Source organism: Solenopsis invicta, chromosome 14 (assembly GCF_016802725.1).
Source record: "Solenopsis invicta isolate M01_SB chromosome 14, UNIL_Sinv_3.0, whole genome shotgun sequence".
Lineage (NCBI taxonomy): Eukaryota > Metazoa > Arthropoda > Insecta > Hymenoptera > Formicidae > Solenopsis > Solenopsis invicta.
In genome coordinates this window covers 11,208,399-11,776,298 of record NC_052677.1, presented here as the reverse complement: position 1 = coordinate 11,776,298, position 567,900 = coordinate 11,208,399, and the positions used below count along the sequence as shown (strand labels likewise).

The 567,900-nt window shown below is 38.5% G+C and overlaps 38 protein-coding genes, 5 long non-coding RNA genes and 2 other non-coding genes across 120 annotated transcripts; 19 read left to right on the top strand and 26 right to left on the bottom strand.

Moving 5' to 3' along the window:
* Positions 1–26,700: 26,700 nt before the first annotated feature.
* LOC105201704 (RNA-binding protein squid) lies at positions 26,701–33,511 on the top strand. 4 transcript variants are annotated; one of them, XM_026139996.1, is made up of 9 exons: positions 26,701–26,970; positions 30,250–30,290; positions 30,389–30,516; positions 30,613–30,759; positions 30,838–30,969; positions 31,308–31,491; positions 31,870–31,941; positions 32,611–32,732; positions 33,037–33,511. In XM_026139996.1, exons 1-8 carry the CDS (start codon positions 26,840–26,842, stop codon positions 32,682–32,684), a joined length of 909 nt encoding a protein of 302 aa, XP_025995781.1. In that variant the 5' UTR covers positions 26,701–26,839; the 3' UTR covers positions 32,685–32,732; positions 33,037–33,511. The 4 variants fall into 4 exon arrangements, with proteins under 4 accessions (XP_025995781.1, XP_011168144.1, XP_011168146.1 ...); XM_011169842.3 differs by having other exon boundaries at positions 26,702–26,970; positions 31,308–31,575; XM_011169844.3 differs by lacking the exon at positions 31,870–31,941 and having other exon boundaries at positions 26,702–26,970.
* A 674-nt stretch (positions 33,512–34,185) lies between these two features.
* On the top strand, positions 34,186–52,266 carry LOC105201702 (DNA topoisomerase 2). 4 transcript variants are annotated; one of them, XM_039457160.1, is made up of 24 exons: positions 35,018–35,343; positions 35,428–35,671; positions 36,012–36,398; positions 36,474–36,713; positions 36,785–37,043; positions 37,119–37,288; positions 37,386–37,596; positions 37,697–38,285; positions 38,369–38,600; positions 38,716–38,915; positions 38,992–39,127; positions 39,205–39,504; positions 39,591–39,599; positions 39,856–40,086; positions 40,152–40,343; positions 40,414–40,543; positions 40,619–40,762; positions 40,871–40,955; positions 41,023–41,111; positions 41,182–41,316; positions 41,394–41,506; positions 41,594–41,689; positions 52,048–52,052; positions 52,245–52,266. In XM_039457160.1, the coding sequence occupies exons 1-24, from the start codon at positions 35,018–35,020 to the stop codon at positions 52,249–52,251; spliced, it is 4,530 nt and encodes a 1,509-aa protein (XP_039313094.1). In that variant the 3' UTR covers positions 52,252–52,266. The 4 variants fall into 4 exon arrangements, with proteins under 4 accessions (XP_025995789.1, XP_011168143.1, XP_039313094.1 ...); XM_026140004.2 differs by lacking the exons at positions 52,048–52,052; positions 52,245–52,266 and adding an exon at positions 34,186–34,508 and having other exon boundaries at positions 34,993–35,343; positions 41,594–41,737; XM_011169841.3 differs by lacking the exons at positions 39,591–39,599; positions 52,048–52,052; positions 52,245–52,266 and adding an exon at positions 34,186–34,508 and having other exon boundaries at positions 34,993–35,343; positions 41,594–43,719.
* On the bottom strand, positions 44,728–97,351 carry LOC105201701 (serine/threonine-protein kinase tousled-like 2). Of its 9 annotated transcripts, none has more exons than XM_011169829.3 (16): positions 97,032–97,351; positions 91,538–91,967; positions 83,839–83,924; positions 51,322–51,412; positions 50,803–51,065; positions 50,484–50,717; positions 49,236–49,328; positions 48,645–49,106; positions 48,351–48,554; positions 48,151–48,242; positions 47,864–48,011; positions 47,669–47,780; positions 47,412–47,550; positions 47,214–47,325; positions 47,015–47,122; positions 44,728–46,934 (listed from the first exon to the last, which is right to left on the bottom strand). In XM_011169829.3, the coding sequence occupies exons 2-16, from the start codon at positions 91,566–91,568 to the stop codon at positions 46,722–46,724; spliced, it is 2,388 nt and encodes a 795-aa protein (XP_011168131.1). In that variant the 5' UTR covers positions 91,569–91,967; positions 97,032–97,351; the 3' UTR covers positions 44,728–46,721. The 9 variants fall into 9 exon arrangements, with proteins under 9 accessions (XP_011168131.1, XP_011168132.1, XP_011168130.1 ...); XM_011169830.3 differs by having other exon boundaries at positions 96,672–97,345; XM_011169828.3 differs by lacking the exon at positions 97,032–97,351 and adding an exon at positions 96,528–96,660.
* LOC120359504 lies at positions 72,070–74,977 on the top strand. The gene is made up of 2 exons (XR_005576261.1): positions 72,070–73,789; positions 74,713–74,977. It is a non-coding gene; the product is annotated as an uncharacterized LOC120359504 (long non-coding RNA).
* Positions 97,352–98,291: 940 nt separating the features above from the next.
* Positions 98,292–104,517, bottom strand: LOC105201700 (late secretory pathway protein AVL9 homolog). Its single transcript, XM_011169827.3, has 9 exons — positions 104,196–104,517; positions 103,903–104,100; positions 103,587–103,815; positions 103,318–103,507; positions 102,584–103,115; positions 102,369–102,503; positions 101,876–102,264; positions 101,649–101,737; positions 98,292–101,317 (listed from the first exon to the last, which is right to left on the bottom strand). The coding sequence occupies exons 1-9, from the start codon at positions 104,262–104,264 to the stop codon at positions 101,094–101,096; spliced, it is 2,055 nt and encodes a 684-aa protein (XP_011168129.2). The 5' UTR covers positions 104,265–104,517; the 3' UTR covers positions 98,292–101,093.
* A 181-nt stretch (positions 104,518–104,698) lies between these two features.
* Positions 104,699–108,083, bottom strand: LOC105201699 (SUZ domain-containing protein 1). Its single transcript, XM_011169823.3, has 4 exons — positions 107,801–108,083; positions 107,321–107,382; positions 106,862–107,042; positions 104,699–106,792 (listed from the first exon to the last, which is right to left on the bottom strand). The coding sequence occupies exons 1-4, from the start codon at positions 107,951–107,953 to the stop codon at positions 106,601–106,603; spliced, it is 588 nt and encodes a 195-aa protein (XP_011168125.1). The 5' UTR covers positions 107,954–108,083; the 3' UTR covers positions 104,699–106,600.
* A 713-nt stretch (positions 108,084–108,796) lies between these two features.
* On the top strand, positions 108,797–127,511 carry LOC105201698. 3 transcript variants are annotated; one of them, XM_011169822.3, is made up of 9 exons: positions 108,797–109,199; positions 123,514–123,579; positions 124,059–124,185; positions 124,299–124,429; positions 124,870–124,979; positions 125,056–125,201; positions 126,620–126,818; positions 126,972–127,088; positions 127,221–127,511. In XM_011169822.3, the coding sequence occupies exons 2-9, from the start codon at positions 123,520–123,522 to the stop codon at positions 127,336–127,338; spliced, it is 1,008 nt and encodes a 335-aa protein (XP_011168124.2). In that variant the 5' UTR covers positions 108,797–109,199; positions 123,514–123,519; the 3' UTR covers positions 127,339–127,511. The 3 variants fall into 3 exon arrangements, with proteins under 3 accessions (XP_011168124.2, XP_025995780.1, XP_039313098.1); XM_026139995.2 differs by lacking the exon at positions 108,797–109,199 and adding an exon at positions 117,318–120,569; XM_039457164.1 differs by lacking the exon at positions 108,797–109,199 and adding an exon at positions 117,318–120,569 and having other exon boundaries at positions 123,514–124,185.
* On the top strand, positions 109,444–114,524 carry LOC105201695 (VPS35 endosomal protein-sorting factor-like). Its single transcript, XM_011169819.3, has 18 exons — positions 109,444–109,822; positions 109,974–110,061; positions 110,152–110,364; positions 110,435–110,594; positions 110,720–110,928; positions 111,011–111,141; positions 111,255–111,431; positions 111,507–111,851; positions 111,928–112,028; positions 112,119–112,300; positions 112,377–112,520; positions 112,600–112,763; positions 112,829–112,991; positions 113,069–113,261; positions 113,340–113,479; positions 113,545–113,706; positions 113,825–114,091; positions 114,175–114,524. The coding sequence occupies exons 1-18, from the start codon at positions 109,806–109,808 to the stop codon at positions 114,259–114,261; spliced, it is 2,943 nt and encodes a 980-aa protein (XP_011168121.1). The 5' UTR covers positions 109,444–109,805; the 3' UTR covers positions 114,262–114,524.
* Positions 114,113–118,851, bottom strand: LOC105201696 (4-aminobutyrate aminotransferase, mitochondrial). Of its 2 annotated transcripts, XM_011169820.3 has the most exons (10): positions 118,788–118,851; positions 117,194–117,318; positions 116,747–116,914; positions 116,423–116,509; positions 116,096–116,291; positions 115,846–116,018; positions 115,606–115,746; positions 115,315–115,472; positions 114,966–115,234; positions 114,113–114,886 (listed from the first exon to the last, which is right to left on the bottom strand). In XM_011169820.3, exons 1-10 carry the CDS (start codon positions 118,849–118,851, stop codon positions 114,771–114,773), a joined length of 1,497 nt encoding a protein of 498 aa, XP_011168122.2. In that variant the 3' UTR covers positions 114,113–114,770. The 2 variants fall into 2 exon arrangements, with proteins under 2 accessions (XP_011168122.2, XP_011168123.2); XM_011169821.3 differs by lacking the exon at positions 118,788–118,851 and having other exon boundaries at positions 116,747–116,954.
* A 4,341-nt stretch (positions 127,512–131,852) lies between the features above and the next one.
* Positions 131,853–208,940, top strand: LOC105201705 (MICAL-like protein 1). 4 transcript variants are annotated; one of them, XM_039457150.1, is made up of 12 exons: positions 131,853–132,567; positions 183,491–183,791; positions 190,351–190,529; positions 196,051–196,139; positions 203,790–204,104; positions 205,430–206,763; positions 206,845–207,070; positions 207,386–207,715; positions 207,880–208,015; positions 208,095–208,323; positions 208,420–208,532; positions 208,614–208,940. In XM_039457150.1, exons 2-12 carry the CDS (start codon positions 183,640–183,642, stop codon positions 208,787–208,789), a joined length of 3,279 nt encoding a protein of 1,092 aa, XP_039313084.1. In that variant the 5' UTR covers positions 131,853–132,567; positions 183,491–183,639; the 3' UTR covers positions 208,790–208,940. The 4 variants fall into 4 exon arrangements, with proteins under 4 accessions (XP_039313084.1, XP_039313083.1, XP_039313085.1 ...); XM_039457149.1 differs by lacking the exon at positions 131,853–132,567 and adding an exon at positions 171,991–172,559; XM_039457151.1 differs by lacking the exons at positions 131,853–132,567; positions 183,491–183,791 and adding an exon at positions 171,991–172,559.
* Positions 132,751–154,584, bottom strand: LOC105201693 (regulator of G-protein signaling 11). 7 transcript variants are annotated; one of them, XM_039457156.1, is made up of 18 exons: positions 154,468–154,584; positions 146,628–146,848; positions 146,151–146,247; positions 146,013–146,063; positions 144,926–145,035; positions 144,708–144,824; positions 144,534–144,605; positions 144,203–144,403; positions 143,935–144,110; positions 143,790–143,863; positions 143,574–143,703; positions 143,260–143,481; positions 142,939–143,166; positions 142,703–142,759; positions 141,033–141,355; positions 140,669–140,927; positions 140,215–140,574; positions 132,751–140,033 (listed from the first exon to the last, which is right to left on the bottom strand). In XM_039457156.1, the coding sequence occupies exons 2-18, from the start codon at positions 146,697–146,699 to the stop codon at positions 139,973–139,975; spliced, it is 2,610 nt and encodes an 869-aa protein (XP_039313090.1). In that variant the 5' UTR covers positions 146,700–146,848; positions 154,468–154,584; the 3' UTR covers positions 132,751–139,972. The 7 variants fall into 7 exon arrangements, with proteins under 7 accessions (XP_039313090.1, XP_039313091.1, XP_039313092.1 ...); XM_039457157.1 differs by having other exon boundaries at positions 144,926–145,032; XM_039457158.1 differs by having other exon boundaries at positions 144,203–144,397; positions 144,926–145,032.
* LOC105201694 (protein-lysine N-methyltransferase EEF2KMT) lies at positions 208,838–210,801 on the bottom strand. Its single transcript, XM_011169818.3, has 5 exons — positions 210,317–210,801; positions 210,094–210,237; positions 209,831–210,019; positions 209,211–209,709; positions 208,838–209,124 (listed from the first exon to the last, which is right to left on the bottom strand). Exons 1-5 carry the CDS (start codon positions 210,395–210,397, stop codon positions 209,018–209,020), a joined length of 1,020 nt encoding a protein of 339 aa, XP_011168120.1. The 5' UTR covers positions 210,398–210,801; the 3' UTR covers positions 208,838–209,017.
* Positions 210,802–243,096: 32,295 nt separating this feature from the next.
* LOC105199247 lies at positions 243,097–246,593 on the top strand. Of its 2 annotated transcripts, none has more exons than XM_011166251.3 (7): positions 243,097–243,456; positions 243,900–244,312; positions 244,750–244,970; positions 245,082–245,137; positions 245,216–245,435; positions 245,514–245,722; positions 246,011–246,593. In XM_011166251.3, the coding sequence occupies exons 1-7, from the start codon at positions 243,383–243,385 to the stop codon at positions 246,087–246,089; spliced, it is 1,272 nt and encodes a 423-aa protein (XP_011164553.1). In that variant the 5' UTR covers positions 243,097–243,382; the 3' UTR covers positions 246,090–246,593. The 2 variants fall into 2 exon arrangements, with proteins under 2 accessions (XP_011164553.1, XP_039313630.1); XM_039457696.1 differs by lacking the exon at positions 243,097–243,456 and adding an exon at positions 243,552–243,568.
* On the bottom strand, positions 245,838–292,809 carry LOC105199248 (cerebellar degeneration-related protein 2-like). 3 transcript variants are annotated; one of them, XM_011166254.3, is made up of 7 exons: positions 292,500–292,809; positions 252,219–252,331; positions 251,792–251,940; positions 250,896–251,100; positions 250,517–250,785; positions 250,182–250,335; positions 245,838–248,709 (listed from the first exon to the last, which is right to left on the bottom strand). In XM_011166254.3, the coding sequence occupies exons 1-7, from the start codon at positions 292,567–292,569 to the stop codon at positions 247,432–247,434; spliced, it is 2,238 nt and encodes a 745-aa protein (XP_011164556.2). In that variant the 5' UTR covers positions 292,570–292,809; the 3' UTR covers positions 245,838–247,431. The 3 variants fall into 3 exon arrangements, with proteins under 3 accessions (XP_011164556.2, XP_011164554.2, XP_011164555.2); XM_011166252.3 differs by lacking the exon at positions 292,500–292,809 and adding an exon at positions 253,175–253,786; XM_011166253.3 differs by lacking the exon at positions 292,500–292,809 and adding an exon at positions 276,419–276,651 and having other exon boundaries at positions 245,839–248,709.
* LOC120359624 lies at positions 270,991–275,375 on the bottom strand. Its single transcript, XR_005576400.1, has 2 exons — positions 272,271–275,375; positions 270,991–272,227 (listed from the first exon to the last, which is right to left on the bottom strand). It is a non-coding gene; the product is annotated as an uncharacterized LOC120359624 (long non-coding RNA).
* Positions 292,810–294,136: 1,327 nt separating the features above from the next.
* Positions 294,137–313,250, bottom strand: LOC105199246 (inositol-trisphosphate 3-kinase homolog). 3 transcript variants are annotated; one of them, XM_026137957.2, is made up of 5 exons: positions 311,341–313,250; positions 296,529–296,858; positions 296,201–296,409; positions 295,634–296,105; positions 294,137–295,330 (listed from the first exon to the last, which is right to left on the bottom strand). In XM_026137957.2, exons 2-5 carry the CDS (start codon positions 296,811–296,813, stop codon positions 295,127–295,129), a joined length of 1,170 nt encoding a protein of 389 aa, XP_025993742.2. In that variant the 5' UTR covers positions 296,814–296,858; positions 311,341–313,250; the 3' UTR covers positions 294,137–295,126. The 3 variants fall into 3 exon arrangements, with proteins under 3 accessions (XP_025993742.2, XP_011164552.2, XP_011164551.2); XM_011166250.3 differs by lacking the exon at positions 311,341–313,250 and adding an exon at positions 303,670–304,324 and having other exon boundaries at positions 296,529–296,874; XM_011166249.3 differs by lacking the exon at positions 311,341–313,250 and adding an exon at positions 303,670–304,321.
* An 8,790-nt stretch (positions 313,251–322,040) lies between these two features.
* LOC105199244 (probable nuclear transport factor 2) lies at positions 322,041–331,687 on the top strand. Of its 8 annotated transcripts, none has more exons than XR_005576375.1 (7): positions 322,041–322,423; positions 322,535–322,606; positions 323,289–323,387; positions 324,704–324,904; positions 327,301–327,507; positions 327,759–328,000; positions 328,064–331,687. XR_005576375.1 is itself a non-coding variant. In XM_011166245.3 (5 exons), the coding sequence occupies exons 1-4, from the start codon at positions 322,316–322,318 to the stop codon at positions 323,869–323,871; spliced, it is 393 nt and encodes a 130-aa protein (XP_011164547.1). In that variant the 5' UTR covers positions 322,041–322,315; the 3' UTR covers positions 323,872–323,878; positions 324,704–325,381. The 8 variants fall into 8 exon arrangements, 3 of the variants coding, with proteins under 3 accessions (XP_011164547.1, XP_011164548.1, XP_011164546.1); XR_005576374.1 differs by having other exon boundaries at positions 327,289–327,507; XR_003269066.2 differs by lacking the exons at positions 327,301–327,507; positions 327,759–328,000; positions 328,064–331,687 and adding exons at positions 323,758–323,878; positions 325,718–326,401.
* LOC105199245 (4-hydroxyphenylpyruvate dioxygenase) lies at positions 325,555–329,136 on the bottom strand. The gene is made up of 12 exons (XM_011166247.3): positions 329,022–329,136; positions 328,733–328,759; positions 328,515–328,577; positions 328,085–328,189; positions 327,793–327,918; positions 327,527–327,616; positions 327,342–327,442; positions 326,981–327,058; positions 326,494–326,728; positions 326,128–326,250; positions 325,922–326,038; positions 325,555–325,786 (listed from the first exon to the last, which is right to left on the bottom strand). Exons 1-12 carry the CDS (start codon positions 329,022–329,024, stop codon positions 325,712–325,714), a joined length of 1,143 nt encoding a protein of 380 aa, XP_011164549.1. The 5' UTR covers positions 329,025–329,136; the 3' UTR covers positions 325,555–325,711.
* LOC105199242 lies at positions 330,280–337,836 on the bottom strand. Of its 2 annotated transcripts, none has more exons than XM_011166242.3 (12): positions 337,141–337,836; positions 336,177–336,411; positions 335,518–335,748; positions 335,273–335,367; positions 335,045–335,114; positions 334,766–334,933; positions 334,244–334,638; positions 333,979–334,128; positions 333,472–333,800; positions 332,732–333,273; positions 332,266–332,492; positions 330,280–331,896 (listed from the first exon to the last, which is right to left on the bottom strand). In XM_011166242.3, exons 1-12 carry the CDS (start codon positions 337,146–337,148, stop codon positions 331,722–331,724), a joined length of 2,625 nt encoding a protein of 874 aa, XP_011164544.2. In that variant the 5' UTR covers positions 337,149–337,836; the 3' UTR covers positions 330,280–331,721. The 2 variants fall into 2 exon arrangements, with proteins under 2 accessions (XP_011164544.2, XP_011164545.2); XM_011166243.3 differs by lacking the exon at positions 337,141–337,836 and adding an exon at positions 336,623–337,112.
* A 610-nt stretch (positions 337,837–338,446) lies between these two features.
* On the bottom strand, positions 338,447–357,355 carry LOC105199240 (nucleosome-remodeling factor subunit NURF301). Of its 4 annotated transcripts, none has more exons than XM_011166236.3 (24): positions 355,912–357,355; positions 355,139–355,421; positions 354,624–354,832; positions 354,103–354,462; positions 352,760–353,923; positions 352,435–352,625; positions 350,787–352,257; positions 350,518–350,653; positions 349,586–349,896; positions 349,147–349,284; positions 348,947–349,054; positions 348,639–348,844; positions 348,175–348,402; positions 347,657–347,867; positions 347,185–347,499; positions 346,816–346,989; positions 346,419–346,652; positions 345,711–346,044; positions 343,211–343,415; positions 342,375–342,628; positions 341,909–342,076; positions 341,343–341,538; positions 340,965–341,049; positions 338,447–340,739 (listed from the first exon to the last, which is right to left on the bottom strand). In XM_011166236.3, the coding sequence occupies exons 1-24, from the start codon at positions 356,993–356,995 to the stop codon at positions 340,537–340,539; spliced, it is 8,268 nt and encodes a 2,755-aa protein (XP_011164538.2). In that variant the 5' UTR covers positions 356,996–357,355; the 3' UTR covers positions 338,447–340,536. The 4 variants fall into 4 exon arrangements, with proteins under 4 accessions (XP_011164538.2, XP_011164541.2, XP_011164540.2 ...); XM_011166239.3 differs by having other exon boundaries at positions 348,714–348,844; XM_011166238.3 differs by having other exon boundaries at positions 349,586–349,863.
* A 1,248-nt stretch (positions 357,356–358,603) lies between these two features.
* On the top strand, positions 358,604–361,528 carry LOC105199241 (aminoacyl tRNA synthase complex-interacting multifunctional protein 2). 2 transcript variants are annotated; one of them, XM_011166241.3, is made up of 4 exons: positions 358,604–358,976; positions 360,413–360,559; positions 360,706–360,913; positions 361,065–361,528. In XM_011166241.3, exons 1-4 carry the CDS (start codon positions 358,776–358,778, stop codon positions 361,427–361,429), a joined length of 921 nt encoding a protein of 306 aa, XP_011164543.2. In that variant the 5' UTR covers positions 358,604–358,775; the 3' UTR covers positions 361,430–361,528. The 2 variants fall into 2 exon arrangements, with proteins under 2 accessions (XP_011164543.2, XP_011164542.2); XM_011166240.3 differs by having other exon boundaries at positions 358,604–358,994.
* A 194-nt stretch (positions 361,529–361,722) lies between these two features.
* Positions 361,723–402,739, bottom strand: LOC105199239 (protein sidekick). 8 transcript variants are annotated; one of them, XM_039457616.1, is made up of 34 exons: positions 402,244–402,739; positions 378,135–378,230; positions 377,399–377,578; positions 377,108–377,321; positions 376,836–377,009; positions 376,488–376,696; positions 376,183–376,333; positions 375,617–375,744; positions 375,130–375,240; positions 374,227–374,346; positions 373,884–374,042; positions 373,626–373,752; positions 373,036–373,337; positions 372,563–372,748; positions 372,103–372,408; positions 371,701–372,027; positions 371,319–371,515; positions 370,965–371,174; positions 370,371–370,625; positions 370,000–370,228; positions 369,419–369,721; positions 369,051–369,231; positions 368,575–368,790; positions 368,289–368,485; positions 367,916–368,112; positions 367,553–367,792; positions 367,139–367,336; positions 366,900–367,041; positions 366,315–366,593; positions 365,949–365,969; positions 364,637–364,794; positions 364,323–364,485; positions 363,875–364,197; positions 361,723–363,791 (listed from the first exon to the last, which is right to left on the bottom strand). In XM_039457616.1, exons 1-34 carry the CDS (start codon positions 402,563–402,565, stop codon positions 363,549–363,551), a joined length of 6,864 nt encoding a protein of 2,287 aa, XP_039313550.1. In that variant the 5' UTR covers positions 402,566–402,739; the 3' UTR covers positions 361,723–363,548. The 8 variants fall into 8 exon arrangements, with proteins under 8 accessions (XP_039313550.1, XP_025993739.2, XP_039313553.1 ...); XM_026137954.2 differs by having other exon boundaries at positions 363,549–363,791; positions 373,884–374,039; XM_039457619.1 differs by lacking the exon at positions 402,244–402,739 and adding an exon at positions 381,423–381,561 and having other exon boundaries at positions 363,549–363,791.
* Positions 402,740–406,074: 3,335 nt separating this feature from the next.
* On the top strand, positions 406,075–416,314 carry LOC105199254 (DNA topoisomerase 2-binding protein 1). 4 transcript variants are annotated; one of them, XM_026137963.2, is made up of 26 exons: positions 406,075–406,444; positions 406,579–406,718; positions 407,131–407,263; positions 407,339–407,446; positions 407,561–407,767; positions 407,913–408,129; positions 408,257–408,394; positions 408,479–408,555; positions 408,644–408,813; positions 409,122–409,263; positions 409,530–409,647; positions 409,882–410,079; positions 410,183–410,364; positions 410,528–410,694; positions 410,872–411,077; positions 411,355–411,476; positions 411,682–411,900; positions 411,981–412,043; positions 412,165–412,331; positions 412,547–412,665; positions 412,753–412,817; positions 413,205–413,336; positions 413,402–413,602; positions 413,772–414,001; positions 414,099–414,162; positions 414,533–416,314. In XM_026137963.2, the coding sequence occupies exons 1-26, from the start codon at positions 406,334–406,336 to the stop codon at positions 414,689–414,691; spliced, it is 3,855 nt and encodes a 1,284-aa protein (XP_025993748.1). In that variant the 5' UTR covers positions 406,075–406,333; the 3' UTR covers positions 414,692–416,314. The 4 variants fall into 4 exon arrangements, with proteins under 4 accessions (XP_025993748.1, XP_039313340.1, XP_025993747.1 ...); XM_039457406.1 differs by having other exon boundaries at positions 407,128–407,263; positions 409,930–410,079; XM_026137962.2 differs by having other exon boundaries at positions 407,128–407,263.
* Positions 416,315–416,926: 612 nt separating this feature from the next.
* LOC105199238 lies at positions 416,927–425,395 on the bottom strand. Its single transcript, XM_011166232.3, has 13 exons — positions 424,730–425,395; positions 424,278–424,516; positions 423,905–424,138; positions 423,298–423,578; positions 422,716–422,905; positions 422,377–422,532; positions 420,992–421,034; positions 420,156–420,608; positions 419,707–419,945; positions 419,354–419,587; positions 418,748–419,028; positions 417,635–417,824; positions 416,927–417,249 (listed from the first exon to the last, which is right to left on the bottom strand). Exons 1-13 carry the CDS (start codon positions 425,140–425,142, stop codon positions 417,092–417,094), a joined length of 3,111 nt encoding a protein of 1,036 aa, XP_011164534.2. The 5' UTR covers positions 425,143–425,395; the 3' UTR covers positions 416,927–417,091.
* Positions 425,240–431,139, bottom strand: LOC105199236 (cytochrome P450 6k1). Its single transcript, XM_011166230.3, has 6 exons — positions 431,013–431,139; positions 430,033–430,601; positions 429,233–429,457; positions 428,637–428,911; positions 428,019–428,199; positions 425,240–427,387 (listed from the first exon to the last, which is right to left on the bottom strand). The coding sequence occupies exons 1-6, from the start codon at positions 431,069–431,071 to the stop codon at positions 427,224–427,226; spliced, it is 1,473 nt and encodes a 490-aa protein (XP_011164532.2). The 5' UTR covers positions 431,072–431,139; the 3' UTR covers positions 425,240–427,223.
* On the top strand, positions 430,460–435,010 carry LOC113004497. The gene is made up of 2 exons (XR_003269069.2): positions 430,460–430,608; positions 431,112–435,010. It is a non-coding gene; the product is annotated as an uncharacterized LOC113004497 (long non-coding RNA).
* On the bottom strand, positions 433,703–465,400 carry LOC105199233 (helicase domino). 7 transcript variants are annotated; one of them, XM_026137971.2, is made up of 34 exons: positions 465,197–465,400; positions 462,153–462,354; positions 460,803–461,616; positions 459,561–459,689; positions 458,529–458,764; positions 457,747–458,073; positions 456,984–457,194; positions 456,375–456,592; positions 456,037–456,174; positions 455,861–455,945; positions 455,246–455,430; positions 454,935–455,030; positions 453,903–454,218; positions 453,355–453,529; positions 452,983–453,169; positions 452,704–452,840; positions 452,259–452,445; positions 451,835–452,156; positions 451,403–451,483; positions 450,597–450,860; positions 450,150–450,469; positions 449,617–449,909; positions 448,999–449,371; positions 448,535–448,731; positions 448,212–448,326; positions 447,536–447,892; positions 447,157–447,378; positions 440,534–440,569; positions 439,935–440,100; positions 439,113–439,603; positions 438,639–438,923; positions 437,663–438,502; positions 437,137–437,508; positions 433,703–436,845 (listed from the first exon to the last, which is right to left on the bottom strand). In XM_026137971.2, exons 1-34 carry the CDS (start codon positions 465,202–465,204, stop codon positions 436,441–436,443), a joined length of 8,790 nt encoding a protein of 2,929 aa, XP_025993756.1. In that variant the 5' UTR covers positions 465,205–465,400; the 3' UTR covers positions 433,703–436,440. The 7 variants fall into 7 exon arrangements, with proteins under 7 accessions (XP_025993756.1, XP_039313339.1, XP_025993753.2 ...); XM_039457405.1 differs by having other exon boundaries at positions 437,663–438,475; XM_026137968.2 differs by lacking the exons at positions 433,703–436,845; positions 437,137–437,508; positions 437,663–438,502; ... (3 more) ...; positions 440,534–440,569; positions 465,197–465,400 and adding an exon at positions 463,653–463,871 and having other exon boundaries at positions 441,784–447,378.
* On the bottom strand, positions 457,463–457,600 carry LOC113004501. The gene has a single exon (XR_003269076.1). It is a non-coding gene; the product is annotated as a small nucleolar RNA snoR639/H1 (small nucleolar RNA).
* Positions 464,819–470,798, top strand: LOC105199234 (DNA repair protein RAD51 homolog 4). 6 transcript variants are annotated; one of them, XM_039457409.1, is made up of 7 exons: positions 465,339–465,730; positions 466,244–466,407; positions 466,541–466,653; positions 467,024–467,234; positions 467,461–467,637; positions 467,881–468,213; positions 470,517–470,798. In XM_039457409.1, the coding sequence occupies exons 2-6, from the start codon at positions 466,264–466,266 to the stop codon at positions 468,205–468,207; spliced, it is 972 nt and encodes a 323-aa protein (XP_039313343.1). In that variant the 5' UTR covers positions 465,339–465,730; positions 466,244–466,263; the 3' UTR covers positions 468,208–468,213; positions 470,517–470,798. The 6 variants fall into 6 exon arrangements, with proteins under 6 accessions (XP_011164529.2, XP_039313343.1, XP_011164527.2 ...); XM_011166227.3 differs by lacking the exons at positions 465,339–465,730; positions 470,517–470,798 and adding an exon at positions 464,819–465,180 and having other exon boundaries at positions 467,881–468,284; XM_011166225.3 differs by lacking the exon at positions 470,517–470,798 and having other exon boundaries at positions 467,881–468,284.
* Positions 468,652–470,620, bottom strand: LOC105199235. Its single transcript, XM_011166229.3, has 3 exons — positions 470,513–470,620; positions 469,448–470,079; positions 468,652–469,146 (listed from the first exon to the last, which is right to left on the bottom strand). Exons 1-3 carry the CDS (start codon positions 470,544–470,546, stop codon positions 468,934–468,936), a joined length of 879 nt encoding a protein of 292 aa, XP_011164531.2. The 5' UTR covers positions 470,547–470,620; the 3' UTR covers positions 468,652–468,933.
* A 1,223-nt stretch (positions 470,799–472,021) lies between the features above and the next one.
* Positions 472,022–475,157, top strand: LOC105199230 (U6 small nuclear RNA (adenine-(43)-N(6))-methyltransferase). Of its 2 annotated transcripts, none has more exons than XM_011166222.3 (6): positions 472,022–472,374; positions 472,936–473,152; positions 473,441–473,581; positions 473,685–474,045; positions 474,174–474,369; positions 474,469–475,157. In XM_011166222.3, exons 1-6 carry the CDS (start codon positions 472,270–472,272, stop codon positions 474,970–474,972), a joined length of 1,524 nt encoding a protein of 507 aa, XP_011164524.2. In that variant the 5' UTR covers positions 472,022–472,269; the 3' UTR covers positions 474,973–475,157. The 2 variants fall into 2 exon arrangements, with proteins under 2 accessions (XP_011164524.2, XP_039313336.1); XM_039457402.1 differs by having other exon boundaries at positions 472,022–472,396.
* LOC105199232 (clustered mitochondria protein homolog) lies at positions 475,078–490,653 on the bottom strand. 2 transcript variants are annotated; one of them, XM_039457399.1, is made up of 17 exons: positions 486,915–487,054; positions 484,477–484,760; positions 483,708–484,130; positions 483,107–483,473; positions 482,802–482,938; positions 481,395–481,675; positions 481,174–481,300; positions 480,914–481,088; positions 480,637–480,839; positions 480,376–480,532; positions 479,947–480,152; positions 479,609–479,815; positions 479,371–479,469; positions 478,848–479,192; positions 478,361–478,633; positions 478,047–478,172; positions 475,078–477,880 (listed from the first exon to the last, which is right to left on the bottom strand). In XM_039457399.1, the coding sequence occupies exons 2-17, from the start codon at positions 484,489–484,491 to the stop codon at positions 477,224–477,226; spliced, it is 3,798 nt and encodes a 1,265-aa protein (XP_039313333.1). In that variant the 5' UTR covers positions 484,492–484,760; positions 486,915–487,054; the 3' UTR covers positions 475,078–477,223. The 2 variants fall into 2 exon arrangements, with proteins under 2 accessions (XP_039313333.1, XP_011164525.1); XM_011166223.3 differs by lacking the exon at positions 486,915–487,054 and adding an exon at positions 490,285–490,653 and having other exon boundaries at positions 477,224–477,880.
* A 2-nt stretch (positions 490,654–490,655) lies between these two features.
* LOC105199228 (density-regulated protein homolog) lies at positions 490,656–493,100 on the top strand. The gene is made up of 5 exons (XM_011166220.3): positions 490,656–491,352; positions 492,013–492,097; positions 492,169–492,351; positions 492,701–492,840; positions 492,932–493,100. The coding sequence occupies exons 1-5, from the start codon at positions 491,245–491,247 to the stop codon at positions 492,974–492,976; spliced, it is 561 nt and encodes a 186-aa protein (XP_011164522.1). The 5' UTR covers positions 490,656–491,244; the 3' UTR covers positions 492,977–493,100.
* On the bottom strand, positions 493,009–494,102 carry LOC105199229 (DNA-directed RNA polymerase III subunit RPC9). Its single transcript, XM_011166221.3, has 3 exons — positions 493,660–494,102; positions 493,300–493,585; positions 493,009–493,210 (listed from the first exon to the last, which is right to left on the bottom strand). The coding sequence occupies exons 1-3, from the start codon at positions 493,665–493,667 to the stop codon at positions 493,103–493,105; spliced, it is 402 nt and encodes a 133-aa protein (XP_011164523.1). The 5' UTR covers positions 493,668–494,102; the 3' UTR covers positions 493,009–493,102.
* Positions 494,103–494,475: 373 nt separating this feature from the next.
* Positions 494,476–494,547, bottom strand: Trnaw-cca. Its single transcript has one exon. It is a non-coding gene; the product is annotated as a tRNA-Trp (tRNA).
* Positions 494,548–494,550: 3 nt separating this feature from the next.
* On the top strand, positions 494,551–502,412 carry LOC105199227 (structural maintenance of chromosomes protein 4). Its single transcript, XM_011166219.3, has 8 exons — positions 494,551–495,706; positions 495,900–496,091; positions 496,183–496,359; positions 496,909–497,201; positions 497,313–497,592; positions 497,716–498,312; positions 498,431–500,886; positions 501,292–502,412. Exons 1-8 carry the CDS (start codon positions 495,461–495,463, stop codon positions 501,422–501,424), a joined length of 4,374 nt encoding a protein of 1,457 aa, XP_011164521.2. The 5' UTR covers positions 494,551–495,460; the 3' UTR covers positions 501,425–502,412.
* Positions 502,413–502,742: 330 nt separating this feature from the next.
* LOC105193417 (putative inorganic phosphate cotransporter) lies at positions 502,743–510,719 on the top strand. Of its 2 annotated transcripts, none has more exons than XM_026137961.2 (7): positions 502,743–503,020; positions 506,552–506,685; positions 507,989–508,286; positions 508,780–509,036; positions 509,307–509,456; positions 509,678–510,055; positions 510,266–510,719. In XM_026137961.2, the coding sequence occupies exons 1-7, from the start codon at positions 502,858–502,860 to the stop codon at positions 510,425–510,427; spliced, it is 1,542 nt and encodes a 513-aa protein (XP_025993746.2). In that variant the 5' UTR covers positions 502,743–502,857; the 3' UTR covers positions 510,428–510,719. The 2 variants fall into 2 exon arrangements, with proteins under 2 accessions (XP_025993746.2, XP_039313334.1); XM_039457400.1 differs by lacking the exon at positions 502,743–503,020 and adding an exon at positions 503,032–503,200.
* On the bottom strand, positions 507,018–507,989 carry LOC120359539. Its single transcript, XR_005576315.1, has 2 exons — positions 507,575–507,989; positions 507,018–507,482 (listed from the first exon to the last, which is right to left on the bottom strand). It is a non-coding gene; the product is annotated as an uncharacterized LOC120359539 (long non-coding RNA).
* Positions 510,720–510,836: 117 nt separating the features above from the next.
* LOC120359538 lies at positions 510,837–514,673 on the bottom strand. The gene is made up of 4 exons (XR_005576314.1): positions 514,483–514,673; positions 513,811–513,982; positions 513,592–513,654; positions 510,837–512,684 (listed from the first exon to the last, which is right to left on the bottom strand). It is a non-coding gene; the product is annotated as an uncharacterized LOC120359538 (long non-coding RNA).
* On the top strand, positions 512,548–518,593 carry LOC120356869 (putative inorganic phosphate cotransporter). Its single transcript, XM_039457403.1, has 7 exons — positions 512,548–512,677; positions 514,180–514,313; positions 514,391–514,691; positions 515,814–516,052; positions 516,397–516,546; positions 517,353–517,730; positions 517,847–518,593. The coding sequence occupies exons 1-7, from the start codon at positions 512,596–512,598 to the stop codon at positions 518,051–518,053; spliced, it is 1,491 nt and encodes a 496-aa protein (XP_039313337.1). The 5' UTR covers positions 512,548–512,595; the 3' UTR covers positions 518,054–518,593.
* LOC105199226 lies at positions 518,092–520,161 on the bottom strand. The gene is made up of 3 exons (XM_011166218.3): positions 519,874–520,161; positions 519,671–519,800; positions 518,092–519,089 (listed from the first exon to the last, which is right to left on the bottom strand). The coding sequence occupies exons 1-3, from the start codon at positions 519,999–520,001 to the stop codon at positions 518,631–518,633; spliced, it is 717 nt and encodes a 238-aa protein (XP_011164520.2). The 5' UTR covers positions 520,002–520,161; the 3' UTR covers positions 518,092–518,630.
* A 504-nt stretch (positions 520,162–520,665) lies between these two features.
* LOC105206013 (nucleoporin Gle1) lies at positions 520,666–525,733 on the top strand. The gene is made up of 8 exons (XM_039457221.1): positions 520,666–520,985; positions 521,338–521,646; positions 522,104–522,538; positions 522,799–522,889; positions 522,965–523,243; positions 523,457–523,761; positions 524,005–524,383; positions 524,721–525,733. The coding sequence occupies exons 1-8, from the start codon at positions 520,944–520,946 to the stop codon at positions 524,978–524,980; spliced, it is 2,100 nt and encodes a 699-aa protein (XP_039313155.1). The 5' UTR covers positions 520,666–520,943; the 3' UTR covers positions 524,981–525,733.
* Positions 525,734–525,805: 72 nt separating this feature from the next.
* Positions 525,806–530,989, bottom strand: LOC105199250 (proteoglycan 4). 4 transcript variants are annotated; one of them, XM_039457220.1, is made up of 8 exons: positions 529,472–530,982; positions 528,736–529,330; positions 528,354–528,551; positions 527,800–528,037; positions 527,201–527,343; positions 526,901–527,030; positions 526,440–526,619; positions 525,923–526,105 (listed from the first exon to the last, which is right to left on the bottom strand). In XM_039457220.1, exons 1-8 carry the CDS (start codon positions 530,809–530,811, stop codon positions 525,939–525,941), a joined length of 2,991 nt encoding a protein of 996 aa, XP_039313154.1. In that variant the 5' UTR covers positions 530,812–530,982; the 3' UTR covers positions 525,923–525,938. The 4 variants fall into 4 exon arrangements, with proteins under 4 accessions (XP_039313151.1, XP_039313154.1, XP_039313152.1 ...); XM_039457217.1 differs by having other exon boundaries at positions 525,806–526,105; positions 528,736–530,982; XM_039457218.1 differs by having other exon boundaries at positions 527,800–528,013; positions 528,736–530,989.
* Positions 530,990–544,682: 13,693 nt separating this feature from the next.
* On the top strand, positions 544,683–545,773 carry LOC105199225 (zinc finger HIT domain-containing protein 3). The gene is made up of 2 exons (XM_011166217.3): positions 544,683–544,870; positions 545,202–545,773. Exons 1-2 carry the CDS (start codon positions 544,800–544,802, stop codon positions 545,536–545,538), a joined length of 408 nt encoding a protein of 135 aa, XP_011164519.1. The 5' UTR covers positions 544,683–544,799; the 3' UTR covers positions 545,539–545,773.
* Positions 545,705–562,295, bottom strand: LOC105199223 (beta-glucuronidase). Of its 6 annotated transcripts, none has more exons than XM_011166209.3 (11): positions 561,560–562,295; positions 557,525–557,716; positions 554,837–554,935; positions 550,167–550,343; positions 549,599–549,828; positions 548,306–548,585; positions 547,834–548,108; positions 547,439–547,700; positions 547,000–547,188; positions 546,527–546,665; positions 545,705–546,198 (listed from the first exon to the last, which is right to left on the bottom strand). In XM_011166209.3, the coding sequence occupies exons 1-11, from the start codon at positions 561,641–561,643 to the stop codon at positions 546,017–546,019; spliced, it is 2,109 nt and encodes a 702-aa protein (XP_011164511.2). In that variant the 5' UTR covers positions 561,644–562,295; the 3' UTR covers positions 545,705–546,016. The 6 variants fall into 6 exon arrangements, with proteins under 6 accessions (XP_011164511.2, XP_039313536.1, XP_011164512.2 ...); XM_039457602.1 differs by having other exon boundaries at positions 557,525–557,712; XM_011166210.3 differs by lacking the exon at positions 561,560–562,295 and adding an exon at positions 558,438–558,590.
* Between the last annotated feature and the right edge of the window lie 5,605 nt (positions 562,296–567,900).

The following is a 567,900-nucleotide window of genomic DNA, read 5'->3' as shown; positions in this document are numbered from 1 at the left end:
GATGTATCGAATTTCTGAACTGAAAAAGGAAAGACTTATATCAGTCAAATTTCGAAATTTTTGAGTAAAATTTTTTTTGCGAATTTCTCCAATATCTCTCTGTTCTGATAGCCCCGAGAAGAGCTCTAACTTTTATCATAATGGATCGAATCGCTAAAGTGAAAGACGAAAGAGTTATATCAGTCAAAGTTCGAAATTATTGAGTAAAATTGGTTTTTTTCCGAATTTCTTCAATATCTCTGTGTTCTGATAGCCCACAGAAGATATATACCTTTTATCATGAGTGTATCGAATTTCTGAACTGAAAAAGGAAAGACTTATATCAGTCAAATTTCGAAATCTTTGAGTAAAACTTTTTTTTGCGAATTTCTACAATATCTCTCTGTTCTGATAGCCCCGAGAAGAGTTTTAACTTTTATCATAATGGATCGAATCGCTAAAGTGAAAGACGAAAGAGTTATATCAGTCAAAGTTCGAAATTTTTGAGTAAAATTGGTTTTTTTCCGAATTTCTTCAATATCTCTGTGTTCTGATAGCCCACAGAAGATATATACCTTTTATCATGATGTGTCGAATTTCTGAACTGAAAAAGGAAAGACTTATATCAGTCAAATTTCGAAATTTTCGAGTAAAATTTTTTTTGCGAATTTCTTCAATATCTCTCTGTTCTGATAGCCCCGAGAAGAGTTCTAATCTTTATCAAATGGATCGAATCGCTAAAGTGAAAGACGAAAGAGTTATATCAGTCAAAGTTCGAAAATTTTGAGGAAAATTTTTTGTGCGAATTTCTCCAATATCTCTGTGTTCTGATAGCCCCGAGAAGAGTTCTAACCTTTATCACAATGGATCGAATCGCTAAAGTGAAAGACGAAAGTGTTATATCAGTCAATGTTCGAAATTTCTGAGTAAAATTGGTTTTTTTCCGAATTTATTCAATATCTCTGTGTTCTGATAGCCCACAGAAGATATATACCTTTTATCATGATGTATCGAATTTCTGAACTGAAAAAGGAAAGACTTATAACAGTCAAATTTCGAAATCTTTGAGTAAAATTTTTTTTGCGAATTTCTCCAATGTCTCTGTGTTCTGATAGCCCCGAGAAGAGTTCTAACTTCTATCATAATGGATTGAATCGCTAAAGTGAAAGACGAAAGAGTTATATAAGTTAAAGTTCGAAATTTTTGAGTAAAATTGGTTTTTTTCCGAATTTCTTCAATATCTAGGTGTTCTGACAGCCCACAGAAGATATATACCTTTTATAATGATGTATCGAATTTCTGAACTGAAAAAGGAAAGACTTATATCAGTCAAATTTCGAAATCTTTGAGTAAAATTTTTTTTGTGAATTTCTCCTATATCTCTGTGTTCTGATAGCCCCGAGAAGAGTTCTAACTTTTATCATAAAGGATCGAATCGCTAAAGTGAAAGACGAAAGTGTTATATCAGTCAAAGTTCGAAATTTTTGAGTAAAATTGGTTTTTTTCTGAATTTCTTCAACATCTCTGTTTTCTGATAGCCCACAGAAGATATATACCGTTTATCATGATGTATCGAATTTCTGAACTGAAAAAGGAAAGACTTATATCAGTCAAATTTCGAAATCTTTGAGTAAAACTTTTTTTTGCGAATTTCTCCAATATCTCTGTGTTCTGATAGCCCCGAGAAGAGTTCTAACTTTTATCATAAAGGATCGAATCGCTAAAGTGAAAGACGAAAGAGTTATATCAGTCAAAGTTCGAAATTTTTGAGTAAAATTGGTTTTTTTCTGAATTTCTTCAACATCTCTGTGTTCTGATAGCCCACAGAAGATATATACCTTTTATCATGATGTATCGAATTTCTGAACTGAAAAAGGAAAGACTTATATCAGTCAAATTTCGAAATTTTCGAGTAAAATTTTTTTTGCGAATTTCTTCAATATCTCTCTGTTCTGATAGCCCCGAGAAGAGTTCTAACATTTATCATAATGAATCGAATCGCTAAAGTGAAAGACGAAAGAGTTATATCAGTCAAAGTTCGAAAATTTTGAGGAAAATTTTTTGTGCAAATTTCTCCAATATCTCTGTGTTCTGATAGCCCCGAGAAGAGTTCTAACCTTTATCATAATGGATCGAATCGCTAAAGTGAAAGACGAAAGTGTTATATCAGTCAATGTTCGAAATTTTTGAGTAAAATTGGTTTTTTTCCGAATTTATTCAATATCTCTGTGTTCTGATAGCCCACAGAAGATATATACCATTTATCATGATGTATCGAATTTCTGAACTGAAAAAGGAAAGACTTATATCAGTCAAATTTCGAAATTTTTGAGTAAAATTTTTTTTGCGAATTTCTTCAATATCTCTCTGTTCTGATAGCCCCGAGAAGAGTTCTAACCTTTATCATAATGGATCGAATCGCTAAAGTGAAAGACGAAAGTGTTATATCAGTCAAAGTTCGAAATTTTTGAGTAAAATTGGTTTTTTTCTGAATTTTTTCAACATCTCTGTGTTCTGATAGCCCACAGAAGATATATACCGTTTATCATGATGTATCGAATTTCTGAACTGAAAAAGGAAAGACTTATATCAGTCAAATTTCGAAATTTTTGAGTAAAATTTTTTTTGCGAATTTCTCCAATATCTCTCTGTTCTGATAGCCCCGAGAAGAGCTCTAACTTTTATCATAATGGATCGAATCGCTAAAGTGAAAGACGAAAGAGTTATATCAGTCAAAGTTCGAAATTTTTGAGTAAAATTGGTTTTTTTCCGAATTTCTTCAATATCACTGTGTTCTGATAGCCCACAGAAGATATATACCTTTTATCATGATGTGTCGAATTTCTGAACTGAAAAAGGAAAGACTTATATCAGTCAAATTTCGAAATTTTCGAGTAAAATTTTTTTTGCGAATTTCTTCAATATCTCTCTGTTCTGATAGCCCCGAGAAGAGTTCTAACCTTTATCATAATGAATTGAATCGCTAATGTGAAAGACGAAAGAGTTATATCAGTCAAAGTTCGAAAATTTTGAGGAAAATTTTTTGTGCGAATTTCTCCAATATCTCTGTGTTCTGATAGCCCCGAGAAGAGTTCTAACTTTTATCATAATGGATCGAATCGCTAAAGTGAAAGACGAAAGAGTTATATCAGTCAAAGTTCGAAATTTTTGAGTAAAATTGGTTTTTTTCCGAATTTCTTCAATATCTCTGTGTTCTGATAGCCCACAGAAGATATATACCTTTTATCATGATGTGTCGAATTTCTGAACTGAAAAAGGAAAGACTTATATCAGTCAAATTTCGAAATCTTTGAGTAAAATTTTTTTTGCGGATTTCTCCAATATCTCTGTGTTCTGATAGCCCCGAGAAGAGTTCTAACTTCTATCATAATGGATCGAATCGCTAAAGTGAAAGACGAAAGAGTTATATCAGTTATAGTTCGAAATTTTTGAGTAAAATTGGTTTTTTTCCGAATTTCTTCAATATCTCTGTGTTCTGATAGCCCACAGAAGATATATACCTTTTATCATGATGTATCGAATTTCTGAACTGAAAAAGGAAAGACTTATATCAGTCAAATTTCGAAATCTTTGAGTAAAATTTTTTTTGCGAATTTCTCCAATATCTCTGTGTTCTGATAGCCCCGAGAAGAGTTCTAACTTTTATCATAAAGGATCGAATCGCTAAAGTGAAAGACGAAAGAGTTATATCAGTCAAAGTTCGAAATTTTTGAGTAAAATTGGTTTTTTTCTGAATTTCTTCAACATCTCTGTGTTCTGATAGCCCACAGAAGATATATACCTTTTATCATGATGTGTCGAATTTCTGAACTGAAAAAGGAAAGACTTATATCAGTCAAATTTCGAAATTTTCGAGTAAAATTTTTTTGCGAATTTCTTCAATATCTCTCTGTTCTGATAGCCCCGAGAAGAGTTCTAACCTTTATCATAATGGATCGAATCGCTAAAGTGAAAGACGAAAGTGTTATATCAGTCAAAGTTCGAAATTTTTGAGTAAAATTGGTTTTTTTCTGAATTTTTTCAATATCTCTGTGTTCTGATATCCCACAGAAGATATATACCGTTTATCATGATGTATCGAATTTCTGAACTGAAAAAGGAAAGACTTATATCAGTCAAATTTCGAAATTTTTGAGTAAAATTTTTTTTGCGAATTTCTCCAATATCTCTCTGTTCTGATAGCCCCGAGAAGAGCTCTAACTTTTATCATAATGGATCGAATCGCTAAAGTGAAAGACGAAAGAGTTATATCAGGCAAAGTTCGAAATTATTGAGTAAAATTGGTTTTTTTCCGAATTTCTTCAATATCTCTGTGTTCTGATAGCCCACAGAAGATATATACCTTTTATCATAGTGTATCGAATTTCTGAACTGAAAAAGGAAAGACTTATATCAGTCAAATTTCGAAATCTTTGAGTAAAACTTTTTTTTGCGAATTTCTCCAATATCTCTCTGTTCTGATAGCCCCGAGAAGAGTTTTAACTTTTATCATAATGGATCGAATCGCTAAAGTGAAAGACGAAAGAGTTATATCAGTCAAAGTTCGAAATTTTTGAGTAAAATTGGTTTTTTTCCGAATTTCTTCAATATCTCTGTGTTCTGATAGCCCACAGAAGATATATACCTTTTATCATGATGTGTCGAATTTCTGAACTGAAAAAGGAAAGACTTATATCAGTCAAATTTCGAAATTTTCGAGTAAAATTTTTTTTGCGAATTTCTTCAATATCTCTCTGTTCTGATAGCCCCGAGAAGAGTTCTAATCTTTATCAAATGGATCGAATCGCTAAAGTGAAAGACGAAAGAGTTATATCAGTCAAAGTTCGAAAATTTTGAGGAAAATTTTTTGTGCGAATTTCTCCAATATCTCTGTGTTCTGATAGCCCCGAGAAGAGTTCTAACCTTTATCACAATGGATCGAATCGCTAAAGTGAAAGACGAAAGTGTTATATCAGTCAATGTTCGAAATTTCTGAGTAAAATTGGTTTTTTTCCGAATTTATTCAATATCTCTGTGTTCTGATAGCCCACAGAAGATATATACCTTTTATCATGATGTATCGAATTTCTGAACTGAAAAAGGAAAGACTTATAACAGTCTAATTTCGAAATCTTTGAGTTAAATTTTTTTGCGAATTTCTCCAATATCTCTGTGTTCTGATAGCCCCGAGAAGAGTTCTAACTTCTATCATAATGGATTGAATCGCTAAAGTGAAAGACGAAAGAGTTATATCAGTTAAAGTTCGAAATTTTTGAGTAAAATTGGTTTTTTTCCGAATTTCTTCAATATCTAGGTGTTCTGACAGCCCACAGAAGATATATACCTTTTATCATGATGTATCGAATTTCTGAACTGAAAAAGGAAAGACTTATATCAGTCAAATTTCGAAATCTTTGAGTAAAATTTTTTTTGTGAATTTCTCCTATATCTCTGTGTTCTGATAGCCCCGAGAAGAGTTCTAACTTTTATCATAAAGGATCGAATCGCTAAAGTGAAAGACGAAAGTGTTATATCAGTCAAAGTTCGGAATTTTTGAGTAAAATTGGTTTTTCTCTGAATTTCTTCAACATCTCTGTGTTCTGATAGCCCACAGAAGATATATACCGTTTATCATGATGTATCGAATTTCTGAACTGAAAAAGGAAAGACTTATATCAGTCAAATTTCGAAATCTTAGAGTAAAATTTTTTTTGCGAATTTCTCCAATATCTCTGTGTTCTGATAGCCCCGAGAAGAGTTCTAACTTTTATCATAAAGGATCGAATCGCTAAAGTGAAAGACGAAAGAGTTATATCAGTCAAAGTTCGAAATTTTTGAGTAAAATTGGTTTTTTTCTGAATTTCTTCAACATCTCTGTGTTCTGATAGCCCACAGAAGATATATACCTTTTATCATGATGTATCGAATTTCTGAACTGAAAAAGGAAAGACTTATATCAGTCAAATTTCGAAATTTTTGAGTAAAATTTTTTTTGCGAATTTCTTCAATATCTCTCTGTTCTGATAGCCCCGAGAAGAGTTCTAACATTTATCATAATGAATCGAATCGCTAAAGTGAAAGACGAAAGAGTTATATCAGTCAAAGTTCGAAAATTTTGAGGAAAATTTTTTGTGCAAATTTCTCCAATATCTCTGTGTTCTGATAGCCCCGAGAAGAGTTCTAACCTTTATCATAATGGATCGAATCGCTAAAGTGAAAGACGAAAGTGTTATATCAGTCAATGTTCGAAATTTTTGAGTAAAATTGGTTTTTTTCCGAATTTATTCAATATCTCTGTGTTCTGATAGCCCACAGAAGATATATACCATTTATCATGATGTATCGAATTTCTGAACTGAAAAAGGAAAGACTTATATCAGTCAAATTTCGAAATTTTTGAGTAAAATTTTTTTGCGAATTTCTCCAATATCTCTCTGTTCTGATAGCCCCGAGAAGAGTTCTAACTTTTATCATATTGGATCGAATCGCTAAAGTGAAAGACGAAAGAGTTATATCAGTCAAAGTTCGAAATTATTGATTAAAATTGGTTTTTTTCCGAATTTCTTCAATATCTCTGTGTTCTGATAGCCCACAGAAGATATATACCTTTTATCATAGTGTATCGAATTTCTGAACTGAAAAAGGAAAGACTTATATCAGTCAAATTTCGAAATCTTTGAGTAAAACTTTTTTTTGCGAATTTCTCCAATATCTCTCTGTTCTGATAGCCCCGAGAAGAGTTCTAACTTTTATCATAATGGATCGAATCGCTAAAGTGAAAGACGAAAGAGTTATATCAGTCAAAGTTCGAAATTTTTGAGTAAAATTGGTTTTTTTCCGAATTTCTTCAATATCTCTGTGTTCTGATAGCCCACAGAAGATATATACCTTTTATCATGATGTGTCGAATTTCTGAACTGAAAAAGGAAAGACTTATATCAGTCAAATTTCGAAATTTTCGAGTAAAATTTTTTTTGCGAATTTCTTCAATATCTCTCTGTTCTGATAGCCCCGAGAAGAGTTCTAACCTTTATCAAATGGATCGAATCGCTAAAGTGAAAGACGAAAGAGTTATATCAGTCAAAGTTCGAAAATTTTGAGGAAAATTTTTTGTGCGAATTTCTCCAATATCTCTGTGTTCTGATAGCCCCGAGAAGAGTTCTAACCTTTATCATAATGGATCGAATCGCTAAAGTGAAAGACGAAAGTGTTATATCAGTCAATGTTCGAAATTTCTGAGTAAAATTGGTTTTTTTCCGAATTTATTCAATATCTCTGTGTTCTGATAGCCCACAGAAGATATATACCTTTTATCATGATGTATCGAATTTCTGAACTGAAAAAGGAAAGACTTATAACAGTCAAATTTCGAAATCTTTGAGTAAAATTTTTTTTGCGAATTTCTCCAATATCTCTGTGTTCTGATAGCCCCGAGAAGAGTTCTAACTTCTATCATAATGGATTGAATCGCTAAAGTGAAAGACGAAAGGGTTATATCAGTTAAAGTTCGAAATTTTTGAGTAAAATTGGTTTTTTTCCGAATTTCTTCAATATCTCTGTGTTCTGACAGCCCACAGAAGATATATACCTTTTATCATGATGTATCGAATTTCTGAACTGAAAAAGAAAAGACTTATATCAGTCAAATTTCGAAATATTTGAGTAAAATTTTTTTTGTGAATTTCTCCTATATCTCTGTGTTCTGATAGCCCCGAGAAGAGTTCTAACTTTTATCATAAAGGATCGAATCGCTAAAGTGAAAGACGAAAGAGTTATATCAGTCAAAGTTCGAAATTTTTGAGTAAAATTGGTTTTTTTCCGAATTTCTTCAATATCTCTGTGTTCTGATAGCCCACAGAAGATATATACCTTTTATCATGGTGTATCGAATTTCTGAACTGAAAAAGGAAAGACTTATATCAGTCAAATTTCGAAATCTTTGAGTAAAATCTTTTTGCGAATTTCTCCAATATCTCTGTGTTCTGATAGCCCCGAGAAGAGTTGTAACCTTTATCATAATGGATCGAAACGCTAAAGTGAAAGACGAAAGTGTTATATCAGTCAAAGTTCGAAATTTTTGAGTAAAATTGGTTTTTTTCCGAATTTCTTCAATATCTCTGTGTTCTGATAGCCCACAGAAGATATATACCTTTTATCATGATGTATCGAATTTTTGAACTGAAAAAGGAAAGACTTATATCAGTCAAATTTCGAAATTTTTGAGTAAAATTTTTTTTGCGAATTTCTCCAATATCTCTCTGTTCTGATAGCCCAGAGAAGAGTTCTAACCTTTATCATAATGAATCGAATCGCTAAAGTGAAAGACGAAAGAGTTATATCAGTCAAAGTTCGAAAATTTTGAGGAAAATTTTTTGTGCGAATTTCTCCAATATCTCTGTGTTCTGATAGCCCCGAGAAGAGTTCTAACCTTTATCATAAAGGATCGAATCGCTAAAGTGAAAGACGAAAGTGTTATATCAGTCAATGTTCGAAATTTTTGAGTAAAATTGGTTTTTTTCCGAATTTATTCAATATCTCTGTGTTCTGATAGCCCACAGAAGATATATACCATTTATCATGATGTATCGAATTTCTGAACTGAAAAAGGAAAGACTTATATCAGTCAAATTTCGAAATTTTTGAGTAAAATTTTTTTTGCGAATTTCTCCAATATCTCTCTGTTCTGATAGCCCCGAGAAGAGTTCTAACTTTTATCATATTGGATCGAATCGCTAAAGTGAAAGACGAAAGAGTTATATCAGTCAAAGTTCGAAATTATTGAGTAAAATTGGTTTTTTTCCGAATTTCTTCAATATCTCTGTGTTCTGATAGCCCACAGAAGATATATACCTTTTATCATAGTGTATCGAATTTCTGAACTGAAAAAGGAAAGACTTATATCAGTCAAATTTCGAAATCTTTGAGTAAAACTTTTTTTTGCGAATTTCTCCAATATCTCTCTGTTCTGATAGCCCCGAGAAGAGTTCTAACTTTTATCATAATGGATCGAATCGCTAAAGTGAAAGACGAAAGTGTTATATCAGTCAAAGTTCGAAATTATTGAGTAAAATTGGTTTTTTTCCGAATTTCTTCAATATCTCTGTGTTCTGATAGCCCACAGAAGATATATACCTTTTATCATGATGTGTCGAATTTCTGAACTGAAAAAGGAAAGACTTATATCAGTCAAATTTCGAAATTTTCGAGTAAAATTTTTTTGGTGAATTTCTTCAATATCTCTCTGATCTGATAGCCCCGAGAAGAGTTCTAACTTTTATCAGAATGGATCGAATCGCTAAAGTGAAAGACGAAAGAGTTATATCAGTCAAAGTTCGAAAATTTTGAGGAAAATTTTTTGTGCGAATTTCTCCAATATCTCTTTGTTCTGATAGCCCCGAGAAGAGTTCTAACCTTTATCATAATGGATCGAATCGCTAAAGTGAAAGACGAAAGTGTTATATCAGTCAATGTTCGAAATTTCTGAGTAAAATTGGTTTTTTTCCGAATTTATTCAATATCTCTGTGTTCTGATAGCCCACAGAAGATATATACCTTTTATCATGATGTATCGAATTTCTGAACTGAAAAAGGAAAGACTTATAACAGTCAAATTTCGAAATCTTTGAGTAAAATTTTTTTTGCGAATTTCTCCAATATCTCTGTGTTCTGATAGCCCCGAGAAGAGTTCTAACTTCTATCATAATGGATTGAATCGCTAAAGTGAAAGACGAAAGAGTTATATCAGTTAAAGTTCGAAATTTTTGAGTAAAATTGGTTTTTTTCCGAATTTCTTCAATATCTCTGTGTTCTGACAGCCCACAGAAGATATATACCTTTTATCATGATGTATCGAATTTCTGAACTGAAAAAGGAAAGACTTATATCAGTCAAATTTCGAAATCTTTGAGTAAAATTTTTTTTGTGAATTTCTCCTATATCTCTGTGTTCTGATAGCCCCGAGAAGAGTTCTAACTTTTATCATAAAGGATCGAATCGCTAAAGTGAAAGACGAAAGAGTTATATCAGTCAAAGTTCGAAATTTTTGAGTAAAATTGGTTTTTTTCCGAATTTCTTCAATATCTCTGTGTTCTGATAGCCCACAGAAGATATATACCTTTTATCATGGTGTATCGAATTTCTGAACTGAAAAAGGAAAGACTTATATCAGTCAAATTTCGAAATCTTTGAGTAAAATCTTTTTGCGAATTTCTCCAATATCTCTGTGTTCTGATAGCCCCGAGAAGAGTTCTAACCTTTATCATAATGGATCGAAACGCTAAAGTGAAAGACGAAAGTGTTATATCAGTCAAAGTTCGAAATTTTTGAGTAAAATTGGTTTTTTTCCGAATTTCTTCAATATCTCTGTGTTCTGATAGCCCACAGAAGATATATACCTTTTATCATGATGTATCGAATTTCTGAACTGAAAAAGGAAAGACTTATATCAGTCAAATTTCGAAATTTTTGAGTAAAATTTTTTTTGCGAATTTCTTCAATATCTCTCTGTTCTGATAGCCCAGAGAAGAGTTCTAACCTTTATCATAATGAATCGAATCGCTAAAGTGAAAGACGAAAGAGTTATATCAGTTAAAGTTCGAAAATTTTGAGGAAAATTTTTTGTGCGAATTTCTCCAATATCTCTGTGTTCTGATAGCCCCGAGAAGAGTTCTAACCTTTATCATAAAGGATCGAATCGCTAAAGTGAAAGACGAAAGTGTTATATCAGTCAATGTTCGAAATTTTTGAGTAAAATTGGTTTTTTTCCGAATTTATTCAATATCTCTGTGTTCTGATAGCCCACAGAAGATATATACCAATTATCATGATGTATCGAATTTCTGAACTGAAAAAGGAAAGACTTATATCAGTCAAATTTCGAAATTTTTGAGTAAAATTTTTTTTGCGAATTTCTCCAATATCTCTCTGTTCTGATAGCCCCGAGAAGAGTTCTAACTTTTATCATATTGGATCGAATCGCTAAAGTGAAAGACGAAAGAGTTATATCAGTCAAAGTTCGAAAATTTTGAGGAAAATTTTTTGTGCGAATTTCTCCAATATCTCTGTGTTCTGATAGCCCCGAGAAGAATTCTAACCTTTATCATAAAGGATCGAATCGCTAAAGTGAAAGACGAAAGTGTTATATCAGTCAATGTTCGAAATTTTTGAGTAAAATTGGTTTTTTTCCGAATTTATTCAATATCTCTGTGTTCTGATAGCCCACAGAAGATATATACCATTTATCATGATGTATCGAATTTCTGAACTGAAAAAGGAAAGACTTATATCAGTCAAATTTCGAAATTTTTGAGTAAAATTTTTTTTGCGAATTTCTCCAATATCTCTCTGTTCTGATAGCCCCGAGAAGAGTTCTAACTTTTATCATATTGGATCGAATCGCTAAAGTGAAAGACGAAAGAGTTATATCAGTCAAAGTTCGAAATTATTGATTAAAATTGGTTTTTTTCCGAATTTCTTCAATATCTCTGTGTTCTGATAGCCCACAGAAGATATATACCTTTTATCATAGTGTATCGAATTTCTGAACTGAAAAAGGAAAGACTTATATCAGTCAAATTTCGGAATCTTTGAGTAAAACTTTTTTTTGCGAATTTCTCCAATATCTCTCTGTTCTGATAGCCCCGAGAAGAGTTCTAACTTTTATCATAATGGATCGAATCGCTAAAGTGAAAGACGAAAGAGTTATATCAGTCAAAGTTCGAAATTTTTGAGTAAAATTGGTTTTTTTCCGAATTTCTTCAATATCTCTGTGTTCTGATAGCCCACAGAAGATATATACCTTTTATCATGATGTGTCGAATTTCTGAACTGAAAAAGGAAAGACTTATATCAGTCAAATTTCGAAATTTTCGAGTAAAATTTTTTTGCGAATTTCTTCAATATCTCTCTGTTCTGATAGCCCCGAGAAGAGTTCTAACCTTTATCAAATGGATCGAATCGCTAAAGTGAAAGACGAAAGAGTTATATCAGTCAAAGTTCGAAAATTTTGAGGAAAACTTTTTGTGCGAATTTCTCCAATATCTCTGTGTTCTGATAGCCCCGAGAAGAGTTCTAACCTTTATCATAATGGATCGAATCGCTAAAGTGAAAGACGAAAGTGTTATATCAGTCAATGTTCGAAATTTCTGAGTAAAATTGGTTTTTTTCCGAATTTATTCAATATCTCTGTGTTCTGATAGCCCACAGAAGATATATACCTTTTATCATGATGTATCGAATTTCTGAACTGAAAAAGGAAAGACTTATAACAGTCAAATTTCGAAATCTTTGAGTAAAATTTTTTTTGCGAATTTCTCCAATATCTCTGTGTTCTGATAGCCCCGAGAAGAGTTCTAACTTCTATCATAATGGATTGAATCGCTAAAGTGAAAGACGAAAGAGTTATATCAGTTAAAGTTCGAAATTTTTGAGTAAAATTGGTTTATTTCCGAATTTCTTCAATATCTCTGTGTTCTGACAGCCCACAGAAGATATATACCTTTTATCATGATGTATCGAATTTCTGAACTGAAAAAGGAAAGACTTATATCAGTCAAATTTCGAAATCTTTGAGTAAAATTTTTTTTGCGAATTTCTCCAATATCTCTCTGTTCTGATAGCCCCGAGAAGAGTTCTAACTTTTATCATAATGGATCGAATCGCTAAAGTGAAAGACGAAAGAGTTATATCAGTCAAAGTTCGAAATTTTTGAGTAAAATGGTTTTTTTTCCGAATTTCTTCAATATCTCTGTGTTCTGATAGCCCACAGAAGATATATACCTTTTATCATGATGTGTCGAATTTCTGAACTGAAAAAGGAAAGACTTATATCAGTCAAATTTCGAAATTTTCGAGTAAAATTTTTTTTGCGAATTTCTTCAATATCTCTCTGTTCTGATAGCCCAGAGAAGAGTTCTAACCTTTATCATAATGAATCGAATCGCTAAAGTGAAAGACGAAAGAGTTATATCAGTCAAAGTTCGAAAATTTTGAGGAAAATTTTTTGTGCGAATTTCTCCAATATCTCTGTGTTCTGATAGCCCCGAGAAGAGTTCTAACCTTTATCATAAAGGATCGAATCGCTAAAGTGAAAGACGAAAGTGTTATATCAGTCAATGTTCGAAATTTTTGAGTAAAATTGGTTTTTTTCCGAATTTATTCAATATCTCTGTGTTCTGATAGCCCACAGAAGATATATACCGTTTATCATGATGTATCGAATTTCTGAACTGAAAAAGGAAAGACTTGTATCAGTCAAATTTCGAAATTTTTGAGTAAAATTTTTTTTGCGAATTTCTCCAATATCTCTCTGTTCTGATAGCCCCGAGAAGAGTTCTAACTTTTATCATATTGGATCGAATCGCTAAAGTGAAAGACGAAAGAGTTATATCAGTCAAAGTTCGAAATTTTTGAGTAAAATTGGTTTTTTTCCGAATTTCTTCAATATCTCTGTGTTCTGATAGCCCACAGAAGATATATACCTTTTATCATGATGTGTCGAATTTCTGAACTGAAAAAGGAAAGACTTATATCAGTCAAATTTCGAAATCTTTGAGTAAAATTTTTTTTGCGAATTTCTCCAATATCTCTGTGTTCTGATAGCCCCGAGAAGAGTTCTAACTTTTATCATAATGGATCGAATCGCTAAAGTGAAAGACGAAAGAGTTATATCAGTCAAAGTTCGAAATTTTTGAGTAAAATTGGTTTTTTTCCGAATTTCTTCAATATCTCTGTGTTCTGACAGCCCACAGAAGATATATACCTTTTATCATGATGTATCGAATTTCTGAACTGAAAAAGGAAAGACTTATATCAGTCAAATTTCGAAATTTTCGAGTAAAATTTTTTTTGCGAATTTCTCCAATATCTCTCTGTTCTGATAGCCCCGAGAAGAGTTCTAACCTTTATCATAATGGATCGAATCGCTAAAGTGAAAGACGAAAGTGTTATATCAGTCAAAGTTCGAAATTTTTGAGTAAAATTGGTTTTTTTCCGAATTTCTTCAATATCTCTGTGTTCTGATAGCCCACAGAAGATATATACCTTTTATCATGATGTATCGAATTTCTGAACTGAAAAAGGAAAGACTTATATCAGTCAAATTTCGAAATTTTTGAGTAAAATTTTTTTTGCGAATTTCTCCAATATCTCTCTGTTCTGATAGCCCCGAGAAGAGTTCTAACTTTTATCATAATGGATCGAATCGCTAAAGTGAAAGACGAAAGAGTTATATCAGTCAAAGTTCGAAATTTTTGAGTAAAATTGGTTTTTTTCCGAATTTCTTCAATATCTCTGTGTTCTGATAGCCCACAGAAGATATATACCTTTTATCATGATGTGTCGAATTTCTGAACTGAAAAAGGAAAGACTTATATCAGTCAAATTTCGAAATTTTCGAGTAAAATTTTTTTTGCGAATTTCTTCAATATCTCTCTGTTCTGATAGCCCCGAGAAGAGTTCTAACCTTTATCACAATGGATCGAATCGCTAAAGTGAAAGACGAAAGAGTTATATCAGTCAAAGTTCGAAAATTTTGAGGAAAATTTTTTGTGCGAATTTCTCCAATATCTCTGTGTTCTGATAGCCCCGAGAAGAGTTCTAACCTTTATCATAATGGATCGAATCGCTAAAGTGAAAGACGAAAGTGTTATATCAGTCAACGTTCGAAATTTTTGAGTAAAATTGGTTTTTTTCCGAATTTATTCAATATCTCTGTGTTCTGATAGCCCACAGAAGATATATACCATTTATCATGATGTATCGAATTTCTGAACTGAAAAAGGAAAGACTTATATCAGTCAAATTTCGAAATTTTTGAGTAAAATTTTTTTTGCGAATTTCTCCAATATCTCTCTGTTCTGATAGCCCCGAGAAGAGTTCTAACTTTTATCATAATGGATCGAATCGCTAAAGTGAAAGACGAAAGAGTTATATCAGTCAAAGTTCGAAATTTTTGAGTAAAATTGGTTTTTTTCCGAATTTCTTCAATATCTCTGTGTTCTGATAGCCCACAGAAGATATATACCTTTTATCATGATGTATCGAATTTCTGAACTGAAAAAGGAAAGACTTATATCAGTCAAATTTCGAAATTTTCGAGTAAAATTTTTTTTGCGAATTTCTCCAATATCTCTCTGTTCTGATAGCCCCGAGAAGAGTTCTAACCTTTATCAAATGGATCGAATCGCTAAAGTGAAAGACGAAAGTGTTATATCAGTCAAAGTTCGATATTTTTGAGTAAAATTGGTTTTTTTCCGAATTTCTTCAATATCTCTGTGTTCTGATAGCCCACAGAAGATATATACCTTTTATCATGATGTATCGAATTTCTGAACTGAAAAAGGAAAGACTTATATCAGTCAAATTTCGAAATTTTTGAGTAAAATTTTTTTTGCGAATTTCTCCAATATCTCTCTGTTCTGATAGCCCCGAGAAGAGTTCTAACTTTTATCATAATGGATCGAATCGCTAAAGTGAAAGACGAAAGAGTTATATCAGTCAAAGTTCGAAATTTTTGAGTAAAATTGGTTTTTTTCCGAATTTCTTCAATATCTCTGTGTTCTGATAGCCCACAGAAGATATATACCTTTTATCATGATGTGTCGAATTTCTGAACTGAAAAAGGAAAGACTTATATCAGTCAAATTTCGAAATTTTCGAGTAAAATTTTTTTTGCGAATTTCTTCAATATCTCTCTGTTCTGATAGCCCCGAGAAGAGTTCTAACCTTTATCATAATGGATCGAATCGCTAAAGTGAAAGACGAAAGAGTTATATCAGTCAAAGTTCGAAAATTTTGAGGAAAATTTTTTGTGCGAATTTCTCCAATATCTCTGTGTTCTGATAGCCCCGAGAAGAGTTCTAACCTTTATCATAATGGATCGAATCGCTAAAGTGAAAGACGAAAGTGTTATATCAGTCAACGTTCGAAATTTTTGAGTAAACTTGGTTTTTTTCCGAATTTATTCAATATCTCTGTGTTCTGATAGCCCACAGAAGATATATACCGTTTATCATGATGTATCGAATTTCTGAACTGAAAAAGGAAAGACTTATATCAGTCAAATTTCGAAATTTTTGAGTAAAATTTTTTTTGCGAATTTCTCCAATATCTCTCTGTTCTGATAGCCCCGAGAAGAGTTCTAACTTTTATCATATTGGATCGAATCGCTAAAGTGAAAGACGAAAGAGTTATATCAGTCAAAGTTCGAAATTTTTGAGTAAAATTGGTTTTTTTCCGAATTTCTTCAATATCTCTGTGTTCTGATAGCCCACAGAAGATATATACCTTTTATCATGATGTATCGAATTTCTGAACTGAAAAAGGAAAGACTTATATCAGTCAAATTTCGAAATCTTTGAGTAAAATTTTTTTGCGAATTTCTCCAATATCTCTGTGTTCTGATAGCCCCGAGAAGAGTTCTAACTTCTATCATAATGGATTGAATCGCTAAAGTGAAAGACGAAAGAGTTATATCAGTTAAAGTTCGAAATTTTTGAGTAAAATTGGTTTTTTTCCGAATTTCTTCAATATCTCTGTGTTCTGATAGCCCACAGAAGATATATACCTTTTATCATGATGTATCGAATTTCTGAACTGAAAAAGGAAAGACTTACGAGGTGTGTTCAAAAAGTATCGCGAATTTTGAATTTTCGCGGGTTACGTATATTCGAATTTCGATCTTTTTGTGGCGTTATGTTAGTACTCATGTCTCTCACTTATGCCGACAAGCTCGGCCATTTTGAATGTTCACTTAATTGTTGACAGCTGCTTTGCTTGCACGTGTTTTGTATCGTCTTCGATTTTTACCTATTCAAAAAAATGGATCAAAGAACCTGTATCAAATTTTGTGTGAAAAACGAAATTAAGTGCGCGGATGCATTCCGAATGTTGACTGTGGCATACGGAGAAGCTACCTTGGACCGAAGCAACGTTTATCGGTGGTACAAAATGTTCTCAGAAGGCCGAGAAGATGTGAACGACGAAGAGCGTGCCGGACGCCCGAGCACTTCAACAACAGACGAAAAAATTAATGAAGTGGAGAAAATGGTATTGGCCAATCGTCGAATCACCGTTAGAGAAGTTGCTGAGGACCTAAACATATCGATTGGCTCGTGCCATTCGATTTTTATCAATGATTTGGGCATGAGACGGGTCGCCGCGAAATTCGTACCAAAATTGCTCAATTGCGACCAAAAACAGCATCGCATGAACATTGCTAATGAGATGTTGGACTCTGTCCGCGACGACCCAAATTTGCTCCAGAGGGTCATAACTGGTGACGAATCGTGGGTTTATGGTTATGACGTGGAAACCAAAGCTCAATCATCTCAATGGAAGCTGCCGCACGAACCAAGACCGAAAAAAGCGCGCCAAGTTCGGTCGAATGTGAAAGTTTTGCTGACAGTTTTCTTCGATTGCAGGGGCGTGGTGCATCATGAGTTCTTGCCACAGGGTAGAACGGTCAATAAGGAATATTACCTGCAAGTTATGCGCAATTTGCGCGAAGCAATCCGCCAGAAACGCCCGGATTTGTGGAAGAACAAAAATTGGCTTTTGCACCACGATAACGCCCCTGCTCACACATCGTTGCTTGTGCGCGACTTTTTGGCCAAAAACAACACACTAATGATGCCGCAGCCACCGTATTCCCCAGATCTGGCCCCCTGTGACTTTTTCTTGTTCCCTAAACTGAAGAGGCCCATGAAAGGACGACGTTACGCTACGCTTGACGAGATAAAGACGGCATCGAAGGAGGAGCTGAACAAGATAAAAAAAAATGATTTTTTGAAGTGCTTCGAAGATTGGAAAAACCGTTGGCACAAGTGTGTAATATCTCATGGGGATTACTTTGAAGGGGACAAAATAGATATTCATGAATAAATAAATAATTTTTGAAAAAACACAAAATTCGCGATACTTTTTGAACACACCTCGTATATACCTTTTATCATGATGTGTCGAATTTCTGAACTGAAAAAGGAAAGACTTATATCAGTCAAATTTCGAAATTTTCGAGTAAAATTTTTTTTGTGAATTTCTTCAATATCTCTCTGATCTGATAGCCCCGAGAAGAGTTCTAACCTTTATCATAATGGATCGAATCGATAAAGTGAAAGACGAAAGTGTTATATCAGTCAAAGTTCGAAATTTTTGAGTAAAATTGGTTTTTTTCTGAATTTTTTCAATATCTCTGTGTTCTGATAGCCCACAGAAGATATATACCTTTTATCATGATGTATCGAATTTCTGAACTGAAAAAGGAAAGACTTATATAAGTCAAATATCGAAATTTTTGAGTAAAATTTTTTTTGCGAATTTCTCCAATATCTCTCTGTTCTGATAGCCCCGAGGAGAGTTCTAACTTTATCATAATGGATCGAATCGCTAAAGTGAAAGACGAAAGAGTTATATCAGTCAAAGTTCGAAAATTTTGAGGACAGTTTTTTGTGCGAATTTCTCCAATATCTCTGTGTTCTGATAGCCCCGAGAGGAGTTCTAACTTTTATCATAATGGATCGAACCGCTAAAGTGAAAGACGAAAGTGTTATATCAGTCAAAGTTCGAAATTTTTGAGTAGAATTGATTTTTTTCCGAATTTCTCGAATATCTCTGTGTTCTGATAGCACATAGAAGAGTTATAACATTTATCATGATGTATCGAATCGCTGAAGTGAAAAAGGAAAGACTTATATCCGTCAAAGTTCGAAATTTTTGAGTAAAATTTTTTTTGCGAATTTCTCAAATATCTCTGTATTTTGATAGCCCCGAGAAGAGTTCTAATTTTTATCATAATTGATCAAATCGTTAAAGTGAAAAACGAAAGCGTTATATCAGTCAAAGTTCGAAATTTTTGAGTAGAATTGATTTTTTTCCGAATTTCTCGAATATCTCTGTGTTCTGATAGCACATAGAAGAGTTATAACTTTTATCATGATGTATCGAATCGCTGAAGTGAAAAAGGAAAGACTTATATGAGTCAAAGTTCGAAATTTTTGAGTAAAATTTTTTTTGCAAATTTCTCTGTGTTCTGATAGCCCCGAGAAGAGTTCTAACTTTTATTATAATGTATCAAATCGTTAGAGTGAAAAACGAAAGATTTATATGAGTCAAAGTACGCAATATTTGAGTAAAATTTTTTTTGCGAATTTCTCAAATATCTCTGCGTTTTGATAGCCCACAGAAGAGTTATAACTTTTATCATGATGTATCGAATCGCTGAAGTGAAAAAGGAAAGACTTATATCAGTTAAAGATCGAAATTTTGAGTAAAATTTTTTTTGCGACTTTCTCCAATATTTCTGTTTCCTGATAGCCCCCAGATGAGTTCTATCTTTTATTATGATGATCGTATCGCTAAAGTTAAAAACGAAAGACTTATATCAAAGTTCGAAATTTTTGAGTAAAATTTTTTTTGCGAATTTCTCCAATATTTCTGTGTTCTGATAGCCCCCAGAAGATTTCTAACTTTTATCATGATGGATCGAATCGCTAAAGTAAAAAACGAAAGCCTTATATTAGTCAAAGGTCGAAACTTTTGATTAAAATTTTTTTTCCGAATTTCTCCAATATTTCTGATTTCTGATAGCCCCCAGAAGAGTTCTAACTTTTATCATGATGAGTCGAATCGCTAAAGTGTAATACGAAAGACTTATATCAGTCAAAGTTCGAAATTTTTGAGTAAAATTTTTTTTTCCAATTTCTCCAATATTTCTGCGTTCTGATAGCCCCCAGAAGATTTCTTACTTTTATCATGATGGATCGAATCACTAAAGTGAAAAACGAAAGTCTTATGTCAGTCAAAGTTCGAAATTTTTTAGTAAAATGTTTTTTGTGAATTTCTCCAATATCTCTGCGTTCTGATAGCCACCCGAAGATTTCTAACTTTTATGATAATGGATCGAATCGCTAAAGTGAAAAACGAAAGACCTATATCAGTTAAAGCTCCAAATTTTTAAGTAAAATTTTTATTGCGATTTTCTTGAATATTTCTGTGTTCTGACAGCCCCCGGAAGAGTTCTAACTTTTATCATGATGGATCGAATCGCTAAAGTGAAAAACGAAAGACTTATATCAGTCAAACATCGAAATCTTTGAGTAAAATTTTTTGCGAATTTCTCCAATATTTCTGATTTCTGATAGCCCCCAGAAAAGTTCTAACTTTTATCATGATGAATCGAATCGCTAAAGTGTAAAACGAAAGACTTATATCAGTCAAAGTTCGAAATTTTTGAGTAAAATTTTTTTTGCCAATTTCTCCGATATTTCTGTGTTCTGATAGCCCCCAGAAGACTTCTAACTTTTATCATGATTGATCGAATCGCTCGAGTGAAAAACGAAAGACTTATATCAGTCAAAGATCGAAATTTTGGTAAAATTTTTTTTGCCATATTCTCCAATATTTCTTTGTTTTGATAGCCCCCAGAAGAGTTCTAACTTTTATCATGATGTATCGAATCGCTAAAGTGATAGACGAAACAGTTATATCACTCAAAGTACGAAATTTTTTAGTAAAACTATTTTTGCGAATTTCTCTAATATCTCTGTTCTGATAGCCCACCGAAGATTTCTAACTTTTATCATAATGGATCTGTTGGGTTTAAGTATTTGTAGATGGCGATGATAAGTAGTGCTTTGTTAGTTCGTGAGACTATCTAGCGTACTGTTGTATCTCTATGCACTGTGTGTACTGTCGTTCTTCATCTCCTTTGTCTAATCGTAAGCGTGATAAATCAAAATTTTATACGTGCAAGTGCATAGCATGTAATATTCTTTTAATTACTAAGTTGCAATATTTTTAGTTTATTTTGCGAGAAATGAATTACTTGTATTCTTGTTGCAGGCGCTAGCCCATTGAGTGTACATTGAGTATAATTTTAATAAAAGTTCAAGTTGCATTTCTATCTCAATTGGTCCGATTCAAGATTCCCTGATTTTTGCACTGTTCCCTGCACATCAATTGTATCTCACAATAACAGGTTATGGGCCCAGGTGCAAAAATAGCGGAAATAGTAACGTAACCTCCAAAAAAAAAACCGAGTAAAGCAAGTAAGAGTCAGTAAAGTGAGGTTATATAGACGAGAATAATACAAGTATTAGTATTGAAAGCTAATCATGATTTAAGCAAAATTGAACTTGGACAAGCTAGTCGAAAAGTCTGATAATACAGTTCTAAGTAATTACACATCATGGCGCTTCAAAGTAAATCTTATACTAAGAACGAAAGCACTCTATAATATAGCCACAGGTGTTACAGTCAAGCCTTCTGAAAACGATGCTTCGTATGTTGAATGGTGTAGGAAAGACTTGGAAGCACAAACGATCATAGGCATAAACGTTGATGAAAGTATAGCATTGAAAATATGTGTATGCAAAACTGCTTCGGTAATGCTCGAACGTCTGGAAACGCTGTATGGTAAAAGGTCTCAATCGACCAAAGATGGACTACGCATTCAATTCTTCGCTTATAAATACGATGATAATAAGATTGCAGTCGACAACTGTCTTGCCATAGATGGGTTAGCGCAATAGCTGGGTGCTATTGGTGAAAAAATAGAAGATGATTGGATTATCTCTCGAATTTTGAATAGTCTACCAGAAAGGTTTAGTCACTTCCATTCTGCCCGGGATTCGACAGTATCAACTGATAAAACAATTTCAAAATTAATGGAGCGACTTCAACAAGAAGAACAACGTATAAAATTGAGAGACGGCAATTCAGTAGAAAGTGCATTAATTTCTAAAGGCAAAAATAACAAACTCTATAATAAAACGCATCACAAGAAAAATTTATCACAATGGAAAGGAAATCAGAATCAGTCATCAAGCAATTACAACAATAAATGTTTTAAATGTGGCAAAGTTGGACATCAAAAAAGTCAGTGTCATGGAAAGCCGTGTCAAGAGTATTTGGATTATTGTAAAAGAAACTATAAATGTAATAATTGTCAGGAAGTTGGCCATTTTATAAAAGGGTGTCCTAAATTGCAAAAGGAAGATGTAAAAGCTTTCATATCAATTGCCTTTTCCGCAACGGAAATAGAACAAATATCAGATGATCATAAATCATGGTATCAAGATAGTGGAGCAACACATCACATGACTGGAAATCTAAGTTGGATGTCAAATCTCACAACGATATAAAATTCTGCAACGATAATGTTAGGCGATTCAACGAAACTAAAATCATATAACATGGGCGATGTACACATGACAGCTTATAATGGTAAGGAATGGTATCCCATAGTACTTCAGCAAGTCTTGTATGTACCAGAGTTAACATTCAACCTTTTCTCGTTAACAACTGCATTGGATAAAGGATACACTCAACAAGCAAATGCAAGTCAGTCAATTATCCTTGAAAATAACAATCCAGTACTAATAGCAGACAGAACGAAAGGATTATTTCGAATGAGAGTAAGGAACAATAAAGATCAATGTTTGACAGCTATATCAATAAAAGATTGGCACAAACGACTTGCACACCAAAATGTCACTTATGTCAGAGACATACTGAAAAGAAACGACATAAAATATATCGACGACTGGAATGGTTACGTATGTGAAGGATGTGCTTATGGCAAGCAATGTCGCACTATACACAAAACGAATCCGAATACAGCTACAGAATGTCTGGATGTCATACACGTAGATTTAGGAGAAATGAACGAATTTTCATTAGGAGGAGCCAAATACTTTCTCTTGTTTAAGGACGACTATAGCCATTATCGAACCATATATTTTTTGAAAAATAAGTCAGAAGCAATTGAAAAGCTCAATATTTTTCTAAAGTTGGTTAACAATCAATTTGATCGACAGGTTAAAACTCTAAAGTCAGAAAATGGAAAAGAAATTAAAAATACTGAAAGTCGAAAGATACTTGTAGAACTTGGAATATTTCATGAACGTTCTGCAAAGTACACTCCAGAACAAAATGGACGTATTGAAAGAGAAATGAGAACTATAATGGAAGCTGCTCGTGCCGAATTACATACTGGAAATCTTAGCAAGCAACTTTGAGCTGAAGCTATGAATTATTCCGTGTTTACCATAAATCGTACAGGTACCAGCTCGGTCAAAGGTAAAAGTCCAACTGAACTTTGGTTTGGACGTCATGTGAGTATCAAGTCTATGAAGCCATTTGGTTGTAAATGCTACATACTCATACCAAATAAGGATCGTAAGAAGTTGGATAAGAAAAGTCAGAAAGGCATCTTTGTCGGTTATGATCTTGAAGAAACAGGTTATCGTATATATGTTTCAGACAAAAGAAAAATAGAAATATCTTGTGATGTTATTTTTGATGAAAAATTGAATCAAAACCTAAACTCGATGGAAATCTTTCTTAATAGAAAACCAAAAGGCCTGAAAGAAAAAAAACACATCAAAAATTCTGAAAAAGAGTAGCATGTCAATCGACAGGAGGAGAATCATGATACAGAGTCAAGCGATGAAGAAAGCTTTGTCAGCGTTGATGAAGTGGACGAAGAATCACAAATTTTCGACGAGACAGAAAACTTCTGAAGCCACCCAACAGGTATGATCCATGTGCTTCAAATCTAATGGCATTAATCGGAGACGTGGAAGAGATATCGGTCGAGGATGCTTTAAGCAATCCAAAGTGGAAACATGCAATGGACGATGAAATGCACTCATTGGACAAAACACATACATAGTCACTGACTGAACTGCTAGAAGGTCGCAAAGCACTAAGTAATCGTTGGGTATTTCGAATTAAGGATGATGGAAAAATGGAAGCTCGCCTGGTCGCACGTGGATATGATCAACAGCAAGGCACTGATTATTTTGAAACCTTCTCCCCAGTGGTTCGACATGCCAGCATCAGATTACTATTGAGTTTCGCAGTAAAAGAATACAAACATGTAAGGACTTTTGACATTAAAACTGCCTTCTTGAATGGAGATCTTACTGAGGACATATTTATGTCACAACCTCAAGGCTATGATGACGGATCTGGAAGAGTTTGCAAGTTATTGAAGAGTTTATACGGTCTGAAGCAAGCACCTAAATCTTGGAATGTAAAATTTACAAGTTACTTGAAAACATTAAATTTTGAAGCGACGGATGATGATCCTTGTTTGTTCTACAACGCAAAGAGAACTGTAATAATAGCACTGTTTGTTGACGACGGACTCATCGTAAGTAAAAATCACCAGGATTTGGATCAACTCTTGATTAATCTATCTGCAAATTCTGAAGTCACGTCCAAAAATCCAAAATATGGAAAATTGAAATATGTCGGTATGGAAATAAATTTCCTACAGTATGGCATATTTGTCAACCAACCAGGATACACTGACAAAATTTTAGAAAAGTTTGGCTTCAATGAAGCAAATGAAGCCAGTACTCCAATGGAACCAGGAATGATGACAAACGAAGTAACAAATGATCAAGTACTGTCTAACAAACCTTTTCGTGAAGCAGTGGGATGTCTGTTATATCTCAGTACCATATCTTGACCAGACATAAGCTACGCAGTCAACTATGTAAGTCGTCAAATCAATAAGCCAAGGGTCAGTCATTGGAAAATAATTGAACGCATATTCAGATACCTACGAGGAACGGATAATTATGGCATTTTCTTCAACGGAAACACGGAGTTACGTGTGTATACAGATTCAAACTACGGGGGTTCAGGAGGTGCTGATATGTGCTCTACAAGTGGATTGCTAGTCGACAACGGCGGTCCTATCATGTGGTTAACTCAGAAGCAGAAGATAACTGCAATATCGTCGGCTGAAGCAGAATATCGTGCTGTAACATTGAGCATACAAGAAGTTTGTTGGATACGACGAGTTATAGAAGAGTTAAAACTGCAAAATGAATCAAAACCTACTAATATATATATAGATAATAAGGCATCTATTCACATGTTAGAAAATACAGAAGAAGGGAAGGTTACTAAAGGTAAAAAGCATATAGAAATTAAACGTAAATTTATAAATGAACATATAAACAATACTGTAAGTCCTGTATACAGGGTGATTCAGAATAACCCGTTGTCTTTTAAGGAACGTATTCCTGGTCGAATTCTAAAACGATTTTTCCTTTGCCAAAAATTTGTCAGACGCTTAGATTTTAAAATATCAGTCGATTAAGTTAGCGTATCAAGGGTCGAATACAGATGGTACGCAGGGGCGGCACATTCACCGTTACGTGCGAGTGTGTCGTGAGGTGCCTGCTGCGCTCAACTGATACAACACAAGTATTTCTCCTTTCTCACTTTCTCTCTCTCTCTCTCTCTCTCTCTCTCTCTCTCTCTCTCTATCACATCACAATGCTAGCTTTAACTTAAAAATGTAATTAATTTTTATCTTAATTTTAATGATTTTAATAAGAGAAGTGCCAGGAAATTCTTTGTACAGTCAAAGAATTGAACAAAGAATTGCACGAAATCTACAAAAGTATTTACATCTCGAGTTTTTAGAAACAGTAGTACTTTTTTTGTTACAGAGAGAGAGAGGGGGGGAAGGGAGAGAGAGAGAGAGAAAGCAAACGCACGCGCGCACGTGCGCGCGTGCTTGCGTGAACAAGTTTGGACATGCATTTACTTACGTATTATTCTGTACAGCGATCAATTAGTTGTCTCCACAATAAGACAGACCAAAGTTTCCTTGATCCTCTCGTAAATTATCACTTTAATATCATATTACATAATTTATTCACTTGATCAATAAAACTTGAGTAACTAATTAACGATCACTTCGAGTAACGATCACTGTAAATAATTATTCGGCGTGCGAAAATATGTAGCTCGATAAAACCCGTGTTTACGCGCGACGAACAGACAACACGTGTTTACTCGACAACAGGAAAGAGCCGACTGATTTTATGGGATACGTTATGATCGAATATGAATGCGTGATTGGTCGAACAGAAGTTAAAACGCGGCAATTTAAAAGTAAAGTAGTGATTAATATTGTTTTTAATAATAAAATTTATTGAAAAATATTTTTCTATTTATTTTATTAAAATTATTTTTTTATATCAAGAGATTCTACACTGAGAAAAAAAGTTATTAAATTTTAATAAATATTTGTTTGAATACTTGCAATGACATATATTAATATCAATGTTAATGTAAATAATTCAGACTATAATAAATAAAAAATTACGCGAAAGTAGACGTAATTAATCATTTGTGCACATTCTCGACCCCTGTTCTGGATGCAACATACGCGATACGCGTCAGATTTTATTTGCAGCAAAATGGATGTTAGCACGGACAACAACCTACATCCATTTCTCGAGAGATGGATGTGGGTTGTTGTCCGTGCTAACATCCACACTGTTTTTAACGGCGGGTTGCAAAATGGATGTGACACGTAGTTCCCATTCTGACCAGAATAGATGTGCGTCACTAGTGTACTGGAGTTTCGAAGCGTTATAGGAAAAAGGCCGCCGTGGCCGCTCTCAGGTTCCTCTCTGGTATTGTAGACGCCGCTTTAACGCTTTCTGAATTTGTCCAATCTAAACAAAGAAGCTTGCTCGGTCTTTCCGATTGGTCGTGCCCCGCTTATCTGAAGCGTTTAGCGAACTCAACCAATTAGACTTCTAGATCTAGAAGAATACACCAATAACAGCGAGCGCTCCTTCAACTCTGACAAGTCCGCCGAATGCGGTCAACGCGTGCCACGTGTTCCGCGTTCCCGCCAGTAGGGGGCAGGTCGGTTCGGCATTCGCAGAATCGTCGCGGGCATTCCATACTGCCGTCTCTTTCTCTTGCCAGAGATTCGTCTCGCCGCTGCAGTCGTCGCTGTAAGTGCGATTGAAATTATTTTCTATCTTTCCGATCTTCCCTCGTATCGTTAACGCAACGAGTGCGCGAAACGCGGCTGTAAACAATGGCTGATCAGCAAGAGCACAAGGACTTCAGTGACGACGTGGGGGAGCAAAATTTCGAGAAGAACGGCGAGGCCGAGAGCGGCGGCGGCGGAGACGCCGTGGAGAATGGCCAGGACTCACAGGAGGACAGGTAAGATGCTTTCCGCTCGTACGCCCGGCCCTTGCAAACACCAGCGCGGCACAGCCGCGTGATCCGGGCGCGGTTCGCGATGCCCGCCGATCCCTCGACAACCCGGCAACGGTAACGATGCCTGCTCGCGGTCGCGTCCCATCGAGACGGTTTCCCGCGAAATCGCTCGGCGTCCCCTGCGGCGGGTCTCGCTTCCGACATGAGCCGGACAAGATGGCGATGGGCCGATTCGCGGCGAAAATGTAATCCGCGCGCATCGGTTGTACACCGGGCGCCGATCACTCGCCCGCGCAATCCACCCGCGCCGCTCGGCCGCGACGCGCTCGCCGGTATGCTTCTTTTTGTTTCCGGCGCCCGCGAATATGGCAGAGTAACGTTATCGTCGTCGTGGCTCGGGGTTGCGGTCTCTTTTTTTTCTATTATTTTCTTTCATTTTTTTCTCATGCCGTCCGTAGCATGAGGAGATCCGCTCCGCTCCGCTTCGTGTCGCGTGCACTCCGCACGTCATTTCGTACGCTCGCGTTCGATTTTTTGCCGCTTTGTTTCTTTCTCCCCGTCTACCTCACCCGCCCCTACCGCCCTCTCATTTTTCTTCTCCCTTTTCTCTCTTCCTCCAACTCTTTCTCCTTCGCGATAACGCCGTTCATGTTTGCGACCGCGTCACGTTTTTGCGCCGCGAGTAGAGCGCGAAGCGCGGTAAATCTGACGTCACTTTTTAACACGGTATTTCCCATTATCACGCGAATGTTTACAAATTAGATATTTTGTATACAGAGACGTAAACACAAATGTGAATTATGCAATTGAACAATTTTACTGCGTCCTATCGATTACCAATGCACTCGTAGTAAATCTGTTTGAGATATTTTACATATTGTTTAACATAAATAAATTAAGGTAAATATAATTATACTCATTATTATATTGTGATTACGATTACACATGTGTTGTTACTTATTATGAGGTATGTGTCCTGTTTTTTCAAGCTTTCTAACTTTTTTTGTAAAATTTCTTCTTTCTGTTCTCACTCAGCCAATTAACTCTCTTCTAGTCCTATAATTAATGGAAGGCAGTCACAATTTCATCATTGATAAAAAGTTTGTATGTATATTTGTAGATCTATTTATATATATTCTGTAAGAAATAACATTTTGTATTGTATTTCTATTTTTTTTTTTTTTTTATAGAATGTAATTTTGAAAAAGTCCACGTTTGATCAGTTACGAGTCATCCTTTCCTTATTCACAGTAACAGTTTACGGTCAGAAAATTCAGAATCTAGTCAATTGCTCGAAAACGATTGACAAATCCGTCCGAATGCTTGTCTGGGCACCTCTGAATTGAAAACTGTGAGGCTTCGTGAATGAACTTTGGGGTCGGAAATTATTGTGAACGATCGAGCCATCGAGTTCTCAAGTCCATCCATGTTACGTCACAACACGAAATGTGTGTTCTAAGGAGTCAAATCGAGTTAAATGTTACTTGAGATCAAAATACCGTGTGTAGCGACACACGCTTGCCCGCTGGATAATACAGAGTAGAGTAATTTCCGCTGATTCGAGTGTGATATTTGGATTATTTGGGCATGAGCAAAACGCAGAGACACTAGGGCCAATGCAAACATCTCCAATAGGCTCCGGAACGCCATTAACGCAGTTTCTGTGACTTGGTCTGCAGGTGGCAAAACGTCCCAGTGCGATTATGGCGGGCTGCTTGCAACCGGCTAACTGTGACCTGACCTGACAACAGATACCGGCGAGAGACTGGTACCCATGGTATTTATCATCAGCAATAGATGATATGAAAACGACTTATATATCTATATCAATAAACGTATATAAGTACAGACTTAACATTGCCGGAAAAAAAACAAAAAGTTTAAGGAAAAGATAGAAAAACGTCCAGTGTGTACATATTGCAGCTTATTGTTTGAATGTGATAGAAAAAATATGAAAAGTGAAATCACTTGAGACTCGAGACAAGTTGTATGTAATGTAAGCCTTCTTGACGAACTGTAAGATAGAATATCCTCTATATATGTATGCGTACGAGTGTCCAATGTAATGCACAATATAATGTTTAAAAAGAAGTCGAATAAAAAAAAAAGCAAAGAACGAGAAAGATAGAAACAGAACAAAATCGTGCAGTGACCAAATGTTAATTTATTGTAATGTGGAAATTAATTTTTAGCTTTTCCAATATAGAGTTGCAGTCAATCTACCACATGCCACTATATAATTTGGGCCAATTAATAATCGGGATTTTTGTAACTTAGAGAAGTTATTTGTATTTTCTTTAGGGGCAGCAGAATATCTCAACTGGAGTTGTATAGCTTATTTGGATCACCATTGTAATAACAGTACTTTGCTTTCTTTGATGCGTTTTTTTTTCTACTACACTTACACACATATATACACATATACATACTTACGCATATGTACCCTTTTTTTCTAAAACTTTTCCTTTAATATTTTTTTTTCACGAAACTTGTTATATATGTGATGTAACATAAATCGAGTTGACCTGTATGCGCAAAGCCGCCGTCTCTCCGTAACTTCAATTTCACTACGCTATCGCGTAGCAACTGCGTATGTAATTTTGTAACAACAACATACATTTAACTTGATAAAAGTTCATTTGTTCTAGGAATATCTTGGTATCTTGTAACTTTACCCCTTTTATTGTCAGTATAACAATTCTTGTTAAGTCTCACACGCAAGGAACGTGTTTATTTTTCCAAATCTATACGTAGGACAACACCTACATTGTGTGTCGCTGCAATTGGAATTCCTATTTCCTGCAATTTGAGCGATTTAGTGTGCTTTGTAATAAATTATAAATACAATAAAATTTTTTTGCAGTGCTTTTTTTCAGATGTAGCATCATGGATCATCAATCATTGCACTCTGTTAAAACTTAGTACGACATTAATTTGCATAGGAATGTAGTATTAAATTGACATAACATTAAATTTGTAGAATCAATTAGCTTTATTTAATACTTGTAAAAATCGCTGTTTTTTGTTTGGTAAAAATAAATTAGTTCCATTGCTTTGCAGGTTGACCGGAAGTAATCAGGACTCTATGATTGATAGGCACATTCAATTTCTATTTCTCTCTTTCGTTTATTTTTTAACTTTTGTGTGCCTATAAAAATTTAATTGAAATAATATCGCAATGATAGTAGTACCGCAATAGCGGTTGGAGAGTTAGGGCGGCAAAAACGCGTTGTCCTTTATTACATTTACTTAAAAAATTTTATTTCTTTTTACTGTTTACAGAAAATTATTTGTCGGTGGCTTGAGCTGGGAAACCACTGACAGTGAGTATTTTCACATTTAATAATTTGCATTTATTAAAAAATTATATTTTATTCTTCATAAATCTTATTTTTTCTGTTTTTTTTTTTTTTTTTTTTAGAGGAATTAAGAGAACATTTTAGTACATATGGCGACATTGAGAGTATTAATGTCAAAACAGATCCCAACACGGGAAGATCGAGAGGTTTTGCCTTTATTGTCTTTGCTAAAGCCGAAGCTCTCGATAAGGTAATTTATTATTTTATTGATCGGTCAATGAAATGAAAAATATTTCAAATATTAAATGTTTATTGTTCTCAAAACAAATCTAACGATTTCTTGCAGATCATGTCAGCTGGTGATCACGTTATAAACAACAAAAAAGTAGATCCTAAGAAAGCGAAAGCTAGGCATGGTAAGATCTTCGTCGGTGGTCTCTCGACGGAGCTGTCTGATGACGATATTAAGAATTTCTTTTCACAATTTGGAAACGTAAATATTTTTTTACTTAGAAACAGATGCGAGAATGAGCAAAAAGGAAAGTGAATCATCGCTTATTTCTCGTTTTAGATCGTCGAAGTAGAGATGCCGTTTGATAAGACAAAGAACCAAAGGAAAGGGTTCTGCTTTATTACGTTTGAATCGGAACAAGTGGTTAATGAACTTCTTAAGACACCCAAACAGACCATCAATGGAAAAGCTGTGAGTTTTTTTAGTCAGCACGAGGAGTTATTGAAGTTAATTAATGGATAATTACAAACAATAAATTAGTAAAATATGAAGACAAATGAAAGTCAAGCACTTATAGTGATACGTATATATTAACAATTCAATATGGTTATGTAACAATTTCAAAGAAGGTATCCAACACCTTAATATTTGAATTGTTAATATATATGCATCAATTACAGTATTTGACTTTTTTATTTGCCTCTTCACTTTTATTATTATTATTATTATTCAAGATACAACTTTTACAATTTAAAAGTCAATCAACAAATGTAATTTTTCTTATCAATTTTGACCTTTTTATGTAACAGGTGGATGTGAAGAAAGCAACGCCTAAATTGGACGGTATGGGCGGGATGCGTGGCGGAATGATGGGTCGAGGTAGAGGAGGAGCTCGCGGCGGTCGAGGTCGCGGATTCGGAGGACAAGGTGGTGGTTGGGGACAGGGCTACGGAGGCGGCTACGGCGGCGGCTATGGCCAAGGAGGCTACGGCGGTGGGTACGACGGTTACGGGGGATACGATTACTACGGCGGCGGTTACGGCGGTTACGGAAGTTATGATTACACCGGATATGGTGGTGATTATCCTTTGTTCTTTATCATACAGCAGAGATTATAGTAAATCGAATTTGAACTTAAGTAATGTCCCAGGGTGAGGTACTTTCTATCATGGTCAGTGTCCTGGCGATCTTCGGAGAGTATTTTTACATCGTTTTTCTCAGATCAGAATTTTTCCCTTTAAATTTCGATACTTTTTTTTTGCACAGTCACGATGTTTTAGATTTATTTGTTTTACTTCTTATAATGCATTGAAATCTCGATGGTACGTGCGGATACTGACTCCATTGTACCATGTGTTTCATGAAACGCAGATGGCTATGGCTATGGCGGTGGTAATTACGATGGTGGCTACGCGAGCGGGCGCGGTGGTGTACGCGGTAAAGGTACGCATTACAGCGTTCCTTGATATACTTTACTACCCATCATTTTGTATTTTGCTCTTTTTCTCTTTTTATAATTTAGCTTTGCCACCGCTAGAATTGCACCCATCCTTGCAACCCTTTGATTGCAACGAAAGCAATTTAACCTTCCTGATTTACAGTCTGATAAATGTAATCTCGATATAAATTTTCTCGATTAATTTTTAGTAGAAGCATTAAAGTACTCGTAAAAAAGAAAAAAAACAATTTTTTGTTTGTCTTGCTTTTGTCATTTCTTGCTTACAAATTTCTTGCTTACAAGATCATGTTGCTTAATTACTGTTTTGTTATAACATGAACAAAGGCGGTGAAAGTGTTGTTAGAATTTTAGAAGTATTATTAGAATACTAGAGAGATGCGTGTCAAAAGGAAGGGTATGAATCTGAAAAGAATGCAGCTTACTACCTTAGCCTGTAGCCTCTTTGTTCTTATATTTATAGTAGTAATATCCTCTTTCGTAGTATTTGGTTGCTATTGATAGCGTAGTGTATTCTTACCGAGATGTGCGTAGTACATCGTAAAACTCATCTGTTCTTCGTTAACTTGTGTAATTATAATTGTATAATTGTAGTTAATATAGATCTGCGCTATAGAGATAAATGAACTAACGGCGCAGTGTCGGCATTGTTCCAGGTGGTTCAGGCTACGGCAAGCAAAGAGGAGGAGGTGGTGGCGGTCGCCAAAATCAGAGGCACCAGCCGTACTAACGAAAATCCTCATTCGCGAACGCAGTGCAATTCGCGTTGTAACCGCTGGTGAGTTGCCGCCTTATAGGAGCTCAGCATTTTTTCGCACATTGTTACTTTAAGAAATTTATATAGCGGCAATTTCTTTCTACGTGTTGTTTTGTTTATTCGTTAATATTGTCATAATTTCAGTGTTTGTTATTTTTGTGAAGATGCAGCATTAATTTAAATTAAGTGTCTAGTTCTCTTTTTGTTAACTCAGCTTTGCGACTAATCGTCGATACGTATATTTTACAATACAATTTGTAAATTACAAATACATGATACTCATGTACATGTACACAATGTAGTCTACTTAATTCTTTTTCCACAGGTACTCTTCCTCACTACTACCGATCTCTTCATTCGTCCAATCATCATTCCATTAAGCCGCGCCCCTCCTAGCAAGAATTTCGACAATTTTTCAACAATGTGGACAGCTGCTGCGAAAAACCAATCGTCAAAAACCTACGAGACCGGAGACAGCAGTAGTGATTTTCATTTTGTATTTAACTTCGATTTATTATTCCGCGTCTATATGCTTTCTTTTCTGCCGTTCTCGTAGTGCCGAACTTGTGGTCGTTTCTCTTCTTTTTAATAACGTGTCCACGGTAGAAAAGCAAGCATATAAAACCACCGACAAATCTTTTGAATGTAATACCGAACAAAGCAGTGAAGTATCCAACAGTAATCTTGCAAAAAAAAATTAACGTTGCCGTATGATAGATAATGGATTAAGAATAGTTGTATAAAGATACACTGTAAGCACGACAACACGTGCCTCAGAAAAATGCGTCGTTATTGAGGAATTGCGCATCCAGAATTTCCATTAATATTAATCCTCTCCTTGTCCTACTTAGAGATCGAATAAGACGATAAACAATTTAACTTAATTAGCGATTAGCTCGAGCGATATCTGCAGTATTTTATTAACATTGATAGAATTATTAATTTTTTGTTATAAACACTTAAAAGAAAGAATTAAATTCGAAAAAACTAAATAGTAGTAATAGGAGTGGGGAAGATTATCAGTTCCTATACGCCATGTAGATTTAGAGTTCCTTTGTGGGTCCTGTTACGCTTTTAAAAAACGGTATATATAAAATGTATAGGTTCTAACTCGAGGGTTACAGGTTACACAGTCACATTCCATTTAGATATTAATCGTAAAGTTGAAGTGTTTAGTCCTAAATATTTAAAGATTCATTTTCTTTTAATGCAGACGTTTTTTTAATCCAGATTTCATGCAAAAGTATTAGTAGATAAAAAAATTCGAATTTCTTTTTGTTGCGTTTAGACTCGATTAAAACTGATTTAAAATTAACCGTTAAGCCTAGTGACTGATGCGAATTAGGTAGTTTTCAACAGTATCGTTTCTTTCCCAATAAAAGTCCCTAGGCACTTTGAAAACTTGCTAGCGGCAGACCAATCCCCGACAGGCAATCGTGCGTTTCGCGGCGAAACGTTGGCAGCTCTGTTCTCGGGGGCAAGCCGAGTAGCGCGAAGCGAGCAACGGAAACACGGACGACGCGGTATAAGCGCGAAGGTGCGGAGTGTGGTGTACGTTGGCGAGTACCTTGCCTCTCGCGTGCGTGGCCGACGATCACCGGTTACCGCGAGGGAAGATCACGGTCGCGTGCTCGTCGACGCGTGCGTCCAGCGAGACGGCCGCCCCGCGTTTGCCTGTGATATGCCAATAATTAGCATTCGCGGTCCCGCGAATGGAGGTTCTGCTGTCCTAGAGACGACCGACGCCAAGCAGCGAGCGACACGCTTCCGACGCGCGCCAAGGCGCGATCATTGAAGGTACGCAACGTACGCCGCCCGGTCGCCCGCGCCGGGTCCGCGGACTCACGTTTCGCGACAATCTTTCGTGAGTCACGGGGTGGGGGGTAGGAGAAGGAGAAAGAGGACAGGTGTCCCCGAGACAAACGGCGTCGTTTCCCTCGAAATCGCGCCAATTAGATGACTGCACTTTCCCGCTTTATTTTTCAAAGATCCTTGCAACGTGGACGCCTGCACCTGCGGTAATAGCTTCCGTCCCCAGGTGGAGGGAAAGCACTCCCCTAGAAGTAAATGTCTCCGCGTCTATGTCGAATTTCGAATTTTAGAGCCTTCTACAGATAGATACGAGTAGAGTCCGTGGCTGTTGAATTTGATTGATTTCCGAAAAAGAAAAACAGTTGAACAAAAAATAGCAGTTTTTCTAATATAATTTTGTATTTGTTTATTTTTTTGCAACAGTAGTTTGTGTGCATTCCCATATGTGTAATGTCTATTTGATCTATAGATATCTAGAAGAACATTGTACCAGAATGAGTACGGCCGTGGAAAATGGGGCAGCTGGCGACGGCAAGCCGGCTGCTAAGTCAACTGCTGGCAAGTCGAAAACCATTGAGGGCATCTATCAAAAGAAATCGCAGTTGGAGCACATCCTGCTGCGTCCAGATACCTACATTGGTTCCGTGGAACCGGTAACAGAAATGATGTGGGTCTTCGACAAGGAGAAGGAGATGATGGTACAAAAGGAAATAAAATACGTTCCTGGATTGTATAAAATTTTTGATGAGATCCTGGTGAACGCTGCTGATAACAAACAACGCGATCCTAAGATGGATATGATCAAGATTGACATCGACTCGTGAGTTATTTGAAGAAACATTTTTCCAAATTTTAAAGAAATTAGCATAAATTATTTATAATTGTTAATTAAATGTTATTACAGAGAAAACAACACCATTTCTGTATGGAACAATGGCAAAGGCATCCCTGTAGTAATACACAAGGAAGAGAACATGTATGTACCTACCATGATATTTGGTCACCTTTTAACATCGTCGAACTATGATGATGAAGAGGAAAAGGTGACAGGTGGTAGAAACGGTTACGGTGCCAAGCTGTGTAACATTTTCAGTCATCGTTTTACCGTTGAGACCGCGACGAAAGAATACAAGAAGAGTTTGAAACAAGTGGGTACAAATACTTTAGATTTGAGCTTTGTTCTTTTTCCACATTGTAGGAATTGTGAACTTCTTGCATGGTTTATCTTTTTTCTTTCTCTCTCCAATATAAAAAAAATGAGGAAAGATGAACAATGCAAGAAGTTCAGTATCCTAGAGTATGAAAAGAAACAAGCCTTGGTCCTTTGTACAATTGAACTTTTTATAAAGGTTCATCTTTTTTTTTCTTTTTTATTGGAGAGAAAAAGAGAAAAAATGAGCTGTTCAAGAAGTTCAGCTAAAAAGAACGGATTACTGATATCAATTCCTAGTTCTACCGTGTATATTATAATTTTGTTTTCTTTTACAGACGTGGGGCAATAATATGGGAAAAGCTAGCGAACCTAGAATTAAAGAGTACTATGGAGAGGATTTTACAAAGGTTACGTTTTCGCCAGACTTGACCAAGTTTAAGATGCAGTCTCTCGACGACGATATTGTCTCTCTAATGTCTCGAAGAGCGTATGACGTAGCTGCCTCTTCGAAGGGCGTCAAGGTTTATCTAAATGGACACCGTATACCAGTTAAGAATTTTAAGGATTATGTAGACTGTTACATCAAAGGTAAAGAAGATGATGTCGGTAATCCATTGAAAGTTGTGTATGAGAATTGTGGTCCACGCTGGGAAGTAGCTCTCACTTTGTCTGACAAAGGATTTCAACAGATGTCCTTTGTAAATAGTATTGCAACGACAAAGGTAAGAGAGCAATTATGTGCAGTAATTTCTTATGAAGTTGCTGAATATTTAAACTCACTAAATATATCTCTATAGGGTGGGAGACACGTCGATCACGTCACAGAATTAATAGTCAAACAATTGATTGAAACGTTAAAGAAGAAGAATAAAGCTGGCATAACCATTAAGCCGTTTCAAATTAAAAATCACTTGTGGATTTTTGTAAATTGTCTTATCAACAATCCCACTTTTGATTCGCAAACTAAGGAGAATATGACCTTGCAGCAGAAAAGCTTTGGCTCTAAATGCGCACTAACTGATAAATTTATTACTTCGGTAAGTGTGAATATTTGTATCAAAGATTTATGCATTTGTGCGCGTCTGACTCTTTTCAAATACAATTGTAGATCACAAAAATCGGTGTTGTGGAAGCAGTGTTGTCCTGGGCGAAGTTTAAAGCTGATAGTCAGCTTGAGAAGTTGGGCCCTAAATCAAAGCAAAGAAAGCTTCACGGTATACCCAAATTGGAAGACGCTAATGACGCGGGAACTGCAAGATCCCTGGAATGCACTCTCATATTGACTGAGGGAGACTCAGCCAAAACAATGGCTGTGTCCGGTATCGCTTCCATAGGCAGAGATAAATATGGCATATTTCCATTGAGAGGTGAATTTGTTTTTCTGAAAAAATGGCTAGATTTTAATAATAATAATAATAATGTTAATTGGTATTTGATCATAGGTAAAATGTTAAATGTACGAGAAGCAACCCATAAGCAGATCTTGGAAAACGCTGAAATCAATAATTTAATAAAAATCCTTGGTCTTCAATATAAAAAGAAATATGAGACTCGAGACGATTTGAAGACGTTACGCTATGGAAAGATGATGATCATGACTGATCAGGATCAGGTAAAAAAAATTTATATATATATACACATATATACACACATATATAATATTGTAAATATTTACAATTAATTTGTTTTTACAATCTGCATTTGTTTAGGACGGTTCACATATCAAAGGTCTGTTGATAAATTTTATCCACCACAACTGGCCATCGTTGTTAAAGCTGAACTTCATCGAAGAATTTATTACGCCGATTGTAAAGGCCACAAAGGGCAGCCAAGTTTTATCTTTCTTCTCTCTGCCCGAATTTGAAATGTGGAAGAAGGAAACGGAAAATTTTCACACGTATAAGATCAAATACTACAAAGGTGTTTACTAAAAAAAAATCTTGTGTTTTCTATTATTTTATGAATTATTTATTTTCGTATAAGATTTGTCTAATAAGATTTTTTTGGGGGGATTACATAGGTTTGGGTACGTCCACTGCCAAGGAGGCAAAGGAGTACTTCGAGAATATGACCAGACACAGAATACGTTTCCGATACGACGGCACACAGGACGATCAGAATATCATTATGGCGTTCAGCAAGAAATGCGTAGACCAGCGTAAGGACTGGTTGATGAATCATATGAATGAAACGAAGAGACGAAAGGAAATTGGTCTCGGCGAGCGTTATCTCTATGAGAAGGATACGCGCACCGTCTCTTTCTCAGATTTTATCAATGTCGAATTGGTGCTGTATAGCAATTACGATAACGTGAGATCCATCCCGAATTTGATGGACGGTCTTAAACCGGGCCAGAGAAAAGTATTGTTCACCTGTTTAAAACGCAATGACAAACGTGAGGTGAAAGTTGCGCAATTGGCAGGATCGGTCGCTGAGCATTCGGCTTATCATCACGGCGAGACGTCCTTGATGGCGACCATAATTAATCTCGCGCAAAATTTCGTGGGCAGCAATAATATCAATTTGCTGCAACCCATCGGTCAATTCGGTACAAGACTTGCTGGCGGAAAGGATGCCGCCAGTCCGAGATACATTTTCACGATGCTCAGGTATTTACCTCTTATTACGATGTAGATATCTACAAAAAAAGAAGTTGTATGTATCTCTGCATACCGGTCTTTCTTTTCCATAGTCCTTTGGCAAGGTATATATTCCACAAGCATGACGACGCACTGTTGAGACACGAGTACGACGACAATCAAAAGATCGAACCTGTCTTCTACACGCCTGTGATTCCTATGGTATTAGTGAACGGTGCTGATGGTATCGGTACCGGATGGATGACGAAGATACCGAATTACAATCCTCGAGAGATAATCGAGAATTTACATAGGATGATGGATGGCGCGGATCCGAAACCTATGGTATTAAATTACTTAGAAACATTACCTTCACATGTGCTTTATTAATTATATAGAAGGTTCTAAATATCAAAATATTGAGATATTTATTGAATTTAATGTTGCAATTTTTGTTTAGATACCGTATTATAAAAATTTCAAAGGTTCCGTGGAGAGCTGTGGAGAATACCGTTACGTTATAAGTGGCGAGATTTCGGTGATTGGACCTGATAAAGTGGAAATCACTGAACTTCCTATCGGTACGTGGACACAAACGTACAAAGAAACCGTGCTAGAACCTATGTTACATGGAAGCGATAAAACGCCGGCTATTATCACGTAAGTATTGATTAATGATGAGAAAATTTGACAGAAATTTTTTATCAGGTTTTTCAAAATATTCTTTTTATCATAGAGATTATAAGGAATACAATACAGATACGGCGGTACATTTTATTGTAATAATGAATCGTGACAAATTGGTGGAGTTGGAAAGAGACGGTCTTCATAAAGCATTTAAACTTCAGACAACAACGTCTATAACATCCATGGTAAGCTATCAAAATATACTGATATGATCCTGGCAGCAAATTGAATGAAAATTTATCAATGATATCTTTTTGTGCAGTGCGCCTTTGATGAAAATCAGTGTTTGAATAAATACGACAACGTCGTACAGATATTGAAACTATTTTATAAAGTACGATTGGATATGTATCACAAGAGGAAAGATTATCTAGAGGGAATTTTGCAAGCAGAAGCGGCGAAATTATCGAATCAGGCGCGCTTTATCATTGAGAAATGCGACGGCACTTTAGTGGTAGAGAACAAGAAAAAGAAGGACATGATAACGGAATTAATCAGACGCAATTATGAAACGGATCCAGTGGTAGCATGGAAAATGTCGCAGAATAGAGAGCAAGTGCTGGTGAGTAAAATTTTTGCTTGGAAATTTCATGCAGATGCAAAAGAATCAGTTATATTTATTGAAATTTATTTATTCTGCTGTACCAGGAGGATCAAGTAAGTCAAATATAGAAAGAAATAGTATATAAAACTTCCAATGTAGACGTTAACACGAAAGCAGCCATTAACAAACAACTATTTTTCAATAGATAAATCTATTTAGCAAGAAACTCTTTGCTATTTACAACAGTAAACAGAGAACTTTCAGTTATTAAATATAGAGCCTTGGATTATGGTTGCCTTTGTAAAAAGATAAATCTGTTAACAAATACATGCAGTTTTATTAACAATTCTTATTGTTGCAAATAAACAGGAAGAAGTTGTAGAAAACGATGAAGAATCCGCTCCAACCACGGACGTGATAGAGAGGGAAAATTTCGACTATCTTCTTGGAATGACGATGTGGAGCCTGACGAAAGAAAAGAAGGATGATTTGTTGCGTCAACGAGATGAGAAGATAGCGGAATTGAAGAGATTGCAAGCTCGTACACCGATGTCTTTATGGAAAGAGGATCTGGACTCTCTATTAGCTGAATTAAATAAGGTAAGATTTACTTAAAAAAAAAATCAATTTCATTCATTTCTAATTATCTTGCAATTTTCCTACAGTTGGAAGAAAAAGAGATGAAGGAACAGAAAAAATCGAAACAATCTGATAAAAAACCACCCTCAAGATTCTATTCTAAGACAGAAGATACTCGTCGTATAGCTCCAGTAATCGACGTTGAACTGAAGAAAAAAATCGAAAAGGCCGACATTGTGTCGAAAGATAAGAAAGAAGGCATAGTAAAGAAGCCAAGAGTAAGTTTGCATTATTTAATTGAAATAGTATAATTTCGACATTACTATTTATTAAACATTTTTTTGTTAGGCAAAGAAAGACCAAGTGTCCATGGAGGAGAAAGACGAGTTTGATACGTTAGTCGATTCTAATACTAAATCTCTCGAACATAGACTTGGAAATTCTCCTGAAAAGATGGAAAAGAAAACTTCAAAGAAAGGTTAGTAGATTTTAATTTGTAAATTACATATTTTACAGTGAATATTTTAACGATAAATTTTTTGCTTTCACATAGGACTGAAGCAAACAACATTACCATTTAAGCCACTTAAGAAAGGAGCCAAAAAGAAGGATAAAGATGATAGTGATGAGAGTGATGACATTGATTTTGGTAGCATTTCGCCGCTTCCTCAACCACGGACGTCTCGTAGAGCCGCAGGTATCAATGTCTTTATTTTCTTTCCAGTACTAAAAGATTATATTTTGTTTTATTTTTTGAAATTTTGTTTTTACTATTTGTTAAATCTGTTGAATCTTTGAATAACAGCAACCAAGAAGAAATACAATATGAGCAGTTCGGATTCGGATGACAGTAACGATGTTTTCGGTCCCTCTTCCGATTCGGAACAAACGTACGTATAATTACTATACATCGTATTGATTTGCTTTAAGCTCTTTTTCATCGTACATCTTCTTTAGACCCAAGAAGAAAGATCCCGTTGCAAAGAAAGAATCGCTAAGCGATTCCGATGACAACCTTAAACCGATCAAGAAACCTCAATCATCAAGTAAGTATAACATATAATTAGACAATGTACGATTATAAAAGATATTAAATATTTATACATATTTTTACAGTGACTTCGGAAGAACTTTTTGATTCATTAGTCGGTAATTCTCCTGAAAAGTTTGTACCAGAGAAGAAACCTGTACCTGTACTCCTCTCTTCATCCGGAGAAGACTCACCTCTGAAGTTCACGCTACCTAAAAAAGGTAAATTGACGTTAAACTAAATCGCATGGTTAAATAAAAACTTTTGTAATCATTGCATTTATCCCTTGTATTTACAGCACCTGCCAAGAAGAAGGCTGAGAACGGTGGTGGTAAAGGAATGAAGAGGCAAAAAAAGAAATCAAAATCATCCGATGACTCTGACACAGATGTCTTTTCAGTTAAAACTAATGTAAGCACGATATTTTATCAGCTGATATCCATTTGTTTATATAATATTTAGGATAATAAAAATTTATAATTTGATTTTTCTTTTTAGATAAAGAAGAAAAAGAAGAAATCAGATTCTGATGAAGACATAGCAACAATAGATGATTCACCACCGCCTCGAAAGATTGCCGGTAGAGTTCGGAAGCCTGTATCTTACGCAGTAAAGTCGGACGATAGCGACGATTCCGATTGAACGTCGTCGTGCACCTTGAAAGATGCCAGAAAGATGACTGAAGTAGTTTAGAGTGTCGATCTGGAGGCAAGACGAAACTCACGAGTTGTTGTGAAGAGACGTTGCACACACAAATACACACACACATACAAGTTTTATTGAAAAATGTCAGAGATTTCGTCCCCATCCATTGTTGGTCGTGACATTAGTAGTAATTTTATGTGGGGTGCTTCATAGAATCTGCCAGAACGTGGAATCTGTTCCTCGAATAATTTTAAAAGCAGAAATAATTTGGAGTAAAAATTTGTATTTCTGTTTTACTTAAGTAACATACGAAGATATACTCGAGCAGCGGCAATTACTCGACCTCTAGCACGTTCTTCCTGAAACGCTCTGTACAATTTTGTACATAATTTTGCTCCTCGAGTATATGTTGCAAAATGTGTGAAATTTTATGAAATAAAAATAGTGTAGACAATGCTGCGAGACGTACAGAGTGTGCCTCTCACATAAATCTCGTCGAAGTCTCGTTGGAAAATTTTTCTTCTAGCGTGGCATAGTAGTGATCGTGGCGTAGAGAGCCGTGCGTCTGCTTTCTGTACCGAAGATCCGGATTCAAATCCCACTGATTGAGAACAATCTGTTTTTATTCGATCGTTACCTCTCGGAAGGTAATGGCAAATCGAAAGTATTTTGCCATATGCCCCTCTAATTTAGGCCGTTCGGAATCGGCGTTTAAACTGTATATCTGTGGAAATTTTAAACAAAAAGGCGCACACCGCAGAAATACGCTGAGGGGTTACCACGCTTCGACTACAGTAAACGTTAATATCTAAAATATTTAAATTATACATCAATATTACATAATGTAACAATTGTATTATTGTATTAGATATTTGTACATTTATATTAGATATTAGCGTTTACTTTTTTTTGTTTAAAAGCGCGAAGAGAATACGTGGCACGCTCTTGTCTTGCAAAAAAAATATCCTGCGCCGCCTACACTAGATAATTAGTATGTACCGCGCAAAAAAAAAGAAAAAAAGAAACACTTGTCCAGATCTCGATATCGCACAACCGATGTATTTCTCGCGCTGCCGAAATTATACGATCCAATTCGATAAAATTTAAAGAAAAAAAGCAGAAGAGAGAGAAAGAGAGAGAAACATATGCCGATCCCGGGAAATAAACGTTTTATAGAAAATAAAAAGCAAAATATGTGAAATATACACAATTTTTAAATATATTTTTACATACACAATATGAATTTTTGTCGTCTAAGGACTAAAGAAATTATACAGCGGTAACTATTATACATATATACATAGAACGGTTCTCTTAGAATTATGCGGCGCTCAATATTGATTAAGCGAAGCTGTCGGACGTTTTACTTTTAGCTTTATACTGACCACATGTAGAATAAAATAAGTTTCCTTCGTGCTCATCGTAGGTAACAAAAAAAGCATGTAGACTTTTTAAAATGCTGAGCGAGAGTCAGACTCGGCATTGCCGGATAAAACTGAGTCACAATTTAACTACGGTAAAAAAAAAAATTTAGATGGGAGTTTAACGCGAATCAAAAACCGATCGGTTCCCCTCATAATTTACGTGCTCCTCCTCTCTCTTCTCTCATCAATATATTCTTTCATTTTCTACATCCACACACGACGTCGAAGAAACCAGTTAATTTTGAGGTATATTGGTGTTCATTGAATTCGACTTCTCTGACTATAGTTATACTAGTTCTGTGTATACGCGTAACTTGTTCATCCATAGGATAAGATTAAAGAGAATTACTGTGGTTGTAATTAACGCGACGATTTTACACCTGCTATTAAACGAATATCTCGATACAGAAACCAGTCGATTAGCCCTCGACCTAAACGTGCGCGTTCTCAGCCTAATCAATATTTAGTGTGTATCCTCAGCGATTTTCATTTTTATATAATTCACGCATACTAAATACGTATATAAATATATAAATAAAATGTTCTAACTTTTTAGACATTCGGCAATTCATTGTTCAACATCGTTTGCAAAAAAAAGAACGATGGAAGAAAAACGTAAAGCGGGTACGCATACCGTACGAGATACGCGCGTTTAATTAATAAGTTTAATAATTTTAAATTATATACAAATACGTAAATTGATTGCTATTTTATGTACTGTCCTTTGCTATTCCTGTTTCTTTCCTTTTCGTTCTTTTTTTTTCTTTTACAAGGAAGATCGTAACTACTGACACGTGGGGACGATTGGAAATGAAAAAAATAAAAAAAAACTAATATATTATGGATATTTAACAATGTGTAGGTCATGGCAATACCTTATAGTTGATAGGAAAGTATTTCTCTACTTATGCTCAGTGAAAAAAATTGTCGACAAAAAGTTCATTTTTTTTTTTCTTTATCTCTTCCCGTTCCTGTTCTATTTTACATGTATACGATTACGTTCCTTACGTACAGATATGTACAAATGTAAAATATCCTTCCTGTCCCTAAGTATAAGTTCCGTTTTCTCGTGTAAATTCTTATTCTCGTTCACCATGAAGACGTAAACACTCGTCGGATTACATTCCCGGATAATTTTCTTAAGGCCGGCTACAGTAAACTTTTAGAAATAAGCTCTACTCAATCAGGAATATTGATTGCAAAGATGATATAACGGGGAAACTGCAAATAACGATTTTTAAATTTATCGATCGTGTTATTAATATATTCTCTTTTCTTTTTCCCTTCGTGCAGAAAGTAAGTGAAAGATTTTTGAAAATTTATGTCGATCGTAGAGAAAAGTCCGATGTTAAAATGCAACGTGAATCATATTTTAAAATCGTAAATTGGGATCAATGAACTCGATGTGTACGAAGTCGCGCCTTGCAAAACAAGGAAGGAAAAAAAACAAGAACACACTTTTTCGACTGCATGCGTGTCTCTCTTCGCGAAAAGTGGGATGCGGGATGCAGGAGTGGTTGACGTTTTTTTTTTTTTTTTTTGTCAAAATTGAAGCGACGGATCTAAGTAGTAGACTCTGTTCAGACTTGTAATGTATTCTCCTCTCTCACCACACTTCTGCCAATCACATTAATGGTATTGAATAGTCATCAATACCCCGGTGCCCACATTGTACCAATAACTGACGCAACACTTTAACAACACACGCACTCGTTCGCTTTAGTCTCACATGCACTCTCGACGCATTCTCTCGAACTGTTCATTCTTTCTTTTACTCCCAGAAGCTACGCGGCTCGTCGACGGACGCGACTATAATACAAAGCAAGGGCACTTGATAAAATAACTTAGTTTTCTATTTCATAATTATCTATATATAACATACATATATAAAACAAATTACGAGTAAAGAAATAATGATTGGGTCGGTATAGCGTTTCACGGCTCTCTTATCTTAAAAGATTTGCTCGTTCTTCCTTATCGTCATATTTTTGTCCCACTTGTCGCCTAATTAATTAATTAAACCATCTATCCGTTTGCGCGAAACTTGCTCTGTACACACACTTCAGGTCCGCTCTCTTACTCACTCTTTCTCTCCCCTCTAATTTTATAAAAAAGAGAGGAGAAACGAAAGGAGAGGAGAGAGAGAAGAAAAAAGGAGGAAGAGTAAAGGAGGAAAAACGCAATGCGTGGCTTCGTTACAGCGAATCTCGACACAGGGTTTAAACTATACACGCGTGAGAACGGGTTTTACATTGGTGATGATAGTGGTGGACTACGATCCTAATGCTTTTTTTTTCACTTTGGGAGCACATCGCGACTCTCTCTTTCTCATACATTCTCTCTCGTTCTCTCTACGCGATTCTCACTTCGCTTTCTATCGGACTAACGTTCCGGCATTATAGATAAAGCCCACTCTCGTCTCAGAATAGGAACAACCAATCAAATCTCCTTCGTGTACTCGTGTCGTGTACGTGTTTTCGTATATGTGGGCGTGGATGCGCGTGTATGTTAACCGTAATTAGTCATGATACAGGTAATAATGTTAATATTCGAATAAAGTAACATGATGCACAGGCCGAGCATTCATGGAATGCCGGTACCGGCGCCGGAGGTCATGCGAGGATAGAGCCACCACAGTTGTCTTCCCACTATCAATGCTTGTCGTCGTCGTCCTTTTTACACCATATATATATATATTATGTCGAATTTATTAGTTTATATATATATTTATATATATATATAGTATAAATATATACACGCATACTAATTTTAACAATCCTCTAGCGTTCGCTCACGCACACTAAAACGCCAGGAGAGAGAAACGTCATCTCTGTGAAAGCGATTGCTCCAATTGCTCTTTCTCGATTTCTTCCTACTTTTTTCTCCTATTCTTCGTTGCTTTCTGTTATCCACTTTATTTTTCTTCCATCGACAAAATTTTATTTTTATTCGTTTTGCTTGTCGCTCTCGCGCGCTTTCTCTCTCTCTCTCTCTCTCTCTCTCTTTCACACATTCTATTTCCCCCCTCCCCTCTTATTCTAGACGTCACTTTTATCTCGTAATGACTTATCACATGTTATTTTCTCGTTCGCACGCTCGTTCGTTCTCTCTCGCTCTCTCGTTTCTTCTAAACACTATTATCAAGTCATCGCACTGTTTGATACAAGGAACGATAATACAATTGAATATTTACGAACACAACATTGTTTCTTGTCATGCTGAATAATGTGGCGTGGTTTGTAGAAAGACGCAAGCTTCTGGACTTGCGGGTGACCAGTCTCGCATCTCTCTTGCAATGTTCTATGTAGTCGATCCTGTAAGTATAGTTGTGATGGTGTGGTGATGGCGGTGGTAGATGTGGTAATAATCGTGATGGTGATGGGTGGTAGTGGTGATGGTGGTTGGTGGTGACGATGATAGTATCCGGTTTTAGTATTTACAATTGGTTATAGCAATCGTTATTTCCCTAAGATGAGATGGTGTACACAGTCCGAGCGCTCAAGATTTGGCATGTATTGGTATATATCGAGGATTTTGTCCTTAGTCCTTCCTCTCCACTACGAACTGCTCGACGCGTTCATACCACTAAACATGCCGATATTGAACGAACTCTGCTGCTGCTGCTGGATCTGTTGTTGTTGCTGCTGCTGCTGGCTGTTCGCTTGGCGGCCATGTTTTGGCACTGGGGGTTGCAGGTATTCGTGTCTAGCTAGTGTCAGTACGTCTATACGCTCCTCCTTTCTATACGCTAGGCAACTTCTTATGAAACTCTGCAACAACACAAATCGTCGCGTTGTAAAATGGCTCTTACTCTTAACATTGATTCTCATCTATCTATTGGCGATGTTACCTTTGCTTCGTTGCTGACGGTTGGTTTATTCGCGAATTGGACTTCGGTGGCTTTTAATATCGTATTCTCCTCTAAAATGGTGGCTTGCGATTGATTGTGACCGAAAGGCTGTAAAAAAAATATATATTTTTTTAATATAGACAATTTTTTATTAGACTCACGATAAGCGAAACTTCATAAGGTATATTGTGATAAATACCTTTTTACCGTATAGACATTGATAAAATATAACTCCTACGCTCCATACATCAACCTTAGACGATATTTTAGGAGGATTTTTGCCAATGACAAAACATTCAGGAGGTAGATACCTATAATAAATATAAAAATACAAGGTTTGTAATCTTCATTAACAATTAATGATTAACATCACATAATAATTCGAGAAAACTCGTACCAATAAGTACCCGCTCCTTGGGACGTTAGATCCATTCCGTGATCTGGATTATAATTTTCCTCATCCATGACTTTACTTAAACCGAAGTCCGTAATTTTTATTTCGCCACACACATTGCCTTCAGTTAATAGAATGTTACCTGTAACGGGAACAAGAGCAATGAGATCATATTCGTTTTCAAAAATCTCCCTCTTCCTAAGATTTCTCGGAAATAACCATTACATTCGTGATGACAAAAATAATTCATTAATATTTACCTGGTTTCAGATCGTAATGTATGACTGGGGGTTTTATTTCATTGAGGTACTTTAATGCCGACACTACTTGCATAACAATAGATCTCGCTTCTCTTTCGGGTATAGTCTTATGCTGCAATGAAACATGTTTAAGACATGGTTTAAAACTATGTTACGGTTATCGTTGAAATCCGCGTGAGATGATTAAATGCTTACCTGCTTGAGGTAAAAATCTAAATCATGGCCATCACAATATTCCAGAACAGTACAAAAGGAATTGGCATCAATTTCAAATACATCGTACAATTTTACGACTCTAGGATGATCCAGTGCTTTGTGTATATTATATTCCCGCAATGCATGCCTGTCGTAAAAAAAAGAAGAGATATAGACATCTTTCTTGAGAAGAATAAGAAGACATGTAGTTATTAAAGCGTCTTTAAGATTAATTATCGATTATAATAAATAAATATCGACAAAAGTGAAAACTTAAGGAAACTTACTTTATATAATTAGCCTTCTTATCTTCTTTCCAGTCTTTATTTAATTGATGCACCTTACAAGCCACGTACCGTTGCTCTTTTAAGTCAAATGCCTATACGAGAAAAAATGCGACACAAATAAGAGTAAGTAAATAAAATATCTTTATGCTTACGTAAATTAATGCAGTTATTGAAAGCAACAGGCGGAAATATTTCGTTACCTTATGCACTTCACTAAAACCGCCTTTTCCTAATAGCATTAATAAGAGGTAACGCTCATTCAGAACAGGATGAGAGTTAAATCTCGATTGGTCCTCGTTGTGAATACGCTTTAACTCCCTAATGTGTAAATTTCGCTCCCTCTCGAGTTTTTCCATTTCTAGTTGCAAGTCCGCGTCTTCCTTTTTCAACGCGCTTTGCCTCAACTAAAAAAAAACACATACATTATGACTTAAGAAGGGGAAAGAAAGATTAGATATTTAAGGAAAATATGATCACGAAACACGCCATAGTACCTTGAGTATTTCGTCAGCTTCATAATACTCCTGCCATGTATACGACCCAGGTACTGCATCTGGCTTCAAAAATGTCGCCTCGGTGCCGTTATGTAAGGAAGGCTGTGGTTGACTACGTTTTCTGCCAGTCTCGCTATTCGACGGCCTCTTCTTGAGCAGCAGCTTCTTCTGCTTGTCGATTTCCTCTCGTTCCGTCGCTATCTCTTCTTGCCGCCGTGCAAGCTCGTGAAATGCGTAACCGTCGGTCCAGTTCTCTTGAAACGTCGCGCCCACCCTTTGCGTCACAAACTGGCCCAACCTCAGTCTATTTTGCATACACTTCTGCCTAGCCTCCTTTTTTTCTATGTTTGATTTTTCTTTTAATAACTTCTTTACAACGTCTATACACTTATTTATATGTGATTTGTGCTGCTCAATCACTTTTTGTTGATTAGCCATTTGATGCCTAAGTTCATCCGTTGTCTGTAAAATTCGAAGAATAAGATTAATTTCAAAATTGTCGTTAATACGCAACGTTAGATTATGTGTTTCATGTAAATCGATCTAGAGTAAGAGCGATAAGATTTACATAAACTAATCACAACTACTTACCCTATTTAACTCGTCAATTTTATTGTTACGTAGTTCTAAGTCTGAAGAGGCTTGGTTTTCAAATTCCTGTATCCTCTGGCAAGTAAGTTCTGTCTGGAATGCAAATTGTATAATTGTACAATAAATGAAGCAACGTTACCGTAACATCTGATACATTTGTCATAGCATTGCTCAAAAATACCGGATACCTTGCTACACGCAGAAAAGAGTGCGATGTGTTAAATATGAACAAAGCACTGATATGTCTATATTTGGTGTTCTAGCAACTTTAATTACATTAACGTAATTATTTATATATTTCCCTATGAAATAGGTGATTTTCTCTTTCTCATGAAAAATAAATTAATGAGTGAAACTTAGACAACATGAACAAATGGTGATGGAACTGAGGGTCACACAGGCAGCAAGGAAAACACCAAAAATGTACGCATGTATAATGCTCTCAGACAAATGTTAATAATACGTATATATAACCCCAACAAAATTTTTAATAGATTTTATTTTGGAATAGTCAAACAATATTTGAACTCATTAGAACTCAAATGTAATGTTCAATGAATCCTAAGAAATAAAGATGCAACATACTGAAGCAATAAAATGTGCCTTTAATATCATTCGTCTATGCTCGAGCGACGAATAGAAGAAGTAGAACTTTTCATTTTAGAAGATACTCGAATCCTAAAGAATAAGTATCAAGTATCTTACAATGGAAACGAGTAGCACTACAAGATAACCTGTATTTATACAATAACAAATGTACACAGTGCTACAATTTGGTCAAAAATTAGCTGATTTGACTGCAAACATTTGACAAGAAATGCCCATCACAAAATCGCAAATAAAATGTTACAAAAATACTTGGACAAGTGGACTCTTGTCAGTACAAAAAAATATTTTTGTAATGACAATCTATCATCCTGTTTTTACTACACGTTCTATTGCATTCATCATTTCGTTTTTGCACAAAAAAAATTAACCAAAGCCAAGTCTTTGCAAAGGACATATATCAATCTTTATTCGACAATAATTCTTTATCAATACATTTCAATCATTGAGAATACTGTTACCTACTTACTGTACAGTGGTAGAACTGCTAGATTAATAATGGAACAGATTTTGAAAACATACAAGCTTTACATATCCTTATTTCAAACTGCCAGCTATCGCAGTAGGCTATTGCAGTACACCAATACAAACTGTGGGTCATTTCTTATAAAATGATTGCATATATTACCGAATTTTGCTTACATTTGGGGTGTTAGTCTTCGCTTGCCTGACCTGGCTTGTCCTATTGAGGTTGGTAGGCCTTACCTGCACCTGCTTGCTGACCATTGAGCCCACAGGTTGCGACGAAGCTGGCGGTGGAGGCGGTGGAGGTTGAGGATGAGGTCTCGGTGGTTGCATCAGCGAGGAGAATTCCGCCACCGAGGAATTAGGTGTCGTTACTTGTGGCGAAAGTAACTGTTGAGGCGATGGCGGATACTATAAAACAGGAAAACATATATTATGCAGATGTCACAAAGCTACACAACGAATAAATTCTTGTAATGTGTATGCTGAATATTACCATAGGATAACCCTGTTGAGGAGAAGGGCTCTTGGCTCCGCCATGCCGAATAGGACTATTGCCCAGATGATGCTTTGGAAAATACTCGTTGATCTTCTTATTATCAAGAGCAGCAACCGATCTAGCGCCCTTACTAGCTACAGAGCCACCTGCGACACCTCCACCTCCATCATCAGCTTTACGCTTTCTTTTCCTCTCAGAAGTAGTCCGTGGTACTTTTTCTGGAGTGTTTGCATCCACCTCCTTATCACTATGCGATGAGCCTGCAGAATAGTAAATTCATTATCAGAATGACCCTCAAACTTTAAGGATGATACAGATATTTGTAACAAATCAATAGATTGCTCGTTTATTGCGGAACATTCAGAAGAAATTGTTCCAGATGCACAAAACTCTTTATCTTCGAAGCAAGCTAGTTGCTCAAAGGACCAGGATGTGCAGAAAGCAGATAGTCAGATACTTGTAGCGATATTCATGTTGCAACATGTATAATTTTCAAGAGGTTGAATCTGAACTTACCAGTGCTCATGTTCGAGTCTTGACTATGAACTGTCTGACCAGAGTTTACGGTTGTTTGGGGTGCCATCTGAATTTGTGACCCAGCAGACATCTGAAAGCAAAGAACAGGAAACGTAAAATATCCTGCGAGCTTACTCGAGCTTAGATGAGGCAAATAGCCAAGAAAAGAGAAGCAATGCAAACGAACCAAATAGTGGCGGACTACAGTGGCGAGGAGCGCCTGTGCGATTCAACCGTTATCGAGAGTAAGGCACGTCGCCGCCACATAGTAATGACGAGTCGGTACGGCGAGGCGAAGTGGCGTGCGAGACCGACGACGGCCACGAACGATAGCGATGACAACGACGGACGGGAATACGACGAATACGAGGCACGGCGAGAGAGAAAGAGAGAGAGAGATATGCGGCACCGTTGATCCCTCTCGACGGCGCGAGAGAGGTTACGCTACACGGACAGCGAAAACCGGCGTACGACGCTACGGATTCGAGAGAATCGCGTGTAGTTAAAAAGACAACGATTTACTCTAGGGGGAACAAACCTGGAAGGATAGAGAAAGACTTATGGAGCGGAGAAAAGAGGAGGGATGAGGGGCGCCGGACGGTGTATGGAGGGGTGCGGAAGGAGAAACGAGAGAGAGAAAAAGAGAGAGAGAGAGAGAGAGAGAGAGTGCGCGCGCGCGCGTGTGTGAGCGAATGAGAAAAGACGAGAGAAAGAAAGAAGAATGGTAGCGTGTAAAAGAGAGGAACAAACGCGCGTGGAGGAAGAGTGACGGAGTGAGAATGGGAGAACGTCAGAGAGAGACCGACACCTTCCAGGACCTATGGTGGAGTCCCATAGTAATCGCGCCGTCCGGGGCCGATTGGCGGTGTGTCAACGGCAAACGGAATTTTCACGCGCGGTCCTGCCGCAAGTGGCGGCGGCAGCGTGTAAGGGAAATGTCCGATATACGTTTAGAGCTAGAGGAATCACGACAAAATGGAGGACCTTAGAGCAGCGGGGAGGTAGGCGGGCGGGCGGGCGGGCAAGCAGGCGGACGGACGGACGGAGAGGAGGAAGGGAGGGAGGAGCGGAAGGGCGACAGAGGTTCTAAGGGGCAACGAGCGCGTGTGGGACGGGAAGGGAGAGCGAACGGCGACGGCACGAGAGAGAAAGAGAGAGGAGGAGGACGAGGAGGAGGAAGCAGGGGGAGGGGGTGGAGAACCGGGAGGAAGGTTAGGGTAGCGGGCACGGGGTAGGAGGTAACAACTTGACGGCGCGCACGATTCGAGAAGTGCATGGGCGATGATCGGGAACCACGGGCGCGCACCGCGAGGGGGCAGTTTCACTCGCTACGTTGCGCTTCTGAAGTCCCCGCGGTACGGGGCCGAGGCCTCCTCACGGTTCCAACTTGACTCTCTCGTGTCGCGCATATTTTCGCGAGCGGCATCCGCGGACTGCGGCCGCGGATGCCACCGGCGGCAACGGCGTTGGCGACGGTGCGGCCGGAGAGAGACGGGGAGCACGACCCCCGCCGCACGCCGCGCCAGCCTCTTCCGATTAACAGCACCGATAAGCGAGAGAAGAGAGCGACGACACGCTACGTCATTCCGGCCGGTCGCGCGGCGCGCTAAGTGTGACGTAGTCGCGCGGCCGTTGCGCGTCCCGCGTAGCGATAAATTACGCACCTACGCGCGCGTCACCTTCCCTCTTCCTCCTTACCCATTTTTCCCTCTCGCCCCCGATTCCCGCGAACGACATGGTCGCCTTCTCGGCTACGCGCTTTCATATCCGTCTCCCCTCCGAGTTAACGTCGCGAATACCCCATTGCTGATCCGTCGTCGTGAAATCGAACGAGAAGCTCAGCCACTAAAAGCTGAACATCTGCGTGCGCGACCAAGGGTCGACACCTCATCAACTCCGATTAACCCATACATATATATGTAATATATATATATATATATATATATATATATATATATATATATATATATATAAAATCGACCGAGTAAATTTAGGAATTGCCAACTGCAAAACTTCGAAATGGTCATCTCTAGCTTAATAATTTTAATTAAAAAATTATTTAATTCTTAACTGTATATTGTACATAAATAACTTATAATTTGCAGGCAATGGACTAGGAAAACAAAATAAAATGATCAATTTTATTCATTCGACTGATTAGATTATAATCGGAGTTGACGAGAATGACCCTAAATAACGTTAATAAATATCGATGTAATTAATTTTAGTAACTGTAATTTTCTTGTTGAAAATCATGTAGAATCTAATTAACTTACATAAAAGAAATTAGCTGATTAAATTTATGAATTGCCAACTGCAAAATATTTCAAACTGATCATCCCTGATCTAATTATTTTAATTCTGAACTAAAAGTATATTTTAAATACATTATAATTTGCGGAAAATGGACAATAAAAGCAAAATAATACCATCAGTTTTAAGTTTTGTAGTTGGCAATTCATAACTACTCAACCGATTAGATAAGACGGAATTGGTGAGACTGGTTCTAAGTAATGTTAATAAATATCTATGTAATTAATTGTAGTAATTGTATTTTTCTCGTTTAAAATCATGTGAACCCGACAGGTCATGTAGAGAGATTTTTTATGTTTGAATAGCGCGCGGTTTAACACCGCGTATGCACTCAAGTTATGCGAGGAGGGACGTGCGGCGATTGGCTTACCTACCCATTCTCGTTTGACGTGAATCGTCGAAAAATCTAGCTTGATCTAATTGATCCGATTAGTTACGCACTTCTTACCGCGCGTCAACTTTGCACGCCGATCTACTTAGATTGATGATGCTCTTATTTTTGTCGTGGCGCTATTCCGAGAGAGACTGTTTTGTCTTATTTATATCTCGGCGCGGACTAGGAGAAAGAAAGCGCACACGTGAGACTTACGAGGAGCAAGTCCCCCTTCTCAGTGAGGAGGAGAAACGAACGAATATCGCTTACTTAATCCGCCGCCGGAGTGAAACGGCGAAATTGATTCTCTTGCGACGATCTCGTTGCGCAAAGCTAGGTTAATAAACATGACTTTTTTTCTCTCTATTTTTGCGATCTTACAAGTGAGTCATGATGTATTTGAAGCGGCATGACGAGATCGATTCGAAAGATAGACGAGTACAACGTAACGTTTTACTTTGGGAACTCACGCCAGACCGTTACAGAGGATTAAACGTAATCCTTTTATCGTAGATGACACGTCGACCGTCATGACAATCGACGTGTCTGACGTTTGACACGGAAGAAATAGAAAAAAAAGAAGAAAAAGGACAGGTATGCTGTTTGGCAAATTTACCGATACAAGGAGAGACGTAAGAGGGAAATACAACAGTAAGAGGGAAATACGACAACCTGTATCCAAATGTAAACATCGCACATGTATGTCCACATATAATCTATTATTTAATTTCTTCAACCCGTAATTCGCGCCGTCCCGCAGGTAGCCCGGTCACGTGACTGGTAGTATATCGCGCCTCGGCCCCGACTATGCGACAACGAGAGATGCTCGATCCCGCGGATTCCTCGCGTATCGCGCACGACCGGCACGAACGAATTCACTGCGGGAGAGGACAGCAAACTTCCTTATCGATGGATCAGTGGCCGTGCCCGGAACTGGGCTAGAGGGCCGGCGGTGGGAAAGAGAGAGAGAGAGAGAGAGAGACACGTCTCTCTCTCCTACCGCCGTTGTTGCAAATCCACCGTCGAGAGACGGATGATGGCACCGTGTTGTATACGATCGCGCACACCAGATGCGCGCGATGGTGTGCGAGACAGCTGTACGTGTGGGTGTGTATGTGTATACGTATGTGCGTGCACGCTATGCGTGTGTACACGTATATGGAGCGATTCGTGCATAGGCGGCTGGCGTGTATACGTACGTACGTGCGTGCGAACCCGGCAAATCGGGGCATGTGTAGGACTTTTTACGGTGCACGCCTGTAACCCTGGCGACCTGCCCCTGGCGTGGCCATAACCGCGAGGTCGGTCTGTTCACGAACGAACCGTGCTGATCGTCGAGAGCGGGACATAAGACCGAGTCGTGTCTCGCAGCGTGTTGCACGTCTTCGCGAGACGGACTCTCCCTCCTTCTTTCTCTCTCCTTCACCCTCGTTCCCCGTCTCTCTCGCGCCTCGCCGCACGAGGTTCGTTCACTACTCCGTTTCCCTATGGATGCGCTCGTAAATGTTGGCGTGCGGCTGGCGCGCCGAGTAAACAGCAGAGACGGTAGCATCAGCAGCGGCACAAACTACGGCGACAGCGACTACGGCGGCAACGGCAGCGGCGATCGCGCCGAGCAACGACGACGACGACGACGTCGTCGTCAATGGACACGACGGCAAGCGGCATCGCGCGTATACACGTATACTCCTTGCTCTTTCTCTTTTCCCGGTGCGTTACACGAGAACGCGAGCCAAAAACCCGGCGCGCGTGGACTCGCCTAATCGAAACGGAACTGGAACTGTCCGACCACCGTGCCGCCGCCGCATACTACTACCTAGCCCCGAGGTTTCTCTCTCTATCTCTTTCTTCGTTCCCCTCGCCCCCGTCCCCCTCTTTCTCTTCGTCTCTCTGCCGCTATTTCTCTTTCTTTCTCTCCGTATCTTTCTCTCTCCCTCTCTCTCTCGCTTCTCTCTATGTACGGCAAATGAGCAACGCGCGAGATTCCGAGATGCGGCAAAAGGTGCAACCTCCCTCCCACTTCTCCCCGCGCGGTGCCGCTACCGCCCCGCATCACACAACAGAGAGTCGGAGAGAAAGAGGGACACTTTGGTAGAATGTACAAGCGAACGAGAGAGTAAAGAGAAGAGAGACACAGAGAGCGGTGAGGGGTGGGAACACGGGGGGAGAAGGGGGGAAGGGGGCAGGCGGACGGGGGAGCGGGGGCAGACGTTGGGCGAGCTTGGATGGAGGAGGAGGAGGAGGAGGAGGAAAGGGATGGATGGGATAAGATAGAAAGAGAACCGCGTCCGTGACTGACGGAGACAGGGTCCGTAGGGGGTGGCGGCGAGCAGCAGAGAGTGCCGGGGTGCGGGGGTTCGAAGGGAGAGAAGAGGGAGAGGGAGGAGGAAGGCATATGAGACATTCCTTCAGTGAACGGGTCGACCGAGTGTGAGTGCAAGCGAGCCGGTAAAATCGATGTGGCGAAGTGTAGTTGTGCCGCTACAGCGTGCGAAGGGTGCCTCTGCTCTGTTGTACCTCTCTCTGCCCACCCCTTTCCCCCTTTCCCTCTTCTGTTACGACCTCCTCGTCGCTCTCGCCTCTCCACCGCCGCCGAGATATGTTTCCCGTGTGTGATCCGCGGTTCCGCCTTGCGGCGTTACTTTGCGCTCCTCTCTGTATCTCGGACCAGAGAGAAGCAGGCAGAGTCGGGTTAACGAATGGACGTTCCCCTTTTTTGTCCGTTGCATTAATTTATCCCACGAGAAAAGACAGCCTCTTATCCGCTACACCACGTGTAAATGAAATTTTATGGAAAACAGTACCTTTTACGACCTAGCCGAGAAAACTCGGCTACGTAATACGTCCAGTACTGTCTACGATTGTTACTGACTGAATTTCGAGAGGGCTTGAAGTATATTTACAATTTCAGAGCTTGGAGAACGATAACGGCGAAGAGTTTGAGACTTCGATAGATTTATAAACTATTTAGGTTGCGCTACTTTTAGACGATGGGCTGTGAGCTTTAATCTGCGAACTAACGCGAAAGAAAATATCAAGATAAACTATACAACAGGTGTTCACTATGTGTGTGCGTATGAATGAATGAGTGAGTATGAATGAGAAATGATGATTTTAATTTGACGAATTGTATATTGATTTATGCATAAAATAATTCGTAAGTGCAAAATAAGAAAATTCTCAATTGGTCTCACAGAACACTGCAATCATGCTCAATTACAATGTCAGAGGCAATAAATCAAGGGAATTCTTTCCTTGCACCAGACACTGATGTCGACGATAGATAGAAAATAATAATTTTCGTATATCATCATTTCGTGTTTTCGATAGTTTAAGTTGGTAGCATGTAAAAGACAGTAAATTTTTTGTCTCTAAAGTTACACTTCAATATGGCTGCAGCGAGGTAGACACATTACTGGCACACATAGCACGCTATACGTATGGATTAGTGCCAATTCGTGTATGGCAGCAATCAAGCATATATTATATATATCATGACTCAGGCGACTACAAAACTATAGCGTAAGTAGAAGTACGTGCCATAAAAAGAAGCTACGTACTAAACAATCCAAATACCCCTGTGCTCTGAAACATAATACTACTCTTTGATTCTTTAATATATATATATAAAGTTAATGTAATAAGATTCAACTTTGATAAATCGGGTTAATGAATGGTTGAAAGTAATTATGCACGCACGCAAACGTAACAGATAAAAATTTTGAAATTTCGTAACTGTACTCTTGGTTCAAGCAACAACATAATATTTTAGGAATACTGTTGCGAAGGAAAGGGTTAACAATCTAACTTTACAAAAATCACATTCGCATTTGCGGCAAATTATTTTTTTGTGAATGCGCCCTCGCGGTGGCTCCGCTAGTTACGTTCCTGTAAAATACATCGTGCCGACGCGTGCTTCGGCCTGTGCGAGGGCGTATTAGCAAGAGAGACGCAAAGGCCGAGCAGTGGAGGGGCGAAAGGAGACGGGGAAGGGGAGCAGATGCGGAGGTAGTAGAGGGGACACGTACAAGAAAACGGAACACGGCGGAACGGACGAACATAACAGGTCGAGCGACCGTGCAAGTCTGAGCTGCGCTCCGTATTCTAACGGAGCTGCTCCGAAACGAGCTTACGTACGTGGACAATCGGAGTATTCCGGTAAACAGTTTCGAAGTGGAGGACGTGTTAAGTGCGCATGGTGAATCTCTCGTGTGCGAAATCATCGTAGAGATGAGAATAATCTCGCGAAATGAATGGCGCGAGCGAATGTGATTGACAAGTTTCACGGATGATTGCAGGATTAAAAAAAAAACGTTAAAAGCGAGCGGTTTACAAATAAAATAATTTTATCGAATTTACTTCAAACATGCTGAGTTGAATTGTAATCGCATTGAACGCGAGATGCGAGTTTTCTCCTTTGAACGAAACGAAGTATGTAGGTTACAAGTCGAAAGAAATTCTCACTGCTTGTAGCGACGGTAGTTTTCCTAACGGTTATCATTTGTATGCAACATTAATTTTGTTCTTGTAAATTGTTGTGTGAATGGTGGCTAACCCTCCCCGAGAGTGTGCGTGAGGATACGATACGATTGGTGCAAACAATATCCTTATTCTATATCGCGAATCTGATGAGTGACGTGATATGCTATTCACGATTGTCAGGAAATGACGCTATTCGCGTAAAAAGCGACCAATGATAACGCCATTTTACGTCATGTCGAGTGCCATAAGAATACGAAGTCAGCGGATTGGTTGTTTCCTCCCTGATGGGTTACGATCGTTTATGTTGCGACACGATGACATTTCAATCTTCACAGTGAACTACGCCGTGACGTTCAGTATTTTGTAAAAGCGTATGTAATGCACACACATACACACACAGAACGATAACACGTGAAAACGAATTTCTAAAACATGGAGGTAATTGCGTAACGAAGAATCGTCTAGACAACAATTTATACAACTGTAATTATTTAATTTTTACATTTACCAGTGTTAACTAAAAAAATTGATTAAACGTATACGTAAAAAAAAAGTATATCTCCGTCTTCTTTTTTTTATTTCTCCTACAACGTATAAACGATATGTACACACAGAAAAATATCAATTCTATTGTTAGAAAGAGCGTTTATTCAATTTACTTCTTTTCTTCTCATAAGTGACAATTATCTTTAACAAGAAATAATTTCTTGATGATTGTATTAAAATATACTCATCATAAATTTTAGAAAAAAAGAATTTATACTATTCTTGAAGAATATTATAAAATTATATCAAAGAAAAATCAAAATAATAAGCAAATTGAATATTTAACTTAATATTCTTGATTGAAGTAATAAATTATTAGGATTTAGAATATATTTTAAATAAATTTGCTGCTTACGATGAACTTTTGATAGATTTGTGGATATATGAAGTATTTGAAGTAACATTTACTTGATTCAAATATGTATATTCTTTATGTGTGCATGTATGTATATAGAAGTTTATTTCAAGTAAATATTGTTAAAGTAACTTGTTCCAAGTGTACTTTAAGATTACTGTTGAAAAAATATTTTTCTCAAAGATAAACATAAAAATTGAGTAATCGCTATTTTAAGCAGGAGAATGACATTTTTTCCGTGTGTGAAATTCGCGAATAACGAATTCGATAGAGGCGAGACGTCGATTTGACGGCAATCAGTGCGAACGAAGTTTGTCCGCGTAAAGTTCGCGAGACGGATCGCCATTGCGTATACAACGAGCCGTTAGGTAGAGTTTTCAACGAGAGGCGCGACCGATTGGCACAGGGACTTTTCTCTCCCCCCCCCCTCTTTCCCCCAACCCCTTCTCGTCGCCTGCACCCATTCCTTCATTATTGATACGAAACGGAGCCGAAGGGCAACGTCGCGACGTTTCGGGAGACCGCGACAACGTCGCAGGCGGGTTTCTCTCTTCCTTTTCGGAAGTCTGCCCGCTCTCTTTCCCCTTTGCCCCCCTCGAGCAACACGAGTTCCATGGGAAAATGAGCGCGATCGTTTCCGTACGATGGCGTTCACGTCGGTGTGTCGAATGCGAACGTTGGGTGTGATTTTGTGAATTTTGCGCCGCCGTGACACGCGCGACGTGGGATCGATATAAATCCGCACTGCGTATACCCGTTGCTAATATAAGAAACTTTTCTCTCTCTCTCTCTCACGTTCGAGATTTTAAGTGCCGTGTCGGAAATGCACTCTATTACCCGTGTGTCGATGTTCCTTTTTTCACTTTAAATATAGCAACAAGGATTTATTATATTATTACGTGATAAAATAACGAGAGGAAAAACAGGTATTTCAGTTTTGAAATTACGCTCGTTAGGAAATCATCAGCATATTCTCTTGCGTAACGCAGCATTATAACCGGTATAGCCTAACGGACTAATCAGTTTTTCTACTTCGAACGATCTATTGCTGTGTTCCAGGAATTCCATTCAGAGATTGTAGATATTTTGAGAGAAATGTTGCTTCCTTGATTATAATGGTATACATTATCGAATTAAATTGAATAGATAGATTAGATAGAGAACGATTTTAAGAAGTTAGAGGTCAAGGTTATGTAATATACAGGGTGTATGTATCTTTCGTTCGTTTATAAAACTATTAGCTTAAAATTATACCATGAACGAAAAGACTTAATAAATAACGTCTACTGACAAAAATGCTAAATTATTCGAAAGCGGAATGGCGTGCATCATTCGATTGCGATAAAGTTTCGAAAAATTAATAAGGTACAAAAAATAAAGTGAATCCAAAATAATAAACATCTTGAAATGATTAAAGTCGTTTCTACTAAACTGTACTAGGCAAAGGGTAAACTGTTCATTCAAAGTTCCGAGTATTTACGCCCTGCAGAATTTTGGGAAAATCCGCTTGTAAGAACGGGAACGCAGAGAAAACACGTTTTGGAAGAGCCATTTGGTTCGCGTTGTCGGCAGCAAGAAACGACCGCGGCGTCTCGAGTACGCGGCCTCCTAGACCTTGCAATGCCGCCGCCACTCGATCGTAGAAAACACCGCCGGTGTGGTGGCAGCAAGAGGCACGGCTGTCTGACGTGACGGCAACACAGCGGGGCCCCCCTCTTGCCCCCTACGGGATCGCGCGCGGATTCGCCCCTACCCGCGCGCCGTTCCTCCCACCAATGGGTCTCCCCCAATAGGTCGCACACTCATTAGCCCAGTCGCGCGCGACTTCCCCTCTCCTCTCCCTCCCTACCCGCGGCGTGCACGTCGCCGAGCGATCAGCTGGTCGGCCACGCGGCGTTGCCTCGTTGTCTTGGCTTGCGCCGTGCGCGCCGCACCGCCACGCGGTTTTCTGTGTACGTCGCTTCAGCGAGAGAGAGACCGGCGCGCGGGTGGGCGGGGAGATGTGCGCGCGCGCGCACGGTACACTCACGAGAGGTTAGATGCAGCCCGGCGCCCCGTGTAAACGGCGCGGCGGCCGACACGGTGCAAGGACGCGTTCGCGGCCGAATTAAGCCGCATTCACACGGCGTAACCCGTTAGGCGCCGCGTTTCGCAATCAATTAAAATTGGACCAAGACAATTAACGAATTAAAATCAAATGTAGCTTCTTATCGACCTTCCATTAAATCATAATTTTACATTTTAAAGTCTCTCGAGAAATCTTCATGATAAATCTTTCGAGGAAAAAGGAGGCAGTATGCAAAAGAGCTACGTTTCATAGAATTCATTAAATGTCGTTAATTTATGGTTTAGAACGAACGATCGAATAAACGCGATAAAAATGCTTATTGTGAAAGTTACGACATAACACCGCGCAGATCAGTTGGCAGGTCAACGGCACGGCGATACCTTCGACTAGCTAGAAATAGGAGGAAACGTTTCATGCGTAAAAATACTGATCATAATAACGTGAAGAATGATAAATAGATCTTCGGGATAAAGGTTTCCTCAACCTTGGACGCTGATTTATCGATCTCCGTATAACTATATTCCTTCTCTCGTATATCCTTTTTACTCATAACACCGAACGATTAAATGATTTACAATGGCGCAATAATTTCTCGCATTCTCGGCGAGCCAACATGGCTACCGTCGCCCTCAATCACCAGGGATCTCGACAATCTCGGTTCTTGCGTACTTCAAAACAAATCAAGTATTATATGAATCTGTTTCAAGCCAAATGTTTCCACAAAAATTTCCAAAATAGAAGAAAATCATTAATTCCGACAGTGAATCGTCCCAATCTTAAATTTCATTCTAAGCTTCGTGTCATTGACTGAAAAATTTCGAATTCTTACGCGACGTAGTTTTAGTCCTTCGCTCAGCGAAATCACGCATCTGCGCAATAAATAGTATCGTCCCAACGAACCGGTATCTATTCTGAGAACAATAGCGACCGCTTTTAGCGACGATTTAGGGGCGAGAACAAGGCCGTGCGAGAGAACATTATCGAGCCGTCGTCGTCGCCGTCGCGTTAAAAAGGAAATACGCGCAGGAGGCGACGACGAGCGGAGGAACAAAATATCGGCACTTCGATACTATCAGCATATCCATAGGCATTCCTACTTACGACGACGGAGCGGGTGTCTACCGAGAGCAGCCGATTCTTGTAACCAAACGTACGAAGATCGCCGATCGCGTGCGCCGAGCCCCGCCGATCATCGCCGACGACGACGGTCGGCACTGACGGGTGCGACGACGAACACGCTCATTGTGAAAGTTACGACATAACCGCGCGGACTACTCCCGCAGGTCAACAGCGTGCGCGCGATACGATCTCTCTTTCTCTCTCCCTCCCTCTTTCTCGCGTTCCTCGTCTCGGACGGCGAGCATTAAGCTGGTCGCGAGATTTCTGGCTCCCCGTTAAGGCCGGTTTACACTACTCGCAATTCGCGGACGGAGGGAATCGAAACTTCTTATCGCGAATAACGAAAATAAAATTTCAAGATCCACGCACACTGAGAACAAATTTTTTTTTTTAATGAAAAAAATGTACATTTTCTCAAACCATATAATGCATTTGTTGGTTTCAGTTTAAATAAAAATATTTATTTTTAAGTAAATATAGAGATATATTGCCTTAAATAGTATATAATTTTGTATTTTTACATTCTTTACATTTAAATAATGATTTAAAAATAAACTAATAATATTATTAAACTTAATTAAATTGTTCTTATAAATTAAAAAATCCAATTATCTTGATAATTAAAAAAAATTACCTGATTAAAAATTATTTCTTAATTCTATTTACTTAAATATTTCAATTAAGAGGTTTTTAACATGACTGCAAGTAAGCTGCTAGGACTTATGGAATAATTTTATGTTAAATAAAATTTGTTTTACCATTTTTTTTCTCTCAGTGCATATAACACGTTATAATGCCTAACTAAAAGAAATCGTAGATGAAAGTCATAGAATCATAAATAAAGTAGGAAAAAACTTATCAAATAATTTTTAAACTTCCAAGAGTTAATCAGTTGATTGAAATAGATTACACGTCAATTACACTGGGAAAAGAAAGTCAAAATATTCGAAAGCAAATTTGTGACATTTCTTACAATATTGATTATAAAAAATTTTGATGACCCGCACGCGAAATACACATTTCTGTGAAAGGCATATCATTTTTCTTTAATTAATTAGGTTATTTGCTAGGAATAAACTTTCATTAAACTTTCATTTAAACAAGAATTTAGTTCAGTAAAATAACTGAAACATTATATCCCATAAATAAATTTTTAAGTATCTCTTTCTCTTTTAAGTATCTTTTAATTATATAATCTCTTGAATTACTGTTATTAAAATAAACTTGGAATTCATTCTTTTCTATACGAGTTATGCCATTATGGTTTCTAGAAATTAATTGCCTTCAGTCAATGTAAATTAAATAAGTCTCACCGATTCGGCATCAGTAACTGTATTAGATTTTGATGTCAGCTGCGAATGATTAAAGCTCTATTTTAATTGGAATTTAATAAGATCTATTTAATTGAAATAAGATTGAACGCGCGATTTCGCAGAACGAGAAATATAAAGAAAGAAACCGTATGCTACGGATAACGGATCAAAGTATTTGACTGCAGGAAATGGAAGAGCGTACGCGAAGCGGATACGTCGTTCTCTCCTTCGTTCCGCGACGTCTCACGCGCCATTTAAATTCTAAATTCCGATTCCAGCAATTAGCTCGTAGCGGACTAACGCAGCGTAGACGACAAGTAAATAATGTCGACAGGTGGAGCCCGTATGGAGGGAGCCCGTATGGAGTCTCCGGACACGTCGTCGTTCCGCCTAGAAATCGTCCGCCGTCCGACGGCGGCGCTACGGTTAGCCTCCGTAACACACATTATATCGGCTTTGCGACCGCGTTTAAAGCCCCGTATCGCGCGTAAAGACGAATCCCCCCGATGGCGACGGCCATGTTCAACATTTCCATAAATCTCGCAACTCTCGCGTTACGCAATGGCGTCGCGTGACACACACGGCAAGCCTGCGAGCATGTTCGCCGCCTCTTCGCGCTCGTCACGGTATCGCGATCTCTTCTCGAGCTGCCGGGCGTCAATACTTAGTACTCAGAGAGAAGACATGGAAGCTCCCGTGCATGCCGCAGAGAATTCCATGACCTTTTCTCCTCCTCCATCCCCCTCTCACGCCTCTCCCTTCCCTCAAAAGCCGCTTTCTCGAGCCGAAATACGAAATCGTTTCGACTCCGAGCGTCGAGAGCGTCCGCGGAAGCTGTCGGCCCTCGAACTTTTGTGTGTTCGGAATTACGGTATCCGACTCGTTCTCTCACGCCGCCGCGAAGACGCGAGGGAAGGAAACGTACGGAAGGAAAATTCTCTTACCAACTGTGTACACGCACGACTCCGAGATATATATGCTCCGGAGTAAATCTTACGTAAAGCGGCCGTTCTCGTAAATAAAGCGAAACTCGAAGAGACGCGAGCGGACTATTTCGAGACCGACCTCTTATCTGCGCGTCGCTTATTTGCCGCGAGCGACTGAATCGCCGCTGACTGAGAGATAAGGCTTATCATCGCAGCCGATGCAACATTGTCGGCCGCGTATTATGACAGGGACCACCACGTACGATTTGTCGACGCAGGATATACGCGGCCGGCGCGCAGACGCGCGGCATACGCGAAGAAAAGAGGCGAGAGATGCGATCTTCTCGCTATTCGACGATGCGTTCGATGAAATATGCCAGCCTTCAGCGCGGCCGGCGCGGAAGGCCCGGAATAACGTTTCTCAATCCGCCACCGTCACGGCACGCGACCCTTCTCCGCCGCCGTTTCCGTGTGCAAAGATAAGATGCGATCGGAAAAACCCCATTCGCGGTCCTCTCGGCAAACATACGTTTTTCAACACCTCCCTCTCGTTTACGCCTCGGCGTTGTGCACGCGCGGCACAACTCCGGTTTCGAAACACCAGCGGCCGCGGCGGTTCTCTCCTCGTTTTCACCGCGTCGCCGCGTTTTGTCGTTCGCGAACATTCATTCTTTCGATGATTCATTCGCCGTACGTACGCCGAGCGTACGAAAATAAATCGTGCGAATTCGCCGTAAGGCGGTCGCGACCGCCGGCGGCAGGCGATATAACAATCAGGGTGGGGCTCGTTGGTCGCACGGACATCGGGCAAACACTTAACGTAGGTAGATCAGTAACGATCGAAAGCCGGCCCTAGTTCCTGCACGTGGCACTAGGTGGTCGCCGGGAGCTCCCCGCTCAGGCGGCCAGAAAAAAGCGGATACGCGCACGGATGCTGTGTGCTGTGTGCGTCCGACTTTATCCGCGGAGAGACGCGCAAGGCCCACAGGACCACCGCCGCCGCCGCCGCCGCCGCCGTCGCGATTGTGTGCAACCTGTGTGCACAAGGCCCGCCGTGAGGGAGCGATGCTGAACGATGCGCAATTGACCCTGCCTGAGCAGTCTTCAAGTCGTTAACATTCTTGGCCATTTTTCGTCGTTTAAACGCGCTTGCACAATTCGCACGACGACGAGCGAATTCGATTTTCAATTTTACAATTTTATTCCACGACATTTGGTATTCCATTTGAGAAGGACTTCCGTGTGCGTTTTCCCTTAGGGTTATAAAACCGTTCGAGGATTTGAGAGAGGAAAAGCGTAAACGAAAATGTGGCGCACAGACTCTACAATTAAGATGAAGCGATGCAGATGCAATAACGATTTTACCAGCTTCTCTCGTCTCTCTTCCATGCATTACGTTGTATAATTTTTATTCTTTTATTTTTTTTTTTTCTTTACACACAAGTAAGCTTGTCGAAGGAGAATAACTAACGATGTAACATATGACAATGAACTAAAATTGTCCGTTAAAATGGTGAGTCATATGACCGGTTAATAATGTTACGAGATATCTTATCAGTTTGTTCTGCTACATTGCGAATGTACGGCGGAAGTGACGGATCTGAAGTGACCAGCTCGCCGTCCGTTTGGATGAAATTATAAACAATGTGTCGCGATATGAAACGATTATTGCGGCGTTTGTAGACACGTGTAAATGGCGGGAGCAGAAAAATGTCGGGCGAGTCGAGCGACAGGGACGGCTGTCGGGCTGCTGTCGCCGCCGTTCGTTCGCCCCCTTTCAAACGAGTAGGACGAACAAGAAAATGATGAATGGACGCGACGAATCTAGCGCGGTCAGCACGATCAACGGCCGGTTTTAATGTGCTAATTCGATATTAAGGGCAAAAAAAAAGGACAGCGGATCGTCCATTAAAATCTCAATAAATATTCTCTTTATCTAGGGAGACTCTTTATCTTTGGTACGCGCGAGCACCAACTAATTATTGAGTTTATTACACCTGTATGTAATACTAAACGCGAGGGGGCAATGTCATCACAGTTCACTGCTATTACCGTCGAGGATTCACGAAATGGCTTCTCGACCATCCCAAATTAGAATGTTTATCGAACGCCACGCTTTAAAATATTGACGTCCCTTGTCTGAAAATGTACGTTAAAGAGACTCGAAATAGTCACAATTAACTATGAAATGCACATTTGGACCGAGTAAATTTATTTGATCGATTCTTACTTTCCCAGAATCTTCTTCTTACTTTTCGGAATCGTTCCTCGTTAGATCGAGCTTTGGCATCGTGAGGTGGCAAGTCTAGAGAATTCGCGTATTATACACTAAGAGGAAACAAAATAGTTCCGGTAACTATAATTTAATACCTCTAAAATTTAAGTACTTGCCACTTACGACAGAAGCAAAGTAGTACTAAATGCTAAAAAGATATAAACACTGTAACAATTGACACTGTTAATTGATAGTAAAGTAGTAATTCAACTATATTTCTCAGTTATACAACAGATTTCAGTTAGATAACTACCGAATGCATAACTACCGAACCACACTAATTAATTAATTACTACAACACGTTAATAATACACAAAAAAAACTTTAAATAAAAAAAAGAATATATTTCTTTATTTAATATATTATATCTTCTGTTGAAATAAAAATATTTACTTTTAAATAAATATATTCTCAAGTATATAATTTTGTACTTTTCTATTTATTTAAATAACGATTTTAAATAATGATTTTACAAATAAACTTATAATATTATTAAACTTAAATTAAATTGTTTTCTTAGATTAGAAAATTTGATTATTTTAAATATAACAATAATCTAACAATCAATATTTTCTAGAACTGCAAGAAAAAAATACTTGATTAAAAATTATTTCATTTATTTACATAAACATCTCAATTAAGATATGTCCAAATTAATTGCAAATAAATAAGCTATTACGACCCACCAAGTAAATAATTTTTGTATATTAAATCAAATTGTTTGTTTTAAAATGTGTTCCTCTCAGTGTATATTTTTCATTGTAACTGTTTTGTGTACACTAAAAAAAATTTATTATGTCCGAGGAAATATATTTATTTTAGCATCATTTCATTGATTTAAAAAATATGTCCCAAATTTAAAAATAAATTATTTTATACTATTTAGTATTTATTTAAATCAAGGAAGTTATGCTAAAATAAAAATATTTACTTGGAGATAAAAAAATTTTTTTTATTGTATACAGGACCGATTAAGTATTCACATACGAATGAAATAATTATGAAAGCAGTAAAAAATAGCCATAGCATCTTCAGTGCTGGAAGTAAAAACAAAGGATCTCTAGTTCGAATCTCGGTCAACTAAAGTTTCTGCCTACATTTTCTTTATTATTTTTCCGTTAGTTATCTTACGAATAGTTACTATACTTTTCCTTAGTTCATATAACTTATTGTTTTCTTATTACAACTTTAATACGTAGTTGAAACATTATTTATCCTTGAATTTCTAATTGCTGATATAATTTCTTCTCTCTGATGAGTGCACGCTATTCTTTTACTCGATACTATTGTCCTTCCACACGGATTAGCTCTGATCGAGCTCTAATTAATTTGACAAGTGAAACCTACAATATTTCGTCTGTTCAATATAATTAATTTTTTGAAAAGGGAAATATCGCCCGAAACTTGAGCAACACTTTAATCGCGCTGGTTACAGAGTTACATACCTTCTGAATTTTTAAAAAAGAAAATCTTAAATCATTCTTTATAATGTCTAGAATATATGAAAGAAGTGAAAGGTTACTCAAAAACGTAATTATTCACGTGAAGTTTCTTTGTCAATTTCGTTTGTCTTACAGAAGCGCTAGAAGAGTGGACTCGATAGCAACCTCATTGACAGTGAAAGTCAATTTAAATAAGTCAAAACAGTTTAAGAAAATTATTTTACACGTTAATAATCATAAAACATGATCTTTCTATAAATATCAAATTTATTAATTTTTTGAAAAAATTTCCAAAAATTAGTGATGTTTTAGCATTGAAAAGGTATGCAACTCCATAAATTAGTCGGAGTTCGAAACCATTCGCGTCTTAGACTTGGCACCATCTCTAGGATCAGGAAACTACAAACGCGTTATGGCGATGGACGATGGATAGTCGACGATCAGCTTCCACATGGGAAATAAAACCGTGAACCGCGCGCCCGACTCTTTCATGGGACGCACAAAAAAAGATGAAGACGCGGCGACGGCTTAAAGTTTAACCGAGTTTTGCCCGTGTCAAATTGGCTGTCGGTAAATGAACGCCAGTTTCGTGCGGTAAACCTTTGTTCCCTTCGTGTCACGAGGACGCACGAGACCAGCGTGTCGTATCCCGTGGCTCAACAGAATCCCAGATACCTCGCTTATGCAAATGATACCTCGCTTATGCAAATGCGCGTCTTTTCTTCGCGTCATTGGCATGACCACAAGTCGAAGAACACTTAACACGCATATCGTACTCGCGGAATTATTCAGATTGATTATTTAAAAACACGCCTCTTTTCCCTCGTGAAAAACACTTCTATAATTAGTAACTTTTTTTTTATCAATCAAGATTTTATCGGATTCTACTCGTCTCGAGTTCTTCGATCTTTTATTTTTGACGCGGGATATTTTAGTAATCGAACCGCTTGGCAAACTGAAACTTTACGGTATCCACGATTCTGCTGAATTCCATAACAAATTTTATTAAAGATCTTTGAGCTGAAGATAATAATTTTATCAAACCATCCTCGCAATCGACGACAGTTCAGACCTGCTTATCTATCCGGGGACGCGAAGCGATTCTCAAGACGAGAGAGAGCGTTGAAAGATATTCGTTCTATGAATCGACAACTGTATAACGTGTTACCCTAGTACCGGGAGATACTACTCAGTATCGAAAAGTCAGCATCGATATTTCGATAAGCATGCCTATCTATCGTACCGTTGACGGTGCACAGACGAAAGTGCAAGCGGGACGGAGCGATCAAATGAGAAAGAGAGAGAGAGAGAGAGAGAGAGAGAAAATGAGAGATCGCGTGAGAGAGCGAAGAAGACGGAGCTCGAGGGGCGACAAGTATTTTCCCTGTCTTGCCTCTCCACTACTCAGGCGTCGATATATCAGCAGTCGGCGAAAGAAGTTCAATGTGGCGGTAAAAGCGGATGGTAATGCAGATTGCGGTCTCAGGGCGTCTCCCGTTACCGCGTTGCATCGCATGGTGCACATCTCTCCCGAGTGCACCGTCCGTTCGCCTCGTCGTCCGGCCGCCCATTGGCCGTTCGTCGCCTCGCTCTCCATTCCGTGGATTCCTAGCCGATTAATCCCCCCGACAGCTATACGGGAAGCCCACCGTGGTCTGCGGGACCTTAACGCGCGGATCCGAGAATACGCGTCCGCGGACATTGTCGATCTATGCACGCGGCAGCGGCGGCGGTGGCAGCTTCACGGCCGAGCAACTTGCCGAAATCTAGTTCGGAACTCTGTAGATTCGAGACACCCGAAGGGGAGAAAAGTTAACGACTGTTACATTATACGTTTGTATCGAAATAAAATTGAGTCGTCCGATAAGAAATAAAAGTTCATTTAAATAGGACTACTTAAGTTAGGTCATTAGAGATACGATCGACAATTAGAAACGACTACTTGCCCAGCAAGAAGCGTTACGCGGCGTTACTCGCAACGTCCGTGACGCGTGGATCGGAATGCTGACGGGGAACACAAAATTGTCATCTGCGCATTAAACGAAAGTAACGTGAGCCGAGGACCGAAATTTCTGTCGAGACACTCGGTAGACACGAGGAGGCGCGTTGCGCGGGGCGATTCGTAAAAAAAAGTCTGTAAGAGAGGCAACGATACCAGTTTCGAAGTTCCGAGAAGCCGATGGGCCGCCGTAACGATCATCGGGAAGGCTGGAAAAACACTAACCGCTCACGATGGGGAGAAGAGATTTCTCAGGAAGAAGGCACTGGAAGAGGTTCGCCCGTCGCTTCTCTACGGCGCTTACATGTGTATTCGGCGTTCTCAAGGTTGGTAGGTAGGTATGTAGAAACCTTCCATACAATGCGCGTAGTGCCCACTTACTATCGAAAGGATCAATACGGGGGACATGCACCGACTTGCTTGCTTGCTTGCTTTCCTGCTTGCTTGCCTGCCTGCCTGCCTGCATGAATCTCCCTTGCCTGCAAGACTGTAGGTCACGCAGCGCCTTCGTGGGATATCCATTTCGAAGGAGGCGAGAATCCTTGGGAAGGGGACTACCGAAGTCATCCGAAGGACTGTCGATTGAAGGTCTACGCCAATATTTAACGAGCGCTTTCTCGATAGATTTTTGTCCCAGCTGGGATAAACACATCTTATGATTAACAGATAAGTTATCTGTGAACGCAATCAAGTACCTGTGGACGATAACCAATGGTTAACAGCGACTAGATTAAAAAAGATGACTATGTTTTTACAAATGCTTTCAATCGGAAAAATAGCATCTTCTAAAGAACAGTTGCTTTAATTAGAAGCAACGCAAAAAAGTGTTCTCGTTGGAATAAAAAATTTTGTGCGAGATTGAGTCTCAAGTGCCATTCGTTTGCCACACAACCGTGTAATATTTGCGAGTACTGTTTCGGACCTCGCGTCCGTCTTCGCGATCACGAAAAGCGAGAGCCGCCGAGAGTCGCCTCGGCTATCGAGTTTCTTCGAAGCGCGGAACGGGGAACAAACGGAGGTCACCCTACCAGGGGTGTAGCATCGGGACAGTGCCCTTCACCCTCCTCGGTCAACCACGTCCCGTAATCGGAGGAACTCGGCAGCACTCGTGTGTTCTCGCAGGACTACAACGCGATGAGTAAGCGAGAGAGAGAGAGAGAGAGAGAGAGAGAGCGCAGAAGGACGAGGTTCGCGAGGAACGATCCGCAAATTCGTTCGCACCAGCGTTGCCAACCGTAAGCCAGAACTACAGTATTTACAACATCACGATTACATCATGAAGCACCAGAAGCATCGAGAATACAATAGCATATGCAAATACTTCACAAAACGCATTCATGTTGATTCATCTTTTTTCTAGTAAACATTTCTTTATCCAAAATCCCCCCCCCCCCATAGGGGGTTAACTAAAAGTCTGAATCATCAATATTATTTAAATATGCTTTTTATCTGTGTCGTTCCCTGAACGGGGTTACACTTTAGCGTCATGCCCTGTAAATAGAGTGTAACAGAGAGAAGTACGTGTAACAGCATTGAAGTGTGTAACAGCTGAAGAATGCCCTCTAGAGTGTATCCGATCGAGTCTTTTTCGCTTCGCGTTGAATGTATTTTCACACCGCGTGCCAAAATTCTATCCCGGATAAACAGATTAATACGCGGTAACGACGCATATATTATCCGCAATGAATTTCGCTGCGGGAGGAGCGGCGGGAGGGAACCTTCGCTCGCGAGGATCTCGACTCCTCCGTTCCCTTTTGACCATCGTTGCTCTCGCGCCGTGTGTATGTGTGTGTGTGCGCGTGTGTGTGTGTGTGTGTGTTGCCCCACCGTCCGCTTCATTGTTCAGTCGGCCAATCACGCCCACGGCTAAGGAGAGCTTGCGGCATCGCGCGTGGCGCTCGTGCGTTCTCGCCCGACAGACGAGACGGCCCGATTAGGCCGAATTCGCACGAGTTCGCTACCGAGCAAGCGGCCGAGCGTTGCGAGCAACCGAAGGGGTGCCGAGGGGACCAGAGGGGGAGGGTGAAACGATGCAAGAGAGGAGCGAGAGACGCGAGCACACGATGGAGAGACGAAGAGAGGAAAGAAGAATCCCGCGCGCGCGGTCCCCAGAGTCGATTCCACCTACGAGGCGAAGTGCGCAGCGGGCGGAAAGAATCGGAGCATCTGTAGATGACCCCCGGAAGCGAGCTGTCGAAGTGTCCATTCGATTTCCGCGTATCCGCACGGGGATTGCCAAGCGGCCCGTGAAAAGTATGTTTTCGGTACCTTCCCCCGGCATGTTCCCGTGATTAATCGATCGGGGAACTGCCTCCTCCCCCCCCTTCCGCCGCATACCGTTAAACAGCCACTAAATCGTGGCACATCGTAAGCTTCGCTTCGTAACGACGAATTTAAATCTCTCTACAAGTCTTTGAAAATCTCTAGAAAAACCGTTTTATCTATTGGACAGCATTCCATCTAGGAATCCGTTCGTACTCTGCAAAACTACAAGCTCATGGCAATAAGCTGACCGTTAATCAATTTCTTTAAAGTGAAAAGTAACGATCTCGAAGTGATAATCGTGCCGTAAGATTATCGGCGTTTCAGAAACCGATAGCGTTAAAACATTAAAACGCGACGCCAGCGGCGGTCCGATACAAAACTGGGGCAACGATTAGGAGTGGGGCAGGAAATCGCTAATCGGGCTTAATTAGCCAAGGTTCCCGGTGCAACTGGGATCCTGTGAACGGTGAACCAGATATACTCCGTTATCATTATCATTGTAAGCGAACGCGAGCTGGGGTATCCTACTGCCCGATGCTGCGGCTCAGCTGGGAGCGGGAGGCGGCGTGATCTGTCGCCCTCGGCGGCTACGTCCCAAGTGGCGAGACACGGCCAGCGGGTGGCGGTGCGCGGCAGGTGCAGCTGACGGCGCGGACAAGAGGGAGGGAGAGAGTGAAAGAAAGAGAGAGAGAGAGAGAGCGTGCTTTCGGCTCCTCCCGACGCGAGACGACGCGACACGATCGTCGTCGCTCGACTGGACGGCGGGCGCGGAGTGTATATAAATAGGCGGCACGTCGACCGACCGTCTGGTCTCTCACCGGTGTTACGCTATTGCATGCACGCCACTTCGTGCGGATACGCGCGCGAGAGGGGTGGTTTTCTCGTATCGACTCGCGCCGTGCCTCTGCATTACCGACAATGACGATGACGACGATGACGCTGATGATGATGACGGTGACGACAATGTAACGTGACGATCGAGTCTTCGATAGGTATACATATATATATGTATGCACGAGGATTTTTTTTCCGCTCGCTAGATATTCTCGTAAAATTCATATCGCTCTTTTGCTACAACAACGTCATAACTCAAAAATTGTTATTTTTAATTGTCTGTAAAAAAACGAGAATTTTAATGAGAATTTATTACATTGAGTGAGGAATTAGTGATACTTTTATTCTTCCACAATCAGTTAAATTATATCAAAATCGCACAAATAATATCATAAAATTTTAATAAAGTTTTAATTAAAACATTTAAACTAAAAAAATTTGTTTTTTTAAATCATATCATTATAATAACTGAGCGATATGTCTACACCGAGAAAAAAAACTTGTTAAAACTTGATTAAATTTTATCAATTCAAATATTTATGTATTTGACTTAAATACATAAAATATTTGAATTGAAGAAATGTAATAAAGTTGAAAAACTTAATAAAGTTAACAACTTTTTTCCCATTGCATGTATTGTTTTCGATAATGATGTCACTTTCAGTTTCCACCTTTACGATTTACCTTCAAGCGCTTATTCATATATGTGATCATATCTAATTTAAAAAGAATTTTGTAAGGGAATAAAATCAAACAATGTGATGTCTGAAATGACGTATGCAGTTCCGTGATTGCAAAAAAAGAAACGTGTAACGCTTTACATTATTTGAGAAACAATAATAGAAGCAAACGAAACGTGATAATATAAAAAATGATTTAAGAAACTGTAACTATAATAGAAGAACACCGCGGCTTGAAACGAAAACATTGCAAGATGTATTATTTCTGTTAAGAAAGAAATGTTTTTTTTTTCGTTAATTTCGTATGTCTCTGATATATGCAATTCATTTGGCGATGCGACAGGAATATTTATTAATTTTATTAATAAACATCGTGCTGAGTATACAATATCCTTCCGAAGGATAGGTAGCCCATTGGTCCAGCGGGAAACTTCAGCGACCAACGGTTTGCCGCAGAGAGAGAGCGTCACATCGATCGCAAAACCAGAAGCTTCTCACGGAATTCTCCAGCGCGTTCATGAAAGGGTTGCGCTCATTTCCCTCACAAAACAGCCATCAATCCCCCATGAAAGTAAAATAAAACAATATATGAAAATAAACTAAATCAATGTATATTTCTACGAAATCTGGTAATCAATTTCAGATTACTTATAAATTATATACTAATTGAATAAATCAACTGAATTACGCTTGAAAATAAAGATAAAAATGGTAGAAAATGAAAATTTTTATAATTGATATGTTTAATCACGTGCTCACACATGTTTTGTTAAAACCGTGAGCTTTTGGAGAGAGAGAGAGAGAGCCGATTTAGCTGAGGAATCAACGCAATTACGTCTCTAAAGAAATAATTAAACGTAACCATAAACGGGTAAAAAGATGCAAGAAGAAAGACATGGAAGCCAGGGACGGAGACTCGCGATTGGTGGCTCGATAATGCACGGGGTCCAATTAGCACGCGTAACGCTCACGCTCGTAACGCCGAACTCGCGCGCGGGGCGACACGACATTACGAATATGCGGTGGGAACAGCCGCGGTAACGCGCACGCTGTTGCCAGATTTTTTTACATCACGTGTCTCCGCGTGCTCCGATTAATCGCGAACGACGCACGGCATGGTGCTTGCGTACGCCTTAAAAGCGCCCGAAGGCCATTACGTAAGCGTTCGTTCTGTCGCCGTGTCTCGCTTCAGCGACACCTTGTCATCGATCCGCGATTTCCATTTCGAGGCACGAACGCACCTCGGAGAGGCGCAAGGAAAAAAAACAACCGGGAGCCAACTCGGGGGATGAATCGTCGAACGATCGTCGATTTCTCGCGGTGCCGGGGGGGCAAATGAATAAGGGAAACTCTCACCACGAATTTTCGGATAACGGACCTGTTACAAAGTCGGGCGATCGTGTATCTCGTGTCGCTCGCAAGATACTCGGGATTCGAGTCCGATTCAAGCTAACGTTCATTATCACCGCTTGAACGTAGCTATATACCGACCGAGAGAGGTGAAATGGATACCATGACGCGAAATACTTTTTAACTCGAACTATGTAACACTCGGGGGCTGGAGTCTCTCGCTTTCCGGCGATGACCCGGCCATAGTGCTCGCAGCGAAGCGGAGCCTGGACATATCGTAGTGATTGGGATCAATACGTTTAACCACACTACCACGCAATAACACCCCTGCTCGTCCCCTTTCGCCTCCATCGACCTCACTCCGCGTCTCGCCCTCCGCCTCTCGCTTCCGCTCCTTCCATCCGTTTCGCCTCCGCTTCGACCTTGCGGCGAATTCTTTCGTGTAAACCGCGAAAACCCGCATTGAGTCGCGTCAAGGCGAATTTCCATGATTCGCGTCTCATGATATTCTCATGCGTTTACAGCCGTCGTGCCGCGTCGGATGAACGCGATAACGTAAACAGAAGCCTAAAAACTCGTTCTCAACAATCGTACATCCACAACGTGAATTCACGTTGAAAGGCACACAGATAAGATTGGCGGAACGGCTGTACGCAGGGATACTCCGTACAGCCGTCTAATGAAAAATATGAAAAGGAACCGCGAGATTCGACCATTAGTAGGGAAATCGCGTCTCCCTCGTCGTTCCGCAGTCATAACACGGCTTATAAATAGAGGATGCAAACGTGCAAGTGTACGGGATAAGAATATACCAGCGGGACATTTGTAATATCGTTACTCTTCTCCCGTTTACATTTCGCGACCAACTCCCGCGATTCACCCATCCGCCGCTGACCGCCGCTACCGCCGAGTGTTTAATCGAGCGCGGGAGGAAACTGTTTAAACATAGGGAATAATTTAAGTAATTGTGACAATGGAACCGCGTGGATAACTTTCGATTATCCACCAGATATCGGCGGACTCTCGTCCCGCAGTTTTTGCAACGCTTCGCGTTCCGCGCGGTCGCGCGAATCCGCATTTTCGGATATAGTACGTTAATAACGGCACGGACGGTTAATTAACACCGTTAATGAGCAAACAGATAATGATGATGCTAATTCGACCGGCATTCGACGACCGCGTATTATTATCCGAATCTCTTATTTACGGCGGGATCGAATCGGCAATGGCGCGGACCCATTAGCGAGAGCGCAGCTCCGATGCGTTCCTAAATCAGCGTGACTGCCGCATTTCCGGCGCGGTGCATGCATCGTTCGCCGTTGTCGGTCGATAAGTCGATTAATAAAATCGCCGAGCGAGCGATTATCGTGATATTCCGCGCGGCGGAATTAATCACGTTTATAATCCACGATACATTTAATAATTTGCTCTGCAAACTTGTTCGTGTTTCTTCAATCGATGATTGCGTGTGAAAGTAACGACGATGTTTACGCGTCTAGACTTTCGAAATTATTCGCATCTACGCGGAACGTATAAACGCAGAGCGAATTCCCCGCGATCATTCGGTTCCGTCGAACGACATGACACGTTGTGCCCCGCGAAAATGTGAGATCGATTTTCGAAGCTCGAGCGAAATTATTCGCAGGTTGTACCCGGCGCATCTCGGAGCGGTCGGAGCCGCCATATTGTTACTGGATGCATTCGCCAGAAGACACCCACCACACTGGTACACCGACTCTAGACGCTAACTTTATACCTATTAAGGTCCGGGATCGATAGCGGGTACGTATACTACGTATACGTCGCGCGTACTAAATACTGTATCGCATGTACAGGGTGAACGAGCGGTTACGGGCGGCTGGAGATCTCTCTAACGGAGGAACGACGCTGGAATGGCGAGGAATCTCGAATGTAGCGAGAGAGCGAACGAAGAACGGGAAGGACGGACGAGACGGGTGCCGCGCGTTCTTTCCGTGGAAGAGGAGCTCGTCGAGCGAAACGTCGTCGATCGAGTGGTTTAATCAATGATATAATCGAGTCGATGAGCATCGCATTGTGGGCTCGCTCGCTCGCGCGCGCGTCGCATGTAACGAGCAAATTTAATTCGTCTCGCTCGCGCAATAAACATACAATGCGAGCTCGAGCTCGCTGCTATTATCCGATCGTTGATATCACTATATGCACCTCGCCGTGTGCCGGAGGAAGGAGCGGCAACACAGTGCGGCGAAAGCTCGCTCGATCATTGCCAACCTGACGACAGCTTCTGCGTCCTGCGGCACCTTCCTCGGCTTCGCGTGCATCGCGCGCTTTGGAAAACCTTTCGTCAGCGGAACGGCGTATGGAGCGTAGAAACATGTTAACCGAGCTGATTTTGATACATACTTGAACAAAATCAATGATACATAAATATCGTGTACATTCATTTTTTTTTTTTTTTTTTACGATTCAGAATCCTACCAAACCAGTTAAGGATCGAGAACTCCAGCAGTGGATCTGAGTGGCGAAACGCCAGTTTTGAACGTTGCATAATAGCGGAGTGAAAGTAGTTGATTGATCAGTGACGGACCGCGAAGCGGATCAGCGGGACTTAGGACTCTTCATTGGATTACAATAGCACTTATCAAGAGTCGATAGTCGGCCTAAGTCGGCCATTTTGACGGCTGTTGTGACGTCCCGTGGAGTAGAGAGAGGGGCGGGAGGGGCGGGGCGGGGGAAAGGGGGGGGGAGAAAAAAGTAAGTAGCGAAGCTGCCTGTCGCTTGGATATTTCCAAGTATCGAGAATTTCGACACAGATCTCGCGACGCTTATTGAGTTGTCCGCCTTATTTCTATTGGAAGTTGACCGTCCAAGCTACGACATCCGATTATACTTGTCGAGTGCAAAGCCTCGGGATTATGTTACGCGTAACCTAACGTACTTTTGCTCAGGCCAACTGTTTTAAGGCGAAGTATCGAGCAGAAGATTCGATTCCGGTGTATCTAAAGGGTTAATTAAAGACCGTTTGGATACAGGATACGCCGGAGCGCTTCTACGATACCTACTGCTTGTAACTTACATGGGGAACGGCAGGTTTCTATGCGGACTTTGGGCAAATGGAATCGACAGGGAGTTGAAGGGAAGAAGGGGGGGAGGGAAGGGGTTGGAAATGGATATATATACATATATATACAGAGTGCTGAGCTCCTCTCGATCGATCCTCGAAGGATGTGGAGACCAACAGAGGTGACTCCGAAAGAGAGAGCGAGAGAGAGAGAGAGAGATAAAGTAGGGGAAGGGTGAGAGAGCAAGCGGAGGGAGGGCAGAGAGGGGGAGAAATAGAAGAGAGGAGAGCGAGAGACTCGTCGAGAAAATAACTAATAGGGGTGGGGTTGCAAGAGACGCTGCGGATGTGAGCGGATGTGGCGAGGAAGGGCAGAGGGGCAACGGGAGGAATGAGTTAGATAAGGATGAGAATATTGGGCCAAGTGGAAGGGAAACGAAGGGATGATGCTCGCGCTTGGAAACTACCTATGCCCGTCGCCGCGCCGGTACGAACAGTACTGCAAAATGTCGGGTACCTACGGATTCCTTCCGTGCCCGCGCGTATACATCGGGTGTCCCGGAAAGAGATGCGGAGCGCCGAGAGATGTGAAAATCCGACGGTGATCCGACGGATATGGATGAGAGGAACGCTCACAGGCGAATGCTGTGGAACGATTGCGACTGACTTTACAAGCGCGATTAAATTAATTAATACGAAAGAGTCACGATTACATCGACGACACGAGGTTATAATTATTTCAAGCTGCCAACGTGTTGTTTGCACGACTATTCATGCTTAAAGACATAGAGCGTCGAGTGCCAATTCGTCCGAGGTCTGTCTTTCGAATAACGAGCCATAACTCAAGCGGCTTGCTAAGTGCGAACGTAAGATCCGCAAGAACAATTACGAACGGCCGCGAGTCGTCTCGCGATAAAACAATCGCGTGATTGTGTAACGGGAATGCTGCGAAAGCTTTGATTCGACATTGTATAAATAGCATAAACCTTTGCGGCCTCTAGGGTCTCTACAAATAGGGGGCCGCGTTGTATAAACGGTTAGTAGACAAGCGGTAGACTAGAGGACAGGCGGCAACGACTTAGGTCTCACTTCGGTTCGAGCGAGCAGGGCAGGGGCAGGTATAAATCTTCGCCGTTGGACTTCGGCCGGGCGGCACACAAGCTCGATGCCGGAATTTCTCTCTCTCTCTCTCTCTCTCTCTCTCTCTCTCTCTCTCTCTCCCCGCGTAGTCGAGGAACGGTCGATATACAGAGCGCGAGTCGATAAACTTGGACTTCCGGTTAACAGGTCTCGAACCGAGAGAGAGAGAGAGAGAGAGAGAGAGAGAGAGAGAGAGAAACGCCTTAAATGAGAAACACAGTTATTCTACCTAATTACAAACTGCGAGTTGACAAGGAGAGAGACCGTGGTTTCCCCGTAATGGATTCGCGGATGATTAATATAATCGAAACGATCTCTCGAGATACGCAGTTTCGTCTCAAAGTTCGAGAACAAGGGCAAATCTCGCCACGTCTTGCCACGACGCAAGAAGCCGTAACATTCCTAAAGCAATGCAAGAAGCTCGAATCGCGAAGTCTCTCGGTCGCACGTCGGTGCATGCTGCATCATCGCGCAGTCGCGTGGGTGTAGGTGAAACTGCGTTTATGCGCGCACGCATATCCCGCGTCGTCCTTCGGTGAAAAGGACGAAAAAGGACGGGCGATGAACAAAGAGAACGAAGGATCACCCGCTGTTTCCAGCGTTTCGAGGATGACGAAACGTCCGTAAGGGAGCGGAGCCGAGATAGTCCGCTGTTATATCTTTCACACATGCACACGTATCTCCGTAAATCCGGGCCTGCGTCTCGCGTATTACTGCGAAAGTGATTCCGGGCGTTTGGTTTATCCCGACGCGAAAGAGGTCGATGGCGACCCTGGGCAAGTCGAGTTACCTGCGAGCAAAGTTATATCTGAGTAATATCGCCTCGAGTGCAGGCGCGTCGATACGTTGTAGGTGTAGAGGTGCGCTTTAAACGTATTAAGCGGCCCTCACGGGCGTGGATATCGTCGTTGATGCTTTGTGTCACGTCGCGATCCTTCCTAACCGCGAATAAAATTAGACGTCGGATCGGAAAGGGAGGAAGGAACGACGACGACAACGACGACGACGACGACGACGACGATCGTGGAGAATCATACGCAAAGTGCGACTAAGAAAGGGAACGGACGTGGTAGTAACAAACACAGTTGGTAATAGTGAGAAAGGGAGAGAGAAAGAGAGAATTGGCCGTGACGTCGGCGACCATGTGAGAGCACCCTTAAGCGCGAAGCGCGCTCCCTCCCTCCCACTCTCCACCCCTCCTCGCTCTCGCGGCTCGGCGGGCGCGCGAGAGCGCGTCGGGCTCGCGCACTTGACTGCCGTGCTCTAAGTGAGAGCGCCACGTGACGTCGTCGCGCACGACCCCAGGCCTCCGCTGTGTGTGCTTCCGATAGCAGCACGCGGGCCGATCGTACGGCGCGCCGCGATTGGCCACACCTTTTCGTGGCGGCCGCGCCGCTGCTCTTCGGATGCGATGCAATGATAATAAAACGAGCGACCGCTGCTTCCCCCCCCCCCCTCGTCTCTCCGTTTCTCCTCTCGGCGAGCGACGGACGAGAGGAGCCGGAACGCGACGCGATACGACGCGGTTGTGACGGATGCAAAATGCATGCGTTACTACTTCGCGTACGGATCTTACACGCGAACGCGAGTGACCCGGCAACGTCGCCAGTTTGTCTGTCTATCTGACTGTCTGTCGGTCTGTCGGTTGGTTGGTTGGTTGGTTGGTTGGTCGGTCGGTCGGTCGGTTGGTTGATCGGACGTATACAGGGTGTCGCGGACGACGGATTCGCTAGCTCAACCCGCGTACCTTTCGACTTGTCTTTCGTTCTTCATCTTTCATGCATTCAGACTCGATGTCAGATCGGTGTACCGCGTATCTATGAATATTCCCGCTATAGCTATGTTTATTATTCTACCAGTGGTTATATATACACGTTTAATTCCCATCGATCCCACCGATTCCATTTCTGGGACACCGAGTATTATTATAATTTTCTTCAGGTGATATACCTGATTTAGAAATCCAGAATATACATATAAGAGCCAATCACGATCGTTGCCTGAGCGTTCCAAACGTGAAGATATCAGACGAAGCGGGTGTACGTACTGCCCGTGTCTTTAATAACGCCGCCAGCAGCGGTATACAATTCATTCGCTCGCTCGCTCACTCGCTCCCCCCTGTCTCTGTTTCTACGGGAATGACACTCGCTCGTCGATACTCTTTGTCGACGTTACGTCATCGAGTAGACACGGATACTAAATGTCTGAATAAATGCAAGTATACGATCGATATAGGCGGGTTGTTGTAAATATTACATTATACGCGAACGGAGCGAGCTTCTTACGCCGAGTGTGTAATATATCCCCCTCTATACAGGATGTGTCTCGGGAGGAGGTAGAATTTCGAAGAAGCGAGCTTTATAGGCTCTCCTGAAACGACGCTCGAGAAAATACCGTAATCCCGCATACCAAATTAACGCGGAATTGCGGCCGCGGGTACATCAGCGAGACGACAGACGCCGAGCTTCTCGCGTCAAAGCCTATTCGTTCGGGACACTTGGTATATCCGTGATGTCGTAATTTGCCGAAAATAGAGTCGACGTGTACGAGAAATGCGAGTCGTCGTCTCTCTTCGCCGGTAGAAAAGAACTAGAATCGTAATGCGTGATCGCGGATCGATCCCTCGCGCGCGAGAGCGAACGGCCACCGTGTACAGCTGTAAAATTCATCGCGGCCGGATATTTTGCTTAAATTTAACGTTGCATTCGCACGTTCGTTATCGAATAAACGTGAAATATATAGTTATTAATGTAGGTATCGATGTAAGCTGCATGGGGTCGGCACGCGCTCCGCTAAAACGCACCAATATGCTGCTCAGCGTAAACAATTCTTTTATTCAAACAAATTTTTCGCCCCGGACGTTTCGATCGTTCATTTTGGTCATCATCAGACCGTTGCAATTACTCTTTCACATTCAATTATTCCGCGTTGTTTGAACAAAAGAAATGTTTGCGCACCGACACATCGACGTTCTGGCTCGCGCGCGGCGGCGCCCGCCATTTACATCGGTCTCGAATCTGCCACTTTATTATACGTCGCTCCGATACTTTTCCTTCTGGGGGAAAAAAAAAAAAAAAAAATAACGGTATCTCGACGTATTAGATACGGCGTTGTGCCTGCCTGCTGGCTGTCTCGTTGCGGTACATAGTCACGTAGGGGAGATGGGCTCGCGGAAAACGCTTCGCGTTCACACTCGGATGCCGCTGCAGATGAATCGTAAAGAGAAAGAAGAAAATGAATGACGAGACGTCGCGGAGCGACGAATGCCGGTTCGTAAAATCTCGAACGAACGCCGAACGTCTCCTTTTATTACGCGCGCGCGCGCGCGAGAGACTCGTTTCGTTCCGTAATGAGTACCTGCCGGACCCGACGACGACTCCAGCGTTTATTGGCTCTACGCCAGTGACATAATACGATCGTCGGATTTCATCGGACGGATCGGAGCTGCGGCGAGCTCCGATGGCCGATTTTCTGCCTCGCTTACCGGGGTACGTCAACAGTAAGGGCCGTCTCGGAGGGCTCTCCGGGTGATGGGCAGAGCGAGAAGAGCGATCGCGCGAAGTTGCGGCGACGTGCGTGACAATTCGAACGTCGCGGTTTCGTCATGAGATAAAGGTCGACGGCGATGTGTACGACGTTGCTGCCTGCCGGCCCCCGAGCACGTGATAAAGCGATAAGTGGAAAATTTGCGGACGAAATGCAAGTCGCTTAGCCGACATGCGGCAACTACTGCGATCATGAGCTAATTACTCGTTTCAGCGGTACGAAGTCGATAAAGCCGATAAAGTGTATCGATAGGTTGAGCGATAATCTTCTAGGCGAATGTCGTCCGACGCTTTGTCATCGCTTAACGTCTTTGTTTCGCCACGACGTCTCGAGTTTTTTTTTTCCCTCCCCCCTTTTTACATGAACGTTTGCAAGACGACGGCAAAGGAGAAATATCTTTGTATAAGGGACTAAGAAGAGAAAGGACGCGTGTGCGCTGTAGGCAGCTCACCCTCGCTCCGAGAAAGCGGGCCTCCAATAACTCCTGCTTCCTTGGGTCCAGGGTGGCCTGAAAGTGCTCCATCTTGACGCCAGCGCCTGGAACAACAAGTCACAGCGAATTACACTTCGACCTCTCGCCCATGGCCGCCGGTAGAAAAAGGAATGAAGAATTTGCGATAAGGATCGAGAAGCGTACAACGCGATCTACAAACAAAGAGTCGATCGCGGATAACGAGCGATGTGAAACTCTGAAAGCTTCTCTCAATTGACTCTAATGTATCGTGAAATCGATGCGATGTATTAGAACAAAAGAATCGAAAGGGGGCGAGGAAGACGAAAAAAAGGGGAGAAAATATAGAAAAGAGAGATTAAGCAAGGGTTAGCCGTGCGGAAAAAACGCGAAGAGAAACGGACTATCGCACAGATTTCCGGCAGATATCCGATATTAAATACCGGATGGCGCTATTATACGCCACGCAGTCGTAAGAAGATCGTCGCTGGCGCACGTGGAGATGAAAATTCAAAATTGATTCCTCGGCAAGGATCGCGATCGCTGTCCGTTTCTTTGCGTTGATTCGAGAGCTGCAACTTGAAAGCCGCACGAAAAAAAAAATTATCAAATCAACGATTATATTCTTGTATATGAGCAAAAGTATAAAATCTTGAAAGAGTTTGATCGTTTTAAACAGATGTAAGTTGCTTACGTGAAGAATTTTGTTTCTTTCAAGAAGATTTCGTACTCTTGCAGCTTATACACATGGAGAAACAAAAAGTTATCAAATTGACTAAATTTTTCAACTTGATTAAATTTGTTCGATTCAAGTATTTATGTATTTAACCCGAGTACATCAAATACATAAATTTGACTTTTTATTTAAGCATTTATATATTTAACTTAAATACTGGAACTAGAGAAATTCAATCAAGTTGAAAAATGTAGTCGAGTTGACAATTTTTGTTCTCAAATTAACAATCGTGTTCTCAGTGCATGAGAATATGATTGATGATTTGACACTGATTTTTTTTCTGTTCAATCAGAGAAAAAAAAATTAGTATTAAATCGACAATTCATTGTTTCATATATAAGCAAGAATATAAAATCTTGAAGGAATTTATGATCTTAAACGGACATAATTTGCTCACATAAACAAAATTTCTTCATAGCAAATTATGTCTGTTTAAGATTATAAATTCTTTCAAGAAGATTTTGTACTCTTGCTTACACACACTGAGAAAAAAAAGTTAAATTGACTAAATTTTTCAATTTGATTAAATTCTTCAGTTCAAGTATTTATGTATTTAATTCAAATGCGTAAAACACTTGAATTTTAATTTAAACATTTATATATTTAACTTAAATACTTGAATTATATACTTATATAATTGACATTAATTGATAAGAAATTTAATAAAGTTAAAAAATTTAATCAAACCCACAACTTTTTTTTCGCAAATCAACAATCATATTCTCAATGAAGATTCGATGGTTGATTTGATACTAATATTTTTCTGTACGACCACAGTAAAAAATTAATATTAAATCAACAATCCATTGTTGAGGAAACAAAATTTCTTCATGTAAACAAATTATGTCGATTTAAGATGATAAAATCTACCTAGAAGATTTTATATTCTCGCTTATGTATGAAACAATGAATTGTTGATTTGATACTAATTAACTTTTGTGACTGCATTGCGAAAGGGTTTGTCTTTGAGCGAGAGAAGAATGTACGGAAGTAAGCGGCGACGTCGTCCTCGACGACGAAGTTTCGGCGTTTCCGTATTCTCATGGAGGCAGAAAATTCGGATGGGCGGACATACGCCGCCTTCGGAATTATACAATTATCGACGCTTCGACGACGCATCCACCGCATCGTAACTGCGACGAAGCTGCCGATGATTACCGCGCGCGCAATAAACTGGACATCCCACCGGTCGTAAACGGCGCAATCCGAGTGCTATAATTAGCGTTTGCGGGACGAAGTTATGTGCCGGGCATTATCTATTTCGATCAAACGGATTGGATTTAACTAGCGTCGATCCTCTCCTCTGCGGATAAACCTCCGCGTCCTCTTGTCCCGCGTCTCGTAAAATTAGTCGAATCGACGGCCGACGACACAAATAACGGATAATTCGTTAAACCAACTCGCGCGTCGCGTGTCTTTCCATCTTTATTATTCACGTCGTAGATAAAACTATTGTTGGAAAAAAAGTATCACCCTATAGAGTTAGTTAATCATTCTCGGGACGTAGTTTCTCGGAAAAAAAATGTTCGCCGAGTTTAAATCCGTCCAAGTCTATTGAGCGCGCGTTTCTTTTTTTTTAATTTTCACAACGAGAATCTGTAGCAAGTACTCTAAAAAAAAAAAGTTTTTTTATGTTTGAATAAGACATATTTTAAAAACATTTTATTGATTTAAATAAATATTAATTAGCATAAAATAATTCAATTTTAAACTTGGAAAATTTTTCTTTAAATCAAGCAAATGACGTTAAAATAAATATATTTTCTTAATTATAAACTATTTTTTTTCAGTGCAACTAATCTCGAGAAATTCACTGATTAGCAACACAGAAAAAAAATTGCACCCAGAGAAAAGTTTCTTCGAGTCAAAAAATATTCGTTTGAATCAAAGAAACTTGTGCATTGCTGTGCGAATTAAAGAAAAGTTTCTTTGATTTGACAACATTTTTTGATTGTTCCTTTTATTAGAATTAAAGAAATAATTTGGTTGTGTAACACAAATCTCTTTTATTAAATGTAAGAAATACATTTTTTGAACGAGAACAAGTAAATTATTTCTTATATTTTTATCAGCGCTCCCTTTAAATTAAAAAAAATTATGTTTAAATTAAAGAAATATAATTTAAACAAAATTTACTTACTTTAAGAAAAGCTAAATAACATCTCTTGAAATCAAATAAATTTTTATTTTCCTCAAAGGTATTCCCACTTCAACTTAAAAACATACCAAGTTAAAGAAACAGTTTCATCAATTCCAACTTATTCTGGGTGTAGTATCAATTCAACAATCATTTTTTCATACATGTGTAAAAGTATAAAATTTCGAAAAAATTTGATAATCTTAAACAAACATAATTATAAAACCGGTACAGAAAAAAATTATTATTAAATCAACAATGACATTCTCACATAGCTCATGCTTATGAAGAATTTTGTTTCTTCACGCAAACAAATTATGTCTGTTTAAAATTGTAAAATTCTTTCAAAAAGATTTTATACTCTTACTTATGCACACACTGAGAAGAAAAAAAAAGTATTGTAGTTAAATTGACTTGTAGTTAAATTTTTCAACTCGATTAATATTCCTCAGTTCAAGCATTTATGTATTTAATTTAAATACATAAGATACTTGAATTTTAATTGATGCATGTTTAATTTACATACTTATATGAAGAAATGTATTTCTTACACGAATTTCGTTTCATGTAAACAAGTTGTCTGTTTAAGATTATCACCTTCAAGATTTTATACTCTTCCATGTATACATGAGACAATGATTGTTGGTTCGATACTAAATTTTTTTCCTGCGGGGAGACGACGCGAAGCCAGCGCAAGATTCACTTAACGTGTATAACAGCTTTAGTTTTCATAGATCGGACTACCGGGAACTATCATCCCTCTCTCTCTCTCTCTCGTTCTATTATCAACGCGTGTATACACGACTGAATGAGTCGCACTGCTCGCCGTTACTTTCGAGAATCACTGCAATCCGTTAAAGACATTATACACGTTCACGATGCGTGACCGGCCGCTGCGCGTTACCAAACGGCGCAACGTTGTTTTGTACGTCGATATTTAACGATCTTTCCGTTTCTGCAATCGGATCGCCAGGTAATATTTCGCGCGCTCTCAGGTTCGACGGGAAAATTGAGAAAGTGATGGGAAAATTGATTGAACGCGGCATGCGACAATTAATGCCACTTGGACCGGGGGCGGTGGAGGGAAAGAGGAAAGGGGGAGAGGGGGGGGCAGCCGGAACGCATCTGGCCGCTCAATAAATCCGAGCGGAGTGAACGCGCGAAGCGCGCTCGCTCGCGCGCGCGAGTGCAGTAGCGCAGTCATTGAACTCGTCGTCGGCCACAATTTTCATGTAAAACGGGGGCAAGGCTATTTTATTCGTAGCGCCTGGGATAGGCGAGCGGGGTTCGCCGTAAGTAAGGAGAGATAGACGCGGTTCGTCGAGGCGCAGATTTAATTGCGCAATCCAAAACAATGCGCATTTACGACACAGCGCGCGTGTAACGTCGCGCGACGAATCTTAGGGACACTTCGATTTCGTCGCTCCAAAATTGCACGACGCTACTCGGCGGCTCATTATCGCGGATACAACGCGCGCACTGGCACTTCCCGAATTTCAATTTCGCCAAGATTTTATCCGTCCCCCCCATCCTTACGTACGCGCGAGCAGCGCGAACCTTCGGCACCTTCGGCCTCTTGCATGACGCGACGTTTACATCGCGGAGAAGTGTCACGACACGGCAACGGCTGGAATTTCATTCGTTCTACAAAAGGCGCGGAGAAAGCGAGGCGCTAGCAACAATGTGAGACGTCGCTCAGGATATTTCGCGAGCGCTTCTACGCGGCGAATTGCATTACTCGCGCGCGCCGCGCCGGCCGAATCGTCTCTCGCATCCTCCGAAAAAGTGTGCCATCCGTATACATCGGACGATAGGGTCGTCTCCCCGCCGGCAGCGACGCTGCGCGATGCTGCGGGTCGATCCACTTATTGTTGTTCGCCGGACAATGCCGAAACGTGACAGAGGAGGTTGTCGGGGAGAGTCTCTGTCGTTGCGATACCTTCTATCCGCGACATTTGCACGGGGATGACTAATTAGACGCGATTTTTCACGGGGAATCCTTATTACCCCCGCGAGCTTATTATCTAGCTCTGCACTCGCGGAGAAAACGATTTCTTTGGACCTAATAAATTTCATTGTATCCAAACATATTTATTAGGAATGGTCCAAACAAATCAATGTTTGAATCAATAAGCACGACTAATAATAGTATTATTTTTGTCAAATAACAGATGTTGTTTGAACGAAACAATATTCAAACTGTTAATGTTTGGTATAAACATATGTTGTTTCAACGAAGGTCAAATAAATGGGAATATTAATTCCAATGAAATCTTTTTCTCTGCGTGCTGTTGAATATTAAAGAGTGAAATTTAAACCAATTCCTTGAGTTAAATGACATTTACTTTTCACTTCTACGCGTGTCGGAATTTATTATTTTAACACAAAATATATTGTTAAAAGAGCAACCTCATCTAATTTATTTCAGTAGTTAAATCGCTTAGTTTAAAGCAAGTATTAACGTATACACCTAGTACGTAATAAATTAAATTTGTGTCAAATTTAACAATAATTTAATTTACTAAGGCCAATGCGAGTACGGCGCAGGTGCGCAAAATATATTATTGTTTTGAAAAATAATTCTACATTTTGATTTGAATTATAATTCATTTTAAATTTACCAATTATTCACTCTATTAAAATAATTTTGAAACAATATATAAAACTTTAATTCACTAGGTATATCCTAACGTGAAACATCAATTACTTAACAAATTCCTATAACTATTTAAAATATCACCAAATTATTTAAATTTCCAATAATATTATTGTCTACGATTCGCAATTCTCAGTTGAAAAACAGGATAAGTTCACTACCAAATTTAACATTTTTATTAATATTTGGTTTTAGTTGATTTAACAATAAGTTAACTCGTTTAATTTCACTCGTTCTAGTTTAAATCAACGACGTATTAAATTGGAGCAATGCCGACCTATAAGAATGTTTAAAAACAACTCGAATTGGGCAGAATTCGGCACTACGAATTTAACAGTGCGTCGCGTACCGCGATAAAAACGAGAAGAGCCATCGCGTTTCATCGCGATCAATGGACGGGCGAGTGCAACTTTACGCAACGCGGGATGCAGCGGTTCGCATACTGCACGATAGTCATCGCATTCCTACACACAAGCGCGTAGTCTCTCTCTGTAGAAATAAATATACTTTGTTTCCAACCGAGTGTGTCTTTCCTTTGCTTATATCGTACGTGCGCCGAGAAAAAAATTTATTTTCAAACAAATGTGTTTTTCTAATATCTTTTCGCGTTTCCACGATTAAAACAAAATATATTTCCCAAGTTTGAAAACAAAATTATTTTAGACTAACTAGAATTTTATTTAAATGAAAGGAAATGATTTGATTGGAAGAAATTTCTTTTTCAATGGATATACGTACATTTTCTCCTCGCAAAAAAAGAGAAATCTTTAATTTTGAAGTAAACATTTTTTTCTAATATCTTATCGTTTCCTCGATTAAAAAAAAATATTTTCCAAGTTAATTAGGCAAATCATTTTCTACTAACTTGAATTCTATTTAAATGAAAGGAAATGATTTGATCGAAAGAAACTTTTTTTTTTTCAACGTGGATATATCATACGCGCATTTTCTCCTCTGCGGTAAAACGGAACGCACTAGAATCGGTTAACGTGCAACGCGTTATCGGAAAGTTATCGGAAAGTTGCCGCACGGCTTGCGAGACTTACAATTAGCGGGGATTCCTATTTCCACACGAGGGGGGAAAAAGCTCTCTCTCTCTCTCTCTCTCTCTCTCTCCGTGTGGAACACTCGGCTACGCAAAATGACAAACTCATGATTCATTGAATCTGTCGCGGATCCTTATCTCAACGAACTCGCGACAATTGTTTGAAAGATAGCGTGTAGCCCGAACAAGGGTCAACTGAGACCTTCAATATTATATCTCAGTGAATGCTGCGAGAGATGTCGGCGCGGCGGGGAGGTTTGCGGAACTGAGTAAACCGAGTAATAAAGCCGGCGGAGGGACGATGATACACGAGCGAGCGGAGATCGGCGGAAAATAATAAGAAACGACGTCTCGCGAGAATTTAGCGTGGCGAGATCGCGCTTACGATCTCCTCGCGAAATCTCCCCGGCGCAGAAGAAGCCGTTATCGCCTTTAATTTTTGCAATAACGAAAGATTTCAAAACAGCGCGGCATCCTCCTATCGCCTACGAACGTTCTCAAGGCTATTTACGTATCTCCCGGCGTATTTTTGCGCGCAAGGTGAATAAAAAGTTACTGCTAACAGCTTACGCCGCGCGCCGAGCCGAGCGGAGCCGAGCCGACGGGCGGCGGCGGCGGCGGCGGCGGGGCGGCGGCGGAGGCGGCGGCGGCGGCGGCGCGCGGCGCGGTCGGTACAAAATAAGTTTTTGCGGTTGTCGAAGTGGCACTAATGCTGCTCCTCGCGTCTTGTAACGCACATACATACATAAGTGTAATTGAGCGGGCAGACCGACGACGGTGTGTTCGCCGCGCCGGCCGCCGTGGTTGATTTATCCTCGCGTTACTTATCTAATCTCGGTGTATTATAAGACCGAAATAACATCCGTATTTTCATACACCGGGCGTCCCGAAATCCTCGAGCGAGCGAGCGTGCGTACACGGGGTGATCCCGTCGCCGCGGCGAGTCGCTCTCGATCGTCCGTAGGATCTCGCCGAGCCCGCGTTCCAACGTGCACTTTCGTTAATCCGAGCTAAGCGGTGAAAGGGTTAAAAATAGAGTGAAACGGCGAGCTAAGGAGAGAAGGCATGCGTGTGCGTTCGCGTGTGCGCGTACGTGATCGTACGTTGTGGTCGTTGGACACTTACCACCACCAGAGTTCCAGCAATTATCAGTCATCCCTGTTTATCCATCTGCAGAGTTGGCACTACATTATAATTACACTGATCCAACTCGCTCGAATGTCCTCGCGGCACGTTGGTCTTTGACGGCAGCGGCGGCGTCGTTACGCGCGCCGGATACACTTTTCATGAGCCCCAGTGCCGCCCAGAAGAACAAAACTCTCAGCTCCGCCGCATCGTTTTACACCAATGAGAGCACCTGTCTCATTATTGATCTCACACACTACACACTCTCGATCGCGAGATGTACCGGGTGGGCCGCACCGCGAAGACCATCCGCAAGGTTTTCGCGCTCACACTCACGATCGCTGCTTGCTGCTGATGCCCGGCCACCCGCGGAGGGGGGGCGGGGGCTGGAGGGGCGCCGCTTTCCGCCCGACAGTTGGATCTCTCCCCTCTGTAACAGCACGATCGCACGCGTCTACAGAACTGCGCCGGAACTGCGCCTCTTCCCGAGCCGCGCTGCTCTTCGATGCTCGTTCGACGATGCGCCGCGAGCCCCCTCTCGAACGAACGAACGGGCGAGTGAGCGAACGAACGAACGAACGATCGCCGATCAGCGAGATCCCCGGCGATTTCCGGGACTCGCTCGCGCGACGAACTCGCTCAACTTCGTTCGACTCGAGAGGAACACGTGCGCATGCCGCACTACGCGACTACGAGAGAGCACCGTTATCTTACGCGATACCGCGTCGTTGTCGTCGTCGTCGTCGTCGTCGTGGCTGTCGTCGTCGTCGTCGTCGTCGTGGCTGTCGTCGTCGTAATCGCCCTCGTCGTCGTCGTTGTCGTCGTCGTCGTTCTCGGAAGAAAATCGATTTTGGTCGCACGAGATCGATCGTCTTAACGCGCGGCGGCGAATCGATCGCCCCTCGAATTAGTCACGTAGTCGCGCGGACTCCGGCAGCGTTACCGTTTTCCATTACCATTGTATTTTTCGATTACATTTGAAAACATTACAGGATATACCTTGAATCGATAGCATTTTCAAGAATCTCTTACCTTTAAGGATTTCTCAGGGCGTATTAAAATAAATAATAAAAATGTAAAAAAAAAAAAAATTCCCTCCTGCTACAATTGCGATAGAAACGGCAACACCGGCCGCGGAGCAGCGTCTGTACGAAGCTCATCCGCGCGTTTTGCATTCATCGCGACGGACAATGTCCGTCGTTCGAGCGCCGTCCGAGGAATCGTATACGAGGGAGTAGTGCGAAGAGCCCGCGAATGGGACCCGGGAGAAGAGAGTCGATGATCGACGGCCGACGAATCGACGCGCGCCACTTTGCGCGTTCTCGAGAATACGTATCTTTATCCGCGCGAGCGCGGGGCCCGAATAACGTGCGAGATTTTCACTTCGGGAATAATTTCTCCGTGTGCGCTCGCTCACCCGCCGTAATATCGGAAGGAAAGCCGAGAGACCGGCGCGGGGGAAAAGGGGGAGCGCGGAGGGGACGAACGTAGAAGGCTGACGTGCCGCGACGTAAGAGTATATATACTACCAGGTGCAGCAATGCGCATAATGGCGGCATGATAAATCAGGGATCCGTCCGGAATGCGCGAGCGCGAAATTTAAATTCTTAAAAAAAAAAAAGTAACGCGTGCGTAATGTACTCTTCGTTGTACATAAGCATTTTCTACGTCGCGATACGCTCTTTCTACACTGAGAAACGAAAGTCAAGATAGTAAAAGGCAAACGTTACTAAATGACGTTTTCTCCGATATTTATTAAGTGTGAAAAAAATTGATTGCGACGATTAAACATACATTTCTGTGAAATATATCTCATTATTTTCATTAATTGATTTGTTCACTAAGAATAAAATTTTATTTCGCCCGTATTTAAATAAGATTTCAATAAAATGAATTTATATCCGATAAGTAATTTTTTAAGTATCTTCTTAGCGTATCTTCTTTCTCTCTTTTCGAAGAGCGAGAGAGATGTGTCCTTCCGCCTTGAAAGATTTACGCTCATTTTCACCAATGTAAATCAGCGTTTAACTTACTTGTTATCTTTTTTTAACTCTTGGAATTAAAGAAAGCTGAAAAGTTAGTTGTGGTCAGAATTGATCTACATTAGCAAAAATGAATGCAAGAGAAAAGGACGATGCTTGTCGACTCGTCCCTGCGAACGAAATTCCAATGGTGCCATTACACAATGTCGTATGAAAAATTTTTCAAGGCTGCAGGTTAAGTTTCTAGAGAGACTCGAGAACTCTATTTTGCAATCGATCGATACGCTTAATAGATTTCTCACACGACCTCAGGGTACTATCAGCCTGATATTTCATATATTGCGCGACAAATTCTTTAATCGTTACGACTGGCTGTGGAATAAAGCAATTTTCAAATTTGCAGAAATGCTCTATCTCACAGCCAATCAATAACGTTCGAAAGTTTATCGGCATTACTGATTGGCGGTGACGCAGAGCATTTTTGCAAATTTAAAAACTTCTCTATTCTGTAGCCAATCGGAACGCTTAATAAGATTTGTCGTATGACAGATGTAATATCAGGCCGGTATTACACGTGTCGTACAACAAATTTTTTAAGCGTGTCGATTGGCTGCAGAATAAAAAATTTCTAGGGACTCGAGAAATTTTCTATTCCGCAGCCAATCGATACGCTTCAAAAATTTGTCGTACGACACGTGTAATAGCACCCTCAGCCTCTATTACACTCGTCGTACGAAAACTTTTTCAAGCGTGTTGATTGGCTGCAGGGGAGAAGACTTCTAGAGACTCGTGAATCTCTGTTTTGCAGTCGACCAACGCGCTTAAAAGATTTGTCGTACGGCAAATGTGATAACGACCTTTAGGCACCATCGCATTTGTCGTGCGACAAATTTTTCAAGCGCGCAGATTGGCTACAATCTAGAGGATTTCTGGAGATTCGAGAACCCTTTTGGTACAATTTTTCTCGTAACAGCACCCCCCTAGGGTAGACCGGCGAGTAGAGGTTACGTGGCGATGCAAATCAAGGGCGCCGGCAGCTTTTCGAGGATCGCTCGAGGAAAACTTGAAGCCCGAAGTGCGCGGCGGATCGCGGCAGCGCGCGATATCGCGCTCAATCGATTCGAGCGAGTCTCTATCGCGTGCCGGGACGTAACAGTCGCTTCAATCGGACAACGGAGGGATCCCCATTCGAAATCTTAAAGATGGCGTTGATCGCCGATAATTACGACTCCTTTTCTTTACCTGCGGGCCGTGCCCCGCTGAAGTGAACTTTGAAACGGAGGGGCGCTCGTGAAATACGCGAGAGGGTATACGATCCCACGGAAAGGACGACGCGACGCGTTACTCTTACGGAATGAGCTCTCGTCCCGCGACCCCTTTATTGGTCCCGATATCGGCGCGTCGACAAAATTACAGCGCAACAATACCGACCGCGTAGGCGCCGGCTTTGGCCAAAGAGCAAGGGCAAAACGGCTCGATCGAAACGGTGCGGCGGCGGACACGCGACGACAGTTTCGTTAATTCTGCCGATCGATTCCCGATCCCGAGGTCCAAGACCAAACCTCGTAATTCGGGATCCGTAGCGAACGCGAGCGCGATTGGCTTCTCCGAGCGCCGATGTCGCTGACGGGCGGCTCTACAACCCGCTCTCGAAAAACGGTTCAGTTTGCGTGGTAGTAGACGTGCGAGAGAACCGAACGTGAGAGACGAGACGAGGCGAGACGAGGCGAGGCGAGGCGAGGCGAGGCGAGGCGAGACGAGGTGGGATGGGATGGGACGGGACGAGGCGAGGCGAGGCGACAACAACGGCAGCAGCAACGACGACGACGACGACAAGGCGATGGCTCGGGTCGTCGAGGCCTGCCGCCTGCCTGTGCTCGCCTGCTGCCTTCCTCCCGCCCTCCCTCCTCCCTCTCGGCCGCCTCCCAGTCTCTCCTCGCGACGTCCAGCCGGAGACTTGGAGGTTACACACGGCGGAGTAATCGATTCACCGCTCCGACAACGCACTCCTCGAGATCGCAGGAAGAGACGACGTCCCAACGACGACGACGACGATGATGACGATGACGATGACGACGATAAAGGCGCGCGCGACTCACTTGTTTTTTTCTCTCTCCAACTCCTCTTATGTATGTACTTCTCTTCTTTGCTCCTCCCTCGTTCCGGTCGCCGCCGGTCTCTCGCGCTCTCGCGAATTACCGACGCGATTACGAAGAAGAAAACGCGCAGCGATAGGGGGTCAGGCCTCTCCGTGTTCTTTTCACTCGGCACCGCTTCCGTTTTTCTTCCCCCGCACGCGGTACGTCTGTCTCTCTCTCCCTCCGTCTTCCGCTCTGGTTCGCCGTGCCGTGCTCCCTTCGCCTCTCCTCCTTCCTTCTCTCTCCTGTACGCGCGGCGAGCGGCGCACTTCCTAATACGTTCTCTCGTGTCTCTCTCTCTCTCTCTCCGCCGCTCGCGCGAGCGAGCGAAGGCTGGTCGAAACGGCGACACGCGTTCGTGAAATTTCGCGACTCACACCGCCGCGCCGTTCACCGCATCTCTCGTCGCATATGATATGATAATAGACGCGGATAATCGCCTGACCTCTCGCTCTCTCTCTCTTGCGCACCTTCCTTTCCTGTGTCTCGCTCCCTCTTTTTCTCTCTCTCTCTCTCTCGCTTTTGTCACAATCGCGGTCCCTCTTACGATCTCTCGCCTTCGCCGTCCTTTTCTCTCACGGCATAGCGCGCTTCGTTTATCGGAAGAAAGGAGGAAAAACTCATCTGGAAGATGGCCGCCGCCTGCCAGTCACCGATTTATCCCTCTCTCGCATGGCGCACTCTTTCGCGACGGGAGCCACCGCGAGCCACCCGGGGAGGCCGCGGCTCACCGCGGTCACGATGCACCGGGTCGTTAGCTGCGACACTGAGAGACAGGCAGGGCGACGACGGGGGACAGGACGACGAGGACAGACGACGAGGACAGACGACGGTACACGACGACGACGACGACGACGTATGTGCACACACCACGGCAGTGACGACGACGACGACGACGACGACACAAGGAACGATGACACGGACGAAATCCTAGATGCCGGTAACGCGCGCGCACCGCGTCTCGGGCCGCACTCTCGCTCGCTGGCCCGACAGTATTCGTACTAAAAAGCTCACCTCGGTAGGAACCGTAACGCACTCTCTTCTCGATACACAGAAGCGCAAACACGGAGGCACTCTCGCGACACGCATACACGTACACACACACACACACACATACACCCCACGTAGCACGCGCGAGACGGGCGCGCGCGCGCACGCGGCGGCCTCGTACGTGTACACATACACCGCGCGTCACGGCGCGGCGCGAAGCGGAACGGTTTGGAGCGGAGCGGAGCGGTGACGACGACGACGACGACGACAACGATTGTTGGTCGCGCGCGCGGAGGTACACACGGGACTTTTAAAAAAGGCGACTCGCGGCGCCGCGCGTCCCTCGCGCCTTTACATATATGTTTTTTTTTCTTTCTCACTCACTCGCTCGCGCGGGCGGACGGGCGACTCGTTCACGGACGACGATCCTGCTTGACGGTCGAATTGGCGATGATTCGCGCGCGCGTATACACGACACACGCGGACCGAACGTACGCGACGACGCCTCGAGGAAAAGCGGCGGCGTGCGGCGTTCCGCCTCGACGTTTCGACCGTCTGCACTCACTCACTCACTCACCACGACGCGCAAATTTAACAGCGGCGGCGACGGCCGTGGCGACGGCAACGACGACGACGACAGTGACGTTGCCAGTCACACACCATGGCGTTCGCACGGCCTGCCTCTGTCTCTCGCTCTGTCTCGCTCCCGCAAGCCGAGAGCCGAGCGGCACCTTACGGCGCTTCGGCTATTATCGGTGAGCTACGATGTTTATTCGGCGGCGCATCGGCCGACCAGTCACGGCTCGCGGCGAGATCATCCCCGGTTCTCGCTTTCGTTTCCCTACTGGCCGCCCGTACTCCTCTCCCTCCCGTGCCCCCCACGCCTTCCGCCGCGCGGCATGATTTTAAGGGCGCGTTCACACCGTGCGCGCGCGCGCATTCGCGTGTCACGACGAATAATTAAATAAAGGAAAGGGGTGCAAACACGTAACGTAAACATATAGGTCCGTGTATTCGGGGCGCGCTTACAAACGTGTCTCGGCACGCTTTTTCCTCCTTTTATCTCTGTCGCTTCATTAAATATGAAACGAGGACAGAATGACGATAGAAACACGCTAACATCGGGCCATGAATTATGATAATTAAAAGAATCTCCGCCATGACCTTGGCAGAAAAATTCCAGAAAAGTCTACGCCGAAATGCTAGAATTGGGACTGTTGTTAATTTTAGTAGTTAAATACATATATCTGAGAAAAAAAATTTTTACAAAAAAATAAACATTCATAAATATTTTTACGAAAAAAAAAAATGTCAACAAATTTCTATTTTTAGTAAAACTTTATAATCATTCATAGAATTTTTTTTCGTTAATGTAAACTACTTAAAAATATATAGTATATTATAGTTTAACAAAGTTTTACTGAGAAACTTGTAGGAATCACACAAAAATAGAAAAATTTACAAAAATTTAAAAAATGTTCCAATTCTAGCTTTTCTATTATTTTTATTCCTTTTTTTGGTAGCATTTTTAAATTTGTGTGAAATTAAAAAAATTTTTTTTCCGCAAGGAAATCGATGAAATAAACATAGATTTGATTTAAATACGATTAACGCTAATCCGTCGTGCAAGAAGGACCACCTGAGAACACATTCAGAATTGGATATATTATTTCTTCTTAATATTTTGACGAACGGTGGTACTACAGTCATAAGATACAATACAGTACAATAAGTCATTTCTCAGATCGTAACGCTCCGTCTCCTTACATTTCTCGTAAGCTGTACAAACTCGCGTTTTATAAATATAGAAAACATATTTAATTATATTCAACGTGGAGGAGGGGGGAGGGGAGAGTTTGAAATAACTTCCCCTCGCGAGAGATAATATAACGTCTAAAGCTGTGCAAAAGGATCGCCGAATTGCTATTCCTCTTTTTTTTTCTGTCATTTTTATATCGATCGGCGCTAAATCAACTAGAATTCGTGTTTTCGATACATAGAGCGCGTTCGTAATTCGATCGCAGAGAATCTTAATGGCTACCAAGTATTAAGAGCCTGTATAGTCTCTTGTGAAAAAGACGTCGCTGAAAAATATCTTGTAATAAATAAAATGTATGTACACGTGTTACAAATGACTAAATAACAAAATGTCTACGAAACGTCTACGTTTTCTATACGTAATAATTTTAAAGACAGCGCGAAAACAACTCATCGTCCACATAAATTTATTTGTACGTGTCATTCGAAGATTCCGAATTTTTTTTTCTTTTAATGGCAAAGATTTAAAAAAAAACTATTTATTGAAGACGATAATTTTATTGAACGTTTAATAAAATTATTAAACGTTCAACGACGATTTCGTTTGTCAGCAGCCTGGCCGTTTCGCCTGAATTTACGTCACGCTGTTTAACTACAAAATTACATCTCACCCGTATATCGATATACTTTCTCTAAAAATGTACACGTTCCACATTTGGCACACCTTACTTATGTATAAATAAAGATGTATCCTAAAACACCGATATCTCCGGGAGGAATTTAATTCGAGCCGTATATTATAAAAGATAAACTAAATATCACAAAAACGTACTTACAATAACTTGAGCTAGACTAGCAAGAGTGAACCGTTTATTCTGAAAACTGTTGTTAGTTGTGTGTGCGAGCACGGATTTAAGTGAGATTAAATTTGCCATTGTGATTAGATATTCTCGATTGCTTTCAAAATAAACAGCTCGCATAATACCTATGTGTACCTACGTGTGTGTGTGTGTGTGTGTGTGTGTGTGTGTGTGTGTGTGTGTATATATCGCCTTGTATTAAGTAACGGCTTGAGATAAAATTTACGACAAAATTTAGCGGATCGATGTTTGCATATGTAACAAAAATCGTCATTCAGCGCCAAATGTGGCCGTTTGAGATTCACTTGTTTAAACGCAGGAGTAATGGTGTAAAAATAGAGCGAGTATTAAGTACGATTAAGCTCTACAAAGAGGGGCGAATCCTAATTAAATTAAGAATACCACTACAAAACGTTCCTTTTTTTCCGCATAATTCTACGAATATTGTGGCGAAGAACCTTTTTACCTTAATGAGATATACGTATGTTACCATAATGACTACACTAGTAGCGCTACATATAAGTGATCTACACGTGTGCTCTAAGCTTAATTGAATCGTCATTCTGCTACGATTACCGGCAGCTCTTCGTTCCACGAATGATCGTTCGCGATTTCGACGATAAAGCTAACAGTTGATTCTCCGACGGATATAAAGATACAGTCAGCTTAACGATTATCTATCGTGATTCAGATCTTTCATTGCCGATCTATCGAATTGTAAGGGATCGTCGTATACGAGGAAATTAATCGTACGATGTAATCTCGACAATAAATGGAGGTAGCAATATTGTCAATAACATGATTAGCCTTAGTGAAATGAATTATGGAATAATGTACAATGTTTACGTCTTGTCGGATATCGGCTGTCCCAGTTTCGAACTTTCCGCGCAGCCTCTACAAGTAAATCCACAAATTCCCAACAATACAAAATACTTGAGACCCTGCAAATTGAAATTTGCCACGATCGATAACGTGACGTGTGTCAAACGTGCTACTTTTTTCCGACGTTTCTTTTACGCGTTCAATAAATGAGACTAATATCTCGACGAAATAATATATACGCAAAGTTCGCGCAGAGAGAAAAATCATTATGATAAATGCGACGAAAATATATAATATTGCATGTAAATATATAATACGTCGCCCTACTTTTCATAATATGTACAAAAGATACAGGTACTTGTTAAGCGAGAATGTCTCTATATACGAAACAATAATATTACGGTACGTAGTGTCATATATAGCCTTTGAGAATAGCCGAGATTTGCGACTGAAAAAAACGCTCACCCCATTACCTAGAATTAAAATTGATTGACATTTTTATAGAGCGTCGCTCGATTGCGACACTGAAAGGGTTGATTAGGAAACCACTGGCGATGATGACGTGTCTTTTTGTATGTAACGAAATTATATCACATATCTTACAAATATATAAACTATACAGAAATTATATATACAACATATTCGACGAAAATTACAAAAACTTGTACTTAAATCGGCAATATATCGGCTTAAAAACTAAGGTCCGACGGCCTTAAAAAAAAATCTCTTCGCGAAGCTGCATATCACATTAATATAGTCTGTTGTATGTACGTGCTTTTAATTTCTTACATCGTACTTTCTCGCGCTAAAATTGTAAGTGTTTAAAAAAAAAATTCGGCCGTTTGACAAGCGAGTCCTACACGAATTTTGCAAGAAACACTTCGTGTTTCAGAGTTTTACGCATCTTTACATTACGCTCTAATATTTACCAGTATCCGATATCTCGTGCTTTCAGCTTCGCTCTCGCGATCGTTTCTTCCGTTTCTCATTGGAATATGTTTTCGTATTAATCAAGGTCTACGGTAAGATTATCACTACTAATTGCAGTGTTATTGGTGGTAGAGATATTCATCTCTTCGTCTTCGACAGACTCTTTGTCCGTGACGCTGGACACCGTGTGATGGTTGTTTGTCGTTTGATTGTCAATCTTTGTCTCATCGACCGGCTGAACTGTCGTCAGTGTGCTCCACCAGTTGGAGAATGCCCCTTTCGCTTGCGACAATGCTCCCCCTTGTAAATTGTTAGTCCCAAGAATAATATTTCTATGCGCACGATTCTGATCGCGTTAAGCGAAATTAAGCTGAATGTCTGTTTTAATATTTCCGGCTATGATTTCTTTTTTATATAATAATTGGATTTATAAAATTGTATATAAATATAAAAAATATAAAGAAATATTACACGTATGTATTACTTTTCAAATATCATGCAGTTTTAAATATAAAAAAAAAAATATATTTGTCTTTAAAAACTGATAATATATTTAAATGCTCTATTGTCCGCGGCTGGTATTTAAATAAATAAATTATGGGTTTTTAATAAATAAATTATTAAACCTTACCTACGGCTTTCCCAGTGGTGGCCACCGCGCGCCCAGTCGACGCCATCGCTTGATTCAACTTTCTACCGCTTTCTGTGTTTTGCATCGTGCTGGAAACAACAGACGTTTTTGTTTCTTAAGTATACACTTGAGCAAATAAAGTGAAGCATGAAAAACAATGGACTGAATTCGTCTACCTTTTATTCTTTGCGCTACAAATTTTTATGTCGTACAAGAAATTTACTTACTGTGACAAGCGTAATTTCATGTCTTGCACCGAGAGCTGACCGGCAAAGGGGTGGCCAGGTTCGATATTGAGTATCTCCGATTTGCTTGTGTTAAACCACGCCTTGTAATTATTCGTTGTACGCCACGCGGACATGAATGCCGCATTATAGTGGTCCGACTGACGGGTGTCCTGCTGTATGGAAGTACGCAGCATGCTCAACAGGTACACTCGAAACTGCGTTCTGATCCATTCGTCGCCGCCCTCCCATCCGACTCCGTCCAGAAAGATATCCTTCCGAGGCTCGGCCACGTGCCTTACGACGTAATCGGCGAATCTCAAGTCCTCGGTGGTGAGATGTAGCTGCCGTCTCAGTTCAGGATCCGTCGCCTCTATCCGCGTATTTTCAACCTTTTGTAAACAGGTTGTAAACATTTTGTAAACATTTGCAATTTACATGTCAAACTTGTTGTATTCAATTCCTGTTCAGAGCTAGCAATGTCATTTACGCTTACCTCGATTAGCACATCGATGAGCTGTTTCTTTTGTTTAAACAGCACGTTTGTAGCACCTACTATATATCCTCTAACATTAACGTCCCCCAAGAGATCCAAGTAGGGCAAAGATAGGTAAGGTAAGCAGAGATATCCCTGGAACAAATATATATATTTTAATAATATGCAAAATGTTCGATGAATTGATATATATAATATACATCGGGTATCATTACCTTTGTAAATAGTTCCAAAGGTAGGCCGCACAACTCCGGATTAATATGCGCGATTTGCGTAATGTTGTTCGCTAATCTCGCATCGGAAAGCGCATCGCTACTCGTGTCACGAGGTAAACCATTATCCGTATCGCCCGTGCTTAACGTGATAGCGTTTACACTGTGTACTCTGTGCACGTTATCATTCGGTTTCGGCGAGTACTTGGAATTGCTTTCCTCCAGGTAAGATTCGGTGCATTCTTGCGCCGATTCTATCTCGATAACTTTCATATTTAGATTATCATTGTCGTTGTTATTCTTCTGCAGGGTTACATGCTGCAACCCGTCCAGGCATTTACCTTCCATCGACTCCATGGTTTTGTTATCGTTAATGCACAGCGAGTTTCTATTGCTATTATCGTTGCACTGTTCGTGACTCGCGTTCGACATATTGTCTTTGACGATATGGGTGGACGACAAGTTGGAATCGTCGACGTTATTCGAGATCTCTTCCTCATCAAAAGTTGGAATTGGAGACATCGGTCTGGATGGTCTGAAGAAAAGAAGAGTTTGTTATTGACCACTGTAATTCTTGATAAATTTACTAAAGCAGTCTAAATGCTTAATATTATTTAAATATTTATTGCACAGTATTATTTCTCGTTTGTTACACTGAGTTTGTCTTGTATATCTAGAGAAATATTGTACAATATTATTGAGCATGTCAAAAACTGCTTAAAGCATCTCCATAGTACCTCACACAAGCTGCTTGTTGAAGACCATGTTCAATCATATCCGGAAACAGTGACAGTAGAGTCAATATCGTGGCGCACAGTGGCTGCACCGGCGATTGATAAAAAACTATCCTCTTTTCAAGCAGAAGCAATTTAAACAAGAGCAATACTTTGTGACGGAATTGCAATATAAAATCTCTCGCGGACAAACCTGTAAACAATTTTTTATGTAATGCAGATAGGGAAGGGATGTAATTTTATTAAACAGAAATTTCTTAAGGGATAATTACCAACGAATATTTGTGGTGGTATCTGACTTTCGCCGCTCATACACGAATTAAGATGATGATAAGTATCCTCTAGTAAGGACACTTTACTGAAATCACCTTCTTCGAAGTATGCGTGAGTTATCAGGGCCATTTTCACTTGAATGTGTCCGTACAGAGGCAACGTACTCAGCACGCAAACCGACTTTTGAACGGTACCTCTCGTTATATCGGACGTGCGATTCTTCAGTTTCTGCAAGCACAACGTAACGTTTGACTTGGCATTCATCTCGATTTAGAAAAACTTACACGTGCATCGATATAAAGTACTTTTGCATACCTCCACGGGAATTTGACGGAAACACGAAATACCGTATATCGTACGTTTCGGATCGTTCAAACTAGGTAAATGAAAATACACAGTGTCCTCGTCGTAGTTGTGAGAACCATCGGGCAGAGCGAGCGTGGGCAGATACTTCCAGCCCAACGGGCACTCGTTGGGCGCGTCAGGCACCAGAGGTGGAAACGAGTATTCTACCTGAAAAAAGATGACAGCGTCACATTAGTATCGTATCTGGAGAACGCGCGGAACGCGGATGTATGTAACGAGAAGGCAGGTTAATGTCACCCTACCTGGCAGCCTTTCTTGTGGTGAAACCCGACGACGATGACGTGAAGAATCGGTCCGCTCGATTCCGCCATCCTCACGGCTCCGGTGGCGACAACGACGCGACACTTCTGATCCCGGACGCCTATTTCCACTGACAACTCGCGCACATCATCTCAAAACCGCGAGAGATATCTCCTATGGGCAGACGAGCTGATAGCGGTGGACACGCGATTTGACATGCGCCTGATGCGTCATGACGTACGTGAACATGTGTCTGCGCGCGCGCGCACACACACACCATGTACGAATAATGCGCGACGCGGCGTTATCACGCTTGAAAAGCTGCCACCCAACATCGTAAATTCATTTCTGATATATCAGTATTTCTCTATTTACGACGGGGTTCCCCGTCGAGATTTCGATCGTAAATCGAATTCATCATAAGTCGAATTGTGCTTGTATTTCACATAAATAAAACATTATGTAAAATAATTATTTTATTACTACAAACAATTATAGATCTCTATTTGGGAAATGACAAAACTTTTATTTAAATAATTTTCAATCTTTAAGGCTCAATCATGGGTATTCCGTGTTCAACCAATTTTTGTCCTTGACAGGGATAAGTTGAATACTTATCTGGAACTTATTTAAGATAAATTAAATCGACATATTGAAAATAAAAAAGATAAAAGTCAAGAAACATTTTAAATAAGTTTCTATCATCTATAGTTTATATTTTTTATTTGAAGTTAATTTAGTTTATATTTTTAAATAAGTTTTATTTAAAATGAGTTATTTAACCAACCCTTGATCTTTGATCTTTTCTCAAAAGAAGAAAATATTACGAAAAAAAAGGTCTAATTCCTCGATTCAAAAATTCTAAGAAATGATATTTGTTTTATGGTCGGTTTATGCTTCGGTCTTAATCTTAATCTTAGAAATTGAGCAATCATAGTCGATTATTTTTCTATAAATTGATTATAATTGGTCAATTTCTAAAACTAAGATTAAAATTAAGACTGAAGATCAAGACTGAAACCGCCCATTATTTTTCCTGAACATAACAAAAACAGGCCTTTTCGTAAAAATACCTCTCTTTCAAGGATAATAAATTATAGATACATTTTTATTTTTTATCAAAAAAAAAAGTACAAACATTTGTACTAGAAACTTGAAGGTGTTCATGAACTTTTAGAGATTTTTTAAAAGACCTTGAATAGATAAAAAAAAGTGATCAAACTCGAGACACCCATGATTGAACCAGATCACCCGTACCATCCATAAGAACGTTTGACGACGCACACTGATCAACAGGGTATTTAAAAAAAATGCGAACATATGCTTAAAGTATCGGAAACTTACAAACACTTTCGCCGCATTTCTACAGTACTTTATTCATAATGACATGTCCTTATTTTCCTCGTAAACCAAATAATCAAGACAAGTTTAAGCAAAAAGTTATTTGTTTTTAAAAGACCTAGCCAATATACAATTTATGTTATCATTTAAATTTCTGATCCAACGACCCTATACATATATTATTCGAAAAACCAATGTGTCATCATTAGATAGTTCAGATGAATCATTCAGTGTGTCAAGAAAAAAGGGTGGCACAAATGATCTGGTACACTCTGTATAACATTTATACTATTAAAATATAAATACTTAGTTTAAACAGATTAACAATTAACAATTAATCATATTATTCTTAAAAATATCTCTCTTAATGCAACAGTAGTATGAAATTAAATATAAGTGTATGAATCAATGAAGAGTATCTCTGTTTAAAAGTATCTTTGATTTAATAACAAAACGTTTCACATATCGCGTACAATTGTCACTTGTGTACATGAATATAATATATGTGTATATATACAGGCACTGTATATACGCGTAATATATACAGTCTTTTTTATTACACAGTCCAAAGATACTTATTACACTTCCATTAGATGCGTCGTATTATACAAGTTATTATACAATTGAAGCAGTTCATTTTCTTGATTTATAACAAATCCACACTTTCGTCCTATTGCATTGTCCAAATTGCAATTCCGATTGTATATATAAGTAGAAAAATAATTATACCTGCATGTGCATATACATATAAATATATATACGTATATAAACATAATTATTTTTCCCTTTTCCATCTTCTCATTAACTATATAAGAGCATTGCAACAGAATGCAGCGTGATATTGGCATTTCGTTTTCGCTCGAATAAGTCCTTTTTCTCTCGATTCTTGCTAGGCTGAGTCCATGCGTGGTGACGAGTCGTAGAACGCAGCTTCGAGAATGTCTTGTTCGCTTTGGATGGAAGTGCGAAGCTATGCCATCTCAACGGCCTCATAGCCGTTCTCCTTCCCCGTGGCAGCGAATAGGAAGGAGAGGAAGAGGATGGGTAGAGTTAATCGGAAGACGCGCTACCTGCGTACATTAAAGCCTCGGGTGCCGTCTGGGCCAGCAGGCATGCGAACAACGTTACTGGGGAAATTATTGCCGTTCGGTGCGCTCGATTTTGCCTGGATTTTGTTGATTTCCTGTGCAGTCTTCTCCTCTGGACTCTTCTCTTCCCCTAGGATCCTCCTGCGTGCCTCCGCATATTCTTGCTCACGCTGAAACAATTCGTTACATCGTCACGCGTTCGATAGAACGAGCAAGATATAAACAATGCGATTACATACCTGTTTCAGAGATTTGATAGGTTGCTTGGGCTTGTCGTCGTTTAATGGACCGTCGCCGCTGCCCCGCGAGTCCGCGGTCGGTCTCTTTAATATCTTCACCATGGGCTTTGGAGGTACGTACTGAGATCTGATACCGTCTTCCCCTAATATGATTATCTTTCTGCTCGTGTCATGGCTGGTCCTATATCCAAAAAGTCATTGAGTGCGTAATGTATATGTATATTGGTCTGTATTCAGAATGCATTTCTAAAGACGTTGGCGTGCTTTTCTGTCATTCTATCCTTAATTGCTTTACATCTACCAAACGATGAAGATAGAATGATGAAAAAGGGTACAAACATCTTTATAAGCGCCTGTTCAGAATACAAGTTTGCATATGACAGAAATAATTCTGAATGACTCTAAATGAGAAATATATGGAGCAAGAAAAAGACCCTAGAAACGTTCACCTAAGCCTACCTAGATTCTATCTCTTCCTCTACTGTGTTCAACCGAAGGGCCTCCAGTCTTTTGTCGAGTGCCTAAAATTCATCATAACTTTACATCCCTTTTCCATGTAACACGCGATAATAAATAGATTTGCAGAAATGGAATCGAGTTAATGGCTTTGACCAAAAGAGATTGAGAGAAGAACCGTTTGCATGCAAAAGCTCGGCGTGCTCGTGTATTCTGTGCGAGAACATGGTCCTTATGGTAGCAGAAAGTACTGCGATCAACACTGGCGTGTAATCAATCTAACAACGGAGGGTCGCGAGCGCTATCGACGAGAAACACGAGGGAGACATTTCGACGCGAGGAAACGCGAGACGACTCTCGAAGAATCCCATCGAGTCGTCGGAGTAAACGTTGCACGCGAAGGAGGTTATAGGTTAGCGCGAGATCGTCCCGTTCCTACGTCCAACGCATGTTCGGAGAACGAAATTCTAGAAGGCTCCTTACGCCGGTCTCCTCTATCTGCTCCCAGCTCTCGAGAACTTCGTCCATCAGGTCCGGGTGCGTCGCGAATTCCCGCAGAAATCGCCGAAACTCGCGTGCAGCGTGCAAACGGTGGCGTGCGGCGATGACTGCGGGGAAACGCGGTAGGTGGTACATACGCCCCCGTCGTGATCGGAAACAGTCGGAAACGAGGACGGTGTTAGGTGCTGCCTTGCGTCGCGAGGTGGACAAATAAGCGGAGCACTTGGGGCGATCTTCCTCTCTTCTTCGTCGCCATCTGACTGTTGGCACACCTGACGAAGAGAACGCCGAGCGCGCGGACCACGAATATGTCAACTTTAATCGTTCCTAACCTTTCGCGCGATCGAATCATATTCGTCTCGTCGCACTGTACCGACGATAATTTACGCGAACGCAATGAGGACGAGGCGCGATTCGGTAATTGGATGGGCGAATACAAGTACAAATTGACTCACCATTCACTCCGTCCAGTTCCGTCTCATCCGTGCCTCTCGAACACTCTCGAATGTTCGAGTTCGTCCAAAATCCTCCTCACGACGATTCGTCTTGATTCACACTTGGCACGAATCTTTTTCGGCAAACCTGGTATACTCATACGCGTCGAAAACTCAGGATAGTCGGGATACGAGACAACGGAAAACATGCAAAACACGATTGAACGCGACACGACTTCGCACAGGCATCGATCATCCGACACGACGGATGTTGGTGCGAACGCCCGACGCTTCACACTTTACTTTCGACACTCCACGGCAGTCACGGCACTCTCGAAACACTCGCATCAAATTCTCGTAAGGGACGACGAGGATGCGAGTTGAAATACGTCGCGACGCTCAGCGACGTCGTGCCGTCCTGCCTGACCTACCGACCGACCGTTAACCTACTGCGTAGCGGCGCCGGCGACCGGCGGCTGCCGTCGGCGGCGCGAGCTGCGCCTGCGCCGCAGCGCCGCTACGCAGCACCACGCAGTGCTACGCAATACGGTCGGTCGGTAGGTCAGGCAGGACGTCGCGACGTTACTACGCGTCGCGGCGCATTTCAACTCGCATCCTCTCGTCGTCTCCTACGAGTGTTTGACGCGAGTGAGTGTTTCGAGAGTGCCGTGGAGTGTCGAAAGTTAAAATGTTCGTACCAACCTCGTCGTGTCGGGTACGATGCACGATGCGAAGTCGTGTCGCGTTTAATCGTGTTTCGCATCTTCTCCGTTGCCTCGTATCCCGAGTTTTCTACGCGTGTGAGTACCGGAAATGCCGAAAACGGAAGGTCACGCGTTCGTGCCAAATGTGAATCGAAAGAAGGAGGATGGATGAGGATCTTTGATTAGAGAACGTTCGAGACCTGTGGCCGAGACGGAGCTGGACGGAGCGACCAGCGGCGAACGGTGAGTCAATTTGTACTTGTATCAGCCTCTACAATGCGCCTACATTCGCGCCTCATCCACATTGCGTTTGCGTAAATTATAGTCGGTACAGCGCGACGAGACAAATAAATCGGTCGCGCGAAAGTGATTAGGAACGATTCGAAGTTGACATATTCGTGTATGTACGCGCGTTTCGAGCTCCCTTTGCCAGGTCTGCCAACAGTCTGGCGACGTGCTTCCGCACTTTCCGCAGTCAGTGGGGTTCTGACTGCGGGGATGAAAACGAGCTCTTTTTTCACGAATCGAGGTTTGAAAGAATCACAGATATCACAGTTGTTAGATAGATATCTGTGGAAAGAATTTCTAGCAATTATCCGTCTGGCGACCAATAAGCGCGATGGACGATTTCGTCCCGTCCAAATCACGGCTGATCACGGCGTTTCCGCTTTGACCGACGTTGTGCGAGGATCAGTTGACATTAGCTGATTGTTGACTTCGTGTCGTGTGTCGGTACGTTTTTTAACGTTAAATTCGGAAGCCGCATGATGAACCGTACAATATCGGCGTGATATCGAATTACGCTTCTACTTGTGACTTGAGAAAGAAGTATCTCGGCGCACTGAAAGCATGACAGAAGTAGAATGGTAAGTAAATTTGTTTCCATTCGAGTATTTGCTTCAAAATCTCATGTCAATTTTACAGTAATAAGACTTTGCTCTGTTAACATAAGAAAATTAATAAATAGCTAATCTAAATAATTATTAAATAAATATTAAAAAAAAAAACTGGTCACAGGATATCGAAACCCATGGAATATGGGAATGTGAAGTTTGCATGCCTAGAAGAGGCTGTGGATCATCCTTTGAAACCAGTCGTGATCACTGTAAGAAATAATTTCTTTAATCTGTAATATTGTAAACATTTCAATTTATGTATACAAATTTTCATAGAAAATTTGTCATGTTTTACATAGCTAATCGATGGACGTAGTGCAGTCAGGCGCAATGCATTGCGAAGTACAAGCACTGGTTCCTCTACCGGAACACCTACACCGACGCACACTCCGGTTCCTGCAAATCCATTGAATGATCTATTGTTAAGTCATCCATCCCTGGATGGTTCCGATCCACTTACACAGTTTGCTCGAGAAGAATTGGATCCTCTCTCTAAAATGGCTGCAGACGAAGTAATACAGAATTTATGATATATCTATTATTTTAGAGTTTTTCAATGTGTTTATATCATCTATATTGTAGTGGGACTATTCTAATGTCGCACCTGCAAGTAAAAAGTCAAAGGATACAGCAGAAGAATTGGTAGAGCCGTGGTCTGTCAGACGTTCTGCTATATTAAGCAAATATACAACCTCAGAAAAACTATCAATTGTCACCAGTTTTTTACCAGGTGGAGAGAAAGGTACTTACCCAAAAGATTAACAATTAATTTAACTTTGTAAAGTAATCTATTCAAATATTACTCATTCTGAATTGCTTATTAATATGTACAGCATTTTAAATTGTTGCTCAAATGCTTTGTTACAGTTGTAGTGAAAGTTCAGCCAAGCGGGCCGATGGTCGACAAAGTAAAAACAAGGCTCGAACAATTGGACGACTTTGAGGAAGGTTCCATTAGGCAAATGCTGGACTTGTCACAGCAACAGTATACCGCGCGGATCGAGCAATTAAACAACGAACTGGTACAAGCGTGGCATTCCGACCAAAGAGTAAAGGCGCTCAAAATTGCAATACAGGTTTAGATACGTTTGTTTAGCTACGAGAGAGCTTGGAGTAAAGATCTTATATGATTTAGGAATTAACTCTAAATTATTTCAGTGTGCCAAATTATTAGTAGATACCTCTGTAATGGCTTTTTATCCGAGCAAGTTTGTTCTCATCACAGATATTTTGGATATCTTTGGAAAACTTGTGTACGAGAGATTGAAAATGAAGGCCGAGTACTACAAGTAATTATTGTATAAGATGTTATTCTTTGACTACATGCACTTTATATTTTTCTAGCTACTGCACAGTTGCGAATATTATTCATAGTTGCTTATAGCAGTATTTTCTTTCGTAGACCAGGAAGTAAAGTACCGACGAGTTTGCCTGATAATTTTACTCCCGACATGGTTCCCGAGAACGCGAAGGAAACGTGTCAGAATTGGTTTTACAAGATAGCCTCTATACGCGAATTAGTACCGCGTCTCTATGTAGAAATGGCGATAATAAAATCTTATAGTTTTCTAACGACGAGGTAAGATTCTCGTAATAGACATCAATATCGTATTAATGTAAAAATTAAAGTATTAAAATAATACTTTGATTTTAGCGAGTTTAACACTGCTCTATTACGTATAACTCGTATGATAAGAGGTATTGGAAATCCGTTGATAGCGGTTTACGCGAGGTGTTATTTATGTCGTGTGGGATTGGCGTTGAACAAAACGTCAGACTTTGAGTTCGTGAGGGAGAACTTGTACGATTTTCTTTTTACGTATCAGCAGCTATTTGGGACTGCTGTGAAAAACGAAATAGTGAAGCAAAATATCACCCTGCATTCGTATCTTAATTTGTATTCGCCAGCTTTGGACTGGATCGTACAAGTTTTGGTGGCAACATCGCCTGAGAGTCTTCTCGAAGAGGTTTTATCTCGATGTAAAAAACAGGAAAACGGGTACACATATTTCAGATGCGAATCTTTAATTTTATTTAGTCTTTAATTTTTATTTAATTAACACATCTGTTTTCAGATCATTATTATTAAATACAGTGCTGACTGCATTTAAACCGACGTATATTGCTGCACGTGCTATGGACTTTGTTAATTTAATAGTAGCGAGTGAAGATGATGGTACTGAGATTAAAATATTAGGAAATATAATAACATGTATATTTAATTTAGAAATGTTTTTTTTTTTTTTTTTTTTAATTTTTTTGATAGGATATCCTCAATATCTCTTATATCGAAGTTTGGGTGAATGTCTTGTACGAGAATCTCCGCCGAAAGAAGACTGCCAGTCAGTGCTTAATGTAATATGGAAGTACATAACGGACCTCACTGATCCCAATAAATTCATGCATTGTATCGAGATCTGGATTCAGTTTACTGTTATACACTTTTCTGTAAGTTGTACGAATAATAATAACAATAAAGATACTGTGTATAAAATTAAATTATTGTAACATTTATGTGTTGCAGGTAAACGAACTAAATTTATTTTTCGGCAAAATAATAGACCGGCTACGACCGAACAAAACTTTTGAAAATTATTATCCACAATTGCAAAATATTGTTGAGAAAATAGTGGCCCACACGCAAGACTTTGAGTCGCTGCTTGCCATGGTAGCTATACATTACTCGTATTTATTCAATAAGTTATTTTCAAGCACTCTATCTATCATAAACGATCTCACATTTGTAGGACAATTTTCTACCGCTAATTGACTTGTTTCACAAAGAAAGTGTTAAGGTTGAAGTTTGTAAAACTGTTATAGAAGGATTAAGTGTGCAAAACGGGCCTATTACGGACCCTATTATTATAAATGCTCTGATGTTTATCGCAAGAATAATGCACGATTCCGTTAGGTACGTCAATTTAATTTCGCAATTAAAGATTTTCCTGATTTCTAAAGTCAAACGAATTAATGCAGCGCTCTGACTGTCGAAGATGAAAAACGACAAATCGGACAATTAATATGCGGCCTAGTGCAACGAGTAGACTATGGTCGCGATTTTGAGAAGCAGCTTAATTTTTATGCAGAGGCCAGGGCGGCGTTTCCTAATCTTGATAGTGTTCATATACAACTTGTACAGGTTTGTAATATATGATTATCCTGTTTCTTCGCAATGGTAATTTATATCAAATTAAGCAATTAAGTTATTTCTTACAGTGTGTGAATAGATTATCAGTTGATACCAGAAAGATAGTACGTGGCCATCATACAAGGAGAACATCGGCGTTTGTACGCGCTTGTGCTGCGTTCTGTTTCATTACTATACCGTCATTAACTTTAGTTCACACACGCCTTCAATTATATTTACTATCTGGACAGGTTGCCCTTCTGAATCAATGTTTAGGTCAAGGTGCGGTTTGAATTACTTTTTTTTTTATTGTTTTTATTTATCTCGTCAATTTATATGCGTAAACCGGTGCATTTTCAGCCGATGCCTGTTTTAAGGCCGCTTTAAGTTTAGTTCCGGAAATGCCGAAAACCATCGACATCGATGGTAGACAGAAAAGCTCTCAACCATACTTGCTTTCATACTTGTCGAATTTTTTGTCAACGTTGTTAGTAGTCCCAGTAAGTATACTGGTATACGCTAGGTTTTAATTTTGTGATTTTAATTTTGCTTCGCTTTGTATTAGGATAGCCCAGAGCACGGTGTTTTGTATTTGATGAGAGGCTTGCTCAACGCAGTTCAACGTTGTTTCGAGGAAAATTCCTCAACCAAACCATATTTGTATTTACGTGTACTCGATCTTCTTTCAACAGTAGCGCAAGAAAATTATCCGTACCATATTGATAAGGTATTTCATGCTTTTGTGCATATTTGAAAGGATAAATAAATAGCTGCATTTTTACAATGCACTCGAAGTTAGGAAAATTATAAAAAGTATTATAAGAACTATCATAATGATTTTTCAGGTCGATTCTAATGATAAACTGTATGGATCTGATCAGAAATTTATTGGTGAAGTCAATAAAATATGTTCAAAGATCGTTGAGGAAATCTTGAGTCATCTCAAATATCTTGGATCTACTGACCAATTCGATAAGCAATCTGCTTTAGCACTCGAACTGTTTAATTGCTTTATTATTCGTGCAGATTTACGGGATGCCGCATTAGCGAACATGGCTGTAAATTTGTGGCACTTGTCACAACGACATGGTTCAGTGGATTCTAAAGTGACGGTAAACACGCATTTGCAATAATCAGAGTTTTGAATTTTTTATTTATTGTTTTGTTTTAATCTTTATTTCGTATATTCTTTTAGATGAGAACAAAGGCTTACATGACACAGAAGAGTCATCATCGAGAATATGAACATTTTGCCGAAATACTCAAAAAAATGTCGAGATGAATGATATTGATACTTGTTAATAATAATCAAGATCTAGCTTCAACATTTTTTATTGGCAGTTTTTTTTTAAAGACATTTTGTAATCGTGCAATAATTTTTCTGATTATGTAAATCAAGCCAATAATTAGCGAATAATTAGCCGAAGAGCAAAACGAAATATAAATTAATTGTTGAAAATTAATATACGTTATAATAATTAATTGGTAAGCATCACTTTGTACTATATTTTCTGAAATATAATAAATGCTGCTCAAAATATGAAATATATCGTACTGTTATACATTTTCTAGAACGTGTACATCGGACTTTGCATGTATGCAAGACAATCGAGTTGATTAATTTGTCATGCGACATTGTCATTAACTCCATTTGTCATAAAATATTCTCATAATGTATAACTGCCATAGAAAAATAATGGTTATTTATAGACTTCGTAAATCACGCGATCTCCGCGAGTAATGGAAGACGTAGATGATTTGGAAGACACCGAGAAATCGTCAGGATCATACTTATTTCTTTAACACAGAACGAAGCGCATCGAGAACTATATCAGCATGACGCTCCGTGAAAGTCAACGCAGGCCTCAGTCGCACGGCCCGGCTGCCGCATCCACCTGTGTGGACACCTAATAGGAAACACGAGAAGTACGAAGACATGAGAGATATTCTTAATGCTCACATTTTACTTTGCGATTACCATCTTACCTCTCGCTGCAAGTTTCTTGATGATGTTGTCCCGCATTTCAGGCGAGGCGCAATTAAACGCTATGAAGGTTCCGCGTCCGCGCACCGCGCTGATTACACTGGAATGCTCCTTTTGCATATCCATCAAATGTTTCAACATGTAGTCGCCAACGCGCGTAACCCTATCCAAAAGGTTCTCCCTCTGGATCGTTTTTACAATCGTTTCGAGCAATATCACTTTGCTGGGATCGCCCATCCAAGTATTGAACACACGATACGACAGTTTCGGTCTGCGATGTACAGGTCGTAAGTAAATGTCAATGCTTAAAACATGACGTTATCGTTTTATCATGAAGAAAAAAAAATTTACTTTAGATCCGCCGAATGATAATAACCGCCCAATTGCATTTTCTTGCTGAAAGTCATCACGTCGGGTGGGCTATCTAAATTAAAGTGCTCGTGGCACCACATTTTTCCCGTTGGTCCGCCACCGGTTTGCACTTCGTCGATGAGTAACGCGGCTCCGTGCTGAAAATAATATTTTAAAATCCGAATTTGTATCAATAGTATTTTAATCCGAAATACTGCGACGTAATACTTATCCTTTTTTCGCTTTTTTTTTACGTACGGTAAGATAATTGCTTCGCAAGCTAGGCCTTACCTTTCGCGTCACGCGTTGAAGTTCCTGAAAGAATTCTGGCGACGCGTGATTGTCACCGCCTTCCGCCTGAATAGGCTCAATTATCACACCGGCCACTGGTATTTTCTTTTCGTTTTTGTACTTCTCGAATAGTTCCTCGACCTGAAAATATTGCATATCACCACAAAGTGTTCTTAATGTCCTCTCTTAAGTGCGACACGCTCGAGGGACATTTAACAGTGACGGGGGGCTTGACGTTACCTCCGCGAGGCAACGTTTATCTTCCTGCTTGTTTTCTCGCACGTTCTCTTCTAAAGGATATTTGTACTCTGGAAAGGAGGCGATAGGCCAGTCGAAGGCCGGTATATCCATCTTGTGAATGTACTTGCTGTGAGTCGTCGAGAGGCAACCTATGGTTCTTCCATGAAAGCTACCTGTCGATATTGAACACTTCGTAAAGACTCCTAATTAGAATAGAGACTTGCCTTCGCCCGCGTACGGGGTGACTGACCTTTAAAGGACATAATAGAGTATCGCGGCGAGCCAGGGACTTGATTCATCATACACGACTCCATCTCATCTTTCGTGAACGGCTTCCCTTGCCTTTGTTTCTCGGCGTACCAGATAAAAATGTTTTTAAAAGCGTTCTCGTTGGAACACGAGCCGCACATCATGGTCGTGATGTGCGACAATCCGGGTGGCGCGAACTGGGCAAAATGATAATTCCTATTTAAATTGCGCGATAAGATTATAGACGATAGACGATAGGAAACGATTTATAATCTGCGAGAGACGATAGGAAACGGTTTATAATCTCAATACGAGAAACATTTGTTACCTCTTTCTTGAGCAGAACGTCCCTTAGTCTACTAGGCCAGTCTTTCCCTGGAAAGACACCCAACGCAGGTCTATTCGCTATAATTTTCTAGAAAGAGACACAATTGTTAATTTCTTTTTTGTTACTCGAATACCATCTGCGAGTGCACAAAGCAAAATAATTCGTTATATATTTTAAGAACATCGGATTATTGGAATTTTATCAAATGGTGTACACTTAAAGTTTAAGTGATATATCTTGTAGGAGAGATTAGCATGCAAATTCCGTATTATGAGAAAAAAAAATACGGTACTCCGCGGCGTAGAGTGCCTTCATATCACTCACTTGATTAACGGGATCGGCGAGAGCCTCCAACATCGCCGGATGATTGTACCCTAGGGGCATTGATGATATTTGCATATAAACGTCCAGCAACACGTTCCCGTCAACGTCTATTATGTAATTACCGGCGGATTTTTCATAGTCTGCGAAGAATTGTACGGAAGACGCTTGCTGAAGTCACAGATTTCAACATTGTAAACCCATTTCGTCTCTGGCATATTTACAAAAGATTTTCCATTATTACTCATATCTTGTATGTATACATTTCGATTCTACGTGTATAGCAAATTCTATCGTAATAACGGTAAAGCTGTAGCGTTTAAAGTGAATCGAAAATCTAGCGAGGCGTAGCGATGTTCAAAACGTCGTCACGGATAGCAAATGGTTTAATTGACGAATTACTACATTGTGCCGTGACGTAACCCAAAGAATCAAGAGTGCCTGACGTACTTGTATCGCATTCAATTCCTGTAGCAAGCTGCGGGATCGAGGGCCCGGTATTTCCGTCGTAAGTACCGGCCCTTCTGGTTCCCTCGGCACCGAACCGGTTAAGCATCTCTTCCACGTTGTAACGCCTGCACGACAACATTATACTCTTTTATATCTAAACATGTTCTCCTACGAGCAATATCTAAATATATATTTCCGTTGCAGATAATATGCATGTACGTGTGTTTTTCCGCACTTTTAGATTTTGACATGTCACATCGGAGCAGAAAAACAGCTTAACTAGCTGAATTGTTCAACAACTCTGGTAATCAGTTCTATTGACGGTAGTTAAAGATGATTGCTTGATATATTACTAGGATTTTACGTATAGGAACCCCTCGTAAATCATTACATTGCAGATTGCAATTTGCAGTGATACGGGACGCAAGTCGCGCATGGTAACGTACTGAATAAAGTATGAACAAGGAAAATGGAGAATGTAGCGTCTTCTGTATTGGTAAAATCAGGAGGATAAAAGCAAATGTTTCTCAGATATGAAAAAAAATCAAAATTCAAAGATTAGATTGTCAACATTGAAAGGTGAAGCGATTGTAGGATACGATAAACGTAATTCAGACAACATGTTTTGGATGAACTCTCTTATCTCAGATATCAGACGTTTGCTTGAGTGTGAGTTATTGTCAGAAGATAGAAACCAATCGTTCAAATTTGTTCAAGTAACGAAGTTGATGATAAGCCGTGACAATGCTCATTTTTCTCATTGCCGAAGAGATCTCAAAAGATTTGGAACTTTCTCTCAGCTCTTTTGTTTTAAATCAAAGATTTGCTGTTGAAATTTTTCGAACACAACGAACATCCTCTTTGGTTTTATACGTATCTCGTCGTAAGTTGGTATTTAAATTGTTTACCACTGAAGAAAATCTGAGAAAAGTGACTCGAAATATTTAGCAATCGTTATTAACGTTATTTACGTACTTGTCAATATTTGCGATCTGAATCTTTACTGGCTAGTCTATGGAGAGAAACACAAGAATATTCATCATCAAATGTTTATTGTTAATTAAATATTACCAAATTAATCCTTCTATTTTAACTTGGAAACAATTTTCTTTGCAGAAACGTGAGAGAGAGAGGATTCAGTAGTTTTGAAACGTGCAAAGCTGTGTTTTCTGCAAAATCGATTTAAAATTAGCATTAGCCAAGGTCACGACGAAAGTAAATACTCTTTCTTAGTTCTGCGCTATTTAACATTCCGAATAAGATAAAGACCGGATACATTGAAAGATCAGCGCTCTAAACTACAGATACTGTGTCAAGAGTATATCTGTCAACGATGAAAAGTTCTTGCGCTGAGAGAGTTAAAAATATACGTTCCTCTTTCGTAAATACGTTAATTTCTTTGTTGCTTCGCAGAGAGGGATTTAAGGTTCGCGGGCCGAACGGCGAAGCCAGCTGGAGCCGACATGAATTTATCGATTTTGCCACGGTCCACGCAGCATCCGCGGTAGAGCGGCATGCTCCCGCGTATAGATTCTCGTCACCCATTATGCGAACTACACGAAGCTGACGAGAAGGCACGAAGTAGTATAAATACCGTTCAGCAGCTGCCGGAGTGAGGTCCGCCCGCTCAACGCACGGTGGTACTTGTTAACGAGCATTTCCGTCCGAGACGAGAGAGCACGGTTGCGAGGGCTACTCTGCAGCAACGTCGTCTCTGCCGAAGGGATGGAGCCGTACTGCTCGCTGATACGCGCTGATAGCGTTCACCCAGTGAAAAAGAGCCGAGAGTCTCGTGGGGGCGCGAGTTGCTCGAGCGGCCGCTTCTGCTCAGAGAAAGAGAGAGGGAGAGAAAGAGAGAGAGAGAGAGAGAGAGAGATAGGTAGATACTCCTCTCGTATAATATCGCCGCTCCTCGTCGTAGGGATTTACGATCGGTCTAATTTCAGACCGCCGAATATCACGAGTATCAATATTCCATCCGATATCGCGCGGAAAAAAAAAAGAGAATTTCAGCACGTATACTTACCTGGTAGAGCCGCGATCCGTGAAAGGTATATCGAAGGTGAAAAAGGAAAAAGGAAAGGAACGTCGGTCTTTTTTCGCGATGCTCCGACTGCGAAAGCAGTCGCTGATTAATGCGAGGTATCAAATTGTCCTTGCTTGCACAACCGTCTGTCCGTGTATCTGTCTCGATCGTCAAACGAATACCGTTGTGCTTCGTGTCGGGAATAGCACTGCACAGTGCCAACGGTTCCACGTGGCGCGACACGGTGAAAGTGAAAGTACAAAATTCGGGCTTTTTCCTCATTGGCTGCACCGCCTTACATATGCAACGAAATTGCATTGCACTTTTATTTCCCGGGGAAAGAAAAAAAGAAAAGAGAGTTCCTTCCGCCGTGTGCGTTCCTCCCTCCCTTCCTCCCCCGTCGTCGTTTATCATACGTTTACCGCGACCATTTATGACGCAGAGTTACACCGCGTAACTAATGCAATTCGATGTTAATTTGATGTTAATTAAATTGGTCTACATAATTTGTACATAATTAATTGAGATAAGCGAGTTTCTATTATCATTGTGCATGCATTATTCACAAGAAGCATCGAATTTCAGGCGATTCGTCTGCCACTGTAAACAATGTGTAGGTATAAATATGTATTATATGTATATATCTATGGGCACGTGCTCTCGGCACACATAGCTGAAAGTGTTTGCGCTGCGCTTGACCCCGTTGCACAAAATTGCGGAAGGCAAATAACCAGTTGCGATCGGCTCTTGTCTCTCGAGGCGGAGTGCGTGTAACGAAATCGATGACCGGGCAGGTTTCGGACGAAAGTAACGATCCAATCCGTCAGTCCGCCTGCGAAGATCTCGCCTGACAGAAATACGAGGGTACCGTAATTTTCTCGAGGCCGGGAACACGAAACACTTTTCGTGTTTGAAAGCACCGAGCGATCGCGCCGGGCCACTCTCGGTTCTCGATCTCGGCGCGACGCGATACGATTTCGAGCGCACACACGTACGTCCGCGAGGAGGAGGATGGATCGTGGATTTTCCAGCTTCCACTCTGTCTGCGTATCATCCCCCACTATGTAGCCGGGGCCTCATCCGACTTACCTGGAAACCACGCCTCGAGTCCTGTGCCCACTTGGACTTGGAGGTGGTCGTGTTTTTGGGCAGCTCGGGCCGCGCGACGCGACGCGACGCACGCACATTGTCACTCGCGCGAACGCACTCGAGTGGGTCCCGTCCGATCGCGCGGAACACTGCCGCCGCCGTGTCTTTTCCTGGGCCCCGTACGGAACGTTCGCATCGTCTCTCCCTCGCCGATTTTTACCTGCCTGTACGGATCCGATCAGGCCGAGCACGTGCACTCGAGTGAGTATGACTCTGCGGTATGGGTATACACTACACTCTCTACGTGTCTACTCGTCGTTCGCAACTTTGCTCGAGGGCGAGCGCCGGCGGGATCACTCCGAAAATTTCAATTGCTTAGGCTCGACGTCGATCGTTTCATCGAGACTCGAGGATTTTCTCCCGACAGATTTTTACGCGAAACTAATAGTCAATTATCGATGAACCACCTATCGGTGGACTCGCGTACGTTTGGCCTAAATCGATCGTGGCAGCTCGCGAAAAGCAAACTTGTCCTTAAACTCGATTGTAACTCGCAATCTTTAGCCTTTAAACGAATTTGTCCCGCGACCTTGGCTTGTCGTGGAAGCAGGAGACGCGTTTTAATCCCCCTTTTTTCCTTTCTCTCTCTCTTATTTCGCTATGCTGTCGCATTCTGAAACTGGTATAATCCGGCGAACTCGATCTCAACGATTTCGCGACTGATAATGGGCCGTCGATCCCTACGCTTCGATATCGAGTAATTCCTTTTCGTTGCCGACCAACCGTGCGCGATTTAACTATTTATATCGAAACACTTGCGCTTAGCATTTATCGATCGTTAACAATTCTTTACCGTTGTCGCGAAGGAATTCCCAGTTCGCGTCTGATGCGAGAGCCTCGCCGTTTTCGACGCCTGTATTAACCATTAATAAAATTTATATATCAACTTTAGGGAAACAAGGATCTTATAATTGTCTGTATGTCACGAGTTTATTAACTGATAAAGCGAAATTGCACATTCGCGAGTGACCCGTAATTTATGCCCGCAACTTTCGAATCGCGCGACCGACCCAATATACGAAGAGAATACGATACGAGGTGGATTCAAATCCCAATAATTTACGATCGCTCGCTACTTACGCGGATTATCTTTACCTTTCCTCTCCCCCTCCCCCCATCCCCCGCTCGCTTGGCATATTTATGAATCGAGATAATAAGCCAGTCAATAAAAATGTCAGTAGACCCGCTCCGGAGTAAGTTTGGTAACGGGAGGTCTTGTACAGTTAGAACATAATTTAGAACACGAAAGAGACAAAAAAAAAACGTAGATTGTCACGTACTTATAAATCCCTATGAATCTAACGGGAGAAGCGTGGATCCCGTAAATTCGGGAGAGAATTAATCATCAACGACGTTCATACGCCGCGAAGCTAACGCGTATGAAGATTTAAGCATGGGCTCGCGCGCGAAATCGCTCGATCGTTTCCGGTCATTCGCTTCGCGGAGGAATCCGACACGATATTCGGCTCGTGTTTATCCACGAAAGTCAAAGCTCCATTTATTCCGCATTTTACGATTGCGATTAGTGACCGCATCTTCTTAACGTCGGGCTCTCGCGGGAGGAATTTCGGTACTAAAAATCGCGAAACGGCGCCGGAGATCGAGCTACGATGAACATTGTTGGGCAGAAAATTAGACAGCCTCGCGTAGTAAGCATTAGATTTATACATCCCATTCTCGACCCGCCCATGTTGTTTTGAATTCCATTATCGCCGCCGATCCCATGCGAATTCCTCCCTTCGAAGGGAATCGGCCGTGCCCTCCTTCGTTTATCACTGCGATTTGATAGTACCAGCTGCCCGCAGCGAAGGTCGACCGGCTCTGTTTTATATTCGACGAATCTTGAATTTTATTCGAACGACGACAGAACGAATGTATCGCGTTATTGTGGCTCCGCGAGTCCTTGCCAGAGTGCAAAGCCACCTTTGAGTGGCTTCAATTTAACTATACATAAACGGCAGATTCGTGGCACGATTGAGGTCCAACGAACAATAATCAACAATCGTGACAAAGGTTCATCGCACACGCCATTAATGTTAATCGATTTAATACGTTAATTTGCAGTATTAATTAATTAACTGTATCAGAATTATTATGTACTAGATATTGAATGATTCATGCGTTTGAAGGTACAGTTACATCATCGCGTAAAAAAAAAGCATTTGTGCGGAACGTATTACCGTTATCTCTATTTTCAAATCGAGGCATCTGTCGCGAATGATGAATCTACCGGTTCTACCTCATCGAAATTCAACTTGCGATTCAGCAGCTGATTGAGATTGCGACTCCAAATGGTTCATATTAGAGTTCAAGCGTAATGGAGGCCGTCACTTAAGATCATCACCCTGTACCTCGTCGCGTGTCAAACAGCCGTCAATGACACGTGTACGTGTCAGCGAATACCCACTTCCATTCGATATGCTAATCAACGTGTCGATAACGTGTCGATAAACGTTTAACGAGCAAGACGAGCGTTAATATTTCTTCGAAAAAGAAAAAAAAAAGAAGGAATAAAATAAAAAATTGATACAAAAGTTTTCGTTCCACCTGCGCCGGGAGTACGCCCTTGGCGCCGATCCTAATCCTACGCTTACGCGTATCGCTTAATAATACGTGACACAAGTGCCAACGACGATCTCGCCATTATTGCCGTAACGGCGCACCATTGGCAGCACACAATACGCGTATTGCCTCACTTTCTTACGCAAGATATTCGACCAGGCTTCTACCAGCTGATTCAAGGACGTCCGTCGCGATCTTATTTCATTGTAATCTCGTCCTCCCCATCATCCGAAGGCGGAACTCATTATTATGCGGTTGGGTACGACGCCTAATTCACAAGTCCGGAATAAGTTCTCTCTCTCTCTCTCTCTCTTTCTCTCTCTCGTGACCCCTTAGATGCCCCTGAGAACTTCTAGCACCTGAATGCGAGATGAATGCGAAGTTCATAATTGAGTTAATAACGCTCGACGTGATGATGACACCGACTTCGTTTGCTTCAAACTTTTTCATCTCACCGTGACGAAGAACGGCTTTTCTTGACTATTTATACCAAAATCAAATTGCTCGATCAAACACGAGTAAACGGGTGTACTTTATTTCAATCGTTGTAATATCGTGATTTTTTTTTCTTTTTTTTTTCCAGGAGAAAATGATCACCAGGCATCGGCGAAACAATATCCTGCTCGTAATATTATACTTCTGCACCCAGGTGAGATTACTCTTTTTAAGAGCATAATAACACGAGCGAAATTATGATTATTAACAGGACTATTAACTCGCGCTCTCTCGATCCGCACATACGATCGTATATTTATATTGAATTTACGTTTTAAGGAAGTCTCCGCGAGACCTCGGCTTTTTTTGCCACTGGCATCGAAAGTCCGACCGTGCCAACTCGTTTTTTTTTTTTTTTTTTTTTTTATGCTCCTTAAGTGCGCCCAATAGCCTCGGACAATTCGCCATTTCACAGCACTTTCCCGCAGACGCGCGCCCTTAATACCTCACGCACGCGAGTAAAAGTTAACGAGGCCGTCCATTTAATGGCATCGCATGTGCGGCACGATCGAAGAGAGGCGCGGACTAACAGCTTCATTTTTTTTTTCTTTCTTTCTTTCTTTAACACGACATATTTTTGTTACCTCTCTCGCTCTCAAACCCTACCTACCTTTGTCGCGAACCTTTGAAAAGGTGCTCGACGTGATCCACGGCCATGGAAGATTAATGGATCCGCCGTCCAGGAACGCGATGTGGAGGTTCGGCTACCCAAATCCCGTCAATTATAATGACAACGAGCTCTTCTGCGGTGGATACGCAGGTAGGTTCGTCTTGGCGAGTCTTCGCGATTAATCCGCCGCCGCAACCCGTCGCGTCGCTCGCGGACGGTTTTGACGTTTGGAATTAACATCGACGACGCCTATTGTTCGGCAGTGCATTGGCAGCAGAATAAAGGCAAGTGCGGCGTTTGCGGAGACGCGTATCATTTAAGTCAGCCGCGTCCGCACGAGGCCGGTGGCGAGTACGCGAACGGGATCGTCGTTCGACACTACACCGTGGGGCAGGTAACGTAACTTAATTCTAATATTCTTTGTAAACGTGGAGAAATCTCGCGTAAATGGCAACGCTATTTTGCTCTTATATATACAGCCATTGGCAAAATTATTAGACAGCCTTGCTTTTTGATAACATTTATAAAAACAATGTTATTTATTTCCTTTATTTGAAAAAATTGTAAAATAAATAGGGTGCTTAATAATTTTGTCAATGGCTGTATATTTTGAAAAAGAACTCCTCTAAATTCTTTGGAGCGGAATCCCACTCTAAAGGGTGAAAATCCTGCCAGTCTTGATAAAGTGTGGCTGGATTTTCACCCTTTTTTTTAGAGTGGGATTCCACTCTTTTAGATGAAATTCCACTCCAAAGAATTTAGAGAGAAGAGGAGGATGCGCTTCTAAGAGACTTGTAATAATACAAGTACAATGTCAGTATAATCTGTTTGGAGGAAATCGAGGTGGAGGTCGAGCTTACCGCCAATCACGGAGGAAGATTCGAGCTGTACGTCTGCCCTAACAACGATCCGTCGAGCGCGGCGACTCAGGAGTGCTTCGATTCGTAAGTGATCTCCTCACGATCCCCTGTACAATATGCGACTATACTGCCGTCGGCTAATTCACTTTAATCGCAACAGCTATCCACTGTACGTGTCCGGCACGCGGGACGTTCGTTTCGAGATTCCGCGAGACACGGGAAAGAAGGGCATCATTAGGTACACGGTAACGTTACCACCGTTTTTAACGTGCTCGCAATGCGTCGTCCAGTGGAACTATTACACCGGCAAGAATTTTTATCGTGTATTATTGGGTGCAAAAGTCTTGATGGCTTCTCTACAGATATGTGTTGTGAACATTTTTTTTATTGCACTATTGGCAGACATATTAATATATTTATCGTTGAAAAGGTAGCGCTGTTAGCTGTCGTCTAGAAAAGAACCCAGAAAACATTGAGCTCTTGTGGATATCTAAAAGACATCTTATTAAAGATATCTTTGAGATATTTGCAGAATATGTCTAAAAAATATTTTTAAGATGTTCGACGCACAAGATGTTTTTCAAATTTCTTAAATATATATCTTCAAGACATTTTTACAGATATCTGAAAATGTTGCACAAGATATCTTTCAGATCTCTAAAAGCTGTTTTTATCTGTTCCTTTCGCAATTTAAAAAAAAAAAAGATAAGACATGTTAAGACGTGATAAGATATCTTTTAGAAATCCAAAAGATATTTTCTTGTTTACGTAGGAAATTGGCTACACTTGAGCTAAACAGACATAACTTGCTTACATGAAAAATTTTATGCAGTTTCATGAAGGAAAATATTTTCTTTTTATTCACTAATAATTTTCTTGAATTGAGAAGAAAAAATATCGGATAAAAATTAACAATATCTTTGACAATCAGAATTTTTTGATACTATTATTATCAAAACAATTATATTGCGTTTTTTTTAGATGAGAGACTATTACAATATTGAAATAAAAATATAATATTTTGTTTGAAAGATTGTCAATTTCTTTAAAACTGATTAATTTATGTACAAGCAAGATTTTTCATGATTGTTTCATGATTGTTTATGAAACGATGATTGTTTAACAGAATATATTGGTCTTGATACTAATGTTTTATACTGTTTTTTCTTTGCAGCTAGTCCTATTTTAAGGACTTAGCTGATGTGGCTATATTTTACTCTCGTAAACATTTTTCTTATAATTTTTGTACGAAATGGAACATTTTTTAGAAATACTTAGAAAGTTTACACTTTTTCTCAGAATTTTTCATATTACGTGAAGTTTGAAATATTCAGAGTTTTCTCATCTCATAGTTTCTAAAAGGTACTTTTAACTATTTTAGATTTTATAATATTTCATAAAAAAATTATAGAACAAAAAATTTTAGAAATTTTAGGATAATTAACATGGGTAAACAATTTTAAGAAAAGATGTAGACTTCCTGAAATTTCTCTGAGTATTTCTGAAAAATGTTTCAATTTGTATATAAAATCTGAGAAAATTACAAAGTTCTAAAGTTATACAGATATTCCAAAAAAATTCTGAGAAAAATTTCACCGAGGTCACTAATCCTTCCTTCGTTGCTTACATCTATTAAAAGCCCAACTCAAAACTTTTGCAGTCACCCAATACTTCCCGCCTCTGCGTATAGCTCTCGATCTCTTATCTCGACTGTTTGCTATCAGGTAACATGTGGGGCACGTGTGAAAACGGTACGGAAGCGGTCGGATGCGGCAGGCCGGAAACCTTCCGCAACTGCGCCGACGTGAGCATTGTGACCAGCACCGGTGGGATACCGCCGCGGTTTCTGTATCAGAATATCATTTACGAGTTGTACTCCGTAGCACCGAAATACTCGACCGCGCCGCTTGCGCGACCACTGAGGTGAGAATCGACGAGAGAGAGAGAGAGAGAGAGAGAGAGAGAGAGAGAGAGAGAGATCGCTGAAGAACATGGTTAATTCGCGCGCGTGTCGAGCATCGGGCTCGATTGTTCTCGATGCGACACACGCGCCTGCATGGGGTTTCACGATTTCAGGGTTCAAGTGTGCGAGCCAACCGCGGCCTATCGATACAGGCAGAATATGACCAATTGGTGTCAAGTGAATTGCATTCGCGTCCCGTCCAACTGTCCGCCTGGCGTCTGCCATTGTCTGTGAGTATTAAATTGATCGGGATTAAGCGATAAATTATCGTATTGACTCGGAATCGTATTAAAGAATCAAACGGCGGTGTGACTTTCAACGCGCTTCCTTTTGGCTCTCTCATCGTCTCGACGTGATTACAGGAACACCTGCGACGCCATCGGGGAGATCGCTGACAAACCTGGAGCGGACCAATACTGCCTCCGAAGCTGCATGCGTTATCCGTCGAATTGCCCGGCTGATCGCTGCAACTGTTATTGAAACTGTAAACTGTGACCGGTATTTGACACTTGACGCGCAGCGTCAAATGCGAATATGCATAATCATCGTCGAATTAATAAAAGTCTGTACTACGTGACACACGTAGTAATTTTCCAGCTTACGCGTGATACTACGGAAAAGTTTCTCTAATAGAGAATATTTTTCTTACCTTTTGTTGTGGACGTTTCTTCTCTCTCCTGGAAAACTTTTGAAGAGTGCTAAACGTAAAACCCACTTTAGACGATCCGTACGCTGTTAAATATTAAAGAATCAAATTTAAATACGTTCATTGAGTTAAATAACATTTACTTATTTTTAACTTTTATGTGTGTCGAAATTTATTATTCTAACATAAAGTATGTAGTTAAAGGAACAACTATTTAATCATCATTTAATCAACCCATTTCTGTGATTAAATTACTTAGTTTCAAAGTAAATAGTGTTTGTATTAACATATGCATTTAATAAATAATAAATTAAATTTTATTTAAATTTAACATTTTTATCGTTAAATTGTTTAACTTCATTGTTTTAATTTAAAGTTTAAATTGACATTAAATATGTGCAATGGCGACTTGTAACAATGATTAAAAATAAAATTCAATTTGGGTTGAATTCACTGCGGATTTAACAGTGTGCACTGTTAAATATTAAAGAATCGAATTTAAACATCTTGTTTGAGTCAAATAACATTTTTTTATTTTTAACTTCTATGTGCGTCGAAATTGATTATTTCAACACAAAATAGTTAAACGAACAATCTCATTTAATCAACTCATTGCTTTGATTAAATTACTTCGTTTCAAAATAAATAGCGTCCGTATTAACGTATACACCTAGTAAATAATAAATTAAATTTGAGTTAAATTTAACATTTTGCTAATTAAATTGTTTAACTTTATTGTTTTAATTTAAATTGACGGCATCAAGTAGGAACAATGGCGACCTGTAAGAACGATTAAAATTAACTCAAATTGGATTGAATTCGACACTAGGAATTTAACAGTGTATGATTCGCGTCGGATTTCAAGATGGAATTCTATTTATAATTTATATCTCGTGTACATTTCAATGTCTATTTCCATATATATTTAAAGTTTTAAATATAGATTCTGATATTCTCTGAATTCTTCGAGTGTTTCCCGTATTGCGCCGGCACGCGGAATTAAAAGTAGAATTCAATCCCGCAACGTGACGCAATCAATAGATCATCTAAAGTGGATTTCGGAGTAATAAAACGGATAAATGATGCGCATACCTGCTCTCTGTGAAGCGCGAGAGAGGTTGAGTGACGGAAAAAGAAACCTCGTGTAATGGCACTATAATATTTAATATTAGGACATTCTATTGACAGCTTAAAATTTTTCACGCGTATATCACATATTATATACGTAATCATCAACGTTTCCTCGCGGCCTCACGCATGATATAATCAGTATATGCAGCAGTTATGTTTAACGAAACGATGACGGTTCACCAATTTTCACGCGCTTCCGATCTCGCCAATAAACGAGAATTCATAATTAATGATACCAATTTGGGAAAAAGCACGGGTCCAAACCGCACGTTCTCGCAGCGACGTATTTGTTTATGTATATATTATACATATAATCATAAATCTCTCCTCACTATAGTTAACACTTTACAAAACTATATACACTAAAGCCATCTTTGTATCGTCTACAACGCTAGCTAGCAACATTTTCTTCTTCCCTTCATCTCTCATATATATATATTTATATAACATAATCTTTTTATCATTTATATTTATATTTATATATTTATATCGGCGCGCGCCTTTTCTCTCACGCGCGGTATAATAATAATAATAATAATAATAATAATAATCGTCGCCAAAGTGCGTAACATTAGCGCGTCAAGTTAAAACTCGTGCTACGCCAAATTCTAGCGCGAGGTGTACGATAATACAAAGGTATCATCATCTATCTGTCACTTACTGCTAATTGCTATGCAACTAATTAACGTCCGCGGTCGGTTGCGGTTTAATTATTCATGTACTCTCTCCTTCTCTCCTCCTTCCGTATTTTCCACACGATTCTCCGCTTTTATCATTAATCCTCTCATTCCCGATTCATACCATCGATACGCAATGCAGCGTTATGCAATTAGCGGGGCACTTCGCATTTTGACGGATTATTTCATGCATTAATAATGAGGTAAAATAAACCACGTTAAATTATTGTCTTTATTTTGATATAATACTTAAATCGAAATTAATGATATATTGTCGGCGTGTTTTTATTGGCGCTAATTAAATCTAAAACTAAAGCTACTCAGCATATTCTTGACGAAATTAGAGTGAGGTGTAATTTAGGAGTGGGAGGATTAATCGCGACACGTGCGCAGACAGCCGCCTCTCATCGGGCTTCGATCTCGTGCATGGACGATGGGGGGCGAGCGGATCGAGAACACCCTCTTGGGGCTACGCTGTCGTTTCGATGAGCGCGTCCTCAGGACGCGGTTACGAGATGAGTTGCTGGTTAACTTTTCGCGTCAGAATGTAAAAGATAAAGAAAGCAAAGGGAGGGGGAGGGGAAAAAAGAATCACTCGAAGATCGAATCCTAGAGCTCGCGGGAAGCCACCGGAAATAATGTCTCCTCTCACGGAAGGTGATCGCGTGCCAAATGCATGGCTTTGCACGCACAATTTTCTTTCCCTTTCTTATCACGCGATAACGTCGAATCGTCGCGAACGAGCGAGGAAACGATCGGTCGTTATTCGAACGTGTAACGGACGCGTTTGATCACCGATCGACGGCGACGCGGCGCCGCTGCATCTCCTCGCTGCCCCAGCGTGGCTCCATTCCTCTCCGTTTTGCTCCGCGCGAATCGCGGCTTAATCGAAGTAATTCTGTTCGGAATCGCACGATCACGGCGCTCCGCGCGACGCACTTAAAGCGCGTTGAATAACGCAGCGAGCGGGAAATCGCTCGCGGTAAGTGCATCGTTGGAAAGTGCAGGTTGAAAAATTTGGGAGATTCTTCCCATTAATGCAAAAGCGATGAAAAGAAGATAAGTAAACCGAGGAATATCAATAGAATCGTTAACGTGTACCCAACTAGAGATGTGCGAGCTATTCAAATATAGGTGAGTTTTATAATTTATCGACTGATCAATCGCATTATGCGCAAATGCAATTTTGCTCTGATAAAAGCTGATGAATTAAGATACTCGTTTCAAACGGAATCAAATAAGATTCGGATTTGGATCTTTTTAGTGCGAATCAGAACTATAATAAAATTTCGGCTTTAATTTAATTTAATTTAATTTAATTTAATTTATTGTGCACCTAGTCTGAGAATTTCAAATACATTATGTGATCTTATAAAATTATACATTTAAAGTCACTCTTGTATTGTATAATGAATCAGTATTATTTTTCTTACATAAAAATTTATTTTTATTTATAATATTAAAAGTCAATATAATACTAATTTTTTTGAATAAAAAAATACATTTTTTTTAAAACCATAAGTATATATTTTACAAGCATTTTTTTGTTCTTTTTAAGTAAATAATTATCAAGTTTATATAAATATAAAAGTACAAAATATATACTTGATAATATATTTTAGTAAATATATTATCAAGTATATATTTTGTACTTTTATATTTTTTACATTTTTTAAATAATGATTTTATAAATAAACTAGTAAATATTATTAAATTAAATTAAATTATTTTTCTAAAGCAAAAAATTTGATTATTTTGAATAAAAAAAATAATCTAACAGTAAATATTTTCTAGAACTGAGAAAATAATTGATTCTAAATTATTTCTTCATTTTATTTACATAAACATTTCAACTAAGAAATTTAACTTGACTGGGTAAGTAAAAAAGGGATTAGAACTCATCGAATAAAATATATTAATTTTTTTGTGTTAAGTAAAATATTTTTGTTTTGAGATATTCTTTCTCTCAGTGTGTATTGATAATCTTACAAAAAAATCATAATTTAAAGTGACTCTTGTATGGTATATTTTTTTACATAAAAATTTATATTTATCTATACATTAAAAGTCAACGTAATAACTGTCAATTAAAAGTTTCAACAATTTTATTGAAGGTGCAATTTTGTTCGATTTAATTAAATTTGGATAACATTGAATAGATTCGGTCCGAATTCGAATTCAGATAAGGAAATTCCATTCGATCCGGCGTCAAAAAGCCTCGCACATTTCTAGTACCAACGAAGGTTTTAAATAAATACATATCAGTCGTAATATAAATACGCATGCATAACAATATTATCGTAAAGTATTTTAATCGAAAATACAAAATTATTACTTTCATTATTCATTTCGTGTTCAAATGGCACGCGGCGCGTGGTGTCGAAACGAGAATTGTTTCCATCCGAGTGATACTACGATTCTCCGAATTCAAGATAGCGAGTTTTTTTTCCTTTTTTATTCAAATTCCGATTGCGACCAGTACAGCCGGCCGGCCGGCCGGCTTGAACGCGCCGCGTGTTTATATCAGTTCGCGCGTAACTTCACTCCGCGAGTGTAACCATCGCGCGACGACAGGGGGCGGAGTGGAGGGGGAGGGGGGAGTGTACGCATACACATCGCGCGCGTCGGCTGTGTTCGTCACGCCGTGTACTTTTTGACCCCGCAAGCGAGTCTTCGCGCGCGTTCTTCGCGATCAGTGATCGACGAGCATCGAGAGTGGCGAGCACTCATCGCCGTACGCATTATCTCCGCGATTATAGACGACGAACGTCGTCTCGTTCTCGATTCTTCTGCTCGCGTCGCGTCGCCGTGCTGCGAGGCAGCGCGTATTAAGCGCTACCGGCGTGAAGTTGCCTTCGCGTCGTTTCGCAAACGAACGTCTCGAGAAGTTCGTCAGTGGGCGATCTCCCGTTACTCGTTCGTGTGCATCGCGCGAGTGTGATCGCGAACCAGAGTCGAGGTGGATTCCGGAGTGCCGAGTGCCGGATCGAGCGACGACGGATCGTTATTAATCGCCGCGCAGGTGACGATCGGCCGGTGATCGACATCGTCGTTTCCCCGATATCAACAATGGCGTTTAACCGTGCTCGCAATCGCGACGACCGCTCGTTATCGCGTTAATTGCCGACCGCGTACGGCGTCGGTTCTCGCGTGTTCGACGAGGGAATGGAGGCGCCAACCACGACGACGGACGAGAAGCAACGGCGGTGTCGACGAAAAGGCGGAGGAGCAGCTCTCTCTCTTCATCTGCGGCCGGTGAGTAACTTTTACAACAAAACAATTACACTCGTCGCGAGCGACCGTTAGTCAAACACGCTCCGTCGCTTTCACGACGTTCGGCATTTCGGCACGCGCGTCACCCTCCGCCATTTTTCTTTTCTTTTTTTTTTTACTTACGAAATAATGAGAAGTACAGTTTCGCCTATCTCTCTCTTTGTCTTTTTTTTTTGTTTTGTTGTCTCTTTCAACTATCGTTTGGCTGGCAGTGCAATTTAAACGTGACGTTTCTGTACTCTTCTAAAGCGCACATTTTGCAGTCGCGTGTACGTGTGTATGTTTTTCGTGTGTTTGATGTGTCGAATAATCGCTCGTTAGGACGCGTAGGAGGCGTAAAAGGTTTCTCTAGGGTTTGACAAAAAAAAAAAAACAAGTTGCAATTTACGATTCGGATTTACCGGATTTACCGGAGACTGATCGCGGTTAGCGGACTGAGGCGGAGCAATCGGAACGACATCGATTCCCTTCCAACGCGACAAGTTAATCGATTTAGGATACGAGAGTGGGAGGGAGGGGATGGGTCGGTCAGTTTGTCGAGAGGCGATCTTGAGAGGAATTCTGCCCTCTCACTCTTTTTCTTTCTTTTTTTTTTTTGTTTTATTCCGTTTCCTCGCGGAGATTCGAAACGACGATTTCAAAACTCACGTGTGTGCTTTTGTATCACTATTGTCGCTGGCGTTCCCTCGCGTCTCTCTTAGGCTTCGTGTGTGAATATTGCGCCACGTATACGTTGTTTTCGTGCGGAATGCAATTTTCGGAGAGAGAGAGAGGACAGTGAAAATGACGAAATCTCGCGCGTCTTCTACGCTCGACGACACACCGTCCGGTCGAGACGCGAACAATTGGATTGGGAGATCCGAAGTGCTCCCGGAATAAAATTAAACTTCCGGTGATCCTTGGATCTCTGTGTCTCTCGCTCTTTTTTTTTTCTTTCTCTCTCCGTCCCTCGTCGATCGGTGTGTCGATGCATCTCTCTCAGGTCCTGATGACGGATTCTCGAGACCGATTTCCGATCATCGCCCGCAGATCCGAGATCCATGAACTTTCCTCGGAATATTTCGAGATCGATTGAGAATTCGATTCCACACAGAAGAAGAACATCCTTGCGCTTTTTAAAATGTCTTTATTTTCGATTTTTGTTAAACGTTGAAATGAGATTATGTAACGTTAAACGGACATTTACTTGAGTGAAGAAATTTTTTATAACATAGAGATTAATAGAAAAATATATAGTCTCGTTGTTCGAGAATAATTTTCACGAGTTAAGAAAAAAAAAACCCGAATAAAAAATAATAATGTCTTTAAACCAAGAATAAAAATTTTTTAATGCTATTATTATCGAAACAATTATATTGTTTAGAGGGCGATTACAATGTTGAAATAAAAATATAATATTTTGCTGAATTTAAGATCATCAAGTTCTTTAAAGAAGTAAATAATTTTTAAATTACACTGAGAGAAAACAATCTTTTTAATGAAAAAATATAGTTTCTTTAAACTATATATTTTGCAAGCATTTCTTCTGTTGAGTAAAAAAATATGTAGTTTGAAGTAAATAGACATATTACTTAAAATATATAATTTGTGTTATTACATTTTTTTTACACTTAAATAATAATTTTACAAATAATTAAATTGTTTTCTTAGAGATTAAAAAAATCGGATTATGAACATAAAAATAATCGAACTGTAAATATTTTCTAGAACTGCAAGAAAAAATACTTGATTAAAAATTATTTCTCTATTTCATTTGCGTAAATATTTTAATTAAGAAATGTTTAATTTGCTAGAAGCAAATAAGCTATTATCATCATACAAATAAGCTGATTTCTTTGCGTCAAGATAGTCTCTCTCTCAGTGTATTTATTTTAATTACATTATTTACATTTAATGATATCTAAGCAAGTCTATCATTATTTTGTACAATAAGCAAGAATATAATTGCTCTTATATGAAATCTTAATATGAAACAGAATAATTGTTAAATGGAATATATTAGTATTTAATTTGATACTAATGTTTGATTAATAGTTTGATTGATTTAGTAATTTGATGCTGGGGTTTTCTCCGTGCATAAATCTCGAACTTTAAAGAGTCTGAATCTCGGATCGACACGCGCAATTTTCACTCGCTTACCGATGGCGTCCTTAGGCTGCGTACGATAATACGCACTTTGAACGATCGCTTCATTGTGTATGTACGCGCAACTTCGCAATTCGAACAATCGCAGAATCGTATCGCTCGACCGGATCGCAGATTCAACGGCGAATTCGAACAACTAGGTCTTAATTCAGCGTGGAAGCGACAGTGCGCACTGAATTTTTTCTTTTTAATTGGTGCACATTTGCTTGCCTAAGTCCCGTCAATTTTTGATAGATCCGACGGACCCGTCTAGATTCTCTAATAATAAAAATATCTCGCATTTTAAATTTCAATGCAAGGAAAATCGCGAACCATTCGGGTGTAATCCGTAGTATACATTGTTTTATTCCTTCTCTCTTCTTACGGCGATATAATAATTATCATATTTGTCGAGGTTGCGAATCGAAATAATTTTTTTTTCTCGCACTTCCGGTAATAAACGCGACGGGCATGGTTGCGTTTACCACAAGAGTGCCGCACATTGCTCATTTTATATCTAGATAAAAATATAATTGCAATTTATAAATGCACATGCGACAAACGTACATAAATACTATTTCAACAATATTTACAGTTCTGCTCAAACCTGCGAAAACATACTATAAAACGAAAAACGCTTAGAAACGCTGTATAAAATAATGTTACAATATGTTACGGTGGCACCGGATGCAGACTTCTTCAAAAGTGCAACTTGCAAAACACGAATAATTTATGCAAGTTAATATCTCATTGCGCAATAATATTTAATATCTTTAGCAGTACATACTATTTTAGAAAGATACTCTTGGACTTTTTTTTTTTTTTATTCGTATCTATCGTTTGCTTTTTCGCCTACGTACGCTAATTAATGCGAAACTAATCACATTTCCGCTCCGTCATATCGTACATAGTGTCACTCCTTCCGGATTGACCGTGCTCGAGATATTGCTCTCCCTTTGCTGAGGAGTTAATCGCAATATCGGAATAGCAAAGAGATATATCATTTACGTGCTTCGGAACTCTTTCCGCCTTTTTTTCCTTTTTAATATTAAACATTATTTAACGACGAAACTTTCCGAGCTGAACTTGCAATTCTGACAAATGGTAATGCTAAAAATGTAATCGATGTACGCCAAACGTCGCGGTTTATACAAAATGCGGGAGATACGACGGATGCGCATCGAGGTTTGGTCCATCGGCTCTGCTGCCGAACGATCGTAGCTCGCTTTTTGCGATGAGTCAAAGTCGAGATCACGTCGTGATTCGATCACGATGTCAAATCAAATAATCCACCGAAAAAAGAGCCTAATGATAGCAATCAAATGTGAATGATGTGTGGTTGCTAAGCTGAAATTCGCTGAAATTGTTCCAATTAAATATACATTCAGTTAATTTGATCAAATATTTAGTAATATTTAGTAACCGTTTAATAACCGATTACTATTATTATATTTGGTTACTATTAACATAATTACTAAACATTGCTAAATATTTGATTATATTAATCAAACATTTAATTGAAATTATTTCACCAAAGCTGGATCATTATTGCTAAACTCTTTTCTTCGGTGTGCCCGTGTGTGTAATGTAATTAACTATAATCGCGACTAACTTACATTTAGGAGAACGTACGTTTCACTTTTTTTGTCACGATTGATATTTGACCTGTCGTGTCCCGGGTGTATATTGAGGTATTACAGCTCTGTAAAGCTCAGAAGTTATTCGCGCAGAGATTTTATTTCAAATATCTACGGCGACCGTCGTTCGTCGCGATTCGATAGAACTCGCGGTAAAAATTATCTCGTTCCGTTTGATTCTCATTCTGCGAAGCGTCGAGAAAGTTTTTTCAAACGATTCCCGGCAACAGAGCGCGAAGGATGGCTTTTGCGAAGCACGCACGCACGCACGAACGCACGCACCCCCTGGCGTCGTGCGACGCGGTGAGAGAGAGAGAGAGAGAAGAGGTCTTTGGCTTATACGCGATGAATATAATATATATTTTTTCAAGATTCTCTCGAAAGAGAGAGAGAGAGCGAATGTATATATATACGCGATGATATCGGAAATTATTTACACAGAGAATAGCGTCCTTTTACAGGCGAGTAACGTTTTATTCTTTTTTATTTTTTATTTTTTTGATTTGCTTCATGGCTCCTCCGCTGCTTAGAATTCGCGTTTTCTCCAGCATCCGAGTTCTCTCGTCTTCCGTGTCTTCCCAAAGATTTACTGCGCACTTTTTTTTGTCTCGGCTCGTACAATAAAGTTTACGCGGGCGAATCGAAAAAGTAATTCGTTACCGCTGTGACGCGAACGAAATTACGGTGGTAGGTACGCAGAAAAGTAATTATTATCAAATCATTAATTGTACTCTCGTACATAAGCAAGATAGGATTTTGAAAAAATTTGATAATCTTAAACAGATGCAACTTGCTTGCGCGAAGAATTTTGTTTCTTCGTGTGAGCACTCACTCTCTAAACCCGAATCAGTGGAATCTTATTGATTTGCAGTGCTATGACTGTGATCAGCAGCGACTATTCATTATTTTTCAATGATTCCGATTAAGAAGAGGTCTCTCACCGATCAAATTGGTATATTGTCACTAAAAGACAGTGTATACAGGGTGTTTATTAATGGCTGTATACACCTTTTACCATAAGAGCGCTCCTTAACCGTGACTTACCGACTCCATGTAATTTATATGGAGTGAAGTTTGTAAGTCACCTCTTATGGTAAAAGGTGTATACGACCATTAACGAACACCCTGTGTATCACTGATTGATACAGTCATAAGTATAACACTGAATTTACTGTTTTTCAGTGAACAATACACTGATTCTGATTTAGAGAGCAAGTTGTGTTTTTGCTCAAATTCTTTCAAGGAGATTTTCTAATACTCTTGCTTATACATGAGAATACAATCGTTGATGCGATACTAATTCATTTTGTGCGTATACCATATTAATTTCTTCCTTATTTCTCTATTACGGGACATGTGTTAACTCTAGCCTTATTATCGACTAACCTATTGTAAGAACTTTACGATACTTAAGTTGAGCTGCTGAATTAACAGTACGATCGTCGTGAATACTTTTAGAGTTCTTATGATTATACTCGCGTGTCCAGACCGTCTCGTACTCGGCTCGTTGCACTCAAATGATCGTCAATTGGAGTATAATCTCGCTTTTTTTTTTGTTCTTGTTTTGTACTCGATATTGCACGTAGAAAATAAACGCAGCTAGATCCTTAAATCGAAGGACTTTCAAGGTGAATCCGTCACCTACAAAAATTCGATATTCAAATCGTTAGAAAAACTGGCATGCGTTAAGTGTCACCACATTGCTCCTTCTTTTTTTTTCCCTCCCCACGTTCGTTCGTTTACCATCATTTCGTGTAAAGTGCGGCATAATTAGGCAATCGTTCTTCGTTTCCGTCAGTTAAGCTATCCTTTCCTCTCGTTGAGAAAAAAAACGAGGATTTGGCCGTCAAAAATCGTCGTAAGGTTTGATTGAACGCGAGACAAGCTTCCGCCGTCGGTAATTAATGCAATAATTGCGTATCATTTTAATCTTAAAACTATACACGAAAGGACATCGATTAGATATACATATGTAAGAGCACAATGCATTTAAATTTTTAGTAGCCTTTCCTTCGGATTTTCAGCGTCGGACCGGAGATCCTGGGGCAGTTACAGAATCAGAGATCCGACAGCAACGGGCATCGATATTTTTTTTACTTAGACTCGCGCAAATATACTTATATATATTTTTTTTTTTTTACTCTTTCTTTTTTCTCTCGTCACTAATTCGCGACTCGCTCGAGCGAGGCTCAACGAGCGAGGCTCAACGAGCGAGACACCGTAGAATCGCCGTAATCGCCAATCGGTCAATCACTACGACGCGATTACGACATATGGCGAACTATAACACGAAATAGACACTTAAGTTATATCAGGTCACGATAATTTGTCAATAATTAATATCGAACGCTCTCGTAAGACACTGCGTAAGACACGCTAAACTCTAGGCGATAAATCTAAAACGGAGACGTGTACTTAAATAACGTAACGCGCCGCGCATTGGGATGCACAAGTGTGTCCGGGTGGTAAACAAGGTATTTGCGATCGCGATATCTCCAATGACACCATCAATCGCGAAGTCCGGTTAATTACGGAGAAACCAGTTGCGATTCCCCAGGAATCAAATCGCGTTCTGCAACTCATAATATATACCGTCGTCGTCGAATTATCGAAACGTAAAGTTTCGCGGGTGTGCGTGGGCTCGCGAAAAATCGAGTATCCGGGAAAAGCGCGACCATGGAGAGCGGCCAAAGGGCTCAGATTTGGCTGGCACCCTACGAGCGCGCGTTTGCACGCGATACGAAACCGAACGGTAACGAGACTCCCAATCCGCGCCCTCGAATTTGTAAATTCGCTACTTTGCTCGGTGAAACACGTCGCCGTTTACTCAACACAGAGATGGGGGAGAGAGAGAGAGACACGATCTATCGCTATTTGTCACGCGACACATCTTCTAGGTTTCTAAGTCTACGTTAATCTACGTTAAACTACGAACAACATTGGAAACTGCATTCTAATTTTTTAAACAATAACGCCCGATCGCCTTCTATCACAAATAATCTTTGCGTATCTCCTTTTTTTTTGTGTGTGGCTCGCGCATACCGAGAATGGTACAGACGGCACAGATCAAATAACTCTATAGTAACCGGAAAGGACGAGGGAGCTCCAAAAGTCCTTGACCGCGAGTCGAAATCTGAAGGAATCCATCGCGGATCATCCCGATGATCCCGAGCAAACGAATCGGATCGTTAGGCCATACGTTTATAATAATATAGTGACTCGATGCAAAGTTAAAGACTAGACGTCGATGCTCGTTTTTCGTTCCGCGACACCACGTACTTGTTTTCGGGTTATCAATTCTATCGAACGAACTGCTCGTAATCCTGCCATTGCACGCAACACCGTTAAAAATCCGTCCGTAGTATTTGCATAATACGATACTGCATCACCGGCACTCGCGCGAGCACTCGCGAGCGCGCTCGTCTTATTAAAACCTTCGATGTGCCTCCGCGTGAGTAAACGTTATCGTCAAAAGATGCTTGTGTCTTCGCTTAATTAACGCTGCGATCTCGAAGCTTCGTCGCGCAAATGGTCTGGACACGCGAGCTCAGTAAAGTGGATTAAAGTGGAAATCGAATTTGTGAATGTTGTAAATGTAAAATGCAAGATTTAATATCAACGACAAATTACAAGTAACCTAAAGTCGCATAGGTTTTTACATAGGGTGCATCCACTCTACAGTTTTCCCTGAAACAGACAGTGAGCGCTCCGTACGAATGAGAACATTATTACTTGAGGTTATTTACTTGAGTGTACGGTGAGAGAGAAACTTTTTTTTTATTTTTACTTTTTTTTTCTTTTTTTTTTTTTGGAAGCGATCGTCGCGACAGAGCAAGCGTAAGCGGTTTAGGTCGGGTCAGGTACTTACTCGTCCTCCCACGGGCATACTTCGTTAACATTATTGTCACGCTTCTCCCGAGGCACTGCCTGCGCCGCCGCCGGTCGGTCCTCCTGTCCTTGGGCGTCCGGTTCCCAGACAGGCACGACCTGCGCCTGATCGGGCAGCTCCTCGGTCGTCGCCGGTTCCTCAGCCACCGGCGACACGTCCGCCCCGGTGTCGGCCCGCGAGTCCTCGCCTCTCGTCTTTTCCTCAGTCGCTATCTCCCCCGCGTCTTTCGCCGTGCAGCTCTCGCTCGCGTCCTCATCGACGTTCTCCATCGTTGAATTGTCGCTCGGTAGATCGCCGACGATCGCGCTGATGCTGATCAGGGGCGCCTTCGCGCTCGTCCTGGGGACAGCAACCGGAATGTCGATTGTCGATCGTATAGAGCCCTCGCGGGCTCTATAGATCATCCTCTATAGATGCCCCGTGAGTAACTCACTTAGGACTCGGCTGGCTCTCCCTGACGACGACGGCGATTTCCTCGACGACGACTTCCTCCTCGGGCACGATCTTCTCCAGGGACAATCTCTCTTCCACCTTTTCGACCACCGCGTGGGAGTACTCGAATGATTGCTGGGGCGACGGATAGTTGCAGGACGACACGGACGCGCGACCTATCTCGGCCAGCCTGATGCGGCCGCTCGCCGAGCAGGTAGAATAATTTCGCGTTATCGGGCCGGGACCTGAAGTTGATGTACCTGTATTTTAAAAACAGAAGGCGGGCGATATATTTAGAGATAGTGACCGTGACTTTTTCCGCGCGCGCCTTAAGGCCTCGCATGCCGTCCAATTATCGTACTGACCTATGCTACCGCTATGCTGCAAACTACACGACTTCCGTAACCGCTCGGAGACGTCCGCGATAGCAAGGCTGACGTCCGACGACGAGCTGCACGAGTCCATCTGCCCCGAATTCTTCCGGGAGGCGCGCGCGCCCTCGACGGAATGCGCGATCGTCGCGTGACCGCCGCTGTCCCACACGTGTCGGGCCTGATCAGCTGACGCTGTCCTTCCAGAGGACGCGCCGTCCCCCGTTCCTCCGTGCTCCGTGCTCGGGCCCGGCACGGCCTCCCACGGGCACACGTCGTCCGTAGGGCGAACTGCCGCTTCCGTCGCGCCAGCATCCCTGACAACAGGAACTTTATTATATTTAGTTTTCTACCGTACGCTTTCGGCAGTGGTACTGCACGCGCTTCGTGTGCGTGTTTCGTGTGTTCTGCGTATATATAATATATATGTATGTGTCTTTTACCAACGTCAGTTGGTACATGCATGCGACTCCATTCAACGACTATGGCGAGGACTATGTGTAGGTCTTTAAACATATAAATGTTGCAAGGGCGTCCTGGAATTATCCCGCTCGTAAAGCTCCGTGGCGGAGCAGAGATGAATAATTCCGGGACATTCTGTGGAGATCTGGGCGATTTGTTCTGTCGTTTCAATCCTCAAAGTCCTTGTCGCGCGTCGGAGCAAATGGTAGGGTTTTCAACATTGGACCAAAAAAAATACACTCTTACGAGACATTAGGAAACGTTTGAAATTCAGAAAAAAATTTTATAACGTGAAAAGAGTCGGTACATATACTCTTCTTGCTGTGCAAATAATGTGCTCGACAAGTATATCGTACGTATAGGTAATGTGTGTTACATAAAATATTACAGAGAGATATATATGAGTACAGAGGTATAGTAAGCTTGATACGGACGACACAATATCGACATCAAGACAATTATACAGAGTGTCTCAAAATACAGTAACAGGTCAATAACAATTGTTTTTCTTTGCAAGAAGAAGTAGAGGTATCAAACATTTATATCAAAATGAATGATTGACGAGCGTCTTTGAGACACTCCGCGGAGTGGTGGTACACTTGATATAAGTTCAGAAACACTGCACTAGAAAAAAGAATTTAGTCCCTTCGACAAAGCCTGCTTAGTCGAGGATTTTTTTTTAACTGCGACCAAATATTTTGTTTTATACAACGAAAAATTTGGTTGCTTCTGTGAATAAAAGAAAAGTATTTGTTTATACTAATTAGTTGTTACAACAGAATATTTTTCCTAGTGCGAGTGAAATTTATCAAGGAACGGGCACAATATTGTACATACAGTACTATTTTACCAATGATACACGCTTTACACACATTTTGGTGAGATATTTTCGTAAAATGATTTCTTTGATAGAGTGCGAAAGTTTTCAAACACACCGAGATATATAGGAGGATCTGCCAAAGTCTGATACGAAGGTACAGCGGAGTCGACGCGGTGCGACGGAGCGCGTTAATAACTCGTACACTGCCCACCCTTCGTGTACCTCTGACCGGGCCTCGTTATTGCTCGATCGTTATTCCGAGATACGCGAGAGATGACGGGAGCGCGAGTGTACGCAAGAAAGCTGTATCAAGCGCTCCGCGCGCGCCGCCCGCTCCTACACTTAATTGAGAAAACCGTGGTATGTATCGGGGGTGACTTACTGAATACTACGTGGACTAGGCCTCGAAGGTATCTTTACGAGTCGTGGTAGATCTCCCCTGAAAATACGACGCGCACGAATAAGCCTATCATCGGCCACGTCCACCCGCGAACGCGCGAACGGATAGCATGCTAAAAAGCTCAAGAATAGCCGTATCCCGTCGCGTAGGACAGCGTAGGACAGATTATTTCCCTCTCGGGGGACCAGTGTCACGGGTGGTCCCCAACCCCCGCATACCTGTATGGGATGTCGGTGAGATTCGACTGGCTGTGAGAGTGAGGGACCCGCGGCGTGGAGCTGACGTCGCGAACGCCGCACACCGCGAGCTCGTGAGCGCTTCCGGACAGACTCCGGTCGCTTCCCCGTCGTCTGCCGCCACCTATATTAGCGTGCTGCAAAGTGCTAGACGTTGGTGTCGAAGTGGAGGAAACTTTCTTCTTGGCTTGGCCGCCGAAGCCGAAAAATCTGAAAAAAAAAAAAAAAGAATTACACGTACACGTACACATGCTTGTTGATCTCGTTGCGATAGAGCGGCGCGATCGAACGACGAGGGCTCACCTCTTTTTCTGCAAAGGTTGCACGCCGGCAGCTAAAAGATTACGATATTGATCGGAACGAATAAATCTAGGGTAGCAGTCCTTCTTCAATAGTAACGTATATACATGTTCCGCGGCGGAATCAAATGTAAATCTGCTCGGATTTTTCATCTCCTGATGAACCTTCTCCATCGTTTTCCCGTCTATGTTGATTTCACAGGGAGCTCCAGGTGCCAGGAATTCTCTGCGCGTGAATTTTCCAACGTTACGAATGGATTGTTTTTTTTTCCCTTTCACAGATCGAAATAACATATAACATACAAATGCGACGCGTACCTAAAAATTTCGTTGACTTTGTCAGGTATTTGTGCTTGAAAACTATGCCTGAGATCTTTGACCGCCAGCCAAAATCTTATATTCTCGTGGCTGTACTCCTTTCTTAAATAATTTGTGAATTCTTGTAAACCTGTTGCGGCAAAGAGAGAATAGAGGTTTGTGAGTTTGCTAGCGGAATGAACGCGATGTTCTATTAATGCGATCGAAAAGTTTTACCTGTAGGATCAGACATAAGTTCTTCCATCGACAGCGCCCATCGTTTAACACGTTTCTCTGTAGGAACTTCCACTCTAGGCACGCGTACAAAGTACATTATTGAGTTTGCCTCTATAGACGCTAGTATCAGATTTCAATTACTTACAAGGGGCTATTCAGTTGCCAAAACGTATGATCGTCGGTGATCCATGGATTGGAAGGTTGCGGCTGTACGAACATCGGGTCGTATTCCACGTACGTCTCGAAGTACGATTTAAAATTTTCTATCGCAGTTGAAACCTTTATCCTCGTGCGCGTCAAACTGTTTCGTAGTAGGTCCACCTGTTAAAATCATATATACGGGCGTTACATTAAACTGATGATTCGGAAAAGAGTCGCCGTTCGACTGTAGACTACATAGCTGGCGCTCTCACCTCACGTTGCAGATCGGTGAGAGTGCGTTTGCGTGACGGAGGTCGTGGAAGTCCAGGACGAAAACGAGAGGGTATGGGCACGACTTCCAGGCTACTGAGACAACCGGGTGGCGGCCGATAGACTCTCCAAAATGCTCGCTCCTGCGAATCGCTCACTATCTTGTCCCCTTTCTTGCGTTCCTTAGATAGGCGTACCTGGGCCCACAGAATCAGCAGCATTTCAAGGAGTCACGTGCTCGAATGTGCGGAATTGACATTTACGCGGGACAATACTCTCGGTACATGCTATTGACGAAAATTAAACGCGATAGAGTAACGAATGTTTATTCACCTGTTCTTCCGCTTGTAGTTGTATTATGTCCCACTTGTTCTGCAAGTTCTTGCGCAGGCTGTTCAAAGCTTCCTAAAGATAGTACGGTTTTCTTTTACGATAGAGAAAGTCCTTAAGTGAATTTTTTTTTTTTTTCGATACAATATTTCGCGCTAACAACGTGAATTTACATACGATCTCATAATCCTCGAGAGCGTGACGTTGTTTGTTCCTCAGAGTTCGTTTCGCCAAATAGATCGCGTACTCCACGTTGTCGGGGGTTCTATGTTGCCACGGCCAATAATAGGGTGTCTAACAACGCGTATTAATTTTTCAGATGAGGATTGAAAGATTCCGAATCGTTGGAGGGAAAACGTTTATCCTTTAATTTAACTTTCGTAATAACGACTCACCTGAAACCTATACAGAGAGCTATCGTCCTTAACAGTAAGTGTCTTGGAGTCATTCACCGGGAAGAAGTAGCCGTACTGGCATAGTTGATTAGCAATATGGACCGCCTCTACTGTCAAACACAATAATACATCTTGATATCTGTAGAAAAACGCTTACATATCGACAGATGTGATCTCTAAGGTTTGCTCTTAGTGTTGCTTAGGGTCGTGCAGATCACTCAAACGATGCCACATTGCTCTGTGTAGTATTTTGGTGGAGTTTGTCTGTTCACACAGTTTTTCTAGCGGACATACGTCGATAAATGTCCGCAGTAAATTATAGTTTTGTTACTTTTAGGAAATTGATTGTGCGTCGATGATGTGCTTTCTTCGAACAGGACACCAGCTCGTTCTCTCCCTCCTCAAGCGATTTTTAATGATTAGCCTCGCTTTTTTAGTTCAATTAATCTATCACAGATAAATACCGACCCGTCTCGCATTTTTGCAAGTACTATCCGCGAATTTCTCCGTCATTTCTCTAACAATGTATTACGAGGACATTTATTCTCGAAATTCATTCGACGCACGAATTACGCTCGCTTCGCGACGAAACGGAACCGTAATTTACGGTCTTCATTTGCACGGGTGCTGCGCGAGCGCGAGAAAAAAACTCGAACAAAATCCGGAAAATCCGCAGGAATATTCACCGTCCGTTGCTCGTGAAGCAGCTGCAAGTTCGCGAGTTTTCCCCTCATTAATCTCTCATCTTTTCAATAACCAGCGGTGGTAAATAATTCATATTCGACTTGAACGAAAGAGAATATTCTGTGTAGTGTAACGTGTTAGCATGCAATCGATACTTTGTAAAGGCACCAAGCGGAAAGTATCGATGCAAATGCGAATCGGGTACTGCGAAGCGAAACTATCGATAGTGTCGTTAGCGTATCCTTAGGCAGAGTGTTGCGGTTGCGCGAGTGTTCAAGGGGCACGCCGAACGAGAGAGCGAGCGAACGAAGGAACGAACGAACGAACGAACGAGCGAGGGAAAGAACGGCACAGCAGCGGAGAGCAGCCGGCAACGATCAGTAGTAGACATACGAGCCCGTACCTGATTCTTCGATGGCAAGCCGCTCCATCAGCCACTCGATGAGGTCGTAACCTGCAACACGCAGGCAGCCTACTGTAGTGTCCTGGCCGTGATGGCCGCTTACGCTTACTCCACAACGCAGGTACCGTTGGCACTCACCCATGAACGCTGAGGGGATCGAGGTGAGAAATTGTTTTTGGCTGCGCACGGGTACCCCGCTCTCAGGGTCTTGCATCTCCCGCACCAGCCCCTCCATCTGCGCCAGAGATCAACGTTGGCGATCGATTATATTATTACGGCCCGTTTAGCGTTCCCAAGCGAACGTTAAGTCAGTTATACGTTTGTATCAGCATCGCGACTACATGTATAGGTACTCTTTAAATTGGAATCGGTATATTATTCACTGAAAGACAGTGAATAGTCTGTTTTCAGTGATACACTTATAACTATTTCATTCAGTGACAATATACTGATTTCATCAGCGAGAGTACCCCCCTTCTTAATCAGAATCACTGAAAAATAGTGAATAGTCACTGATGACACGGTTATAAATATAGCACTGCAAACGAGTAAAATTCCACTGATTCGGATTTAGAGAGTGGAAACGACTTATTCGCGCGCGAGAAAAATGTATACCTTGTCGAAGGCGTAAGGCCTGTGAACGCGTGGCTCCTTCTCTTTTTGTTGTTGATTGCTAGAGGCCTCCATCGCGATCGAGGCGGCCCTCTGCGTCGCTGGCAGGAGCGGTGTCGATATCGATGGCGGAGGGGGCTGGGGAGCTGGGCCGGAGACGGGTCTACCCGAACTCCATGGGGCTCTGGCCCCATCCCATCACTCCAGTCACCCCCGCACGCCCACTGAAACATCCCGTAAATTGTCCTCTTTACTTCCTCCATTCACCTCGTTTTAAATAACAGATATAGATGTATGAACAGAGTATATAGACACAAGTGAATTTAATTACAAACTAAATTTGTAAAAAAAAAAGTTTTTCATTCTCTACTGCCGCATATAGTATTACGGTAGGTACGTCGACGATGGTAGAAGTGGCAAAATCCCTGGTTGCGATTTCCGCTTTGAAAGTTGCAGTTTTTAAAGCGAAATATCCTATTGCCTTTAGAAGGGAAGCTGCTATATAATTCGAAACTCGCTTATGTCTATACCTTTCTATTTAATTATTCATGCTTCTCGTTTACTCACATACTAAGCCAATAATTAGACCACAAAGAGACTTTGCATGTAGAATCGCGTACATTTTTGATTAAATAACAGTTTAGAATTTTGCTGCAAGTTATAGAAAACACGCGATCCTGTGCGAATGTATAATGAACTCTCGCGGGTCAAATATTTTTTTAATTTTATCGAATTTCCTTCGTTTGAAATATCTTTGTTACCCGTCGTTCGCAAACCTCGCAATTTTTAGGAATACCTACTTGACATTCTTAAATAGCTACCACTCGCGTACATCTGTATAGTTTGATCAATTTTTAATGCTCTGTCTTTTGATACACTTCGCCAACGTGAACGCGCCTTCGCTCTCATTATTTATCAAAGCACATCGGATTAAGAGAAATGAACGGAAATATCGGACATTTAACTCGCAGAAGCAGAAACATTCGTTCGTATATTAAGGCACGTTTACGTAAGTTATTTTTACAATCTATTGATGACAATATATTTGCCGAATGTCGTTGGCATTGATTGATCCAACACCCTCAGTACGGCTGATCCTCTAACATTCGGAAAAGTAAACGAATCGGAATTGTAAGTCATTTATAAGCTGTGGAACCAAGAAAAACATTTTAATATTTTACTATTAGCAGAGGTTTAATGTTTTTCTTTTTAAAGCGGGCCGATGTAAAAATGTTTTATTTTGCGATTCAAAATTTTTAACTTGCGGGACTTGAGATTCGAAAGGCTCACAAATTATAAAATTTCGAATTGTTACTTTTTGTTTTCATTTTTATGACGGGAGGAAGGCCAAGCGCAAAGAATTTAATCGACAGGTATTGAATCAATTATTGATGTAAAAAATTATGGAAATTTTTGTCGATCAATGCGTTTTAACTTTGCGAGCGATTTATTTTTCGCGCCTACGGCAATATACGCGAAACGCCAGACCAAGTGCATACAAAATCGCTATATAAATAAAAGCATTTTCGGACAGATCATTTAGCTCGAATAAAAGAAGGCCGGGGCGCATTCTACCGGGGATTCATTCTACTTCCGCCTCTCAACTTCCGCGGTTCCGCATCGCGCTCGTGCAACAAACTGCGACAATAACAAATGGCAAACGGCGAAATGCACGCCGCGCCATTTCGACGCTGTAAAAACTCTTCTTCCCATCCAGTAACCTCTGCGCGCGATGTTTCAGGCCGCGGATGAAGATTTACTTTATTATCCGTCGCTTTCGCGTAGTCGAATAAAAATCTCCCGCAGTGTTTCTCGTAAATCCGCAAAACGTTTCCCGGCTCGACCGAATATCGGGAGATTCATAAGACAAGGTATAATCTGGCTTTATGGTCGACTCTTTTTTTTTTACGGAAAATCTTCCAGCGGAGAGATTTCCGTCAAGATAAGAACAAGAAGAAGAAGAAGAAACTCTTCCACGAAAACTTGTAAAAAAAAAATCCGACCATTATATTCAGTGCTAAAAGTGTGCCAGTACGGGTCGTTCGAAAGTTTTCATGGCGAAACGAATAACTCGCGGAAACGATACGCGAACTCGAAGTTTCGCCGTTAAAAATGACGCCGTGACGCCATATCGCGTTACTAATGGTATCGTGTTACTTATGATATCGCGTTACCATCCGATTGATCTCCCGAACAAAATGCAAGGTCAACGCAAATCGCCATCAAGGCCGTGACGCGATGAAAAAACGAGTGGCGCTCTCCTGAAAATGGAGATGGCTTTGTGCATGTGCAATCAGGTGTAGTCGGGCAGTCAGATAAAGCCGTCGTCGATATATCGATGTATCCTCGGGTTAATGAACCCGAGACCTATTCGACTGGCGATAATGGGGGGTAGTGTTCTCGTCTAGCTAAAGAGAAGGCTCGTGTATGGAGAGAGATGGAAGGGGTGGGGAGGGGAAAAGGAAGTGGGATACACAATCATTGAGTCATGCGACACCATGCCGATATTTCTGGTCCAACTGTTGCAATTACTTAAAACCCGCGTTTCCAAGTCGCCCCGAGTTACTCCCTCCTTTCCGACATTCTTGGCTGTCGAATTTTTCCGTTTTCGACGAGACAAGTTGTTAAGTCGGTCGTTCCTTACGGCATCTGTTACAAAACTTTTGTCCCCTCTTTCCCTTACTTTCGAGTTTGAAGCTAAGTTGGAGTCAATTTGAAAAGAAGCATCGTCGATACTCGGGCTTTACGTGGAGTCGCGAACTGGGAAATTTGAAAACGCTCGCAGGAAAATACATTGCAGGGGGGTGGGGGGGGGAGAGAAAGGAGGGGATGAGTGAAAGGGCAGGAGAAACGAACGATGTACTACGAGGGAGCTGAATTTCGATTGGTAATATCGCCCGATATAGAAAGAAGGAGAATAGCCAGAATATCAAAATGAATCCCCAAATGACCTGGGGACAAGCAGATGCGTGGGCGGAAGCACGTCCCTTCCCTGCAGCCTCGCCAGGCCTGCACCCTCTCTTCGCCTGCCAATTTACGTGCTAATCTGAAATCGATAAGTTCTCCGTCACGTCCTGAGACTTTGGGGACGTACGTTTTCTACGAATTATTCAGTGTGCGGAGTTATTAATGTCCTGCTCAATTACAGGCAAGTTTTCAACGACTGGAGGAAATCAATTAAGCACGCGTGGGGAGTGCGGAGCGTGGAAAGGAGGGGAGGGGGGAGGGCGGAATCCCTCGTCGCGTATCGTTAACCCTCGACTACCAGCTGGGATTACAACGATCTCATTTTCTCGTTTCGTCTGTAAATAGTCGGTGTAACGCGTCATTAGACCGAAGTGACCGTTTGCATTCGAATCTGAAATTTTATCCCGTCATTACTTTGATTCGCGCATCGAGGTTTATTTGATCTGCATTTATATTGTGTAATATTACGTTTATTTAAAGGATTCCGCGTTGCCCTTCCGGTTCAAATTGATGGCAACTTCGTTATTTCGTGTCATCGATAACTGATACCAAATACGAAATCCAATAAGCCATTTATTAGTGCTGCCCTATCAGAGGTATAACTCTAACGGGATATGCATGGGATAGATTGTGTATCCCATGCAAACATTGTTTCGATATACCAATAGTTTATAAATTAATTGTTTTATTCCACAGAAAAGTCAATTAATTATTTTATCGTTTATGTTTGATGAGAGATCGGTACGTATGCAGGTGCGGGCGTGCGTGCGTGCGTGCGTGTTTTTTTTTTCCCAAAAACTAATTAACATTTGCTATACACTCTTTAAAACTTGTTAAATCGAATATTGACCTCTCCTCTTTACAGAATCACTATAAGTTATTAAAAAGCGTCCTGCAAACTGCAATCTGCTTCGCCAATGTGCTTAATTATCTAAATCGTTAAATGGCGTATTTTTTTTTCTTTTTTTTTCGCGAAAAATCGTGCCTGCATAAATGATGGCCAATGTTGGCACACACATACACACGCGCGCGCGCACGCATACACACACGACGTACCTGATGTATTTCATAAATTGAATATATAAAAAATACACACGGTATCACATTGGTTAGTGTTGCCATACATTATGTCGTGTAGGCTTTGGATAAATAAGAGAACACAATGTGCGGCAGATAGCAACACGAAAAGGGAGAGAGGACGTCCTTTTCATTCTATATTTTTAATCGTGATGCATGTTTCATGTTCGTTGTTTCGTATTTTCACAATCGTCACGTCTGCGAGATGATAAATGTCAAGTTTTATATGGGGCTATCGCGATACAGGCGTCGTCGCGGAGGGTGTGCGCGAGGGAAAATCCGGAAAAATCGTGCTTTGGTTCCAATTTCAAGAAAAGCTCGAATAAGGAATATCAGTGGGAGAAATCGCCGTCTTGGAAGAAGACCGTCATAAAATTCCAAGGGAAGCGACACTAAGCTCGCCTTTCTATGGGATTAACTCTCGCGGAATTCTCTCTCTCTCTCTCTCTCTCTCTCTCTCTCTCTCTCGTTTCTCCCGAGAAGCTTTGTGCAGCCGATAATGAATTTCCTTGTTTCCTATTCAGACGAGGGACATTCAGCAAACACGGGAAAAGCGTGCGCGGCATTAACCCTTTTCAATTGTGAGACGAGGAGTAAAATTGTTGGCTCTTCTTGGATTCCTCGGATTCTGGGATACTTGATTTCTCGGAACCTTGGATTCTAAGATGCTCGGATGCTGTGCTGGGTAGGTCGCCTGCGCGCGAGTCCCGAGAGAAGTCGCGTCGCCGAATTGTTTGCTCGATCCCGTCAAAACCATTTAGTTTGCACAGTATGTGTATATGTGTGTGTGTACATAATTCCGAAGCACGCACATACCGCCCCGCGTATATACCGCGAGCGAGAAGAGACTGTTATGACTGACGAAGACAGAGCGGATAAAAATAAACAAGGTTAGCGTCCTTTGTCCTTACGGCAACCCCGCGATATATAATTGGTCAGTTCGCCCAAGTGAAGTGACGAACCCGGGGGCGAGTGTTACCCCGAAATAGCCCCTAAATTGATTGAATGAACGATTCCGCGAAGACGACACAATTTTAGTCTACCCCGGAGGTCGCCGTGCGGCGCGACGCCACGCTGTGTGCCGGTAAATAAAACGGCGAAATCAGGGCGAGTCAGCCGAAAAGCGCTTGGCGAAACAATAGCTGCGATAGATTGAAATTTTAATTGAGTTTTCACACCGCGCGCAACGAAGCAATCGGAGCCGGTCGTAAGATCCTCTGCTGCTGCTGCTGCTGCAGCTGCAGCTTCCACGATCGCAATGCCTGCGTTTCAAGTCGCACCGTCGTATTCCGTTTCCATCCGTGTGCCGTATATTTTCATTCTTAATAGGCGATCGGAGGAGGGCAATCGATGGGCATATCGTCGTTTCTCCGGTTCGGCGGGAAAAGTCATGATACGGCACAGATGTCTTCGGGGCGAAATGCGAAACTCCCTTGGGGAGTTGCTCGTGATATCCGGTAAAGCGAGGAGAGGCAACCTTGACAAACCGTGAATACCTAGTCATTTTAATCCTCTCAGTGCTACGGCGCTTCCTTGTCGCCTTTCTCTCACAGATTGCATGAAAATTATTCATACCGCACATGTGAGCTGAAGTTGTAAACGGTGACGATATTACATTTACAGTACCTTCTCGCGATCGTTTTTCAACTGTCGCAAATTTAATTCCGGGATGAATTGCAAGATGAATAAGCGTCTCTTTAAATGCCGAAACGCAATCGCAGAAACGAAACTTGGCTGGTAGTCATCCGTCTAATAACGGGCCGTGCGCGCTTAATCGGGCATGAATCATCAGCCCTTGAAAAGTCACGCAGCAGACAGGTGGATTCCAAAACGGGCGCATCGATATTGCACGATAACGCGAACTTCAATTATCATCGCTTCTGCATCGACGTTATCGTGTCGATACTAACAAATTAAGGTGCACGCTTGCACAGCGAATAAAAATCGATCGACGTTTCGCGGGATATTCGCCGGCTTAATCGCCGTGTGCATTGCGTCACAATGTCAATCAGCCGAATTTGCCTTGACACGATCTGTCAGGCTATTAGGATTCCCAGGAATGCGAAACGATACTATTAACGAGCGATATATTCGCGCATGCAAATAAGGCGTAACGGATGAACGAAGAGCTGACGACACGCGATAAATCACAGCACACGTTCTTTTCGTCTTGCCGAAACTTGCCGCGCACTTGGAAACATTTTAACGTTTTTCGTCGAACACGTTTAGGGTTACGATTCGACGAGCTGTCAATTGTAATAGACGATTGTCGTCGGCGTATTCCTCGCGCTCGACATATGTCTAGCCTGGATGCGATTATCGTGAAGGGTTAGTGAAGAGTAGACGTACCTTAATATGTTAATACTGCGTTAGCAGTGCGGTAGGACATCCGAAAAGTGCAACGCGTCGCATGAGCACTATCACCTCACACTATCACTGCGTCGGCACTGCCATGAATGCATCATCGTCATCGTATCCTACTACCATGTACGAGCAATTCCGAAACGTCCGTCGATATGCATGTCGAAATACCGGGAGATCCACGTTACTACCGATACTTCTAGCACTACTGTATTAGACGAACCGTTGGCCATAGTTCAATATGATTCACGACAGGAACTATAGAGAATTGATATTATACATTTGCTATGTAGCCCGACGTTCCGAAATGCTACGTTTTGCAGCGTCGTCGTCGCGCTGCTATAGTCGCACCCTGTCTGCCAACGTTTCCTTCAGCCCCCGCCCAACATTTTTCGACTGGTGCCGAAAACACCTTGCGTCCGCCGCACCAATGCAACGCACCAAAACGCGTCCCGTCTGAATTGCGAAGTACCTAACTGTACAGCGGTGGTCCCGGCGCAAACCCGACCCAGGGGGGAGGGGGGCTTCGCGCGCTGATAATCGGAAGCGCACGAGTCACCCCTCCGGGAACGTGCACATGTCGCGATCGTAGTGCATCTCGCGCGCCTTTTCGACGACGGTGCCGGGCGCTAGGAGATATGACGTGGCCCGATCGAATGGTCCACTTTTCGCATCGCTAAGCCTCCACTCCCGTGGTCGATATTTATTGCGCCTCGGCCGAGGCCGAGGCTCGCGGCCGCACCGAAGAAACCGACTCGATCGCCTCGCGTCCCTCGGGCCAACTGTTAATCGGCCTCGAGGAGGAAACGCGCGCTCTCTCTCTCTCTCTCTCTCTCTCTCTCTCTTTCTCTTTCTCTCTCTCTTTCTGTTTCTCTCTCGCGCTGTTCCCTCCGCCGGCTAAAAATCGCCTCCTCCTCCCCCTACTCTCCCCGGCTCTCGATCGACCCACGCCGATTTAACGGCCACGAAGGAGGGACGATCGCAGCACGACGTTGCTGGTGGTGTCGCGCCACTGACGGTCGTCCAACGTTTTCGGGGACGCGGACTCGCTTGCCTCGCTTGTCATCGTCCTCGTCTTCGTCCTCGTCCTCGTCCTCGTCTTCGTCGTCGTCGTCGTCGTCGTCGTTGTCGTCGTCGTCGTTGTCGTCGTCGTCGTTGTCGTCGTCGTTGTTGTCATCGCGTGGTCACTGTCGTTACGTCGACGAGCGGGCAATTCACTACAGCGAAGAGTTTTCGCGAAGAGGCCACTCTCGCGGACGATTGCGTTACGAGAGGAAGGGAGAGCGACCGACGCACGGGGTTCGGCACGGCGCGGCGCGTCCGCGAGTATTTCCCTCCCCTATCCTACCGTCGCGTCACCCCGCTTGCCTTCGACGCTGCTTTCACCGACCATCACCGCGGCACCGAGCAATGAAATGTCACAAACTCTACTACTCACTCGACGAGTCAGGGCAGTGGAGCTTCATGAATGCGTCTCGCAGTACGTATCAGGCCATCGGAGCACGGCCGAGCTCGCGGCCCTTCTTCCGCAGCTTCGACAATCTAAAAGCCGAGACTATTCGCACTTTTTCCTGATCTGGAATCACCGCATCTCCGTCCGCCGCCATCTTACCTTTCCCACTGGTACGCACACTCCACCGTCGCTGCCACCGCCACCACCACCACCACCACCACCATCCGCTGCCGCCGCCGCCGCCGTCGCCGTCCGTCGTCGTCGTCGTCGTCGTCGTCGTTGTCGTCGTCGTCACGTCACCACCACCACCACCACCACCACCACCACTACCATCATCACCATCACCACCACCACCACCACCACCCACCACCTCCACCGCCGACACCGCTGGCGTTGCTGCTACGTCGAGCATATTTTTGCGGGGGTAGGAGATGCGGGAGATAGAAATAGAAACATATACGAGTCAGACGAGGATGGAACGTGAAATGGTAGGGAGAATGCGAGCACAGCGTTTGCGCGAGAGAGTAGAGCGGCAACGGGCGGGTCAGAGGGGCCAGCACGCGGAAAACATGCGCGCGAAAGAGAGGAGCGTGAGAGGATAGCCGAAGGGTCGAGCGAGAAGGACCTAATCTATGTATGTGCGTGTGCACGCGCGCGCGGATGTGTGTGTGTGTGTGTGTGTGTGTGTGTGTGTGTGTGTGTGTGTGTGTGTGTGTGGAGAGGGGAACGGTCGGGGAACCCGTTGGTGGTGCTCCAGACCCCTCCGCCGATGCTGTATATATGTATGTATGTACGTACGTGGGAGTTCATACGGGCGTCTATGTGTATACGCATGTGAAAGGATGTACTGGCTGTGGTTGTCTCCCGTACTCGCGCGCTCCCTCTTGCCCGAGGCGTGTGTATTAGGGGAGTCACACGACTCCATCCTCTGTGTACAAACGTACGTTCGCGTATATTACGCATATACGCATGGCGAGTCGGCGAGAGGGCGAGAGATGGGAAAGAGGATCCAAAAATACACATGTCTTTCACTTCCGTCTTTCTCTTTGCGGAAGTTGTATCGCTTCTCGCGTCGCTTGTAAAACCGCGGAGAAACCATGTATCGCTCTCGTAGCCGCTCGCCTCGTCGCTTCCCCGCAATTCGACCGCACCCTCTCCGCTGCTGGCCGCTTTCCCCGGTCATTCTGTCCGCCGCCTCGTCGGAGAGGGTTGCGCGCGACCGATCGTCAGCGGAGATAGCCGAAGGCGAACGAGCACGCGAGAGTGGTGGCTGGATGGCGGGTGAGGACCCGAGGTCGTCGCGGACGCACTCGCTCATAGGGGTGAGTTTCGAGTTCCACGTACCGTTCGCTGTCGGAGCCAAGTTTTGGGCCGGGTTCTCGTAAACTCCAAGCTATTGTCCTTCCAGTCATTGGGCAGGCCCGTGGTTAGGGATGGGCGCTACGAATAACTAATATTGGGGTCGATAGGATGCCTCGCGAGTTGCAAACTTCATCCGAAGCCCAGATAATGGAAATTGCACCAAGAACGTTGATGGTTTCAATTCGAGGCATCGATATTAAGTTTACGGTTTACGCGCGAGTCTACGTATATATTTAGTATCTAATTGAGATGCTTATTTCTAGCGACCAACAATATTAGGAGCCCGAATATTAGGAACCTGACGATTCAGTTTGGAAGTCTTGAACACGTATACTCCCTCTCTCTCTTTTCCGTCTTTCGCCTCGCCCGCATCATCTTTTCCCTCGTACGACTCCAATTTCATCGAGTCGCCCTTTCATTCCTCCCCTCATCTCATCCTTGCCAACGTGACGCTTCTCGGCATTCGCCTCAACCTCCGTCGCCCGGATCGCGAACAGCGTATGTTTAATTCATGCGGCGCGTTATGCACGCGAGCCAGAGAGGGCTCCTTGTTTTTCCATCGCCTTGTCCTTCACGTTTTGATTTCCCGGCACGATGATGAAGCGGCCGTCCGTGCGTTCCTGCGTCTCATCCTTTCTCCTCTTTGTTTGTCCGTCACCCTCCCTCTTCGGCCAGTCGACGATGACGACGACGACGACGACGACGACGACGCGTACGCAGCACAGTTGTATGTCAACCGACTTCCCCGCACTTTCCGTCGCGAGTCTGAAATTATTGCTCGCAGCGTTCATACCGGTCGCTCTCTCTTGTTCTCTGGAAATTTTGTACAAAGTCCTCTCTCCTCGTGCCACACCGCTTGCCAGGAGGCCGCGCGGAATTCGAGGCTCGGAGAGCTTTTCAGGTGCAGCTAAATTTTCGTCCGAACCGCCGAACGATGCAGACGCTGCGGCAATTTAGAGAAGGCACGAATACCGGGATGCGTTCTTTGATGTTAGGATATTCCGCGAGTCGGTTTCCAATCGCGTGACCGAGAGCCGGAGCGGAAACCTTTGCGTGCCGTCAAATTGCGAGCGAACGAATATGCATATAATTATACAATGCGCGCCGTTTGCGCTTTCTTCGCGAGCATGCCAGCGGTATGATGGTTACGCTTATTCGCATTATTACATTTCTTTCTGCAACTCTCGATAAAGTTGAGCTTTTACGATTTGTGCTCGTTTGACCAATTTTGCGATCGTTTGTAACTTGTTTTCGGTCTAAATAGCTGGAAAATGCCTCTCGCTGTTAACGGACCGGCATTTTCGGGGAACTGTCGACAATTTTCCCCAACTTCAACGGCGCGCATACAATGCATAATTTAAATACCAAAATAACTTTACGCATTACCGTCTATGTATATGCATTTGCTGGAGGAGGAAGTAGCAGGGTGAAACCTAAAGTCTTGGGTCATCGAATAACATGAATCGAAGGTAACGGTTCTAACTGTATTTATAAGTGCATAAACTTGCGACACTCCGTCTCGTCTAACATTATAAGTTTTCAGCATTTGGGAAAGTGTGTTTGTAACAGTGACGTTCCTTACTGGATCGCTTTCTAGGTAACAGGCGACGGTTACAGAACGAACAAAGGGGGAATTCCGGGTGTAGGGGAGAAACAGAAGTGTAACGCTAGTACCCAGGTCACGAAATAATTTGCAACGCATATGATCATGTGTATTATCATGCAGATAGCGTCGAGTCTTTTCGGCTCAGCATTATGCATGGAATCTCATTATCGAGCACTCTACATTAAAGCGCGTCTAATCGAAATTTCGTTAAGATAAAATCGGTTTAAAAATAGAGACGCTCCGCGTCGAGGCGAAACCCCGAGTATGCGCCGTCTTTTTTTTACGTCGGAAACGTAACGCCAGCGCCAACGTCTATTCGCGGCTATTGATACGTTGATTGAGAGACGCCCGGACTACTTTAGGATACGATTTAAATCTTAATTAACGAATTCTCGCACAGCCCGCTGGAGAGCGATCGACCGTGATCTTTCGGTAATCGAGAGGGTGAGAATTAATTTTCCGCCGGGCGGCTTCTCTCCTGCGCAAAATTCGACGAATAAAGTGAGGCGTGAGCTAACACGCGTATGAAATTCAAATTAACTGTGAAACTCAAATTAACTGTAATGTAGCGCAACTATTTATAGTCTCTCCTGCAGTTTTCTGTTTTAAATAACCGAAAATGCCATTAAGATTTACGAGAAACGATATAATATCCTGGTTTCAGTCAACTTCTGTTTACTACGAGACGTCTTATCATAAACGTGGAAACTCTGAAGAATCTTTCAGAGGTTCGCCAGAACGCTTTGCGACCAGAATGATTATAAGGATTCTCCTTTCGTCGCATTGGACGATCGAACATATCTTTCCATTTTGTCGTCATAGAAACGGCGTACGAGAGGAGATTTCGCCGATTCGTTTTTCTCCGAGAATAGCAACGTTATACGCGATCGCGCCGAGAAGGAGGACGTTATAGCCAAAATGACAGGAATCCGCGATTGACGCGGATCATTCGTATCGTGCGGATCATTCGTATCGTTCGCATTAATCTTGTCGCGTCGGAAAAGGTTATTTTTCGTGGCAAAAACCCATTTGTTTGCTAAAACAGACCATGAAATTTGAAGCGGCCTGTGTTTTATTCGGAATTCATCGGGTGAAAGTCTCCTCGGTTGTATTGAGTTACATCCCGTAAAGCTCGTTCTATTGCAGCGCGCGTCGCCCACCTACTCGGAAAGTCGTAATTTCGGCAAAATAAAACGACGGACGTCGATACGACGTGGTCGGCTGTATAAAGCGCCGCTGAAAATTGTCATAACGTGCCGGCCGGATAAGGTCGCGGTGAGCGCGCATCCGCTCGAATTTTCTCGCGCTTGACCCATTTTTGTCCGGCTCCCGAGGAACGCGCGTACGAGGCCATTATTATTTCTTCGGAATTTCATTAATTCCCACCTTCGTCAGATTTTCCAATGGTTTTCAGCGCATTGCCCCTCATCTGCACTTCCTTCTTCTCCTCTTCTTCCCCCGATATCGCATTTTCATAATTTCTATGGGATCGAGTTGGATATCTCGTTCGAGCAGCTGGGATTGAGATGTACAGCGTTATTCAAAATAATTTTCATGGTTTTATGAATTTGTTATAGGTAGTGTATTTTTTTTTTTTTTTTTGTACACAACATTGAGAGAACAAATTGTAGTAGTGGCAACTATAAGGAAACAACTATACAAGTTTTGTTAGTAGAATTTTAATATATAGTTTAATGGACTATATTATATTTACTGCAGCTAAATTATATAATGTAATATATTACAACTATTATTTATTAGTTCTCTTAACCATTAACTTAGTTGCAATAATTATAATATAGTTTACTTAACTATATATATTACAATTCTATTAAGAAAATTTGATATGGTTGTCCTATTATAGTTGCCACCACTACAAGTTTTTCCTCTCACTTCTCGGTGAATACGAGCTAAAAACTTATCGAAATTTAAAAAAATAAAGGCTTTTCTGAGTTTATTCTTTTTTTTCTTAGTCAACAATAAAAAAATTTTGCTCACGAATGCGCGAATTTTGGACCTGAAATTAATTGCAAAGAAGAAAACATAAAAAAATTTGATTTATAATGATTTTTGCAGCAAAAATTATTATATTTTGCTACAGTTTTAAATAAAAACTTTTAAACAATTAAATGAATCTAAATGAATTTTTGCACAAATATTTATTAGAGTTTTAACAGTATGTGTAAAATTTTTATTTAATTGGTAAAATGCTACTTCAAATTTGTAAATAAGTACTGCAAAATGCTATTTTACGTACGAATCAAGAGTAATCAAAATATTAATTAACTTTTTTGTGTTCAAATTTCATACATAAATTTTACACTCAAACATAATGCTAGAATATTTTATGAAATTTTTATACTTTTGGTAATATTTTGAGATATGATCCATACATCCTTAACAATTATAACCATACTGATAGATAACGAAACTCTTAAAGAGAGGATTTTATTTCAAGCTTTACGCTATTTAGTAGCTTACATATTTGCAAGATGACGCCTGACAGTAAAGAGAAAGTTTTTTGTCTCTCTTGGCTCTCTCTCTCTCTCTCTCTCTCTCTCTTTCCTCGAATTTCATCAACGTCAGACCGTTACCATTGTCCACCTTTGCACGAAATTTGGGGAGGCTCGGAGGGCCGTGCAGTGGTGCTACTGGACAGTGGTAACGGCGGCTGACTGATGAAATTCGAGAACACAAAAAGAGCTTTGCTATCCACCGAGGTGGCTGTAATTGCCATATGTTAGAGGCGCTACCTACAGAAAATTCATGATTTCACTCCCCGACAATCATTTTGATTTACAGGTAGGCAAAAGCATTCGTTACAGCATCGAGCGTGCGTGCTACTTAAAACTTATTCGTTCGACTGTCATTTGTCACAGTTCCCATCATTAAGAACTGTATTACGTAATCGTACTTTTTTTCCGAGAACGACAATAGAAATAATTGACGATTTGTAACAATTTACGACTCGTTCTCGCTTTCGCAAAATACAATCGCACTCGAAATTGCGAAAGCGCATGCAGAATGCACGCGGACGGTATTGTGCGTTTTTCCATTTCGTTTCGGAATTTTATTTAACGAATGTGCGCCAAGTTCTAATTAAATTAAAATCATTATCGTATCCCTTTGAGGCTGCGGTATCATTTCTCCGCAAACGAGCGTACCGTAATGATACACAACAAACGTTGCGGCATTGTGTACGGCGCGGCACCGAGATGTCACAATACGGACACGCGGAAGCGCAATAACGGCCCTTTGAATTTACTTCCGGAACGGAAACGCACCAGCTGCACTGAGCGAGACGCGAGTTGGCAATTGGGACGGAAATAAGTGGCATACACCAAAGCGAACAAATGAAAACGCGGGGAATAAATTCATTTGGAATGGCGCGGCGTGCACGCGTGATTCTTTTTTTTTTTTCACGAAGCTCAGTAACTCCGACATTGTAAGTCGCGTCGATAAATCTCGAGGGAAATAATCGTAAATTTCGTACAGGCGCTGGCTGCTCCTCCGATTCGAAATCGCGCGGCGAGTCGCGACGCGGCTCAGCTTGGATTAGAAAGCCACGCACGGCTTGCGTTCTGTTGTAACGCGTGTGCTCCGGTTTGCTCTATTTCGCCCGGCGCGGCATGGATGGAAATCGACCGCGATAACGATCCTATTCGCCGGTCGGTCGACCGGACGACCGCGCCGGCGGCACGCCGGTCACTTCCTCGGATACGTTCCTAGGCAGCCCTTAATAAATTATGCGCGTACTGAAACTGGATAGAATCGGGACAACTATATCGGGCTATAGCCGGCGCGGTATGGCGCGGCGCGCGTGTTACGACGCGTGATCGATTAAAAGTAGAGAAAGCCGGGCGCGGACTGCGCGCTGCGCCTCGCCTACTTCGTTACCGAATCGAAGGGACTGGTCCACCTGGGTCTCTCCTAATCCCGTGAAAAATGGCAGAAGATCTCTAGCCGGCTATCGGGGCCCCCGAGATAGTCGGTAACTCGTCCGGAGGAGAGAGACGTCTCTGAAAGCACGCCCGCCCGGCTTTCGCAGGGACTAGAGACGCTCGCTCCGGCCCGGTACGGCGGAATAATGCATGTCTTTATCTATCGCGCTATAGCCTTACGCAAGCCCCAGTGGCACCCGACCCGAGGCCGATTTATTCGAGGCTTTTCGTTATTCGCCGCGATTAGCCTTATCAGATCCGCGCCCGCCGCCGACAGTGTCCGATCGTATTTCTCGGTCTTTAGCCATCGCGTCGCCATTTTCTTACGTGCAAAGTGTATTCTATTACCGTCGCCATCGATAAGCCACCCCGCTGTCGTCGTCGTCGTCGTCGTCGTCGTCGTCGTCGTCGTCGTCGTCGTCGTCGTCGTCGTCACCGTCGCCGTCGCCGTTGCCGTCGCCGTCGCCGTCGCGGCTGGCACGCTTATGATTCACGCGCGGAAATTTAATTGAGCCTAACCCGGCCCCGCGCAGCTGCGGGAAGCGCCGAGTTATTATCAATAATGTACGGCTCGATCGGTTCTCATTTATTTAAAGCCAATTAGGTTCCGAGTCAATTATAGGTGTTTGTTCGGAATTAGAGGGGACGGGCGAAAACTTCAGCCATATCGAGCAGCGCGGAGCATTACGGGAGAGCACGGAGTCGTCGCGTCGCGTCGCGGTTAATTCACTTGTCGTTCGCAGGACTATAATAATAACGTGGATGGAGCCCGCGGTGACTTTTAGCGCAATTACGAGATAGAGCAAGCAGCAGGCCGCGCGCGCCACGGAGACCCGCATTGCCTTTTACTATCGATTCCACCGACGTTTCCGCGGAGCGTGTCCGACTCGTCTCTTCTGACCTTTCGGAAGTTACGTGCTAACAATACCTCCGGAGTTGGCGGTCGAATTCCGAAGGAGTCTCTCGCGAAGGACTCTCTCGCCTTCTGGAAGATCTCGCGAAAACGAACACGAGCGTCGTTTCCCAAATTTCATTGGTTCATTATCGGTTCTATTAGGTGCACTTTATTCAACTCTGCACCCGTAAATAGGATTTCTGGATTCAATGCTATTACACGAGAAGAAAATTTATTCGAACACTCGCATTGAAATATTTACTTACGGCACATAAATATATTTTGTCAGTAAAAAAAAAATGATAGTCAAATTGCATTGGTGTTTCTTGCGCTAAACAAATATTTATTAGAATTTAGAAATTTTTTTCTCTATTCTTTTATGTATCGTAACATAAGATTGATATAAAGAAAATCATAATTATCTTTGGCAAGGGAATATTATTTCTTAAATGAAAAACTTTTAAATTTAAAATAAAATGATCTTATTAATTTTCTCTATCTTATTAATTTTCTCAGACAGATTTAAATTAGACAATGGAAATTTGTGGTGCTTATAATATTCTTGATTTAGATTGAACTGAGAAAAATTTGAAGAATGTTCTTTCTGATAAAATATCACGAAGTCCCGCAGGAGAGCTGCTCTCTTCGTAAAATGTCTTGTCTCAGCCAAATGATCCATTAGATCCATAAGGATTTGCGACGTAATATGTACGCGTAAGCAAAGACTATTGAGTTTCCGGATGCATTGATCTCACGATCTCTTATCGGCGATATCTCAAACTGCGTAGCGATTAATCGTCGTGCGTTACAACATCGAGCAAATTTTTGTTCTAGAGAATATATAAGCTGAAATTTATATGTGTCACTTCTGTTTCAAAATAATAAGTCAATCTTATTTAATTCGGTGTGTGAGAGGAGAATAGGAATTATAGACCTTATCTTAATACCGCTTTATTTTCATATTGCACAAAGTTGCAATAAGATTAAGTACATACGTCAAGAATATTTTAGCCTTGTTATTAGAAATCCTTTCCGAGAGGGTGGCAATTCAGAAAGAAGACAAGAGAAAGAGATAAACGTGTATGCGCACGTAGATAACAATCGGTAAACTTTTCAATTATCGAGTAAACAAGTGTGTCAGATGGGAATTCTTCCAAGAAAAGATTAAGATCTTTGAATCGGATCAGTGTCAACTCTCGCAGTCTCGGATGTATCATACTTTTTAGCAAGAAATCATAAAAGTTTTCTCTTAATCATTATCTGATCCTTAATCGAGCATTGTGAGCTTCGAACGGAGATTTCCGATCCTCTTTCTTCGCGTCTTCCTTTATACTTTCTCTTTTTTTGCGTTGCGTTTTTCTGACTGCAAGCCAAGGAGCAGACGGATTTTCAAGATAATATTGTTTTGAGAGAAGTGTTGGTTATCATAATATTACAAAGGAGAAAGCTGTCTGTTATATCGGATTACCGTAGCATTCTAAGAGGAAGCTTAATGAAGAAGCAGCATTTTTTGTACTTTATCGGTAAATTACTGGAGATGAATTAGTTTTGTAATCACGTTTCTCATTCATCTGGCACGTGCAAACGGAAGACACGTGCAAACAATGCAGGACAGAGTACGTCGTCTTTTTTTGTATGCGCTGTTAACGAATTATCGCGGCGTGTTTGCATCTTTAACGACATCGGTTTTCGCCTTTGTTCATTACTTATCTTGTTTCTGACGTATCAAAATTCGCGACGAGGAAATATTTAATCATTGTCTTTAAAATCGTCCTTGTTATCTGCAAATGTAATTTTTCATTGATCCTTCGATCCTTGACAGGATGCTGCACTTGGCAATTGGAAAACGCGATTGTTCCGTGACATCACGTGTACGAGATAATTAAAGAAACCGTTTCGATTGGCGACTAGCGGATATTAATGAATCCACTCAACTGGAAACTTATTATCCGCCTGGTTAATTACTCTTATCATCGATTCCTTTTTAATGTTCCCGGTGTATTTATGCACTTTCGAATCTCACCGGAGCACGATCAGCCGGTTGATCCATTTAATTTTCTCTAAGCCGATATAGTGTGGAGAGAAGCAAACTTTTTTGTCATTTGTCAAGTGTCGTTTCTTTTTAGTTAGAGAAATCGCTCTAGATGTTTTTTCGTCACGAAAGTAAGTTTATGTTTTTAAATTATCTGGACGATCTCAAACCCACTTTACGCGATTTATAATTAGCGACAGAATTCAACGCAAAACTGTAATTTTGTAATTATAGTGCGTAATTATTAGTCAATTTGAAACATTTCAGTCAGTTCAACAATTTTGTTTTTTCCTCAGTGTATACGAAATCGGAAATCCGGGAGCCTTTAAATTTTACGTCTTGATATCGAATCGATACGACGTCAGAACTGCATGCCTAGTCGGAAATGAGTATAGAATCGTTAGAGCGTCCGAAATAGCTGTGGGAAGTAGAAATTAGAACGTCCAAGCGCACGAATACGTGCAGTAATCGATTTACACCGATAGAGAATAGCGGAGAATCGAAAGACTCCGATCGAATTAGAGAATTCTTGTTTTCTTCTGTTAATTTGAACCGAAGATGACGTCAGTCACGTTTTTCGAGAGGCGTATAATTACGACGAGCGCATCCGTCAACGACGGCGGCGGCGGCGGCGGGCGCGAGCTTGCCAGGAGCGAACGTAATTAACGTCGAAGCAGTTGTCGACGGAGGAGGTTAAAGTGGCCGCGGGTCTAATAAGCGACGACAAATGGACAAAATTACGGACGGCATATCCGAGCAATTGCGACGAATTACGTGCGCGCGAATGTTCGAAGTCCGAGGGCTCCCACGCGCGACAACGAGCCGCTTTCGCTTGGGCGTCGAGACGAGGCGGGAAACGTCGAGATCTGGGGCGCTGTTGCTTGGTATAGCGCCCCGTTTTCCCGGAAAAACTCTCGTCCCTCTCGTTTAATGGAATTTGAAAGGTTAAAAAAATCAATTTTTTTTTAAATATATCTTCTAGTATTTGAAATTTTTTAAATACACTCAAGTGCTCGTGGGTATTTGATAATTTAACGAACTAATAAATCGCATGCTATGTACAAAAAAAGTGTACTTCAAGCTTTAAAATCGTTTTTCTCGCAACCGTGTTTTACGATCTGGTGGGATGAATTTCTTGGAAAATATAGTATTAGGAATATTGAGAATTTCATTAAAAAAAAAGAAAAAAAGAGAAGAAAAAAATTCTTAAAGAAATACATAAATGCTTCAATCTAAGAATATTTTATGCTTAGAATAGCGCCAAGAATAAATAATCTACGATTAAGAATGAATTATTCTTAAAACAAAGAGAAAAAATATTCATAATTAAAAATAAATTTTACTTTATTTAAAGAATAGAATTGCGCCCGTTTAACATTAAATATGTTTGTATTAGAATTATTTTTTCTTCAATGCAGGCAGGTCTACCGCGGCGGATTCATTGCACATTCCACTCGTGTTGTTTGTGGGTATAGCAGATCCGTCGCGGCAGATCCGCCTGTGTGAACAGGCAACCGGCGTTTCTCTATCACTGTGACAAAGTCGGCCGTCTGTTAATATAGACATAGATTAGGTAGGACGAGCTGAACATTTTACTTGTCGTTGAAAGTTTGAATCACGTTTTAGTGGCATGCTCTGTGAATTATATATTTTACTTACGAAACTATCCTCACTTCTTTCATAATCATTGATAGTCTGTTCGAAAATGGGTTTGGTTCAAAATCCATATCAAAATAATGCAGTTGGCAGAAGTAAAAATTAATGGTGATGCGTTTCGTTAATTTTTAACTTTAACTATTTTTTTTTTAAACACATGAACTTTACATTATTAATTTTTTACCCAAGTTAAACATTTATTTGTATAATAAAAGGTGATAAAAGAAAAAATTTTAAAAGAAGGAGAAACAAAGGAAAGAAAGAAAGAGTTTAAAATAAGGAAAAAGAAAATAAGAAAGCGAATTCACGTGAAAATATATTAAGAATTTATTTTTTGTGTTCTTTTTACAAGTATAGTATACGTTCCTCTTTGGATGGAATTAGAATTATGTAATTGTTATGTAATTATTATTTTTGTCTATAAAAAAATAAGGATTAAAATTGCAGGAAAAATAAAAAATTCTTACTAGGGCTGCCAAACTTCATAGCCACACTTCTCTTGAAGCTTTGGTTTTTTGTTTTAGATGTCAAGAAGAGCTATTAGTTTTCTTATTGCCTTTTTAATGATCAGTGTAATATACGCGAAAGTAGCTTTTTTAAATTTAAAAAAATACTAAAATATTGTTAAGTTAGTACACTAAAAAAAAAAAGTTAACTTCATTAAATTTTTCAACTTGAATGACTTTCTTCAATTCAAGTATTCATATATTTAAGTTAAATATGTATATACATGCTTAAATTAAAGTTTAAATATTTTATGTTTTAAAATAAAGGTTGTATAGAACAATTTTCAAAACATTAAAATAATTAAGAAAAATTTACAATCATTACAGATTTTATATTACATTTGAAAATAGCAGAGAAAATTTGTCGGCGATTTTTTATCTGGATAAAAAGTTATTTCAATAAGAAGTAGACATGTGCTCTGATAAAAATATAATTAATAGTGAAATAATGAAAAAGATCAGATTTTTTTATTTAAGTACTTTAAATGTTCAAGATGATTTATGTAAAGTTTCATTACGATGCCGAGATTAGTTCTGTAAATTACTTACGAAATTTATTTACGAAATAACTAAACAGACAATCATAATAAAACTTTGTATAAATCATCTTGAATATTTAAAGTGCTTATAATTTTTTTCACAGAACTTTTATATATATATAGTTTATTTGAAGTCTTCTCTAATATCTCTAATATCACATTTCCTAATTTTATTTACTTTGCAGGGACTGTATGTCCAACACATCTTTAAAAACCTAAATACTTGAATTGAAAAAATTGAAACAAGTTGAAAAATTTGGTCAATTTAACAATTGTTTTCTCAGTGCAGTAAAAGAATATGCAAAGTTTAATATTATTGATTTTTTAGGTCTTCCTAAAAAAGGAATTAAAAAAAAAGCAGCCTTTTAAACGGGAATACCATCTTAACACACGTGGATTCCTCTCTCTTTTTTTTTTCTTTCTTGGAAGAGGGTCTTCGCGAACCGTGGCGATTTTAAAAATGGTTTCGCGTCGCGCCCCGCCTCGCCGCTCTCGATCGCGCGCCCGCTTTCCTTCCTGTCGCGTGCGGCATACAACGGCCCCCGTGCATAGGCTTATCGTCGAAAGACGCTATTCGCAGTACGATAAATCACGGTGAATTTCCGCGTAGCGACGTTTTCGAGTTAACCTTGTTATCCTGTCCTGGGGAGCTAATTGACCTCGTTTCGATTTCATGTCGAGCGAGTGCACGCGCTCCCCGACACCTCCGTCGTCGTCGATCACGGTCACGCGCGGCGCGCGGTCCCCCGCGTGCATGCATGCATGCATGCATGTGCAGCATTGCGCGACAATCGGTCGCGCGTTTCGCGGTGAAACGCGATCGCGACGGGGTCACCCGCGTATGCGTCACGTCAAGAACTACGGGAAACGAAAGCTGTTCCGTAAAAGAAAGAAGTCTCGCCGGTATAGACGGCGGGGTCGAGTGCCCGTTCCGGGCATTCAAAGGTTGCTCGCTTCCTTACGAGGAGATACGGCGAGAAAACGGGGAATCGCCGTGGGGCCTCGGAAGAGCACCCGGTAGCGAGAATTAGAGCGGCATAGAGCAGCTTCGCTCCTATCGATCGCGCCCGGCTGGAAGGTTGTCTCTCGTTTGATTCAGCAGCGATCTCTCCCGAGCCAGCACCGGATTATGTGCAACTTATGGTGTCTCGCTCTCCGATTTCGTAAAGAAAACTGCTGACAAATTGGCACGAATTTTAAAAATGGATGGATCATATCTCAAAAAAAAAAAAAACATCAAAAATATAAAAATTTCATAGAATATTCTAGTATTACGTTTGAGTATCCGTGTAAAACTTGAGCGTAAGTCACTTATTCGTTTGGTTATTCAATTTTTTGTTTGTTCTTGATTCTTATGTAAAATCGCGTTTTGCAATACTTATTCGTAAGTTTAATGAAAAGTAGCACTATCAATTGAATCAAAATTTTTACGTATACTAATAAAACTCTAATGGATATTCGTGCAAAAGTTCATTTAGATTCACTTTTTAAAAGTTTATTTATTTAAAACTGCAGCGAAATAATTTTCGCTGCAAAAATCATTATAAATCAAATTTTCCATTGTTTTCTTCTTTGCAGCTAATTTCAGGGCATGCGCGACCAAAATTTTTTGTCGTTGATTAGGAACAAAGAAAAAAGAGAAAAATTTAGAGAAGCCTTCAGTTTTTAAATTTCGATATAACTTTCACCTCGTATAGCTAAAACATCCTTAATCAACGGGCTTTCATTCACGGTATTCGAATTTTATATGAGTAGCGAAATGTGAATCTCTCAAACTATCACGAAGCGCGCACGAGAAAGGACACGTACGACACGCGCAAATTCCGACGGATATTACAGCCCATTTGCATGAATGTAAATTAAGTTTAAATTGTTTCATTTACGATCTGTCTTCTTCTAATTCTTGGGAGTAGAGAAAAAGATGGGGAAACAGGTTAAACCGAGTTTAAAGTTAATCTACGCTGATGCGCATTGATGGGTCTGCGAGCGCGGTCTCGTCGGCAAATTGGAACCGCGCGAGATCGATTTGTTATTACGACAGTAATATCTCGCAGCCCACGGCGTTAATCCCCGTGTTAAACGGTCGACAAACGTAAGCCAGCTATCACCGATTATCTCAAGCGAGCGACGGTACGCGAAGGATCGACAATTGCGCTCGCGCGCGCTCCGATAGCGCGGGGATTTTATTGCCTGTCGCGCAAGCGATTTGCAACGACCAACTTCGACCCACGCTCGACGTCGCATACCGCGACAACGAGTCACGATCACGCGAAGTGAATTCGATCGGACGCTCAAGATCGCAGGATCCAGATTAGATCCGTCCGTTATATCGCGTCGACTCCGCGCGTTTACTCCGCAAACGTAATCGACGATGGCGAAAGTGATTTTAGTCGAAGCCTCGATAGCCGAAACGAGCTCGCGCCAACAGGCTTGCTAGGGTTTTTTTTTTTTTTTCTTTTTCACCCGGTTCTCGGAGAAGGAGCCCCTGCAAAAGAGACACGGATTGTTCTCTATTTTCTGTCGATTCAAAGAGTATTGTACTGCACGCTCGTAACACCTGGCCTATAACGAGCCAACGTTTTTGCCGAGATTTATGCGGACACAAAGGCCACCTCCCATCTTTTTCGAAAACTCGGTTGCGAAGCAGCTGAGAGATTTGTGCCCCCAAGGGCCTGATCAGCGTTCGTGACATCACGGTACGTTGTTTTTTTTCTTTTGTTGCACAGAGCCAGAACATAAGTGGAGCGTTGCGTCATCCGTGCGAAAGGTGATGAGCAACAAATATATCGCGTATTCCTCTGCGTAATGAGATAACGTAACGCGAGCACTCATCAGAGACCATATAGACAGTCATACGCGGGCTATCGCGGTTTCTGATTTCTACTGATAACGAAATATTTCCGCGAATGGAGATTCCGATCCTTTTAACGTAAATGTAACTGAACATCCAGATCGGATGGAGTTGAATTTTTATAAAACTTTACGAGATAAAATAATTTAATCATGTAATTAACTTGAAATATGAAATATGAAATATTATTAACATGCGAAAAATACGAGCAAATTTTGATTATTCTAAAAATAATAGAAATTTGTAAGACATCTGAATGAATCAATATCTAATTTAAAACGCTTGTCTTTAACATCCTAAATCTGCTCGTCCTAAAAACGTGTTTTTAATTTTTTTTTATTGCTTATAAAATAAATACAAAAAAGTATTATCTTGACAAATACATAAGATTTCTTAAAAAAAATTTTAACATCATCAAATTATTCTCGTAAACTCTATTATAGCTGTCTAACAAATTTATTTTTAGACGTTAGTTTTTATATAATATTTAAAATAATTTACTTTATTAAATAAGAAACAAGAAGTGCCATTTTTTAGTCGAAGCGGATCTTCGTGCTTAATAATATATTTTCGTATCATTTATCGAATATATTTTTCGCAGTAAGTTTGCCATTTTTTAGTCGAAGCGGATCCTCGTGCTTAATAATTTTCATATAATTTATTGAACATATTTTTTGTAGTAAGTTTTCCAGATTTGTAAGATGCTTGTGTAGCATCATTATTAAATCTGACAGTCAAATTAATTTGAGGTATTATTTCTAGCTTCAGTTTACGTTTTAAGTTCAATTATAATCGCAGCTTATAGAACTGAAAAATGTTTAATAATTGATATGAAAATATTATTAAGCACGAAAATCCGCTTTGATTAAAAAATGCCATCTTATTTCATCTTATTTCTCGTGTTATTCATGTATTGGTTTAATATTCTATTCATTATTTGTTACTTTTACAAATATCTTAAAGTATTTAAAGATTATAATTAAATTTTTATCTTATAAAAACATATTTAAGATTATATAATAATAATAATAATTTCCATGTGTCAAGCAGAAAAAAATATCAAAGTAACAATTTATTGTTTTATATATAAGCAAGAATATAATTTTGAAAGAATTCATAATTTTAAACAGACATAATTTGCTAACATGAAAAAATTTTGTTATCTGCTGAAGACCACACAGCACAAAGTTCCAATTAAGTTCCCAGAGAATTCAGATTGCCGAGCTCCTAGGGAGTTTCCAAAATTCGAAGAAATAAACTCCTAGGGAATTCAGATTTCTGAACTCACAGGGAGCTTCCAAAATTCGAAATAAGCTCTCTGGGAGTTCAGACTGCTAAGCTCCCTTAAATGAAGGTCTTAGGGAGCTTAAATGAAGCTTACAGGGAGCTCTCAAAAGCAGACGTAGAAGTTCACGGGAAACTTTGTGCGAGTTCTTTTGAAGCTTGAAATGAAGCTTAAAAAAATTTGATGAGCTCCCTAAGAGCTCTCCAGGAGTTCCCCGTGCTATGTGGGAGATTATCAAATTCTTTCAAGATTTTATATTCTTGCTTATATTTATACGTATATGAAACAATAAATTATTGATTCGATACTGAAATTCTTTTCTGTGCTGATATAGAGAATATCCCAACAGCACGTGATATCGAACGAATATCGTAATATCGTACAAATATATGCACGATATCTAGAATATTCTAGAATATTCGCACGATATCTCGTGCTGTTAGGGATATGTTCAATCACATTTATCTTAGTACTCGGAAGGAGTTAGGAGTTGGAGTATTGAACGAGGAAGAGATTCGTAGACGAGGGGACACGGAATAGCGCTGGTATCCGCGAGCGGGTACCAGCGAATTGAAATTACCGTACCGGCGTCCGTGTATGTACATCCGATAACGCCGCTAGAACTACCGGTCGCGTCTCGAGGAAAGAGTGGCGAGTCTCGCGAGTGCATTTAATCTGAACGCGTCAGTCGCTCGCGCGCGCGGAGGATAGGATAGGGTCACTCCCGGCGGCGGTGCGAGCGAGAGGGCGAGCCTCGCCGACGAGGACGACGCCACCGCCAGCCACCGCCGTCCGGCCGCGGTTGGACTTAAAACCGTGCACGCCGCGCGCGGCGTCTCAGTCGCAGCACCGCGCGCGCGCCGTGAACGCGACTTTACGCGCGCGCTAACGTGATCCGTGTTGTGTGCAGAGAAACGCTTCGCTCTCGCGCGCGCAACGCCGTGCGCGTCGAGCCAGCCGAGGGGGAGCGTGCGATAACCCGCGCTCTCGCACGAACGCAGAGGCGCGCAGACCCCGCCGTGTCACGATCGTCACGGGGAGCCGTTGGGGTTGAGGTTGAGGTTGAGGTTAGGAACGTCGTCCGTGTGTGCGGTTTGCGGAGGAGCGCGTTGCCGTGATACGTGCGCGCGCGCACGCACGCACACACGCGTACGCAGGAACGCACGCACGCACGCACGCACGCGGCCACGTCGGACTGGAGCAAGCTGCGCTCGCGGTCGCGACTGTCAGTTTTACATTCAACTAGTGGAGGAACCCCAGAGCGAATCTAAATGGCGTAACGGCGGCGCTCGTGGACGTGGACAACGCGCGACAAAAGAGAAAGAGAGAGAGAGAGAGAGAGAGAGAGAGAGGTAGAGCGGGACCGGAAGAAAGGAGCGAAGTTGGTCGCGCAAGTGACGTAAGGTGAGTAACGGACCTTCTCGCGAATGCGTAACTTTTACGGAAGGGGGCGACGAAGGGAGGTGCCTTTGCACGCTTCAATTTTTAACACTCCTCTTTGAATTTTGTTCTCATTTTGCAATGTACACACACTCGACTGTTGACGCGAGGACATGGTATTTGCGCAAGTTCTGCGATTATGTCACTCTGTGTGTATACAACTTGATGCCTTATCACAACAGTGTTTACGCATTCTCGACATACTCGTGCGTACCGAGAGAGAGAGAGAGAGAGAGAAAAAGAGGAAAACGTGTCGTTTCAACCTGTTTTAACATTCCACGCGTTTGTCCTTTTCTATTCTCTGAATCTAGTAGAGTGAACAATTTTAATTTCATTTAAAATCACTCAGAAAAATTGCACGAGCTTAATTTTCACTCTTTAATTCGAGGTACAAATCGCTCGAAAAATTGCAGAAGCTCAACGTTTACTCACTCTTGGAGTGACTTTGCACTCTACGAGATTTATGCCTAATCTCTTTACCTCTAGATAACTTTATTCATATCTTTCAGAGAATATGGTAACTTCTAGTAAAATTGTAGTACATTTTGTGCCGAAAGTTAATAATATAAAGAACGTTCGTTAAATAAATAACTAGAGGTTTTAGTGAAGAAAATGAATTTTTAATTAACTTAATTACAAATTCCTTTTCTTCATTGAAATCTTAATCTTAATGAAGACAAAGATCTTTATTTTAGTATCTTATTAATTGGTCTTTCTCTCTTAATATCTTTATTTACACTGTTAAAAATGACGTGTAATTCAATATATTTTCAAGTTACACATTAAAAAATGTATTTGTAACTGAAAAACATGTGCATGAAATTTAGCACTTTCGACAACATTAAGTGTCCATTAAAGGTTTTTAATATACCTGCTTGAAATTTACTTCTGTTGTATTAAATTCTGCTGTCAATTTTTAACAATGTAAAAGACAACAATTCATTGTTTTATATATAAGCAAGAATATAAAAGGTTCTTGAATGAATTTGATAATCTTTAAACAGACATAATTTGCTAATATGAAGAAATTTTGTTTCTTTATGCCAGCAAGTTATGCCTGTTTGAGATTGTCGAATTCTTTCAAGAAAATTTTATATTCTAACATATGAAAGACAATGAATTGTTAATTTGATGTCTACTATTTGATTTCTGTGTATCGGGAGGTGCGAAGAAATCGAGCATTAGAGAATAAAGCGGTCCCAGACGCTCGATTATTACATAATATTTGAGTATTGCGCAATGTTATTGATCGTCTGGGGACTACGTCGAGTTTCTCTGAATTGTCCGTTATACAATACTGCCGGGCGTCCGGGGATCGCTCGAGATCGTAGAGATCGCGCGTAAACAACGCGAAATAAGAATATCCATAAAAATTCAATGAAGGTCGATACTGCACGCACGGATGCACGTTGTCTGCGTGGTGAAACACGGTGGAAAAGGAAGAGATAGAGAATAGATAGGGCGAGAGAGAGAGGGAGAAGGAGAGACGCGACTGTCTTACTACCTGTTAAGCCAGGGCCCGTTCCCACGGTATCCTCGGTTCACGCGTATGTGCGCGCGCGCGAGCGTGTAGGTGCACGCGCGAGAGGAAAAAAAAAGAACAAAGTTAGAGAGGCGCATCGCCGAATATTGTCCGTGAGGCGCTCGCTCGCGCAACCCGCTCGTTCGAGACACTACTACTAAATATACCGGTTTTTTTCAACGGACGTGCGTTAGAGGGAGAATGAGAGAGAGAGAGAGAGAGAGAGAGAGAGAGAGAGACACGGTTCTCGTTTTCTTTTCGCTCACGAGATCTCGGCGTCGTTTCCTCCTCGCCTATTTGCTAGCGTTGCAAGCGCGTCACCTTGCCGCCGCGTCAGCGCGACGATCTCCATTTCGAGTAATGGATTTCTTAAGTGACTCGTCCCTCCGGGACACTCTGTACATTCTCGTACTCTCCGAAGCAGAATTTCCCGTACTGATAAATCCATTAGCGGCCGTTCGACGTAATCGGTTTTCTAGGGGGAATAAATCTTATCTCGCGCGCACCAGAGAGAGAGAGAGAGAGAGAGAGAGACGGCCAATTCCGCGCGGAGCTGTGCATCACACAGGTCCATTACGATACGTCCCATACATATTCATACGTGCGCTATGAGTGCCGGAGGAGTGTCTTCGTCGTTCCTAGCCGCGTGGAAGATTAGCCGCGCGCGTCGCCGCGTCGCAAACGAGGTCGCCGTCCTCGGCTTCGCGACAAATAAACCAGCGAGACCAGCACCCATCTGGTCAGCGCGCGTTCGCGTGCTAAAATTCCCGCACGCGAGATAAATTCTTCCGTCTGTCGGCTGCCCGATGAGGAAGGTTTATCGCGATCGGAATAATTTTTCTCGACTGTTTTGCCTCGCGTTTAACGTTTTAAACGCGAGCTGTTTTCTTTTTTCCCCCCTTCGGTCAAACGGTTCTATAATAATATGCATCTACACGTTTGGAGTTGAGGCGCCTTAAAGAAACGTGCCGAATTAAGTGTACCGTCCAGGCGGGGAGTCCATCCGGGCGGCTATCGGGCTCTTTTCACGGTGATCGGCCGAATCTCGTTGCACGCACGTCCGAAGAAGAAGAAGAAGAAGAGTAGAAGGTAGTGAGTCACGCCGGCTAAAAACCCGTCTAAGGCTCGTTTGTGCGAGCAAAACGACGAGGAAATCCCGGTTCGGCGGAAATGAGAGATAAAAGGCGCCACAGAGTGTGTGTGTGTGTGTGTGAATGTGTGTGCGAGTGTGTGCGCCAGAGCCAGTGGCTCCCCGTGGTTTACGCGTGACGATGGACAGGTTCGTTCGGTATAGGGACGACGTGGTGTATCTCTGCGCGCGCGTGAGTCACCGCTTCTAAAAGTAGTCGTTGATAAACAGCCTCTTTATGGGCAAGAACGATACGAGAGGCGACAGACACCACCCTTTTGGTTGGTCGGGCCTTCCCCGGCTCGGAGCAGCTCGATCGGCACCTCATCCTTCCGATGGGCGTAGTTTTTTTTAAGGGAGAAAGGGCGGAAGGGCTCGCTCGGCCAAGCCAAAGACCCTCGACAACACCAGCTTTCGGACAGGTAGTCTTTAACTCGGCTCGATGCGGAGGATCGGTTCGCTTTGAGCTCACTCCGCGCCGGTCCGGCCGTCCGTCCGCGGCTGCTCCACGTGTTGTAAGACGCAATCGCGTGACCACCTACCCGCCAACGTTGAAATTACCTTCCTGGAAGGAAAGACTGGCGTTCCCACCGACGTGCTCGATTGCCCCTCGCAATCATTTCGGGGCCTTTCCCCTCTCCACCCCCTCTCTCCTGCACGGGACCTCTGCGCCCTTTTTCGCAAACGTACGCCTTCGCCGTTGTTGCGAGTTCTGCAAGCTTCCCCTTACGCTTGAAGGCTCGAGGCCGTGAAACGCTCGAAGATATATACACGATAGCTTTTCTTCTTCGATAGAGGGAAAAGTGATCTTGGCGAACAATGGTGCCCGCGCGCGTTGTTGCTGCCTTCCTTCGACAAGGGATCAAGGTCGCAGTCACTCGGACGCGAGCGCGATTCTTCGAGCTCGCGGAACGATCTTTTCTCGCAGATTTCCGTGAAAGTAAGGAAAATAGGAACAAACGCGCGCTTTATACGCTTTCATGAAAAGCACACGCTCGCTCGTAAAATTGCTCCGTAAAATTTACGGGCGCGCGCCGTCGCGTCCACGATACTTCGTATCCATATCGTTAAAGCTAACGACGGCGCGTTATTTAGGTTTTATGAAGGCGCTTTAACCAGGCGGTCTTCATTCGCGCTAATCTTGGCCGCTCGTTAAGTCCGCCGTCGCCGCCAGTCTGCGCCGGTTTTCTCCATTTTTTCGCGAGGTAGTTCACACGAGATGATCGATTCCGATCCGCTTTGAAGTGAACCACCACGCTCGTCGTGAATTCTACGAATAAGACGGATACGAGGATGAAAACAGGGAGAAAGAGAAAGAGAGAGAAAGAGAGAGATCTCTTTTTATGCCTCGCTCGTGTGATAATGAGACGTACGTCTCGTTATAACGCATCTGTATGATCGATGCTGTCGTTTAGCGCGTCTCGCGACGCGGCAATAAATTTCACAGATCATACGGCCGGCTGCGCGGCGAACGGGCCTTCCTCTTCTCTTCGTCTAACCGTATTTTCAAGCGCGGGAACGTTAGCCGCGCTTTTTGCGATCGGGACGATTGCGCTCGTTAAAGTGCGATCCTTAATTGCCGCACGCGAGTTTATCGACGCGGGTCGAGTGCCGCCGCGACATCGCGATTCCAAGTCGCCGGGGATGGTGCGTGCGTATCCGCGACGAGATCGGCGATAAAACAAGGAATTTCCAGGGATTAAAAGAGCGTTCCGTGTTGCAATGTATCGGATTCGCGACACTTAAGCCTCTGAAAATCAATAGGCTCGAGACTGTGTAAGGATAATAGATATACTCGAGCGTTAAATATTCATCGACTCCTATGTACCTGAAGATACGTGTTGGCTGGCTCAGTGCTGCTGCCTAGGACTTTGCAGTTTTGGGCTTGAAATTGAAATGTGTCGTTCATGCCGCATTACCATTTCATATTAACCCTTCGTGGTCACACCTCTTGAAAGTTCCGTAACGATCATACCGGGGTCAAAATAACCTCAGCGCATTTAGCCAATTGCCGTATTCATAGTTTTCATTCTTTGAAGTAAAAAAATATTACTAAACATACTTTGAACATTGTAGAACATAGAAATACAGCTGTTTTGTAAAGATTTTAATTGTAACATATCTTAAAAAATCGTGAAAGCAAACATTTTTGAAAAATTATTTTTTACTTAAACAATCACAATTTTTTTATCAAAATAAGAAACGCTCGGATTATTGATAAGCACAACTAATTTAAGAAAAAGACTAATTTTACGAAAATTATATGGTAACGAAAAAGAACTTTAATTATAAAAAATAGATTTTTTACATAATTGGAACGTTTACTAACTGGAACTGAACTATAAGCCTTATCATCAGCCATATAAACATTTGGAATGTTACAATTGAAAAATAAATAATATACTGATAATTAGTAGATTATTAGTATATTATTTTTTAATTTTTAATGTTTTTTATAAAGCAATTGAACTTGAATGGAAATTTAGAGTCTTTTTGAAATTGACCGCGTGTGATCACGAAGAATTAAATTTTTGATGCGTCATTCATAATCTCTGAATAATGCGGAAAATTGTTGGTGGATAATACCATTAATATTATATATGTAAGTTTGTTTTGTTATAATTATAATAAATTTATGTATGTACTCTTTAATTATACATTTTAAACATATGAATAGAATTATATTTTTACTTTGTATTATCGTATATATTTATGTACTTTGAATTAAAATTTTCTATTATAAGTCATAATATAATATTAATAATATTAAATTGTTAAATAGAAAATAATACACGTCAAGAACTTTTAGCAATTTCCCACGACTTTCGAAAACGAGCGTCACATGCTGCAAGAAAACGGCTACAAAGTGAGAAGTAGGAACAATAGACATAAACACCGATACATTTTCAATTACAAATTTAAAATTACAAAATCTCGGACGGCGCTGCATTAGATACTTAGCTTGCCGACGCGAGCATGTTTTCTTTTTCTGGCGCGTTTTACCGAGTGAATTTGTATGTCGGTTTCTCTAACCGCGTAATTTAGCGTAAGTAGACGCTAACGACATGGAGACGGCGGCAAATGGTGGAAAGTCTCCCGGCGCTGTTCCTTCTAATAGTCTCTAACTCCCCTTGCGCTTTTAACTCTGAAGAGCAGCATCGCGTCTGTGGGATTAATCGCGAGCACGTTGCAACATTAACGCCTAAACATTATCACACGTGCGTTAACTATGGTTAAGAGTTTCTCACGTGCGCTAGATTCTCAACAAATTAACCGTATATGTAAGCCGGATCCTAATAGACGCGGACATTTAGCGTCTTCTTCTCGAGATCCGACTTTCATCCCCTCGTTAATGGCTAGGATTATTATTCAAGACATTTAGACACGAAACAAAAATTCGATGTCACCCGCGAGAGAGAGTCACCCGTCCTAGACTAAGAGATTTAAAGTTTAGAGAAGAGAGTAAACAGCCGGCGTCGTACGTTCGACATTTCTTCTTTCGCGAGAAGTGTCACTTCTCGAGGCCTGATGACTGTCGAAACGAAAGCTTTCCAAGCTTTCGCGTCCCACGCTTCCATCGTTCATCGTCGACACTCGGCAATGTTAAACGCTCGAGGTAACGTAAAACGCTTGCGATTTGCTCCTTTGGTTCACGTAACGACGGAAGAGAAGTAGAGCGAATTAAGAAGTGGCGTTTGTGCTCGTCTCCTCCTGCTCCTCGCGCGAGAAAGTCAATCGCGTCTCAGACGGAGCGTCTCCGTGGCCATTCTTTAACCGTGTCATCCGGCCGGACGTCGATCGAGAGAGAGAGAGAGAGAGAGAGAGAGAGAGAGAGAGAGAGACGTAATATAAAAGCGAGGCACGTATAGGGTGCTCATAGGTGCTACACGGTTGGAAGTGACCCGCCGGTGTCCATTCCTCGATTCCAGGACACGACTAACTGTAAAAATATCGAGGACATCCTAATCTCTTGTGAAACTACTCGGACGTTACCGCAGGTGTCTCGCAACGCCGCGGGCCGTCTTCTTCGTCGGCATGAATCTTTCATGAGGCCTCTTCTTGTCTTTCTCTCTCTCTCTCTTTCTTTCTCTCTCTTTCTCCTCTCTCGGGGCTCGCTCGCGGGGCCACATAGACGCACCTTCACTTTTGCCGAGAGCGGCGCGGCCAGCCGATGTCTTTCGAAAGGCTCGCTGCGGCAAGGCAAGCCCTTCTTTGATATCGAGAGCCGTTTTGCCTTTGGGATCTGAGCCCCGCGGGGAACGACCCTGCTCGCTCTTCTCGCCGCTGCCGCCGCGCGCGATCGCACGTTAAATATTAGCTTTTCGCGAGAGTCGGAGAGCGAAATATCGTAATAGCGTTAAAATCGCGCGAAAGCGTATACGACGTACACACATACATACATCGGCGGAATTGTCGAGGGAGATCTCCTTGATTCGCGCGAGCGGTCGACCCCGAGCGCGCGCGGTTAATAATTTTCGCCTTTAACTTATATATATATATATATATACTTTTTACTTTCACTTGAATTGTTTCCGCCGATTCTCACCTGATTCTCGTAGAATGGCTCGTAAATAACGCGCGCGCCCGTCCGGTTTTCACCTCGACGATCTTATCGCGGGGCGTCAACGATTAAGTGGCTCGAGAGAGAGAGAGAGAGAGAGAGCGAGAGGAGAAAAATCGCTGCTGGTAGAGAACTATCGCGCGCGACGCGACCTATACGGTGGTGGTCGCCAGCGGAAGATGCCGACTGTCTTATCTATCGCGCCAGACGAAATGAGACGTCTTTGTTGCATTGGAGCTTTTCGAGAGAGTAGAAGGAAACCGGTCGCTCGCTCGCGCCTCGTCTCTATGCGCCCGTCCCGCGTCAGGGCTGCGTCCTCGCTTCTTCTTCGCGGCGCGACGGAACATCCGCCCCCTCTGTGTCTCACGGTGTCTCACCTGTAATGCGGCCTTTACAGCCTCGCGGCTGTTGGCGAACGGTGAACAAGGCCGACCACTCTGCCGCATGTAACTTTTACTTATTTCTGCGCACTTACGTTTCACTCACGGCTGGACCATTAATCACGGTGCGCAGCGCTCTGGGATACCGTTGCAATCGGGGAGTCCCTAACGACTGAGAGAACGGTGAGGAGAGGCGGGAAGCGCACGCCGCGTTAAAGCGACTTGGAACTTTAAAGCTTTTGAACCTGATTACACATCGTAATTTATACAAAACCGTCCGACGCGAGCGTTCGTCCGAAGCTCTCTTTCTTTTTTTTTTCTTTCCTTCCCTTCCGAGAACGGAAAAGCGGACATTGAGGCTCGGCGGCGGCGGCGGCGGCGGCGGCGACGGCTTCTGCTGACTATAAAACGTCATGATTTTTGTCCGCCGGTGAAAGCCGATGAGACAAGTGTGTCGCGGACTTGTTGTCGGAGAAAAAGAAGAGAGAGGACACAAAGGCGGTGGAAATCCGACGCGTAGTTCCGAAGAATGGAAAAAGTGCGTTACGATAAAGGCGCGTTGACAATAAAAAAAAAATATATTGCGGCTACACGACACCGGCTCTCCCGCCGCGATCAAATATACGCGACAAATAACACAGAATTTCGCGAAGCCATAAGCGTTTACGCTGTTAATAGCTAGGTTGCGAGCAAAAACTGGAAACACATTCGTGCGAGTTTTTTTTCTCTCTCTCTCTCTCTCCCCGCGAAAGAGACCCGTGGGATAGTTGGACAAACGCGTTGCTACAGATAGGAGGCCGTGTTTAGTAGAAACCGGTCGGACTAGACTAAATGCGAGGATCGACCGAGCACTTTCCCGTTAACTACCTATCCGTTCCAGTTTTTCGCGCTCATGTGATATCGCGCGTAATGCGTAACACCACACGGCGGCGCGCTTATGCTTTATCGCGCGTTTTAAAGCAAATTACGAATCTCATTTAGACGTGTCGCCGCTGCTGGTCCACTTTCGTGTTTGCGCTAAAGTCGAGCGAAGCTCTCGCCCCGCCGTTAATCTCAGCGTCACGCTTATACAGAACGAGAGGCGGGATGATCTTGAATGGATTTCTCGGAAGCTACCTTCTCTTCTCCGTCTCTCTCTCTCTTTCTCTCTCTCATTTATCGACTCGCTACTCGCGATGGATTCGCGAGAAAGGTGAAAATAGGAGTATCAATGCGATTTCTTTCCAACTTATAAATTATTCTATGCAGTACCCGGCTTTCCCATTACATAAAGCATCGGTTCCTGAATTTTTTAATCGGCACGCGAAATATCATAACAGCGCCGTTACGACAGCCTCCTCCTCTTCCTCCTTTCCTTCTCCCCCTGGCGTGTGTTTTTTCTTTCTCGTTGATTTCGGCGAATTTTCTCGCTTCGTGGATTCTCATTCGTGCTTAAGAATGCATGGGTCATATTTTTAAACATCACCAGAAATATAAGAATTTCATAAAATCGCGTTTTGTAGTACTTATACTGATATTATATTATTTATGTACTAATATAATAATTTATCATATATTAGAGAACTTATTCGACCGATAATGTGAAAACATAATACAAATGAGAAGCATTTTAACGGTCATAACTCATTTTATATCACCTTTCGATTTTTTTTTTAGCATAACTCGTTTTAAAGGGCATGAATCTCTATTACATCATAATGTATTTTGATGATAAGTACAACTTACGTAAATAATAACTTTTTGTCAAATAATGAAAACAGCAACTGGTGAAAAGTTATTTTTATTAAAAATTTTTAAAATATATAAAATTTTAATTATAATTAATTTTGAGTCATAACAAGTATAAATAATATGGAATATTAAATCTAACTACTTAAATTATGTTATGATGGTAAAAGCAATGATTGCAACACGAAAAACAAAGAAAGCACAAAAGTGGGTCTATGAAAAAATTAATAAGAAATTCGAAGATCATAGTACATATTGTCAAATCTCATTACATTTTATGTACAAGGTGTACCTTTCATCAAGTGTTTAATATAAAATTTTGCGTGCATTCGATACACTTCGATGAAAGTTATGCTTCAAAAATCGAAAGATGATATAATTTTTGCCGGTACTGTATTTACTGTGTGATTTTATATATCTTTTCAAGTTCACTAAACTGTACAATACATTTTTCAGTCACAAAACGCAGTTTCAAGTTGAACAAGAATTAGTTATCATGTTATTATTGAAAATCAATTTAATAATAAATGACGCTAACTCGCGTCTGAACGTGAGAACTCTTTTCCTCTAAAATAATTTATATATTTATATGCTAATATTATATTACACTTATTTGCAAATTCGATGAGGAAGTGGCATTACTAATTAAAACGTAAAAATTTTTACATTTACCATAATAAAACTCTAATAAACATTCGTGCAAGATTCATTTAGATCCATTACTCGTTTGAAAGTCATTTATTTAAAACTACAGCCAAATATAGTAATTTTCGCTGCAAAAACCATCATAAATCAAACTTTTCATTGTTTTCTTCTTTGAAGTTAATTTCAAGGCTAAAATTCGGGCATTCGCGATCAAAACTTTTTTGTTGTCAATTAGAAAAAAAAAGAATAGAAGAGTCAGTTTTCAAATTTCGATAACTCGTATAGGCATTGTATAGGCAAAGCATCCTTAAGCGGGAAACGATGCGTGGAACAATAACGAAGGGCTAACGAACGCGCCGCATAAAACGCGCGCGCGGTTTCACGCTTGACCCGCCGCGTGGTTTCACGCGGCGGTTGCTCCCGCGGCGCAGCCACCCGCTTTCACGTTGCGCAAAACATCATTCGGTCTCCGACCGTCATCGAACGGCGTTCGCGATTTTTATTATATAGCTCGCAATCCCTTTTTTTTTCTCCCGTCCCGCTAGCTGCCTAGCGGCAGCTTTCAACGACGTCGCGGCCCGTTACGACAAAACGCACACTCGATCGGCGGCGCCGCTACCGATTTGCGGCGACACTCCGCTTTTCTTCTTTTCTTTCTCGCTCTTCCTCCTTCCCTCTCCTCCCCTCCCTCCTTCCTTCCTCTCTTTTGACGTTGTCTGACCGCGACAATCGTGACGCTGCAAGCCGGAGAGATCTCTGAGAAAATATCTCAGATTTATTTACACGTAACGGCGTAGCGTAGCATAGTCGGAGATTAATCTTAGGATACACTTAACGTTGCGATCGTTGTCGTTGATATAACGAATAACGTTGCACATTGTGCACAGCTGCGAATCTACATTGTGAAAATTTGTTTCTCTTTTTTTTCAGAAGCCACACTAGTATTAGGGCGAGAATCGCGCTAACGACATAGAGGCCATAGAGGAGCTCTGGCCGAGGCGAAAGAGAGGTGTTCGCGGCCGCTAGGAGGAAGTCTCTCGCAAAGCGCGCAGGAGGAAAAAGGAAGCCGCGAGCGCACGATGGGCGAGAGACGCGGTACGAAGGCGCTGGAGCTTTGGTGCCGTCGGATAACTGACGGTTATCCGGGTGTAAACGTGCAAAACATGAGCACCTCCTGGAGAGACGGGCTCGCCTTTTGCGCCATGATTCATCACTTTCGGCCGGACCTCATGTAAGTTTATACCGAGTATGTAATCGCCGTTGTAACGCGGCAAATATCTCGAAAAGATATTATATTACACGGATAACGACGTGAAATTATTTTTTTCCGAATCTTTCGTGACGTGGCGCTCTCTCTCTCTCTCTCTCTCTCTCTCTCTCTCTCTCTCGAACTATAACGCTTCGTGGGAACGATCGATTCCAATCGTCGATCGCGTACGTTCTCTGTTCTCTTAAAAGTGCGATTTAATAATCCACGCACCGCTCACGTCTTGACGCGACTTCAAATTGTCCTCGTTAAGCCGATTGTCTCATAAATTGAGAGAGAAATCCCTTCCCCCTCTCTTCCCCGCCTCAAGCACTCGCGCGTCTCATCATCCGACTTGACTGTGTTTCATCTTAATTATGCGTAAATTAAGTAACAGAGAGCTCGGATCCTCACGCGCCCCGTCCAACTTGGCCGTATCTCATCTTAATTAGGTGCCGTTAGACGAGTATCATCGAGATTCTTATTTGATACTAGTATTTTGACATGATCGTTATAAATAATGTTAATAATATGTATTTAGTTCTGTTAATACATAATTTATGAACAATAAATAATCCGTTACATTCGTACTGGCGAAATTAAAACAAAAGCGAGACTAAAAGACCCGTGCCAGTCATACTGGCTCTTGGTGCTAAATAAATACTTTTTTTAATTTTTAATTTTTACAATTTTCGACTCAAACTGCGCGCCACATGTTCGTCGGGCTTGAAACACAGTTACGAAGCCGGAATAGTAATATTAATGGTATAAGGAACATACTTAATATCGTCCCTCCCAGGCGCAATTTGAGTTGGAAATTGTAAAAATTAAAAATTAAAAAGATTATTATTCGCCACCGAGAACCGCTATGACTGACACAGGCCTTCTCATCTAATCTCGTGTATATAATTTATGCTTATTTAATAATACAATCGCCATCATTTCCCGTGATGGCGATTTATTAGCTTATTTATTAATCTTTTAATTCCTTTTTGGATGAAAGCTAATCGGCTTTTATAATTCGAACAATGTGGGTAAGGCGATTTGAACATTACTTGCTCTTACAAAGCTTTTCCCTTATAAGAATTGCTCCAATGATCGAAAACGGCGATAGTCCGATGGAGCGAATATGGTACGCGAGGGAGTACCTTCCGTCTTAATTTTTTAATTTTTTATAGCGTCTATTTTTTCCTACACGAAAAGAACAATTTTGCTGAAATATAGAAAATAATTATACTGCATCGTTTAAAAAATTGTATCGGATGTTTAATTTGATCGCTGCACCGAGAAAAAAAATATTTGTTGAAAAAGTAAAATATTTAGTCCGATACGTGCAACTAAATATTGAGCTGGTTTAATTGAGTCTTTGTTCAAAAAATTTTGAATGGTTGACATGAATATAAACTACATCTTTTTTTTGTGCAACTAAATAACTGTTCAACCAACCCGATGTTCGATTGATCGTATCGGACTAAATATATTTTAATCTGTTAACAAATGTTTTTTCTCAAGGGTAGAACGTCAATACTGTTTACGGCAACGTTATCATGCTTGGGTGCAAATTTCCTACATAATTATTTTGGTCGCTCAACGTAAAACTATTTTCCAATCTATATTTAATTAAATTTTTAGATGCTGCAATAAAATTTTTCTTCCTGCGTATACATATGCATTGTCACGTTATAGAATCAAAGTCGGTAGCTCCTTCGAAGAAGGATTAAAAAATTAATAAATAAGCGGACGAACATCATAGAAAATGGATGCGATTGTACTGTTGAATATAGATTATACTAACAAAATTACTGATTCCGTTCATTTATAAAAACGGTATTACTTTCCGATCTTCCTAATATAAGGAGGTGCCGCGGGGAAAATATTAAGAAATTCACCTTGGTATCCAAATGCGTTTAGTGGCCGAGGAATTATTAAGATATCCGAGAATCTCTGGGGATCCCGAAGATGCAAAGGTCTGGAGATTCCGACGCATCTCCGACGAATTGTCCCCTTCATAGTAATCCTAGGATTTCGCGTCGACGGCGCTCGGCGACGAAGGAAGGTCCTTCTAAAAATAGAAGTTCAGTGAATTGACGATCGATAAAGCAACAGCAGCCTGCACCCATCACACGGAGGATGTGCCCCGGTGTTTTATAGGTGATAACGGAATGCAGTCGGGGAATTGTGTCGCGTTACGCAACGTGAGAACGGTGGTGGTCGGTCATATATTCGTCATCTTCACTCGAATATATTCTATTCTTGACCGCTCGAGACGTTTTTCGAAACGTTTTTCGTCAAATTACAGTCTGTTGACGATATACGTTTTAACCCAGTTCCATATTACATAACGCGGGCCCGATGTGTTACGGAATGTAACCTGCTTTCTTCGCTCACGGTCAGACGCGATACTTGTTGACAATTTGCATTTCTTCGCTGAATAATAAAATTATTCCAAATTATTCCATATCAATTTGGAATAATTATTGGAAATAACTTGGAATAATAAAATTATGTCAAGTTATTCCGAATTAATTTGGAATAATAATTATTTCCAATTATTCCAAATTAATTTGGAATAATGAAATTGTTTCGAGTTATTTCCCAAATTAAAGTTTTAACCTCGTAATGTTAACGTATGAGTCGACGTTTCTTTTTTCGTCCACATATATTCTCCTCGGCGGATAATCGATAAACTAGAAGTGAAAAAAAAAGTTGGACAACATCGCGGACATTGCGAAGATTTGTCTTCAATTATTCATGAAGACAACACCTCGTGCCTTCCTGGCGGCCGTCCAGATAAATATCCCTCGGGTAGTCGAAAACATCTGATAATTATTGCAATCGTTCGATACGTTAACGCGAGCGGAACAAACAACGGAATACGTTAGTGCCGTTGCATGCGCGTTGCCAAAGAATCTTGCGCCAGAGGAAAGGAGTCCGTTCGTGCGGCGATTAATTTTTCAATAAGATTAATAATTTCGCAATTCACTTGGAAAGTGTATTATATATTCGGAGGATAAGCCGCGAAGAAGAAGAAGAAGAGTCTGCGGGTTTATCCGTTCCCGTTGTATCCCGATACATCCCGTGACTTACAAGATGTGCTCTGTTACAGATTAAATGGCGTTTTTAAGAGGAATGCGCTCTCGTTCGCCGAGACAAGAGATCCCCCGTCTTTCTTTATCGTCTTTCCGCGAAGGCTCTTCGTCTTGGCTTTTTATCGACGTCTTATCCTATCCACTCGATTTTGCGTCGGATAGAATTAGATACTTTCGCAGTTTGATAGACGCGTTACGCGTTATTATCCGTCCTCGTCCGTTATCTCGATATTTATGGAACGTAATGGAGAGCTTACATTCGCGTTTGAAAATCATTCGAAAAGTTACGTACAAATTTACGGCTTTAAAAAAAAAAATTGTCTCCTTCAAAGGAAAAAAAAGCGACTCTCTTTTTGTGGGAGAAAATGTTTGTTCGTACGAGAGATTTCTTTTTGGAAGTACGCTCCAATAGTCAAGGTCTCACGACGAAGGGAATTCGCTTTTTATCGCGAGCGAAGGATCGTTGCGAGGCCATTCCTCATCTCTTCTCCTCTCATTGTCTCGGTCAGTCCGGGGCAAAATCTACTCGGACGTAACGGCGGGGGCAATAAAACGGCGAGAAGTTTTCTTTTATTACCTTCCGTTCCCGCGGCTGAAACGAAATTTTCTCCTTTCCTCGCTTCCTTCCTCGTCCTCTCTCAAAAGCGACAACTTCGGAACTCCGCCGGAGTTATTTTCACTTCCGCGACAAAGGACAAAGAGATTCCGTGTCGCGATGCGCATAATGCCTCGCGATAGTTATTGTCTAAGTGTCTGCGTACGAGGCGATTGGAAATTAAACGAGATCGCGTCGCGGTCGACCTTTATTCTCGGGCAGCCGCCGCTGAATCGAAGAACCCGGGTGAGAATATAGCCCGGAAGAGCGCTGCATCACGTGAGAATATCTTGAAGTGAGGGTGACGGGGGGATCTCCGACGAGAGGCGCGAGTGAAAGTGAAACCGACAGGTGCGCCTAACCGATCGAAAGAAGAATCGCATGATCGCGGAGAAGAGACCTTTGCTCCTTCGGTGAAATTCGTGGGGTTACGTTAATTCTGTGGATGCCCCCGCGCGCGCGCGCGCGTTAAAACGTGAAGCATATCGGGATAGATCGAGGCGCGAGAATTTATGGGCATAATGCGGTTTGAACTTTCGCTCGCTCGCTCGCTCGCTCGCTCGCTCGCAGCATTACATTCGGAGCATTGGGATGGGATTGATGCCGCGATATGAAACTCGTCTATCTCTGCGTTCTTCTTCTTCTTCTTCTTCTGTTGGATATCGTTCGTTTCTCATCCGACGTGTAACGTCATCGCGCTAGATTTCCATCGCGTTTCCTCAAGAGCGGATCTCCCCCTTCCTTCCGTCAGTTGTAATTTCAGGAAAGTAGAACGTGTCTCGCGACATATCACGATGATTAACCGAATGATAGCCGAATGACGTGCGCTGATGAAATATCACCAATAAGCCGAAAGACGAGTCGACTCTCGTGGGTCTTTTTGCGGCTGCGATGGGCGAGGAGCTGAGGACGACGGGAGGACGAGAATAAAAGGGGTGGGTGTGGCACCGGTCTGGTGGAACTCTGACTCATCGTGACCTCGTCCCAGACGACCGCCCGTCGTCCATCAGATCCCGAATTTATCGCGAGTCGCGACGAGTCAGGAGTTTGCCGCGGGAGATTATTACAGAAGAAAGAGAGAGCATTGGCGAGAGGAGAAAACGATATTTTATTGTGTATTATCGAGACATCATTCTCTCTCTCTCTCTCTCTCTCTCTCTCTCCATCTATCTATCTATCTATCTTTCTCTCTCTCCGCGGATATATACTCGTATATATGTAACGAAAGAAATGATTGAGTTCTTGATACACATCACTTGGAATTTCACACCATTTCGATCCTCGATAATCACGATGCAATTTCGCAGCGCTGCAACACATTTCTGACGAGCGAGGAAACGAGTGTGTGACGCGCCGATTTCACGCTCCACATAAATCAGTAACAAAAGTTTAACATTCGCGCGCGCATATAGGATTGCCATTCCGCCGCGCTATCAATCGAGCAGCCAAACTCGAACAGGTGCTCATCTTTCGACCTAGAATTTCAAGTATTACTTCAACCGTCGTTGAGCAGCAGTATGCGGCCTGTGCATATCGATTTACCTAAAAGTGGAGCACACTCGTGTGGTCCGACGTATAGACAGTCGCGAAAAAATGGGCATCAATGCGTCGTAAAAAAGAGAGAGAGAGAGAGAGAGAGAGAGAGTCAAAATGGCAGACCGTAATCCCGTATATACAATAATGCGGCTGTAAGTTGCGGGGGAAAAGGGATACGCCCGCCGAGTAAGAGAGCGCAATATACTTTCGCAATCGTGTGGGTTTCCGGTTACGCGAGGACACTTAAGCTTCCTTTTCAGAACCTTTGATCCCCCGGGTCCGTCTCTTTGAACTCCCTTTGAATGGATCTCGGGGACGCCAGGGAAATTTTATCGGCAATATCGCGACTTCATTTCGACGATGGACGGGTGTCTCGGTGTCTTATATATTTGCAGTTACACACCGACGGCGTTGGCTTTCGATAGCGATAACGACGGTTTAACTCTCTCTCTCTCTCTCTCTTTCTCTCTCTGTGCTGAAACGGTCGCGAGCGTTCTTTTAATTTGGATTATTTTCGTTTAATCAGAATTACATTACACTTTCATTTCTTCATAAATAATGCATGTCCCGATGAATGTGGTCCCCGGCCGTCGCGCCGCGACCATCATCTCCCTCGGTAACGGAGGCAGATCTCCGTGGCCCACGTACGAGATGAATTACACATTCGTGGCACCTTTTCAGTCATGCGAAAATTTAACTCGCGTCACACATTCCCGACGCAATCTGCTGGGGAGTGTCGCCTACGTATTTCCCCAGCACATCCCGGTTGTACACACATGTCCATATACATACCGACAGCACGCTGCTCCCCGGGACTTCAATAAGTTACAGAAATATGTGTCAGAAAGAGAGAGGAGTCGTTTGTAAAAATCATGAAGTTTTCTTTTTATCTCGCAGCTGCGCGCTTCGATATTCAGCGTCACATCCGTCCTCCATTTTCATTTTATTAAGAGGGTTATAACTGCAACGTGGATCTCGCGCGACTGTTTCTTTCTTTAATAAAGACCGGGGGCATACTTAACCGCGGCGTCGTCATATACACCGGGATAGTCAGATATTCAGCAGCGCGGCGCTTATTTATACTAGCTCTAATGAAAAAAGCGATTCCTCACCATACACGCCCACCGGCTGGTAATCAGCAGTCTGATTTATTCAGGGAGTCCTTTTTACACGTTCGACGTTTTATCGAGTGGCCTTCGAAGGGAATAAATGTGGCCGCCGAGGGATCGCGTCGAAGTAACCGATAGCAGAAGATTAATCCTCCTTAGCGAGAGACAAAAACTCAGGTCGTCTCACTTCGCTCTCTTTTTTTGTTTTGTTGCAGCGACTTCGACAGTCTGAACAAGGACGATGTGTACAGGAACAACGAGCTGGCTTTCAGGACGGCCGAGCAGCACCTCGGGATCCCCGCGCTCCTGGACGCCGAGGACATGGCGTCCTGCACCGTGCCCGATCGATTGTCCATTCTCACCTACCTCTCGCAGTTTTACCAAACTTTCGGAGGTGAGACTCTCTCTCTCTCTCTCTCTCTCTCTCTTTCTCTCTTGGATATTATTTCTTTGCCGAAAGCGAACCGACTTTATTAAAGTGAGTAACGTTCGCGCATATCGGGAATTATCTCGGGACGTTCGTCTTATTATACGAAGAGCAAACATTCTCCGACTTTCGGAATGCGTCGAGAGATTTAATTAAATTCATTCCTCGATTCGCTCCTTGTTCATCGTTGCCGTATTAAATCCCCGAACGATGGGATAATTCAAACACACCGAGTGTCGGCGGCTACAACGTTTGCCAGCCTCATTTTTTTTTATTTTTATTTTCCTTTTCGGAGGATATTCGGGTCTGACCTAAATAAGCACGTCGCGAATAGTTCGGAGGAATACACGACGATTCCGGTGCCAGTTTTTGCTACCAATCCGGCTATCGACCGTCTCTTTTCATCGCTCCTCCCTAGACGACTCTATCACGTGTACGATCCCGTTGGGAAGAACAGTCGGAGGGTTTTTTTTTTCCCTCCGAAGAAGCGTTTTTGCACCCCCCGTAGTCGAGCGTCGTCCCTTTTATTATCCTTCAACGCGAATTTTGCGGAGAGAAATTTTTTTTTTTTTTTTTTACGCAAACCCAGTTTGACGTGAACTAGTTTGCGTAATTCGCCTTTCTTATGTCGCGGAAGATCGATCTCTATATGATTTTTATCGAAACGATGATAAAGTGCAAGTAAATTCGATTGCACTACTTTACACGTATACACGGCGCACACGCGCGTTTTCTTCGGGCAAACGTGACCGCGTTCGCGTTTTGCGTCGTGGCGTGTCTCCGAGTGACGATTCGAGAGGCACGGCCGGGGCTGCGAAAAAAGCATTTTATCGGCACACGCATCACGTTCGTTTTCAGGTTGAAATCAACGAGCGAGTCCGCGATCGACAGGCGTGACGTTCGAAACGTCGCGGCGCATTAATGTCTCTCGCGTACCCGACACCGATCGCACCAGAGCTCGTTCGCTAAATGGGCCAAATAGGCCGCGCCGATCGGGCTCGTGTCACAGCGATTGATTTCCAGCTTTCTCTCCTCTTCGCGTATCTCTCGCAATTGTCCCTTCGATTAATATCACGCGCGTGACGTCTGTCGCGGAAGTTGCGCTATACAAGCCCGCGAGGTCGTTATCTGCTCCGACAATGCGAATCTCGGGGGACGCGAAGCGCGGAGATCATTTTGGAATTGCGAGAGTTTAATTTATTTTCTCGCGATCGACGAAAATCTGTAAGAATTTCTTTCGAGTCGAAACGAAATGGATATGTCGCGGCTCCTTGATCTCCTCGCGCTCGTCGCGAGCGGGCAAGAACGCCGTCTTGCAAAAAGCGCGCGGCAACTTCTGTCGATGTTTAATTCGTCGTTTTTATCGGGTCCCGCGGAGCTCTAATTATCAGGAGCGCAATTAACCGGTTGTCCGATTGCGAGGCTGGCTTTGAAAATTTGAGTAGCCACTTGTTGAGCCGCCGCAAGATTTGCATTCCTTTTTCCGCGGCTTTTTCGCCGTTCCCATCTCGATCGGAAAATAGCTGCCGCTAGCGGCATCGACCCTTTACGTTATCGTTTACAACCACTTGTTGAACGAACGTTATTGCCGTTGTCCTCTTCTCGCGATTGTTACGAAATTTTCGCTCTCCTTTACGGCGACAAACGCGAGCGAGTCGGGTTCGCCTCGCGAATTACACGCGAATTACATGCGCCCGTCAAGCCGGATATTTAGTTTCTTTAACGTGTATCTACACTGTTAAAAATGTCATAAAACTTAATGTATTTTTAAGTTACACGTTAAATTTAATGTACAGTAAATTTAATGTATCAATAAGTGAAAATCATGTGCATGAAATTAGTGCACCTTTAGTGCACTTTTGACAACATCAAATTTACATTAAATGTACATTAAATGTTTTTTAATATGCCTGCTTGTAATTTGCTTTCGTTACGTTTCATTAAACGTTTCATTAAACGTTTCTGCTGCCGATTTTTAACAATGTATAGATGCCACATTATTACAAATATATTATGAAATTCAATGTATTTTTAGGTTACACAAGATACATTAAATTTAATGTATCTGTGTATTGAAAAATATGTGCATGAAATTTAGTGCACTTTTGAAGATATCAAGTATTTTTATTTATTATAAGTTATTTCTAAATGTAGCTGCTTGAAGTCTGCTTCATTTACATTACATTACATTAAATTTTGCTGCCTATTTTTAACGGTGCAATTATTGGAACAGTGTCGTAATTATTGGAAATATCGTATTCGTCTTGTTCCACGCGAAGTGCATTTAAGAAGGCATGATTGATGCAATCTCGGAAAAAAGTGACTTATAAATTATTGTTGGAACAGTTGTTGAAATAGAGCATGCATTTCGATTTCCGCGAAATCATTATTGGTTTCAACTGCCGAAAATTAAATTAATGAAACGTTTTTGATTACCATTAATAACATTTTACTATTTTTATTATTCGTATTCCTAGTTTTTCCGTAAAAAATATCGAACGCGATTGCACATTTACACAATTAATCTATGATTTTTCAGTACTCACCTACACCTGGCACTTTGCATTGGCTGAATTTTTAATTAATATTCGACAGCGTCGTTAAATTTTTCATATTTTTTTAGTTTATCAAAATTCATTAATTCACAAATATATTTTCATCATCTTTTTACTGATATACATATATGAAAAACTTGTATAATTGGAGTTGAATTTTTGCAAGGACGTACGAAAAGTATTTTCAACTATTCATCTAATTTTCATGTGTATCGAAGCATTTTAAAAAGTAATGCAAAGCGATATTTCAGTCGTTCGATGCATCCGTTATAAGTTGCCATGTATAAAACTCTAATTTAAACTTTAAATTTTTTTTAGAAGCCACACGGTCAGTCAGTTTGAAATTTTAATATATTCTACTTGACTTTAAATTAGCGTTGTTTGTAAGTAGTAAAATCTTTGCAGAGAACGTGCTTTGAAGCGGAAGACGAGAGCTTTAAAACGCCTTTAAAAAAAAAACAGTCTCTCTGCGACGATTTTTCGTTAAAAGATACCTGACTTTGAATTTAGTCCTCTTTTCCCCGCTGATTTCAAGTGTTTCTTTAATTTCGTTGAGAAGTGCAGTTGGCTTCGCCTCAAATAATATTCTACATTTTAATTTTTAAACGGATTGAAGGCACTTTGATTTTTCGATCGCACCCTCCTCACAAGAATTTCCCCAAAGCGAATTGGCGAAATTCGATTCTCTCATCGCGTCACTTATGAAAGCGCGCGCGCGCGCTATTCGCGAATATCTAATTCTCGCTGAAACTTTTGAGAGCTAAACTTTAACGGTAAATTGGAAGGATATTTCATATATATCGTAATCCCTTTCCCTTGCCGGCCTGGCATCGAGAAGATTGGCGTGAATGATTCGATTTCCAGCTCCCGGCTTCGCGCTCGGCGCTTTGAAACCCGGCGGCGTTTCGTTACGCAAAGTGTCGATGTTATAACGTTGCCTCTCGCGTCTCGTGATCTCTAATCTTTTCTCCACTATCCCTCCCCCCTCTCTCCCTTCCGCAATCGCGCCCGCAATTGCGAGAATAGGGCGCGTGATTTGCCGGGGAATATCAATCGAGCGTGTGTTACTTCGAGAGAGCTCTACGCGTCGCTAGAGACGAGATATGCGCGGCGCTGCCGCGTAAATCTATTAAAAGTCCATCCTTTTCCTCAGTTTTCTAATCTCGTGGAATCCCAGCAGCAGCAGCAGCAGCAGCAGCCTCCCGCGGATTAACCGTACCGTTAACCTTTGAACGACGGTTAATCCCGATCTGGATAGGAAGACGATCCTCTCCTCAGCTGCCCGCGCAGCCGCGAATTAGCGCGATCGTGAGGACCTATACCGTTCTTGAAATCACTACCTGCAACGAGGAAATTGCCACATTGCTCGGTAGTCGAGCGTCCTGTCCGCTTTATAGCTACATTAGGCCCGCGCTCTCGCGGCCGGGGATTAGACTCGGACGGACGGACGATAGCGTTGAACGTTTGTCTTGCGTTAGGGAAAGGTGGAAGGTATACACTTATCGAATCTCGCTGCTATAATACGAGAGGATACTTTCAACTTGCTCGTATACTTACGAGCGCGTCGTCGTCGCGCGCAGCGCCGTCGTAATAAAGCGAAGGAACAGAAGCTGAGATAAATGAGCTTCCTCGAGCGAAGCCTGATTATTATTGTAATCTCGCATTCCCATTCGCCGACACGGGAGAGGAGAGAGAGAGAGAGAGAGAGAAAGAGAGGCTACGGGGAAAAATGTCACGTGAATTTACACTTTGGATCACGCAGCTTGATCGGCGCCCGGCGTAAATAATGAGATTTTATGCAAACGCGCCGAGTCGTGGATAACTTTTCTTCGTACTTCGCCCTGCGAAAAAAGAAAAGTCAATATTGTCGTTGAAACAGAAGCGTGGTATTTCCGTTACCACAATAGCGGTACTTTCTGCGCGTTCTCCGTTCGTAAATATTCGTCCTACGAAGGAAACTTGCGCGGGAGACATTTCGTAGTCCACGTCGGCGGTATTTCATCGAGACAATTGAAACGAAACAGCTGTCCCCTCGCTTCGGGGAATGCCTCGGCTATAAAATACGAGCTGAAAGTAATCGAAATTTATAAATTGAAGAGGCTTCTCTGGGTTTATTCGTATTTTTTTTTCCTGAGCGACGAAAAATTTTGCTCGCGAATGTTCGAATTTTGGCCCTGAAACTTAGCCGCGAAGAAGGAAACGATGGGCAATTTGATTTGTAACGGTTTTCGCAGCGAAAATTATTATATTTTGTTGCAGTTTTAAATATAAATAACTTTTAAGTGGATTTAAATGAATTTTTGCATGAATATTTATTAGTATATGTAAAAATTTTGATTTAAGTGGTAATGCCACTTCCCCATCCAATTTACAAATAAGTACACTGAGAGAAAATTTTAATATACATTTATTAGAATACCTGAAATGAAACATTTACTAAAGTAAGTAAATATTTATTTAAACGGAAAAAAATCACTGATGTAAAGTGACTATCATTGTTTTAATTGAATAAATATTCGTGTGCCGTAAATAAATATTTCATTGCGAGTATTCAAACAAATTTTTATTAAAGTCTAGTTAATTTTTTTTTCTCAGTACATTGCAAAACACACGATTTTACATACAAATCAAGAGTAATCAAAAAATTAATTGACTTTTAAACCAATAAGTGAATTGTGCCGAAATTTTATAAGGATACTCAACATCATAATAGAATAGTCTATGAAATTTTTACATTTTTAGTAATGTTTTGAAATACGGTCAGTACATCCTTAAATTTCTCGTTAAAAAAAAGGGGGAGCTCTTCGCGCTCCAATTATCTCTCGTACTTTTATCCACTTTTATCCGAATGAAAATTATTAGTTCAACGACGACATGAAACAATGCTTAATTGTTGAAGAAAAAAAAAGTGTTTATCTTCGTTTTGTCTTCAGGATCTTCACCCAGCCGTCTGGCGACGAACAGAACGACCGAAACTGCCGACGAGAGGATTGCCCCTGTTCCAGAATCTCCTAAACAAAAGGTACGCGTCACGATTATGATTACAACACGATCAATCAGTCGATCGATCGATCGTTCGTTCGATCGACCGAGGCACACGCTTCTCGTAACTTTCTTTCGCCCGGCTCCCTCTTTGAATGTCATTATGTAATTTCCATACGTAAGCTTCGTAAGTCTCGCGGGCTTGGAAGCTCCCTCAAGCTTTTCCAGAGCGGAGAACCGTCGCGTCGTAACACGTTGAGTGATACTCCTCGTTAACTTACGCAATCATCGCGAGCCATCACCATTACGCGAAAGCATATACCACACGGGACGGCTATTCTTGTAAATCGCTTTATTCCGTCGCGCGTTTCATCTTCCACAAACGGATGTGGGTATATCGTGAATTAGCGGCGATTGGACGGGCCTGGTGAGTCACATGTTTACGTGACTTTGACGCCACTCAACGTGTTAATCGATCATCTTCTAAGTTTTTTTTCTCTTCTCTCTCACTAATCATGTATCGCGTCAATCGCGTGTTCATTGCGAGACCGGTCGACCCACTCCGCCGTTCATTTTTAGAAACCCCGCGTTTGTAAGCGGCTTCGCAAAAAAAAAAAAAAGAAAAAATCGAATTCAGATTTTCCTTCGCGCTAGATCGCGGCCGAGAATCCCGAGGAGAGTCCTCGTATCGCCCGTTCATGCGCGGTTTACCTTGACACCGGCGTCATCGCGGCGTTGCAACAACAGCCAACAAACAAAATGCCATCGCTGTTGCATTTGCGTAATATCACGCGCGCATTATCGACACACGCGCACGCGCATGCCCTTTTTCCATTTTATGTGTAGGGAAAGAGTTGCCAAATGCGTACCACTTAAGCTATTTTATTTTTTATTAGATTTCACACTCGATGCTGTTTTTTGGGTGCAAAGTTCGAAATTGTAACTTGATGTTTCGGTCATCTATTGACTAATTAATTTGTTACAAGCTTTTCCGTAGCATGCTGCGAAAGGCGTGATTTAGAAAACCGATCGTCTAAAGCGTACCTGTGATCTCTTAAATCGTACCGCTTCGAAAATATCGGAATTTATGAATTAAAGTAATTAAAAGTGAAAGAAACCATTAATCAAAGTTTATTTTATTGCAGTATAATATAATTTAAAAATAATCGAAAAAGCGATCAAATAATTAATAAATAACAATGTTGAAAAGTAAAGAATACTGAAATAAAACAGGCTTGAACTTATTTTTGCAATTGATACATTTTTATTTGTGGCAATTACTAGTTTTATTATTATCATTTATCAATTACATTAGTATCATTTCTTCATAGTTAAAGTAGTGGTACATTGAGAGAAAATATTACAGCGGTGGCAGCTATAAGGGGACAACTGTACAAATTTGTTAGAATTATAATATGTAGTTAAGTGAACTATATTACAGTTATTGCCATTAATTAATGGTTAAGAGAGGATTACTATATTATAGTATATTACAACTATTTTTTTATTAGTTCTCTTAACTTAATTGCAATAACTGTAATATATAGTTGACTTAACTATGTAATTCTATTAACATTTATTAAAATTTGTTGATTATTTCTTTATAATTGCCACAGCTACAATTTTTTATCTTAGCGTATACGAATTAAGAAACTTTATAGAGTTTATAAAAATATCGATTTAATTTTTATCATAATTGTAAATATATAATAAATGTAAAATGTTCTTTAACAAGCCTTTCTTTATGAAAATATAACAATTCGAAATAAAGTTGTATAATTATGTTATCATCGGTTGTTGAAAAATTTACATCATGCAGGTGTGTCTGATTTTCTAAAAAGCCGATAGCATGCACAAAACAAAATGAAAGTTGTTAAATTTTCGTCTACATTACTTCTTTCTTATTTACTTTTGTTTATTTTTCTTATTTATTTTTGTCAACAAATGTTGTTTATATGAAGTAAAAAAATGTAAAATATTGAATAAATACGCATTCAGCAAGCTTCCCCTGTATATTCGAAAATATATAAATTTGCCCTTTTTCCATTATCTCGCTTGATGATGACCGGTCGAACACGAGAGCGTGGGCGGCAAGAGATAGGTCTGACGCTCGTCCACACGATCGCACACACGTAGCAACACACGTGCACCCCGTCACGGACGATCGATTATATTTTTGTGTCGATTACATTCCGGGATCCATCATTTTTATGTGTTTTGAGAAAATTGATGGACGGTAGTGTTATGCAATGTGCGGAGCTGTACGTGCTGTTTGCCTTGCGCGAAATTTACTTTGCACTCTCGGTGGCTTGCGCCTTCTGCGAGTGATTAATTGCGCTCGCTCGTCGATGTTTCAAAATGTGTTAGTTTTGTATGTGCGAAACTTGTGTCCTCGTGTCCAGTACGAAGGTTTGTGACGTCTGCTTCGTTCGTCATCATCATGTTGCTCTCGCAAAACGAAACTTTCGCGCGGCACAACCCCTCTTTTTTTTTTTATTCTCTACGAAAATCGCGCAAAGTCGCGAATTATCGCGTTTTCGCAACCGACTCGCGAACTCTTCCGCGCGTAAAACGGACCCGAGAAGGAGACAGAGGGAGAGACGCGAGAGAGAGAGAGCCGAAGGTCACGGGGCGAAGAAACGCGCGGTTGGCGTGCACGGTATCTGTCCCGGGGATCCATTTAGCCGGTGATTTCGCGGCCAACAATGACCGCTTCTGTCAGTCATGCCGGCCGCCTTCGTGATCCCGATTCCGGACTCTTCCTTCGTACTTACCGGTGTCCGCTATTGCTACCTAGACCGATACGGACGATCGTTCTTAATAAGCGGTCCGGGAGAGAACATTTGCATTCGCCAACGGCAGCGAGTACCACGAAGAAGAGAGAGAGAGAGAGAGAGAGAGATAAAGAGAGAGGAGTATCGACGCGCGTCGGAGGATTTCGGTCGAGTAAGTTGCGGGAAAACGGGACCGTAAGAAAATGTTCGTTCCCGATTTTTGCGTTGTAGCTCCAATGTAACACCGATAGTTATCCACTCTCGCCTCTTCTCCACCTCCTCCTCTCTCTCTCTCTCTCTCTCTCTCTCTCTCTCTCTCTCTCTCTCTCTCTCGTCGAAACCCTTTGTGCCTTATTCGTGCAGGCACGCGAGCAGCGAGCGCTTAGCTTGGAATAGTCGTGAGCGCAAGAAGTTACCGTTGTTACCGGAACGAGGCGTAGTTTGCTCGCGAATTTCTTCAAGGTCCCGTCGACAGCCCGACACGCCGTTCCCGACGTTATTTCCGTGCAACCGCGAACTCTCGGAGGAATAGTCTCCCATGGTAGTAGCCCCTACTGCGGACCCTGGAAATGTTGACTGGCTCGAAGTAGAAGTCACGCGAACGTAGGTCAGACTTCCAACTTCTGTTACGAAGTTGTGACAATCCCGATGACAAGACGGGCGGCGGGGCGTTGGGCAAAGTTCGCGCGTCGTCGCGGCGCGACGAGACGCGAAATTCCGGTTATTACGAAACTCCGCGGTTGTTTCCGAGATACCGCGCGCATATCAAGTTCGCATTAATTAGCTCCTATCGCGTCCGCTCGCCTTGTCGTCGTCGTCGTCAAGGCTCGACCCACACGCATGCCGCGCATTTCCTCGCTCGAGGACTCGCCGCCGCCGCTGCCGCTGGTCAGTTCGCCTCTGGTTCGCCTCACACGCGCCATCGCCGACCCGCAAAGCGTTCGTTCCGATAGATCGAAGCGAAGAGCGACGTTTTAATTTGAACGACGACCCGTAATTCCCGGCCGCGAGGAGGAACGAGAGCGTCGAGTACGCACGACGGACGGACGGACGTGGCGTATCCGTTCTCGCGTGGGTCGAGTTTCGTTCATTATTACGGCTCGCATAACCGCTCGCCATAGTTAAAGCCGACACGTGTGAGTCACGCGGCAAACCCGCCGTTGATAGGCTTATGCAAGCGAGGAAACGCGGAGCGAAAAAAATAAAATAAAATAAAACAAAATCGAATTTTCCCTCTCTGAAAGCCGCTCGGTGAATAATCCCAGGCGCGGGTCGCGATAAAATAAAATTAGCCCGAAGCGTAACGCTTACGCGGACGGCGCGTAAGCGTTACGCCTGCGATCCGCGCGTCGCGGCGTCGTCGGGGCCAAAGTTCTCCCGTCGATTCTACCGTCGTTGCGTCGCGAAACGTCATCTGTGTGTCAATCCCATCTCTCATCGTTTATTTTTGTTCTCCAGGAGGAAAGCTTGGACTTAATGGGGCAATATAAACCTGAAATATTCTGCTAGAAGGTAATTTCGCTTTCTCGTTATTGTTTTTGCTTGCCTATGGTTGATCGTTGTTGGGTTGCTGCTGCTGCTTGCATGCTGGCATGCTCCGACATTGCGCGCACATACACACACGTACACACGCGCACGCATACAGCGCGATCATTTCATTTTAACGCACGGCGTGATTCGGTATAAAGGCGGGAGATTCGCACTATATTATTTTTTTTTCTCCGTATTAATGACGGAAGAGGGACGCGTAGAGAAGAAGTAGCCACGCTACTTGTCGGGCTTGGATTGCCAAAGGGAGGAGGCGGAAGAAAACGAGGCGAGTTCGAGCCGAAGCTCACGAGTCGCAGGCACCGCTTGACTCGTTTCTGCACGGGACAGCCGGAATGTCTTATTACTACTCGTAGAAATTGTTACGTTTCCTCGTGTCATGCTAGCTAACGACACTGACGAGCGGCGGCACACGGCCGTTATTCGCCGTTCGCAGTTTTACGTTTTTCTTTTTATTTTACACAATATGCGCATAGACTGGCTGGCGTGCCGTCCGGTCTCGCTGAGATCTGTTTGCTGTCATCCCTCTCGCTATGGAGAACAAATTCGTTGCCTCGCGCGCGCGGACTTTGTTTGCAGCGTGAAAGCATCGCAGCGAATCTCAACGAGTCGCAGAAGATACGAATCGTCATCGTCGTCGTCGCGAAAGTCCCGTCACGTTTTTCGCGACCGGAGACTATCGTCGCTCTGTCAGAATAAACGATCCGTACACCGCGCTCGTTGCGTTTCTCCGCCCGCGCTATACACCGGTCGAAAGAATCAATCGATCAATCCGTTGGAGACACCTCTCGCTATTCCGGACGACGACTCGTCGCCCTTCGCCGAAGAGAGAGAGAGAGAGTGTGTGTGTGTGTGTGTGTGTGTGTGTGCGTGTGTGTTCGTGCGTGTGCGTGTGCGTTCGTGCGTGTGCGTGTGTGGCCGACGAATTCCAACCCCGGAAGCGACCGTCCGGGAACGCCCGTGGTATTTCGGGCCGCGAATAAAGAGACTCGCGAGCGTGCGCGCGCGCGCGTTTAACAATAAGCCGAAAGCTCGACTATCTCGTCAACAATCGCCTCATTTACTAAGTCTATACGTTACAAAGCCGTGGAAGGTAATTAATCATGAGCAGCGAGTCGCCGGAGCGCGACGTTCTATTTATATGTCATTGCCACTCCGTTTGCGTGTACACTCGCCGTATGCATGCACACGCACGCACGTACGTACGCACGCACGCTAGCACGCGTTCGCTCGCTCACGCAATAGAAATCGGACGCGCGCGGTCAGCAGCCTCTCCGCCGCGAGTTCCACGCAGTCGAATCGTCGCCGCGTGCCGTTTCCCGTCGTCTCCGCGTCTCTGCGAGGAAAACTTATTATACATGCGAGACAGAGAAACGGTGAGGCAACGTCGAAAATTCGCTCTCGATTTCTTTCCGTCACGAAACAAAGGCGCTTTAATTAAGAAGATTAATTCTCACGCACGGTAGTTCTCTACGAGCGCGCGATAAAAGGCTTCGAAGAGAGTGAGAGGAGGGTGGGGGGGGGAGGGGATAACAAAGTGTCCGTGACGGGTTTTTCTGCGGCGACGATTCGAGCAGAGCCGGTTGCAACCGTAAAAACGTCGCGCTTATCGCCGATCAAATTAATTAATCGCGCACTTAGCGTCGCTCGAAAATCGATGCTCGGATAGCTTGGGCGCGACGCGCGACGTTTACGCTCTCTTGCGAAATCAAAACGCCCCGCCCCGCGCCAGCCAGTGGCTTCGGTGTTAGAAGTTTTCGATCTGTCACAGATCCGTTTAATTAATCACGTTACGAACACTAATACATTTATTAATTCTCGAGATACGCTCGCGATAAACGTTGACGTTCCACGTCATAATGCGTCTGTTAGTAATCGATACATTTGCGTTGGCGCAATGTTTATTATTCAATAAGAGCGAGGAGAAAAACGATCGCGAGACGAAAATCGCGGAGCAAATCCTTTTCTTTCTTCTTTTTGTTGTACTAACCCGCGATCGATCGCCGCTTTATTTAACCGCCTATGGAAAACTCATGCACGTGGCATCGATGAAATTTTAATGGGGAATCGATCTTGCGGTTAGCAACCTATCATCCGTGCAATTTTTCAGCGAGAAGGATTAGCGTATGGATTTTTAAGTCCTCGCGGACGGATGACGCGACGAAAAAATAAAAAAAGAAGAGCTCAGAGACGCGTATTATTATTCATCGTTTTTTAATTAAATCATCATTTTCCTTCAGCACGAGTCTCATTTACAATAAATAATCGGTAATAAATTTTTCACAATTTCTGCATGCCTACAAAGAGGGAGAGAAAGAGAGAGAGAGAGAGAGAGATATTTCTTTAGATCTTTCACGTTATACACTGAGTCAATTTTTCTGTCAGATAATGTCAGAATAATGCTCAATAAAACGCCGCTAGTGATATTGGAATATCGTAAAAATTGTTCAATGTATCGCCGAATGTGTATTACAATAGACCGACCGCGCGAGCACAAAGAGAGTTTTACAGAATCTTTCCACGTCCTTACGTCAATATCGCGAAAGTTCGAAAGGGAAACGCGAGAAAGAATATTCGACGCGCGATCGCCATTCCTTTTTCCAATCCAAGTTCCGGCGAACGACGCGCATTTCATTTCTCTTTACCCGCGACAAGGATTTTAACGCGCGTGACGGTGCTATTCTTTCCTCTTATCCCGCTCCCGCGAAGCAAACGTTCTCATTATTACGGCCGCGACGATATACCACACTTGCACGTTACCCCGCCCGTGGCACGTTCCGTATAGAAGTCACCACCGATCCGATGCATTATTGGATTCACCGGACACTAGATGCATACCGCGATAATATACGTGAGATGTATGGCCGGCCGCTATTGTGGAAATTCGCTGGCTGTGTAAAAGACCGACACACGAGTGGTAGAAGCTCGATATCCAATGGCTCGTTACAAATGCGCGACCTACAATTTGCCAATATTTATCTCCAGCTGTACGCTTTTCCGACCGCGGGGGAAAAACGATTTCCGCAATTGGAGTGATAATGTCGTAGAATTTCGCGCCATATAAAAATTCAAGCCCCTTCGCAACGATTTATGAGGCTCGCTTCGATTTCGGGGGTAATTGCAGGCGCACGCGAAAGAAAAAAGAAAACTAATTTAGGGAGCGATCGTTCGAGCCTCTCCGATAAAATCGGTGAGGGTGGTGGTGGTGGTGGTGGTGATGGCGATGGCAGTGTGGTGGCGGTAGGCGTTTTGCATAAAATCGCGTGCACTTTTATTTAGCCGCTACTACTACGCTACAGAGATAACACGATGGATGAAAGAATATGACGACGGTAACCTCGATATTCGTGTTCGACCCGATAACACAGGTGGGGTCGCGTCTGGGGATGCGGAGGGATCCGTGCGCCGCATGCGGGCTGCCGGTCTTCCTGGCGGAGAAGCTGCTGATAGCGCGCGCTCCTTATCACCGTACCTGCTTCCGGTGCGCTCGCTGTGCCAACCAGCTGACGCCAGGCAACTACTACGAGACCGAGGAAGGCCAGTACTGCTGCGAGACGTGTCCGGACGAAGAGGAGACCGACGACGTGCGTCACAGGTACGCCGCCGAGTCACCGATGTCCGCCACGGAAAGGGAGAAGAATGAATCGAGGCCGCTCAGCGACGAGGAAAAAACGGAGAGGAAGGTCAGTTTTTGCAGTTTTTAATTCGCGATTTGAGAATGTATCGGACGTACGGTCCCTGCAAAGTAAATGAAATTTGAAAATGTGTTTGATATTAACACCCCAAAGAAAGTTGTGTGAACAAAATTATATTTTTATTTACTAATATAGGATAGCACTGCACCAGCTGCTGAACAATCACCAGTAAATGACTATGTTTAGAAAAGTATTAAAATAATAAAACTTTGAAATAATGAATTACAAATTAATAGTATTTTTCTAATTTTCAGAAACATTTTATTAAAATATCATTTTTTTATTTAAAAATGTAATTATATTAAAATTTTATTTATATGTTCATTGACTAGCACAATGTTTTATTTGTTCACTGACTGGTGCAATGATCTTATTTTTATAGTTTATTTGCTCTATTTGTTATTGAAAATCAAATTATTTTTTACAACATTAAGAAAAATCCGAGGGGAAATTCACAGCCGGCATTGATGTACAAAATTTCGGCAGTGGACTGCCGAAAAAAGTAAGCAGTGACCTATAATATTGACGGCATTGTCGTCAGTGGTTGGGGAGTGGTGAGCTCATTTCAGAGTCGGTTTTTCGATCATGGGGTTGAGCACAAAAATTTTTGAATACTTCGGGAAAGCTTTAGAATTCTTGTGCAGGCATTGGCGTATGATAATGGGCACGCGGTAGTGTTCATAATTGCATGGCATTGCCTTAATTTTAATATAGGATTGACGGCATTGTAGGCATTGACTAACAATAAGCATTGTCGGCAGTGTGCAAAAATGTCGGCAGTGTTTTACAGCAATGCCAAAAATCGGCATTGGTGTACAAAATTTTGGGTTGTGAATTCCCTCTCGGAAAAATCTAAATTTTTTGTGCAAATATTTTAGTATTCCAGACGATTTATGATTTATACAAAGTTTTATTGCGATTATTGCTTTATAGTTATTTTGTAAATAAAAAAATTTTTTTATTTTACAGAACTGATCTCTGCGTCGCAATGAAACTTTACATAAATCATCTTGAATATTTAGAGTGCTTAGATAAAAAAATTTAGATTTTTTTTTATTATTTCATTATTAATTATATTTTCATTATCGCACATGTCTATTGCTTATTAAAATAATTTTTTATCCAGATGGAAAATTATCGCCAAATTTTTCTCACTACTTTCAAATGCAATGTAAAACAATCTGTATTTTTTTTTTTATATTTTTCTCAATATTTTGAGAAAAAAATGTTCTATATATCTCTTTATCTATCATCTTTAAATGAGCATTCGCATTGAAAAGAAGTCGATTGACGAGGCTTTGTTGTGTGCGCAGGGTGTACTGGAGAACGCTGCGGTGCCCGATTTAATCTCCCACACGTCGCAAATGCGTAAGAGCTTTATGACCAGCCATCTGCTTTCCGAGAAGCTCGACGAGTCTATCGCGAGCACAAAAGATGTCAAGATCGACTTGGATCATCACGAGCAAACGAAAAGCAGGATCGGCTCGGCATTCCCAGACGACGACGCGAACGAGGAGGAAGAAGAGGAGAATGATGATGATGAAGATGATGATGAAGAGGAGGAGGAGGAGGAGGAATCCCGCAGTTCCGTGACGGATTCCCCGGATATGGAGGAGTCCAACATTGAGCGTTACGATGTACATAGCGCGTTAAATAGCTTAGACATTAGGAGCGACGAGGATCAGCGATCGACTGCCATTTCATTCCATGACATAGGTAAGAAGAGAAGAGAGGAGAATACCAAAGAGTCGCCAGGACGCGCCGGTGAACGAGCCAATCCCGAAACGAGACTCTCGTTGGTTCAGCAGAGGCTCCAAATGTTTGAGGCCCGAGAGAAAAGGGATTGCGTCGATGGGGTGGATAGAAGCAAGAAGAGAAGTCCAGTAGTTCAAGGCGACTCCTGCGACCTGTCACCGGACGTTCTTCCAATGAACGAGGAAGAAACGAAACATCCGGAAAAGAGGCTCGAGGAAGACTCGATAATTAAAAATACTGATAAGCGTAAAGACAGCTTCGAGAAAGTCGGCAAACAGCAAAACGAAGACTTGAAGATCATCAGTAGCGGAGAAAGCGAGGAGACCTTTTCAAAGGACATCGTACGAGCGAATAACGAGGAACGTCTCGATACGCAGCTCGAGAGCAGCACGAAAGTCAGAAGTATCGAAAGACAGAAAGAGAGCTTCGCGAAGATCGAGGACGATCGAATCGAAAACGGTGAGATTGATGGGGAGCATTACGAGAGAGCAGCGGGTACTAGCTTGCTGACCGCGAAAGGCATCAATTTAAGTGACAACGAAGATTACCCGGAAGACCTAAACCCTTTCAAGAGCGACGAGGAAGACGACCCCGTGGAGGGTAAATCGCGGACTGTGATGAACAGCTCTAGGAACAACAAAGTATCGACTAATCCATTCGGCAGCGAGGACGAGGACATCGAGGAACCGGAACCGCCGAAGCCAGCGGCAAGGAGTAAACCGGAGAATCGGGAAGCGTCCGTGACGAAGCGAGTCTTGGCTGCGCCGCAAATTAATCTTAATCCATTCTGGAGCGACGACGAAGAGGAGCACGGTAGCGACGAGGCTTTTCTGACTTTAGAAGACGAAACGCCGTCTGGAAGTGTGCCTGTGCCGAAACCGCGTACTATCAAGTACGTTTTCCGCTTTATTTCAGCAGTGCTATGTAGTACAAGAATATCGCGCTAACATTTGTTTTACTATTATGTGAACAGGATCACTTCCGATGTAAGTGTCATGCCACGGAGAGCTGATTTAGATCGTGGAGGCGTGTACGCGTCTAATAGTTCCTTAACTAGTTCCGAATCAACCACAACTCCCGGTGGGACGTACAGAAAGAAGAAACCTGCGCCTCAACCACCGGTTGCGAAAGAACTGTTTCCTACTGATCAGCGCGAATCATCTACACTTAAAACGTATAGCAGCACATTACCCTATCACGTAAGTCTTAAATTGTTTTTTTTTTTTTTTTTTAAATCTTAATCCACTATTTTTAATTTGACATTGATAAAAATTTACTGTTATAATGTCATAACATACATAAAGGTCCGTGTTCGCGTTCAGAACGCGCACACAAAGATGTTGGCACCTTTTTTCGTCATTCTATCTTTATCGTTCATTAAATGTAAAACAAAGATAAAATAACGAAAAAAAAATTCAACATTTTTATAAGCACTTTCTGAATACGAGCATATATTTATAAACATTGTACAAAAAAAGCGTTTATATATCATTCGACTTTTTCTTGTGATAAAGGACTCATCTCGCACAACGCCACGAGCTCGAAAAACAAAGCCAGCTCCTCCACCGCCAATGCCAACCAGCACACCTCGCAATGTATCGATCAGCAATGCGCCAAGTTTTGATGAATCTCCCATAATCAAGCTTCGCAGCGATGATCGTGGCTTGAACATGTGGGAGGATCAGAAGACAAACAAAGACGAGGCGAATCGTAACAGGCAGAGCTTGAACAGCGTCTTGTGCACCGACAGTTCCTACACGTCTTACTCCGACAAAAGCGTGCAAGGAAAATGGAAGAGGAAAAAGGGTCCCGCCCCACCGCGACCAATTCCGCATAGGAGAAAGGTATGATCTTATCCTTTAGCGCAAGACGTTTAGCGTTTGTTACGCAAACTTTGTGCAGATTTCTTCACTCAAATATTTGACAGTGAAATTTAAATTTCTTATGAATTAAGTTTTGAGGACGTATAAATTTGAAAAAGAGTTTTATACAACATTTTTAATTACAGATCAAAGTGATATCTATGAAAGACGTGAAATTAGAATTAGATGAAATAGAATTACAACAGCAAGGTTTGGAAAGACAAGGTGTACGATTGGAACAGTTGATACGAGATAAATGCGAATCTGGACCTAGAGCAGACGGTAAGAAACGCACACGTATAAATATGAATAACTGTATTATAAAGACATGTAATTTACATTTAATCTTTTTAATTGACAGACTCGTCGCTTGATATGGAAGTGGAGGAACTGGTGTTGGAGTTGTTCGCGTTAGTGAACGAAAAAAATGAATTGTTCAGGAGACAAGCCGAATTAATGTTACTACGAAGGCAACAAAGATTAGAGGAAGAACACGTTGAAGTGGAATATCAAATACGATGTCTCATGTGCCAACCAGAAGCTACTAAAACGGACTTTGACAAACAGAGGGAAGAAGCATTGATACAAAGGTATTTCCGAAAAAAATATTTTATTTAAAAAAATACTTAAATGTTAATGTATAGCATGTTAACATACAATGTAAACCTTTCTGTTTTTTCCTCTAGGTTAGTAGAAATTGTAGAGAGAAGAAACGAAATTGTTGAATGCTTAGAGATGGATCGTCGAAGAGAAATAGAAGAAGATAAGAGCATAAATAAACACATGGGTTTATTTGCTGGTAAACATTATAACAATAGATGTATTAATGTCAAATACGTTGTAAGCTTTTGTTTAAATTTTATTGAAATTTGTCTTTCAGCGAGGAACAAAAGCGAGCAATCTAGCAAAAACAAGGATTCTTCTACAGTGAAAACAAAGAAAGGAAAAACAAAGGAGAAAGAAAAGAAGAAAAAGGCCACGAAAAAGGATGCCGACAAAGATGTGGATGAGACTGAGGTGAAACTCAAACGCCATGGCAAAAGAAGATGGTTTTGAGTTATGATAATGTTAACAGTTAACGATGATGATAGATATAGAAAATATTTCATATTTAATACTTTTATATATATTTTTAACACCTTGTTATTTATATATGTAGGAAGTTATGCTAAGGTTATTAATAAAATCACCCGTTTAATTGCTCCTCTTGATTGTTTCCTAATTCGATAAACAAATTGTCTGCCAAATTATAGATAAATCAGCATTACTATAATAAAACTAACGTCAAATCTTTTGAAAAATCTTCAATATCCGAACAGGCACATCAATCGATTGTATCAACATTGTACGTTCTGACAAGTTACATTCTTCAAAAGCGAGATCGTAATTTCCTAAAACAGAAAAAATGTTGGCATTTAAATTTTTTCGTTCCTGTAGAACTCAGTTTTTAATTGACAAAATAGAATGATCAAAGTACCTAAGTGATCCAAAAACTGTGAAACTGTGTCTTTATTACGAACTGTTGCAGCGAAAATAGCGTAATTATTTAACGTTAAAAGACGCTTTAATCCTGATGTCAATGAGTCGAACGAATTACTTTCATATAGAATATCAGCGGCAATAATTATGTCGGGCTGCGACGAACTCTCCAATACGTATTTATCAATATCCTCCCATCTCAAATCTATCACCTGAACGTTGGTTTGTTGATAATTTAATTCCAGTTGTAGCTTCGATATTGCTTCAGATACATTTGATAGTTTACGTTGCTCGTTTGAAAGGAAATTGAGTTTTACATTCTCGCAGAGCATGTCCAATACTGTTGGATGACAATCCGAGAAAATGTATTGCTTTGGAGAGCACACGCTAATTACGCTCATTCCAGTCAATCCAACTCCACAACCAAGTTCTAATACATTTTTTCCACAAAACTGTCCTTTGTTTTCTGCACCCCATTGACTCATTACTACAGCACCCTGTTACAATTGCAACTGATGTAAATACTTGACTTGGATAAATTCTTAAAAATATTCCCACTTTGCTACAAATGATAGTTGGAAATCACTCAAAGAGATTATCTTCAAAATAAGTAAGTACCTGCCAGCTACATAAGCCTGTAGTGCCTTTAGAAATCAAGTTGGTGCTCTCCTTCAAAGTAATACAATTTAACGTTCCATTTTCTACTAAGAAATGGCGATAATGCACAGATTCTTCATCTGGCAAAGATATCAATCTACAATATGCTTCATATAGATTATCGTGAACTTCATTACCACTTTCACTAATCTGAATCGCATATAATAATAATAATATCTTCTAATTTTGTATTTACAAAAATAAATTATGTATTTTAAATATACCTTCTGCATAAGTAATTTCAAAAATGCTTTCTGGTATGAGGTTTTTATTGGATATTGCTTCACCAAGTCGCTATTTATTGTATTATCCAAAATTTGCTTTTGGATATCTAAATTGAGATCACAAATTTCGCACTCGTCCGATACCTGCAAGACATTCCATTTATATTGCCAAAATTTTGTGTAATCATAAATAGAGAAACTGTAACGATAGCGATTTTTGTACCATAAAATCCATTTTAATTAACGCAGTACAACAGAGAAACCGCTTCGTTAAATAATTTACTATGTAAATGTCGCGACTCATGTCGCTATCTATCAATTTTTGACTTAATAGAAAGCTTGAAAGTGATCACACACATTTCCCCGTTTGGATTAGCGCGAATAGAAAATTGCTGGTGAATATATCATTTCTGTAAAAAATATCCCAGCTAAGGTGCAACAAAGAGCGAACACTGAAGTACGCCATGTTGAATTACACGAGGCCTGTTCATTTTAGCTTTTGCATGGTTGATATTGTCTTCTTTGCCTTTTTCTTTAAAGAGAGAAAGAGAAAAGATGAAAGAAAAAAACAGCGCTTCAATTGTAATACAAAAGAATCTTGAATCACATCATGCGCGAAATTTCTGTTACAATTTTTTCCTGACGTTTGAACGTTCAGCGTGACATGAAAGCACATTTTATGAAAAAGGTATAATTCTAATATATTTTCACTTGTAACCTCAAATTGAAATTTATTCATGGACAAAGAGATTGAAATATTTCTGATAAGTTTCGGAACACAGTCGATATTTAATGAAAGAATTTTCTTTGTGACAATAAAAAAAATGTATATTTTTGTAAGGAGAAAAGCGGCTTTTTAATTAAAATCATCTAGAATATGCACTTCTCAAATCTTCGAAAATTTGTTAAAATTATTAGGAAAGCATAATACAAAAGGAGGAAGTAGGTATCATCGGGAAATAGCATGCTGCACTCGTTTAACAAATCTGAAAAATAGTCAAAGTTATTAGGAGCACAGAATTTGCGAGGTTTACTGTATATTTAAATTCAAAAATTTAAATTTAAAATTAAAAAATTCCAAAAGCCTGATTGGCCGTGCCGATAATGATGTCTCCAGGCGCCGGCCAATGAGAGCAGCTCAGATCGGGAGAGCCGACCAATCAGCGTGCTGATATGTGACCGTCCCTAGCGTACTTCAGTAACCTACTCGTGTAATATGTTTCTCTGATAACTTAGACGATATTTTTCAGAATTTTGAACGATCATATTCTCTGTTATCTACCTATCATCCCCATATCTTCTTCCAAGAACCTTTATAATTTTTTAAGCATTTTGAAAAACGACTAATTAAAATTCTCATATATTTAATTTTTAATTAAATAAATTAAATTTCTCTCTCGCAATAAAATAAAAATCTATCTATTTCGGACAGTATTTCGATGTTAATCTGGATGCCTAAAATAACTTCCGTTGAACGTTTCGTGCAATAAAACAACAGTTCGGAGTATGCACACAAATTGGATGTTTTGTCCATCATACCCATAACAAAGTGCTACGATTTTCCGCTTTTTTGTTTTTGCTCTTCGACGAAATTAAGGCCTTGGTTTTTACGACAGTCAGAAAAATTATCGCATCGGCCGGAAATTTTTTTTTTATCACGAGTTGATCGGAAAAAGCGATCGAAATAAAATTGGATCTGTTACTTCCGTCAGAGAGGAACCTGAGAGCGGCCACGGCGGCCTTTTTCCTATAACGCTTCGAAACTCCCGTACACTAGTGACGCACATCTATTCTGGTCAGAATGGGAACTACGTGTCACATCCATTTTGCAACCCGCCGTTAAAAACAGTGTGGATGTTAGCACGGACAACAACCCACATCCATCTCTCGCTAACATCCATTTTGCTGCAAATAAAATCTGACACGTATCGCGTATGTTGCATCCAGAACAGGGGTCGAGAATGTGCACAAATGATTAATTACGTCTACTTTCGCGTAATTTTTTATTTATTATAGTCTGAATTATTTACATTAACATTGATATTAATACATATCAATACGTTTATGCCCATATTTTGCACATTCATATTTTTACTTAAAAAAGATGTTTAATAGTAACAGAGAGAATTTGGTTCTTTAATAAAGAAACATTCATTTTACGCAGTACTTAAAAAATAATTGTAATTAACATCGCATCATATGATGAAGAAGATTTCCACGAATAAATATACCATCTTTTTATTTTTACATAATTCTTTATTATTTAAATGTCTTCAAATTATGCTTTTAAAAAAATTAGCTTTTTTAATTTTTTTAAATCTTGACGCAACTCTCTCTCTCTCTCTTTCTTTCTCTTTTAACGTGATTGTCCTTTAATTGTTTAAGCCTTCAGTTAGAGAGAGAAAGCATCGCGGTGATAGACATGGAGCAAGCGGCGATGTTATCTCTACGGATACCCTCCTCTTCACTCCCCTCTCGACCCCTTCATGTTTTCCGTGCTACGTTTAGGCCGTAAAATTCAGAAAGAGGATTTCGGACGATTTCTGCGCAGGGACGTAGAGAGACTAGAAAACGCCCACCCTTTTTTTATTATGTTACAATGGCATATACATGCATACGCATGATTTACTTAATTCTAAGAGGGACAAATTGTCGCATCGTCCAATCACTTTAGGGATCTATCAATTCTCATTTTAAGGAGATTTACAATTCTGATTTCTTATATCTTTCGTTTGCTTAGGATTCACTTTCTATATTTATTAACGTTAGTCACTTTTTCGGTTCGTCATTCGAGACGTCATTCAGGCAGACAAAGCCAGGTCCATAAATTTTAATTTATAGTTTTGATAATTCCTGTTAGACGTCTCGACTCAATTTTCTCTCGTCGTCGACGGACTTGAATAAAACTGAAGTATTTTTTTTTCAAATCTTGACTTGTCTGTCCTTACGGATCATTTTGTATCGGGGTTACTTCGAACGATCGCTCGAGTAATTCCAACACTTACGCATAGCTTACATCATCTGTTAAAATTTTTAACTTATTGACAACTTTGTCCCTTAATGTCAATTTTAAATAATGCAGTTTATCTATGCAATACTCAAATTTCCTTGTACAATTTGAGTGAACGTGTGAAGACACATTTTAATCTCGTTTCGAAAGTCGTGTCGATACCTCGTGTCTATTTGTAGTTATTATTTTTGTGATGGAATGTGATCTCGATGATCTACAATACAAATTGAATTATTATATAATATATTATTATTTGTATACAGGGTTGCCGCACCGTGTATTCTAAATTAAATTATAAGTTGATCTCAATTATATCCCAATAAAGATTGTATTATTTTTCAATAACTATATTATTTAAATTTAATTAAAAAAGTAAACTTACTAAAGTATAAATAAACTTACCGTTCATTTAAACGTGTAGCCGCCCTGGCTCGGTTGCGATGCGCTGTTCAAAGGTGTTCATATAGTTCTTCTGGCCTATGTGTTTTGTTGGACATTAGTAACGTACAAATCTTGATTCCATTTGTATTTTTTGTGTACAACGTGCTGTTCGTGTATCCAGGAGATTAATAATTTTTTCGTTTTAGGGATCTATCAATTTTCATTTTAAGGAAATTTACAATTCTGATTTTTTATATCTTTTGTTTGCTTAGGATTTGTTTTCTATATTTATTAAGGTTAGTCACTCTTCCGGTTCGTGACAAAACGTCATTTAAGCAGACAAAGCCAGGTCTATAAATTTTAATTTATAGTTTTGCTAATTCCTGTTAGACATCTTGACTCAATTTTATCTCCCGTCGTCGACGGACTTAAATAAAACTCAAGTATTTTTTTTCAAATCCTGACTTTGTCTTACGGATCATTTTGTATCGGGATTACTTTTAACGATTGCTCGAATAATTCGAACACTTACGCATAGCTTACGTCATCCGTTAAAATCTTTATCTTATTGGCAACTTCATCAGTTAATGTCAATTTCAAATAATGCAATTTATCTATGTCCGACAATTCTGCCTGCGATCAGATTATATTACGAAATGTATTCTTGAACGATAGCCAGTTCTTGTATTTGCCATCGAATATCGAAAGCGATGCTTTGGGTAATTTGAGCAAATATTGCTCTTGATTTTGTTAACGCACAATTTCTTTTTTTTTGTTTCTATCTTAACAATCTTATCGCTCCGGTTGTAACATTCGAGAGTTATATTTCTCAGAAACAATTTCTATGCTTTGTCGCATTTTTTCTCGTAATAAAATGAGGAATATTCGTTATTTGCGAAAAAGGAAATTGTGGATCCTCTGATCGTCCCTAATTCATAATAGTTCGTTAAATAGCTATTATTATAAATATATTTACTTATTCGTGGACAAACTCGGCAAAAAACTCTCATATTTCCTTTTAAATCTTGTATTATGTTATGGAGTATTTTATTTTTATTGTATAATTTTACATTTAATTCTTCTGATTTTTTTAATTTTAATTTTAATACCTCTAGTTCTTTATTTTGTTTTGTTTGCGTTTCCAATTCTCGAGTGAGTTGCTGATGTTTTTGCGTTAATGTGTTTGCAGGTGGCTCTTTACTCTGTTTTTGAGCCAAACGAGATTCCATCTGTTAAATAAGTAGAAGTAACTTATAAATATTACATACATTAATAAAGACTTTATATATGTTCTTGTGGTAATTTACCGTGGCTGAGCCCTTATTTTTGCACTCAAAAGTGCATTTGCACCTTTGAGTGCAAAATTCTTGCTTCGTATAACACGAACACCTGTGGTTACTGCAGATGCTAACGCTGCACCTGCAGTAATCCCTCAAGGGGGACTTTTTATTTAAATTTTGCTCTATGTTGAGCCTTCTCAAACATAAAAACGTATAATATTAAATAACAAATAAATATTTAATATACCATTTCTACTTACCCATTTGATTGAGCCATGGATGAACTCGGCAAAAAACTCATATTTTCTTTCAGATCTTGTATTATATTACGCAGTATTTGATTTTTGTTGTGTAATTTTAAATTCAATTCTTCTAACTTTTTATTTCTTTTTTTCTGTATTTCTAATTCCAATTGAATGATTTTACATTGATCTTGTTTTAATGTTTTTATAGGTGATTATTCTGTTTGTGAGCCAAACGAGATTTTATCTGTTAAACACAATAAGTAGAAGTAACTTATAAGTATTACATAAATTAAAAAAGATTTTATATACGTTCTTGTGGTAAGTTACCGTGGCTGACCCTTTATTTTTGCATTCAAAAGTGCGTTTGCACCTTTGAGTGCAAAATTCATGTTTTGTAAAACAAGAACGTCTGTGATTACTGCAGGTGCTAATGCCGCATCTCGGGTAATCCCTCAACGGGGATATTTTTTTGCTCGAACTTTGACCTTTTGCGTCGAGCCTTCTGAAACATAAAAACGTTCGTATAATAATAAATAAATATTAAATTAATGTTCAATAAATGTTTTTAATTATACAAGTGTTAATAAAGTGGTAATAAATTTAATATAATATCTTTCCGAGTTCTTGGACAAACTCGGCAAAAAACGCGGATATTTCTTTTTATATCTTGAATAGCATTTTGTAATACTCGAATTTTGTTGTATTGCTTAACAGTAAGTTCCTCTAAGTCTTTGTTTCTTTTTTTACGTAAATTCTTAATCACTTCTTGCGTTTTTAACATAATTTGAAAGCTTTTACATCTACATTCTTTGGAGCTTTTAAATCAAACGTCTGCGTCAAAATAAGTATTACATAAATTAAAAACGACAGTTTAAAATATACTCAATGTAAAAGAAATAAAAACGTTCTGTGGTAATTTACCGTGACTGAGACCTTATTGCTGCATTCTTTTGAATCAAATGCCTGCGCCAAAATAAGTATTACATAAATTAAAAGACAGTTTAAAATATACTAAGTGCTAACGCTGCACCTGTAGTAATACCTCAACGGAGACATATTTGGTTCGAACTACTTAGATCTTTTACGTCGAGCCTTCCATTATCTGATTCAGCCATATTTCTATCAGTCTCGTATACTGCAATCTATAACAAAAAACAAAATTTTTAAAACATTAACGGAAAGATAGGAATGCTAACAATGCGAAAAAAGTACAAAGTATACTTCTAGAAAATATTAATTTTGATGGAAAAAATATACACACAAAACAGTCTGTTGCTGTACCGTCAAATATTTTGTTTAAATATAAACAAGTCAAGTTTGTAACTATTATTAATTTTTTAAACTTAATTAAATTAAAAATAATGACTTATAGAATTAATTTGTCACATTAAAAGATGTATGACTAATGGTAATAAGAAAGTGAAAGTGTTATTGGCTACCCCGCGAGTCCTCCAAGTGTCCTCGTGGGTTTAAACCTTCAAACGGATTAAATTTTGAATTTTATCTTGTTGCATCCGCCGGTACAACAATTCCAAGAAAAAGTATTTCATTTAATTGTTTTTTCTATAATATTGAAGAAGATAAAATAGCAAAACTGGAAAAGCTGTGACAAAGAATATGTGTTTGACTACACAAAATCAATAAAAAGGTAGATATACTGATTTTGAACCAAGGAAGGCTCAACAGATCATATCCTCCAAATGAAAAGAGAATTCAAAAAATCTCTGTGAAGTTGGCATCACTTTTTCAAAATTTGAAGAAAATATGCACAGTTCTGGTTGCTCCTCGAAGAGTTTTAGAGTTTTCGAATGATTAAAAAAAAAAGTTCTGTTGATTAACGCAATAAAAAAACACTATTTAAAAATTTGGGGGGGCTAACTTCAAAAATCTCCAACTTTAAAAAACTGTAACTTTTTTGGGAATTCCTCTAATATCTCTGTGTTCTGATAGCCCACCAAAGAGTTCTAACTTTTATCGTAAAGAATCGAATCGCTAAAAAGAAAAACGAAAGAGTTATATCAATTGTTACGTCCTGCGGAGTAACGATTCTTTCCTTCGCAAGCAGCGGATATTCTAATTAACGGGCGAGCGACGGTGATCTCACCCCGATCCCAAGAATTCGGTGACTCTCACGGCAATAACCGGATGTCGGAAATTAAGTAGTTATAAATTCATCAATTGAGGAGATCTGAGGTGACACCGTTGCTCGATACCGGAAACACTCAAGATAGTAAAATCAGGGATCTGGAAGACGCACGTGTGCATCCCTTTGAGTTCTGATGCCCGACACCCGCATAGCAACAAATCAAAGAATTTTTTGACATTTAATGCTTCTGAGAGTTCAATTGTCAAACCTGCCGCTTTCTCGGATAACAATTACCGAGAAATATAAAAAAGTCATAAAAACAAATATTGCACGTGGGCGCATTAATGAATAAAGTGGTGCACACGGCCCTCGATGGGACAAAGGGAATCATAGACGAAAATTTGTATAAATAGGCGCGTTTTCCAGCGGAGCGCGCAGTCTAGTCTTGATCATTCCGAGTCGCAGTTCCGTGGCATCTTGTATGCTCGAGTTCTCTGACTCTCGGATCGCGGCCTTTAAACTCGTGCGGAGCGTACGTCTCGGTCGAAAGAAAAAGTGCCATTCGAAACGTGCCTGGTTGGAGTCTGCAGACCATTGCCCATCGCACGCGGAATCCCTCCGACCGGACCATCTCCAGCTGAGTACGGCCCAGTTTGGAGGCCTGCGGCTCCGAGAGTATTCCATTCACTATTATCAACACTCACACATTCAGCAAGTAGTAAGTCCAGAATTAATCACCTAGTTTACTTCCGCTCTTGTTCTTTTTCTCGAACACCTTTTCTCTCTTTGCGAAGGATTTTTTGTATAAACATAATATATTCACTAAATTTATTACTCTCCGCTCCCATACTCTCTCTCTCTCTCCCTCTCTCTCTCTAATTTTCCTCTTTCTTAGGATTTACTCACAAGAGTCAATCCGGAGGAATCTCTTCATTATTAAATTTCCTCTTTCTTAGGATTTACTCACAAGAGTCAATCCGGAGGAATCTTTTTATTATTAAATTTCCTCTTTCTTAGGATTTACTCACAAGAGTCAATCCGGAGGAATCTCTTTATTACTAATTTTCCTCTTTCTTAGGATTTACTCACAAGAGTCAATCCGGAGGAATCTTTTTATTATTAAATTTCCTCTTTCTTAGGATTTACTCACAAGAGTCAATCCGGAGGAATCTCTTTATTACTAATTTTCCTCTTTCTTAGGATTTACTCACAAGAGTCAATCCGGAGGAATCTTTTTATTATTAAATTTCCTCTTTCTTAGGATTTACTCACAAGAGTCAATCCGGAGGAATCTTTTTATTATTAAATTTCCTCTTTCTTAGGATTTACTCACAAGAGTCAATCCGGAGGAATCTCTTTATTACTAATTTTCCTCTTTCTTAGGATTTACTCACAAGAGTCAATCCGGAGGAATCTTTTTATTATTAAATTTTCTCTTTCTTAGGATTTACTCACAAGAGTCAATCCGGAGGAATCTTTTTATTACTAATTTTCCATTCTTCTTAGGATTTACTCACAAGAGTCAATCCGGAGGAATCTTTTATTTACTAATTTTCCATTCTTCTTGGGATTTACTCACAAGAGTCAATCCGGAAGAATCTTTTTATTTCTTCTCTTCAATTGTAAGAATTTCTTTCTTCCTCTTCCTCTCTTTAGATTCAGCCGAACCCTTTTTTTTACCTTCAATCTCCTCTGGTTTCACTCGAACCCTGTTCGGGTTAACCCGAAGGAGTGTTTAAACTCCAACCTTTCGATAAACATAGAGAGAAACGGAGTTTTTTTTTTTTTAGTGAATAATGATAATATTCCCCGAATCCACGAATATAAGTCCCGAGCAGCCGTGAAGCGGCACCGGAATCGCCACAATCGCCGAATCCGCCGACTCAAAGCCATTGAGGAGGAAATCCACCAGATCGCCGCCCAAGTCAATCGGCTTTGCCCCCCTGTCTCGTACTCGCCGGTCGCACCGGAAGAAGAGCGACTTCCCCCATTCGCATTTTTCCCCCACTCCCCCGTAGATAATTTTCCCCACGCCTACTCCCCAGTAGATAATTTTTATCGCGCCGACTCCCCCTTAGATAATTCTCCGCGCCCCGACTCCCCCGTAGAAAATCTTCGCGCCGACTCCCCCGTAGAAAATCTTCGCGCTGACTCCCCCGTAGAAAATCTTTGCGCTGACTCCCCCATAGATAATTTTCTTCGCGCCGACTCCCCCGATTCTCAATTAACTTATAGGATCTTCCCAGATTCTCCTGTTTCACTCTCTCCTCCTGGAACTCCGATCCCTGTTGTCTACGATCCGGTGGAAGACCAACTTCCTGCGGATTCTCCTAGTGTAGGGGCCCGCGATCTTGAAGAGGAGGAGGAAACTTTCTCAACTCCTTCGATCCTCGGATCTCACGATCTCGAGGATGAGAATCGTTCTCCTAGCCCCGCGCTTAGTGTGGAATTCGTAGAGGAGCTGCCACCCCTCCCCCCACGTTGCTATTTTGCCCCTGGTCCCCTTCAGTCATTGGAATCTGTTTTGTCAATACTTCCAATGTCCTCTGCCCCACTCCCTCCTGGCGCGTTCTCGCTCGGGCCCAAAGAATTTGATCTCGAAGCGGTCCGTGCCTTCCTTTCCCGTTCTCCCCCCGATGCGCTCGTTCCTGTGTACCTTCCCCATACATACCCAAGGTATTGTTTAGTCCCCAAGCTAATATTCTTAAATCATTTCCGCCCCAACACCGCTGTGTTAAAAGAACTTCCAATGTAAATCGCACACCTACATCCACACATACATACACGTATATATATATACATATGTATTTATATAGTTAAGAAAATTATAAGTAGTAATTATCCGATATAAGAATAAGTCAGTTGTATAGTATACTCTACATTGTAATTGTTTACTTTAAAAGTATAGAACCTTCAGTTTAAATCGTTCCTATAGGGATATAATATTTGATTTTAACCTTCTCTTAGTTTAACATTATAATTATATCACAAGTCCAGTTGTATTCGACATTGTAATTGTTAATTAAAAATTATAGAGCCTTTAGTTTAAACCGTTTTTTTTCTTATGAATATAAATCATTTTTCAAAATAAACAAATTTGTATTCTCATTTACTACTGATTAAAATAAACCAGGTACAATAATTAATTGGTGCTAATTTCATAACCACTACCACCATCCCTCGCTCTTACAAGATAAGCACTAGGTCCAATCCCGAGGTAAAGCAATTAAGTTTGTTGCCTCAAAATAGGACCAAGGCACGCGGAGCATCCCGGATATTTTGCCATTGGGGCCCCCCGCTGCGGGCCCTACTGACCTATATCCCGGGTTGTCGACGCGGTCTCCCGTGCCGCACGTGCACGCTCACGAATTGTTACGTCCCTCCCTTCTCTCTCTATATCTTGTCTACCCTTCTTTAACCCTGGACGTAACACAATCAAAGTTCGAAATTTTTGAGTAAAACTTTTTTTGCGAATTTCTCTATATTTCAGTGTTCTGATAGCCCACCGAAGAGTTCTAACTTTTATCATAATGGATCAAATCGCTAAAGTGAAAAACGAAAGAGTTATATCAGTCAAAGTACGAAATTTTTGAGTTAAACTTTTTTGCGAATTTCTCTAATATCTCTGTATTCTGATAACCCACCGAAGACTTCTAACTTTTATCATAATGGAACGAATCGCTAAAGTGAAAGACGACAGTGTTATATCAGTAAAAGTTCGAAATCTTTGAGGAAAATTTTTTTTGCGACTTTCTCCAATATCTCTGTGTTCTGATAGCCCACAGAAGAGTTAAAACTTTTATAATGATGTATCGAATCGCTGAAGTGAAAAAGGAAAGACTTATATCAGTCAAAGTTCAAAATTTTTGAGTAAAATTTTTTTTGCGAATTTCTCCAATATCTCTGTGTTCTGATAGCCCCGAGAAGAGTTCTAACTTTTATCATAATGGATCGAATCGCTAAAGTGAAAGACGAAAGTGTTATATCAGTCAAAGTTCGAAATTTTTGAGTAAAATTGGTTTTTTTCCGAATTTCTTCAATATCTCTGTGTTCTGATAGCCCACAGAAGATATGTACCTTTTATCATGATGTATCGAATTTCTGAACTGAAAAAGGAAAGACTTATATCAGTCAAATTTCGAAATTTTTGAGTAAAATTTTTGTGCGAATTTCTCCAATATCTCTCTGTTCTGATATCCCCGAGAATAGTTCTAACTTTTATCATAGTGGATCCAATTGCTAAAGGGAAAGACGAAAGAGATATATCAGTCAAAGTTCGAAATTTTTGAGTAAAATTGGTTTTTTTCCGAATTTCTTCAATATCTCTGTGTTCTGATAGCCCACAGAAGATATATACCTTTTATCATGATGTATCGAATTTCTGAACTGAAAAAGGAAAGACTTATATCAGTCAAATTTCGAAATTTTTGAGTAAAATTTTTTTTGCGAATTTCTCCAATATCTCTCTGTTCTGATATCCCCGAGAAGAGTTCTAACTTTTATCATAGTGTATCCAATCGCTAAAGTGAAAGACGAAAGTGTTATATCAGTCAAAGTTCGAAATTTTTGAATAAAATTGGTTTTTTTCCGAATTTCTTCAATATCTCTGTGTTCTGATAGCCCACAGAAGATATATACCTTTTATCATGATGTATCGAATTTCTGAACTGAAAAAGAAAAGAGTTATATCAATCAAATTTCGAAATTTTTGAGTAAAACCTTTTTTGCGAATTTCTCCAATATCTCTCTGTTCTGATATCCCCGAGAAGAGTTCTAACTTTTATCATAGTGGATCCAATCGCTAAAGTGAAGGCAGACTATAAGGGTACGAATTAATAATCTGCGTGAACAAGGTATGACGATCCAGAGTATATATAGACAGTGATACGTATCAGCTCGATTCTCGTCTCGCAAGTATTCCGCTCCTCTCAGCTGCGGAGATTCTTCCCCCAACTCTCTGTGTGATGCTTCCACCGTCAACTTGTATTGTTGCGAGTGAGGTGAGTCAACAGACTCTCCTCCCCTCCCGCCTCTTGTTAAGACCTCTGAGAAAGCACGTGAGATGAGTACATCAGGGCACGTGAAAGGCACTGATCAGCAAGAAATATTAGGACGTGCACATATGTGCTCTTGTGCCAAGCTCTCGTCGGGCGCGGCGGGCACGGGAAGAAGGGAGGTGAACAAATGAGTATTCGGGTCGTGAGGGACACGCGTCGATCTACAGCGTCTGCGTCTCTGAGCGCTCTGTAAGCACTCTGGTAGAGAGCAAGTAGCCTCAATAGTCGCTCGCTCTCGAGGTAAATGCGAGCACGTTCCTGCGTGTGCACAGTTCACTAATCGATAGTAGTCCAATGTCTCCCGTGTGGCATGCTTGGCGATAACGCGGCCGTCGTTCTCTCCGTGCCAACGCTTGCTATGTAGACTGTGCTCAAGACACAAGCCGTGAAGAGTGTGGTATGTGCCTATCACTCTCTGAGAACGTGAGGCATGTTTGCATGAATTTAGCTACATCACCGACGTTCGTGGGCCTGGGGCGGCCCTCTCGGGGGCCGACTCGAGACTCTATATCCTCTTGATGGTTTGCACGAGGCAGTGTGCGATGGCGGACAGCGTGCAGACGTGGGTTGTTCGGGCGTCTCGTGAGGGACGGTATCACACGGTAGGAAACACACGATGAGAGCGTTTCCTCGACGCCTCGCCCAATCTCAGAGTGGACACACAGACGGGGTGTCCATGACACCAGTTCTCGCGCACGGAACACCCTCCAGACAGGGTAGTTGGGCGGCTCGTCCTGTGCTGGCGAGGCCCGACTTAGCTATCACGCTCGGTGCTATGTGCACGGTCTATGTGGTTGTGTAGTGGAACAGCTCGGAGCGAGCGGTCAGACGCGTACTACTCGTCGTAGAGAAGACATCACTTCGTCTCTCGCAAGGGATTCGCGCCACTGCGGACGCTTCAGGTCTCAGTCTCGGATTTATCTCTCGGATGGCACCGGATCCGGAGCGCTGTTGAAGCTGTGGTGTCTTCAAGTAAGAGAGACACATCGTTTAAGACGCTCGCGGATAGCATGATACGCACTCATCTCTGAGCCAGAGTTCGTAAGCGTCAGGCCGCGCAGCTTCAAAGGTTTTATGTCTTCATCTGGATGGGCAAGATAGTCTCGACCGCCTTCGCTGTTGGCCGGAGCCTCGTGGTCTTGATTGCTGTAAGCAAAACGCTGCACTAGTCGTCATAGAGTGACTGAAAGGCGCGAGTTCCGTGTTCCTCGCAGGATTCGCACTGGCCGATCTCTCAAATAGTTACGGTTGTCTGTGCAGAGCAACGTTTGCTCTCGGTCGTGTGGGGTCTCTCACAGCTCACCACCGATGGCAGTCGGAGTGACCTCACTTCGCCCCACGTGATAGACTGACGGTTCATTGTGACGGAGATTCACTGCGTGGAGCACAGAATATTACCAATCGGTACCGCTCTGTCTGATCGCTAGTGAATCGAACTCCTTATCGTCGTGTGTAAAGCATCTAGCACACGCTCACAGATCACCTCGAGTTAGTATATATCCGCCCTCAAACTGCCATAAATCATAGAACCGCCATCTTCATATCTCTGCTACATTCGACCGTGCCCTCGGGGAAATTCAATTTCGCTTAACGTCTCTTGATCGCAGATTCATCGCGTTGTTTGAAGCGCTCTTTAACGTTAACAACACACCGTGAGATATTCGCATAGATTAGCGAATTAGTTTGCAATTTCTCTGCCGCTGCGGAAATTCTAATAGTTTACGTTTCTGTTGCAGATCAACCCTTGTTTTGAAGCATTTTAACGTAAAACACGTGAGATATCGCATAGAAGCGATTCGTTTGCAATTCGCGCTGGGAACTTCAATAGTTGTGTTTTGATGAAGATCCACGCTTGTTCGACGCATTTTAACGCTTCACACTAATCGATCGTGAGTTACCGCACAGATAACGCACTTCATTTGCAATTCGTGCGCCATCGGAGACAAGCCCGTTCTCGGCAAGTAGTGTGTTAGGTATTCTGATGCACTGGAGTGAGTACAGACTGCGGTCTTTCTGACTCACTTGTTCTAGACGCTCAAAACTACGTGCGAGTATATGCGCGGAGAATAGAGGTGACAGTCGCATTAGTGTCTGCACAGGAGGTGGCTCGCTCCCGCTAAACGATCACCCAAATAGGTCTTATGCACGGATTGCAAGGGTGCTCTCGCCATGGAGAGGCTCCAGTCCGAGGCGGTGGTGGGTGACGCTCCCCTCGCCTCTCGTACTAACGCTTAAAACGAGCGTGGGAGATACTCGCCGCCTATCAGAATACGCTAGGTTCGTTGGGCCTGACAGATTGCGGCAGGTTGAGATCCTCTGCGAAGGTAGTTATGTTTCTGATGCAGCACAAAGTCCAAACGCGCTCCCTTGTCTTCAGCACCAGAACCGCGCTTTTTAACGTTAAGGAATGCACGTGAGATATCGCATAGATGCACAACGACTCCTAACGGTTTCGCAACACCTCAGTTGTGCTTGAAACATATATAGACATACTGCTCTTCTGGGATGCAGAGACAATCAAACGTGCCTCGCTGTGCGACGCTTTTTCATTAGTCCACACACGTCAGACAGGACACAGTGAGAGACTAGTCATAGAAACGGATTCATTTGCGATATCTGCCGGCCCAATGCGCGCAACTTCAATAGGTTTATGTTTCTGATAGCAGAACGACGGCTTTAGTGCTCAGACAACGCTTTTTAACGCGCCCCTCTGAGACCACCCGCACCGCTCGAGATGATTGTCAATAGATATATAGCGATCCTCTCTCTCGGATGTAAGTTCGCGCTGGGCGCGAACTTCAATAGTTCTCGCTCTTCTGAGATGCCAAGGACAGTCCCGCACAGAACTCTCGTCGGTGAGCGCTTGAGCTGTACACAGGCAGAGTAGGCAGAACCAGAGCGCTCACCGAGGCGCCTATCCCGACCCCATACGGGGCCGACTAACGCCCTCTCTGCGATTATGAAAGTTTCGTTCGCGTGGGCTCGGACACTCTCAGAAGATTGGATGTTTCTGATGCAGATCAACGCATGCCCGCTGTGTGCGACGCTTGTTTAAGGCGTTTGATAACCCGTGGTTGTAGAGAATCACTGCGCATAGATAAGACTGCCATAGTCATTCTGCACAGTTCTCTGGCCGAGGGATAGCTGTGGGCGCGGTAGATTATTCGCTTTTCTGATGCCGGGGTGGATACCACTGGCCTCTGTTTGACCGTTTCACTAAAGACGACCCTCCTATGACGCGAACCTAGCTCACTGGCACACTCACCGCTCTGCGCCTCTCGGGGCCTCATGCCGTCACTGAGGAAAAGCCGGAGGTAGGCGCCCCGTTTTGGGGTGCCCCGACTCTCGATCTGCTCTCGGGGAGTGAGCACACTCTCACGCACGGCGAACGGTAAGCTCATGTATACCCTCGATGCAGCGCCGACCCGGGCCATAGCAACAGTACAGGTGTCTCAGGTGTCGAGCGCCCTCTCGGGAATATCTGGGAACGTACCCACAACACCGTAGCGGGGAGATGGTGATCGCACACTGTCGCACCAGAGCATTCCGCTGTGCTGCGACCCGTGTCTCGTCTGCCTCGGGAGGAACCTAGCGGTCTCACTATACGCTTTCCTGTCTCTACTGGAGGGATCGCAGAGACCTGCAGCAATTACGTTTCAGACACCTGTCCCCATTATACAACGTAAAGAATCACCTGATCCCAAGCCCGCAGTACTGTCCGCGACCCTAGAGTGAGCGGACTCTCGCTTTGTGCCCATGGTCGAGACGCGCTGGTGGCTAATCTTCCAGCTTCAATAAATTTTCATAGCATTAGAGCAGAATACTCGAACGCTTTGTGTATCCTCGAACGCCTTTGGTGGTACACGCCATTCTAACACAGAACAGGCATGACTAGTTAGGTTGCGAGGATGAGGATAAGCGCAAAACTCCGTCCATTCTTACGCGAAGGTAGTACGTGGGCTGTCATCGATATCAGTGCACGGAAGTGAGTTAAGTCTTCCGGTAGCAGGTGAAGCGGGGCAAGACCTAATCAGGCAATACATCTCGTTTGATTCGCGCGCTTAGTATATACAGTGGTAGATATACACTCGGTGCAAAGGTGGCATTCGTGCAAGAATGTAGATACGTAGTGCATTTGTGCATACGATAGGTCGCGCCCATCGAGAGAACTTCCCTCTAAACGTGTGTTTCGTTTCTGTATGCAAGAGAGTCATATCTTACGCTTTGTGTTGAACACGTCGATTTATTCTCACAGCAGTAAAAAACAACTTGAGATCAGTGCAGAAGGTGATCGCACTCTACGAATATATCGTATTCGATTAGTGCAGTATTTCCTGGCTCTGCCCGGAACGGTGCAAAACTATCTAACTCTCTCTCTCGGGTCGGAGCCTCGGACCACGAGGAAGATACCAGCGTCTGTTATTGAAACGTGTTTTAATGTCCGTGTACAAACATAAAGTTAGTTAGAATCGAGATCGCGATATAGATAACAAACACGAATTTCATTAATGCACAATTTTCGAGCAGGGGAACTTTCATACTATTTACTATATATACTGGATTGACAGTGTGAACGAAGACAGTGCTTTGTGGTATCGAATGCACTAAATTATATCTGAAACGGCAATCTCGTCGCAGCCAATATTACTCGCCTCTGAGGTTCTATAGGAGACCAGCAATTACGTTAGACACATTCGCTGAGCATAAATCTGACGCAGCAAATCTTCCAAGTAGTTTATTGGTTGATTACTGATGCGAGAAGAGTGATAATGCAGTCAAGATATATAATCGAAATGTGGAAGGAAAAGTGGGCGGAAGCCCCAATAATCCAACGGTTGTTCGACGTCGAGATCTATGCACGATGTAATAAACGTAAGAGATGCCAACAGCTGGAGAAGCTATAGCGACGCAGTAGCTCTCAGAACAGATCGATTTAGACAAATAGTCAGCGGATCTGGAAGAGAATATTCGAGAACTAGTGTGACAGTTTATACTCGAATGCAGTTATCAACTTGAGTAATGACGGCAAAAGGGAATATATAAGCTTGGTGAATAAAACCGCAATAGTCATCTCGTGTGGTAGTAAGTATCCCCTAGAGAATGAGTATATACCGATTCATTTGTCTCTAATCGAGACTGGCAGGAAAATTAAGAGCGAAGCGCGAAAGTGATAAGACGGATAAAACGGTTTGCATTATTGCAGCAAAGTAAATTCAATCTGCACTTCTCATTTAGAAGAGTCATGAAGGCTGTTGAAACTACAAACATACTGTCTGCCGTGGAGAGTTTCAATAGCCGCACTCCATAAAAGATAGGTCGTCAGATTACTAGTTTGTGCTCAAGTCAATGATACGCGCTGGTGGCGAATAACTAGTCGGCAAAAATTAAAAGAATTACCGATATTCAAGACTATGTATCGCATATGCCACTCACAACATAGGTGTTTGACGAGCATATTAGCGAAACACGATAGGAAGAAAGATACGTATTACCACTGAGAATATAGTGCTGCCTCTCGTTTATCCCGTGCGAAGCACCTGTGCAAATTCAGCTGCTTGTGCGGAGACCTCGAATAATTGTGTTTGATAGTGGAGAGTCGATCCACGCACTCTCGGTTCGACGACGAGTATTAAAACCTGTAAAACACTGTGATACAGTCTCAAACGCGCCAGTATAAGTGATGAAGTAACGAACTAGCTAACTCTCTTTCGTCCCGCAAGTGGCTAACTTCTAGTTTTCCGTTTGCTACGTCAGAGACTCAACGTGCATATGTTTATCGACTCTTTAATCCGTCGTAAGATACACGTGAGAACTCTCGGCTAACGAACGAATGTAATTTTAGACACGATTCTCGACTTGTAAACGTCATAGTTCGTTTATATTCTAGACATGACGCAATACACACTCGCTATAATGTTGAGACGCTTTAACGTAATATAGCACGTGCACGGATTAATTCGCATCAGATATTACGTGTCTACTTCTGTTCTTGGCGACCACTCTTACAGACAGACTGGGGTCAATACGTCAATAGTGTTATGTGTGCTCATCTGAATGGCAACGAATATCACTGCTTAGATTACAGAACGCATTATTTAACAAAGAAATGAAACAACCGCTCGACGATACATACGCAAGAGTAGATAGACCGATTCATTAATGCCAATAGTTATCCTGGAACCGTTCAATTTAGCTATTTTCTGATGCAGATCAAGGTGCTTTCTCGACTCTGCCTCTAAACTCTCCTAGATATCGATAACCACACACAACATGAAATGAACTCTCAATACGTATTATAACTTTCAATGTATGCAACGATACTCGGCTAACAATGGAACTTCAATAGTTACAGAGGATCTTGAATGCAAAGATCAGACTCAACAGAACCGCTAATGACGTATCGGCTTGTTTAAACTTAATAACACGATGAAAAGAAATATATGCTTATAGATATCGATTGTTTGTAAAATTCGCGCTTAGTGGAACTTCAATAGCTGTCGTTTCTGATGCAGATTCCACAGCTATGTCTCCGGACCACAGAAGATATATACCTTTTATCATGATGTATCGAATTTCTGAACTGAAAAAGGAAAGACTTATATCAGTCAAATTACGAAATTTTTGAGTAATATTTTTTTTGCGAATTTCTCCAATATCTCTGTGTTCTGATAGCCCCGAGAAGAGTTCTAACCTTTATCATAATGGATCGAATCGCTAAAGTGAAAGACGAAAGAGTTATATCAGTCAAAGGTCGAAATTTTTGAGTAAAATTGGTTTTTTTCCGAATTTCTTCAATATATCTGTGTTCTGATAGCCCACAGAAGATATATACCTTTTATCATGATGTATCGAATTTCTGAACTGAAAAAGGAAAGATTTATATCAGTCAAATTTCGAAATTTTTGAGTAAAATTTTTTTTGCGAATTTCTCCAATATCTCTCTGTTCTGATATCCCCGAGAAGAGTTCTAACTTTTATCATAGTGGATCCAATCGCTAAAGTGAAAGACGAAAGAGTTATATTAGTCAAAGTTCGAAATTTTTGAGTAAAATTGGTTTTTTTCCGAATTTCTTCAATATCTCTGTGTTCTGATAGCCCACAGAAGATATATACCTTTTATCATGATGTATCGAATTTCTGAACCGAAAAAGGCAAGACTTATATCAGTCAAATTTCGAAATATTAGAGTAAAATTTTTTTTGCGAATTTCTCAAGTATCTTAGTGTTCTGATAGCCCCGAGAAGAGTTCTAACTTTTATCATAATGGATCGAATCGCTAAAGTGAATGACGAAAGGGTTATATCAGTCAAAGTTCGAAATTTTTGAGTAAAATTGATTTTTTTCCGAATTTCTTCAATATCTCTGTGTTCTGATAGCCCACAGAAGATATATACCTTTTATCATGATGTATCGAATTTCTGAACTGAAAAAGGAAAGACTTATATCAGTCAAATTTCGAAATTTTTGAGTAAAATTTTTTTTGCGAATTTCTCCAATATCTCTCTGTTCTGATATCCCCGAGAAGAGTTCTAACTTTTATCATAATGGATCCAATCGCTAAAGTGAAAGACGAAAGTGTTACATCAGTCAAAGTTCGAAATTTTTGAGTAAATTTGGTTTTTTTCCGAATTTCTTCAATAACTCTGTGTTCTGATAGCCCACAGAAGATATATACCTTTCATCATGATGTATCGAATTTCTGAACTGAAAAAGGAAAGACTTATATCAGTCAAATTTCGAAATTTTTGAGTAAAATTTTTTTTGCGAATTTCTCCAATATCTCTGTGTTCTGATAGCCCAGAGAAGAGTTCTAACTTTTATCATAATGGATCGAATCGCTAAAGTGAATGACGAAAGAGTTATATCAGTCAAAGTTCGAAAATTTTGAGTAAAATTGAATTTTTTTCCGAATTTCTTCAATATCTCTGTGTTCTGATAGCCCACAGAAGATATATACCTTTTATCATGATGTATCGAATTTCTGAACTGAAAAAGGAAAGACTTATATCAGTCAAATTTCGAAATTTTTGAGTAAAATTTTTTTGCGAATTTCTCCAATATCTCTGTGTTCTGAAAGCCCCGAGAAGAGTTCTAACCTTTATCATAATGGATCGAATCGCTAAAGTGAAAGACGAAAGAGTTATATCAGTCAAAGTTCGAAATTTTTGAGTAAAATTGGTTTTTTTCCGAATTTCTTCAATATCTCTGTGTTCTGATAGCCCACAGAAGATATATACCTTTTATCATAATGTATCGAATTTCTGAACTGAAAAAGGAAAGACTTATATCAGTCAAATTTCGAAATTTTTGAGTAAAATTTTTTTTGCGAATTTCTCCAATATCTCTGTGTTCTGATAGCCCAGAGAAGAGTTCTAACTTTTATCATAATGGATCGAATCGCTAAAGTGAATGACGAAAGAGTTATATCAGTCAAAGTTCGAAAATTTTGAGTAAAATTGAATTTTTTTCCGAATTTCTTCAATATCTCTGTGTTCTGATAGCCCACAGAAGATATATACCTTTTATCATGATGTATCGAATTTCTGAACTGAAAAAGGAAAGACTTATATCAGTCAAATTTCGAAATTTTTGAGTAAAATTTTTTTGCGAATTTCTCCAATATCTCTGTGTTCTGATAGCCCCGAGAAGAGTTCTAACCTTTATCATAATGGATCGAATCGCTAAAGTGAAAGACGAAAGAGTTATATCAGTCAAAGTTCGAAATTTTTGAGTAAAATTGGTTTTTTTCCGAATTTCTTCAATATCTCTGTGTTCTGATAGCCCACAGAAGATATATACCTTTTATCATAATGTATCGAATTTCTGAACTGAAAAAGGAAGGACTTATATCAGTCAAATTTCGAAATTTTTGAGTAAAATTTTTTTTGCGAATTTCTCCAATATCTCTGTGTTCTGATAGCCCAGAGAAGAGTTCTAACTTTTATCATAATGGATCGAATCGCTAAAGTGAATGACGAAAGAGTTATATCAGTCAAAGTTCGAAAATTTTGAGTAAAATTGAATTTTTTTCCGAATTTCTTCAATATCTCTGTGTTCTGATAGCCCACAGAAGATATATACCTTTTATCATGATGTATCGAATTTCTGAACTGAAAAAGGAAAGACTTATATCAGTCAAATTTCGAAATTTTTGAGTAAAATTTTTTTTGCGAATTTCTCCAATATCTCTGTGTTCTGAAAGCCCCGAGAAGAGTTCTAACCTTTATCATAATGGATCGAATCGCTAAAGTGAAAGACGAAAGAGTTATATCAGTCAAAGTTCGAAATTTTTGAGTAAAATTGGTTTTTTTCCGAATTTCTTCAATATCTCTGTGTTCTGATAGCCCACAGAAGATATATACCTTTTATCATAATGTATCGAATTTCTGAACTGAAAAAGGAAAGACTTATATCAGTCAAATTTCGAAATTTTTGAGTAAAATTTTTTTTGCGAATTTCTTCAATATCTCTGTGTTCTGATAGCCCAGAGAAGAGTTCTAACTTTTATTATAATGGATCGAATCGCTAAAGTGAAAGACGAAAGAGTTATATCAGTCAAAGTTCGAAAATTTTGAGGAAAATTTTTTTTGCGAATTTCTCCAATATCTCTGTGTTCTGATAGCCCCGAGAAGAGTTCTAACCTTTATCATAATGGATCGAATCGCTAAAGTGAAAGACGAAAGAGTTATATCAGTCAAAGTTCGAAATTTTTGAGTAAAATTGGTTTTTTTCCGAATTTCTTCAATATCTCTGTGTTCTGATAGCCCACAGAAGATATATACCTTTTATCATAATGTATCGAATTTCTGAACTGAAAAAGGAAAGACTTATATCAGTCAAATTTCGAAATTTTTGAGTAAAATTTTTTTTGCGAATTTCTCCAATATCTCTGTGTTCTGATAGCCCAGAGAAGAGTTCTAACTTTTATCATAATGGATCGAATCGCTAAAGTGAATGACGAAAGAGTTATATCAGTCAAAGTTCGAAAATTTTGAGTAAAATTGAATTTTTTTCCGAATTTCTTCAATATCTCTGTGTTCTGATAGCCCACAGAAGATATATACCTTTTATCATGATGTATCAAATTTCTGAACTGAAAAAGGAAAGACTTATATCAGTCAAATTTCGAAATTTTTGAGTAAAATTTTTTTTGCGAATTTCTCCAATATCTCTGTGTTCTGATAGCCCCGAGAAGAGTTCTAACTTTTATCATAATGGATCGAATCGCTAAAGTGAAAGACGAAAGAGTTATATCAGTCAAAGTTCGAAATTTTTGAGTAAAATTGGTTTTTTTCCGAATTTCTTCAATATCTCTGTGTTCTGATAGCCCACAGAAGATATATACCTTTTATCATAATGTATCAAATTTCTGAACTGAAAAAGGAAAGACTTATATCAGTCAAATTTCGAAATCTTTGAGTAAAATTTTTTTTGCGAATTTCTTCAATATCTCTGTGTTCTGATAGCCCAGAGAAGAGTTCTAACTTTTATCATAATGGATCGAATCGCTAAAGTGAAAGACGAAAGAGTTATATCAGTCAAAGTTCGAAATTTTGGAGTAAAATTGGTTTTTTTCCGAATTTCTTCAATATCTCTGTGTTCTGATAGCCCACAGAAGATATATACCTTTTATCATGATGTATCGAATTTCTGAACTGAAAAAGGAAAGACTTATATCAGTCAAATTTCGAAATTTTTGAGTAAAATTTTTTTTGCAAATTTCTCCAATATCTCTCTGTTCTGATAGCCCCGAGAAGAGTTCTAACTTTTATCATAATGGATCTAATCGCTAAAGTGAAAGACGAAAGAGTTATATCAGTCAAAGTTCGAAATTTTGGAGTAAAATTGGTTTCTTTCCGAATTTCTTCAATATCTCTGTGTTCTGATAGCCCACAGAAGATATGTACCTTTTATCATGATGTATCGAATTTCTGAACTGAAAATTGAAAGACTTATATCAGTCAAAATTCGAAATCTTTGAGTAAAATTTTTTTGCGAATTTCTCCAATATCTCTGTGTTCTGATAGCCCCGAGAAGAGTTCTAACTTTTATCATAATGGATCGAATCGCTAAAGTGAAAGACGAAAGAGTTATATCAGTCAAAGTTCGAAATTTTGGAGTAAAATTGGTTTTTTCCGAATTTCTTCAATATCTCTGTGTTCTGATAGCCCACAGAAGATATATACCTTTTATCATGATGTATCGAATTTCTGAACTGAAAATTGAAAGACTTATATCAGTCAAAATTCGAAATCTTTGAGTAAAATTTTTTTTCGAATTTCTTCAATATCTCTGTGTTCTGATAGCCCCGAGAAGAGTTCTAACTTTTATCATAATGGATCGAATCGCTAAAGTGAAAGACGAAAGAGTTATATCAGTCAAAGTTCGAAATTTTGGAGTAAAATTGGTTTCTTTCCGAATTTCTTCAATATCTCTGTGTTCTGATAGCCCACAGAAGATATGTACCTTTTATCATGATGTATCGAATTTCTGAACTGAAAAAGGAAAGACTTATATCAGTCAAATTTCGAAATTTTTGAGTAAAATTTTTTTTGCGAATTTCTTCAATATCTCTGTGTTCTGATAGCCCAGAGAAGAGTTCTAACTTTTATCATAATGGATCGAATCGCTAAAGTGAATGACGAAAGAGTTATATCAGTCAAAGTTCGAAATTTTGGAGTAAAATTGGTTTTTTTCCGAATTTCTTCAATATCTCTGTGTTCTGATAGCCCACAGAAGATATATACCTTTTATCATGATGTATCGAATTTCTGAACTGAAAATTGAAAGACTTATATCAGTCAAAATTCGAAATCTTTGAGTAAAATTTTTTTTGCGAATTTCTCCAATATCTCTGTGTTCTGATAGCCCCGAGAAGAGTTCTAACTTTTATCATAATGGATCGAATCGCTAAAGTGAAAGACGAAAGTGTTATATCAGTCAAAGTTCGAAAATTTTGAGTAAAATTGAATTTTTTTCCGAATTTCTTCAATATCTCTGTGTTCTGATAGCCCACAGAAGATATATACCTTTTATCATGATGTATCAAATTTCTGAACTGAAAAAGGAAAGACTTATATCAGTCAAATTTCGAAATTTTTGAGTAAAATTTTTTTTGCGAATTTCTCCAATATCTCTGTGTTCTGATAGCCCCGAGAAGAGTTCTAACTTTTATCATAATGGATCGAATCGCTAAAGTGAAAGACGAAAGAGTTATATTAGTCAAAGTTCGAAATTTTTGAGTAAAATTGGTTTTTTTCCGAATTTCTTCAATATCTCTGTGTTCTGATAGCCCACAGAAGATATATACCTTTTATCATGATGTATCGAATTTCTGAACTGAAAAAGGAAAGACTTATATCAGTCAAATTTCGAAATTTTTGAGTAAAATTTTTTTGCGAATTTCTCCAATATCTCTGTGTTCTGATAGCCCCGAGAAGAGTTCTAACCTTTATCATAATGGATCGAATCGCTAAAGTGAAAGACGAAAGAGTTATATCAGTCAAAGTTCGAAATTTTTGAGTAAAATTGGTTTTTTTCCGAATTTCTTCAATATCTCTGTGTTCTGATAGCCCACAGAAGATATATACCTTTTATCATGATGTATCGAATTTCTGAACTGAAAAAGGAAAGACTTATATCAGTCAAATTTCGAAATTTTTGAGTAAAATTTTTTTTGCGAATTTCTCCAATATCTCTGTGTTCTGATATCCCCGAGAAGAGTTCTAACTTTTATCATAATGGATCCAATCGCTAAAGTGAAAGACGAAAGAGTTATATCAGTCAAAGTTCGAAATTTTGGAGTAAAATTGGTTTTTTTCCGAATTTCTTCAATATCTCTGTGTTCTGATAGCCCACAGCAGATATATACCTTTTATCATGATGTATCGAATTTCTGAACTGAAAAAGGAAAGACTTATATCAGTCAAATTTCGAAATTTTTGAGTAAAATTTTTTTTGCGAATTTCTCCAATATCTCTGTGTTCTGATAGCCCCGAGAAGAGTTCTAACTTTTATCATAATGGATCGAATCGCTAAAGTGAATGACGAAAGAGTTATATCAGTCAAAGTTCGAAATTTTTGAGTAAAATTGGATTTTTTTCCGAATTTCTTCAATATCTCTGTGTTCTGATAGCCCACAGAAGATATGTACCTTTTATCATGATGTATCGAATTTCTGAACTGAAAAAGGAAAGACTTATATCAGTCAAATTTCGAAATTTTTGAGTAAAATTTTTTTGCGAATTTCTCCAATTTCTCTCTGTTCTGATATCCCCGAGAAGAGTTCTAACTTTTATCATAGTGTATCCAATCGCTAAAGTGAAAGACGAAAGTGTTATATCAGTCAAAGTTCGAAATTTTTGAGTAAAATTGGTTTTTTTCCGAATTTCTTCAATATCTCTGTGTTCTGATAGCCCACAGAAGATATATACCTTTTATCATGATGTATCGAATTTCTGAACTGAAAAAGGAAAGACTTATATCAGTCAAATTTCGAAATTTTTGAGTAAAATTTTTTTTGCGAATTTCTCCAATATCTCTGTGTTCTGATAGCCCAGAGAAGAGTTCTAACTTTTATCATAATGGATCGAATCGCTAAAGTGAATGACGAAAGAGTTATATCAGTCAAAGTTCGAAAATTTTGAGTAAAATTGAATTTTTTTCCGAATTTCTTCAATATCTCTGTGTTCTGATAGCCCACAGAAGATATATACCTTTTATCATGATGTATCGAATTTCTGAACTGAAAAAGGAAAGACTTATATCAGTCAAATTTCGAAATTTTTGAGTAAAATTTTTTTTGCGAATTTCTCCAATATCTCTGTGTTCTGATAGCCCCGAGAAGAGTTCTAACTTTTATCATAATGGATCGAATCGCTAAAGTGAAAGACGAAAGAGTTATATCAGTCAAAGTTCGAAATTTTTGAGTAAAATTGGTTTTTTTCCGAATTTCTTCAATATCTCTGTGTTCTGATAGCCCACAGAAGATATATACCTTTTATCATGATGTATCGAATTTCTGAACTGAAAAAGGAAAGACTTATATCAGTCAAATTTCGAAATTTTTGAGTAAAATTTTTTTTGCGAATTTCTCCAATATCTCTGTGTTCTGATAGCCCCGAGAAGAGTTCTAACTTTTATCATAATGGATCGAATCGCTAAAGTGAATGACGAAAGAGTTATATCAGTCAAAGTTCGAAATTTTTGAGTAAAATTGAATTTTTTTCCGAATTTCTTCAATATCTCTGTGTTCTGATAGCCCACAGAAGATATATACCTTTTATCATGATGTATCGAATTTCTGAACTGAAAAAGGAAAGACTTATATCAGTCAAATTTCGAAATTTTTGAGTAAAATTTTTTTTGCGAATTTCTCCAATATCTCTGTGTTCTGATAGCCCCGAGAAGAGTTCTAACCTTTATCATAATGGATCGAATCGCTAAAGTGAAAGACGAAAGAGTTATATCAGTCAAAGTTCGAAATTTTGGAGTAAAATTGGTTTTTTTCCGAATTTCTTCAATATCTCTGTGTTCTGATAGCCCACAGAAGATATATACCTTTTATCATGATGTGTCGAATTTCTTAACTGAAAAAGGAAAGACTTATATCAGTCAAATTTCGAAATTTTTGAGTAAAATTTTTTTTGCGAATTTCTCCAATATCTCTGTGTTCTGATAGCCCCGAGAAGAGTTCTAACTTTTATCATAATGGATCGAATCGCTAATGAGAAAGACGAAAGAGTTATATCAGTCAAAGTTCGAAATTTTTGAGTAAAATTGGTTTTTTTCCGAATTTCTTCAATATCTCTGTGTTCTGATAGCCCACAGAAGATATATACCTTTTATCATGATGTATCGAATTTCTGAACTGAAAAAGGAAAGACTTATATCAGTCAAATTTCGAAATTTTTGAGTAAAATTTTTTTTGCGAATTTCTCCAATATCTCTGTGTTCTGATAGCCCCGAGAAGAGTTCTAACTTTTATCATAATGGATCGAATCGCTAAAGAGAAAGACGAAAGAGTTATATCAGTCAAAGTTCGAAATTTTTGAGTAAAATTGGTTTTTTTCCGAATTTCTTCAATATCTCTGTGTTCTGATAGCCCACAGAAGATATATACTTTTATCATGATGTATCAAATTTCTGAACTGAAAAAGGAAAGACTTATATCAGTCAAATATCGAAATTTTTGAGTAAAATTTTTTTTGCGAATTTCTTCAATATCTCTGTGTTCTGATAGCCCAGAGAAGAGTTCTAACTTTTATCATAATGGATCGAATCGCTAAAGTGAAAGACGAAAGAGTTATATCAGTCAAAGTTCGAAATTTTTGAGTAAAATTGGTTTTTTTCCGAATTTCTTCAATATCTCTGTGTTCTGATAGCCCACAGAAGATATATACCTTTTATCATGATGTATCGAATTTCTGAACTGAAAAAGGAAAGACTTATATCAGTCAAATTTCGAAATCTTTGAGTAAAATTTTTTTTGCGAATTTCTCCAATATCTCTGTGTTCTGATAGCCCCGAGAAGAGTTCTAACTTTTATCATAATGGATCGAATCGCTAAAGTGAAAGACGAAAGAGTTATATCAGTCAAAGTTCGAAATTTTTGAGTAAAATTGGTTTTTTTCCGAATTTCTTCAATATCTCTGTGTTCTGATAGCCCACAGAAGATATATACCTTTTATCATGATGTATCGAATTTCTGAACTGAAAAAGGAAAGACTTATATCAGTCAAATTTCGAAATCTTTGAGTAAAATTTTTTTTGCGAATTTCTCCAATATCTCTGTGTTCTGATAGCCCCGAGAAGAGTTCTAACTTTTATCATAATGGATCGAATCGCTAATGAGAAAGACGAAAGAGTTATATCAGTCAAAGTTCGAAATTTTGGAGTAAAATTGGTTTTTTCCGAATTTCTTCAATATCTCTGTGTTCTGATAGCCCACAGAAGATATATACCTTTTATCATGATGTATCGAATTTCTGAACTGAAAATTGAAAGACTTATATCAGTCAAAATTCGAAATCTTTGAGTAAAATTTTTTTTGCGAATTTCTCCAATATCTCTGTGTTCTGATAGCCCCGAGAAGAGTTCTAACTTTTATCATAATGGATCGAATCGCTAAAGAGAAAGACGAAAGAGTTATATCAGTCAAAGTTCGAAATTTTGGAGTAAAATTGGTTTTTTTCCGAATTTCTTCAATATCTCTGTGTTCTGATAGCCCACAGAAGATATATACCTTTTATCATGATGTATCGAATTTCTGAACTGAAAATTGAAAGACTTATATCAGTCAAAATTCGAAATCTTTGAGTAAAATTTTTTTTCGAATTTCTTCAATATCTCTGTGTTCTGATAGCCCCGAGAAGAGTTCTAACTTTTATCATAATGGATCGAATCGCTAAAGTGAAAGACGAAAGAGTTATATCAGTCAAAGTTCGAAATTTTTGAGTAAAATTGGTTTTTTTCCGAATTTCTTCAATATCTCTGTGTTCTGATAGCCCACAGAAGATATATACCTTTTATCATGATGTATCAAATTTCTGAACTGAAAAAGGAAAGACTTATATCAGTCAAATTTCGAAATCTTTGAGTAAAATTTTTTTTGCGAATTTCTCCAATATCTCTGTGTTCTGATAGCCCCGAGAAGAGTTCTAACTTTTATCATAATGGATCGAATCGCTAAAGTGAAAGACGAAAGAGTTATATCAGTCAAAGTTCGAAATTTTGGAGTAAAATTGGTTTTTTTCCGAATTTCTTCAATATCTCTGTGTTCTGATAGCCCACAGAAGATATATACCTTTTATCATGATGTATCGAATTTCTGAACTGAAAATTGAAAGACTTATATCAGTCAAAATTCGAAATCTTTGAGTAAAATTTTTTTTGCGAATTTCTCCAATATCTCTGTGTTCTGATAGCCCCGAGAAGAGTTCTAACTTTTATCATAATGGATCGAATCGCTAACGTGAAAGACGAAAGAGTTATATTCGTCAAAGTTCGAAATTTTGGAGTAAAATTGGTTTTTTTCCGAATTTCTTCAATATCTCTGTGTTCTGATAGCCCACAGAAGATATATACCTTTTATCATGATGTATCGAATTTCTGAACTGAAAAAGGATAGACTTATATCAGTCAAATTTCGAAATTTTTGAGTAAAATTTTTTTTGCGAATTTCTTCAATATCTCTGTGTTCTGATAGCCCAGAGAAGAGTTCTAACTTTTATTATAATGGATCGAATCGCTAAAGTGAAAGACGAAAGAGTTATATCAGTCAAAGTTCGAAATTTTTGAGTAAAATTGGTTTTTTTCCGAATTTCTTCAATATCTCTGTGTTCTGATAGCCCACAGAAGATATATACCTTTTATCATGATGTATCGAATTTCTGAACTGAAAATTGAAAGACTTATATCAGTCAAATTTCGAAATTTTTGAGTAAAATTTTTTTGCGAATTTCTCCAATATCTCTCTGTTCTGATATCCCCGAGAAGAGTTCTAACTTTTATCATAGTGGATCCAATCGCTAAAGTGAAAGACGAAAGAGTTATATCAGTCAAAGTTCGAAATTTTTGAGTAAAATTGGTTTTTTTCCGAATTTCTTCAATATCTCTGTGTTCTGATAGCCCACAGAAGATATATACCTTTTATCATGATGTATCGAATTTCTGAACTGAAAAAGGAAAGACTTATATCAGTCAAATTTCGAAATTTTTGAGTAAAATTTTTTTTGCGAATTTCTCCAATATCTCTGTGTTCTGATAGCCCCGAGAAGAGTTCTAACCTTTATCATAATGGATCGAATCGCTAAAGTGAAAGACGAAAGAGTTATATCAGTCAAAGTTCGAAATTTTTGAGTAAAATTGGTTTTTTTCCGAATTTCTTCAATATCTCTGTGTTCTGATAGCCCACAGAAGATATATACCTTTTATCATGATGTATCGAATTTCTGAACTGAAAAAGGAAAGACTTATATCAGTCAAATTTCGAAATTTTTGAGTAAAATTTTTTTTGCGAATTTCTCCAATATCTCTGTGTTCTGATAGCCCAGAGAAGAGTTCTAACTTTTATCATAATGGATCGAATCGCTAAAGTGAATGACGAAAGAGTTATATCAGTCAAAGTTCGAAAATTTTGAGTAAAATTGAATTTTTTTCCGAATTTCTTCAATATCTCTGTGTTCTGATAGCCCACAGAAGATATATACCTTTTATCATGATGTATCGAATTTCTGAACTGAAAAAGGAAAGACTTATATCAGTCAAATTTCCAAATTTTTGAGTAAAATTTTTTTTGCGAATTTCTCCAATATCTCTGTGTTCTGATAGCCCCGAGAAGAGTTCTAACTTTTATCATAATGGATCGAATCGCTAAAGTGAAAGACGAAAGAGTTATATCAGTCAAAGTTCGAAATTTTTGAGTAAAATTGGTTTTTTTCCGAATTTCTTCAATATCTCTGTGTTCTGATAGCCCACAGAAGATATATACCTTTTATCATGATGTATCGAATTTCTGAACTGAAAAAGGAAAGACTTATATCAGTCAAATTTCGAAATTTTTGAGTAAAATTTTTTTTGCGAATTTCTCCAATATCTCTGTGTTCTGATAGCCCCGAGAAGAGTTCTAACCTTTATCATAATGGATCGAATCGCTAAAGTGAAAGACGAAAGAGTTATATCAGTCAAAGTTCGAAATTTTTGAGTAAAATTGGTTTTTTTCCGAATTTCTTCAATATCTCTGTGTTCTGATAGCCCACAGAAGATATATACCTTTTATCATGATGTATCGAATTTCTGAACTGAAAAAGGAAAGACTTATATCAGTCAAATTTCGAAATTTTTGAGTAAAATTTTTTTTGCTAATTTCTCCAATATCTCTCTGTTCTGATATCCCCGAGAAGAGTTCTAACTTTTATCATAGTGGATCCAATCGCTAAAGTGAAAGACGAAAGAGTTATATCAGTCAAAGTTCGAAATTTTTGAGTAAAATTGGTTTTTTTCCGAATTTCTTCAATATCTCTGTGTTCTGATAGCCCACAGAAGATATATACCTTTTATCATGATGTATCGAATTTCTGAACTGAAAAAGGAAAGACTTATATCAGTCAAATTTCGAAATTTTTGAGTAAAATTTTTGTGCGAATTTCTCTAATATCTCTGTGTTCTGATATGCCCGAGAAGATTTCTAACTTTTATCATAGTGGATCCAATCGCTAAAGTGAAAGACGAAAGTGTTATATCAGTCAAAGTTCGAAATTTTTTAGTAAAATTGGTTTTTTTCCGAATTTCTTCAATATCTCTGTGTTCTGATAACCCTAAGAAGAGATATATCTTTTATCATGATGTATCGAATCCCTGAACTGAAAAAGGAAAGACTTATATCAGTCAAATTTTGAAATTTTTGAGTAAAATTTTTTGTGCGTATTTCTCCAATATCTCTGTGTTCTGATAGCCCCGAGAAGAGTTCTAACTTTTATCATAATGGATCAAATCGTTAAAGTGAAAAACGAAAGAATTATATCAGTCAAAGAACGAAATTTTTGAGTAAAATTTTTTTTGCGAATTTCTCCAATATCTCTGTGTTCTGATAACCTACCGAAGAGTTCTAACTTTTATCATAATGGATCGAGTCACTAAAGTGAAAGACGAAAGTGTTACATCAGTCAAAGTTTTGACTAATCTTTACGTGATATTTCGTAAAAACTGTTGAAATATTTTATTAAAATGATATCAATAATCTTCACGTTTGTAAGTCAGAGAATAAAAATAATACTCAAGTATCCATGGCTGTGTTCCGATATAACTGTCAGTACTGGCAGTGGTGAAAAATCCATTCCGTTATTGTTACGCAGCGCACTGCGACAGTATCTAGTAACATCAATGATGTCATGAATGGTAGCCATATTGCCACTGTGACTACTACAGCTTCCATGGTGAGGTAGCTGTAGTGCAATATGGCTACTATGCTGTTCCGAAATGCGATGCTATAGCAGTGCTGGCAGTAATGCAGTAATATTGGAACAGTTGTGACAGTGTACTGTCATGACGTCACATTTACTGCACTGCCAGTGAAAACGGAACACAGCCCATGTCTATCACCGCGATGCTTTCTCTCTCTAACTGAAGGCTTAAACAATTAAAGAACAATCACGTTAAAAGAGAAAGAAAGAGAGAGAGAGAGAGAGAGAGAGAGAGAGAGAGAGTTGCGTCAAGATTTAAAAAATTAAAAAAGCTAATTTTTTCAAAAGCATAATTTGAAGACATTTAAATAATAAAGAATTATGTAAAAATAATAAGATGGTATATTTATTCGTGGAAAGACATTTATTTCTTCTTCATCATATGATGCGATGTTAATTACAATTATTTTTTAAGTACTGCGTAAAATGAATGTTTCTTTATTAAAGAACCAAATTCTCTCTGTTACTATTAAACATCTTTTTTTAAGTAAAAATATGAATGTGCAAAATATGGGCATAAACGTATTGATATGTATTAATATCAATGTTAATGTAAATAATTCAGACTATAATAAATAAAAAATTACGCGAAAGTAGACGTAATTAATCATTTGTGCACATTCTCGACCCCTGTTCTGGATGCAACATACGCGATACGTGTCAGATTTTATTTGCAGCTTTTGTCAGATTTTATATGTTAGCACGGACAACAACCTACATCCATTTCTCGAGAGATGGATGTGGGTTGTTGTCCGTGCTAACATCCACACTGTTTTTAACGGCGGGTTGCAAAATGGATGTGACACTTAGTTCCCATTCTGACCAGAATAGATGTGCGTCACTAGTGTACGGGAGTTTCGAAGCGTTATAGGAAAAAGGCCGCCGTGGCCGCTCTCAGGTTCCTCTCTGCTTCCATCAAATGGCTCTGGCAGACCAGCGCGTTTTGCGACACGATTATCCAATAGGCGTTTACAATTTTTTGAAAAGACGTACGCCTATTGGATAATTGCGCGTCGCGTGTCGCAAATCGCGCTGCTCTGCCAGAGCCAAAAGGCTCGCTCTTTCGATTCGTCAACTGCTCGCTGTCCCTCCATTGAATTTCGTTCGTCGCCACGTTCTGTTCGTGGAATATTTCCACAAATTCCCTACGCACGCGTCCAATGGCGTCTCCGACAAAGTGTCGCTGAACGTAATCCGAAATTACGGTTCTTCAAATTCGGTTTGACTGGTTCTCAGTGTCCGTGCTTCGCGAGAACGCATTGTTTCGTTATGGCTGATGCGGGCCTAAGTCTAGATGACATAATTAAAAAGTCAAAATCGCTTGGAATGAGAGGCAGAGGAGGGTGAGGCAAATTCAGCTAATTGTTCTGGTGAAGCTCTCGCTGGAATTCTCTATGCTCACGTTGCTACATATTTATAACCTTGACGATTGCATTTTCCTCTCGATAGAAATATGTGCGTGAGAATTCCCTTCGAAATTCTCGCTCAGGTCGTCTCGATCGTTTAACGATTCCCGTCGTCCGAGTAAGCTAGCGCGCGCGGATCTTTGCTTACAACCGCGAACGGCTCCGGATCAAAATTTGCCGATGTACATACCTCCTTAATGTATCAGTATGTTATGTCCGCCCGGCTTGTTCGACAAAGATTTACTCCGCGATTCTGGACGATGTGACGAGGAAATGTTTACCAGTAGCTTCTCGTGGATCGTTTTTTTTTTTTAATGATGGCTTTAGTAATAAATTGAGACAAAGGACAGAAAATTCATGTTGTATAATTATGTACGCAGGGTACATAGGGGCATCAGCAGAGGAGCACGAGCGAACGGTTCGGTGAGGGGACGTGGTCCGCAAGTGATCACGGATGCACGATTTAAGATAATACAGAAGAATCGGGAGAAGCTGACTGATGCTAGAGATAAGCTAGCTGAGATAGCAAAGCAGAGCGATGCACGGCTCAAGCTGGATAAGCTTCGTGCGTCTCACTTGAAGAAGATAGACACGCTCTCAGGAATCTCACGTAAGACTGGTCGGAATGGCAGACTCTCCCTGTCGACGAACAAAGTGCCACACTTGATGCAGCATGTGCTACCGCCGAATATACCGAACAATTATATGTCTCCGCCGACAAGAGCAGTTGGGTACAGACCACCTCTTGCCGAACCACATTACTTAGGAGATATGAGTATGGATTATACTGATGGTATGTGAGGCATATTGTGGATATATTGAAATAGAGCTTGACTAAAGATAAATATTATAGGCATCTATATTTTCGTTTTTCTGAAATTCCTTTAGCATTTTGTGTTATTTCCCATTGGCATTGTAGACAAGTTTAAAGGATTCTTGAAACACAGGATAATTCACTTTTTAATCTCTGTTTATAAATCACTCCAGTTAAAAATATTTTGATGTCTAATACTTTTGGCCAAAGTTGTTCATATATATTTAAAATTCATGCATATTTTTTAATAAAATACATATAACAAATGTTTTATATTTATCTTTGATGTATGTATATTTAGTAAAATACACATACAAAATATATATAAGTTTAAATATAGTTTGGAATGTTTTACTGAAAATTATTGAAATAATACTCATTAAAAAAAGTACTCACATGTCAATTTATCTTTTCAGATTATCTGGCGGATTCGCCTTCATTGAGGAGGACTGTGAGCAACGAGTATGCACCAACACCCCCACCTCCACCTCCTGTGTTTAGTATTAATCCGATTTCTCCTTATACCTGGGTAAAGTCCAGAAACACTAATGTAACTAGGATTCCAGCTCGAAAATCTGAACTAGAGAAGGAACGAGAAAGGCAAAGAGAATATAAACTTGCTGCGCGTTCTGCGATGGTAAATAATTTTGTTGCCTTTCATGCAAAATTTATGTATCTAATTTCTGATAAAAAATAATGTGTAATTTCTGATCAATTTACTTTGTATACCTTTGTCTTTTTATTGTAGATGAAAACTGCTTCACCTCCTTATAAAGAAGACTGGAGTTTTGGCACAAAGTCAAGGTAAATATTCATAGGTATTTTACAAAATATTAAAATATTAAATGATCACATGTAAATGCTTTATGATTTTGGTTATAGAACAATTGTAGCAGAAGACACAGCCGATTCCAAGTACTACGATTCCAGAAATCTTCGAGAAGTAGGGGTTAAATCGCGTCTCGATTCTTCCGCGAATAAGCCGAGAACAATGGGCGTTTTGGCGCGGCCGAAGGCAAGTTCCAGTTCGTCGATACAATCAAACGGCTATCGAATTGTAGTATCCAACTTACAAGCTAACGTCACGCAAGAAGATATCAAGGTAAAATGAAGAGAACTTATTTCTGAAAGTTCTTGCATTTGCAAGTATTAACAGTAAATATTTTTTTGCGTTTTGTAGGAATTATTCGAAGATGTCGGGGAACTGCTTGTATCGAGACTAGTACGTCCAGGTACAGCGGAAGTAATTTATAAAACACTGAAGGATGCGACTAAGGCAGTTGAAACTTATCATAATCGACAATTAGATGGTCATCCAATGAAATGTCTTCTCGTTAATCCACGACCAAAAAATAATCCAACTGGGCCAGCTGTCCGATCTGTCACGGAGTAAGTAGCAAAAAGTCCATATTATTGTATGTATTGAACGCTAGTTAATGCAGCGTATTCTGTAAAATTTATTCTATTATGTGCTAAATCGTGTGATAATACATGAAAGTCGAAAGCAGCACAAATTCATTTATTTGGATCAGTGTCACATGAAATCATTACGTGTAATTTCTCACATCTTAATGTCGTAAAGTACTGTAGCTGCAGAAATTAATTCAGCGTCTTAAAATAGCTGCCTTAAAATTATATCGTTTGTATGCAGCTGACGATGCAATTTCTTCTCTACAGGTCAAGACGTAGTATCAGCTCGAGTTATGTACAACCAAGTTTAGGAGCGGTGCATCGCGCATTATTTGATGATTCTTAATTGAACGTATCCATTTTGATATAAGTGAATACAATATGAAGAAGGAAATGTCTTGTATGTATGTAATGGACATTATGCTGATTAATCTTAGGAAAGCGGACGACGAAATGCGCACTCAATGTGCGCAACTTCAATTCCCAGCTGTAATTGTATTAATAAACTTATTATCTTTAATCTATACGGTCTATACGACCAATAACACTGGAACGCTTTTGTGTGATTTTTTTTAGAGATAAATGTCTCCTTATATTATTTTAATTGTAATTTTATTTTACTTTAATATACTTCACGAATAATGAATTACATCAAGTTTTTGAAATATTAGAGATTGCAAACTATCTTTCAATGTTGAAGGAAAGTAATAGAAAAAGTTCAAGCGTTCTAGTGTTAAAATATAGAGTCACTTACATTAAAAAAATAATACGATCGAGGAATCGCGGAGATATCGGGTGCAAGCTGCTTCTTGTCATTTAATATGTCCGAATAAAAAGTGGTACTCATTCAGCAACTTTGACATTCTTTTCGAAATAGATATGATATGGATAATAAAATGCAGTTAATTATACGCGTGTGCGCACGGTCATAGATTATGTAGCTTTTATGTATATTATGTGGCCTTCATAGTATATTTCAAAGATTATATTCTATGTGCGTCTACATGTTGAACATGTCATATTTTTTTCACGCTCATGACGAACTTACGCAGGAGTAAGCTCTGGATAAATGTCGTTTTCCCATCGAGGATCCGTTTTATAATAATCATGTATTCAATAGACCACGAAAGAGGGAAGAGCGACTTATAATACGATAAAGAATTTATTTATTTATACGTACAACATCATCACAATATTCATACCTATAAAATACAAAAGCTAACACACCACGCATGCTGCTGCTGACATGCACTAAGTCACCTCCCCGGGGAGAAGATATATTACGTTATCGAAGAATAGTGCGGAGTTTCAGAGTCGGAAGTTGATATTTTGACACGGAGAGTAAATGGCACATGAATAGATTTTTCTCTTCTCCGTAACGATCAACGACGGTAGGAGGGGGAGTTAATTACGTCGCATGTTCACCGCGTGGAAGGAAGGAGATATACAATAAGAGAACATTCAAAACTTAAAACTACCGCGGACGCGTTAATTAGTGCCTAGAATAATATCGCTATACGTATCCGCGTTGTTGAATATTTACAAGAAAGTACAAAAACAATACTGGATCTCATCGCGGGATGAATGGATGCGGGGTCAACGCGTGAGATCTCTAGTTGGGATACAATTGAAATCCAAATATAAAATTCTAAATCTTGTACGCGCTTCGCTCTGCCCATTTGTCTCATTTAGTTTCTACGATAATGATGATGATGATGCTGTTGTTGATGATGATGGTGATGATGGTTATTATTATTACTGGCTCTGGATTTGTTGTTAGGCGTACGAAGAACCTCTGCGTAAGACAACTCCAATCGCTTCAACCGAGCCACCTCCTCCGACGCGGTGCTGGGTTTGAAATCCTTGTACTCGAAATTGTTCTGCTGTTGCTGCGGTTGTTGCTGCGGTTGTTGCTGTTGCTGCTCGTTTGAGCCGCGTGTAAATGGCTTCTTGTTATCCCTCGACCGATTCGGATATGCATTATGCTGACCGTTCCATATACCGGTGTGCTCGTCAGGATTGAACGGTTTAAATCTCCTTCGGCCACTGGACTTGGGTGGCACGAATTTCGGATTCGTCGTAGGAATGACGTCTGGCGTGGACCGGTCGCTACCCTTCTTAGCGAAATTTTTCTTCGCCAAGGGCTTCTTGCGAACGCGCAAGTTAAGAGACACGTAATCCATTCTGCAGCTCGCGTCCTTTGCGGGCTGTTGATTCGCGGCGGTGCTGTTAGACTTGTTGTCAGACTGTTTGTCCTTCGGGCTGGCGGATTGCACCCTGAAGACCGGTTCCGAGACCACCGACGATACCATCGAAGACATGACGCTTTGATTGTCGTCCGTCGCTTCGCTTTGCAAATCTTCCTGAAACGATGTATCGTACTTTGTCTGCGACGGGGTGGAATCATCCAGCAACGGTAGCTTCTCGCCTTCGTCCTTGGCTTCGGCAGCCCGTTTTAAAACGCTGAAGATCTCGCTGAAGAGCTGTCGGTACTCTGGCGTCTTGCGGAACCTACTTTCAAATGGACTGTTGTCGTCATAAATGCTGAACTTGCAGTCTTCACCGTCGGCGATGGAGCACAGGAACGAGCCTTGTCTGTCATCCGTCTGCGTCGCTTTGTTGCTGGTCTCGTCTGAGAAGCCTGAAGACGACGTCTCAGCTTCAGAGAAGTCTGTCGGAGTGGCCGAGAAGGGTTTCTTGCCGGCGTTCTCAGGTTTGGTTCGCGAGGCGGTCTTGGTCGCTTCTGGAGCGGCAACCTCAACCTCGGAAACGGGGGGATAGAAATTGTTAAACTCTCCGGACATCTCCAGCTCCTCTTGCAACGACATACACGCCGCAGGTGGGTCCTTGCGACGGGGCTGACAGTGTCTCTGGACCTCCAACAAGGCCTGATACTTCTCTACCAAGACTCGATAAGGATTCGTGCTGTCCAGTTCGTCGGTACCTTCGTTTTTGCTGCTTGTATCCTGTGTGCAGGCAATTAAGGTATGTGCAATTGAAATTATGAAAAAAATGGAATATTCATACGACGAATTTTTGGGTGACAAATATTTCATTGCAATATTTAATATCAATACTGAATTGGGGGAATTCATACGTACGAGAAAAGCGATCAGCGTTCAAATTTTGCCAGAAATCTAGAATCTCGTTACGAAATCACGTATAAATTTTTTATATTGGTATAAAGCGTTATACGCAACTTTTATCTACTTCTTCGTTTCAATTTATGTTAGTAAATTATATGAGACGTTGCGCAGAAATGGATGATGGAGGCTGGAAGCAGAAGAGGGCAAAGGACCTGCCAGATTTATAGGATATTAAAGATTGCAAAAAGTTTCATGAGAAAATGTTTTTTATTTAAGATCTTATAAATCTGGCACATTGTACAAAGTAATCAGTTAAAATCATTCGACTAGACGCAGCAATTTCAATAACAAGAGCCATCATGCTTAGAACAACACAGCACAAGCACAGATATTTACATACAACTTATTCTAGATTCTTAATATTGCCGAGATTTATATGAACGCAGACTTGATAATCTTTGGAAATTAAGCAGTCAATTTGCCGCAGTACATTAGACGTATCATAAGTGCCTTAATATTTATTAGAAAGGCATTTTACGCTTTGATCGATAATAGATAATTGTCTTTTAATAATAAACTTACTTTCAACAAGGTAAAATTAGATAAAATAGAAGTAAAACTTTTTTGTATAGATATACATGCGTATTATTATTATATTATACTTATTTATCTTGCGCTTTATTTAAAAAAAAGAGACAATTATACAAAATCATAATAAAAGTAACCAAATATTAATATTGATTATGTAGAATAATAAAAGTAACCAAATATTAATATATTGATTACGTAATAACAAAGAGCTAATTGCGAACTAAAATCTTTATCGTTCCTCGGAAGTCAAGATTATCTTTAGTAAATCAAATCTGAATTATTCCGTGCATCAGCATATCAAACTAAAAAATTTTTGACTTCTGATGTCCGAACAGCCAAAGCCTGAGGACAATCAGCGACATTTTGCGGAGAACGAACAACGGTATTTTAAAAGGCGCGAGCACTATCGGAACAATGAGATGGGCTCTAACATAGACGATCGCTTCGGAAAAATGAAATAATAATAACGGCACTTTCGTGTAAGCAAATATCCTCCATAACAACGAACTATACCATCTACGTTCTGTCTTTGGCTTGGATTTCGCGAAGTTTGTCACTTCCTAAAGCAGACAAAACATAATTACTATTCTAGGCGAGCATAACTGAGCACAAGAAGCGACATCGTAGACTCGAGCAAGAGAAAGAGACTCGATTCGTGCAAACGTAGATTCACTAGTAAGCAACGGTTCGCAATAGGTGAACCGAATATGCTAGAAAAAAGAAGAGAAAGAAAGAGAGAGAGAGAGAGAGAGAGGAAATACCTGCACAGTCAACTCGGAGTCACGTTGATTCTCGCTGATTAACGACTCGGCCATACTTATGTCATCATACTCTTCCTGATCCAACATTATGGTGAGTTCGTCGTGTGTCCTCGTATCCATACCGCGCAAACAACGTCCGCATAACTGACCTCGTCTAGAAAAACGTTTGCGCTCGTCTCACAAATATTGCTCGCGACGAGTTTGTTGAAAACTCTTTACTTGGATACCTCAATATGCCTCTATTTACGTTAAAGTGAATCTCCTCTCGCGTCGTGGCTTTTCGTTACAGATATATGTGGAGCAGTCCACGTTCAAGAAAGGGAAAATGTACGTACCTGACTTCCTCCAAGGTGTTAATCTCGTCTTGCAGACTCTTGACGTCCTGCGCCTTGTTACGCCACTCCGTTAATTGCTCCTCCAATGCGCTGTTCTCCTGCAACAAGGTGGTCAGCTGCTGACTGAGCTCGGACACCTTCTTCTGTTCCCTGGCCCTTTGATTGCGCGCGTCCTGCAGCTGCCTCAGCAACTCGGTCATCTCCTCGTCACTCGCCGCGGTTATCTCGGCTGTCTCTTGGGCGGGCTTCGGCAAGCACGGGGCAGCTCTCTGGAGACAAAAAGAAAGCGCCAATATAATCCTCTTCCTGAAAACTTGGAAGAAGCGAAGAATGAATTTCGCATTAAACGTTAAACGTTCGAACTAGAGGCGCTTCGCACCTGTTTCTCGCTGCCACCTTGCGTATCCGAAGTTTCCCAGTCGATATTGTGTTGCTGCTGCAGTTGCTGCTGCTGATGTTGCTGATGCTGGGCATTATTTCTAGACGGGCTCGCGGCATGCTGGCGCAGTTGTTGGGTCAAGTCGTCAATCTTCTTCTGCAGCTCCTCGCATCTTATTTCCAGATTCTCGATAGTCACGGATTGGCTGGTAACGCGCGCAAATCGTTATATGATTATCAGTAGGAGTCTCGTTATTGCGGAACGTATTGCGCGGTATCGCAATTTCTCCGAGCGACGGACGGCCGGACGGGACATCTGTTCGAAATGTCGTCCCGCTCGGAGAAATGCGCAGCGCGTCTCCGGCGAAGTTTCTCCGGAATTTCGGGTCAACCGCGGCGATTCGAGCCAAAGCGCAGAGCGGTCTCTAGACCGAGATCTCCGTTCGAGAGAGGCGCATCGCCGTCGCGTCGACCCGAAATCCCGACGGAATTTCGTGGTCGCGCCGCATGTCGTTGATATTAAGAGCGCTTATTACCGGGAGAAATAGATTCCATTTGGGATAGTGTTAAATGGGAAAATAATACTTAATAACTTTCCATGAACTTTAATTGTATCAGACGATGCATGAATTATGCATTTAGAAAGGTGAGCTTAGAACGGTTCACATAGCCGATACAATACGAAGCTAACCAGATATAATAACAGATCTCGTTAGGCCGGCACTTTTCCGCGATGTACGTCTACATAGTAGAAACTTATCTGGAATATCAAGCGATATCTTTTTCTTTCAAATGAGAGTGCCAACTTTTCTCGTCCACTGTTCGAAGCCTCCAATGGAAGAAATGGTGTCAAAAAAAAAAAATAGAAAAAAATAGAAGCAAGGATAACGCGCGTACCTCTTGATCAGCTTCTTGTCGCTCGTGTTCTCGATCACCAGGTGGTGATTCGCACGTTCCAAATCCTGCACGCTCACTTCCAGCTGCTCGTAGACTTTCAGCCGCGTATTGTTTACCTCCCTCAGGGCGGCCGTCTGCTTTTTCATGTACTGCGGAACGAACAAGTAACGCGCGTATTCATCAGGGCGCCGGTGCAATTTCGAGGTTGAGCGACTCCGCAAATCGCTACGACTCAAATTTTCTTACGGTGCCGCGCGATTGTCGCTGTTCAGGTTTTACATGTTATAAAAGTGCCGTACGGAGGATGCTATTAGTAAAGTTATTAGAGAGTAACCAAGGGGGACAACCGGTTTGCCGCGGGCGATAATTCGAATCGTACGAACTGTAACAATTATTCGCGGAAAATTTACCGCGGGATTTATAATACCTCAATTTCCTGCGTCTGCTCCTCCACGGTAGCCTGATGCAACTTGATGATATTCTCCAGTTCCTTATTCCGTTCCAGGAGGGTCTTGCCAAGCTCCGCCGCCAACTGTAGATCTGCGCAAAACGTAAGACGTATTTTTGCATGAGCGTTTGTTTTATCTCGATCGGAAGTACTCCTACTACCATCGCATTCTTTGCTTTTTAATCTATTCGAACCGGATCGCTGATACGCGCGGGGAAAACAGAGAGAGAGAGAGAGAAAGAGCAAAGTGTGAACGTGTACCGATAACTCTGGTTCCGAATCACCGTGTTGTCGATGAACCCGAGGGAATTCGAAGGAACATCTACGTTGACGGAATCGAAATCGACCCGGGCTCGCTCCGAATAATAATTGGTCAGCGTATAGCCTACAGGTTGCAGGTTGCTGCATGCCGAGCGACGGCGGGCGGCGCGAACGCTCCGGTTCGCTCTCGCGGCACTCCCTCATTCTGACACCGCACCGGCTAGGGCCAAGGACCTTCGCAGTGAGCAAACGACCGAGCTACCGTTTCGCGGTACTCGGTGTCGCAGGGCGAAGCAACGTGACCCGCGAAGTTCACGGACGGAGGGTGACTGCTTAACGCGACGCGAGCACGGCGCAAAACTAAACGTCTCCGGATTTCAGTCACGCGCATAAGCGTGATAAAATAAACGCGAATCCACCGATACAGCTGTCTCCATCGAATTGACCTTTCGCGACCGTGTAAAGATACCCTCTCTTTAATCACAACAGTTACGATTTCGCCACGCGATAATAATCGTGATAACATGATGTATTTCCAGCAGATGTGCCTTATCACTCCTTCCGTATTGAACACCATTTCTCTTGATCACAACACCTGCACACATCAACGACGGCACCGTCAATCCCTTTCGCGCGGATTCCAATCGTCTCCTCTTACGCCCGCGCTTACTTACTACTTTCGGAGGTGGATCCCTTAAGACTGTTAAGGTACGCGAATTCGATAGAATAATCCCAGCCCTCCAACGAGTTGGTCTGGGTCTGCGGGTCCCAGACCATGTCCACGCTCTGCCCGCTCATGGCTCGCTCGTGATGGGACCTGCCAGTTCCCCGTCGTTCGTCCTTTCCGACGCGCAACCGGTTCCGTCGGAGGCAGCCGGTCTTCTGTGGTAGCCAGTCCGATCGAAACGTCGTGCGCCCACCGAGAGCGGTAATCCAACTCCCTCCTTTCTCGTTCTGCTCTCCCTCTCCCGCCCCCGCTGCCTTTCCTACGTTTCTGGGCCCGACTTTTGCCTCCTCGTTGCCGTTCCGATCGAGGGAGTACCGAGGGAATCTCACTTCACTACCCGGCCACTTTCCAGTAGTAGTTTTGAATTTCGGATAAGCGTAATGACGCTGGGGCCAAGTTAGACCTCGTCGAAACGAGAGAGGGAGCATTGACCGTGGGGAGATTAGCGCTGTAAATGTATCGTAAAGGAACATTCGTTCTCTAATTATTCCGACGGTGAACGATAAATCAAATCTTTCGCTGTTCTCCATCTCTCTCTCTCTCTCGGGAGCATTTAGCTCCCCTATTGCTCCGGTACTCTCACTCCGGAGTCCTCATCCTTTCCCTTCTGCCTTTCTACGTGGCCCGTTCCCGTCATCCGCGGGATGCTCCAGCGCGATAAGAGAAGGTGTCCTACTTCTGAGATCTTTCGTCGGCGAACGTGCGCGCGCGCTTATCTTCCCACCGAGGGAAATGGGGGCTGTAGGTTGACGAGACAGGGTGACCTGACGGGTGATGAATAACGAAAATCTTGCTTATCGCCCGTTTAAAGATTTAGCTGGATCGCAGTTAAGCTCGCTCAGAGCGTTCCTGTATAATCACAATTTCCGCCTCGTTAATAAGCAGCCCGAAGGATGACGCGCGAGTTTTCCTGTTAAGACTGTCCATCGTGGTCATTCCATTGTTTCGAAGTTGTAATATTAATTAATCCGGAGCTACCGGTTGAATAATAGTGATTAAACTGCGTTGTTCCTGCCTATCAACGTTTAGTTACGTTACGTTAATAGTCGACAAAACCTTGATCCACTTGGATATAATGGCGAATGCAGCGATCGGCGACGCACGCCATGTAAAAGCTTTATCCGACGTCGTTTGACACGTTCACTGTGTCCCACGGTGAACGTTACGTGTATCGAGGAATGATTATAAACGTTCCTACATGTGTTTATAGCGTGTGATACAAAAGCATTCTCTGAGCTCATTCTATACAAAAAGTTGTTAAGAGGGAAATCTAGCGTAATAGGTCAAAAAAATCGATTTCTTTGCATAAAGCAAAAGTACAACATTTCAAAAATGTGCTTTTACAATTTTCAAGTCGAATTCGTAGAAATGAAATAACAGTTCTAACAATACACGATATCGTATAATATATCATAATATTGTATGAATATTTTTACAGTATCTTATCGTACGCATATTCCTATGCTATCATGAATAGTTTAAAATATATTTGTACGATATTATGTGTTGTCGCGGCGATCGTGGAATAAGAGTTGCGCGTCTGCTTTTTGTGCCAAAGATCCAGACAGGAAAAAAAATTAATGTCACTGCGCACTTTGATCCGCGCTGACTCTCATTGGCCTGGTTTCCAATCATTAGTATTTAAATCTCGAGAGTCCAGAACGAATTAAAAGAATTAATATCAAGTCAACAATTCATTGTTTCATATAAGCAAGAATATAAAATCTTCTTAAAAGAATTTATAATCTTAGACATAATTTGCTTACATGAAGCAAATTATGTCTGTTTAATTATGTCTGTTATAAATTCTTCTAAGATTTTATATTCTTTCTTATATATGAAACAATGAATTGTTGATTTGATAGTTTTGACTAAATTTTTTTCTGTGCAGATTCAAATCTACCCAAAACAATATCAGATTTTTAATTGATCCAACCACTTCTCGAAAGGCAGTGGCAAATAACCGAGAGAGTATCTTTGCCAAGATAATCACTGTGGAGCATGCATGAGCATGCATCAAATGGAAACCACGATCTTCAGTCATGAAGGATCGATTTCTAAGAAAATACCTCTTTAGATCCCTAAAAAGTTTACTCGGATATCATCGATAGTTTTCTTTAAAAATATTCATGTAATCACTTATTTATAAAATTCTTACACTAGATTCCTCTCTTAAAAGAATTGCAGAAACTGTAACGAAGAGTTTAAGGAACGAGCACCCATAGAAAAGTTTCTTCGATTCTAACAAAAGGACCAATCAAAAAATTTCTTCACATCAAAGAAACTTCTTTTACCGCAATGCACAAATTTCTTTGATTGAAAAAATATTTGTTCGAATCGAAAAGTTTGTGCATCGCGGTTAAGAAAAGTTTCTTTGATTTGAAGAAAAGAAATGGTTTGATTGTGCAACGCACATCTTTTTCTAAACGAAAGAAATATATCTTTTAAATCAGAACAACTAAATTATTTCTTGCAATTCTTGTCAGTGCTTTTTGAATTAAAAAATTAAACAAATAATTTATTTACTTTACGCTAATAACATTATTTCTTGAAATCAAATCAATTTTTATGTTCACTTCAACTTAAAAAAAAAAAAAATTAAAGAAACGATTTCTTTAATTTAAACATAACTTTTCTCTGGATGAGGATAACATCTGTTTGAAATGGGTTTCGATTAAAAATATTTCGCTATAAAAAAACACATAATAGAAATCTAGGAAACAATTGAATAATTTCGATCGGGATTCCATTCTGCGAAAAATTCCATTACGTGCCCCGGTTCGTACGTTTCACGGACGTTCGTGCAGAGCGGCGAATCCCGCAGCGTTAAAACCGCAGTTCGTAAATCATTTATACAACATTTCATATCTTATCTGACTGCTTTGGAGCGAATCGGCGGGCTCTATTGTTTCTAACGAAAGCCGCAATCAGATTGGACCTGGCGCGCTGCGACGACCTCCCGAAAACATCGGCCCAGTGCCCCCGTTACTCGCACAATCGCGGGAGGCGCACATTACCGCCCCGAGTATCGCGATCGGCAGGCCGAAACCGAAGGAGGAAATTCCTATTCTTTCGCTTTTGACGTTTCGCCGTTACGTCGGCTTAATGACACGGTCAGTGGTAAACCAACCGTTACGACGCGGGAATCGCGCGAGCGATATAACGAGGTGTATCCGCGAAGTAGTAAGCGATGATAAATTTCCGACGTGTGTTCCGCTGACCCTTTAAGCCTTCGCTATTAGCAACAAAGCCGTATTCTCGCGTATGCTGATGATCCTTGCCGGCGCGGCGAAGGAAACGCATAATGCAGCACCCGTGTATGCATGCACACATATGCACACGTGCGTGCGGGAAAAGTGGTACACGAGAAATCGATGATGATTCGCCTCGTCCCTCGCGCGTATAGTAAATGCGCACGACACGCGGAAACGGTCGTCTCGTCGCGCGAATCGCGGGGGTTCGCGAGGTCACGGCAGAAGCGAATTAACAAGCTCATCGTCCTCGCCATTACGCTCGCGAGAGCTTCATTAGCCGACGTGACCGCACACGGATGTAAGCGGAGCCGACAGCGCGAGTTAGAATAGACGTCGGTCGCCGATGCCACCGTCGCGTCGCGGGGTCCTCTTCGTGAACACGGACCGCTGGAAAGCCCTGCGATAACGACTCGTTACGCCCGCTCCCGTTGGTGAAAGTACTTGTACTTTTATACCGGTCCGAGAGAGAGAGAGAGAGAGAGAGAGAGATTGCGCAACAGTATTTAGAATTTTTTTCCCCTGCTTTCTTTTCGACGTCGCGCCGGCGCGAGTTTCCGCGGATAAATCATGTATGCGTTCGCGCGGTGTGTTGAAGAGGGGGTGAAAGAGGAACGACACGTTCCGCGGCGACAGCCAAATTAGAGCGTTCGGCGACATATACCGCGAAAATACTCGTTCCGCGCGAGGTAACGCGTCCGACAGCGGCGGATAAGTTGGCGAGCAACGTTTCGGCGGGGGGTTCTGCACTTTCCTCATGCGCTCGAAAGGTCAAGCCGATGCACCTGCGCACCGCTCAAATCCCGCAACAATGAGTGTCCCCTCCCTCTCCCGCCCCCTTTTTTTGCATTTTACCCTTTCCCGGCCGGCCCGTGTCAGTCCCGATGAAGAGATTAATAACGTTTCGCCCGGAACATTCTCGGGAGAAAGTGCGCTCGACGAGGGAGATTTAGATTCTATCCCGAGGTCGCCGGGTCATATCTCGAAATATCACGGCGATCGGCATTCCCGCACACGTCCAGCCCGCGGCTCGCGAGTTCTTTCGCCCGAGCCGGCTCGGAACCAACTTCGTTTCCGACTTTTGGTTTCGCCGCGCGTTCGCTTCGTTAGACAAACTCTTCCGCCTACGTGTCTCGATACCGGTTCATTAGCCGCGCCGCCGCGCACACCACGCCCTGCGATCGCGTATACCTGTATGTAACAGCGCGAAACAAAACCACAGCGACTGTGGGAAATTGAGAGCGACAAATCGTTGGTAATACTCTCTCGGGAAACGATAAGTAGTCGACAGAATTCAATTATCGCTAAGAGGAGGTCAGACTTCGATCACGTCGTCGTCGTCGTCGTCGTCGTCGCGGCGATCGACAGTTGCGCGGAGCTTTTCTCTAACTTTCGCGTTCCCCCGGGGGCGATAATATCGCTAATGCGATAATTAAAGCGCGAGTCGACGCGGCGGTAAAGGTACGGAGCGTGCATACACGTGGGTGGAGAGAAGGCGAGAGCATGACACACAGGAGATTCGAGTATCTGTCCCAGTTGAATCGTGGTAGCACAATGCCATTCATGCACATGCGTCCGCTCGCTCTCGCCGCGGTCTCTCCGCGTCTCCTTTTCGCCGAACCGGTAACTGGAGCCCGGCGCACGCTCGCGGCGTTAAAGCGTTTCGTGTGGGCCGTGTTCCCATCATTGTTTCGGCCCAAGCGTAAAACATTCGAGCGAGGTGCGCGAGGTTCAACGTCGTCGTCGTCGTCGTCGTCGTCGTGGCCGCCGCTGCCGCCGTCGCGAAAGCGCGCTGAATGGAAGTACACGAAAGTATGTACACACGTGGAATTTCGAGCGGAAACGTGCAGGAGGTGGGGAAGGAGATTGTAAACCTTCCGCAGATTTTCAGAACCGCACGAACTGTGACGACTCTTTAACCCTTTCGTGCCTCGTGAGATATGTACGTCTCAGTTCTACAAAACTTCACAAAATGCTAAAGTACACGAAATCTGAGGATGTATAGGACATTTCTTAAAATTCATAATTTAAAAAATTAGATATTGTTTTATATTGCATTTGAAAGTAGTAGAAAATATTTCGTGACTATCCGAATAAAAAGTTGTTTCAATAAGAAGTAAACATGTGCACTAATGAAAATATAATTCATAATGAAATAATGAAAAAAATCTAAATTTTTTTTTATTTAAATACTTTAAATGTGTAAAGTTTCATTGCGACGCAGAGATTAATGTGTTCTATAAAATAAACAAAATTTATTTATTTACTTACAAAATAACTAAACAGACAATCACAATAAAATTTTGTGTAAATTGTCTTGAATACTTACAGTATTTGCACAAAAAAAATAGAGATTTTTTTAATGTTGTAAAAAACTATTTAATTTTTAATAACAAATAGAGTAAATAAATTATAAAAATATGATCTTATTCACACAACTTTCATATGTATATAGTTTATTTCAAGTGTTAATATTAACACACTTTCAAATTTTATTTACTTTGCAGGGACCGTATACATCCTTAAATGAAATTTATTGTAATCGGTCATTTTTAATTTTGTTTGACTACAGTTTTATAATCAGCGACCGTAAAAACCTTTAACGAGACGTGGATGAAATTCCAATTATTTCTATAAAAAGTAGTCAGGCGCGAAAAGGTTGCATTTCGATCAAATGCATTTTGCGATATCTTTTGCGGGTGAAAATATTTCTCGGGTGCAGCGAATAAATCGCTCGAGGTTCTAAATTGTGCGTCACCGCGTTGTATTGACGAGATAAATGAGAGGCACATACGTTTGAAACGTTAGTGTCACTCTACTATTGAACGTAAGATGATTCAGAAGCTTTTTGCACTCAAATATTCCTTCTTCTCCTACTCTTTCTCTCTCTCTCTCTCTCTCTTTCTCTTTCGTCTCGTCAGGTATTCATATATTCCTAGCGGCATTTTTATTGCTGGGTAGTCTTGAAGCGTATTCGCCGAAGTCAACGGCCCTTCGCGTCTGACGAAGTTCCCGACCGCTATTGACCGGCCCGACACGGTGCATGGTAACGACTACCGGTGTAATAATAACCGAATAATTTATAATTACACATTATTACAGTTCCCGAGCGGATATTCACATTTATTAGCAAAACGTATACATTTTTACGATACTTTTCATGTAAAAGGATTAATTCCGGGGAGCCGGCGCGAGCTGTCGAGCGTACAAACATGAAATATCGGTGCCGCACACGCAATTCTGTTACACAAAACAGAAACTACGAGATTTGCTCGGTGAAAGAAATTCAACGCGGGCGAGAGTGCAGTATCCGTCTTCGCCTCGTCGTGTCTAACCGCACACTTTCCAGCTCTCTGACTTGGGTTTCAGCCCCCGAGACATTGAGCCTCGACGGCCACGAGATATACTCGACGTCTCTCGGCCTTTTACCGGCACGTCTACGGGCAACGCGAGAGCGCAAATTTCTAAAAAAGCTTGCAATTTCTTTCCACGTTATCTGATACCGACGGAACAATTCATCCCGTCAATGGCGCAGACCGTTCGACCGTACACGCAGCGCCGAAAGTTCATTCGAGATTTTTTTTCCACCTCGGCAAAAAAGTGGAAGGTGCGCCGGACGTGCTCTTTCGACAATATTACCAGCGGAAGCCGAGTGAAAGTATCTCGACACTTTCGATCGTCGAAAGAACGACCGGCCTTGGCTATTTCACACATAATTATCAGTCATTACCCCGCATTCGTTCCATTAAGACGTAACCGCTATTGTTGCGCGTATCTCTGTCAGCCGTTAAACAATCGATCTCGTCTCGATGCCGTCTCGAGGCCGTACGCGCGCGGCGAGTTTTACTTTCCTACGACGCTAATCTTATTACGAGAGAATTAACGGCGTCGACAGAAGCAACGAGAGGAGCTAAGCGGATGTTCGATACCCTCCGATCTAAACGCGTCGAATAGATCCCAGATCCGCTCAAGGCCATCCCATGCACAAGCCGGTCGTCCCGTCTGTTTCGCCTTCGTGGCTCGATTGAGAAAAAGTGGTCTCGCGATAAGCGGGACGAGATCGCGAGGAAAGCGAACGGAACTGTCGCGTGGTTTTTGCCCGGATTTTCACGGCAATTTCACATCGTCTTTTTCCATCGTCCCGTCGCGTCGCGGACTCCCGGGGAACTCGAGCGGAAGTGATATCTACGCATATCTGGGCACGCCGAGACGTTGCCGTCGCCGCCGCCGCCGCCGTGAGAATCGCCGATGATTTCCATTCGGCGTGCGAAATGAGATTTTCAACTTTGGCGAGGAAAGGGGACTGGACCCGCGCGGAAGGACGTGCGCGTGCCGATGCGCGCATCCTGCGAGAAGTGAATCGTAAACTGCGCTTCGTGGCGCAGGAAGGAAGGAAATTATGCATATGTGCGGAGGAAAAGGAGGAGGAGAATATTGATGTCGTTCCGCGAAGTAAATTCCCTCTGAGAAAAATTCGCACTTCCCGAAGTCCAAACGCTCGAAATCGGATGAATTCGTACGATTTCCCGTACTAAAAAAAAAAAAATTGCTATGGTCTCGCAAGTGCAGCCGCAATTTTTTGACAGTGAAGAATTAACTGAGGCAGAGATACATGGGGAAAAAATTAAAATTAAATCAATAATTCATTGTTTCATATGTAAGCAAGAATACAAAGTCTCGGAAGAATTTGTAATCTTAAACAGACATAATTTACTTACATAAAGAAAATTCTTTTCCTCGTAATAATTTTTTTCTGTGCAATGAGATTTCACTTTTCTAAAAGTTATTGCTAATTGTTGCTGTGATCAACTCTATATGTGACAAACGAAATTTTACAGAAAATTTGCGCTAAATTTTTGCTGCGGCACCTAGGAAATCTACCTCCCTCAGCAAATCAGCATTCTTTTCAGTGCGATTTCCGTGCAAACGCGAGCCTGAGAACCGATTCTGGAACAGCCTTGCGGAGTGCCTTCGTGCATCTTGGATCGATCGATCTTAGATCGTGCGATAAGGTGCGCATCGATATATCGTGCCGCGCAACCTGCAGCTATCGGAAAGTCATAACATAGTAGGTATTCGCCGAGTGCGCGAAAAGGATGAGAAAGAAGGTCAACGTTACGGGACGCCCCGCGGGCAACGTTACGGGATGCAGGATATTAGACGTTCAGTCTTCATAGAACATAATCGCTGGATTATAGCGAGATGCGATTACTATCTTCGCGATATGCTAATTCGATTTCCACGTCGGAGGTATTATTATTTGAGCGCGCGTGGTAATTAATCCGCTGGTTAACGTCGTAGGAGCGGATACCCCCGCTTCTGCTCAGGCGCACAGTTTGTAAACGAGATTATCATACAATATTTAAAACATGCGCGATGAGATATTAGCGGAAACTCTTAGAAAACTCGTTCGCGCCATTTTCCACGCGCCGGGACGGGATTTAATTGCGGACTCTCTTTTAGGAGGGAAAGACGGGATATAATAGGCGGAGCCAGGGCGCGAGAATGCCTCGCGTAATTTGGCACTTCGTTATGGTTGGAGGTCGACGAAATGTCTCGCAACAAGGAGAAAAGAGACTCGTTAGCGCGGCGCACATCCTCTTCGCACGACCGACACCTTCCCACGGCGCATACAGCGATTGCGAGGAATAATGCCGCGCGTATAACGAACCGTGATTATTTGCCACTGCCATATTTTTCTCGCCGCGATCTCTACGCGCGCGGTCCCCGCGGTCGACGACGCAACACGCGAACGTAACGTCGTTGTCGTCCCAGCCGCGAGGAGATCGGTCGTTCGCAGCGATGCTAAACATAAAATCGAGTCAGTGTGCCAAACGTGATTTACCGGCACCACACGCGCGTGTGCCGGCTGAATTCCTCGCTCCGGTCTTTTACTTTCACAAAAATTCGCGCAGATCTGCGTGGGACGACGCCAGTTTACGCCGACACACATGTACAAAACGAGGATTTTAGAGCCCCTCGAATCGGTAGCTCCATTCTTTGCAATCCCACGAATCGCGCGTGAACAATTATTTTTCATCAACACGGAAAGAATAACTTTGCTTAGAGATCTGACAATAATCGTGTTCAACCATTACAAAATTTATATTGGGTATTTCTGGTTGCTAGAATGTCAAAATTGCAGTCATCATACTTGAATGTCTTGCATAATAATTAAATAATTTTATGTTGGACTATCAAAATTATTACGTAAGACATTCAAGTATGATGACGCTACTGCAAACAATTTTGACGTTCTAGCAACCAGTTTAAATACCTAATATCAATTTTATTTTTTTTAATATTTAGTAAAAGTATTACCTAGCTAAAATTTAGCTAAATACAAATCAAAATTTTCTGATTTGTATTTAGCTACATAAATTTTGAAATATTACAATAAAGTCATTTTTTCCGTGAAATTATTTGGTAATACCTTTACTAAATATTTTTGGTTATATTAACTAAATATTTAATTAACACTAAGTATTTTCTTGTAAATCGTTCTCACGACCCTCGTAATCGTTACGCAGTCGTGGTGTTTTTAACTTGTGCGATTTTTAATCATATACGGAATCGACAGCATCAGTCTAATTGAAAATTCAACAATATTAATGAAACAAAAATATCAAAAGTAAAGACAATAACATGGTTGAATGAATAAAATTAAATTGAATGAACCGTTTATCTTAATAACAACCTGTGGATTCGATGTTTAATTCAATATGAATCAAACTACGTTTTAATTCATATCACAGTTTTTTTTTTTATTCATTCGCCCGTTACCTCTCGCAACGGACACGCTTGCTTGTCGAGAAAAAAAAAATAATTGCGATTACGGAAAAGTACCTTCCCTCAAAACAAATAGCCTCGGCTGATTGTGAGAATCATCGGCCGTTTTAACACATAAGAGATGTTCGGTAGACGCACTGGTGCTACCTTGTTTCCGTTCCGGGATAAAATCTAAACACATCCCCGAGAGGTGCTTACCAACAATTAGATATTCTGACAAAAACAACCGTAACAATCTGCGTCCGAGTACCATCACCGTATTCATTGTGCGTGACACGGTGGTATCCGAACCGAGTCGAGAGAGCAAAAGAGACTCGCCGCGTTGTGCGTGGCGCACGACAAAAATCGTACGAGTGACCGCGTTGCGTGCGAAGATGCACACGCGTCGTCGGTAACGAGAGAAACGGGTGAGAAACAATGCCAGCCGGGGCAAATTACGGAAACGTAAATTACAAAAAGGAAAAAAAATAAAACAGCGCGCCGGCGCTGCAACGGGGCCACCGACACTTCTTTCTCTCACCTTTTTTTACATACTTCACGCGTGCACTCGCGGTGCAAAACGGCGATGTCCCCGCGATCGAATTGTATTTCAGAATCGGGGACCGATCGGATCTGCGTCGCGATCGACGAGACGAAAAAAGGATAAGTTAAATAATTGCCGCTTTTGATTTTACGGCGATATCGTGCGTGAAAGAGTCGAGAAACCGCGGCGCGGCATTAAATACCGTCCGGAAATGTAAATTGCTCTCGCGAAAATTACTTTGGTTTTCCACGCACGAGGAGGCGAGAAAGCGTTACCATTCCGTGCACTCACATCAGCCTGAATTTTTCTCTCTCTCTCTCTCTCTCTATTTTTTCGCGCAAGGCGTCAAGACATTCTCGGCGTAATGCCGAGCCAAGGCGACCACGTAATCTGGATAATTGAACCGATGTTGGAGACGTGAGACACGTGGAGCGATCGATCTGTCTCTTTGCCAGCTGCGGAAGTAGAAGTGTAATGGAAAAAGAATAATAAAAGGCAGACGGAAGAGTTTGGTAATAGATAATTGTAATCAAGCTTTCGTAAAATAATTTCAATTAAATGTTTGATTAATATTGATTAATATTGGATTAAACCAAATATTCAACAACATTTAGTAAATATATTAATAGTAAATAAACATAGAACTATGTAACTGATCTGTTATCAAATGGTTGCCAAATGGTTAGTAAATATTGGATCATTAATTACGGAATATTTAACTGAAATTATTTCATCGAAACTTAGTAATTAATTGTCATTTAGGCTACATTATTATTATCAAATCCTTTTTTCAGCCTACATTCTAAATATTTAGTAAGTATAACCAAATTTAATAATTTAATTTCCTAAATATTTAGGAAAGTAAAACTATTTTTTATATTAAAATAATATATTTAATAGGTATTATTATTATAAAACTCAATATTTGATATTGTACATTGAGAAAAAAGTTAAAATATTAGCAAACAAATGATATTTGTGACGTTTTTATTCCATTTTTTTCTTCGAATTTATTGATTTATATTATAAAAAGCTTTGATTGTGCTGACAAAGTATACATTTCTATAAAATATATTTTATATCTGTATTAATTGGTTTATTTGCCGGAAGTCAAATTTTATTTCGTCGTATTTAAACAAAGACTGGAGTGATGAAAATTTATATCCAAAATAAATGTTTAAATATTTTTTCTCAGTGTAACCATAGTACCAGTAAAAAAAATAAAATGTCCCAGAAAGTTCACTTTAAATTTTAAGTTAAAATAACTTAAAGCAAGAGTTATTTTAACTTAACTTTCGAGTTATATTAGCTTAAAATTTAGAGTGGACTTTCCAAGACGTACAAAAGTGTTAAATTAGCATTTTATTTGTTTTCTGCGTATTAGTCAAACTCTCTTTTTATTAGCGCAGACTTAATTACCAACTCTTTTCAGTGTCCAGAATTACGCGTGCGCGTGCATAATCGTTCTTTCGTTCGCGCAACGATCTCGCGCGGTAGCCCGAGCGTGACCTTCGCGCGCGTTACGAGATTTTTATAATTCGTTACACATTCGGCCTTTTCGCGCTGACGTAACGCACGGTCGGCGCAGGTGGCGAGGTGTATATGACGGTCTCGCGTGACGGCACGTGGAAACGACCATGCATACCGTGTCGCGTCGCGGTATTGCCCCGTCCGAAAGAGAGGCGGATTCCGCGCCTATTCTCGATCGCGCGCAGACGAGAGGGTTTACCGTATACACCACAGCGCGTGCAAAATCTTCCGTTTCCTTCGCTCCCGGCACGACGGGGGGGCCGGGCGATACGTACACGCCCAGGAACTGGAATAGGTACGCGAAACAGTACGTGCGAAGTAACGCGCCGCGGGAATGCAACAGGGCGCATGCCGCATACCGTACGCTCACCCAGTGAACCGAGTATTAACCCGTTCGATGAGTGCCGCGGCGCTCGCCGCGAGGAAAAAGTGCCCGCCCACGCCGCCGCGCGGGTTTAACGAGGCACGGCCGGTGTATATAAATAGTAAAATAAACGAGGGAACCGATCCGCTCGGAGGAACCCCGCGATGAATAGCCGCCGTGCGCCTTCCGCGGGAGGATTCCGCGCGATGAATAATGAACGCGTCGTCGCCCGCGGGTCGCGAGGAGGTGCGCACGGTCAACGAGAGACGAGAGACGAGAGACGAGAGACCGCACGGCCGGTGTTGGTGCATCTGGGTCAGACACAGGCCGCGATCGGTCCGGCGATCGCCGCGGGATTCGACACGCGGGAAGGAAGAGAGAGAGAGAGAAAGAGAGATGGATGTTCTCTAACGAGGCCGTCGTTCTTCGCGACGATAAGGAGAGGAATTTATTTATTCTCGTGGGAGAGACAGATCGACGGCGGTGATTACGGAACTTTGCGAGCCGCCGCTGCCGCCGCCGGCCGTAACGCAATACGTGCAATTGTGTGTACATGCACGTACGACGCTGGGATTATCGCCGCAATAATTCTAGCGCGCGAGAGATTGTTAGCGGACGGGCGATATCTGGCTGCGCAGCTTATCACCCTTGTCGGCTTAAGAGACGAATAATTACGCGGGATATTGTCAGTTTTGTACGTGCCGATCAACGTGTGGCGCTATTCTCGTCGCGCACCTGCACTCGACTTTCTATCTTTACGGTCTGTGTCTCTCCGCGCAGGTAGGTACTTCTGACCTCGCCTCCTCTCTCTCTCTCTCTCTCTCTCTCTCTCTCTCTCTCTCTCTCGCGCGCGCGCGCGTGTTATCAAGAAGACGTTAAATAATTTCATCAACGAGTGTAACGGTTACGTTACTCCACGGACGAGGCGGGACGAGGATCTTTGTTACGGCTTAGAAGAATGTTTTCGTTCGTTCGCTCGATCGCTCGATCGATCCATCAACGGACGATCGATCGGCGGATCTTATAACGAGCGTGTTATGCGGGATCTTACGGACGCGGGGTTTCCTCCACGGTTCCAGGCGGGAACTCGCGGCGCGCGGCGCCGTGGTGCCTTTCCGTTCCAGGTCACGGGGATTCGCCGGCTATGCATCTCTCTACGCGAGGATAGGCATCTCTCGCGAGGGCCCCGCGCGCTCGGTCAACGCGAGGTGCGCGCTGCACCTTGTACCGTTACCGGGCATATAATCGCGCTCGGCGAGCGAGGAGTCGACGTCCGATCGGATTCGTGTCGGCGCGGCGGTCGTCGCCGGATTAAAATCCAGCGGCTCTCCTTCGCTTCCTCTCGCCGTCCCTTCCCTCGCGCCGACACCGCCGAGCCCGCGGTGGTGTGTGTCTCGTCGCCTGGATTAGACGATCGCGGAGTATATGTACGTTTTCTCACTGAGACGAGTGTAATAAGCCGCGCGGGAGCCGCTACTTACGTTAGTTCGGACCCGAAGTGTTACACGAGCTGAACGATTCTGCGTCCGCGTCGTGTTTTTAGATGGCCGACCCGCTGGGTCAGAAACGTGATGCCTTTGCGCGAGGTAGAGTCGTGCGTGTTCCTCTCTAAACGCTCCGATTAATCGAACCGGCATGCGCACCCGAAGTAAAAGAGAGCTTTTATTAGAGCGATCTATTACACTAGATTTCGATCTGTTTTTAATGACGGATCTTAATAGAAACGATATAAACGGCAAAAATGCGTGAGAGCGCAACAATAAGCTCTCCTTTAACCTTTAGACCATTGGAAAGTCTAAATATAGACGCCACGGAAGATCCCCCATTATATAGGTTATTTCTAAGATATAAGTACAATATTTCGGGAATTTTCTAAGGGAATTACAATAGATCCAATGCCGGTGGTCTAAAGGTTAAGGATGCATCGGACATACAGTCCCTGTAAAGTAAATAATTTTAGAAATATGTAATATTAACACTTCAAATAAATTTTATATATATATGGAAATTGTGAGAACAAAACTATTTTTATTTAATAATATTTTTTCATAATTAGTTTATTGTTTTTGTTATTAAAAAATTTTTCATAACATTAGGAAAAATCTCAATTTTTTTTGCATAAGTATTCAAAATGATCTATACAAAATTTTATTGCAATTATCTGTTTAAATATTTTATAAATAAATAAACTTTATTTTAGAATTAATCTCTGCACCACAATAAAACTTTGCATAAATAATTTTGAATATTTAAAGTACTTAAATATTTAAATAAAAAAAGTTCAAATTTTTTTAGATTTCTTATTTCATTATAAATTATATTTTCATTAGTACATGTCTACTTCTTATTAAAATAATTTTTTATTCAGATGGAAAATCCTTATCAAATTTTTTTTATACTGAAAGAAAAAATTACTAAATTTTAACAAACATTTGTTTGAATACTCGCAATAAAATATTTACTAAACGTAAATAAATATTTATATAATACAAGAACCACAAACTTAATTTAACTATCATTTTTTTATTGAATAAATATTTATGTACTATAAGTAAATATTTTGTTGCAAGTATTCAAACGAATATTTATTAAAATTTAGTATTTTTTTGTCAGTATATTATTATACTTTCAAATGCAATATAAAACAATCTGTAATTTTTTTATAAATTTCTTATGAAAAATACATCCTATACATCCTTAAACAAACGGCCGCAGGGCTTTTAATGCGGATATCCATCCATCGCAAACTTCGTGTGTAGGAGTTCTTGGAGAAATTGTACGTCAAATTTATTATAATTACACGTCAAATTTATTGTAATTATACGTCAAAGGCTTAATTTATTAATTTTCATAATTTTGTAATTTAATGTGCGCTAGATAATTAAGTATAGATAAATCGGTAGAACCAAGAGAGAAAAACAGAGAGAAAGAGAGATATCCTCTTCCCTTTTTTCCAGCGCGCCACACAGGAAGAAAACAATGTTCGCATGGCAAAGTGTCCGACGCTCTCTTCCCTATCACCTCCAATTGCGCGCGAGAGAGAGAGACCCCCCTCCGGAGGCGATAATTATAATCGAATCAAATTCTCGTCAAAGAGACGCGACTTCCCTCGCGATTAGATAAACATTGCCTCGCCAATCACCCATCGCTCGGGAAAACGTGATCATTTATTTTTTAATTAACAACTTAATCGATAAAACGATTGTATTTAGTACCGAGAATGACCGTGACAGGCAGGTGAACGTGTATACGCTCTATCTGGCCGCGGGGTAAACGAAGGTGCGCGACATTGGAAAGTTCGCGGACCGATGTTGATGTACGACACGCATTAATGCAGCTGCCATTTTTTTTGCGGCCGTTCGAACTCGTTTGCGCGCGCTCTCTCTCTCTCTCTCTCTCTCTCTCTCTCTCTCTCTCTCCTCTCTTTCTCTCTTCGATTTCAATAACGCACTCTAAATACCGGAATTCCGGTTTAACGGGCACCAACGGCATGAACTATGTGCCTGGTATCTGTGGCGCTCGAAAACCTTGGCTCCCAGGAAAGAAGCTGGATCCAATAAAACGGAACTAACGCGCGTTCGCAGCGGTCCCAGCGTTTAAAAGAAACGCGGTACGCGACAAAAACGTATACCACACTCTTACAGCCCGTCGATCAATTTTGCACGCGTGGTCTCCAATATTTTCTAAAGTCGATCTCCGTTACGCTATCCTCGCGCGAAGAATTCGCGCCGGGCATTAGAAAGAAAAGCGCCGAGGAGCACTCTAGCTCCTTTTCGCACTTTAGTTGACAGCCGCTTTATACGAAGCATGTAGATTTCGATAGCAACGGAACCGTTTACGAAACTAGATCACCACCTCTCCCTTCTCCCTTCCCTCTTTCACCTTTCATGGACAGCATGAAAATCAGTCGTAAATCATTTGTCGACACTATCAATGCCATTCAATAAATTACAGCGTAAAGACGTCGCAGTTGTCGAAGGTGTCGTGCGATTTTGAGACTTTCTCGAGGTGAAAGACTTGACGATGTTCGATAATGCTCGATAACATTGAACAAGCTCGGTAAGTAAGTCAAAAATGATTCGACACTCCACGGCCTCGGATTAAGGGGGGCCTGTGAAAACATTCTTATCACACGGAACGCGCGGCTTTCACCATAGAAATAAAGCAGATAGGCTGGGACACCGATCTGACAAAAACTTTCCGAGCGCGACGGTATGGCAAAAAATTAGTCGGATCAGACCTAAATACGAGTGTATTGAAACTAATTGTGAGTAACTATCGGCGACCGCGAGCGGGGAGAAAAGCGACAACTGATAAGACGATACGGACTTTGGAAAAGAGGAGCACATTCGTTAACGAGACCAAGTTTAACGTCACGTTCTCCACCGCTTCTCCACCGTTTCCAATCGGGACGCGGCAGTTTCGAAGTTACTCCCGTAATTATTATAGATCTACGAAAGTTCGGCGAGAACGTGTCTGTCTGTGTGTGCGCAGAAGTCAATAAGGAGATCGCGTGTTGAGGGCCCGATAGCAACAAGCGTGTATAATATTTTGATTACAGGCGACGCGACGAGAAAGTTTGATTTCCTTTCTCGTGATTCTTTCGCGGTGCCGCTGTTCGACTACAATAGAAGACATCCGCAGCGTCTATTGAGGTGTCGAGCTACGGAAAAAGAGACTGCAATATCGATCCCATTACCGCGGTGCAGATTGCACGACGTTGCTTCATCTATATGACAATCGACACGGATTTACGAGGAAATTGTTATTTCGATCCATGTCGAGTCGATCGCGCGTTTAATTAAAAGGGGATCGATTAAGGTGAAACGATTAGAAATCCAATTGTTCTTACCCCAAAATTATTATTCGGGCCATTTATATAAAATGGCATTGTTCGATGTGTCGATCTCGCGACAGCCAATTACGTTTCGATCAAACAAAATACTGTCGCGCTGAAATCGATAAAGTTAAGATGCGGTAAATATGGAGGAAGCGAATAAATATTGATTGGAAAGCCTCTGGAGAGAGTTGTATATTTTGCGGAGACGAAGTGGATTGTACGAAGCACATGCATATATGATAAAAGAGTGTAGTAGAACAGGAGATCGATTTGAAGAGATACATAAAAATAAGAAAGAATTATATAGTAGACCGAGGATTTAGACACAAGATAAGATACTGACGATATTATAGGAAGAATAAAGAAATGAAAGGAGATAGGGGATCTACGCGAAAGCGTAAGATAAGTAGTATGTGGCAATATTGATAAGAAAAATGCAACATAGTTTAGAGGTATTAATATTAAAGACTGCGTGAATAGACAGGTGAATAAAATAATGTAGAATAATCGGAGAGAAAACAGAGCTAGATATTATCTCATTAAGTTAAGGGATATGGACGTGCGTGGTTGAATGATTTTGTAAACCAAGTCCCATCCTGACTTCGCGAGCTGAAGTAATAAAATTCTATTCTTCTTTTGCGTCTCGCTCATGAAAAAAAAATGTACTCGTACTTTGCCACAGGGCTGAGCAAAGAAGTATTTCAAATTGTTAGTACTTGAATTACGAAATACAAAATATCGAGCTGGATTAAAAATACAAAATACAACTTGTATTTCAAATCGAGAGAGATTGTCAATATTTCGCATTTGCTGTTTTACGAAAAATATGTTTAGCACAAGGCGTTACCACGTCTTTCGATACAAACTGTGGATATGATGAATCATGCTAGAACAGTATTTCGCAACTATTCTTTTAATATTCCCTTAAGTGTAGCAGAGCACTGTTATCCATCAGACCCTCAGCTAGAAACCATCGAGACGATCGATGTACACACGATATGTATGGGAAACGTCGAGGAGGGTGTTTCGTGGCAACCTACCCAGCAGGGTTTTATCCCTTAAGGGGTGATTAACCTACAGATAACAAAAGCACGCTATATATTCGTGTTTGCTCTTCATTGTGAAGATTTGTCTTTTACAATTTTATCGCGTACGTACGACAAAAAAAAACGTAAAAAAATGCTCTGCAGACCTGTTCTGTAACTATTATCGTTAATAATGTCGCAACTCTTTTTTACTGCGTATTATTATATATCTATGCAACGACATTATAACGGTAACGAAGTTGAAAGTTATAGAATAAGTCTGGCTAAAAGAAAGTTTTAGATATGAAAAACGAGAGAGGTAAATTGGATTTTGTCAGAGACATATAGTAGATGGAAAGAAACAATTTTATTGAAATATAAATCTGAAAATAATTATGTCGAGCTATTAAAAAATTTATATTGAACATTTAAGCTAATTGCTAGAACGTCGAAACTTTTTGTAGCAATATCACCGTGCTTGAACGTCTTAACATCATTATTTTGATCGTCCGACATAAAGTTATTTCTGATCTGTATCTATTCAAATTTTTAGATACTACATTGTTCTAAAATTGTCCTTTCCGCGTAGATCAATGAAAATAATTCGTGGAGACCTTATACCCTAGTTAAAAAATTAAGAACACGTGAGTGTGTGTGTGTGTGTGTGTGTGTGTGTGTCTTCAGTCTTCGTTCTCCTAATCGATAATACTTTTCTGGACACGTGAGTGTGTGTGTGTGTGTGTGTGTGTGTGTGTGTCTTCAGTCTTCGTTCTCCTAATCGATAATACTTTTCTGGAGCGCGATGTAATTGTCGATTAATTGTCTGTCACTATCGCGAGCGCCCAAGTCGGTCGGGCCGCATATTATTTGTGCCCCACATACCGTCGTTTTTACAGGGAATGCGGAGAGCTGCATGCGCGAGTGCGCCCCGAGCGTGTATCATAAATATGCGTAGCCGTCATTTCCTTGCCGGCGGTATTAGGTATGCCAGTTCGCGAGAGAGGAAGGAGCAACCAGAACGCGACCGGCAATGGCGCGAGTCGTTTGCATAAATCATCGTCCTTTATTTATCTTGCCCGCGCGACTCGCTCCATTATCCGTAGTGCGCGCTACGACCATTTAATGGCTTAATAGCGTACGCGAATGGACGAACGGATCGCAATGGACCTCTGTGCGAGGTAATCGCGACTATCGCGACGCGACTGCATCGTTCGAGAGCAAAGTCGCGTTTAGCTCCTCGGCGAAGGAAGCGAAGGAACACCTCCGCGAGGTTTTCTTCCGTAAATTATTTACGTTCCCTCACGGCGTATTAAGGATGCTGTGGCTCTACATTATCAGCAAAAAGTTATCAGAATTAAAAAAAAACTGCAAACTAGAAAAAAAAAATGTTTTTATGTTCAATTAAATATATTTATTTTAATCCTTTCCTCGATTTAAATAAAAATTAGCTGGTATAAGATATAATTTATTTCAAATTTAGGAAATATTGTTTAAATCAAGGAAATGATAATTATTAAAATAAAAATATTTATCAAAATTAAAAAGTAATAAAAATTAAAAAACAATGCAAACCGAAACAAATGCTTTTATGTGTTAAGTAAATATAGTTATTTTAATCCTTTCCTTGATTTAATAACAATTAGGTGGTACAAGATAACTTATTTCAAAGTTAGGAAATATTTTTTATAAATCAAGGCAGTGATAATTAAAATAAATATATTTACTTAAACGTAAAATTTTGTTCGATGCAGGATTTATTGTCTTTCATCGTAATCAACAACAAAATATTTTAATTTGAAATATACGAACTTTGAAACCAGTTATAAAAAAGAAAGCAATAATGAAATTTGATTTATAATGGCTTGTGCAACGAAAACGACCCTATTTTGTTACAACGTTAAATGACTTTTTAACGAGTAAATTCAAATGGACTCTCTATTGCACGAATATTTATTAGAGTTTTATTACTATATGAAGAAATTTGGATTTAACTTCTCATGCTACTTCTTCAAATTTGCAAAGGAGTGTCATAAAACGCGATTTTACATACGAGTCAGGAATAAAAAATTAAATAACCATTAAACCAGTGAGAGAATTGTGCTGAAATTTTGCAGATATTCAAGCATCATAATACAACGATCTATGAAATTTTATACTTTCTGGTAGTCCATTAAAACGTGGCACATGCGTCCTTAATACCAGACCGACTCCACGACGCTCGTGATGAATTCGCCGAGAACGTTGCGCAGACTCCGCGATCTAAAATAATCCCACCGATCAATATCCATAAAACTCTCGCGTTTCTTGTGTTTACACGCGATCCTCTTGTCGCACGTCTTGCGTGGATCTCATCTGACGGTTCGTATCACATGTGAAGATCGCGTTTTCAGCATCGAGCAGAAGCGCGTAACGATGCTTGCGGCTGAAAATGAAGGATTGCCATCGGACGTGCCTTGCTCCACAGCTAAATTACAAAAAAAAAAGTGATGCTGATCTTTGATATTGAGGTGAAACAAATCGTATTGGATTACACTTCGTCCGAGGAAAGCATGTCCAGTCGGCTGTCGTCGCGCGAATCGTCGTCTACAGCCGATCGATCACGCGGAAATTGTCGGACGAAAATAACACTAAGGTCGTATTCGAGGAGATAAAATTTAATCACGCGTAACGGTTGCTTTATCAACACTCTTGTCTTTGTATTTTCTTCGCGATTAATCGCGAGTTCAAAGGTCAATGAGCGAAAGGTGGTCGAAGTGCGAAATAGCCCGTGAAAAAAATCCCGTCATTCTGCGTATAAACAGCACTTTCCCTTATCGAGAAAATCGTACGTGCGCGTTGGAAAGAGCGCGGCTTTGCTTACGTATCTGAAAATCTAGTTAGATTTAAAAATAAATTTGTTGGACCAAAACAATTACGTACGATGAAAAATGTTGTAATATGAATTAAAACGTAAATAATTTGATTCAATTAAAATGATGAATCACAGATTGTCACTGTGATATGCAGTTAATTCAATTAAATTTTACTCATTCAACTATATTTGTTATTGTCTTTACTTTCAAACTTTTAGTTTCATTAATACTGCCACTAAATTAACAAAAATATTTCCAATTAGTCTGATGCTGTTGATTCAACAGCATTTTTTTTCTCTGTATAAGAACAGAGATGGAAAATATTTTTGAATTCGGAGTAAAAACCTAGTTTTCTACAGTAAAAAAAAACTATTTTTTGTAAAATACTAATAAAGAGATATAGATTTTATTTTCTTGATATTTATTATTAAAACGTTTGATATGCGTTTGATGCGCTATTTCATTATTATTTATTACTTTTGTGTTTTTATAATTTCAAATCAAAGTGAAAATATTCTTGTACGCGTATCAAATAGCATGACCTTTAAATTCCTGCTTCCTAGTCTTCCTACCGACAATGATAATCTAGGTATCTACAGTCAGTTAGTCACTATACATACATTTTAATTTGTTTAAACTTAACTTTATATCAGAAATCTGTTGGATGAATGCAAAAATTGAATTCTGGAATAATAATACGACATTAAATATCGGAAAACATCCAAGAGAAACATTTTTCAAGGCCAGAGTAAAAATACTGTCCTTTTTTAATGAGTTTTTTAATTGAATTTTTTACCTAGTTTTTTTTCAGTTATTTTTATCTGTACGTAGGAAGCTCAAGCATGAATATCAAGCCTGCGAAAAGTTTTGACATTCTAACATAATTTAATTACACTGAGAAAAAAGTTCTTTATGTTCAAGTAAATATATTTATTTTAACATTATTTCTTGATTTAAATAAATATTAGCTATAAGATAATTTATTTTTAAACTTGGAAAATATTTTTCAAATCAAGGATACAATGCTAAAATAAATATATTTACTAAAAAAAAAAAAAAAAAAAAAAAAGTTTTCAGCGTATTTAATACAATTGTTATCAAATTTCTGTCTAGCTGAATGTTTGGATACTTCAGCAAAATCGTTCCTTCTCGGTAGACCAAAAATATAGATTAAAAATAAAGGTAAAATCCAGGTTTCTTTCGTAAAACGATTGATTCTGGAATAAGCCTCGAGTACACGACTCTCGTCTCGAAGAGCATCTTCGCGACGCTCTGGTGAAGACGCGATCGCAAGGGAATACCTTCAACGGCCGATGCTTTGAATGTCTTCCACTCACGGCGCCCACGAGCGCAACGGGTGCGCGTATTGCGCGACAAATCGATGAGTCATGCCGCCACGACCGCTACGGCCGCCGCTCCGCTTCGTGCCGAGGTGAACACGCGAGAGTAATTTCTTGTCGTTTTCCAAGGGACGAGGTCGACGGCGGTTTATAACGCCGAACGCGAATGATCGTTCCCGAGCAGCAGTAACCTGCGGACGACGAAATTTTTGTCTCGCGCGACATTTTAATTCTCACGCAGACGGCATCGGCGAACTCTCGCTGACTCTCTGCTTTTTCCTCGCAATTATGCAAGAGGCGATACCTGCAGGTGGAGCGGACTTTGCGCGATTGTTTTCGCATTTTTACTTTGACGCGACTATTCGCACACCTACTCTGATCGATCCCTCGTATGCGTTTCGAGATCAACCTCGAGAAACAAACGGCAATTCCGGCGCCGCGTCGCGCCGGTCCACCTGCGCATCCTTGGCAAGGCGGCAGCTGCGGCCTTGACATCAGATGCGCGCTCGCGAGGGCGACACTTTCAAGAGGCGAGATCGCGAACGCGAACGCGATCGACGGCGACGTTTCCGTTGTCGCTCTCTCGAAAGTTCATGCTACGGATCAATCTGGACGCATCGACGAGTATATCCGGATTGTCGCGAATTCAAAAAGGAACAAAAAAAGGCGAGATTTACCCTGGAGCATGTTCTGGTCGGCGTCCTCGTCCGCGTGGTAGCGGACGCCGCCGCCGCCGATCGAGGAGGACAGCAGGCTCATTATCGTGGCGTCGTCGTCGTTGTCGGCCGGCGATGGCACGTCGTCGTCGTCGTCGTCGTCGTCGTCTCGTCCTCGATAGAACCGACGACGACCACCGGCGCGTGGGGCCGCCTGGCCCGTGCGCTCGCGGAGCTATTGGCGTGCGCGCTCGCCGCACGGCCACGGGCGAGCCAATCGAAAACGTGCGGGAGAGCCTCGCGGGGAGAATTCGCGGAGAGGCCTCACGGTGAGGCTCGGCGAGCAGCTCGCGAAAAGCCGCCGGCCATGGGCTGCCGCCGACTCCGGAACGTAGTCACTTTCTCCCGACGCCACCTGTGCGACGGAGGCCGCGCCGCGTTCGCCGTCTATCCACCTTCAGGATCGCTCCTTCCGTCTATCCGCTGCTCTCCAGGATCAGGCGGCGGTGCCGCGGGACGTCGAGAAACGACGACGACGACGACGATGATGATGATGATGACCACGAGATTTTCGCGCGCACCACGAGCAGCGAGCGCGACGAGCGACGACGACCTGACCCACCACGGCGTGTAATTTTTGACAGCTCGCGACGAACGCGGCCGCTCCGGCGTTGTCACTCCGGCTTGACTGGCACCGCTGGCACTGCCCCGCCAGGCCGCGCGAGTCGCGTCCAGGCGTACAGCGAGCGTCCGCGCCGCGTCCCGCACCGCACCGCCGCCGCCGCCGCCACCGCCGTCGCGTTTCGCCGTGAAACACGGCGGCGCATGACGCGCGATCAATAACAGTCGCCGCCGACGCCGCCGCCGTCGGCGACTGCGCTATCGCGTCATTATCACTACGCTGATGTAAGGCGGAAGACACCGCCAGCTTATAAGTAGCTTTCGCGATTGCTGATGACCGGTGGCCGCGGGTACGTTTGCCTCGGGATATCTCTCGCGAATGACTATGCGCAAATTCCAAAGTTTTGCGTGCAGGCTGCTCGTGTAATAACCCTAACAGCATTCCATACAGCACGCGGCATTGCTAAAACATTGCAAAGTATTGCTGCAATGTTTTTCAGCAACACTGCAGTAATGGGAAAATGCCCGCTACGGATATATGTAATGTTACAGCAGTTGATACAATATTATATATATTGCTGCAATGTTGCTGGAAAATATTGCAGCAATACTTTGCAATGTTTTTGCAATGCTGTGCTGTATGGGACAAGATATCGTACGAACATTCTAGATATTGTACGAATATTTGTGCGATATATCATGATATCGTACGTATATTCGTACGATATCACAATATTCGTTCGATATCGTGTGCTGTTTGAGAATCCGCGTGTCCACGTTCCCCTTTCCCCACCGAGAGGATCGTGCGCGAGCGAAATCGCGGCGTTGACGCAACGGAGGAACATGCGTGCGTCGCCGCGTGTAGGCTGTAAAGGCAAAAATGTAGGTGAACGTCAGTTTGTTTATCGTTTCATCGTCGGCATAATTGATGACGGCGCGCGCTGCATAACCGCTCGCGTTACACGCTGCGTGCGCGCGCGCGCGCAAGTTCGCCGGCGCTGCCGAATTATTTGTTCCGCAACTCGTTTCGGCTCGCGCACAAAGACGTGATCGGATATTGGAGAAAGTCCCGGTTATCATTGTTCGCGGGACGCGGCAATGCATGCGATTTATGTAGATCTTCCGCGCTCCCGTCTTCCTTCGCTCTCCGCATGTTGCATAATAACGTATTGCCGTTATTACCACGACCGCAAAATAACGAGAAAGTTTGAAGACATTTGGTTTTGAAGAATTCCTCGTTGCTTTTGATTTTGTACCGCGCGACCAACGCTATCACTCCAAGTAGAACAAAAAGTCATTCTCGATATTAAAAATCAACAGCAGAATTGAATGTTGTGTAACCGAAGCAAGTTTCAAGCAGACACATTCAAAATATTTAATGTAAATTTGGTGTTATCAAAAGTACACTGAATTTCATGCACATGCTTATCAGTTGTAAATACTTTAAATTTAATGTATCTACAACTTAAAAATACATTGAATTTCATTTCACATTTTTATCAGTGCTGATATCAAAATTTAAAATTTTGCTCTGGTATTTTGCATAGTTTGACCGCATTTTTTGCTACAGTTTTAAGTAAACAACTTTTAAATGAGAAAATGAATTTAAATGAACTCTTTTGCGCAACTATTTATTAGAGTTTTATTATAGAGTACATGTATATTCAGGAAAAAAATTTGTTATAAATCTAAAATATTTAGTCCGATGTGTTCAACTAAACATTGGGTTGATTCAACAATTATTATTTGATTGCACAAAAAATGGTACAATACATGCATGTCAATCGTTAAAATTTCTTAATTAAAAATTAATTAAATCAACTCAATGTTTGGCTGGTGAACGGATTAAATATTTGAGTTTTTCGGCAAATTTTTTTTCAGTATAAACAACTTGATTTAATTCATAATGTCACTTCCTCCTCACGTTTGCAAGTAAGTATTGCAAAACGTGATTTAAAGCTCGTTTTACATAATCTGTAACTCACGACAGAGTTAAAAGATAAACAACCGAAAGAAAGAAACGATTAAATATTTTATATATAATTTTAAATCAAATTATGGTTCGTATACTATAACAATTTTTCTCATCCATAATTATATACTCGTAATTTAACATATCAAATTATAAGTAGAATTCTGTCGTAAATTATAGATCGTGTAAAGTGGGCATTACATAAGAATCAAGAAAGAGAGAGAGCAAACAAAAAATAAATAACTTTTAAATCAACAAGATAATTATGTTCAAATATTTTACGCAGATGCTCATTCTTAATAACAGAACAATCCATGAAATTTTTAAATTTTTGATAAGTAATGCATACTTTGAAATGTGGCACATACGTCCTTAAAGTTCAAACTGTCCGAATTGCCCAAAATATTTGAACCAGATGCTTACTTTTTACTTTGAAATATTCAAACGTACAATATATTTAACTTTTAATATATTTAAACGTAATATATTTAACTTTTTTGTCCAAGCCCTAATCAAAATGATATCAAAATGATTAAAAGTCTGTTTGAGTTACAATTAATTTTAAAGTATAAATCATCTTGTTCTACCTGGAACCTCGCACATTATTGATCTTTCCTAGTGGAATCGTCTGTGTTTCATCTAATAATATCTGCATATATTATATTATTATATTATATTATATATTATATTATTATACTATATTATTATATTATATTATATATTGTATTATTATATTATATTATATATTGTATTATTATATTATATTATATGTTATATTATTATATTATATTATATTATTGTATTATATTATATATTATATTATTAAATTATATTATTATATTATATATTGTATTATTATATTATTATCCCCTACTCCATTAGTATATTTTTATATCGCATCAATTTTGTATTTATCCTTATATATTTTTCCCTATAATATGCTTTTACATTTAGACTTCAACGCGACGCAGAAGAGAGGGCATTTCCGACGGGAATGACTTAACAAATCGGCAGATTTCATCGCGACTTCGACAGCCGTTCGCGTTTCCAGGCAGGCGGCATTCATTACGCGCTGACATCGGCGCGTTGCATTTTGCGCGTGCGTTCATGCATACGCGAGCATGTCCGTTTCGACCGGGTAGTACTCGGGAGTAATTCACTTGTCCCGTTATACACGCCGAACGGGATTAACGCCTTATCGCACGTCGGTGAACGTCAATGCACTAATCCCGAAGGAGACGCATCGCTCCTTTTCCCAGCATAATTAAGATTTCACACACACAGTCGTGGAGATCCGTTTTTCGGATTTCTCAATCGGTCTCTTGAAAGTGCGCGTCGACAGCTGATAAACGGACAAACCGGATGTACCCTTCCGCGACTTCCGAGCGCGAGGTCGAAAAATCGACTTTCCAACGTCGATAAGAAATGACGGCGAGCCGCGCGCGAGATCATATATATAATTTTATTACATGTTAACGGTATAGGTCGCGCCGGGTCCGTTTAAAGTATTAAATGAAGTGTCGTTTAATAAGATAACCCGCGCGCTATCGCGGGCTATATCTGATGATTAACACGCGCCGCGCGTAAATAACTGACGGCGGCCGTCGTCTCGCGTGCGCGACGCACATTCGAAAAACCCGTCGCCGGTCCATTAACGCGAAGGACTTCGATTCGCGCCATGCGGCTAGTAATTAATTGTTCCTCCGTGAAAACCGGCTCCGTCCCTCCGGAGATCGATGCGCGGTGTCAATGTAACGTAATGCGTATTTATGTCTTCGCTGCTGAAAGTCGCGACGCGAAGTCACGGTGATCTGTCTTCACGCTGCTCATCGGATGCTGTTTTTCCGCCGAGAAAAACGATCCGGGACTTTCTTTCGTTTTTTCTTTCTTTTCGTATCGAGATTTTTTTACGTCCTTCGCGCGCACCAACCAAGAAAAAAAGGCTCACAGGAAACTCGTCTGATTATGATTAGTTACAGCAAGATGATTCGCAATCAGCGTGGTCTATCCGTCACTGCTCGTTCTCCAGAAAAATGTAAAATTGAGGGAAAAACCATATTTTTTCCTTCTTTTTTTAATTAAGGAAAAAGACGACTTCAATAATAAAGTATTACGGCAAAAAACGAGTTTTTTCGATTTGAAGAAACTTTTTTGTTGTTCCTTTTATTAGAATTAAAGAGATAGTTTGAATATGCAAATCTTTTTTTAAATGAATAAAATTTATCTCTTAAATCAAAATTTACTACTAAATTATTTCTTGCATTTCTGTCAGTACTTTCCAAATAAAAAAATTAAACACAATTTATTTACTTTAAAAAGTGTTAATAATATTTTATTAAATCAATAAATTTTTATTTTTCTTAAAAATATTTGCACTTAGGTTTAAAAAAACTGAGCGAACAAAAGATTTCTTTAATTTAAACATAATTTTTTTCTGGGTGTAATGTTAATAAAAAAAATTTAGAAAAATCAAGTTTTTTCTTAAATTATGGAAAAAATGACTGTAATAATGAGATATTAATATTCTTAATTTTTCAAAAAAATAAAATTAAGAAAAAAAACTCGCTTTTTTCTGTTTTTGCAAAAAGTATGAAAAAATACTGCTATGACAAAATGCGAATTTCATTGATGAATTACCTACTTATTAGAGCTTTTAAATAAACAAATCTTAAAATCAGTAACATGGAGAACAATAAAGATGACATTTTAAAAGGAAAAACACTCGAAAAAATACAGTAAAAGCCGGGAAAACTTCTTTTTTTAATTTCCGCGAACTTTTTCCGTCTAAGACTACCGATTTCCCGTCAAAAGCTCAAATCATGATCTTAACCCAATTTCAATAAACACACGAGTTCCCGCTTCCGATCGAGTGGCGAGCACAAGCGAGCAGATTCCCAATCATCGTCGATAAGAGTATCTCACGGATTCATTTCATTTTCCACGATTGGGCGGGAGGCCGAAGGCATCGTAACCGATGTTTACCCGCTCGCTCGGTTTTCCCCGAGGAGATTACACGTTTGTAATAATAATATCTACAACGTAACGTTATAGCGCGAAGGAGTATCAGCTTGCAGAAAGACCCGAGGTTCGAGTCTCTCCTAATTATCGGTAAACGCGTCCCGCCTTATCTCTCTTGCGATATGCCGTATTAATGACATATAATCAGAACCGATGGACAATACCGGGGAATGCTTCTCGCCGGCGAATCGAGCGTCCCCCCTGACTTTCGCGATCTCCTCCTGGGATTCCCTTCGCCGATCTTCCTCGCCTTCGCCAGAGACGTGGACTTCTCTCGTATAGCAGAGATACTCGAACGTATCGCGCTTCCTGCTATTAGAAGAAATTACTATTCCGATACCTCCCGATACCGCAGCGCGTATAGCGTGCGGCCGATTCCTCTTACCGATCACCGCGTTCTCAGGATCGATAGACAATTAGGATTGCGATAGACGAAGAGAGAGCACAATGGAGAACCCCGCTTATGAGAACCCGCTTCATCTGTCGTCAAAATTACACGCTTCCCCAGAACCGAGTAAACCCGGAGAAAAGTTGTATTTAAATTGATGAAATTGTTTCTTTAACTTGTTTTTTTTTTTAATTGAAATAAAAATAACTTTGAGGAAAATAAAAATTTATTTAATTTGAAGAAATGACGTTATTAGAGCCTTTTTTAAAGTAAACAAATTAGTACTTATTTAAATTATTTGTTTAATTTGAACAAATAATTTTTTAATTCAAGCAAAGTACTGACAGAAATGTAAAAAATAACTTAGTTATTTTGATTATTTTAATTCATTTAAAAAAAAGTTTTGCGTTGCATAACCAAATTATTTCTTTAATTCTAATAAAAGAAACAACCAAAAAATTTCTTCAAATCAAAGAATCTTTTTTTTATAACTGTATAGCAATCTACAAATTTCTTTGATTCAAACAGATATTTTTTGGATCGAAGAAACTTTCTTCTGGATGCGATAAAACCGTTTACCTTGATTTTTTCAAGTTGAAATAAAAATAAAAAATGGAAAAACAAAAATTTACTCCATTTCAAGAAATAAACGTTATTAACCTTTTTTAAAGTAAATTAATCATATCTGTTCAAATTATTTGTTTAATTCTTTTATTCAGAATTATTTACAGAAATGTAAGAAACAATTTAGTTGTTCTGATTTTACAAATATATTTCGTTCGTTTAAAAAAAAATTCTAATAAAAGAAACCACCACAAAATTTCTCCATCAAATCGAAGAAACTTTTCTCTGGGTAAAGATATCGAGGCATGCATACTGCGTACTCGATTAAGATGGATAGACCGTCTCATGCAATTCCACGAGATGAAAACGTTCTCGATCGGTTTCCAATTGAGAGCCCCTCGAGAGGAGAAGCGAAGGGGTGATTCGCGTTTCCATTTCATCTCGCGGACAGCCGTTTCCCTTACACGTCGTAAATGAAATATCCTACGTCGCTCGCGCTCGCGCGCGATTCCACGGCGAGAGTCGCGGAAAAGTCGGTCTTCCGTTTCTGCGGTTAGAAAACGATCACGGCGATTTCACGTCGCCACCATCGTCGGCGGCGAGCTTGATCCGGTCTACCTCTATTCCATTCACGCGAGCCGCGAACTCTTACCCGAGAGCGCCGCTCATCGACTCACCTCTCAACGACCTCTCGACGTGATTGACAGTGAGATCGGAATATCTTTATCTTATCCCTCACCTCTTTTTCTTCTCTCCAAGCGGAAAAGATCGCACGCGCTCCGGAAAACTTTCGATCGGCCCGCGGAGAAAATCGCGCCGCTTCACCGTTATCACGCAATCGCGAATTGACGCGGTCGCGCGTCCAGCTACGTCCGCGGACATTTCTTCTTCTTCTTCTCATGCCGCGCTCTTCCCGATCGGTATGCGAGACTAATCGGCGTCGTGACGGTGCTACCTAACGACCCGTTGCGATCTGATACCGTAACGTTGCCGCTGCACTGCCGCGTTGTGCCGTCCCGCGGTTACGCTCGACATTCGCGTACCTATCGACAGCATTTATCTGTCCGCACGTGCATCATCTGGAGCATCCTTGACCAATCGCGTTGCCGCTGGTCGTTCGGTCGGCACAACGCGACGAGAGGCCGCCCGATCTACCTGTTTTATTGAATCTTGTCCCACTCACAGATTCCTCCGGTGTTTATCGTGTACACATTGTATTCTTCGGGTTCCGTTTACGCTCCACTTAGTTCACGTTCTGTTCCGTCGAGCTGTACACTTTTCTTGCGCTCTGTCCGCGTCGCGTTTTTGCTTTATGATTTATCCACCGTGTGCTCTGATCATCTTGTTTTTACTCAGAGCAACAGCTTCGCTGGCGCCTCATTCACACATCGCCTTCATTCATGCTGCTTGTAGTTATCCCAAGTACATAATGTACGTAAGTCATGCATAAAATATCGTGCGTACGCGATAAAGCCATTAAATTGTCATTATTATTATTCAGAGCGACTTCGATCGGGTTCCGATTAAGTTAATAGGCGATTAATTCAGTCGGCTACAATTGCCTGCGGCAAATTTATTGGTTCTTAATCTAATCTCTCATCTGAACGAGCGACAAACAATTAATAGCTCTATCCATATTAACGAAATGCTGCGGATATTATTCAGCAAATTAATCATTAATTGAGTCAATTGCGGAGTGTGATCTAAATCACCTTCGAAGTCGCAGCAGTTGGGTTGAGAAAAAATAGGTAAAAAACTTCAAGAGCGCAGCTCTCTGCTTCAGGGAAGAACAAACTCGAACTCGATCTCGAAATGACAATTGCGAAGATTCATTTGGTCTAGGCCCACGTGTACTAAAAGAGCAATTTTGAAAATAATCATATTAGATCGTTAGAATAATTACACTGCACTGAAAAAGAAAGATTTGGTAATACTTTTACCAAAACTCTAATGATCCAACATAATCATTTTCATACCTGCATTTTCAATAATAAAATCGTTCTTCCCGTTTCTTTCAGTGTGTGATCGCGAATCAGTGTGTGATCTCGCGGGGGCGTGTCGGCTAATCCGAACGAAACACCTCCGCTCTTTGACCTTAACGAGGAAACAACGGGATAGGACGTAAAACCGTCAGGGAACCTCCGGAGGCACGATCCGCCCGCGGAAACGACGCGACAACCGGCGAAAGGCGAAGGCCCGATGGGAAAGTATCAACGGCACGCGCGGCGGATTGAACGAGGCAAAGCTGCTCTCGTTAACGAAGGAAAGCCGCACGCAAGTCGATCGCTGTCATTCGATCTGCCAATTATCGACGACAGCATTCGCAGCGCGAAAACTAGCCGGGTGCGCCGAGAGCGTCGCGAGTCACTCGGATTTCGTTGCATGAGGGAAGAGCGGACCGCGCGGATGTCTCTCGCGTGTCAGAAGTATTCCCGCGATATCTCAGTGATGGTACTCTCGTGGGCGTTCGGGACTTTAACATGTTGTCTGCCCAACATACTTGTCTCATCGTGCAAGCCACGAGAAAGTTGTCATTATCATAAAATACTGTGAAATATGAAAATAAATGAGATAATTTCTTTTAATATTAATAAATAACTAAGATATTTAAAAAGAAAAATTGGTTCATTTATTTTCATATTTTAGAATATTTTATGATAATTTTATGATAAAAACTCTATCACAATTTTTATATTTAAATATTAATTAAAATATTAAAAAATAAAAATTTTTTCATTTACTTACACAATATTCTATAATTTTTATTTTTTTTAATGTTACACTAATCATATAAATATAACACTCTGTTCGCGCAATTAAACAATTTTTGTCTTACTTTCTTTTTTTTTGTAAAACTTAAAGCATTGTGTAATTAACTATAATTTATATACAATTTTTTCTAACAAATTATGATATAAATCTTTCTATAGAGATATTAATGTTATACAAGAATCATTGAAAAATTCTTTCATATTTGTAAAAACAATAAAAATTAGCTTAGAATTGTTAAGATACAACGTGTGTAGAAAAGATGCCGAAAGACAAATTAAAATTTACAATAATTTTTAATAGAATTTAATAAGACAATGAGTTTTGGAAATTATGTGCGGTTATGAGTGCGTTGAAATATACACAATTAAAATATTTACATTAGCTTACTGATAACCGCGCATGACTTCCAATGTCCATTGCTTTGTTAAATTATTTTAAATATTGGGGTCCTTGATGTTTATATTTTTGAAATTTTAATCAAATAAAAATGATTAATTGTCGAATTACGTGCTTGTTATTTTATATTGTTTTTCAATTAATTGTGTTGTATGAAAATTTTATATTAAATTAGACTTATTAGACGGTTGTTCACAAGAGAAAAGTTATTTTAAAAAATTAGGTGCTTGGACAAATGTGGTACTAAAAAATTCGACTTTGTTTTTGCATTCACTTTTGTTTTCTTTTTTTTTATCGCTTACACAGAACAAGATAAAGGTCGCGGCGATGTTTCAAATTGTAAAGAATTTTTATAACTAACCGGACCAATGCGCAGCAGTGGAATTGTAACACAGCTACATTAATCTGTAAAGTACATACAAATCCAAATTATAACAGCGTCCAGAAAATTTTTTTTTAATTTATATTAACTTAAAGAAAGTCGTAATATTTTAAAGATAAATTATCTAAAACAATTATAATACAGATTTTTCAATAAACTTAATATTTTATTTGTAAATTAAATCTATGAAATTACAAAGAAATATTTTTTATGGAAATGTAATTAATTCTTCTGTTTTTTTGTATAGATAATTTTTTTAACTTGAGGACAAAAGTTAATAAATCAAAGTGTTTATGTGTTTTAAAGAACTAATTAAAGATATGAAAATCAACTTTTTAATTGGTTAAAACTATCTACTCAAGCCTAATTATTGAAAATACGTCTGCTATCTTAAACTGGCATAGTCATTTTAGCACAATCAAATGCGATTCATACAGGAAATCATTTATTATTTTCTTGCTGTATTAAAATTTTTATGCGGCAGCTGTTTTGTTAATAACAATGGCTATGCTAGCTTAACCTATTAAAGCCCACAGTTAGATCAGCAAAGGTAGCAAAAAAAAAAAAACAATTGGATAAAGGAACGGAGCATGAAAAAACATGGAAATTAATCATAAAGTAATTAATTTATAAATTTCATTTACCTCATGATTACTCCGCCGTTGCCTGCTGCCTTCCAGATCCTCCTCCTTCTCCTCTCTGGTTTCTGCCTGTTGCTTTTTTATAGCACTAGCACTCACTTACGAAAACACTACTATGACAATAGTCACCTCGACGATCCTGGACAACATTCCCGTTAACGGTGCACGACAACCGCGCGACATCCTGGACGCCACTCCCGTACGCGACGCGCAGTTTATTACATTGCGACAACGCGAAGTTAACGCAAAACGACGAAAGCGTTATCCGCATCTACTCGCGATGCCATCAGGGAAGTTAACGCGGCAGACAACAAATCTCGAGCGCTAGGAGTACGTGCGATCATCTTCATGCTGCGCCGCGCGGCGTAACATAACCTCTTGCCCGTTCAACCGCAGCCGTTGCTAACGCACAACACACGCGTGTCTCCGGACGATTATTATGTCCGCGTTCTCACCTACGCTTATAAACACACGAATTGAAACCGAAAACAAACAGCCATGGATTAAAAAATGCGATCGACCGATGGGCGAGGAATCACTGACGCCGTCGCTCGCACGACGAGCTTCGATCGAACGAAATTCGCGATCCAACAAATTGCCGGTACATACGGCGCTAATCACTTCGATATAAAGATCGCGCGGCGCCTCGCACTTGCAAGACACTTCCGATGTTTGCAATGCACATTTATTATGTCGCGACAACGGGAAATTAACGCAAAACGGCAAGCGAGCTGTGATCCGCCTCACTCGGTACCCGACGGCAATGACGTTAGCCGACGGACGACTCTCGAACGATGGGGACGCGCGGATAACTTCACGCGACACCATCATCTCACCGCGACGAGCGATGTAATCTTTGGTCCGGTGGTCGCAATCGTTGCTAAAGCACAACACGCACGCACGTCTCCGAACAATTATCATGTCCGCGTTCTCACGTACTGATAAATGTACGAATTAAGAAAACGAAAACAAACACCAGCGGATCGATAAATGCGATCGACCGACTGCTGACGGATCACTGATGCCGACGCTCTCGTGACGAGCTCCGATCGAACGAATGAATTCTCACGATACTCACGGTCTAACAACAGATTGCTGGTACAATGATGAGTACGATTACGATCATTACGATAACAATCATCTTTATACCTCCGATGCTTCCGATGTCGACCCGCGACCCCGGTGACCGACGCGCAATTTCTTAACGCCATTAGCAATCAGTGCGACACCTTCACGCGACTGGCGCGATACCCTATAATAGTAACTAGACGCCTACGTATGGGGTCGCGCGAATCGCGTGAAGATGTCGCACTGATTGCTAATGGCGCTAAAAAACTGCGTTGGTCGCGGGGGTCGCGGGTCGACATCGGAAGCATCATACAAGGTACCGTGCGATCTTCATAAAGGTAATTGTCGTCGTACTAATCACTGTATCAACAATCTATTGTTAGACCGCAAATATCGTAAGAGTCCGTTCGACCAAAGCTTGTCGCGAGAGTGACTGCATCAGTGGTCTGTCGGCAGACTTGGCAGTCGGTCGATCGCATTTTTCGATCCGCGGCTGTTTGTTTTCCATCTCAATTTGTACATTTATCAACGTGCGTGAAATCGTGGACGTAATAATCGTCTGCTGATGTGCGTGCGTGTTTTGCGTTAGGAACGGTTACGGAAGGATTATGTTGCTCGTCGCGGCGAGGTGAAGGTGTCGCATGAAGTTGTCCGCGCGTCCCTATCGTTCGAGAGTCGTCCGTCGGCTAACGTCATTGCCATCGGGTGCCGAGTGACACGGATCGCAGCTCGCTTGCCGTTTTGCGTTAATTTCCCGTTGTCGCGACATAATAAATGCGCATCGCACTCATCGGAAGTGTCTTGCAAGTGCGAGGCGCCGCGCGATCTTTATATCGAAGTGATCAGCGCCGTATGTACCGGCAACTTGTTAGATTGCGAATTTCGTTCGATCGAAGCTCGTCGTGCGAGCGACGGCGCCAGTGATTCCTTGCCCATCGGTCGATCGCATTTTTTAATCCGTGGCTGTTTGTTTTCGGTTTCAATTCGTGTGTTTATAAGCGTAGGTGAGAACGCGGACATGATAATCGTCCGGACCCGCGTGTGTTGTGCGTTAGCAACGGCTGCAGTCGAACGGGCAAGAGGTTATGTTGCGCGGCGCGGCATGAAGGTAATCGCATGAACTCCTGGCGCTCGAGATCCGTCGTCTACCGCGTTAACTTTTCCGAAGGTGTCGCGGGTGGATGCGGATAACGCTTTTATTTTGCGTTAACTTTCCGTTGTCGCAATATAATGAATTGCGCGTCGTGCACGGAAATGGCGTCCAGGATGTCGCGCGGTCGTCGTCCATCGTTAACGGGAATGTTGTCCAGGATCATCGAGGTTACTATTGATAAGTAGTAGTGTTCTCGTGAGTGTTAGTGTTATAAAAAAGCAACAAGAGAGTAGGAGGAGAACCTGGGTGGCATCAGGCAACGGCGGAGCAACCACGAGGTAAATGAGATTTATAAATTAATTACTTTATGATTACTTTCCATGCTTTTTTATGCTCCGCTCGTTTAGCCAATTGTTATTTTTTTTTTGTTGCTATCTTTGCTGATCTGACTATGAGCTTTAATAAGTTAAGCTAGCACAGCTATTGTTATTAACGAAACAGTTGCCGCATACAAATTTTAATACAGCAAAAAAATAATAAATAATTTCTTGTATGAGTCGCATTTGATTGTGCTAAAATGACTGCGAGTTTAAGATAACAGACAGATATTTCAAATAATCAGGCTTAAGTAAATAGTTTTAACCAGTTAAAAAGTTGTTGATTTTTATTTTTAACTAGTTATTTTTAAAACACATAAACACTTTGATTTATTAACTTTTTCCCAAGTTAAAGAATCATCTAAGCAAAAAAAATAGTTAATAGAAAAATTTACATTTTCATGAAAAATATTTCTTTGTAATTGCACAGATTTAATTCCTACAAACAAAATATTAAATCTATTGGAAAATCCACATTATAATTGTTTTGAATAATTTATCTTTAAAATATTACTACTTTTTTAAATTATTATAAATAAAAAAAATTTATATTTTGGATTTGTATGCACTTTACAGATTAATGTAGCTGTGTTACAACTCCGCTGCTGCGCATCGAACCGGTGAGTTATAAAATTTCTTTACAATTTGAAACTTCGTGCTGCTCATCTTATTCCGTGTGAGCAATAAAAAAAAAAAGAAATCCAGAAATGATTTTTAAGAGTAAAAACGAAATTCCCAGAAAATTCCAGGCTTTCCCGGTTTTTCTCGGTGAAAAAGAGGCTGATTTTTTTTTTTACAATCATTTTCACTTTGCTCAATGATTACGAGAGGATCGTGGTGCATTTACGCTGTGCAGGCCACGCTTTACGCAATCGTGCGCGCACGCCGGTAGTTTTCAACGTCGAACGTGTATAATCCAACGACGTGTCCACTGTGTAAAGCGTCGGATTATATATTATATACACGCGCGTATAATAAACAAGACTTTGATCGGCGCGCGTGATTTCTGATCGCCGAAGTCCTTTCCCACGTACGACACGGTCTTGCTCGTACGAAGAACTTAAGAGGAGATCCTTCTCGCGATGCGAAACTTCGCGCCGCGAGAATGACGGTCTTCCTCTATTAATCTCAAAGAAAGTTACGCATCCCCGAGGCAAGCATTAACGGTAGATCTGTCCGATAAATCTCTGTGTGCCTTTTCTCGATTTTTTCTCTGTTGGAATGGCCACGCGACTCTCCTAGGGACCTTACATGGTCATGCAGTAATACTGTCAGTACCAACAAACTGAAGATATAACTGATTGTGTTGTTTAACATTGTGGAATTGATGTAGAATATTAATAATCCGGATTTTTTTATTTCGGGTATTAGTATCTTTACCACACACAATAGAGTTCCCTTCTGCATATATTGATGCACAGAAAAAAATAACTATTAATCAGCAATTATATAAGTAATAACAGTATGAAATTTTCTTGAAAGAATTTTAAACAGACACAACTTATAAAAAAAAATTTGCTTTTTTTATTTAAGCAAGTTATGTCTGTTTATCAAATTCTTTCAAAAAGATTTCATAAGATTTTGATTACATATGACAATATAATTGTTGACTAATTTTTTTCTGTGTGCTGGAGAATAAAAAATCCGGATTCTTATCAGTACAGAGAAAAAAAAATTGGAAATAACTAATTTGCTAATAATCAAATGTTAAAATAATGGCATTAATATAATGTAGTTAATATAATCAAAACTTATTTTTTTACATTAACGCTTCGTGATTATACAGGATCAATTTTATTTTAAAAAAGTTCGGAGTTTTATATCTCTAAATTTAATTTTTTTATAAAAAAAATTTTAATTTAAAAAGTCATGATTTTTTTTAGTAAAATTTATTTTTCAAAAATGTTTATTTCCGCAATTTTTTTTTTATATATGTTATAATTAAAACCGCTGTCTTTCTGTGGTCTACAATGTTTAAAGTATGTTCAGTAATTCTTTTTACTTTAAAAAACGAAACTGTGAATACTGGTTGAATGTGCTTATATAATTCTAACTCGAATGTAATCATTACAGAATTTTCAAGAGGTTTGACTACGAAACATTATAATATAATAAAATATAATAAAAAATAATTTTACTTTCTTAAATATTTAGGAAGTATAACCAAATTTAATAAATTTTAGAAAAATAAAATTATTTTTGAATATATTAATTAAATATTTATTTGGCGCTATTTCACTCGACACGTGACACGTAGTCATTACCAGCATATTTATTCAGTGTATTTTACAATGTCACGTCATGTATTATGAAACTGTTCGGAATGAATTCCGACTGGAATTATTCAATCATTCTCTAAATTTTTATCGCGTTTACTAAGGAAAATGAAATAATTCCAGATCAATCCATTGATATTACAATTACGATCAGAAATGTCGTCAGTATTCGTTGGTATTGACTGTGCGAGGTTCCTGTTAGGATAAACAATGAGAGAAGGGGAGGGGGCAGTATACGCTATCACTATTCTTCGATGAGCTATCGGGTCTTGGGAACGAACGGAATGCTCGAAACCCGTTCTCGCGAACGTCGGGCAGATGTGCAGAACCGATCTACTCCTCAACGGTCTCGTTAGAATCCGAAATGTCACAAGGCGCTATCGCACAGCCGCTTTCGAATGTGGTAATACTCCCCGCAGCTACTGCAATATCTCGATAATCAGACGAAAGTTTCGCCGAGAGTCTCATCTCGCGCATTCCGACTCGAGCGGTGTACCGCTAATTAAATAGGATATCGCTCGCACTACGCCTTACCGTGTCGCGTCCAGTAGTCGGGGTCGCTGAGCATGTTCCAGTCGTTCTCCAGGTCCTGGGAAGTCGCCATGACTCGCCGAGAGTGATGCCCTCTCGCCCTCGTTTACGCACCGCGGTGTCGCCGAGGAATTTGTAATCACCGGTGCCACAGGTTCCACTTAATGTGATCCTCGATCGAGGTCTGCGAGCGGGAAGATCGATCGGCGCGATTTCGTACGCGACATCCGATCGCGTGCGGGGATTCGCGCAAACGCGACGACAGCTCGACGACGACGACGACGACTCCGTGAGGACGAAGGGCCGCGAGCCGAGAAGACTGGAGCACATGGGGCGTTAAAGCGACACCCGGCTATACGCGCCTCTGCACGAGCACCTGAACGCAAGGAACGCGGTTTGGTCCCACCTCTGCTTGTCCCTCCTCGCGCGCGGTCGCCGAGTTTCGTGTTGTTTATTTTTAAAAGCGTGCGCCGTTCCCCCGCTTGTTAACGCACGTGCGTGTGTACATACACAACGCGCGTGATGATGACGACGACGATGACGACGCGGGACGCTTGACTGACCTACGTGCAAAGTTCAAAAGTTTTCCGACCAAGAATGTACGGGAAAAGTGATCAAATGAACGTGAACTCATCACTGCTAAATTTTTTTTCACGCAAATTGAACTTCAACATTGAAAATTAAAATAATCTATTGATTAAGACTGTGAAAAAAATAATAGTCACTGATAAATAGCTGCAGGATGAGTGACGAAGTGATTTCCACAGTTGGAACATCGACAAAGATTACAAATCTTTTTTTAACGCTATAGAAAAATTAATTCGTCGTTTTAGAAAATTTATTGAAATTAACGATGATTATATTGAAAAGTAAAAACTTGTTTTATCTTGTAATCTTCTTTTATTACCCTTGGACCGAAAGCTTTTGAGACCTGACTGCTCATTAAGGACAATGCTGCTTTTGTCACGTAATAATGCCCGATAAAACAAAACGCGTGATCCGTGATAAAATAAAATGTTTTGATCCGATTATTGATCTCAGAGTAGGCTCCAATGAGTCTAATGAGCGATCGATTACATCCACTTGTTGCTTCGCTACCTTTTTTTTATACATATATTATGTTATCGTTGAGATCAGTTTTTTTTTATTTTTTTTGCCTTGTTCACATCTGAAACATTTATGTGCAAAAAGTAACGCGATGAGTAGTAATAAAATGATAATAAATGTTTAACATGATCATGATCACGAACGAAACTAAACCCATAATATTCGGTGAACAACTTATAGTCGTAAACTACGGAATAAAATTGAAGACCTTACACAATGTGTAATGTATTCGATGCCACGCGAGAGTTGTGAAATACAAAAAAAATAAATTTTTATAAAATTCTCATTTAAATAATCGTTGAATTATGCAAAAAGCGTACCATCCATCTTCTGTCTCTTTAGAAAACGAAATTGAAAGTCAAGATGCTTTTGCGAAATGTTTAATGCATTATCCGCAGATCGACCGTAGCTTTTTGCATCGAGCGATTCTTCAGCCATTTATCACACCTTATAGAGTTAATTATTCAAAATAATTCTCAATCTTACATCTGTGACAGGATATATATATATTGCCTAAAAAATAAGAAAAAGCGTTTTGTGGACATAAGTATATATGGAAGATTATTTATTTATTCCTACAAGTTCAAACACGAAGCGATTCGAGACAAGTATTCTTTTAAAAAAGTAAGAACCTTATTATTATTATTGCTCGACGTAAGCACTTCTCATAAATAAGTTTCGCCTAGCTTTGCACGTTAGATTACTTATTGCTATCTTAATTTAATTTATTATATTTCAACAATGTACAGCAGAATTAACAAAACAAAAGAGAAAAGATATGTATACATGTACAAATACACAAAAGGTGAAGAGCCAGCATTACTGCCGTTCCAAAGCTCACCCAAAATGTAAAGGAAAAAAGAGAAAATTTACAAGAAGTAATGCACGAGAGCAAATTAGGAATAGGATACACTGCAAACATCTTTTCGCGAATGGGTGGTATATACAATTCGTTAGATAGAATAAAATTAATAACGGCGGGATGAAAAATAAAAAGAAAGAGGATTTAACGGAAGGACGAAGGTAGCAATCAAAATACTTAATGGCCGTGTATGAGAAGGCAGCCTGGAATTTAACGGAACAATGAAGATAAAAGCCTACTTAAGATCTATTTTTGTACATTACGCGTTTGTACACTGAGTTGCGTGTTGCGGACTTCGTTTAGATTATGTCTCTTACAAAAATGCGCGTGAAATGCAATAAAAAGCAGTCTTCCACATTAAATATACATACATATCGACGATATAAATAATGGCGATGGACCTACGGGAACTTGCGACAAAACCGAAAGTGAGCGAAACCACTGAACGTATCACTTCTCTGCACTTAAATTTTGAATTGTAAAAGAAGGGATTGCGCACTTATGATATCTTCACTGCTCGGTGATACTGGCGCACTTACATTTAAATAAAAATTATTTATAAACGATGGAATATGAATACTTTTTTTCACACTCGTTATATGTACATGAGTAAACGTTTTGTAACATAGAAGTTTCTGAATTTCGTCGTGCAAACATCGATTTATGGATAAAGGCGGACCTCTTCTATGGCTGAAATTAAATTATCCAATCCATACAAGAAACCCTCTTCGTGATTGCCTTCCTCCCAAGGACGCCTGTGCGTGAGCCTCCGTCCATCAGGCACCTCCCGCGTTTTTGCGAAATCTATCAACCAGACGCCCACCTTTTCGCTATCGTAAATCATGAAAATACTACTGCCGATCACCTGAAAAATAAAACAATCGGTATAAACAGATGTACAAAGTGGGCTTTACGACAATCGGCATACCGAGAGAAATGTTTAGTAAAACCAACTAACGTTTGGTTGAATAGTGATCAAATGAATTTTATAATTATAATTACTAAATATATAGTTGTTTTGACCAAATAATTATTTTCATACAACAAATTACAAAAAGTTTTGTTAAATGTAACTACAAAATTTATTTGATCACTATTCAACCAAACGTTGGTTGATCTTACCAAACGATTTCTCTCAGTGCAGACGTTAAAAAACAGCGCGTCGTACCTCATGAGTTTCAAAATATTTTGACTTTTCAATTTTGATTCGCAAGCTCCGAAGACGCACGAGGATCTTTTGGCGAGTGTCCTCGCGCTTGCCAAGGAATTGCCTTATGATGTCGAGCACCTCCGTGTGCGACTTGATCTTCTTGAGATCGGTGATCGGCGGTGCACCAGGCAGCTTCATCGCCTCGATGCGAAAACCGTGGCTGCAGGTCGAGCTCTGCTGCTCGCGGAACTGCATGTACCGTAATTTGGTCACGGCGCGTTGCTCGTGCTCGAGCTGGGTCGGCGCGTCCGGATCGACGGCGATCATCTTCTGATAGAGGTCCGGCCTAGCGGTGGTTTTGGACACCTCGGATTCGAGGAAGGTCCGCGTGCCCATCTTGATGTCCATCACATGCGGATCGTTGAAACCGAAAAGCAGATCCTGCAGTTCGATGAACGTATCGCCCTTGTACTCGACCTCCCGGTAATATCTGCAAAAAGGAGCGACAACGATTAAGTCTCTGTCCTGCTATTATTTATCGTCAAAGACGAAAGGATTTTCAAGTAAACACACACACACACACACCTCGGAATGCAGTCCCGCAACGCTTCCTCCTTGCTCAAGGTTTCGTAAACGATGCGCTCCGTGTTTTCAGCGCCGCCCGTCCGCCTCTTCCAGACGGTGCCGGGTCCGGCTGGCGCAAAGCCGTCCGGGTGGCCCGATAATTGAAACCAGGATTTCAGTCGGTTTTTCAAGAGCACATCGCTGGCTGGCGCCGTCAGATCCAGAGCATTCTGCAATATCGCGACGTGACACAATCAATTTAATTGTTTTTCATCGGAAAACACGTGCTCGAGGCACGTACGCATGGCGAGACCGTCGCGACCATCGCTTTACACGCAAATACACGTACCAGGGCGAGGAATTTCAAGGATAGATCCTCGTCCGGTATCGTTGCGTCGGACAAAACCAGGGGAAATTGCTCCATCTTTCGCAGGGTGGCCGGGTCATTGGGCAATTTGGCGAGCGAGCTGGATGATCTGGAGCCGGTGCTGCTGGACCGGTTGCCATGGGAGCCCAGTGAGGTCCGTCGCCACTGACGGAAGGCGTTGTAAGTGCTGCTGCTGCTGCTGCTACCACTGCTTCCGCCGCCGCTGCTGGACCCATCCTTCTGTCGACGATGCTCCTTGTTGCCCATCGAGTCATGACTGCTCAATCGCGCTCCTTGCTCCTTGCTCGAGGGCTGCAACCAGAGAGGCCTACTAAGAATTTAATCCAATCGGGACTGTGCGTTACGCTATCGGGTGCGCCGCGCCGCTACGAAATTTCAGTCGTCCGGAACCGAAGGAATATACGATGAGATCGCAATCGACCGGATCGGTCTCTCCCGTCTCACCGGAGCGCTGATCAATAATTCCTTCGATCCCAGCCTCGAAGAGACGACATCCGAGTTATCTCGTTACTCCGGAGTTGAGAAGCTGCCGGCCGCGCGAAGGCTGTTTATTATTATTCGCGCTAAGTCGCGCTTACCCCGCGCTTTTCGACGTGAATATTCGATATCGCGATACACCGGTCATTTTAAATCTTCGCGGCAAGGTCCTCACGCGCACGCAACACGACCGTGATTTCGACCTCGATTAGCGATCGGCGCGTGTCACCGATCTGCGAGCCGCTGATGAATCGATGCGTTATTAGACAGATCGTGGGAAAGAATGATTAGCCGATACATTGAACAGGCGTGTGCGATGATTTATCTGCAGATCTCGTTACAAAGTCGGCAAAAACGAATGTATGAGGAAAAAACCTCACCACGCGATGCTGCGACTACACATGCGTACCTCTCATTATCAGGGGACAGACGCAGGTGGAGGGGAGGAGGGATAGAAAAAAAAAAACTAGAACTCGAAGCGCGAGCGTTTCATAAATACGGCGGATCGCGTCTCACGCTACCTATTGACGTCAGTGACTTTTATTCGAGCTGCACCGTGCCAATTGTCGCCGCAGGGCTGATTCCAGCGTGCTCGCGGTGAGCGAATGCTCCGGGAGAGCGAGCTGGGGACGGGGAGGAGACGATCGAAATGTCGAGGCTCTTAATGCGAGGCGATCCGGATGTATGCCGCCTATTTGTGCGCTCGCTTAAATTTAGACCCCTCTCGATTTGTGAATTTTTTTTTTTTTTTGCCTTTTCCCATTACACGCGATGTGTTGGTCACAGAATAATATCAAACATTAGTATCAAATTAAATTTGAATTATATTTTTGCTTATACATGAAATAATGATGAATAATCTTGCTTGTGTATAATTTGATTTTCTTTAAAGATCTTGATAACGATGTTTGTATTTTATTTCATTGTTATAATAGTCATCCGAAGAGCACAATAATTGATAATACTGCTATTAAAAAAATTTTAATTCTCGATTTGAAGATATTATTTTCTATTTTTTTCTACTCTCAGCTCGTGAAAATTATTATTGAATAATGAGAAAATATTTTTTGGATAAATTAATACTTTTTAATAAACGAATACTTTTCTTGATTAACAAATAAACTATACAAAATTTTCTCGTGCAAGTAAATTGTAAACTGTTTAACGCTATATAAGTGATCCATTCGAGCGAGGCAAAACAAGAAAAGACCGATACCGAGATTTATTCTCAACTAAAACAAATGATTGAAGATCGTTTCGACGGACCGAGATTGTCGCTTCTCGAATTATATATTGAAATGTTCGAGACTATTGATTTTCTCATCTCATTTGTTTTTTTATAAAGAGATGACATATTATTTGTGATTAATATTTAACATAAGAGAAATAGCGAGACGAGACGAGAAAAAACAAATGACACGTGACAATTTCGAAAATATTATCTTAAACAAGACGAGAAATTTTAAGACGAGATTTCGAGATTCTAATATCCAAATACTATAATTTCAATTTTCGATGTTTGACATTTTTTTTAATATAGATATTCTTAAAGTAAAAATATTTTTTCTGTGATTCTGCTAATTTACTTATCAATCGTATGCAACATTCGCAGCCTCAGGGCAACTTCGATAACATGTCGCGATTAAATTATCAAGCTATACCTGTATTATTCTATTAACATGGACATTATTAATGTCTCGTTGCTTAATGTATATGGAACAAAGCAAAGAATTAGCTACAAGTTTTGCTTTTTTAAATCTTGAATTAAAAATTAATAATTGATTCAAAATTTAAAAAAAAGCAATTTTTCTTTTGGCTGCATAAGTCATTCTTTTGGTCCATATATAATAAGCAACAAAAAATTAATGATGCTTAAAAAAAGCAACGACGATTAATTAAAAAACTCGAAGTCGCTTTTAGTGAAAATTACATTAAATTTGGAGAAACTCGTTCAAATTTAACAAAGTGTTCTAAACATATTGACTATAAGATACTGGACTTCTAGAAACCAGACAAAAATTCCACGTTTCACGGAAAGAACTATTTTACATTTAAAACTGCACAGTATCTCAAAATTTAACATAGATATCGATCGAATAATATTTTATGTAGAATCAACAAAATAATTATGTAGGATGATCAAGCATATAGGATGATCACGTTACTGCAAACAAGTTATGGCAGTCTAGAAACCAATTAAGCATCCGATACACTTAAGTGATTCAACATGATTCTTTTCAGACCTCTATTTCAGCAAAAAATTATTCCTTCTGTATTACGACAAATTTAACATTCAGCTTTAGGCTCGAATTAGTTTATTCTGTCCACGCCATGAGTTCTCGATCAACGCGCGCGAGCCATTAATTTCTCTATTTTCTAATTACGATTTCTTCGTTAATTTCTTTTCACGTCTCGTGTAACGCGCAATATTGCAATGCGAATAAACAAGAGGATTCTTTTGCCGCTAACTTTAGCGATCGTTTCGCTATAGAATACGAGAAATATACAATTTACAAAATGCTATTTTAATTGTTCGTACATTCAAAAAAATATTTTGCTGATGTAGACAGATTTCTAGGGGCCGCAACGAAAAGTATCGCTATTTTTTTGTATCTGCTGAAAATATCGTTCGTCATGCACATATAGAATTAATAACAGGAACATTTAACAATACCTTCTAGAAAATTTGGGTCTCATTGCCAATTATGCTTGATATGAATAGGCGCCATAGAAAAATCTTTCTAAATTTCATAATATTTTGAAAGAACGATTTTGTTAGAATTGCAGATATAAAAATCACTATGTTGGACCATTAAAATAATTACACAAATTTACCAAATTTAGTAATAGTTGGCAAATACTTCTTTCAGTGCAATGTAAACATTTTAATACATTTTGATCCAACACAATTATTTTCATATCTATATTTTCAACAAAATCGTTCCTCCCATTTCTTTCAGTGTATAAATTCCCTCTCCGTTATTTAGATCAGTTAAGTATCAAAGATATGCGGTATCATAATATATTTGCTAATCATTTATTTACCTCAATTAATTTTTCAGTCAAAAAATTGTGACTATACTTTTAAGATCATGTTTTTTTGAGTGTACGGTTTCCTTCTATATTTGGACAATGTACAATCTAAAATGTACAATCTTATCGCATCGTGCGTCTCATAGATTACCGTAAACTATCGCAAACACCGAAAGATTGTTCAGCAAGCGTTGACGATAAGTCGTCGCGCGATGTTACCACGCCGCGGAAATGTTCGGCAAGGCACCTCGTAGTAGAAAAGTTAACAAAGTTAACAAGCAGGGCCGTGAAGTGTAATGGCAAAGTAAAATAGGCTGAAAAATGTTCGCCACTGGAAAAACACGGGTAACAATGTGTATGTACATAAAGCCCGATGCGTTCGTGAAAGAAAAACAAGCGTAGATGAATGTTAATTGTGCGTAACGACGGCGAACCATAAAGGCAGCCAGTCTCCGTCCCGTTAAAGTTCCGTCGGACACGCGCGTTCAGCTTAACTCGTCCCGTTGATTTCACCTCGATGAATCGCGCCGCTAATGACTTTTGTGAGCGAAGAATCTCTCTCTCTTTCTCTCTCGCGAATACCTGCCACGAGCGAAGCGACGACGGCGACGCTTTTAAATTGAAATTGCATCGTCGCGCTCTCCGCCCTCTTCCTCGCCATCTGCGACGAGAGCCGTGCGTTGCTCGCGGTTCCCGTTATTAAATTTATATCACGGGCGGAGATTATTACCAACCGGCGAAACGCAGCTAACTCGTTTCGCGCCGCGACTCGGTAACAAGTGTATCCGCGCGCTTTAAAACTGTGTCACCGCGCGCCTCGAGCGATCTGTCGCAGCCGCGTATCGCTCCGCGAAATCGCAAGGCATCGCTCGCCGAGCGAGAGCTATAGGTTGCTCGCACGCTTAACCCTTTCAACCTGCCAGGCCGAGGCTGTGGCACTACTACGCGTCGTCTCGTCGGCGGACATCCCTGTCCGATCCGAGGCAGATCGCTCGATTCTCTCTTTCTCTTTCTCTCTCTCTCTCTTTCTCGATCTTCGTCGCGTCAGGAACATCCGTAAACTACGGGTATTTCTCGTTTCCCATTTTCCTTTTGTTATCTCTGCGTCGTGTCGCGTCGCGTCGAACAGCAGGGCGAGAGCGCGGCACGTGGACGTGTATTAATGCCGCAACGTATCATCATCAGCGGCAGCAGCGGCAGCGATGACTACGCTGGCCGGTAATGCGCGCGTGCGTCATTAATAGGAAAACCTATCATTATTTTTCACGTATCCCCGATTCTTCATCGAGGTTCTTCATCGTGATTAATCGTCGGTATCCGCCTGACGCGCGATTATCGCGACGAGATGATGATCCGGGACGCGGTTCAACCGTGAAGGAGGAGGAAGAGGATTTACGGGAACGAGGCGAGGCTAGATGAAAGTTGGAAAGCTTCGAAAGAGCGAAAGACGGCGTATGTACGTCACTGCTCGAGCGACCGACCTCCTGTTGCGCCAGCTGCATCGAGTGCGTTTCTCTCTCTTTCTCTCTCTTTTTGCCCCGTTCTCTTTCGCGTGTAAAGAAAAAAAAAAAAGACGTTCAATGCACATGCACTAATGTTTATCAACAAATTAAAAACAGGAAGAGACAGCTGATTATTCGTCACGTTGACCATGCTTGGTCGCAGAACACGGTTGATAAAACCGCGAGATTGCGTAGTTTTCTGCGACGACGCGACGACGGTAGAGGTAGAAAAAAAAAATTAGGTGCATTTTTAACGCGCGCGTGGCTCGTTGTATGTCATTATGCTTTCCGGTTTGCTATATATTATTACTACATATTCTGACTTATTGCACGCTCGTGCGAGAAAAAAAAGTTTGTCGCTTTTTAGCGAATTTCTTCGGAACGTTCGCAGGAATTCCGCGGGACCGTTCCGAACGGAGAGAGAGAGGAGAGGAATTGATCGTGACAGGAATTGATTTTCGCTCCGAGGATTAATGATTATCCGCGTGTTGTTCTCACGGATAGAGACAGGCGTATATCATTGTTATATTTTGAAAGATTTCTTTTTATCTTCGCCCTCTTTGATTTAGCGCTACTTTTTCCGCACCGTGTGTTCTCTCTGCCTGGCACTTCCTTCCTTTGTCTTATTTTGCGTGCATTTTCTTCTACGCGGCTTTACCAAAGTGTCTGAAAATCTCGCTGGGCAAGACGTGAGAATAATTTCGTCGAACTATTGACAACATAGTTATTAAGTGTAATAAGCAACGCTGAAACAAATGTTTCAACGTCTCTAGCTACCTGTTCTAGCAGCCCGAGTGCCTCACATAATTATTCTAATGGTTTAACAAAGTTATTTATCTTATTTTACCGCATTTTCTACACGGAAAGGAAAGGACGGTTTTACCGAGATATCCGTCCAATTTGGCTAGACACAGAAAATAATTTTGTCGGATTACCATTGATATAATTATGAAGGACATTCAGAGGTATAATGAACAAAGCTGTAAAATATTTTGACGTTTTTAGCAATCAGAATATTTTACACAACTATTCCGACGATTTAATGTAACTTTACTTCGGATCTGTATTCGAGTAAATTTTCAGATACTTTAGCAAAGTCTTTCTTCCTATGTACGTGTATATACGCGAGATTGATTTTTTTTTTTAAGTTTAATTAATCGCTTAATCACTCGCATTAATTAATTTTGTTTTATAAAAGCTGCATAACGCGGAGATTAATGAAGCAACTAATTGAAAAACTCCTCTGATCTAAAAGTAGCTGGAAACCGATTTGAAAATAAAAACAAATCATTTTCAATTCGTTATCTCATGAAAACTATCGTGTAGAACGTTCAGGCTAGTGTTGCTACAAGCTTTTTTTCTGCAGCTTCGCTCGTCATACTTGAACTTGCTCCAAAATTATTTTTGGAGCCGCGCATTCCAGTTGAATCTTCAAATACTCTAGATAAACCGTTCTTTCGGCGCATCTACATTATCACGCGTTCTAGGAAAATGCGTAGAATGGAATGTGAATTACGGGCACTTTGGTGCCGCCACCACTACCACCACCACCACCACCACGCCATTGAGCTTTAACCGGCGAACGCGAATTAAAGTCGCCTTGATCACGAGCAAACGTATCTGGCGCCTGAGCGCAGCCTTCGTTCAGGACACCCTGTATGATGCCCGGTCGCTCGTCGAGCGAGATGAAATCGGTGGGCCCGTGTTGGTGATAAGTGGGGTGCGTGTACACAACTGGTGTCAACGACCTTCCGCTAGGAAATCGCCGGTGGTTGGGTGCGATTCGACCTACCGTCCGCGGAGAGGTCCTTCGCGTCGTCGCGCGGATCGCGGGAGTAGACCCCTCCCCGCGCGTGGACGCGTATTTCGTAAAGGACGCGGCCGCCGGGGCCCGGTTATCGTCGATTACGCCAATCTAGAGCATGTAGACACAGCTGCGCGCGTTAATCTCACGCTCGGCATTCCATCGACCTGCGGGCGTCTCTCGCCAGCGGCAGTTCGTGGCTATACGCGTCGATCCTCCCGCTTCGGCGGCGGGAGATCCGCGGGAGAGTCGCGGAAGAAGAAGAAGAAACAAAGGGGTTGCGTACCTTGTTGAAGTGCGTCTGCAGAAGTCGCTCATACTGATCGACCGCACGTAGGCAGAGCCTCGTGGTGAACGCTTCCATTCGTGCTGGCAGGGGCGCGTGACACACACTGCTCGACATTATTTATCCGTTTGGAGGGCGCGCGCCGTCGGGGACGCGCGTGGACAAATACAGACACATATACACACACACACCCACGAGTACCACGAGCGTCCGTCGACAACGAGACCACTCTGTGTCCCTCCTCTCTTGAGCGAGGAGTACGTGGTGCGCGAATCCGAGGATCGTGTTCACCAGCGGTGCGGACGAATGTCGGCGAACTTAACCTCCATCGGGTGCAACGACAGCGACGACGACGACAACGACGACGACGACGGGCAACGGACGCGAGCTCGCCGCCGGCGGCCGAGGCGAATCGACGAATGACGCGCGGTACGTGAAACCACCCTATACGCCCGGTAAGCGCGAGCCGCGCGAAGCCGATTGGCTGAGCCGGCCGAACTCGGCTACGCGGACTGCGGCGCGGGTCTCCGTTGTCGTCGTTGCCCTCTCTCTCTCTCTCTCTCTCCGTCCCGCTCTCGCTTCACCGCGCTTCCGTTTAACGCTGTCGCGCTCCCTCCGCTCCCGTTGCTCGGCTCAACTCGGCTCGGCTTCGTCTATCCTTCTGCCCGTCGCGTTACACTTCCCGTGTCGCCCGCCTGCCCCTCTTCCGCCTCCTTCTCCCTCCGCTCACCGCAACTGTCTCCTTTCCTCTCTCTCTCTCTCTCTCTCTCCTCGCGCGCATGTGCATCTACGTCATCGCTTTTGCGTGCAACGCGAGTACTGTGTGCGTCCCGCTCGCTCCGTTCCGTTTCGCTCCGCTCCGTTCCGCTTCGCTTCGTTGCGCCCGCGACGACGTCACCGCGCGATGCGCGCGTTCGCGTATGTACGTGCAACACTCTCTCAAGCGACGAGAGAACACGATTGTAGTTTTATCGGCGTGCCCTCCCTCCCTCTCCCCACGGGAATGCAACGTGCGGAACGTAGGCGCGATTTGCCGGTTTACGAGTTACGAGAGGAGGCTGCGAAATGAATAAATCCTCTTTTTCGCAACGCAGTCTGGGTAAGCCGATGCGTCTTCGCGCCTTGAGAAAGTGGGCTCGCGTATTTTCTACTCTCAATGCGCGCGCCCGCGCGATTTCGCATTCCTCGTTCGTCGAAGACTGGATCATCGGTCTTCCGTATATCCCTTTTCTCGTTCGAAGAAAGATATTCGGGCGCATTCTCTACTTTCTTCTTTCTCGCTCCTCTTTGGATTACGGATGTCAAACAAATGGGAACGAGGGTGACTTGACCCAAAACTCCGACCAGCTTAAACGGCGAAGTTGTTCGCAACGAAATATTTCTGATTGTTTACACTCAAAAAAATATTTTGCTGATGTAGGTGGATTCTCAGTCGACACGGTTGTACGTTGACTATAGTATTCATTTCTAGGTGACTCACAACAGAAATTTATCGCTATTTTATGTATCTGTTGAAGTATTGTTTGTCACATATCGAATTTATAGCAGCAACATTGATCAATTAATGTTCTAAATATTACATACATAATAGCCGTAAGATTTAGCATCACAATTTATAACGTGGAAGTTGCAGCAATGTTGTAGTTACAATTTTTGCCCTGTTTCAAAAATAACGATAGTGGTATATTAATTTTGTAATTATAATTATAATTATAACATTTTATAATTATAATTAAATACTTTTTTGTCTTTAACGTTTATATAATTCCAATATTTATATTCTATATATTAAAACATCACATATACTTGTAAACAATATATAGTATTTGCACATTTATATAAAAGAAAGCAATGGATAATTAAGACAAGTAATTATGATATAAATATTACCAAATATTTGTTACATGAAGTATTATTCCCAAATTATGTTGCAGTTATAAATCACCTGAGTTTCTAGGTGTCGCAACAGAGATTTATCGCTATTTTATATATCTGCTGAGGTCTTGTTTGTCACATATAGAATTTATAGCAGTAACATTTAACAATTAATCTTTTAAAAAATTTTTTATTGCCAATTTAACAATTAAATTTTATAACAAGCATGATCGGCCTCAACATGAACACTTTGATGCTACAGAAAAATTTTCTTTTTAAATCTCACGTACGATTCAGACATAAATTCTGTTTTTGCACCCAGAGAAAAATTATGTTTAAATTGATGAAATTGTTTTTTTAATTTAATTTTTTTTAAGTTGAAGTGAAAAGAAACTTTTTCAAGGGATAAAAATTTATTCGATTTAAGAAAATGATGTTATTAACTTTTTTTATAGTAAATCAATTGCTTGTTTAAATTATTCATTTTATTTAACCAAGTATTTATTTAATTTAAAGAAAGTACTGACAGAAATGTAAGCAATAATTTACTTGTTCTTTTTTTAAAAATATATTTCATTAAACAAAAAAAAATTTGCCTTGCACAATCAAATTATTTCTTCTAATAAAAAAAAAATTTCTTTTGATCAAAGAAACCTTTCTCTTGATGTGTTATTTAGACTGATTAGGTATCAACCATATGCGATGTCATAATATTTAACTAATCATTTGTTTACCTTAGTTAATTTTTTTGCAACCAAAATTCGTGGTTGTACGCTTGAAGACTATTTGTTTTTTTTTTTTTTTTTTAAGTATAATTTGTTTTATTGTACAATTCTGACATAATTTAATCTTTTTTTCCACGTTTCAATCTTTCTCAATTAGCAAAAAAATTAATGACTGTGTCTATGTTAATAATACGGTTATTACTTAACAGTCAATCGTCAATTATATGTGTATGTCCATCATATTTTATCAATATATAGTAAAGTTAATCTCCAGATTAAACTTATTTCTTTAGCTCTTTATAATTCTTAGAACTAGGGAAAAAAATTGATAATTTAATAGTACACATATCGCGCTCGATAAGTCAATCGTGAATCGAATGTACACATGTCTTTCAATGTAGATTGACTTTAATCTTCGTTTCACTTACTCTTTATTTTTTTATAATTCTGAGAAATAGAAAAAAAAAAGAGATAGCAAGTTATGAACCGATATTAAAGTTAGTATTTGTAGAAATAGACGAGTTAATCAAATTTAATCGGAGTTTCGCCGAAGCGGACTTGCGATCGAACGCTGCGAGGAGAAGGATGAAAATCACGCAAGAAGAACAGACCATTGTCCGGACCGCGCCACGCATATGCGTGAAGTGAAAAACGTTACGAGGAAGATGCGCACGCGGGTCGAGCGGCGAATATGAAGAAAGAGCTGCGCAAGGGGGAGAGGAAAAAAAATTAAGTTTATCGCGATTGACAAAGGATGGGAAATCGTGCGCGTTTTCGCGAAAATCTCGTCGACGAGCGATCCCGGGGTCTCGACTTCGCCCGCTTTCCCACGACCTCGCTCCCTCCCGTTCGCCACGCGCGTTTTTGCGTGCAGCGGGTGACTCACAAATGTTCGCCGAGAACCGAACGCGGGGGACGTACTTCGTAAATAATTCAAGATTTTTCATACTTGACGCAAGCTCTCGTTTTCGTTTCTTCGACGAAGCCGGACTTCGTTGTAACCGGAGCTTTTCGGAATCCGTGAGGAATCGCGCACGGCTGATTCACTTCCGGATTCGCGGTCCGCGATTACATGAATCAGGATGGATCCCTATCGAGGAGAGCACGCTCGTTCTGCGGAACCGCGTCGCGGTTGCTCACGGTATGCGCGAGGTGCGCCTTCACGGTGAAGCGTGAAACGGAATAATTTCGGGGTCGCCGTCCCACATTTTTTCAAGAGAATTTTCAACGCCACTCTTGCGTGAGCGCGGTCTCCGAATCCGTTTATCGGGCACGTCGACATTCGAGTACATACCTACGATTATCCACTGAGACCCTCCAACAACCCTTACCTATTGAGAATAACTTTGATCGAATTACGATTTAATCGTCATTCAACTCAACAGAATTATTGTAGAGAAACTTTCAACTATATGCATTGTTTCTCTCTCTCTCTCTCTCTCTCTCTTTCTCTTTCTCTCTGATCTGCCTTCCCACGTGGAAAACAGCGAAAAATTGATCATTCCATTCACGTTATTAAAATCAGTACAAAATTACCTTTTTAAAACAGGTAAAAAGAAAAGGTGAAAAAGTATATGTGTACGCCTCTAAGAAAAACTGTTGTACTAAGAGCCCAAGTAGTAATATATTTGGCCTCTTAAAAAAATAATGATATCACATAATTGTGTAATCTAACTCAACTCAAGTATTTAAAAGAAAGTATGAAATTAAACCAGTTAGAAAGAGTATGTAAAATATATATATCAAAGTTGGATTGTAACTAGTTAAAAAATTAATAACATTTAACTTTACTTTAGTTAATTTTGAATGATTTAATTTTTAACTTTAAATAAAGTTTTTAAACACAAATTTTAATTTATTTATTAACTTTTTTTCCATGTCAATAATTTATCTATGCAAAAAAAATAGAAGAAAAAAACAATATTCCTTTGTTATTTTGTATAAATTTAATTTACGAATAAAATATTAAAAATTTATTTGATGATCTATATTGTAACTGTTTTCAGTAATTTTAAAAAATTACGAATCTCTAATTTCATATAAATAATAATTTGAAAATTGACTTTCAATTTAACGTAATTTAATTTTAATTCAATTAGTATGTTCACGTAACTTTGAACTTTAACCTAATTTAGTTAAAAAAATATATATGAACTTATCCTATTGGTTGATGTAAACAATATAATATTTTCTCGAAAACTTAGTAATTTCATCCACTAAAATAGTGCAGGTATTGTTTGGATAAGCTAATCGGAGTTATTAAAGTCACCCCGACGGACGGTCGATAGATCAGCCGCTATCTCTTCGCGCGATTCCCGGTCATCGGTGCCGCTTGCTGACGTAAGTCGCATTATCAGGGAGAAAGTCGACGCCCGCTTGTCGACTGTTTTTACACGGCCTCGCTTTTACGTCGAGTTTTTGGAAAACTAGAAAACCAAGAGCCTCTTAAGTCTGTCGCGAAGTTTCTCCGAAGTTTCGCCGTCAGACGTTCGTCCGTCCATCCGTCCGCTAAAAGAAAAAGAGAGACCGAACTAATTCTTATTCCCGGCGTCCGCGGAAACGTGACGATCGGCTCGCTTTTATTCTTGTCGGCGACAAGACCAGGGGTGATCGACCGCGGAAATACGAGGTGCGAAAACACGAACCTCGTATTACCTCCGATCCAGGGATGTCCACGACCTATCGCGCGTTCTCACGTTTCGCCCGAAGAATGCCGCTGAAACGTGATGATGCGGTCACCGAAAACGCGAATCCGTCGGTCGAGGGTACACGCATATGACTTCTCTCGCGCGTTAATCTACGTAATGCGATAATGAATCGAAATAGAAATGAGTTCATTTCGATATTTTCGAATTCGCACTTTAGACGTTTCGAATCCATTTGAATTCAAAAATAATTACACACACACGAAATGAATTCTTAAAGAAATGCATAAATGCTTTGATCTTAGAATATTTTATGCTTAGAATTTAGCCCCAAGACTAAATAATCTTCGATTAAGATAAATTATTCTTAAAGCAAAGCGAAAAAATATTCTTAATTAAAAATTTTTAATTTTACTTTATTTAAAATTGCGCTCATTTAACATTAAATATGCTTGTATTAGAATTATTTTTTCTTCAATGCGGACGGGTCTACTGCGGCGGATTCATTGCACGTTTCACTCATGTTGTTTGTGGATAGTAGATTCGCTGCGGCAGATCCGCCTGTGTGAACAGGCAACCGGCGTTTCTCTATCGCTGTGAAAAAGTCGGTTTTTGTTAATTATAGACATAGGTTAGGTAGGAGCTGAACATTTTACTTATCTTTGAAAATTTGAATCACATTTTGGAGGCACACTCTATAAATATAATATTTTACTTATAAAACTATCTTCACGTGTTTCATAATCATTGATAGTCTGTTAGAAAATAGGTTTGGTGATTACTAGTAAAAATAATGCAGTTGGCAGGGGTGAAAATTACTGGCGTTGCGTTTCGTTGCCCATTTCCACGAAGTTACAATACGTATTTCTCATTGTGTCGTCAAGAATAGAAATATAAGAATTTCCATATACAAGGTGATTATTAACGAATGTCCCCACTTTTTACCATAGGAGCATGATTTACCGACGGATATGTATTTCTAACATGTTATTGTATTAAAAATTTATAAATTTGTTAATAATCAGCCTGTATTTCTATATAGGTGCAATTAAATCGAAGAAAACGTAGACACCATTTTATATATTTATAGAACTTGTGCTGCTTGGGCGTAGACGCCGTGTCACGCCCTGTCACGCCCTGAAACATGTAACTTTTTTGTTCTGATGAATATAATAAGCTGTGGAAACTTGTTTCCAGTAACAAAAAGTTTCTTAATGTTCCTTTGGTAAATATAACACGTAATTAAAATAGACAACTTGTGTTTCTGCTCCTGTTCGAGAAGCATATGCTGGAACTTTTGCAGAAAGGCGGGCAATAGAAGTGTTTCCGTAGAGCAACATTTGTGTAAATGTTGCTCGATATTCCTAGTGAAAATCAGCAAGAAACATACTGAAACTTTAAAGGTTAATCTACAATATGCTCTCTTTGCTTCTTGTTTCTTGATTTTTTTACCACTTCACGCTGCACCGTCTCGTCGAAATTAGCGAGATAAAATTTTTTGAACTTTGAAAGAGAAACAAGAAATTTGATTGTTGATAAAATAATGTGCGAGGCAAGAAAATAATGAGAAACCGAGCAAGAAAACCGAAAAACGGGAAGCAAACAGCACATTATAAATTAGCATTTACGGAAACGGGCAATAGAATCACAAATGCTTTGATGAAGATGTAGCTTTAGAGCGCTTCGAACACGATGAAATGGTTATCGCGGTGGCAATACTTTCGTACGTTCTACATATCATTATTTATGTAGGGCGTCACTCAACACGTGAAATTCATTTATTCAAACGTGAACTCGAGGACGACAGCAGGGTCGTTCGAGACATTCGTTAATGACGTAATTATCAAACCAAGATTATGTAATATCTAAAAGTATATTAAAAAGTTGAAAGTTAAAAAGTTTATTTTAAATAATTTAATTTTGTATTGTAACTAGTCAGTCTTGAAACACAAACTTTAATTTATTTTACACATAACTAAACTTTTAATGCATTTTTACATTCCAGAAACAATTTTTTTTTATTTAAAATAACAAAATAATTTTATTGTTTCTGGAATGTGAAAATGCATTTTTTCTTTTATAACATTTTATTTTACATGGATTCAAAATTTATCTATGTAAAATAAAATGTTATAAAAGAAAAAAATGTATTTTTACATTCCAGACACAATTTTTTTGTTATTTTATACAAACATAATTTACAAATAAAATGTTAAATTTGTTTGATGATCCATATTACAAGAATGATTTTGAGTAATCTAACTTAAAAAAATTACGAATTTCTAATTTAATGTAAATAACGCTTTTCAAAATTAACTTTTAATTTAACTTATTAATTTAATCTTAACGTCACTAAATCAATTTTATATATCATTAATTTTTAACTTATTATTAGTAAAATTATTTTTAAAAATATATTAACTTACCCAACCCTACGTTAAACACATGACGTTCATTGCGGCCTCTCGATTACGCTATGACGTTGATCACGTATGTTTTTGGGTGGAGCACTCGACGTGGTCCTCTGCGGCTCACGTCGATTTATTGATAGAAAATGACGATTATAACCATGACGAGCGGCCTCGATTAAGGAAATTGATTACGAGACAGTCACGGGAAAATTTTCTCAATCGTGTGTCACAGCGCGATGTACGTACGATTCATGGAACAAGATTGTTACGAATGTGAGTCGTCAGTCTTATGGAATAACTTTTCAATCGTTGCGTCGGCGCCGTCATGTCTCATATACAAGAAAATGTTACTCTGCATTATACAAAGAGAGACATTTCCCAAGAACTCTATTATCATTGTGAAAAGATGTATAACAAGATGTATAAAAAAACCGCGTGTCTCCTTCTCTCTTCAAATCTTTCTTTTTCTTTCTCCGGCAGACGAAGGTCTGCCTCAAGCATATTAAGTTCGAAAGATGATGAAACATTCACACACGTGATGCGCAAAGCTATAATACGTGAAGCTATTTATTTCGTTTTACTTACTGCGCACTCACGAAATTACAATAAGTTACAGCAAAAGATGAAAAACTAAACGTGAAAAATTAAATATACAGATACATAATACAGAGTAAAATATCAGTTACGAAACCCACCCGAAAAGTACGAAGAAAGATAATTGAGACATACACAAAAAAAAAAGAATTGTTAAAATATCTAAAAATTTAATTAGATACAGATACACTGAATTCAACCTTGTGCCATCCAAATAAGTATAAAGGACGCTCAAGTTGCTCGGTAGAAAGTCAAAACTGTGTGTAGCATTGCTCATCGTGCTTGAACGTCCTTCGTACTTATTCTCATAATCCAGCAAAATTATTTTCAGATCCGTATCTAACCGATTTTTAGATACTTCTTCAGCAAAATCGTTCTTTCAGTGTAACATACGAGTACACTCAAATATAATAGAGCATGAACGATACACTTATGCGTGTTAAATGCATATGTTTGTCTGCAAAACGTATGATCTGCATACTTTAAGAACATTTGCGTAAAATCGACAGCTGCTACGCAGTCTCGCGCCAAATGTATTGTTAGCACATCCTTTCCTTTTGAACGAGACGTTGCAGCGTTAGAGCGGGAGCACAGACTTTTGCATAACGTATAATGCGTTAGAGAATTAACCAATCCAGAGTCCTTCATTTTTATCTGAGGAGGAAAAATAATAGATTGCAATTGATTTATCTTCTTATGCATTATGCAAGAGTCTGTTAGAGCCTGTGCTCCCGCCCTTACTGGGTGCTTTACTCGGTGGAAGATTATAGCTTCTTTAAAAATAAACCGTTTGCTTTTTTTAAATAAGCTGATATTATCGAAAGATGCAAATACTGAAGGAGAATATAGATTTTTTTTCCAAGAAATGCACTTGATTTCTTTCACACATGTAAATTGCATTCGATCCATAGACATGAATGTATGTATGCATTTTTTTTGTCCGATTTATATCATTCAGATACGTCATCATCGTTTTCTTCTTCTTCTTCGCAAAATTTGGAGAATTAGCGTTTTATATGCGCGAATGTGTTATATTAACGAAAATTTTGTGTGAACAATGTCTCGACATAGCGCATAGAGTTATGCATAACGTTTCCCAATCGAGATCTTTTCCCAGCTCCAAGTTTCGGTCCAACACGAATCGAAGCGTCTTTAATAGGATGCTCCCTGTCGATGTTAATCGAGCGTTCGTCCTTGAACGAGTACACGCCCACGCGTGCAATCGACATGATAATAACGATGTTCGATGTTGGAAGCATCGTGTTGTATCAGCGAACGTGTCTCGCGTTGCGAAAACGTTCGTTTCGTCTATTAATTTTCGCGAAATTGAAATAGAAGTGCGTACGATAGAACGATGAGCTGTCTCAAAGTTGATCGCGCGCGCGCGAAAACGAAAGGATTTTTATAGTTACAATTAGTTGCGGCAGCAAGAATCTGTGTGTAATTCCTAAATTTTAGCCATACTCTCTTTCACAGAAAAACAGTTATTATTAAATCAACGATTATATTCTCATATGTATATGCAAGCGTATAAAATCTTGAAAGAATTTAATATTCTTAAACGGACGCAACTCACTTACATGAGGATATTTATATTTCTTACATAAATTGTTTTTTCATGTAAGCAAGTTATGTTTAAGATTATCAAATTTTTTCAAGATTTTACAATTTTGATTATACATGAGAATATATATGATTGTTGATTTGATATTTTTTTGGAATGGAATCTCACTTTAAAGAGAAAATTTCGTCACTTTTTTGAAGACTGGTTAAACTTTTACTCTTCGGAATGACGTTCCGCTCCAAAGAATTTAAAAAGTATGCTATTGAAATTTAATTATCACACAGATGCTTGCTGCTGCAATTTTTTTTTGAATGGAATCTCACTTTAAAGAGAAAATTTCGTCACTTTTTTGAAGACTGGTTAAACTTTTACTCTTCGGAATGACGTTCCGCTCCAAAGAATTTAAAAAGTATGCTATTGAAATTTAATTATCACACAGATGCTTGCTGCTGCAATTTTTTTCGTGCGACATTCCATCGCCAAGACGTGTCCTAATAATTTGTTCTTGGAAACACATCATCGGTTTTTTTATATTGAATTTTAGCATTCTGAATAACGGCGTGACGTGAAGACGTCAATTCGGATAAATCCGGATCTCCGTTTCGGAGATGACGAGCGAAAGATGCGTGTCCAGCGGTCTGCCAAGACGACGCCGGTGGAAGTTTTATATGGCTTCTACAAGATCGAAACCCGATGATATCAGCAGACTGACTTTGATGAAAAAGTGATTTAGAAAAAAAATTATAATAAGGCCGACCGGAATTGGTCTTAACCACGTTTATCACACGATGACGACTGCTTCATAATTAACCGTGGCAAATGCTTGCGATTTTATGCTATATTGCTGATCTAATGACCCCTATATATGTTAGCGGTGTTTCCAACGGTTTTCCTTTCCAGTGTCCTCGCCGCTATAAATCGGTATATCGAGTAGCGAAGAAGATATTCGTAATTTGCGTTCTATCGCGCCGGAAGTTACGTGGGCGGTGACCAACTGTAAATAAAGCACGCAGCGGCAAGCACCTTAATTGTCGCTTCGCCAGTCGCTTTATCGTATCGCGATGCACACGATGAATTTATCATTTTTCCTGCCTTCGCCTTCCTTCCGCCTTATCTAATCCCGAAGTGACGGAAAACTGACGTACGTGCGATAAAGAACTTCCTCTCACGAGTATCGGCGTTTCCGCTTTTTGACCGTGAGATTCAGCTGATCTGGATCGAAATACCAGACTCTCAAATTACATTTGGGGCAGGAGCACGAACTCTTGCGTAACGCATAATGCGGCAATCAATCAGTTCGAATCCTTTGTTTTCCTTTTCAGGATAGAAATAAAAAATTCTTATTGATTTTGCAGTTTTTTTTTACGGAATCGTAGAGATGTTTGTAGGTATCGAAATTATAAAATTGACTAGCAATTTAATTTCGTGATACATATTATATTTCTAGTTCTATTTATTTAACAGCTGTGTTTTAAATTTCAGCAAACATGCGGCGCGCAGTTGGAGGAACTTATAAATGTTTATAAAATCATCTAGGAAAATTATTGAGCACTAAAATCTGCCATCGACCGATTTGACCATTCTCTCAATTAAAATTTGCTTGCTACAATAATTAATAATTGAACATAAGCCACGTTTTGTATATAATACAATTAAAGATAAGTTAGACCTATACATCATAGCAGGACCTCGGCGCTGAAATAATATTTTTTGTGTGATTTTACATGTATTATTTTCCTTGAAGATGCTAGCGAGCATCGATAATATTAAATTGGCTTATCTATTTAATTCTGACATTACATTTCTGATTGGATCTAAGAGCTGTGCTTGAATGCGGAAGTATACAGTTCGAAAAAATTAGAAATTGTAAAATCAACGTAAAATCACACAAGAAACATTATTTCGACGCTGATTCTGTAAATGTGTAATATTATTTAATATTAAACAATATTTTAATTAATATAATATAATATTAAATAATATCACTGAAATATTAATGTAAATATATTTTTTTTATGAAAGTGAAATAAAGTATATGCAAAAAAATAGAGTTTGAACGTCTATTATTGATAATTATATAATATATTCCGAGAAATTTATTTCTTCAAATCTCAAAACTATATTAATATTTTTACAACATTCCGCGAATATTAAAGTAATACGCCATGAATATTACATAAAGTGGACGTATAACATTAACAGAATATTTCCATGATATTAATAAATAATAATCTCGGAATATTCGTAGTAATATTATTTTAATTTTTCATAATATTCGTATGATATTCTGGGAATATCGCGTGCTTATAGGAAAGATCCTGATATGACCGTGTACAGACGCCTATTTCATCTTTAATTATATTAAATTAATTCGTTAGATATACTTCCCGATCGTATCAAGATATTATTTATAGAAATAAAGGATTCTGACTAATTCTTTGACGCGTTACGCGAAAGTCTGTGCTTCCGTCCTTATTCTTACGCCCTCGCCCCGGATGATCGCCCAGGTCGCCGATTGTACTGTCGATTTCGAGTGCGTCCGTCGTCATTCTCGTACGCGTTAACGCGTCTTCGCGCGTGATTAGCAATTTAATGAGGCCCCCGGTGGATCGTTGCATCGAGGATGTTTTAAATATAAAACTCGGCAGACCCGCGAAACAGGTTTCTGGAACCTGTACGAGCACGTCCGCATTTACGTTCATTTTGTCGCCCGGTAACCGATCCCGGTAACGAATTTTGAAAGACAGACGTAAAGATGCAAATAAAGATATTAATAACGGTCGTCCGATCGCGGAATACGAGTGCTTCGGGTGGCGAGTTTATTTACGATATTATTAATAGGTACGTAATTGTATATGTATGATATGATCGATAAGGCGGTGTCAATTCCAATTCCGTCGGCTCCGATACCGCGACTTTCGATACCGCGTGCACGCATGCGACGTGTAATGCACATATGTACAACACGCACGGGTCGCGGGATAAACGGCAGCATTCCCCACATTGTCGGTAATTACATCCATTGACGTCGATGCTTACTATTTTTCCTTATTTTTCTCGACATTATTCATTCGTCTCTATCCCTCCCTCCCTCCCTCCTTCTCTTCCTCTCTCTTTCTCTCTTTCTCTCGTCTTCGTTCCGCGTGCCGGCGGGACGCGTTCGTAATCGGCTGAAGCGGCGATAAGCGGATCCGCGTTGACTCGGTTAAAGCGGATCGCGCTCGCGCGCGCGCGCGATCTCGAAACTCGGCGCGCTCGAAAACGCGCGAATTGCGAGTTGCGAACGAGCGCTAACGAGCCGCCGGGTAAACGGACGGTTATTGGTATAAAGGTATGAACGTGGAAATTTTTCGAAACGACCGCGTTCGGGTCGACGAACGGGTTTACGCGGACGCTTCCCGTGCGTGTAGCCGTCGTCATTGACGTTGACTCGACGACGATGACGATCCATCGGGAAGCTGCGCAGCAGCTACGCGGCCTACGCGTATGATGTATCCAGCTACGATGGAAAGATTAATCAAATTGCGACTGCCGAAAAAGGGACCCGTCTCATTCTTTCGTCGTTGTCGTCGTCGTCGTCAGCGAGTCCCACGCCGTAAGCGCGTACAACGCGTACGTAGCGGTATGGGCAGGCGAGCAGGCAGGCAGGCGGGCAGGCAGGCAGGCAACATGGTATGCGTTGGCCGCGGAGCGAGCGCTCGGAGGTCACCATTGACGCAAATCTATCCGAGTGTCACGTGAGCGGCGGCCGCTGGAACACAATATATACACGCGATGTGGACGACAACGGCACGGCCGGCCGCTCCACACCATTCCATTAAATCCATGCCTCCTCCGTCCGTACGTATATTTATGCGGCTAGCGATGGGACCGAGTCGGGAAAGAGAGAGAGAGAGAGAGAGAGAGAGAGAGATGAGCCTTGAGAGAACGTCAGCCGACGAAACTATGCCGTGCCGGAACAGGTTTTCGGTCGAAAATACGAGAGGAGGGGATTCCGGCCGACGACATACTTCTTCTAGATGCTAGTAGGCACGCTCGAGGATAGGGCAGGCTCGTTCTCGTTCGAGAGGGTTTCTCCCTCGGAAAGGGATTGCTTGGAAGAAGAGTCGTCGCGCGTCGGCTCGTTCGGCCGATGACACATCGAGTGTCGTGCCCATCGCTATTTTGACGAGGACGTCGCTTAGAAGGAAGAACAGGATGGGTGGGAGGGGGAGGGGGGGGGACGAGGAAGAGGAGCGGAATAGACACTGCACATGGCCCACCCACGTTACGATATAATGGGCAATTAATGGCCGGTGGACTGGCCGATCCTCGACTGAATGCCAATCGGCCACGGGAAGCGCCACGACGCACGCTGGACGACGAAGCCTGTTGTTTAACCCTTTGCGCTCTTGCGCCCGAACGTACGCTCCATATGGCAAGGCGATTTGCCGAAGAGCGTCTCTCTCTTGGCTATAATTAAAACGCTACACTCGTGCAAGACGCTAAGTCTTTTTTAATACGGTCGATTCGACCTTTAACATGTCGTCTTTCGTAGCCGTTTCTTTCAATCGGTCGCGCACGTTTAAAAGCGATACCCGAATAACAGCGGCATGTTTTTCTTTCTTTGCTTCTTTTGGAAAAAGATCGTTAAAGCGACTCCATCCATTATGTATCGCGATAACGCGTCAGCAAGGACCTTGCGTTAGCCTAGTTTCCGTCCTGTGAGATAGAACATGCGAATGTAGCGCGTACTTGCGCGCGAGAGGGAGAGAGAAGGAGAGAGAGAGAGAGAGAGAGAGAGTACCCTCTATTTCTTATCACATTTTTAATTAGGTCAATGTCGCTGCGCGATGATCCGTTGCTTTCATTGAGCAGTACAATGTCATTGTACCTGTCGACCTAAAAGTTGACTAATTGATTCGTAAACAAGAATTAAGGATGACGCATGACGTCTTCGAGAGCATGCCCTTCCATCACGTATTTACCAATATGTATCTTTATCTTGAGATAATATTTTTTGCAACAAGTTTCCTTTGTGATGTTTAAAATTTTGTAACGTCAATATAATCAGAGATGCTTATCAGCATGAGCATTAAATCGATTGTCAATTTAATGTTGTGATATTATTCTGATTCAATTTGCGAACTGCGTTCCAAGATCAAAATAACGGCACGTAATTTAAAGAGCTAGAAAAATGTACATAAAATCACGTAAGAAATATGATCGAACATTGCGTGGTAAAAACATTTATATTAAAATTGATCCTTGTTAAAATTTGTGCGTTAAATTTTTAAAATACCCAAGTTAACACAATGAGATTGTGTTACTTAAATATTTTGTAGTAAATTGATTTTTAACATGTAATTCAAATGTTTAACGAATAACATAAAAATAATATAATTTTGAAATGCAAATTCTAAAATAAACAGAAGTCGGTCCAACAGGCGTATTTAAAGTAAAACTTATTTAAAATACATTAAATCAATTTACTTAAAGTGAAAATGAAATAGATTCCAGAAGCTTGTTTAAAATATTTCGATTTACTTTATCTTAAATAAGTTTCATTTGAAATAAATTGTTGTTTTAAATGAAAGTTCGAAATAAATATTCGACCGGCCCCTGAAAATAAATGAATGAAATGTACGTGTCAACAAATTATAAATATGCTTCTTGTGTTAACACAACATTTTTTACTGCGTAGATTCTGCTGCGACCGTTCGTTAGCTTTTTTTCGAGTATAATTATGCCGTCAATATCACGATCTTATATTAATTAGTGTCTACTTTAGACTTTCTATACACATTTTCGTAACATTCTGGCAGCAAGTGCCGCTCATCTTTCATTTCGTTCAACGTCGCACAATTGTTTGCCGATAACGCGAACCGTTTAGTCCCGGTCTACAATGGGTGTAGTAAGCCTTAAGCCGTAAGAAATTGACCAATCATAGTTAAATATGAGGAGAATAATCGACCATGGTTGGTCAATTTCTCACGGCTCAAAACATTAATTGTAGACCGGGATTTACCCGAGACGCGTGGTGCGCCTCTTTCGAAGAGCCGCCGCTCCTTTCAACCTCTGTCTGTCCGCAACTCGCTCATCGCGATGGAACTCTATTAAAAGTTTCAGCATTAACAGCTCTCCTGAAGAAGGCTCAAGGCGAAAACAAGCGGCCGCCGCGATGCAACAATGCCTTTGACGTTAACGGCGCGGATGGCACAATGGTGTTGCAATACCGGGAGGATTATGCAACGATCAATGTTATCGTGTATATATGTTATATGGTACGCGCGACGGTGCTCAAGCTCAGACTAGCAGCGAAACGTTTTGCGAAACGCAAAACGGTAACGATCGAAGATGACACTCGAAGGGACAAGCGCAGAGGAGACACTTCCCCAGTTCGATTCTGGAAGAAAAGTCAAATTCGGCGCGAAACCGAGTACCAGCTACAAAACTGCCTAATCGACACAATTTGTAACTGCTATATAACATTTGAAATAACATTTTATATAAACAAACATTCCGCGATATCTGTATCGCATTACTTGTATCTATTGCTTTCTTTTATATAATACAAATGTGCAAATGCTACATATTATTTATATAACAAGTACGTGATGCTTTGGTACGTATAATTTAAATATTACTATATAGACATTAATGCAAAAGGTAATTTGGTGACACAAATGTATCATTCTCGTTACATACTTTTGAGAAAGGGCGAAGTTGTAATATAACTACGATATTAATGCAACTTTTATGTTATATAAAATGTGATATTGAAACTTATAGCTATTAACTGTTATATTATGAATATATTGCATAACAATTATATTGTTAAGTAGAAAATTATAACTAACTGTAACTTGGTGTTTCCTGGGAGAATGCACAGGAAAAAAAACGAGCATTCTTATTTTTTCCGTAGAAAAGGATAAATATACGCAGGGGACACGACTTCAATTACATATCGCTGGGCATTATGAATCGCAGATCTCGAAAACATCTCGATACGATGTCGCACCGCGCGGGTGTTACTTGCGCGCGACGAGCTTTGCGCTCATCGCAGAAATTAAGTCGCATTATCTTCAATCGTCGTACGCCTGCAAATGAAATCCGAGGAGAGCACGCGTGGCGAAGGGAGGTCTATTATCTTATTTATTCGTGTGCTTACGTACGATTGCGATACGCGAATATTCAGCGGTGGGTCCTCGGTGATATGCTGCGCGATTGCGCGCGACTTCCCGTCGCCAGAAGAAAGTTGCAGCGAGATTTCGTGTGTTATCGTGACAAAACGTCATTAGAGGAACGATGATGTTACATTACAATAAATTACATAAACGTATATCTTGCAATGACGAGGAAAATAGACATGTTTATGAAAAAAATTATATAATCCCTTTTAATACTTAACGATTGCAAAATAATATGGTAGAGATTGTAGATTTTTTGTTATTCGCAACATTTATGAAACGATAAGATCATTGATTGATCGTATCTATATTATTCTGTGAATTAATAGGAAAAATAAAATCGGAAAAAGAGATGCAAAAATATTTTACGGTTTAGCGTTGCGATACGACTGAATAAAATATGTGATAATGCTAAAAAATATTTAATCACTGTAAAACACGATAAAAAGAATTAATTTATGTAAAAAAAAGTAAGATTTATTTTTAATATATTATACATATATATTATTTATATTATTTTTTATATTTCTATATATTATTTATATTTTATATTATTATATTATTATTTATATTATTTTGTATATTTTTACATATATTATTATATATCTATTATTTTTAATTTATAATTTATGTTTATATCTTAATCTTATATTGTTAAATCTTCACATTTAACTAAATTGAAAACAAGATGTTAAATTTCTAAAATCTCCATAACTTTAATAGCCAAATGTAAATCGACAACAATTTAATCGAGAAATTTATCAATCCCGCGATAAAATTCGTACGATTGATAAACTCTTCAGTTCTGCTACTTTTGAAAAACTTGAACGATAAGATCGAGATGTCGAGAAGCTAAGGGTGAAGGAAACAATCGTATCGCTGACGTAATCGACTACACTCGAACTCGAATCAAATCGAATTCGATTCGAGAAGCATTCCAAATGTAACGTTTGAATATTTCTGCATTTTCAATTGTTCGTTTAGCCACCGACGAGAGACTATTAATTAGAGGTTAATAGTCTCGTTGTCGGTAGTTTAGCACAGAAAATATATATATGCATTTTTACTATAACGAAAGAAGAAAGAGAGAAAGAAAATAATGCTTTTTAATCTTCTTTCAAGCATAGTCAGAACGAAAGGGGAGAAGATGTGGGACAGAAATAGTTTCGTACAGACAATCGCGAAACTACATACACTACTAAAATAAACAATAAGTAAACACGTTCTACCAAAAAAGTCGAGCGCTTCGGAAATGTCGGGATGCTGTTAGCTGCATATGCACACACAGCTGATCGTTCACATCTTCCGCGATTAAAACGAGACAAACAGACGCGCGCGGGAAGCAAGAGCGAGAGAGAAAGAGAGTAACGGGGAGTGCAGTCAGTGCAGCTATTCTGCGAACGTTCTAGAAGCCCGCGCGGCGTTCGATATATCGCGAGAGAACCTCTCCAGCGAGCAATCGTTTCCTGCTCGTTCGTACCTCGTATGGTACGTACGACACGAGGGATGTCGCACGGCGCCGCTTCGCGCTCTTAGGAACCGAACACTGGGCAGGATCCGGATTCGAGAATCTTAACCAAACGGAACGTGCGTGAGACTTTTAGAGGTTCTTTAACTCTCGCCGTACCGTCGTTGCCGGTCGCAACTGTCGGGCTTCAGCAACATGGCGATGAACGTGCCGTATGAGGCGATCGGCAAGGGCTTCGTTCAGCAGTATTACGCGATGTTCGACGACCCGGCGCAGAGGCCGAACCTCATAAACATGTATAACGTAAGACGCGAGCGATCCCGGCACCCGCTGTACCCGCGGCCGACCAAGCCGCGGCTTTCTCGCGACCTCTCCACCCGGTCTCGCGATCGATTGACATAACCTCTGTTTCAGGCGGAGACCTCCTTCATGACGTTCGAAGGCTTGCAGATACAGGGCGCTATCAAAATCATGGAAAAGTTAACTGTGAGTAAAATTTTCTGCCTGACTAGAATCAATTCGTTACTGCAGTTATCTTATTTGTGTTCAGTCTAACTTTTCATCCCTCTACCAAAAGATGTTCTCGCAACTACTTTATTTCTCTTGCTGATGGGTTGCCAACTACTGGGATTGCAGCAGTAATAAGATCCAAAACGGATTTATATATTCACATTTATACGTTCACTCTCTTTGTAGAAAATGATAGTTTTTATAGTTTTCTTCAGATTATTAGTGTTTAGTATGCTTTCAAGATGTTCATATCTATCAAAAGCTTATTTATCGTTTCTAGCTAATCTGTTTGTACAAAGATAAAAAATTAACAGATAAATCATTCTGTTTCATATATCATAAAATTTGAGAATTTCAAAATCAAAATAGAGAAATTGAAGATGGAGCTATATATAAAATCTAAACAGAGAGCACACGTAAAACAAAAACAAAAAAAAAAATATATATATATATATGTAATATTTATCTACAAATACATTAGATTTGGTATTTACATTTTACAACAATTTTTATCTTGTACGTTTAATCTTTCTATTTTAATTTTTTAATCTTATTTTGCCATTATTAATCATTACTAATTTGGATTTTTCTTAAAATTGGATAAAAAAGATATATTAATTGTAGTATGCTATTACATTAACTTTCGTTTCTTTTCCAGAGCTTATCCTTTCAAAAAATAAATCGGATAATAACAGCGATTGATTCGCAACCCATGTTTGATGGAGGAGTTCTCATTAATGTATTAGGAAGGTTGCAGGTAAGGAAAGTTTAAAATGCGTATGATAAAACACAATCAATTATGTGAAGGCAGCGTTAAGTCACATATATTGTGATGAAAAGGAATGTCAAAATTTTAAAGTATTTGAAAGTGTATGTATATGAGGTTTATATTTTATACCAATCGGTTCAGTAATTTAATTTTCAACTTTTAATAATTCCATGAACTTTATATATATATATATATTTCTACAAAAAGAGAACTTACTAGATGATGTGATGTACCATAGAATTATAGATTTATTTAAATAGGGTGGGTTTTAACATATGAGAAATGAGTTCTGTAATAAGCGGTTTCTGTTGTTACCTCAAACTACTGAAAAATATTCAGTGATTATTGATGATCGCAGACTGATGAGGATCAGCCTCATGCGTACATCCAGACATTTATCCTGAAGCCGGTCGGTACCAGCTTTTATGTGCAGCACGACATCTTCAGACTTGCGTTACACGACTCGGTTTAGGCATCAGGTACCACAAAATCTTTGTTGCTCTACTCACCATGCTTACAGGCAAGCCTTATCCGATGTTTCACGTTTATTCGCTTCATATCGCTTTCGTTTTATCTCGATTTATCACAAAATTTCTGGAATTGTGAAACTCCTCATTAGTATATCTCTGAATTCCTATTACCAGGGATATTACCAAACGTTTCAATACTATTTGTAATAATTCAAAATTAAAATTTTATTAACATTTACGATTGTTTTAATTATTGCAATTTGACTGTTTTCTCTAATATCTTTGTTGCTAATTTTTAATTGATATATATTTTTTTATGCAATTTTTTATTAATACTTTTTTTCTTAAAAAGCATGTACCATATTTAATTTAAAAAGATTACGTCATAATCATAATTATACAAGGCATTATATTAGCATCATTATTTATTTCATTATTTCATGAAAAATTATAAAAAGTATAGATATGCATGAACTGTATATTTAATCTCTTGGAGGTCTCAGACGCGCAAACCACGAATTATAAATGACTAATTCCCATGAAAATTGCGCAAATGTACGTGTCTGGGATCACTGATTTCATTTGTCGCATTTTGGATAGATAATACAAGTTAAATTGCTGAACAAATTGGGACACAATAATTAGAATTAACTGCGCACGCAATGTGAATTAACTTTAAAAATATTATTTCTATAGTTTAACATTAAAAATTGAATCACATAATACTTTAATAATCAATGTAATCAGTATTAACATTGACACTGTTTTATTATTATGTGTTCTCTAATATACGTTGTTAAATGTGTGTAACATACAGCTTGTGTCTAATTACAGGCAGACGAGGATCCACCACACGCCTTCTCGCAATGTTTTGTGCTGAAGCCAATGGGTAATTCATATTACTGCCAGCACGATATCTTTCGCCTTGGCATTCATGATAGTGCATGAACGAGAAAGATCAAGCTGAGTTTTGCGACGAGCGTGTGAACAGACAGGTTGTTGAGCGACGGATGTCCTGGAGATCGCGATTAATAAGTGAGCCATCTAATCTCATCGATAACCCTCTCGTCACAACCACATCCTACCTATCCCTGTTCTTTCTATAGATAATATTACAAGTTTTATATGAAGAATATATCTTTCCGCTTATATCTTGGCCACGATAAAAAAATAACGAATCGAACATCTGATATCACACAATTTAAGTAATTTCGTCGCTTTTCTCCGTACAACATATATATTTATACACACACACACACACACACACACAAACACACATATACATATGTTGCTTGAAAAAAACAATCTTACATTTTTTAGTTATACATACTAGCACAACATACACATAGATGTCTCATTGATCGAGAGATAATTTGATTTTTGATGACAGGTAATAATATCTTTGCATTACTACGCTTTGAAATGTATTGTAACATATATTTTACATTTAAAATGCTGTGTATTTTTGTAATACGAAAATGTTGGCCATTAAATACAAGAATACGGAATCAATCGGACAAGTTAATTATCTATTCCACTGACGAAAGCACATGAAAAAAACCTTAACATTTTCGTCGGTCGCAACAAAGCATACAATTCTATTACAATGTGGACGAATTATCATTAATAATAGTGATATATATATAGCAAGATATTAGACGGTGCTGAATAAATCTCGAGGCGAATTTTATATGCATAATATACTTTTAATGTGATATTTCATTATATAAGTAGAGCATAGATACAATTAAGTACAAAGATACTCGTCCTTTGCTCTTTCATAGGATTACTTTATACAGTTAATGGTTTTAATTTTACATATATATCAGGAATGTTAACATTTTATAGATTCCCACGTTTTGCTTGCTCCAATTCGATCGCTTCGAACAGCGCTTGGAAATTGCCGGCGCCGAAACCCTAAGGAAGAAATAGCAAATTAATATATTACGATTAATTAAATGTCGGTTATAATTTTTCGATACGTTTAAATACTGATAACTTTTGTAAACTTTTATAGAAAATTTAATGCTACAAATTGTTCTTGATACTTACGTTATGATTGCGCCTCTGTATGACTTCTATGAACAGTGTCGGCCGGTCTTGCATATTTTTCGTGAATATTTGTAGAAGATATCCGTTCTCGTCGTAGTCTATTAGTATCTTTAATTTCTGCAAAGCGATAACGCAATCGAATTAATAACAAACTCGTTGCAACTTGTATCGGAGTTGATTTCAATTCATTATCAAAATAAAAGTACCTGTAGTATATCCAAGTCCTCCACGATTGTCATGCCACTGGCTTTTAAGCGGTTTTTAAGCATGTTGTAATAACTATCGGGCACCTCAAGAAACTCCATTCCTCTGGCACGCAGATTAGTTATCTGCAAAATGGAGAGAATGAATGTGCGAAGGAACTTACTGCGAGCGCGCGATATTTTTTAAAATAAATTAAGATTATATTAAACTATATGTTAATTATTATTAATTAGAATACAGATAGAATAAAAATGTTAAGAGAGTTGTGAACTAAAACGTTGGTTTTTTTAAGCTGTTTTTATACCGCACAGTCGTGTCTTACAGGATACGTAGACGCACAAATGCGAATAGCGCATTCGATTACATACTGCTGTAATAATGTCACTGGTGTTGAGGGCAATATGCTGCACGCCGGCGCCGCCGTAGTACTCGACGTATTCCTGGATCTGAGAGCGTTTCTTCCCCGGCGCAGGCTCGTTGATCGGCATCTTTACCGTCTCTTCCCAATTCGTCATCACGATGGAACGTAGCGCGGAATATTCCGTGTGTAGCTGCGTGTCGTCTACTGACCAGAATCTATGAAATTGTAAACACTCCTCATACCTAGGAGAGAAAGAAGTCTTTTTATTTAACAACATTTTATTTCATATCTCATCTGATGGCAGGAATTTGGAAATATTTATAAACTATTTTATTACGCATTTTATTACGTTAATGTAGTAACATACTATCTTACTAATAAATTGTGCTGCTATCAACTACTATCTAAAATTAAGAGAAAAATAGGCTAGATTATATACGACTTGTCATTAGCATAAACGTGTTTACGTTCACAAATAAAATAAATTTACATACCACTTAGCAACAGGTTCCATCTGTTTGTCGGGTTGATTACCCACCACATGATCCACGAAATTCAAATGTATTTGCGGCCTATAATAATAAAAGAAGCATATCGTTATAAAAATTTAAAATTAATTTCCTATCGTTGAGTATCTCTTACTTTTCTTTTGCGTTCAATATATCACAGATTAATTCTACGCTATTTTAAATATATCTTGGAATTTAAAAAAATTATTTTTCTAAAGAATATTCTTTAATATATCTTTTTTATATCCTTTTTTTAAGGAGAGACGTTGCGAGATATTATCAAAATGTTTTAGTTTTCGTTCTAGGTTTTGCTACTGTATGAGGAATCGCGCTTTTGCATACGTACAATTGTGGGAGAAGAACGTCCTCCGGTGCCCTCGCGAAGCCTGGCAGGAAGAAGCCCTTGTACCTCGTTCTATCGATAAGTGTATGGAGCGTGTCGCCATACTGAAAATCAGTTTAATTAATTAACATCTACTAGAAGGCGATGATATAGCAAATCGTGTAAGAAGGTATCATTTTTATATTTACAGTTTTCAGAGTAGCCATTCTCACGGTGCCGTACTCGTCGCTTTCCTCCCATATATCGCGCACTATTTCGGCACCTCTCTTCTTAGCGACCTTTAAAAATATTAAAACGTTAAAAATATTAATCAGGACAACTTGAAAATTATTTTGCCATCATTTTTCGATATAAAGAAGAATTAAAGAGTTTTTCATCTTATCACTGAAAATTTTACTGATAGGGAATTTTTATTTTCAGGCAAAGAAAAAAAGCATCTCCCTTGTTTCTTTACCTTCACAATGGTATCTATGTCTTCGACGTTGAACGCTACGTCTCGCACGCCGTCCCCGTGTCGGGAAAGATGATCAGACATTTCTTCATTATCAGGCTCGTACGGAGATTCAAACACGAACACTATCTACGATCACGATCTTTGATGATTAGAAAGCTCTATATATATTCAAGATTTCGAGAAAACGTTAAATAAGTTGTTAATTAAGGTAAATCTTAAGTTAAGAATCCTTTTTTTTAATTCCGATTTATTTATTACTTATATATTCCAGCGTGCATTCAAAGTTACTCACTTTGTTCTGTCTGACGACGTGCGTAGCTGTTCGTCTGAAGCCATTTTCCAAACCGCGATATCCAACTGGCTGGAATCCCATCCTGCATCGGTAGAAACTGGCGGCCTGCGAGCAACACAATTGTGTTATTTTCATATACAATTTTTCATTTTATTTATTTTTTTTTTTTTTCTTATCTGCTTTCTTTGTACATAGCGTTTCTTAGCATGTAGAAAACATTCGAAACATGAAATCAACAGTTTATGTACATAACTTGATAAAACTTATAGAGACGTAGATAAGGAATAGAATTATGTTGAATACCATAAATTTATAGAGATATAGATAAAAAATAGAATTATGTTGAATACCATTTATGTGATTCCTTTTTATTTTTAAATCTATTTCTATTTCCCGTGTATTAAGAAACGTTTTGTACATGAGAGTTTACCTGCTTCGCATTTCCAACCCAGAATTTTATATGATCGAAACTGAGGAATTTTCCTCCGACGGGCTGAAAAATCCAGATATTGTATCACATTTTTAGTAAAATAATTGTTTCCATAATTATTTTATATAAATTCTACTAAATAATAGTATTAATTCCAAATGGGAAAACAACTTGTCTTCTTCTCTCCCAAACATTTTGGCAAAGGATAATGGATTTACCTGGGGTCCTTTATCGGTGTAAGTTGTCTGGAAACAAACGCAAAGAATTTATTACTTGACGTTAAATGAGCTAAATCAATTAAAAAAAAAGAATAGGTATAACAGATATTGTTAGCACAGATTTTCTACGACGCGTATCACACAGAAGCATTTTATATAGAGAAGTTCATTCTAGCGAATTATAAATTGTGAAGAATTACATATTAGATAAGTGATCATTCTATACGATTAATAATCAGATTGAATTGTAAAAATAACTTTATTACTAGGTGACAGTTTCTCAACTTACCATGATGACTTTCGAAATTGAGGAAAACGGTAAAAAGTATCTCCTGCAATGGTATCGAACGTTCGATTATCACTGTCCGCTCATCGGGTTCCGCTTTAAATATCTTGGGACCCACCGACGATCCATGGGCTCGCCTTGTCACGCTATTGGTCTACGACGGGGGCTTGTTTGTGCTACGCGTTCTCGGTGGTCAGCAGCCCATAAATCAAACCGGCAACGACGACTGGTTTTTTTAATTAAATGCATCATTAAAGCTGTGATACACTCAGTGGCACGCATTCGAGGTGTGCTCGCCTTCCTAATTAGCACAAAAGACCACATTTCTCCACAAGCACGTATGCATATGAGCAAGGTCTCTGAAGATCTCCAGGCTTGCGTCACAAAAGTTTCCATTCTATGGAATTTGAAGAGAAACAGTTTTTGATAATACGATTGTTATATGTTACACAATATAATTATTTGATAAAAATATGTGCGTCAGTGTCTTACAAAATATTTGTTCTTTTCAAGTTACACTAAATAAGCATAGAGAGAATTTAGAAAAAAAATTATATAAAAATTATTCTATGATGTTAAATAAGTAGAATTAATGAAAAAATGTTTTCTGTGTTTATTATATAACAACCATGATATAAAAGGCGATTTATGCTAATATATAAAAATGTCCTCCAATTGCTCAATATCTCATTTGCTATAAGGAAATCGAGAAACTTTGTATTTTATTTGTCACCTTCGGTGTATTAAAATAATTTTTCCGCATAAACATTTCGCTTACTGTAGCAAACATATTTACGCGCCTGGTGTTAGAAAATGTAGTTTTTCTGTGTACACACCCTCTAATGCATTTATGTATGTATACTACGTAATATTAGATTGGAGCATGCTTTTTTGCTGTTTATGTTAAACGCTCCAGCGATACAAATAGCAAATGTCGTACCCGCCTATACGAGTATTAATTTTAAATTTCATTTATTTATCAATAGCATCATAACGTTTAATTAGTTATCAATTACAAATAATTATTTAAATTAATCTCTTGGCTATTTTTATAATCTCTCCAGCACCTCAAATGCGGAATTTCTCGCTATTATTTAATAATAATTCAATATTAAATAATATACATCCTTATTAAAAATATACATATTAAACGCAAAAATATGGCGAGAATATGCTATAAACTTTTCCATCTAATCTTTTAATTTTTGATAAGATACAAAAGATACAGGGGATGTCAAAAAATAAGATCAAAGAAAATATGTAAAGAACGATAAACCGTTTTATTAGACTTCATCTCAAACAAAACACAAGAACTATCAGATACAGAGAAAAAGTCATCTGGAGAATGTAATGATAACATGATTCAACTCTGCTCGCCAAAAAATCTCGTCGATACAATATATTAGCATAACTTCTAAATTAATCGTAATAAATATTTGAGAATATCACAATCGTATTGTTGACGAAAAATTTGTTTCGCGGAAGATTTCTGCGTGAGGTCATCGACATTTTTATTTAAATATTGCAAGACAGGAAATAAATTTAACATCGAGCGATGATGTAAAAAGTAGCGCGTAAAACGTTGCATAAAATATCTTTACATTAAAATTGACAACGTCGAGCAGAATGATCCTTGTAATATTATTATCGTGTCTATTATTTCCCTACAAAAGCAATTCGAGCGACTAGAAATACTGGACGCAGCGCATTCGCGAAATACTGATCTCCGTCCTTCTCGCGGAGAATATACAATATCTTTAACTATTCTCTACAAAACAATGTCTAATTCGCGCTGACTCGATTAAAATGCAAATAAGTTACTAATGGCTCGTTATGCATATGTACAATAAATCGACTATATATACAGGATGTCCGAGAATCAAAGATACATTGTCGTATCTCACAAAATTTAATGTCGACTATTTTTTCAGATATAAATATTCTACATTTTAGTAACTTTTAAATAATTAAGCAATTATTTTTACAGTAGTTTATACTTTTTTCTAGTAATTATATAGACAGCGAATTGCAATCAATCAAAAAATCTAGATAAAGTAAAATGCAAAGTTAAATTACGAACAATGTTACATTTATCTTCACTTATGAAACCTGATCTCCGGAAGATTTCTCATCTCTAATGACTTTATAAATTGGACTCTAATGAGATATGCCTCATGATATATTGGTAGATCAAAACTCGGGGAGGAGAAAAACTGTCTCCATGTTTCCAAAATAATATTATCTACTATATACTTTCCGTCGATTCTAAGACATCTTATATACAATAACATATATATATATATAATATAAATAACATTTGCTATGATATCGATTTGCACGATTGATGAAACGGTAAAGTACAAACTAATTGGTCGACGATCCGTTTCGTAAAAAATTTCTCTCGACCGGTATTACACACGATAGAAATACATAGGTATTGCAGCGGTATATAAAAGCTCTTCGATCGTAGCCGATTCTTCTAGAATTACGCGTCGGAAAATCACAGATTACAAAAATACACGTAGAAAAACGTTCCGTAAATCTCCCATTAAAATTATCTCATCGAAATTAACGTTCGAGTCTTTTCTCTTGTTCTTGTGGATATGATTTCTCTTGCCAAAAGCAAATAAGCGAAATCGTAAACGTATGCATTATTCTTCTCTTTTTTTAAAAAAAAAAAAGAAGTAATGCGCGGTCCCGTATTTACAATAGTACGATCCCATGATCTCTTTCCAATCGACGCTTTGCCTTGAGAGCCACGATCCCCATTAGATCCGCCGGGGTAGGAAGCGCCGCAAAAGTACTCGGTGCCATTGCTTGTTGGTAAAAAACTTCGACTCCTCCGCTCTGGTTACCGTAAACCACCGTGTCTTCAGTTCTGTGCAATAAAAATATTCTTTGATGTCTTTAAACAAGGCAAATTTGACTTCTGTCGTAAATATTTTAACATATTCGCTCGCCAATTCATGTAATGTTATAAGAATTGATTAATTTGCTACAAATTTTTATTGTAACTTAACAAAATAAATCTCGTAAATAAAATAACACAAGTATAGAGAAATCGTGTTTTAAAACAATCTGCATTTATTAGAAGACATTTGTTTTACAAAACAATCTGCACAAAATTAAAACTGATTCACAAATGGAAAAAACAAATAGAAAGTTTTACGTTATATAAATTAAATAGATAAAATAAAAAGGAAAAACTTTTTTCGATTTGCTAAGAATTAAGATTTTCATAATTTACCTGACGATAATGTCTGTCAAATTGCTAGCTTGCGTAAATCTATCGTGAAGACAGGACACGATGTCTAATTCAGTAACGCCCCACAGTCCAGAACGCTGCACCGTGTCCCATTGTGGATCCACATTCAGAATACTGTACAACTCCTTGTTCCCCGTGGATGGCATTGGTTCCAGACATTGTTGTAGCCGCGATTCGAGCTTACCCAACGTGCTCACGCAAGTATGCCACTATATAAAACAAATAATTTGTTATTACTCTTATAATTGCGTTTTTACGGGAATAAGAAAATATTTCAGATTTTATTCCACTATATTTTAATTATTTTGTTAATTTTTCTTCAAAATTAACATTTATTGTATTGTTAATCATCAAAACGAATTATTCGTAATTTTTATCGTAATATTTTTTTAACTCCAAAATCTAATAAATTCCACTCGTATAGGAGATATAAGACTTTCACACTTACTAGAGAATGTATCAAATCCGGATTGTTTGCAGTGCCGTTCTCCATCAGCAGCACTAGCACCATATTCTGATAGCCGCAAAGAAAAAGCTCGGTTTTCACAAGGCAGGCAGAAGGATCGTCCTTGTTGACCCAATCCTCGTCCAGCTCATCCTCACCGTCGCTCGCCTCCTTCTCAACAGACTCCAGTTTCTGCTTGATCAGTTGATTCGTCGTTGCCGTCGTGGCGGTGATTGTTGCGCCACCGGAAAAACCAGACAAATCGCGAAATTCGCTCGGCGTAGTCTCGCGACTGCAAAAGCCGCTGGTTCGCTCGTCGGCAAGTAGACTCAGCTTCGACATCAGTGGCGTCAATTGTAAACCGTCCAGCTTCCGTCTCTGCGGAAATTCAAACGTGTTTCCAGCACCACCACACTCCGACGTCGATTTCCGCCGATCATCACCGTTGGACACCTCAGCGACGACGTTGAGCGGCTTCAGCGGCAGACTCATCGATCTTTTGTACGTTTCTTGCTTGCTCTTGTCGTACCCAGGTTTAGCGCATTCTAAAGGTTTATATTGTAACAAACACGTTTGAAACACATTTCGAACAGAACGTTCACGATACTTATATTGCAATTGTTTTTTTAACTATATTATTGTTACTCTCCTTTGCAATGTTAAAACATTCTTCTTTTATATTAACAAATTAACATTCTTCAGAATTTTTAGTATACGATTTAAATATCTTATAAATAACATACCTTCATGAGCATTCTTCGTGATTGAATTCCGGCTACTGTTTATTGGTAGTTTCGCGCTTATCAGATCACTCGGCAGGCTCCTTGATTGCAGATTACCATCGTCGCCGCGACGCTCGTTAAGGCCGTCGCTATTATCACGTAACTCCTCGCAATGCGAGGCGACGTACTGCTCGTACAATGATTGCGAGACTGGTAGACCATCGTATCGGAAGACGGGATAACAAGGATCGACGATAGTGCGCGAGTGTCGCATTCTGTTTCTGCTGACCTTCCGCCGAAGTGAATTCGAATCGCGATCCTCTGGCGAAACTTCATTTAATTTGCACAGTCTATAATAATAATATAATTTAGTCATAAAATAAGATAGTTATAGAACATTTAATTTATACAAATTAAGTTTAGCTTCCATTATTCAACTTTATTAGCTCCATTATTTTTTAAGTAAATTACTGATTCAATAATCACATTCGATAATCAGATAATTAATTGTAGCATTAATTTAATTACATTTTGTCCAGCTCCGGTTGATGACCGTTCAAACGCGGTTTAATTGATGACGTCAAGTCTGGCAGGCTCATGCTTTTCCTATCAGGATCTTTTTTCTTCATCAGCTTCTTCTTCGAAGTAGCATTTCTCAGTTTGTTCAAGCGTTTGCACCTGTTGTAATCAAAATTCGATTACTTTGTAAGCGGAAAATTACGTGTTGCTAAATCTTATCGTAACTTTGAAAAGAAATGTCTAAAGATTGAAAAATTTGAAAGCAAACACGTACCTAAGCGCCTCTTTGACAACATCAGGAATGTCGTCATCGTCGCTCTTCGATGAGCTTCTAAGTTCCTCGTTTTCGCCACCGCTCTCGGATGAGCAGATAAGCATGGCATTCCCGAGTAACACCCGATCCAGGTCCTTCAATGGGGTCGCGCAGACACTGGGCGTGAGCGGGTTGACAATGGCACTGCCCTTAGGACGTTCCGGTTTGTTCTCTTGTCTGCGTCTGATCGGTGACTCGTGATTGATTGTAAGCGGCACGGACGATATATATGGCGGTGTCGGCGCGTAATTCATGGAGTCTAATTCGCCTTCCTCGGGAACTGTGAAAATCTTCGATGTATCCCGTTTCATGCCGGAGGTGATGGGCATTTCTTTGACGCTAGTCTTGGAGACGGTCTGAAAATTCATCGAATTGAACGTAAGACAATCTTGACAAGTTGTTGATTATTACAATTTTCATCGAAATGACAAGACATCTAAACTTATGCATTTATATTTTTGCTACTGCTTCGCACACATTTACCTTTCTCTGCAGTATCTTTTTGGTCATGGTATCTAGACACGAATTATAATAACGTTCGTTATTCGCTTCTTGCATCAGTTTTGCGAATTGCTTTCGCTCTATGTGCACTTGTAACAATTGAACACCGATCGGCAAGTGAAATTCTGTCGGTATCCTTTCCGCAGGAGCCTTTAAATTCAGTAAATTATGAGTTTTTTTATAAACAGATCGATAAAAGTCAATATACATATTTCGATTACATTTATATTTATTTTTAAATAAATTTGATCGAAGAAATACCTTTATCCTATAAGGATCAGTTATGACTATTTGTTTCGTTAGATCTGCTCCTAGCTGCGTTGAGACTATCCTAAAAGAAAGAAGATAAAGAATGTGATTGAAAAGTAACTAACAGCAATTTGTTTAATAACGTCAGAATAAATAGTAGCTAATGTTAATATTTTAAAAGAATATTAATGTCAAGATATCAAAGTAACAATATTTTACTTATGGATGTTTGTTTCATACTTGTTATTGTAAAATAACGCTCCACCCAAAATGCCATTTATCTCTTGACAATGCTGTAATACTTGCATTCCTTCCAGGAATATGTTGCTGGCACTCTACATTAAAAGAGACACATTTTTATTGCAAGGAAGGAAATGCAGAAAATCATGTAAATTTATAATCATCTTGATAATCATGTTCTATATTCGGCATATCTTTCTTGCAGTTTTTTTGTCTTTATATTTAGTGTATTATTCTGCACTAACCTTTGGAAGTTTAATAACAGGAATGTTGGAAAACAGATTGGCACTATGTTGAAGAATTGGCAGATATGTCTCAAACATCTGATACAATTTCTCAGTGAATCTATTACGATCATTGTTGAAGGACTCCAGTATATGAACGAGGTCGCAGTGAAAGAACTTCAACAATGATTCCAGAGTGTCGGCGCGTCTCTCGAGTATCCAGTCGTGTATATTCCTATCAGTCCCCACTGCCTAACAAAATTAAGCAACAGTAATTTATGATTATTGATCTCATAAACGGCCATTGAGTCGTAAAGTACAATAAATATACTAGCTTTGTAAATATTGCGACGATTGAATAATTGTTAGATAACATCTCTATCAACCGAATAATGCAAAACACAGTAGTATAAAGAAAATATTTATCATGTGAATAGTAGTGTTAACATAAAAAGAGTATGAGTAGCATTCCATAATAGACATTGATATTGTTTTGATATTATTTAATGGATGTTATTTAGTGATTATTAATATGTATGTTAGAGAATACATAATTATATTAGTAAATTTTACAAACATTACAGATTGCCTTTTTCTAAATTTTATTCTAAAGTTACAGCTTATCTAAAATTGTTGTACATAAATGCAACTGAATGCTTCACAGTATAAAATGTACCTACCAGTACATACTGCCCAAACTTCTTTAACACAAATTTTCCACCTTGCAATGTGATAGATCGTGGCGGGGAAAACGACGTTGTGAGGAAGTGATGCACACCCATCAGCTGTCCCGCTAGAGCCAGTCTCTGCGTGGGAGATACCCAGGCCGGATGAAAGTACATAACTGCTTCGGCAGGGTCATCCTCCTCGTTACAACACTTGGCAGTGTCGTAAACGAATACTATCATCATCTCTCTGAAAACAAAGATTTTATTCTTGAAATCCAGGACAAACGTCTTGTTGTGTAATTTAATTATGCGCAACAGTACTGATATAAATTTTACAAATAAGCGAAGCTTGTAATGAAATAAAGGCAGGTTTGTAAACGTGACAAACCATATTACGTAACTTTCATGGAGGGACTAATTTGCTTTCTATTTTTAATCGCAAGATTCGCACAACTTACCCAGATCTAATCTGTCTAAGTATATTGGCGACGATCGCGAAGGTATCCTAAAGTATTTCATTGTAGAAAATTGCAATGCGGAGAATGCGAATTCCGCGGAGTGTTTCAGTTTTGGCGCATGACTGAATGAATCATTAGCAAGTGAATAATCGCCGGATTAAGCGGTCTCAATAACCGATATGGCTTCGAGGCAAGATAAGATTAAATTGCGAGTCGCATATGCCGAGTCTAGCAGGTCGTCAGTGCTTACGGAGCAAAGTTAGCGCTTCGGGACCTGCTCTAATGAGAGATCGCGCCGAGAGTTTCTAAGATTTGATCGCTCGAAGGAGAATCCGCGTCTTCTTTTCACGAGGAACCCGCGGATCCTGCCATCATCATCGTTGCGTAGTTGCGCGCGTTCGCGAGGCCAGGGGATATTGGTAAACAGAGCGCGTCGTGCGAATAACCCGCTCTCGACCCGTGAAGCGGGTGTGCGTACTCCAGTTAGATAAGGCGACGCGATTACGCGCGAGGCATACTTCGCCATGGTGATGATCGTTAATCGTCGTCTCGGCGCGTTGATGATCCGTCAACCGGTCCCTCGCTGGTCGAGGAGGTCCTTGCCTCTTCTCTCGTTTTCCCCGATGTCGTCGACGCTCGTCCTGTCAACGTGGAAACGGCGCTCCGCTAGTGCGATCCCGGGCGCTCGGTTGTGGTCCAATGGAAACGACTCGTGGAGGTGCACCCTGGCCGCGTTGTCGACCGGCGAGAAACGTCGCGTGCCATTTTTCTCTTCTCTCTCCGTCAACCGTCGACGACCGTGGACGATCGCACCATGCGAAACCGCTTCCCCTGCGCCGCCATTGATATTGATCTCCTCCGATGATCTGTGTGCGTTGTGCACGAACACAGCGGCAGCTCCGTGTTCGCGAACACTTGCCAGTTTCTGTTTTTTTTTCTCACATGTGTGTATATACACGAGATGTATATCTTTTGACGTCTTGTGTAGAATTTTATTGCTAAAAAAAAGCCGTTCTAATTTTGTTAAACATACAAACACGCACGCGCGTTTGTGTGTTAAAATAAATTGAATGAAAAGCATCATATAGATATAATCTTAATGAGATTTTATGTATTATCAATATTTACCTGCAGTCTTACAAAAACATTTGCAGGGTGATGGATAATCGATTTAAGATGACTTCGATTAAACTCCGATTTAAACTTCGATTAATCAGAGTTAAATTTTAAATTATCACGTGATGTATGAGTTTGAATTAATTTTCTTTTAATAAAAAAAAGATTAGATCAGGAAAAATAAATTTATACAGCTAAGAACTTTGCCTTAAGCAATTTTGTTGACTGAACAAATTAAATTGCTGATTAATCGGTGATTGAATCATCAACCAATACTTACATTACTCTATTAATGCATATAGTATCATTTTTATTGCATATGGGAAAAAAAGATTAGATCGGGGGCAACAAATTATATAGAAACTTTGCCTTAAGTGATTCTGCCGGTTGAAATAATTATTGATTAATTTTAATAAAACTAATAGATGTTAAAGTTCATATGTAATTAACAAAACTCAGTGATACTCGCCAACTCTTTCTTACAATATAAGTACGAGGCAGAAGCTATAATTTCATAAATACAGATAAAATTATCTCTTTCGCATTTTTGCTACAATTATGTAGCCTCTGCCTTGCACGAAGAAATACATTCTATATATATTTAACACACACGCAGAATCAAAGTGTGCTTTTATTAGCTACACATTTTTATTTATAATACAGCTAAAATATAAACGATAGTTTATTTCATTTAAACGAACTCTTCTGTATTTTTCACTGGTTTTTTATTTTTTCCTTGTTTGGAAATCAAAGAAATTCTACAATTGCCTTTCTCTTCGAGAACTTTCCTTTTTTTCACATCTGTGTAGTTGTGTGGTGTTGCATATATATACATAAGCAGCCCTCGCTGCCCGTCTCTTACAATCTAAACGCCTAAATGTGAATCGTCGATTATAAACAATTTCATAGAAAATTTATTTATGTGATTAAAACAACGCATAAGTAAATAGAATCGTAATCGCTAGCTTGTGTGTGAGCACGAGACGATAAACGAATTTGTACAATTCATTATGCGTGTAATCCTAAAAAATAGTCTTACGGCTATACGATGACACAACTGCTTTCTCCTTTTCTTTCCCTTTTTTTCGCATCGAATACATTATAAAGAAATAGTTTAATGTGGGGTAGCGCTTTTCTCGACCGTCTCAAATGTATTCGTCAGATAGCCGAGAACTCCTTCTTCTTTTATCGCGCGACTCGGACCATCAGACGTGAAATCACGGTCGCACTTTGTATGTACATACATAAATAATAACGTATAACATGATGTGAATGGCGCATGAATTCTGAACCACAACTTACGACTATGCTGCATAAACTCGAAGTAAACGTGATATTTTACGTACGAAACCATCTCTACTTAGTATCCTATATATAAATACATGTACATACATATTATGCATATATATCATATGCATATACATATATTCTGTATATAGGAAGAAGGTATTCTCAATATAAGGTTTCTCAATATACAAAAAATAAACTTGCAGTTTTTTTCTGAGATATAATGTTAAAGATTAAATCTTCAGTTCTGAATTCCACCTATTCGATTTCACATATATTTTGTTAGTTCACATCGGTTAGACGCTCCGTCCTCACATTTTTTTTTTTTTTGGAGGCTGTCACAATACTCGTTCGTTACATTATATACTTCCGCATATCGCACAAACTCATCATCGTGTTAAAACAGGATAAAATAATTAAATAAAGCCAATCTTAGAGATGACTCAGAATGAACTCACGCTTTGCAATTTTATCTCATCATAGTACAGCTATGGATAAGATGGCTTCATGTAATTCAAAAAGAGTCATCATTTACATATGTCATTTTATAATAAATATTGCATGTTACAAATTTGCTACGTTTCTTTTTTTTCCTTTCTCGAACCGAATCTTCTTTATTTCTTTGTAAAAATTCCGAGCTAACGCGAAAAAAAAGAAGCAAGTTTGCATTTTATATGGTTCGGATGCAACTTCATAATAACGTTCACTGTTTGCGAGACATATGCAATTTATATGAATATTCTCGTGTGTGCATGGTCATGAGACGTAATACAAAATTCTGATTGAATGTTACTTCGATCTGCCTGAGGGAAATCACTTTCTTAGAAAGAAGTTCTTTCATTCGAAGTATTGCAGGAAGTGTAAAGAGGGTTTGAAGAATGACGCATCGTGAAGACTGTAAAGGGTAAAATTGGACGGCCAGTGAGCATGTTAAAAGGAAAAGAACGGACTTATAGTCTGTAAAACCCTCCATTTCCACGTGTGTCCAAAAAAGATAACGAAAAAAAAGGGCTAATGAATAGAAGAATTATATTACATAATACATTATATTTCAATAACGTAATTCTTAAAAAAAGTGAACGTTAATCGTGCTATATGGCTTCTCTTTTGTTCACATAATATTTATTATAGACAGCAAAATGAAAATATATTCTTGTAGATAAAATCAAATTGCAATACGGCACGAGCGCGGTAAATTCTGGTTTAAAATTCACACTTCGTACAGCACAATGGGAACTGAGAATTCAGTAAATTGCAGTGAGGGAGTGGGAGAGGAAAGGAAAATGTTCACACAACTATAATAAATAGCGGAGACCGGTGCCTTCTCTACTTTTACATACTTAAGTCTATTCCAAGAGTTTCAGTTTTTGCTACGTGTACTGTACTGGCACAAAACTGTTTCATTCTCTGTTTTCCATAAAACGCACTGCACTAAATTAATCTTCGTGCACTTCCACTTTGATCCAATTCCACATACGGCTTAATCAATTTTTTTTTTTCTTTTGATTAAATTACTTCCCTTCCGAGAACTTCTCCCTCAGACTTTTAATCTTGTGGACGAAGTATGTCTCCAGGGACTCGGCGCATTTGAAAAATGGTGACTCCTTCGGGTTATAATATCGACAATTGTCGAATATCTTTGTCATGTCACCGATGAACTCGCTCAGTTTCTTATAGGATCGGTCATTTATCCTCAATTCAATAGTCTGCAAGTCTGAAACAATAAAATGCGCATGTATGATTAGATTTTATACATATACATACATGCGTGTGTGCGTGCGTGCGTGCGTGCGTGTGTGTGTGTGTGCGCGCGCACGCGCGCGCTCACACACATAGCATATGTTTAAAAGAAAATGTGGCATATATTCTGTTCAGAGTTACGTTTATTAAAATGATTCATTTAAGGAGAAAAATAAATTGCTGTAGTCATGTTACTCACCCATTGGTTCTTTTATCACTTTATAATAATCTGGGGCTTCGTTGGGATCTACTGGTTCCATAAACGGCCATGCACTTTTATGAGCCTAAAACAAACAAGTTACACGTCCTGAATATCGTATGCATGAATATTATAATCCTTTTGAATAGAATTTTTCAAATTTTAATTGAACAGAATAAAATATCTTCTTATTTCAATATATGAAATATTTTCTTTAGTTGTTTCATCAATATTTTTTTAATTAATAATAAACTATAATAAATTTATTTTAAATTTCTAATTGATTATATAATTATACTATAATTATTTTAAAACCTTTAGACTCGAGGATATTTTCTGCTAGAGACAAAAAAATTAATTTATAAAAATAGTACATACCTGTATTTGTTTTATTAATTTTTTTAACAGATCGAGGTCTTTTGCATTGAGGTTCTTCATATTAGCGAAATTAACGGAGGAATTACGCTGGCAATTTGGACAAACATACTCGTCGATGTTGTCGGCTTCTGATTGAAGTATACCAACACATCGACCATGGAACCAATCTTGGCATTTGTCACAGCATATGTAAAATCTTTAAAAAAAGATACATGCGTTACTTTAAGCTATATAACAAAAAAATATAGTTAAAAACAAAAAATAAATTATATAATTATATAACTTTATATTAGCATTACTGTGTATAAATATACACAAAGTAAATCACAAAGTTTTTTAAATTATTAAAAAGTAAAAAAAAGATAGAAATTAATTTGATCAATTTAATCCAATATTGTTTTAATATTTTTATTTTAATTATTAAATAAATTATATTGTCATAATTATTTTTTGGAATAACGCGTAGCTCCATGTTGGAATAATCGAACATTATTTTTCTTTTTGCGCTTGTTGCTAGATATTTCTATTATTAATATATTTCTTATATATATGCGTAATACACTTACTGAGATTCGTCATAAGGTTGTTTACACAGACAATACAATTCTTGTGTATCCCTCGCATGTCTACATTCTGTACAAACAAATTCTGACAGAGTCTTGCTCATTGCTTCCGTTATGCCCACACAGTCACCGTGGAACCAATTATTGCATAAATCACATCCCACGTAAAATCTTTAAAGAAAAAGTTATTTGCATAATTTTAACATCTTATAATTAACATCAACATCTAAAAATATTCTTTAAATTTAAATATAATAAAATTAATTAAAAAATACTTTAATGATATTATCATTTCTCTTCATAAACGCTATGAGTCTATCAACGATATCACATAAATAAAATAAAAATCTTGCAAAAAAAGATTATGCTTTTTTGATTAAAGTAAAATGTTATACAATTTCAAAACACAACTAAGAAAAAATATTCAATAATAAAAATTTAATCAAGTCTCAAATTCTTAAACTCTTACTTAGTTTCGTCATAAGGAGTTCTGCATAAACAGTATAATTTCTCTTTTTTGATGCGAGACGTGGCCGAACCGCCAGGAGGCGTACTGTTACTTTGGCTCTTGTGCTTTTTCGGTCTGCTACCACTCCGACTGGACGGGCTGACCTGTTGAGCCGCTTGAGCATTTGCCTTTCGCTTTGCACTGCCAACTTTTACTTCATCCTGTTTGTGCCTCTCCGCTTTCGTTCTGGTAGCGAGCTCTGCCGATAGATCCTTCTGCAAGGATATTCATTAAAGTTTTACAGAATGATTTGGACAGTTACAATTCCGAAGGGATCAATGTAATTACGGTCTCATCTTCGCCTTAAATAAAGTTGCAATTCTGCATAAACAATATTAGATCATAAGATATTCTTTTTTAAGTTCTTAAATATTTAAAATTAAAGCTCTAGATTCATAAAATGATTTGGTAATAAAATTAATTTCTCTTATTACTTTTAATCTAATATCCAACTAATCTAATATCCACATTATTGAAATAAATTATATAACATTTCAATATTGCATAATTGGGCTAACATGTTGTTCTCAAAAATATTATAAAATAAAATAACAAATTTCATTAAACAACGTAAATCGAATTATGAACCAACTAAACAAATATGATTCATAACAAACTGAACAAATATTTTCAGCCCATATGTCTGAAGCAAAATATGATTAGCTTGAAGTTCAATTGGACAATGTAGACTTGTGACCAGATTTTGGTCATTATTGTATAATACAAAATTATATACGCGCGTAAAATTATTATATATTTATTAGCATTTGCTATTAGAGTTTTGTAATTAATATTACCTGTATATCAATTTGAAGTTCTTTCTCGAGTAAAGCTCTCTTTTTAAGAATGTCTTTTTTGAGAAGTTCCTTATGCCGGAACAGTAAAACTTGCATTCGAGAATACACTTGCTGTTTTCTTCGTTGCTCTTGAGAGTCTTTCAATTTTGCTGATCGATTTTTAGGTGATGACTCATTATCTAATGCCTCCGACAATTTCGGCATTCTAGAAGTAATTTTAATGTCATTTACATTAACAAATACATGATTTAAATACCACAATGATAAAATGTCATCATTGAAATAATAAACTGTTTACTTATTATTATTATAATTTATTTATTATAAATATATTATTATTATCATAAGAATGTTGTTATTATCATAAGAAACAATTTATTTTAAAGGTTTTCATTTTGGTTAAAAAACATATAGTTGTTTAAGATTACCTAAATAAAAAAAATTTAGTTTATAATATTCCAAAGAGGCTACTTCATGTAATTTGTTACACAGACAATATAATAAACGTAACTTAAGATCTTTTTTTGAAAAAGAAATGATGAGCAAAAATGGAGATGTTGAAAATTAGATAAGAAAAGTTGGGAGAATTTTAAAGATATAAAAAAATATTAAAAATTAATAAAAATGTGATAATAATGATCTACTACAACACATTTTCGCTGAAAAGCTGAATATAAAAGAAACAAATCATGATTAAAATATGTCTTTGGTAGATTTTATCTTGTATGTTAGTTTAATTTAAATCATCTAATTGTCAAGATTCAACTTCAAATTAAATTCGACATAAAACACCAAACGTTAATGAAACGCGATTACATACAAAAATCAAACTAATTAAAAATAAACCTTATTCTGTTGCAACAAAATTCTTTATAGTAATTGATGGGAGGGGTTGCTTATTGACATTATTACCAGAATAGGTGTGTGTTTGCATTAACATTATTAAATTATCCAATAAATGTTATATTATTTTTATTTAGAGTAGTATTTCAAAACTGAAAATTTATTCGTTTAATGAACTTGAAAATGAGTATATAGAATTACAAAAGAAATATTAAGCGCTATGATTCGAAAAAAGCTTATTTTTAATTATGCATTCACAAGTTGATCAATATTCTTCTATTATTATTTACAAACATGAAACTTTATTCGGGTTCCCTCTATTTCCACAAGTGGCATAGTACAAAAAAATTTAACAAAATAAAAAAAAACGAGATATTTTAATATGTATTAATATGTATTTTTTGGATTAAAGATATTTTTGAACATATTTTGATTTCGATATATTTTTCACGCATAAATGTGATACGTCATAATGGTTTGAATTAAATTCATTCAAATATAAATTAAATTTACATATAAAACAAAAAATCACATTATGATTCTTTTTATTTTACATTGTTCCTGATATCCTGAGAAAAAAATAGCTCATATATAATTATATATAAAATGCCATATACATATGTATATATATGTTTTCTCTCCCTTGTATAATCTCCATTTGTATAAAACAATTTTATTTTTTATAAAAAAACAAAGCAAAATTTATTCTAATTATTTTTTCACGTATAGATTACACAAGAAAAAAACAGAGATTACACAAAAAAAAAAACGTATAAATTCACATTTTATATAGAATTATGTATACTTACATATAATTATGGACATTTTTTCTTCGGGATATTAAAATATATTGTACAAATTATTATAAAAATGATTAAATAGCTACAGCATTAGCACACTTTTTAAACACAAGGCATAAGCATAAAATAAAAAATATTAGTAACTATGATTACAGGGTTGCTGCATTCTAAAATGAAAGCAAAACAAATAGATTCAAAGTGATAAAAAAACAAAATTAATGGCATCATAATATAGTGACACAACGTTTATTCGTGAGATTAAAAAAAAGAAAAGATATAAACAGGATAAAAAAAAGGGAAAAGGAATATTATAATCTGTATAGGGTATATGGATACGGCATTACTTATGTAATGCATAACATTTAACATTTAAGATCTCAACTTCTCTCAATCATGCTCATTAGATCAAAATTATTCGCGATTTCATGATAACTACATAACCCTAATAATTATCGTCAAAAGAATACAAAAGATAAAAAAAATCCAAGTGCTACTGCGTTATCATATTCATACTTTGCAGTCCGCGTATATATCATATAGTATTGCATCATTGGACTGAAGCAAATCACGGGTGTGATACGAATTAAGTATGTTTTTTACTGTAAACGTTTTTGTATATACCATGCTGATAAAAATTTATTCAAATTAAAATATTTTGTTCTTTGACAAAATATTTTTACATTGCACCGTATCGTCGCATCGGTCGATCCTAACATTGAAATTCGCATGACGTCACTATGCTGTCGATGGACTGCAAAGTGTTAATACTTGATTATGCTGTTAGATACTTGATTATACTGTTAGATACTTGATTATGCTGTTTGATCTGTAACTGCATTTATTGTGTATACGCTTACTTTGAGGTCGTTTCACGATTTTCTTGCTTCGTTGCTGGTCTTTTCCTAGGTGTCTCCACCCAATCTTTATCATCTTTGTCATCGTTGGATGATGATTGCGTGCTTATCGGCGTTGTCGCCGTTGCCGCTGTTGCTGGAATGTTTGACGACGGCGCTGGCCGTTTGCGTGATGGTGGACGCGGCGTCGTTGCCGCAGGTGAATTATGAGTCTGATTGCTAGTCACAGAATTCTCTACACCACCCTTCATTTGCTTCTCCTGATAACGTTGCAATTGCAACAGTTTCTCCTCTATCTCTGGATTTAAGTTCTCTTGTTTCAAAGCATTTTTAATTGCTAAAATTCAGAAATAAATAAGAGCATTTAGAGTAGAAAAATATTCAAAATATAATATTTAAAAAATATTTAAGAAAATTTTTATATGACTTTTTGATTCAGAAAACATCTTGCAAATAAGAAAGTTCTATAAAAAAATTTCATAATTTATATGTAAATCTTTAAAAAAATTTCCTTACATAAAAATTCATAAGTTAACAATACTTTTTTTTATAAGAAATACTCGGAAAAACATTTGTATAAGAAATACGCTCTTTCAAGAAAAAAAAAAAAAAAAAAAATATATATATATATATAACTAAAAACACATTCTTGAAAGAACTTTGTATAAAAGCACACTTTGCACAAGTGTTTTAATTTTCTTGCATACTAACTTTGTTGGATGTAATCTGGGGTCAATATAAATTTATTCGACGACGAATCGTTTCCTTCTTTCGCAGATTGCGATGGTTGTTGTCCGTTAGCTATATTCGTCTTTTGCACGTCCTCTTCTGTCGCGTTTCCCACACGTCCTACTTGTTGAACAACTACTTTTGGTTTTTCTATTGACTTTACAGGTGTTGTTACTTGCGGAGTTTCTGGAATGGTTTCAGTGACGCTTTGCGACTCTATAAAATAAAATAAAATAAAATAAAATAAAATATTGTATTATACTAATATTGTAAAATAATATTAGTAATTATTTTGCCAAAAGTCTATTAAATCCTTTAGAGAAAACTTTCAAATACTCGTTTATTACTGTTTGTTAAACTGTAACAAAAATTTACATACCATTGGTAGACGACGGGGGAGTTTGTTGCTTTGGAATTGATGATACTGGAGTATTTGCTACTGAAGAAGCTTGCGAAGTCTGGGATTGCTGATTATTAGGTGATTGAGCTGGTTGAACAGCCAAGTATATTTTAGTAGGTCCCAAGACGCCTTGCTTGCCGGTCGCTGCATGTGCTGAAATGGTTAAAACTTGTAATTTAAAACATTGTTGACCAAATATTGCAGAAACAATCATAACTAGCTATTTGTGGTATACAAGTCACATTTTAGGAATAAAATTTCATTTATAATGTACAAAATTTCGTTTATAATGTACAAACAATGGAACTTATAAATAAATTGTATTTTTATAGATGCTTGAAAACTAACCTTTTAAAAGCTGCTGCTTAACTTGTTGCTGCACCATATTTAATTGCTGCGCCGTAAACTCCGAGCCTTGCAAACCTTGCAGCACAATTCGCGGACCCTCGGCTGTACTGATAACTTGTGCCGTCACGCACTTAATTACAGTACCGGGTGGTTGTCCTGCCAATAAAGAAGCTTCAATACTACCTGGAATCGGAGTCGTGGCGGAACTCTGAGTTGTCGTCACTGAGGCAGTGGAAGTCGCAGTGGTTGTTGTTGGGTTCGCATTTGTAGTCGTGGTTGATTGTGCAACTGTCGAGATTTGGGTAGTTTGCAGCACTAAAAGTATAAATTTATTATATAAAAATTTACATAAAATTTTCAAAAGATATAAAAAAGATCTTATTAAGCGCTTTTCTTTGAAATGCATATTTTCTTTGGTAAGCTTTTAGTTAATATTTTTTTTAAGTATAGATGATTAATTAGCGTAACTAACCTTGCTGTTTATTGGCAGCAACGGTACCTTTCACGATAAATCCGCCGTTAGCTGAGTTTACATGCACAATTTGGTTGGACGCGTTACGTATCACAACCTGATTGCCGATTGCAGTCAACTGAGCTTTGCCTGTTGCCAATTGTTGGACGAGGTTTGCATTCGTGACCATTATCGGACTGCCACTTATTACTTGTCCACCAGAAGATATTACCTACAATATTTTGATATATGTATAAATAACATACACACACAAACACACATACATACACACGTAAATGTAATATAATTTTAGTTCTGAAATTTGTAAGTTATGAAAAGTCTTAATATTTATTTTTGCAATATTTATTTTTTCATGTGGTCCTCCCAATCAAATCTTTTTCAATTTCTAAGTAACTTCTAAAAATATTAAATAAACTATTAGATTTAGATACATCGGATGTATTTTGCTAAATTTTCTTTTAGTAAACTATATATCGAGAATTATTTCATTTTGATTCAAGTTAATCAAGAGTCATTACCTGCGCGGTTTGTCCTGCGTTAGTAACTACGATGGCATTCTTCGTTCCTTGAGCTGCTGTGGCGGGAGTCAGAGTCATGGTTGCAGTCTTGACACGTTGAACAGCAACCTGTGTTTGCTGTGGCGTTTGCGCCGTCGAGTTGGCCGTTGTCTTTGCACTCGGACTGGTTTTAGCAGTAGCCGTATTTTCCGTTGTCGTTTTAGGGCTGACGGTAGTCACAGTCTTCGCCTAAAATACATCAATTATAGTACATCAAATAATTCCATGAACATTTGCATTCGCAAGGTCGTATTGTGATTTAATTTGTTGTAGTTTTCTATAAATGAGCTTATATTATTTATTTTATTCCTCGATTTTGTATCAATTGTTTCTATATTGTGTGTACCAATTATACATTTTATTTTTATATGCTCTGCTCTACAAATTAAAACAGTTTTTGAAAAACGTGTTTTTTAGTGAATTACTTGTGGAGTAGTTGTAGTTGTTGTCGATTTCGTTTGAGCGCCTTGCGCAATTGTAGTGCCCACAGTTTGGCTTACATTCAGTACATGCAGTTTTCCATCTGGCATCTGTACCAACTGTTGACCAGGCAGCAAGCCGCGCACTTGCAACTTTCCGTCTGGTCCTCTGAGAATTTGTACTCTCTGTTGCATAGGTGTATTAGTAGTGCCTAAAAAAATACAATGAAAACAAGAGATAAAACTTTCTAGGTTCAATCTTTTGACAAAAAGATTTTTATCATCATTAATATAATTAAATTATGTAAACTTACTTGTTGGCGTCACCCTGATCAAGGATTGTTGGTTTAATCCTGGAGTTTGCGGAGTTTTTGGTAAAATACTGGTAGGACCGGACACAACCTTGGTAGTTCCATCAGCAGCTGAAACAAAGAAACATAGCAATTTATACAGAGTTAACTTCGTCATATGATCTTCGCGTTTGAATATAAGAGCTTGAATAAAAATGACTTACATTTCGTCATATAAATACGTCGTGTACCAATGAAAGTTTTATTTTGTGTAGGGGTTGTTAGAAGAGAAGTTAACTGTGACTTCGTGCTATTCGGATTTGCTGGAATCGGGACTTTCGAAACTAATTTAACGGTGCCATCTGAAAAAAAATATGTCTTTTAATATAAGTCTTATCTTTAATATAAGTCTTTACATTGTTTCAACATAGAGGGTGTCTATAAACTATTCTCATCCCCTATATATTTTGAAAGCGATTTAAAATCGTAAAAAACCGCGAAATAAATGTCTGATTATTTCGAAAGGCTACTCTACCTCTCCTATTCTTAAAAGAGCTTGAAGGAAACAGACTTTATAATCTTTATAAACCATTGTACAAAATCAAATATGGCTATGTTAATCTTTTTTATAAATTTATCACGTATAGAATTTGATGAGTTTACCGTGTAAGGAGGAATTAGCTGTAACTTTGACGAGTTGGGTAGCAGGCGACGTCGAGTTCGCAGATTGATTTTTGATTTCCAAAGCACGCTTTTGCTGATGGGCCGCTCGTTGTAACCGCAACTGCTGTTCCATCTTTTCTTTAATCTCCTCTGGCGTAGCTTTGCCGCTTACCAATTGATCACCAGTTAAACCGGCTGTGCCACCAGCGGAGGCGATGGTAGTGACGGTTTTATTTCCACCACTGACGACCACTGGTTGTGGCGCTCCTGAACGACTCCTAGTAATAATCTGCGCATTAGCCTTCTCTAACCTGGAGACAGGACAGACACACCAAGCGAAGGGTTAGTTCCCAGTGGAAGAAAGCAAGCGGTTAAAGGTTCAGCGATTAGATTCCACATGTAAGAATATCCTCCTCGACATAAATAATAAAAGCGTAAACAGAGACATTCATACGATAGCGTAATTTACCCTTGAATTGAGAGAGATACAAGTAAAATATGCATTTTCAGTTTTTAAGATTTCCAATAAACTTGGAGAAATATTTGTGGGAACAGATTATACTTAGAAAGAAAGGATCTGTCACAAAGATCAAATAAATTCAATCTTTTAATTCCATCTCTCTTCTAATAATAAACTTTTAATTCTTTTAAATTTAATAAAATTTAAACTTTTTTAACTGCAATTCCAAATTTTTATTATATGTTAAAATTGATTCAATAAAATCATTTCAATTTTTTTCACGAAAAATAATATAAGAGTCGTTAACTTTAGCTAAAAGTTTAACAAGTTCGATAAAATCGACATAGAATGAAATTGGAATTGTAAGATGAAGAAAATGTTTCAGAGAGAATTTCACAAACGTTAGACATACGAAAGGACATGCAAATACTTTGTTATCAGATACGTTGCGTTAATCGTTTCTAATTTGTACCTGTCACCATATTGTTTGATCTCCCATAGCTCCAACTTGTCCTCATCGACCCACTCCTCAGTGACTTGCGGTTCTGTGCTTTGTGGAGATTCCGGACGTTTTCTTTTTCTGAGACCGCTCCTTATTGACGTTACCTCTGCAAAATTTTTGTACGTCACGTAAATAACTTAAAAAAATTGTTATTGCTTAATATATAACTATAATGATGTATTAGTTAATCAGCTTTACACAATTGAGAATTTATATAATATATTATCTTTCATACAAACCTCTGACTTGCTTTGGAAGTTCGAGCGGTATAACGACCTTTCTACGTAGATACTGAGTCCTATCGAGAAATTGTCCGACATGCCGGTGTTTCAATATCTCCAGCGACATAATCTCCGTGTCGGTAGTAATCTGATTCTTGCCATCGGTGGACAACGGCTTGGCCGCCATGTCATCCCATCTGAGACATCCCCAGAGTATCCTCAACTGAATCGCGGCAGAAGCTAACGATCTTAAACCGACTGTTCTGTACAGCCAACAAGTCTTGAATAAGGGTCTGGGACAAGGATACGGCCATACCGACAAGTTTGCCTTGGCTTGATGATGGAACCCTTGCACGGGTATTTTACCACCAACGCGGGACAATTTCCTCAATTCGTGTTGGGGCAGTACTAATATACTGCGCTGCTTGGTCTTTGTACAGAAGGTTGAGCAGAGTGGATACTTGACTGGCGTGCGTTTTTTCTTACGATCCGCCATCGTAATCGCCACTTTCTTCAGGTACACCTTACCTTCCGTCGACGTTGCTGTGTATATCCGCTCGGTCCCATCGGCATGCAATTCCTTGACAAACGTACTTCGCTGCACTGTTCTTCCTCTACGGTTCACGATCATCATCGTCTTAGCACCGCTCTTATTTGTCGTTGTGGTCGTAGTTTCTGACGAGACGATCATCGAATTACGATTAACGGCAGAATGTTCCTGCGTTACGCCATCCGCATTCTTTACTGTCTGTTGAGTCGTCGTAATCGTTGTGGTGGTCGTAACGACGTTACTCGTTGTGACAGTAGTCACACTAGTTTTCTCCGTATGTTCATTTTCGAGCTTAATCTTCTTTGGAGAAGAAACGGCGTCCTTCGCTTTCGTGGCTTCCTCATTGCAATGAGTCGCCGATGCCACCGCTGATTCCAAATCCCGCCTAATTGCGTCTTTTGATTCATTTGAAGTTTCTGTTTTCATAGAAGCCACTGTAACCTGTGGCGAAGACAATGAAGACTGACTGTTGCTCAGAGCGTTCGCTTTGCGCAGCAACACAATCAGATCGCGCTTGAGCCGCATTTTTCGCATGCATAAAGGCGAGTAACAGGTATCGCTAATATTCGGAGTAATAACCTGTGTAGTATTAATTTGAATGGTGTTGTTTTTGTTAGTATTGTTCATGTTACAATAGCGCGAGTAACAACTGTCGTTCTTGCAGAGTTTCAAAGCAGCTGTATATTGCAAACGAACTTGCTGGATACGCTTAGTAATCGTTAGCATTTCCTTGGACGCAGAGACAGCTGTTACTGTCGTTTTGCTCGCTTGCTGTTGCTTGCCGGTGGGCGTTGACAAAATACCTTGCAGAGAGCCATCCCCACCGCCGCCAACGGCACCGCTGCTACCATTTTCTTCGTGATTTTCCATATCAACCTCTGCGGAGTCGCCATCTCCACCTTTTTGATTTGGTGTCTGACTCGCTTCTTTCGTCTTCACCTGTAAAACATCAAATTTACAAGCTGTAAAGATATTTCAAAATAATAAAATAGAATTTATAATATTAACAGTTTCGTTGTTAAAACGTAGATTATCTTCAGATATGTGCAAAACAATCATTAAACAAGATATAATTATATATATCATTTATATGTATATGACAAAGCATGTACTCACAGATTGCAATAATCTTCTTTCTTCTAAAAATTTCAAATGTGTTCTGCGCGCCAGAAAATCATCAATCCTCGTCTTTTTCGCAACTTTTGGATAGTGCAATCTTCCAGAAGTGGTTAGTGCCTTGTTGATGTTGATTTCTTCAAATTCAGTTATCGGGGTAAAAACTTTTTCAATTTTCATACCGGCTAAAACTAAAAAGAAATTTTCTATTTAGTTTTTCTTACGAATAAAATACGAACATATTTCTAAATTATATTAATCATATTTTAGAGAAATCTTTCTTTAAGTATAAATTATTTAAATTTATCTGAAATTCGCTACTTACATGACAAGTTCATCTTCGTTTCCTGTTTAATCGATTGGGTTTCCGCTTTGATTGACACGGACGGATCAACGCCGTTTGTCTGACCATCGACTGCAGGCTCCTTTTTTATACTTTCCGCATTACATTCCTGTTTTATCGCGTCATTTTCTACACCTTCCTCTTTAATCTCTTGTTTTACAATACCATTCTCCGTCTTACTTGGGCAATACTCTTTCATAAGGAATTCATAAGTGGGTGGGTCAAGTGCGAGTATCTTCATGCCACCTTGATCTTTAATCTGTACCATGATTTTTTGAGGACCGGCGCGTAAACCCATCTTCGTCATATCTGAGAATCTGTAACGGCGTCTGGATGACACCCAAAGCCAACCACCCTGACCGTGCACTCGGTACTCCTCACCCTTCTGCTTCCAAACCTGATGTTTCAAACCAAGCGTGTACTTGACAAAATTGAAGAGTCGATTACGCTCCTCCTCGTCCTCCTTTTCCTTTTTCTCTTTTTTATCTTGACGTTTTTTCTCTTCGCGCTCGAACGCGGTCACCCTTTGCAGTTTTACATGACCGAGTTGGTCATGCCACACGCTTGCGAACACGACAGATTTGATGCACGCTTGTAGGACGATAAGAGTGCGCGCAAAATCTCGCGGGTTTACGCACGCTCCCACCGCCGCGGTCCATGGTTTACGCAGTAGTGGCCAATTGGTGTGCATAAACGACGCCTGAATATTACTCTCAAGCTGCAGAATTGTTTGGCGTAGCGTACTGACTAACAGGGCACGAGTACCCGTCAAACTTCCCACCCATTTGAACTCCGATGCCTGCGTAAGCGAGAACTTGTGAGACAAGTGTCGTTTCTTATCGCGTTCTTCGTTTCTCTGCGTCTTATTGAGCGCGACGAGATTGGTGCTGTATTGATTGACGTACGACTTAAAGTTATTGTCCATGCCCAATTTAAATAAGTGTGTGCCAGACGCAATTTGATGTGCCTTTTGACGCGTTAATCTAGTGTTGCCGTCGCTTTCGGAATCCTTCAGACCTTTGTCTAACTTTTCTTGTTCCTCCTTTGACAACGGTGCCATACTTCGTCTCTTTACGTCGTCCATGTTAAAGGTTCGCGGTTGCAACGATCCAGTCTTCGATCTTGTCACGATAGTATGTTTCTTACCTGGAAAAAAAAAAATTATTATTATATATAATATAAATAAAATATCATTAACCAATAATAACCAATAAATAAAAGTCAAGAATATCTGTAAAAAACACATTTTTTAAAATAAAAAAGCAATATTTTTATCAAAAAAATTCACAATATTATGAAATTAAAAAAAATATATAAACTCTCACCATCTTTACCAATTTTCTCTTCTCCTTCCAATGCCTCTTCATCAACATCTTCGGATGATGATGTAGAGGCACTAGTTTTCGTGGTTTTATCCGTATTCGTCGCGGTTGACGATGCTTCAGTGTCGACCTCGATAGTTTCGCCCACTACCTCGGGTACTTGCGTAGCAGGAGTCAACTCATCACCAGAGGTCTTTGTTTCATTCTGTTCTGGCATTCCTGTTGAACGTTCATTGAGAGTGTCTGTACTTTCACGTATCTTGCGCATCATTTCCTCTGTTTCCTGTCTTAGCTTTGCTTTTTTCTCCTCCTCCTCCTTTTCCTGTTTCTCATGTCGTTCTTTTCGTAACTTTTGTATAAGATCTAAAAAAATATTTTAAGAAGTAATTATTTTTCTAAACATTGTTTAATAGATATAATACTTTAATATCTTATCAAAAGAAATTCAAAAAATGATGTTAATTAATTAAGAGGGACTGATGCATCTAGGAGAAAACTAATTAAATGAGGAAGATTAATCTTACTGTTTTCTACTTCCAGATACGATTTCTTGTTTCCTTTGAACTGATTAGTAATGGTCTCTGTGAGTTCCATTTGACGGACTATTTCCTCTTTGTAATCTGACAATTCCCGATAAAGTGCTACTTCCATTTCATTTGGATCTAATGCAAGCATCAGCTCTTCTAATTGTAAAGGTGTACTATAATACCACACCTCGCCATCTTCGCTCTCACTAAAAAATAAAACCACAAAAAAATTGAAATTTATATATTAACAAACATAAACATTTGTATGAAGATTGAATGTTTCGCATAGATTTATAATTTTTTATTGAAAATTTAGTCTTAAAAATAAAATGTAGAAATTTTTGAAATATTTCTCTTGCAAGTTACAGAAATATAATTAATATTGGTCTCACAATAAAATATAAAATATTCTTGCTTCAATTTTTCTATTTAAGTGCAAAAATTTATTTTTCTGAAATTAACTGAAATTTTGTAAGATCTTAGATATACAGTTACATTAAAATGTATCTTACACAAAAACTCTTCTTGCAAGAAACCAATATTTTCTGCCATGTCTGTCAAATCCTAAATGCTCTTGTCTACATAACGACCCATTTTTTTCGACATCGGGAATACAGTCCACGACGCCCATCACTTTGTGGGCTTTACATGTACTACATTGCCAGTCCTCAGTAGGAACATCTACCAGAGGAGGTTCTACACATTCTAAATGAAATACAGCCGGGCAAGTTTCACAACACAATAGATCCCCTAGTCGATGGCATACTCTGCAGTGATCATCGTAATGCATAGCTCCTGCAAAACATCAATATTGTCCATTCCACATTCTCTTTTCTTGATAAATTTTAAACATTCTTACATTTATTATAAAATTTTAAAACTAACTTAAATTAATTTCAAAATTTTAAAGATATACAAGTGGTGTTTCTATACACATTTATTTTTAAAATACATAATTCTAAATAATTTAAATAAAACTCTTATAATACATAAACTCCTATATTTGGAGATCACATAATTTAGCAACTAGACGAAACTAAATCCTTTGAGCCATATCAGGCTTATTAAATAAATTAGGAAGACATCTTAATAGATGTTTTAAATGTAAAGTATAAAGTTATATTTATCTATAAAAATATTTACTATTACAATAAGTAATATCAGCATGGACACAATAAACTTTCTCCTTGCTGATTTTGAATATCATGCTATTGAATTAATACATGCAAAAAATTATAATATATAAAATATTAAATTTATAAATGTAAAATATATTTTATTGTACCTTCATGTAGTAGATCCTCTCTTACAGGATTTGTGATTAAGAATTGATCTGTTAAAAATTGTAGGACCTTGATTCTATCCTCGATGGCAGTAAAAGGATATTCAGTAGTGGTTAATATATGTAAAATGTTCTGATCAAAACTCTTATCGCTCTCTACATACGAACGCAACACCTCTGGCCACGTCATAGAGTCCACGAAGTATAAGCTAACGTTCACCGAATCCTTTTGGTCCAGTGGACCAAAATGCGTCTGCTGCGAGTCTTCCTCTCGCAGTAGCGCCTTGATCAGCATGATGTGAATCTCCCCAAACAAGTTGGTTTGATCCTCGCACATGAGAGCGGCGCAAAAGTCCTCGAATCTGAAGCAGGAGAGGCGTACCAGGGTACGAAAGTGCCTGAGTACTTCGTAGATGGAGAGCGATGGCATGACCAGTTCTTTAGGAACCAGTAGATCGTCCGAGGACTTGGGTAACACTAACGGCGACAGTTCTCTGTTCTGTAACCACAATGGTTCTGGACTGGGTGGCCGCTGTTGAGCGAGCAGAGCTTTTCTGGGGGTACCACTGGTATTGCTGAAACTGGAGAGTGAAAAATCGCTATCACTCGAGGGATCGGGCTCCTCTATGCTCTCGGAAGAGTCCACATCGCTCGGCAACGGTTCTTCCTCCGGCTCACTCTTCTCACTGGACTCGTCGCCGAAATCGGATCCATAATGATACTCGGAGTCGTGATAGTCAACGTTGGGATTGTAGCCGCGACGCTGATAGGCACCACCTGTGGCTCCGGCGTGACCGCCCTTACGGGAGTGCCGGTCGCGACCGGCTCGCGACTTACGCTGGTTCCTCGTGCTACGTTTGCTACTCTCCTCGCTCTCGAGCGAGGGCGATGTCGGCCGCGACGCCGTAGGCGTGCTCGGCTGCGAGCCCGGCGTCTCGGCGCCACCACCGTTGCCGCCAAGCGAGCCAATGGTTCTGTTCTGCAGGTACTTGGGCTTCTTCAACATGTGATACTGGAACTTCTTCGGTCGCTCCATCACCACGGACTTGGGCGGGCGCCCCCGCCTCTTCGAGCCTCTGCCCGTCATTATTGTCGTGCGTCGCCGCCGTGGTCCTTTCGAACGTCGTCCTCGTCCACGTCGTCGTTATTGTCGACGTCGTCGTTGTTGTCGTCGCCGCCGGCACCGGCGCCGTCAACCTCGTTTTGGAGTACGGGCCCCACGCGGGGGACCGCCGATGGGGGACCTACCTGCTCCTCGCTCTCTGCCTTCCCTCTACCGCTCACCTCGCCCGCCACCTCTTTTCGTCACGCTCCTCTCCTCTCCTCTCCTCTCTCCCGAGCGCACCGCCTCACTCAGCACGTGGCGCGCGTGCTCGCACGCTTGTAAACAAACACAAGTGACATCGCCGCGGCAACGAGCTGGATTCATCCATGATGTCCGATGCACTCTGATCTTTGCGCCATTTCTCACGGCCCACGGTCGGTTTCGCGCGGTCACGTGACCAAACACAATCGCCGCGACGCGATGCACCCGCGGCATTCGCGTCACCGCGCCGTCACTCGCGTTCGCGTGCCGTTCCTCGTTCGTCGCACCGTGCGTAGCCCGCGAAAAAAACCACTCGCCAAATTCGAGATAGCGAAATCGGCGACGCGAATTACGCCAGAAGGGGGTCTCTAGCTGCGCGGCTGAGCGACGTTGGTGGTGGTGGTAGTGGTGGGGTCGGCGGCAGAGCGACGGCGACGAATGGAGTATCGTCGTCGTCGTTGAATGGCGGAGAGCAGCGCGAGAGAGCGGCGTTGCGATTGGCTCATCGGCGCGCCGCCATGTCGCTCGTTCGGGCACCAGCCGCGTTGAAAAGGAGCAGTGGCCGGTTCTCCTGGAGCGTCTCGTTCGATCGCGACGGCTCCACGGTCTCTTGGAACGTTCTCGATCACGTGGACGACGCGGATCACGGGCTGCACAACGCCCGATTGCATAAACTCCCTCGATTCAACCGAGACGCCCGCGAGCTCCAATCACCTCCACCGTACCTTTTTGTCACTGCTCCACTGTCAGATCGACATATGCGATAGGTGGCGGCACAGGCGCGTTCGAAAAAACGCAATTCTAACCGCAATCTCGCGGTGGCACGGGACGATGCGCTCGCGCGACGGTAGAATCGTCATCGACGGACGAGCGGCGCCGATCGTGATGACGCCGGAACGATACGATCCTCCTTCTCTCGTGCGATGACCGCGAAATATCGGACGACACGAGTTCCGGATCTCGGATGCACGCTCGCGAGAGCTTGCCAGAGGACACTACCGACGACGCGGTGGCGTCGCCATCTTGCACGTTTCTCGATCGATAAACGCGACTATCTCGCGATTTGCATTTACACAAAATTGCATCCCTGCGAAACAGTCGAGCTTGACAACGTGAAATCACGCGATTTCCATTTCTCTTCTTTCTATTCTGCTCTCAAAGTGGTCGCGTGAATCACGAGTTCTCCGATCCAATCTCTCGTCGCGCCATCTACTCACGAGATTCGAATTTCCTCGTGCGAGTCCTCGAATTCGATTAACCAAAAGAAGGAAATCGAGCGAGAGAGTATTGTGCCAGAATCTTCTCAGGATCAAAAGAAGAACGAGTTCAAGAAGAGCGTGAGAAGCGTCGTCGACGGATAGATCGAAGTTACCGACGGAGTGCCGATCGCGCGCGCCATCTGGCGGTGCGGTCGCCACGCGTGTGACGACAGTCACGTAACAACGCGGGACGCAAGAGTGCGCGAGTGAACGGTGCGTGGAGAAAACACAAGTCTCTCTCGACCTCACGTGCGTGGATCGCTCTCCCTGCTGTCGCGGGTGAAAAGCCACACGCGACCACGATGACGACGATGGCGACGACGACCTCGACGATGTACCCGGTACGGCCGGTGGTCGATCTACCCGCCAAGTGTCCGCACTCACGAGCCATGTACGAAATGCGAAGTATCTACGAGGACGGGCGCGACGACCGGCGCCGTCGCCACGACGCCACTGAGCCCGCCGCCGAAGCAAAGATGCCCGACAACGCCGTTGTCACGCAGGTTATCAGCCTTCTGCAGGTTTCCGTTTCGTTTCCGCTTGGCCGCGCCCCACGACCGACGTATCACCGTTTGTACCCGTCGCGCGTGGCCGCGGCCGCCGCTGCAGCGGTCGACGGCCGCGGGCCGCGATCGTACGAACAGCGGGCAAAACATGACGAACTCGTACCGAAAATTTCCGCGGGCACACTGATCCGCGATCGACCGAAGAGCGGAGCGGCGACGTGTTACAGCTCTCCTCTCCTCTCTCTTTCCACTTTGGGGGCTTGATCGATGTCCTTCTCCCCCCAACCCCGCTTCACGGAAAATCCTGGGTTCTTTTTTTTTTGAGTGACTCTCACAGAAATTGACCGGAGAGGGCAAAAAGAGGACATACCGATCGAAATACGACGTGACGCGTGAGACGAGCACAGGCGTGTTTCGAGGCGTTAATCACGGACTATTTGACTTCCGCGCGCGCGAAAGTAGAACGCGCGATGCGATTCAGATCATCGCGACTGTCAAAAGGCGCCAAAGGTCGCGTAAAAGCTTCGGGATCACAGTATCGTTAGAAATTGGAGTTAATTTGTCTGATGTCATTTAAACGTGCTGTTATGTCGAGTTCGACCGCACGGCCCTTCGTGTGTTCGTTCGCCTGAATGATTTGCTTGAAGTATTCCGCACGATTTGTTGCTCGTCGGATTTAGTCATGTAATTATATTTAACGATCAGAAGTATTCACTGCATGGTATTTTAATGTAGGATGACTTCAGTGTAATTGCGTGTAATATTGCATCAGATATTGCATCATATGAACTTGCTGAAAGTTTCCCACTCTTTGTTTACATATTTTAGATTAGAAGAATATAAATGTAAAATCTATCAAAATATTTTTAGGATATAAAAAATATATAAACAAGTTGAACTAGAATGCTAAATGCATAAGACTCGCACGCACTTTTCTAAACTAACATATATAAGTATATACATATTTACAATGTTTGACCATAACAATAATATGGACAAAATTATGGAAACTAAGCTTCTTTTCATAGATTGTAGGAGAGACAAAAAATATTTGTCTATCATTAGGTCTACGTTGGCAATGTGGCAGTAGTTCATTTAATATAAAACTAAGCTTTATTTCTTTTACATTTATCATATCGTGTTGATGTTTACATTTATGTTTCTATTCAGTATCTTTTCATTTTTTTCATATTATTATTATTATTAAATGTTGGTACTGTAGCACAGATATCATACAGTTATATTTGCCATATGTTGTTTTACATCTATATATTGTAAAGAACTTCCCAAATTCATTGTGATGTAATGTAAATTTCTTTAGTATTTATAAGTATTGCAAATATTTGATTTAAATATTGTTGAATAAATGTCCTTATGTGCAATAAAATAATATGTAAAATAATGTGTCAATTAATATTGTTTTTTTTTCCTAGGTGCCTTTGCCGCAGTGTGAAGCATTGGAAGCTAGGCAAGAAAAAATTCTTAGCCAGTTGATGGAACTAAAAAAGCAAGTCTCTACATTATGCCATTTCCTGAAACAATCTAAACAGGAGGCTAAGAAAGATCTCATAGCAGTTCCGGTTAGCAATTAATACATTAATTGTAATTGCTTGTATTGCATTTTATTGCAGTTAATGTATTGATTGTTATGTCATTTATAATAAAACTGTATTTTTATTTGTTGCACAATAAGAAGAATCAGCAAATAATTGCTGTGTATTTACAGAAACCAGTTGTTATCAAACTAGTGTTGAATGTGAATCCAAGAAAACCGCCATATTCAATACTCGCCTTGCAGAAACTTTGGAAGGATACTAATATCAAAGTGACACCGTATATTCATTCTAATACGACTGCTCAGGTGCCTATTACTTTTCCTGAAATTACTACATCGGCTACAAATATTGTAGAAATAACATTGATATGGAAGGAAGGTAAGATACAAGCAATATTCATCTGTCTTAAGAAAAAAAGCATCTCTTATAATTTATTTCATTAATAACTCAGAACATATTCAAATTTTGGAAAAATCAGATTTTTACAATCAAGCTTTACTCCATATATGATTGAATTCCTGTTTTTTAGTCTCGAATATGGAAATTATTATGGACGCGGATTACCCCATAACAGGTGAAGCTAATTTTCTTAGATATCTGAGCAGAGCGATAGAATCTCATAATTACGAAAGTACATGCCTACAACCGCAAACATTGGACTCTGCACTTGATGATGTTAATTTGTTACATTATGAACAGAGTATAGAAAAGGGGTTGCACGTACTAGCCAAAAAATTTGAGAAATGGTCTTGCAAGGGTGGATTTAACATTGTAGATATTGCAGTGTGGTCTCTAATTAAACAGTACCCAAAAACAAATTTATCACCAGTTCTTCAAAAGTGGTACGCACAATGTGAAAGTGCTTTCATAGATGAGTCTTTCAATCATGACTGAATTCATCAATAAATCATGATGACTGTAATTTCACTTTTATAAAAATTTGATATGTTGATAAATTGTTATGTATGAATATATTTTTATTCGTAAAAAAAACGTGCATTATTAACTTTCTTTATTTTACACATGTCCATCTGGAATTCTGGCAATATAATCGATAAAGAATAAAATCAATGAATTATTAATGTAGAATTATGTACAAAAATTAATTAGAAAAATACTGACTTTTAGTCATTTACAAATATGTAAATTTCAAATTGGTAGATAAATCAGCATATTCATAGAAAAACTTCCAAAATGGCATAAATTTTTATTAAAATTTTAACAGAGTTTCTTTTAGTGTTCTATGCAATTAATATTACACCTGATTTTTATACTTTTACGTCGTTACAAGTACGCGCATGGAAGTATATAAATAAAATTAAAATTTGCACTAAACGTTCACTGGCAGTGTCGCGGAAATATCGAGATGTTTCTGTAGAAACATTTTGTCGATAGAGGATTTGCTGCCTCTTGCGACGTTAAAACCTTTTTTTCAAAATAAAATTATTTCTAAATACTTATAGCTCTTTTCGCGTAAAATAAACGCGAGACACTACCGCGTCTCTTGATAATCTTATGAAATACGAATCGGTAATAGTCTTACTTAATAATTAGTAGTTAGATTAGGCTTCTCTCTATTCTGTCTTTTAATCAAGTTCCATTATCCGCATAGCTACGATAAATTTGATATATGCAATCGTCGTAACTTCCGTTCGATATCCAACTTTGGGCATACATGAATAAAACGAGAATGTTTAAGAAGATATGAATACTGTGTTTCAGTATGATATATCTACGTACAATAGAAGCTCCATATATGTATATTTGCGTATCTCCTATATTCGCAGGTCTAAAATAATCTGCTTATTATAACGAAGATAAAAAAGATATGTCTTAATAGTTTTGAGAAGTAATTATTTTAAAATTGAAATAAAAAGATGTATATCACATAGGATGTCTGTAAAGTCTGTTTCCATCGCCTATATTTCGAAAACAGTTCAACCTTATGAAAAACTGCGAAATATGTTCGATCTTTTCCAAGATTCTTTTAAGAGTGTGTAGGCTAGAGTAGCCTGTATTATTTTATAATTTATGTACGTGAATTATAAAATTAAATTATAAAATAATACTTTACATATGTTGTAGATATTTTTTTTACATCAAATTTTACTCTTCCTACATATATTGTGTTTGCCAGAATCGCGATTTTGATACTTATTAATAAAATGTAAGTCCCACGAATATGGAGCTTTTACTGTATATCACAAAACGCGAATGCAATAGATATAGTCCGCTGTAATATGTAGCAGCATTATACAAAATCTACATTCTTATGGGAAGTACTTATATAACATATTTACACGCATCTGACGTACTACGAATACGCCAGCATAAGAGCAGATTTATACAGCGTCCCACAATTCATTGTCTCGATCTTCTTGATTAAGATCTTTAATGGATTGATAAAATGATATGATAGGCCAACGATTGCAACGTTATGTTGGAATTGATATTTTGCTTCTTCTGAAAACTGCACAATAAGGCGACTATCATTCACAAATCGTATGCATCTGTGATAAATACCATATCAAAAATGCAAGAATTGAATTATGTATGTAATTGTTAACCTGAGAGATAGAACGGGGACGAAACCGAAATATCTGTTGGAAAAAAAGAATATTTGGACTTACACTCCTCTGCCTCACAGGCACGAAATTTGTGAAACGTTACGTTTGTACGAGATCCGTATGCTAGCTGTTTGATCCTTAAACTAATCCGAGAAAGTACAAAAGTATCTATTAAATGCGAAGTGTCTTATAGAAAATTATAAATAATATATATATATATATCGATATATCACAATACGAAGATGCCTCAAGCTTCCTATAGTTTGCTATAAGTCTATGCCGTTAGCACGCACGAAACACGTGTTCCCGACGTAAGTCTTTCGCTCTATATATGTATATGTATAAAAAAAGACTTCACTCGAAGCGAAGTAGCAGCGGCAATTTTGATATTAATATATGAATAAAAAAAGATTCCTCTGTCCGAACGTAGTTGGTAATTCGTTTAATTATACGAACGACGAGAAACCTGGCAACGGCGCTCTCGATCTGGCCATGTTGTTCATGATGATCTGACCGCCGTTCAGACTGACAACCGCACTGCCTTCCGGCTCAGAATCCGTATACGACGAATAATTCCGGACGGGTTTCTGCCTTTTCCACGACTGCCTTAACGAGTCATTCACGTTCGCGTAGTGATTCACGAAGGAATGCGGATCGGACTGTACACTCTCGTTCTCGCTCTCAGAGCCCTGTGAGATAAAAGCAAAATTGTAAAATTTTGCTTGTCAGAGATCAGATGCATATTTGTCTTACAATTTATCCAAAATTTTACCTGGGAATCAGTGGAACTAATTTCGGAGGGCTTCTCCGTGACGCTGCTGTCGTCGGGATTCTCATCATATCCCTTGAGGCTCTCCTCGTCGCTATGATAGGCGACAGACGCTGGAGAAGGCCTGGGAGGCGATTTGCCTAGCATTGTGGGTGGTGGAGGATGCATCGCCTTCCGGGCTAATGTGTTTCTCTTACCCAAAGTACCACTTGCTGTATTAATGGCACCGCCTGTGCCCTGGCGTGATCTGTATAATTCCAGATCCGATTCCTGTCTGTCGTCTGCATCCATCGCCATCGATTCCTCTAGAGTCTTTTGTGCCTCTTCTGTAAGCATTTATATTAATATATAAATTACATATATCAAATTATATATTATAAACAACCTAGCACAATCTAATTTTCCATAATTGACAATCAATTTAAATATACATATGCTAAATTCAACTTACGTTTATATTTGTAGCTTTTACTCTTTACGCATAATATTGCTATGACCATAATGATAATTATAATTGATACAGCGGCTAAAGTGACCATGAACCAGGTCTGCCTGTAAAACGGCCTGTGTTGCAGGTATGCGTATTCCAAGTACAATTTCGATGGTGTTAAGATCTAGCAAAGTAGAAGATTCCATTAGTAAAACATTCTAGTTTACATGTTTTTAAATTAAATATATAAAATTAATATTAAAATCAACAACAAACATTTTAACAAATAAATCTAATGTGTAAATAAATAATTATTTCTCTTTAAATATGCTTACAGTTTCGGTGGAATACGCTGGATAACTGATTCCATAACGATTGTACGATATTACTCTGAACAAGTACGACGTGGACGGTAGTAAGTTTTGATAAGACACAGTATACTCCGTCAGTGGTCCATTGCTAGTACGAATTATTGTCTGCCAGCGCGAATCGTCTACAATTACATACATAAACCGCATTATAATCTTTGAATTAGTGAACCTCTGAAGAAAAAACACATTGTTTTGTTTAAATCGAATCATATGAATCACAATATATATAATCAAATCTTTTTATACAAGATATCCCATTTGTACGACACTTTCCAATAACAAATTCTTTAATTAATTTAGAGTCGATTTTCCCTCAAAACTGTCATTCTAATATTTTTATATAGCTATAACTATATAGATCAAATTCTGTAACAGAAAAATAACTTTATATACTTTATTAAAGTAAAAAATTAATATATAATTTTTTTAACTAATTAAAGGATATAACTTAAATATTCATTTTTTTCTTTTAAAATTCGGCAGAAATTTTTCATTTTAAATCATTAATTATTTAATAATATTTTAGCACTGATATTCTTTTTAAGAAAAAATTGATTTCAAATTATTCGAAGAATGTGTCGTTAAAAAATAATGTGATAGAAATGAGACATTGTGTATACAAATGGTTAGGAATTTATATTATTCTGATGACTAATTTAACACTTTGAGTGCTAGCCGTTTTCCGTGTAAAATTCTTTGAAGAGTAGTTAATCGTTTATTCTCAGATTGCGGCTGTAGCTGAAGTGTAATAAATTTCATTCATATTCTCAGATTGCATTTGTTATTTATATATTTATTGCTACTATTTATATAAGTATTATCTGATATACGGGAAATGCTGCGTGTGCATATATCGTCCGCACACAAAGTGTTAAAAAATGAGATTAATTGCAGCGGGCGGGGGCCGAGGGGGGGGGGGCTAAATAACAAAAATGTAGTGTTATCAAACGGACAAAACAACAAATCACGCTAATATAACGATCAATCATCGTTTCTTTATCAGGACAATGTACACGGTATGTTACAGCGCTACACGAAGTTAATACATCTTCAGTAAGATCCTGCTTGAACGTATAAAATAGGTTTTTGGCGTCATGCTATGATGTTATCATGCAAATTATTAGAAATACCAAATAACCACGTTGCACGTGGTATGTACACGTATAATAATGTATAACGGATTGTCAAAAGCGATATTGTTATGCTAACGGGGATCTCACTATCAAAACCATCTAATGCAATGACGCTCAGCGTAGTTACGTGTGTTGACACTTACAATGCTGCCATTCTTCCATCGCTATACAGTTATAAAGAAAACGGTATTAGTGTTAACAGAACCGATAGTCGAACTGGTCGCAAATGTGAAATGATGTAACGAATCACGCGGAATTTATTTTGTAAATCATTCTATAATCGTATATTTTTATTTCGTGAAATTGCAACGTCAACAATGACGCGATCGCTGAATTTATTTCGTACATTAGTTATAATAAAAGAAATTAGTTGTACTATATTTTTTATTTTCTATCGTTGCAATTTCAATAAATAGTAGCGTAAAATGGTAGAAAATTTTGAATAAATAACAGTGCATTGCCTGTTTTTTAAATAATGTAACAATCACGTATAAAAATCGTGTATTTACCTTTACGACGAGTCTCAATATAATAACCGAGTATAGGACCTTTGCCGGAAGCTCCGTTGGTCCACTGTAGTTCCACGCTGGAAACCGTTTTGGTCACGCTGAGATTGCTGGGCTCCATCGGCGAACCTTCTTGCGGACCAGTTGTAACATTGCCGGATATCGGTGGTCCGAAGTCGATCGTCTGCGCGCGAACCATGAAGGTGTACGTTACTTCCTCCTCCAGCGGTTGGATAAGGAGACTAGTCTCTGTCACTTTTTGTTTAACTTGTTTACTGAAACCTTAAATAGAATGTCGATGAATTAATGAAAGGAAATCTGCGAGTAAATTTAAATTATGAGCACGTAAGTTTAATTCGCAAGTACCGAACAAAATTGTTGAAGTAAAACCAAGACCCTAAGAATGATCAACTACGAATTTGCACAGAGTGATTACAGTGATAAAATTTAATCCGGTTATTTAAAGTTTATCTTCTTATAGCAAAAATGTACTAATGATTGAAAAGCTAACAATAATAAAATAAGTAAAAAACGTAAAATTAAATTCTTTATATTAGATCTTTCTATCAAGATATTAATTTATCTTACGATCATTCTGCTCTGCCGTTTCATATGTGACGATGTAACCAACTATCTCGCCATTGCGTAACTTCGGCGGTTTCCAAGAGACGCGAAGGCTGGTCATAGTAATTTCGTTAAATTGCAAATAATACGGTGGTCCTGGAATGTCCTGCAATTACATTGTATAACAAAGGTTAAATACTATTTATAATTATTCGTTGCATATTTGTGAAACATTTATGATATAATGTATACAGAAACATTACCTGTTTCGTTCTCGCAGTAATTGGTGGAGATCGTGGACCATCTCCAGCAGGATTAAATGCTAAAACTTGTATACGATATTCCGTATACTTATCAAGAAAAACTAAGTTGTGCGTTAAACAAGATGCTGGAACAACTTCTATCTCTTCTTCTTGTTTTTTCTCCAAAGTTTGAGGAGAGTCAGTTACCAAGTAAAAAATCTGCAATAAAAGTAAAAACATCTGTTATAATAAATGCATACATATAATTCATAAAAACTGTATCGATGCAACAATTTTAAATAATTAATCTATCACTCAATATGCAAAATAAAGAACTATGAATTTGCCGTGATTATAGTCTACCAGTGAGTTTGCAAAATATATTAATATAGATAATGATTAATCTCTTGCTAATGTAACTGAATTAATTATTACCTTATATCCTAGTAAATCGCCATTTTGCATATTCGCTTGGGGAGGTTTCCAACGCAAGAGAACCTCGGTGGAAGAGATTGGCTCGGCTTTTAAATATTGAGGCTCTCCCGTAGGAACCGCTTCGCCTACATACACAGTGACCGGTGGACTCGGCGGGCCTTCGCCTTCCGAGTTAAATGGCAGCACTACGATCTCATAATATCGGTCCTCCGTCAAGTCGCTTAAAACCATTTTAGTTTCCTGCAACGAAACAAAAATTACATTATGCTATTTGGGTAAAATTTAATCAATCTTGACATTATATTATAAATTTAAATTGATATTATGAGAAAAGATTGTATATCAAAGATGTATTATACGCACTTTAATTCCCAGAATCTCCTCTTTCGGCGTTGTCTGAAGAGGCGTTGGAAAATCTGACACCGGTTGATAAACGACACGATAACCACCTGTTTCATAATCACCGCTCCAATATACCTCGTCGATCATGTTCCAATGAACTTCGACACTGGATGTTGTTATCGGTACAACTTTCAAACCGGTGACACCTTTTGATGGTGCTATAAAAGATACATTTTTAATGCTAACGAGAATTTATTCAAAAATGAAAAAAAGTACAGATTTTAAAAGTGCCGAGAAGAACTTCAAATTCTGCTTGTGATCTTCTTCATTTTTTAAATAAATCTTTTTTAATCTTTTATTGAGCACTGTGTGCTGTTTTATCTTTGATACACACCTGCAGGCAGAGTTTGTACTTGAGCTGACTCATTGCTCCATTCTGAAGGACCTATGTCATTAGTAGCTTGAATGCGAAACTGATAGTGCGTGTAAGGTTTCAAATTGTTAGCAGTGTAAGACGTCAATGTGGGTTCCACTCTCTCTGGGATGATTTGGAATGGTCCAGAATTCTCCGACTGTTGCACCGTGTAATATCTATCGGAGCAAAACACAGGGATTGACATGCAGTTAATATGCAATTTAATAGAAAGAAATTGAATCATATGTAAGAAAAATATTTGTACCTTAACGGAGCAAAACCGTCTCTGCCTGGCGTCCAGCTAAATGTTATCTGGCGACTCTGAATCTGCGATTTGCTCACTTGTGGTACCGATGGCGCTTGAGGACGTTCTCTGTTGTTCGTCGTAAATACTAGCGCGTAAGCCGTCTTACCCCAACCCAATCTTGTTTGTGCCGTCACGGAAAACATGTAGTATTGCTCAGATTCAAGTCCGGTGGCTCTATAAGCGGTAATTATTACAAAATTTAACTTTAGAGTTTATTTCTTTGTTAAATTTATCTAGGCCCAAAGTAACTTTTTGTATTTCAATCTAAAAAATGGGAATTCTGTATTTAAATCACATAAATTAAATTGTATTTAAAAAATTTTCTAAAAAAAAGCTTATTTTAAGTTTATGAATTTGAGAATAATTTTTTATATATGCAATGTATTTATAAAATTGCAATAAGTGGAAATAAATAGAAAAAAAATGTCTTTTACCTAAACGTTCTGTCTGACGCCGGAAATTCTTTAGAAAATTGTCGATCTTGACTGCTATTTAAATGAAACATGACTTTGTATGCGAGAATCTCTCCGTTGGGATCCTCTGGTGTGTCCCAGATAATACGGGCTGTGGTCAAACTCACATCGGGGAAGGATACGTTAGACGGTGAACCGGGAGCTATAATACAAAATATTATAGAACATTATAGTGATATCATGATAACGATTGTACGAATTTTTTAATTTTACTAGGTGTTACATCTCATATATATATATATATATATATATATATATATATATATATATATATATATATATATAATAATTCGATGCATTCAATAACAGTTGTAAATAGATCTACTTACTATCATCAAAGGTCTGGACTCTCACAGGTGGAATGCTCAGCGCCCCATCGCCGAGTCTCGTGTAGGCTAAAACTTGGACGTGATACTGGACAAACTTGCGAAGCTCCGTTAAGGTGGTTGTGAAAGTGGTGTTACTGGGAATATTCTTGTATTGGAAGGTTGATCTGGAATTTGCACCGTAGTACACTTTAAAGCCCTCGATTTGTCCATTTTGATGCTCCACGGGTACGTCGCCCCATCGCACCAGGATAGTCGTAGAGGATGTCGCGTTTGCTTCTACGTTAATCGGTCCCAGAGAAGGAACTGAAAAATATATTATGTATTTTAGGAAGTGTATAGAGAATGTTTAAAAATGACTTTATGACATCTTTGCAAATATTTGAGTTTCAACAATATAAAATAATAAATTAATGTTAAATCAATTAAAAATCAAAATATATATTTTACAAAAATTATTTTACTTTAAATATCATAGAATTTTATTTCTAAATGTTCTAAAATATTTACATAAAAAAATAGCATTTTGAAGTTTGGTTTTTTTTGCATAATTATATCCAATTATATTTATATAAAAGACTCACCTGATTCACGAGTTCGTTCAATGGCCTTTGGACTCGCTATCGAAGAGCCAACATCATTGAACGCTTGCATTACTATCTCGTAATCGGCATACTCCTCCATGTTTTCCAAAACGTATGAATTCGCGGTGTGATCCTCGATAATACTGCTCTTTGAGATGTTCGACCGCACTTCCGTATAAGTGACATTGTATCCTCGCGGATTTCCGTACCATTCTATTTGCTGCAATGGCTACGTTCACAAAAAAAAACATCATTTAAATATAATCTCTATAATGCATAATTTACATTATAATACAATTTCTTTAATCGATATTCTTAATAGCGATTATTAAAAAAGTTATATTTTTACATAATTCGATAACGATACTTACGATCCATCTAACGCGTAACTCGGTTGCACTCATTGCGCGGACCGTGACGTTTTTCGGAGGATGAGAGGGTGGTGCTTGAATCGTCTGAAACTCTTTAGTTGGCTCGGAGGGTTGCGAGGCACCGACAACATTATTCGCGATCAAACGGAGCTTGTATTGCATAAAGGGAGTCAAACCACCGACTGTGATTGTACTGGCATCAGGATCGGACACTTCGTAGATAATATACCACGTCGAGTTTCGCGCCGTTTGTGCCTAAGAAATCGACAGAACGCACTTCTTACTGTTACTTCTTATGATTTATTTTTCGTTTTGTATTTATTTTATTGCGTCATTCTATCTTACAAAAATAAAACTTATAAAATTTATTTATTAAATCAGTATCATTCAGAATGTAATATTTTAGAGAAATCGAGATATAAAAGCAGACAAATAATTAACATTATTCGATATAAAATAAATTTTATTTTAACAAAATTTTTTTATTAGAAGAATTTATGATATATAAAATTTTTATTATATATATGAAAATATATAACGTGTAATAATCTTTTTAACTTTTTCAAAGAAAGCATTGATTGTAGATTAACCAACCTCTACTGTCCACTTTGTAATGGATGAGTTTCCGTCGAATCCTGGTGTGAACTGCAATACAATGGAGAACGCGTCAATGTTGGACAAGGCTAGTTTTGTGGGTGGTTCCGGAAGCACCGGTTCGACGCCTGATTGTATGGTCGCTATTTTCGCTCTGCCAGGTCCAACTGATGTCCAAGCGGTTACTTCAAATTTGTAATGGGTTAGTGCCTAAGAAAATAAAAAAACAAAAAGTGGATAATAATCATATTTCTCATCCTTTTAAATTATCCTTTATATAATTTATTATAATTTTTAGATATCTCACTTTATATTTCTTTTTTATAATTTCATGTTGTTTAGAATAATGGTTACCTGAAGATGCTCCACTTTGGTCGATAGCACATCGGCCGTGAAATTTTCGACGCGCAAAGAATCCGGAATGTCTTTAATCATGTATTTCAGTTGATAATGTGTCAATATTCCGTTGATCTCTTTAGGACGATTCCACTTAACAGTTAACGCACGATCGCTGATATCTTCAAATTGTAAATTCTCTACTTCTTCAGGTACTGTAACAGATCATAAATATACATATAAAAGTGAATAATGTTTACAAAAATGTTATCCTTATTCATTTATATTATATAAAGAATTAGTTATTAAAAATATGCCAAAAAGTTATATTTCAATAAATTTATTTTTAAATATAGTAATGTAATTATTAATTTTTAATTATAGTTATAAGTAAACGTACCGTCTTCGCGAGTGCGAATTTCGACGGGTGAACTCCTTTCACCGTCACCTGGATCGGTGAAGCAGAGCACCGTGATATTATATTGAGTGTATTTTCTTAAACCTGTCATAATAGTGTTCTGCTCAGCGAGCGGATCAAACAAACTCGGCGGCACGGTCATCGATTTGTATTCATTCGCTTCTGTAAAATTTCCGCCGATCCAGGCTTGCAATTTATATCCCTGATTAATCCCATTGATCTTCTGAGGATTCGGTGGCTTCCACCAAACTTTCACCGCCGTTGAATTAACTGCTTTCGTTTTCACGTTTGTTGGAGGTGCTTCCGGGACTATAAATAATTATTTCTTTCATATTTAATTGATTCATAACATTTTAGAATATCCTAATTTATAACATTAATTACCCCCTTCTCTGGTTTTTATTTGCAAGCCCTTCGAATATACACCCACGCCCTTCTCGTTGTAAGCTGCTATTTGCACTTCATAGTCCTTCCATGTGATTAAATCTGTAATGAGATAATTTCTTTGTGCTTCGTTGGTGATATTTTGCATCGTCCACGGACTGTCATTGTATCCGAAGAGCGTGTATCTCAGTATATATCCTAATATATGGCCGTTTCGGTATTCTTCTAGCGGAGGTTGCCATTGCGTTATTATTTCCGACGACGAACGTGCTGAACCAACAAAGCCAATAGGTGGACCACTTGGCGCTAAAAATAAAAATAAGGCGTTTAAAAAAAATGCAACGTCAGTATATAGATCAGGCTCTAAATTCATTCGTATTTTGACAAAAATACAATATAGAAAGAGGTATATTCTGTTGTTATTTTTTATTATATTGAACTAAGCTTTATAGTCACTTACGTTCTTGAGGTAAAACGACAATGTTGCTAGCTGCTGATGATGGACCTTCGCCGACGCTATTCTCGGCGCTAACACGAAATTGATAAGACGCCGCAGCTTTCAAATTATTCAACAGTACCCATCGACTAGTCGCAGATACATTATCGCGTTCGGTGACCCAGTTTAATATTGGATCGTGTATAGGTCCTATTTGCGATAGAACACATACGTATATATTACATACCTCATAAATAAATTAAATATATTATTTGGATATGAAAAATAAATATAATTTATATATTTAATTGAATATTTTTAATGCTTCTATGCACATGACAACAACATATGTAATATAACAATTTTATAATACATCATGTATATTCAAGAAATGTCATACGTAAAAAAAATACAAATATCATGTTTTCAATTACATTTACAATATATTAAAATCTTTTTATTCGGATTATTACTTACAGATGGGTTTACAGACTTACCCAGATCGGATACTTCTCGTCTCTGAACTATAAATTTTTTCGTAGGACTGTTGCCATCAAAGCCAGGCACCCACGTGACGTTGATTGTGCGTGGCGAGATCCTTTCAACCCGCGTGGCCACGACGTTGATCGGTGGGAAAGGCAACTCGATCACGCTCAGACGAGCAGATCGCGTTTCATTGCCACCCGGTGATACCACAGAGCATGTGTACTCACCAACGTCGGAAGCTCGAACGGTGACAATCTCGAGAGTGCCGTCCGATCGCATCTTCACTCTTTGGCTCGCTTGCGTGTTTATTACTCTGCAACAATATACAGAACGTATTATTTTAAAATCTTCAAGTGTCGGAAGAGTTACAGAATTTTGTTCTCTTGATCCAATTAATTTCGTTGGCATTATAAACTAACAATTTAATTAATAAATTTATCAAATTCAAGATACAACGTAAGTAATTCTTGAGTCAATCAGATTTTAATCAATTCGATATTTCGAAGAAAAATTTCGACAATAATAGTTGAGTTTTGAAAAAAAAATTAAATTTTTGAAAATTTTAAACTGATGTTATTTGCATATTTCTCCTTATACGTACTGTCCATTGTGAAACCATGCCATATCGTATACGACAGAAGGATCGTTCGAGACTTTGCATTGCAATTCGGCGGTGCGCCCGAGAAGCACAGATGTATCAACAGGTGGTTGGATAATTTGAGTTCGAACTGTAACAGATGCAGATAATATACAACAAATCATTCAGTGCATTCATAACTAAAGATTGAACAAAAGAACCGATTTTTATCGATTAATTCTCAATCCTCTTTTATAAATATTTATCTCTAAATATAATCACCCATAACGGTCAAATATGCCGATCCGTTGACAGAGCCAGCTTCGTTCGCACGGATACAAGTATATTTTCCTGCGTCGTAGGATTTCACTGCCGCAATTAAAAGATCGCCGTTATCCAAAACTTGTACTCTCCCGGCGATCTCCACAGGTATCATGTCTGCTATCAAACATAAATATTTAAACGCGCGAAATAATACTTAATGATTATGTATTAATCCTATCTTAATTTTTTTAAATCTCACAATTTTAACAACCGAAAATTTATATTACATATATATATGTATGTATACATATAATATTATATTTAAGATAATAATTAATCGATTTAGTTTTGATTTAATTACCGTTATAATACCAGGTGGCATTTGGCTTAGGTGCCGCGATCGCGTTGCAACTCAGAGTCGCATCTTTGCCGTCTAACACCGTTAAATTCTGTGGCCCGTTCTCCATTATCGGTCCAGATGCTGTAAATTACAGAAATTTCGTCATTAACATCGAATCTGTTCGCAACGTTTTCTCACAACGTGCAAGTAAAAGAAGGTGATCAATTGTCGTTTGCAATGTATATAAACCCATCTGTAATTCTCACCTCTTCTCTATCTCTCTATGCTGATTCCAAAAAACAAGCTCATTTTTTTAAGCATAACACAAACACATATTTAATAGCAAAACTACGCAAACTTATAACTAAGTACAATCATGTTTCAAGATAAATGCCAGATAAAATAAATCGCTAAATGCTAAATGCTAACGGCACTTATCGTGAGACATTCATAAAATCTAGATAAAAAAAGTTCTTATTAAAAATATATTTCTAATATATGGAAAAACAGGACGTGCGTGTTACTTGCAATGTTTCAGACGCGTGCTAGGATTATCATTTCATTATAAATATGTATGATAAATTATTCCACTTGACGTTTCTTCAAAGATATTATTAACACTACGGAAACAATATGAAAAAATACTAAACTATATATAATTAAGATCACTAATCACATAACAAAAAGAAATACAAAATTGGTCAACCTTCCACTAAAATTCTATGGCTCATTATCGTGAAATAATAATAAATATTCCAAAACGCCGATTGACATGGTGCTATTTGCCTTATCAGAGCTATGCGAAAATTTATCATTAGGAGAAGCAAAAATCGTGAAGTGAAATTTATACGCAGTCTTCAAGCATGTGCCGAAAATGATAATGAAAAAGAAAAGTGTGGAAATCTCGCTGCAATGTATTCTTACTGTTTGGATATTGAGAGAACATAAAACGGCGATCAGACTGGCGAATTCTGACTACATTGTAGCCAGCTGCCCAGCGGGCAACTCTGTTTCTCAATCTGCTTCTTAATCCTTCTGTGCCGCACACAAAAAACACGTCATTTATATTAACTCTGCTTGCGACATTATTACGCGAAGTGTCCGCGAAAAACACGACCGCAGCTCTAACATATTTTTCCCTTTAAACAATATTTTTATAACACATTTGTATCACACATTTGTTGTAATTCCACTTTGTATTCAAAACTAAATTATATTTGCAAGCGTTATATTTATGAGTCTCCATTATTTTCCATTTTGCTCATAAAAATCTCGATTTATATAAAATAAAAAGGATCGTATTGGTATTTTAGTTACGTGTTTTGCGAACACTTTATGTACGAACTGGGTGATAATTTTATCATTTTTAGAATTTCGCGATACACTATGGAAACTAAACAAAATTACTTACTTTTCGCTTTTAGCCAGGTATAACTAGACGATTCGCCGGCTTCGTTGGAAGCGAGGCACTGAAACATCCCCGAGTCATCCATAGTTAATTTTTTAATTGTCAGTGAGCCATCTTCCTCTATCACATATCTGTAAAATGTAAAATAATAGTAAAATACTCAAATATTTTTCAGATTCTAATTTCTTCTTCTTACAGCCGGGAACAGATTCAAATATTTAAAGTTGTAAGATAATTTCAAAATTTAATCTTTCTTTCTCCACACAAATTATCCTTTATGTAAATGATAATTTGTTTTATATTATATTACACGTATTAATTTAATTTATAAGAATAGATTAATTTATCATAATTTGTAATAGTAATTTGTACACTAGAATAGAAAATTGATTTTGATTGGAACAATTGTAAGTTTAGATTTATAGAAAAAGATCTTAATGGAACAAAATAGTTAAAAAAGGAATAATTTAAAAGCGCTATGTCTTTTCTCTCTTTCCCTTCTTTCCTGCTCCTTAGCTCCGTCCCTCGAATTCCAATAATTCCAAAGACAAATATTTGCTGAGACGTACCTGGTTCCTAGTAAATGATCGACAGGTTCGGCATTACGGAACCAAGTGATTGTAGGAGACGGCACGCCATTAGCGTCGCACGGTAACGTTACCGTGGACCCGTAATCGCTCAAGGTTTCCCTTTTTAATTCTGTTATAAATGTCGGTTTTTCTATAAAAAATGTAACAAGAATTTTAGAGAAGAGACTCAGGTCTGTTAAAATGCTCAGTATAGTATTTTTATGTTTCAAAAACATAAAATAATTATACTATTATTGTTATTTGAATCATTTACGTGTTTATTACGTATTTATCATAATGCTTACCATATACAACGATTTTAGCGCTCGCATTTACAATCGGGTAACCGCCACTTCGCAAGTCCACGTGGCAGGAATAAATTCCCGTGTAAGTTATGTTGGCTGAGATCAACGCGAGCGTTCTATTCCACGAATCGTTAAAGCTGTACGATATTCTAGAGTTCTCGATCGGAATGCCGTCTTTCATCCACAAGGTTCTTAGCTCGTGAAGTGATCTGAAACGATGTAATTTCGGCATTAAAACTTCAATTTCGAATAATTTCAAGCTGAGAGAAAAAAATTGACGGCATGGTCCGTGCATTGAGAAGAAAAATCATCATATGCGGTAAATGATAAACAAAGATTCGCGAATACCTGGCGTTCGCGATGCAATTTATGTGCGTGACATCTTGATCTTTGACTATCTGCGTATCCTGCGGCTTGACGATTATGGTAGGGGCTACCTCCGCGTTCGGATCGCCGGTGACTTGCAGTTTGAAAAACGGACTGATCTCCTCCTTGCCCAATTGAGTGTTAATAGCTTTCGCCCTGTGTCATCGTAAACGCCAAAAAGATACAAGTTTAAACTTTGTTGGGAATTTCGAAAGCGTGCAGAGTGAGCTACCGCTCGCATCAATTATACGAACCTGTAGGTGCCTTCGTCGTTTTCCGAAGCGTTTAGTATGATCAACGTGTGGTGGGTCGTGGCGTACTTTATACCGTACAGAGGAGTCCCGTCCGAAGAGAACCACGTTACGTCAGGAATGGGATGGCTCTCGATCGGGGGCAGTTCCAGAATCGCGGCGCTACCCGACTCGACGGTCACCACTTTCTCCGTGAGATCGTCGAACGTCCCCATATCTGAAGCGAATTGGCACGTCGATATCCGTAATCCGCAATGCGGACGTACTGTTGTGGTATTTGTTGAGAATACTCACAGGCTACGGCGAAGGCGAGACGATCGCTGAATATAGACCCCACGTCGTTCGTTGCGACGCAATGATACACCCCGGCGTCCTCCCGCCGGGTACTGTGAATACGGAAGTAAGGCCCCGAGGTGAGCTCGTTGTTTAGGGGCATCCCGTTTTTGAACCATTTGTACTTCGGTTGAGGATTGCCTACGAAAATTTGCTCGTGTGTACCCAAGTAATTTTTCTTAACCGTTTTTCAGCTCTCGAGCTATGCTTTAAAAAAAAATAATTAAAGAATAACGAAGAAAAAGATTGTCCGAAGATATCAAGAAGCGCACACGGGCTACCTCTCGCTCTCATTAACAGACATACTCCCTTTGAACCGCGAATCCTTTGAGTTCGACTATAATTATTCAAGCGATCTTTAATAGAAGCATGATTTGACGCGAAGAAACTCATGAATGATTCAATACAAAGTCACGGACGATGCTGTAGTTCGCGAGTTATCTAATACCATTAGTACAGGGTCATACGATTGAATTACACGGTATTGAGCATTGGCAAGGCTTCATCTGGTCACCGCCCCATCCGTCTGTTATTCGATATTTCTGCGCGACAATGAAACGCCACGCGATGAACCTTATCTTCATATGCTGTTGCGATGCTTAACTTTCTCTCTCGCCCTTTTTAGAGACTTCGTTGCCGCAATGCAACATTGATTGTTCACTTAATAAGCACTAAAACTAAGACTGCGATTCCCTACCTCTAGCTTGGCATTGCAGAAACTTCGTGCGATTCTCGCTAAGTATGTTGCCACTGCTGGACGGTTGATTGGTGAAGCGCGGCTCCTGAAGTGGTTCTGCGAACAGAGAAAGATTTTCTTCTTCAGATCGATCTCGCTAGCAGCTTCAAGGCATCACTCCCGCGGATTGCAGATTAATCTTGTAATTCGCATAGGTCGCAGTTTCGCGACGAATTCGCAAATATCATGAATAAATATCATGAATAACTTTATTCAGTATACATAACATTGATATATAAATAACTTGAATAGTTTTGAAAAGCATAAATGAAAGATGATACGCCAAATGTAAGATACGAAGCTGTTGCCACAATGTCTATCAGCAATAAAAACAATAACACGATGATTGGTATACAAGAAGATTAGATTGCAAAACAGGAACGCGATGAATAGAATAAAAAAAAAAAAAAGAATAGGTCGTAGGACAGAGGTAAAGTTTAACAGAATCTAAGTACAATACTGATTAAATTTATAAGAAAATAAGCGCGATACAACAGCGGAGGAAAGCGAGATTCAGCATCAGAAGGTAGTTCGTACACGGAAAAAAATGACTTAGAAGTAGTAACTAAATATCAGTAGCTAGTTTGATATTTTCTATCAGTGCTAAAAATTGACTATTAAAGATAAAATATATTTGCTGCAAAATACAGTTTTATTAGCTAAAATAAAATGTGTGTTTTAATACGTGTAGCTAAAAAAGTGGCAGCTATTCCTCAATATCTTAGTCCCGGTCTACAATTAATGTTGCAAGCCTTAAATCGTAAAAATTGATCATAGTCGATTATTCTTCTCATATTCAACTATGATTGGTCAATTTTTTACGGCTTAAGGCTTACTACACCCACTGTAGACCGGGACTTAGGAGCATGAAACTACATACGCATTCACTAAACATTATTTGGTTCTGGTAGCAAATATTTCTTGCTGTAACTGCTAATTTTAATAACTAATAAATTTAGCTCCGGCAGCAACGATATTAGCTGTCCCTATTTTAAAGACACATCTTAGTTGCTACAGCTAAATTTTAGCTTTGTTGGCTAATCTTTTCTCTGCGTGTAAGAAAATAAGAAAGTACGATGGCGCAATTTGATTTTGAAATGTGATTTTTGAACTTGGTACGGCGGATTCGATAGTAATCTCGTGTGATCACACGTGAATTTTATACGACTGACGGACAGCCTGAGTCACCGCGAGCGCGTAAGAGAGACGTAATCATTTACGGCGCTCCAAAAAGGCCGACGAACGAGTGGAAAGAATGCGAACGAACGGCCGCGGATGCCGAGGTGCCGAGTCACATGCAACGCACGTAAAAGCCGACGCATGCACCCGCCCGTATCCACCGGACGTTCCACGCTCCGGTGATCTTGACACGCGGGTATACCGGTGTGTCGCAACCTCTCCCTCGTTCCTTCCCCTCGTAGAACCGCGGTTTGATCGTGAACAAAAAGGGGCAACTTAACGATTCAAAAGAAAACTTTGAGGAACGTGCGCATCTACGATGCGATTAATATTCAAGATGCAACATTCTCTAAATGAAGTTTAAAAAAAACCTCTAAAGATGTTTATGTATCTTTACAGTACACAACCTAGAATTTATATTTTAGCGCAAAATTGGCTACAAATGTTGCTATGCGTAGTGAAAAGCTTTAGAAAATTTGGTAAATGTTATGAGTAACGATTAGGAATTTTTGAAATATACACGCAGAGAAAAAATTAGCCAACAAAGCTAAAATTTAGTTGTAGCAACTAAGATGTGTCTTTAAAATAGGGACAGCTAATATCGTTGCTGCCAAAGCTAAATTTATTAGTTATTAAAATTAGCAGTTACAGCAAAAAATATTCGCTGCTAGAATCAAATAATGTTTAGCAAATGCGTATATATTTTCACGCTCCTAAGTCCCGGACTACAACAGGTGTAGTAAGCCTTAAGCCGTAAGAAAATGACTAATCATAGTTGAATATGAGGAGAATAATCGATCATGGTCAATTTTTACGATTTAAGGCTTGCAACATTAATTGTAGTCCGGGACTAAAATATTGAGGAATAGCTGCCACTTTTTTAGCTACACGTGTTAAAACACATATGTTATTTTAGCTAATAAAACTGTATTTCGCAGCAAATATATTTTATCTTTAATAGTCAATTTTTAGCACTGATAGAAAATATCGAACTAGCTACTGATATTTAGTTACCACTTCTAAGTCATTTTTTTCCGTGTACGAGACATTTTACGAAGCCCTTAACAGAAGTTGCCGCAGCAGCGTAAAATTTATATAAGATGTGTTTTAAGGCTACTTGGCATTTATTCTGTTGAAACAAAGAATCATAAATCTGTTCGACATATTTTTCTTTAAATCATTGAGATTTCATTATGAAGTTAGTGTAGCAAAAAGAATCAAATATAAATATAAATTTTGCTATGTTAAAATATAAAATGTGCAGATGTTAACAAATCGGAGAAAATCTGATAACATTTTTCAAAATACAATGTTGTCCTACGACTGTCACGATTCTCACGGTAAATTTCATGAGAACATTCTCTCCGTGTAGGATATCCTCGACGTTTCTATACCGTTTTAACAGAAGTTTTTAAAGAAAGTACGCTTCTTATTTTCAAGATAGTTTTCAAGATAGTTTTTATACAGAACAGTTTAAAAAAAATTTCCGAAGATATTTATATGATTATTTTTTTAAAAACAGAGCACCTCTCTCCATTAAAAATCAACAATAAACTAACAATCATCTTATTAATCAAGGCTTGAGGAAAATTACAGAGTTAGAAAAGATTTAAAGTCTTAAAAAAAAGTACGTGTGTATCGCGTTTGCGAGTATTACGAAAACATTTTGTTGCCCCATATGCAGAAAGAAAATCCGCTTTACTTTAAGATTAAATCATATAATATGGATGTGTACATGCTTGCCATACAAATATTGCGAATTCGCGATATGTATTTGTGATGCTCTGCTAATCTGAAATATAAATTTACGATTTATGATTTATGTAGAGCGCTCTTTAGAGTAAGTTCCTACGGATGTGTAAACAATGACAATTTACGGGTCGTTGATGATCGCGAGCGACAAATGGTAGTTTCCGCGCATCGTTATGTCTATTTTTCAACCAACAATTCATTCCGACCTGATGCACCGCGTGATGCACGGGTCCGCGTTCCGATCGCAGCACAGTGCAATCAGTCACGCCGTATCGTACGCATATTCTAAGAACGAACGATAGTGTGATTGCGTCGCACCTGGGCCGCCATAAATATTGATTCGGCCCGATAAGCACCCTCGACGAAAGATACCATAATGTGCCATCGCCGCGACGTTGTCAATATGTCTCGCCATCGTTCGATTTTTTTCTTCTACAGGAAAACTCTTAGGCAGCTAGCAATAAAAAATGAAGATTTTTAGCACTTTGTGCAAATTGACGACAAATATTATAATAGTAAAATATGATAACAAAGTCTTTTTTGATTTTAATTAATAAAATAATAAAAGCATAAGGCAACGCTCGTAATGTGAATAAACACAGAGTATAATGTTAAAACGGTCAATTTAACGAGCCAAATTGATTTAATTCAAAATTTACAATTACATTAATATAGTCGCTAATAATTGGAACGTTTCGGCTTTACTTAGCCTTCATCAGCCTATTAATACAGTTAAAAGTTCATCTCTTTACAAAAGATTTGGCTCATTAAATTGACCGTTTTAACATTATACTCTGTGTTAATTAATAAACATTTTTGTAAACGAAAACTTTAGAGATAAATGTTACTAAAATTTACATTAATTTTTAATTTAATAAGAAAAAAATAGTAACAGAATTAAATAAATTTTCTTTATAGATCCTGTTTCGCATTTGCTGCTCAACATCTTATAACAGAAAACTTATTTATTTGTTACATTATCGCGATTTATAATCTGTTACGAATTTTATTTTAGAAAAGCCTCAATTGGCAACACTCTCTCGTAGTTTTCTATGTATTTTAATAATAAAGACCAATTGTTGTCAGGAAACTTTTTCCAGAAAATATCAATTTTTACCACTGACATAAATTTTTTACGTTATTTAAAAAATGTGGAATCTCGCCATTCCTGTCATCTTGACTTAGAATTTTCTAAAAAGATTAGTTTTTATCTTAAAATGACGTAATATCTTACGTATCTTTGACATCGTTCGTTTTGACATTTCTGCGAAGGAAAATTTTATTTCAATTACATTCTGTGTTTTCACGCTCCTCTCGCATTCTTCATCTCATTGCAACGAAGCACTAGAATCTCCGCAATCCCTTCATCTCCGCAAGGGACAGTTTTGAGGGAAACATGGGTTTATTTTACTTAATATCGTCAGCATTTCACGTGTCTCGCGCGTACGAGGATTCGGTTGAAGGATCCAGTTTCTGGATCTTATCTGCTTATCGCGCGTCTCGCGAGACCGCGATAAGGCGACACCGCGACGCTAACTGCGCTCCGCAGAAATGCACAATTCGTAAAACACGAGCGAGGAGACACGAAATAAATACCTAAGAATAAACCCCACGTTTCACGCGCATCTATTTAACAGCGCCGTTATTTATTTCAGGCAAGCTCGTTCGCCGCCGGGAGAAATAAAAGGCTGCACGTTAGAACCAGAGCGGGAAAAATTCCCGGAATGCGCACGCATAGGGGTTGAAATAAATTATGCAACTTTCTTTGTTAGCGTACCGCTAAATACGACAGGAATAAAATAGGTATGTGCGATAGGTGTTAACGCGAGGAACGGTAACTCTCCAAATGAGACTCGTTTGCGGCCAACTAATTACTGCAGAGGTAAGCAGGCGCATGCTCTTCGAGCATTAACAGGTGCAGTTGCTGCAGCACGTGCTGCGCCTGCAATCTAAGCCCTGACGGATTTTGAACTCTTTGCACGCGTTGCGAACAACTGCTGCACTGCGAACTGATGTTAATAAGTTCTTATCTACGCTAAAAGTTCGTTGTAACAATAATATTTGTTTATTGCATGTAATGTCTCGCAGTAAAAATTTGAAATTAACAATCTCGATGTAAACGAATTAAATATTATTTATTTAACGCAATGCTATTGTCTAACAATAATTACGCGACAGAGAGATTGTAATATTTTACGAGTGAAAGCTAGAATCTCCTTTCAAATGGTGGAAGAAACAGCAGCGAGTTTCGAAGTGAATAACATTAATTGCGCTTGCTTTCAATACACTTTGAAAACTGGCGATGAACTTCAGCTGGAATATAATCGATTCAGATTCTCTCGAGCGAGGGAAGAATACCTCGTTGTTGCTTAATGCTTTTAAAAATCGCTCGTTCCAGATTTTCCGGATACAGTCTTGCGCGGCCAACGTGGAAAGTTCGTTCATCGTCGTGGATGCAAATGGCGGGCTAATTAGAAGTAGACTCTTGTGGAATTTTAACGAGAGAGCGCAATTTTAACCGATGCACCTCGGCGGAAAATGACATGTAAAGTCGCTTTCCAAACGAAATTCGTGACCCGAGTCAAGTTTTCGCCAAGTGTTCAACCAAATTCCAATCACAGTTGCATTTGCAAAAAAAATGAATGTTGATTTTACGCTGGCATTTATAGTCGTAAATAATTTTCAATCTTTGATGAAAGAAAAATATGAATGAATACATGAATGAATTAATTACAGATTCGTTCATACATTCACTCGCATTTTTAATGAATAAATGAATCCGTAATTAATTACAGATTCATTCGTACATTCATTCGCACTTTTAATGAATGAATGAGCGTTTAATGATGATTAATCACAGTCTTTAAACGAAGATGAAAAATAATTTACGACTTTGAATACCGGCCTTCGATTAGAAAAATGCGCATCGCAACGTAATTATTAAGACTTTGCGCTTGAATTGTTTTTTAAACGGAACTTTAAATGGTCCTTTAACTTTTTCCCCATGTATACCTTTGCGCACAATAATCTGAATATATTAGAATATATTAAAACCTACTTGTATTAATTATTTCTTCACTTATAATAACAAAGTTGAATATATTCTTGCTGCAAATTTAGTCTTTCGACTGTTCTTTGTTCACGTTGATCCCATAACTCGCTGAAGTATTACGAGATATAAAAGTAAAAATATTATAATTTCAAAATAAATCATACTTTAAAATTGCGCTCTATATTCAAACAGAATACGTAATAATAAAGAGAAGACGTTATCTTGAAGCAACGAAACTTCTTCGCAAATTGCCCTTTAGGCAAAACTATGTACTTCCGTGTTAAATATTTTATGACTGTCTAACGTAGGCAAATCTAGAGCATCGGAAATAAGCATCATGTGCTCCTATAGAAATAGTATAGAACGGGGCTTTAGATATAACTGTGATGATAATCATCGCATGATTCGTCGTGCACGTAACGTACACACACACACACACACACACACGCGTGTGCATACAATACGCGCTAAAGCCGAGGCCGCTAAAGAAACCCCTATTTTAAGCGACGCAGCTGTCACGAAGGGTAAAACGGGGTGACACGTTTACAGAGGGGCGTGGACGCGGACCGCGAACGAAAAAGGCTTTGGTCGTGTCGTCTGGTAAAATGAAGAAACTTCTATTTCGCGTACGCGACCGACCCAGAATCCACCGCCGGTTCATTCATCTTTAAGCGGTCGTGTACCGGTACAATTTCGTTCGCCATATACTAACGACGCGAAGGACGTACGTGATAAACGATATCCTTGCAAGAGGAAGCCGTGCCGCTTTCGGTTAGCGCGGAAAGTGGAATTTTATTAGATTCAGAAAGAGAGAGAGAGAGACAAAAATACAAATCCCTAACAGCACGAGATGTCGTATGAATATTCTAGAATATTCTATACATATATCGTACGAACATTCGTACAATATCGTTGATATCGTGCGTATATTTGTAAAATATTACAATATTCGTTCGATATCATTGTGCTGTTAGGGATGCATAGTGGAAATATTTTAAAAACTCAAAAATAAAAAATACATGTACAATTACTAATTATCAACGCGACAAAAGACAAAAATGTACAAAAAAATAGGATATATAAAATTAATAAGAAAATAATAAAAAATATGAAAAAAACTAAATCTTTTACATTTCTTTGTTTACAGTGTTTATTCGTCTCTCGTAATTACAGTATAACAATTACGACATTGCGGTATTTCAGTGCATCTTGTACAAGGAATTTCTCAGTGCGACAATTGGAGTGCGACGAAAAAAAGAAAGCGTTTGGAGACCGAGCGCGTTATGCGAAGACGAGCAATTTTGTAGGTGCACTTCCCACGGATTTCGAACAAAGATGTCCAGATAATACACATCGGTCTGCGAGGAAGGGGGCAGGGGGTGAGACACCGCAAAACGTTGCGCATTGCGTCTTACTGCACGCAGCTAGCTATATTGCAGTCGGGGTGCACGACTCCCACCTCACTGCAGTCTGCAGGTGGCCAACTTCAAGTTCTCGAGTCGCGCTATTTTGCGGATATCTTCCGGTCGAAGTTTCTTAAGGAACTTTATCGATAAATTTCTACATCCTTTTTTCTTTTATTTTTCAATGTCATGATTTTATATTTAGATCTCGTAAAACAAATAGGGACATAAAGGAAATATCACTATGCAAAACTTGAACCCATATGTCACAATGATTTTTAAATTTTATACATGTATATAAAATAAAATATTTTATATATTGCATGTATATCTTATGTATACAATAATTCAAATTTAAATTAAAAAAGTATATGCGTATAAAATACAATAGAGAAAATCTGAATATTAACTTTTGACATTTTGGATTTGTCTTTTAAAAAAATGTAGGACTCTCGGTTATCAACGTGGCACAGCATTCTTTATTCTAATAAAAGCACCCTCATCTAAATCGATACTGTAATTACGTTCGCGTGTTTGTTCAAGTGATCAATAAAGAAAACGGCAATGCGGCTGTAAAAGATTCTTCAATTATTTCAGATACTTAAATATTGAAATTTCTTTAAAATGAGTCAACTCAGCCAACGGCGACGGCGGATGTAATCAGTTTTAAATGACTTAACACGCGAAGAATTTTTCTTGCAACTTTCCGGATACAATGTATACACAGATATTTCAGGCAGAAATTGCACGGAGTTATTTGTTGCCAAGTTCCAATTAATTTTTCTCAACAAAAACGTTCACATATTTGTAAAGAAGTTACCGTCTCGTTCTTTATAAATTTCCACGTAGTTTACGGAGTTTTGGCTATTACTCAAAGAATTCAAAAATTCCCGTTCTCCAAGAAAAGTTTGATTAACCTTTCCAATTCTTTCAACTCCAAATTAATTCTATTAAAAAAAATTCTATTAATTATTGTTCCTAATAGTATTAGAGAGACGTAGACCTGATCTTTTTCTTAATTTTTCTATTAATGGTTTTGGAGAAATCAAAATATTGTTGTTGTTTAAATATCGATTAATTTGACGTTTGAATGGATCTGAAGATTGTTGCCTCGGGGTGCAAACGGGTGCAAAAGGGTTAAATATGCACTCTAAATTTGAATCAGCTGATATTTCTGATCATCCCAAGTTTGCGACTGATACATCCGAACTGAAAAATCAATGACTTTATTGTGTAGTTATTATCATTTATGAGTGTATTTATTAATACATTAATCAATAAAAACTTTTCAATGATTACCAATAACTTTTTATTAATTTTTGAGTTTTAAGATAATTACTGATTCATCAGTACCTGCTACTCGTAATCCAGTGATTATCCACTAGTTCAGATTTAGAGAGTGAAAAATAGAGATCCGTATACACGAAGTGTCAACTTTCTTCATTTTCGTTAATTTATAAAAATTGATAATTATATCATTCGATTCCAGAATTATTTTGAGTGCTTTTTCGATAGACACTATTCGAAATTATCTCGTCGAGTGTTGTTGAAAAAAATGTCCACGTTCTTTTCTTAGCGTGTACAAACTAGGAAAATATTTTCACTCTCATCCTAGTTTTAGAATTCCGACTGATGTAACTACAATGAAAGTCTACCTGAAATAAATACTTAGACTGAACTAAGCTGAAATAAAGAGCCTAGCTGAGCTCTGCCTGAAATAAATTCATGTTTCTTTGATTCCGGGGCATCCTATATCCGCCTATTTGTCGCTCGCATTCGGTGCAACGCGTTCGAATGCGACTGCGGAGCACCTAGCGTGTGCATGAAAACTCTAGTGGCGACTCAGACACGCTGCCGCGAATGTTTGGCTGTCCGCCAGTAAGCCGAGAGACCGAGCGAGTTTCACGGTCGAGATTGGAATCTAGAGTGCACCAGACGCTCATCATCGAGAGGCCGTGACCCCGTAGGGAATTAACCTCGCGCGAGAATTTTCCATTATATTCTCATACAACTTTGAAAGACAAAAAATGAAAACGGCATTTCTCATGCGCGACCACGCGATATATTTGAGATATTTTCGGTTACCTCCGAGGGAATAACCGCGAGCCACGATCACGAGCCGCTCTCTTGCCGTGCACTCTTGCCATCACCCGTCACACGATATTTACGAAATCTTCATCGCTACCATTGTTTACGGTGGTTTACGGTGGTCGGGAAATTGGGACAACCGTAGCCTTCGAGCGAGCAAGCGGTTCCTTCGCAATATCGCGTGGAAACATTCGTACGGTTTCGCGACGCGATAAAAATCGCCGAGATCGCGCGTAGGAATGCGAAAGTCGCCTTTGATCAACAACGCCTTTTGCTGCGTCGCGATTCATCTCGAATTGAACGTTGGCGGGGAAAAAATACTTTCGTTCACGTCGAGACGTTTATTTATCCTAAACGCGCGGGAGCACTGACTCTTGTTCAGATAAATAAGTCCATTTGTACATGTACTCGTACGTCACGTTCCTTCTCCATCCTTTCATTATTCTTTACACTGCTTTACATTTTTCTAGGCAATTTTTTTGTTTCGTTTTTTACTTACACTCTAGTTTTGAATTATAAATGTAGTAATATTTCTTTTATATATTTTTTTCTTTAATTTCTGGTAGGCATTATAACAATAATGTTGCGTTTATTGATACCTTATTTCTGCGTGCATTTTTAAAGAGACTTAATAAAAAAGAATAACGAATGGGGAATAAGATGTTTGCTGAGATATATTTAATAATACTTTTTAGTCATGTTAATTAGTGTTGCTAGTTTGAACGAACAATCTGTGGAATTTGTATACAAGTTCCAAAAATTAAGAAAACAACAAATTTGCAATGCATTGTTAACACAATGACTATAAAATATGCAATGAATTTTTTGTATAACGGTGAATTATAATAGACTTATAAAAATAAAGAAAAATTATAATTTAATTGTGTAAATCTTTAAAAATATATCAAAATCTTTCCTACATTTATCATATTTATGTTGACTGTATGCCTCAAATAGGTCCATGCAAATTTGTTTTATTGGTGATCGTAAAGTAAGTTACTTATAATTAGATATATACACCAATTTAATATTTTATATTTTCGATTATTTATAATATTTTATTCCTAATTCCTTCTGTTCCTTATGCTCAATTTCGTATTCTTTACTCTTGTTCCCTGTTTTTTTTTTATTCTTTTCATTGTTGCCTTTACTTGTCTATCTTGTAAATTATCTCTTCATTATGTATACAATAAACTATTATTATTATATGCAACGCTCCAATGGATGGCAATGAATCAGAGCCTATAGAGGAGAAAGGGGTACTTTTTTCAGAGGTTTTTGTCTAGAAATAACCACCGCCGACGATGGAGTGTACTTACTAGAGTGCAATCAGGAGTGCAAGCCAAGGCACATATGGTACCTGAAAAAGGCTCAAGCGTGTAAGCTCGCACGAAATCGCTGTCACGTGTTGTTATCCGTGGCCGACGCACGTCCGGGGCTCGTAAAAAAGGAGAGAATTGAGTTAGTTTGAGCATACCACGTTTCAGTGAGCGTAAACAATCTGCGTCTGGAACGCGGTTGACTTTAACGAGCCGTTCAAGGGATCTTCCCTAATCCGTAAACCTTTCAACGACGAAGAAATTCATATCGATCGTCAGATCGATTTCATCCAGTTGCCACCTCGTAAGCAGCTCGTAACCAATAAAATGCTAATAGCAGAAACAATTTTTAAAATGTATGTTGTGAGTACAAAGATTTCTGTCGTATGAAAAAGAGGAAAATTACGAATGTAATGTACACCCAGAAAAGTTTCTTTGGGTCAGAAATATTTGTCTGCAATTAAAGAAATTTGTAAATTGCTATATTGTTAAAAAAAAGTTTCTTTGATTTGAAGAATTTTTTTCGTTATTTCTTTCATAAAAATTAAAGAAATAAGTGGCTTGGTTGTGCAACGCAAATCTTTTCTTTTAATGAAAGAAATATATTTTTAAAATCAGATCAACTAAATTATTTCTTGATTTTTTCAGCACTTCTTTTAATTTAAAAAATTTGCGCAAATTGAAAACAATTCGAACAAATAATTTATAATATTTATTTTAAAAACGATTAATAACATTTTTTGAAATTAAATAAATTTTTATTTTTATTTCAACTTGAAGAAATCAATTTAAACCCAACTTTTCTTCGAGTGTATACGTTTCTCAACTAATTTTCTGAAAAACAAAATGATGTCTTGACACTCAGACACTCAGAGAAAAGTTTATGTTCAAATTGATGAAATCGTTTCTTTAACTTGATTTTTTTAAGTTAAAGTAAAAATACCTTTAAGAAAAATAAAAATTTATTTGATCTCAAGAAATGACATTCATCAATCTTTCTTAAAGCAAATAAATTATTTGTTTAAATTATTCGTTTAATTTAAACAAATAATTATTTAATTCAAAGAAAGTATTAACAGAAACGTAAAAAATAATTTAGTTGTCCTGGTTTTAAAAATATATTTCTTTCATTTGAAAAAAAATTTTCGTTGCCCAGCCAAATTATTTCTTTGATTCTAATAAAAAGAAATAACAAAGAAATTTCTTCACATCGAAGAAACTTTTGTTCGACCGTATACCAATGCACAAATTTGTTTCATACAAATTTTCTTTAACTCAAAGAATCTCATCTCTGGGTGTAATGAAATGACATTAATACGTATTTTTTTCTAAATGCACATGTTTCATTTACTTGTCCGCGCGCTCCCCCCTCTCGCGTTTTCGCATTTACGTCGCCGATTTACGGCGCATCCCTACAATGATTAATAGCTGAAGGTGCATCGTTGCGAGAAATTGCAAGTCGCTCGTACGTGAGGTATCGCCGGCCGAGAGAGCCGTCCTGTTATCGCAACGGTGCCGGCCGAGCGTTTAAAAACCGCATGTTCAACGAGGCATAGCTCCGAATTAGCACACAGCCACATGCAGATTCCCACCGGAGATACGTTCCCATAGGCGGACTCCGTTTGTCTATCCCTATCGCGCATCCCGTTGTCCTGAACAAATCTTTCCGTAATTACGACCTCTCTAGTGTACACCACTCTTCTCCGTACTCATTTATTTCTCTAATTATCTTCCTACTAATTATCTCTTTTCAACATTTTAGTTCGCGTTTATATCATTTATCATTATTATTGTTATCGCTTTCGGTACGCTTCCTGCTCTTCTACCCGGTATCCTTTTACACCTGGAAAACCCGCCGAGAACGCTAACGACCGCGTCTAAGCAGCAAAGTTGCAAGTTCTCGAACGGCATTCTGTCTGCGCGCCCGAGTTTTCGAAGGGGCTCGCTCTTCCGGGGCTCTGCGCGTGAAGAAAAAATTAACCGTTGTCCGAGAGTCCTCCCCCCCTCCCCCCCCCGGGCAGGGGAAAAATAAGTTTAAGGAGTACCAAGCGCAAGAGCGCAGATTCTTCCGCGCTTTAGTCACACGCCTCGGTTCACGAGCTTTAAATTAGCGCCGCTAAGTGCACTCGCGACGCGCCGCACCGTAAAGTTTTCGGGGTCCCGTCCCCGACACGGATGTGCATCTTCTTCCCCCCCCCTCCCCAACGATTTCGTTATGCACGCGCGAGTGCGCCGGCGGGAGGATGCTCTCGTGTTCCGAAGTTCAGTGAACAATCTGGGATAGAACGAGCGAGGGCAGCTGTCGGACCATGTGCGCGGCGTGTATACTGTATGTATACGTAAGCGGGGGAACCTGCGCGCAGATCCGCCTGCTGCAACGCAAGGATGCAAGGATGCCTCTCGAAAGGGTGGTCCTTTAACGCGCCCGATTACACGCCCGACGCACCAGCAACATCCCTCGCCTCGTCCCCTCCTGTTCTCGTGGCAAAAGAATAAAAAAAAAAAAAGTAGTTTCAATCGTTCCTCGCTGCCACGTGTGCGCGTTTTCTACCGAAAGACGCGGAGGAGGTTTCCAATTGACAATAAACAGCGTAGAGCCTCTATTTATTTGTTAAAACGGCAGATGTAAACTGAATGTAAACTGAAGACCGGATTGGAGTGAAGAGAACGGCCCGAGGAGCGCGAGGCTGCAAGCTCTTGAAAAACGATCCGTGACCCGGCTCCGTGACTTTATTTCTGACCGTACGTGCGTGCGTGCGTGCGTGGCCGTGCGTGCAATGCACGCGTGCAGACGGTCACGCGGCGACCGTAAGCGGACTCTGATGCGCGGCCTATTTTACGGCCTTGAAGAAATCCTGCTTTACCTCGTCAGTCTCGTCACCGTGACTGGGCGCTGCACGAACGCGTCATCCGGGATAACAAAAGTGCATCTACGAGGTGCGAGAGACATCACGCATGCGTGCACACTCTTTTTCTGACATCACGTTGCACGACGTCCAAGGCTAATATTCATTAAAGCAATGGCGAGAAATTTGCTGATATACGTGTTTATTTGATGAAATACTTTCGACAAAAGAAGTGAAATAGCTGCAAAGACGATTAATGAATTAGTGAAGGACAATTTGACTCTTCCAATATTATTTCTGCACGGAAAGGACAATTTTGTTGAAATACAGATCTCAAAATAATTATGATGATAATTACATTAAAAAACTTATATTGGACTGGTTTAAGCTGATTACTAGAATGTCAAAATTTTTTGCAGCAGTATCATTATGCTTGAATCGCCTTAAATAATTATTTTTTTATAATCTAACGTAAAATTATTTTCTGATCTGTATCTAGCTAAATTTTTAAATACTACAACAAAATTGTTCTTTCCGTGTGCATACGTTGATTATCCAATTACAGTCATTAAATCAAGCTAAAAATATATATATATATATATATAAATTGGTAAAAGATCAAGAGAATTACAGAGAACCTCCGATTGGGTCAAGTTACATCCCAAGGAGCATGTTTCTCACAGTCCTCTTTCATTCGCGTGACGTCCTTCGTCCTCCGCCCTTCTTCGTCCCCCGCCCTTCTTCGTCCCTTGCGCTTACGGATCTCGTTCTCGCCGCGAAGGAAACTAGTCCCGTGTAAGGACGTACAAATCGCCCGAAGGGACGCCGGTGAGGCCGGAGATCGCGCGAACGATTTAGCGTATCCACGCTAATTCCTCTCGCACGAAACAGGAAATCGCGGTCAGGTGGTAGAACGGATGGAAATCGGTGATGCGAAGCTCGGGATACGATGGATGTACTCTGAATGAACAATTTTGTTGAATTACGGATACGAAAATAATTATGTTCGATCATTAAAATAATTACATTGCACTGACGAAAGGATTTTTTTTTCAGTGCGTTGTAATTATTATATTTTAATGATCCAATTATTTTCATATCTGTGTTTCAATAAAATCGCTCTTTCCATTTCTTTCAATGTACCTTAGACGAATATTACACGAATTTACATAAATTTTCTTATTTTCCTTAACTTGAGAAATTTCCCATTTATTAGAAAATCTTTAAACATCCTTTAATTATTTTGGCGATTCAGAACGTAACGAAAAGGAATGAGAACCACTCGGTACATCCGGAGAAAAGTTATGTACGCTTAGAAAAAGGTTTCTTTGTGTAAAAAAATATTTGTTTGACCCAAAGAAATTCGTGCATTGCTATACGGTTAAAGAAAGGTTACTTTGACTTGAAGAAATTTTTTAATTGTTCCTTTTATTAGAATTAAAGAAACAATTTGCTTGTGCAACTCAAATTTTATTTAAATGAAAGAACTATATTTTTAAAACCGGAACAGCTAAATTATTTTTTTACATTTCTATCAATACTTTCTTTGAATTAAATAATTATTTGTTTAAATTAAATAAGTAATTTGAACAAATAATTTATTTACTTTTAAAAAAGTTAATAACGTCATTTCCTGAAGTGAAATAAATTTTTATTTTCCTCAAAGATATTTTCACTTCAACTTAAAACAATCAAGATAAAGAAACGATTTCATCAATTTGAACGTAATTCTTCTCTGGGTGTACGTTTAAATTGATGAAATCGTTCTTTAATTCGGTTTCTTTAAGTTGAAGCGAAAATACCATTGACGAAAATAAAAATTTATTCGATTTCAAGAAATGATGTTACAGCCTTCTCTAAGATAAATAAATAATTTGTTCAATTTAAACAAATAATTGTTTTAGTTCCAAGAAAGTACTGACAGAAATGTAAGGAACAATTTAGTTGTTCTGGTTTAAAAAAATACATTTCTTGCATCCAGAAAAGATTTGTGTTGCATAACCAAACTATTTTTTTGATTCTAAATAAAAGGAGCAATCAAAAAGTTTCTTCAAATCAAAAGAAACTTTACTTTAACCGTACAGCAATGCAGAAATTTCTTTGATTCAAGCAATTTTTTCTCAGACGAAGAGACTTTTCTAAGCGTAGAGAATTCGCTTACGTAAAATCACGGAAACATCATAAAGCTGGTAATAGCTATCTTAGGAAGGTGATTCGTTGCGCATCGCGCGCAGGAGTCGTCCACAACGAACGTCGTCTCTCGGGTGAGAGTGATGCAACGGTCGATGATTAATTTCGAGGCACGCAAAGCGGACAATCCGCGTTACGCTATGCGTCTCCGAGTGGCCTTTCGCACTCGCGCTCAGGTGAGCGAGAATTTCCGTTACTGATAGGGACCTTGAGCCGCAGCGTTGCGCAAGTGCTGCAACTGACTCGAGACGGCGGCGGGCGTGTAGCGTGTGCAACGCGCGCGTCGCTCCGTTCACCGATATTTTCACTTTTCATCGCGATTCCGCACCGGCGCGGCGCGCGTGGTCAGTGGCGGAACAAAGGAAGCGCGATGGAAATGAAAGACGCGCGAGCGAAAGGAAAACGAGGAGAGAAGAAATGAAGAAGCACGTGGGAGATGATGTGTCGCGAGCGACGCGCGAGAAGGACGCGCGCGTCGAAAGTCGCGGCGGAGAATGCACGCACGGATGGATGCACTTGCTTCGGCGTATATATATATGCGCCTCACGCTCACGCTGGGAAATGTCGCGGGCGAATAATGGCGAAGAGACGTGCAATTTGCTTCCCCGTGGGCGTGACAGAAACGGAAAGTCATGTTTCGCAATTTTTCCACCCGCGTGCACCCGACGAAGGTGCATTACGTTTATCGGGAAAGTGTTTACACCGTGACGTTGCGCTATTCTACCTCGAATCTACGTGCGAGATTTATCTCTCTCTCTCTCTCTCTCTCTCTCTCTCTCTCTCTATTTCGCGCGTTGCTTTTAATTATCCAAATATCGCAAAGAGTTCATTACACCGGAATGCAAAGACCGTGCAGCTTGTTTTCAACGTCACGTGGTGCGGAAGAAGCGGAAAAGGAGCGAGTACTCTCTCTCTGTACTCCGCGCGCGGATAATTTGCTGAAAATGCGATTTGCCACGCTCGGCACGATATCGGAATGAGCTGCAGAAATCTAAGATTGGCGAGCTACCAAAAAACAATTTGCCGCGTAGCAGGCAATTCGAGAACTCTTCGCGATCGCGGAGATCCGGAGGAATGCGTGCCTCAACAAGAAATAAATATCAGAAGTTGCTGCGAATGTATCGAGATACGCGAATATGGAACTTCTCTGACCGCGGTAGAGAAACTCCTATTTATGACGCCGAGCGCAAGTACACGGCAGGCCTAAGGGAATAAAACCGAGAAGAAGTTACAGAGAGAGAGAGAGAGAGAGAGAGAGAGGGAGAAAGAGAGGAGCACGAAGAAGACGAAGAGGAAGAAGAAGAAGAAGCCATGAAAGACGAGAAAGCCTTGCCGAGGGAAGGGAGGGAGCGGTCAGTGGCCCCTGTGCACCGGCTACCGCGTCCCATGGCATCGCCTTGCGTCGACGAGTTCCACGGCGAATAATAATGGGAATTACGGTGAGACGACGACGACGACGACGTATGGTGAGGACTCGCGCTGAGGCCTGCTGCAGCTTTTTGTCGTTGCTGCACAGCCTTGTGGAGATAAGGCACCGCGACTATACGGTAACGAGGTCGAGACAATAGCGGTTCCGAAGCGGCGCGGGGGCCCCGGTTCCCCCGGCATTCTGAACGTTCCGCCTTTCCTTCGAGAGGAGGGACCGCCCCGATGGACCCCGATGAAGAATTCGCTGTAATGACCGGGAGACGGTGGGTCAGAAATTCGAAGGTCTTCCGGCTTGCATCCAATATCTCACAAAGGAATTTTGTCTTCCTTTTTTTTTTACAAACATTTGTCCCGCCCTTTTATTCACATACTTGCTTGCGATGCATTTAATCGGAAAACGATGTCTTGTCTCTACATATTTGATTCTTTTTTTCTTCAATAGTGAACTAAAACGCATTCTCCCGCACTGAGAAAAAAAAATGTTAATTTGGTTAAAAATTAATTGTTCACTTGACTAAGTTTTCCAGCTTGATTGGGTTTCCTCGGTTCAAGTATTTGTGTATTTAAGTTAAATCAACTTTCTTCAGTTCAAGCATTTTAGCTATACAATACGAGCTGAAAGTTATCGAAATTCAAAAACTGAGAGCTACTCTAAGTTTGATCCTGAACCCAGCAAAGAAGAAAACAATGAAAAATTTGATTTATAATGGTTTTTGCAGCAAAAATTACTATATTTTGCAGCAGTTTTAAATAAATAACTTTTAAACGAATAAGTAGATCTAAATAAATATTTGCACGAATATTTATTAGAGTTTTATTAGCATATGTAAAAATGTTGATTTAACTGATAATGCTATTTTCCCATCTTTGAAAATAGGTATAATGTATGTACATTAGTATATAAATATATGTACACATAATAATATTATTAATATATTATAGTATATAAATGATATAAGATCAGTACAAGTATTACAAAACGTAATTTTTTACATAAAACTCAAGAGTATAAAAAATTAAATAATTTCAACCCAATAAGTGAATTGTGCTGAAATTTTACACGGATACTCAAATATAATACTAGAATAGTCTATAGCATTTCTGTATTTTTAGTAATGTTTAGAGATATAGCCCATACATCCTAAACTTAAATACATAATGTTGGAATTGAACAAACTTAATCAGGTTGAAGAGTTTAATAAAGTTATTTTTTCTCAGGGTGAAATTGCACATCCGCTGGCTGTTACATTTTGATATTCCGATAAGAGAGCTTGATGCTCCGATACGTTTAAATCGGCAGAACGGAGTTCGCGGACAGGAAGAAAAATGAAGAAAATGGAGATATGCTCTGATGAGAAAGAGGATGGGCGGTATCAAACGAAGATTCCGCGGCGCGAAGGACAGCAAAATGACGGTAATGAAGACGGCGGCGGTCACGAGGAAAAATAAAAGCCAAAGGTGACCGACACATCCGGTCGCTTGGAACGACGGCAACGGCGGCGGCGGCGGCTCCGAGGTCCGAGAGGATAACGGCCTAAGGCCACTCGGGACCAGTAAAGGCCGCAAACGTCGTCGATCTCCGCCGTTTGCCGAGTTTTTGCTATAGCGACTCGCAGAAATCGTTGTTGCGTCGTCGTTGTACCATCGGCGACGTTACGCTCAACCGTGCCGCAATAAAAAATATTGCGCACAGCATTCCTCGCAACGCACAAGCGCACTCGTCTCAAACCGGAGAATTACTCGGCCAATCTTGACTTGACTCTTCTCTTACAAAAATCAAAATCGAGATGTTCACGTGCACCGAGAGAAACAAATGCATTTTTATATGCTTTTTTTTAAATGAAATTTTTTTTAATGCATTTTGATGCAAGCATTTGTTTGTTCTGTTTAAGTAAAAAAATTTACTCCTAAGTAAACAGACATATTATCCCCGAGTATATAATTTTGTATTTTTTTACATTTACATAATGATTTTACAAATAAACTAATAATATTAATTTCTCAGATTAAAAACTTTCTAATTATCTTGAATATAAAAGTAGTCTAACGGTGAATATGTTTTTAGAACCGCAAGAAAAAATTACTTGATTAGAAATCATTTCTTTTATTTTATTTATTATACATAAATATTTTAATTAAGAAATTTTTAACTTGACTGCAAGTTAATAAGCCATTGGCCCCAACGTGTAACTAATTTTACTGTGTTAAGTAAAATTCTTTTGTTGCAAGATATTTTTTCTTTCAATGTAGCTTTTCGGAATACAAAATTCAATATTCGAAAACTTTCGTTGGAGCATTTGCTTGCAAAGGTAACATTAAAAATTGGGCAGTTGCGTGTGCATGTGTGATACAAGACCACGATTTTCTTCTACGACATTTTTGTTAGGAAAGACTCAATTCGAAGCAGACTAAAATATTTATGGTTAGTGAATGAATAGTCTCTTGCTGCTCGCGATTTCCGTCCTTTCTGAAACCCATCGCGTTTTTGAATGACTAATCCAGGAAACAGGGAACTTTGTTCTCCCTGGGATTCGCACTCGACTAGTCCTACCTAGCAGAAGAAAGGCATATCCGCTCAAAGTAAGTAGGAGGCTATAGAAAATGGTGGGAGCACGAAGGAAGGGGACTATTCTACGGGTGAGGGAGCCGAGGGACTTGTGTCGAGGATCAGGTAAAAGGCCCTTGTTCTCCATTGTGCCTCTCGATGAAGCTGACGCCAGTGATAGATACCTTTTCCTAGCACACGCACGTACATACCTACGTAAGTGTGTGTACGATTACACACTACAAATATGTCTTCCGTGCCTTCCACCACGTACGCAGGTTGAAACGCGGAGACCTTTTTTATATCGGCCAAACGTGCGGCAAACCGGCACTTATTTTCTTCTACGAAATCTACCAGATAACGATAGCGTGATGGTACGGTAGTCAGTAACGTCTCATTTCATTATTATCGATTATATTTTCTTGTTATCATTCCTATGCTATTATTAACGCTGTTGAAAATACTTTCGATTGGCACCTTTAACAAAAGGAGATCCTAGGAACTTTTAATTCGTACACGGAAAGAACGCTTTTGCTAAAATATCTAAAAATGTGGATGGATGGAGATCGGAAAATTCACTAATTTTCGTTAAAATCACAAAAAATAATTATGTAGGACGTCTAAACTGCAAGATGCTAGAATATCACGACTTTTTGCAACATTGCTCACCATCCTTCATAATTATTTTGACGGTCTCTCAAAATTATCTTCAGATCTCTACACGGTTGGAAAATTTGTGTTGAATTTAACATGGCATGTCCCAAAAAATCCACTCAAATTTTTGTGTTAATTTAGCACAAGGTAAATATGTTGGAAAGTAACACCACAAATTCTATGTACCAAATTAACACAAAAAGTGTAACACACTTTGATACAATTTGGAAACAAATTGTGGAAGCATATTTCTTCAGTAAAATTAACATTTGTAATATACTGATACGTACATTTTATTAAGTATCTTAGAATTAACGATTCAAAGTTACAATTATTTTTATTGTTATTTATTACAACTATTTTTTATTGTTATTAATTACAACTATTTTTATTTTTATTGTTATTTTTGTTATTTATTCATTTACCCTTACGTTCATTTACTCTTACCGAAATCGTTTTATTTTGACACTAAGAAATGTTGAATATTAATTTAACACGAAATATTTAAACAACATGATAACATTATGTTAAATTAATTCGAATATAAAAATTCAATACAAAAATTTTAACGAGGAACATTTTTAACATAAATACATAATACTTTCTACTGTGTATATCTAATAGCTAAATTGTTAAAAACTTTTTAGTTAATTTTCAGATACTTGAGCAAAATCGTTCTTTCATTTATACCATTTACAGCCATCTACTGCCATATCTAACGACGGATATTTTGTAGCTTTCTATATAATGTTCGCCGAGCTAAACAGTATCAATTTTACGAGACGAGAACTTATCGCTCGATTTTTATGGAAAAATAGAACGCGCAATTTGGTAGAAAAGAAACGAGACTCCCCGATGTCGTGGCTCTTATCTCCCTTTATCTGCTGGTCAGCCGGTATCAATGCTCGATGTTGTTCGGAGTAAATTTAATCAATGGAGGTCTGTCCTCATTACGGATAGTCGCGCATGCCAGAAGCGAAATTGAAAAGCGAGATTGTTGATTATTTTTTTCCTTCCTTTGTCTCTTCTTGTCTTCTTGTATCTGCACCTCTAGAAAAACCGAAGCGGCGCCGGTGACTTTAAATTTAAGGCCCGTACAAAAGATGATTCGCTCCAACCGCGCGTCGAATTGTTCAAACGATTCCGAACAGACGTGATCGAGCTTCACGTTAGTTGAAGAACGGAAATCTATTTTTGGAATTGACCAAAGATTCGACTGTTCGAGCTGTCGGTTCAGCAAGCTCGAGATAAATTCAAAAGCAGTTGGACGTTTGATAAATATTTGAAGACGTAGTTGGTTATTCAGCCGCAAACAGGAACAATCGGCTTTTGTTCTATTTCTCGCAATATAATTGAGATAATTAAGGATGTTTTGGCTTCACCAATTAAAAGCTATCAAAATTTAAAAACTGCAAGCTTCTTAGGCTTATTCTTTTTCTTTTCCTAAAACATTTTAGTAAATGCTCGAATTTTTAGAAAAGAAAAATTTGGCTTATAATAAATGGCTTACGAAGCGAAAACGATCATATTTTGCTGCAGTTTGAATATATAATTTTTAAACAAGTGGATCCAAATGAACCTTTGGACGAACATTTATTAGAGTTTCATTAATACGTGAGAATTTTGATTTAATTCGTAATGTCACTGCTTTGTCAAATTTGCAAATAAATGCTACAAAATGCGATTTTACATCAGAATCAAGAACAAGCAAAAGTTAAATAATTTTTAAACTAATAAGAGATTATAAAAGTTTTATACAGATACACAAATGTAATAATAGAACAATCTATAAAATTAAAATTTTTAGCAGTAAGATATGTACAGGGTTATTGCACCAATCACCAGTAAATGACTATTTTAGAAAAGTACTAAAATAATAAGACTTTAAAATAATGGCAAATTAATTGTATTTTATATGATCTAATTTTCATACCAATTTATTAAAATATCTTTTTTTTTTATTGAAAAACATTATATTAAAATTTCATTTATATGTTCATTGACTAGTTTCATTTTTTATTTATTCATTGACTGGTGCAGTGCCCCTACATCCTAAATAATTTACTTCGCTATTTTGCTTTAATCCAGGTTCGAATTGTTGCAAACACCCGGTGTATGTTCAACGTGCTCGTCTCGTGAAAATATCTTTTGTATTGATGCGTCTGACTTTTGGCCGCACACCAAACGCAAGAAACGTGCAAAATGAATAGAAAGGGTTAATTCGGAATTGTCCCCATACGCGGCACGTGCTCGCGACTATTGAGCTTTCCTCCCCCCTCCCCCCACTTCCCCATCAAACGAGACGAGAGGTCAACGGTTTAACTTCGTTCGCACAATTGGTCCGGATTAACGTCGTAATAAATCTCAATTAGGGTTCGCTCCTACGCCGCACACTCGACCGCCCTTGGGGGAGATCTCGCAGATTTTTTCCCCCCGGCGCAGCGTGTTGGTCCACCGGGGGTTTCCGAACGCCGCGGGACGGCGTTTATTGAGAAGTAATCACCGAGAGGCGCGTGCGACGCGTTTGCATACGGTTATTTATGCGTTTGCGTAAGCTAAATTATCTTTCCCTGCATAAATCCCGGTCCCTTCCAGCAAATATCATTTCTCTTCGGCGGAAATAAATGGATAGCTAGATAAGATGAACCACGTCCCGGTTTATTAATGCAAAAATCTACGCGTTTATTATCCCCCTTTTTTTATTTAAATGTGTCATTTGAACCACTTTTCCTCGTTAAACGACGTAAACAGTTTAGAAATTCTCTGGCGTGAAGAAACCAACGATCAGCAAAACTACTTGTCACGCAGATTTCTCGAAGCTTGCCGCTCGATCTCTTCCAAGATCCGTAGTATACTTCGATTATTGTTAGAAAGAACGTTTCATGCAAACTACTAGAAAAGATAAAATTCTCTCCACCGACCATCAATTATTTACATATGTGTATATTGCAGTACCGTCGCGCGTGCGTTACTTGAGAATCTCTCGAAGTCTATCATGATACAAAGCGGTAGCTGCTCGATGTTTAAACAAACGAATTCATTCGCCCTAGCATCTTCTTTTCATCTCTCTCTCTCTCTCCAGCTCCGCTCTTCCGACGTTGGGCGAGTCTCTTGATTCATCGATTGATCAGCATTATACGAAAGCTAGCTCTGCATTTGCGCGTAATGCAATTGATCAATCGATGAATTAAAAAAACTCGTCCGCTCTCCTTACGTTTCAAAACCACGAAAACATTCGAAGATTACCGTGTTTCACGCAGAATCGTTTCGCGCCTAGACTCTCGGAATAAGATGACTTGGACCAAACTCCGATTAATTTAACCGGCAGAATTTCGCTTACCGCAAAATTTTTTATGCAATTCGTTACTCCGTTCTAATCTCCCTTTCAAAACGACCAAAATCGTGCGTAAGCAAAACAGTCATTGATCAAAATGATCAAAATAATCATTTTGATCATTCGATAAATTAATCGCCGTTGAAAAAGCCAGGTCGCCTGCAAGTTGAAGAGAGTCACCGTGCACGTCACGGTAAAATTGTCGTTATCACGATCGCGAGGACGATAGAATAACATTGCGTAATCGAGAGGGTGGGGGAGGGGGAGGGGGGCGACTTACCGGTGGCGCAGATGCCGCCGATGATCCAGACGAGGCAGACACCGGCGAGAAGGCCGCGCGTCCTCGCGGAGGCCGCCGCCGCCGCCGGCCGCTGCACCATCCTCTCGCCTCGCCGTTGCGCGACGTTGACCTCACTCCCTCCTCCTCCGCCTCCTCCTCCTCCTCGTCTTCGTCTGCCGCCTTCTTCTCCACCGTCGTGGCCCGCTGCTCCTTCGCTCACAGCCGCCGCGCGTAAGATGCTGGCTGCGGAAGCGCGCGCGGGCTCACGCCAATCGCGGCGATCCGCGCCGCGTCCCCGTCTCACGCCACTCGCGACTCGCATTCCGCGATGCTCGTAGTCCCGTCCCCTCCGTTTCCTCCGCTGGATCGCGTTCGAAGGAGGCGCGAGGCGTGCGAACGCGCTCGGGCCGCTCGGACTCGCGTCCTTCTTCTTATTCAGCAAGATCCGTGGACGAGCGGCGGGCGCGCGCGGGGGGAAAAGTGGCTCGCGTGCCCTACAGAGAGAGAGAGAGAGAGAGAGAGAGACAGAGAGAGAGAAAGGAGGAGAAACGACGACGAAACGGCGAAAAGGTGTATATGCCAGCAAGCGGTGGACGAACGCGGTTGATGATGAAACGAAAATCGTGCGTGTTATTCCTCGCGAAGCGATCTCGCGTCCTCTTCGCCCTCTCGCTCTTCCTTTCACACACACACGCGCGCGCGCGTGCGTGCACACATGCACACACACGCACGGTCCCTCTTCTCTCTTCGTCGCTCCGCACGCGAGACGTCAGGTCCGTGAGAATCCACAGGAGTCGGCGATGGGAGGTAACCCGTATCGATCGAGATCGATCGTCCTCCTTCGTCCTTCTCGTTCGCTCTCGAATGTTCGCCGTTCGGTCGTGGGATCGGCCGAGGCGATCCCCGCGACGTGACCGATCGCGATTCGGTTATTTTCACTCTCGTCGACGACGCGACGCGCGCTTGAACTTGCCGCGAGGATCGCGTGTGGAATACGCACGCACGCACACGCGGGGCGTTCGCGGTGTCAAGGAGAAAAACATTCGACGGCGACGAAGAACTCTGTTCGCCACCCGCGAACAGACTTCCCGCTCAGCGGCAGGGAAGGCGACGCGCACACGTTCACCTGGTAACACCTGGCAACACCTGGCGAAGGTGTCTCACAACACCGTTAAAACCGCTCGCGGACAACTTCGCGGGGGATAACGGGCGGGACGCCGGAAGGAATGCGACGACCTCGTTCGCGAGCCGCGCGAGATTGGCCCGCCACCCTCCTCCTTCGGCGACGACGGTCGTTTCGATGACTCGGGGACGCCCGTTCGGGGTGCCCGTTGCGGTTGACGCGCTTGCACCGCGTCGCTCGGCGAACGCGTTCGGACGACGGGCGAGGAGCGTCAACTTAAAATCGCGTGCACGCGCATGCCCGTCGCAGCCACTACTGACCGGCCAATCGTCGCTGCTCGCGCTTCTCGCCCGACCGCGTTCGCCAACGCATCGGCGGGCGACCGACGTTGCGGCTAGGAAACTCGTCGGCGACCAATCGAACGCCGCCGCAGCTAGGGAATTTCTGAGAGCGGTTGCGAGCAGAGATTCGTTTGTGAATGTGTTTGCGACAGCCTGACACTTGTTGAATGCAAAGAGGAGAGACTAGCAAATTTCGCAACTGCGATCGTGACAATTTGCGAGATGATCTTCTTGAAAGTTTTCCCGTTAAATGTCGTATATCTCTGATCAAAATTTTTCCCAAATTTTTTATATGGATTGGAATACTTTTCAGAAATAGATCTATTTCATGTATGTAAATTCTGAAATATTTTAAGATTTCTCACTCTAAAAACTTTAAATTTCTCAGATTTCGTGATTTCATCGAAAATTATAAAATGATAAATCTTATTTCGAAATTCATGTATGTATATGAAGAATTCTTCTAAAAAAGACATATGTAGGACTTTCTCAACATTTCTGAAATGTGTCTAAATTCGTATGTAAATCTGGGAAATTTTTAAAATATTTATAAAATTCGGAAAACTTTTACATTAAATTTTAAATGTTTAGAAAAAGATTTTCACCTGGAGTCTCTAATATTTAAAAAATAAAAATCTGAATAAATTGACCAATGGATTTAACTCAAGCAGAACATACTGTTCGCTGATCGCTTCGACCAGCTCCGTCTCGTAGTCGCTTTCAAAGATTCAAGATCCTTCTTCTCTCGATTTTACTTAGCACAAACGTGCGACACTTGATTCGTTTTCGGCATCCCCGGTACTCGTGCTCGTCAAAAATTCGAGATACGGGATACAGGGCAACGGAGAAGACGCGATTGAACGCGCGACGCGACTTCATTCCATCCCGACTGATCATTGTCGTCTGAGCGACACGAAGGACCCCGATTCTCCTCACGACGATTCGCCTTGATTCATACTTGGCACGAACGCGCGAGCTTTCGTTTTCGGAACTCTCGAAACCCTCCCGGTGCTCACGCGTGGCGGAAACTCGGAATAAGAGGCAACGGAGAAGCTGCGAAACACGATTGAACGCGACGCGACTTCGCACCATGCATTCGACACGACAGACATCGATACGAAGGCCGACACTTGATTTTCAGCAGTCCACGACACTCTCGAAACACTCGCTCGCATCAAACACTCGTACGAGATGACGAGGATACGAGTTGAAATGCGCTGCGACGCGCTGCGACGCACCGCGACCTTCTGCCGTGCTCCCTAACCGATCGACTGCTGGCACTGCGTACTGCGACCTGCGTAGCTGCGTGACTAGCGCGTGATCATCCCCACTCCCCCACACGCCTGCGCGCCACTGCGTCGCTATCGCCGCTGCTACGCAGTGCCAGCAGTCGGTCAGTTAGGGAGCACGGCAGAAGATTATGATGCATCGCAGCGCATTTCAACTCATTATCCTGGACGAGTGTTTGATGCGAGCGAGTGTTTCGAGAGTGTCGTGGACTGCCGAAAGTGAAATATCGGCCTTCGTATACCGACATCCGTCGTGTCGAATGCATGATGCCGTGTTTAGTCATGTTGTGCATCTTAATTCTCCGCTGCCTCATATCCCGAGTTTCCGACGCAGAAAGAAGATTATTGCAAGCAGCAAGTGCAAATCTTGCGAAGGAAATGCAGGCTCAAGCTGAAGAAAAATATATGATTATTTTAGATTGCTACCTCAATTATTTGATGAATTATTAAAATTAGTTGGACCTGTTATGACCAAAAAACAAGTAATTCGGGATTTCATCTTGCCTGAAACTCGACTATACATAAAACTACGGTTTTTAGCAGGAGATAGCATGAAATCAATATCGTAATGATAATTATTTTATGAATTAGTAAAATTAATAAATTCATTATTTATGAATTAATTAAGTCTTTTGCTTTTCTTCGTGACAACACGTGAAAGACGAATACATGCGCAGAAGTTATTCCGCTAAAAATGGAAAAAGAAAACGACAAAATCAGCCGAATGAAGCCGCTATCAATCATAAACGTTCCGCAGTTTCGCCATTCGCCATCTCATGTGAGCGTACCCTTAAACTTACCGCCGCAAGCGAGGGAATAAAATCTCTTTGAACTTTCGAAAATTCTTCGACTCGAAAGATTTCGAACGTTTTCTTGACGAAACTTTGTTAAAACAGTCGTTTACCATTTACTGCGCAAGTGCGTGACTGCGCGCTTCTATCGTTGCGTTCCGAAAGTCTTTCTAAAGTGTATCACTTCAGAGGCAGAGCTCGTAGGTAAGAAATACTCCACTGCAAGAGTGCGCTGAGTGTCTGTTGAATGCTTTTCATTTACATTCAGTTGGTAGCGCGGATATTTGTTCGTCCCGCCAATACGTCGGTGTCGGGTGTCGGCAGGTGTCGGTGCTCTCATCTGCTCTCATCTGTTTGACCACGCACGAGATCTGAGCGTGAACGGACTGTGCTTATTTTGAGTAGTATCTTGCATCGTGTCTCAATTTCCAGCCTCCGCTCTCCGCCTTGAGTTTTGTACCGAAATGCATCGGATCGCCGTCCTATACCGTATTCATTCGCACCGTTTGTAAAACGTGCTCAGCCGCGCAATTCACTTCAGAGCAAATGATGACCCAGGAAAGTCAGGTTGAGTGCGACGTAAACATTCACTTTGTCGTACCGAAACATCTAGACTCCGAAGATGTTTGCAGCGAGCAAATGTGGCAGGCGTTTAACGTTCGTACATTCTCGTATTTCACTATGTAATCAAAATGTTTCCGTCTCCGTTTCTCGAAGCATTAATTGAGATTATAGAGACGAAACTTTTATTTTATTTATTTTATTGTTTTAATTTTTTTTTTTTTTTTTAGAAATGCAGTGAGCTAGGATTGAATCCAGAATGGGTTAGCGAGGAGGTTTGCAATAACATGAAGCCAGTGAAAAATGATGTATTTATTATAGAGGAATTTGAAGGTGATCTTTTTGAGAAATTAAAAGATTACAAATGCTCGTAAGTTTATAAAGAACTAACTTTGTTATGGACTAATTTTTAAAATAAAATATTAATTTCTAGTTAATCCTAGACTGCTACAGTGGATGAATTTTTATCCAAGTACTAATTCAGTTTAATACAGTTTATGTAGTATTAAATTTTGATAGTTTGAAATAACATTTAATAAAGTTTTTTGTTACAATTGTCTTACTTAAGTCATTATAATACTTTATAACCTATAAAATAAATATTAAAAAGCATTTAAAAAGTTCTTAATTATATAAGTGTTAATGTAAGAAAAATATGAATAGGATTTTAGGATTAATGTTTATGTTACAACAATAAATGTGTATTTTATGATTTAATTTAATATGTTAGTAAAAAATGTCTAAGTGAAGGGATATTTAATTGCTGAATTATATTTTAGCAGAATTGTATCACCAAAGTGCCTGCTTATTTGTTTTACAAATGGAGAATCAATACCAGAAGGGAAAAGCCCAATATACACAACTGCTATGAGAAAAATGTGTATATGTGCATCAGGTTTCAATCAAGAAACCAAGGTACAACTATTGTGCAATTTTCTGTAAAAATACTTTGATTGTTTGCAAGAGTGACAGTTTTAATCATTATTACAGGATTGGATACAACAACGGGTTGAATATATGGGTGGCTTTTTTACAAAAAAATTCAGAGGTTGTGTAACACATTTAGTAGCAGATTCTGTAATGTCCGCAAAATATGAGGTAAGATTATTTATTTAAATATAATATATCATTAATTTTTAATTAGCTTTTATGAAAAATAAATTGTATATATAGAATTTTGTGTGATTAAAATGCAGTGCAATGGCTTTTCAGGGTGCTGTAGAAATAAAGATACCAGTTATGACAAAAGAATGGATAGAAGCTGTCTGGAAAGCAAATTTGAAGGAGGTGATTAGAGCAGATGATGAGACTTTTGATAAATATAAATGTCCAGTTTTTATGAATCTAATAGTAACCTCAACAAATCTTCACAAAAGTCAGAAAGAAGAAGTTAAACGTGTGATACATAGCCATGGAGGAGTGAGTTAAATTTTATGTATATGTAATAATAATAATAGACTTATTTGTTTTTACTTAAAGTTATGTATTATCTCTAAAATTAATGTATATAACAATATTGAAAAAATTTAGTAATTTGCTGTAATGTTATATTTTCTTATTGTAGACATTTATGGGTCCTCTTGATGGAACAAAAGTTCGAGTGGTTTTAGCCTCCGAAAACGGTCCGTTGAGCGATAAACTAAAGTACGCTATGGAAAATAATATTCCTTGTCTGAAACTTGATTGGATGTATGAAAGTATTAAAGTAGGATACGCTCTACCTTTCCGTAACTTTATTATTAAATCTGTGAAAGCATGTTCAACACCAGAAAAACCAAATAGTATGTATATAATGTAGAGAGTAAATTGTATTTTAACAACTTAAGTAGTTATATTAATTACTTTAGTATAATGATTAAATTGAAAATTAATAATGGAATAAACAGCATTTTTTAATCTATTTTTTAGCTCGAGAATTGCTTAACTGTTCTGAAATTAGCTCTATAGCACATGATAAACATCAAAATAATTATATAAATGAAACTCTTAGTTCGACGATATCAAATTTTTCTCGTGTACATACAGTAACTAGTAAATTTTCCGACGGTAAGTATTTATCACTGAATATTAATATATACTGAAATTATTTTTATAATTCAAGTGAGCATACTTGTATTTTCTTTTGTGTAGTCACTAAGCTAAACGTTTTGGACCGACTTACTTTCGGCGAAGCAAAGTCAGCTGGACCATTTCTGGATGGATGTAATGTAAATTTTTCTTGAAGTTTTTATAGTACACATTATGCTTTTTTTTTTTTTTTAAATTTCAACTTTATGAGCATTATCTTGTTTGCAGATTTATCTTGTTGGATTTGTGACAAGTGTTAGAGATAAACTGAATAGAATATTAAACGTTGGCGGTGCAACGCGCCTTGATGACGTATCTGATGCTGTGACACATGTGATTGTTGGCGACGAGAATAAAGCCTCTACAGAACTGAAAATGATTAAATCAAGAGGTTTATGGTATGTAATGCCGGGTGAATAAAACAATTTATTTTTGCTGTAATTTTTTTAACTTATATAAACTAGGTATAAAATAAATAAAGCTTACATTTATATATATTTACTTATAATTTAAAAAATAAATTTTAAAAAATGTTGTTTTTCTTAAATGTAAATAAAGATTGTGTTTTCAAGTTTTATCAAAAGTTTATTACATATGTATAAATATCAAATATAATTTATATAAACTGTATATAGATGAACTTTTTAATTAGCATTTTTTTGTTTTTATAATTTTAATTTTTTAATATATATATTATTTTGCACAGTCCTTACATATTGAACATAGACTGGTTAGAGGAGAGCATTAAGCTGAAACGACCTGCATCGGAAGAAAACTTTTTATTTGAAGCAAAAAATGAAGCATCTAAGAAAAATGTGGAGACACCTGCTTCACCGCTCAGTAAGAAGGTATTTAAAATAATTTATATTTGTTGAAAACTTATAATATTTCGAATTTTCTAGAATGTAGATGTTTCATTAAACTATGTTTTTATAGTGTTTTTTTTTTAAGTAATTCTTTTTATGAATAAACAAAAAATAATTAAAAAATAATCTGGAATTTTGAATTATTTATTAATATTATAACATTATATTAATAAATGTTTACTATTACATATTTGTTTTAGTATATTGAAGTATTACAATGATTAATGTATATTTGTATATTATTTTAGAACTTACAATTGTTGCAACGACCAAAGAGACCTCCTGTGCCATCTTTTAAAAAAGTTGCACCTGAAAATGAAAATGAGCAACCTGATCTCGTACAACAATATTTGCAAGAAAGTAACGGTAATGCAATAATACAGATTATCTTTTCTAATAAAATATTTGTATTATATATTTTACAAGCATATTTTATACACATATTTATATACTAATGAATTTGAAACAAAACAATATTTTCCGGCGTTTATAAGAATATTAAATTGGTTTACACTAAGATTTTTATAAAATATATTCAATGGATGAATATCATGTGAATGTGATTGATGCCTCATTATAAGTATTGTAATTGCATTATAGATTCATGTAGTGTTAATAGTGTGCGGGAATTTACGAAACCTATTTCAGAAGGTAAAGATCAAGAAAATTTAAATGACACTAAATATGTGCGCACCAGTGAAATTTGTTCATTAAATGTTGCACCAACCAAAAATATGGAAAATGATAATACTGTGCTGCTCAGCCAAAATTGCACAGTGAATGAACAATTGTTCAAAGGTAATTGCAGTTTTATTCTTATTTTAGTCATATATATTTTTACTAGTGATTTTTTAGGAAATGTTAATAATTTATATATTAATATAGACTTTTGAATGTGCAGGTTTAACATTTGTTGTGACTGGTTTTGACAATGAGGACAATCACATAGAGGAAACAATTGTAATGTTGGGTGGACGCTTAATTTCGAAAACCTATAATGGTATCCCAGATTACGGTGTTGTGCCTGTGCAAGGAGCACCCTTACAACATACTGTGAATGAAATCGTGAGCCATTTGTTTATCGTAAGTATTTTTTATTAATTCTTTATTTTTTTTAATTAAAAACTTTTTTATGTTTTCAACAATTTAAATCTATTCTTTACTAATAAATAAAATCACATTTAATCTTTTTAAAAATATAGGTAATGATATCTATATAACATTGTCAATTTTTTTATTTTAATAGGAAGATTGCATAAAACAGGAGCAAATCGTGGAATTGAAATATTATCACAGACCAATATCTATTAGAAAACGTTGTAATCCATTATCTGAATGTGTCATAACGATGAGCATGTATACTGGAGTCGAACGAGATTACCTTTCAACATTGGCTATGGAACTTGGGGCTATGTAACGAATATTAACCATATATAGTATTACATCACATAAAACGAAAATTTGGCATTAAAATCCATATATATATAGGATTTACATTTTCATGTGCATAATGGGAATATGGATTATACTATATGAAAAAATTAGTCATAAATAGAAACTTTGATAAGCATTTCCTTTTAATATTTCTAGATGTCAAGATATGTTTGCGCGAAAAGTTAATGCTGAAAAGAATACACATGTCAGTACGCATCTGGTTTGCCCGTCCCCGGAAGGAAACAAATATAATGCGGCTGTGAGATGGAAATTGCCGGCTGTCACTGCTGAATGGTTGAAAACTTGCGCAGATCAATTAACATTCGTAGACGAAACCCCATTTCTTGTTGGAGAAACAAGAGGTAAATTGATTTATATTTAGTCATCAATTATTTATTACATGCATTTTTTTGTTTGTTTTTTTTGTATTAAATTTCAATTTTAAGGCTTATATTATGATATTATTGTAGTAAACTCATTATAAATGAGAATACTACAAATTTCAATATTCTGTCTAATAATTGAAGAAGTTATTTTTTACTTGTTTAAAATTTATATTTAAAAAATTAAAATTTAATATAGTTTGTAAATCTTTGTTTCTGTGTTTGTATATAATTTAATGTACATATGTATCAAAAGCACCTGATAGATCAAATATCACCAGCCAAACAAATCTTTTGAGCGAGAGTAGGTTAGATTTGTCTGGAGAAGCCACATCAAGAAACATTATTACACCGAAACGTCGTTTATCTCAATTTAAGGTGGGTATTATTACAAGATAGGACATTAATATTTTTTTTATCTTTACAATATATTTATCTTTACAATATATTAATAACAAATGATATTAATGCAAATGGAATTTAACATATTTATCAAAATTTTATTTATTAAGTGCAATTAAAATTATTTAGCGTATATACTGCAAGATTTATTTCGGTTTAGAAGTTTAATGATGTTAAATAGGACGCCGGTGAAACTCCATTAATAAATAAGAGGCTCAGTCTCGTAATGCACCAAACACCACAATCACCGTTTCACGTGTCCACACCAGAGACTCCGTATGGACAGGTCTTTAAGCCCAATCCTTCGCCGGACACACGAAAAGGGTGGATTAAATGGGTGGATAATTTTCCAGATTTACAAACATCAGAGCCGCCGTTCAAACGACGCCCGCCTAGCACTGTGAGTAGCGTCTTCTTGATTAAAAATAATTTCTATTTATGTACTTGAGTTAATGTACTATAATCAAGCACTATTTGCAGCCGCTTTCCGATTTGAAGAGGCAGTTATGGGAAAAAATAAAGAACGCAGGTCAAATTGAAAAGGTAAAACAAATATGTTCAGAAGCTGTATAATCGTTGTTGCGAATATTTTGTAATATAATTTTTTATAACGCAATTTTTTCTAACAAAATTATAATAAAGCTACTATTTTTATTGCTTTTAGGAACATGAATCGAATGAAGTGAGGCATAATGATTCCATTACGGAGAGAGGTGCAGAGCAGATCGATGATCAGTCTAACAAAACTGCTCCGTCAATTTCTACGTCTATTATACAAAAACTTGACTTTAATGAAGAAGATAACCCGATACCAAATAATGAAATAAACATGTACGTATTTCTATCAATAAGATACAATAAATGGAATTAATAAGATAAAGTATATACAGTAATAAGACAGAAATATTTTGAAAGTTATAACGTTATATGAAACATTTTATTATAATTGTTATACTTTTAAAAAGATACCTTTGGTTTTTTATGATGTGTTATTGCATTTACTAATACTGATAAGAGAGATTTAAATTTCGCTTTGTTATGAATAGGCAAATAGCGCAGTTGGATCAAATGCTACAACGAACATCGAGTACTCCTGAAAATAGACACTCGCTGTCCTGGGAAAATATGAAGACGTACAACGAAACTTCTGATCATATACAAAAATGCAAGTATTCATATATCATGACATTGCTGAACAGATATTTTTAACTTTTTTGCATAATACTCACTGACTTTTATTTTACAAACATAGGTATAATAAAGGATTCGCAGCCTATCGATGCCATTGTATGGGAAGATCCGGATCATCCAAAGCGAGTATGCAATGATTTTTTTTCCTTTTTAAACGATTTTCACACATTTGAAAATACATGAATACAAACTTTATTTTTGACACATTCATTAGCTTTCTTAAATCTACTTAAAATATACATTTTAATATAGTTTTTACATTCTTTTTATGCAATAAAAAATAAAAGGAACAAGTGTAAAAATTCCATAGGGCATATATAATTTGATGTTTATATGTTATATGAAACTTATACAATTTTTTAATAGAATTTATTATATTATCTTAACTGTTTTGATCAAAATGAGATAAATTTTAGTATAAGGATTTTTGACACTATATCGATATTAATTTTTCATTTTTCGCAGATTTTATAGCCATTACTTTTCATAAATTCACTTAATTGTTCTTTACAGTCAATCTTGGATAAACGGTCGAGTAAAGATAATCACAGCAATGTAATTAGCGAAGAACATGTCGACGAAAATCTCGAGGAACATGAATGTAGATCATCGATAAAACGAAAATTTATGCTGTCGGGTATAAAGGTATTACACTTTTTGATATAACAATGCTATTTGATTTCAATAATTATTTTAACATATTTTAATAGGAAAAAAATGCATACGAACAAGTGATAAGAGACCTAGGCGGAGAGGTGTCGACGGATGCAAATTTCGACAACAGTGCCACGCATCTCTTGTGCATCAGGCTTTCCAGAAACGAAAAAATGCTTGGTAGTGTAGCTGCTGGAAAGTGGGTCCTACATTGCTCATATCTACGTGATTCTGAACAAGATGGAAAATTTCTCGACGTTAGTATATTTCTTAATATTAAGGACAAATCAGGGAACTAATATGCTGATTCTTAAGAGTACATTTTTCTCTCAATTTCTTAAATTGAGAGAAAAATAAAATTAATTGTATTTGATTTGTATTACGTTTAACTTTTTACGATATCATTCGCGAATAATATTTTTGTAGGAAGAAGAGTATGAATGGGGCAACCCAAAGAGCAAAAATAAAATTCCAAAACCAAATGGTGAAATCGAGATTGCAATCGCAGCTGCCGTTTATAGGTGGCGACTGAAATTGCAGAAAGAATTGCATGGTCCATTTTCCAATATAGTGGCTCTGTTAATGGTTTCCGAAGAGAAATATGATCAGTTTAAGAGACTGATTAAAGCTGGTGGCGGCATGGTCGTGCAAGCAAAGTACGTATCAATAAAATTTTTTTTTTCCATAAAAAGAGAAAAAAGTTATCCGTTATCGAGATTATTTGTTATCGTGATCCTTTCAATTTGATTGTAGACCTCCTTACGATGCTAATCTGTCTGGACATAAAATCACACATTGCTTTGTTAATGTAAAACAGGTAAGCATTATTTTATTTCTTAGAATAAATTATAAAATACAATGCAATTCAGTTAATGTTTTTTTTTTTTCAGAAATTTTTTTAGTTAATTATAAATTATTTAGATTACACACACACACACACACACACAGACACACACACACACACACACACACACAAAATTGACAATTTAATACTGAATATACAACTTAAATAGAGAAAAATAAATTTATTTTAAAATAATTGATTTTATTGTAACTTACAAAGATTGGAACAAAAAATGATAAGAAATGCTTGTTGCCCTGCAGAAAATTTATAATTGTATATTTATATGCATTACAGCTAATGTATAATTTGTTTTGAAGATAAGATATTTAATTGTTATAAACAGGTAAACCAGCCAGTAGATTGGGCTATGCTGGCTAGCAAAGGCATCCTCTGCTTCTTGCCGCAATATCTCAGCGATTATCTGACGGCAGAGACGCCGCTTAATCCACGGGATTGCGTACTCCCAGAATTCAAGAAATACTTGACGCTACTGCCCAAGTAGCCAGAGTAGAATCAAAATTGTGCTTAATTTATAATTCATGCATCAATGGTTTTTATCATATTGATATATTACAATACTATATTGTTGCATAGCGTTCATAGTTCAGTGTATATAGCGAATTCATAATCTTGGTATCAATGAGCCAAAATCAAGATTTCTTATAAACATAAGTGATCAATTGACTGATTAATATAAAATTTATCTATTTCATGACAGTCATATATTTTGTATAATTGTTTTATGAAAGAAATGTTTTAAAATGCCTGTTTTTCGAAAGTATAATCATGAAGTATCTGGTAGAGTCAAATATTCGACAGAATTAAAAAATATTTTTTGTGTAATATTTAGGAATGTGCGGGTACCCGAAATTACGGGTACCCGAGTTTCGGGTCGGATCGGGATTTTTTTTTCGTGATCGAGTCGGGTTCCGAAATCCTGTTGGAACCCGAAATCGAGACAAAGTCCCAAAATTTTGTAAATTTTGAGTACTCGGATTTAAAATTGGGTCAAAGAGTGGTCACAGATCTAAATACCTTATACACTAATGTGAGAAAAAAATTACTAAATTTTAATAATTATTTGTTTAAATATTGCCCTAATAAAATTTTTTCCGAACGTAAATATATATTTATTTAATACAAGGAATGACCATTAATTTATCATTTTTTATTAAGTAAATACTTATGTACTGTAAGTAAATATTTCATTAGCAGTATTGAAATTTAATTCAATATAAACGAAATGCCTTACGTAAATTTAGTAATTTTTTTCTCACATCAGTGTCTAAAGTATCTAGATCTCTGACCGCTACTTGACCCGACTTTAGATCCGAGTACTCAAAATTACAAAATTTTGGGATTCCGTTTTGACTTTGGGTCCCGACCCAATTTCGGGACTCGACTCGATTTCGGATCCGACCCGATTTCGGATACCCGTAAGTTTTGGTTACCCGAAATTTTTCGGGTACCCGAACTTAACAAACTTTCGGGTCCCGACCCGATCCCGAATTCTTAGGTACCCGCACACCCCTAGTAATATTTAAATAGACACATATCATTATTTTTGTATCATATCAATAAAATATTCAAATAATTGTAAGAAAAGTTATTGTATACTGTAGAAAGTTCACTAATAATCACAGAAATTATTTCCACTGCAAAGAGTCATTCATGTCCTACTATCATATCTGTTAGACCAAATATTTCTAATACATACTAAAATAATAAATATAAAAATTGTAACAGTGATGTATTTTTGGTTAACGCATCTTCTTGAAGTTCAGCAGGAATTCTACTAGAACTGATGGCGTGGTGATGACTATATTTCATTCATCGACGAGGACGATTCCATGAGGGATTCAACGCAACCTCGCAATCTCGTAGAACTGCTATCAGTTTCACAGCTATTGGCAAAATTCCTACCCGCATACCTAACGATTAAATGGAATTAAATTGCAGAAGATGCATTAAAGTGCATTAAATTTTTTATTCCGAATTAATGGTTTTATAAATTCAAGTCGCACATATAATAATCATGTAATGACTATGCACTTTACGCAATCAAAACCCCGAACAAAAAATTGAAAATTAATATGCTTGTAATTAACGACGGACTACTTCGAATCACAGCTCAAGATTTATAGACAAACTAAATTCCCATATTTTAGAAAATTATTGTCCAAAATAAAAAAAAATACTTAAATTATTTAATATTCTTTTGTTGTCAACTTTTCTACTGCAGTTTTTCCTGTTAATTTCTGTGACACCTAGTATATTGAATGTAGCATTTGTTATGTATTGATAAATGACTTAGCAAATTTCTTTGATATTATATTTTTTATCGTTCTTGCTTATCATGCGTATTTGCTGCATTTTTACTTTTAAGTTACATAACATCTTATTTATTTTGTCAAAAAAACTTAAAAGAGTATGCATATCAATAGTACAAGTAATGAGTTTAATTAAAAGCCTCTTTTACATGGAAAATAATTTTAAAAAATTCTCTTTTACAAATTAATTGACAATTTCATTTATTAATTTGTTACATTAATAACAATTATGTTTTGTACAATTTTTGAAATCATTGTTTCTTGAAAGCATACTCATGTATTGCTGGTAATGCTAAATGTTCGATAGAATTGCAAGATTATATTTACATAATATTAATATTAATATAATTATAATAAATTTTATAGAAAACAATTGTATACAGGAATTTTGTTAATAATCGCAACAATTACACTTTCACTATAGGAGAGTCATCCATTAACATATATTATGGCTTATTCTCCTATAGTTATATATTTATCAATTGAAATATTTTTTATGCACATTTTAAAATGATAAAATCATAATGTTAAAAGTTATAATGACATATCTAAAACTGCGTATTACTAATACATTATATTTTCTTGAAATTAAACAGGAATCCTGTTGGTGGCTGGTTGAATACACTTCGATGATCGACGGGGTTCTTCCATGAGGGATTTAACGCAACCTCGTAATCCCGTAAAATTGTTAATAATCCCATGGCGGTTTGCAAAGTTCCCAGCCGCATACCTAACGATCAAGTGGAATTTGAGTCGGAGAAGATTGAGGAAGTATTTACCGATTATTAGTCGGATTTAAATCTTTTCTTTTATATTTGTACCAGAAGGTATCACTAAAATTATTTACTTGTAAACTTTTTAATATTAATGTACTTTTTTAAGTACCAAAATCTTGAACGAGGTTTATGGTACTTGGAAAGAATTAAATTAGTATATTACATTAATTGCTTTTATTGCTGCTCGGAAGCCACAAATAGAAAAGTAAATTTTATCGTGAGAGTAGTCGCATAATAAATGTCCAAGAATGATAAATGTTGTTTTTTTCAGCAAAGTTGTTTTTATCATTTCATTTTAAATACGTCTACATAAATGGTGGTTTTAATTCACCAACCTACCTATGCAATTCCGCGGACCCTCTCCGAAAGGCAGGAATGTACAGGAAACAATCTCATTCTTCCTCTCGTCACTAAAACGTTCAGGATCGAAACGCATAGGATCCTTCCAGTAAGTTGGGTCAGAATGAATACCGTGTAATGCGACATATACCGGTGTCTCCTTTTCAACAGTTATCTTCATGCCGGGGAACTGCAATATACTTTCGTAATTATAATTTATAATTTGATACTGATATGGGTTATTTTCGATTAGATTTATAATTGGTTAAAAAACTATAATATATTTAAATTTTACAATGAAATTAACTTGAGATATTTCTAGTTTCAGTTTACGATTACTTTTAAATCCGACAAATATCAATACATTTATAGATTTAAAAAAATGTATTTAATGATTATATACAAATATTATTAAGTACGAAGATCCATTTCAACTGAAAACTGTCACCTCAGAAAAGATTTCTAATAACAAGAGAAAAAATATTTGTGAAGTATTTAATCTTATTGCAATCTTTTGTAATATAAAAATAAAGTAATATTAAGATGAGATTTATAATTCTTATTCTCCTCCATCGAATTAAATAAAATTTATAATTTTGAGATAAGAGTAACACATAAATTTTAACTTATATATTTTTACATTTAGAATAATTTGTTTGATGTTATAAGTTATAATTGACTTTTGAGACAAATTTATAAAGCGAGTAGTTTTCTTGTGGGCTTTCAATACTTTATCAAAAAGGAAATTCTTCAAATTTTTCTTACATTAATCTATTGTTAAATCAAGAATATTATAAGATTCACAACAAAATTCTATTGTCTAATCTAAATCTCTAACAATAAGCAAATTGATGTGACAGCACTAATATTATTTTATTCTAGATTTAAGAATAAAACTTTTTTTTAGCAATAATTATGACTGTTCCTATATTTTACATAGAAGAGTAATAGCAGAATTCAGAAATTTTTTCTGTAAGTGTGGCACTCCTTAATTTTTGTTTTATTCATATATTTGTTTAACATATTCAACTTATTAAAAAATTTATTATTAAAAAGTTTTTGTTTTATTTCAAGACGAGATCTTTGTAATGTGCGTAATATATAGTATCTCACTGTGTAATCTCTGATAGGAGTTCTATCGAGAACTGGCGTGGGTGGATAAATCCTTAGTGTTTCATTTATTACTTGATGCAGATACTTCATATTTTGGATAGCTTCGTACATTACACCATTCGCATCCTGAATTTCTTTAAGGATCTCCTCTCTCAAGCGTTTCTGCATTTCTGGTTGCTTGGCCAACTCGAAGAGAGCACAAGTCATAGTCGCTATAGTAGTTTCGCGACCAGCCACGAAGAAGATTGCCGCTTGTGCGAAAAGAACGTCTCCCTCGTATTCTAAAGAAATTAATAATAAAAATAGATTATTTTTTGCCAATATTGGAATGCCATTTAGGCAGAGTGATAAAAAAACTTGAAATAAATGAGAGAGATTTAGACATTTTTACGTTAAAGCGCATTATCTACATTTTATTACAAATTGATAAATTTTATCACATCTAAAAAAAGTTAATTTGCAATTGATTTAATTATGAAATTACAAAAAGTTTGAGATAGTCAATACATTTGTTTAATTTTATCTTAGTACAATAATATACCTTGATTTAAGATTCAGCCCTTATTAAACGTCAAATATTCATCCACATATTAATTAAATACTCACTAATATTAGTATTATCTGGCTTCTCGTTTTTTAATTGCAAAAGAGAATCGATTAGATCTCCCCGTTTTGTTTTCGTGATGCTTCTATTGTCCATAGAGTTCCAAAAGACTTTGCGGAAGTAATCCGTGTAGTTGCCAAGCAATGCACCGCCTAGATGCTTTCCAATATTTGGCAAGAAGAATAAAAAGAAGGTCTGTAAAGACCTTGATAAGGTCATCTGGACAGCTTTACATGCTGTATAAAAAGGGTTAATTAAAAAACTATACGTTACAAAAAGTTCAACGAAGAATAGTGAAATGTGCCTTATAAGATTTTTTATATTTATACTTTTATGTATTTTAAATTTTATTTACAGTTCTTATAAAATTCTGACGGCGGGGTGTCGAAGCAATTTATTTGAATCCCAAACGCCATGGAGGATATCACATCGGTAGTGTATTTATAGAATATATCCTTTATAGGTATCGGCACGGTTTTGGATTTGTCTCCAATCAGATCGTGCAAATGATTTCTCATATTTTCTCCGGATTCTTGCATCAGCAGGAAAAGATTTTTCAATTTGCCACTTGTGAATACCGGTGACATTTTCATCCTGAACGAAAAGCAACTTCTTGGTAATAACAACGTCTTCTGATGATTGGATTATAGTACGTATGTTTAAATTCTTTATCATTTTTCTCTTTTTTTTTATAAAATAATATTCGACAAAATATTTGCAAAATGAAAAAGTTTACATGGTGACTTGACAATATATCTTTTAAATTATCTTTTATTATCATTATGACTTATGTAACATATTTACCTCAGATGCTTCCATTCAGGATTAAGTACGGTGAACAAAGTCCATTTGCCGACCTTGTCGGAGTTGTTTCTTGCCCTGAAATGATGATTTGGAAAAACATTAAAGTCCCGGATCATTATCTGCTTTATCAGTTCCGGATTCTTTAGAATCAAGAATGGCTTGTGTAGGATGTAGATCCCCACGGCATCTTTATCCGTAGCTTGCTGATACATTTCACCAAAAACCACTGCTGCCGATTTACGCATCAGAATCGCATCCTTAAAGTGACCGAAGAACCAATGTGCTGCAGGCAACGTAGATATGCCACGTCTCTGCCAGTAGGTATGTTTCCATTTCATCCATAGGTAAAGGGTTGCAAATAGCGACAAAAATATCAAAAGTGTATCCAAAAAGACATATTCAGTTATCATCGCCATTTTGCGCAAACCACACAAAATTTTCTGCAAAACTCCTCTAATATAAAACTCGGATTAAATTAAGAAACTTTGCGAATTTTATACAAAAATTATCTGCGGAAAAAACTGTAACCACGTGCAAATAATGGTTTTGTTTTATTTCACGCATGATGCATCCCAACTAACACCAAGTTACAATTATACAAATGTTAGTTGTAATTTTCTACTCAACAATATAACTTATGCAACACACTTGTTACATAACATTTATATTATTGAGTGGGAAATTATGACTAATATTTGTATAATGAATTTTGTGTTTGTCGGGATTACTTATCTTTATTTAATATTCAATGAACAATAAAGATAATTAAGTAATTCATAATGCACATCAAATGTTAAACAAGACGCGTCCTATTTGTAAAAAAACTTGTTGCATACTTTATGAAAGCCGCGTGCCGACTACTCCAGATGCGGCGTGCAACTGCGGATAATAAGAAAAATATTCAGATAACCAAGCATGATTTAGCATATATGCATTTTAATGGATTATGCGAGTTGTGAAAATGTCAATTTGCTGATATCGAAATTTTATATGCAAACTGAGTTAGCAACATGAAGACAAATAGACTTTATTAGTTTATGAAATTTCGAGAGTATTGAGGATTATACGGATTTCACAAAAATAAAACGTTGAATTTTTAAAATTATAATATGAAATATGAAATTTAAATATGAATTTAAGTATGAAAGATTAGTGTGCTTGAAGATTTATGCATCTATACAAGCAATATTAATGTAGTATGCAGTATGTTAATATGTATTGATGTTTCATAAATATGTAATGTAAATCGTATAATGTGTAAGTCGTTTTTTAATCAATAAAACTAACAAATTTAAAATTTACTTGAAGTTTGGCCACGAATCTCTAGCTGGAACTTCTAGTTGTCCACTGTGAATTACGTGCATATTAATTTTTATTTTGTTGCCCAGGTTTTTGTTTGCTGGAAGTGCACATTGCCATGATTAACTACATGATCATTATATGCATGACTTGAATTTATTAAGTCATTAGTTCGGAATAAAAAATTTTATGCGCTTATATTGACTTAATGTACTATATTTTCATTCCTGCTGTAGTATTTCCACTTTTAAATTATGCAACATCATTCATCAATAGATTTCTGTGATATTACTTTCTGATTTAATTTAAGAGCTGTGTTTGAAACAGAAAGTAATGACACACAGTTTGAAAATTATATGTAAAATCATAAAATTAATTCAACACTAAGATTTTGTTTTGTAAACGTGTGTCTTTCTTGTCTTTAATTGTATTCATATCGGATTTTAATATTAATTGTATGTAACATCTTAACTATTTCAAAAGAATTTAAAGGAATATGCATAATTAATGATACTGAAGTAGCAAGTTATGGCGTTAATTAAAACTCTTTTACAGAAAATTAATTGATCGATAAATTTATTTATTCGTCTGTTACTTTTATTACAATTTTATACAATTGTTTTATAAAAAACATTTCGAAATTTTTGTTTCTCGAAAGTACAGTCTTGTAGTGCCTGTAGTGTTTAATATTTGATAAAGCTAAAAAATTATATTTATATAATATTATTAATATTAATATAATTATAATAAAATGTACAGAAAACATTTGTACATAGGAACTATGTTCACAATTGATTATACTTCTAAAAAGAGCTGTCTTATTAGAAGATTTATATTAGTCAAAATATTTCCACATCCTAAAATGATAAAAACATAAAATTGTAATAGTGATATATTTATTGCTGCGTACCGCTAATATATTATATTTTCTTGAAGTTCAGCAGGAATTTTGGTGGTGGCGAGGTGAATACATTTCGAGGATCGATGGGAGTCTTCCATGAGGGATTCAACGAAACCTCGTAATCTCTTAGGACCGCTATCAATCCCACAGCAGTTTGCAAAGTTCCCAGCCGCATACCTAATGATCAAATGAAATTAACACGAGCAACAATTTGACGTCGTATGAAGATTCAAACGACGTTTTCTTCTTCATGCAGAGACATCCGGAAGAATGATAATTTAAATGTCTCTTCTTCCAGCAAATTCTGTTTTTATCGATTCACTTTAAATTCGTCTATATGAATGGATTCGATTCACTAACCTATGCAATTCCGCGGACCCTCTCCGAAAGGCATGAAGGTACAGGATGCAATCTCATTTTTCTTCTCGTCACTGAATCGTTCAGGATCGAAACGCGTAGGATCCTTCCAGTGAGTTGGATCAGATTGAAGACCGTGTAGCACGACATATACTGGTGTGTCTTTTTCGATAGTTATCTTCGTGCCGGGGAACTGCAATATACTTTTGTAATTATAATTTATAATTTATAATTTGATATTATATGAGCTATTTTTTATTAGATTTCTATTTGGTTAAAAAATTTATTAAACTTAAATTTTTCAATCAAATTTTTTCAAGATATTATTTCCAACTTTAATTTTCAATTGTTTTAAATTCGGATTTATAGAACTGAAAAATGTACATATTTAATAACTGATATACAAATATTGTTAAGCACCAAAATTCGTTTTAATGGAGAAGGGGCACTACTTAAAATATTTCTTGTGTTATTCATGTATTTATCTATCATATTCAATTTATTTAAAAAATTATTATTGAAACATCTTTTTTTATTTTAAGGATGACGAGATCTTTATAATATATATAATATACAGTATCTTACTGTGTAATTGCTGACAGGAACCCTATCGATGATTGGTGCGGGCGGATGAAGCCTCAATGTTTCATTTATCACTTGATGCAGATACTTCATATTTTGGACCGCTTCGTACGTTACACCATTCGCATCCTCAATTGCTTTAAGAATCTCCTCCCTCAGATGTTTCTGCATTTCCGGTTGCTTGGCTAACTCAAAAAGAGCACAGGTCATAGTAGTGATGCTGGTTTCGCGACCGGCCACGAAGAAGATTGCCGCTTGTGCGAAAAGAACGTCTCCCTCATATTCTGAAGAAATTAGTAATGAAAGTAAGTACATCATTTTTTTGGTACGTCCAATGGAATGCCATTTAGCCAGAGTGATAAAAATAATATGAAATAAATGATATTTTTACGTTAAAAATACATTACATAAATTTTATACGAACTATTACATGTAACAAATGTCAGTGGCAATTGATGATTCACTTAATTATAATGAGATCATTAAAATGTGAGATAGTCTTAAATACATTCGCTTAATTTTCTCTTAGTACAAAATGCTATTTTGCTTTAAGATTCAGCTTTCATTAAACGCCAAGTATTAGATATCTACGTATCAATTAAATACTCACTAATATTAGAATTATCTGGTTTCTCGTTTTTTATTTGCAAAAGAGAATCAATTAGATCTCCCCGTTTTGTCTTCGTGATACTTCTATTATCCATAGAGTCCCAGAACACTTTGCGGAAGTAATTCGTGTACTTGCCAAGTATCGAACCGCCTAGATGCTGTCCGATATTTGGCAAGAAGAATAGAAAGAAGAACTGGACAGTCCTTAGAAAAGTGGCCAGGACAGCCTTACGTGCTACATAAATAAGCAAATAAAAAGAATATACGTAAAAAATTGTAATCTTTTCAATGTAAACAAAAAAGAGCGAAATATACCTTGTAACATTTTTAAATTTATGCTTTAGTTAAATTTATATATTTTTAATTTTATTTACAGTTCTCATAAAATTCTGGCGACGGTGTGTCGAAACAATTCAACCGAATCCCAAACGCCACGGAGGATATCACATCAGTAGTGTATTTATAGAATATATCCTTTACAGTTATCGGCACGGTTTTGAATTTGTCTTCAGCCAGATCGTGCAAGTGATCTCTCATCTTTTCCCCGGATTCTTGCATCAACAGGAAAAGACTTTTCAATTTGCCGCTCGTGAATACTGGTGACATTTTCATCCTGAACGAGAAGCAAACTTTTAGTAATTGCAATGTTTTCTTATAAGATAATAATATGTTTAGATATATATTCTTTATCGTTTTTTTTTTTTTTTTTCGTTTTGATAACATTTTAATAGAATATTTATAAAACTGACTTTAGAAAGAGTTTACAAGATGACTTATCAGTATATCTTTCAAATGATCTTTTATGACTTACATAATATTTATTTACCTTAGGTACTTCCATTCAGGATTGTGTATAGTGAACAGAGTCCATTTGCCAACCGTGTCGGAAGTGGTTGCCCCCCTGAAGTGATGATTCGGAAACACATTAAAGTCTCGGATCATTATCTGCTTTATCAATTCCGGATTCTTTAGAATCAGAAATGGCTTGTGTAAGATATAGATCCCTAGGACATCTTTATCCTTAGCTTGCTGATACAGATCACCGAGAACCTTTCCCGCTGGCTTGCGCTGCAAGCAGGCATCTTTGAAGTGACCGAAGAACCAATGTGCAGGCAACGTAGGCACACCACGTCTCTGCCAATAGGTGTGTTTCCATTTCATCCATATATAAAGGGTCGCGAACAGAGACGAAAATATCACGAGCGTATCCAAAAAGGCACTTTCGGTTAACACCGCCATTTTTGCGAGAACCGCACGAAATTTCTCTGTATAATACTCAGATTAAATTATGAAATTTTACAAATTTTGTACAAAAATTTTTTGCGCAAGAAGCTGCATCTAAATTGTATAAGATTGTGTTAAAGTATGTGCAAATTATGTATAAACTTCAGTAAAAAATTGTGTGTAAATTTTGTGAAAGCTACATGCAGACTAATCCAGATGTTGCGTACGACTGCGGATAATACGGAAAGTTGGCAGTATAACTGTAGTATCAAAGCTGAAATTTGCCGAGTCATTTATCAATCAAGATGTTATTTTCTCATATACTAGGTGCCATAAAAATCAACAGAAGTGTCACTTATCAATAAAGAGAATTATTGTGTTTTAACATACTAAACCAGAAAATACAACAGTAAAAAGAAATAATAAATAAAAACAGTGCATTTTTTTCGAACAATAATTTTCTATATATGGAAGTTTGAAATTTGATTTAAAAACTTGAGTTGTGATTAGAAAGTTATTAATCGTGAATTACGCATATATTAGTACTCGATAATGTGTTTATTTCTTTATTCTTCTTTCCTATTTATTCATGATATTCTTTGGTTTGTTTTTCGTAAATAACAAAATAAAAGAAAAATAAAATCAAAGAAGTAAAATTGAGAAATTTGTATTGTTTTATGAGGAACGTAATTGCTTTATTATATATATTGACGTTTTACATATATTATATATAGACACTATAGATACATCACGAAGTATTATTACTATCAATTTCAAGATTAAAAAATGTTTAAATTATTATAATAATCACTTTCAATAAACAAATAACGAATAGATCATAACAATAACGATAATTTACAATTTTTACATTAATTTTTGTGCAAGAAAAAGAAAACAATTGTTTTTAACGTATATTTTGGAACTGAGTTCTCATCTGTTGCCAGAAAAATCAAGTCAAATTTTGAAGATATATCAAATTAGTAATTTAAATGATACTGAAATTGTAATGCATTATTTCTTTAAAAAATATCACATAGAGCTAATATTTTTCTTCACATTATAACATAAAAATGTGTATAAAAGATTGTAAGACTAATCCAAACTATTTCTATACAGTTTGGATTAGTAAAAATATAGTTATAGTACAATATAATTATACTATAATGAAACGTAAACATATTTGTAGGAAATATATTTTTGGAAAAATTTATATTTTTATATGAAAAAGTAACAGTTTGTATATGACCAAATAAATAAGCAAACAAATAGATGTCAATTTAATTAAGTGATTTTAGATTTGCATAAGTATGTACGAGACGACGTTTCAATTTTACAGAGTCCTCTTTTGCATGAATATAATTTTATTTATATTCAAAATGTGGAGAAATATATTGTGTGTGATGTAAGATCTTTTTTTCAAATAATTAACTTGATTAAAAAACATTTATACAAATCGTCATTTTTTTCATATAGAAAACAAATTAAATCTTTGATTTTTTTTCTGATTTTAATAAAATTTTACTATATATTGAAAAAAATGTCTTATATTTTAAAATTAGATCTGATGGTAATATTCCAGTAACAGATTCAAGCTCAATATGGAAAATTATTCTAGAAGCAGTCTTCATATATTTTTATACAAAACTATTTGTAAACTAGTATAATTAGATATTATCGCATTATCAATTCAATAAATGAATAAAAATATTGTTTATCTCTCGTTGTGATCTCTCGGTGACTATAAAAATAAGTTCATAGGAGGTCGGCGATAACACATTTCGAATAGTTTCATATTTAATTTATATATAAGGATAGGTTTATGTAAATATCAAGTTCTTCAAGAATTTATCTTGAAGAATTATCTCTAAATGATATAACTCGATATTTATATATTGTCATCAGATATATGCTTGACGTCATATTTTGATTTAAAATCTTAAACGAAGTTCTTTGAATCAAATCAGATTGTGAAATTCGTCATTTCGTCATCACGATTCTTATCAGTCGTGACCGTCAATATTCGGTCTAATAAAGAATTTAGTGTTAGCGTATTTCCATGGACATGTCTATTTTCTACCAGATATTATGCCATTATGTCAATCAGGTATTTTCTTAAAGTGTAGATTAATTCCATTACCCGCAGCCGTGAAGGTTGAACGCGGGTCCAGGTAACTCGTGTTCTCTTCGGTTTGCCAAACTTCGTAATGTTTTAGCAACAAAGCTAAAACAACTTTAGCATGCAGTTGGCCCACTTTCATTCCTGCAAACAATTTATATAAATAACATAATTGATTACAGTAATAAATCATTAAGAAATAATGTGTTTTCTATTAGTGCCTTATCAGATTAAAAGTTTATCAGTTTCAAGTGAAAGTAATCCCAGATATTGCATATAAATGACGTCTTTAGACGTGTATTGTTCGGGAAGTACTTCAAAAAATAATAAATAAGAAATTTATTTTTTAAATAATTGATAATTAAGATAAAATGATTATGTGACACAACTACGATAAATACGTAGAAATATATGTAGTTTTTTGTTTTTTTTCTCCGTGATAATTTTTCTTTGTGTAATAATTTATTGAACATTTATTGGATTTAATTATACAATCAAGTTTGGGATTGATTATATAATAATTTCGTACGTTTAAGAAGTTATTTTTCGATCTAATGTAAAATGACAAATCATAATCTCTTATCAGAGAGTAAAATTTTATTTCGATATATCAGTTTTATCGGTATCAACCGAGATCAATTTAGATAAGATTTTGACTGCATATTCCCTTTTTGATATCTCAATTTTTCTATCAGCTTTTTATTCTTTTAACTTTCTTGTTTTATTCTTAGAAAATAATATATATAATTTCTAAAACAGATTATCTATCGCTTACCTACGCACATCCTAGGACCAATTCCGAACGTCATGTAGGCATCGGAAACGTGTTTACTATCAACGAATCTGTCGGGATTGTATACTTCCGGTTCATCCCAAAATCTAGGGTCCACTCCAAGTCCATATAAGGAGATATATATTGGTGTGCCTTTCTCGATAATAACATCGGTATTAGGAATCTAGAATTTTATACATATATATTTTAAATGTGTACTATTAGAAATATGTAATATATAATTTAAATATGCAATGTATATATATTAATGGTTTTAAAACTAAATATATTTTGGAGATCGGATAAATTTTGTTAGGAACAAAACTATTTTAATACTAAATAATTCATCATTAAGTGTTATATTAAATTTTAATATTCAATCGTTTCAAACAAGTACAGGTTTAAAAAAATTATTATATATTATTCTTCAAAGAAATGAAAAATAAAGAGTTTAAAAGTTTGAAATGCTTTTTTTATCTTAAATGAATGTTATAAGAATTTATAATATTTGGCTTCTCTGTTCCAAATCAAGAGAATTTTGAAAATATTCTAGATTGAATTAAATGCTCTGAAATGAGGTCAGAAATTTTTCTAAAAGCGTTATTTTGATTTTAGATTGACCTTATAGTCCTGACGAGTGTATCTGTCGATGGTAGACACTGGTGGATGCAGCCTCAGACCTTCGAGTATAGCTTGTTCGAGATATTTCATATCTTTGAATGCTTCATATGTCCAGCCGTGCTTTTCGATCGCCCTGTTAATATCCTTCCTGGCTAACTCCTGATACTCTGGATGCTTCGCCAGTTCCATGAGGGTGAAGGATGTGCATGTGGAACTCGATTCAAAGCCGGAGAAAAAAGTACCCGACTGATACAGCAAATTATCCCCCTCGAATTCTGTAGTAAGCATTTAATATTTATCATTTAGTCTAGATATTTATCATTTTATCTATTTGATTTTAATAAGCAAACACTTCAACGTAATTAAAAAAAAAAAATGTTTTTAGAGTAAAATTGATAAATATTATGTAAAAACATATTAAAAATTAACGTAATAATGATAATAAAAATCTGTTTACAGATTGTTGAAACTGCAAATCCAGTTATCAATTTCAAATTGATAATGTAGCTGGTTTGTTCGGAACAAGATCACAAATTTTCTCAACTAATTAAACCGCGATAGTAACATTCATAATGTCAAAATGCAAAGTCACTTACTATAAATAGGATTCTGCTCGCCGTTCTTTATCTGAAGTAGCGAATCGATAAAATCGCCTCGTTTTTCGCCGGTTTTCTCGCGATTTTCCATTGCATCCCAGAAGACTTTTCTCACGAAAGCGGAGTTGAAGAGCATTCTCGTACCGATCACTTCCACCAATTCAGGCATAAAGAAAACTGTCACGAGGGCAACCATCCTCTTGAACCCATAAAAAAACTCTTGAACTGCAAAATTTATCTGAGTTACATATGGCTCATCGACATTAAAAATCTTTAATCTGTTTGATTAAAGATCAATAATCTTATTTTATAGATTTCGAAGCAAAAAGCAGATCAAATATATTTATAATTCGTAAAATTATAGTTTATAATAAATTTTTTTAGAAAAATATAATTTTTTTTTATACTTGTTAAAGTTAAATTATTTGATTAAATTGTATCAAGATTTCTTGTATTAGACTTTTAGATGTAAAAAATTTAAGAAACCAAATACGAGTTGACGATATGTTGTGAATCTTGAATATTTTATTTTTATTCTTTTTTTTATAATATTTCAAGTTAGAACGATTTTATATTATGAATTATTTCTTTACAGAGAGAAAGCGAGAGCATATTCGGTTTTAAGATAAATATATAATTACAATAGAACATATTTTGTATTATTATAAGCAATAATACGATCATAGTTTGTTATTTTAACGCGTATTGGACAACCAATATTAACTTTAGTGTCTACTTGAGTTGCTTCATTTTTGCTATCAATTTTTTAATATATGTGACATTAAGTTGTAAATAAATACCTGCCGCCGAAAACTTTTCATTCGGATAATAGAAGGAATCTATCTTTGTACCGAGAGCGACTGAAGCGATCAGATCAGTCGTGTACTTGTAATTGAGATCTTGAGCATCCAAAACCTTCACGTTGTCGTTTCTCATTTGATCTTCTATGTATTTCATCATAGGATCTGCGGCCTCCATCATCAATGGCAACATCTGCTTCAATTTGCCCCTTGTTAAAGTAGGTGTGATCTTCGTTCGCAAATATTTCCAAGCCGGGTTCTTTAGACCAAACAGGTTCTTCATGCCAATACTGTCCTTCTGATTGGAGCCGGCAAAGTGGCGGTCGGAGAAATTCTCAAAGTCGCTGATCATGAAGTACTTGATGACATCTGGATCGCGAAGCAGCAAGCACGGCTTGTGGAAGATATAAAAGCCAACAAAGGGTGCATCCGGGCGGGCCATCTTATGCAGGTCACCGATATGCCATCCTGGTGCGGAACGGAAGAGCACAGCATCTTTGAAGTTGCCGAAGATTAGACTGGGAGTGAGGGATTCGACGCCGCGTCTCTTCCAGTAACTCACCTTGTAACTGAATGGTAGAGCAATATTCAAATTTTATACTTATAATGTAATCATTGCACAGTTCAACAAAAATGACTTGTTTTGAACACCAAAATAAAACTAATTATTTTCTATAGTTGTTAGGATGCTGAATACGAATCCAATTTTGAAATTGCTCTATTATGTCATAATTTTTAGAAATTTGCAATTAATGTTGTAGAAAGAACTATTTACAAATACAGAAATTATATTTATAAATAGGTTTCTCAAAATAATTTGATCACTCAATCAATTTCTGTTTGATACTCGAAGATCATTAGTAAAGTTAAAAGTATTTTTATATATTTTTATGATAAGAATTGTATTATCTAATTTTCTGTATTGATCCTTTTATATATTTTTATGATAAGAATTATGTTATCTAATCGCTTATACTAACCTGGCATATGTCCAGAAAAGCACTATTATTATAGCAATTAGTGTAAGACTGGTCAACATGTTTGTTCTTTCTTCTCACGTTTCTTCTGGTGTTCTTCAGGTGACTGATTCAAGCGGATATTCCGCCGGCTTTATAAATGATAACGATGGCTCGCCTACTCCATTCTATCTAGATAAATGGACATCCACCGAAGAAAGAATCAATCAATTGTGAAAAAGCAAAGTACTTGGAAAGGAAATTCCCAAAGCTACATGGGTATGTAATGTACAGTTAATAATTATCTACATAATCAATGAAATCGACAATGTTAGTTTAATCTCGTTAAATTGGACGTGATTTATTCTTCGATATGATATAATGTGTGTGCATTTCATATTAAAAATATTCCCACATAAACAAAAAGATGTTTTTTAGATTTCTAAAAGATGTCTGTCTATATCTTGAGATTCCAGCAAACGAGAAATAATTGAAAAATATTTAGGATTATTAAATGGAACGAAATTAAATCAAGTTTTTGGATTGTTTGAATCCGTTTTCTATCCGTAATCCATTTGAATCATTAATTACGGATTGACTATTTGCTTTCTGTATCTTATTCAATGTACATAAAAGTAAAACGTGCGACCTATTCATTTGAATCCGTAATTGTGGATTAGTTATTTGCTTTTGATATCATATTTAATGTACAATGAAATAAACGTGCGACCAATTTGTTTGAATCTGTAATTGTGGATTGGCCATTTGCTTTTGGTATCATATTCAATATACAATGCAATGAATTATATTTAACTACTCTAACAGCACAACCATCCATATGTCGACTGTAAATCGACTTTTCTAAGTCAGGCTTTCAGAGTTGACTGCAAGTCGACTTTGCATAGACGTCTGCAGACATCCTTTAAATGTTGACTTTACAACGTCTAGAAAAAGGCATGCCGTCCTGTAGTCTTGTGTGCATCATGTATTGTTGAGAAACATAAATATTCATATCAACTGCTCTAGTACTTTTAACAAATAAAATGTAAGTGATAATATCTTTATTTTTTAAATAAAACCCAAGTGGTGGTACCTTTAATTCTACAAAACCTAAATGGTACTAATCTTTGTATCCTCATTGAAAAATTTTCCTATTCTAACCCATGTGGTACTTTTTTTAATTTCTATACAAAACCTAAATAAAAAATGTTAAAATTACAAAAACTTGGCGCTGCTAGATGTCGAAATAGAATCGAAATGTAATGTTGTAAAAACAGCCAAGAGATTAATTCCGTATTATAAGAATTTGTATTATTAGAAATTACAGAACTACTTAAGATTTTAATCTATCGTGATTACAGCTTGAATATAGTAAATATTTCAGAGACATTAAAAAAATCCAATTTATCACAGAATTATCTTTTCGCGGGGTGAGATAAAGAACTTCTGATTTCTTATTTCTGTGTTACGCAATTTCCTTCAATGAAACAAAAGAAAGACTGATGATCTACGAATTTTGCAAATTTTTCATATGAGCATTTATGTTTTAGAACAAATGATTGGTCTTTTAATCCATCTATCCATTCCATCTGAAACAGAGTAATCAATAAATAATTATTATTTTTGAATAGAAATGAAAAGTCTATTGCAAATCCAACTGTAATTTTGTGTCACATATATTTATTCAAATACATAAATTAGAAAAATGTGATGAGATTTTTTGTTACAAAGTTAACATTATCTAGATTAACATTATCTGTCATTAACATTATTATTAATGTTTTTAAGATTCTTACAATTTATGGAAACAAATTAATAATACATTAATACTTTACTTTCGTATAAATAAGATAATTATATTTAATGTTTTTTTGTTAAAATATTAATACAATATTAGTGAAGTTTGAAAAATGTTATCAAGTTTTCAAAAACTTCAGAACTTTGAAGAGTTAACAAATTTAAAAAATAACGTTATTGGACACTTTATTGTTTGCTTACAATACGGAAAAATCGCTCCTTATCAAGACTTGCACGCTATTTATAGAGTAAGAGCTTTTGCGTCTTTGGATCAAGGCCATATTAGAATGTCCATTGTACCTGGATTACTTCCTAAAACACAAGATATAATTCTTATAATAATGAGTATTTTGCTCAATCAAAAGAGAAAAAGAAAAAAAGTAGAAGAAAATGGAGAACTAGTATGGAATTGTACAAACCTCCAAAGAAAGTTGTCTTGTACGTTAAGCTTGTCTTTAAATTCTTGTAAGAGGTTTGTCACCCCAATAAGAATCTCTTCAAATAGTCGACTATTCTTGTCAAATAAGCAATTCGCAAAATGTCCGTAATCTTTAAAATACATAGCGCTATTATTAAAGGATCGTTTCCAGATAAGAAGAAAGATTAAATCTTAACGTCGTTGTAAGCATCTTGGAAAAGTGATTCAGCAGCTCTAAATCGCAGCTTTTCGTTTATCGTAGTATAAAGATGTTTCGGGATATTTCTCATCCACGTAAATGTATTAATCAGATTTTTTTTAACTTTTTTAAAACTCAAAACATAATTTACTGTTAATTATTCATTAAAGTAACGTTTTGAATGCTATAACATCCAAAATTTCAACATATTTGTTGAAATTTAATAAATTTATATGTTTATTAACGAATTTTGGTATTAATAATTTTGTACAAGAGAAAAATAAACTTTTGTCAGCTTCGTCACTTTAAGAGATTTATTTTAGCACTTATAATACACAAATTATACATACATATATACATATATATCGTACATACGTACATACAGAGGGTGCCGCAGAAAACAAAAGTGTTATCAAAAAAACCAATACACTTCTCACATAACGCATTCAAAATCAATTCTACAAATTTGTTTGACATACGTAAGACGTTCTCTTAATCGACACTAAGTATACGCGGAGTGAGCGTTCAATCCGTTCAATCAGGAACGTCTGTCATAGTTTCTCTCTTTCGTTTACGCAAGTATAACAAAACGCGTTTTTTTTCTCTTTCTTAATTATGTTTAAGATTTAAGACTTGAACGTCAGAGAGACAATCAGACGTTTACATTTATAAATGGTTCGTCTTATGTAAACGGAATAGAAACCCTGTATTGTAACGCATGTAACTTCGAAATACTAGTATAAACGCCGCGTTCTCGGAGTAACTTTACTATATTCTATGGTCAACTATAAATACAGAGTCGCATCTGAAGATGCAATCTCATAAGTTTTCAAAAGACGTCTAAATAAAGACACGAGAGATCGCCTTTTCAGGCCTCTCTTAAAACGAAAAATCACTCCATGTTTCTCCAATTTAGAAGATTTAAAAATGTTTTAAAAAGCATTCAAACTTCATAGACATTTTTTAAAGATGTCCAATAACATCTCACAAATGTCTTAAAAAAAAACATCTTTTAATCATTATGCAGACGTTTTAAAATTTGCGCGCATGCAATGTGTGATCCGAAGAGCTCAGAAAAAATAATTTTTTTTCCTCTGTCAATGGCTGTATTCAGCAGAAAAAAGCAGCTTTGCAACTGTTGTAAATCTTTAATATTATTGGTTTATACATTTAGATCAGACAAAAACTGAGAAAAAAGATCAATCGTATTAAAGAATCTTACAACAGTTGTAAAATTGCCTTTTCTGTTGAGTGCAGCGTATGTGTTCAAGTAGCAATATTTTAAATAAGAACAATTTCAATTTAATGAATACTCTAAATTATGCATAAATTATTCGCTGAAAACTGTTTTAGTATTTCTTTAAAGATTTCATTCTGTATGCACGAATTCTAGGACCACTTGTAAAAAAGAGTTTTAGTTTTCTACACTTCTGTTAAGGATGTAAGAGTGTATAAGAGATATCCTAAATTTATTTTGTTACTCTCAGGCGATCTTTTAGACGTCTTCTGAACATTTGTGTTATTTGGATTAGTTATTTCATGTAGTTTCGACGAGTTAAGCGTATTTCTTGAGGCTAACAGTCCGTTTCCTTTCTTCATAAAAAAAAAGAAAAAAAAAGAAAGAAAGAAAGCGGAAAAATACATCTGTACAGTGTGCCAAGCATCGTATTGGGATACTCTCTCGCAAAAAATATCTTAACGGGTTCTAACATTTAACATCGTAATATTTATATTTAATGCGGGGAGAATCGGCTAATCCGAACTGCCTGGAACATTTACGAACAGAAAGCAAATATATTGTAATTAGTTGAACGATGTTATTTTAATTTCAATGATTGAAATGAGCATAACCACAATGAATTTAATTTCCTATAAATAAACAAAACCTCAACTAACAATTTGTTAATCAAGGAAACTATACAAAATTAGATAATCCACCTACGGAAAAAATTTTCCTATACAATTAAAGATTATTTAAACGTTCAGCCGTAGATACAACATTCACTCAGAAGTCAATGTCTCCCTTAAACAAATGTCATATATCACACTAACTTTTAAAGAAGAAAAACCTCTGTTATTATTCTCACAATATAAATATGTTTCAGAAAACATTTAAATTAATTATCTCGATTTGATAATTATTATTATAAATTTAAAAGTCCTACAAACGTGTTTATAATATAGTTTTGAAACGATATGTTCTACAAATTTTACAATACAATAACTTAATGTTTTTTAAAGAAATGATAAATAATCTTTTAAAATATTTTTTATTTCTTTTCACTGTAATTTTGTATGCTTCCAATCAAAAAAGACCTTTTAGTATTTACTTTCTCATTGCTTCGATATCGTAGCAAGATAACTGTCAAAATAATTCTTAATTCTTTGTGGTAAAAAATAAAATGGCGATATTAGCATCCTGAAAAAATCGATTTATAAATAAACGTCATTTATTAAGTTATATAAATCATACCATTAAAATTACAGCTATTTGCAGTAAAGCTTGGAATGCTTTAACGTGTTATGCTATAGTAATGTCAAACTTTACTGTCGCTTACTAGGATTATAACATTGAAAGAGAAAACCTAAAATTGTGTTTATGATGTTAAATTGAAACTGAATTGGGAAAATTAGAAATTGAGATATCTAAATGTGTACATACAGAAAATCTTTTTTGTTTATTAATAATCAAATCATAATAATGGAATATTTTATTCTTGATAAATTGATACTTTTTATTTTGTTAAAGATCGATTCAAGATATTTGACATTTCTTTTCTTATCAGAATAGTTAATCGAAAATACTTAAATCAATGCTTTAATCAATATGTTCTTGTTATTAATAATTACAAATCATACGATACTGATATTTCATATTATTTTTTTCTATATATTTTAAAGAAAAATATCCTAAATTTTAACATTGTGATATCTACAAAATACCTGTAAGATTCTTCACTGTTTAACACGTAAAACCACTTTAGTGTCCGAGTTTCCCAATACAATTTCAACGATCGCCATTTAATCGTGACACAAAACTATTTCGGTTGAGCATCCTGTTGGGTTTGTTGCTGCTGCTGCGTCTGCTGTTGCTGCACTTGCTGGGTTAAGGTTTGCAATCTAACTTGACCAAGGACAGACGGAGAGGCCAAATTTGAGGCGGAAGCGGTAGGACTGGTACCGGCAGCAACCGTGGAACCGGAAGCTGCGGCACCCGGGCTTGCACCCGAACCGGGACTAGGACCTGGACCAGGACTTCGTCTCACTGGACTGGCAACCGGTTTTCCTTGAATAGGCGTAGATTGCCGTAGCTGAGAATTGCTCACTACTTGAATAGTTTGTTTCAAGGCTGTGGACGCGACTGGTATTACACGAGTTTGCAATTGCGGTGATTTAGCTAATACCACTTGGCTAGCCTGAGACATCGATTGCCCCGTGGAGCCCTGTAATTATAAAGTAGCATTAATCGTTAAATTGTATAGTTAAGCGTCCGTTAATGGTGCATTAACTCCGTTTTATCGTCTTTTTTGTAAACACTATTCAGATTTTTCGTTATAATTTAGTTTTAAAAATATTTAATTTTTTAAAGATTTTAATAATAATTACATTATAACCTGCAAATAATTAGAAGATAAATTCCCAAAGATGTAACAAAAATAGCTTCATAGAAAGTTTTTTTATTGACTACAGTAGCAAAACTTAAATAAAAAATTTTTTCAAATTTTTTTACGTACGTGACTGAATTGCTGCATTGCCGAGGGCTGAACATGCTTCATTACTTGCTGAATTTGCTGCACTGTCATGGTCGTAGGTATCGATTTCGTAGGTTGTACGATTAATTGTGCTTGCACGCCACCTTTATTTGCGACTTGAGCCAGCTGCGCGACTTTCTGCGGCAATTTTCTCTGCGAGAGAATTTGTGAATGAAGGTGGAGTTGACGGATCTGTTGGGGCGTCGCGGTACGAGCACCCGCTACATTGGCCGTTTTCACAAGCGTCGCCACTGGAGTACCACCCGCGGAAGTCCCTGCTTGCTGCACTTGCAGACCGGCTTGAGCAAAGATCTGCGCCGCAGCTGGTGTGATTCCTGTTTGCCCGGCGGGTATCTATATATAACAAAGCCGCAGCCAATTACTTTTTCGACAATATAAAATTGCGTTTTTTTTTTCTATTTATATATGAGAAACATTTTTCTATCTTTTAAACATTTTTATTATTTATATTCTTTTTTTTATCTTGTGTCTTCGTCAAAACACTCACCTGCACTTGCGCAACCGCTGCGGCAGCAGCCGCCTTCGCCTGTTGCTGTAGCGCCTGTCGTTTCAGTAATGCAGTCATTTCAGTTTCCGACATTGTCCTGGTCATTGTTGGTTTGCCCACAGCAGTTTGCGTTGTCACAGTACCCGCAGTTCCTACTGGAGCGATACCCTGTTTCATCAGGGTAACTGCGGCTGCTCGTTGCTGCGCCTGCTGAGCCGCCGCTGCCGCTGCCGGTGCCGACACCGTGACGGATACTTTTTGTCCACTGGCGGCTTGAGCCTGTAGTACTTTCAGCTGCTGTTGCCGCAATAATACCTGCTGCTGTTGCTGCCTGTAGTACTGTACTTGTGCCGCCGTTGGGGTTTTACTTCCTGACGCCGTCGTGGTCATCGTGACGCCCACCAGGCTTCCCTTTTGACCACTCGCCGCTCCGGAAGTTTGACCCGCGGACACCAAACTAGCCGTAGCGATTCGTTGAACGGCCTGCATCGCATTTGCCGATGTCGTTCTCACATCCTGCAGAGCCATTTGTCCACTTCCAGGTCGAGCTTTGACCACTGTAGCTGTCGCCGTTGTAGTTGCTACATTACTCAAACTCACGCTAGTCGCAGCAACCTTCGCGCTAGTTACCGATGGAATAGCTTGGGTCAATTGATGAATTTGGGGCGCAACAGAGTTTGCAATCACTTGCTGGCCAGCCTGTTGTTGTTGTTGAGTTTGTTGTTGCTGTAGCTTCAACTGAGCAGTTTCTTGCTGATGTCGTAACAGGCGAGCTGCAACTTGTTGTTGTTGCTCCGGTGTTAAAACCTGTGACTGTAAATTTTGATTAACCAATATTTCCTGAAATATATTAATGCAATAAGTAAAAGCAATGATAACAATTATTTCAAGCAAATATATGTTGATACAACGCTCTCTTTTATCAAATTTATTTTTATTCTACTAGACAAAGATAAATTTTGTCACTTATACTAACTGCCTTATTCAGTTTCTCCTTGGCTATTCTATCGGCGCGTCGCGTAGCAACTTCAGTCGGCGTTACTGAATTGTCACTCTGTACTTTGTATTCTGCCAGGACAGCAGTATTCGTAGGATTCCTCATCATTTGATTCACAATGGACGGCTTTACGGTGGGCGTTCGTTTGTTGGATACAGACTTCATGATTTCGTACCTTTGCGCGCCAGTCGACGTAAAGGAATTGTTTTTATCCTGATTGTGTAATTGCGATGTTCTCATCGATCTGTTGCTTTTACTTTGTTGCTGAAAAAAAAAAGAAAAAAAAAGATACAGAACAGTGTCCATATAAAATTTACTTTTTTCTATTGTAACAAACAAGTACATAACATCCAGGACACAGATTATTGTAGAGATTATGTAGAAAATCTTTAAAAGAAATGGACAAGATACTTTGATGCCATCGTACTTGTTGATGTCAGAACAACTACATACCTCAGAAACTGGCAGTGTTTTATAAACACTTCCTTTCTGTTTCTTCTGCTTCTTTGGCGTAGTGTCGTACATGAGCTTACCCTCCTCTCTGGGCACTATCACAGAGTCATATCTGCCCCTGCTCTCCTTGGGTGATCTAAATACACGCGAGTCATTGTTGACAACATCGGCTACCATATCCCAATTGGGCGTGTGACCAGGCGAGAGGATTATCGTGTTCAACGGTAAGCCTTGATAGTTCTGGATAGAATGCAACAGACTCCATTCCTCGTGGACCAGCCAATTCATGGCTTGATCCGGTTCCGGCGACGTCTTCGTTACGTGTGACGAGGTTTTCAAAACCGGTATCGGAGGACGAGCAATTGCGCGATACTTGTACAGCTTCATGTCGCGTCGCATCTTCATCAATGCCGGTGATGGCCGATCAAAGAGCGATCTTGGTGCGTACACAGATTCCTCTTTATGGCGCATCATTTTTGCTGGTCGACAACCTGCGATAAGAGCAACATTAAGCTGACGAAATAAAAGACAGATATACATAAAATAAAAAAATTTGACCATTATTATAATTGAACAATAAAAAGAAGCAAGCTCACACATTAAACATATAAAACAAAACAATAATACAAATAAAGGGTCAAAATGAGCAAATTAACGAGAATACTAGCGTTTATTTCTCATGTATAAAAGAATTTAACGAATTTCGTGGGACAAATTTTTTACATGATCTTCCAAAATTTTCAGTTGCAAATACAAGTTAATTTAAGTAACGTATTGTCGATCAAATATTAAAGAATATTAAAAATTTATAAGCTAACTCACCATCCTCAGTGATACCGATTTCAATTCGATTCCTGATCCGTTCCTTCTTCACATAAATCGGTGGTAGCTGAGCCTCTGTCATAGGAACATTCTCATACAGAAATCCTAGAGAATAGTCGATATACACATCGTTATCCGTTGTAGGAGGAGTCGGTGGGCACCACATCTAAAAGAAGACTTAATTATAATCTTCCGAAAACAGATTCAATAATTCTAGTTTCTTTTGTAAAATTGCATTTCATTATCAACTGAAGAGCATTGCACTTCTATTTTTCTCTGAAAATATTCATAATGCATATGTACTATATATTTTTTTTACTTTTTTATCCTAAATGCTTCATCTATTTGATACTTCTAAAATGAATTGATTTCATATGTGTCACAAAATCATAAAATTATTATTCTTCATTTTACTATGGCACAAATAATAAGTCAAAAACTTATTAATAAAATATATTAATTATATAACGTAATTAATAATATACAAATTTAAAACGTAACTAATGGTGAATAAATGAATAAACAATATGGGACATCTTTTACTTAAATTTTTGTAAGTTACATAAGAAAAGAAATAAAACATATTATTTTACACTTACTGGCATTTGCTCCATCGTGTGTTCCGATAACCAAATCTGCAAGACGTTAAAGTTATACGTGAGATATCATGCGATTTATGAGAATCCTCGTTCTCATCATGAAGTCCGTTTCTGTACTCGCTAAATTTACGATGTGCTATTGACACGTTTCACATTTTTAACTTTTCTGTGACTAACAGATCTGCTTTAAGGAATTTTGTCGTTAAATCAATAAGATTAAAAACTGAATTTTCAGTAATTAATAGATCTGCATACATATAACAAAAATATAAATAATAATTTCGAGATTACAGAAAGACGGACTCGACAAATAAACTTCCAACAAATAATAAAAATAAAGAAAGAGAGAAAGGAGGCGATACTACTCTTCCCGGTATTCTCGTTCATTTTTTCTTAAGAGAAGAAAAAAATGTAATTATAAATTCAAGAAATTTATATTCTCAATTTATATTCAATTATAAAATCAAAACGCGAAATTTTTCGCATTATTCAATTATAAAATAAAGTTTAAATTATAAATTTATTAAAATGAATTTAAATATATTTATTCTCAAATTTATCTTGCTTTCAGAGAGTTTCGATTCAAATTTTAATTCGAGATATCAAATCTTAAAAAACTGCTAACAAAAAAAGAACCAATAAAATTCTATTTAAATTTTTACTAAGAAAACGTAGATTTAAATTTGTTAAAAAATTTTTCTAAAAATAAAGGACATCCATAGACGCTCAAAGGTTCTCGTTCCTCTCATTCTAAGTATCCTGAGAAAGAGTTCTTCACGATATATTCCTTTACATGCGTCATTACTGTGTTATTTTCTTTCACGTTATGTATATATACTAGGTCAAGAGATATATATACATAACGCATAAATGTACAAATAGACGCAATAACTTATCTCACTCATGTGCCTGCTCATATCTTGCTGCGGACTCCAAGTTTGGAATGGCAAAGGCAGTGTTTTGGTGCCATTTTAATGGAACAATTTTATTGGAGCTCTTTTCTCTCTTTTCTTTTTATGCGTGCTAAGGTAGATATATATGTCTTCTCGAAAAATGTGCGGTCATGATAGCCTTGCCACACCAAACCGACATATCGAAAGAAAAAGAAAGTTCTCGTTTTTCGCGTTAAATCGCGATTAAATATAAACAAGCACATTGAGCTGAGAATGATTTGACACCAAAACGGAACTGAACCTTTGATCGACACAGACTTGGAAACGCATCAAGAAATAAGGGTTTACACATTATAATATAGCAAGGAATATCTCGTTTATTTTTTTTTTTCTTCTTCGAACTCTCGCTCGATCATACAAAATACAGGCACGCAACTTAATTATTACTGTGTGTTTGTGTGTGTGTATGTGTGTGTAAGTGGCGGAGGATGAGGCAAGTGGAAAGGGCGAGGGGAGGACATCCTTACGCATACACAATAATATATGTAGTATATATATTATACATACATATAACATGTATATATAATATAATCAGGTCATTGTCCTGTGAATTACGTAGCTCAAGGCGGCACGATTAAAGCCTTTCCTCGTCTTGGTCGATACTTTTCCGAGTATCAACCGGGTATCAACTAGTGTAACACATTACTTAAAATAAATTATCATATCAAACTTCCCTTCCAGATTCAAGTAAAATTCGAACTGAAATAGTGGAAATAGGGATTAAACTACTGCGCTTCGTCCAGTCTTTATATTATTTTTTTTCCTTATCACGTTTCTTACTCGTGACGCCTGTCGATATATGTGTATGGATAGTTTAATGCGCATTAAACAAGCGCGCTAGAGAATCGCTTGACCGAAGTCAGTTCGGTCCTCATTTCTAATATAATACACTCGTCCATTTCGCTCGTCATGCTCGTTTATATAAATCGCTAGGCATACGTGATTTAAAATCCGCCTCTTGCTGCCAGCACTTTCCCGTGCTTTCAAATTTAACAGAACATATTCGCAGAACAAAACAAAAGAGAACAAGGTTTAAGATAGCAGAAAGTGCAGCCAACAGAAACGGATCTGTTGATATCTTTACAACGAATAAAGATGAGAAGAGGGGAGGAGTGGGCTGGCGAACCAGAGTACAATTTACAACGCTACAAATATTACACGTGTATTATCCGGTACAACCCGGAAGAAATACATTGTTTATCGTAATCATATCGTGATTATGTACAAGAGGATGCGTACTCATGCCTATATTAACGCTGGAAGTGTCTATTCGATTCTGTTTCACTTCTCTCGTGCGGAAGCTTTTTCCAATGCTTAGTTTTCTTTATTTCCGATTTGTTCTCACGTGGAATTTTCTTCAAAATTTTCATTCTCTCAGATTGAAAATGTTTTAAGTAATTTTCCAAATACGGAATTGTTCTTGTATGTAATTCTAGAATTTATTTAAAAGCTTTTCTCATAAATGTTCTTTATAGAATTCTTCATTATAAAAATCGCAGAATTATTCTGAAGGGAAAATCAAACAGTCACTAAGCGATAAATATAGCATAAGCACGGGCAAAGGACGTATTCTCAATACGCGATTAATTACAGGCGTTTCTAAAAACCAGATTTAGATCCGTCTTTATCTCATGAAACTTCTTATTTCATGCATCTCTCATTAGAATTCTCTCAATGTTTATTATTAACTTAATTATTAAATAACAATTTCTCACTTATTTTTTATTTGCTTTTCGTTTATCTAAAAGAAACAAGCTGATAAATAATTAAATAAAAGCTCTAACAAATAATAACAACATTCAGTAAATTCATCTAAATTCAAATGTAAGAAACATTTTTTTTACACTTATAAATTTTCAGATAAAAAATAAGAGGTGACAGAAACAAAATTTTTGTTCTTACAGGTCGTGTCAATTTAATTTTATCTCTTTAAATTAATTCAATTTTTACTTTTCTCTAAAAAAAATTTTTTGTAATTTCTATACATTAATCAATAATTTCATATTTTTCTATATACAGGGGGTTTCCATAAAAACCGTAACAATGTTTAAAAACAATGCTTAAAAATAATCGTTTTGAGACAAAAATCTTAATACAAAAATATTGAGATTATATTAAACAGTTTTCAAATGAGAAGAGTTCGCAGATCAAACTGTCTGAAATATACGTGCTCAAATATGAACAGTATGGAATAGTGAAGGTGTACGCAAAATCAATATGTAAAATAAGAATTTAAGAATCACATTTAGGAATACCTGCACTATTGTGTGATATGCAATATTCGAACCCGCGTATTTCGATTCACCAACTTTGAACACTTCTCATTTAAAAACTATTGTAGCCTCATTTTGGTACAAGGATTTTCATCTCATAGCGATTTCAGGAATTTACCTTCAAATTACATCGTTAAGGTTTTTATGAGATATCCTGTAAGAAAAAATCCATCTTCATCTAAGTTTATACATAAGAAATGAATTTACGAGTTTCACCTCAAATCTTAAGAGGTAATCTAAATCAGTAAATGTTACATCTCTTGCTTCTTTTTAGCTGTTATTGTAATACGCAATTAATGCGCAAATAATTATGAAAAGTGTGTGCACTTTCATTAAACTTATATATTACACTGCAAGAATATTAATAAAAGAAGCATCGAGATAAAAGTATCATGCGATAAATGCTAAGCACAAACCCGGCATCACGCGCATAGTAGGCGGATTGAATAGCAGACGCAATAATAGAATAGTAATATTTGACTGATTTTGTCAAATAGCAATTATATTCCTGACGGAATAACTCGCGTCGTCGACAGTGATACTTCAGCGTGGCTCAAGATATTGCGGTGCCCTTCATTTTTTCGGATCGTGTCGCTGCGGAGGAAGAGGGCGAGGGAGAGATCTGTGAAGAGCGAGATCTCCTCTGCGGTGGATCTTCGTCGCTAACATCGTTAGAACCATCCTCGTCTTCCAAACTTGATATATTTCTAGCGCGCTTCGTTTCTCTACGCAGTCTCCTGAACTTTATGTCGGACGAGTCGCAGCTCTCAGGAACGGTCTCCTGTTCCTTCAACGAATCTGACAATCGAGACACAGGAAGTTCCTTGTCCTGGATCTTCATCTCGTAATTGACATTGGATTTAGACTGATCTGATGAATTCTTACTACTGTTATTTCTCGTATCCAGACTAATAATAGCCACAATCTTGGCCGTTCTTTGAGGCTTCTCGTAGGTTGCCGATGTCAGATTCGTGTTCTCGTTTTCGCTGCTCGTCGATGGGATTCGTACCTGTTTTGTACTCGTCCTAAGCGCGGAAGGAAAAGAAGACAACGGCGACGATGCTGACTTTGGTGAGAAAGTGGAATTTAAAAGCGATCCTGAACGCGTCATCCTGGGTACTAGTTCGTTGTTATGACTGGGCGGTATATTAGGTCGGGGTGTGTCCGGACGACGTTTTATCGAGATCACGGGCGTCGCCGGACTTTCCTTTGAGTCCGATTTCATCGGCGTTATCGATTTATTATGTCTAAACGGAAGATTGACCAGGCCGTTGTCCTGGTACTGCTTTGAGTTCCGGGTCGTGTATTTTTCAACTCGATTAGGCAATATCGGATCAATTCTCACAGAAGGATAGTTCGCTGCAGATCTCGTAATTGGTCGCGGAAGGGGAGTATCCGGTCGTCGTTTTGGTATCAATTTCGGTAAATTTTGCGTTGTTTCGTCATTGTTAACTAGTGGTAGAGGCGGAGGTGGTGGAGGCGGAGGCATACACGAGTGACTTGTCGATCGCGTGATTCTACTCTGTTCAACAAGTGAATGCTGCAAATTGTCGGGTTTTCGCGCTATCTGGCCAGTTTTTGTTTGCGAACCTAATTTATTCTCCGATACATAATCGATCTTGTCGATCATCAATCGAATGTTACTTTCTTCTACATGATTAACAGTGGAGGGAATTTTTGAATTACGAGTTGTTACGCTTCGTTGAATCACGCTATCCACTTTTCGTATTTTCAGTTTGGGTTCATTAGAATTAAATTCACTTTTTACCGATGGTATTAAAAAGTCAGGCGCGTTTGATACCGTATCGCTTGTCTCTTTTTCCGATACTTGGGGCAAAATGTTTGAATTTTCGCTTTTCAAATTAAATTTCTGACCAGACTTTTGCGTCGTGGATATCGCTGACTCGACATCGTCATGAGCTTCATCACAATTGTTTTTATCTTTATCCTCGACCGCGTTACCACAAGCCTCGTCAGTATTTACATTAATTTTGGAATTTTTCTGCATAGTGGAAACACGGGATATGGCAATTGGTTTAGAAATTGTGTCAGCCCTGTCAGGGCTTCCGTTTCGCAATGCTTTCGATCGTAAAAGAGGAACCGAACGACTAGAAGGTGACTCGCCGCTCTTATCAGACTCTTTCGGTGCGGCAATGGTCAATTTCCCTCGCGTATTGTTACATAAAGAATTAGCCGATGCGCCGAATTCCGATTTGGACTTAGCTATTGTCTCCTTCGGACGTTTCAAAGATGCATCTGGTTGCACCGTGTTCGACGAAGAACGAGAATCGCTCGCACTGACATTCACATCGAGATTCTCTGCGTCCTCGTTACGATTTACCTCAGGTTCGAGCTTTCTGTGAGTTGTGGACATTTTATGCGAACACCGTGTTACTTGAACTGAGCAGATCGTGATTAAATTAGTACCATTCGTGATTTTCTCATCATTTTTCTCGTTTTCCTTTTTAACACTTTGTTCGTCCACTGCGTCATTAGAGATCAGTTCCGACGTTCTCGTTTGGTCCGATTGCGCTTTAACTGATGTCGAAGAGTCTACGTGATTATCGATAGATTGCTCCGCGTTAGAATCAGCAACACATTGTTCCACGCTATTTGAATTAACCGAGGACGACGCGAGGTTCCGATCTTCCTTCTTTGGATCTCGTTTATCCTTCGACGAACCTCGATCAGTTTCCGTTTCAATGATCTCAGTCTTTGAATTTTGATCGGAATTAGCCGAAACCTTGGCGTTCATATTAACCCGAATGTTTCTCTTACGACACGCGTCAACTGATAATGGCGAGGAAAAAGTTTCCTCGGATTTAGCGCGATGAAATTTCTTACTCTGCCGACGAAAATTCGGTTTTACACCGGGCAGGATCGGACTTACGTCCAAAGTCCAAAGATTGATTTGAACATTTCCACGGGATCTGGTGCGTGGACTGTTTAAATCGAAATGATTTCGTGTGCACGAACCAGAACCTGCCAAACGTCCTTTCCGTCTCGAGAAACCCCCTCCTCGCTCGGAATCGTCGCGATTGTTCGCTCTCCTATCCTCATTCCCTTCGCCGGCCTCTTCCTCTTCGTCGCTCTCTTCGTTTTCTCCGCCTTCTCCTTCGTCATCCTCTCCTTCTTCCTCCTCGCCCTCATCTCCTTGACTCTGACTCTCCGTGTGACTCGATTCCTCATCAAGACTATCCTCAACCACGTCTTCCTCCTGCGACTCTGAATCAGAGTCCGATTCCGTGCTAGTAGTTTCAATTTCGCTTTCCGACGATAATTTACGCGCGCGTCTCCTTCTATTACCGCCACGTCTACGCAAACTTCTTCTACTCGGTACCATTAGTTTCTTACTAACTAATCGCCTGGAACCGCCCTTGGCGGCAGTGCTATTAACCTGATTTTGCGCATCCTCGCGGCCAAAAGTCAGCGGCTTCTCGTCGTCGTCAGCGAGCCGCATGCGCCGCTCCTCCTCCTCACGTAGTGCCCGTAACCGATCCAGTTCCCACTCCTTTTTCTGTTGCTCAAGCTCCCGTTCGGCTGCAGCCAGTTGCGCTGCGGAGAACGCACCTTCGGACTCCTCGACAAACTTCATCGCGTATCGCTCAATTGGAGTCAGCTAAAATTCATTATGATAAAATCAGTAATCAGTTAATATAAAAATTATACTACAAGCGACACGAGGATTAAACAATCGACAAAGTGAGAAGAAAAACTAAGGCAATTTAATGTAGTAAGTCGACATGATTTAGAAAAATGTTTGATAAATGACTTACCTGAGAAATCAGATTCTGAACTTCCTGTTCTGCCTTGCTGACCTGCGTATCGTCTTTATCAGCTTCTTCCAACGGAATGTTCTCATCGAACTCGGCAAGATCGGCAACGGCTTCCGCTTTCGCGGTCTTTGCAGCCTGAACATCAAGATCTTCCTCAACAGCAGCAAGAGCGCTTTCAAGAGCACCCATTGCTGTCTTTTCTTCCGCATGCTGTCCTGAAAGACCTTGAAACGGTCCTGCTGCCACATCCTTATTCCAGGCCTTCTCTCGATCCCGATTCTGATCGAGCACTTCAGCCATTCGCGTTGACGCATCATTCTCCGTTTGATCGATATTAAACAGATCTTGAATAGTAGACTGCAAATAATCTTATCGTTAAACAATACAAAAAGTAAACTCGAATAATACTCGATTACTTCATTTTCAAGTATTATATCAATAAAAACACTGGTGCAAGATGTTTTACAACATGATTTTTCAATAAATACTATAAATTTTGTTAAGCTTGATGTATGGCAACATAATAATAAATATTTTAAAATAATAAGTTAAATAAAGAAATTTCCTTGAAAAATAATATATTTTTTGCAAAAGTAATAAAAGAAAATGCGTTTCTCTTTACTATATATGTATACCAGCAGTAATATAATTCGCTAAGATTCTTCTTATCACTTACACTTTTGAAATATGCCGTAGTGAAATTGCCACCCTCAATAGCGAGATCTCCTAGCAATCGTTTCTGGTTTGCCTTCTTCAAAATGTTCTCTTCAACAGTCTTCTCACTAACTAATCTGAAATATAAATAAAATTATGATACTCTTAAATTATTTTAGTCGTTCACGCCAATTTGCTTATTTTTACAACGCGCAACAGATTATTTTTAATTATTACTTTTAATATTTATTAAGACAATTAAATATTTTTTAATTAATATCTAAAGTTTCGAAATTATAATTGTTTCTTCTATCATTATATTTATATTATTAATTCGCATCGTACCTATAGATATGTACGTCCCGCGTTTGTCCTATTCTGTGACATCTGTCTTGCGCCTGGGCATCCATCGTAGGATTCCAATCGCTATCATAAAATATTACCGTATCCGCTCCAGTCAAATTCACACCGACACCACCAGATCTCGTCGACAGGATAAAACAAAATATTCGTTTATCGCCGTTGAACCTTTCCATCAAAATCTGCAAATCAAATCATCTTCATTAATATTAACTCATATTATTTTTATTTAATCTTACGCGAGAAGAATGTGTTTTACGCGTAAAAAATTTTTTATATTTTTTTTATTTTACGCTCGTAAAGTTACATATATCGTTATGTGTACATTTTTACAAAATTTTAATTTAAAAAAATTAATACTCTCAATAATTGTATTTAAAATGCTAAACGTCGATAGTTAAATGTTCGTGCAATGAATCGTAATGTTGTCTTGTTAATAAAAAAATTACCTGACGTTGATCCACTCTAGTGGTGCCGTCCAGTCGCAGATATATGTGTCCGTGGAAATTCAAGAAGGCTTCTAATACGTCTAACATTCTAGTCATCTGCGTAAATATTAGAACCCGGTGATTTCCAGACTTTAGCTTTCTCAACAGACAATCCAGCGACTGCAGCTTGCCACAATCGTACTGGATCAATCTGGGATCGGGAAACTGTGTGAGCATGTGACTCGAAATCGGATGGAACAACGACAATTTCGGCGATAGCTGTCGCTGCAAATCGGCCCACAGACGGCGCTCATTCCATAACTTATACGGCGGCGGATGAGATACATGGAATCGAGGAACTGGCGCCCGTACAGCTGGGACGTAGACTACAAATCTGTGTGCACATTGAAAAACAAAGAGAATTTTATTCAATTCCAGAACAGATAGTGATTTAAATAAGGTAGCAGAATTTTATTTCTCGCTCAATTTCCAAGTGTCATTATTTTAATAGAATTTTAAATTTTGAAGCTAAAATACCAAAATATTTAATATTGAAAGCTGAAAAAGGATTGTTTTATATATTATGTTGTTTTGTATATTGTTTTATATATCATATTATAAGTTATATCAGATATTAACCTTTCAAAGACCTCTTTGAGTTCTTCAACAATCTGCTCCGTGCTTTTGATAGCTTCCGCGAGCGCTTCCGTGTGTGTAAAGAACTCTTTCCGAGTACGAATCTTCTCCTGAGTTGTTGTACAGTGCACCCAAGCATTGTGCCAACGACAGGCTGTCGCGGGCTTACCGATTCTCAAAGCCATAAAAAGATCTTCACCGTAAAGCGGACACGCCGCGCATCTTCGTTCATTGATGTTTGCTATAAGATGCAATTTAGACTGTCTCCTTTGTCTTTTTTCCTCTTCCAATTGCGGCTGCAAAATAATCAAGAATTACAAAATCTCTATTAATAAAAGCGTCTAATGGAACAATAAAGATTTAAATATAAAATTCATTAAATAAAATTGAAACTTTGTTTCTTTGTCAAAAATGCCAACTGAAGAAAAATCCAGTCAATTCGAGTAAAATTGATAGAATTTCTTCGAGATTAAGTGTTGCCATTCCTTAAATATAGCTAAAAAAGATTAACTTATTGATATCTGATGTTTAATTACCAAATAAAATTCGGATTTGGGTTCTTCTTTACTTTGCGCCTTCGCGATTTCTTTTTGAACCTGTCTAGTGACAATACCACGTATCGATTGCGGTTGTTGCTGACTGGCTGTCTGCTGACCATTGTTTCCACTTGGTGATGATTGCGAAGCAGTTACGTTTAGAGGAGGTACTCTCATGATAGGTCGGCCGCTCGGCGTTGTCACGACTCCGCTGACGACTTTGTTCATCGTCGTGGCACCCGACGTGGACAAACCCATCAGAGAATGTTTAGACAACACTGTAAAGCGCGGTGTGCTCGACGTCATGACTGGAAAAGAAACTGTCAGTACAAAATATGTTACTTTTTTTTCTTATTCGTTTATCAATTACTAACGTTGTGGACACAAAATTTTACAAAGCGTTACGAAAATACTGTAAAAATCTAAGCAAATCACAAAAAAACAAACCTGTGTTAGTGTTCTGTTGATTCTGCGTTGAAGTGAAAATGAAGTGTCTACCAGTGGTGGTTTGAACAAGTTGCGCAAAACTAGGTACCGCTATTCTCTGGACGGAATCGCCTTGTTTGACCGTAACAGTTTGCGCCGTCAATCGCTGAAGGCCATCTCTGAGGCTAGCATTTCCCATAGTGATTCTTTGCGCGTTCGTCACCGCCGTGGTCGATGTCACGGTGGTACTTTGAGGATTGTGCCCCAATGTTGCCACAGGGATAGCTATTTTATGAAAATTTATATTTCTAGAGAGTCTTTTCATATTTTTTGTATATGTTTTATTTTGCTAATAGATAATTTACTATATCGCTTATACAAAATTTAAATTTTCCTATTTTTTTTTCAAATATATTCAAATGTATTTAAAAAAAAAATGCAAAGATATAATACAAATATAGCAAATATATTACACAATTCGCTAAAAAGATATTTTTTTCGAGACGAATGTAACCTTGGTTCTAGAATGCTTATAAACGGTAAGATTATAAACAAGCTGGCCGAAGGAATAATTAATCTAGCATCACTGCAAGAGCAATTGTTTAGCGAGAAACACAGCAACAATTACTGATCGATGATGCATAATAATTTCATATTAATTTTATGGTTTACATATACACATAAAATATGACAAAATTTAACAAGCGATATATTGTCGCATCACAAAATTAAATATTAGATATAAATTTTTGGGAATATTAAAAATTCAAAAATTCAAGTCAACATTTGTTTGAAAGATTTTCTTAGTATTGAAGTCAATAGCTTACCTTTTACACTACCCTGATGCGGCACCAATTGAAGGGAATAACCTTGCAATTGCTGACCACTCGCAACTCTCAATGTAACACCTGAGAATAATAATCATTACATTAATGGTAAAATATGTATACCGGATGGATTGTGTTTGAATACGTTCGCAAAAATTTTATAATTACACTTTATGAATCAACCACTGTTGTCAATACAAAGCAATTAAATATATTTAACTGTGTAAATGTGAAAAGATACTTCTTCCTGAACGTACATAATCAGTATATTTTCACTTTTGTAATAATACTAGTACAATTATTATCGCTATTTAAAAAACACTACAATATCTGTATTTATTTCGAGGCAGGAAAAATATTTTTTTACCAACAATAAATTGATCATGAAAATGTTAATCACTAATGCGATAAAATATAATAGTCTGGACCTACCTTGTCCCAGACCACTTTGGCTGGTATTTAACGACTTTATCAAAGGGGACGTACCCACTCTTTGCGTGGGTAATACGCCAGCCAGATGTTTTAACCTAGTCTGCGCTTGCTGTTGTTGCTGTTGCGGCTTTGCTTGATTCGATAATCTAACATTGATCTTGATTCGACCAGACGGACATCTCGGCGCCGGTTCCGGTTGAGTATCTATCTCCTCTATAAGCTTTCTAGGCGTCCGCAGACGATTCACTCTGTGTGCAACAAATGCACTGAGTGTCATCTCTATATCTATCAGCAAAAGATTCAGGCTAGACAGTTGGATGTGCTGCAAAGTCAAAACCACAATTTGCAGAGATCAAATAAGTTAGTCACTTAAATTTCAATATCTAATCAAAGAGCAATGTAAACATGGCATTTATCGTTTTACCTTAAAAGGATCGTAATCAAGTGCGCTCCAAATTAACGAAGCGGTCACAAACTCGATCGTTTCCATTTGAAATGGCGAAACAGTCGGTCGTACTTCGAATAAATTCGGATGATTACACACCTTTCGCAGTTGCATTAATACATTAATCACACTCAACAGATTCCCACTGGCGAGTGTTTCTTTCGTTCTATAACAATATAAAACAGCATTATATACAATGCAATAATATAATAGATATAATAAACTAACAAAATATTGTGATAGAAATATTATAATAGATATAATAAACTAACAAAATATAATAAACTAACATAATATTGTGACACAAAATAAATGAAAAAATATTGTTTTTAAATAGAAAAGTATTTAAATTTTAAATAAAAAAAAATAAATTTCCAAATAAGAAAAAAGCTTTTTAATTTATAGCATTAAAAGATTTACTTACTTGGCTCTCGACATAAAATCATCGTACAAAAATCTTTGACGCTTTGATAAACGACACATGACCACATGTTCATATTTCTTTGGCAATTGTTTTTCCACTTCAGTTTTTAATCGTCTTAAAAGAAATGGCCGCAATACCTACGGAGACAATAATCAATTATTAAATATGAAATATACTATACAAAACAAACACATTTCTACTTTGCACGAAATTTAAATTCTTTTGATGTTATAAATAAAAAGAAAAAAATGCGAAAAGGTACAAAAACTACGTACAGACCTTATGCAGACGACGGATTATGTTCTCGTTGTATTCGCTGTTCCCTTCGATCATGCCTGTGACAGGATTGCTAAACCACTCTTTAAATTCGCGATGTGACTGAAAAACGTTAGGCATAAGAAAGTGCATGAGTGACCATAATTCCATTAAATTATTTTGAAGAGGTGTGCCGGTAAGAAGTAATCTCCTACAACAGATAAACCAAAAAGTTATAATGATGTTTCATGATTCAAAGAATTTCGAAAAATTATGTTGCGTTATATTACGTGACTTTTTAAATCGTACATAACATTGTTTTAAAGTGTTGATCAAACTGCCATATTTAATGTAGCTCTAAACACGAGGAACACAACGTTATAATGGATTAATTACCGCTGTGTTTGAAAATTTAAAAGCAACTGCCATCTCTGCGATTTGAAATTCTTTATATTCTGCGCCTCGTCCAAAATAAGGTATTTCCACTTTTTTCGTCTAAAACTTTGGTGATCTTGTATTACTAATTTATAAGATGTAATGCATATGTGGAAAGCGTTTGGTTTCGTCCATCCTACAAACGTAAAAAATAATGTTATATTTTAACATTTAATTACCATACAATTATAAAATAATAAAAATAAATTAATAGTAATAAAATAATATTGTTTCCCCAGACAGGTTTCGTACGTCAGACGGTGATCGATTTTGACATGCGAGTTTTAATGGAGAATTTTTACTATTTCGCTGTTTAACAATACAAACATCATCATTTTGAACAATGCCTGTTGTCGGCAGCGAATAAGATTACACATAAAATTTAAAAAAATATATAATAAACAGAATTTTATATAAAGAAAATGCATAATTTTATGAAATTGTTATTTATTACTGCTGCAATTATATAAGTCTAATTAGATAGTTGAATAATAAAGTCACATTGTTACCTGTTCTCTTTTGTTTCCTCTCTTTCTGTGTGCCGTAGTATGTTAGTATTTTGAATCCGGGACACCATTTTTTGCATTCCATTTCCCAATTGAGCATCACAGAAGTCGGCACAATTATAAGATGCGGTCCCCAATTTCCTTTCTCACATGCCAGATGCGCCAACAGCGCGATAGTTTGTATAGTTTTACCTAGACCCATCTCGTCGGCTAAAATGCCATTTAACTTTCTCTCGTACATTGTAACAAGCCAGTCCAATCCTATATGCTGATACTCTCGAAGAGAATGTTTCAGAAGAAAAGGTATTTTGGTGACAACCTAAAAATAGACAAATATTTATATAAATGCACAAATAAAAAAATAATACACAAAAGAAATACACAAGAGTAATTCTACAGAAAATTTGGTTTTAATAGTTCTTTCTTAGCAAGAATTAAAGCATTTTTAACTGTTTATTACAATTTCCCACATTTTTATTATAAAAATAACGTTATGTATTTGTTTATTTGCATCTAATTAATAATTTAATATTTAATTCGAGAAAGCTCTTGTTGATGAACTATATAAAGACACTTTAATATTGAGAAAAATTAAAAAATATTAAAAATTGATACAATGATAAAGTATTCTACAAATGATGTATAAATTTTGTAATTAACAATTCTGTAGTGATTATTTTCGAGAATAAAAGATTTATCTTTATTCATGGAAGAACTATCACTGTTAATTTTCCTTTCGTAAATGATGATGAACAAAAATGTTGCTTCACCACCTTGGATTGAAAGGATAATTTACCAAACTTTTCAATTTCTTGATATCAGAACAAAATAATTAAAATTAAAAAAAAAAAAATTGTAGATATAAATTTTCTGTTAAAAATTTTGTCTGATAAAGCATTCATCTTGATAAAATATTTCTTTCTGTTTGTACACATATTATATATATATATATATATATATATATATATATATATATATATAGTTACAATATGTACAAGTTTGATAAAACAAATACATAAACAAAAGTAAACTTACACTAGTAGTGAGCAATGTATTTCCCTTAGGCTGAATACTCTCTGCTAATGCGGCAACGTTATCCATTTCATTATGTGCGTCTGAATGATCTGAGATCTATAACAAAAAATAATTAAATATTATGTAAGAAATTGAAAACATATTTATATAAAATAAAAAAAATGATTCTAAAAACACAAAATAATTTAAACATATCCTAACAAAATTATTAATTTGAATAATAATAATTGAAAAAATTAAATAATCAATAACAAAATTCAATTTTAATAGTTTTCATATATGCACGTATATAAATAAAATAATAAACTCACTCTACTATCCGATTGTTTTTCCGCGGAGGGATCTTCGAGAAGAGATTGAAGTCCTATATCCGCCTCTGTATCGCTTTGAGTTTGAGCCTCTTCTTCATCACTCTCACGATCACTCTCTTCGCTCTCACTCTCACTACTGCTTATTTCGATCTCCTGTACCGCTTCTTTATCGCTGTTATCCGTACCTGAATAAGGAAACATTCGATTAAATCAACTTGTTTTATTTTTTTCAATAAAAATATATAATTTTGGCAATTTTCTCAGACAAATGCCTCGAGTCACAACACGGAAATAGTCGAGATAAATGAAAACCAAATATCTCATACTGTCAGTTGACGGTAATAGTATCATCATTGTAATAATTTATGCAAATAATAGAGTCTCAATAATAACAATTTTTATATTATGAAGATAATTAAAATTGTAAACTTAATAATTTGTAAAAAAAAAAAAAGAATTTTGATATCATTTATAACTTGAAAATTTGCTTCATCAATGTCTTCGTAGAGCAAGATAATTCAAAGATATTAAAATAGCATACAGATAAAATCATGTTTAAACTAGAATTTATAGGTAGAATATATAAAATTAAATTTTTTTTAATTAAAAATTTACCTTCTGCCTCTTCTATGTCCATCAACATGTCTGACATATTTGCATATTTGGCCGCAAGTTCGTCGATAGACATTTCATTATCAGCCTATAAACGAATATATTTTTATTTAAATCTAATAAGATTGATTTACAATAAACGCCCGGTTATTTATTTAAGTTAATGGAGAATTACATACCTTAAGTTCATCGAGTTCTCGCTTGTGATCGATTTCTCCTTCGAGTCTTTCTTCTTCTAAGATAGTATCTTCTTCATCTGAAGATTCACCAGATGCTGCGACAAAATCCGCATCTGCATCAACTGCTTCTTCAGATTCCTGTAACAAAAATCACAAGCTCATTTTACCTTTTTATAGATTTAAATCTTCAAATAGATGATAAAAATTAATATCTTTTAAAAATTAAAACTGTCATCAATTTGAAAAATTATTTCTATATTTTTTATTATCAATTTACGTTATATAAAAAAAGATGTATATTTAAATAATAATTTAAAAAGAAAATAAAAATATCGTACATTTTGTTCTTCATTCGTTGCATCTAGCGGCGATAAACTTCTATTGCGATCTTCCAAATAATCTTGCGGTAAATCCTTCAGAAGATCTTCTAAAGGTATTTCCGATTCTCTTTTTAACAATTCCACTTCTTCTTTGTGATTGGTCGTTTTCATTTCCTCTTCAGCTTTAGCTATAGTCTCCTCATCATCGTCTGAACTTTGATTTGGCTGGAATTCCTCTGTAATAAAATGTTATAAAATAATTTATGCAAACGTAGAAATAAATTTAAAATACAAATAAAGAAATACGTAAAGCTTAGAAGTTCTTCTGTATAAGCTAAAATTTTTTTTATAAATTACAATAATTGAAGTCATTGCATTAAAAATAATATAACATCGCATATCGTGTAACCATCAGATACCTATTATGCAATAATACAATATTTAAGAATTTTATAATTTAAATTAAATTTAAATGTCATGCAATAATTTTGTATTTCCAAAAATAATGGTATTGAAGTGGATATTTTATATTTTAATAATTATTACATTCATTGATTACATACATTAATCACACACAATGAATATCATAAATAAAATTAATTAAATTTTATTATGAGTTAAACATACCGTCGGAATGACTTTTTCCTAATGGAACTGGTGAAGAAATACGTGAACTATTTATGGAAGCTGGAATACTTTGCGGACCGTCGGTCTTGTTGAGACCCTCTGTTAACCACGTGGAGTATTTTTCCGTTTGACCCACAATGAAATTTAAATGTTGATCCAACGCCTTCTTCCGTTTTTCTTCCAGCCTTGTTTGTTGCTTATACTCCACCAACTGTCAACAAATGACAAGAGTTGTAATAATAAATATAATGAAATATCGATGGATAATACTGTTCGTGTCTACAGTTTCAAACTTCTTTTTCATTATAATAATTTTTCATATTCGTATCACATGTATGTCTCATTTTTAAAATGTATAAATGTTGTGTACTGATGTTTAAATATTGCTACTAATTATTAAGAAATTTTTACTTTTATCCAAATACATTTGTATATGAGGTTTTGCATTTACCTAAGATATAAGCATAATTAAATATAAATGTCCTGCGCTAATTCTTTGGTTGAATATAGGAGAAAACCAAACAACCATACACAATGCGCAGACTTTGCTGTTCCCACAACGAGCGCACACTTCTGATAAAGATATGTCGAGAAGGTCGGCTTAATTAGTGTGGGGTAAAATGAAGTTAAATCAATGTAGCTTTTATAAAAAAATGATACAATTCTAAAATAAAAAAAGCAATTTTTTATCAAACCAAATTGATCAAATCAATTGTTCGATTTGTACGAGTTCCTAAATATATATTTTTAATTTTTTGCTTACTTTTTCAACATTAGCCCAAAAGGTTTTGATCTCTTTAGCGACTAAACTAGCAATCTTCTTTAGCCGGAGCTCTTGAGATTTCTCAGCCTTTTGCGCTTGAATCGCTTTTTCCTGAAAATACTTCTGCACCATTCTCGCGCACTTCTTCGCCGCTGCCTTCTTCCATTTACGTTCCTGAGCAAAGTCAGCAGCCAACCAGACCATTTCCTCCAGCAAGTAATCCCAATGGGCTTTGGTTCGGGTCGGCTCTTGCACTTTCGGCAATCGCCGTTCCGACCATAATCCCTCACGTTGCAACTCCGCAATCCTTTGCATCACGTACGCCTCCTATATCGCGAAATCGCAACCATTAGCATAAAATATAAATTTAAGTATATATAAATGACGTATTCAATCTTTTCAGAAAAAAAAAGAAAACATGTATATCAAATAATATATTATATACATTATTAATCAAATAAAATATTTTAAATAAAACATATTTTAAACATATTTTAAACATATTTATAAGAACAAAAAAATGAATAAAATCAATTTAGTAAGTAATGAATTCATTTATAATAAAAACAAAAATTATGTTTATAGATATAGAATCAACTAAATATAATTTTCTATGTTCATGAATATAAGTCTATAATATTTTTGAGATTATAAATATTTGACTTTTGCATCACAAAAAACAGTATTAAAAAAAACAAAATTAATTTAAAAAAGAGCTTTTTGTATTCAAATTGTTTTGGTAAGTTGATTTTAGTATTCAAAGAACCAATCCTGACAATTACCTGTTTAGCTTTTTCCACAATTTGTTCCTGATTATTTGTGATATCACAAGAAGTAGTTATGGTAGTAGGTGTAGACAATTTAACGAGTTTAACAATAGGTTGGGGATTATTGAGCGTAGTTGATGTTATAGACGTTTTCAGGGTAGCGATAGTGGTTATCGACGGCGAAGACTTTTCCACTACTGGATTAGCGGTAGTAGTCGCCAGTTTCGAGTCTGCAACCACTGATGTTCCACCTGAAACAATAACACAGCATTGAGAATGCTGTAATAATAAATAATACGAATTATAATACACAAGTCGGAACAAAAATCGAAGAGCTGGATGCGACAGCAGCATATACTACTTAGAGATACTTTTGTATTGAATTAACACAAGTAAGCACAAGTATGATATACTTCACGTGGTTAATATCGGTTTAATGAATAAATAACGAACGACAAATATTTTCGACAATATAATTCCACATGACAAGCAAAAAACCAGATGATATACATCTACACGGTCGACAACAACTAAAAGCGAGAAACGAAAACAATTTCAAGTACGTCAATCAAATTAATTCGCTTCTATTTGCTTCTATCTGAAAATACGTGTATATATACATGATGTTATAGCAAAAGACATTTGTTCTTATCAAGCTTGAAATAAAAACATGCGTTTGCTCTTAATAATGATCAAGTTAATCATCAGAGTATCGTAGATTTATACATAACATGCTACACACTTGTCTGACTCATCCTATAAAATTGGCATATACAATGAACATATAATAAAAAATAGTACAGCATAAAAAAATTAGATATTATTCTGCATGAACTTTAATAGCAGCTGTTCTTTGGCGAGTGTCTCCTGATCGTCGTTCCAACAGTTTAAGTTAAGACAACATACATAATACGGAAGTATATAACGCGTGAAAATAATCGTTTATGACGAGAGCTTTACAGCTTGTAACTGCTCAGAAGCGAAATCAATATGGAGTGGATTAAAGACACGAAGAAACGAACGACAGGCGCGATCTGCGGTAATCACCTATAATGAGCGTGGGTGCTACGGTAGAAGCGGATGGAGGGTGAACGGTGACTGGTGAAGACTGGATTGCCGCTCGGAAGGCAAACACCATGCCATGGCGGCCCCCTTGAGGCCTACCTGGTACTTGTCCTAAGTGCGCAAATGATCATTTATACAAGCCGAATTTCAATTCGTTATGACAATTCGTTAAAGTATAACACGAATATGAGAAAATTCGCTTCTCCTTCGTAAACTATAAATGACGAAAAACTATTTTATTAAATAATACGAGAATCTTTTAATACAAGATTGTAAGCTATATCTAATATTTTTATCGTTCTTTCTTGCTGATTTGCGCGCGATAGATATAATAAGATGTTGACAGAATGAAGGTGAGAATTCAAGGATGATCATTGTTAATTACACAAAGAATATATACTTAAAATATACATATGAAACGCAGATATACTATAGATAGAATAATAAAAATTCAAGAATATAAGTTATTAATTACAAAGAATACATATGGAAATAAATATGAAATTAATTGCTCAAACTGCATTTGTAAATCCGCCATCTTTTTTTATAATTATATAAAAAAACTTGCAAAATTTTTTTACATATCGTATCTAACAAACATGAGTTGTGATACACAAGAGTAAATCTATTTCAATGTATAGGGTGAGAAAAGGATTATTATTTTCGCCTATGACGTCACAATCCAATAAGGCTGCAACAATATCCAGTTGATTTTCTCTAATCTGAGAACTCATATTCTAGGCTTTCCTCTATCCCATATAAGTTTTCCTCCATGTAAAAATGAGACAATAAGTGAAGGACAAAGCATTCTTATTTTGCACAAATTAAAAAAAAACTAAAAGAAAATATTAAAATAAAAAAAATTATTTGATCCATCTTAGAATAGAGGAAAACGACTGTATATTTAAATTCAAATAAACACTTAAACTAAAAATATTAAATAAATAAACGTGAATTTTACAATTCGAGAAATATGTTTGGATGCTGACATTCATCGGAGTTCATTCAATTAAAGATGTGATAGATTAGTTCATAAAATGTAACATATGGTGTTAGCACACAATTTGTAATTATACATTTTTTTTGTTCAATAGTATCAAATAATATATGAATGTAATATCAAGGTCTTTGTTACAAATATATTATAAAAATGTTGGCTTATCGCTGCTCGAAGTAATGACAAAAAGATAAACTCTCTTGTTGCCATAATCGGATTATAATTACCTTGAGTAAGCTGGGCTAGAGCCGCAGCAGGGAGAGTGGTGGATACTGCTACTGGCGTACTGCCCACCCCAGCAATTTTAACTTCCGCTCTTTGATTTGGGATTTGGACCAGCGTGGAACTGGACGTGACAGTTGTGACGGCGGTGGTAGCAGTAACAATAGCACTGCTGGCGGTCGTAGTAGTGACAGTAGTCGCGACAGCGGATAGCTGCGAGAATTCTGGAATCGACGACAGTGGCGTAGTCAGATCCTCATCTTCGTCATCCGGGTCGAGTCGATGCTGACGTAGAAAATTTACGAAGTGCGGCGTCGGAGATCGTTTCCGCCAGGTATAGTAATCCATTATGTTGCCACCAGTGTGCAGAAAGTACAATTCTGATGCGTTTTCAGAATATTTCTCACGTACGCTGCGCATCCGCCGCATCTTGTGTTCCATTATCCGCCTGCGGTAGCCGATAGCATCAAATGGAATCAGTTTTTCCGTCGTTTCCGACAATTTCAACCGTTTCCTCGCTGGCGGTGATGGCGATTGAACCTGCACTTGTGGCGATGATACCTGCGACGACGACGATGATGAGGACATTGGCGCCACGAACACGTTACTTATGGAGGTGCGTACGAGTTTTGGCGACGTTGTCAGCATAACTTTAGTAGAGTTCTGTGACCGCGACACCACCGGTGACGAATGAGGCGACGTGCCGGCAACACCGACACTGCCAACAGCGTTGCGCGGTGGTGTGATGTTGACGAACCTTGTGACACCGACTTGTTGCGTTCCACTCGCGTTAGTCGTGGCATTGTTCGGTGGTATAACCTGCAAATAAAAATATGTAAGTGCTAATCATAAGCAAAAAAAATGTTACTACAGACTTACATCAAGTATATGCAAATTAATAAATGCATTTGTGTAGAAATCAATGATTCTCTAATCAATATTTAATAAAAATCAAAATTAAGATAAGCCTTAACAATTGTTACCAAATATAATTATTGGCTAATTAAATTAATGATATTTAATTACAGCTATTGAATGTTATTAATGACCAATAAATAATAGTAATAATAGAAATTGACATATTTGTGTCAATTGTAATTATACTACTAATTATTAAGATATTTTAAAATAATAAAGCTAGATAAAACATCTCATATATTATGATATATATTTTAGATTATATAGAATATTTTTGTTTTAAAAAAGCTTTAGTATTTTTGCTTTAATGTATGTGTGAATATATATATATATATATATATATATATATATATACATATATACACACACATACATACACATGTAAATTTCATAAAATACATTATACTATCAAACTCTGTACAAATATAGATACTTACCTGTAGACCAGGCATCTGAGTCGTAATAACGTACTGTTGTCCACTAGTGGAGAGGACATTGAGGCCTTGAGGAGAGGTGAGAACCTGTTGTAGACTGACAGTCTGTTGAGCTGAACTTCCGTTATTTCCTCCATTATTAGCCGCACCCCGATTAAGGGGTGGTAAAATAGGTGCACCCTGTTTATCACTCATTGCACGTACGCTGAAAAAAAGCAGTTCTGTATTATACAGTGACTCACAATGACTCATGGCGCTGCATAAAAATTCATTGCCTTACAAGGTGCAAATATTAACTCTTACAAAAAAAAATTAAAATTTTTTTAATAACAAAAATAAATTTAATTTAGAGACTTTTTTCATATTTTATAATTCATAAGTACTCAGTTATTGAAGCTTAGAGTTTAAAAATAAGAAAAAAAACTTTTATCAAATTGAAGCTATTAATCTCTAATTCAATAAAATAAGAAAAAAAAACAAGAAAACATGTAGTTGTTATTTAAAAAATACATTAAATATACCGATCAATATTTGAATATAAAATAAGAAATAAATTATAATATATTTGATATCGATTTACTGAATCAGCAGTTCACAATTCAAACTTTGACCCCTCTTTAAATAATGTATTAAATGAACACTAACTTTATTCATAAATTGTTAAAGACAACAGTGAAAGTAAATGTAAAAATATTTTGTTCAATACAAAAATACATTCTAAACACATGTTGAGTGCACATTAAGGAAATTCCTAGAGAAAATGCTCTAATAAATTCACAGTTCAACAGCAATTTAATTTTTTTATTTTTTTGTGATTTAATTGCAAATTATTGAAGGAAACAATGAAGGTAAAGAAATGTTTCAAATATGATACATAAAAAAAAGTGATAGTAGGAATGACCTACTAGACAAGGAGCTCGTTTGTTCAAAGGAAAGCAACCAAGCAATACTGAACGTTTATAAACACAAATGACGAGATAAAGCGAGAAACGACGAATTCAAAGAAGGCGGTGCGATCTCGTCGATTCGCGTTGAGAAAAAAAGCAACTACATCGCGCGACATATACATAGGCAAAATTTAAAATGTGCACGATAAAATGTCGAGAGAACCGAAGAGGTCGCCAGACAGGGAGGTATGTCATCGCGATTATCGCGAAATTCCGAAGCCGGCAAAGCGAAATAGCTCTCAAGAGGGATCCGGGGGGGCTACCCGGGAGCGTCGTACATACGTGCGTGCGAGAGATCTGATGTGCTATATCGAGGCGAGAGCGCCGGTGACGAAATACGTCGCCGAGCGAGTGGCGAGACACGACGAAGCGGTGGCGCGATGCCCAGGTCGCGTCGCATGCGTTGTATGGGCGTCGCGCGAGGAAACGGCCTCGCTGACGACGCTCAATGCCGACGGGTGGGGAAGCCGCGCGACGCACCGCGGCGGCGGCGTGATACAAAGGAAATCTTCCGTCCGCCATGTTGGCGTTGGCCCCGAGACAGGTCAGGACTTACCATAATGTAATCACAAATTACCGCGTCGTAGGTGCGCCATCCACGGGAATGATCGTCACGCCCGTGTTCCGCGTGAGTCAACTCGCAATTGGGTACTTCACGTAACATACGGCGCATGAGCTATATCTAATATTTTACGATACATCGCCACACCGCACGCCCAAGGACGCGCACACACTTCTCAACATGGCGACGGCTGCGAGACGTTTCTCGGCTGCCGTCAGGAAACGAGCCAGTGTCAGCGCCGTTTGCGCCAGTCACGCAGAGATGGCGCCACCAACTGGGCCGACCTCCGATTGGCCGGCCGTGGGCGTTGCGCGCGGCAACGTGGCACCGTTGAACCCGCGCGATTGGCCGGCCCGCGTCAGTGTGTTCGAATATGCGGTTAAAATATGCTAACTCACATATTCCTGGGTATGTTCGCTTTTAATCGCCCTTTTCACACCCCCTCCCCCCAACGCCGAGACTACACGAACGCTAAATATGGCTATTCAATTTCGAGATTCTTTCTCGCTCGACGACAAAAATCGCGCGTATACACTGTTACCCTTGACGATAAACAAAGAATATACATACGTGGAAAATTTTTGTTTTAATTCGATTTTAATTTTACTTCTTTTAATTATCTGCAATCATATAATTATCTACAAGGTTAACACAGGAAACTAAGCGACACGTGAACGTGATTTCGCACAATTAGCGTGTTATGTAAAATACGGATAAAAAACGGTTTGTGACTTCAATTTCGATTTAATTTTGATTTGTCCTCTTTTCCTAGTTCTAAAAATTAAAGATAAAAAGTACGCAAACAAGAGATTACAGTTAATTTATATCGATAAAAGTGGATATGCACGAGAGCTCTTGCCTCCTTTCGAAGACTAAAAAAAAAAAAAATGTTCGAGAATTCGATAATCTATTCGATAGCTAACACTATCGATTGCATTTAGAAAAAAATATCGTCACACATTCACAATGAAATTACACTTCCGGCAAATGTTATTTCGCAGTGACGAGATTCCATTAAAATTATCGTTTGAATAATTTCCCAATAGGAATTGGGAGCTAGGAAGCTCGAACAAATTTAATCTTTAATTCAATTGTTCGTTCTTTTTTTTTAATTTTTTTATCTTAAAGTGATATATTCTACTTTAAAAAGATACAAGAAATTCATGTAGTACAATCTCATTTTGACTTTTTTTTTACACTTCATTTTCTTTCTCGCAAAATCCAAATTAGAATCCATCTTATTTAATAACGAGAAAGTACGAAAGACGCACAAAAAGTGCAGCCGCTACGTTTTCCTCGTCCCGAAATGAAGCGTACGAATCTAAGTATTAGGCAGAAAAGGAGGCAAAGCAGTTTCTAAGAAGGAGAGTGGTAAAAAGTCAAGCTCGAAAGAACGTAATTGCCGGGTGAGAGGAACGAGAAAGGTCGGCAAAGGCCGGCGCCGAACGATTCGTAGTGCACACGCCACGTGGCGTGACGACGGTGCCGTTCCCTGTCTCGTCCCGGGATAATCGTTGTGCGCGTACGTATATACATACCCGTGCATCGATCCTCTCCCGAATCACTCCATCCTCGTCGGTGCCGCGCGCTGCCGTGTCGCGGTTTCACGTTGCCGGTGCCGACGAGTGCAACGGGCGTTGCGCCGTTCGTACGTCGATTCGTGCGCGCACGTGCGTCCCTCGCAGCGGCGGACGTGGACGCGTGCCGCTGCCGCCGCCGATGAGCAGCATTTTCGCGCGCGGGAATCTCGACCGCCATCCCGGAGGCGATCGCCGATCTCGTGGCGCGACGGTGGAACTCTGGACGGAGCGATCGTCTCGTTCGTCGTCGCCCTTGGCGTCGATCGAGAGAAATGACGACACGTTGTCGTCCACCAAGGTGGGACGATCGACGCCACTGTGTGGACCACACCGAAGACGGGGACACGCTGCGCTGGCGCATCTGATTAACGACCGCTCGATATCGCCGGAAGCGCTCGAAACGCGTATCGCGCGGGCGTGCGCGCGAAATAACGTTTTTTTTAAATATTGCGGCGCGACGAAAATCCGGAATAAATTGAGTCGAATGCGAACGTGAGTCTGAACTATGCGCACGGAATGTATATTTTCCCTATACCAACCATTCTAATCCACCTCAATTTCGTGTAGGTATTGATAATTGCATGCATGTGGTACTCTGAACGTCTTGGATGTCTCTGCGTTTTGAAGTTAGCCGCTATCGATCGCATCGCGCGTACTCGCTCAATTTTATATAAATACTGATATTCTTTGAAAACAATATTTTTCAACATAGAACTTACAAGTTCTATGATTTTCAATATCCTCTTAATCATCTTTTATCTTATATTCAATCTTTCATCCAGATGCAGAATACGTAAAAATCAAATGTACGCTTTTGCGAGACTATTTTTATGTATTTTTAAATTTTTTATTCTCGCAACAAAGAAACTGTAAAATTAGTGAGATTGAATAGTTATTGAGAGAGTGAATATTTATTTACATTTATTTATTTATTTTACATTTATTGCAAAAAATTTTTTCTAAGCTCTATTTGAAGGGAAGACTTTTAAAATCGATTCTTCACAGACTTCCAGCCAAATTAAAGGATGGTCAGACTGAACGCGAATATTCATCCGAGTCTGTCAGAGATGATGACAGAGAATTTAAGGCGGAGGAACGTGGTCACAGTCGTGGATTTCGTCTCGACGGATCCAATTAAATTGACGAACTTCACTGGTCTTTCTCACGCGGTGAGTATTTATAATTTTCATTAAAAAAAAAAACCAAATATAATGAATGTAACAAAAAAATTAGAGATTGGTAGATGATAGCCATTTGATTCGTTCAATACTTGCAAACTCGATACAATGTCACAATTTACAGGATATATTGCAAATAAAGGGCCACATATTGAAAAAGTTTAGTGGCGTAAAGAAGAATGCAATGCAGCTTCTTGCAATAGAACGTAGCCATGTAATTCCAACCAGTGTAACATGGTACGTTTTTCGTGGCAAATCATCTCTTAACACTAGAAGTAGCTACGTTTTTTACTCACTGACAGGACCAAACGAATAAATTGTTATGAAAATAAGGAACGTGATTAAAATTTTAGAATTCTATTTTTTACACAAGAAATATTAAACTAAAAAATAAAAATGGTCAATAATGTCCAAAATGGTCAATAACTTGGTAGCTCTAGTATTAATCGAGTCTTATTATTAATAGAATTGATTAAGAGATCGTTATTAACAAAATGTCTAGGAAACTTTACATATTACATAACTGCTTTTGTGCAGAAGACAAAGAGAAAAAGAGAAAAGTCTTAGTTTTTTATTTATCTAATAACTCTCATTCTTGGTAGGACAGTTTGGACGAGTTGTTGAAAGGTGGCCTACATCCCGAACAGTTGTGCGAATTATGCGGGCCCTCATCCTCCGGGAAGACTCAATTATGCTTCACGATAGCAGCTAGCGTCGCCAGTCGGTCGGATGGCGCTGTATGGTATTTCGACACAAAGAGAGATTTCTCCAGGTTACGATATGAAGAAATTATGAAGGCGAGGAATTTCAGCCAAAAGGTGATAAAGTTAGCTGTAAATAACGACTGAACGTTAATAAAAATATTAGCATGTATTATTTTATGTATTATTATATCAATAGAATTATATTGTACGAAGAATTAATCTTTTTTTTAAAAATAACTGAATAAAATCCAGATTTGTAAAATAAACTCTTCATACGACAATACATTATCTTTAAAATACTGCTGAGTTCTGAGAGATAAGCTGGTTTTCTTTCTCACAGGTCATTGAAGATGCACTGTGCAATACAAAAGTTTGTCGTATCAATTCTTCCCATGAATTGATACGAGCTCTGCGACAATTGGTAACTTTTTGCAAACAGAAGCAGAATGATACGTCTTCCGAAAGGAGAAAGGACCTCCTCGTGATCATTGACTCATTACCAGCAGTTATTTTTATGGTATCTTTACAGACAAATCTTGATTATCGATTTATATAACTTTCCAAAAGTATCATTAATTATATTTTATATTATATCAATGTGTAACGTTAAAAATATTCAAGTATTTGCTTATACAATTAAATTAAATAATACTAGTAGTGAAATATTGATATTTATATAGAATTTTAAATTAATTTAAAGTAATGAAATTAATTTATAGTAATACTTTGTTTTTTGTAACCAATCATTTTTTTCTTTGAGGTAACGCGAAACATGCAACAAAATGATCTCGAGACAATTTACGAGCTTGATGATTTGGTAGAAGTATGTCGGTTTCTCGCGAGAGAGTGCCAGGCGGTCATTATTACTGTGAACTCAGTCACTCAATGGAATTCTCCAGGGCAAACGAAACCCGACAATATAACACCTGCGTTGGGAAAATATTGGTCGAGAATACCAGCTATAAGATTATTGATAACAAAGCAATATGGTGAAACTCGGAAGATTACCATTTGGAAGAATCTGAGATTAAAGGAGTATTCGTTTTGCACTGTAACTATAAGCAGTATCGGAATCACATCGCAATAAGCCATGGTAAATCAATATTTGTATATATTAAGTGACTAAAATTATTACGTTATAAAACTTTATTTGTTAAATTGTTATAATCGTAGTTTCTATCGATGCTTCTCTCTCTTTCTCTCTTCCTCCTATGCCAAATTTTTTATTAGATCTTATTTCATTAAAAAAAAATATATATTTTAATGGTAGTAGATTAACACATGTTGATATCATGAAAATATATGAGCAAAAAACAAATTGTAAAAAATAAAATTTCTTTTGTATTTAAAATATATTTTTAAATATTATATATTTAATTAAATAATATATTTTGATTATATGGTTATTCGTCAGTAGTCTGTCTTCGGTGAAACACGATTTTCAATGTATAGTATGATGCAAACTTTAAGGAGTTTACTTACATTCCACAACAAATCACAAATTATGTCAAGGACAGGAAAAAAGTCATAATCTTACTTATGCAATTTAATCATATTTATATAGAGTTTCAAACTTATCTAACTTAATCAACCATCTAATTTTGACAAATTCAATAAGTATAAAAAAATTTAAATTAAGTAGCTAAATAATTCATACATAGGTATCACATGACATATATATTTACTAATTTTTTGAGGATATTTAAACTAAGATAATATCTACACATAATGCTTCATACATATTTTTAGAAGAAATTAGGATTTTGTAACTAATTTAAAAATGGAAGAGATACAACTACAATTTTATATTTAATTATAATATTAGTGTGTCTTTCCAGAAATCATTGTTAGGAGTTTTTGGTTTGTATGAATGATAAAGTTCAACATTAGTTAGATTTAGCAGAGTTGTTTGCTCAAACACATGTCTATATTTTGCGTTCCATGGATCATTTGGTAATTCCACATTCATTATTGTAGACATTTGAAATTGATCAGCGAACACTTTCACTGAATGGCTATATTGTGTCTGCAAGATTAAGAAAATTGAGTTTGAGTAAAAAAATTTAAATTGCATTAAATAAAAATAGCAATTGCTACATATCAATACATACTGGGGTTTTCCATTAAAAAAATTATTAGATTATTGAGACATGCAAAATATTCGCATAATGAATAATAAAAGATTTAGCAATGGAAAATTGTTGAAGTATTAAGGAACTAATTAATAGAAAATCATTAAAGCTGATGTGCAACAATTAATTTTTTCTAATAAGAACAAGAAAAAAGTGTATAATAAAGCACATGAGGTAAAGTACATGCGTACGTACCACGTCCAATCCGTTCAAAAAATTGAAAAATTCCTTTGAATATTTGCATTTATTTCTAGTCTTCTCAATGTCTACATATGTATTGTTATGGATATACTCTGGAAATACAACTCGGAAATTTAATTGCCCTTCACTTGTTCTTTCTCTGATATGTATCATATATTTGGTGTTACAACGACCTACTAGTGTCGTTTCTTTTGCATTGAATTGATCGTCCCGGAATTTAGACGATTCTTTTAAATTCAATTCATGTCCTATGTTAAATTGACTAGCAATCTCTTTAATCATATCTCTTTTATCACAAGCTCCAGATACCAATATTTTTTCTACACCAGTCCGATTAAACTTAATTTGAAACCAGTCTTTGTTATTGTCTCTGGGAATTGTCTCTCTTGTGACATTGCTTGGCTCGTCCAGAGTTATATATTTCAAGGAAGACTTGTACTTGATATTACGTAAAAAACAAGTAAAGTACATTTCCCTTGTGGACAAACGACATATGATTGCGGCAGTAAATTGTGTAATTTGAAGAGGTTCCCTGAATACTGTAATGGTTTTATTCAGCTTGAAGGTATATTGCGGATTAAAATTATTTTGTGAAATGTTATGTGGAGGGTTTAACAACTGGACCGCTAAAAAAAAATAAAGAAAACATTTGGTCAGGTACTATATTAGAATATCTTGTCTCATGTATTCTTAAAAATTAATCTTTGTAATTGGTCTTATTGTATTATTTTGTTCAATTTTAGATTAGCTACAGGATTTTTTCCCCCAGAAAATACATATAAAGCATTGTGCGTAGATATGTTAGTTCCAATGTTCTTCTAATTAAAAAAAGAATATATTTATAATGCAAACAGATGATAAAATCTTTGAGAAAAGTCATGAACAAACGTGATCCTTGAACTTTGTAATTCTTTTCATTTAACTTATACATTCGTTACATATGTACCCTTTTAATTAAATTTTTTGAATATCGCTATTATAAACTTGGGAAAATATAATGATTTGTTGGCTGATTTTACGTACAAATTAATGCCAATGCGATTTGAACAATTAACTTACCCAGAAAGAACGGAAGAAGGACAGCGCTCACCATCTTGAAGCATCAACGTACCTTCTGACACGTACCTTCTACTAATATTTATTCGCTCAGGAGTTTCTTTATATCAAAACATGCTTATCCTCTTCGGGCAATATCGTCTCGACTCGTTTGCCGTTACGGATGTACAATATTCGATTTGACCGTTGAAGCTTTGTCTCTTTAATGTAAACAATTAATAGGCTTGGTGGTGACGTTTATATCTCGCTGTAAAAATATATGTTGAATGTTATGCTTTTCCTATTAGAACATATCTATAATCTTATGCTTAAATTTCCTATTAAATTATTTCATGTAAAATATTTTTTAATGGAAGAATTTCAGAGTATTTTTGAAAAGTGTTCCTATTCATGAAAAAATCTGAGAAAGTTACACAGAAATTCTAAAAAAATAAAAAATAAATGAAAAATTCTGAGAAAATTTTTCACCAGGATTTACATAAAATACATTTTACAAAGAAAAATAAAACAAAATTTATTTTATATTCATTATATTAGAAATATATTTATATAACATGTAATTAATATTATATGTATAACTATATGTTTATATAAGTGACATTTAATTAATATAATTATATATATTTAATTTAAAACATATATATAATGTTTAATCCCACACGTTAATATTATTGCAATATTATCGCAATATTGTTGCAATATTATAACGTTTGGGATGTAGTGGCTGTTGAATGTCTCTTGGATATTTATTAAAATTCAAGAAACAATTTAAAACGCTTGTTTGTCTAAAAAATAGAATGATACAAGGAAAGTCGTTAACAAGCTTTTTAAAATTGTTATAATTTATTCTAACAATTGATAAAAATCTTTGGAAATTTTCTAATAAAGCGTTTTTAGACACACACATGTTGATATAAACCTTTTTCCTCGATTTTATTAATTGCATAAATTTTGTCCCGATTTTTTTGGACATCTTATATTTGAATAATCGCGCGCGTGGAAGATATGCTTTATGTCACAGTGGCGCTATCATCTCATTGGCTGCGTTGAGCAAAAAAAGTCGTTTAGTAATAAATAAACGTGATTGGCTCTTACTTTTAGAACCAATCAATCAACATTGTGATTCAGCGGAAAATATAACGTTGCCCAATCATTGAGGGTCACTTTCACCAACGCCGATTAACTTAATCGCTGATTAGTCTATCGGAATTGACCAATCGCATTTGTCGTTTTTACTTAACGACAAATACGATTGGTCAATTCCGATAGACTAATCAGCGATTAAGTTAATCGGCGTTGGTGCAAGTGGCCCTGAGTCTGGGGGCCTATTCTCGAAAAATATCGCATGCGAAAATACTAGGGAATTCTATAATATGTGTAACGTATACTATAGTATTTTCGTACATTTTCGTATGCGTTATTTTTCGAGAATAGACCCCCTGCTAAATGTGACCACGCATTTTTTCGTGGAGTGAATCTACTGGCTACACTGTGACCAATGGCACACAGGCAGATTTAATGGCGGCAAAAGATATGAATGAGTCCACGTTCTCCATGTTATATTTTTTCAATGGCGGCAACACTATTAAAGATCCGATGACCGATGATGCAAGTAAACAAATCAGATAATGCATTCAATTTCAGAACGTTTTACGTCACTCTTCGCGAAAAACGGTGGCTAGACTCGGAGGTCGTCATCAATTGACACTTGTGATTTATTGTTTTAAACAAACGGACAAGTTCTCTTTATCGGGATCAGAATGAGCGTGAAGCAGTACATCCACCCAAGGAACAAGTACAAACAACCACCAGATTACAAGCAACTTGCGATCTTGTATCCGGAGTTTCGTGAAATCGCGAAGATGGTACTACGATATTCTCGACAATGTATAAATTACTCTTATAATGCAAATAAAATTTAACATCTTTTAACATGTTACATTAACATGTTAAGTTACATTAAATTTGTTGTATTAATCTTCTGGTTCTAACAATGAGTTTATTTGAGTTACAGTCAATTATTAATCTTAAATTACTATTTATTTACTCTATTCTTTTTTATACAAGTTATGTCATGTTGGTCCTTTGAAATTAATACTGTCTAGGCAACGTAAATTAAATAGCTCTCACAGTCATTAACCATATTACAGATTTTCTCAGCTTCGAAGGATGTTTTAATGTTTTATATTATTATAATATGTCTAAACATATAATTATACTATAATATAATTATAACTTAGATTTAGAAAAGGAAGAAAGTCAGTAAAGTATGAACAAATATACAAAATTATAAAAATTGTACTATACAGTTTTATATAATTTTTCACTTTTCTATACAACTTTTATACATGAAGAAATGTAGATATGACTCACTTGAATAAGAGACAAAGCAAATACAATAATTTTTATCTATATTGGTTACATAGGACCTTACAGGAAAGATCAGGATCAACTTCAAAGAAAGAAAGAGCTTACATGTGCTTACTGAAACGCTTCTGAAGCACGATTTTGATTTGCACGTGACCATTCCTGCTGACAATCTTAATCCTGCAATCCCACTGCGCTTGAATTATATTTTATGGATAGAAGACTTGATGGTTCACTCCAAATTAGAAATGGACAAGGTTACAGGCATTGATATAGGTAACTATGAAGCTTTTTGGAAATGCATTCCTAAAGTATCAACAAAGCATTCAAATATTGCACTTAGGAAGCAAAAAAAATTGATTAACGTTATGACTTTAAAATAATGAATATTATAATATTAATCTTAAGTGCAATGATAAAAGATAACTCTTCAAAGAAATAATGCTTCTCAAAATGTAATAATATTGTAATATTGTATGTCATCTATCTAGCAATGTACTTGCACATTTAATATAACATTTTAGATGGATACTTGAAATCTCTGAACAATTTTATTTCAAATAGGAACAGGAGCAGTTTGTATATATGCTCTACTATTGACAAAAATTTACAAATGTCAAATGATTGGCACAGAAGTGAATAAGGGGAGTGTGGAGCATGCCCAAGAATGTGTAAGAAAAAACAAATTGCAGGATTTAATTGAAAGTAGGTTTTATTAAATATACTCATACTGAAGCAAAAGAAAATCTAGACAATAATGTTTTTAAAATTAAAACTTAATTCCATGTAACGGAATTTTCTGACATAGTAATTACAGTGAACTCCGAAAAAATTTTTAAGGATGTGGTGTGGGAAGACAGAACTTACGATTTCTCGCTGTGCAATCCGCCGTTTTTTGAAAGCGAGAATGACGACTTCGAAAAAGTCGCGAAGGCCTTACCACCGAGAAACGCGCCCACCGGAAACGATGGCGAACTGAAAATCGAAGGAGGCGAAGTGGGCTTTGTGACGAGGATGATCGAAGAGAGCGTCGAAGTGAAAGATCGAATAAAGATTTACAGCACAATGATCGGCAAGAAAGCCAACTTGGTCAATTTGAAACGATTGCTAAGATCAAAAGATATAAAAAATATAACATGGACGGAATTCTGTCAGGGTCATACAACACGGTAAACAGCATTAAATTAAATTATACTACATTAAAATTTTTTTCAAAACTTAATGCAGATTTAATTGAATTTATTAGCTAATTATATCATTATTTTGGAACATATATTAAAGCTGTATTTGTCAATAGATGGGGTTTGGCTTGGAGCTTCTTACCACAAAATGTTGTGAACTTGACTACAGCACCTGTTATCAGAAAACGTGGAAAGTCTATAGTACGATCGTTAAAGAATTACAAAACTTCAATAACATTTCCTGTGAAGGATAAATTTTCTTGCCTAGACGATGTAGTTAGTTTTTTGAGAGCAACGGCGGAAGAATTAAACGTAACATCATTTTTCTTACTTTCCTTCCTTTTAATGTTAAGATAAATATCTGCAATTAATTTCAAAATGTGTTAGTTTTTAATTATTTTATTTCAAAAGGTGAAATTGCAAGACGTACCTATTCCTGAAGATAGTTTCGACAGCTGGGTGTGTCAAATAACTGCTAAAGAAAGATCATGGGAACATATGCGCAGGAAACGGCGTTTAGCGCAACAAGCCGCATTAAAAAGAGCGAAAGGTGAAGACGGTGAATGTAGTGGAGCGAATATGCATACTAAAGAAACTTCACTTAAAATTGGAAATGATACGAAAAATTCACATGGAGAAAGTTCTGATAAAGAAGAATTATCTGACAAAGACAGTCCCTTACTTATCTGCAAACTCTGGGTAGAGATTGAAAGCCTTGACGAGTCTCAGAATGTAATTACGAAACCTGAAGAGGTATTTAAGATATGGATGATTTTTGACAATGGGTCTGGCGGTTTAGACGCACTACATTCGCTGCAACAATATTTAATAAACAAATTGGGAGTAAGGCAGAAGATTCTGAACAATTCTTCAAAGATTAAGAAAAAGAAAAAAAAGCTTAAAAAAGAACGCTAATGAAAGAATCGTTACTTCAGTCATAGTCTAGAAGGTAGAAATGGTTCAGTGAATAACAAACAGGATGCAGAAAATTCTCTGAAGGTTCTTAATTAGATCACTGTGTTACATATAAAACAATTTATTCCATGCAACATGATAAAGAAAGTCTGTAACAGGATAATATATGTAAATCAAGTTCGTAACGTTCTTTTTATTTCATGATATATGTAGTTTGTAATTTTATTTTTTTTTACTACTACTAGTTTCAAAAAGTTCCCGGAATTGGTTTATATAAAAATGAGTAACCTTACATCTCTTTACATAATATTTAAAATATTTTCCTTGGGCAGTGATACACTTTTGCCTCAAAAAACTACTTTAAAGAAAATATTGTATAAAGATATGTAAGGTTATTCATTTCTGTGTAATAAATAAATTTTGAAAACTTTCTGAAGCTAATGGTATATAAGACCCCCCCTTATAATTATTATTATTCTCTCTTTATAGTACAATTTGACTAAGTGCAATGCGGTAATTTGTCGTTACGATTATTATTATTGCAATGCGAAAATGAGTCCATCGAGAGAAACGATGGTAGAGATCGTCGATCGATCGATTGATTGACTGATTTAATTGATTACTCTTTTGTTATTACTGCAGAAAGATTGCTAGTGCTCTCTTCAGGCCTGAAATTCGCGTAAAATCTACTAGGGCTGCAAATAATCAGCACTATTTTATTCAATAATTAAAATCAAAAACCTCGTGGCTACTATCGGACTATCGGTATCACTCTTCGGTCAAACCGCGGCGAGAGATTCCGTAAGCCGCGGATAGATCGGTGGAAAACGAACTATAATTAATATTAACAGCAGGGTAACAATCGATTTTTTTTACTTATGGCCCTAAGTCTATAATCGCGAAACTTGAAATCGGCTACAACTCGTAATGACTCGGTTAACAATTGGTTATTGCGTCCTTAATTACATGATCGGATAACAATGCCATTCGCTATATTATACCTTATCTCATCACTATTTTCGATATCGAATTAAAGATGCATAGTATACCTTTGTATCAAGCAGATATATCAGTTAAAAACGAAAATCTGAATTCAAGAATATCTATAAAAATAAGAGGAAGCACTTTCTCGTGAATCATTGTAATAAAAGATGAAAGAAGATGGATTACGCTCGTATGGATTAACTATAAAGATCACAATACTTTCTTTTTTCTTATCGGTGACAATTGGAGTAACAAACATACCTAAATGGCAAAAACCGACTTCACAAAAGAAGAAAAAAAGAAACATTACTAAAAACGAATTCGCAAATAATTGGTTGCATACACTAATGTATATTAATTCATTAAAGCCTATGCACACACATTTACGTTGCGCAATTAACATAATTAATGAAATACAACATATACCAAATATGCTAAATTATATTCAACCTCTTGCGAATTAATTTACTTATGTGCATACATTTTCAAATAAATTTATGTACGATGGCTTTAATGATATTATTTGAATATTATATTCAAAAAAAATAATGCGAATTTACAAAATAATAGGGAAAACGGTTTCGAGAGTTTAATACGTGAATGTAGTCAAGTCTGAAAGTTATTTAGAAAGATCAATTCTGTAACCTAATGATGTCGTTGCGCAGGTCTTTTATCATGTAATAGCTGCGCAATGATACCATAACGACATCGTTAAGATTACATAATTGATGATTAATCTGACGATTTAACGATCGGTACTGTCAACGTATCATATCACCGGTATTTTGCATGGTAAATAATTTGAGCCTTTAAAAAATGTGCGATTGTTCGCACGCAAGAATGAAAAAATTGTATTGCTTTTTGATTTCACGCGATGGCGAAAAGAGAATAATCTCTTTTATATCTTAATTTTCTTGAAGATTGCTGTCTTCAAGCGACACATGGCACCCGTGTTTTTATATACATTTGATTTAACATATAAATGTGCGTCTTGCATGCAAATTCAACTTCGGTGGATATATTCCTCTCTTTATCTTCACAAACACACTGTCAACGACCAACAATCTTGTCTCTCGTCTTTTGTTTTGAGTCTCGTATCCTGATTACATTTAAACAATATAACAAAAAACGGTGCAAGTACCAAGTATATATGTATATCGTACGCGATAATCCTCGCACGAAATCGCTATCTTCCACAATGGAGGACTAGGGCTTAGAAAAAAAGAAAGAAAAGACTACTAATGTTCGTCGTTGGCGAACGAGAGACTCAGCTCTTCGTTGCCACGATCGATTCCAAGACGCCAGTTTTGCTGATTTCCAAGTCTTTTGTTGTCTTCTGCTCGACCTCGACTTTTTTCTCTGTTGCTTTCTTAATTTCCTTATCGTCTTTCTTAGTATCCTTATCGGTGATCGCCATCACGGTTTCACCGCCATTCTCCGGGGATTGTTCCTTTTGCCGTTTTTCGATCTCTGCTTTGAAATTATCGATATCTTGCTGACTGATTTGTACGAAGAGGATACCATTGATTACGTTGAGCATATCTAGCACCGAGCCCATGCTGGGCGGTTGCACCTGAATTGGTGGCAGGCTTACACTTGATTTACCCGTGTAGATCTCGTTCATCTTCTTTTGTAGCACGACTGCTTGCTGAGTCAGATGCCGCAAGCAATCGCTGCTCTCCTTCGTTTTCTCGTGTTCTTCACCTAGTAGTTGCTTATAAATCGCATAGGTTTCCTTTTCGTTGTTCAGTGCCGCTCGGAAATCACCCATGCATGACTGCGTGCGTGCCACTAAATGATATGACACCGCAACCTTCAATGAATGAGGACCATGATAACGTAGATTCAAGGCTAATGCGTGCTCTAAGAAACGCAATGATAGCTCATACTCGCCGACCGCATGTAGAATCAGCGAGATGTTACTCTGCAAAAATCAAACATTATAATTTAAAAGTTAATTTTTAGAGAAATTTATGATGCTTTAAAAATGCATACATATATATGTATATATAGTCACTTTAGATTATTTATGTATATAAATATAAAAATATTGTACAGAGAATCTCTGAATATTATCTGATTAGACTTACATCGAGCAAGGCCACTTCTGGATGATCCTCACTGCAGACTAATAATGCTAGATAACGTGCTCTGTACAATAATCTTAATGATACAGATACTTGCCCATTGGCAAAGGAATATAAGGCGAGATGTATCTACAAACAAAAAATAATATATTATTATAATATTGTAAAGAACATTACATCATATTACACACATTTTTTATATTTTCTATATCGTCTAATTCATGTATAGTTGTACAATGCATAAAATTATTTTATTTTACAATGTTGTTAATTTAACTACAGTTTTTATTTATTTTAGGGCAATTGATATAACTTACGTATTCTGTGATAGTGTACGGATGATCAATACCATTGACTCTCTCTGACATAAGAACTGCTTTCTGCTGAGTGGCAAGTGCCTCCGCGTGATCACCCATTATGTAATTCAATCTTGCCAACATTCTAAGACACTGCGCAATTTCGGGGTGCATGGCACCGTAGACGTTATTGAGGAGATTCAGCGCCTCGCTGATCAGTTCATAACCGTCCTTTAAGAATCCTTGTTGAATCTTGCTTTGACCGGTAGTGTAAAAGTTGTATGCGTCACTAGCCTAAAAGAAATAGAATTCAAATTTTACTGTAATCGTTAGTGTAATCTTTACTGTAATGTGATTTGAATTTAGATTTTTAAAGAATTAAAGGTTTTTTTATATTTCCACTTAGTAATTTGAATGAAAAATGTTTTTCCCTTTTTTTTTTAATTTAAAAGTTTAATTTTTCTGTATTAATCGTCTTGTTTGTCTTTATTTAGGCTCGATCACTTACTCTAGGATTGATATGTTTAACGACGGGGAAGATGTTCAATATGTCTTCTTCGAAGAATGTCACCCGATTCTTGTTTTCGAAGTTGTATTCGCGCAGCAGTATCTGAATTCCAGTCTTGACACAGAAGCCACGCAGCAGTGAAATCTTTTGTAGATGGAAATGTTCTATGGTAGCTTCGAGAGATTCCGGGTTCGGTGTTTCCCAGTCGTAATAGGCCTTCAAGTCACCCTTAATTTGCTGCCAGAGTGATTTAGGCGTCAATGATGCCCACTCTACTTCTGACTGCTGCGGTCCGTTGTTCCTTCCCTTGCGTTTATTGCGGCGTTTGGCATGTTTACTCTGAAGCTGAAATTTAAAAATCATGTGACCTTATGCATTAAAATTTAATTATATGAAATGTAATCTTAGTTACTATTATTCTTCACTGTTTTTATTGTTAATTTGCATTTAACAAAATCTTAATTTTGTTATCGTTACACCATTAATTATTATGTATGAATTATAAATAATCTACAATAGGTACCTCTTCCAAATTTTGTTGCGGGTGTATAATCTGTGCCGAGGACAGCAAGCAATTTAGAAAGTGGCTAACGGCCGCGGACAAGCTCATTAGTTCCGTACCCTATAAAATAATATATTTTACTTTTATATACATATACATATACATATATATATATATATATATATATATATATATATATACATATATTAATATACATATATTAATATAAATATAAATTTTGTACAATTAAATATTGTACCTGCATGTAAGAGGTGAAAATGTGTTTGGCTGATCGAAGTAACAGTTCGGATACGGCAATGCGATTAAGATATTGCAACTGTGGTACTGCGGCTAACATAGCCGCCAATTTACCGAGATAGCGAACGTTAATGCCTCTACCATGAAGAGCTTCCACTAATGTACTACCATCCATCGCGGCCGCTGTGTGATCCAGGCACTCTCGAATCTGTGAAAGAAAGATTTACTTAAGAAAAGATATGATAATTATATAATCAAAAATAACTTATATTTTGAATTTAGTCACAGAAGTTAAAAATAGAGATAGATTATTAAATCGCAACTTTGTGATAAACTTACGAATGTTGGCAGTTGCACCGTAAGCAAAAAGTCTGCAGCATCCTTCACTAACTGCCTCTGCTTCTTTAAATCGGAGCCATTAAGATCTGGATGCTTGACGCCGGGTGAGAATACATCCGGATTGAATCTCACGTCGAACTCGGCGTCTCGCAGACTGCCTACCGCCGCTGCTGCGCTTCGCACTATCTCTTTTGTGCTCTCCTCCACTACCATCCAGAAATAAGACTTGTTACAAAATCAGTTCTCGTCCTTATAATATATTTTTATTATTTATCCTCTTTAACCTCTTTCTTTCTAGCATTAATTTTTTTATTCCTAATAAAATCTCGATTTTTTAAAATATAATTCTGATAATAAAATCCTAAAGATTACTTCTCCACATGCATGATTCTACATAATCAATGTATCTAGGAAAAAAAATATACACACGTTCTTGTTTCTCGCCGCCTGTGATCGAATCGGTGATGCTCTCGACAATCTTCTTAGCCTCGTCAGCCTCTATTAAAGACTGAGCGCAGTCTTCCTTGTTACTGTCCACTGTTACAACAGCAGTCGAGTCTTCCTTTTTGTCTTCTTTTCTATCTTCCTAAAAGTATTGATCTTTATTATCTTCTATATCTACTATACAATTTTTCGCATTTGAGGCACAAATATAAAATACAATATAGAAAAATATCCGTTTATGTGTACCTTAGCAGTCGTCTCTTTTTCCTTTTGAGATCTTCTAGCTGACGTAAGCTGTTGAAGATGAACAGCCGCATGCTTGATAAACTGAACATACCTGGACTCAACGAACGAATCTATAAGTTCCTGCCTCAGACAGGCCAGTCTATGTTTGTGTTCTACTGGAAAACCTAAAGCTCGTGCTTCTTTGCTTAATTCCAAACCTTCGACTAAACAAAAAAAATGTTTCCCAAATAAAACAGATTCTTTTTAACATAATTATGATTGACAGATCTCAACTCACGTTTCAGAAAATTAACATCGGGTGGAAAGGTCCTCAATAAATCGAGAACATAATGCCGCGAATCGTTACCAATGATACCCTTACATTCCACACTGCTGCAAAGTTCGATTTCCTCGCCTGCGTCGTTGATTACTTTATGCGGAAGGATCTTTAACTGCGTTCCAGCTTTATTTAACTGTGAATTTTAAAAATATATGAGTAACAAGTCATATTAAATAATAATACAGCAAATATTTGATCAATATGAATCTTGAACTTACCAGTTCAAGATATTTAGGATGTGTGAGAACTGTTTTTCCAAAATCGATTGATCCATAGACTACCGATTGTTCTTGTTCGCGTTCCAGTATTCCCGGAATGATAGATTGCGCTGTTACGCGATAGCCTCTACAAGAAAATATTCACGAGGAATAGCTTAATAACTAACAACGCACCTGTAAGATAGGAAAAGATGAAAAAATAAAAAATCTGAGAAACGCACCTGTAATCGATGACAACGGTGCCGAGAGTATAGAGACCGGGTAAATCCACGGCCGCATATACCCGAACGCCTTGCAAATCATTGCGAGGCGCAACAAAGGCTGCGGCGTCACCTCCTAGCTCCTTGTAATGATCGCGTACGTCAAAACCGAGCGAGAAGAAAATGTTATTCCAGATGAACATCTGCATTTTGGCTTCCTCGCCAGGATTAATCGCCATCACGTTGCCATCGATAACGGCTACTGCTCCGCGAGTCGCGGCCGCCACAAAGTCGCTGTGAACCTAAACGATATAAAAATTATTAAGAATAAAAAATTATTTAAAAATTTATATTATTGAAATTATTAGAGAAGAGAGTAATATGGCACATATTTTCATTTTATTGAATAACTTTGTTTATAATTAATATTTTCTATTGAAATTTGAATGATTACATTCGTCAGAGTGTTGTTTAACAGATTCTAGACTCAAAGTAATGAAATATATATTATTTAGGACGTGATTTATAAAAATCTAATGTACTGCATAATTGGTGGAAGAAAAAAAGTGGTTGTAATATGGCTATCCATAAAAATAATTTTAAAAAATTAGTTTAGTTTAAAAAAAAACACAGTACCTTGTTACAAAATTATATATTTTTAATTTTTCATTGTTTAGAATTTTCCTGCATCAAGAAACTTTAAAAATACCATTAGAAATTTCATTAAAAATATCATTTTATCCTTGTTTAACATTAAACAACAAGCAGAAAACGATGTCTCTAATGTTTCTAAACACCTTTTTTAGAATAACAATCGATTTATCAAAGAAATATTTCAATATAAAAATTTCGCTTAAAAAACCATATTAACAAAATTCCATGTTATCGTTTTAACTTTGTATAACTCGAAATATATACGGCCGAATAAAAAGTTAAATAACAAAAAAACACTCGAGTGTATGTACCATCGTGTGATAATACATTTAAGTTCAAGAATAATGAGAAAGTGTATGTAATTAAAGGTTAAAAGTGTACCTTAAAAAAGTTTGGAAGTGCTCAAAAATAAAAATGCCTTAAACAATTGTTATGTATTGGCATATTAGCATCACTAAAAAACGGCGGGCTACTAAACGAGTAACTCCATAAACAATTATTAGAATACGTCACCTAATAACGGAAATAATAGGGGTAGCCATATTGTCGACAGTAACCATAATACTCTCTTCTCCTCTGATATAACAACATTACTATTTCATTTCAGTTTGAAATTCTATTAATATACATGTAGTGTTTAAAGGAATATTTAAACTAATAAAATTTAAAAAAGGAGTGATTCCTCACAAAAAATAAAGAACATAATTTTTTGTACTATTAGCTTAGAGATGTATATTATTATGTCATATTTAAGAAAAAGAATTAATTGCATACCTTAAAGATAGCGCGTTCTCGTAGCAATCTTTCAGGAAGATTTTTACGTGGTAATTCCCTCGTGGTTTGCAGTTCCTCATTCCAATCACGCGTTTGTCCCGGGATATGTTCCTCATATCCCAACTTAGAAGAAAAAGCTAGAACAAAGATTAATTAAATTAACTTTCTGTCATAATTCTTACAGCAATATTAATCCAGTAGTTGTTGAGTGATTAAAAGTATGAGACAGTTAAACAAAATAACTCTATTTACTTTTTATTTATTAAACATCAGAGAGCTTTCTTTTTATTTTTTCTAAAACTTACTATCTTCCGCGCGAATGGCGTCAATAGTGTGCTCGATTTGCGGCGCGCTCCAGGCATACAGCTGATAAGGCGTGGCCACTCGCTCAAAAGGATGCCTCTGAGTCCTGCGTCGTTGCATAGAAGCAAACCCTCGTTTAAAGGTTGGACTAAGCTGATTCAACAGCTCGATCAGACTGTGACATAAGTGGCTAGGCGTAGCTGGTTTAGGATTGAACACTTCTTTAGTTGATTGATTAACGAAGAAACCTCTGGCACACGCTGTAAGATAATATTGCTTGTCCTCCAATGTAACCACGTGTAAGTATATCAGATCGCCGTGAAGTTTTCTGTGGCCAGGCGGTGGATTCCATCCTGACGTTGTTAGGACCTTAGAAAAAAAGAAGTTTAAAAATTTTTTATCTCTCTTTGCTTAAAAAAATAATATTTTTCAAATCTTCTTAAAATAAAAAGAATACTTAATCTTTAAGTCATTTTTCTTCAAAGCAATTAATATTTATTGTTTCGAGTAAAGTTAATGATGTAACTTATCTTTTCTTATTTCATTCTCTTTTAACACCAACGATTAGATTATTAAACGACTTTTCAAGAATTATGTATTAACCTTGAGACACGGTGGACACTTTTGTTCCTTCGCCTGCGGCTGGAGAGGCAACAGAGGCCTGTCTTTACAACCGGGTATGATGTAATCGGGCGGCGTACAATCGACTGAATCAGCTCGAGTCTTCTTCTTCTCCAGGATATCGCCATTCGTGACGACATTGAGAAACGACAGGCTGCTGCATTCAACACCGTTGTAAGCATCCGCAGGATCCACAGATTTGAGCAGATCGCGCACATGTCGCACGTGTATGCGCGCCTCCCGCATCGTGTACGGTTCCTCCACCACCTTGATGATCGAGCCGTCCTTCAGACCCTCGATATTCTTCAGTTCGGCGAAGTTATCCAATGTGTTACCATCCAGCTGCAGTGAAAAACATGTGCGGTGACACGTGTCCTCGCGGTCCATGAGTAACTGATGGATTTCCTGCAAAGAAAAAATGCGTCAGTAAAATTCGAACAAAGATATCAGTTTATTTAGGTATTGATTTCATTAGAATACTTTTCAGAGACCTTGTAAAAAATGTAATATAAACATGACGTAATATGACACACACATATGTGATACAAAGCAATCAATAAAATATTAACGAGAAACAACTTGATTGCGATTAAAAATAAAAAAGTAAGATTATGTTCAAAGTGTTGACAAAGACAGTTTAAGTTTAAGGTGTTGGCAAAAACAATTTATTAAGTAAATGATATATAATTTAACCATTTAAATATGCCTTTAGGCAATATACACATGAAAATTTAATAATCGAAATAGTTACCTGAACAAGTTCCATGCTGGACACCTGAATGTCAAAGGGTTCAGAACCGGGGCTGACAATTTTGACGGTGAAGCCCAGGTCCTGAATGAAAACAACTTCCTGCTCATTCGAGGCATCCTTCTCCTTGTTAGAGGCTTCCGTTTCTTTTTCGTTCTTATCACTATTTTTATTGTCTTCATCTTTCTCCTTTTCACCCTCCTTCGTTGCCTCAACTTCTCCCTTTTCCACAACGTTCTCCGTAGCTGTGCTCGTGCTTCCGCTCTCCTCTGACTCCTTTTTCACTTCTAGAAATAATTCACTATATATAAGAGAGACGATTCCGCGAATTATCATAGATTTTATGTTACTATAAATTTGTGTATTTTATCAAAGTACCATTAAATTTATTGCATACATTTATTATTTGGTGTCAAATCACATAAAATATACTAAACTCAAATTTATGTACATTTCTAAATTCATCTCAATTTCTTTGAATTGATTTATGGAATAACAAAGATTTGATATTACATAAATTCAGTTTAAATTACAAAATAAATAAAAAAATAATTAAATTAAATTAATAGAATGAATTACAGAATACAGAATGACTCGCTCTCGCCCTGACACTGAAAGGGACGTGACGTTTTTACCAGATATAAATAAATCTCACAGTCCAAGTAGTTTCAGGCGCACTCTCCGATGCACTCTCAGACGCACTCTCTCGCCACTAGCATTCACCGATGTGCTTATAAATAAGCGACAAAGTAAATAGTATGCACCATACTATTTATATTAGGGCACGTGTTTGCAATACGCATCATATTTGAAGCTAGCAACGATCTACGTCAAGAAGGTGCCTATTGGATCGTTTGTAGCAATAATTACATTACTTTTTGTCATAACAATTTTTGTCGTTTCAGTTTTTCAGTTTCTTATTTTTTTTATATCTTTATAATAACTTTTAATTTAATCTTCGTTACATTATTTAAAAAATTGAACAATTCTAATCCTTATTGAACTAATTTCTATTAATATAAATTACTTTATACATGGCGTTTTTGTCTTTATTACATCATTCTTTTTTAACAACTCAATTGTTATTAAAATTAATAAAATTATTAACTGTTAGTTTTTATAAAATTAAATTTATATGTACACAGATAAATTCTCTTTATTTAAAAATGTTATTATATTCTTATTAATAATAAAATTTGTTTTCTTCGACGTTTCTTTACAACAAATTGCATATTTGACATATTGATTTCAACAGTTCCTAAGTTGGTGTTTAACCGCATAGTTTTATGCAGACAAATTGGAATTAATTTTCTGCTATGCTAAACCATGCTTCATAAATATCATTTACTTCGAGCAGTTGTCAAGGATAGCAAGAGATATGATAAGAGAACTATTCCAATTCAAGTGCCAAGATTATATAAACCTAAGTTCAAAAAATATTGTTAAGATATTGCAAATTAAATTCTATAATTTGAGTAAATAATTCGTATAATTTGAATAAATAATCCGTATTAATTTTTCCTGAATAATTTTCTCTATGCAAATAGATGATGTTTAGATCGCGAAGTGAACAAAATTAAGGGTGAAAATGATATAAGTAACGATTAAATCTCTTATATAGTAAATGAGAAAATATGGCGATTAACTAATAAAATTTTTAGTTTGAAATGCTTTGTACACAATTCTTCCTTTTCGTGTTTCTCGTGGCGCTTATCGTTTACTACTCCGTCTTATCATCATGTTTATCGTATACGTTCCAGCGCCGTGTTATGTGTAGAAGTATTGTACTCCTGTTACAACGTGGGGTACGTTAATGTGATGTAGATAAGGTTTTTTATCAAAAAAATGATGTGATAGTGTGGGAAAGATCTATACGAAGGAGGATCATGGAGATTACAACAAATTATTATCGAGACGTCTATTTAGAAATAACAGACGATAAGAAAATATTCGGTCAAATATATTTTTCAATTTGATCTACAAATGCTTGAAAGACTCCATTTATAAAAATTTTTACTTTAAAGATGAATCGTTATAAACAGCAATAAGAAAACATTTTTTTCTAGCTGAATGAATCAACTGAAAGGCAATGTTTAAAGCTATTGAATTTCAAAGAACTCACAAGTTTTGTCGCGCGCGTATATTTTACAACTTGATTATTATAGTTATCTATTGTCGAACCAAGATAACCAAGTTTCAAAATAAAACCTCCTAAAAACAGGCACTTAAGCGACGTAAACGGGTGATAATAATATTCACGACTCATTGTAACGGTAACTGATAAACAGAAGGATGCTTGCGCGGTGACATTATTAGAACGTTATTGCTACTAATAATTATCGAACACCAGCATCGATATTACTTGTGCATTTGTATTTTTGAGTAAAGCACGTTGATAAATGTCATCATTTCATTCATACGGTGATGCGAAAGCCGCTTACATCATTCACATAATGCCCACAAACAGATGACCATCAATAACCGCCGCGGTTTTCTTCTCGTCATTTAACTGCCACTTAATTTAATTCGTCGGCGCTATACCCATGACGGAATCGCAATGATGCAGTATCGTCAATTGACCCTGGTGAGAAGATGATCAATTAGTTACGTCTTTGAATAATGCTATGATTTTTATAGTTTTGCAATTCAATTGCTCGCAATAACTTTCTCCTACATTTCACATAAGCAATGTTTCAAACATCGTCAGATATTTTTGGATAACAGAAACGTAATTAAAAAACGTAAAAGTTGTAACAGATTCATATTATATTGATAAAAAAAGGGATTAAAAAATTTAATATTAAAGATGTGAAAATTCACAATGTATGAATTAAGAAAAACACATTTTTTAACAAATAGATAATAGGATATTAAATAATTAATAAGATTTCTTGGTACAATTAAATTTTAAATTCATTCTTGCACACAGACAATCTCAAGGACTAAAAAAATTCTACAAAACACTTCCAATTTTGCAGACACATCTATTCAAACAAAATTTGTGTCAGGAAATTGGAAAGATGGACGTGAGTACATAAACTTGAGGGTAGATATATGTACATATATATGTGTATATATATACTATAGGTGGCCATAGTATTTACTGCTAAAAATAGAATCCAAGAGACGGGTTTACTGTACGAGAGTTATGCGAGTTCACGATGCGCCGCAGACACGTGAGGAGGATCGATTTAAACACGCAAGCTCAAAGGTGAAAGTACGAGCGTTGCAGTGCGCGCCTACAATTGCGCCAGTTAGCGCGACTCGATTATCATCGAGGGATGTTTGTTTGACGTAGAACTTCGCCGGCACAATAGAACAACCGACGCCGATAACCCCTGCTATCGATATTCCGCGATCCCGCACGGGCATTGTTCCCTTGGAGCACACGTGCACAAGAGGCAGATCGCTAACATGACACTCTCTCCTCCCTTCTCTAATTAAACTTGTAAACACCTGCTCCAGTTTCTGCTATTTTTCTTCGGGTTTTCTAGATTCTTCCGACGCAGCTTTTGGAACCGTTGAATAGTTACACGTGCAAACTAGAATTTAACAGATTTAAAATATACTTGTTACTTGGAGCTCAGAACAGTTACGTTTAATTTGAAAAGAATTGTTACTCAACAATTTTAGAAAATTCAAGCTTTTAAGCTCACACGTGCTATTCATCTGTTCCACATCCTCGAGAAGGAAAAGCGTGTTTTTTTTAAAGGAAAAAGTCCACTCGTCTCTGTGTCATATCCTTCTAAAGATACCCTCCCATCAATCAACATTGATCTTTGACAAAGAAACACGTGTTTCATTAGTTCTCTTCTACCCCTATAATTTTTCAACTTATGTCGATTCAACAAAGAGAGCAAAATTTAATAAAAGAATTAAGAAATTACTTAATCTTCCGCAAAATCGATTCCCGAAGATTATCCAAATATTTTTGTCCTATTATACAATGATTAATAATCGCTAAATCGTTGCTCGATTCAAAGATGAATCCTGCTGATCGTTCTAAATATCCTTCTTCTTAAATATCAACGCTGGTTCCAATCACGAATACATTGCACCATTATATTGACGTCACTGTTCGTTGGCGTTGCATCATACACGATTGTTTATCCTGCATCATACATTATCATTTCAAAACATTAGATAAAAAATTCATTATGTACGATGTGCATATCGACGTACGTAAATCAATATGTATCCGATTCTAAAAATCCGACTTTCCAATCATATATCATGAATCGTGCAGCATTACTTATCCCGAACACCGATATTGCGTCATGCGTTTCTTTCCTAAAAATCGAAATTTGTCGGGAGTGTCGACGGTGCACGTGAAGGCTTTTCATCGTTCACGCAGAATCGATGTTTTTACACAGCTGGAGATGCATTACGTAAATGTGATTACGGCACGTTTGCGACGCGTCAGTCCCAGTGCGGTCATCTACGGATGGGCCATCACTGGCATCCCTTGTACGGAGACCTCGCAACTATTAGGGGCAAGCACATTGATGCGTATGGTTAACAATATTAACGAATTTATGTAGAATTAATCTCGAGCATAAATACCGTCGTATGATAAAAATATTGACAGAGATAACAATTATTATGTGAACAGGACGCGTCAATATTTCCATAAAGTTTCGCAATCGTGGATGACATAATTGCAGAAGTAACCTTGGACTGTAAAAACATTTTATGTGTACCATCAGTATTATTGATTCCGTATTATTGAATAGTGTTATTGGCTGAGCAAAGTCACTCTTGGAACGGGTTTGAGTCGGGGGGCTCGTCGCAAACCGGTCGTGCTACATGAATTATCACATCGAGCTGCCGGAGAATCCCAACAATTCGCACCTCCGTCCTAACCTCCGACGATTTCGGGCGCACGCTCTCGCGTGCTCCGCGAAGAGTCCTTCATGGCTTGTGGTTTAGATGACAAATGTTGATTTCTCAATTACGACTCGTACCGCGTAAAAGACAGAACCTGAAGAAATTTATGTCATAATCTCGGGTCGACGTTTCATCCGTCGATGCTAATAGGAAAGTTTAAGAAGTCGTAGAACTCGAAATACCTCAAGAAGCGTGTTTCGATCTGAGCGATCTCGACAAGTTTTTCGAATACCTCTGCGATTCTCCGAGAAATCGATTCTGACGTAATTCGACAACTGTTCGGAGGAAAATCTCTCGAGTCCACCTCTTTGAGAGTAAGTTTGACCGCGATTCTCGCGGGTATAAAGAACGGAACCGTGACTCGGCGTGACTCGGTTAAGAGTTGACAAAGAGGGTTAGGTGGAAATACAGGTGAAACCGATTGAACGTTCGACTCGGACGACGGAGAGGTCCGTTTCGCACAGGCCGGCGAGAACGTTCGACCGTTGGCGCCGCGGCGCGTCTTCTGCTAGGCCTCCCCCCCTCCCCCCAGCGTCCCTCGTCGTGCTACTTGCGGCTCACATGACCCCGTGCGCGGAGATTCGCGCAATTCGTGGGGTTACATAACGCGCCTCGTTGCACTCCGTCTCGCTCGCGGCTCGCGCGCTCTCTGTCTCTCTCTCTCTTCCTCGCTCGATCGGGGGGGCCGGCTTCGCGCACGGCTTCGGAGCAGAGACCAACGGTCCCGACGAGACCAGCGAGGACGTCCTCGTCGGGAGACGCGTTGACGAGACCCGTCCGGCGTTGTCCTCGTTGGAGAGGATTACATAACGCTGCTCGCACGGGCCGGAGCGCGGATTAACCTTAAAGGAACGCTGCACGCACGGCACCCTCGTGGGCGCGTAGTGCCGCGCGCGCGACAATTTATAGTTGATCGGTACTGACCGGTCACCTTCGTCGTGGCTTCGTCGTGCACCTGATCGCCGTTCAACAGGGGTGTCTTCGCGTCGCCGGTCTCCCGCTCGGACGTCTCGATCTGTGCACCGACTGCCATTTCCGCGACACTGGACCGCTCGGACCACGAGGAACGACGAAGCGACGGGAACAACGACGACGACGACAGGGTGTACCGTGACGACACGGTTTTCCTACTTCCTCGGCTACCTCTTCGCTCGCACGAGCCACGTTCTCCCCGTCCGTCTTTCGCTCTCCTCCGCTGCAATTTACGGTCACGCGCGCGCACCACCCTTTTTGAATCGTTCGTCCGGGACGGAGAGCGACGACGACGTCCGACTTTTCCACGGGGCGGCACACTACTTCAGCGCGCGCGAATCCCACGGCCCGCACGTGCGTTTCGAACGGGGTAAAAGTCCTGCGGCGCGGCCCGCGATTGGTCCGTTGGGGCGACTCGCGATTGGCTGCCGGCCGTCTCATCCGATTGCATTCTCAATAAAGTTCGAGACGCTCTGACATTTTTTTAATTATATCTCTTGCAGTTGCTATTTCTCTTTCCATGTACAATTTGTATATAATTAATAATAATTATACAAGTTGTTGTTAATTTTTAAATACGTAAATATCAAAGAATTGACTAATCGCATCTGAACGATTTGATCGATGTGATTGGTCAATTCCCTCTTTCGGCTCTTGGGATCTCGGTGCGATTTCTCGCATCGTGAACACGAGGCTTTAGAAATCGATCCTCAGTTTTCCACGTCCCTGGCGGTTTCTAACCTAATTGTGCGCGCGGTGCAAGATATTTGTCGGTGGTGTTTGTACATTAGAAAATAAGAGGCGTTATTGAAAGGATTAGGGCAACGCGGAGGGAAATTCCTGAAACGAGATTCCCCATCTGGAGAGAGAGCTGCTCGACAGGATCGCAGAGTAAGGTTAGACGCCGCGAGGATGTCAGAATCAGCTGAGGAACAGCCGGAGTTTCGGCTAGGACCGGATCCCAATGTCACCTATCCTATTCGGGTCCAATATTGCGGAAACTGTTCACTACCCATCGAGGTAAAAATCGTCGCTTTTAATCTGGGAGTAGTTACCCAGTTTTTCCTCGTGTAAACGATCACTTGAGGCGACTTTTACACCCCAATTAAAAATTAGTTATATTAATTAGATATCATACATTGTTGATTGCTCCACAATTTATTGAGTTCCGAAATCATTTTGTGCATAGATTTGCCTAATATATTTTTTTAAAAAAGTAAAAAGTAAATATGACTTCTTGGTTAGTAAAAAAAACTATGACAGCTTTGTCTTCCTCAATTGTGTATCACATAGCTTAAGTGAAAATTACAAAACTATGCAAATTCACTAGATATTGAGCAACAAAATTATAAATGTTCTAGTAAATTTACTCACTTTTGTAAATTTCACCAAGTTTTGTGATATATGATTAACCCCTTGCTGTCGGAGGATAAAAGTCATTCTAAATGATTGATTCTTGGGTTAATAATGATGAAAATAGAGGAGCTATAATTGACAATTAATTATAGATGAAAATTATAACACACTTTAGCTAGAGAAAAAAAGATAAAATGTTTTGAGTGATTAGTCTTTCATTTTTTTCAATGAGATAATGTGAATTTTGTAAAGCAGAAGAGAAAGAAATTGATAGTAAAGGGTTAAAAAAACTCCCATGAGAATCTGATCATCATTAATTTGCAGTACTGCGAATACTACCCAGAATATGACAAATGCAAGCAGTGGTTGGAAAGGAATCTACCTACTGAATTTGAAAAGATGAAACTAGGTAATTATGGGAAATTGATTACTAAAGTCATCAAGTTCAAGGTTATAACTGAAGAATTATGTTCCAATTAGCTACTGAAGATGGCTCCACTGAAGTCAGCACAGGAGAGGATGAAAAGAAGCGGCAGAAGCGAGGTGGTAAGGGTATGCTGAAGACTAAAAAGAAGGAGGATATACCACGGCTGGTAACCATTTCCAGAGCGCCTAGAGGAAAGAAAAAATCTGTTACGGTTGTGAATGGCCTCAGCACTTTTGGTAATGTGCCGAATTGACTCTCTAAAGTGATCCCTAGCTGCTCAATAATATTGCATAATATTAATCCTCTAGACAATTCAAAAGAAATTTAATACAGCCCCTAGACGATCAATATTATTGATACTGACTTAAATTCTATGCAATAATATTGAGCTACAGGCTGTTTAAGGCTTGTTCTTTTTGCACACTCCAGGACCGAACTTCTTGTACCATTCATCTTTCCTTTTTTTTCACATTGGAGAAAAAAAAGAGAAAAGACGAACCGTGCTAGAAGTTCAGTCTTAGGAAAAAGGCCAAACCTTAATTGAATTAATGAAAATAATTCTAACGGAAAGGGAATTCTCTACAGACATCGACTTGAAGGTGGCGGCGAAATTCTTCGGTAGTAAGTTTGCCTGTGGGTCCAGTGTGACTGGAGACGATGAGATTGTCATTCAGGGAGACGTCAAGGATGATCTGTTCGAAGTGATACCTGAGAAATGGCCACAAGTAAGTTATAGTGGAAAAAGAAGGGAAAAATGCATTACAATGAAGAAAATAAAGCATAAAATCTTCTCAATGGAAAACCTGCTTTTTTCAGATTGATGAGGACTCTATAGACGATCTTGGGGATCAAAAGAGATAATAAGGCTATTCACTATTACACACGCACAATAATTTAATTATATACTATTTCGAGTCGTGTTTATTATATAAATAAAATGTACATACGCAAAATATATTTAAATAAGTTATTTTTTAAGGTTTAAGATTAGGTCTCTTCTTCTGTGTTCTGGTTATCCTTTCGCACATTTGCGATGATTTGAAGCAGGGTCTCAACCTCTTCATCCGTTAATCGTTCCTCACTCTCTTCCACCATCTGCATGTGAATGTCATGTTAGAATAGATCTATTGCCAACAAAACGTCACATCCTAATTAGAATATTAACAGGAAAGAAAAAACTATACCAATTGTATCTCAAGCTGCGTAGTAGGACAAAGATTAAGAAGAGTGAGCTTCTCAGCCTTGGTCAATTTGAAGGGCTCCATCGCTTTCAGAAACTCTTGGATTTTTTGTGGGCTCTGCTTCACAAATGCCATCTTTTCATCGGTAAAATATTTGATTGTCTGATAAGAGATGGTTGCGAGCGGCGTCATGTCCGACTTGTTCTTGCACGACTTTATGGATTTCATGTTTTGCAGTATATCCAGAACCTCGTGATTGCTCAGAAGAGTATTCCAGTTACCTTTGATGCTGAAAAAACAAACAGTAGTAAAACCTAACCTAACAATTCTTGCAGCAAGTAAAAGAGTCTGTTGATAACTTACACCTTCATGTTGAGTCTTGTTGAATTGGAAAGAATTCTAAAACTCAAGTAATTGTGAATCAATAAAATGTTTTTTGTGTCTCCAACTTGACAATACAAAAATTTAAATCTTGAGGTTAGGACGCTCGATAACTAATATCGTTGTCACAACCACAGCGCGTTGATCCTCCGCTTATGCACGAAGATTCAAAAATTCCGTTTTATTAGCACGAAGTGATTTTCTTTGGACGCGTAAGATTCTTCGCAGTGTTCCCCACGTCGTTGACACGTTCTTGCTCCGCTTTGTCACTTTTACTCGTGTTCATGATACAAAGCCATCTATTACATCCGTTTGCACCTGTTTCATCGAGTGCAGTCACTCGTTCTTTCTCTCTTTCCTTCTAATGCTTAATCGTATACCCATCTCATTTCAGAATACAGAAGACACGGCTCCGTTCTTTTTATCTTTTTGCACAGTTAGTATCTTTTCTCTCTTTTTTTCTAATGGGAAATAAAAGGAGGAATAATGAAACACTTCAATCCTTGCTTAACTTTTTGTTTTTTTTTTTTAGAAATTAGTCGACACAATTTGTAACTGCTATAATTTGGAAATAATATTTTGTGTAATAAAAGATATTTTGCAATATTTAAATTTGCAGAAGATATGAACTTTTGAGGGATTGGAACGTACATACATGAGCCATGAGGAGGCACGAAAGAATTAAGAAACTTAGGACTTATCTCGCATTCAAAATTCGAGGAAAATTTACATCGCACCCGTGTGTGTTTGCAATAAAAACAAAACCTAAAAGAATTAAAAAAAAAAAAAAGAAATCTTTGACCCCGACGTGATTTGAACACGCAACCTTCTGATCTGGAGTCAGACGCGCTACCGTTGCGCCACGGAGTCACATGAGAATGGCAGTCGAATTGCGCTCACTTCAGGCCACTGAACTCGGTCGAAGCATTTACCACACGCGCATGCGCTTTCTCTTTTTTTCTGTCGTTCTGAATGAATTTTCTATTGTTTTTCTTTGTTTTCCTTGTTTATGGAAAATACAAACGCGTTTCTCCTCCAAGCGAAGCGGAGAAACGGCGGCGAAAATTGCATATATGTACGGAGAGACGCAAAAAGAACGAATCCGTTTTGCCGCCATTTTGTCCGTTTTGACACACTGGCGTCTGCCAGGACGATTTCACGGACGATTCTCATGTCACGACAGCGTAGTTTGACGTAGCAGAGGGAATTCGAAGACGCGCAACTCCGCGGCGTGACCTGGGGACTCGTCTGCATCGGGTGAGCATCGCTCGCGGTCATCACGTTTTACGAATTTCATCGTTTCCGGACGATTCCGTTGGGCGGGATTTTGAAATTGCGATTTAACACGATGGCGGACGCGGACGCTAGAAACGCCGAAACGCATCGGTGATCTCGATATTTTCGATTCCTCGCTTGTCCTCGTCGTCTCGCTCGCCCGCCTTATCGCAGCGTTTGCGCGGCGTGGAAACGTTCCGCATAGCGGGAAACGCGAGTCAGCACTGTTTCGGGGAGCGAAGACTCGTGTTGGCGTTTCGCGATTTCGTCGACGGCTTCGCGCGGGAAAGGTTGGAACGCGAGTGCGGATGCGCGTTTCGACGGTGCCGCGACGGAAGAGGGTAAGATAAATCCGTCCACATCTCTCAGCGAGCTGCCGAATGAGCTGCGACCCACGTCGTTGACAGCAATAGATTGGCCGGGTCGATCGGCAATGTTGTTGGTGAGCTAACCTCAAAACGCAGCACGAGAGATAAAACGTTAACAGCCTTCACGGAGAACCGTCCGGATGGCTAGCGCCTCCCAGGCGAGGGGGGACGCCCCTGGCGAGGCCGACGTAGAAGGTGATGCGCGGGACACCGGGTACGACACGGACGAGGAAGGCGGTTTAAGGGTGGACGACATATACATCCCGCCACCCTTGAAGAATTTCAATGAGCTTGACTCTACCGGGTCGAGGCTGATGATCACAAAGATCGTGAATCATAATTTCAAGAGCTACGCCGGCACGCACGTAATCGGTCCCTTCCAGAAGGTAAACACATCGGCGTGCGCGCTGTTTTTTCTTTTAAGGTCGCGTTTGGCGCGTTCCACTTAACGCTCGCAATATTCGCAAACATTATTTGGTCTTACTTGATAAGTCAAGGATGAAATAACTTTACGAGTGTTGCAAATGTCAAGTGGAATGAGCTGTAAATGAAATTCTCAAGCTGGTTTCTTTCTTTCAGAGCTTCTCAGCTATTGTAGGCCCGAACGGCAGTGGCAAGAGTAATGTTATAGACTCTATGCTGTTTGTATTTGGTTATCGTGCCAGTAAGATCAGATCGAAGAAGATCTCTGTTCTAATTCATAACTCGAGCGAATATCCAAACTTAAACAGCTGCACCGTTTCTGTACATTTCCAAAGAATTATAGATAAGGTAATGACATAAATGATCCAATTTAGTGCATAAATACAGTGTGATAATTTTAGTAACCAATAAGTTAATTCTTAATTCAATTAATTTTAAGCCTGGTGAAGATTATGAAGTTGCTGTAGACAGTGAGTTTGTAATTTCTAGAACAGCATTTAAGGACAGCTCATCATATTACGAGCTCAATAAGAGAAAAGTGCAATTCAAAGAGATTAGCAAACTCTTGAAGTTTCATGGAGTCGATTTGGATCACAATCGATTCTTAATATTGCAGGTAGGATCTTGTACAAGATGTTTTATTATTGATCAAAACCAAGGTTGGATTTAACTCTGAAAGATAGTCAATAAAATTTATATAAACATATAATTTGATCTTATTTTCAATAGGAGATATATTAGGCGAGTTTCTTTAATTCATAAATTAATCACAACTTTTAGAGAACAAAATTATATTTGTATACATATGATTGATCAATTAATTAAAAACCATTTTTTTACATGTTTATTGAAAACAAGATTAAGTGAACAGGTTACTTTATACTTGTTTTCACTTTTAAAAATGATTCTTATAATAATAAATTAAATTTTTGAGGCATTTAAGTTTTCTAGAGTGATTTAATCAATCTTGTAGAAATTTATTGATTATATTTTCACATTCAGTGTTTTGCAAGTTTTCCTGATGTTTTCTCGAAAGAATAACAATGTCAACAAAAATTTAATTTAATATTAAACTAGTTTATAATATATTTTTAAAATTTATACATTATATATTAATTTCATTAAATTTTATAAGGTTAAAAAAATTGCACAAAACACTTTATAGGGTGAAGTAGAACAAATTGCACTTATGAAACCCAAGGGTCAGAATGAGAATGATACCGGAATGTTGGAATTTCTGGAAGATATTATTGGCACATCTCGGTATAAGGAACCCTTAGAGAAATTATCGAATAAGGTTGAAATACTAGCAGAACGTAAAGTAGAGAAGCTACACCGCCTCAAGGTGGTACAAAAGGAGAAGGAGGCTCTAGAAGAGCCCATGCAAGAGGCAGTGGAGTACTTAAAAACAGAGAATGAAATCATCAGATTGCAACATCAGCTTTATCACTGCAAAAGGTTAGTAATTACGAAAATAGTTTTATATTGTTTGATTTTAGTCTGAAAATATTTGGCATGTTTTAATTTGCATAGATATAATTGTTAATAATCAAGATGTATTTCTGTCAGATTTGTAGCAGTGAAGGAACTTGCGGAATATGAAACAACAAACGATAAACTTGACAAGGAACAAGCTGCATTAAACGACGAAATGAATAATGTTCACACACAAAAAGAAGAAAAAACCAAGATTATCAAAGAGAAAAGCAAGAAGTGGGACGCTTTACAACAGAAAAAGGACGAAGCTACTGCAAGATTTGATGAAGTGCGTAAACAAGATGAGTTGCTGCACGCTGAATTAGTCGAGACAAATAAGCGACGGAAAGCCAACATAGCGTCTACCAAAACGGTATCTTTTATTTTATTAACTTAACAAAATAACATTGAATTTACTTAAATTATAAATATTAGGTTTACATTTTATTGTTTATATGTTAAATTATACATTTGCCAATTAATATAATGATAACAGGAGAAGAACAAGCTGGAGGACCTACTAAAAATACCAGAGAAAAATATGAAAGAAATCAAAGAATGCGAACATCTAATTGAGACGCATACGATCAACAAAGAAAAGGAAGAGGCTTCGTTAACGACTTTGATGGCGAATCTACGAGAAAAAACAGAGCCATTGCTGAACGAGCGATCTGAACTAGAGAAAGAGCTAATATCTCTTAGAAAAAACGTGGATCAGGCGAAAGCGGCATACGATATCGCACAGTCCGAGCTGGAACTTTACACATCGGAGGAAAAGGTTGAGAAGGAGAAACTGGAAAATCTCCGAGAATCTCTAGAAAGGACTGCGACTACGCTCAAGGAGCGACAGAAACAGCTGACATTGTTTGAGACACAGATTCCAACAACTGAGCGCAGTTTGAAGCAGGCGCAGGGTGAACTGAATGAGGCGAAGTCACTCGAGATAGAAAAAACTACTCAGTTGAAAAAGATGCGAATCACTTTTGAGGAACAGCGTTCTGCCATGCAGCAATCTAAGTCACGGAATCGTGTTCTGGACTCTTTGATGAGAGAGAAGCGTGAGGGTCGATTACCAGGAATATTTGGAAGATTGGTGAGTGTAAAATTTTCCGAGGCATGCGATAATAAAAGAATGTTTTATTGGTTATTAATATAAAATCGATAGTAAGATTGCTTAAAATAACAGTATGCAATTATTTTTTTTTATACAGGGCGACTTGGGTGCTATTGATGCCAAATACGATGTTGCTGTATCGACGGCATGCGGCCCTTTAGATGACATCGTTGTAGACACAGTAGCCACCGCGCAGGCGTGCATCACCTTTCTCAGACAACATGACATAGGACGCGCCACATTTATACCTCTGGAGAAACAGCAGCGATTCCAGGCCAAGATCAACAAGAAAATTCAAACGCCAGAAAATGTGCATCGATTGTTCGATTTAATTAGAGTGGAGGATGAGAGGATATTGGTGGCGTTCTACTATGGTCTGCAGGACACTCTCGTGGCGCAGGATTTAGATCAAGCCACACGCATTGCTTATGGTAGAATGCGTTATCGCGTGGTGACACTGAAGGGCGAACTGATCGAACTGTCGGGCACGATGAGCGGTGGTGGGCGCACGGTATTGCGAGGTCGAATGGGTCAGAAAGTGATCAGAAATGAACCGTCGAACGCTGATATTGAAAAGTTGCAATTGCAGCTGGATACTGTGTTTGAAGAGTGCAATAGGTTGAGAGCTAAACAAAAGCCACTGGAAGAACAGATTCACGTGTTGTCAACTTCCTTAAAGGATATGAAAGTCGACAGACAGAAATTCGGTATTGAGGTACAGGCGCTGAATGAGCAGGAACCATTATTGCGATCACAACTAAAAGAGCAGGAAAAGATTGCCGCCAATTCGGTGTCAGATCCAAAGAAGGTCGCGCAACTACAGAAAACTGTAAATGCAGCGAAATTGCATCTGAATAAGGTCGAAGAGAGCTCCGCTTCGGTAGAAAAAGAGAGGGAGCGTATCAACAAGAAGATAGATGAGATCTCTGGCAGTCGGGTGCGAGATCAGCAGGCGAAAATTGCGCAGCTGACTAAATCGGTGGACAAAACCAAAGCAGAGATATATCGTCTGCAGGTGGCTATCAAGACTGCCGAGAGAAACGTTAAAAAGACAGAGAAGCACATAGAAACTCTGGAAAATGATGTGCACACCTGTGAGGAAAGACTGAGAGACATTCAGAAGGAAAAATTGGAGCTCGAGGAGCATGCTAAAGTAATTCTGGATGAATTAAAGGAAATTAATGAGGCGCTTCTAGAGCGGGACGACTCTACATCGTCTTTGAAAGACGAAATAAATGAACTGCAGACGCGCGAAAATAAATTGAAAGCGATGAAGATTGATTTGGATCAGAAATTACAAGAGACTAAGAAATTTTTAAAGGGATTACAGCAGATAATTCCCGAGTATGATCGGAAAATAGCGAATCTAAAATTACGTGACGTTCCTCATGAGAATGTAGAGTCGCTTAAGGAGATAACGGAAGAGGAGATCGATCAAATGGACATGAATATAGTGACGCAGAATTTGCAGAAGATCAAGAAGAGGTTACCTGAACAGATACCCAACATGCAAATCATCGCGGACTACCAGGAGAAAGATGCGTTGTTCATGACTCGTGCCGCTGACCTAGAAGAGACAACGTCGGCATGCGACAAGATGCGCAAAATTTACGAGAGCGCCCGACGACGCAGGATCCAGGAATTCCTACATGGTTTCAGTCTGATCAATACCAAATTAAAAGAGATGTACCAAATGATCACGCTGGGCGGTGACGCGGATCTGGAGCTGGTGGATTCGTTGGATCCGTTGAGCGAGGGTATTGTATTCAGCGTGCGACCGCCCAAGAAGTCGTGGAAGAGCATCGATAAACTTAGTGGCGGCGAGAAGACCCTTAGCTCGTTGGCGTTGATCTTTGCCCTTCATCATTACAAACCCACGCCGCTGTACTTTATGGACGAAATTGATGCGGCGCTCGACTTCAAGAACGTCTCCATCGTTGGTAACTATATCAAAGAACGCACAAAAAATGCACAGTTCATCGTCATCTCGCTACGCTCGAATATGTTCGAGCTGGCCGATTCTCTGGTGGGCATCTACAAGACTTTTAACTGTTCCAAAAGTTTAAGCCTCCAACTGGCCCGTTACTACGAAAACAATGATATCGCGCCGCCCACGCAACTTACCTCCAAGACCTACGCATCCCAAGCTTCGCAGAAATCACGGTTGCCGTTGTCGCAACGCACTCAGACGAACTCACGCAAAGAGAACACCGCGCCCGCGAAAGACAATAACACACAGAACACCGCGCCCGCGAAAGACAATAACACAGAGAACACCGCGCCCGCAAAAGACAATAACACAGAGAATACCGTGCCCACGAAAAACAATAACACAGAGAACACCGTGCCCACGAAAAACAATAATGCGAAGAACATAACACCCACAAAGAATAATAATGCAAAAGAAACGTTGTTGAATGGGGAAGAGACATCACCCGTAAAGAACAATAACGCAAAGGAAATTTCGTCTGAGGAAACAGAGGCAGATAACACGAAAAACAATAATACAAAAAAGACGCCGAACGCGAAAAGATTGAAAGTCGATCAAATAGGGTGAGTACTGACATTTTTAAGATTTCAGATTTCTTATTACAACCATATTTCATTAGGTCTGTTTTTTTAGTTGAACTTGCACAGCTTACTCTTTTATTTTTTTCTCTGTGTGAAAAGGAAAAGAGAAATAATAAATCGTGCAAGAAGTTCACAGCTATATAAAAAGAACAGACCTATTATGAAAGGCAAGTAATAGTAGTTGTCGAAGCGGTTGGAACTATATACTATCAGCTCATAAGCATTATTTAAATCTGAAAGTTTCTCTAGAACTTGAGTGACTTTTGCTAGATTGTCAGTCTTAACTCATTATTGTGTATTGAATTTACAAGACTGCTCAATCTATTTTTTTAATTTTATTGTAAATTTTGGAATTTATTATTACTTTGTTGATGTTAATCGTTGCAGACTTCCGGAACTTGCAGTATGTTCAACGCCGCAGCCAACTCGGCGTTCCGCCAGAATAGTGAGGAAAAGCGTGGACTCTGAAGAAAACAATGTTAACAAGGAACCAGCTAGAAAAAAGCAAAAATCAAAGTGACTGAGTGATGTTGTGCTTTCAGAATCAGAAGATGACATGTACAAAACAATTGTGCGAAATTCGATGCAATTTCAAAAATTATATAAACTTTTGCCTCACACAGCAATATAGCTGCAATGAGGAATCTGGAATTTTAAGAATAATCTCAGTACCTACATATCCTAGGCTGTGTGTGGAATCTGTTTAATGCTACAAATGTTTCGAAGCATTTGTAGTATTAAGGAGACCTCAACCCTAATCGATCAACTTTTAGTCGCTTATCTTCTTTGCAGTACTTTTTTTATGCTTATCTTCTCATTTGGAGTTTTCTTCGCATTATCGTTTTCGGATACTAGTATACATACGTGTACTGAAATGCTAATATTAGTAAATTATAATAAATTTTTATACTAGTGTTTGACATCGATAGATATCATTGCTATTATGTTTCTGTATAGTACTGATTATGTAGATGCAACTTTTCTTTCGCATCTCCTTAGCCATTTAATATTGGATTAATGGACTAATCCATGAACTAATCCGTGGACTCAATAATGGACTTCCCTGTAACTATTACACGTATTATTTTTTGAAAGAGGGAAGGGAGTAACGTACTTCTATGCAGAAATTGTAATGACATTACAAATAATGGCATATTGTATTTGTAAATTTAACTTTAATATTATACACGCGAATTCTCAGTTTTCTTAATCAAGATTTTTACATAAATGTAAGATATTGGGAATGACGCTTATGTCAGAGTAAAATAAAATGACAACAGATAAAAGAATCTGCTCCTTTTATCTGTGCTTTCTGTATTTTCTTATGTTCTACTCTTAATGCCCAAATATGTATATGTATTTCATGAATAAGACAGTGCAACTTATTGATTAGTTCAGCTAAGAGGAGCGGAATTGTAATTAGTGCAAAATACCGCAATATTTTTATACATTTGTACATGTCGTAAGAGACTTAAGACATTAAAATATGATTACTATTTAAGCAAGAAGTAAAATGTTTGATTATATTGTCTATTGAACAATCCTATCACATAGATCCTTATTTATTTGTCAATTATTTCTCATAATTAGGAAAGTAAGTTTTTAGCTATAATTATCATTTGCACCTGTTTGTCGATCAATTTCTCGTTTTAGGCACTTTCAAACGTCTACCCGAAGTAGTTACAATTATGCTAATATCACAAATGAACGAGCAGTACACTCGAAAAGCCGGAAAAGTGTCTCAAGGCTGGTCACGTTCGCTTCGTCGCAAAACGATCTCCTTCAGATTCGTTTCATACCCTCTCGAACAACACGTTATTCCCGAGAAAGATCCATGTCACGAGTTTAGGCAACGATATCTCAATCCACGTGAAGGGATAAGGAAATCGAGTAAATCATGTCGATGATGACTGTGGAGAGAGGGAACAGAAACGAGACCTGGAAGGAAGGGGCATGCTGTATAAATATCGCCACGACCAGCGAGATAAGGATTTTAATGAAGTGCGAGGAGACGCGGCGCGCGAAATGACGGCCATCGGGAAGGAAGACGACGCCGACGTCGTCGAGAAAACGTCGCGGAAGACCACCGTGACGTCCCCGATCCTGCAACAGAGCTGTAAGAAAACCGCCAGTGACTGTGGATAATACTCGAATTTGATACTCGAACGAGGATTGAATCTGTGATTAAAAGGATTGCAATTTGTAATCGGTGGAGCTTATCTCGAGCGTCAGATTTTTTGTATTGTTGCCGATAAACAAAGTTTTGTAAAGAGTAAACTACGTGGCTAGTTACGAGGTAACACGAAGAATTTCAATTTTTCTATAAGACAGATTTAAAAAGAAAATATGTAATTAACGAAAGGTTCGGAGCGAGAGGAATGAAAATTTGAAACTTAAAAATATATAAATTCAGAGATTTTTAGATGATGAACTACGAATTTATACTGTTTGAATGGACCATTTGCATTTAAAAGTTTTATTTAGAATCTCGAGATACGTCTCTAGCGCGTACGAAAATATTTATACAGCGGTATCATCAATTTAAAGCTGTTGAATTTAATTAGGTGATTTACATGTTCGATTTTTACTTTGTAATGGAGCAAACTTGCAAATTGTAACTTAATGCAAAGAAATCCAGTGTATCCATGGCAGTTGTGTGAAGTGTATCATTAAATTAATTCTGTCTGTCGCGACCGATGATCTCCAGGCGAACCATAAATATTGGTGTCGCATTAGTGATCGCGAAGAGACGTTAAAATAAAATTACACACGAAATTACCTCCGGGTTTTGTTCTACAAACATTCCTATTAACTGCTTTAAAAGGATAGTAAAAGCGAAGAAGTAGCTTATCGCTCGAGTTATTTGTGACATAATGAATTCTTGAGTTTATTCGTGCGTGAAACGTATGATACTTTCGGAAAAAAAACGCACCGATTGGAATAATATCGCGAATTAGTCTTTTTAATCATAGTTGTGCAATCTCGTCCGGAATGCAGATGCTACAAAATGCGGAAGCGCTTCCTAATCGTTTGTATATGTGATATAACGTATAGCTATGTTGTAAACTTAGCGAGATCACCTTGCAGATAGCGTAGCAAAATGTACTCGATTTTTTTAACGAAAAAAATCATTGCATAAAAATACATTTTGAATGATGAATAAGGTCACTACAGAGAAAACAGTTCTTAAATTTGTTATAGTGCAAACGTCCTCGGTAAACAGCCCACTTTTAAAATATACTTTTAAAATATAATAACGAAATATTAAAGTAAAAAAATGTAAAAGTAATAATGATAACAGTATTAATAATAAATTAAAAGATAAGAAATGTTAATAAGTGCTGCTTAGACGTCAGCGAGGAATAATAATTTAATAAAAAGGAGTGAAAAAAGATGTAAAAAAAATGTATAAAACTGTTCGAATCTCTTATAATTGGCCGTGTTGCAATCCGAGTCTTAATTCTAGAATTAATCCGTAAAAGATGTTGAAAGTGTTTTTCTAGCTCGTATTCGATAACTTTCTTGTTTATCGTTTGGTCATTTTATCTGAAATTATCGGGCGCGCAAGTGTAAGTTCGCTTCGTTTCAAGCGCAATAAAAAACCGATTCATCGCGACTGCGCTATCGACATCCGGAGCGAGTTGTCGTTCACGCTCGATGATCCAGAAGTGCGGATCGCACATGCGATCGACAGGTCACAAATCTATTGCCGTTTATTTATTGTTTCCCTCGCATGAATATAAATCTATGTTATGACAAAAATGTATTTATATATGTTGCATTATCTTGATATCTGTATAGTTTCACAAATCTTATCGCGAATCACCGCGGCTTATCTCTGCGCGACTGTTCCTGCTTATCGAATTTTCTATCGACTCGCTATCGTTTAATTGTTGACATAAGAAATTTATCGTTCGCACCTCACATTTTTTTTAACGCACGTGACTTACACGTGTACTTATTACTATCATATATTATTTGTAAGGAATGCTTACTCACGATTGCTACTATATTTTTATTATTGGTAACTGGTAGATAGTAAGATGTTTTTTTTTTTAAGATTTACGCGAATCTTTACATCGGATATTTTATTTGATGAAATCTTTGCGATGATAACAAGTTAATTATTATTAAATGTCTTAATATGAATATATCTCGAAATAATTACGCATTTATAATATCGAGATGTACATGAAATTTAGAATGATAAGTTTCAAGACAATTTCTCTAACAAGCGAATAATGCTTTTTGTACGTGGTCAAAATTTTTAATATCGAAATGTAAAATTATTCTTTCTTTCACTCTTTCTTTATGATACACAAAAATCTAAAGAAATATCATACGCTTTTCTTCTGCATCATCCACGCGTTTTTTCCTTCGCACTATTATCTCGCTATTAATGCTAATAGTTATTATCAGTACATACCTACGTAATTATACGTGTCCCGTATAATTACGTGATGATAAGTAACGACTCTGTAATGGGAAATTAGTATGCAGGAACGTTAATCATCGTCTAATTTATAACACTCGTAAGTGAAACTTGAAAAAAAAAATCTTTAAATAAAACGATTTGTATAACAAAGAATTCTTGTGCAAAATCGTTGATTAAAGAATAAATTTTGTGAAGCAATATTTTATATTGAATTAATTGATGATGCAAATCGCTGTTTGTTTTAAATCGAAGAGATTACGAGCAAATATAGCTTCGTCATCGTAGAATGTTCCGTTTCGCCAGAAATTCTCTTTTGAACATTGACCTACAGAAGTACGACCGTGGTTTATTTGTTTTTCTGATGCCATGTGGCGCGAGCGAAACTCACTTTCGAGACTCGTTGTGTATCTACACTAATCGAATTTTGCCGCTTGTTATCACAAACGGGATTAACTTGGATTACTGCTACTACAATTGCAGTAACTCCACAAGAAATATGACTCCGTAATTGTACGTTTATTTCTTTGGCAAAGAAGTTTCCTTGAAAAAATTTCAAATTAGTTCTTTCAAATGTCAAAAATCATTCACTTTTCACTGGATGAATTAATACATTCTTCGTTATTATTGTCTCATTCTTTTTTCCTGTTATTATTATAACATCTTATCTTTTACGTTTGTCATTATGTCATCAATTATGATTATTACTGCAATCAATATTTTTAATTTATTATACAGCGTTTAACAACTTTCCAAGGTTACATAATTTTATATTGCGTTTTATATTCGATATTCTTGTCGTTTACTTAATTACCGTTAATAATTGAGATTAATTTTGATTTACAATTAATCTTAACAATGTGATAACAATCAAATTTCAATATTAAACAAAAACGGTGGACTTTGTCAAGATTGATCAAAGCTTGATTGGTTTTTCTTTATTCGCTAAACATTTTTCAATTTTATCTGGAGACGTAATCAAATTTACAAATAATAAGCATCGAATAAAATTCTTTGTTTTAGTACAATAAATGTCTGTTTAGTACGAGATTTTCACTCTATAGAGATTATCTAAAAATAATTTTAAGAAATTAAACTAAAAGTAACTTAAATCCCTAATGAAATTTACGAGTTTTTGCAAATAAATATATTAATCAATTTGTTCGTTGACATTCGATTTGTTCGCTATTGGAATAAAAGAATGATTTTTCGCAGGTATATTCGGGATCAGGCACTTGCAGGTACTGCTGCTCTTCCTAGGCATGACCATCGGGTATAGTCTCAGGGTTGGGATGTCAGTGGCCGTGGTACCGATGGCGAACGCGAGTTCCGCGAATCCAGATATCGAGGTAAAATTACGTAATACCTTTTTATCGGCTTGAAATCGATGACTTGAAGACCGACGCTCGGACAATTTGAAACGCTCGAGATTACATTCTAACGATTGTCAGATAAGTGTATCGAGCATACTACGTTATATAACGGCAACTCGATGAACTCATTATTGCCGCTCTGTGTACACAACATCACAATTCTCTTTTTACATTTCCTGTTTGCTATTTTTCGTACTATTGATTTAGATTAACGAATTGCAAACCTCGTGTACAATTTTGCATCTCTGCTTAACAAAATTGTCGAACTTAATGAATCGGGAAAGCTCTGATCTTCATAGATACCTCGCGCAGCAGATGACCTGCAACAATTGAACGCTGTACATAAATAAATACATATTTTTTAAACACTTATTAAATTAAATTTCATGTTCGGAATATATCGAACTTTGTAGTTGATATATTCCGAACCTTGTCGTTGTACATTTTTATATTGGGTAGCATGCAACTGAAGAGATATGTGAAACTGCTGAATTATTAAATTTCGATCGAGCGTAACTGCTTACGTCGTCAGATCGGTTTTTACCGGTTACAGAATGTCCTGTAGTTCGCGATCGCGCGCCGTCACTGATCCGGAATCTGTGTCGGAGGAAGGAAATTTTCCTCTCGACAGTGTCAATAGCATCGGGGGAGTAAAGTGCATCCGATTGCACACAGCTGGAATGCCTTTTCCTCCTCGCTTGCGCGATTAATCGCGTTAATCATCGCTGCGGGGCTGACAAATCTTTCTCTCTTCGATTTCTTCATGCTGACCCCTATAGAATATAGCGAAACCGATACATTCACTCCCACATGACTTCTTGCGCGTAAATGCACAGATCTCGTGTGTATTATACATAACAGCTACCGTTGTTTTTACAAGGCCAGTAACAAGGATTGACAGATGATGAATTGCCATATTGTAATCTCGCCGTCATCGTCTCTCTGATTATCGTGATAATCGCGGATTTATCTTGCATACCACATCATTTTAGAGTTCTTATTTTTGCTGAAAGCACAAGAGAGGACTGCATACAAGTGACAGTTATTAAAATTTAAACCTAACGGTCTTACTGCTAAAGAATAATTTTGATGATTATATGAAGTTATGTATTTAATGTATAAATGTATTATATACACATATACATAATAAGACATACGCCACTAAAAGTTATTTTAAACATTTAGATATATAATAACTTTTCTATCGAATAGTATTGTTCAGTTAAATTTTCATTGTGTACCGAGATTTAAAATTATTAGAAAATCATTTGATTATCAGGATTACGGTTGGAGTAAACAGGAGAAGGATTTGGTACTTAGCTCGTTCTTCTGGGGCTACGTGGTGACGCAAGTGCCTAGCGGCTACATCGCCACCATCTGGAGCGGCCAGAAGCTCCTCGCCATCGGGATGCTGATCTGCGGGATTTTCAAAGTCTTAACGCCGATCGTCGCCTCATGGGGTCTGTGGGCCGTCCTGGTTTGCAGGGTAGGCATGGGTCTCACTCAGGCTTGCCTATTACCTTGCATCCAAACCCTCCTCTCCAAGTGGGCGCCGCCCGCTGAGAGAGCACGCCTGGGTGAGAATAGATTCAGATTCTGCGCCCGGTTATATTCCAGTCGTATTAAGAAACAATCAAATCACAAGTTGTTCTGCAAAAAATATAGTTTAAATAATTGACATAAAAATTATTGAATTATTAAACACCAACATTCTTTCGTTTAAATTTGGGAAATAATGGTTGAAGTTACTAAAGGTTTTATTCACAAAGATTTGGGAAAATTATTAATTGTTCACTAAAGTATTTTCAAGACATCATGCTATTTATGTTATTTTCTACTTTGCTTAACAAAATGAAATTTAATCTCTCTCTCTCTCTCTCTCTCTTTTTTCCCTCCTTTCTCTCCGTATTATTAATTTCAAAAGATTATTAATGAACAAGTAGAACTGATGCAAAACATAAATAAATTTTACAATTTTATCGCATAACAATTAATTGCTTTGCTTACAACGGATATAATTAATTACGGTAATATATCTTCGCTATTAAATTAATCTAATTTATACTTCAGGAACATTCGCATATGCGGGCGGCCAGTTCGGTACGGTGATTACTATGCCAATTGCTGGACTTCTCGCTGCATCGAGTGTTGGTTGGCCCAGTATCTTTTACCTATTTGGCGCATTAGCGATCATTTGGGGCATAGTGTTCTTTTTCTTTGGAGCGGACACGCCGTCCGATCATCGCAGTATTTCCCAAGAAGAGAGGATGTATATAGAAGAAAGTTTGAGGACAACTGAAACGAAAAATGATGACGAAGTTACGCAGGTAAAACTCTATTATTACAACAAATCTTAATCAACTAATGATTTTTTTGTTACATATATGTATATTTTTTCAATATATAATTTTCTGTATTGTAAGATGAAGAAAGATTTTCTTTAATTTAGAACTTAAAGATATTTTTTAGATTAGGTTTATGCTGTAACGATTTATGTGATGAAACATACTTTTTAAGTTTATATGATAACTTAGAGCTATACGTGCAATGAAAGTAATACAAAGTGTTTACATTTAGGATGATTTTATACCTTTTAGAAGATCAAAACACCATGGAAGGAGATCTTTACCTCGGTACCTATGTGGGCTCTTATAATAGCCCACTGTGGCCAAAATTGGGGCTATTGGACCCTATTAACGGAAATACCAAGTTACATGACAGGCGTGTTGAATTATAAAGTCGAAGCGGTAAGCAATGAATTTCAGAAAAGCGAATAAAAAGAATAAGAAATATTCTTTTCTATATTAGTTTCATGAATTTTGCGAAATGTTTTATCGATTACGTCGTTTTAATATCTTAAATTTAATTCGTAATTTATTTGAAATTATTTGTTTTAATTATTTAAATAAATAATTAAATTCAATTAATTAAATAAATATATTAATTAAAGCTTTTCATTTACATTTAGGGCGGTGCAATTTCTGCCTTGCCATACTTGGTGATGTGGATTCTTAGCTTTCCCATGAGTTGGTTATCTGACTACGCGTTGGAAAAAGGTTCGTCCAGAGCTACAGTGAGAAAAGTTTCCAACACGGTGGCCCATTGGGGTCCAGCTATCGCTCTGGCATGTATGAGTACCGTACCCAGCGAGAATGGTGATGCCGTGGCCATCACCATCCTCGTTCTGGCAGTAGGTCTGAACGCTGGATCTTTATGCGGCTTCCAAATCAATCATATTGATCTCAGCCCAAACTTCGCCGGGACCATGATGTCCATCACTAATTGCTTCGCCACTGTTACTTCCATTATCGCGCCGCTAATATGTGGCGTGATCGTCTCCGATGAGGTAATCATCCTTTCTCTCTTTTTCTTCCGTGTGTAAAATATCTGCAAATAACAATCTAATTTTTCTATTTCTAAGAATCTTTATTTAATTCTGTCTCTTCTAATGTATACTTACATTTATTTATTATTCCAACTTCTACTCTTTCATCCATGAATTTACATAATTGCTTCAAAAACCAAAGTTTCTATCGAGAGATTTCTCGCTTTTTAGAGTAGCGTGTATCAGTGGAACATCGTGTTCTATGTCTCAGCGGCGATCTACTTTCTGGGTAATTTGGTGTTCATAATATTTGGTAAGGGCGAGATACAATGGTGGAATGACCTAGAGGCACGAAAGCAGAAACCAGACGAAGAGAATGAAACGCAGACCTGAAATTTAATGAAATTAATTTTGATACTCTTGAATTTTTGTAACTTGCCATAGGACTAATGTGCGACCAGTGTGATTTAAAATTAGTCTGTAAGCCCGAAGTTAGGACTGTAGCTGATTTATATTAAATTTAATTTTAAATGTACTTCTTAAAATCGAAATTATGAGTACTATAAAGTCGTTATTTATTGTTTCATCGACGAATTACTGTATATATGTGTTACACCGGTGTGTTCACTGCCCATTTCTTTCATTCATTAATATTAAAATTGTTATACTTCATCAATAAGTAAAACTGTGTAAAACTGATTTTTATTCACGTCATTATATAAGAATAAATTTTTACTTTATTTAGGTCGGACTTGAAATAATATTTCAAACATCGTTGCATGCATATTATGTGTGTAATATGATATGCAGTTTTAAATACAATTGCATATACAATGTTTAATATTGCTTCAAGTTTAATATTGCCCAATGAAGTTAAAACAAATTTTGCATATAAAAAGAATTTTAAAAAATTTTATAGACATAGAATAGATTATTATGAAAACTGGTTATAAGTGTTTCAAAATTGATTATAAAAAGATTTACTTTAAAATTTACACCTAGAAATTTATCATGAAAAAATAGATCTTAAAATATAATTTATATGTAAAAATTGACTATGAATATATTAACAAGAAATGATTAAGAATTTTTCATAATTAAAAATGTTTTGATAATGAAAATATTACTGTAAAAATAAGGTTTGTTGGAAAGAATTCATAAACGGTCGTGTTTTCTAAACAAATGATTTTATATATATATATATATATATATTTAACCAACTTATTTGAAAAGGACCTAAATTTTAAGTCAAAACATTGTGAATGAGTTTAATCAATAAACAATCTGCCAGTTTGTCGACTAAGTTTGGAATTATTTATTATTTTTATCACTTTATGTATCAAGTGACTGTAAGTAATCTTACGAGTGATAAAAAGTTTATTGTAAAACACATGTTTATGTTTAAAAATTGTTAAGTAATCGTTATGTTGATCAGTGTAAGATTTGTAAAAATGCAGATCTTGATTTGTATTTAATATTGTAAATGAAAGCGATGCATATGTACAGCAATGAAGAAAAAATTAATTAATTTTTATATCTGTTTTAATTACTTGAGTGTTGTTCCTATCTTTTCTGTGTCTTCTTATCGTGTTACATTCTTTTGATGCATTTGATCGATAGATACGATAGGAGACGTTTTCATTAAAGCTCTGGATACTCGAGAGCGAATCTTGATCTGATAGGAATGAAAACACCGGGCAGTATAGTATTCGAATCGTTAACGTTTACGTTAAACATGTTATCTTTATAGGACGCGTAAACATTACAATCATTTATCGATGCGCAGTTGTTTTATACTCAAAGCTCAATAAATGAAAGAATAATAAAGGTATATATTAAATCTTCTGTTATTTATCGAGTTTCGAATTCTTTCAACAAAACACGCTTATTTTATATAACAATTCATATTGTGTGTATCTTGATATTAAAAATGTTTTCTAATTATAAAACATACAACTCGATATATATAATTAATGTAATCAATAAATTAATGACATCGCATTGGTAATATATAAACAGTGATTCAAGTTTCTGATCCAAACATTTCTTTTTTCTCTTAAATTTAAGGTATTTATACAAAGAATATATGTCTGTTGTAAGAATGTAACAAAGGAAATTATATATTCTTTCAAAAGTCTTTCTCCTTTAAACATTTTTTTTTCTTTTTCATTTCACATTCATTTCTTTTATTTGTTAAAATCATTAAAATGTATTATTATTAATTTGTAATTTAGAACAAGTTTTGCGTAATCAATGCTGTTCACTTAATAGTACAATGATTAAATGTTAATTCTATTCCGGAGATTAATGAAAGAAAAAGCAGATCTAGACAGGTGTATAATTAAAGAGGATAAATCGTATTCTGTGATATAACGATGTCAATGCTAAAGTTATCCGATTATTAATACGACAGTGAAACGTGCCGTCGTTTAAAGTATACGTTTGAGTGTAAAGGGGTGGGAGAATCAGTTTTCGGTGATAGTATAAAGCTACATGGATACGATCGAGGAGTCGTAGTCAGTTTCTGTAATTTGCTTCAGCTTCGTTAGACGTTCACCATCATGGCGTCATCTCTGCGGAGGAAGAGGGTCTCCATAGTGTCTCTCTCGAACAGAATGAAAGTCCCACCGAATAAACCAAAAGGTGAGGTCTGTCAAATAATAATATAAATAATATATATTATAAATAGGATGTATACATTGATATAATTCCTTACACAAAGAAATAATAATATTGGAAAGAGAGAAGAATTAAAAGCAAAAAATATTTCATAAATAAATCTAATAATTTTAAATAATTTTACAAAATTTAATTGATCGTAATTTTCTTCCTTTTTTGGTCATAATTTTTTTTTATATATAATTTTTAAAAATCTTGTAAAATATTAATATGATAATAATATGAATACATAAATCGTAATTTTATATAAATATATAAAATTAAAGAAATTGCGTCTTTTCCATCATATTATTAATAGTTTAGATAATATCTATGCGGATATTTTATCCTTATAGATATATTGCAGACAATATCTTCGATTGTACGTTTTTGATAATGATAACACTGGAATCGCTGAGAGAAGCAGACAGCTCGATTATTATTCGATAATCGAATTATTGATGATGAGAACAGATTACGAAATAATTATCACAAATAATGTTTTAAAATGTGATACAAATCTCGAATCAATATTGTGCGTATTTTATTGAGCTTATTAGTCAACTGTATATAAAGAAATATAATCGTTTAATATATATATTATTTCCTCCACGATAATTTCAAATACAAGCATCTTATATTGATGCTTCTGTTACTCTGCAATAAATGAGATAAGATATCATCAATATATTTTAAAAATTAGTATAAAGAACATATGTAAATAAAAAAAATAGCTTAAAAAAGTTGAAATAATAATTAATATTAATTAAATTTAACAAATTAATACATTATCTCTTTAATGAGTATATATTTTTTTAACTTATTATGCTATAATATTAAATAAAATTCTTTTCTCTTTCTCTTTATATTATATCATAATTTTAATTTTTTGCCATTACATTATTTCTTTCTCTTGAGCCACCCATCAGTTTTTGCCTGATCCACATTTGGTTTGAGACGATCTGGAGAAAACACATTTTGCAAGTGAAAACAGCATTATGTAATAACTATCAATTAGAATTAATTTGCATTCTATGCATTCCTCAAACGGTTCGCTTCTTCGGAATAAAGGAAAAAATCATGAACACAATTACTAATCGATTTTATCGATTGCATACTTGCGATTTCACTGACGCAATGAACAATTGTTGTTGGATTTCAAGCGCAAACACCAAGCGATCTTATTGACGCAGCGCGGTCTTGACGACAATGACACAATTTGTATTCGATTCCGCGTTTATACGTGACGCTCATGTAAACTTCATCGAGGGCATCGTAATGAGTGCACTACTAAGAATAAAGAATACAAATATATGTTAATTGTTATATACTACATTGCAACAACTTTCACGTTGTATAAGATGTAATACTGAAATTTATAGCTGTTATATAATGAACACATAATTATATCGATTAAAATTATTTGAATTTTTTACAATCGACATCATTATTCGGTTTATATCAAAGAATATAATTTCTTCTTGCAGCATGGTTCGGATGTAGACATAGCCAGGTGATACTCATGTGCTTAGGGTTCTTCTGTTGCTACGCCATCCGAGTGACGACGTCCGTGACCTTAGAGGCAATGACCAACGCGGCCAGTGCCAATCCTATTTTCGAGGTTTGTGTTAATAACGTTGATTATCTTTCCTACCCTCGTGATCTAAAAAAAACACATGTCTTTCCTCTCTCCTGAAGGAATTTCACTGGGACGAACCGGTGAAGCACTTGATCCTTAGCTCCTTCTTCTGGGGCTATACCTGCACGCAAATACCCGCCAGCATCCTTACCCAGCGATGGAGCGCCCAAGGACTGTTTTCAATGACTCTGATCATCTCTGGGTTGCTGACTCTCGGCACTCCCCTAGCCGCTCATTACGGTAGTTGGCAGACTGTGATTGCTACGAGGGTGATGTGCGGTCTCGTCCAGGGTGCTTGCCTGCCGTGTCTGCACACTCTGCTGTCTAAATGGTCGCCGCCTGAGGAGCGTGGTAGACTTGGTGAGTGTGCATGCCTTTAGTTGTGAACATGTAAATATTTTTACTTTTGTTTGAATAAACAAGTATTCCAGGGCCGTAGCCAGGGAGATGCCTGGCATCCTCTAAACAGAACAAATAACGACTAATATACCTTTAAACAATCTTTCGTTTTTTTAATGTTAGTTTATTATTGTATTTGTATGCATAAATGCAATGAAAAACGCTTTTCTTTGTTTATACATAGATTATAGATAGAATACATTATTTTGTAATTTTTATATTAATATATTTCATTTTTTAGTTTTTTAAAAAGGCTTTAAATTAATATCCTAAAATGTTATTTTGATTAAATTGTAAGTATAATACCCTCGCACAATTCGTTCTAGCTACGGCTCTGAAGCATTCTGAATGTGTGATTCTAAATAAAAATTTTCGACATTCGATTAATCATTAAGTACTGTGTTTTATCATTTGTTCGTCGAAGACTTTGAAGAGACTTTTGAAGATTGGCATTGTTGCTTAACTACAATGAGCCTATAACGTACTGTACGATTTCAAAATAATTCTGGCATATGTGCGTGTTTGAAATTACTCAAATATTGATAAGCCAATGAGTTTGTTTGTTTTATTTTGCTTTGTTGAGTAACATTGTAAATTTTAGTCTTTCGTATGTTCCAATTTTAATATCGATCGCATTTGTATTCTCTTTTAAATCAAATTGACAAATTGGCTACATATTTACATTTACTCAACACTCGGTTACATTGATTTAAGTAGCCGTCACGTTTGTCGCAGATAGGAAAAATTCTTATCGCAACCTGACGGTATTTAATTGATTAAGCACGTCAAGATTCTCGCGCGGAAAGCTTTTTTTTTGATTAATATCCCACAATAAAAAAATTCCTACAATTTCGGTTTCAAGATTTTCGGATCCTTCTATGATTTATTTTCCACCAAAGCAATCTTCAAACTTTTCCGTCTTTCGTGTTTAATGACAAGATTGATTAAACACATTAAATATATAATTAAAAATGGGCGAAGATCCCAGGAAAAGATGATTTTTTTTTCAATAATTAACCTAACGATAATCGTATGAAATTTGGGCAAAGAAGAATCATGATGGCGTGATACATGTTTCTCCAGCAATGTTCGTTTATTCCGGTGGCTGGGTCGGCAACGTGGTGTGCTTGCTGAGCACCGGTTTCCTCGCGTCATCATCCATTGGCTGGCCTAGTTGCTTTTACGTTTGGGGAAGCCTCGGCGTCGTCTGCGGCATTTGTTTCTATCTGTTCGGAAAGGATTCACCCGTCGAACATCCCAGTATACCTCTCGACGAAAAGGAATATATTGAGACGAGTCTGGGAGTAACCGAGATCAACGAGGTAACGCATTCCTCCAACGTGTCGCACTGGGTCGAGAGAAAGACTAAAAAAATCACGTCAATTAAATAATTACTTTTAATATAAAAGTATAAAAATATAAAATACAAAATTATATAATTTGAAATTTAACATATTATATATATATATATATATATATATATATATATATATATATATATATATATATACATGTGTATCAAAATAATTGTATCAGATAAATGGAAGATTTTAGATTTAAAGAATCCCAGTGTTGCAAATTATTTACATTTAATATTTAGAAATTAGAAGTTCGCAAAACAAGCCTTATTTTCGCATTTTTCACGCTGTTCTTTCTCCGCTTTCAGAAACCTTCCACTCCATGGAAATCTATACTGCAAAGCATGCCAGTCTGGGCACTACTGATAGTGCAGTGTGCGCAATCCTGGGGATTCTGGATGCTGCTGACGGAAATCCCGTCCTACATGACTTCGATTATGCATTTTAACATCAAGCAGGTCAGTCTCTTGTAAAATAACACCTGTAGAATTTGTCTTCATCCTTTTATTCGTCGCGTTACGCTTTCATAAGATTTCGGAAAAAACCTTGAAGCATGCCTTGGAGATGGCTCGGGTCAAGTTGCACGCGTGTTTCGATTTGAAAACTCGCCGTGTTTGGAATATTAATTAATAACTCGTTGAGAAGATCACGTTGGAAGAACGATTAATATTCTACGTGAAACTTAGGTCAATTCAAATCTCTGAATCATCACGGACAACGTGAACATTAGACCACTTCAATGTCGTACTGTCAGTGAACGGGTCAATGATGGCTGAAAAAGATTAATGAAACGTTAAAGTATCTCTTATTACATAAATCGCTCATCGTATACATTTTTTTACATAAATATCTATATTTTTAAATTAAACTTATATATATTTTTTAAAATCATTTTTATAACATTCTCTTCCTTTACAGTGGTAAGAATATTTTACATTAAAAAGTTGAATTTTTTAAAATCTTTATTAACCCCTTGTCGTACCATTTAGCTCGACTAGAACTAAACCATAATTAAAGGGAGCGAAAAATCATTTCACGAGTCTGACTCGTGATATTCATGTTTGGTACAAAATTTGTATCACAAATCAGACTCGTCAAAGTACAGCAAAGGGTTAATATGAATAATTTGATATTAACTAAGAACAATTTAAAATCAAATCTAATATTACTATATCAATCTGAATAAGAAACATTTTATAGCAATGTTTCATTCAATTTCTATTAAAGTCGCATCAACTAACGCTATATATTTTTGATTGCACAGAACGGTATGATGACGGCGTTGCCATACTTGTCGGCATGGCTTTGCGGCTTTCCGATCAGCTTCGTATCCGATCTGTGCATCAGGCGGAACATCGTGACAACGGAAATGTCCCGGAAGATCTGCAATACATTCGGTCACTGGTTGCCGGCGGCCGCGTTGATCGGGTTGGGGTACGTGCGGCAGGATCAGCCGGAGCTGGCCGTCACCATTCTCGTAATCGCCGTGTCCTGTAACATCGCCGCTTTCTGCGGCCACAATATCAATCATATGGACCTCAGTCCAAACTTCGCTGGCCCACTCATGGGATTCACTAACACCGTTGCGTCCGCCTGCGGCATCCTCGCGCCGTTGATCGCCGGGGTGATCATCGAGGATTCGGTTCGTGATATTCTTCGCATTTGCGTTTCTGTCCTTACAATTATGAGACAATTATTTGCATTGCTCGTTGCCATAAATTTCTTAATTTTATCTCATCGCTTCTCTCTTTTATTTAGACCAATATATTACAATGGAGAAAGGTGTTCTTCCTGTCGGCCGGAATATACACGGTGGGCAACCTGGTCTTCATCCTATTTGGCACTAGCAAGGTGCAAAAATGGAATGATGAAATTAAAAGCAGGCGGGACAGCGTGCAGAACGTATCGAAGACGCCGGTAACCATTACGACGATACAGGAGAAGGAAGTCGAGAGGATCCCATGACGAACAGAACAGAGAAAAAGCGCGACAATACTTGTTTCCTTTTTTTTTATATTTTATTTTTCACATTATTTGTTTAATGTGTGGATGTGTGATTTGCGTGGTAACCTTCTGAATGACTTAGAACAATTAACGTTATCTCAGAAGCATGTACAAAATACATATTAAAATGTTTGACTAGAAGCTGTAAATATCGCTCGAATATGTATAAAATTCAAGCCGAATGTGTACATAGGACGTATCGGAATGGCTTTTATTTAATTTCGCTTCAAGAATGTAAGCGAAGAAATCAATCTCGTCCTGTAATTAATTTCATTTTAGACTCTCATGCGTGGTCGCAACTCGCAATAAAATTAGCTTAGAATTTAGATAAATTCGCTTAATTTAAATAAATTCACACTTCATGTAATAAGATCTCTTAATCTTATTCAAATAGAAAGATGTGTTAAATATAGTCGGCTTAATCGTATGTCTTATACAAGAGAAATCGTTATATTAAATCTGTCTAAAATAATCCATCAATAAAAATTTAATATAATTGTACAAAAAACTGCCTATATATTTTAAAATCTTAGCTACCTCAGTCTTCTTTCGGGTGACTCTGCGACGGGTGGGTCCAAATGGCATGCCCGATGAATAATCCGCCGACAATCGTCGTCAGTAACGTGGCGCAAGTGACAAAAAGCGAGAGAGATGAGTCACCGACCGGTATCGGCCAAACGTGCTCGCGATTGTTCGACATACGATACGGAATTTCGCGCCACTTGACCATCAGGCTGACGCACGGTTCGCACAGGTCTATCTTGGACACCCTGTGGTCCCTGATCCTCTGCTGGCAACCCAGCAGCAGCCTCACCATGGGCAGGGTCACGTTGACGTAACCGCCGGTCTCGCGCGCGTATCGGTAACGCTGATGAACGGGAATTATTAAACTGGATGAAGACGATGAACTTACTGATGCGCAAGTCGTCACGTTCTGCTGACCAGCTTTCTCTGCAAACAACTCGACGTCGGTCTCGCCGACGGAGCATACTGTGTTCTACAATATTAACAATTAAATGTATTAATTAATCAAGTAATTTCTAACGTCTCTTGACAATGATATATATCTACATGCATAATAGAGTAAACCTAATATAAATGTAACAGTAGCTATTTTTAATGTAATATATAAATTTTTTAGACCAATATAATTTTATTTTCAATATGAATTACATGAGTTTTAAACTTTGAGTTCATTTCTACAAATGTAGATTAACATTAATCTCAGTTCAACTTTTTATTCGTTTCTAATTCTTAAAAGAAAGAGATAAAGAGTAAATTAAGCCAAGATCAAAGTTAGTCTGTATTAGTGGAAATAAATATAAAAGGTATAAATTATAGAATATCGAATAATGAATGTTATATAACTTTAAGATCTGTAGTAGTTAGAAAATAATGCTAATAATTATCCTTCAATTTTCTGCTGGATATATTAACCAAAACTCACCTATCTTACAAAATTAATAAATAATGCAGCAAGTTTAGATAAGTATAAATAAAATAATAAATTTGTGAGAGCTTGGAGTTTACGATTACGATATTTTTTTCGAGTTGTATTAATTAACAATTAAGGCACACCGTTCCTCGTCTTCTCAGCTCTGCTATTTCATCAATATTGACGTACAATGCTGATGGCAGTTCTATGTAAATGGCAGCTTGACAGTTGTCCTGAGTAAGATTCTTGAAGTGTACACGATAGATCAACGTTCTAAAAGGGAAGAGAAAAATTTTACACGTGGATCGCTCGTTGTTTACATGCAACAATATACACAGTTCCTAACCTATGAAATCCATTTCCTTCCACGTCGAGGTCGATCTCGGCTTCGATTCCCGAGCAAACCTGTACGTTCTGCGTACATAGGAGCAGCGCAACGACGATACGCGAAAGAATCGCTTTGCGGATTGTCATTTCTGTACTCCTAGATCATCGCCAGAGAGGAACCAGAGAGGAACCTGAAAGCGGCCATGCCGGCCTTTTTCTTATAACGCCAAAGTTCCTGGCGCACTAACGACGCACATCCATTCTGGCCGGAATATGAATTAAAATGATTAAAATTACATTCATTTTGCGACACTGTAGTGGGGGTACCCCCACCATATGATTTTAGCACAGACTCGAACCATTTTTATCGACAGTGTCGCCAAATAAATGTAATTTTAGTTCATATTCCGGCCAGAATGGATGTGCGTCGTTAGTGCGCGGGGAATTTTAACGTTACAAGAAAAAGGTCGGTATGGCCGTTTTCAGGTTCTCTCTGGTCTCGTACAACTTCAAATCTGGAGCAAAATAAAGATATTGAATCCGGATTTAATGCTGATGTCCATTCCGAAGCGGACAGCCAAAAATAAATAGTCATTACATCGTTTTGTAGAATAACAAGAACGATAATAAGAAATAAATAATTACAATTTTCTTGTTTTTAGCAGATATTTCCGAATTGTATTTTTTTTTTTTATCATAATTTCTATTACAATTGAATGTCATATGTATATACATCGTCTATAGAGCGCAATTTCGAGCGCGTTTATTGCATATATCTTATAGTTTTATTATGTCCTTCTGCTGCGCCTGCGTTAGTGCGCATGATCAACACCATCTCGGCGATGGTTGCAGTTGCTCCGGTTACTCCGCAAGTTGTACTGAATTAAAAAGTTGTATTGTTAAAAATTGCGATATCAGCAACAATAAAGACTTGAATAGTGCGATGATGATCTCGATGTGCGGCTCATCACGGTAACGTCGACCATAGTTTGACGTAAATGTGCACGCTCTGATCTAGATTTAGGTTAGATCAGGTTAAATTTGCGAGGTGGTTTACAAATCACTTTTTAATCCCGCACAAATAGAATCATGTCACTTCATTGTGACAAAAACAAAGCGGAAACCAATAAGGTGAGTCGAGGAAACACGCGCGATATATGCGTTGATCTAGATTGATGAGTTATATTATAAAAGATTGCATGTGTGGGAATCAAGACAAACTTTGGGAGGCAAATCTCTGTGGTCACTACATATTATGTCACTGTATTGTTCAACGAACCCTGAATCAAGTTCTCCTTACGATAAATTAGAATTAATAATAATTGTACTTGTGTTTGTATGACGTACACGGCTGCATTCTCGCTCAGTTTACCCAAAGTTTTGCCTAACGACTGGTCTATTATTCTAACTTTTCAATGAGAGGTCAAGAAATCTTGGCCCTGTTTTTAATATGACTTTAGATTCAAGAACGCAATTTTTACAGGCAAATAACATGGACATCACATCAGATTTTACTCACCTCAAGATATCTGTGTTGGAGAAGGCGTCGCGTATATCGGCGACTATAAAGATGGATCGCATTACGATCGGACCCCAATCGGCCATGTATGAGGAGACTTCTGACAAAGTGGATAATATTGAGAATAAACAAAATTCTTGTAATATTAAAAGTCCTCAGAGAATTAACAGTTCCAATCCTAAACTCAATGTGATATCCACACAAAACTGCAATCACTTTTCATTGAAGAAGATTCTGCTGGAGACCGAGCTGCAAAGAAAAGAAGAAGTCAGGGTACCGTGATTATTATAAAATCATATATAAATAATAGATATATCAAAAAATAGTTTAACATAGTTTTGTAATTTTAATTTAACATACTTTTTATGTAATTTTATTATGTTGGGAATATTTAAAAATGAGTAATATATTTGAGGTAAATATAATTTCAGTGAAGCTATTAACAAAGATTATAAATAATTGACAGATTCGATTTTTAATAGACAAGAGATTTAAGATGAGTATATCCTTATGATGAAATTTTATTAAATATATAATTAGTGACATTGTTGTATTGGGTTTTGAGTCTGCAAAGTAACTAAGTAACCAAGTCTGTTCGTTTAGCGATTAAGACAATTGGTTTTATCCTATGCATTCAACCAATCATGTTTAATAATTTAGCGAATAAGCCTAACTGCTTTGTCAGCTTGAATTGTCTATTGATTGACACTAATTATTTTTTGTATTGCAGAAAAAAATACAGCGTCGTATTCAACGTATGAAGGAGAATGCTCGTACCATTCAGGAAGAATTGGCAAACACACATTTGTTGATGGAACGCGAACGCGAACGCCGGAGCAAGGAGAAGTTGGCACACTTCCTAGCTGAAGAGGAGCGACAAGCGGAACAGGAACAGATTAAGAGGCAATTGCAAGAGCAGCGTGTTCAGGAGCAGAAAGAGAAGCATAAACGAGAAATGGAGGAATATCGCAAACGGATGAAAGAAGAGGAATTAACAAAGATTGTGCTTGTCTATCGGGACCAATTCACGGCCAAGTACTGTGATCTTGTAGCATTACCCAAGACTTGTAAAGATCAGCAAGCGTTCAATGTGATCTCAATGACACATATCTCAAGAATAAAAGAGCTCATCCAAGGAATCGAAGCTCTAGATGATAAAATCAGAGTAATTATCGAAAAAAAGAAAAAAATATTGAACAAATTAGTGAATAAATTAAAAATTTATGGATATTTTTGTTAAATTTTGAGTCACATTTATTAACTGAAAAGAGATGATCATAGATTTTTAGAAGTTTTTTTTCCAAAATATTCTGCAAATTGTTATATAAAGCTTGTTTAATAATTTGTAAATTTTATATATATATATATATATATATATATATATATATATATATATAATGATTGATATTCTTCTTCTCTTTCTAGAAAGGAGAATTGGTAGCTACTGATGAAAATGTTATCAAGACTTTGGTTTGTCATATGGATGATTTGTTGAATATATTTCGTATAGATACAGGTTTGTAATTTTTTTTTTAAACAATTTTTTTCTTATCTCGAACTCACAATAGAAATATTTTGTTATAAAATATAGAAAAAATAAATACTCAATACGAAGCGGAATTAGCTCGCAAAGCGCAAGCTGCGAGCGAAATACAGTCAGTCGAGGAGACAGACAATGTTCCAGTTAATGACACGATGCCTTCTCAACAATCAAACGCTGAGAAGAACAATGCTGTGGAAAACAAGGAAGATCAAAGTTCCGTGATAACGAATCAAGAAGTAGTGGTCGCATCAGTTAATGAATCAGTCACGCCATCCGTATCTGATCTCAAGTCGGAGAAAGCAGTTAAAGATATCGTATGCAAAAAAGGTAATTAAGATCTCTAAAAGCCAGCATATCAAAAGCATTTTAATTATTTTTTAGTGTTTGAATTATATTTGCAATATTTTATTCTATTATATATTTATATTCTAAAAATCAATTAAATCAATTAATGTAATTTAATTTTCTATCTAAATTTAGATTTCTAAGTAAAAAGGTTAATTAATTTTATAATTTGTTTATGATGTTATAAATTTGTAGGAGATCTTTTTGAGTACGCCGATCAAGAATCATTGCAGATTTATGCCAGGAGTCAACAAATTTTGAAACTTTATAGAGAAACTTGCAAAGATCTTTTACAATCGGCTGCTACAAAGAAATTCCGCTTTGAGTGCCAAAAGGCGATCAATATCCCCGTAAACGCGATTTCCAGCGTAAGCAAGGAACATCTGAGAGACAAATATGATAGGTTACAAAACCTTCTGATTGGAAAATTGTCTCCCAATGTGACGCAGCATCCGCAAGGAGTGATCTTCTGCAAGAATCATTTGGCAAAAAAGATAGTTGTATGTATATTTGTATGCAGCTTTTTAAAATTTATCACTATAGGAAATATTTTCAATTTATGTACGAGTTGTTCATTATCAATTTTTTTTCTTTTTGACTCAGAACCAGAGAAAATTTATTTAATACACACTAAATTATGTAAAAGTTAATCTAGATTGTAGTCAAATTATTTTATTATGTTTATTTTAATTGAAATGCATTTTATTTTAAATAAATTTTTAATGAATATTTTCAATATCTAGAGTCAAGGCGAGACGTTGGTCTCTAGTAAACCGGAAATGGCATTCCCTGTGGCAATGATTGTCGTGGCTCTCTGGAACGAACATCCAGACTTTGGCGAATTGTTCCTGGCGCATCTTCATGAAGCATGTCCATTTACTATACCACTTTTCCTCCAGCAACAAGAGGGTCAGTCCAATGAAGATTATTACAAATCTCTTGGCTGTAAATATTCTGAAGATGGTACTGTCGAGAAACAGGATAAGTTCCTAAAGAGAATGTCAGGATTGATGAGATTATATGCGTCGATTACTGTTACGAGACAGCGAAAAGGTGTCACCAAAAGTCATCCCTATGGTCTTGAGCACGCCTGGAGATGGCTGTCAGCTGTTATGAATATCGGTAAGCACATTACCTAGGTGAACAAAACATGAATATTGATATTCTGCACTGCAAAACTGTTTTTGTACAAAATTGAAAAGATAGGATCTGTACATTTATCGAAAATTTATAACAAAGATTCTCTATAAATAAATATAAATAAATATATATATATATATATATATATATATATATATATATATACACACACACTCTGAAAAATATAAAAATATATGTAAAACGAAATATGTGTAAAATAAAATATTACAGTTTAACAGTAAACAGTAAAATTTTTACAATATGCAAGGTTACAAGTTAAGTATCACATACGACAAAAATTTGTGCTTTTAATTTTCAGAACCACGGGTCGATATTTGTGACTTATGCGCAACTTTGATACTGGACATGCTCGAGGTCGCTGGTAACGTACTATGGACCGCCTATCCAAAGCAATTCCATAAATTGCTGATGGTACTGATGGAGCATTATTTTCCGCGTATGCGTAATGTCGCAGGTGGTGGCGGACCTCTCGTACGTCTAGAGGAGTTTCTAAACAACGTTCTAACGAACGGTACCATACGTCTTGCCAACGGAATGCTTCCGCCTAACTTTTTATGATCTACCATAGAATCATCCTGATATAGTAATTTAAATGCAGACTGATACCTGTTGTATGAATCTATCCAGATGAGCTATGAAACATACTTGAATTGTTTTATTATACATGACGAAAGTTTCAAATTGTTTCAAATTATTTAAAAGTGCAGCCTGAGAAAAATATGGCAGTCTCAAGAAAGATTTTTAAAATTTTTAAAATCCAAGTTTAAAACCTAGATTTTCAAAATGCCAATATTTTTCTACTAAAATTCATGAGAAGTTTAGAGAACATTATTTTTGTTTAAAGTTTAAAGAGCATCATACTTTTATTTATTGTCAAATAGTCCCAGATTTATAAGTAATGAATTGAAACAATTATAAATTTTGTTTGCAAACAAAAATACTCAAAAAGTACAAACAAGAGAAAATCAAATACCCACCGTAATGCAGATGGTTTAAATGTAGACTGTTATACGAATCTAACGATGGGCTACGAAACATACTTGAATTGTTTTAATTATACATGACGAAAGTTTTAAATTGTTTCGAGCATTATTTGAAAGTGATTTTATGCATCGAGAGAAAATCAAATGCCCATCGGAATTCAAGTCTCACCGAATTGTTATTATTGATACCGTATGTTCCAGACGCATTGTACAATTTACAAAGTGGATTTTGATAATACTTTATGTACTATGTATAACGAGCGAATTGAATATAAATAAGACGGATTGTGTGTCTTCATGGAAAAGAAGTGAAATTGAACGAGAAAAAGGAAGAATAGGTGAGGGAGAAAAAGAAAACTTTCTCAACAAATCTATATATATATATGTAAATCGAAGATAAATTTGCAAATTATTGTATTTATTTAGATTTAATAAAGAATGTTATACTAAAACAAAAAAAAAAGAATGCGTATATATGTATATCGGCTTAAAACAGAAGCAAAAATGCTAAAAGACAGAAGTCTAAAATAATTTTAATAGTAAGGTACATTTTTCAATATATGAACTCTCTCAGGTCTATAGTTATTTGTCGAGTTCCTGGCAAAACCTTTGATGCCGAAGGGAAGTAGTCTGTCTAGCCAGTCCTTGTTCTTGGTTATATTCAGCAGATAGTTTGTGAGCGGTTCAGATATTTTATCTTCTGAATAAAATGCAAAAAAGGTATGTTAGCAAAGAGAAATAAAACGAAGAAAAAATTAAAAAGAGAATATATATCCTGTAGATATTTTCATTTCTGCTTCATTTTTTCCTATTTTAAACGTTAAAAGGATCTTTTTATTTTTATTTTTAACAGCGCTTTTTGTTTTTTTATTTCATTTAGATTTTCAAAGAATTTTTATTTGAATTCCTTTTTCTTCATGAATTATCATTTTTCTGTAATAATTTTTTATTAGTCGTGAAAGTGAAAAAGCATTCTATGCGAAATCCTTTTAGCGTTGATCTTTAAGAAAATTTGTTCTAACATAGAAAGGTACCTAGCGATTTTTTGATCATAATGCGATAGGGCGGCAAAGGTCCCAAAGTAGTAAAGATATTGAGAGATTCCACACCGGGTACATTGTGCTTGTTGCATCTGATCACTGGTGATTCCAGAATTGCTAAATCCGCTCGTCTGTCGGCCATCATTTCCAGTACTTCGAGCTCCGTCTTAGCTTCTGGTAATTGAAAAAGTAATTAGAAAGATAAAAAACTTCATCTGCGTGTATACTTAAAAAAATCTATTAAAAAAATTATTTTAATTTATGAGAAATATACGAGGTAAATCAATATTATTTAATCATTGAAATTCACTCAACGAAATATATTTTTTTTATTATTATCTCTTTAACTTAGCATTTATTTTAAAATTTCTGATGTAGTTATAGTAAAGATCTTAACAAAAATAAGATATATAAATAATAATTGTCTAATCATACACATATTATTTTTAACTGACCTATTAAATTGCTAAAAAATAAAAGGTTTTCGCCTTTTGCGTATAAATGTTTGAAGAGCGTTCCAGTGGCGGTAAATTGGCTTCTTCTTTGCGTAACAATGCATTTATGTCCTCGATAACTCAGAATCTCCTACAATTAATGCCAACATTTCAAAGTTACGTTTGAAAAAACTTACACTGTTGTTTACTACAATTGTTGTTTTCAATTAAACGAACAATTAATAATATGTAATTAATTAAAAATATTAATTATTGGCTAAAAAAATAAGAAAACTAATTAAGAACATTAAATTCATTTACTTTACAATACGTAGGTACTGGAGATTGAACGAGTATGTCGGCGTACACATGGGGCGACATATTTTTATTTAGACGATGCTCGAAGACGAAGCTTGCAGGTAAGAGCGCACCATCTTTCCAAATTTCGTACGCTGGCATGACAGCTGCGAAAATAAATGAATTAAAAGATCAAATTTCTATCTTTTTTATTAGTACTATTATATTTTTTAACAGGATGATGTGCTCGCTTTTTTTCCTCCGCCGCCAATGTCGAACAATTCCCAATCCCCAAACTTTTTATCTGCATTAAAATAAGAGACTATCATAATAATGAAATAAAATCGCGAATGGCATGAAGATGATTAAAGATATCTAAGGAGAAAATAGATTGTTCGTCCGGGAAGCGTACTAATTACTATCAGAGATATTGCGTCATTCTGTCTTTAATTACTATGATACTATACTAGATGTGAAACAAAAATTAGCAATAGCTTTTATAACATAATCTCCTAATCCTTGAAAGATAATAATATCTAATTGACCTTCAGATATTTTTAGGAAATTTTGTATTTACATTTTAGAATAGTGAAATATTTCTCTAGAAATCTGTTTAGACATACCTATATCAACGAACTCTGGAATTTGTCGGTTGAGTCTGGTCTCGTGTAACAAGACAACTGGCTTTCTCGTGACAAATTCGATTATTTCCGCGAGTACCTCGAAGAGTTGGATCGGCAGTGAAGGCACCATATGATACGTTGCCAGGACTAAAGGACGTTCCTTCAAATTCGGCGTTGATAAGGGCGGCCAACGTTTATGTTGCAACATATTCATCTGTCCAGGTGATATATTCAACATCTTAAACATTTTCAAAACTTTAGTTAATGTCTATCTTAACTTCAATCGGTGTGAGAAATTTAATTAAATATATCTTGGAAAGGAAAATTCAACATTATTATTAGCTGATAATTTATATTCGCGATGATTTATAAACGCAGAATTCTACTGAATTAACCGCTTAAAATAGCAATTTAAAGCATTTCGAAAAAATTTAATTATATTAATTATATAAACTCTGTGAATTTATTTAATTGTAAAAATAATTTTTTTTCAATCTAAATTTATATTTGAGAATTTCAACAAGTAAATAATTACGAATTATTAGAAAACTTACACCTCGTTCGATGGGTATCATTACTATCTTGCCAACCTCGTCAACTTCAGTATCCTTCGCAGTTTTAAGAGAACATTCTGCCAATTTTTTAGAAAGATTTTCTGAATCGTCACCTTTCACATCTTCCATGGATTTTGTCTCATCCTTAGATTTAGAAATGCAAATTGCAGTATACTCGGATGCAGAGTCGGATTGTAACTAGTTAAAAAGTTTAAAGTTAAATAATAAAGTTAAAAATTTAATGACTTTTAACTTAACTTGGTTATTTTCAATCATTTTGTTTTTAACTTCAACTACTTATTTTTAAATTATTTGAAAACATATAAACTTTAACTTACTAATTTTTTCTCTAAGTTAAAAAATTATCTATGTACAAACGTACTTCTGAAACTTCTGGAACTTCGTATAACGTGGAAGTTTCGGGCGTAATTTTCGGCTTTTTGCATACTTCAGGAACATTTGGTTCTTCAAGATTGGTGGAGATGGATGTAGCTTCAGATCCTTCTGGAACTTGACTTTTAGAAGACGGAGGTACGAGGGAGGTGATTTTTTCGAGCGAAGGCATTTGGAAAATATTTTCTTCCGGAGTTTTAGAAGTCTCAAGTTGCAAGGTGGATTTTTCGGATGTAGTTTTGGGCATTTGGTCTACTTTCGGAACTTCAGTAGCTTCAGATTTCCTAGAGCTGAATATTCCGGACGACTCCATGATCACTTGCAATATTCCTTTAGGTTTGTTAGAAGCATCAGGCTTTTCAGAGGTGGACATTTCGGATGTAGTCTTGGGCGTTTGGTCTACTTCCGGAACTTTAGAAACCTCAAGTTTCGTAGAGGTGGACGTATCTTTGGACGTATCTTCGAGCACGCGGCATATTTCTTTAGCTTCGCCAGACTTTTTGGAGGTGGACATTTCGGATGTGGTCTTGGGTGTTTGATTTGCTTCAGGAACTTTAGGAGCTTCAAGTTTCGTGAAGATGGATGTATCTTTGGACGTATCCTTGAGCACTTGGCATACCTTTTTAGCTTTATCAGAAGCATCAGATTTTTCGGAGATGGACATTTCGGATGTGGTTTTGAGTGTCTGATTTACTTTAGGAGCTTCAAGTTTCGTGGAGGTGGATGTATCTTTGGACGTATCCTTGAGCACTTGGCATACCTCTTTAGCTTTATCAGAAGCATCAGACTTTTCGGAGGTGGACATTTCGGACGTAGTCTTAGGCGTTTCGCTTACTTCCGGAGTTTTAGAAGCCTCAAGTTCCGCAGAGGTGGACGTATCTTCGGACATATCTTTGAGCACTTGACATACTTTTTTAACTTTATCAGAAGCATCAGACTTTTCGGAGGTGGGCATTTCGGACGTAGTCTTAGGCATTTGGCTTACTTCCGGAGTTTTAGAAGCCTCAAGTTCCGCAGAGGTGGACGTATCTTCGGAAATATCCTTGAGCACTTGGCATACATCTTTAGCTTTATCAGAATCACCAGACTTTTTGAAGGTGAACATTTCGGACGCAGTCTTGAGTGTTTCGCCTGCTTCCGGAACTTTAGAAGCCTCAAGTTTCGTGGAGGTGGACGTGTCTTTGGACGTATCTTTGAGTACTTGGCACACCTCTTCAGCTTTATCAGAAGCATCAGGCTTTTCGGAGGTGAACATTTCAAACGCAATCTTGAGTGTTTCGCCTACTTCCGGAACTTTAGAAGCCTCGACTTTCATGGAAGTGGACGTATCTTCGGACATATCCTTGAGCATTTGGCATACTTCTTTAACTTTATCAGAAGCATCAGACTTTTCGGAGGTGGGCATTTCGGACGTAGTCTTAGACGTTTGGCTTACTTCCGGAATTTTAGAAGCCTCAAGTTCCGGAGAGGTGGACGTATCTTCGGACATATCCTTGAGCACTTGGCATGCCTCTTTAGCTTTATCAGAAGTATCAGGCTTTTCGGAGGTGGACATTTCGGACGTATTCTTGGGCGTTTCGTCTATTTCTGAAACTTCAGAAGCCTCAAGTTTCATAGAGGTGGACGTATCCTTGAGCACTTCGCCTGCCTCTTTAGCTTTATCAGAATCATCAGATTTTTTGGAGGTGGACGTTTGGCTTATTTCCGGATAGCAGAAAGAAGCCACAAATTTCGTGGAGGTGGATATTTTGGATGTGTCCTTGAGTACGTGGCATATCTCGTTAGCTTCAGAATCATCACGCTTGGATACAGATATTTCGGACATAGCCTTGGATATTTCTGTAGTTTCAGGATCCTCAGGTTTGTTGAAGGAGAAAATTTTAGACATGATATTTTGAGAACTTTTCACCTCGTGCGTTTCTTTTACTTTCTTCACCATCTCGGCATCCTCTTTCTTTGTTTTCGGTGTTTGCTCCTTCTTCTTGCAAGCTTCTTTCGATGCGATATTCTTCGATTCCCGAACACCGACGGATTTCGTGGAAGGCGTTGGCAATTTTTCACTCATTTTCGTGAATACCGAAGAAACACTGCACTCCGATATTAGAATCACGAAGACAAAAGAACCGTGCGACAGGCAATGAGAGACTCTTAGAGGACACGTTTCGAATCGATCGCTAAGCTGTTACAAACTGTCGATTGGCAGAGAGGTCATCGAATATAATACGATCCCTTGTGACGTGTCACCTACAACATGTTTATCATCAGTCATTGGTCGCGTGAAAGCCGCGTGTACCATGAGAACGATCGTTTTCTCTTGCAAAGTGATACCGGTCTAGAGTGAGAGGTCGCGATAAAGCTTGAAAGTTTCTTTTTTTTCTTCCCCCTCGATAATATTCTCCGCTTTTATGCATTTTACTGAATATATTTTTAGTTACGTACGAGACACTTTCAAGCAAGCTGCACTTTCAACGGTATCAGAGATCGAAGCGAGAAAATGAGAATTTAATTTGAATTTTATTTAGATGCTGTAAATATGTATATTATACGTATATTTCTTTAGCATATGATATAAAACACACATATAAATTATAAATTATAATAAGAATCGACAGAAGAGGTTGTGAAAATTTCTATTAGAGAGAAATTTTTATTCAAGTAAATTTATTAAATTATAAAAATATTGAAAAAATTGTGTAATTATTAAAATATTGAAAAATATTGAATATTAAAATATTGCAAAAATGGCATAATTATGATATTCATAATCAGGAGAATTGCCTGTTATATTTTGGTAATTTTGTGGAAAAAAAGGCAAAATAAAAATTTGTTCGAGGTATCATTCTGTATCTTTTTTTCTAATGCATTACACTTTTCACGTTTTCTGCTCTAAGGATTAAGATATAGATTCGATTCTTTCGCTCAATCTGCACAGTACAATTATTTTAAAGCCCACGTGTTCACGATGCTAGAAATCATTGCGAGATGTCGGACGATGAAAAAATTGACAAATTTGAACAATTTGGTCAACTGATTAAAAGTCAGTTTGGATTCACGCATTATGCGCATGCATCTGCAGCGCAGCAATTAAGATAATTTTATATCAGTATCAGACACAGAAAAAAATTTAGTATTAAATCAACAATTTCTGCTTCATATATAAGCAAGAATATGAAATCTTTTAGAAGAATTTATAATCTTAAACAGACATAATTTGCTTACATCAAAAACAATTTTTCTCCTTATGTAAGCAAATCGTGTCTAAGATTATGAATTTTTTCGAAGAAGATTTATATTCTTGCTTATATATGAAACAATGATTGTTGATTTGATAATCATTTTTTTTCTGTGTAGAGAGAGATTGAGATTTGGAATTTAACCAATCGGAAGAAAGAAAATCACTCTCAAGTTTAGTGAAGTTTGCTTTAAATTTGTCAAATTCCAATCTCAATCTCAATCTTTAATAATAAGTCTTATACGAGCATTATTCTTTATAGGTTTTTCTATTCCTGTAGTGGACCGCACTAGAATTTCCTTTTTCGCTTTCGCTAAATTTTAAACACACTTATTTTACTTTAAGTGTACACTATTTTAAAAAATACACTTTTTTAACTATAAAGAAACAAACTTGATGTTTTATAGAGTCAAATTGCAAAATCCGACTCTTTAGTAGCTTTCACGGCTCCATTATTTGCCATCTTTCAACCTCAAGTGAATATTGATTCATTCTACATCACTGTTGGTCTCGTTAATTTTTTTTTGTTTTTTTTGTTTCAAGAAAATCTGCTTCACAGATATATTCGCTCGAGATTCATTTTATTTTCTCTCTTGTAACTTCTCATCGAAGATAATTCTTCGTTCGTTGAAAATTGGAGGCGTTGGTCTTCTTGGAATTCTATCGAATTGAAATTTTGGACAGTCGTTTGGCGAGTTCTGCAAACGGACGAAAGTCCCACCGACCCTTTTGAATTGTGTTCACGGCCGATGAAGACTTCATCCGGACGCATCGCTCGTTGATCGTCATCGAATCCGCATGACACAGCGACCCGACGATATCGAAATTTTTTCGGGATTTTCTGCCGCAATTGTTCTGAGTTATGCAATCCGAGAAATGTCTTCCGAAGAAACTGCGCGCTCTTCCAAATGCAATTTTAATGTCTGGTGTCTACGACACTGGAAATCGTTGCGAGATCCTGCACGGAAAAAAATTTAGTGTCACATCAACAATTCGTAATTTCATATATAAGCAAGAATATAAAATCTTGGAAGAATTTATAATCTCAAACAGACATTATTTGCTAACATAAAGAAATAAAATTTCTGTCTGTTTAAGATTATAAGTTCTTCCAAGAAAATTTTATATTCTTGCTTAAATATGAAACAATGAATTATTGATTTGTTACTAATTTTTTCTGTATGGCGAAAATAGAAAAGCTTTTTCATACTTCCTTACGTTCCGATCTACACTTCTTAAATAGTTCGATTACGCTTTTCTCACTCCTGCTATACGCTTTTTACGTTCTAATCTACCCTACACACTTGCTTTACATTGTATTTTTGTCAAGGGATCTCGGACGGAGAAAGAATTGATAATCGCAGTTGAATAATTCGGCCAACTGACTAACGATGCGTTCCGTTTTACACATAATACGCATAATGCATAATTTATTTTTGTTTAATATTTTAATTTTTCTGGTTTAATAACAAAGATAAAAAATGCAACATATGCATCAAGAGTGAAACGGAATGCTCCTTCGCAATGAGCAGGTAATATTTTTAAACGTTTTTTTAATAAAATTTTATTTAAAAAAAACATTAAAAAAACGTTTAAAAAATATTGTCTGTTTACTGGGTTAATGCGATTGATCTCTCTCCATCCGAGATCTTAAGCTTCCAGCGCGGTTGGCACAATTAAGGCTCAAGTTGGCATCGAGTTTTTAAAGCTAGAATGACTGCGATTTAGTTAATTACTAGAATTACACCACATGGCGCACAGGATTTCTACTAATACATTATGCATACGATCTAGCACGAAAAATCTCATCGTATCTCCAGTTTAATTCGGTACAACTTAATGTTTGGAAACGAGAATGAATTGTGATACGTAGATAATTTATTATTTCAGCTTTGCGAAATTTAGCGAAGAAGGGACTTGATTTACATCTGTTCCTTAACTCACTCATCCATACCTTAAAAAAAAAAAAAAAAAAACTTACGCTTGGATCTCCTTCTACATATCTTACGAGTTATGAAAAGTTACGAAAAGGTCAATATACCTCTACATTAAACTATATTAATTAAATCAAATTAATTTATGTTAACCAATAAAATTCAGATCAATATGTATTCGCAAGAAGAAGTAACGTTCGTAACATCAGGGAATCTCTTCTAAATTTAGCTACTATTAATCTCTCTTTCTCTTTATTCCTTTCTTTTAATTCTTATCTTTTAGTGCGGGAAAAATTCTGCGAGACTCGGCGCGACATATCTCGGGAAGAATATAAACGTATTTATAAAGGGGCTGTGGCAACACATGTAAGACGCACCGATCGACTTCTCTTTTCCTTGAGTGAAGGAGCCACGTTCTTGGAGGCCTTTCAATTGGAAATGTGCTATCGTGGTACACGATCCCATGGAATGCACGATGACCGCTCCGCGCCACGCGGGTGTAACCTACCGTCAGGTGATGTCACCACGCTCACTCGAGCATTCGCGATCGAGCAGCCTTACGATCCAACGTGATTGAGCAGCATCGCGAGTCTTTCATTCCTTCTGGAAAAAAAAAAATAATGGAAATAGAGAGATTAGTACACAATGCTTGAATCTCTCTGTCCCATTTAGCGACACTCGTACTTTGCATTCAGCGGCATGCATGGATGTAGAAAAGATGGAGGTAGACCTGAGGATCACATAAAGGGAAACGAAGGACAAGAGTTGCCGAAGACAGAGGGAAGAGACAATTGCGTGAATCGGAAAGGGGGAAAAAATATACGGCAATGGCTTTTCTTTTCTACCTGATCTTCGCTATCGAACACATACTCGGTTTATTTTTGCTATTGTAAATTTATGGTAGCATCTTTGAGGTGTATAACAAAGTGCAAATATTTTCAGCGGAGGATGAAGAAACAGATGTAAAACTCCGCGAATGTTTATAACAAGATTGCTTTATCAAATTGATTTATATTAATAAGTTAAACGGAGGAAAGACAAAACACGTGCGTAATTAATATAAATCATTAGCTTTAATTTCAATGAAACGTGATCAAACGGATCGCAATGTGGATGCAAGTGTGAAAAATGTAGAGATTTCAGAGAATAAAAATTACAGAGCGAATATTCTTCGCTCTCTTAACCCTGGGGAGGTCGCGGTGTATCAGAGAAATACAATAGTGTGAAAGTTGGAGAGCGATAACAATTTTTTGCAAGAAATCAACGTTAAATATTTAAAAAAATATTTTTGCACGTATCTGTCTCAGATCAACCGCTACCTCCGCAGAGTACAATTCACCGATATAGAGCAGAAAATTGGCGAGCATTTGAATAATTCTACTTTCGTGAAAATTTGATCTGGATAAATTATGCAGACCTTCGAGGTCTGCGCCAGTGCGCAATAAAGATGCTTATCTGTAGCATGCGTCGCGGAGCAGTTTCGAGATTTGCGAAAAAAAAAGCATTGGTCTCGCTCTGTCGCGCCTCGATACCGCGTCGGAAAGAATAAATTAATAAGAGGAGACGAGCGACACCGAAACTTTAAAACAACAGAATCTAGATTTTCACCAGTGAAGCAGTCGTTGACAATCACGCGTCCTCGTGATGCGACTTTAATTATAAAACAAGTAGACGAGTAAACGCGCATTGCCAGGACGAATAAAAAAAGATAGCGCGATGACAAGCGAATTTGTGAAAAATTTTTATATGCTTGTTTGAAAATTCTCTGGCAACTGAATTCCGGAATTCAAATCACCCAGAGGAAGATCTTAGGATACGAAAGTCTGCAGGATCCGCGAAATTCCTCAGACGAGACTGCGTTCGGTACTGCCGCCGATGATAGGAGCGGGTTCGAGGCACTGCTTACTTACGTGCGGAGACTGATCCCGTGACAGGCGACTTTTTTCCCCCGACACGAGGAAAGGAGGAGGAGGAGGAAATCTTCCGCGCGTTTGACGTGATACTCGCGGATAAAAAGGTAGGATGCAGGATGCAGAGTCGGCGCGTCGCGTCGCGACGTTCGCGTTATCGCGCGTGAGTGAGTTTATACGAGCGCACGAGCCTCTCACGAATTCACGTGTTACGTAAATCCGTGCACGGTCCCGCGTGCACGCGCGAACCAATTAACGGCCGTCGTTTTTATCGCATCGTCACGGTTCAAGGCGGGAGGCAGCCGGCGGTGGACGGCCGCGATCTCCTCGACAATTAACGCCGAAAAACCTGCCAGTATAAGCACCCTATAAGCACTACGATATTTCCAGAATATTAATATGAACGTTATTAAAAATTAAAATAATATTAAAATGATATTCCAAGAATATCGTTCGGAGATTATAATTTTTAAAAATATTGCTTATAATATTCGTAGTATATTATAAAGATATCTGTGGAATATTATAAAAATGTTTTACGAATATTACTCTTACTCAAAAATTAATGTAAATTATTATGCATAAAATTCCCAAGCTTTGTAATTATTACATGTAAAAATTATCATATTCCCGATGATTTAAAATATTGAAGTAAATAATACTATTTAAAATATTGAATACTGAATATTAAAATATTTTAGATATTATTTACTTCTCATATAATATTCATAAATTATTATCAGGAGTGGACGCGTAACAATTTTCTATTAATGCTAAAGAATATTTCAGGATCATTACTTAATATTAAACAATATTGTAGCACTTGTAGGGATGGATCATACTTCGGATTTACCCGAGAGAGAGAGAGATTCGCAGAGCTACGGAGGAGGATGGAAGTCCCCTTGACGCAGAAGACTCGAGGGAAGGCTATGACCGCGATTAAGTGGAATCAAAACTAGCATGAAAATAAAATCAAGTCGAAAAAAAAATTAAATAGTGAAAGTAAAATTGAAAGTTAACTGATAGCGCTGTTGCCTCCGTTTGAATGTATAAAAGGTGGATTACTCAGCTATGACACCTCTTAACGCGCTTTATTATAATATGTATATAGGTGTGTAGAGATGAAGTATGTTACTTATAGGCGAACGTAGGAAAGGCATTCTGACTCGTGCGATGTATTTCCGTCGATGAACTCGAGTGCGCGAGTCATTCTCCAGAAAGAGAGAGAGGATGGGAGGGAGGGGAGAAAAAGAGAGACGGACTTTGTCCTGATCCTTCGTTAGTTACGGCAGGATGTAACGATACCATCCCATGTTATTTAAGAAACGCGAATGACGTCTGTAAATCTCGCGGAGAAAATGCGCTTTCTTTCGCGAGTAGAAACGGTCGAATTAATCGGCAGTTAAATGAAAGGCATGGCAAAGCGTTCTTCTCTGCGTTAGCGATAATAATGAAATTTGCAATTTCATTACATGAACACAAGCTTGAGAAATTAATTTCTGAAATGCGAAAGCGCCGCGCGATTGTGTATCCACTTTTTAATTTAGTTAGCAGAATGTACCGGATGTTAGTGACCGTCAGATCTATTAAAGTAAAATGCACGATAAATGAAGCGATAAAGCTCGCCGCTTCTTTTCTTTTTTTTTTATTCTTTCGAACGGGCGACACGTGAAATGAACAGGTCCGAAAGGATTAACACGTACTGTTTACGTGATCACCGGTGTGCCGCGCGGTGTGGTTCGCCAAAAAATTTGCATGTCGCTGCGACTCAACGGCGAAAAGAAAATAAAAAAGGAGAGAGAAATAAAAAAGCGACGTGACGAGCCATAGGATCTCGCCGTGTATTGAAACAAGTGTTCCCCCTTGCCATCGCCACTAAATCTGGCACGCGGCGGCATAATGCGCGACTAAATTACCGCCTTCCTGAATTCTATAAAGTTCCTTCGTCCGTGGCGCGTACGCGCCAGTGGAATCTCTCTTATTATCGGACACGATTTGCTCTCTGATAATGTAACGGCACGATAAGAAGTTAAATAGTACAATGCCGATATGTATAATAAATGCGGTAAAAAAAAAGAATTATGTGCATATATTTATATTTCGCATTGTTATATTCCATGTATATAATAAGATTTTAATTACATAATTCTTTGATAGTTGTGATATTAATTTATAGTCCGTAATATTTCATATCTGACAGAATACGATGCTAGATGGGCAATTCTTTACGCAATAGTATGGTGTAATAGTATATTATTATACATTTAGTCACTGAGGAAAAAAATTTGTTGAAAAACTAAAATGTTTAGTCCGATACGTTTAACTAAATATTGAATTGGTTTAGTTAACTCTTGATTAAAAAATGTTAATGGTTGACTGAACTGAATAAACTAAGAGAAAAAATTTACAAAATAAAATTTTAATAAATATTTGAATATAGCTGCAATGAAATATTTAATTATGATACATAAATGTTTACTCACTAAAAAATCATGATTAAATCAAATTAATGCTTTTGAATTAAATAAATATTTATTTACGTTTAGTAAATGTTTCATTGCAACTATTCAAACAAATATTTATTAAAATTTAATAATTTTTTTCTTTTAGCGTATCTTATTTTTGTACAATTAAATAATTGTTGAATCAATTCAATGCTTTTGTTAGTTGAACGTATCGGACTAAAGATTTTACATTTTCAACAAAATTTTTTCTCAGTTTACACACATATTTATTGCGCCATTTGTAAATACCTATTATGTATTCATTATCGTATTTTTTATTGTAGGATAATTATTGTTAGGAGTATAAATGTGCAAGATCGTCGCTCCCAAAATAATTTCTCATTATCTTGTATCTTCAATTTACATTATTTTCTAGCGCCTTTTAAATAAAATATAGACGGAAATAAATTTATACACGTAAAGGACAATTTTGTTTCAATACAGATCTGAAAATAATTATGCTGAACCATTAAAAAAATTTCTGTTAGACGTTTAAGCTGGTTTCTAATGAAGCCAACATTATTTTGCAGTAGCATCATCACGCTCGAACGTCTTACATAATTATTTTTCCATAGTCCAACATAAAATTATTTTCCAATTTGTATATTCAGCTAAATTTTTAGATACTACTAATAAAACTGTTCTTTCCGTGTACAGATCGTTACTTCATGTATTTTTTTTTTTTTTACATTTCATACGATTCACTGTAATACGATCATATACTTCTCTCACAGATTTCGCAATAGTCTATTATCGAAAAATTTCAGATCCATCGCGGTGCGCGATTAATCGCCGCAGGGCGGAAATCGTTTCTAATGGAAGCTTATCCGTTACCATGGAACGAGATGTTGATCATTTTTTCGTCATAGTAAAAAATAAACCCACGCGTTTTTACGAGGAAAAAAGCGTGTACGCGTCACATTTAGCCTCCCATTCGCCTCCTCGACTCTTTCGTATACTTACTCGATTTATTAGTATAGGTCGTTCACGAACGAACGCAGATGAGTTCGATTCTAATAATTCATCTCACTAATGTATTAATTATCGCCCGGCACTGATTCATCGTCGCGCGATCTCTCGCGGCCGACTAGACGCGATTATCTAATTCTCGGTACCGGCGATAAAATTGCGGTGATAACAGCACGCTATTTGTGTCAAACGAATAAAATTCTGGCCCCAGAAAAGAAGAAAAATATGTTTTTTAACGCGAACAATCGCGTAAAATAAATCTAATATTTCAATAAACGTCAAATGTCATTCCCACGATCGGCTCGATTGATATTTAGCTCTAAATAATTTATCCGATGTTGAAGTCTTATTGCGTTTAGAATAAAATGCGGCAATCACGGTAAAAAAATTTCAAGTTTGTTTGATTGAACGTTAAAGTGGTGCTTGTACTTTACAATTGACTACATTCAAGTGTATACGCGGCGGCCACTCGATTCCATTCGATTTATCCTACATCGTTTCATTTGTTCACTTTTTTTTTTATTTTCGATTACCTACAATTATTTCACTTGTTCAACGGTTCGTTTGGGATCGCTCGGACGATCGTTCGAGAAGTCGCCGTTAAACGAAGCGTCGCGTGTACGGTACCAAGCGCCGCGTTGCGAAATGGCTATCGAAAATCGATATCGCGCACTTTAATCGTCGCCGATCGGGTCCGATTACAATTGATAGTTCATTGCTTGGTTTCGATCGAGGCTCGGCTCGATTCCTTCGGTTTACCGACGTCGGACCCGTCGGGATTACTGTATCGCGGAGACCGTAACGCGGCATACCGGAACCGCGGTATGTGGGTCACTGTCATGTGCCGACGGCGGCGTCCGGCCGGCGCGGCGGCGGCGTCGCGGATCGACGACCGACCGATCGGCCGACCGAACGGAGAATCCGCGCGAATCCGAAGGAAGTCGACGACACGGCGTTCTGGAAGGAACTGGGCCCCGCGACGAAACGGTGCACCGTCGATTCCTGCCGGCTCGGCTCGGGGCTCCAGCTCCTTCCTCTCCAGCTGCTGTTGCTGTTACCGCCGATCTGCGATCATCGCCGACGTCATCGCGATCATCGTGACTGTGGTCACCGCCGCCGACGCCGACGCCGACGCTGCCGCTGTATGACGTCATCGCCGGATGCTGTCATCGCTCCGAGATGAGATCTCGACGCGCGCGAGTCATCCCGTGGAGTTTGCCCCGGCTTGCTCCGGCTTCCGTCAGACGTACATAACGCGGCGTATATACGTCTCTTTCGTACAAGCTTTTTCTAATAATATTTGACGTTTTAGGCAAATTAAATGAAAATAATTGTTGCAACCCTAACAGCACAAGATATCGTACGAATATTCTAGAATATTCTAGATATCGTACGAACATTCGTACAATATCGTGATATCGTGCGTTTATTTGTAAAATATCACAATATTCGTTCGATATCATGTGCTGTTAGGGCAATGGAATGTAGAAAACTTGATTGAATCATGTAAAACTGTCCATTTTATGTAACGAGTATTAAATGCAGAAAAGATTTCTAGAGTTTTTTATGTTCTCTTACTTATCGTCTTTAACAGGAAATAGTCTTTTGAATTGTTAATTTGAAAGCATTTAAAAGTGGAGCGATTGCTATCCGGTTTATTATTAGAGATATGTAGAAAGAATCTAATCGTGATGTATGATAAATCTAATAAATAATTTCACTAAAATCTAAAAATTACACTTTCAAATCAAGAAAAATATCATTAATGATATGCTATTATTGCATAATCGTATCATATGCCGCTTTACAGTCGAGGTAATCTGAGATCTGAGACGCGTACACAATCGCGATTCGGCACGACTGCCAGGTGAATTTCCTGACGCTGGATCATCGTCATATTATTCTCCTGTCGTCACAGATGAGAAGAGGAGGATGAAGAGTTTGACGCACCGCGACCTCCTCAAGGTAAACCCACTTCGGGCATCACGCGAGTTCGCTTTTGCTATTTGCGTCTTGTACAGTCACGCTGAGAAAAAAAAAATTATCGAAGAGCTGAAATATTTAATCCGATACCATCAACCGAACACTGAGTTGATTCAACAATTATTTAGTTGCCCAAAGAAAGGGTTGCAGCTCATTCACGTATTCATCTATTCAAATTTTTTGATCAAGAATTAATTAATTACCAACTTATCAGTATTCATTTAGCTGAACGTATCGGATTCAATAGTTTAGCTTTCCGACAAACTTTTTTTTCTATTAAAAGCTGGTCGGATCACCTCCATCGCAAAGACCGGCTTTATTTACAGTTAACAATTAACTTTCACTAATCAATGGTTTGAATAAAAAAAAAAAAAAGAACGATCGAAAGTCTCCCCTGTCTTAAAAGTTACATGTTAAAACTGCTCACAAAAGCCGGCGAAAGTTCGATTGTATTCGGTTATTTTTCACTATCTGGGACTTAATCTGGCCACGATTGAAGCTTAATCCATCTTACTTTAATTTAACGGAGCGCCGAGCATTCGTGAAATTTTCATTTGTGCGCGATGTTTTGGAAACACGTCTGGCGGTCATTTCCAGGTCCCCCGAGGATTAAATTCTCACGTGCCGCCGCGTCAATGCCCCGCTGTTGAACGGGGACTGCGACGTGAATGAACGGCCAACTCGCGTTTTGCGCAGCGGAATGTTCGCCATGAGGCTTGGATGGCACCGGCGAGGCTATAATTCACACGTTTGCTAAAGCGAGCTACAAGCTGAAACTATGCGGAATTATTTACAAGCGACTTGTTCTCAGCTTCAAATCTGCTAAAATTTAATTTAACGATCAATTTATCATTGGAACTGCTCCGAGAGAAAATACTGTGGGATCATTCTCGTTTCGATCGGGTTCCCAACCATTTTTCGTCGAAAATTAAGATAACTTGTAATGAAGTTTAATCGCTTGGAGGCGAAGGCGAGAGCTCACGTTGGGATTTAATTCAGATTCGGACGACCCCGTCGCTGAGTTATGCCGGCTCGTTACCGGTCTGCTGCCGCGCCGTATCGGGCCGAGCCGACGTCACGGCGAGCGAAGGTATTCCGGACGTCGCCGTCGCGGGACCGTCGGTTAACCTGGCCCAGAAACCGAGCCGGAACTGCCGGTGGAATCAATGACCTTGGGCGCGCGAGCTCTACTCATGGTCACCGGCCCCGAGAGGAGGAAAGTTTCAGCATCGAGAGCTTTCGACGACAATAAATTCACATTGACGATTCTAGTAACTGTACTAGATCGTGGCGATATAAATAAAAATACTGTTAACCACTCGACGAATCGTCATCTTATCTGACTTTAAACGAAGGATTTATCACCATGCTACTGAGGCTGCAGCCATGGTTTAAAAAATTTATATATGTAAACATTTTTTTCAAAAGTGATCATTTCATATTCTAATTAATGCCGGCTGCGCAATAAGTATCTGACTCCCATTAGCCCGTTTGCATCTTATTAGCTTAATATTTTGTTTTTAAATCGATTCCAATATTGTACAAGTTCGGCTACACGGGATTATTTATTTTTAAGTCAATTAAGGCTCGGCAAGATTGCAGCATCAGTAAAATAAAAAATGTATACAGTAACATAAATATCGTGAAATAGATATTTAATTACAATATGATGTTTGGGTATAAAACTAGAAATTAAATACGTTGAAAGTTATCGCAGATATGATGGTGTATAAACATCACAGGTCGTGTCGCAATTATCGTTTCACTTGTTGCTGAATGTTTATATTATTATGTTGTGTTACTAAGAATCAAGGCATACGTTGTTGTTTTGTCATTGAATACGAAGCATTTCGCAGACTAACCGTTCGCTTTAGTTTCTCTCTATATCCAATACTTACTTTAACATTATTCCAATTCATCCCATGGCCAAAATATTATGAACCTCAATGTATTTTTAGGTCACACATTAAATTTAATGTATCTATAACTCGGAATATATTTGGAAGAGAATTTTTATCTCCTCTAATTAAGCTTATTTGCGTTATAAAACGCTATAAATTAAATGTTAATATTACTGAAAGTATTCTTAAATCATTCCGAAATATTTCGGATGAAATAGCGAAACGAAAAAATGCTTTTCTCCAATTCGTACGAGCTCGAGAAGTATTCAGATCGCGTTAGAGGTAAATAGGTCGAAATAATAAAGAGAAGTTCGATCGAAACGGTGCGTCGTTTCGTCGAAGAATGAAATTTCGTTCGCGTCCCGCCGAGAGGGCAGAAATTCGGATCGCGTCGTGAATCTCGAAACGGCATCCGTGTTTCCCGTGCGAGGTAAAAATCGTTAAGGCGAGAGAGAGGTATATTCGGCTCTCGCGTGACGTGAAATGAAATCACTTCGGAATCGCGCGTGTACGGTTGACGCACCGTGTCCGGCACGCGAGTGACGTACGTGCGTGCGTACTCTCGCGCCGCAAGAATGCGAATTTCCATTGCTATCCGCCACGAGATCGCGTTTAGAGATCCAGGCCAGTTCCGCCTCCTCCTCATCGAAATACGTCGTCCCGCTCTGTAATTTCTCTCCTCGCGCGGTGTGAATACCGCGCGAACGCTACTTTCCTCTGACCGCCATCGATTCTAGTTTAGCACGATAGTTAGATTAGCTAGCTACACTGAAGATTAGATTAGATTAGCTCGCTATACAAAAGTCAAATCTTTGGTGGAATGTCAATGACAATCGGTCAGGTTCGATGAACGAAAGAAAGGCCGCCTTTACACCGCTCGAGATTATTAAATTTCTAATTAAATTTGGGAGGTTTTTTTTTATAGCGCCGAGTTGAGGCATATTGTAACGGAAAGGAACGATACACGAATAAATAAATGGAGTTTAAATAATTGAAAATTAAATAATCAAAAACCGATTAAATAATGAAAAATTAAGCGATTTATTAATTTTCAGAAAACACGTAGAGAGAATTCTTGAGTTTGTAAGTTTAAAAAAATTTTTTTTTTAAACTAATCATTTCCGTCTTTACAAAAATTATTATTAAGTCAAATTTATTTTAAAGTTCTAGAAACAAATCTTCAGTACCAATCGATAATTAATTAAAAATCCTTCAAAGACACTTTTAATATTGTGTAAAAAAAATAAATGAGATAAATATATGTAATATTAATTTTGCAGTATATTTATAGATTTTTGCTAAAATATTCTGCATTAAAATAAGAAAGTGCTAAGAAAAAGTAAAAATAACGCGCTTATTAAAATTCCTGTATCATTTTTTAATAAACGTTGTAATTAAAAGAATTAAGATTGATGAATATGAATGAAAATTGTATGTTTGCGATTTAAATTTTAAATTCCCCTGAGAACTTTAAATTTACCTCTTTTGTCGACCCACAGATGGCGACACTTGAAAGCGCTCGCAAATCACGTGGTCGTGTAAATATCTTGCGTGACACGTGCTCGCGCTCCGGAATCTTTTTAAATGTGCAACAGCATATTTGTTAAAAGTAATTAAGTCATGATAACTAATTGTTTCGTCTGCGGAAATGTCGGTCCACGCTACAAATGCCCAACGTGCAGGGCACCTTAGTAAGTATAATTACTTGCAGATTATATTTATTTGAGGTTATGTGCGCTTTCTGAGAAAAATGCTACAGTATTCTATATGAAATTGAAATATTTCTTTAAAAATTGTCATCTTAATTTTTGGCAATAAAAGGGAACAACAATAAACGTATTATCTCTAACAAGTGATCAAAAGGATCTTTTTCAAATGGTAAATTTTACTTGGACTTCAATTATTCTTTGACTATAGTTTAATCAACTTTTGTTTATTCTCTTGTATTGCATCATGCATCAATTCTATATTTTTGTATTTGTTGTATGATTAATTAAGTCACTATTTCTGTGTACGTTTTAGTTGCTCCGTGGGATGTTGTAAAAAACATAAGACTCAACCTTGCGAGTCTCCAATCTCACCTGAGAAATCCAAGGAACATCAAAGCATCAATGAACGGAAGTATGATTTTCCTACAGAAGACACCGTACCCGTGGAAAAATTAAGGCAGTTACATAATAGCAAGGAATTGAAACAGTGCCTTGAGAATCCTCATTTACGTGACATTATGAAGACAGTTGCAAGTAGCTCAAATCCCACCGAGACAATTGCAGCAGCCATGAGAGAACCCATATTCGTGGAGATGGCCGATGCCTGTCTGAAGATCGTGGAACCACCGGACGATGCTAAGCCATGCTAAGCAACTTCTGAGTGTACGTTGCATCAAATACAACTGTGATACATTAAAAAAGAACATTATACTTATTTTTAGTACAACCTATAAATATATTTTACTGATTGTATAAAAATGTCGAGACGGGGAAAATGTTTTTTTTTTATTTAAATATTTATGTACATCGTAAGAATACGCGGAATATAAAAATTTATTTCAGATGGATGTAAAGATGATATAAACATAATATAATTTTTTTTTTCATACGAATAAACATGAATGATTTTTAGATGAATAAATGATGGTTTTACATTTTCCTCGTGGACACAAATGATTTTGTGATGTAATATACGTACATTAGGTGAATAATCCTATATTAAGTTACTGGTGCGATCTTTATGTATTGATGTACAAAACAAATAAAAGGCAATTTTGTAAAAAATTAAGATTTGGCGAAACAATCCTCGAACACCAATTTTTCTTTTTTCCTTTTTTCAAAATTCAGTCAGAGTTCTAAGTGTTGAGAATAATGTGATGAAATATAATCTTCGACGTCTTCCGGTGTCTGCGCGCCGTCCAGTTCGATAGCAAGGGCATGATATCTTCTTCTAACATGATGGGCTGCCATTTTCGGCTGTCTGTCTCTTGTAAATATTCCCTTCTTATTGCCACCTACTCTAATAAATGCTGCAAACGCCAGTGTGTGTAAACATTGTTAATAAAAATCATTTTGAGTCAGCTTTTTCCAGAGTAAGTTGATATTTGAATATCTCAAATTAAAAATTATTAATTCTCGTAAATTAAAACTTATTGTAATTAATTGGCAATATAGTAATTTTTTTAATTACTATATTTTTTAAATTTATATATAAGAATGTTTAAAAAAAATACATGAACTTTTGTTATAGTTTATGCCAATTTTTGATAATATATCACTAAATCGTTAAGTAAGAATAATAAATATGATAATAATAATTATTATATTAAATCAATGAACGCGATACTCAATACTCACTTTGCGCAGTGCGGAAATCGGCAAAGTTCCAGATAAATTCGCCAATAAAGAAGCCCTCGTGTCGCAATCGATCGAAGGCTTCAAAGTGTCTGGAAAATAATTCCTTCTGATACTCCTCGCTCCATACGTATTCCGGTAGCTGCAAATAATTAATGTAGAATAATTTATATAAAATGTGTAGAAATAAAAAATTTAAAAAATTAATTATGCTGTTGGAATAATGTAGTAAAAGTTTACTGAACAAAATTGCATAATTATTTAAAGTTTCTATTTTATTATTCTTTGTTCTTATTATATATTTTTTTCTTATAATTATTTATATTTATAAATTTCTTCTAAGTGTAGCTGGTATTCACAGATGGTTTTTACAGTTAAGATTGTATTTGGTACACTCTTAAAATGTCATAATATATGTAAAGAGAGAAAGAGAGTGTATGTGTATGTACGTGGTTTAATATAAAATAAAATTTTACCTCGTGTAGACCAGGCATAGTATCAGCCCCATACTCGGACATAAGTACCGGCTTGTTATATTTTCTATGCCAAGCCTCGGCTTCCTCTTGAACCCTGTCAGTGATCATATCCAATCTGCCAGGATTGCTATACCAGGCATTGTACCGATTAAAACTGATCACGTCGAGAAACTGACCAGCTTTGTCCTCCTAAAATTTACAGTATCCTTTTATCGGCATTCATGTTAACAATTGTGATGAAAGATTAAAAAGCTTAGATAGATTAAGTCATAATTAAATAAACAAAAAATTGCATTAATATTAACTTTCACTTTATTAATGCACTAATGGGGAATTTTATATTTTTTTGAAATGTTTAAATCACAATAATTATTCATTTTTAAACATTTATTTATGTTATATATTTTTATCTTTTTCATATATTTATTTATGATATTACTTGAACTCCACGAGCCATAGCAATGGTGACCGGCCTGGTGGAATCGATAGCTTTGGTGTGATGAGCAATCTGCTTGAAGTATTCTTCAGCCTGGGGTAGCTGGGTTCTTGGTTCATTGGCCAAGGACCACATAATTACGGAGGGTCGATTCTTATCTCTACGGATGAGTTCCGACAGCGAGTCCTTGTGACGCGAGAGTAACGACGGCGAATAATTCTCCGTATCAACGGAAGGACACTCGTCGATGACGAGAAAACCCAATCTTTAAAATAAATGATAGAGTAAAATAAAACAAAATAAAATATATAAGAGAAAAAGAAATAGAAGATATCAATAAAGAAACAGAAAGGAAATCTTTTAGCGTATTATACAATTCTAACAATAATATTTGGTACCTGTCAGCTATATCAAGGACCTCATCGCTGTAAGGATAATGGCTAGTCCTGTAGGCATTAGCGCCAACCCACTGAAGCAACTCGTGATCTCTGACAGCGGTGACGAGGTCAAAACCTCGGCCTCTGATAACCGAGTCCTCGTGTCTACCGAAACCACGCATGTACACCGGTCGATCATTCAACAGGAGACTCGTGTTGGTCCACGTGAGTGTCCTTATGCCAATTGGTAATCGATAGATGTCCGGTTTGGTGTCGTTCGCCACCGATAATCCCACCTGAAAGGCGGCGCAAATTAAACTTAAGATTACTTAGAAACTTAAGAAACTTAAGATTTATATTAATTAATATTCCAGTTAAGCGCGCGCATAATTTTTTTTCTTTTGGTCGATTCAAAACCGACTTAGAATTTTAAATAGATATAAAGATGCTTGCAAGTCTTAAACGATTAATGATCGAATATCAGGCTCCATACTTCCAAAGTGTATAGATATCCCGGCTTGGGATCCATGCCTCTGGGCCACCAGAGTCTGGCGAGTGGGACCTTCAGAGTGCCGGACAGACCGTAAACAGGCTCTTTGATGGCTAAGGTGTGCTCGGCGTCGTGTAATGTGACTCTGCAGACAGGTATCTCCCCTTCGCGCAAACCAGCCGGCTGTATTATGTATTTGACGATTCCCATATCGCCTACCAGACTCGTCCTCACTGTGATGTCCTCGATGTAGACGCGCGGTGTGGTGTACAGCATAACGGGCCTTTAAAGTAATTAATATTTATTAATTAGGGACAATCATTAATGCTAAATTAAAGATAAACAGCATTACCAAGCATTCTGATTTAATAAACACACGATTTCAAATATCAAAATTACAAAAAGTCGATAGATGTAAAAAAATTGTCTTAAGTTTTGATTATTAGAAAGATTATTTAATAAATAAAGTTTCCTTTATAATTTTATCAACACTATAATTTTGCAGAATAATAAATTATCAAAAATATTGCCAAATAATTAATAAAATAAATAAAATCTATAAATGTTTAATCAAAAATGTTATAATTTTTCTGCGAACAAATCTTTTGTATTGCACTTTATTTGTATTTTGATATCAATTGAAATCTGTTCCAAATTATTTGGAACTGCTGTATCTAATTATCTTACAAATTATCACATGTTATCAAAATAATCAAACTGTTTATCTCTATTTTTCTATGCTATAGAAACTTTTTTTTCGTGAAAGAACAAAAATGTCGTGATCGTGTCTCCCATGACCTCGATAGTCGCGTAACGCACTGAATGTTCTCTTTAGTTTTTCAAAGCCCTTGATAGAAATCTATTTGTGGCGAGTGAAATTCGCGCGTCGCTTCAGAGAACTTGAAAGGTTCTTCGTAATAGCGTAACAACGGGACATTGCAATTACACCTGTCACGCATTTTCTCTTTGCCCTATAATTATGTTAAATTTTAATTGTACTTTTACATTGATCTTGCTTTCAATAATTCGAGATTCAAAATTCTTTCGTCGTTTTTAATTTATTAACTTTTGAGATCAATTTAAGAAAAATAAATAAATTGAAAGAAGTAAAGATTATTATTTATTTGTACGACTTTAATAATAATTAAACAAAAGAGGAGTAATTGTTAAAATATGAAACATATTTACAATTGCATTAAGTGTTGCAAATTATTATTTTAAGCACAAAGTGTTGAAGATGGAAAATTGATCTGCAATTTATTTGATTTACTTTGTTTTGATTAATTAAACTTTTACCTGTGTATACCGGCATAGTTGAAGAAATCGAAGGTATAGGTCTGCAAGTGCTTGGTACCGTTGTCGGTGATCACTTCCACGATCTTGCCCTGGGGCACGCTAGTCTGCAGCAGAGTATTGTCGACGGCAACGGTAATGCGGTTCTTGCCGACAATCAGGTACGACGAGATCTCTGCTTCAAAGGGCAGGTGGCCCATTTCATGATTGGTCACTAAAGCGTTGTTCACCCACTATGTAACACACATACAAAAACGCTCATAAATCACATTAACATATACCTTGCAATTAAATTTCATTTTTATGTGTATTTCCAAAAAATTACGTTAAAATTAATATTTATCTCGATATACCTTTATGTCTTTTTAAATGCAAATCGATGTATCTTATTTAGAAGACTATAAGGTTACAATATTGCTAAATTTCTTTCTTCTTTTTTCTACTTTACTCCATTTGCGTTGATTTTCAATTTATTTTTTATTTTCAAATCGCAATGAGCTTTCGACAGGTTGTAGTTCAGAAAAATCCTAAAGCTTTAAGTCTGGAAAAATTCAGAGTAGTGGATGCTTACCACTTGTGCAAGGTAGTGGACTGAGCCAAATCTGACAAAAATGCGCTGGTCCCGCCAAGAATTGGGTACAAAGAAAGATCTCTGATACCACACAGCACCGACGTGATCCCTGAGGTGTTGCGATGTCGTAATGTCATTGTAGGACGAGGGTACAGGCATCTTTATTGTCTCGTCGACCTGTAAAGTTAATCATGTCTTACGCGAAAGGATTCTCACTAATGACAGAGTAATGACAAACGGACAACGTGCAATTATGCAAGATTATAAAATTCACGTGATTCCTGCAATGCAAACAGATAAAAAATGGACGTGAATTAGCAACGACAAGAAATAAAAACTTGAGCAAATTAAAAAAAAATCAATAATAATAAATAAATAAAAAGTGAATTCTTCTGATCTTCCTGAAAATTTTGCAAATTTCTCAAAAAAAATTTTACAAGCAAAATTTTAAAGAAATTATTTATAAAAATTTAATATTTAATATTATATAATTTATAAAAAGTAATGTTTTAAATACAGAAAATTTTTATGCAAATAATTAGTAAGATCTTTATGTAAAATTAACTAATTAATTAAATATCTTTCTCTATTATATAATTGAAAAATATTTCGTTTACTTTCTCTCCTTTCTGGATATTAATTTTTTATTTACTAAATTAATAATTATTTTTTTGTCACATAAATTCTTTTCCAAATTTGATGTTAATTTGATATAATAAAAGAATTTGTAATATTTATTTACTTTATTAAATTTTTAAATTTGTTATCAGTTATTAACACAAATGAATCTCTATCAATATCTGGAGCAATGAATCTCTATATATGGTTTGTCACTCACCGACACATGATGCGCAGCAGCAAAGTTTTCAACATCAATCTGTCATAAATAAATAGACAAATAAATATAATTCACATTATTGTAGCATCTGCAGTAATTAATATTGTTGCATAAATTCAGCAAGCTACAGGCATTACAATTACAATAAACTCTTCATTTTATCACCAGTTAACAGTTTCAAATTTGCATACTGACAGACAATATGTAATATTAAGACAATATTAATCTCACTTTTTACACTGATTGTGAGAACAATGTTCGCTTTCGCACAGCTGACCTAAAATAATTAAATTCTGGGCTCTACCTTTAATATTATGTATTTTCTGTCAGTATACAAATTTGGAACTATTAACTAATGATAAAATAAAAATTTTAAAGTTATTCATGTCTCTCCGTTCTTTAGATAATTTTTTTAAGTGATCACTGTGCCTACAATAGAGTTTAGTTCAAACGATATATTATTCTTATTGGATTTATCTTCATTACGTTTACGAGATAAGAGGGAGTGACCACTTATACAAGGTGCATATATCAATTAATAAAATAATGCACATACTCACCGAATCATTTCACGGAGGCCTTTCGCTAACGATGTCCTTTTTCGTCGCTCTCGAATGGCACATTAACAATGACCGCATGATATATTATTTACCACTTTCGATACCGCATCCGCGACGCCGTCGAAGAAGTTATCGTCACGGCAGATAACGAACGTCGAGTGTCAGGGGATCGCGCGCGGCGCAACATAACCTCTCGACCGGTTGACCGCGGGCGTTGCTAACAAGCAACACGCGCGTCACCGGACAATTGTTACGTTCGCGTTCGATCAGGAGCAACGAAGATTGCGAGGCAAGCGGAGAATCGAGTAACGTCACACGAGCACGAGACAGCAACGAGATGCGAGCGACAAGCTCGTCGTAATGCTTCACGAGTGAGATACGATCTGTACACGATCCTGGCACTCACGCTGCTACTACACTCGACACACCCGACACCCGACGTTGTATCCGCACAGAATTTCAACACGAGGAACACAAAAGAAGCACCAGGAAACACGCAGCGTCCGCCGATCACCGGTACAGGCGGGTAGAGGACAAAGCAACATGGCGATGGTAGCGACTCGACGACTGTCGTCAGTGCTGCGCAATCACTACGCCAGCTAGCGTGCGCGACGCAGTCACGTACGTCATCAACGAACGTTGCCGAGCGGCGGCGGACGTGACCGAGCGCCTCGGGCGGCCGCGCCGGCACTCGGTTGCGTCCGTCGCCGCTCGGCAACCTTCGTTGATGGCGTACGTGACTGCGTCGCGTACGCTAGCTGGCGTAGTAAATGCGTAGTACCGACAACGGTCGTCGAGTCGCTGTACTCGCTGCCATCGCCATGTTGCTTCGTCCTTTACCCGCCTGTACCGGTGACCGGCGAACGCTCCGCGCTTCTTGGTGCTTCTTTCGTGTTCCTCGTGTTGAAATTCTGTGCGGATACAACGTCGGGTGTCGGGTGTGTCGAGTGTAGTAGCAGCGTGAGTGCCAGGGTCGTGTACAGATCGTATCTCATTCGTGAAGCGTTACGACGAGCTTGTCGCTCGCATCTCGTTGCTATTTCGTGCTCGTGTGACGTTACTCAATTCTCCGCTTGCCTCGCAATCTTCGTTGCTTCTGATCGGTCGAGATCGTATAACATTTCGCTGTGTGATATGCTACCCGCGGATTATCGTGAATGTCGAATAAAATATCGGGCCGTTCGATCGAAGCTCGTTGCGTTAGTGACGGCGTCAACCTGTCGGTCGATCGCATTTTTCAACCCGCGCCTGTTTGTTTTCGGTCTCAATTCGTATGTTTATCAGTGTGTGAGAGCGCGAATATAACAATTGTCCGGTGACGCGCGTGTTGCGTGTTAGCAACGGCCGCGGCCAACCGGTCGAGAGGTTATATTACGCCGCGCGCGATTCCCTGGCACTCGAGATTCGTCGTGACGGTAACTTCCCCGGCGTCGTGGGTGCGATATCATAAGTGGTGAACAACATATCGTGCAGTCGTCGTCAATATGCAATTCGAGAGCGACAAAAAGAGACATCGTTGACAGCGAAGGAGGCCTCCGTGGAGGTAAGTACGTGCATTATTTTCTTTGGCATATGTACCTTGTATAAGTGGCCACCTTCTTTTATCTCGTAAGCGTAATGCAATAAGAATAATATCATATCGTTAGAACTAAACTCCATTGTAGGCACAGTGGTCACTTAAAGAAATTATAAGAACGGAGAGATGTGGATAACTTTTACATTTTTATTTTATCACTTACTAGTTAACAGTTACAGATTGGTATACTGACAAAATAGATAACATTAATAGTAGAGCCCAGAATTTAATTACTTTAGGTTAGCTGTGCGAAAGCGAACATAATCCTCAGCATTAAGAGAGATATTGAACGGACGAGGGCAGGAAGGTGGGGTCACAAATCTGAAACTGTTAACTAGCGATGGAATGAAAAACTTGTTGCAATTATAATGTCTGCAGCTTGCTCAATTTGTAATTATGGATCTTAGGAGTTTTAACAAGATTCGCTTTTCCTGAAATCTTAATAAAATGACATGTAATATTAATTAGGATGATTGTACGCTTACAATATTGTTTATTAGAGTAAAATCAAGTTGCATGATGCTTTCTACAACAGTTATCACAGTTGTTATCACATAACAAGTCCTGTATAAAAAGAAATATTAAAATCTTACGAAATCTTACATTATAAAACTGTATAACGCTTTACATGTAAATTTCCATATAAAATATTTACTCTAATAAATAAAATAAATAAAATAAATAAAATTGTAAGCGTGCAATTATCTTAACTAATATTACATGTCATTTTCTTAAGATTTCAGGAAAAGTGATTCTCGCTAAGACCCTTAAGGTCCATGATTATGAATTGAGTAAGCTACAGGCATTACAATTGCAATAAGTTTTTTATTTTATCACTAGTTAACAGTTTTAGATTTGTACCCTCACTTTCCTGCCCTCGCTCGTTCAATATCTCATTTTTTACAGTTAGAATAATGTTTGCTTTTACACGTCTGACCTGAAATGATTATATTCTAGGCTTTAGCTTTAATATTACATATTATCTATCAATATGCAAATTTAAAACTGTTAACTGGTGATGAAATGAAGAGTTTATTGCAATTATAATGCTTATAGCTTGCTCAATTCATGCAGCAATATTAGTTACTGCATATGCTACTATAATGTGAATTACATTTTTTTGTGTTTTACAGGTTGACGTCGAAAATTCCGCTGCTGCGCATCGTGTGTCGGTGAGTAACAAATCATATATAGAGATCTATTGCTCCAGATATTGATAGAGATTCATTTGTGTGTGTGTGTGTATGTGAAGTTGGCATATTTCATGGAAACTTACGAAATATTGAGTTTTGGCTTTATTTACAATAATTCTACAGTTCCTAATAGATAAAACAAATAGTTCTGGCCTCCAAAGGGAAAAAAACGCATAAAGTGAGACGCTAGGTTCACTCAGTTTGTCCTGTGTCATTTTTCGACACAATTATTGTAAGATTTAAAAAAATCTATAGTTCTAGATGAGTTCTAGAAAGAGTTCTAGCGTTTACCATAGTTTATTTAATTTTTATTTAAAATTATTGTAAAATAATTATATTTATAGAATTATCAAGAGTTCCGTGTACAAAAAATATTTTTTTTCCAGTTCTGAATGTATGTTTAGATACGTTTAGAACTGGAGAAAAAATATTTTCACGAAATGATACGCCCACTTCACACACACACCAGTTATTATTTCACATTAGTTAATTGGATATGATACCTTCGATAAGTCATCGTTGAACCATGCCTCCGTGTAACCCTTTAACGCATCTCCCTCAGGTGACACGACAAAATCCCACAATCCATCGAGCGATCTTACCTATAGAATAAAAATGAAGAAATTAAAAAATCTAGTACTCTGTACTGTATTCATTTTCATTAATAAAAATCTTTATCTCATACAGAAATATTTTTAAAACAACATAAAATTTTATCAACGCTCAATTACTTTTGGTTTATTACAAGTAACACATATTTATATATTTGATTTTTATACTTATTTATTTATACATTATAAAATAAATTTCTCATAAAAACATGTTTAGAATTATTCTTAACATGCGACCAATAAATCACACAAAAAAAATGAATTTTTAATTCACGTATATTTTTATTCTAGAATGCTATTTGTTTTAATTTAAGTATGAAATGCTCTCTTTAATTACAACTGTTCACTTACATCAATAATAAATATATCTGTGCGAAATATATTTTATCCATAAGATCGTATTCTTATTTCTAATATCATATTGTTATCACAACAACCTTAATCACATTGGAAGCTATTTATTCTTGGATTAAGAATTACATATTTGAAAGTGCGCTCAACTTATACTCGAAGCTCACTTTTTTCGTGTTTACGGGCAAGAATGTGCATGATAATCCAGTGGATTCCAGTATCAAGCAAGATGATTCACCTTCTCTTCGCAAATAAGTTTGATCAGTACTAGTAAAAATAGTTGGCAGAAGTAAAAATTACTGGCGTTGCGTTTCATTTTTTCCACCAGTAAAATCAGTAGATGCCAAATAGAAACGTCATAAAGATTTTGAGGTTTAAAGTTGCGGACATTTCAACGGTACCGCAAGCTTGTAGTAACATTGCAGAAATCTTTTGTAATTTCCATAGAATATTACAATGTTTTAATGTAAGGTTTATGCAATGTTTCTTTAATCTTTCAATGCTGGGTTATGATTCTAACTTTCACTTTTTATAACAATTGTTACATTAATGATTAATATTATTAAAATATGAATTGTTTTTATTTGAAACTCTTCCTCCTGTTTTTGCTTTCTTCTTTTTATTTTTTTCTTCGTATTTAAAAACTTTTTTTTCTTTTCTTTTCATTTTTCATTATTTTATTTTTTTTTATTTAACTTTTAATTTTTTTAATATTTAACCCTGCAAATGAGTTACAAAACGAATTTGTAACGCGTCTTCCTAAAAGTCGTTGCGGTAGTCTCGCGCAGTGAGAAAGACTCCGCATTTCGTGCATGCCGCGCCATCTCTGTTAAATGTCCCGTTCCACTCGGGTTGTTGACCGCGCACGATCGTACGCCTGTCAGCCACGTGCGTCTCGAGTAGTAGTGAATGACCGTGCAACCGAGAAGAGTGGGGAGGCGGGCCAGACAACGGTGCGCGGCGTGTTGCCTATCTTATGAGACCACGCGAGTCTACCGCGTCTCTTGATCAACAACTTTTAGGGAGATCTTGCATCGCACCGTCATTACAAATTCTCGTAACTCATTTGCAGAGTTGGATAATCAAAAAGTTAAATAAAAAAAGAAAAAAATAATGAAAAATGAAAGAAGGAAGATAGGAGTTTTTAAATGAAAAAAGATGAAGATAAAGAGAAGAAAGGAAAAAAAGAAGGGGAAGAGTTCAAAATAAAGCGAATCCATATTTTAATAATATTAATTACTAATATAACATTTGTTATAAAAAGTGAAGGTTAGAATCATAACGAGCATTAAAAGATTAAAAAAAACATTGCATAAACCTTACATTGAAACATTGTAATATTATATGGGGGGTTACAAAAAATTTCTGCAATGTTACTACAAGCTTGTGGTAACGTTGAAATATTCGCAATTTTAAACCTGAAAATTTTTATGACGTTTCGAACTATTTGGGATCGTCTACTGATTTTACTGGTAAAAGAAACAAAACGCAACGCCAGTAATTTTCATTTCTGTCAACTACGTTATTTTAATTAATTATAACCAAACCCATTTTCGAATAAACTATCAATAATTATGAAACAAATGAGGATAGTTTGGTAAGTGGATATTGTATTCACAAAGCATGCTTTCAAAATGTGATTCAAACTTTCAAAGATAAGTAAAATATTCAGTTTGTCCTATCTATGTCCATAATCAACAGATGACCGATTTTGTCACAGCGATAGAAAAACGTCGGTTGTCTGTGTACACACAGGCGGATCTGCGGCAGCGGATCTGCCGCAGTAAATCTGCTACTCACAAACAACATGAGTGAAATGTGAGTGCAATGAATCCGCCGCAGTAGACCCGGCCGCATTGAAGAAAAATAATCTCAATACAAGTATATTTAATGTTAAATGGGCGCAGTTCTATTCTTTAAATAAAGTAAAATTTGCTTTCATTTAAGAATACCTTTTCGCTTTGTTTTAAGAACAATTTATTCTCAATCGAAGATTATTTAATTCTCGGCGCTATTCTAAGCATAAAATATTCTTAGATTAAAACATTTATGCATTTCTTTAAGAATTCATTTTTTTGTATGATGGCAAATTAAAATATCGAGGATTGCTTTCCGGAAAACCTTTTTGGATTCGCAATAAAAAATGTGAAAATGCGAGCCGGTTTTCTCGGATTCAGGTTCGAGTGGCATTAAGAGACCAGCGTGTTATCGCATCACGTAAGTTTTTACCTCTCGGGATTCACTTTCTCTGGGATACAGCAGACCGGGAAGCGGAGTCGGGAACGCTTCCTCGTAAGGCAGCGGCGCCTCGATTTTGATCGTTGTATCAGAGAACTCCGGTGACGACTCCGGTCCGGATTCGCCGGCCATCGCGCTGCCGATTAGCAAGAAAATCAAGTGCCACATCCCTCTACGGCCTTCCTAAACAAACAAATTAGCATCCGCAATTCGTAATCGGGATCTTGAGATTTTTTCGCTCAGAAATTAAACAAATTTTTCAAAGCAGATCATGAAATAAAATTCTCGGAAAGTTAAAACGGTTTTAAATTCGGGAACGATTAATCTTCTTACCTTCAAGAAAAATATTGACACATATTTAAAGCACGGAGAGTAGTTACGTACGTCAAATACAAAGGACACAATTTTAAAAGTCGCTATAAGAGTTCAATTTTAATTAATAATAATTTAAAAACGTGTTGAATACCCGCGAGGAGATTAGTCGATTGTTCCCAATACTGCCACATTCATTCGCGTCATCTTCTACAAGCGGATATTTTCTAATTACGTTGAACGTTCGTACAAAGCTGGCCTATGACATAAAAGTTCAGAGGACTATGCTTTTTTCACGAATTTGTTTCATACGACGAGTAATCTGTGCTTATCGTTTAACCTTACGCCACGTTACACGCTAGATCTGTCAATTATCGCTCGTTGCCTATTTCTCTATCACGGATGGCTGTGACCCCCTTTCTTCCCGGCGAATAGTCATGACTCGTGATTGTGTAAATATCACGCGATTCTTTCCGAAAATATCTTTAGAAAATTGCTATCGAACGTCAGGGCACTCACGACATCCGATAGGCATGTTACACAGATTTTACACAGCTACAACACAATTGGCACACAATTGGCGTGCACTTACGTTTACGATGCGCCCGAATCGACTAGTCGCGACTGCTGACCGCAGTCGACTGATACATCGCGCGTATCCCCTTCGATAAAGAATTAACAAAATCTGCTGAATGGTGCTGTCTGAATAGAAATTCGTGACACGTAACATACATTTACATCCTCAAGCACCGTTCGCTCTTTACCTGCGATAACATTTATCTCCCTGATCGTACAAACAATACACAAAGCGGAATATTCCATCGCGTAAACATGGTAATAATTTGTCATCACTGCAAATCGCAGATAAGGCGACGAAGCTCGTCGATCTATGATTACGCGATTATTCGAGAAATTAATATAAAATTGCTCGCAGCGATTAGGAAAATAATATCTGTTTTCAAATGCGGAATTCTATGAAACAAAATTGAAAATTGCAAGTTTGATTTACAGTCGGTATATGTAGATATATTACTGTTTGTCACCGAAGTAAATTATTTACAACGTGCTGAAACTACTCTGCTTGAATATCGACTTTATTATTTTTTTATTTTATACTTAAATTTCTTTCAAGACTGATAAAACGCGTTTGAAGGCAGCGTAAGACACACGCAATTTGCTTAACAATTATTCCCTTCCTCAAGTCTGCCTCGTCGTATAAAGGTTGCGCGTCAGCTCTATCCTGCATATCTTTTTTCTCTTTTAATTTTATTCGACACCCACAAAGAGTGGAAGACCGGTCTTCTGGCATCCGTCCTTTTGTACGAAGAGTTTCTAAGGAAGACTCTTCGAAACGTGACTTCACGACCAAAAGAAGTGCACTGCGCTGCCTGTTGCTTTAATTTTTTTTTTCTTTGAAAAAAAAGCACTTCTGAATATTTCATAATTTATTAAGGAGTTACTCATTGCAAAAAATGCATTAAAAGATTACTTCAGGCAATTAAAACACGATTAAAGAATTTAAATATTTTTAAGATTTCTATTATAATAAACTCATAGATTTATAAAAGTATTTCACATGCATGAATAATTTATAGCGAATAAACTAGGGAGTGTCTTAGACCCCTTAGAAATTTCGAAATGAGGAGAGCTGATATAATTGTCTTTGGCTTTTTTTTTCTTCATTTAACGAAATATCGACTTGAAGTTTCTCAAAAAAAAATTTGACGTACTGTAAAATAAATTGAATTTTTACAATGTTTGTAATAAAATCTTTCATTGATCACTAAAAATTTTGTCAAAATGCACTTGCGGAAATTTTAGACTTTACGGCTTTTAATTCATAGCGAAAAATTTTCGGCCACCAGTTTCGCATGACCTTTCGACGAAAGCTAACTGTCGGGCAATGAGCCGGTCGCACCCCGCACACATACATGCACACAAACACACGCCGCGGGGTCTCGTTCGCAGCAATATCGGCTTCCTGGCACGGTGCCCTCCTACGAGAGCAGACTTCCCTTCCCAAAGCATCAAATCGTTTCCTCGTGTCGCGCGTATACAGAGATACCACGGCACTGGTGTCCCTAATTCCTCGAATAGCCACTATTGTCCAGGTCTGAACTTAACACCCGGCGGTAATAATATCCAGCCAATCGAGAATTGCAATTTCGTTGCTTGATCGAAAATTCGAAAATTCGTCTCTACGAAGCAGATTTTTCTCCGAAATTTTATTACATGATATACTTTATGATTTTTATTTTATGATTGTCAATTAAAGAATACTACAAGAATATCAAAGCTGACGAAATAAAGAAATTAACATTAATAATTGCTGTTTAACGTTGTCGTACAATTAATAAGAAAGTTAAACAATTTTTTTCCGTAACAGTTTCTACAAAGTGACACAGAAAAATGATTGAAATAAATGTCACACTTAATCTCTCTCCAAATGTCTCTCGTTGCGTGCAATTCGAATATAAAACTGCTGCGGATTGTTTCAATTGTCCATTAGCAGTATCGATAAAGTTTCTAAATGCGACCTCGTTTTGTTCGCGATTTCTCTCGATTTGCGCGGGCAAATAGATAAACTCGCGGAGCTCTCAATTTCGCGTGCAAAAACACAATTGGTCCGCGAAAGCCGCGAGCATTCAAAATAGATGATCCCGCAGGCGCGCTCTCCCGATGTGTACGCATTTTCGCAACACCCGCGCCGTGGCTCGAATTTATTAACACACCGATATATTCATATCGAGCGTAGCGAAGTGTAAGAGACGAGATTACGAGAGATGATAATGGCGCGGAGTAATGATATAACGATGCTAACACTCCATCGTTGCAGACTAGACGAGATTGCACGCCTCGTGCGGTTTCCCTTAGAGTTTTCCAAGTCTCGCATAAAATTAAAATTGCAAAACCGGAGCGAATGTGGCGCAAATTCGCATTCGCGGATGTATGAGATATTTTAGCTTCGTTTCGTTGTATTTCGCGGGAATCGTGGGAAATACCGCGGGATGATTGCAGCGTCCTCCTAATCGATAGATGTGCGCCAATCGATTTTTTCGCGTTTGAGACATGCGGGAAATTGCATCGGACGGCATCTGGGAAATGAAGTATTGTCCGGCCGCCGGAATCACGGATTTTCAGCCGAAATTTCGAAACGGATTGCCGACACATTGCGAATTTATTGTTTCCCAGCGTCGGGCAGATAAATTTTTTAAATGCAGGACGCCGACGACACGAATTCGCGATTACCCCGTTTAATTTATTCGTACAATATTCATACAACGTTATCGTTATTTTGAAAAAGGTGCCAACATTTAAACTCTGCTATTTGGAATTAATCAAATTTATCTTCGAGTATTTTTCTTGTCATGTTTTGAAATATTGCTTGATGATAGAGAGTCATGACTGTCATGAGATCGATGTAATCGTGATGGAAAAATCTGTTGATGTCTATCGGCGTTTCGCTAATCGGGCGGGCATTTATATTTGAGTTAATTAGTACAGATCACGCGTTAAGATCGCAGAGATAATTGCAATTGTTGCGAAAGTAAATAACTCTCTAACGAGACGTTAAGACGTAACGCAATTATTAGACGTCGCATGAATTCAATTAAACGATCGAATTTTGCAATCAACGGACTTCTAACTGTCATTTCTAATTAATTTCTTCACTTGTCTCGAAATCTGTAAATCACATGTCGCGAAACAACAAACCTTGCAGCGATCGCCGCGTTCTATCGCGAGTCTGGTCACAGCGTCCGAAGAGAGGTTGCCGAAAAGCGGAATGGCCCCTGCCATTTCGGTCTGTCTGAGAAATTTCAATTATACGTTCCAGATAAGTCAAAGTGTGTGTGAAAAGAAATTCTTTCTTCTTCGCGAACGACGCTTCCCGTTTTCGTTTCTTCCTAAATCACAAATCCTCACGTTTCCTTCTTCTCATGCGTTTTGTCTTCGTTCGAACATGTTTATCACTGTTTATTTCTTTATTTTTTCCTACACCAAACAGCGTTTTGTTTTCTATGATTTCTAGCGCTCAGTTTAGCACGTCAAACCGAAAACCTCTCTCTCACACACTCGCGTCAAAGCCAAACAATTCCGCGCGACACAAATCTTTCATTTTTTTTCTCCACATTTATTATAACTAACTATATTATATTTTTACGACGCGCCTACGACGGCTAGAAATAAATAACATTCATTTAATTAATTTAATTGGAGTTACACAAACGGACGGAGACAGTTCGTCGCTAATTCGAAATCAATCACGCCTCGCGAATGTACTCGCGCCACTCGCCATCGATCATCGGTTACGCGTTAGATTTTCTCTTTCCGATTCGATCATAGCTGGAGGCAGCGAGTGTTTAAATCCGCGTTAACCCGGAGACTGGGCACTGCCAGTGTGCAACACTCGAGCCTGAGCCTCCGGCTCGTCGAGCGTGACTACTCCGCTCCGCTCGATGCCGAGCGGAGCGGACGCCCGCAGGAAACCGACCCAAAAATCTCGCGCTCCTCTCCTCGCTTCCTTGTGTTCTCCGGTTTTCGGTCTCGTCGTTGATATCATCGGCGTCGTTGGTAAAGAAATCCGAACGTCGTTGCGAAAAGTCAAAATGCGGAATGTTGTTCTAAAAAAAAAAGAAAAAAAATTAAAGTGTATGCAAAGAGAATTGCCATTTATTATTAAAATAATGAGTTTGCCAGAACTCTTGGACATCCCGTAGTAATCAAGATAATTTCAATGCATTGGAACTTTCATGTGTTTTAATTGTTGTTCGCTGAGCAATGTTTTATTAACTTTTAAGAGTTCAGATTAAAAATCTGTTGTTTTTTATCGTTGTTTTAATTTTGTTCCGTGTACGTCTGTAACTGAAATTTAAATGCGTTATCTATAGGAAAATTTTGCAGCGTCGATCAACGATGCTTAATTTGCATAGCAAATTTTTATCTCATTTCAAGTGGAATTGCTTACGACATACATTACACATGCGATTACTGCTATCGAGATTTCTCGCGAGGCACATGCCAGGTATTTTTTCGTATTGCAATTGACGTTCTTATCGCTTGTATTTCCATTTGTTTTTACAAAGCTTATTGTCATAACATAAGAAAAGATTAAATGATTAAAAAATGCGATTTATCTGAACGTTATTGACTACAAGTAGAAAATTACTGGTTATAGCTAGGGATTATGGGAAAAGAATTCATCTAATTGCTCTTAAGAAAAATTTTAGACACTTCAGAAATCATAAATTGTTAGAGAATTATAAAATAGTAATTATAATTAGATTTCTACGTATGACACAATTCTTACAAATACTGCCTTTTCGCGACGTCAATTAGATCGCAGCGATTTTCCCGTGATTTAGCTTTTTCGGTTCCGTTTCTCGAAGGAGAAATATGTGTCCTGAGAGACTATCGATGGACGATCTTAGCGATTGCGGAAAGGAGTCTCGTACGGAAGGAAGGTAGATGGAAGGAAACGGCGAGTTTCTCGGGTTAACGACCATCCGATAAGGCGCCGGGGAGTTCGACGGTCGATAGCGTTGCGCATCGCATAGAGAAGTGCATGTTCATGCACCTGTGCGCGTATCTCTTTCTTCTTTCACACGACAAAAATTCAAATAAAAGGCGACGAGACAAAATTTGTAATTTTTAATGTCGATCGTAGCTTTAATCGACACTTAAAATTCTTCCTGGACTTATCAAAGAGATCGATTTAGATGATTCTTAATCTATCAGATTTTTAATCGGACGTATTGTGCAATTCAGAATGTGAGTAATTACTAGTAGACTATATTACGGCACAATTGAATTTATATATAAGGAATACGCCGAATCTTATTTATATATTCCTACGTACGTGTTAGAACTAAATTATAAAATTTTATTTTGTGTTGTAGCGAAAGAATTAACTCTGAATATAATAAATCTTTTATTATTTATTATAAAAAAATCTGTACACATTTTGGGTATACTTAGATTTGTTGTAAAATCTACATGCTTTTGGGTAAATTTTATTATGCAAATCCAAAAATCCCAATATAATTCTTAATACAATTTAATGTTTTATAAATGCAGCGATTTACCTAAAAAAATCTGCTCGTTAAAAATTTCATTTTCACACAGTAATTAAACTGTATAATCGGTATGTATCGTATTGCATAGCCTAATTATTAAAAGACATCTATTCAGTTGTTTTCATCGAGTTATTATCAAGGTTGGATAATATAATTTTTTTTAACTAAATTAAGCTGAAGTTAACGGCTAATAAAATTAATTTAGTTACGTTAATAAAAGTTAAACGAACAAAATAAAAGTTACATTAAAGTTAAATTAAGATAAATTAATTTTAAAAAGCGTCAGTCATGTTAAATCAAAAATTCGCAAGTTTTTAAAGTTAGATTATTCAAAACAATTATACGGATCATCGAACAAATCTAATATTTTATTAGTATATTAAGTTTATAAGAAATAGCAAAGAAACATTGCTTTTAATGTGGGAATGCTTTTGTGACTTTAATAATCTCTTTGTTTTCTCTTTGTAGATAAATTTGTAACTTCAGAAAACAATCGACTAATTTTATTTATTTCAAAAATAACTAGTTAAAGTTAAAATAATTTAAAATGAACAAAGTCAAGTTAAAAGTTATAAACTTTTTCACTTTATTATTTAACTTTTAACTTTTTAACTATAGTTACTACTCGACTTTAGTTATTACACTTATTTACTTCTCAAACTTTTTTAGAAATAGTTCTTTCTCTTTCTCTCTCTCTTTATTTTTAAATAACAAGAATTTAATACAGTTGTTCTTAATTCTCGTTTACTATGAAACATAGATAAACATTTAAACATTGAAAATTTCTTTAAATTCCATCCAGTGATTTTGTGTAATTTATTCGACACAGGAATGTTTCGCATCGAAACTTTTACGGAGTTAAAATCCGGAAACTCAAATTCGAATCGCGCGTTTTGATTGGTTTATCCCAGCGTCTCGCCGACAAATAGGAGACTTCCTTTATCGACGGCCTCTCGTTCAAATTCTCAGTGAACGACCGGCGCGGCGGCGGCCGACTTGCGAGCGCTTCGACTGTCTTGATGCCGATAATGTTAGCAATTTTCTAATTAAGTATTCTTTCAAACGACTTCCTCTGCTGTATCTTATCGCCATACGCCAACAGTCATTCTCGTACTGCGCGGCGCATTCGTTGCTGGCGATTCCGAGAGTTCTACCGGTGTGAAGTTAGCGCCCAACTTTATAAAAAACAAAAATACGTAATACATATCGATTGTACTTTGTTTGTACCCGTTTGTACCACTTTTCTTTTCGTTTATACTTGAAAGACTTTGAAGATACAGCGCTTTTTAATTTTTTTTTTTTATGTCGGAATCCCTTGAGGTACAAACGAAAATAAGGTAGTACAAACGGGTACAAACGACGCTCTTTCGAATGCCATTGGCCGATATCTTGTAAAATGGCGAAGTTTCCGGAGGGAAGGTGTACGTAAAAACTGAAAAGCACTGTATCTCTGCACCCCTTGAGGTACAAACGAAAAGAAAAGAGGTACAAACGGGTACAAACGAAATACCATCGATATGTGTTAAGCATCTTCGTTTTTTATAACGTTGGGCGCTAACTTCACTCCAGTGAGTGTTCTCGAAACTTCCCTGCCTCGTAACTTCAGAATTCCTGAGAGAACTTGCCGTACACCGCGAGATCGTAATGGCATCGTCGTTACGGTCGATTAATTTTCGCAACCCTCTCGGCCTCTGTCTTCGAATAGACAAGCGTAACGAAAGGAATTTGGATTTGCGGAATTCATATAAATTCGCGTAAATTCTCAAGCGTAAATTCTCAAGTGATCCTTAAGTTTCGAAACGCTCGATTGCGTCAATCAAAAGATTCCTTTCCAGAGTGTCATTTTGTCCGCGGTCCGATTCACGTTCAAAGCGCTGTTGGCACCATTCTACCTTTATCGTTCATTAAGCGTAAACGAGGATAGAATGATGACGCGCTAATAGCGCTTTGAACGCGAATCGGACCGCCGCCGCCGTCGCCGTCGCCTTTGAATATCGCGATTAAAGGGTGACGGAAGAAGCTCCCTCCTAGCCGAACTAAAACGCGCGTCCGATAAAGCCGACGCGTTGTGTCGGTAAATACCCAAAGGCCGCTCTACGAAAGCGTGAACATTGTAAATACTTGTAAAATATTGTAAGGCGCAGTTGTACGTTTATTTCAACGTAAATTAACTTTAATTTTGGTTTTTTTTTCATTCTTAAAACAAGAAAAAGATAAAAAAAGGAATTAAACCGAGATTAAAGTTAATCTTCATTACGAGAAATAGACGTATAATTGCGACTTGCATCCACTTGACACGTTTACATTTACATTATTGTGGAACAGCCTTTAGACACGGACGTTCTCGTGACTGCGGATAGTGCAAATAATCCGTAGCAATAAAACGTGACTAAATTGATCAAAATGTATAATTATCTGAATATAAGGAAACATTATGTTCATCACGCAAAATAAAGCACCACGCTATTTTGATAAATTTGTTGTTAATATTTTGTTTAAGGATGTATCACACTTATTTTGATAATTGTGTTAATTATTTATACTTCAAATAAATTGTACACATACAAAAGTTGTGCTTGTAATATTCTATTAAACAAATTTTACTTTGTAATATTTTATTTTTATAAATACTAAATTTTATAAAATGGTGACAAAAATCTCAATTTTTTGTACAGGTACTTTAAATGTTGAAAAAAATTTATGCGAAATTTTATTTCGATTCTGTTTTGTTTTATAATAAATGAATTTTTTTATTTACAGAACAATCAATCTCTGCATCGCAATGAAACTTTCATCTTGAATATTTAAAGTACTTATATAAAAGAAATTCAGATTTTTCATTATTACTCAATACACATTTTCATTGCACATTTCTATTTCTTATTAAAATAATTTTTGATGCAGCTAGAAAATCGCCGTCAAATTTTTTGTGTTACTTTCAAATGCGATATAAAATAATCTGTAAATTTTTCTTTATTAAGGTGATAGTTCAATTATTAGAGTAAAATCTTGATTATGAATCAAATTACAGACATGTATTAATAAAATTGCTGTAAATTTTTTTCTTTGATTTTTTTTTAAATTAGTGTGATATAAAATCAATTTCTTAATCATTGCTGATATGTATTTAGGGGACAAAACGAAATTTCATAATCTCTTTAAATATTCTTTGAAATTGTAATACTTTTAGTATTTAGTATTTAGATTGTATTGAGTACATGCAACAATTATATATTAAAAATGTAAATAATGTGCTTTGACATGCACAAAAATATAAGTATAACGTGCATTTAATTATTGCCGATCCGTAATTAAAACATATAACATTTGTAAAATACTTTAAAATACTTTTGCAAAATTCATGACCTCAATTGAATATATAATAATCTTTTCTATTATAATCGTATCAACTATTTACATTGACATTAATAATTTTTTTAAATGTTTGCTCGTTACCAAGAGGTTATATTTACACGAAAGTTAATAAAAATTATTTTAACCTAAGTGTGACTCGTAATTGAGCCGTCCCCCTTATGGGTGTGATACATTTTTAATTAAAATCAAATGAAAAGTGCACTCACCCTTATAATTTGCTTACATTTTCCATTTGTCGCTTCTCACTCGCACGCTCCGTCTTTCGCTTTCGCAGGGGGAATCGCAGCGCCACGCTAAAGTCACTAGATTATTAAATCTAGTGACTTTACGCCACGCTGCGTCGTAGCGACCTCTGTACGTGCAACACCGACAGTCTTCGCCCGCCTCGTCGTAGGCGTCTGCTTCACGACGTGGCGCGCGCCGTGCGTGTGAACCCCGTCGGGCAGCGCCGTCGCGTTCGGATGACGGCCGTGTCGCGCGCGAAGTTCGTCGCGCTCCTCCTCGCGGACTCTTCCACCCGGTGAGTATCCTTCGACTCGCGCGCGGTCACGACACGCATCCGGGTCGCATCCGGAAGACAAAGAGCGATCGGCCACGCTCCCTCCG

Coding starts and splice junctions, on each gene's coding strand:
- LOC105199226 (XM_011166218.3), bottom strand. CDS start 520,001: ATGACAATCCGCAAAGCGATTCTTTCGCGTATCGTCGTTGCGCTGCTC. Junction 519,801..519,873: donor GAAGGAAATGGATTTCATAG/GTTAGGAACTGT, acceptor CTTCCCTTTTAG/AACGTTGATCTATCGTGTAC. Junction 519,090..519,670: donor AGCTGAGAAGACGAGGAACG/GTGTGCCTTAAT, acceptor TTAATATTGTAG/AACACAGTATGCTCCGTCGG.
- LOC105201701 (XM_011169829.3), bottom strand. CDS start 91,568: ATGACTGATAATTGCTGGAACTCTGGTGGTG. Junction 51,413..83,838: donor CCCGCTTTCTCGGAGCGAGG/GTGAGCTGCCTA, acceptor CTTTGCTTTCAG/ATGTCTGCTGGGTCACAAAT. Junction 50,718..50,802: donor CTCAACAGGGTTATCCTATG/GTAATATTCAGC, acceptor CCTGTTTTATAG/TATCCGCCATCGCCTCAACA.
- LOC105206013 (XM_039457221.1), top strand. CDS start 520,944: ATGTCACTTCATTGTGACAAAAACAAAGCGGAAACCAATAAG. Junction 520,986..521,337: donor ACAAAGCGGAAACCAATAAG/GTGAGTCGAGGA, acceptor CAATTTTTACAG/GCAAATAACATGGACATCAC. Junction 523,244..523,456: donor AGATATCGTATGCAAAAAAG/GTAATTAAGATC, acceptor ATAAATTTGTAG/GAGATCTTTTTGAGTACGCC.
- LOC105199238 (XM_011166232.3), bottom strand. CDS start 425,142: ATGGCGGTGTTAACCGAAAGTGCCTTTTTGGATACGCTCGTGATATTT. Junction 421,035..422,376: donor GCTGAACTTCAAGAAAATAT/AATATATTAGCG, acceptor TATTATCCGCAG/TTGCACGCCGCATCTGGAGT. Junction 417,825..418,747: donor CTCCTATCAGAGATTACACA/GTGAGATACTAT, acceptor AGTATATTGCAG/TTCCCCGGCATGAAGATAAC.
- LOC120356869 (XM_039457403.1), top strand. CDS start 512,596: ATGGCGTCATCTCTGCGGAGGAAGAGGGTCTCCATAGTGTCTCTCTCG. Junction 512,678..514,179: donor CCCACCGAATAAACCAAAAG/GTGAGGTCTGTC, acceptor TTCTTCTTGCAG/CATGGTTCGGATGTAGACAT. Junction 514,314..514,390: donor GTGCCAATCCTATTTTCGAG/GTTTGTGTTAAT, acceptor TCTCTCCTGAAG/GAATTTCACTGGGACGAACC.
- LOC105199234 (XM_039457409.1), top strand. CDS start 466,264: ATGGTCAGACTGAACGCGAATATTCATCCGAGTCTGTCAGAGATGATG. Junction 467,235..467,460: donor CGAGGAATTTCAGCCAAAAG/GTGATAAAGTTA, acceptor TCTTTCTCACAG/GTCATTGAAGATGCACTGTG. Junction 467,638..467,880: donor TACCAGCAGTTATTTTTATG/GTATCTTTACAG, acceptor TTTTTCTTTGAG/GTAACGCGAAACATGCAACA.
- LOC105199230 (XM_011166222.3), top strand. CDS start 472,270: ATGAGCGTGAAGCAGTACATCCACCCAAGGAACAAGTACAAACAACCA. Junction 472,375..472,935: donor TTCGTGAAATCGCGAAGATG/GTACTACGATAT, acceptor TTGGTTACATAG/GACCTTACAGGAAAGATCAG. Junction 474,370..474,468: donor CAACGGCGGAAGAATTAAAC/GTAACATCATTT, acceptor TTATTTCAAAAG/GTGAAATTGCAAGACGTACC.
- LOC105201696 (XM_011169820.3), bottom strand. CDS start 118,851: ATGCTCGTTAACAAGTACCACCGTGCGTTGAGCGGGCGGACCTCACTC. Junction 115,747..115,845: donor ATAAACGTTGCCTCGCGGAG/GTAACGTCAAGC, acceptor CAATATTTTCAG/GTCGAGGAACTATTCGAGAA. Junction 114,887..114,965: donor CAAGAAACTTGCAGCGAGAG/GTAAGATGGTAA, acceptor GTTTCCTATTAG/GTGTCCACACAGGTGGATGC.
- LOC105199236 (XM_011166230.3), bottom strand. CDS start 431,071: ATGTTGACCAGTCTTACACTAATTGCTATAATAATAGTGCTTTTCTGG. Junction 428,912..429,232: donor CGAGCAGAATCCTATTTATA/GTAAGTGACTTT, acceptor TGCTTACTACAG/AATTCGAGGGGGATAATTTG. Junction 428,200..428,636: donor ACACTCGTCAGGACTATAAG/GTCAATCTAAAA, acceptor ATAAAATTCTAG/ATTCCTAATACCGATGTTAT.
- LOC105199248 (XM_011166252.3), bottom strand. CDS start 253,757: ATGGAGAACAGCGAAAGATTTGATTTATCGTTCACCGTCGGAATAATT. Junction 252,332..253,174: donor GGGATCCACCTCCGAAAGTA/GTAAGTAAGCGC, acceptor CGTTTTGCGCAG/ATCTACAGTTGGCGGCGGAG. Junction 251,941..252,218: donor AGCAGACGCAGGAAATTGAG/GTATTATAAATC, acceptor TTCGTTCCGCAG/TACATGAAAAAGCAGACGGC.
- LOC105201695 (XM_011169819.3), top strand. Junction 110,929..111,010: donor CGCTCAAAATTGCAATACAG/GTTTAGATACGT, acceptor AAATTATTTCAG/TGTGCCAAATTATTAGTAGA. Junction 112,764..112,828: donor ATAATGCACGATTCCGTTAG/GTACGTCAATTT, acceptor GAATTAATGCAG/CGCTCTGACTGTCGAAGATG.
- LOC105199223 (XM_011166210.3), bottom strand. CDS start 558,575: ATGTTACGTGTCACGAATTTCTATTCAGACAGCACCATTCAGCAGATT. Junction 550,344..554,836: donor TCAACGATGACTTATCGAAG/GTATCATATCCA, acceptor TTAACTTTACAG/GTCGACGAGACAATAAAGAT. Junction 548,586..549,598: donor AACTATGCCGGTATACACAG/GTAAAAGTTTAA, acceptor ATTACTTTAAAG/GCCCGTTATGCTGTACACCA.
- LOC105199246 (XM_011166249.3), bottom strand. CDS start 303,786: ATGTCGAGCAGTGTGTGTCACGCGCCCCTGCCAGCACGAATGGAAGCG. Junction 296,859..303,669: donor TGCAGACGCACTTCAACAAG/GTACGCAACCCC, acceptor CTCTGGTTGCAG/CCCTCGAGCAAGGAGCAAGG. Junction 296,106..296,200: donor TTGCGGGACTGCATTCCGAG/GTGTGTGTGTGT, acceptor TCCTTTTTGCAG/ATATTACCGGGAGGTCGAGT.
- LOC105201698 (XM_039457164.1), top strand. CDS start 123,921: ATGTGCGGCACGATCGAAGAGAGGCGCGGACTAACAGCTTCATTTTTT. Junction 124,430..124,869: donor GACACTACACCGTGGGGCAG/GTAACGTAACTT, acceptor ATCTGTTTGGAG/GAAATCGAGGTGGAGGTCGA. Junction 124,980..125,055: donor ACTCAGGAGTGCTTCGATTC/GTAAGTGATCTC, acceptor TAATCGCAACAG/CTATCCACTGTACGTGTCCG.
- LOC105199239 (XM_039457616.1), bottom strand. CDS start 402,565: ATGCGAGTCGCGAGTGGCGTGAGACGGGGACGCGGCGCGGATCGCCGC. Junction 377,010..377,107: donor AACGACGAAGGCACCTACAG/GTTCGTATAATT, acceptor ACGATGACACAG/GGCGAAAGCTATTAACACTC. Junction 371,175..371,318: donor CCAAAGTGGAGCATCTTCAG/GTAACCATTATT, acceptor TTATTTTCTTAG/GCACTAACCCATTACAAATT.
- LOC105201693 (XM_026139998.2), bottom strand. CDS start 146,699: ATGGAGGCCTCTAGCAATCAACAACAAAAAGAGAAGGAGCCACGCGTT. Junction 145,036..146,012: donor GCTTGCCATCGAAGAATCAG/GTACGGGCTCGT, acceptor TGTGTTTGACAG/TAGAGGCGGTCCATATTGCT. Junction 143,482..143,573: donor AAAGTCAACGAAATTTTTAG/GTACGCGTCGCA, acceptor ATTCACGCGCAG/AGAATTCCTGGCACCTGGAG.
- LOC105199229 (XM_011166221.3), bottom strand. Junction 493,211..493,299: donor CGCAGCTTGAGATACAATTG/GTATAGTTTTTT, acceptor ATTCACATGCAG/ATGGTGGAAGAGAGTGAGGA.
- LOC105199247 (XM_011166251.3), top strand. CDS start 243,383: ATGGCTGATGCGGGCCTAAGTCTAGATGACATAATTAAAAAGTCAAAA. Junction 244,313..244,749: donor GAGTATGGATTATACTGATG/GTATGTGAGGCA, acceptor TTATCTTTTCAG/ATTATCTGGCGGATTCGCCT. Junction 244,971..245,081: donor TTGCTGCGCGTTCTGCGATG/GTAAATAATTTT, acceptor TTTTTATTGTAG/ATGAAAACTGCTTCACCTCC.
- LOC105199240 (XM_011166236.3), bottom strand. CDS start 356,995: ATGACGGGCAGAGGCTCGAAGAGGCGGGGGCGCCCGCCCAAGTCCGTG. Junction 353,924..354,102: donor AGAGAAAATTGGTAAAGATG/GTGAGAGTTTAT, acceptor TTTTTTTTCCAG/GTAAGAAACATACTATCGTG. Junction 346,990..347,184: donor TAAGCAGCAGCTTTTAAAAG/GTTAGTTTTCAA, acceptor TAACCATTTCAG/CACATGCAGCGACCGGCAAG.
- LOC105201705 (XM_039457150.1), top strand. CDS start 183,640: ATGGGCGAGAGACGCGGTACGAAGGCGCTGGAGCTTTGGTGCCGTCGG. Junction 183,792..190,350: donor CACTTTCGGCCGGACCTCAT/GTAAGTTTATAC, acceptor GTTTTGTTGCAG/CGACTTCGACAGTCTGAACA. Junction 207,716..207,879: donor CAATTCCGCATAGGAGAAAG/GTATGATCTTAT, acceptor TTTTAATTACAG/ATCAAAGTGATATCTATGAA.
- LOC105199241 (XM_011166240.3), top strand. CDS start 358,776: ATGACGACGATGGCGACGACGACCTCGACGATGTACCCGGTACGGCCG. Junction 358,995..360,412: donor AGGTTATCAGCCTTCTGCAG/GTTTCCGTTTCG, acceptor TTTTTTTCCTAG/GTGCCTTTGCCGCAGTGTGA. Junction 360,560..360,705: donor AAGATCTCATAGCAGTTCCG/GTTAGCAATTAA, acceptor GTGTATTTACAG/AAACCAGTTGTTATCAAACT.
- LOC105199245 (XM_011166247.3), bottom strand. Junction 327,919..328,084: donor ACGTCGTCAGACAGAACAAA/GTGAGTAACTTT, acceptor TCGTGATCGTAG/ATAGTGTTCGTGTTTGAATC. Junction 327,617..327,792: donor ACATAGATACCATTGTGAAG/GTAAAGAAACAA, acceptor ATATTTTTAAAG/GTCGCTAAGAAGAGAGGTGC.
- LOC105201700 (XM_011169827.3), bottom strand. CDS start 104,264: ATGGCGGAATCGAGCGGACCGATTCTTCACGTCATCGTCGTCGGGTTT. Junction 104,101..104,195: donor ACCACAAGAAAGGCTGCCAG/GTAGGGTGACAT, acceptor ATCTTTTTTCAG/GTAGAATACTCGTTTCCACC. Junction 101,738..101,875: donor ATGAAATTACGCTTGTCACA/GTAAGTAAATTT, acceptor TGTTGTTTCCAG/CACGATGCAAAACACAGAAA.
- LOC105201694 (XM_011169818.3), bottom strand. CDS start 210,397: ATGAGTCGCGACATTTACATAGTAAATTATTTAACGAAGCGGTTTCTC. Junction 210,238..210,316: donor TAATTAAAATGGATTTTATG/GTACAAAAATCG, acceptor AATGTCTTGCAG/GTATCGGACGAGTGCGAAAT. Junction 209,710..209,830: donor CAGGCTTATGTAGCTGGCAG/GTACTTACTTAT, acceptor CAATTGTAACAG/GGTGCTGTAGTAATGAGTCA.
- LOC105199254 (XM_026137962.2), top strand. CDS start 406,334: ATGATGACCCAGGAAAGTCAGGTTGAGTGCGACGTAAACATTCACTTT. Junction 412,044..412,164: donor ACGCAGGTCAAATTGAAAAG/GTAAAACAAATA, acceptor TATTGCTTTTAG/GAACATGAATCGAATGAAGT. Junction 412,332..412,546: donor CCAAATAATGAAATAAACAT/GTACGTATTTCT, acceptor TGTTATGAATAG/GCAAATAGCGCAGTTGGATC.
- LOC105201704 (XM_011169842.3), top strand. CDS start 26,840: ATGGCTGATCAGCAAGAGCACAAGGACTTCAGTGACGACGTGGGGGAG. Junction 30,760..30,837: donor TCTTTTCACAATTTGGAAAC/GTAAATATTTTT, acceptor TTCTCGTTTTAG/ATCGTCGAAGTAGAGATGCC. Junction 31,942..32,610: donor CGGTGGTGTACGCGGTAAAG/GTACGCATTACA, acceptor GCATTGTTCCAG/GTGGTTCAGGCTACGGCAAG.
- LOC105199250 (XM_039457217.1), bottom strand. CDS start 530,811: ATGAGTGAAAAATTGCCAACGCCTTCCACGAAATCCGTCGGTGTTCGG. Junction 528,038..528,353: donor TGATACCCATCGAACGAGGT/GTAAGTTTTCTA, acceptor AAAATGTTTAAG/ATGTTGAATATATCACCTGG. Junction 526,620..526,900: donor ATTTTTTAGCAATTTAATAG/GTCAGTTAAAAA, acceptor TTCAATTACCAG/AAGCTAAGACGGAGCTCGAA.
- LOC105199232 (XM_011166223.3), bottom strand. CDS start 490,393: ATGGCAGTCGGTGCACAGATCGAGACGTCCGAGCGGGAGACCGGCGAC. Junction 484,761..490,284: donor AGCCACGACGAAGGTGACCG/GTCAGTACCGAT, acceptor AATTATTTCTAG/AAGTGAAAAAGGAGTCAGAG. Junction 480,840..480,913: donor CGATGTTAATTTTCTGAAAC/GTGAGTTGAGAT, acceptor TTTTTTGTTTAG/TCGAAGGTTTGGAATTAAGC.
- LOC105201699 (XM_011169823.3), bottom strand. CDS start 107,953: ATGTACCACCTACCGCGTTTCCCCGCAGTCATCGCCGCACGCCACCGT. Junction 107,383..107,800: donor AGCAGATAGAGGAGACCGGC/GTAAGGAGCCTT, acceptor GATGAATTTTAG/GCACTCGACAAAAGACTGGA. Junction 107,043..107,320: donor GAGGAAGAGATAGAATCTAG/GTAGGCTTAGGT, acceptor TTTTGGATATAG/GACCAGCCATGACACGAGCA.
- LOC105193417 (XM_026137961.2), top strand. CDS start 502,858: ATGCTGTATAAATATCGCCACGACCAGCGAGATAAGGATTTTAATGAA. Junction 503,021..506,551: donor CCCGATCCTGCAACAGAGCT/GTAAGAAAACCG, acceptor GATTTTTCGCAG/GTATATTCGGGATCAGGCAC. Junction 506,686..507,988: donor CCGCGAATCCAGATATCGAG/GTAAAATTACGT, acceptor TTTGATTATCAG/GATTACGGTTGGAGTAAACA.
- LOC105199242 (XM_011166242.3), bottom strand. Junction 335,115..335,272: donor GCGTTATTTTACAATAACAA/GTATGAAACAAA, acceptor TCTTTCTTTTAG/GATAGTCTCAACGCAGCTAG. Junction 334,129..334,243: donor GTTGTCAAAGAGGCGCTTAG/GTACGTGTTTGC, acceptor TGATTACAACAG/GTGCAAACGCTTGAACAAAC.
- LOC105199225 (XM_011166217.3), top strand. CDS start 544,800: ATGATAACTAATTGTTTCGTCTGCGGAAATGTCGGTCCACGCTACAAA. Junction 544,871..545,201: donor CCAACGTGCAGGGCACCTTA/GTAAGTATAATT, acceptor TGTACGTTTTAG/TTGCTCCGTGGGATGTTGTA.
- LOC105199244 (XM_011166244.2), top strand. CDS start 322,316: ATGGCGATGAACGTGCCGTATGAGGCGATCGGCAAGGGCTTCGTTCAG. Junction 322,424..322,534: donor ACCTCATAAACATGTATAAC/GTAAGACGCGAG, acceptor CCTCTGTTTCAG/GCGGAGACCTCCTTCATGAC. Junction 323,388..324,703: donor ATGTATTAGGAAGGTTGCAG/GTAAGGAAAGTT, acceptor GTCTAATTACAG/GCAGACGAGGATCCACCACA.
- LOC105199228 (XM_011166220.3), top strand. CDS start 491,245: ATGTCAGAATCAGCTGAGGAACAGCCGGAGTTTCGGCTAGGACCGGAT. Junction 491,353..492,012: donor ACTGTTCACTACCCATCGAG/GTAAAAATCGTC, acceptor ATTAATTTGCAG/TACTGCGAATACTACCCAGA. Junction 492,841..492,931: donor TACCTGAGAAATGGCCACAA/GTAAGTTATAGT, acceptor TGCTTTTTTCAG/ATTGATGAGGACTCTATAGA.
- LOC105201702 (XM_039457159.1), top strand. CDS start 35,018: ATGAGTACGGCCGTGGAAAATGGGGCAGCTGGCGACGGCAAGCCGGCT. Junction 37,597..37,696: donor TAAGATCAAATACTACAAAG/GTGTTTACTAAA, acceptor GGGATTACATAG/GTTTGGGTACGTCCACTGCC. Junction 40,344..40,413: donor GCATAGTAAAGAAGCCAAGA/GTAAGTTTGCAT, acceptor TTTTTTTGTTAG/GCAAAGAAAGACCAAGTGTC.
- LOC105199233 (XM_026137966.2), bottom strand. Junction 453,530..453,902: donor GAGGAAACAAAAGAGAACAG/GTAACAATGTGA, acceptor TTACGTTTGTAG/GATGGACGAAACCAAACGCT. Junction 452,446..452,703: donor GATTTTATGTCGAGAGCCAA/GTAAGTAAATCT, acceptor ATATTGTTATAG/AACGAAAGAAACACTCGCCA.
- LOC105199235 (XM_011166229.3), bottom strand. CDS start 470,546: ATGGTGAGCGCTGTCCTTCTTCCGTTCTTTCTGG. Junction 470,080..470,512: donor CCTTCTTCCGTTCTTTCTGG/GTAAGTTAATTG, acceptor ATTTTTTTTTAG/CGGTCCAGTTGTTAAACCCT. Junction 469,147..469,447: donor TTTTGAACGGATTGGACGTG/GTACGTACGCAT, acceptor TTAATCTTGCAG/ACACAATATAGCCATTCAGT.
- LOC105199227 (XM_011166219.3), top strand. CDS start 495,461: ATGGCTAGCGCCTCCCAGGCGAGGGGGGACGCCCCTGGCGAGGCCGAC. Junction 496,360..496,908: donor ATCGATTCTTAATATTGCAG/GTAGGATCTTGT, acceptor AACACTTTATAG/GGTGAAGTAGAACAAATTGC. Junction 498,313..498,430: donor CAGGAATATTTGGAAGATTG/GTGAGTGTAAAA, acceptor TTTTTTATACAG/GGCGACTTGGGTGCTATTGA.